The 562,415-nt window shown below is 41.2% G+C and overlaps 7 protein-coding genes across 20 annotated transcripts; 4 read left to right on the top strand and 3 right to left on the bottom strand.

The window, feature by feature from the left end:
- Positions 1-33,117: 33,117 nt before the first annotated feature.
- dtl (denticleless E3 ubiquitin protein ligase homolog (Drosophila)) lies at positions 33,118-65,923 on the bottom strand. Its single transcript, XM_073050880.1, has 15 exons — positions 65,833-65,923; positions 57,390-57,512; positions 56,646-56,744; positions 54,982-55,043; positions 54,767-54,887; positions 54,618-54,683; positions 52,250-52,365; positions 52,056-52,129; positions 48,538-48,641; positions 48,161-48,265; positions 45,972-46,084; positions 42,142-42,231; positions 38,967-39,081; positions 37,477-38,309; positions 33,118-35,474 (listed from the first exon to the last, which is right to left on the bottom strand). Exons 1-15 carry the CDS (start codon positions 65,879-65,881, stop codon positions 35,418-35,420), a joined length of 2,127 nt encoding a protein of 708 aa, XP_072906981.1. The 5' UTR covers positions 65,882-65,923; the 3' UTR covers positions 33,118-35,417.
- Positions 65,924-66,044: 121 nt separating this feature from the next.
- Positions 66,045-131,774, top strand: ints7 (integrator complex subunit 7). Its single transcript, XM_073050888.1, has 20 exons — positions 66,045-66,191; positions 79,047-79,176; positions 79,276-79,422; positions 80,731-80,868; positions 81,140-81,186; positions 85,733-85,932; positions 86,678-86,800; positions 88,220-88,337; positions 97,357-97,488; positions 101,073-101,170; positions 105,162-105,401; positions 106,654-106,791; positions 109,303-109,509; positions 114,087-114,281; positions 116,047-116,150; positions 117,029-117,097; positions 126,134-126,266; positions 129,800-129,898; positions 130,472-130,657; positions 131,115-131,774. The coding sequence occupies exons 1-20, from the start codon at positions 66,098-66,100 to the stop codon at positions 131,403-131,405; spliced, it is 2,889 nt and encodes a 962-aa protein (XP_072906989.1). The 5' UTR covers positions 66,045-66,097; the 3' UTR covers positions 131,406-131,774.
- Positions 131,775-157,021: 25,247 nt separating this feature from the next.
- Positions 157,022-232,690, bottom strand: lpgat1 (lysophosphatidylglycerol acyltransferase 1). 4 transcript variants are annotated; one of them, XM_073050893.1, is made up of 9 exons: positions 232,576-232,690; positions 231,895-232,091; positions 230,188-230,448; positions 214,424-214,542; positions 210,065-210,160; positions 205,796-206,063; positions 188,064-188,190; positions 164,352-164,458; positions 157,022-161,500 (listed from the first exon to the last, which is right to left on the bottom strand). In XM_073050893.1, the coding sequence occupies exons 3-9, from the start codon at positions 230,423-230,425 to the stop codon at positions 161,346-161,348; spliced, it is 1,110 nt and encodes a 369-aa protein (XP_072906994.1). In that variant the 5' UTR covers positions 230,426-230,448; positions 231,895-232,091; positions 232,576-232,690; the 3' UTR covers positions 157,022-161,345. The 4 variants fall into 4 exon arrangements, with proteins under 4 accessions (XP_072906994.1, XP_072906997.1, XP_072906996.1 ...); XM_073050896.1 differs by lacking the exon at positions 232,576-232,690 and adding an exon at positions 232,354-232,529; XM_073050895.1 differs by lacking the exon at positions 232,576-232,690 and adding an exon at positions 232,347-232,529.
- Positions 232,691-232,746: 56 nt separating this feature from the next.
- nek2 (NIMA-related kinase 2) lies at positions 232,747-298,100 on the top strand. 4 transcript variants are annotated; one of them, XM_073050890.1, is made up of 10 exons: positions 232,750-232,890; positions 235,110-235,205; positions 285,767-285,984; positions 286,910-287,144; positions 287,693-287,775; positions 290,416-290,542; positions 292,278-292,500; positions 293,371-293,425; positions 294,311-294,384; positions 296,520-298,100. In XM_073050890.1, the coding sequence occupies exons 3-10, from the start codon at positions 285,785-285,787 to the stop codon at positions 296,750-296,752; spliced, it is 1,230 nt and encodes a 409-aa protein (XP_072906991.1). In that variant the 5' UTR covers positions 232,750-232,890; positions 235,110-235,205; positions 285,767-285,784; the 3' UTR covers positions 296,753-298,100. The 4 variants fall into 4 exon arrangements, with proteins under 4 accessions (XP_072906993.1, XP_072906991.1, XP_072906992.1 ...); XM_073050891.1 differs by lacking the exon at positions 232,750-232,890 and adding an exon at positions 232,950-233,091; XM_073050892.1 differs by lacking the exon at positions 235,110-235,205 and having other exon boundaries at positions 232,747-232,890.
- A 16,292-nt stretch (positions 298,101-314,392) lies between these two features.
- Positions 314,393-331,047, top strand: slc30a1a (solute carrier family 30 member 1a). The gene is made up of 2 exons (XM_073050897.1): positions 314,393-315,280; positions 325,625-331,047. Exons 1-2 carry the CDS (start codon positions 314,635-314,637, stop codon positions 326,518-326,520), a joined length of 1,542 nt encoding a protein of 513 aa, XP_072906998.1. The 5' UTR covers positions 314,393-314,634; the 3' UTR covers positions 326,521-331,047.
- Positions 331,048-438,164: 107,117 nt separating this feature from the next.
- rd3 (retinal degeneration 3, GUCY2D regulator) lies at positions 438,165-455,737 on the top strand. 7 transcript variants are annotated; one of them, XM_073050901.1, is made up of 5 exons: positions 438,166-438,495; positions 442,043-442,474; positions 446,169-446,254; positions 451,910-452,227; positions 455,384-455,737. In XM_073050901.1, exons 4-5 carry the CDS (start codon positions 451,932-451,934, stop codon positions 455,673-455,675), a joined length of 588 nt encoding a protein of 195 aa, XP_072907002.1. In that variant the 5' UTR covers positions 438,166-438,495; positions 442,043-442,474; positions 446,169-446,254; positions 451,910-451,931; the 3' UTR covers positions 455,676-455,737. The 7 variants fall into 7 exon arrangements, with proteins under 7 accessions (XP_072907004.1, XP_072907005.1, XP_072907002.1 ...); XM_073050899.1 differs by lacking the exon at positions 442,043-442,474 and adding an exon at positions 445,091-445,172; XM_073050903.1 differs by lacking the exon at positions 442,043-442,474 and having other exon boundaries at positions 438,165-438,495; positions 446,169-446,264.
- A 22,536-nt stretch (positions 455,738-478,273) lies between these two features.
- On the bottom strand, positions 478,274-491,549 carry LOC140730466 (uncharacterized). Of its 2 annotated transcripts, XM_073050905.1 has the most exons (7): positions 491,396-491,548; positions 490,721-490,805; positions 486,213-486,353; positions 482,843-482,898; positions 482,616-482,690; positions 480,157-480,249; positions 478,274-478,533 (listed from the first exon to the last, which is right to left on the bottom strand). In XM_073050905.1, the coding sequence occupies exons 1-7, from the start codon at positions 491,429-491,431 to the stop codon at positions 478,483-478,485; spliced, it is 537 nt and encodes a 178-aa protein (XP_072907006.1). In that variant the 5' UTR covers positions 491,432-491,548; the 3' UTR covers positions 478,274-478,482. The 2 variants fall into 2 exon arrangements, with proteins under 2 accessions (XP_072907006.1, XP_072907008.1); XM_073050907.1 differs by lacking the exon at positions 482,616-482,690 and having other exon boundaries at positions 491,396-491,549.
- Positions 491,550-562,415: the final 70,866 nt, after the last annotated feature.

Raw genomic sequence — 562,415 nt, forward strand, 5'->3', positions numbered from 1 at the left:
GATCCAAAATGATAGTAGTAGGAAGCAAATCATACAAGATCAGATATTTGATGTTAGACATACATATAGAACAATACAACACAGAAAAGGCCCTTTGGGCCACAATGTTGTGCCAACTTTTTTTGTAACCCATCTCCAAAATCAATCTAACCCTTCCCTCCCACATAGGCCTTGATTTTTTCTTTGATCCATTTACCTAGCTAAGAGTCTCTGACATCCCCCATACTTTTCTTCAAACATCTTAAAAGTACTAGTCATTCCCTCACTGGGATAAAGTTGCTGTGTTTCTACTCAATCTAAGCAAAGATCAAGGTCCCTATCGCTAGTGAATGCTGAAGCAAAATATTCATTAGGGATCACCTCTACCTCCTCTGTCTCCAGGCACGTTTCCTCTTTTATCCCTGATCAGTTCTCCCCTCACTCTATAAAACCTTCTGTTTTTCACAACGTGTGGAACACCTTGGGGTTTTCCCCAATACAACTCACCAAGCCCTACTCATCTTCCCCTCTAGTTCTCCTAAGTCCCTTCTTAAGCCCTTTCCTGGCTACCTTATAACTCTCAAGTGCCCTGTCTGATCTTTGCTACTATAAATACTGTTGATTCAGGTGGTGGAAGAAGATGAAAGGACAAAATAGATGGCAAAAGTAAAGAAGTCAACCATATGATTTGATAATGATAGGAAGACCAAATGGAATATTAGAGAGCCATCCAAAGAGACAATGAGGCTATGCAATTAAAAGAGGTGAGAGTAGGATATAAGTGGTTGAAGACAAATCAGATTGTGAAGAGCATAAAGGTTCTGAAGGGAGGACGGGAAAGAGGAATGTAGATGGGATAAGAATACTCAACATTTTGAGTCAACTTTCTGTATATTCTAATGCAGGATCTCAACCAGAAACATTACAAATTCATTCCCCTACTCCTACCCCCACCCCCCCATAGATACCCACAATGTTCCACAAGTAATTTATTCTCTCATTTAGAAAATTCTTTGCACTACCCTAATAGGACAGTATTTACTACTTAATGTTCTTTAGTCCATTTACTTAACATTTTTTATATTTTACCTTGTATTATGTAATTTGACCTTTTGCACATATTGAAATATTCTGTTATTTATATAGAGTACAGTAAACCAAATTTACAATCTACAGTATTGCTTAACACAGCAATAGTAATAGAAACTGTAATGGCCCTTGGAAACCTCTGCCATGTTATGTAAAGTTGCTTTCGTAATATCTCCAACGAGTTTACTCTCCTGTAAAGTCCTCTGCTGTCTTCCCAAACTGAAGCAAGAGGTTCCATACCACAATACACGCTTTCTCAAACTGATTGCTTGTTTTTCTGATGCACTATTCCCTTTCAGTGCACTTTGTTTCTTTAGAAAGGTGCAGCCTGACCACTCCTTACTGCATGTACACAGCTTCTCAAAGTTTCTGGCACATGATGAAAGATCTCACCTGCTCGCTCACCACCCCTCTGGTCGAGGAAGTTTAAGCAAACAGTGGGTCATCAATACTGGAACGTTCAAGCACCAGTTCTTAGTAATGTAGATACACCCATCTCCACTGCGGGTTATGCTAAAGATCACGGGAATTCTGTCGGCCTGAAAATAGATTAAACTCTCTAGCTGAATGGCAGCTCTATGGGTGGTATTCTGGAGTCACAGCTCTGTCAGGATAATCACACTGCAGTCTTTCATCTCATGCTGATTCCGTCTCAGATGCAGGTAATCCAATTTATTTTTTAGTGATCGAATGTTTGAAAGCAGACGGTCAAGCTGGCCTGCAGGATTTTGCTTTTAGTCTCACATGGATACCAGCACACCTTCTTCATTTTGTCTCCTTGCCAATCATTTCCGATGGTGTCTCCCCAACAGGTGACAGCACGGAACACACAAGCCCATGCTGCAGAGCTAATCTGCTATCCTGTAACTCGCTAGTGAGGTAGACTTGCAGTACTTGGTGTTTTAAATATCCAACAGTGATTTGCAATCATAAGAAAGACATAACAGATGAACAATTGCACCATTAATTGGAGCTGGAGTGGCCACTGCAACTGGACATGCCCCCATCTTAATGATGGATGTGCTTTACAAGGTCCCTCTGGTTTGATGATCCAGAAGAGGAAAGCACATGGAATCCCTGGAGACTTAATAGATTGGATTCAAAATTGCTTGGCCACAGAAGATGTAAGGTAGCAGTGGAGGAATGTTATTTTCACTGGAGGTCTGGGACAAGTGGTTGACAGGACTCTGCAAGAACTTTTGTTAATGATAAATACAAATGATTTGGATGAAAATGTAGCTGGGCTGAGATTCATTTACTTATCACATGTACATTGAAACAAAAAGTGAAATGTGTCATTTGCGTTAACAACCAACACAACCTGCAACAGGCCACAAGTGTTGCCACACGTTCCAGCATCAACATAGCATGCCCACCATATTCAGCAGAATAACACAAGCAACAACAATACCAACAACATTTAGAGTCCCTTTCCTCCCCACCATCCCAACCACCCACACATACAATCACCCGTCTTTGGCCCAGACTCTCAGACCTCCAACCTCTGGACACAGCGACCTGCAGACTTTGACCTTTGAACCTCGACTATCTTTAGCCTTTGACCTTCAGGCTTAGACCTCCGGACTTGCTGATCTCTAGACTTAAGCTTTGGACTTACCTGACCTGTAGGTATCAACCAGGGGACTTAAGAATCCTGGGACATTAACCTCCAGGACTTAACCATGTGAATCACCAATGTGGGGAATTACCAGCCCTCATGCCTCCTGCCCACCTGGACCTCCAACCCCTGAACTTGCTACCCTTGTCCACGGGTCCTGTCACATTTCATCATTGACCACAGGGATCTTTCGCCTTCAATTGTGTAGCATTCTAACCAGGACTCTGACCACTGGCTCCTGCCCCTGGTTTTTTATTTACTATATCCAACCACAAACTCCTCCTCATCCCTGCTCCGAGACACTAACCTGTCCCTTAGCTCCCTACACTACCATCGAAACCATTCATACAAACCTAAAAAAACATAAGTCAGAGCCATGACCTCAACAGACATTGCAGTTTGATGCCACCTTGACTGGCTGATTAGTAAGTTTGCAGTCCACACAAAAATTAGCAAAGTTGTGGATAGTGAAGGAGGTTGTTAATGAATTCAACAGAATTTAAACCAGTTGGAAATGTGGGCAGAAAAATCGCAGATCAATCTGGAGAAGTGTGAGTGTCACACTTGGGAGGTCAAATGCAAGAAGAACCTATACCGTAAATGGCAGCACCATTAAGAACATAGATATACAGAGGGATATTTGGGGTGGAAGTCCATAGCTTCCTGAAAACAGCAACACAGATGGATAAGGTGCTAAAGGCAGCATATGGCATCCTTGCCTTTATTCATCTGGGTGTTGAGTATAAAACTCGGGAAATCAATGTTGCAGCTGTACAAAGCTTTGGATAGGCCATATTTGGAGTACTATGTGCAATTCTGATTGCAACACGACAGAAAGGATTGGAGGCTTTGGAGAGCATGCAGAAGAGTTTCTGCATGAAGATCTGTTGAGTGGTGTGGCAACAACGACCTCTCACTCACTCAATATCAGGAAAACCAAGGAGCTGATTATTGGCTTCAGGAGGAGGAAACTGGAGGTTCATGAGCCAGCTCCCATTGGGGGATCAAAAGTGGAGAAATTCAGCAACTTTAAATTCCTTAGCATTATCATTCCTAGGCCCAGAACATAAGTGCAATTACGAAGAAACCACGGCAGTGCCTGTACTTCCTTAGAAGTTGCAAAGATTCGACATGACATCTAAAACTTAGACAGACCTCCCTAGCTGTGTGGTGGATAAAGCTCTCCTTTATCCTGAACACTGAACACATCTACACGGAGTGCTGCCACAGGAAAGCAGCATCCATCATCAAGGACCCCCACCATGCTCTTCTCTCCACTGCCATCAGGGAGAAGGTACAGGAGCCTCAGGACCCACTCCACTGAGTTCAGGAACAGTTATTAGCCCTCAGCCATCAGGTTCTTAAACCAGAGGGGATAACTTCACTCGCCCATCACTGAGCCGTTCTCACAACCTATGGAGTGCTTTCAAAGATTCTTCATTTCATGTTCTCAATACTTATTTATTGTACAGTTTTTTGGCCTTGGCATATTGGTTGCTTGTCCTGCTGGGTGCAGTCTTTCATTGATTCTGTTATGGTTAGTATTCTTTAATTTTATTCAGTATGCCTGCAAGAAATTGATCTCAGGGTTGTATATGGTGACATAAGTGTAATTTGCTTAATTGTATTGGTCCATGGCATAGAAAAGGTTGGGAACTTTTCTTTTATGCCATGGACCAATACCATTAAACAAGGACCCAAGTTGGGAACTCCTACTCTAGAGTGAGAAAGCAGTCTCCAATCACTTTCCTTATAGCTGATACTCTCTAATTTAGATTCTTTTAAAGAAGGTCTAGACATTGGATGCTGAAGGACAACCTGTTAAAAGTTCATAAAATTATGAGGGGCATAGATGGAGTAGATTGTCAATATTCCAGGGTGGAAATGCCACGTTGTAGAGAGCTTAGCTTTAAGCTGAGAGTGGGAAATTTTACTAGGCAAGATTTAGTTTGAAACATAATGGTAGATGCTTGCAATGCTCTGCCAGAGGAGGTGATGGAATCAAATATATTAGCAATGTTTACAAGGCACTTGGACAGACACATGAGCAAGTGGGGAATAGAGTGTTACAGACCTGTGGAGGCCAATGGTTTTAGTTTATTTTGGCATCATAATCAGAATCATATTGTATATTGAAGGCCTGTTTCTGTAGTGTACTATTTGTGTTTAAATATCTTTCGATACATATCAGGCTTTCTTTATCTTATAATCAGCTCATTAAGAATGCACCTGGTACATCTATATCAAAATGGGGCAAACACATCAAAATGCAACTACTTCTCAAATTTATAATGCTTGTTTTTAATGCGAGTACTGAATGATGCAAAACGCATTTTCAGATGGTCTGCAGACTGCTGGACTGCTTCAGGCAAATGTTAATGCAGTGGCAGATTGAGCTCATGATGGGCAAATGATGTTTAATTTGAATAAGTGCAGTGTTATACAGAGAGCAAAGTAAATACTTAGCATTCACATGTTTATCTTCAGGAAATAGCACAAAAAAGAACTGAGTAAGAAATCCTTGAGCATTTTAAGAAAGATCTCTGAGTACACGAAGAATGTGGTAAATCAAAAGCTTCAACATAAATAACTGAGGTTCATTCATAGGGAACCTGATTGTTTCATGCTTGTATATGATCTTGGTCAGATTTAATTTGTAACACTGTTTTCGGTTGGTCTTTTCACATGTGTATGATATTGAAGTTTCAAAATGGTGCAAAGTTCAAACCAAGTTTTATTACAGAGTACATGTACGTCACCACATACAACACTGAGATTCTTTTTCCTGTGCGCATACTCAGCAAATCTATAACAGGATCAATGAAAGATCAGGTAGAACATAGAAGATAATAAACTGTGCAAATGCAAATGTAAATAAATAGCAATAAATAATGAGAGCATGAAATAATATGATAGAATCCTTAAAGTGGATGTAAATGCAACTGGGCGATGGTCATTGAGGCAGGTTACTATGGTCTTCTTGGGCACTGGTATGATTGAAGCCTGCTTGAAGCAAGTGGGTACCACACACTGAAGCGAGAGGTTGAAGATATCCACGAACACACCAGCCAGTTGGCCAGTACAGGTCTTCAGTACTTGGGCAGGTAACCAGTCTGGACAGGATACTTTCCTTGGGTGCACCCTCTTGAAGGCAGCCCACATGCCATCTTCAGATACTGAGACCAAAGGATCATAGGAGATGTGGGGGTGCGCAATGATTCCTACATGATTTGGCAGTCAGAGCAAGCATAGAAGGCATTGAGTTCATCTGGAAGTGAAGCTCTGCTGTTCCTCATGTTGCAGATCGAGGCATGACTGCACAGGCACGTGGACCTCAGCAAGTTAGACCAGTGGGAAGAATTAAAAAAGAAGACAGCTTTATAGACAAACATGAGGAAATCTGCAGATGCTGGAAATTCAAGCAACACACACAAAATGCTGGTGGAATGCAGCAGGCCAGGCAGCATCTACAGGGAGAAGCACTGTCGACGTTTCGGGCTGAGACCCTTCGTGACAGCGCTTCTCCCTATAGATGCTGCCTGGCCTGCTGCGTTCCACCAACATTTTGTGTGAGTTGCACAGCTTTATAGAGCAGGCTTTGAAGTCGAGGGAGTCAGAGTAGGAGGGCTTTGGCTCAATGGGTCTTTGGTGATAACGGGTCGAGGCAAGGTAAGTTACTTGTGAAGAATAGGAAGTATGTCTGTGAGGCCGGTGTTCTGTACTGGGTGTTGGATGTGGGATGTCCAGGAGACTCCCAACCTCCCAGATGGCCACATCAGTGCCAGGTGTGTTGAGCTGCAGCTCCTTAGGGACTGGTTTAGGGAAATGGAAATGCAGCTCGATGACCTTTGTCTGTTCAGGGAAAGTGAGGAGGTGACAGAGAGGAGCTATAGGCAAGTAGTCTCACCAGGGCCTTGGGAGGCAGATAAGTGGGTAACAGTCAGGAGAGGGAAGGGCAAGAGTCAGATACTAGAGAGTACCCCAATGGCACTCCTCCTTAACAATAAGCAGTCCTGTTTGAGTACTGTCAGGGGGGATGGCCTACCTGGGGGAAGCAACAGTGGCCGCGCCTCTGTCACAGAAGGGCAGGGAAAGGAAGAGGAAGGCAGCAGTGATAGGGGACTCTATAGTTAGAGGGTCAGATTCTGTGGATGAAGGAAAGAAACACAAATGGTAGTTTGCCTTCCAGGTGCCAGGATCAAGGATGTTTCTGATCGTGTCCACGATATTCTGAAGTGGGAAGGTGAACAGCCAGAGGTCGTGATACATATTGGTACCAGCGATACAGATAGGAAAAGGAGGAGGTCCTGAAAACAGACTACAGGGAGTTAGGAAAGAAGCTCAAAAGCAGGAACTCAAAGGTAGTAATCTCAGGATTACTGCCTGTGCCATGTGACAGTGAGTATAGGAATAGAATGAGGTGGAGGATAACTGCATGGCTGAGGGATTGGAGCAGGGGGCAGGGATTCAGATTTCTGGATCATTGGGACCTCTTTTGGGGCAGGCGTGACCTGTACAAAAAGGATGATTTTTATTTGAATCCGAGGGGGACCAATATCATGGCAGGGAGGTTTGCTAAGGCTATTGGGGAGAGTTTAAACTAGAATTGCTAGGGGGTGAGAACTGAACTGAAGAGACAGAGGAAGCGGCAGTTGGCTCACAAATAGAGAAAGGTAGGCAGTGTAAGAAGGAGGATAGGCAGGTGATAGAGAAGGGATGCACTCAGACTGATGGTTTGGGATGTGTCTATTTCAACTCAAGGAGTATCATGAACAAAGCAGATGAGCTTAGAGCGTAGATCAGTACTTAGAGCTATAATGTTGTGGCCATTACAGAGACTTGGATGACTCAGGAGCAGGGAGGGCTAGTTAGAGTGCCAGACTTTAGATGTTTCAGAAAGGACAGGGAGGGAGGCAAAAGAGGTGGGGGTGTGGCACTGTTGATGAGGGATAATGTCACGGCTGCAGAAAAGGAGGAAGTCATGGAGGGATTGTCTATGGAGTCTCTGTGGGTGTAAGTTAGAAACAGGAAGGGGTCAATAACTCTACTGGGTGTACTTTATAGACCTCCCAATAGTAACAGGGATATTGAGGAGCAGATAGGGAAACAGATTCTGGAAAGGTGTAATAATAACAGAGTTGTCATGGTGGGAGATTTTATTTTCCCAAATATTGATTGGCATCTTCCTCGAGCAAGGGGTTTAGATGGGATGGAGTTTGTTAAATGTGTTCAGGAAGGTTTCCTGACACAATATGTAGATAAGTCTACAAGAGGAGAGGCTGTACTTGATCTGGTATTGGGAAATGAACCTGGTCAGGTGTCAGGTTTCTCAGTGGGAGAGCATTTTGGAGATGATGATCACAATTCTATCTCCTTTACCATAGCATTGGAGAGGGATAGGAACAGACAACTTAGGAAAGTATTTAATTGGAGTAAGGGGAAATATGAGGTTGTCAGGCAGGAACTTGGAAGCATAAATTGGGAACAGATGTTCTCAGGGAAATGTACGGCAGAAATGTGGCAAATGTTCAGAGGATATCTGTGTGGCATTCTGTATAGGTATGGTCCAATGAGACAGGGAAAGGATGGTAGAACCATGAACCATGGTGTACCATGAGAGAATAGGACCAATCAAGTATGACAATGGAAATGTGTGTATGGAACAGGAGGAAATAGCAGAGGTATTTACTGAATACTTTGCTTCAGTATTCACTACAGAAAAGGACCTTGGCAATTGTAGGGATGACTTACAGCGGACTGAAAAGCTTGAGCATACTGTATAGACATTAAGAAAGAATTGGATAAGTCACTGGGACCAGACGAGCTATATTGCAGGTCACTGTGGGAAGCGAAGGAGGAGATTGCCGAGCCTTTGGCAATGGTCTTTGCATCATCAATGGGGATGGGAGAGGTTCTGGAGGATTGAAGGGTTGCAGATGTTGTTCGATTATTCAAGAAAGGGAGTAGATATAGCCCAGGAAGTTATAGACCAGTGAGTCTTACTTCAGTGGTTGCTAAGTTGATGGAGAAGATCATGAGAGGCAGGATTTATGAACATTTGGAGAGGTATAATATGATAAGGAATAGTCAGCATGGCTTTGTCAAGGGCAGGTCGTGCCATATGAGCCTGATTGAATTTTTTGAGGATGTGACTGAACACATTGACGAAGGTAGAGCAATAGATGTAGTGTATATGGATTTCAGCAAGGCATTCGATAAGGTACCCTATGCAAGGCTTATTGAGAAAGTAAAGAGGCATGGGATCCAAGGGGACCTTGCTTTGTGGAGTTAGAATTGGCTTGCTTACAGAAGGCAAGGGATGATTGTAGACAGGTCATATTCTGCATGGAGGTTGGTGACCAGTGGTGTGCCTCAGGGATCTGTTCTGGGAGCCCTTCTCTTCGTGATTTTTATAAATGACCTGGATAAGGAAGTGGAGAGATGGGTTAGTAAATTTGCTGATGACACAAAGGTTGGGGGTGTGTGTTTAGTGTGGAGGGCTGTCAGAGGTTACAGCGGGACATCAATAGGATGCAAAACTGGGCTGAGAAGTGGCAGATGGAGTTCGACCCAGATAAGTGTGAGGTGGTTCATTTTGGTAGGTTAAATATGATGATAGAATATTGTATTCATGGTAAGACCCTCGGCAGTGTGGAGGATCAGAGGGATCTTGGATTCTGAGTCTATAGGACACGCAAAGCTGCTGTGCAGATTGACGATGTTGTTAAGAAGGCATACGGTGTATTGGTATTCATGAACTGTGGGATTAAGTTCAAGAGCCGAGAGGTAATGTTACAGGTATATAGGGTCATGGTCAGACCCCACATGGAGTACTGTACACAGTTCTGGTCACCTTACTACAGGAAGGATGTGGGAATTACAGAAAGGGTGCAAAGGAGATTTACAGGGATGTTGCCTAGATTGGGGAGCATGCCTTATGAGAATAGGTTGAGTGAACTCGGTCTTTTCTCCTTGGAGCAATGGAGGGTGAGAGGTGACCTGATAGAGATGTATAAGATGATAAGGTGTATAAGGCGTTGATCGTGTGGATAGTCAGAGGCTTTTTCCCAAGGCTGAAATGGCTAACTCGAGAGGGCACAGTTTTAAGGTGCTAGGAAGTAGGTACAGAGGAGATGTCAGGGATAAGTTTTTTACACAGAGAGTGGTGAGCACATGGAATGGGCTACCGGTGACGGTGGTGGAGGCGGATACAATAGGGTCTTTTAAGAAACTACTGGATAGGTACATGGAGCTTAGAAAAATAGAGGGCTATGGGTAGCCCTAGGTAATTTCTAAGATACGGACATGTTTGACACAGCATTGTGGGCCAAAGGGCCTGTATTGTGCAGTAGGTTTTCTATGTTTCTATGCTTGATTTAACTTCATAGGAGGTTATGGCATTTAAACCCTGAAACAGCTGTGAAGCATCCCTTGTTGATTCCAGTTTAGTCCAGCATCTCCACTTTGCCGGTGAGAAGGCTTTCCAGAGATCATACCTGCATCTGTTGTAGCATTCTTTATCTCCAGACTTGAATGCCTCTGATCTGGCCCACAGCAAATTTCAGATTCATGGTTCATCCAGAGCTTCTGATTGGGGAAGACTCTGAATGATTTTGTAGGGACACACTCATCTTCAGCTGTTTTATAAAATCTGTTACAACTCTGGTTTATTCATTAAGATCCTCAGATGAGTGTTTGAATACAACCCTGTCCACTGACTCAAACCAACCCTGTAATCATTCCTCTGTCTCCTGCAACCAGCTCTTAGCTAACTTGATCTCTGGAGCCTTGCTTTTTAGGCTCTGTATGCAGTAGTAGGACAGCCAAGTGGTCCAATTTGCCAAAATGCAGTCTAGGCAAGGAACGATAGCAGAGAGAACCATTGCAGTGTCACAGCCATATTTATACAGCACAGAGAAAGGAAGTGAACTGACTCAAGGAATAAAATGTCCTTATCAAGATAACCTAAAAAAAAAATCAGGACTTAAGTATCTAATTCTACTCCTCTGCAAAGTATTAAGTATGGGCAGGTTCAGGAATGGTGGACCTGACTGAAGTTTAAAAGGAGAAGAAAATAGATTGACTCTGCTGATACTATATTAAAATTAAGAATTTGTCTACATTCAGAAAGGTAATTATATTGACTGAAACCATCCGGGAATTTAGCAGCAATGCACTGAACTCTACCAGAACTTGTAAAATAGAAACAGGATATGCAAGCAATCGTAAGCTCTGCCTACAGACCTATTTTCTCAGTATTGCCACCAGAGAAAGGTGCCAAGTGTTTTCAATGCATCTGGCTATTCCTCACACGTACAGTATTCAAAAGCTCTTCAACATAAAATAATCAATTCCAATTTAAAAAGTGGGCATTTTTAAAAAAAAAGTCTTAACAACTCAAATAATTTTAGGTAATCATAAACAATATCACAAATACAAATTATTAAGTAATATCCTTGCTGTTGTAATATTTCAATGGAAAAGAATGAGGTCATAGTGCAGGATACAAAAATAGATTTTCTAGGATAAATGCTGGAGAATTCCTGCAAGCTGCTGCTGCTCTGCCGTAAGACTCCATGCAGAATCCAGCGGCAGAGCACAATTGGGAGCTTGCTGGTAATTGGGGATTTCTGAATTCTTGAATATCCTGATCTTAGCCACATTAATGGTAAGGAATACATTTTTCATATTTTCTTCCCAACCCCCACATTTGAAAATGAGGAGGACATGTCTATCTTTCTTTTCCCCCTTCAAGAAGTTTCATAAACTTTCTTCTTTTTCTCTTTGACTGAACATAACTTTGGTGCCTTTGTGTCAATTACGTTTGCTTGATGTGTTCCTGTAAAACCCCTTGGGATGTTTTTCTTTATTAAAGCCATTATATAATTGAGGTAGTTCTTAACACTATTGCCTGTTATTTCATTAGTGCAATGGCAGCTGATCAAATGTGCATACTGATGCACCATCAATAACTCTCCGAGACGTGAGGTGAGATATTGGCTTTTATTGACTGGAAGAAAGAACAAGCAGTAGTTGACCACCATACTACATCCTGGAGACTGAGGGCAGGGCTCAGGCCTCAATCGCCTTTATACCGGGGTCTGTGGGAGGAGCCACAGTCAGTGGGAGGAGTCACAGGAGCAGTCAGCAGGGGGGCGTGTCCAGACAGGTATATGTAGTTCACCACACATACATACACAGCAACACACCAGTGTGCAATCTCTCCTGACTGAAACATCTTTCCTCTGCAGCACCTCTAATGGTCTGCTCTTCATAAGGCGTGCAAATTTCTGCATGGAATGACTTCTCCTATGTTTTGAATTTCAGTCAGTTGTGTAAGTTTATCCTACTTTTAAAAAAATGGAATTAGCTTAGGGTTGGCATTTAAAGAAGGTCTCCCAGGTGGCAATCAGATAGCTGATTTTGTAGAGACACCTTGCTAAAGTGGAAGAACAAGTTGTAAAGTTGTATTAGTAATTGCTATTTGTGGAGGTACCAACATATGCAGAATTTGTAGCCCCTCTGCCGCAAACCAGAAACTCCCTTTGTTTTTCTTCCATGGACACCAAATATTATCCTCCAACAAAAGCTTGTCAAATTAACATAATGTACTCTAGTAAAAGGTGGAGGTATGGTTTTCTTTTTATTTATTTGTCTTTCAGTGACTGAGGTAGCACTTATTGGCTGGATTTGATTGCCCTTGAAAAGATGGTACTGAGCTGCTTCATGATAAGTAGTTTTTCTGTTGAAGGTTGTTGTTGGAACAGGAATTCTAGTGTTTCAACTGGCAACAAAGAAGGACCAGGAAATTGTGCAACTTGGAAGTCCAATCTTTTGGTAACAGGGTCCCCATACACCTTTCTCTCTCCTGAGCAGTCGAGGTTGTGGGATTGACAGGTTGTTGTGGGAGTAGTAGACTTGGTAAATAACTGAGATTCAAGTTTATGATGTCTCATAGAATAATCCATCTGCACTATTTTTATTTATAAAACTATCTCCCCGCATTCCCTTCAACTTCCCCCAGGTTCTGCCATTCAGCTACATATTTAAGTCGTTTGCATAGTCGTCAGTTCAGAATTCTTTGAGGCTGGAATTGAACCTGGGTCACTGGGGATATGAAGCTCAGCTGAATCACCTGTGCAACATGAATATTTAGGGAATTGGATTGAGTGCAAATGTACATGGTTTTTTCCCCCCTTCTGGATGGAGGCAAACTGCTTGAGAGTTGATTGAGTTTCAGCTAAGTGGCACGAGTTACTGCAAGATACCCAGTTGCGCTTGCAGGCTCAATAATTTGTATGGCTGATCCAGTTGCTTATGATCAATGGAGGCTCCCAAGATGTTGAGAAAGGGGAAGTTGGTGATGGTAATCCCATAGAATGACAAGGGGTGGGTAGTTGGATGTATCAGCTGCAGGTAGATTGCTGAAGATATTAGCTAACTTTATCCCTCATGTTGGTTGACAAATAGCCTGTTACAAATGCTGTCTTGTAGCTCTATCCTACTGGACTTAATGATAGTGCTATTATCGCCAACATTGGTGATAGCCATAGAAGCTCCCCATATAGAGAACAATCTACTTTGTTACTTTAAATGAATTTTCAAGTCTTTTGTAATCTGGAGGAACTTTTGTTTATCAGGTAAGGGAGGATAGTAGGTGATAATCAGGAGGATATTTCCTTGTTCACGTTTACTTCATGGAATCTGAGATCACTATTGAGGACTCCCAAGGCTGTTCCCACCCATATGTACACCAATGTACCACTGCCAATGGGACAACAATTGTGGTGGAGGAGTTTAACATGTCTAAAAGTTGTGATTCCGTGAATATGACTATATCAGTCTTTTGTTTACCTAGGCTGTGGTACAACATATCAAATTTAGACCTTGTGTCACAGATGCTTCTGAAGGAGCACTTTGCTATGGCCTAATTTAGTGTCTGGATCAATCTTGGTGAATTAGTTCATTAGTTTTATTAGCTTTCTGCTTTTACTGGTTATAGTACAACTGAGGAATTTGTAGACTATTTCAGTTAGCATTGAGTCAACCATTTTACTGTAGGTGTGGAATTACATATACAGTATACTCAACCAGGTTAGGATGACAGATTTTCTGTACTTAAATAACTAGATTATTATTAAGACTAACTGAGAATATTGAGGGCATCATTACTAACTGTAGATTTTAAAGTAAATTTATCTCATAATCCACAATTTAAATTCTATAGGGAATTAAACTTGTCTCTGGATTGTTGATCTTGGTCCAATAGCTAAACTGCCGCTGTGTGCAAATGTAGTGCATGACTAGTAACCTCTGCTCTTTTGTTACAGCTGTCCATCACTCCCAATGTTAATTGTTTATATTTTCATTCCCAGTGTAAAGGACTATTCTGACACATGTTTCTTCAGGTTCACTCTTTCCGTTATCTTTTAGCTTTCCCCTAAATAACAATGGTTTTGCAGGAAAAATTGGGATAAAACACAATCCACCAAAGGTGATGTTTCTCACTTTAAACGACAAGGACATCTACCTTTCTGTGAACCATGATAATAAAGATAAAGAAAGAGGAAGATATTCTTGTAAAATAATTGAGGCTTCTGAGTGCCTGCTAGACCTCTTTTCCATTCCTCATCTTCCAATATCCTTTTCAATAAACACTCACTTCATCACTTCCTTATTTACTCACTTGCAATGATGCTGCTGCATTTATTTTGAAGATTTGTAAGGGAGCAAGCTGCAATGTGCTAGAAAATGTGCAATTTATGCAGTCTTTGCAGGCCAAAAACAAAATTCAAGCTGGTTTATTGCTACTTGGCAAGTATGCATCATTAAAACAGTCTTACTGGCTGTAACATGGAGCCCGATTTCATTACAAGCTAATACAAGTTCAAGCTTGCTTTTGCAGCTTAAAATGGTTGACACTGCTGAATTGTGGTAGGAGCCATTGCAAGGGTCATTTCAGAAGAGATGTACTCTAAACCTCAGATACATCTTTCATCTTCCAAGACTGCTAGTAATTCAATCCTAATAGTTACATCATCAAACACATTATGCAACATATCCCTCTTTCTCTTGCAGGAGGTAATGCTACAAAAATCAGTGCCTCCAGCTATCATATTACAGAAAACGAACAAGGCTGCAGCATCTCAGCCTACTGGACCAGCCACGTTTAGAGCAGCAACAAAAGTGTCGGATGCCAGCAGCAGAGACATTTAGCATTGAAAATAACAATATTCTTGTGCCTAATTTCTTGCATCCCACTGCTGTCTTTCGACGTAAGCAAATCATCATCACATTGATATGCTTGTGCTTTAATCCTTCCAGATATTCAGGAACTTTAATCTGGCAAGGAGACATATCTAACACCAACATATCAAAGATGAAGATGTACAGTGCTTGCTCCAACACCTACAGCCACCAGCTCAAATATTTCAGCTTCCCTTGTGTTAGAAGTTAGCTTAGATGCAGAGTGTTCATATCATCAGAGCAATGTAGTTAGCTGCTGGATCAGGCCAGTCTGGTTGGTTGTTACTGGCACTGCATTTAATTGTTCTAATGACCTGTCTATTCGTAATTCTGGAATTTGAGAGCATCACATGTGCTAGTCACTTTCTTATTATGGGGACTGTGACATCATCTGTTTTAAATGTTTACTAGGTCAATCACCTCTAAACAGTGGACAAATCTACAGCTACAGTCCTCAAACAAGGAATACTATTTCTTCAAGCTTTTGAACCTCATAGAGGGATCCTTGAAGAAAAGTCATGGGGTTCTCGAACAGAAGATATTACGTCCATGTGATTTTTGCCTTCACCAAATGCAGAATGTTTGTACTAGCAGTGTTAAAATTCAGCTTTAATGATATGGAGAAGATTTTAAGTGTATGTTATAGGTAGGTGTAACATATGCTTTAGTTAATATGTCACACTTCCCTGTAACAGCCTGGGCAGCAAAATCTGCTGCTGTTGCTGTTTAAAGGGGTAATGAAATACACTGAAGGAAGAAAAATAAACTCTCCATTAAAATGGCAAAGTGAGTTGTGAAGAGAATAGAAGGATAGTGTATGGGAGTAGAGGTGGCTTAGCGATTGGGCAAGAAAGTGGCAGGAAGTAATGTGGAGAATATGAGAGATTCTCAGAAGGAAGAATAGAGAAAGTTTTCAGTATTAAGAGACTAGTAAATATACAGAAGGATTCAACTGTTCAGGTGAAAGTAATAACAATGACTGCAAATGTTATAATTCATTGAAGATAGAATGGTACAGCACAGGTACAGGCCTTTTGGCCCACAACATAGTGTTGACGCAAATAAATTAGTAAACAAATAGCCAACTAAACTAACCCCTTATGTTTACACAATATCCATATCTCTCATTCTTGTGCCTGTCTTAGTCTTTTAAAAGTCCCTAATATATCTGCCGATACTACCACCTCAGGCAACAAATTCCAGGCACCCACCACTCTCTATGGGGAGGAGGAAATTGCCCCAACATTCCTTTAGGATTACCACCCCCACCCACTTTAAGTGCATGCCCTCTGGTATTGTACATTTCAACCCTGAGGAAAAGATGCTGTATGTCTACTCTGTCCATGGCTCTCACAATCTCAGATTTCTCCTCAGTCTCCGCCACTCCAGAGAAAAAAACAAAGTTTGTCCAACCTCTCATTATAGTGCATGCCCTCTAATCAAGGCAACACCCTGGTAAACCTCCTATGCACCCTCTCCAGAGCCTCAACATTCTTCCTATAACAGGGCAACCAGAACTGCATGCAGTAGTTGAGATGTGACCTAACTAGAGTTTTATAAAGCTGCAGCATAACTTCCTATCTTTTAAACTCAGTGCCTTGAATAATAAAGGCAAGCAATCATATGCTTTCTTAACCACCCTAACAACTTGTGTAGCCACTTTCAGGGGGCTATGACTTGGATCCCAAGATCCCTCTTCTCATCAACATTGTTAAAGGTCTTGCACTTTACTGTCTCTTTACATTTTACCGACCAGGGTGCAGCACCTCACATTTGGCACTTCTCCACCCACATCTGCCACTGATCTTTATCACATTGTATTCTTTGTCAGTTATCTACACTTAACACTACACCACCAATCTTTCAGTTAGTCCTGACGAAGGGTCTCAGCCCAAAATGTCGACAGTACTTCTCCTTATAGATGCTGCCTGGCCTGCTGTGTTCCACCAGCATTTTGTGTGTGTTGTTTGAATTTCCAGCATCTGCAGATTTCCTCGTGTTTGTCCACCAATCTTTGTATCATTTGCAAATTACTAACTACCCAATCATCCACACTTTCATCCAGGTTATGTAGATACATCACAAACAGCAGAGGTGCCAGTACAGATCCCCGTGGAACACCATTAATCAGACATCTGGCTAGAATAAGTCCCTTTGACCACTATCCTCTATCTTCTATGAGCAAGCCACTTCTAAGTCCAAACAGGCAATTCACCTTTGATCCCATGAATCTTAATCTTCTGGATGAACCTCCCATGAAACACTTTGTTAAATGTCTTACTAAAATCCATGTAGACAACATCCACAGCTCTACTTTCAACAATCACCCTTGAAACCTCATCAAAAAACTCAGTGAAGTACAACTTGTCCTGCAGAAAGTCCTGGATGAACTCAGCAGGTTGGGCAGCATCCGTTGAAAGGAGCAGTCAATGTTTTGGGCTGAGTTTCAGTCCGAAATGTTGACTGTTCCTTTCAATGGATGCTGCCCGACCTGCTGAATTCATCCAGCCTGTTTGTACGTGTTTATTTGACCACAGCATCTGCAGTGTACTTTGTGTTTACTGCAGAAAGTCCTGCTGGCTCTCCCTAATTAGGCCATTGTTTTCCAAATCCTCATAAATCCTATCCCTAAGAATTCTCTCCAGTCATTTCCCTACCAGTCTATAGTTTCCAGGATTATCCCTGGTTCTCTTCTTGAACAATGGAACAACGATGCCTGTGGCTAGAGAGGACACAAACATATTTTAATGCCCCAGTAATTTCTCCCCTTACCTCTCAATAAACTGAGGTATGTCTTATCAGCCCCTGGAGTTGTATCCACCTTAATACTCTTTAAGAAACCCAATACTGCCTCCTCCTTTACTTTGAAATGCCCTAGCATATTAATATGCTTGGCACGGATCTCTATATCCTGCACATCCTTCTCCTTGGTAAATATTGATGTGAACTATGCAGTAAAGACCTCAACAACATCATTTGCATCCGGGCAAACATCCCTTGCCCCCTTTATCCTTGCGAGGTCCCACCCTCTCCCTTGTTATCCTCTTGCTCTTGATGTATGCATTGAATCCTACATTGCCAAGGACTTTTCATGGCCCCTCTTGGCTTTCCTAATTCCCTTATTGAGTTCTTTTCTGGCTTCATTATAGCCCTCTGGGGCTCTGTTTGATTCTAACTTCCTAAGCTTTACATACTTTTCTTTTTTCCTTTTTTGATAAAATTGATCACCCTCCTCCACATCCAAGGTTCTCTTACCTTTCTACCCTTGTCCTTCCTTCTGACTGGAACATACCTGCCATGTACTCTGTGCAGTTGGTTTGAAATGCCCTCCACATGTTGGATGTGGACTTGTCCATCCATTTATTCCCCGTTAACTCTCCCTAGTTCCTGCATAATGCTCTTGGAATTTGCTCTGCTCCAGTTTAAAACTCTCCTACAAGGTCCATGGTTATCCTTATTGGACCTCCTTGGTAAGATATCCTTGAGGGCAGTTTGGCTAGAGTGCGTCGGGTGGACTTAAACTAATTTGGCTGGGGAATGGGACTGAAGTGATAGTGTTGAAGATGAAGTAGTTGGTTTACAAACAGAGGTAATGTGTAGTGAGATTCTTAGCAAGGAGAGGCTGATGATGGGGCAAAATTGCAGTCAACAGGATGAGTTGCAATGTAAAAGGCAAAAGGCGGACAAAATTGAAAAGAGTGAATACAGGACAGAAGGTGTTATATACAAATACATGCAGTATATGGAATAAGGTCGACAAATTTGTAGCACAGTTATAGATTGGCAAAAACGATGTTGTAGGCATCACTGAATCATGGCTGAAAGAAGATTATAGCTATGGGTCTAAAAATATACATTGTATCAAAAGGATAGGCAGGAAGGCAGAGGGGGTGGTGTGACTCTGTTGGCATCAGTCATCACTGTGGAAGACACTAGCAGTATGGTGGAATTTCCAGGTGTCAGGGATCATGAAGTGCGTGAAGTTGCCATTACAAGAGAGAAGATTCCTGGGAAACTGAAAGCTCTGAAGGTAGACAAGTCACCTGAACTAGATGTTGTATACCTCAGGGTTCTGAAAGACGTGGCTGAAGCGATTCAGGAGGCATTAGTAAGGATCTTTCAAGAATCACAAGGTTCTGGGATGGTTCCCGAAGACTGGAAAATTGCAAATATCATTCCACTCTGCAAGAAGGGAAAGAGGTAGAAAAAAGGAAATTATAGGGCAATTAGCCTGACCTCATTGGTTGGGAAGATGTTGGTGTTGGTTTCAGGATACTTGGAGGCACATAGTCAGCATGGTTTCCTCAAAGGAAAATCTTGCCTGGCAAATCTGTTGGAATTATTTGAAGAAATAACAAACAGGATAGACAAAGGAGAATTGGTTGATGCTGTGTACTTGAATTTTCAGAAGGCCTTTGATAAGGTGTCACAGATGAGGCTACTTAACAAGCTGCAAGCCTATGGTATTACAGGAAAGATTCTAGCATGGATAAAACAGTGTCTGATTGGCAGGAGACAAAGAGTAGAAATAAAAGGAGCCTTTTCTGGGTGGTAGCTGGTGACTTAAGGTGTTCCACAGGGGTCTGTGTTGGGACCGATTCTTTTTACGTTGTATGTCAATGATTTGGATGATGGAGTTGATGGCTTTGTTGCAAAGTTTGCTGATGACATGAAGATAGGTAGTTTTGAAGAAATAGAGAGGCTACAGAAAGACATAGATTAGGAAAATGGTCAAAGAAGTGGCAGATGGAATATAGCGTTGGGAAGTGTACGGTCATGCACTTTAGTAGAAGAACTGAAAAGGTTGACTATTTTCTAAACGGAGAAAAAAATACAATAATCTGAGGCACAAAGGGACTTGGGAGTCCTTGTGCAGGATTCCCTAAAGGTTAATTTGCAGGTTGAGTCTGTGGTGAGGGAGGCAAATGCAATGTTAGCATTCATTTCAAGAAGACTAGAATATAAAAGCAAGGATGTAATGTTGAAACTTTATAAAATACTGGTGAAGCCTCACTTGGAGTATTATGGGCAGGTTTGGGTGCCTTATCTTAGAAAGGATGTGCTGAAACTGGAGAGGGTTCAAAGGAGATTCACAAAAATGATTTCAGGATGGGTGACCTAATTGAAACATATTGAATGGTGAAAGGCCTTGATAGAGTGGGTGTAGAAAGGATGTTTGCTATGGTGGGAGAGTCTAAGACCAGTGAAAGCAGCCTCAGAATAGAGTGGCGTCCTTTTAGAACTGAAGAGAGAAGGAATTTCTTTAGCCAGAGAGTGGTGGATCTGTGGAATTCTTTGCCACAGTCAGCTGTGGAAGCTGAGACTTTATGTATATTTAAGGTAGAAGTTGAGAGATTCTTGATTGGTTACTGCATGAAGGGATATGGGGGGGGGGGGGTGGGAATGGGAGATTGGGGCTGAGAGGAAAATTGGATCAGCCATGATGAAATGGCTGAGCAGACTCACTGGGCCAAATGGCCAAGTTCTGCTCCTATATCTTACGGTCTTATCTATAGCTATCTTGAAACTTAAGAAGTTGTGGTCATTGTTCCCTAACTGCTCTCCCATTGAAAGATTAGTCACCTGGCCAAGCTCATTACCCAACTCCAGATCGGGTACAGCCCCTACTCTTGTCGGATTATCTACATATTGATTTAAGAAACCATTCTGGATGCATCTAACAAATTCTGCCCCATCTAAACCATTTGCACTAAGGTCCCAGTTTACATGAGGAAAGTTGAAGTCCCCCATGACAACAAACCAATTGTTATTTCACCTTTTCTTAATCTGTGTCTCTGTTCCTTAATATCTCTGTGGCTCTTGGGAGGGTGGGGGGGGGGGGTGGTTCTGTAATAAAATCCCATTACAGTGATTGCATTTTTCTATATCTGAGTTCTACCCAAATAGACTCAAGTTATGATAGCCTTATATTTTTAGGAGGGGGTAAATGTAGTCGAAGTTAGCTGAAGTTGTACAAGAAATTGAAATGAAAAAGCTGCAAATCCTGAAAACCTAAAATAAAAACAACAAAATGCTGAGAATACTTGGTTAAGCAACATCAGTGGAAGGAGAAACAAAGTTCACATTTTAGGTTGAAACCATTTTTGAATACCGCATTGCTGTTTTGGTACCAAGGAGTTAGGTGCACCATATATTCATAGAACATAGAAATCTACAGCACATTACAGGTCCTTCGGCCCACAATGTTGTGCCGACCACTCCAGAAACTGCCTGGAATTTCCCTAGCGCATAGCCCTCTATTTTTCCAAGCTCCATGTACTTATCAAAGAGGCTCTTAAAAGACCCTGTATCTGCTTCCAACACTGCATTCCACATTTGATTAATTCCTGGCAAATGTGGATTTATCTAATGAGGAAAGATCAACTAAGGTTACCTAATTTCACTGGAGTTCACGAGTAAGAGAAATAATCTCAAGTAGTCGTACCAAAATGATTCCAGGAATAAAAGGTAATTCTACAAAGTTTGTATTATTTGTATAGACCAGAGAAGATGGCATGTTTGAAACCATGAATGGTATAGATTTTAATAAAGTTGATTGAAGATGATTGACAAAAAAGTGACATGAGAAGCATATCTTACTCTGTTTGTGGTTAAGATCTGGAATAGTAGAAGCAGATTCAATTATAGTAGGTGAAAATAAAGAATTTGCTGAACAATGAAGAGAGTGTAGGGAACAGAGTGTAGTGCTTTCCAATACAGTACAGAATATATATAATCTATAGAATATAAAACATATAGAGTTGAAAGATAGGAAAAACTCTAATTTTTCAAAAGTCTGTTCAGTTTTAACTAGGGTCATAGTGTGGCTGATCCCTGCATATTTGTCACATCTGGATATTTGTAGAACAATAATAAGAATGCAGGAAATCCTTCATTTATTTGAAAACTTACAAATGGAACTGAATACTGTGCAATCATATGTTTAAAAATCCTTGCTTTTGAACTTATAGAGAAAAAGTAATTAAAGGTGTGGTTAAAGATAGCTGAGTCAAAAATGTGCTTGGAGCTTCTGCAGCAGGGTTTTGGTCTCACAAAAGCAGAGTCATTTGGTGTTTCAAAAGCTTCAATGCATCTTGTAATTATTTCATGTAGCTTTCTTAAAACTTTGTAACCTTAGTCATATTAGTCCTGGCAGCAAGGTAGAAGAGGTAACATGGAAATATCACCAAGCAACTGGGTTTACTTAAAGCCAGTGAAAGATTTTTCTCTGAGTGTCATTTCCTTGTGTATCAGGTTGCTGTGCTGCAAATGTAGTTAAATGCTATTTGCAGCAACACAAGGTACAATGACACAAATAAAATCTCCTCTAGATAATTATGAAAACCTTTAGTTGAATATGTTGAGTTCTTCAGTTACCTTACTACATTCACTTGTATGACGAGCTATTTTACAGTAGCCAATTAACCTCCCTAGCAACACTCACAAAATGCTGGAGGAAATCAGCAGGCCAGGTAGCATCTATGGAAAAGAGTACAGTTGACATTTCACCTATCATTTTGTGTTTCTTCCTCCCCTCCCCTCCCCCCTTCTAATTCCAAACTCTTCATCTTTTTTTCTCCTGTCCTGATGAAGGGTCTTGGCCTGAAACAACGACTATATTCTTTTCCATAGATGCTGTCTGGCCTGCTGAGTTCCTCTAGCACTTTGTGTGTGTTACTTGGATTTCCAATATCTTTTGATGTTTGCAACCCACTTAGCACAGCGTCTGGAATGTGGGAGGACACCAGATCACCTGGCAGATACTCAAAGCAGTTCTGATGAAGAGTTTCGGCCTGAAACATCCACTGTACTCTTTTCCTTTGATGCTGCCTGGCCTACTGAGTTCCTCCAGCATTGTGTGTGTTGTTTAGTTAAACATCTCTCCCTTTATTTTCGAATAAAAGAAAACAATAGAAGGGAATTGTGGTGAACTACATATACCTGTCTGGATGTGCCCCCTGCTGACTGCTCCTGTGGCCCCTCCCACTGACCGTGGCTCCTCCCACAGACCCCGGTATAAAGGCGATTGAGGCCTGAGCCCGGCCCTCAGTCTCCAGGATGTAGTATGGTGGTCAACTACTGCTTGTTCTTTCTTCCAGTCAATAAAAGCCGATATCTCGCCTTCACGTCTCAGAGAGAGTTATTGATGGTGCATCAGGAGTTCAGCCATTAACCCCCCCATTAAGCTTTCCCATTGGCACATTTACAGCCTTTACAATATTAGTTTGGACCAACTATCCAGAGCATAATATGTACAGCCTCTAGATTTCAGTGTGGCAGAAAACTGTAGATTCCAGTTTTTGTTTTGGAAACCAAATCTTTTACAACTTACACTTCACATCAGAAGGTTAAAGGTGATGTTAGGGGAGAATGCAATTCAGGTAAGTTTATGAATGGATTTCCAGAGCCTAGGGCCTAGCCAAAAGAAGACAAATTGATTAATGGCAAATTGTAAAGCAAAATCTTAAAATGCACATATGCCATAATTGAAGGACTTGAAATTTTGGAATGTTGTGGTTCTCGGAGCTACAATAATAAGAAGTGAAAAGGTTGTGTGAATTTTTTTAAGTGGTGCAAGTTTTTAAAATGTGACATTCTGAAATCAGTGTCGAGCTGCATGGCTAAGGAAGATTTCTGATTACAGCTTTATATAACTTTGCAGTTAGGCAGTTGAGTTTAACTTTACAGTGGCGCTAGCTACAGAGCTCTTTATACATCTAAACGTGCTGTATATTAGACTGACTTATGTGCCGCACAGTGATGTAGCTAGAAGAGCTGCTGCTTTGTCTCCAGTAACCGTGGTTTAATCCTGATCTCTGTCAGCATGGGGTTTACATGTTCTCCTTGTGATCGCATAGATTTCCACCACGTGTTCCATTTTTCCCACATCCTAAAATATGCTTGTTTTTTTTATTCCCCCCCAACTGTAAATTACCCTGGGTACAGGTGGGTGGCATAATTGAGGCCTGCTTGAATCAGGTGGGCACCTCAGACTGCTGAAAGCAAGAGGTTAAAGATCTCAGTGAACTCCAGCCAGTTGATTAGCACATGTTTTAGTACTTGGCCAGGTACCCCGATGGGCCAGATGCTTTCGTGGGTTCACCCTCCTGAAGACTTAGACTGAAATCACAGGATCATCAGGGGCTGTGGGAGTTTGTGATGGTTCCTCCATGTTTTAATGGTCAAAGCGAGCATAGAAGGCTTTAAGCTCATTTGGAAGCAAAGCCCTGTTGTCGCCCACATCACTTTATTAAACTTTATGCCAGGTGATAATATTCAAGCCCTGCAACACTTTCAAGCTTCCTTTGTTGATTCACATTTAGTCTGGAATTGCCACGTTGACCATGAGATGGCTATCTGGATTTTAGTGGGGAAATGGGTTTGCTGTAAGTGGTCATTAACTTGATAAGCTGAATGGCCTCCTCCATCATAGGCAATATAGAAATCATAAAATTAAATTATTTTAGAATTATGATCTGGAATTTTAACCTTCTGATTATGCAAAATACTTCTACTGTTAGCATGTTGTAGTGTGAGCAATTATAAGATTTCATAACTTAGAGTCATTTAAAAAAAGAAGACTTGTATATAAATTAGGTCCATAAAATTTAGTCAGATGAAAGACAATGTAAGTTTTTCCTGGGGTTTTGGCAGAAAGAAAAGACACTTGGCTGCTAAAATGCTATCAGCATAAAATATCACATAAAACCTTCCTTAAGATTAAGGAATAATGAAAGAAAGTAAGTTTTGTAACCAAACAGTTTAGTGACTATCACAGTTCAACTTAAAAAGTCTTATCAAAAAATGAACCTTAGGAAATCAATTAATTAGTAAGCAGTTTGATACAGAGAATCATAGCCTGATCTCAATAATAAGAATAAAATAATAAGAATTTTAAAACCAGATCAGTTTTAAGCTGCTTACCATCCCTCAATCTCTTGATCTTGTGATAGAATATCAGGATGGAGAGGAAGTTTCTTTGTGGTAGCTGCTTGTTAGGCCACAGAGGTAACCAGAAAATCTGAGCACACGCAACAAAGCCATTTTGCAGTATTGTACATTCAAGCTGTGCCACATGGATGTCATAGAGCTTCATTTCTTACTTTTTATGCCCCTTTAATATATTTTTCTGGAAACGTAAAACTCCAGTTACAGGAGTTTTGTGATGCAGTCTTGTGTAACCCCACCCCTCTTGAGAGTTGTCAGTCATAGGTGGTTTACTGGGAAAGAAAACATCTTATTTGACATGCAGCCAAAAACATTTACAGCAGCTACAATAGGATTTCCAATGATTGATGTTTTTAAATATTACTACAAAATACATATTGGAGGACCTCAGTGATAAACTGATGTTAAAACTGTATTTGCATCATAAGCCTTTTATATGGTATAATGCTTTGTTCCTTCTGTACATATGTATACCTTACACCAGTTTCTATAATGTAAGTACTTCTAAATACCAAAACACAGCTAGTCAAGTTTCATTAACTCAAATAATGTGTTCTGCCTGCTTTGCTTTAAACCCAATGAACATTGAATTTTCTAATTTCAGGTAACCTTCACTCCTCCCCCCCTCCCCACTGTCCTATCCACCTCCACTTCTGCCATCTTGTCCTCTGGCCTATACCCTGCTCTTATCCTCGATTTTCACCCACTTCTCCCACCTTGTTCTATTTATCTACCACTCACATATTTCACCCACCAACTCCTCCTCAACCCAATCTGAACATCATATTCAGAATCAGAAACAGGTTTATTATCACCGGCATGTGACATGAAATTTGTTAACTTAGCAGCAGCAGTTGAATACAATACAATCTAGAAGAGAAAAAATGAAGTAGAAATAATAATCATAAACAAACAAGTAAATCAATTATGTATATTGAATAGAGTTTTAAAAAGTGTGTAAAACAGAAATACTGTATATTAAAATAAGTGAGGTAGTGTCCAAGGATTCAATGTCCATTTAGGAATCAGATGCAGAGGGAAAGAAGCTGTTCCTGAATTGCTGAGTGTGTGCCTTCAGGCTTCTGTACCTCCTACCTGACAGTGACAGTGCGAAAAGGGCATGCCCTTGGTGCTGGAGTTCCTTAATAATGAACATGGTTCCTCCCGCTCTTCACCTCTGTATTAAAACCTTCTTTACTATTCAGATTTGCAGAACTGGTCACCTGTGTTCCTATTCATTTCCTTCCATACCCACTGTCTCTATCTATCATCCACCTGCCACTGTCCCCCAACTCCACCTATACCAGATTCTATCTACCCATCATCCTTCACCCCTCCTTGGTCCGCCAATCATATCAGGCCCATCACACCATTACCCCTATTCTTCTTACACTGACTACCTATCCTACCCTTTCTCAGCCCTGCTCTAGGGTCTCGACCAAAAACATCAAGTTTTCTCCCGTCCACAGCTACTATTTCACTTGTTTGTTATTGCAGTGAGAATGTATGGGAGCGGAGAGGACTCAGCCTTACCACCAAGCTGAAGGTCTACCGAGCACCACCCTCCTCTATGCCAGCGAGACCTGGACTGTCTACAGCAGACACGCTAAACAGCTCAACCACTCCCACTTGAGCTGCCTCCGCAGACTTCTCCACGTACGATGGCAGGACAAAGTCCCAGATACGGAGGTCCTGGAGCAGGCTAGCACCCACAGCGTCTACACCCTCCTACAGAAAGCCCAAGCCAGATGGGCTGGCCGTGTCGTCAGGATGTCTGACAGTCGACTACCAAAACAGCTGCTGTATGGAGAGCTGAGCCAGGGCAAGTGCTTAGTTGGAGGGCAGAAGAAACGTTTCAAAGGCTGCCTCGAAGTGTCCCTCAAAGACCTCAACATCAATCGCAGTAGCTGGGAATCGCTTGCTCTGGACCACCCGACCTGGTGGAGCAGGACCACTAAAGGAGCGTATGCAGCAGAAATCAGACGCACCGCAGAGGCTCAGAGGAAACACGCCATGCGCAAGGCTCGAACTACCTCCATTTCCACTGCAGCACCTACCCTCATGTGTCCCACATGTGGGCGAGCTTTCAGGGCCGGTTTGGCCTCACCAGTCACCTCCGGACCCACAGTCACAAACCCTCCACCTGACAGAAGTCGTGGTCATCTTCGACTCCGAAGGACGAACAACAACTATTGCAGATACCAACATCTTCAATCGGTCTCCATTTTTAAAATGATCATTTGTTGTAGATCAAATAGGACCATCTTTTGAGTTTCTAGGCAGTATGAACCTAAATAGCTGCTGTATATTCAATTCATAGTTAGTTAATTCCTCTGGGGCAGGGGCATCTTTTTCTATAATATAGTACTCCATTGTGTAATTCTACAAATCTTTACATGATGTAAATATGCTTTTTAAAGGTACTTTGCTATAATTTATAAAATACTCTAGTAGGTGGAAAATAGCAGAAAATGTACTCTCAACTGCATGTCAGAATAATTTAAAAGTTACAGTTTTAAGGCTTCCAAATTATTCAGTTTCCCCACAAATATCAAGAACTGCTTCTTTGATGAAACTTACAAACTTGCAGAGGTTCAGGTTGAAAATGTCATGAAACAAAGTGTAAAACATTTAAGCAACCCTGGAGTAGTTGCTCTGGAATATTAAATGTAATAGTTACTCTGGAACCAAGTTCTATTGCTCAAATAGAATTATGAATTTAAACACTTTATTTGCGTGAATTTATCAATGTGACAAAATCTACACAAATCTTTATTTTGGGGAGCTATATTGTTATCTGAGTTAATGTTAGTAGATCCTCCATACTACTCCATCCACTGACACTTCATCCAAATGTCCTGCGGAAGGGTTTTGGCCCAAAACGTCAACTGTACTTTTTTCTATAGATTCTACCTGACCTGCTGAGTTCCTCCAGCATTTTGTGAATGTTGCTCAGATTTCCAGCATCTGCAGATTTTCTCTTGTTTGTGATCCAAAATTCCACTTTTTTTGATATGCAGATAGCATAGGATTTCACTTGGGAGTGATTACCTATATCTGGCACATTATTTTCTAATTATACTTTAATTTTCTTATTATATATTTATACTTATATTATTATATAATTATACTTTATTTTCTGAAGTATAATTCTGAAAGATGACAGATTACTACACAAGAATTTTTATTTGAAATATCTCATTGAAAAATGCAGTTATATCCACCTTTTAAGAGGCTCCTGGATAGGTACATGGAGCTTAGAAAAATAGAGTGCTATGGATAACCCTTGGTAATTTCTAATGTCAGTTCATGTTCAGCACAGGATTGTGGGTTGAAGAGCCTATATTGTGCTGTAGGTTTTCTATGTTTCTATGAAAGTATCACAACAACAACAAAAAACAGGAAAAACTGAATTTTAGAAAAGAAATCAAGGCTTGCAGATCAACTCCATAGAAAATGATCAGTGAATAATCTATTTACATGAGATGAAGCTCGTCATATCAAACTAACAGTCAGAAACCTGCAGCATTAGAAGAATAATAATTCAGGATTGCATGATCCCATGTGGATTTTCAGTCTCGCCTACAGAAATTGCACTCCAACTTGGATGAATGCCTGGGATGATCATTCCTGTTAATTTCCATCATGTCATGTAAAAGATAAAAACGGATTTTTTTTCCTCAACTCAGTGAAAGATCTTACCACAAATACAAACCAGGTAGGTGAAAGTTTTGAGAGATGAGATGCAGGATTTTTGAGTTTTACGAGTATCTTTGCATGTTCTTACAATCTGCGAGTTGGTAAAGAGCTCAAAAGTAGAAAAACGTTCCTGTATTTTATTAAACTAAGCAGCTATTATATCCAAGTTATGTGGATCAGGAACTATGATGTCCAATCTGTTAAATTAACTGATCACATGTGAAGCATCAGATGGCTTTGGGGGAAGAGTACAACAAAATAGGAGCTTGTACATCTGCCGTCATCCAGTATTGTAATGGCTGATTTACACTGTTTCACCTCTTCATATCAGTCTCTGCCTTAAATACATAAGAGATTAATTACCCCTGAAGAAAAAATTCCTACATGCTTTAGTTTTAAAAAACTGGTGTCTTATTGTGTAGCGGTGTCCCCCTTGTTTGTGACTCTTCCACTGCTGTAGACCAGTGGGAGACTCACAAACAAGGGGGTATCAGGTAAGAGAAGCACCTGACTCAATAATGAACACAAGTACATACATCTGAACATCTGCAAGGCCAGGAATGACAAGTTGCGATTTCACCGTTAAGGCAGGTGTTGTTGCGTAAATGAAATCTTCGGAGAAAATTACTGGTAGATACAAGGCAGCTTCTTTATCCGACTAAACAAGGTACAGCAGGCATCATATGCAGATAGTTTTGGTGGAAAGGTCTGCTGGCCAAATTTTATGTGCCAAACATCAAAGGATAACTCTTTATTTAAAATGTATGGACAATGCTTACTTTGAAACTACCTACAACCTTCACACCTCAGACATCAAAATGAATTTTAATCAGCATTGTTGGGACAGGGTTCACAGCTTTTAGGAACCCATTGTAAGAGCAACACTCCAAATTAAATGCACAATACATTTTCAGACGTGCAGACTGGTAGCCAAAGTCAATCATTAAATGTAAATGTCCTAAACAAAAATCACTAACAGCTTGCTTTCTGGGTCAACTCAGCAATGAATCCATATCCATTGCCCATTTAAGAAAAAAAGATACTCAGAATCTAATTCCTCCTCATAAGGTACATTAAGTATGACTAAGAGGAGTGGAAACAGAAAATAAACTCAAGTCCTGAATCATGTATCATCTCACTGTTATATGCAGACCTGGGGAGTAGGAGAAATATAGTACAGGCTGACTCAGACATAATGTAACTAGGGTCATGGACGAAGATGCATTACATTTTCTGTATACGGCAAAGATAATTTAGAGCTTGGAACACTCACAAAATGCTGGAAGAACTCAGGCAGCATCTATGGAAATGAATAAAGTTGATATTTCAGGCAGATACCCTTCTTCAGGATTTGAAAGGAAGGGAGGAGGCACCAGAACAAAAAAGGTGAAGGTGGGTGAGGGGAAGGATAGCTAGAAAGTGATAGGTGAAGCCAAGTGGGTAGGAAAGTTAAAAGGACCAGAGAGGAAAGAATCTGATGGGAGAATGGACTATAGAAGAAAAGGAGGGGGTGACCCAGCAAAGGTGAAGACCAAGGCTAGAGTGGGGAATTGAAGGGGGTGGGGATTACATATTTTTTAAAAACAGGAGGAATTGATATTCATACCATCAGGTTGGAGGCTACCTATACACAATACAAAGTGTTGCTCCTCCACCCTGAGGGTAGACTCATCGTGGCACAAGAGGAGGCCATCTACTGACATGTCAGAACAGGAATGGGAATTAAAATGTGAAAATTCCACTTTTGGTGGATGGAACAGAGGTGCTGGAAGTGGGCCCCAATTTATGGCAGGTCTCACAAAATAGGGAGCACCAAACACAATAGACAACCCCAGGAGTTAAGCAAGTGAAGTGTTGTCTCACCTGGAAGCACTGTTTGGTGCCCTGAATGCAGGTGAGGAAGGTGAATGGACAGGTGTAGCACTTTGGCCACTTGCAGGTATAAATGCCAGGAGGGAGATTAGTGGGAAGGGGCGAATACACAAGGGAATCAGAGGGGGTGATCCCTGCAGAAAATGGAGAGTGTGTTTGTGGGGGAAGGGGTTGGTGGTATGATAATGTTTGGTGGTAGAGGTATGCTTGGAAACTGGATATGGTGGGACAGTTCAGTTACCAGATCCAGTAATCCTGGTTTAACAACCCACATTTGCAAATTCTATGTGGAATTTAAGTTCAATGAACTGACTTTACAAAATAGATCTCAGTCCTGACAATATCAAAACAACCAAATGGTTGACAAACTCCATCTGGTTTAATTGTGCCCTTGGGAGAGGTCATCTGCCATCATTCCCCAGTCTGGCGAATAAAGGGAACTCCAGATCCTGAGCAATATGGATTTCTCTGAACTATCCTTCCAAGCTATTCACTTTTAGCACTGCACAAAAACAAAGGCATACGCCATTCAGTGTTAAAATTCACAGTCAGTCATTTGCAGCCCAGACGACTGTGTAAATCCTGATTTTAGATAGTAAGGAAATCAAGGAGCATGGAGCTTCAGGAAAGTACTGGTAAAAGGTAAACCTGAGTCTTGTTGAAGTTTCCAGCAGGTGAGAGAACCACCTCCTGCTCTACACATTCTCACAATCCTCGTGATTGTGGTCCAAATCGGGAGAGCGATCCCACTGACAGGCCAGCCGACAACCTAACATAACCGTGTGAGAACTGGAGTTCACAACCAAAGAAAGTGGAACAAATATGCAGATACTGGAGATCTGAAGTAACGGCAGGAAGTGCTGGAAACACTCAGTAGGTCAGGCCGCATCTGTGGAAGGAGAAGAGGATCGGCCTACATTTGTAAAGGCAAAGACTGAGTATGGCTTTTTGCATTGAAATTGTCTCAGATATTTGAAGGAGTGACCAAGAGGATCAACAAGGGCAAGGCCTTTGGAAAGGTAGTGGATTCAGCCCAGTACACGATAGGTAAAAGCCTCCCAACTATTGAGCACTTTTACATGACAAGTTGCCGTAGAAAGGCTGCATTCATCAAAGGTCTTTTCTTGCTGCTGTCATCAGGTAGAAGGTACCAGCACTTATACCACGAGGTTCAAGAGGAAATATTAGAGGCAGATACAATTAGGATATTTTTTAAAAAATAGATTGAAATATAGGTAGGAAAGATTGAGGGATATGGACCAAATGGGATCAACTCAAGTAGGCAGCTTGATGTTGAGGTCTGCTGTACGGCATGTTTCTGTGCCATGTAACTACACCTCCATCCTGGATCTGAAATAATCAGCATCTGGAAGTGTTAATCAATTCTCCTTCCACAGGTACAGTTGGTACCACTGAGTTTTTCCTAGTATTTTTTTGTTAAATCTCAAACCATTTTCTTTATTACCCCACCCCCAAATCTTTCTTAAGACAGCAAGAACAAATTGGTGTGCTGCCCTGTGGGTAATGAATTAGCAGAAGGGATATCTCTGTGTGAGATTTCAGTCTCCCACATAACAGTGCTAAAGTTGCAGTCAGTAACAATTCAATGTACAGTTGGCCCTCCTTATCCGTGGGGGATTGGTTCCGGGAACCCCCGCGGATACTCAAGTCCCTTATATAAAATGGCGTAGTATTTGCATATAACCCACGCACATCCTCCCGTATACTTTAAATCATCTCTAGATTACTTATGATACCTAATACAATGCAAGTAGTTGTTATATTGTATTGTTTAGGGAATAATGACAAGAAAATAAAAGTCTGTACATGTTCAGTACAGATGCAACCATCGTAGCTCTTCTGGGAATGCTGATGCCGCCTCGGCATCAGCCAATCCCGATTCTCCCGTGATCTTTAAGTTCTTGAGGCTGTAGTGCTTTACATAGCTAGTCAGCCATCCCTTACTAGCCTTAAACTCCTTCCTCTTACTCACAACACAAGTAGTGAACAAACGAGACCCAATTTGAGCACAATGCTCAAATGAGTAATACTTTTAATCATCTCTAGATTACGGTACTTATAAATGCTATGTAAATGGTTGTTACACTGTATTGTTTAGTGAATAAGGATGCTTTGGAGGAGGCTCAATAATACTGAAGTCAGGATCTATGGAAGTTGAGGGCTGAGGACCACGGACCACTTCGGCAAGCAACATGCCACTTTTAAAAAGATCTGATTGCTACTTTCTCAGTGAGAGATAACACTTTACACTCCCTCTTAGCCTTTGAGGAATTGCTTTGACAACTTAATTGCTTTTTAGGAGCCATTTTTTCACAGAAACAAAGTAGCGACCGAACAAGATGCGAGGCGAACAATGCTCAAACGAGTGCTGGGGAGAGAACTTCCGGGTTTTCCGATCTGCAGTTGGCTGAATCCGCACATGCGGAACCCACGGATAAGGAGGGCCGATTGTATTAGCGTTTTATATCTCAGAAATACTCAAGTTCGGTTATCTTAAGTTTACAACACTGGAATTGGTCAGAGAGTACTGAAAAGGGAGGTTGTGCTAATTTTATTTTGCAAGTTGCATTTTGTCTAACCACAAGTAGCTTCAACCATAATATTAAGTGACTAATTGAGATCTAAATCACAATTATGACAGCAAATGATTATTTAAAATGACAGTATTTTATTGTGTTAAATAAACATTTTACAAATGCAGAGCCATTGAACACACTGCCAAAGTCTATCCCTCAGAAAGTTCTTCAGTCAAAGCAAAAATTGGAACAGGATATTTTCAATGACTTCGTTTTAATTTTAAACAAAATTGTTAACATTTATCAACAAAGTCATCCTTACCTGGTTACATTCAAAATAGTCTGTATTACTGAATCAGGCAAAGGGCTTTGGCCAAAGCACCCAGCTTTTCCAAAAGAAATTTCCCATTCAAAAGAGCCAATTCCCCATTGATTCTTCAATATTACTTGTATTTAGCCAATCTTATTACTCTTTAAAAGCTAGAAATGCTTTTGTTTAATTTCTCGGGCCATTTCTCCATTTTTGTTTAAGCAAGCAAAGGATGAAATGTGCCTTGGGAAAGTCGCAACAACAGAGGAGAGGAGAGAATTGGAAGTAGTGCATCTCAGGGGGATACAAACATTTCCGGAGCATCTGAAACCAGGCCTGCACTTGGGAAGTACAAGGCACACGTTGTTATAACATTGAACTGTCAAAGCCAGTTTGTGCCTGCATCACTTCCTTTCTGGTTTACATTGCACCTTGATTCTTTGACCTTTATACAGTTAACCCCTAAAGCTACATACAACACTGAGTTTCAATAAGTGTTATAAAAGTTCATGTATTCCTGTTATCCAATGCTAAACAAAATGAGGTAAGCAATATTAAATTCTAGCTATATTTCACAAGCTTCTAAAACAAAATAGAGAACATTATTGCTTCTAGGTATGAATTAACTTGTCAACCGTAAATGGATGAAATCACCTGAAACTTGCAATTACTTTAATAAGGAAAATACATGGTACAATTTTAATTTCCAAAATCATACAAAATTTGTAAGTTTAACTTCTGCATTAAGTATTCTAAATCCTACTTACACTGATGAATAAACTAGCTCATTGGGAATTTTGAGTCAGAACTATAGTATAGCTTTAGCTAGTTAATCTTGATGCAATTAAAGTGCAGTAGTACCACCATAATCCAGAAAACAAGGAAAATATTGTCACACATATCACATGGAAAATGATAGAGGTTTACCATTGGAAAGGTGTTATTGAAACAAGAACTTATAAGCAACAGGGATAGGAAACGGCAGAGATTTCTACCAAATGTAACTTAACCTCTGCTTCACCCATGGTATCATACTATGTTGCCATATTATTTGGTTACCCATTATAATTCTATTACAATGAGAGGTCCATTACAAATAGCTTAATCTACAACATGGGTATAATTTTGATTCAAGTTGTGCAAAGGCATCTGTATTTCTTATTTCCTCAAGATGTAGGAGGCAATTTAGCCCAGAGTCTGTGCCATAGATCAGAACAATCTCATTCCCCGACATTTCTTTATAATCTATTCTCTTACACATACCCATTAATACCCCTGCTTTCCCATTCTCAAATAGTAAGTGTAACTTATGGTGACCAATTAATCCACTGAACCAACACATTGGAGGAACCCTGTGTGCTCACACGGAGAACATGTAAATATTGTAGATCTGAACTGAGGTGGCATCACAGGACTCCATTATCTGCAGTGCCACTGTTATCATAGTAAAACATGGTGTATTCAACATTAAGCAAAAAATTAACTGAATACAAAACAAAGTAGGCAAAATATATTCTGGGAGGCAACACGTTCAGAATCGAACAATAACGCAGTTTACAAATGTAGCTTTAAATCCATGCTTTTTAAAAGATAACAAAGGAGAATAAAATTAGGCAGATTAAAAATTGGATAAAATTCAAATGGAACCAGGGTCCTTTGATTTAATAAATTAATTACTCCAACGCTCAAAACCACTGATTAATTAAATTTTGTAGTTTGTAGTTCTTTAATTATCTCACTACTCATTTCTATACACTGCAGAATGAGCCAGCTGTGATATGGCTGGTAGCTTTCAGCCTTGTACCTACATGTATTGTAGAATTGACAGCACAACCCTTAGATCCAACAGGAAATGAGATTGCTGGTACACAAGTTGTCATTAGAATTTAACTTGCATACCCGGTTAGGTGCAATTTTTTTTTTGAAACAGAGGAAAACTGGTTGAACAATAGTAAAAAAGCCATTAAAAATTTTAAACACCATTTCACAAATCATACACCATCACAGATGGCAGACAGGAAATACTACACAAAGATGATAAGAAGTGTTTCATCAAGAGTACTGCAAGCTCTGAATACAGCATTAGGTTATGCCAATAATTCCCAGCTACACAATATGGTCAATCAGTCAACTTCCGCTGAAAATACGAAGAGATCTTGCGTGTTGAAGCTGCAGTCTGTAGAATAAATACATACAAACAAATCATTATTAAATGAACTTTTCTATTCAAGGAATAAGCCTGGGGGCATTGACAGTGTGTACATAGTAAAGAAATTAAACAACGCGCTTCACATTTCAGATACTGGCTTAAATGGATGGTAGGGGTGGTCCAAAGATATTAAATTTATCCAAGCAAGGTAATACATACATCAGAGGGGAGCTTAGTCATCCGTCACTGTTTTGGAGAGCTTTCCCCACAAACATATACATTCAGATTTATCACATACAAAGAAATATAGTGAAATGTGTTGTTTGTGTTAATCCCAACATAACCCAAGAATATGCTGGAGGCAGTCTCTTGTGCCAACATAGCACAACAGTAAAAATACACTACGCACACTCCATCCTTGACACTAACCACTGATCCTGTTCCTCCAAAGCCTGACCTGACCCCAACTCCCTGTGCTGTCCCCAGAATCAGCCCTACAATCCTTAAAAAAGTCTAAGCTATGACCTCAACAGCTTGGTGCCATCTTGAACAGAAGCCACGAGTATCAGATTGGTTACATGAACAAGAATAGCACATGAACAGGGCACTTAATTAAAATAAAAACATCAAAGATGTAAATTATTCTCAGAGGATCCAAGCATCAATGTGTAGAAATGCTCCCACTCATTTTATCTGGAGTTAAGTTAGTAGCAGGCAGTAAAAGTGAGGGAGACCAGTGCAAGTTGGACAACAAAACAGAATATAGAATTTAGTACATAAAGTAGAACTCAAAAATCCACAAAAAAACGGAAAGGAGCAGCACTACAGAAAGTGTGAAATGTGGTTAAATAAAGAAACCATTTCCCATGAAAGATTACTAGGTTAACTCATTAAAACAGCAAACTAAACATTACATTAAACTGATGAGAATTTTAACTACAATGAAAAAAAACTTTCATAATCTATCTAATTGATAGTATTTTTGACAAAAGGCAAGAGTCTATTATAATCCAATATACAGTATTAACATACAATAATTAACATAAGAACATAAATATCAACATAAACCACAATTAACACAGAAATGTAAACAGAACATAGGAACAAGCCCTTCAGACCACAATGTCTGGGTGGGGTAACCATGATGCCAAATTAAACTAATCCCCTCTGCCTACATACAATCTGAATTCCCATTCATTGCATATTCAAATGCCTGTCTGGATGTCCCTTATACAGCTGGCATGGTAAAGTAGGGTTAGCACAACACTTTACAGTACCAGCAACCCAGGTTCAATTCCCGCCAAAGTCTACAGGGAACCCATATGTTCTCCCGTGACCATGTGGATTTCCTCCAGGTGCTCTGGTTTCCTCCCACTTTCCAAAGATGTACAAGTTAGGGACAGCAAGTTGTGAGCTTGCTTCTGTGTATTGATGCCAGAAGCATGGCAGCTCATTTGGACGGCTCGCAACACATCCTCGACTATATCTGTCACTGACACAAACATCTGACAATTAAAGCTAATAATTTTTTTAAAAATGCCACATTCCATATCTGCTTCGATCACCATCCCAATAGTGCTTTCCAGGCATCCACTCCCTAGTGTTTAAAAGCTTATCCCACACATTCCCATTAACTTCCCCCTCCTACCCTCACCTAAAGCTGTGCCAATTCGTATTTGACATTTCTGCCCTGGGATAAAGATCATCTACCCTATTTATACCCCACATAATTTTATAAACTTATCAGGCTCTGTCACTTCCAAAAAAAACGCAATACAAGTTTGCCCAACATCTCCTTTAAGGTAATACTCTAATACAGGCAGCATCCTCTTCTGTACCTTCTCCAAACCCTCCACCTGTAAACACGTGAGCAGAATTGCACACAATACTCCTTATATGGTCTTAGCAATGACTTGTATAACTGAAACACAACTTCCAGACTCTTACACTCAGCGCCTCAACTGATGAAGACAAGAATGCTACCCACCTTCTTTACTACCTTAAACCAAGTGTATACTGTAATACTTACCGGTGAATTTGATAGATTCCATACTTCTTTTTTCTTCACTGACAAATTCTGAGAGACAGCTTGACTTGAGGATAATCTCTCACTTTTACCACTCAGTTCAAGTTTCTGTTTCTCCCCTAATTCGGTAAGCCAATTTAAATTTTGCAGAGAGCTGTTTTCTTTGTCCAGGATTTTAGCTCTCTGATGGGACTTGCATGAAGTTGAGGAAGCTTCTAGGTCTGGATGTGGAAAAGGGCTTGTCAAAGGAAGAATTTCTCCAGAATTACTGCCAGTGTCTTTCATCCTTTTATCTTCAATATGTTCCATTAATAAGTGTTTCCTTTTCCGCATCTCTGCAGAGCAGGGATCAATTTTACATTTTTTAGGACTGAGTTCTGCTGCAAGACTGCAGTCTTCATTTTTACTACTGTCCATCGCCGACCCATCACTGGTGTCCAACCTTCTTTTAACTTTCTTCTCTGAAATTGGAGCATTTATAACTGCCAAGACATCTTTTGATTGAATTTGTCTAGCTGGATTCAGCACCATCCTCGAAGTATCATGGCCAACAAAGTGAGAAGCAGAAGGGCTGGGGCTTTTAACCATCCACTTCTTGATTGACATCTTCCCAGAGGAAGAATTAGTTGGTGAGGGGGAAGCTGACTTGCGCAGACGACGTGGTGTACAATTCTTACTCAAGGAGCTCTGGGTTACAGAGCTAAGGGTGTTGGAAGAGAGAGGCATGTCTCCAGTAACATTAGGGGCACATTCAGCTTGCTGAGGAGATGGCAAATTCGGACCTTCCATCAATGAAGTTTTGGGTGGAGTACGATATGTTGAATCAATGATGACTTCTGTTAAAAACAATGCAATCCTAAATTAATAAGGGAACATGCTGCAAGCTTGTACAATTTTAAGTTAAAATAATTCCAAATATATCAAATCATAAATAAATTATTTCAAAAGACACTTTTATCCTAGCTCTACGTCTAAATTACTAAATTATCCTAGCTCTGCGTGTTGCTAAGTTCACATTTGTTTCATTTCAACTCAACAATTTCAATCAATACTAAACCTAACTAAACCAAGTCAAGACCCCATCAGTCAACTCAAGTTTAATTTGCAAATTCAGATTATCAATTAGCTCAATGAGTCATGATGTTTAATAGTAAACAAAATGAGTATTTTAATTGCTAATATTTTTAAGGGAATAAATACAACTGGGGAAGTGTAATAGGTCATACAGCATTTAAGAGGAGGGAGACATGATTAAATTCTACCCTCAGTATTTTTGTTTGGAAAGTACACCATCAATTCTTTGTAGGTATTTAAGATTTGTCATTGCTGCACTACAAGTCCTTGTTCTAGGAGTTTTAAAACTCAACAGTTCACCCAGGAATTACAGAAGGAAATAAAAACAAAATAGTCAATGGTATTTAAAATATTCGGCCACATATATCCATGTACGTTTGTCCTGTGGCTCCAGACTTCAGCTGGATCATTTCCTTTACCTTTTTCTGCCAGCTTCTTCTGGCATGCAGACCCCACCAATTCAGACTTAGTCACACCCACTTTTCGATTTAGACGCCAGATGCGAACAGTATTATCATCAGAGCAAGTGGCAATCTAAAGGAGAGAGGAGCAAGATTAAATTGTCAAGAATCACAAATATTAGCAGCTTTATGATGGACTCATTTACAGGAGGCTTTTGCAGCTGTAATTATGTACAGAACACCTCCCAAAATAAAAGCAAAATTTGTGTCTTCCAAGCTTAAAAGTTATTGACAAAACAAATTACAAAATTGCCACCAAGAATTATATTTACTTACACAAATAGATCAAAAGGCACCTACAAGCTCTACTACTTCCAGACTTGATTAAGTACTTTTATGAATTTATTCTAGTACCTCACATTCTTGAGTGGGAAGTGTTAATAATATAACAATGCACAGCAACAGCATACCTTTGTTGAATGCTACACAATTGTTCATCTTTGCTCAACTTTCTCTAATCAACTAAAGTTCAACTGAAATTTACTACATTGAATCCATATTTTCATTTAAAATATGGTCATTTCAAAGGAGAACAACATCGATCAATTTTTCCAACAAATTTTCTACACTTCTGACTTCCACCTCGGTTTTAACAGTTCCTTGTCTGTCTCTGTTCCGTGTGCACCATGCCGATTCCATCCCTTTCTCACCTACCTCAGCAGGACTGGGCTTTTTTCTTCAATGTCTAACATCTCAAATGTGATGCCACTACCTCTTCTTTCAGCATTCCAGAAGGAACCACTCCCCCCAGGATGTTCTGCTTCATTCTTTAATCTTCATTATTATTCATTCTTCTGTACATGCAATTCCTTACCTTTACCACCTTCCCTGTTCAAACTCCAAAGCCTTGCTGCTTCCATTTAAAGCTGCAACTTACTTCAAATCAGATCATTTCAGATGCTGTATTTATCACACATAATGAAGCCTCCTCTACACTCAGATAATCAAAAGCAGACTGAGTGACTGCTCAAGCACCCCCTTTGCACACTGCAGCAGTCCTACACGTCATCTGGATCTCTGCCCTTGGCCTCCCATATTGTTTCAGCATTACTCAGATTCTCGAGGAATGAAATACTCCAGTTCCAGTCCAGGCACATAATTACCCTATGGACTTACTGAAAACAGTGCTTCCATTTCAGATTTTCAGCATTCAGACAATTTTATATAAATATTCTGCTTCCCTCTTTAAATTCCTAGTTGTCCCATAACCATCTACTTTCATCTTGCTCCACCAACTCTTCCATTGTTTAATCTTGTCTCTCCCATCTTGCCAAATTCATTTCCTTTTATACCTTTACTCCCTTTCCTCTTTCTCAGAGTCTTTAAAAAAAATTGTTTATCTTGTTGACCTCAAATTGTTTATCAGTGACCTCAAATGTTTATTTCATTTTTATTAAAAACCAATTTGTTTTATACAAGTTTCCAATCAACACGCCCAATTAATCTCTCAGACCAGCAAATTTGGTCAACATCTCTCAAAGTCAAAGTACAGTACGTACAGTATATGTCACTTTGAGACCTATACTGTACACCTGTATATACTACCTTGAGATTTATTTTCTTGTGGGCACTTACAGGGAAAAAAAGATACAACAGAACTCATGAACTATAAATAACAAAGACTAAAACTATGTACAAAAGACAAATTGGGCAAATAAGTAAATAATACTGAGAACATTGGGTGGGACTACAACTAGAGGTCATGGGCAATGTTCCCTCTAATTTTTAGTCGTCAGTGTGCACAAAAAAATCTTACGTTGTGCAGATTTTTTTCTTGTGACAGAAGTACGTGCGCACTGAATACACACATGGCACAGTTTATGTAGGTTTACAAAATATTTGACATAAAACTGCACAGAGTAACAACAAAATAACATACATATTTAAGTCACTCAGTTATTTTTTCCTCTCTCCTTTCTTTGGCATTTACCCATTCTATGTAAACTCTATCTAGACTAAAAGAACTTCCATCCAATTGATAGCTTTTGATTCTCATTAACATATCTAAATGACATTCACCTAAATAGTTTCTCAGCTTGTTTTTGAGTTGATTCATTAGGCCAAAACCTCGCTCACAGTCTGCACTAGATGCAAGAAACGTCTATCAACTGTGTAAGGTCACAAAACTGTTCAGTTTGAAGTACAAATGCCACCATTTGAGCAAAGTTTGAAATCAGTTTGGATTTAATTTTTTCTTGCACGGAAAATTTGAAATTATTAAGCTCTCTAACTATTATAGTATTTTCAGCTGGAAAATCATGATATTTTAGACATAAGGCATTAACTTGGTCATCGTCAAATGTGAAGTTTACGATATGAACACTGTCTGCCAAAGATGGCTGCCACCGCGATGCAACTGTACAAACCAGAACAGGAAAGGTGAGGTGACGTAAATTAGTGACGTGCATTGTGGTATTTGAAAAACTGAGTAACTAGTTAACAGAAACATTTAGCTAAAAGTTTATTTTCAATAAGTATAATCATTAATTACTACATTATTTTAGGTAACTCACCTTTTGTGAGCACATTAATTTCCTTTGTGCACTGGTTGAAAAACGTGCACACAGCTTAGAGAGAACATCGGTCATGGGTCAAGAATGAAAGATGAAATGTTTAAGGGGAACATGAGGGGGAGCTTTGTCCACTCAGAGGGTGATGAGTGTGAAATGAGCTGCCAGCAGGTGTGGCAGATGGAGGTTTGATTTCAACTGTGAAGAGATATTTGGATAGGTACGTGTATGGGAGGCATGTGGAGGGCTATGGGCCAGGCGCAAGTTGATGGGACAAGGCAGACTGAGTTTGTCACAGACTAGGTGGGCAGAAGGGCCTGTTTATGTCCTTGTAGTGTTCTATAACTCCAACTATAACATGAGTGGGTCTATAGATTACGGAGTCAGTTCAGTGTTGAGGATTGTGGAGTTATCAACACTGTTCAAACGCCAGATGGTTGTTGTCAGGTAATAATAGTTTCTGAACCTGATGATGTGGGACTCAAAGCTCTTGAACCTCCCTCCCGATGGTAGCAGCAGCTTTTACTCAGAATCTGTTTGTTCCAAGCTGCTTAGCCAAATAGATAATTATCTACCACGAAAATATCCCTCCCCCACAAAAAAAAACACAAACAAAAGCTGACCTTTGAGAAATCTGAAGAGCACCAGGAAACAGAGGTCACCTCTTGAGTGTGTCCCTGGAGCACTGTTGGTGGATAAAGAGGATCAGAGACCTGAAATAACAAGGAATTGAAATAGTGAGCTTTAATGGCAATTGGTTACAATATGAACCTCATTTTCTTCAGAGTAGCAGCTTCAGCTGTTAAATTCTGTATCTCTACATTGTCACTACAAAGAGCGTGTGCCATTCAGGCTACTGTGAAGTTATCACAATCTGCAGTTACGTGGCACTCTTTGACCCTAATTTGGAATCAAACGCTGCAAAGTAAATCTGAGTGATGACAGCAGTATGTGGCAATTGTCAGCTCAAACACCCCTTAATCCAAGAGTGTTGTTCTCCTTCTAAAAATAATGCAATTCAACAATTTTTAAAAAGAGAATTGTTACAAGTAATAATTGGTATGGAAACTACCATGAAGAGAGACTAGAAGGGCAGTTTCCTGCCATCACCCAGGAGATGTTTCATGGGTCAAGAATGAAATGTTTAAGGGTGAAACTGCAGAGTTGTTTCTTTCAGTTCCTCTCCTTTCTCACTTCTTTAATCGAATTCTACACCACAGAATATTTTAGAGCCCTAATGGAAACCCAAATCAGTCAGATTTAAAAGATGAGTTCTCCAATTCAACAACTTTAAAGTGAAGAAAGTCGGCACAAATGAGCCAGTTCCATGAAACTCATTCTTCCCTCTGGTTCCTTTGAAGAAAGCGGTTAACCTCCCACAAATGAGGAGACACCATTTCAGCACAAGACAGATGTGACAACTGCTAGATTGTAACAGCCAGTGAGCAACTTTTGAGCTCAAATTTGAAAAAACAGGAGAAAAATTTATAATGCAAGCATGCCAAAATACAACATTTTTGGCAATACACTAAAAGCTTATTCAAAAGACATTACCTAAAGTTAAATTTGTGCTCTATGACTTCCCATTGATTTCAACCATCTATTGACATGAATGAGATTCCCCCCACTTCCTTGCAATTAGACAAATAATTTGTGGATCTGCATCGTACATTAGAAACATGCATTTGGGTAGAGTGAAGTCTATCGATCCGTGAGCTGCATGAACCAGATCATTTACAGAGGCAAAAAGCAGTTTGCCAGAAAGTGATAACTTGCAGCTTGTAGTACAGCACAGTCCAGGTCCTTCAGCCCACGTTGTTCTGCCAACCTTTGACCTAATTAACCCTTCCTTCCCAATTTTTCTCTCATCCATGTGCATACCCAAGAGTTTCTCATCTGCCTCTACCACCAACTTTCACTGTACATTCCATGTACCCAACGTTCTTTAAAAAAACCTGACACTCCCCCATACATTCTTACACACATCCTAAAGTATGCTAAACTTCACACCTTCTATACCATAAACCTCCATATCATCTGCAAATTTATTAACACACACACCCACTTCCTCATCCCAGTCATTTATTAAAATTAGAAAAGGCAGGGTCCCAGAGCAGATCCCTGCAGAATACCACCAGTCAGAAAAATGCTCCATCTACCATCACCCTCCTGACTTTCTGAATAAGCCTACCATGGGGAGACTTGTCAGATGCTTTACTGAAACCTATATACAGTACATCCACTGCTCTCCTTCCATCAATGTTTTGCCACTACTTGATAGAAAATTCAATCAAGCTCGTGAGACTTGACCTGCGCCTCTCGAAGCCATGCCGACTTTCCCTCGTCAGACTACGCTTCTCCAAGTGCTCATAAATTCCATCTCTAAGAATCTTCTCCAACAATTTGTCCACCATTGGCGTAAGACTTAGTAGTCTATAGTTCCCAGGGTTATCACTATTACCGTTCTCAAACAAAGAAATAACATTTGCCATTCTCTAACCCTCTGACACAACTTCTGTGGCCAGTGAGGACGTGAAGGTGATCAAAGGCACAGCGATCTGTTCCCTTGCTTCCCATGGTAAGCTCGATATATGCTGTCCAGCTCAGGAAACTTACTTATTTTAATGATTATAAAAAGTTCCAAGCCGTCCCCTTTCTTAACACTGACATGCTCCAGTATATCAGCCTGTTTTACACTGTCCTCTCATTTGTCAAAGTCCCTCACAGGTGAATACTGAAGCAAAATGTTCATTAACGACCTCCGCTACCTCCAGACAGGTTTCCTCTTTTATCACCGATCGGTCCTACCCTCACTCGTCATTCTCCCGCTCTTCTTACACAGTACATGTAGTACGCCTTGGGGTTTTCCTTAGTTCTACTCACCAAAACATTCTCATATCCTCTCCCTAAGCCCATAAGCTAATTCATGGCTACCTTGTAACTGTCTGATCCTTAACTCCTAAACTGTAAGTATAGGCCATACCAGATAGGAACAGAATTAGGCCATTCGGCCCATTCAGTCTGTTGCACCAGTCTATCATAGCTGATTTATTATCCCTCTCAATCCCATTCTCCTACTTGCTCCAGAACCTGACACGCTAGCTAATCAAGAACCCATCACCCCCTGATTTAACTATACTCAATGACTTGGCCTCCACAGCTATCTGTAGCAATGAATTCTAGATTCACTACCATCTGGCTAAAGAACTCTCTCATCTCTATTCTAAATGGACATCCCTCCATTCTAAGGCTGCGCCCTCTGGTGCTAGACTCTCCCACTAGAGGAAACATCCTTTCCAAATCCACTCCATCCAAACCTTTTCAATAGGTTTCAATGAGATCTCCCCTCATTATTCTAAACCCCAGCAAGTACACGCCCAGAGCCATCGTTAACCCTTTCATTCCTGGAATCCTTTTTATGAACCTTCTCCAATGCCAGCACATCGTTTCTTAGATAAGGGTCCCAAAACTGCTCACAATACTCCAAGTGCAATCTGAACAATGTTTAAATTATTTATTTAAAGCTTCAGCATTACATCCTTGTTCTTATTTTCTAGTCCTCTTGAAATGAACGCTAACATTGCATTCGCCTTCCTTGCTCCGACTCCCAAGGCCCTTTGCACCACTGATTTTTGAATTTTCTCCCCATTTAGAAGATAGTCTACACCTTTACTTCTGCTACCAATGTGTAGGACCATCCTACACTATATTCCATCTGCCATTTCTTTGCCTACTCTCCCAACCTGTCGAAGTTCTGCAGACTCCTTGCTTTCTCAGCACTAACCGCCCCTCCACCTAACTTTGTATTGTTGTAAACCTGACGAAAAAACCATCAATTCCATCATCCATATCTGTCACATAACATGAAAAGAAGCAGTCCCAACACTGACCCCTGCATATGCTTCTTTCTTCCTCCTGACTAGATGCCCTGCATCTCTTGTCAGCCTTCACACTATCATCCTTTCCCTGCCTCAATGGGCAAACCAATCCAGAACCTTGTATCACTACTTTCTTTAGTACGTGTACTCCAGTTCAAAGAGGTGACATTTAGTTATAACGACAAATATTACCTGGCATGGTGCAATTTTCTTTAAGTACAGAGCTATTTATTTAGAGATACAGTGCGGAACAAGCTCTTCTGGCCTAACGAGCAGTGCAGCTAACAACCTAACTATTTAATATCCAATCACAGGACAATTTACAATGACCAATTAACATACTAACCGGTATGGCTTTGGACGGTGGGAAGAAACCAGAGTACTTGGAGGAAACCCACACAACTCTTGGGGAGAACGTACAAATTCCTTGCTGACAGCACTGTAATTGAACTCTGGAATGCTTCGAGCTGTAAAAGCTTCACCCTAACCACCACACTACCATGGCACCCAAAAATAGGCAGGCTGGTTGACTCTGTGCAGTTGCTTTTAATTCTAAATTAATTGCATTCACTCACCTTCCAGATATACGCATTATGATCCGTGGACCCACTGACCAAGAATTGATCATCTGGACTAAGACAAGCCTTAATATAAAAGGTGGAATTCTGATGACCACAGAAGGTTGCAACTACACAAAAATGAAGACAAGATCAATCAGAGGACAAAAAAAAGCTATCAATTCAGGTCTGAAAACAAAATCCATTTAGGGCATTAAAAACCCCCCCACAAAATCTAAATATATACAGAATGGATTAAGCAATTCAAAATAACAGCAACTTTTATAACAATGTCTCCATTAGTTTATTTTCTACCACAGTGTTACATTTGCTGCCCCTACTGTGGAGATAGTTTACATTCAAACTATATCAAGAAAGTGATAGAGGTGAAGTCAAAATTAGCGATTTGAAAATTGTCAAGAGTTGATTGTACAGTGTCCATATCTGACTATGTTCTAATCACATGCAGGGCAATCCATACAAATTAAAATTATTTTAAATACATACAATAAATGTTTTTCATTCAGTGGGGGGGGGGGGGAGAGAAGGGAAAGGAAGGATGAACTTCTAATCAATCTAGTCATTTTTAGAACCATAACAAATTTCAATTCATTCCCTTAGGCAGAGTTTGGGGAAAGGCGTCGTTTTTTAAAATATTAGATCCAGTGATCATTTGTTCCAAAGAATTGTTATTCCAGTGGTCCAGGTAACACTTAATCCTCAACAACACTCATACACTGTAGATTAGAAAACAAGTTTCTGCAGGTGCTGGAATATGAAGCAAAGAACAAACTGCTGAAGGAACTTGTGGGTCAAGTAGCATTAGTGGGTGAGGTGGGGGGAGGAACAACTGTCAAAGATCAAATTATAAACCCTGCATTAGGCCCAAGTGTGGCACTGGAGGTCTATGATTAGTGTTCCACAGGGATCTGTACTAGGACCTCAGCTGTTTGTGATGTACACTCTATAAATGATCTGGATGAAAACTGACAAGTAGGTTAATAAATTTGCAAATGATACGAAAATTGGTAGTGTCGTGCAGAGCTTAGAAAACTGGCAAAAGTTACAGCAGGATACAAATCAGTTGCAGATAGGGGCAGAGAAATGGCAAATGTTGTTGTTTAACTTGGTCAAGTGTGAGTGTTGCATATTAGGCAACTAAATGTGAAAAGACAATGTTAATGTCAAGCCCCTAATGGTGTTGATGTGTGGTGGGATCTCGGGGTCCAAATCCATAGCTCTCTGAAAGTGGCTACACAAGGTTGATGGGGTGGTAAATGTAGCATTTGGCATACTTGCTTTTATTTATCAAAGAATTAAATTCAAGAGTCCAGAAGTTATGTTGCTGAATTATAAAATTCTGGTTAGGTCGCATCTGGAGTACTGCACTCAGTTCCGATTCACCTCATTGGTGGGACGAAGTCAAGATTTAGTAGTGTTGAAGAGTTTTACCAGGATGCTGCCTGGATTAGAAGACATGTTGAGAGGTTGGACAAATTGAGGGGAAATCTGATGGAGCTTTGTAAGATTATGAGAAGCAAAGATAGACAGCCAGCATCCTTTTCCCCACAGTTGAAATGTCTAAACCAGAGGGCATGCCTTTAAAGTGCAGTGGCAAGTTCACAGGAAATGTGTAGAGTGGAGCAAAGTTGTTAAAAAAATACAGAGCATGATGGGTGCCTGGAATTCGCCATCTGGGGTGGTGATGGAGACTCTTAGACATGTAACTGCAGAAAGTGGAAGGATATGGATATTGTGTAGGCTAGCGAGATTAGGTTAGTTGGTCATTTAATTGCTAATCTTATTTCAGCACAACATAGTGGGCCGAAGAGCTAGTTCCTGTGCGGCAGTGTTCTATATCTACCCCTCCCCAACCAACCAACCCCTGACACCTCCCCTGCAACCACAGGAGATGCAACATGTTCTTAAGCCTGCCCCATCAACCCATCCAGGGACTTATCACAGCCCTTCTGTGGGGTAATCCTGCTAGCATATACATCAATAAACAACCAACAGCATCTGCACAATAGTATCTTTAAAACACCTTTCAGATCATAAGATCCCAAAATGCAAACAAGCTGGAAACGTTAAAAGCTACGGAGAGTTTAAAAAAATTAAATATCTAAAATGAATTTGAATGCTAAATTGAAGCACTAAAAGATCAATGTGCTTTTCCTCACAGATATGACAGACCGACCTTTACTTACCTGGTGTAGTTTTCAAGCCAGTCAAATTGAACATGTAAATGCTATCATCAGTGCAGTTTGCAAAAAGATTGGAGCCTTTTGAATCCAAGATTAAACTGGAGTAACCTACAGTAAAGAAAGTGGAATTCCCACAGACAAGGTTTACAAATATAAACATACATGGACAAAATTTAATTCCACTACATCTAACACAGTCACCATAATTCAGAACAAGATTTGGCAGTTCGAAATACTGAAATACTTTGAGATTCCTGAATATTGTAATTTAGTTACTGTTATTTTAATATTAAGGCCTAATCAGATCAGGACATACTGAAACTCTTCTGCTCTTTTACCTTTAATTCAAAGACAGTCACAGATCAGTGAACAATATTTACCTAGCTTTCGTGCACTAGTGCCTGGATAAAGAAAGGACTGAACTGGCACGGGATCTTGGTGAAGAATGGTGTAGTTCTTTCTTAAATCCCACACTTTGATGACACTGGAATGCAAATAAAACATTCTTTAAAAAAAAAGTGATTTATCATCAAATAAATATCACCCTGAGCTCAATGTTAACACCCATGTACATGTCAAAAATATTATATTGAAATTCCACTCATGGAGCTTAAACAAATTACCGGGAATACAAGACAACATGCAATAATCATATGGAAGACTGGAAAATTGCAAATGTCACTCCACTCTTCAGGGAGTGAGGCAGGAGAAGGGAAATTCTCAGCCTTCAGTGGTTAAAAAGGATGTTGGGAGTCCATTATTAAGGACGAGCTTTTGGGGTACTTGAATGCGCATGATTCAGGCCGCCAAAGTCAGCAAAGTTTCCTCAAGGAGAAATCTTGCCCGACAAAACTGTTGGAATTCTTTGAGGAAATTACAGGCAGGATAGACAGAGGACAGTCAGTGGATGTTGTTTACTTGGATATTCAGAGGACCTTTGACAAGGTGCTGCACCTGAGGCTGCACAAGATAAGGGTCCATGGTATTACAGGAAATTTACTAGCACAGATAAAAGATAGGCTGTCTAGAAGAAGTCGAAGAGTGGGAACAAAGCGAGCCTATTCTGGTTGGCTGCTGGTGACTAGTGGTGTTCTGTAGGGATAGGCACTGGCACCGCTTCTTTTCACATTATAGATTTACAATTTGGATATGTTAACAAATTTGCAGATGATACTAAGATAGATGGAGGGGCAGACAGAACTGAGGAAACAGGATGTCTGCAGTAGGAGTTAGATTGGGCGAATAGGCAAAGTGGCAAATGAAATATAGTGTTGGGAATCATATGGTCATATACTTTGGTGGAAGGAAAAGGTGTACCGTAATTTATTTTCTAAATGGGGAGAAAATTCAGAGTTCAGAGTTGCAAAAGGACCTGGTAGTGAGTCCTTGTGTAGGATTCCCAAAAGGTAAACTAGTAACTTGAATTGCTGGCAAGTAAAGGCAAATGCAATGTTGGCATTTAATTCAAGGGGACTAGAATGCAAGAGCATTACCTGAGAATGTTTGGGCCCTTATCTCCTCCTCCCCCCCCCCCCCCCCAGAAAGTGGTGTTGGATAGGCTCCAGAGGAGGTTCTAGAGAATTATTCTGGGAATGAAAGGATTAACTGAGGCACACTTGATGGCTCTGGGCCTGTATAGCTGGAGTCTAGAAGAATGAAGATGGAATTCATTGAAAACTACCAAATATTGAAAGGCCTAGACAGAGTGGGTGTGTAGAGACTTCTTCCTATATTGGGTGAGTCCAGGACCACAGGGCACAGCCTCAAAATAGAGGCATGTCCATTAAGAATTGAAACAAGGAGGAATTTCTTTAGGCAGAGGGTGGTGAATCTGTGGAATCTGTTGCTTCATTTTGCTGTGGAGGCCAAGCTATTAAGTATATTTAAAGCAGAGGTTGATAGGTTCTTGATTAACATGTACAAAACTGGATGAACTCAGCAGGTTGGGCCGCATCTGTTGAAATGAGCAGTCAACGTTTTGGGCCGAGACCCTTCGTCAGGACTAAAGAAGGAGGGGGCAGGGTCCCTATAAAGAAGTTGGGGGGAGGGTGGAAGGTACCAGGTGAAAAACCAATCAGAGGAAAGATCAAGGGGTGGGGGAGGGGATAGGCAGGAGGGGCGAAGAAGGAATGTAAGGGGAAAGCACTATGGGTAGTAGAAGGCGGCAGAATCATGAGAGAGGTGATAGGCAGCTGGAAGAGGAGGCAGAGTGAAATTGGGATGATGGAAGGGACAGGGAGGGAATTACCAGAAGTTGGAGAATTCGATGTTCATACCAAGGGGCTGGAGACTACCCAGACGGCATATGAGGTGTTGCTCCTCCAACCCGAGTTTGGCCTCCAAATTCCAGTAATCCCCTCTCTCTCCCTTCCACCATCCCACTTTCACTCTGCCTCCTCTTCCAGCTGCCTATCACCTCTCTCATGATTCTGCCTTCTTCTACTACCCATAGTGCTTTCCCCTTACATTCCTTCTTCACCTCTCCTGCCTATCCCCTCCCCCACCCCTTGATCTTTCCTCTGATTGGTTTTTCACCTGGTACCTTTCACCCTTCCCCTACCTTCTTTATAGGGCCCCTGCCCCCTCCTTCTTTAGTCCTGACGAAGGGTCTCGGCCTGAAACGTTGACTGCTCATTTCAACGGATGCTGCCCGACCTGCTGAGTTCATCCAGCTTTTGTACGTGTTGATTTGACCACATCATCTGCAGTGTACTTTGTGTTTAGGTTCTTGATTAGTCAGGGTGTCAAAGATTACCAGGAGAAGTCAGGAGAATGTGGTTGACAGGGTTAATAAATCAGCCATGATGGAATGGAGTAGCAGGATTGATGGGCTGAGTGACCTATTTCTGTACCTGTGTCTTATGGTTTAACACTGAGAGAATGCTCAGAGCTACCAACTGTTTAAGGAGACTCTGAACTAACATCTTCATGGATTCAATGACACTGTTGGGCAAACTCTACTTCACAAATACTTTGGCTAAAGAATGCTGTTCAGTGGGTAGAGGACAGCCTTGCCCAATAACACATTCAATATTCCCTCACACATTGACATCTTCCATTTCATCTTGTTCTCATTTTCATCTCTTTGCCATGACTTATTTCCATTCACCAATCTTGACCTGTAAACCTGTCTGACTTGCATTTCATCTTGACAATAGGTATGATAGTGGATTATTATATTAAAAAATGTAGAGTGACAAGTTTAAGAATATAAGGAAGGCTAATGTTATAAATCAGAATAGTTGCAATACAAATAGGCCTTTGTATGTATCATCTTAATGCAAGAGGAATCTCGCTAGTCCCCTTCCCCACCCTCTTCCCTTTGCCCTTCATGATACTTGTTCGGTTTTTATACCAATGTTGAATCTGCCTCCACAATTACCTGCTCTGCATTCCAGACCGAACCACTCAATAAACACAAGATTCTGCAGATGGTGGAAATCCAGAGCAACATACACATAAAATGATGGAGAAACTCAGAGTCAGACAGCATCTATGGGAATGAATAAACAGACAATGTTTTGGGCTGAGGCCCAAAATCAAGACTGGCTGAAGTGTCTCGGCCAGAAACACCAACTGTTTATTCATTTCCACCAATCTTGCATAAGCAATGTTTCTCCTATTAATTTTACTTGTTTTATCAGTCATTTTCATTTTATACTTCTACAAGGAACAGTGTTTCTGCATTTACTGCATATACTATTTACTTCCAAGGATAACAACACAACTTCTCCTTTCTATCCACATAATAAAAGTTCCTTATCCCAGAAACCATGTTAGCAAACATTATTCATTGCAATCCTGTATGAAAAGGAGGGATCTAGTTCCACGTGTATCATGTATACATTATACTGTTGTATTGATGGAGAGAGCAAGAGCGATTCCAAGTAGCACTTACCCATCCACAGCCCCTGCAGAAATCAAGGTGTTCTCATCTCGAAAAATTACCACTGTTACGCTCTGCTGAGAATCCTAGAGAATAAGGACAATACAACACATATAGTAATCCCGAGATATGTGGCCTCTGGCCATGAAATAGCTCAGAACACCATAAACAGACAGATACGGGGGAATGCAGATAAATAGTCATACCACAGAAGGTGCAAGTCCTCGTGCAGCAGGTCGTCGTTTCTTCTGCCTTGGAGAAGTCTGTTTAACTTGTGAGTTATGAGCACCAGTAATCTGTTTCACTTGTCTGTAAAATCCATCTAAAGTAGAAGAAGCAGGCCAATAAGCAACCCAATGGCCCTGCACAATTTGTGTTTTCAAATTCACTTTCCAAAGTGATCACACTTCGTGTTACAACCTAGAAGAATGGACCAGCAAGCTCCAAAACTTAGGAAGTTTGGGGCGAGAGAGAGACTTAAATGGTGGTCCTCATTAAGAGAACTTCACCGCAAAACAATACAACACCTCAAAAGACCAGGGCTTTCACCTTTTACAATTTAATGTACCACTCAATTCATTAGAGTACAGTAGCACAGACTTGCAGCTCAAGTGACCAATAAACACAAGGAATTCTGCTTGGCCCGAAACGTTGATTATTTGTTCATTTTCACAGATGCTGCCCCCACGGCTGAGATCCCCCAGCATTTTGTGTATGTTGCAGGTGACCCATATTTAACCCAACCCCTAGTGCTGTCTGTGTGGAGTTTGCACGTTCTCACTGAGAACCACATGCATTCCCTCCCCTTCAGGTTTCCTTTCGCATTCCAAGGCATATGTGCTTTAAAGTTCCCTTGTCTAGATGCGAATGGTAGAATTTGAGATGAGGAGAATTGATTGGGGAAGGAAAAAGATGAAGGGAAAGTGGTGAGAATAAAATAGGATTAATGTGGGATTAGTGTAAAAGGGTGATTGATAGGGTAGCTTCGGTGGTCTAAAGGACCTGTTTCCATGCTAAAAACATTCTATGATCTCAACTTCACATTGGCATACAATACAAAAAAGTCTTGTATATCAAGGGGACAACCTATGGATCTGTTGTGTTTCAAAATAAAAGAACGATAATTCTCCTTCTAAACTAGCCTTAAAATCGTACTATGATTAGCATAGGGAAAATCTCATTTGGGTTGTAATGCAAAATGTCAAATCTGTCTGTTCAGTAGAGTAAATGTTATTGCAGAATGACTTCAATGCACACAGCTATTTCAGTTCCTGAAAGACTTCAGTGATTTTTACAGTCACTAGTACCTCATTACAAGAAAGATATAGAGACTTTGGACAGGGTGCAGAATGTGTTCACCAGGATATTGCCTGGATCAGAGGGGATTAGCTGCTAGGAGAGGGTGGACAACACCTAGGACTGATTTCTCTGGAACAGAGATGTCGGAGGGGTGGCCTGATACAAGAAAAGTGTCTAAATGTGTGAGAGGCACAAATAGGCAGATGTTTGGAATCTCCTCCCTCTCCCCCTGCCGGGTGGAAGTGTCAAATTCTAAAAGACATGGGTTTAAAACAAAAGAGGGAAACTTTGAAGAAGATTTGCAAAGAATTTTTACATATATAGAGTGATAGCTGCCCGGAATGCTCCACCAGGGAACACAGATACAATAGTAATGTTCAACAGGAATTTAGACAGATACATGAGCAAACAAAAGGTGCAGGGTGAGAGACTACATATAGGCAAATCGATTAGTATAAATTGACACCATGGTTGGCACAGACATTGTGAGCCGGAGAGCCTGTTATTGTGCTGTGGTGTTTTATATTAAATATGCCAAATGAATCAAAATTTACAAATGAGAGAAAACCATACAAAGTTTAGGTGGCTGCATTCCCCCACTCGGCTGGACAATTACAAAACGTACAAGGCCAAATTCCACTGACCTTCAGAATTCTTTTCAGAATTCAGTGTGCTTTGAGATTGCCCATTGTTTGATGACTCTGGGAAAAAGTCACAAATCCAGGCAAACATTAGCAACCGCACTCAAATCAGGATAATGGAACACACTGTGCAACACTGAAGGCAGTGCAGTGAAAGGAACAGCATACATGGTACACACAAGAGATTCTGCAGATGCTGGAAATCTTGAGCAACACACACAAAATGCTGGAGGAACTCAGGAGGCCAGGCAGCATCTACGGAGGGAAGTGAATAGTCAATGTTTCAAGCCAAGACCCTTGAATTAATGAAGGCAGTTGTTCGTGTATTAGAAAATAATGTGTAATCTGTGTGCTTAAGTCTCCATCTTGGTTCACTATATCATGGACAGATTTGAAGAGCTGGGTATATGATACTCATGATCTGATTTCTGATCAGGTCCCAGTGGGCCTCGTTGAGGCTACAGTGCAAAATGAGACAAAGACAGAGAGCCACTGGGCTGTAAAAGGACATATAGACAAGACTAAATACAAGAGGGAATACAGTAACCACACAGGAATTTCAAAATAAAATTAATTGAACCATTTCAATCCTTTATGAAATGTAACTGTCTCACAATTTCTATGGAAGTCATACCTTTCTTGCTGCAGCGAGTATCCCAGACCATTATATTACCATCTCTTCCACCAGTACAAAATACAGCTTTTGAAAAAAAGAGGTAAAATTAGAACTACTTTCCGTTTATGAATGAAGCTCTACAAAGATAAATAAATTGCGCAGGGTACCTGTTTCCTGCGCTCCAAATGCCACTGACTTGAGGCTGCACTGGTGGCCTTTGAATGTGCCCAGGAGCTCACTCGCGTTCACATCCCAGAGCTTTGCAGTTTGATCTCCTGAAGCTGTAACCTTCAAAATTAAACACAGAAACAGCAAGATTTTTATCAGCATTCTCATCTCATTCCGGCTTCAGGAATGTACTGTGAAACAAAGGAGTACTTACTAATTTTGGTTCTCTTGGAACCCAAGCAAGGTCAAATACCGCATTGTTGTGAGCCAACCATTCTGGGGGAAAAAGATTGGGATCTTGATAAACAAAACTGTCCACTTAAATGACAGGAAAGTTATGTAATTCAAAAGTTAAATTCACCTTGCAGCATTTTGACATCAATCAGGATGATATATTGGAGTAATAGGGTGGACGCGTTTTAATTGTTCCTTTGTTATGAAGAATGTGTCTGAAATATTGTAACTAAATAATGAACTATACCTGGCATATTAGTATAATAATGCCAAACAGCCCAAGAGACAACCACATTTCATATGTGGATACTTTACATAAAACTTCAATGAAAATACTGCAGCAAATTCGTTGAACAGGGTTTGAAACACCTGCCAGAATGCCATAAGTCATTGCACCATCAGAGTTCTCAGTTTGAATCAGCTACCCCCCCCCCCCCCCAAAAAAAAGAAGAAAAGTGGCTGGCACAGCATGAGCTCTCAAAGATAAGGCGGATGTGAAGGATTAAACCACTCCATGTTGGATTCTCGTGTTTTAATCCAAGGTTCTTTCAGAAGTCAGAAAAGAGGCACAAAACTTGTTGCTTCACAACCATTTTATTAAGCATTGATAGCACAAAGGAAAATTGAAACAGACAGCAACAGGAGCAGAAGGCTTAAAGACCAGAATAAGAAACTAAGATGGCGCTGACAACAGGGCCAGCTCTTTCATACCCATCGATAAGGAAAATTCCATTCAAATTTGTAGATACGAGTTAGCAAATGAGAAAGCTTTTATTCAAATAATGCAGCACCAACAGAAACCTCCAGATCGCCAGAGGTACACATTGAACAATTGCATATACACACACCGTGGTTATTAGGAGTCATGATAATCTGTTACATGTATACAAATACTACTTAAAGTACAAGCAGGTAATTAATTGATAAACTGCAAAGATGATATCAATTAAACATTCTAATCTAAAAATTAAAGAGTCAGATCCCACATCCACTTAACTGGACTTGCAAGAGAAAGTCTGCAGGAAGCAATGTACATTAAGTTCTCATTGATTATAATAAATGGGAATTAAGGCATTTATAGAGTTTCGATGTTTCGTTCTCATAAGCAGACAATACATTTACATCCTGCTTTGAAGTGGCAATTGTGGACAGACCTGAATGATTGTGGCAGGGCCTGAATGCCATCACCACAGACCAAGTGAAAATGAGCAACATAGCTGACAACAATGTTTCGCTCCCAAATGAGCCCAATGATTTTTAAGCTCACTTTGAGTGGCAAAACATGGAGGGACCTTCACAAACTCCAATTCTCCCCGATTTCAGTCTCCGAGGCGGATGTGAGCTCATCCTTCAGGAGGATGAACCCACGGAAAGCACGCGGCCCAGGTGGACTGCCTGGCCAAGTACAAAAACTTGTGGTGATCACTGAGTGTTCACTGAGACCTGTAGCCTGTAGCTCAGCTGTCTGAAGTGCTACCTGCACACATACACAAGTCATGCATTGTTCCATCTATGATGGGTGGAATTACATTGCATTTAAATTATTTTTAAAAAGGAGAGAATGTTTAGTTTAACACAACCAATATTTACATACATCACTTTCAAAAATGTGAAAGCAATCAAGCAAATAAAATCTTGACCCACCTCGAAAAATTGAATCCTTCTTGTTATGACATTCAGTATTGTACAACCTGACAATGCCTTCTTCATTTACAACTGCGAGGACCCAATGCAACTGCTTTGCTGTGAAGAAGTAAAGGCTTTAGGATAAAGTGGTCAAGATATTAACAATATGAATTTTTGTTTTATATTGAAAGCAAATCTAAATTATATAAAACAGGGAGCCATTTTCCAATTTTGTTCCAATAGAAATTAGGATTTAATTTTGCTTCCTTCTCAGTGGAATTGCCTTTGCATAATGTTAACATTCTTCTAGCTAAATTGCTGATATCCAATCCAATGTTCACCAAAATAACATCTAAAAAGTGTGGACTATCAGTTCATGCCTGATCATTACAAGTGAAAAATTAAAGTACAATTAATGCCACAATTACTCATTACTCAATGAATCTCCAACTGGTTCACACATTACATGCCTCAGTATAACTACAGGAAGTCATGTTATGAAGTCAATTACACAAGTTATTCAAATTTTGCTTCATCATTCCCTCAATGTATTAAACACCACCTTGATGCACAGGTTATTTGCTTTGGAAAACCATGTGTGGTAATCAAATCTCAGCTTCTCACTTGTAAATTGCATTGAGATCTCGAACTAATGCTTTACAACATCTGAATGAGATGTATTTGACAGAAGCAAGTGTAATGGCATACTATAAGAATGTACGTGGTCAATGTTCAGTACAAGCCTGAGGTCGTCCAATTTACCTGTAGACCATGAGCAGCCAAAAGGAGGAACTGGTGCTCCGAAGTTACTGGTTGAAGTGTGCTCATCCTGTCTGTTGCACTGGTAATATTGCAGCAAGGTATCTAAGGGGTAGCGGTGGGGCTCTAATGGGGAAAACAAAAGTAAAATTGAAATTGATGGAAAGCACCAATAAGTAAACGTTTAACTAATCTGTCATTTTACAAAGTTTACAGCAGAAATTAAGCACCAATAAAATATAACAAAAGCAACAGCAGGAAAACAAAGTTATTATTCATACAAGAGCTCAAGTACATCACTACAGACCCCACAGATAGGGTCAGTGCAAGGATGTTGGAGAGCAAATTTAGACGTACATCTCAATTCAAAAGAGCAAAATCAATGAACTAACAGGGCAAACAGACACAAGTTGTGATCTGATTGCCATTAGAGCAGATCGTTACATGGTAGTCTGAACTGGGACTTCAATATTCAAGGGTATTTGACTTTTGGGAAAGACGCGTAGGAAAGAAGAGGTGGTGGAGTAGCTCTAACAGAATAAAATAAAAACTTGGGAAAGACTGACAGATACACCAGCACTTGTGCGTGTACACACAGGGAATGCAATAAATAGTTGTGAAAGATAGATACTCTGAGACACACAGAAACACTCTCTTCATCCCACGAAGTCTGTGCTAAACATGCTAATTTACATTAATTTCGTATGGTTCATATTCCTCCATCTCTTGCCTGCCACGTGCTTGTCCGAATGCCTCTTAAATGTTACTATTGTATCTGCTACCTCCACCTCCCCAAGCACTTTCCACATTGTTAATAAACAACTTGCATCAAATCTCCTTTAAACTTTTCCCCCCTCTCAACACAAATCTATACCCTCTAGTATCTGATGTTTCCACCCTTAGAAAAGGGGTAACTACCCCATCTAAGCTTCTCATATTTGTCTAAACTTCTATTAGGTTATTCCCAGTCTCCAGCACTCCAAAGAAAACTATCCAAGTTTGTCTAATCTCCCTTTATAACTACTGCTCTCCACTCCAAGCAACATTCAAGTGAACCTATTTTATAGCTTGTCCAAGGCCTCCACATCCCTTCCTGTAATGCAGCAACCAAAGCTGCACACAATACTCCAAGTGTTAGCCTAATCAAAATAATATTTAGCTGGAACTTTTACGGTGAACACACCAAGTGTATTCTGCAGGACCGTCAGTCACAGACCTCCAGTAGGATAACACCCCTCTATCGCAAACTCTATCCAATGTATCAAGTCTCTGTTGTTCCTTTGCCCTTTAGTCTTCTGGATCACCATACCATTACGGGAATTAGTTGAATGCTTTACTTGTAGACAACCTCCACTACTCTAATTGCCAATAGCTCATCAAATGTCAAATCACTTCAGAATACACAATTCACATTAGTCACACTGCAAAAAAAAGGGCAGAATTTTAATATTAGTATCAAAGTCAAAGAGAGTATTCTGTTGAAAGAGGAAACACACAAGGTGGTAAATGGTAGTGGTAGGCCCAAAGATTGGGATAAATTTGGAATTCAGCAAAGGAAGACTTAAAGGAGAAAATAAATTTAGAGAGCTAATGGAAAGTGACAAAAGTTTCTTGAAGAGAGAAGCACAAGTGAACACAGGCTTCATTAAAAGCAAGTTAGGGAAATAGTTTTGAAGAACAGGAAAATAGCAGGAGTTAAAGAATTATGCAAAATATCATTTAAGATGAAAGATACAACAAAAATAACTGCAAGAATTATATAGCATCACTTCATTAGAGAATTAGTATTAGTACACATGGGACTAAAGGTGAATAAGTCACTTGACCTGATGACCTTCTGGGATTTTAAAATACATTGCTAAAGATTTAACAGAAACATTGGTTATCATTCTGAAATGCTTAGATTCTAGCAAGGCATCTACTATGGGCGGGGGGAAGGGAAGTTAAGTTCAATTAAGGAGCACAACATCTGGAAAATCATAATCTGATTAAACAGCCAGCATGGCTTAATGAAGGGGAAATGATGTCTGACGCATTTTAAGTTCTTTTAAAGGAAATGTCTGCCAGAGTGCTTGAAAGGAAACCTCTACATGTAATAAATTCTAATTTTCAAAAAGGCATTCCAGAAGATTCCATTTTGAAAAAGTTACCTTGCAAGATTAGAGTTCATCGTTTTAATATGGCTGGAGTACTGATTTACCAGTAGGGTGCAGCTAGGGATCAGCGCTGGAACCACAGAAATATATACATCTCAAGTAGCTGCTGAGTCTCTCTAACATACCTTAAATTGAAATTTTTGACTTGCCATTCTGACATTTAAACTTATGCCCTCAATGATTAAGCTGGCTAACTGGATTATTCCTCCAGTAATTCAACCACTGTGCCACTACCACATGTTGTCAACAACAGAAGAGAGTCAAATTTAGAATCCTCCATTCAATTCTAGTGGTTATGAGGTCAAATAAAAAAAAAAAATTAGTGTTCATCTTAGATCTACTTGGTGGCCCCAGCACAGAATTATCATGTAATTTGAATCTTCCTTTTACTGCACTTGCCACTTCAACTGCCTTTCTTCCAACCTTCCTCACAGATTCAACTGAATCGGACATGTCCCCAGGTCTTTTGTGAATCGACGACTCCACAGAAATATTTTCTGCTACATGGTGCGCATTAATGCTCAACTTAAAAATATCTGAAAGTCACTACATCATGTCTGACCAGATCCACCCTGAACCAACTTGTTTCCTTGGTGCATTCTTAACTATACATTCACCCACTCAGCTTCTCCATTTTAGATCTGTTCAGAAACTGCTCAAGATTGAAATAACAGAAATTGTAGATTGTTATTTAATATAATCTGCTCAGTAAAATCATGTCACAAAACAGCATTTCTTGTTCTCTTAGATCCTGGTCTACACTAGTCTAACAGACAAAGCTACAAACTTCACATGAAATAGAGCACTAAACACTGTTAATGTTTAACAACATTTAATGTTTAAATGTTCTTCCATTATTCTGCTTTGTAATTACATTCAGGACTCATTGGTTCAATTACACATTAAATAAGTATTTTCCTGGCAGGAAGAGCAGGCACTGTCTGGACAAAGGCAATGATGAGTGATCATTGTTAAACTCAAACTGGGGAATCAGTGAAAAGCGTTGCTTTACAATATTGTCAGACACCTTCCAATATTTTGCTGATGACTGGGAGGAGATTGTTTGTATAGTAATTAGCAGAATTGTATTTGTGCTGCTATTTATGGACACAGCACAAGTGGATAATTGTTCAATGCAAGCAGGTAGGCGCCTCTGCTATGTCTGCACTGAAGTTGTACGGTACTACAGGTGACATGATGTCGGATCCTGCAACCTCGTAGGATGGGCTGAATGGTGTAATTCTGCTCCTCTGCCCTATGGTTTTTGCTCAATGCATTGATCTCAGTTCCTTTCAACTTGAAATTTGACAGGGAGAAAGTAAAGTTTGATGTCGCAGTATTTCAGTGGAGTAAGGGAAACGGTAGCGGTATGAGAGAGGAGTTGGCCAAAGTAAATTGGAAGGAGATGCTGGCAGGGATGACAGCAGAGCAGCAATGACCTGCGTTTCTGGGAAAACTGAGGAAGGTGTGGGACATGTGTTCCAAAAATGAAGATATACTTAAATGGTAAAATAGTACAACCATGGCTGACAAGGTAAGTCAAAGTTAATGTAAAAGAAAGGGCATACAACAAAGCAAAAATTAGTGAGAAGATAGAGGATTGGGAAGTTTTAAAAACCCTACAGAGAGCAACTAAAAAAATCAATAGAAGGGAAAAGATGAAATATGAAAGCAAGCTAGCAAATAATCAGTGGATTGTAAAAGTTTTTTCAAGTATGTTAAAAATAAAAAAGAATGGATATAGAACTGCTAGAAAATGAGGCAGGAGAAATAACAACAGAAGACAAGGAGATGGCTGATGAACTAAATGAGTATTTTGCATCAGTCTTCACTGTGGAAGACACTAGCAGTGTGCCAGATGTTATAGTGTGTGAAGGAAGAGAAGCGGTTGCAGTTACTGTTACAAGAGGGAAAGTGCTCAAAAAGTTGGAAGATCCATGGGTACATAAGTCACCCAGACCAGTGAACTGCACCCTAGGGTTCTGAAAGAGGTAGCGATAAAGATTGCAGTGGCATTAGAAATGATCTTTCAAAAATCATTGGACTTTGGCATGGTAACAGAGGACAGGAAAATTGCAAATGTCACTCCACTATTTGTGAAAGGAGGAAGGCTGTAGAAGGAAATTATAGACCAGTTAGCCTGACCTCAGTGGTTGGGAAGATGTTAGAGTCAATTTTTAACAATGAGGTGATGAAGTACTTGGTGACACAGGACAAGATAGTACAAAGTCAGCATGGTTTCCTTCAGGGAAAATCCTGCTTGACGAAATTATTGGAATTCTTTGAAGAGATTACAGGTAGGATAGATAAAGGACATGCAGTAGATGTTGTGTATTTGGACTTTCAGAAGGCCTTTGACAAGGTGCCACACATGAGGCTGCTTACCAAGTTAAGAGCCCATGGTATTACAGGGAAGTTACTAACATGGTTAGAACATTGGCTGATTGGTAGGAGGCAGTGAGTGGGAATAAAATGATCCTTTTCTGGTCGGCTGCCAGTGACTAGTGGTTGATGTTGGGTTCACTTCTTTTTATGCTGTATATAAATGATATAGATGATGGAATAGATAGTGTAGTTGCCAAGTTTGCAGATGATACAAAGATTGGTGGAGGGGCAGGTAGTGTTGAAGAAACAGGTAGAAGGCAGAAGGATTTAAACAGATTAGGAGAATGGGCAAGAAAGTGGCAAATGAAATACAATGCTGGAAAATCCATGGTCATGCACTTTGTTAGTAAAAATAAATGTGCGGACTATTTTCTAAATGGAGAGAAAATCCAGGAATATGAGGTACAGAGGGACTTGGGAGCCCTTGTGCTGAACACCCTGAAGGTTAACTTGCAGGTTGAATTGGTGGTGAGGAAGGCAAATGCCATGTTTGCATTCATTTCAAGAGGTCTAGAATACAAGAGCAGGGATGTGATGATGAGGCTTTATATGGCCTCACCTCGAGTTCTGTGAACAGTTTTTGTGCCCCTCATCTTGGAAAAGATGTGCTTGCATCAGAGAGGGTCCAGAGGAGGTTCACAAGGATGATTCCAGGAATGAAAGGGTTATCATACAAGGAACATTTGATGGCTCAGGATCTGTATTCGCTGGAATTTAGAAGGATGAAGTGGGATCTCATTGAAACCTTTTGAATGTTGAAAGGCCTAGACAGAGTAGATGTGGAAGAGTGTAGGACAAGAGGGCACAGCCTCAGGATAGAGGGGCAGCCTTTCAAAACAGAGATGTGGAGAAATTTCTTCAGCCAAAGGGTGGTAAATTTGTGGAATTTGTTGGCACATGCAACTGTGGAGGCCAGGTTGTTGGATGTATTTAAGACAGAGTTTGATAGGTTCTTGATTGGACATGGCATCAAATGTTACGGGGAGAAGGCCAGGAACTGGGGTTGAGGAGGAGATGGAAAAAAAAAGGATCAGCCATGATTGAATGGTGGAGCAGACTCAATGGGCCAGATGGCCTAATTCTGCTCCTTCATCTTTTGGTCTTGTTATGGTCTTTTCAATATCAGAGTGAACTGAGTTTGCTAACGAATGCCTTAGTTGATGTTGTTTGTGACCCTTCCTCCTGTTAGGCATTTAATTGTACCTCACTGCTCATGTCTTAAGATGACAGTATTGCAGGACTTTGATCATAGCAGATGATAATTGACTTTGGTATTAATTTTTTAAAAATACAGCTATATTTTCCACAGGTTGGTTTGAGCCTCACTCTTCATGCTGGTTCTCATCAATTTCTGTGTAGTATACAATCTTCTTTTCTGGCTTTCCGCTAGCAAAATAATTTTACTCTTTGACTCTGGTTTGGCTTGCCATTGAGGTCGTGTGCCTTGTTGCAGTTGAACCATTTTTCTACTCTAAAGTTTATCTGTGGTGGATGATCTTCATTGCATTGGTGGCAGTTTGGGGGGGGGGGAATGCAGGGATAAGGGGAGAATTTAAAAAAAAATGTTCGCATGAACCTTGCTAAGTTAGGGCGTTACAGTACCGCAGTGGTTTACAATGCCAGCGACCCAGGTTCAATTCATGCTGCTGCCTGTAGGAATTTGTACCTTATCCCTGTGAATGCATGGGTTTCCTCCAGGTGCTCTGGTTTCCTCCCACAGTCCAAAGACATATCGCTTGGTAGGTTAATTGGTCATTGTAAATTATCCCATGATAAGGCTAGGGTTAAATTGAGGGATGCTGGGTGGCATAGCATATTCCACACTGTATCTCAGAAAAATAGTAAATTTTGGAAATCCCATTGCTGACTGTGACTAGTGGTGTTCCACAGTGGCCTCCGCTTGTTAGCTGCCAGTGATTGGTGGTGTTCCACAGTGGCCTCCACTTGTTAGCTGCCAGTGATTGGTAGTGTTCCACAGTGGCCTCCACTTGTTAGCTGCCAGTGATTGGTAGTGTTCCACAGTGGCCTCCACTTGTTAGCTGCCAGTGATTGGTAGTGTTCCACAGTGGCCTCCACTTGTTAGCTGCCAGTGATTGGTGGTGTTCCAGTGGTCAGCGTTGGGACAGCTTCTTTTTACATTATATTTCAGTAACTTGAATGACAAAATTGAAGGCACTGTGGCCAAGTTTGCAGACGATATGGAGAAGGCTGGAGGCACAGGTGGTTTTGAGGAATCAGTGAGGCTGCAGAAGGTCTTGGGCAGATTTGGACAATGGGCAAAGAAGTGGCAGATGGAATAATGCATAGGCCATTTTCTAAACTTGGGAGAAAATTCAAAAATCCAGGGTGCAAAAAGGACTCGTGCAGGATTGCCTAAAGACTGATTTGCAGGTCGGGTCCGTGGTAAAGAAGACAAATGCAATGTTAGCATTCACTTCCAGAATACAATATAAAAGCAAGGATGTAATGCTGAGGTTTTATTAGGCACTGCTGAGGCCTCACGGAGTATTGTGAGCAGGTTTGGGCCCCTTATCTAAGAAAGGATGTGCTGGCATTGGAGAGGGTCCAGAGGAGGTTGATGAAAATGATTCCGACAATAAAAGACTTATCATAGGAGGACCGATCGATTGCTCTGGGTCTCTAATCGCTGTTTCTCGACATAACACGAATATGTCTGAGCTGCCGACCGGCAGGGCCCTCACTTTATCAAACCCCTCGCACTATGCTTTATTTCTCCTGTGTTCAAGGGCTACACAGTGGTGTTACTCTCGTCCGTGGCCCTCTGTTGGTCGAGTTGCTTCCCAGCTAAATAATCAAACCAGGGCAGTAGAAGATGGAGAGCAAGTTGTTGGCCATGCAGCAGGCTCCCGCAGTCGATGGAAGCACCAGCGGCGTCGCAGGTTTTGTTAGTCAGTGTGAGCTGACTTACCGACTACCTTAAAAATACAAGCTGCCCAGAATCCACAAGAAATAGCTGCCTCCTCAGAACACACACACACATAATCTAACACAACCGTGACGTCAAATGCATTTTAACAGTTACTACTGCAACATCATGAAGGCAGCACATCTTTCTTCTCAGATTTGAACCGCGCTTAGCGTGCTTCTTGTCCCTCTGTTAATCATCGATGAGGCGGACCTTGAGAATTTATGTCTCAATTCCATTTCGCACAAGATGGTGAGAAAACTATACATATGGTAACGATTTTAATTGCATCTCAAATAAAAAAAATAACTGCACGTTGGACATACTGGATCATATGGCATCTTAATTTGATATTCTCTTTATACAATCTTCATCATGTACAAAGACCGACATTAAAATAAACTCAACATGATTGCAACATTGGAATTCTGATCTTGTACACAATCAAAATTTCTCTAGCCTCCTCAAACATGTTCCCTTATTAGTTACTTCTAAAATATCCTTTTAGTTTGCAAATAGGTATCATATTGATCACTTGCTCAACCATCCCTTCCCCCACTGAAAATAATCAATCCCGATTTCCAGTTCGCCAAACTCCATAGCTTCATTAACTCGTTTGCGGCTGACATACAACAATGAAGAGAAAATGGTCTATTGTATGGTCACTAACCGCCGAGAACAATATCTTTAATACAATAACATGGAATTACTTAAAATTCACTATGCGATAAGACACGAAAGTCAAACAGAATCGTAAAAAGGCACATTTCAAATTATTAATATTGTACCTATAAACGCAATCAACATTTGGCGGGCTGTTGCTTGAAAACATTCTTATACATTGGATGAAGTCAATTGAATTGGAACAACGCTGGAAAGTTAAATATGCAGAAATCCACAAAAAGTCATGACCACGGCTCTACATTTTTACATGTTAAGCTACATCTTGAACAAAAACAACTTAACAGCATTCTCTCACCCCTCTTTTTGCTGCAAACTCGGTTACTCAGCACAGCACGGAACAGCATCCTTAAGCACAAACCCGCAGGAATTCTAGCAGTTGGAGACTCCCGCGCGTTTCACTCACTATCAACCTCCCGCCAAATTGACATCACGTCCCGTGATTGGTGGTCCAGACCAGTGGGCGGAATTTCGGGTGTCACTGGTGTTTCCGCTGAGTCGTCACTTCCCGTTTGCGAGGTCTCACTGGGAAAAGGCGTTGGGGGAGAGGAACTGCTGCAGCCATGGCGTTATCTATAGCCAGACCGTTTCTGTCGGAGGGAGGTTACGGCGAGCAGGAAATGGACGCCAACTCTGCGCTGATGGAGCTGGATAAAGGTACGGGGTCCTGGGAAGTGCGGGCTCGTGTCTGCCTGGTCCGGGCCCCCGGTGTGCAGCTTACCTCCAAGGTTGACATCGAGGGAGATGGACGGCGGGCTGTTGCATTTTTAAACGCCACCTTTCCATTTGATAATCTTATTTTCGCCCGCTCCATTTCTTTGGGAGAGTTTCTTGTCATTGGTGATAACCTTTCCCCCCTAAACTAGCGTTATTCCAGGATAAATATGACCTGTCACTGTGTGTTTCAAGATTGTTTAATGTCATTTCCAGTACACAAGTGTAAAGGAGAACGAAATAATTGTTACTCCGGATCCGATGCATCACAAAAACACAATAAGATAAAGAACACAATAATTATTTAAAAGCATAATAAATAGAAATGCATAAACTAACTTATATACATAGACTGAGTGTATGGCCATAAAGTGACGCTCACCTGTACATTAGGTGACTGACGGGAACAATTAAGTAGTGGTAGAGATCAATCTTACTGCTCGGAGAAAATAACTTTTTTGAGTCTGGTGGTCTTGTTGTGGATGTTACTTGGTCTTCTCTTTTGTGAGTGGGACAAACAGTCCATGAGTAGGGTGAGTGTGATCCTTCATGATACAGTTAGCCTTTTTCCAGCACCTTTCTGTATATATATTCTTGATGGTAAGCAGATGCTGATGGTGCTTTGAGCAGTTTTGACTACCCGTTGTAGAGCCTTCCTGTCAGCCACAGTGCAGTTTCCGTACCATGCACCGATGCAGCTTGATAGGATGCTCCCTACTGTGCAGCTGTAGAATGATATGATTATAGATGTACACAGTCCAGCTGTCTTCAGCCTTCTCAGATTGTAGAGGGATTGGTGAGCTTTATTGATTGTGTATGATGTGTTCTGGGACCATGAGAGGTTGTGCGAGATGTTCACTTCCAGGAGCTTGAAACTGCTTACCTGGCTGTGTGTTAATATAATGAGGGATGTGAGCGATGCAAGTTCTCCTGAAGTCAATAACCATCTCCTTTGTTTTTTGACATTATTTGAGGCTTTGAGCTCTTCCACCTCCTCTCTGTAGGCTGCCACATTATAGTTGGTGATGAGCCCCCATCACTGTTGTGTCATTGGCAAACTTGACAATGTGGGATACTTGGGTGGTTGGCCGTGTTGCGGATGATAGGGAGGGAGGAGCAGTTGTGTATCAACTGAGGTCTCTTGGTTAGGAAGTTGCACAGTGGTGTATTTAAATCAAGGAGTAGGAATTTGTTCACTGTGGGACAATAGCATCTCACCACTAAAACAAGTTATTAGCCATAATCTGGATTTTCGTGATAAATATAAATAAATCAAATTTTACAATCCAAGTTCTTCAAAGTTTCTGATTGTCAAATCTGCCAGGGTTAATTTATTTATTTTGTAATCAAGTTTCTACTATGGACTGAATATCGTGACAGGATGACATATGATGGGAAGACAAGTTGGAAGTGCTCTGCCAGTGATGATTCCTGGTGAACACCACTAAGCAGCTAGCCAGAACAGCCCCCTTTCTTCACACTCCTTGCATCCTGTCAGCTAGCTTATCTTCTATCCACGCTAGTATCTTTACTGTAATACTACAAGCTCTTACTTTGTTTAGCAGCCTCATGTGCGACATCTTGTCAAAGCCCTTCCAAAAATCCAAGTAAACAGCATTCACTGACTTTCCTTTGTCTATCCTGCCTGTTATTTCCTCGAAGTATTCCAACAGATCTGTCAAGCTTTAAGGAAACTATGCTGACTTTCGTAATTTTATGGTGTACCTTCAAGTACCCTGAAACCTCATCCTTAATAATGGACTCTCAAATCTTGCCAACCAGTGAAGTCAGGCTAATTGGCCTGCAGTGTCCTGTCTTTTGCCACCTTCTCTTAGAGAGTCAGTTAACTTTTATGATTTTCCAGTCTGCCAGTACCATTCCAGAATCTATTGATTCTTGAAAGATCATTCCTAATGCCTCCAGAATCTCATTAGCTACCTCTGTCCGAATTCTGGGGTGTAGTCTATCTGGTACAGGTAATGTATCTACCTTCAGATCTTTCAGCATTACAAGCACCTACTCGTTATTAATAATAACTACACTCACTTCTTCTCCTCGATACTCTTGAATTTCTGGCATACTGCTACTGTCTGGTACAACATCCTCAATCAGTTCATCTATCCTTTCTTTGTTCCCCATTACTACCTTTCCTACATCATTCTCCAATGTCCACTCTTCTCTATTTACTCTTTATATTTCTGAAAAAGCTTTTGCTATCCTCTTTTATGTTATTGGCTATCTTACCTTCATATTTAATCTTTTCTCTCTTTATGGCATTTTGAGTTGCTGTCTGTTGGTTTTTAGAAGTTTCCCGATCATCTAGCTTCCCACTATTTTTTTGCTAAATTGTATGTCCTTTCATTTGTTTTTATGTTGCCTTTGACTTCCCATTTCAGTTACGGCTGCCTCATCTTCGCTTTAGAATGCTGCTGCTTCTTTGGAATGAATTGATCCTGCGTTTTCTGAATTACTCCTTGGATCTCCAGCCATTACAGCTCTACCGTCATCCCTACTAGTGTTGAAAGTACATTTATTATTGAAGTATGTATACTATTTCAATCTTGAGACATGTCTCCTCGCAGGCAGCCAAAAAACAAAGAAACCCAATAGAAACTACTTTAAATAAAACATCATCAAATACCCAATGTGCAGAAAAAAAACCCAAATCATGCAAACAGTAAAATAAGCAAATAGTATACAGAACTGAAGTTCACGGAATTGTGCCCATAGCCACAAAACCAGTTTTCAGTATAACCGATTCAGGAGCCCATTAGTTGCAGGCCGCAGCCTCCGTTCAGCTCATGGAGCAGTGAGTTGAATTGGCCTCTGGCCTCGACACCCTGATCTTTCAATCTGGCCTTACTCTTAAAACAACCAAACCTTGGGTCGTTCCTCGTTCTCAGACCCATGTCCTGCCACTTCGAAACGCTCTCGGGCCCAGGACTTGCTGCTGTGATTCAGCCTGTACACTCCACTCTGCAATCATCCTGCACCTATTGGAGTATAAAAGTTGCATTGTTTGCTGTGTAACCAAAACTATGTAGTCAGCTTTGAGCTTGCTATTTTGCTATGCATGTATCCAATTTAGTAGGAGAATGAAATCTTAAGAATGTAGAAGATAATGGGGTGTTAATGAGAGGCTAGCTAAGGATGTAGATTATATTGGTGTGTTAATGAGAGGTAGCTAAGAGATGTAGATTAGAACATGATTAAGTCAATGGGTAGAAACAATAGTGGCGGATGTACTTGTGATACGCAACTGTCTAATACAACTAAACCAGGAGATTGCTATAAAAAATGCGGTGGGCAATCGGCGACTAGCTCAATGACTGTCTCAACTTTGATTTGCAAATTAAAGTTTAATACTTCTTGAAGAATCTTCTGCGTCTCCTGGTCGCTTGTGGGGCACGAGAAACCACGACACACCTTCGAGACTTCAGTTCACACCACAAAAAATGCCAGGTCGTACAGGAGGTTGAACAGCCTAACTCCAACAGGGAAGTTGCAGGCTATTGATTACAGTGATTATATCCAAGAAAAAATGTGATTAATACAGTCATTTTTTGTTTTGTTTGCTACCTGCATCACCAGCACCATCTTCCCCTTCCAGTCATGATGTTTTGTTCCAAGCAGCTTTGGCCAGCACCCCTCTCATACCATTGTAGTTATCTTTCTAATATTGATATATCCGATTTTAGCTTTCCTCAAATTGCAGTGTGAATTTTTTCATATATGATCACTGCCTCCTAATGTCCCTTTGTCTTAAGCTCCCGAATTAAATCTGGTTTGTTACAAAACACTGAATCCAGCATTGCCTTTTCCCTCGTGGGATTGACCAGTAGCTGCTCTTAAAATTCCATCTCTTACATCTTCTGCAAATTCTTTGGGATCTGACACCAACCTGATTTTCTCAATTTACCAGCATATTGCAATTCCCCATGATCATCATAACATTGCCCTTTTGATGTGCCTCTTCTATCTTCCTTTGTAATTGTACCCCACATCCTGGCTACTGTTCAGAGGCCTGCATATAATTGCCATCAGAGTCTTGCAGTTTCTTAACTCCTCCCACAATGATTATAAATCCTCTGATCTCATGTCCCCTCTTTAAGAATTTGATTTCGTTTTTTTTTCACAAACAAAGCCTCCTCTTTGCCCAGCTGTTTGGCTTTTTGACAGGATGTATATCCTTGGATGTTAGACTCCCAACTATGATCTTCTTTCAACCATGACTTAGTGATGCCCACAGCGTCATGCCTGTCAATTTCTAAGCGACATGATCATCTACCTTATTTCGTATATGGTGTTCATTCAAATATATCATTCATCACCTTCCAGTATTTGTCAGCCTTCTTTTGAATTTTGTCTCCATGTTGCCTCAAGCTAAATTCTTATCTCTTTCTAAACTTTTTGCCTTATTCTTTACCCTGGAGACTTAAGTAGCCTCATGTGCACTCTCCTTTATCTATACTTTTCCAAGCTGTTAACCACACACTGCCACTACACACTAGTTAGTTGTAAAGCCCTTATCCACAACTTTAGTTATGTGATTTACCAGGAAAACAGCCTCAACATCGTTCAGGTGGAGCACATCCCATTGGAACACCTCCCTCCTTCCCTAATACTTGTGCCAATATCCCACAAATTCAACCCTACTTCTCCCACACCAATCTCTGAGCCACACATTTAGTTCAGTGATCTTATTAACCCTGCACCAATTTGCACATAGCTCGGGTAACAATCCAGATAGTGTTATCTTTTTGGTTCTGCATTTTAATTTAGTCCCTAGCTGCTCAAATTCCATCAGCAGACCCTGAAGCTGCTCCCTCAATTCTGTCTATTAGGGAGATTCAAGATATGAATTTAGTGAGGAAGGAAAAGCAAAATATATTCATGGTGTATGACTTGGAAGAAAATCTGACACTGGTGCTGTTTCCATGTGCTCACTGCCTTAATGCTAAAGGCAGAGATTGCGAGTTCGGGCGTACTGCCAAAGAAACATTGGGGAATAACTCTAGTGCATTTTGCAGATGTTACACTTTGCAGCTATGGTGTGCCAGTCTGGTGGGCTGGATGGTAATGTGCTTCTGGTTTAAGATGGCTCTGGTGAATCTCAGTGACTTCTGGCAGGTAGCTAATGAAACAAGGAAAACTAAACACTTTTTAATCACACTTTTTCTGGCAAATGATCATCACAAGTTCCCTTTGGTCTTGGAGGCAAGTCGATGTGGAGTGAGGAAGACCTTAGGTTCGATCTTTGGAAAGGTTGGGTACAAGTCGAGTCGGGGTGGCAGGGGCCCAGCAGCAGGCTGTATTGAGGCAACTGAACTTGATGTTTAGGTGACGAATTAGGCGCTGGGCCAGATTGTAAAGGTCCAAGGTGTTGGGGGCTGTGGCGAGGGATGGGTCAGTTCCACTTGCTGCTCCACGATGTTTACTCGACTCTGCATCGGGCTCTCTTTGTGGACTTCAGTTCAGAATGCTATTTGCTTGTGTTTATTGTTTGCATGATTATTTTCTCTCTTCTCTCACTAGTGTGTTTACAGGTCTTATTTTTCTTGAGTCCTTTTGGGTTTCTTTGTTTTGTGGCTGCCTGTTAGGAGACAAATCTCAAGGTTGTATAATGTATCATCATCACCATGTCCCATAGTCTGCCAGAGCCTCAGCGACCACTTTCTTCCACTGTGATCTGTCGGCAGTCAAACCTCTTTCATCTCTGGTGGTGAGGCTGGTCCACTTCTTGATGTTGTCGATCCAGGTTGTCCTCTGTCTGCCTCAGGAGCGGCTCCCTTCTACTCTGCCTTCAAGCACAATGCGTTCCAGTGTGTCATCAGTTCTTGAGGTGTGTCCAAAATAGCGAAGTTTCCTTTGGATAACGGTTTCCAGAAGTATTGGTTTCGTGCCAGTCTTTTCTAGGATGAAATAATGTATACATTATTTGATAATAAATGCACTTTGAACTTTGCTGTTATTCCAGCACATTACTTTGTATCTTGTATCTTTCCTTATCGTCAGTTAGGAGATAAGGAAATCACAACAGGATATTGGATCTCTTATTTTTTTCAGCTTTGTGGTTAGTCCAGTTGTTTCAGGTCCATCAAGACGTGAATGGTAATTGGACAACTAATAACTAGTATCAAACCTAAGCACATCCTAGTCTTCGGAGATGACAAAGGCCAGAATATGAGTGCAAAAGATAAGCCTGAAGTATTTGTCATTGTATTCAACTCTCAGTGCTGAATGAGATTGTTCACAAAAGATCATTGAATGGAAAGGTAGGTGGTTAGATTTTTTTTATTGCTGGAGATGGTTATGCCTGGAGTTATTGGGCAGGAATGTTGTTTGGTACCATAAATCCATGCCTGAATGTTGAGTAAGTCTTGCTGCATGCAAGCATGGATTGCTTTAATTTCTTCTAAGAAATTTAACATTTAGGAATCGAGCGCTGATGTCCATCCTATGATGGATCTCTGATAAATTAGTCGAAGTGTTTGGGTGATAATTGTCCTAAAGTATGTAGTGTGCTTGTGCTGAGATGTTTACCTCAACAACCACATCTGTCTTTGTGTAAGGTACAGGTTTAACCAGTGGAGCTTACTGCTTCATTCCTTAGCTTTTGTTCCCTCTCCAGGCCACAGAGCCATTCTTCTTTCTTTGTCACCACTTATTTTAAAGATGCTGCACAGATCAAGTTCTTTTTAACTACTTTCACTTTCTTCTGAATTATCATTTGATTTTCAGAATTTCTTCCCTTGAGCAATTTCATTATTGATTGTTATTCTGTCAGTATTATTTTCTTGCTTAAATTGCCTCCTTATTCAGGGTTTCCATCTCCCTGTGAATGAGAATTTGCATCAACGATGAGATTTGGGAATTGGTGTTCTCAAAAACTGATGGAAAGGAGCCGGAGAATGATTGACAAATTGTTATACTTAGATAGATAGATAGATAGATACTTTATTCATCCCCATGGGGAAATTCAACATTTTTTCCAATGTCCCATACACTTGTTGAAGCAAAAACTCATTACATACAATACTTAACTCAGTAATAATATGATATGCATCTAAATCACTAACTCAAAAAGCATTAATAATAGCTTTAAAAAAAGTTCTTAAGTCCTGGCAGTTGAATTGTAAAGCCTAATGGCATTGGGGAGTATTGACCTCTTCATCCTGTCTGAGGAGCATTGCATCGACAGTAACCTGTCGCTGAAACTGCTTCTCTGTCTCTGGATGGTGCTATGTAGAGGATGTTCAGGGTTTTCCATAATTGACCGTAGCCTACTCAGCGCCCTTCGCTCAGCTACCGATGTTAAACTCTCCAGTACTTTGCCCACGACAGAGCCCGCCTTCCTTATCAGCTTATTAAGACGTGAGGCGTCCTTCTTCTTAATGCTTCCTCCCCAACACGCCACCACAAAGAAGAGGGCGCTCTCAACAACTGACCTATAGAACATCTTCAGCATCTCACTGCAGACATTGAATGACGCCAACCTTCTAAGGAAGTACAGTCGACTCTGTGCCTTCCTGCACAAGGCATCTGTGTTGGCAGTCCAGTCTAGCTTCTCGTCCAACTGTACTCCCAGATACTTGTAGGTCTTAACCTGCTCCACACATTCTCCATTAATGATCACTGGCTCCATATGAGGCCTAGATCTCCTAAAGTCCACCACCATCTCCTTGGTCTTGGTGACATTGAGACGCAGGTAGTTTGAGTTGCACCATATCACAAAGTCCTGTATCAGTTTCCTATACTCCTCCTCCTGTCCATTCCTGACACACCCCACTATGGCCGTGTCATCAGCGAACTTCTGCACATGGCAGGACTCCGAGTTATATTGGAAGTCAGATGTGTACAGGGTGAACAGGACCGGAGAGAGTACGGTTCCCTGTGGCGCTCCTGTGCTGCTGACCACTGTGTCAGACCTACAGTCTCCCAACCGCACATACTGAGGTCTATCTGTCAAGTAGTCCACTATCCAATCCACCATGTGAGAGTCTACTCCCATCTCCGTTAGTTTGTGCTTTAAGATCTTGGGCTGGATGGTGTTAAAGGCACTAGAGAAGTCAAGGAATGTAATCCTCACAGCACAACTGACCCCATCTAGGTGAGAGAGTGATTTGTGCAGCAAATACGTGATAGCATCCTCCACTCCCACCTTCTCCTTATACGCAAACTGAAGCGGATCCCGGGCGTGCCTGGTTTGTGGCCTCAGATTCTGTATTATCAGCCGCTCCATGGTCTTCATCACGTGCGACGTCAAGGCAACAGGTCTGAAGTCATTCAACTCCTTTGGTTGTGGTTTCTTCGGTACCGGGACAATACAAGATGTTTTCCACTGTCTGGGTACTCTTCTCTGATCTAGACTCATGTTGAAGATGCGCTGTAGTGGTTCTCCCAGTTCAGTCGCACAGGCCCTCAGTAATCGTGGGGAAACTCCATCCGGTCCAGCCGCCTTGCTGGTACAGATCTTCCTCAGTTGACCTTCCACCTGTGCAGCTGTAAACCTGGGCGTGGGCCAGGTCTCCTGTGAGTGGATATTTTCCTGTGAGGGAAGTAAGCCTGGTGTGGAGTTCTGCAGTGAGGGTGAGATTGTGCTGTCGAACCTATTGAAGAAGTTGTTCAGCTGGTTCGCTTTCTCCACATCTCCACTTATGTTTGCCCCCCGCTTTGCACCACATCCGGTGATGATCTTCATCCCATCCCACACCTCCTTCATGCTTTTTTCCTGCAGCTTTTGTTCTAACTTCCTCCTATACTGCTCCTTTGCCCCCCTTATCTGTACTCTGAGTTCCTTCTGAACTCTTTTAAGCTCCAACCGATCACCATCTTTAAAGGCCCTCTTCTTCTGGTTTAGGAGGCCTTTGATGTGACTAGTGATCCAGGGCTTATTATTGGGATAGCAGCGAACAGTTCTAACAGGGACAACGGCATCCACACAAAAGTTAATATAGTCCGTTGTGCATTCAGTGACCTCCTCAACGCCCCCACAGAGCCCCCCTTGCAGTACATCCCAGTTAGTAGTACCGAAGCAGTCTCTCAGGGCCTGTTCAGCTTCAGGAGTCCACTTCCTGAAAGAGCGTGTGGTAGTGGGATGCCTCATCACAATTGATTTATATCTTGACTGTAACAAAACCAGGTTGTGATCAGCTTTCCCCAGTGCAGGCAGCGGGGATGCACTATATTCAGCCATTGTATAGGGATGGGATATTGCAGCATACATAGAAACATAGAAAACCTACGGCAGAATACAGGCCCTTTGGCCCACAAAGCTATGCCGAACATGTCCTTACCTGAGAAATTACCTAGGGTTACCCATAGCCCTCTTTTTCTGAGCTCCATTTACCTGTCCAGGAGTCTCTTAAAAGACTCTATCATATCCGCCTCCACCATGGTCACCGGCAGCCCATTTCACGCACTCACCACTCTCTGCGTAAAAAAAAAAAACTTACCCCTGACATCTTCTGTACCTACTTCCAAACACCTTAAAACTATGCCCTCTCGTGCTAGCCATTTCAGGCCTGTGAAAAAGCCTTTGACTATCCACATGATCAATGCCTCTCATCATATTGTACACCTCTATCAGGTCACCTCATATCCTCTGTTGCTCCAAGGAGAAAGGCCGAGTTCACTCAATGTATTCTCATAAGGCATGCTCCCCAATCCAGGTGTCATGTACCCCGTGACTGGGTTACCAAACCAGCAGAAATGGAATGATACATTGGAGTCTGGTGGTATTGTAACTAAAAGGTGTTTATTAGTGAACTAAGTAATACAGTATCAAAAATGCAAATATCCATATAAAACAGGTTAGCAATGATAAATACAGAAATGTAGGAATAAGAATCAAAACCAAGCTCTATCGTAGTCTAGGGGTAAATGAATAATCTTAAGGTAATGCAGAGTTCAGTTCAGTTTGGGTTGAGGTAGTTGCTGTTGTGCTGTTGGAGAGAGAGAGAGAGAGAGTGAGTGAGCGAGCGAGAGATGAGCAGCTGCAGCAGGCAAACCTTCCGTTGTCTTCTTGTTCCGTTGTACCATTGTGGTCACCGATTATGACCCCTCTGTTCCAAGCCAGACTGTTCTTCAGTGGTGGGCTCATCACCCAGGCGTGGGTGGACACACACACACAAGCCCCCACCGGCCTGCCTTCACACACTGAGCTTTGGACCGATTTCCCCCGAATTGCTCCTCCAAGCCCCCACCTTCCTGTGGGTGCACAACACTCGTTCAGTGTCCAGTGGCGTGTCTGCCAGTGTCTCAGCAGACTCGTCTTTTATCTCCCCTGCCGGGGTACCAGCCATCCATCAACTGACCATGTGCATGTCCATCAAAGTGGGCCACTCCCTGCTGTCTCAGCAGGCACCTGGCATCACTCTGCTGTGTCAGCAAGGATTCACACAAGCAGGCAAAGTGGCAAAAGTCCCATATAACAATCACGTATAACAATCACAGCACGGAAACAGGCCATTCCGGTCCTTGGAAGTAAAGTCAACAATCAGCGAAGAAGCCATAATTTTAAATCCTTGTGTCTCTCTCATTATCAGCATGTGCCGCATGGCGCCTCTCCCCCTCTTTATCTCTCTCTCTCTCTCTCTCTCTCGTTAGCAGCATAGTCTCCCCATGGTTTTCTCATCACACATAACACAGGCAACATCCTTGTAAATCTCTGCATCCTTTCTATGGTTTCCACATCCTTCCTATAGTGAAACGACCAGAACTGAGTGGCATCTGACCAGGGTCCTATATAGCTGCAACATTACCTCTCAGCTCCCAAACTCAATCCCATGATTGATGAAGGCTAATGCACCGTGTGCCTTCTTAACCACAGAGTCAACCTGCGCAGCAGCTTTGAGTGTCCTGTGGACTTGGACCCCAAGATTCTCCACACAGCCAGGAGTCTTACCATTGATACTATATTCTGCCATCATATTTGACCTAGCAGAATGAACCACTTCACACTTATCTGGGTTGAACTCCATCTGCCACTTTTCAGCCCAGTTTTATCATCCTATCAACATCCCGCTGTAACCTATCCACACTATCACAACACCTCCAACCTTTCTGTCATCAGCAAATTTACTAACACATCCCTCCACTTCTTCATCCAGGTCATTTGTAAAATTCACGAAGAGAAGGGTGCCAGACCAGATCCCTGAGGCACACCACTGGTGACTGACCTCCATGCAGAATATTTGTCTTTGGTGCAGCATTTGCCATCTGAGTAACTTTCATATTAAAATTACAGTTTAATACATGCTGCATTATTTTAAAGCAGTGGAGATTTATTGTTGAAATTGTATACCAAATGTACATTGTAACGTAATCAAATATATTGAACAAGTTAGATTGAAGCAATAGATTTGGACTTTTTTTGAAGAATAATGCCCGGAATTAGCAACCAGGGGCATGGGTTAATAATGTTTTCAAACAGAAGCCATGGTGCCATGCCAGTGACTAGTGGTGTTCCACAGGGGTCGGTGTTGGGACCACCTCTATTCACATTGTATGTCAATGATTTGAATAAAGGAATTGATGGCTTTGTGGCCAAGTTTGCAGATAATACGAAGATACGTGGAGGGGTAGTTAGCGTTGAGGAAGCAGGGTGTCTGCAGAAGGACTTAGAAGGGATAATGTGTAAAGTAGCAGATGGAATATAGTGTAGGCAAGTGCATGTTCATGCATTTTGATAGAAGGAATAAAGGCATGAACTATTTTTTAAATGGGAAGAACATTTAAAAATGAGAGGTGCAAAGGGACTTGCGAGTCCTCGTGCAGGATTCACAAAAGCTAGGCTGTAATGCTGAGGCTTTATAAGCTATTGGCCAGACCGCCCTTGGTGTACTTATGAGCAGTTTTGGGCCCTTTATCTCAGAAAATATGTGTTGGCATTGGAAAGTGTCCTGAGAATGTTCACGAGAGTTATCCTAGGAATGAAAGGGTTAACGAATGATGAGTGTTTGATGGCTCTGGGCCTGCACTCTTTGGAGTTTAGAAAAATTGACGGGGTGGGGTGGGGGAGAATCTCATTGAAACCTATTGAATGTTGAAAGGCATAGATCGAATGGATATGGAAGGGATGTTTCCTGGAGTTAAGAGTCTAGAACAAGAGGACATGGCCTCAGACTAGAGGGATATCCATTTAGAACAGATTTAAGGAAAAAATTATTGAACCAGCGTGTGGAGAATCTGTGGAATTCATTGACACAGCTGGCTGTGCAGGCCAAGTCATCAGGTATATTTAAGGCAAAGATTGATAGGTTCTCAATTAATCTGGGTGTCAAATGTTACAGGGAGAAGGGCAGGAGAATAGGATTGAAAGGGATAATAAATCAGCCATGACGGAACGGCAGTTGATGGGCCAAATGGCCTTACTCCGCTCCTATGTTTGATGTTAGTCACGATCAATGTGACATTTTGATCTCATTCAGTAGGAGTCCTTTGACTCCATTGACTCTAGAACAATCACATTAATGTGATTTCCCTAGCACTCACCAATATTGGCAGATTAACCTAGCAACCAACACGTCTTTGTTATGTGGAAGAAACAGTACAAATGAGCAAGCACCACACTGACAATCCAAGGGTCAGAATCAAGCCCAGCTCACTGGGACCATGAAACAACTGCACTATCTGCAGCACCACAATGCTGCCTATTAGGATTGTTAAGAATGATCCTGAAGTCTGTGCATAAGCAACACAATACAAAGAAGATTAGATTCCAACCTCACATTAAGGTTAAAATGTAAAGTAGAAAAATAATGTTGCAATGTAATGTTTTGTATCCTTTCTCTTAAGGGCTGAGGTCAGGAAAACTCGGTGAGCAGTGTGAGGCTGTTGTTCGCTTCCCTCGGCTGTTCCAGAAGTACCCATTTCCAATTCTTATCAATTCTGCTTTTTTAAAACTTGCGGACATCTTCAGAGTTGGGCAAGTATTGTAATCGCCTGAAAGGTTAATGCTTAGCACTCTTTTTAATGTTTTAAGTTAGGAGAAAAAATTATTAATTTGGCCACTTTCTATCCTTAGAAACAACTTTCTGAGATTGTGTGTACTGAAGGTGACTCAGCAGAGTGAAAAGCACTTAGAGAAAATCTTGAATGTTGATGAGTTTGTGAAAAGGGTCTTCTCAGTTATCCATAGCAATGATCCAGTGGCCAGAGCCATCACTCTAAGGTAAGCAGAATTTCAGTGAAGCTCAGCCTTTAGTAGTAGTGTAGTTACTGCTTGTTTCACTGCTGGTGTTTAGGGCGCAAGTTGAGCCTTTGTAGCACATACAGCAGATTTGGTATGAATTTCTGGATAATTAGTCAAAAAAAGCCTGTCAAACTAACATGAGACATTAAGTCACAAACAAGAGAAAATCTGCAGATGGTGGAAATCCGAGCAACACACACAAAATGCTGGAGAAACTCAGCAGGCCAGGCAGCATCTAGGAAAAGAGCAAACTGCTGAGTTCCTCCAGCACTGTGTGTGTTGCACAAGACATTAAGTAACCATATTATAGTCACACTGACTTCTCTGTAATTTATATTAATGTTGAGCACGTTATGTTTCAAGAGAGATATGAAACACTGGTCATTTGTGACAAAAATTATTTTAACATTCATTGTGACCTAGCCTAAGACAAAACTTGCCCTATTTTCTCCAACTCTTAGCACTCACACTAATCATATCGAGCCTAAGGGACAATACCTCCTTGCACAAAGAAAGTGCCCCTTTTTAATACCCTTTACAATTCCTTCAAAACTATAACATAATTATCACCCAGTACTTTTCCATCCCTTAGTACAGGGTTTCCCAATCAGGTCTACAGACCCCTCAGTTAATGATAGGGGTCCCTGGCATAAAAAAAGTTGGTGACCCCCTGCCTTAGTGGTACCAGCTGCATCCTCTTATCCATTACGACCTTCAACCCAGATGCATAATTTAGGAAAACAGAGACAATAGGTCTGCGAGAAGGAAAACTTTCTTCATTATCATGCACATGTCCAGACTATCACCACGTTCTGAGTGGGCAACATTTTGTCTTTGAACTTACATTTTATTTTGATATGCACTAAGGAGGAATAATATAACTTTCCTTAGATCATTGGATTTCCAGTTAATAACTGTGAATTAATTCTAAATAAACTTCTACCAACAGGCATTAATGTAATGAAAATATTGGCATCAAACAGAATAAAATAGATTTTTAAAGATTTAATTTTTTTCCGTGTGTGCCTAGCAAGTCTGTAATGACAGTAAATGTCATCTGCACCATTTGATATTTGCTAGTTAAGTCATCCCTGGCATGAAGTTTTAATGGAGCTTTCATTTTCATGTTCAATCTGATTTGAATTTAATTCAGTTTTTATTATAAATTCCTAGTTTATTAACATACACAGCGTCTGCTATTTGCTTTTACGTATGAACACGTATTATTGTCAATCATCGTTATCTAGTCAGTGAAGATACAATTTACGAGATTGTTTCCTTTTGCAGAATGCTGGGAAGTATGGCTTCTATTATACCTGACAGAAAAAATGCACATCACAGTATTCGGCAAAGTTTAGATTCGCATGATAATATTGAAGTAGAAGCTGCCATATTTGCTGCTGCTCATTTTTCTGCTCAGTCCAAGTGAGTACATCTTGAGTGTGGCATTTACAGTTGCTATAAAGCAGAACAATTGCCTCTCTCTTTTAGAAAGAGATGCGTGGTAATTGTCGATTTTGTTGAAAATAACAACAAATTGATCTTGCAGGCATATGAAAAACTTATTTTAAAAAGTAACATTTAAGAAGGATTTAAATTAATTTCACTTTTTTCAAAATTTTGCAATGTGAATTTAAATTTGTGTGATTTATAAATTTTTTATACTTGTAACTTTTTGTTTGCTTTTCTGTATTAGGGATTTTGCTTCTGGAATTTGTAATAAAATTGGTGAGATGATTGAAGGTAAGATTTTACAAAAATCGTTTTTCAGAGTATTTATCATCTTTAATTGAGCTTTTAGATGCTCTAGGCCTTACTCGCTGGAGTTGTGAAGAATGAGGGGGGATTCCATTGAAACATATTGAATTTTGAAAGGCCTAGATAGAGTAAATATGGAGAAGATGTTCCCTATAGTGGTTGAGTCTAGGACCAGCGGGCAAAGGCTTAGAATAGAAGGACATCTATTTCGAAAAGTGATAGAGGAGGAACAACTTTAGCCACAGGGTGGTGAACTATGGAATCCATCCCACAGATAGCTGTAGAGGCCAAGTCACTGAGTATATTTAAAGCAGAGGTTGATAGGTTTTTGATTAGTGAGGGTGTCAAAAACTACGGAGAAAAGGCAGGAGAATGGGTTTGAAGGGGTAATACATCAGCAATGATGTAATGGCAGAGCAGACTCGATGGGGCCAAAGGAGCAGAATTAGGCCATGTGTCTTAAGATCTTACGGTTTTCTCATAGATGTCCCTCCATTTGGTACAATACTTTAAAGCAAGTTTAATGTATTTGACATTGTTTGGGAACAAACATTAGGAAAACATTTTAATGTTGGTTTCATTTAGCAAAGTATATTCTTGAAAATGCTTTAATTTTTTGAAAAGTTGTGCTGAACAATGTTAATGGTAATTATTTGCCATTGAGTACACTTCAGTTACTTCACACTTCATTAGCTTACTGGTTCCACCTGAGGAAAGGACAATTGAAACCATGTGGTACAGGCTCATCCAGGTAACCACGACTGTGAATAGATATTCCTTAAGGTTGATCCTTGGTTTGTATAACTTTGCTGACAAAATATTATTGCAGAAGGTATTTGAAAAAGATAAAATTTTCATTATGAATATTCCTGCTAATATGACCTTTTGGTATTGAAGCATCTTGAATTTGCTCTTTTGCTCTCCTTAATTATAAGTTAATTAGAAAAAAAGCTTCCTACATCTTCAGGAATTGAGGCAGTATCAGGATAATGATAACTTGGAATATTATGTATAGTTCTGAATGCTGCCTGTATTAGAGAGCATGTCTTATGTGGATAGGTTGAGCAAGCTAGGGCTTTTCCCTTTGGAGCAAAGGAAGATAATGGGTGACTTGTTTGAGGTATATAAGATGATTAAAGGTACAGTCAGCCAGTGAATTTTTCCAATGACTGAAATGACTAATACGAAAGGGCTTAATTTTAAGGTGATTAGAGGAGTGCGTAGCAGAGAAGTCAGAGATAGGTGTTTTACACAGAGTGTTTGGTGCATGGAACACGCGTCAGGGGTGGTGATAGAGGCAGATATATTAGGGATGTTTAAGAAACTCCTATATAGGCACATAGATGATAGAGAAATTGGGGGCTATGGGTGAAGGAAGGCTTAGATTGATCTCAGAAGCTTCAAAGGTTGGCACATAGGTTGGCTTCATAGGCTGAAGGGCAACTGCTGTTCTGTGTTTTAATGAAACATTTTCAGTACTTTGCTATTCATTTTAATGCATCTTGTCTATTAATTGCACACCAATAAGATGTAGGTTCATCAAGAAAATGTCAAGTAATTTTGAACACTGCCTTAAAGCTTCATGTGGAATTGGTGCTTTGTGTATATGTGATTAACAATTCAGATAGATAATTTCTGCAGGGTGACAAAGGTTTGAATCATCCAGTGTCTTGTTCTAAAGCTTCAATTTGTAGAGTTCTGTAAGCATTGTCAATGTTAGAACACTGCAGAATGTCTTCCCTGAGTATCATTTGAAAACAAAATGGTGCAAATGCTGGTGAAAAACGGTGATATTTCAGTTTTTCTTCTATAGCTTATGTTGTTCAGGGATGTTTTCAGATTTTTTTTCTGGCTGAACTCTGGAGATGTATGAGCAAGTTTGGGATCAATTTGATACTTGTGGTCTCTGAGGCAACACTGTGGCCAGAAATTTCTATAATTGTGGTTTTACATGTGACTAGAATTGCTGGGTTTTGGTTAATCAGCATCCCTTGGAAGTACATTGTTTCATTGCTATGCTTTGTATTACAGTTAGAGAATATTATTTGTTTATGACCCAAGTGCAGATCTTTTAGACTCATCCCACTTCATAAAGATGAACAGGATCAGTTGGCAGCTTTCTAACTGATCATGTAGGTAACTGCAAAGAGGTAAGCTGTTACTTGATTGTATACCTATACCTCACTTGTTATCCATCTTGGTACTTGATCAAACATCAGTAATTTTTTTCTGATTCAAAGGACTTCTATCTAAAAAATACCCCTTGTTAGTTTAAAGGTGATGCAAGCATAAAGTAGTCTGACATTAATGTATTCAGAGTGGAAAAATAAACCTGCAACAGCATTGATAAGTTCAATTTATTCCAAGGTCATCCATGACCTTTGAACCTCTTAAAGAGAAGGATGAATTACCGTATGTTTGATCAGTTGTGTATTAATAGGAGAGGGAAAAGCAAACTGAATAGCACCAAAAATAGATTAATTAGGTTTCTGATTGCTGTTTCTGTGGTATTATTTTGTACAAAACAGCTGTTTTATTAAATAGTCTTGGAGATCATTTATGCCTGTATGGCACTGAAGTATTGGCAAAGTAGAAGAAGTGGTTTGAGGATATTGGCTATGATGAGGAGTGACTGATTAAACGAAGCCTGCATTCCCATTTAAAAGAATGAGAGGCAGTCTAATTGAAACTTATAAAATTATAATGGTGCTCGGTAGGCTGGATGTTTCAATGGGTAAAGAACCCAGAACAAAGGGACAGTCTCGGAATAGGGGTCAGGCCATTTAGATCTGTGATAGGGAGAACTTTCTTCACTTGGAGTTTGGTGAATTGTGTGGGGTGGAAGAGTGCCTAATGTTGCCTGAGTATTGGCAGAGCCCATGTAGGTTAATTCATTATGGAAGTAAACTGGGAATCCAGTTTTTTGGATTAACGTTAGCATATTTTCATGTGCATTTGTGGTCTGGGGGAAGCAAACTATCAGGCTAGTCTGTGTTTCTGTAGTGAATGTGAATGAAGAAGACTCTTTTGCTTTTGACGTTCTCAGATTCTGCCTCTAAAGTTTGAAGATGAACAGGTATGCATTGATCTATGTGGCAGTCTAGTTGCTGTGGTCCCTTTCTGATCCAGAATTTTGCTCTAGTGAACCTCTACGTTATTTGCATCCGAAGTGTGATATTTTGCCAGCCAAGCCCCCTGCTCTACTCACTTTATAATTATGACTGTGAGGCTAAGCACAGTTCCAATGCCGTATTTAAGTTTGCTGACAACACCACTGTCGTTGGCGGTATCAAAGGTGGTGATGAATTAGCATATAGGAGGGCTATTGAAAATCTAGCTGAGTGGTGTCAAAACAGCAATGTCCACAAGATAGGGGAGCTGACTTCAGGAGGGAGTCGTCATCAGGGAATCAGAGGCGGAGAGGGTCAGCAACTTTAATTTCCTCGGCGTTATTATTTCAGAGGATTTGTCCTGAGTCCAGCATGTATGTGCCATTACTTTCTTAGAAGTCTACAAAGCTTCAGTCTGACATCTAAAACTTTGACAAATTTATATAGCTGTGCGGTGGAGAGTTTACTGACTGGAAGCATCACAGCCTGGTGTGGAAACACCAATACCCTTGAACAGAAAAGCCTACAAAAAGTAGTGGATACCGCTCAGTCAATCACAGGTAATGCCCTCCCCACCATTCAGCAGATTTACCATGCTGTCGCAGGAAAGCAGAATCCGTCAAGGACCCCCACCATCCAAGTCATGCTCTCTTCTTCCTGCTGCCATCAGGAATGAGGTACAGGAGCTTCACAAGCCACACCACCAGATTTAGGAACAGTTATTACCTGTCCGCCATCAGGCTTTTGAACCAGAGGGGATAACTTCAATCACCCCATCGCTGAACTATTCCCACAACCTATGGCCTCACTTTCAAGAACTCTTCATGTTCTTGATATTTATTGCTTAGTTATTATTATTTGTGTGTTTTTTTTGTATTTGCACAGTTTGTTGTATTTTGTGTATTGGCTGTTTGTCCGTCTTGTGTGTGTTTTTTCATTGATTCTATTGTGTTTCTTTGTATTAACTGAATGACCATAAGAAAATGAACCTCAGTGTAGTGTATGGTGACATTTCATAATATGATGATGATGATGTCGACTCAGGCCTGAGAGGCCAGCGTCGGGCATTTTCATGCCTTACAAGGTGCGGAACAAAAGACTGTGTGGCACGCCACTCTTCACAGAGACATTTCGCAGTTTTTCTTTATTTTATGAGATCAAGTTCCGAGCTCAATACTCAACCCGGCACGGATGGGAAGTGTACTTGCGTACGGCCTAACTGGATTCAAACCCAGTAACGTCCGTTCCGGAGTCCAGCGCTGATGTCACTGGGCCACCAGCCGACCATTTAAAGTATAGATATACTTTAAAGTTTGGTTTTCAGATGCTGGGATCCTCTAGTTGCTGTTTAATCAGAAATATTTTGAGTTTGCTGCATTTGAGGAGGAGTGAATAATTTAAATTTATTTTAAACCTTCCAGGTTTGGCCACACCTGTGGATCTGAAGTTAAAGCTAATTCCAATTCTACAGCATATGCATCATGATGCCACTCTTGCATCCAGCACCCGTGTGCTCCTACAGCAGCTAGTGGCATTGTACCCTTCCACCAAGATGGTAATAGTTACCCTGCATACTTTTACACAGCTAGCTGCTTCGTCACTGGTTGATATCCCAAAGCAGGTAAGAGTTCTCCTTTAAGATTTCATAGAATAAAAAACCACCAGTGCAATTCACTGTGCTATTTAAATTCAATATACACTGTATGTAATCTGGCTAATACTCTGTGAAGTTAATGCTGGATAATCACAAGAGATAAACTGGTATTTCTGTCCATCTACAAAGAAAAATGAATCCTGTGTAAATGGAACATGAATTATTCATGTTTATGGCATTGAATATGAGAGGGTATTTCTCACCCTATAATATGCATGAGATTTGGCTTAAAAGATGTTTATAATAACTACCGGTATATTGAAAAATGTGTTTGGACCATTCTACCTGTGGTACCACAGCCTATTCTACAATTGAAGCAAGTAATGGAGAAGACTGATCAATAAGGAAAGCAGGGAGTTCAAATTTAAAAGTCTGCAGAACACAGCAGGAAATTGAGAAGCCTAATCTATTCCAAAAATGTGAATAAAAGTACTTGTAAAATTTAAAGGTATGATGAAAGAACATCAACCTGAAATGCTGACTTTTGGCTATTTTTGCATCTCGGATTTTATTTGATCCACATTTCCAGTACTTTTTGTTTTAAAATATTTTGCGAATTTTGTTGTAGGCAATGAAAAGCATTGGTGAAAGAGTTATATGAAAACTTTTCTTGGAATTTATTTTAATGAACTCTTTTATAGTGGTTTAGCATTGCAAATTTGTCAAACTGTAACTAATTTGTTTTTTTTTCTAATCACCATTGTTGGAAAAGATTCAGCTTTTGCTGCAGTATTTGAAAGAAGACCCTAGAAAAGCTGTAAAGAGGCTTTCTATTCAGGACCTAAAGCTGTTAGCCAATAAAACACCACATATGTGGAGCAGAGATAACATTCAGGTAACTTTATATTCGTACTTAAAACTAGAGAAATGATGGATTGAATTAATTTGGCATGATACTTGCATGAGTACACTTGCAATTTGTTAATTGTCCTAAGTGTGCCTAATCCAACCTCCTAGCTAGATAGTCTTTGTTTACAGTTATTCACACAATTTATTTTTAGCATGGTTTAGAAAGATACTTTTGGTGCAAATTGTTTATGGTTTGCAGCAAACTTTCATTTGGCTGTCTGTGTTCCCATATTGAACATGTATGTGTTTTGTATCGAGGAATGACAGGAAGGTAAATGTTAGCATGTACCAGTTTAGAGAGAGAGATGTTATTCTGTTTCACAAATAATACATTATGGTTTTCTCTTTCCCTCCTTTAAAAATCCTTATTTATTAATTGAAAATTAATAACTATTTTATTGTGAAAATTTGACTTTGCTTTCATGTAGTCAGACTAGTCGTAGTACCAAGTACAAAAGTGATGTTCACTACTTCACAAATAACCCACCCACCTGCTTCACCAGGCACCTCCTGTACAATTTGTGAGGGACTGTGGTTCCTATACTGGCTTCATCTATCAGAAACAACAAAATAGAATGGAAACACATCATCCTTGATCCTACAGGACTGCTGAAGAACAGTAGAAGGGGCCATTCATGTCCTTTCCTCCTTTAACTTTCCATAATAAATTCACTTTCAGAAATAACCAGAGTTTGCTGCCACCATCCTTTCACATTGTGGACTTGATCATAACAACCGGCTATAAAGTTGCTTCCTTTCCAGTTCCATTCTGATTCTTGTGCTCTTTTCAATTTGAGCTGAGTCTTCGGCTACCTTACAGTTTTACAAGTGTACACTGATTATTTCTCAATACTTTTTCAAAAGAAGTAGTGCTTTTGATCAAATTAATTAAATCTTTAGTACTGTTGTCTGCTGTATTGAGAGTTAATGAGCAGAAAAATCCTCTCAATGTTTTAAACCTCTTATTCTAATACTAGTTTAATAGCTCTCTCTTCTATCATCCCCGAAGACTGACTGAGGTGCCAAAAACTGGACACTCTATTCCATAAGACATACAGTAAGAGCAGAATTAGCGATATTTCAGTAAAGGTAAATTGTAATAAACCAGTTATTTTGAAAAAAAAATCCTTATACAGAGAAGCTGTTCAATGCTTAATGGCTTAAAGGATTTAAGGCTGCCTGTGCATTAATAATGTAACTCTTTCTAGGAGCTGATAAGAGTATAAGTGACCTCTTACTGTTCTTTATGATTCTATATGTAATCTGACTACTCAAAGGCAACTGCAGTTTTGATGAGCTGATACATCTGGCCTCATAAATACACCATGATTCTTATTACAACATTTAACTGTTTAAAAACAGTTCCAAAAAACATAATTATAACATGCTTTTTTTTCTTGTTAAGTCTCTGTGCGAGTGTGCCCTTCAGAGCCCTTATGACAGTTTGAAATTGGGCATACTTTCAGTTTTGTCCACGTTATCAGGAACAATCGCAATGAAACAGTACTACTATAATTCACAAGGTAAGGCCACTGCCCAATTTTATTTAACTTTTCATTAATGTAATCATCTGTGTGAAATTGCATTATTACAAATGGAAGAGCAATAAAGCCTGAAACAAAGAATGGAGTCTACGTGTCATTGTGGATCTATTTCTTAGAAATCATCAGCCAATAAGTCATACCACATTAAAATGGCTGATATTTCCTTCACAAGAAACACATTTACTGGAGCACAGTCTACAGGCGATGGAGATGATATTGTTAAAATCAGGACCAAAATTTTTATGTATAAGATTTTTCAGTGCTCATTTATACTCCTGTGTTCTGATGAAGCCCTTAAACAATAGCCTAGGATGAAGCCCAGTATATCCATGGTAATATTTGATTGTGGCACAGTATACTATGGGTATCAATGAAAGTATGCTTTGGTCCTCGGCTTATTTGATTGTTGAACATATTACCGGATGCAAAGCAGTAGTCTGTAAAAACCTTTAAACTGCCCTGCCATTCATCAAGATCATGGCTGATCGTCGACCTCTGCTATTTTTCTTCATTCTTTTAAGACTGCAAAATTGATTGGTTTCTGTCTATGGTAGAGAATTCTGAAGTTTGCTTTCATCAGACTAGTGAAATTGCTCCTTTACTCAGTCCAATATATCCATGCCTTTATTCTTAAACTGTGCTTCTTGATTCCAGATTCTTCACTCAAGGGAAGCATCCTGGCCTGTCAAGCCCTCTATGTTTCAATGAGATCTCTTCTAATTTTACTAAATTCTAAAGAATACAATATCAGCCAAATACGTCACTTGTATAGCTATCCTGTCATCCCTGGAAGGAGTCTGGTGCACAAACCCTATAGCATATACATCCTCTATTAGGTCAAGAAACCAAAAACTGTACACAAAACTCCAGCTGTATCTAATTGCAGTGATATATCTTTGTTTCTGCTGGTGAGCCCAGGAATAGAAAGATAGGTCAAGTGAATATGTGGCTAAGAGTTGGTGCAGGGAAGCAGGGATTCAGGTTCTTGGATCATTGGGATCTCTTCTGGGTAGAGGTGATCTGTACATGAAGGATAGGTACACTTGAACCGATATCTTTGTCGGGAAATATGTGCACCAACTGAAATGTGTACACCTATTAATCAGGATAGCTGTGCTTACAGTAAAAGGGCAGATAGAATCACTACTTTGAATTACACCTATTTCAACACACAGCTTCACAGGCTGGACAGATGAAGTAAGGGCATGGATTGCTTATAGAGACTGGCATATTGTGGCCATAACAGAAATGTAGTTGTGAGAAGGGCAGGTCTGGCAGCTCATTGTTCCAGGATACTGATGCTTTAGGCATGTCAGAGTAACGGGTAGGAGTGGAGGAGGTGTTGCCTGTTTAATGGGGGGGGGGGGAACATAACAGCAATAAACAGAATATATTCTTGAGGGATCATTTAATGAGGCTAAGTTTAAACTATAGTTGCAGGGGAATGGGAACCAGGGTGCCAAAACAGATAGTGGAGAGATTGTGGAGGCAGATGTTCGTAAAAACCTCAGACAGAATCAGGAATCAAAAGGTTGAGCTTGGTAGGACTAATGTTCTGAGCTGTGTATATTTTGATCCAAGAAGTATTGTAGGAAAGCAGATGAGCTCAGGGCATGGATCCATACATGGAATTATGTTATTATATTCATTAGTGAGGCTTTGTTGCAGGAGGGGCAGGACCGGCAGCTCAATGTTCCGGGACAGAGCGGGAAGGATTAAATGGGGAGGGGTAGCGTTACAAGTCAGGGAAAATGTCACAATAGGCAATAGGTGCAGGAGTAGGCCATTTGGCCCTTCGAGCCTGCACCGCCATTCGGTATGATCATGGCTGATCATCCAACTCAGAACCCTGTACCTGCTGATGGATGGAACTGAGAAACAAGGAAGGTGTGACTATGTTAATAGGGCTATATTATAGACCATCCAACAGTCCATAGCATTTAGAGCAACAAATTTGTAGGGAGATCACAGACTATTGCAGGAAACGTAAGGTTGTTATAGTAGGTGATTTTAAATTTCCACATACTAACTGCGATTCCCATACTCTAAAAGGACTAGATGGTATAGGGTTTGTCAAATTGTTCTGGAAAGTTTCCTTAATCAGTGCATAGGAATCCCAACAAGAGTGTGCAATACTTGATCTCCTGTTACAGAAAGAGACAGGGCAGATGACAGAAGTTGTGTAGGGGAACACTTTGCCATGATCATAAAGCATTAGTTTTAAAGTAAATATTGAAAAGGATAGGTCTGGTCTGCAGATTGTGATTCTAAATTGGAGAAGGGCCATTGATGGTATCAGAAAGGATCTGGCAAGTGTGGATGGGGATGGGCTTTTTTCAGGCAAAGGTGTACTTGGTAAGAGGGAAGCCTTCAAAAGTGAAATTTTGAGAGTACAAAGCTTGTATGTGCCTGTTAGAAAAAAAAAGGTAAAGATGACAGGTTTAGGGAACCTTGGTTTCAAGGGATATTGTAGCCCTGGTTATGAAACAAAGGGAGGTGTATAGCAGGTATAGACAGTTAGGAACAAATGAGGTACTTCAAGTGTATAAGAAATGCAAGAGAGCACAAAAGAAGGCATGGTTTTGCCCTAGCAGACAAGGTGAAAGAGAATCCTAAGAGATTGTACAGATATGTTAAGAGCAAAAGGATTGCAAGGGACAAAATTGGTCCTTTGGAAGATCTGAATTGTAATAAATGCATAGAACCAAAAGAGATGGCGGAGATCTTAAATTGATTTTTTGCATCTGTATTTACTCAGGAGATGGACACAGAATCTATAGAAGTGAGGCAAACCAACAGTGAGGTCATGGACCCTATACAGATTACAGAGGAGGAGGTATTTGCTGTCTTGAGGCAAATTAGGGTGGATAAATCCCCAGGGCCTGACAATGTGTTCTCTTGGACCCTGTGGGAGGCAAGTACAGAAATTGCAGCTGCCCTAACAGAGATATTTAAGTAATCCTTAGCAATAGGTTGTGGTACTGGATGATTGGAAGATCTCTAATGTTGTTCCTCTGTTCAAGAAAAGCTCTAAAAACAAACCAGGAAATTATAGGTCATGGAGCCTGACATCAGTAGTGGGAAAGTATTCTCAGGTACTGGTTATGTAAGTATTTGGGTAAACCTGGACTGATTAGGATCGTAGATAGGATAGACAAAGGAGAATCGGTTGATGTTGTGTTCTTGGATTTTCAGAAGGCCTTGGACAAGGTGCCACACACGGGGCTGCTTAACAAGTTATTAGCCTGTGGTATTACAGGAAAGATTCTAGCATGGATAAAACAGTGATTGATTGGCAGGAGGCAAAGAGTGGGAATAAAGGAAGCTTTTTCTGGCTGACTGGTGGTGTTCCACAGGAGTCTGTCTTGGGACCAATTCTTTTTACGTTATATGTCAATGATTGGGTGATGGAATTGTTGGTTTTGTTGCACAGTTTGCAGACGATATGAAAATAGGTGGATAGGCAAGTTGTTTTCAGGAAGTAGAGAGGCTACAGAAGGACTTAGATTAGAATAGGCAAAGAAATGGCAGATGAAATACAGTATTGGGAAGTGTATGGTCATGCACTTTGATAGAAGAAATGAAAGGGTTGACTATTTTCTAAATGGAAAAAAAAAACTGGGTACAAAGTGTAACCCAGGTTAATTAAACCTAAAGGTGTAATGTTAGAAAGCTCCACCTGCAGAGGGATGAAAACGAATTTTACAGACTTTTTTTTTGAAAAAGAGAATTTGAAAAAATCGCTATGCAAGAACGAGGCGTGGTTGATGCAGGCATGGATAAGGAGAGAAACACAGCAGTGATTAGAAGCTGAAGACATGAACTGTTAAGAGTGGAGTTAGTAGTGAGTATCTTTACCCTACTAACTTGAAAACCTCAGGGTGAAACCCCTGGAGTAGAGGCAATAGCAATAAAATATTTATTGAAACTAGTGCTGTAACAGGCAGCAGCTTTAATGAGACAATATTGGTAGAGACGAGTGTCCAAGATCCCTACCATGTAGTTGGGAATTAGTTATGTAAAATCATACCAAGGGATTTGGTCAAGTTTTTTGACTTACCGTGGATGATAAACTATTTCTTTACAATGAACCAAGAAAGAAGATGGCAAGCTAGCCAAGAGTTGACGAACCAGTACAACAGGACCGAAATGTGTAATGATGCAGAGGATTTAATATGGTTGGATGTATAAATTTATTTTCATTCCAAGAATCCAAATTTGATTTTCTGCAAGAATGGATTATTTTTGCGAAGACTTTGATAAGTTACTGAAAGAGATATACTTTGTTTAAAAGCTGTGATGTTGGAGAATTGTCATGAAAGGAGTTGAACAGTAGATATATAATTTTTGAATTTGAATTTATACTTGTAGATATACTGCCAGGAACTGAAACTGAAGTTAACTATAATACTTAAGAATAGAAATTATATTTGGTTTTCTAACTAACTAGGGATAAGTAAAAAGGAAAGTTTAGTCTGTAAGCTTCTAAATAGGGAATAACAAACACTAGATCAAATTAGTTAGAGAAATTAGAGTAATAAAGGAATCTCACTGATTCTTATTTAAAAGGAATTTGTTTTGGTTTGATATCTAAGATTTCAAACCTAAACAGAATATTGGAATTTTGAATTGTTCTTGCTCACGTAAATATTTTGTACATATTGTATTCTTATAAGCAAAACTTATCTCGAGAAGTCTGTGGTTTCCATTTATTGCCTCCTTCCGATACCTAGAATCTTCTGATAGCCTACTAGCACCTAGTGTAGTACTGTGTAGTTTGATTTTCTCAAGGAGTGCAGCGACTTGTCAAATGCGAAAAGACTGGTGCTACACAGGTATTACAAAAGTGACTTGGGAGTCCTTGTGCAGGATTCCCTAAAGGCTAATTTGCAGGTTGAGTCTGTGGTGAGGAAGGCAAATGCAATGTTAGCATTCATTTCAAGAGGACTAGAATATAAAAGTAAGGATGTAATGCTGAGATTTTATAAAGCACTAGTGTGTCCTGACTTGGAGTATTGTGAATAAGTTTAGGCCCCTTATCTCAGAAAGGATGTACTGAAACTGGAAGGGTTCAAAGGAAGTTCATAAAAATGATTCCAGGACTCAGTGGCTTGTCATATGAAGAGCGTTTGATGGCTCTGAGCCTGTATTCATTGCAATTCAGAAGAATGAGGGATGACCTCATTGAAACCTATCTGATGGTGAAAGGCCTTGATAGAGTGGATGTGGAGAGGATGTTTCCGATGGTGAGAGAGTCTAAGACCAGAGGGGACAGCCTCAGAATAGAGGGGCATCCTTTTAGAATGGAGATATGAGGAATTTCTTTAGCCTAGGAATGGTGAATCTGTGGAATTCTTTGCCACAGGCAGCTGTGGAAGCTGAGTCTTTATGTATATTTAAGGTAGAGGTTGAGAGATTCTTGACTAGTCAGGACATGAAGGGATACGGGGAGAAAACAGGAGATTGGGGCTAAGAGGAAAATTGGATCAGCCATGATGAAATGGTGGAGCAGACACGATGGGCCAAATAGCCTTATTCTGCTCCCACATCTTATAATCTTATGATTAGGGATAGTCAGCATTGGTTTGTGCATGATAGGTCATGTTTAACTAATCATATAGAGTTTTTTGAAAAAGTTATGAGGGAAGTTGAAGGCAAGGCAGTGAATGTTGTCTACATGGACTTTAGCAAGGCAATTGACAAGGTCCCGCATGGGAAATTGTTCATGAAGGTTCAGTTGCTTGGCATTCAAGATGTGGTAGTAAATTGGATTGGATATTGGCATTGTGGGAGAAGTCAAAGAGTGGTAATAGATGGTTGCCTCTCAAACTGGAGACTTGTGACAATGGAGTGCCTCAGGGATTGATGTTGGGTCCGTTCTTACTTATCATCTATATCAATAATCTGGATGATAATGTGGTTAACTGGATCAGCATATTTGCGGGTGACACCAAGATTGGGTGTGTACTTGACAGTGAGGAAGACTATTAGAGCTTGCAGTGGGATCTGGACCAGCTGGAAAAGTGGGCTGAAAAATGGCAGATAGAATTTAATGCAGACAAGTACGAGGTGTTGCACTTTGGTAGGAGCAACCAGGGTAGGTCTTACATGGTGAATGGTAGGACACAGAGAAGTGCAATAGAACAGAGGAATCTGGGAATACAGGTCATTGAAAGTGACGTGAAGAAAGCTTTTGGCACATTGGCCTTCATAGATCGAGGTATTGATTACAAGAGATTGGATGTGAAATTGAAGTTGTGTAAGACGTTGGCGAGACCTAGTTTGGAGTATTGTGTGTAGTTTTGGTCACCTACCTACAGGAAAGATGTAAGTAAGGTTGAAAGAGTACAGAGAAAATATACAAGGATGTTGCTGGGACTGGAGGACCCGAGTTATAAGGTAAGATTGAATAGGTTAGGACTGTATTCCTTGGAATGTAGAAGATTGAGAGGAGAATGGATAGAAGTATACAAAATTATGAGGGGCATAGATAGGGTAAATTCAAGCAGGATTTTCCCACCAAGGTTGGGTGGAACTACAACTGGGAGTCAAAGGAGAGTCTTCTTCACTCAGAGGGTCTTGAGAGTATGGAACAATCTACCAGTGCAGGTGGTGTATTTGAGTTTGATTTCAACGTTTAAGAGAAGTTTGGATAGGTACTAGGATGGCATGAGTATGAAAGGTTATGGTCCTGATGCTGATTGATGGGTTTAGGCCACTTAAGTGGTTTGTGGAGAACTTAGAAAAAAGAAGTAGGTGGTCACCTTGATTGGACTATATAGTAATCCTGGAGAAGAGTCTCAGCCCAAAACATTGACTGTTTATTCATTTCCATAGAAGCTACCTGACTGCTGAGTTCCTCCAGTAGTGTGTGTGTGTGTGTGTGCAGCATTTGCAGCATCTAAAGAATTTCTTTTGTACTAAGAGTGTAAAGAGTTTGGATGGGGCAGAATTTTTGCAGTACATACATGAGTTTCTTTGTATAATATATAGAGAAACCTAATTAGAAAAGAATAATACTGGGCCTCCTCCTAGGAAATGAAGCGGGTCAAATAACTGATGTATCCAGTGACCAGAGTTCTATCTCTATTAACATCGTTGTGGAAGAAGATGCAACAGGCCTACAAGTTAAAGTACAACTGAAGCAGGGCCAACTTTGAGGGTATTCGGCAGGATCTAGCTGGGGTCAACTGGTGGAATCTACTTAAAGGCAGATAAAAGGAGCTAGTGCATTCCTGGCATATATGACGAATAAACTATTCTCGGGCTTCCAGCTGGGGACAGATATCGATTATAACTGCCGTTTTGATACTTGTAGCCAGCTAGAAGCCCAGCAAGAGTTTATTATTTAAAGGCAAGCTACCAATTGGCAAGTGGGAAGTTTTCAAAAGTCATATAAAGGGCAGCATGTTCCCGTTAAGGGTTAAGAGTAAACATACCACGTTCAGTGAACCCTGATTGATGAGAGATATCAAGGCTTTGATCAGGAAAGTGAAGGAAATGTACATCACTTTTAGACAAATAAATCATTTTAAGAGGAAGCATAAGACAAATTATGAGGACAAAAAGAGGGTATGAAGTGGATTTGGCAGGCTGGGCTAAAGAGGTTCTTTAGTTATATTAACAGTAAAAGGGTGACTAGGGAGAGATTAGGTCCTCCTAAAGACCGTTAAGAATGCCTATTAGAGCGTCAGTTCTGCCACTGTATGGGTTTCCTCCAGGTGCTCCAGTTTCTTCCCACAGTCCAGAGGTGTACAGGCTAGCTGGTTAACTCGACACATGGGTGCAATTGGACAGTTCAGGCTGATCGGGCCAGAAGAGCGTGATACTGTGCTGTATCTCTAAATAAAATGAAATATGCATATTATGAGGAAGGTGGTACTTGTAGCCTTGAAACACATTAAGATGGGTAATTCCCCAGAGCCTGACCAGCTGCACCTCGGAATTTCATGGAAGTTTATTAAAACATAACGATTGTAGATAAGGTGGATCGTTATCGTCTCTTCCCCAGTTTTGTGGAGTCTAGAACTAGAGGGCTCAGATACAAGATAAGTGGCGAAGGATTTAAAAGAGGCCTAAGAGACAACCTCTTCACACAGAGGGTAATGAACACCTGTCATGAGCTGCCAGAGGAAGTTAGAGCTGGGTACAGTTGCAGCATTTAAGAGAGGCATTTGGATAGGTACATGGAGGGGTCCGGCGTGGAAAGTTATAGGCCAAATTCAGGCAATTGAGACTACCATGGTGGATGCTGTGGTCAGTGTGGACCATTTAGGCTGATGGGCCTGTTTCCATATTCTATTACTCTAACTCCTGTACACAGATGCCCTTGTAAAAAAGACTAATGTACCACTTGCCTTCCTAATTGCTGCTGCATATGCACGTGTATATCAAACGCATCCAAATCTCTGAGCATAAACACAATATGCACTCCAAGATGGATAATTTCTTTATGTTCCATCTGTTATGTTCATATCCATTCCATAAGCCATGGAAACCACTTTACATCCACCAGCATACCTGAAGTTATTTGTGGTAATATTATTTTGTGTTATGTGTGTGATTTATAGGTACTGTGTTGTGCACCTTGTTCCGGAGGAAGGTTATCTCATTTGGCGGTATATATGTACTGTATATGGTTGAATGGCAATAAACGTGAACTTGAGGTTGCTGCATAATGCATGTTTTTTTATGTTTTTCACACAAAGTTCTGGAGATCCTTTATTGTCTTGAGGATAATTACGGATATTTACCACATTTCTTTCAAAATATTTTTATCAAGAATTCTGTCCAGCTGTATGTTGATAAAATATTGTAAGTGGTAATTTAGTTTGGGTTTAATCAAATATTTGTTTCTGGGATTCAGGTGACCTAAATCACTCTCATTTTAATTATTTTATTCTTTGATGTAAATACATTATTTGCCTGCCTGGTTTGTATGTTGTTGATGGAAATATGCATGTCGGTAATGCTGTTTATATTTCTCCTTATTTAAAAGGAAGTACGACGACTCCAGCACATTCTGACGACCTGATAAAACTTGCGCAAGAGTGCAGTTACCATAGCAACTGTGCTATTGCAGCTCATGGTGTTACTGTTCTAACAAACATTGCATCCTGCTTAGAAAAAGGTAACCTAGAAAAGATCAATGCTATCCTTTATACTTATTTTTGATGGCAATGATTTTGAGTTCTTTGTTATAAATCTAGATTTCTTTTGCATCTGTGAAACAATGAGAACATTATACCTCCTCTTCCTTCATGGAATTAACTCTTGAGTAGGCCCTGGAATTCATTTTAAAACCACTAAAAATCTATTAATAAATAAGGGAATCTAAATAACGGTGGTTTATAATGGAAAGAACCTACTATTAATGTGCCATATATAAAAACATTTTCACCATTGGAAGTTGACTACATCACAATCCAAATTTTGTCTAATGATTGGGAAAAAGGAAGGAAATAATTCATGAGTACTGGAAGCCAAATTGAACTGTGAAGGCTTATACACAATGTTATAATGCATATTATGTTATAATGCATATTCTGTTTCTACTGCTAAAGTAATATAAATTTACCATCAACTGAAGTATCATTCTTCCAAACAATAAAAGGGCTTTAATGGTAGTCACCATTTTAGCATTATTTCATTATTCATAGGAATCGACTCTTCAGCCCGCCATCTCTGTGTTGACCATCAGTACCCATCTATTGTTACTCCATTTTACAGCGTCTGCCCAGATGAAATGTGTGCTAGGCACTTCTTAAATGCTGTCTGTTTCTCCCTCTATCATCATCTTGGCCAGAGTGTTGCAGATTTTAGTACCCTCTGGTGGGGAGGGGGAAAGTATTTGCATCAGGTTCTTTTTAAGTATTCTATCTGGTTACTTTAACTCATGCCCTCTGATACAGGCCAGTTAGCCCCCCCCCCCCCCTCCCCACCCGCCAATGCTGCCTCTTGGAAAACAAATCCAGGCTATACTTCAGCTCTCATGGCAGAAACTCTAACTTCAGGCAACATCCTGCTGAATCTCCTCCAATTTTTTTTTGACAAATTGATAAAAGGAAACTATGGGCAGATGTATCCCTAACAACCATATATTTAAATATCCTATCACGGAGAATGTTTAAATTTCTAGCTCAGTGAGTCACTGGCACTCAAGACACTATAAATAAACCTGGACTAGTATAGTGCCAATAATAGAAATGTGCTTAATTGCCCACTCTATCCTTATTTTAAAATACAGCATTTGTTATGGCGGAAAGGGAAAATTGATTTCCTCTAGCTTTTTATGTAAAATATTTCATTTTAGCTTTAAAATATTAAACAATTTTTTTTAAAAAAACCATGTCCTCCCTTTATATTCCATTTAAAACATTTTCAATATTTGGTTTACAATTCACCATGTGCTTTTGCTTCCAATATAATTTTCACTGCATTGTGATTCCATTATTTTACAGAATGTTTATTTTGAGATATGTCTTCAACTTGTGCCCAAGTTTGTAAATTCCACATTTACTTATAAATGCTTTGATTTTGATTCAGAAATTGCATTTTTTAATTAAAGGAATTATAACCTCATCTTTAAGAAAACTAAAGTGACTGGGTATGGATATAGTTGAGTAACTCTAGACATGGAGGAGGCACAAACAAACAAAGTGGAAACGCCAGCATTAACCATAGGAAGGGTACAATCAAATCAGGTTTGATCTGAGTTTGAAAATCAAAATTAAAAAAAGGTGGAGATGCTGAAAATCTGAAATAAAAACAAAATGCTGACGTTTCAAGCTTGAGATCTTTTACCAGATCTGTGATTGATGATGGATCTTCACTCTGTCATAATTTTTTCAAAGCCCGAAATCTGGTTTGTTAGTAACATTGGTAGCTTCCTAATATTTTGGTGGCCCCTTCTGTGCAAGATGATACGCAGGCTCTGGGAATGGTCATAAAAGCTATAATTTATGACTCAATGCAGTATTCTCATATCATTGATGTTCTTAAATTTTCAAGCCGTGGTTTGGAATTCTTGTGCTGTAGGGTGAGGGTTAAATGGAGAATGCCTTGAACAATCAGTCGATTATTGGGTAGACTTTTGTTTTTGCAATTCCTTTTTTTATAAGACATTGATTTGGCAGAATGTGATTGTAGGATAGGGTGCTGAAATTTGTCCAGAATGTAATAAATATTGAGATAGGTAATCAGAATACTGGAATTCTAACCAGCAAGATGGAAGCTCACCTTGATGGATACTGCATTATTGTTATAGAGATGTGCTGTGTAGTATTTTAGAGACTGCATTGTAGAAAATGAACGTCTATTGAAAAATGAACAGGTAAATAAGTTTAAGTAAAATGACATTTGAATACTGTAACTGAATTGTGTCTGAGGCACTATTCCCAAATGTGCAAATTAACCATTACATCACTATTGCATAATATTTTATTGTTATTTAAAGTAACCATTTTTTAAATATCCATAACTTTTCCCATAATGTCCACCATTTCCAACAGGATCCCATCACCGAGCACATCTTTCCCTCCCCCCTCCCCACCCCACTTTCTGCAGGAATCGCTCCCTATGCAACTCCCTTTTCTTTTCATCCTCCCCACCGATCTCCCTCCTGGCAGTTATCCTTGCAAGTGGAACAAGTGCTACACCTACCCCTACACCACCTCCCTCACCACCATTCAGGGCCCCAAACATTCCTTTCAGGTGAGGCGACACTTCATCTGTGAGTCTGTTGGGGTCACCTACTGTGTCCGGTGCTCCAAGTGTGGCCTCTTCTATATCAGTGAGACTGCTTCGCTGAGCACCTACGTTCTGTCCGCCAGAAAAAGCGGGTTCTCCCAGTGACCACCCATTTTAATTTCCCTTCCTATTGGCATTCTGACATGTCAATCCATGGCCTGCTTTACTGTCACAATGAAATCACATTCAGGTTGGAGGAGCAACACCTTGTAATCCATCTGGGTAGCCTCCAACATAATGGCATGAACATTGATTTTTCAAACTTCTGGTAATGGCCACGCACCCGCTTCACCATTCCCCATCCCCTTTTCCCACTCTCACCTTATTCTCATCTGAGCTCCTTGCCTGCACTCTGGTGCTCCTCCCTCTTTATTCTTCCATGTCTATCTGTCCTATTAGATTCCCCCTTCTCCAGCCCTGTGTCTCTTTCATCAATTTCCTAGCTCTTTACTTAACCCCTTCCCCTCCCATTTTCACTATCACCTTGCATTTCTCCCCACCTTCTGACTCCTCATCTCCCCCCCCCCACCCCCCCAGTCCGGCTGAAGGGTTTTAGCCCGAAACATTGACCATACTCTTTTCCATAGATGCTGCCTGGCCAGCTGAGTTCCTGCAGCATTTTGTGTTGCATTATCATACACTGGTCATATTATAAAATACGATAACTTTGGCATTTTGCCTGTAACCTATTTCCTCAGCAAAGTCAAATCAATTTCTGTACAGGAATATTTAATAGGCTTTTTTCCCCTATTTTGTTTAAATGGCTCTATTTTGAAGGAAGAGATCTTATGAGCAGAATTAGCCCAACCTGCTTTGCCCCAGTCTTCGCAATAGCAGCCTTATTGCAGCCTAGGATGTCGCAAGAGAATGAAATGCATGACAGCTGAACAAAATTGCAATAGCGAGATCATGTTTTCACACCCACACAGTTTTTAAATTATGCTTGGAATTTTTTTCACTTTGTAGATTATTTGGGTTTGGAACAAGATGCAGTCTTTGCTCTGGAATCCCTCCTTGTTCTTTGTAGCCAGGAAAGTAACATAGGAGCACAGAACGCTTTAAAGGTAAGGAACAGGATCTGCTTATAGGTGAATTGTTTTATCATAGGTGGGTTATTTTTGTCCTCGCAGTACTGTTTGTAATGACAATGACATCTGTTTCAGTTATACAAGGTGTTGTGCAGAATCACAGTGGTAATAGTACAGAAGGCTATTTTGCTTATTGAGATTAGCAGCCCACCTAGTCTCACTTAGTACCGTCATCCCATTGCCTTGCAAATTCTTTCTTGTGAATATTTATTCAGATGCCTTTCCTGAATGCTAGTGTATTTCAGACTCGTGCTACTGGCAGCTTAAAAATAACATTCTCATGTCATCTAGTTCTTTATCCAATCATCAATCTCTGTCCCATGGTTCTTATTCTCCTGACTAACCTACACTGTTTATGCCCTTCATAATTTTAAATTCCTCTGGAATCTCCTCACAGCATCATCCATTCCAAGAATAATATCTACAGGTTCAATTGATCCACTTAGTCTTAAATCTCAAGTCTTTTTCCAGTTTGTGGATTTTATTTTACGAAGGGATTTCCTTTTATTTTGCCGTAGCAGCCTTTTCGTTGTGCATTGCTTGGCCTGATTGACTGCTGATAATAAGGATAACTAATATTGCTTACCCTACCTTACAAAAGGGCAACTTGCCTTCAGCAAAACTATTTAAATTGAAATTTCAATAAAAATAAATACACTGTCAAATTTTAAGGTTAGTGGATTCTTGTCAAGCACTCATTCACGCTTAGTAATATTATCTGCCTTAATCATATCTGAATCATGGCGTATTAATAGACTGGAAAGCAATCTGGAGCCTAGGTGAGAAGAATGCTCAAGATTGAGAATGTTTCCTCTGACATGAATTGATTTAGAGGTCAGAGATATTAAATATTTGTGGGGTGCTAGACTAATTTTTTAGTGTTTTGAACAGAAGTGATTCAGTTGCAAGGCAAAGCAACCTGCTGTGCAGTGATTCCATGAAAAACTACAGGAAGGAGAAAATGTGCAATATGGTGAGGATGTTGAAAGCAAGAAGAAATATTATTTTAACAAACTTACGCCCAAAGCTGGAGAAAGTGGGCTAGGTGTTTTGGATCAGTATTCTCCAAGGAGGTGGTCAGATGATAGTGAGATCAGTAAAGAAGGGATATGCTAATATTCCAGGGCATGTTGATATCAAGAGGAGAGAGATGTTTGTACTCTTGAGAACAGCAAGATGGATGCCATCATTCCTGGCTTACTGAGAGATGAAGACTGCTGTGGCATTAACAGAGGTCTTTGCATCGTCTTTAGCCACAAGTGAGGTTGCAGAAGACTTGAGAATATTGTTCCTCTGCTTAATAAAGGCAATAGTTATAAACCAGGAAATTCTAAGCTGGTGAGCATAAAGCTATTGAGTGTAAAATCAGTGCTAGAAAAATTATTGGAGAAGGTTCTTAGGGATAGTATCTACTTGCATCTGGAAAAGCAGACTTAAAGATAATCAGAATAACTTTTAGAGTTGAAGAGATCATGGCCTACAAACTTGTCTGAGTTTCCTGAGGAGTTGACAAAGATTATTGTCAAGGTGGGGTAGGGTAGTGGATGGGGGTCAACATGAACTTTTGTTAAGCACTCAACAAGGACTCTTATGTTATACCAATCCAGAAAATAAAAGTACATAGGATCCATGGAATTTAGTAGACCTGTTTGGCCATTGGGGATGGAAGATAATGGTGGAGGTCTGTGACCAGACATGTTCTACAAGGATTAATGATGGGATTTCTGTTATTTCTGATGTATATAAATGGCATGGCCAAAAGTGTGAGCTGAGTAACACGTTTCCAGATGAGGTGAAAAGCAGCAGATCTGTGAAGTATGAGAAAGGTTGTCACCAAGGGTTCAGCAGAATGTAGACCAATTGTAAATGTGGGCAGTGAAATGGTATTGGGGTTTAATCCAGACCAATGTGAGGTGTTGCACTTTAGGAGATAAAGTGTAAAGGGAAGTAAAAGGCAGGACCCATGAATCTTGAGTGCAAGTCCATGACAAGTAGCTGGGATGGTAAAGATGAATGTCACACTTGCCTTCGTCAGTCAGGGTGTTGATAATAAAAGTAAAGTCATGTTGCAGCTGAATTAAAGTTTTTCTGCCACCTTCAGAGTGTTGCAGTTCTAGCTGCGGCATTGAAGGAGAGGTGTTGAAGCTTTGGAGAGGATGCAGATGAGGTTCACAAGGATGTTGCCTGGGTTAGAGGGAATGCGCTACAAGAAGTTAGGCACACTTGATTGTTTTCTCTGGAGTGTTGAAGACAGAGTGGTGATCTGATGTTTATGAAATTTTGAGTGGTTGGATAGGATAAATATTCAGTCTTTTTCCCCAGGATGTAAATATCAAATACTAGAGGACTTAGCTTAAAGGTGAGATGGATAATGTTTAAAGGAAAGTTACACATCAGATTTCATTTATGTACCAAATGGTAGGTGCTTATAGTGCACTGCCAAGAGAAGTGGTAGCACAGATATGATAGCAACATCTAAAAGACAAGAACATGAACAGGCAAGGGGTAGACAGAGGAATATTAGCCATGTGCAGGCAGTTAAATTTGGCATCAAAGGGCCCATTCCTGTGCTGTACCATTATGTTCTGTGGGTAATAAATTTAGATATATGAACAAACTGGTAGTAAGCAGTTTCTATGTTGCTGAACCTTAAATACAATCTTGGAATCGCCTCTCATTACTCTGTTGTTGAAGACACATCTCTTGTAAATTTGTTTATCAGCCACCACTAATTGTAGCTGAATTAGGTGCCAGTCTGTTTTCTGCGTTAATTGTTCTACTGTAAATTGGCCATCAGAGGGCATAAACAATCCTGGGAAGGTGCTCCATCTGTTCTGTTTCTCTGCATCTGGCCGATCTTGCCATTTGTAAAGGCACCTGAAATTGAGAAGGGAATGTTTTAATGAATCATTGAAAACCAGAGTCTATATTCTCTACTCGTCAGTTAAGAAAAATAGGTCACTGCAGTGGTGTGATCAGGCAGGGCTCATCTCAGATTTCATCATACAGAAATTTCAGTTGCTCTGACTTTATGTAAATTTGTTCTTTTTTAGTGCAAATCCCATTTAGAAAATCAAATGCACAAACTTGTTAAAATTTCACAAGGTAACCATTTGGATGATATAGTGCACAGACAGAACAAAAGCTCTCCATGTAATTGACACCATCTCCATTTATTTTCCATTCCAATTCCTTTTGATACTACTTTTCTCTATTTGCTCCTTTCAATTGGTTCTCTTTACATGCTTCACCTTCCCCTTTCATTATCTCCAATTCTCTCTCATCTTCTTCCCCCCCCCCTCCCCCCCCAATGATTTGCTAGTCTCTAGCTGAAGCTGGCTTTCCATGCTTTATTCTCAGGAAATGAGGGAAGTAGTTGGAAAGCAGTATTCAAGAGCTTACGAGGCAAGTGGCTGAGAAGAATGGAATAGGGAGCTGAGTACTGCAGTGTGAGCAAATATGCTGGGCCCATGTGCCTCATCAACCCAACTCCACCTTAAACTGATCAGGATATTGGAGCAAAGAAACAGGGGACTTCCATGAGTGGAAGGACTAGAATGGAGTTGCTCTGACCAAGAAAAAGCAAATAGTGACACCAGCGGCTACAAGGGTTTTTAGTGACAGGGAGTCAACAGTAAAGTACATAGTTCCTGTCATTTTCATTTTTCCCTGAATGATAGAAACAAATTGCCATTCTGTGTTAGAAAGTTTGGAAGCTATGCTGTCCTTGACTGCAAAGATTGCTGAGAGGAGGGGGAACCATTCTCCGGTCCTTTCCAGTGCTGACATTTACAGAACTAATTTTTTGCTGATTATTTTAAAACATTTTATATTTTATCTTGCAAATAGTTTGGACATTTGTGCTATTGATGTTTTCGTTGGGACTCAAATGGGAACTAATATGCTTTTCTAAAGTGTATTTATGACTGAAATTGTTCAGTGCCTTGGCCTTTTTGCTTTTGCGCAGACTGCATTTACCTGCATGGTGAAGTTGATGTGTCGTTGTCCTCATCTGAGCCAGCCAGTTGTTGAATCTCTGCTGACCCAACTACATACTGCCCAGGACCTCTCTCGGATTCCAATGTGCCACTGCCTTGCAGCTATAGCAGTGCAATTGCCCGTCTTGGGAGAGGGCATGCTGGCAGAGCTCCTGGAATTGTACAAGATGATTGGATCGTCATCTACAGATAAACAGCAGGAACTAATGGTAAAAACCTTCAGATTTATACACTGGGGGCATTTCATTTGTAAAGGACAGGTACTACAGGGTTTGGTGTTAGTCATTTCATAAAGGAAATAATACTCCTGTAATGAAGTTGGTGACAAGTAGAATCATGAGAATCGGAACACTTTTTGCTGCATAGAAATTCACCATTTTACCAAATGCATCTGAGTGTGTATCAGAAAGAGCACCAAATGGCACCAGACATCTCTATCATATCAGAAATATCCAGAGAACATTTACTTTCGATTCATTTATGTAGTATTTTAAGCAGAGCTTTTAATTTGTATTTGTTTCTTTTAACAACTCTATCCTGATTGATGTTAATCAATGACTTTAAGTGAGCATTTTTTTGCTGTGTTGGAGGTGCAAAAATCTATTCACCAACTGAATTATTATTTGGTGAATCATTCCTTTTTTTATTTCTTATAAACTAGTGTAAAATTTTGTTTAAAAAAATTTCGACTCAGTGGCTTAACAGAAAACTGGTCTTTGTTCCTTCTTAAGAGTGAATATTGTGATTAGATAAGTTTGATTTCATCATTATCAAAGAATATGCACGTTTTCCTTTTCAAGAATTTTCACTTCAAAAGTAGTGGAAATGTTTTTTTTGCCTGTAACCGCTTTGTAAAGTTATCACTGCAAAGTCCAGACTAATTTAACCTGTTCTCAGAAGACATTTATACTTATGGCTTGTATCAGTTTATGCTTGATGTGCGCTGCTGTAGAACCTAAGAGGTTTAATGTTAAATGGTATTAGGCAAGTGCAAATTGTTTCTATTGGCTTGCATTTTTTTAAAAAAAGGTCTGTTTCTAGTCTTGAATTGCTTTTCAGTTACAGCATAACAAAAGGTTTCTGGTGTTCATCGTGTGAACAAGTTGGTTATCCTATTATTCTATCTGGCATGCAGAGCATTGAAATTACAACCAAATAATTGGTTACAATCAACTTATGGTTACCCTCTGAATCTAACTTGAACAGTCCCTGAGTTATGTAAAAGTTCAGGTCCTCCACATTCCAAAAGCAACGACATCCTTCCATCACATTGGACCAGATCTCACAGTTTCATCTCCACACAGCCACAATTTCTCCATCATAGCAGTATTCTCAAAAATCTACTATTTTTGCATCATTCTTGAAATGCAATGACTATAAGTGTTTGCAATATTCAAATTATGGTTGAATTAGTATTGTATCCACGTTTTAAATCCACAAACTCTTTCCTCTGCCTTTCAGGTAGCATTGGCTACAGTTATTTTTGTAGCCAATCAGAAAACTATGTCTACAGATGTTAAAAATGTGATAAAACAGCAACTGGAAAATGGAGCCAATGGCTGGACAGTTTATAAGATTGCTCGTCAAGCATCCCGGATGGTGAGCATCTTTTAAAAAATAATCTTCAATACTTATTTCAAGAAGTTAATTATACCCAAAGAATAAATGTTATAACCAATATTTAAATTTTCAAAGTTTGAACTTTGAGAAGTACTCAAAGAGCACCTCTCTTCCCCCAAAAATAATTTGGAAACTGGAGAAGATCCCCTCTGCAAGAGGTACAGGAGAAATGTTTAGCCCATTGAGTCTTCTCCGCCTCATTCTGATTTAGTTGTGTTTAAACTGGTACAGATGGAATTAACACACTGTATCTTATGCATTGTCCTAACTTCTCAATCTCCATCACTATTCTCTTTCCATTTCACACCTAAAAGCACTTGTTTAATTTTGTCTGTGGAGGTTAGATGGTGTGGTTAAAAATTCATCATGAAGGTGATTAATTTCTGTAAAATTGACTTTTTCACACTAAGGTGTAGGCTTAATGTCAATCATCTTCCAAGTCCCCTTGCATCCTAATATTCCCATCTCTATGGTACTCCTATCTTGGCTCTGGAAACTTCATGCTTGGTGTCTGTCACACAATTTGTCTTCCTGCACATTTATGTATCATTCCTCCTTTTACGTCCATCAATTACTTCACTTCCGTTCACTGGAAAGCTGCCATCTCGCCAGATTTTGATTTCCAAGCCTTTGGCAAGCTCTTTTGTTTTTTGCTAATCTGTGTGACCATGGTTCATCTCATTTTCCCCTAATCCTTTTTGAAAGATGTTGGTTTGTTGCAAAGGTTAATGTTGTCTGTTTCTAGTCTTGAATTGCTTTTCAGTTACAGCATAACAAAAGGTTTCTGGTGTCCATCGTGTGAACAAGTTGGTTATCCTATTATTCTATCTGGCATGCAGAGCATTGAAATTACAACCAAATAATTGGTTACAAGCCACTTATGGTTACCCTCTGAATCTAACTAGAACAGTCCCTGAGTTATGTAAAAGTTCAGTTCCTGAGAACTCCCCATGGGCTGATCTTTCCTCAAGTCAGAAATATCCATTTGCCATGGTAACTCAATTTGTATTGTTCTAATATATTTGGTATACTTCCACTTCATTAAATTTTTGTGCTAATGCCACTAATGAAACTGATGGAATATATTCTGTATCCAGTCATTAATGAGTATTAAGAAACATTATCATTACCACCATAAAATGCTTTAAAAACATGGCAAGTCAGGTCATTCGTAATCTTGAGAGCTTCTTTATTAAGTTCATGAAGGTTTGTAACAATAGCTGTTGAAATTTTTAATGACGTTTGATAGTGGGCATTATATTTGCTCAGGTTATACTTTTCCTCATTAATATAAGCTAGCCATCTGTTGTATTTCTATAAAATTGAGCAGCATAATATGTAGAGTAGAAATAAGTGTTATCCACATCACCCATGCTGCTGGTGTTTCAGTTCATGATTTTACTGACACAGCTGCAGCAAAATAGGCCTGCTGCACTGTAAGTGTGATGTTCTTTAGATATACTATAAATAATTGGTTCATCCAGGAAGAATAGGGGAACTTTTGTATTAAGTTTAGCCACAAAACAAACTAATTGCTCATTTATTTTTGCAGAGCACTATGACTGCACAGCTCTTACAAAAAATATTTTGAAATGTAAAGTGTGGCATTTTATCACTGGCCATCATAAAAAGATATTTATAGGGATAATGCTCATCACTAGTTAAATCTTAATCCCATGTTGGCTTTGTTCTTGTTATTTATTCATGGTCAGATCTTGGACGAGGAAAGCAAACTGATGCCATCACTAATGTATGCCATGAAAAATTTTGGTTATGAATTAAAACTCAATGGCTCATAACTTGTTATAATATGAAATCAATGTGATGCAACCCTGTTTCAGTTCTGGAAGCCTGAAAGCTTAAACTGCAATTAGTTTCTCAGTCCTGTATCTCCATTGTGGCTGCTGTAAATGTTTATGCAAGCGTATGGCACCCTCTAGTGGTAGATTCCAGATAGTGCAGCGTTGTTGCAGAATGTGCTCAGCAATTCAACCATATGCCAGTTTTTTTTTCTCTTCATTGCTTGATTGTTTCATTTTATTTTTGGTGCAGTTCTGAGAATTTTGTTAATTGTTGTTAGTCAGAGTCACACAACACAGAAACAGATTTGACCCATCACATCCTTACTGGCCATCAAGTTCCATCCAATCCCATTTTCCTGCACTTGGCAAATGCCTTGGTAATTTAAGTGCTCTTCCAAACACTGGTTCAGATTTGAATGATCAAAACCACTAAAATCACCTGTAATTGACTACAGCTGATGACGACAGCTTTTTCAAATTAGGTCACAGATCTGAACTTCCAAGTCCACTACATACCAAGATTCCCAATCTTATCATTATTGAGGGGAAGTGTGAGAAAAAATATTACCACAAATCTCAGTTCTGAAATTAATGGTAATACTGTACTAAAGCAGCAAATAAAATTTGAACAGGAATCAGTTCTAGCAGTTTATAGATATGCCTGTTTACTGACTCTTGTTATTCACAGGGAAACCACAATATGGCTGGAGAGCTCTACCGTGGCTTGTTAACTCAAGTGGCCTCTGAACATTTTTACTTCTGGCTAAACAGCTTGAAGGAATTCTCAAAAGCAGAGCAATGTTTGGCAGGCCTACAAGATAGCAAGTCTAGTGTTGCACTGGCTTGTATTGCTGAGGCTTTGAAACACTACCAGAGGGGCATAGCTTCTTTGACAGTAAGTTTAAAACTTTACATTTTTCTCAGTTCAAATACATGGGATTTGTGGTTGCTGAATTAATGGTTCACACAAGTTTTTAAATTACTCAGAATGGTCTGATCTGTTGGTCTGTCCATATTGAAGGTACTTCAGAAATCTAATTCACACCCAACGTGTGGCAACACACCTTTCTGTAGTCCTTTAATGTCAGAAAAAATCATCTACATAAAATACTGTTGAGTGTGAGGAAAGCCATTTTAAACTTGATTAATCTAAATAGCAGTTTGAGTAGGGTTGCTTTTCTGTTTGGAATTGTTACTTTAGGGAAGCTTTTAAAGAGCAACAGGAGATAACAAAAAAGGCAATACGCCAAGAAAAAATGAGGTACGAAGGTAAACTAGCCAAGAATATAAACGAGGATAGTAAAAGCTTCTTTAGGTATGTGAATAGCAAAAAAAATAGTTAAGACCAATATTGGACCATTGAAGACAGAAAATCTCCCAGATGTGATAGTGGTCAAAGGAACTAGGATAAAGGATGAACTGAAGGAAATTTATATTAGGCAAGAAACAGTGTTGGATAGACTGTTGAGTCTGAAGGCTGATAAGTCCCCGGGACCTGATGGTCTGCATCCCAGGGTACTTAAAGAGGTGGCTCTAGAAATCGTGGACGCATTGGTAATATTTTCCAATGTTCTATAGATTCAGGAACAGTTCCTGCTGATTGGAGGGTGGCTAATGTTGTCCCATTTTTCAAGAAAAAGGAGGGAGAGAGAAAACAGGGAATTATAGACCGGTTAGCCTGATGTCAGTGGTGGGAAAGATGCTGGAGTCAATTATAAAAGATGAAATTACGACACATTTGGATAGCAGTAGAAGGATCAGTCCGAGTCAGCATGGATTTATGAAGGGAAAATCATGCTTGACTAATCTTCTGGAGTTTTGAGGATGTAACTATGAAAATGGACAAGGGAGAGCCAGTGGATGTAGTGTACCTGGACTTCCAGAAAGCTTTTGATAAAGTCCCACATAGGAGATTAGTGGGCAAAATTAGGGCACATGGTATTGGGGGCAGAGTACTGACATGGATTGAAAATTGGCTGGCTGACAGAAAACAAAGAGTAGCGATTAACGGGTCCCTTTCGGAATGGCAGGCTGTGACCAGTGGGGTACTGCAAGGTTTGGTGCTGGGACCGCAGCTGTTTACAATATACGTTAGTGATTTTGATGACGGGATTAAAAGTAACATTAGCAAATTTGCTGATGACAAAGCTGGGTGGCAGTGTGAAATGTCAGGAAGATGTTATGAGAATGCAGGGTGACTTGGACAGGTTGGGTGCGTGAGCAAATGTATGGCAGATGCAGTTTAATGTGGATAAATGTGAGGTTATCCACTTTGGTGGCAAGAACAGGAAGGCAGATTACTATCTAAATGGAGTCAAGTTAGGAAAAGGGGAAGTACAACGAGATCTAGGTGTTCTTGTACGTCAGTCAATGAAAGCAAGCATGCAGGTACAGCAGGCAGTGAAGAAAGCTAATGGCATGCTGGCTTTTATAACAAGAGGAATTGAGTATAGGAGTAAAGAGGTCCTCCTGCAGCTGTACAGGGCCCTGGTGAGACCACACCTGGAGTATTGTGTGCAGTTTTGGTCTCCAAATTTGAGGAAGGACATTCTTGCTATTGAGGGAGTGCAGTGTAGGTTCACAAGGTTAATTCCTGGAATGGCGGGACTGTCATATGTTGAAAGGTTGGAGCGACTGGGCTTGTATACACTGGAATTTAGAAGGATGAGAGGGGATCTGATAGAGACATAAGATTATTAAGGGATTGGACACGCTGGAGGCAGGAAGCATGTTCCCGCTGATGGGTGAGTCCAGAACTAGAGGCCACAGTTTAAGAATAAAGGGTAGGCCATTTAGAACTGAGATGCGGAAAAACTTTTTCACCCAGAGAGTGGTGGATATGTGGAATGCTCTGCCCCAGAAGGCAGTGGAGGCCAAGTCTCTGGATGCATTCAAGAGAGCGTTAGATAGAGCTCTTATAGATAGCGGGGTCAAGGGATATGGGGAGAGGGCAGGAACGGGGTACTGATTGTGTATGATCAGCCATGATCACAGTGAATGGCAGTGCTGGCTAGAAGGGCCAAATGGCCTACTCCTGCACCTATTGTCTATTGTATTAGCTAGGATAATGATAATTAAGGCAGTAATTCTTAAGGTACCTTTGTGGAGTTCTAGAATACTGAGCAAGCCTTTTGGGGCAATGTAGATAATAACCATCTTTTAAACTCCTGATAGGCAAACTAACTTATGACACAAGCTTGCCAGTTTTGGAAATTTTTTTGTCAGCATCATTCTGAGTTCATGGTGCAGGTCATTCCTGTAGGCAAGACCCATCATCTTTTCTGCACTGAACTTAAATTTCCTGATACAATAACTTCCCCATATTGTCATTTTTCCATTATGTTTTCATACAAATGCTCATTGCCTGTGTGGATTAAATATTTGGCAGCAAAAGGCAGGCAAATGCATAAAATGTTCACCCATATTCAATTTGTACAACTTAAGATAATACAAAATAGGTCATTTTAGAGCTTATAATTTTGTAGGACTACAAGATAATTTGCGAAAAATAAAAAAAGTTAAGAAACTATTGGGAGTGCTGTACAGGTTTCTTAATGTATCAATCACGTGGTAACAATACAAAAGAAAATTAGTTGGAGTTTATCAGACAGGTATGACAATAATCACTAATGTAGTCTACAAATGGACTGGATACACAATCGAAGCAAGTCTGGATGAGGAGTTCTGCATTCTGGATACTTTAAGACAGCATAATCTGAGCCAACAGGAGACCATGCCATTTTAGATTTGATATTGCAAAATTGAATTAAATTAATGACCTCAGTGAAGGTGTCATACTGGAGCTAGCAGTAGTGATAATATGATTAAATTTTATATTCACTTGAGAAATATAGATCCAAGGCTGGTAATTTAAAACTGAAGGACAATTATGAACATGAAAGCAGAGCAAGGCAAAGTGAATTTACAGATTAGGTTAAGGGATCTGTCAGTCGAGATGTGGTAGCATATAGTTTTTGTGATCTTTCAGAGTGAAGACATTCCAAACAAGAGAAAAATTCCATGAGGTGAACCCATTATGCATGGGTAACAAAATGTTGAAGGTGGTACAACATGTAAAGAAACATGAATAATACCAGATACATGGCAGCTCAGAAGATTGAACACACAAACGAGGAAATCTGCAGATGCTGGAAGTTCAAGCAACAGTAAAAGTACAGTCAATGTTTTGGTACACATCAGTCCTGATAAAGGATCTCAGCCTGAAACGTCGATTGTACTTCTTCCTATAGATACTGCCTGGTCTGCTGTGTTCCACCAGCATTTTGTGTGTGTCGCCAGAAGATTGAACAGTATGCTTTAATTCAGCAAAAATTCAGTACAAGGTAGTTTTGCCGTATCGGTGCAAAGTTCTGCATATCAATGTGTTTTTGCAGAAAATAAAAGTCCATGGTTCAGGGGCACACAGCCATTTTTTCTTTTCATGCCAATGAAGTGGTTGGCAAAAAAAACCTTTTAGTAGATGACCTGTGCACCACAGAAATTGGTTCTGGAATGTCAATTTTACAATTTATACAATGCCTTGAGTGAAGACACTGAAGTATATAGTTGTGAAATTTGTGATACAAATAAGAAAAGGTGGTGCAAAGTTCTTACAAGGAGGCAATAGGCCAACTGAGAGGACAAAGCTCTGGCAAACATTATAACGTGGGAAATATGGTAATGTTTTTACTTTCAGCTCATCTATGTGATGAGACTGTTAATCTGAGAGGTGTTAGGTATAATTTCCCAAAAGCTGGCATACAGATATGTCAAGTAATTAGAAAAACTAACGGCATTGTTTATTGCTGACGTATCAAACACAATAGGGAATTAGTTAGCACATTGAAATCACATCAGGAATATTGTGCACAATATTGGTCTTCTAATTTAGGGATGGATATAAATGTGTTGAAAGCTGTTTGGGGGATGTTTATTGGAATAGTACCTGAGGGAACACTGAATGGCTGGACTTCTATCCACTGGAGTTTAAATAAGACGTAACTGCATTATCACGTACTCGATCCTGAGGAGTTGCAACAGGTTGAATTTGAGAGGATATATCCTGTCGTGGGCAATTAAAACAAGGGGTCACCCATTTACAACAGTTGAGACAAAATGAGGATTACATTTTTTATTTAGCACTCTTCCTTAAAGGGTAGTAGCGTTAGTGCTAAATGGTTTAGGGCATTGTGGTTTATTTCTTAAGGGGGTGAAACAGAATGCACAGTTTAGTTGCAGTCAATCAGCCATGATCCAAGTGGAAGAGTAAGCTCAGTCAACCGACTCTTGCTCAGAATTCATGTTCTGTATCCTCCCTTGCACAGACACAAATTTCCTTAGACTCCACAAAAACCCTTGGTGTTTGATTTTTCTACAGATAATCATTCTATGTTGTGCAAAAATTAAGGTGAAGTGGATTTTCAAATTTTAAAATTATTTGACAGCACGGAAGTAAACTTGAATGTTTTTCAGGCTGCAAGCACGCCCACCAATCCCTTGACTTTCCAGTGTGAGTTTGTTAAGTTACGGATTGACATGCTGCAGGCATTCTCACAGCTGATCTGTACCTGCAACAGCCTGAAGACGAGCCCGCCGCCTGCAATTGCCACAGCAATTGCTATAGCATCAGGAAATGACTTGCAGAGATGTGGCCGTATTACCAACCAGGTACATGCAAATTCAGGGACCGTCCCGAGTGCTGGGTTTTTTGCATAGTCATATGATTGAAGTTTCATCCGAAATCCAACACAGCAGTTGGAAATAGCTCTGAATAACTTGCAAAAGAGTTGACTTGTTTATGCTCAGTAGTATCTGTGTACATTGATTTTTTTTTAGTATCACTGAGATTCTTTAAAGCATTTCTTATTAATGTGATTTAGCATGTTTTTGTGCTTGATATTAAAACACATGGTTATTTCAACATCCTCTGAGCTGTCTGAAAAGATTGGTGGTAGAAATATTCAGTAATCAAGCTGTATCTGTGGAAAGAAAAACACTTAGTGTTTCAACTTGGAACATCTTCATCAAAATTGACTTAAAACTTAAAATGTGTAATATGTTAAGGACCAAGGCAAATTTGATATGAATATAAAGATTTGGTAGTTGATCATAAGGTCTTTAACTAGTTAAAATTAGAGTTGACACTCCAGTGCATGAAAGCATTGTGTGTCTTTTAGATCTGTGGATTTTAACGTTATAAAGACATCCTTATAACAATCTCAACCATTCCAAATTCTTTCATTTACTAGCCAATTACAATTTTAGAAACATAGAAAACATATAGCACAGTACAGGCTCTTCGGCCCACAAAGCTGTGCCAAACATGTCCCTACCTTAGAACTACCTAGGCTTTACCCATAGCCCTCTATCTTTTGAAGCTCCATGTAGCCATCCAGGAGCCTCTTAAAAGACCCTATCATTTCCACCTCCAGCACCGCTGCCAGCAGCCTATTTCACGCACTCACCACTCTACATAAAAAAAAACTTACTCCCGACATCTCCTCTGTACCTACTTCCAAGCACCTTAAAAATATGTCCTCTCGTGCTAGCCAATTCAGCCCTGGGGAAAAGCCTGTGACTGTCCACATGATCAATGCCTCTCATCATCTTATACACCTCTGTGTCAGGTCACCTCTCATCCTCCGTCACTCCAAGGAGAAAAGGCCAAGTTCACTCAACCTATTCTCTTGAGGTATGCTCCCCAATCCAGACAACATCCTTGTAAATCTCCTGTGCACTCTTTCTATGGTTTCCACATTGTTCCTATAGTGGGGTCTGTCCAGGGTCCTATATAGCTGCAACTTTACCTCTCAGCTCCTAAACTCAATCCCACGATTGATGAAGGCCAATGCACCGTATGCCTTCTTAAGCAGAGTCAACCTGCGTAGCAGCTTTGAGTGTCCTATGGACTCCAAATCCAAGATCCCTCTGATCTTCCACACTGCCAAGAGTCTTACCATTAATGCTATATTCTGCCATCATGTTTGACCTACCAAAATAACCACCTCACATTTATCTGGGTTGAACTCCATCTGCCACTTCTCAGCCCAGTTTTGCATCCTATCAGTAACCTGCTGTAACCTCTGACAGTCCTCCACACTATCCACAACACCTCCAACCTTTGTGTCATCAGCAAATTTACTAACCCTACCCTCCACTTCCTCATCCAGGTCATTTATAAAAAAAATCAGAGTAGTGGTCCCAGAACAGATCACTGAGGCACACCACTGGTCACTGGCCTCCATACAGAATATGACTCATCTACAACCACTCTTTGCCTTCTGTGGGCAAGCCAGTTCTGGACCCACAAAGCAATGTCCCCTTGGATCTTTTATAAAATTAGAAATTGAAATTATATTTTGTCAGCCTTACTTTTCACTTTCAATGTTAATTATGGTCCATTCTAATCCAAATTACATTTTTTGTCATTTAGATGAAGATATCAATGGAAGAATTCAGACGTCTAGCAACTCGTTATCATGACCTTTATCAATCTTCCTTTGATGCTGACTCTGCCACCTTGAGAAATGTTCAACTGTATCCTTTTCTGCCAAGCAGCATTTTGCTTGCATAAGCCAGGGTCTCGAGTCACCAAATGTTAAAATTGGAATCATTGCTGTGGTATTGTAGCAAATTATCTTTAGGATTTGCGTTATAGTAAATTGTATTAGCTGAAAAGATGCAGTTTCAGTTTATCTCTTTTTTTGTTCAAATGTTCTTGCTTGCTCCTGGGGTGGGTACACTAAATTGCTACATTTGCATTGCAAATAGAGATAGGAGGAGTTTCAACATTAGGGTTGTAAAAGTTGTTGTCAAATTGGCCATCTTTTGCACCTCCTGTCTGGTTTTCTCCAGCTGCAGTACCCTGCAAATAAGGGGCATGTTGAAATGTGGACAAGTTGTACAATAAAGTAAATTTCAGTGGCATAGCAACTTTGTTTTTTAAGACCATTTATGCTCACAAATGATGAGCATGGTTACCCTGAATCTCCAGGTTACAGTGACTTGAACACTTGTTATCCCTGGAACTTCTCAGTCTACAGCTGCCTAGAACAGCAATTTTATATTTGATTAGAAGCCCCAAGCAGCACATGGTTTTCTGTCAGCGATTCGTGACATTCAAAGAAATGATTGAAGTTGTCATATTAAGTTAATTAAGCACATTTTTCAGCATAACTGTTGTAAAACTGCTGGAGTTTGACATTCCACCCCTAGATGTGGAGCAGAGTCAAAATTACAACACAGGTTCAAGAATAGTGCACTGTGTGTGACCTGATGGTCACATAGGGAAATGACAACAGTTCCTTGGAAGTGCTGAGGAAATTTTAATCAATACTTTAAAAATAGAGGAATTTGGGGAGAAGGTGTAGTTTAAATTGTCTGATAACCCATGTGGCCTTTAACTTCCTCCACAGACAGCAACAAAGTTGTTTACTAATTTCTCACTCTATTGAAGCATTAATCCTCGATCCAGATTCCGCCAGGTAAAACAAAACCTTGTAATTTCTGCCTCACACTGATCTTTATATAATCAGCAATTTTAGGTAAAAGCAGTGACTCTTCGTGTAAATCACAAACCTTGACTGCAATGCAGCATCTCCAAGTTTGCGGATGACACGAAGCTGGGCGGCGGTGTTAGCTGTGAGGAGGATGCTAAGAAGATGCAGGGTGACTCAGATAGGTTAGGTGAGTGGGCAAATTCATGATAGATGCTATTTAATGTGGATAAATGTGAGATTATCCACTTTAGTTGCAAGAACAGGAAAACAGATTATCTGAATGGTGGTAGATTAGGAAAAGGGGAGGTGCAACAAGACCTGGGTGTCATTGTACACTAGTCATTGAAAGTGGGCATGCAGGTACAGGAGGCAGTGAAAAAGGCAAATGGTATGTTGGCATTCATAGGAAGAGGATTCAAGTACAGGAACAGGGAGGTTTTACTGCAGTTGTACAAGGCCTTGGTGAGACCACAGCTGGAGTATTGTGTGCAGTTTTGGTCCCCTAATCTGAGGAAAGACATTCTTGCCATAGAGGGAGTACAGAGAAGGTTCACCAGATTGATTCCTGGCATGGCAGGACTTTCATATGAAGAAAGACTGGATCGACTAGGCTTATACTTGCTGGAATTTAGAAGATTGATGGAGGATCTTATTGAAACGTATAAAATTCTAAAGGGATTGGACAGGCTAGATGCAGGAAGATTGTTTCCGATGTTGGGGAAGTCCAGAACGAGGGGTCACAGTTTAAGGATAAAGGGGAAGCCTTTTAGGACCGAGATGAGGAAAAACTTCTTCACACAAAGAGTGGTGAATCTGTGGAATTCTCTGCCACAGGAAACAGTTGAGGCCAGTTCATTGGCTGTATTTAAGAGGGAGTTAGATATGGCCCTTGTGGCTAAAGGGATCAGGGGGTATGGAGAGAAAGCAGGTACAGGGTTCTGAGTTGGATGATCAGCCATGATCACACTGAATGGCGGTGCAGGCTCGAAGGGCCGAATGGCCTACTCCTGCGCCTATTTTCTATGTTTCTATGCAATCTGTTCCAGTCACTGTACTGATCCCTGTGGCACTTTGTGATTATCAGAGAGAGAAAACAAAATATCAGTAGATATTGTTGTTGGAACTGCCTGGTGTCCTCTTTGTCCTAGTTATCTACAGCCATTTCTAGTCAGGAGCAAACCTTGTGACTTCAGGATTGAACCAAGCTTACTTCAATAGCACATCCTAGCTTGATTATCGCTTCCACTAAAGGCAAGAGGGCGGTGAATCTGTGGGATTCTTTACATGAGCATGTGACCCTAATTTGAATAGGAACTGCTGTTACAAGGATTCCAAAGTCTTATGAAGAGTCGTTACTGCAATGACCAACAGGAACTAAAAATGTTTTGCCATTGCTGCCCAAATATTGAGGGAAAGGAAACAAACTTACAAGAGCTATTGAACTTTGTGGTCACAATTACCATCCCTCCCAATGTAAATGTGTGAATTTTCTATACAAACAATGCTTCTTTAGTACAGAGTTGTCCCAGAACTTAATTAGCATTCTATAGGAAAGAATTGAACAACCCATGCCAAGTAGGGTTCTGTCTTGCACATTTACTTACAACAATTGTCTTCCTTGGATTAGTACATTTCAAAGTTTCTTAACTCATAGTATAATATTCATATCAGCAATAAGTATTTAAATTTCAGAGGCACAGATAAAGTGGATGGCAAGTCTTTTCCAACATTGGGAAGCCCAAAATAAGAAGCATAGGTTTCAAGTGTGAGATGAAATATTTAAGAGAGACTCAAGGGGCAACTTTTTCCCCACTGAGAGGGTGTGACTATATGGAATGAACTGCCAAACGTAGTAGTTGATACAGGCACACTATTACTTAGGAAGCTCTCGCATAGATACATGGACAGAATTAGGAAGTTAGGATGAGCTCAGTGGGCACAGTATTTGGGATGAATGTCCTGCATCTCTTTTTCCCTGTATGACTATTTGAACTTATTTGTAATCAAAATTATCTTTGGTGTGTTACTGTTTGAACTTTTGTATAGTTGGTTAGTTGGTGTCCCATGGATGACTTGGAAGCTGCTCTACTGATGCTTTGAATTATTGGGTTACAGAAGTAAAATCCCCATTTCAATTAAAATTTACTTTATCATAAAGGAAGAAAATTAATCCTTGTACATTAAGATAGGCTGTCTTGAGTATCAGATTAACTTGGATTATCCCAGGAATAATTTATGGATAACTGAGAAAAATACATTTTGCATATTAGAGGATCAAGGGGAGTGCATGAAGTTCTGTGGGGAAATTCATTCCAGTGTTGTCATAGATACAGTTTAGGCATCTGCCTGTACCACCAACTGAACTCCTTGTCAGAATCACACAGCAGCAGATACGAGCCCATTGGCCTGCTGAATCTGGCTTTACCATTAATCTCCCATTTACACTAATCCCATTATATCCTCTTTAAATTCCCTTGAATTCTTCCAATTCTCCCGCTCACCTACATGCTATGGCAACTTGCAGCCAATTAGCCTACTGACTTGCACACCTTTGGAATATGGGAGAAACAAAATCCACGTGGTCATGAAAAATAGGCAAATTCATGATCAGGTACATTAACATTTAAAACACACTTGGGCGGGTATGTAGCTAAGAAAGGCTGAGGGAGGGATATGGGCGTCTTGATCAGTTTGGACAGGTTGGGCCAAAGGGACAATTTGTCTTCTATGATTATAACCAGAGGTCAAGATTAAACACAAGTCACTAGCACTGGAAGGCTAAATGACAAGCTTCTTTAGTAATGCAAATTTTGGTTTCCGAAGTTGACTGACAATTGAAGCAACATCAATTTATTTGCAATATCATGTTGGGAAGTAATGTTTATACAGGGCACTGGGAGGATAATAATGCACTTTGAGAATTCTGCAATCTGAACAGCCTCAACATCACCTATGGTACATCTGCATTAACTACAAATTTCATTTCTGGAAAAGAAATTGTATAGTGTAAAAAAAAATGTTAGGTACACTTGCACAGGCTGTTTGACCACTAGAGCCTCAAATAGAGAGATGCATTTATATATCTTCGCAATTTCAGTATCAAATTCTTGAATTGTGAAATACTGGAAAACACAATATTAAACAAATTCCAATTTTGCTAACTTTGTTCGAGCATGAAATAAGATTTTAAATCATTTCCTTTGCTGATTTTGGTGCATCAAATATCTAATTGAGTCAGAATTATACCATATGAAAAACAAGCCCTTCAGCCCAATACATCCATGCAGACCAAGATGACCATCTATGCTACACTTTTATACTTTTCCTATCAATGTACCTGTCCAAGTGTCTTAAATGTTGTTGTCTCACCTCATATTATCCTGTGCAAATCATTACAAAGGGGTATCAAATCAATATGATTTTGTGGTCATTACAGAAATGTGGTTGCAGGGTGGAGAGGATTGGGAATTAAATATCCAAGGATATCAAGTAATACAGAAGGATAAGTTGGAAAGTAAGGGAGGTGGGGTAGCGCTCTTAATTAAGGATGAGATCAGGGTGATAGTGAGAGACGATATAAGATGTAAGAAACAGAATGTTGAATCCATCTGGGTAGAGATTAGGAATATAAAGGGTGGGGGGGGGGGGGGGGAAGAATCACTGGTGGGAGTTGTCTACCGGCCACCAAATAATAACATCACAGTGGCATAGGCAATAAATAGAAATATCTGAGTCATGTAAGAATGGAACAGCAGTAATTGTGGGGGCTTTAACTTGCACATAGATTGGGTGAATCAAGTTGGTCGAGACAGTCTTGAGGATGACTTCATAGAATGCATCCATGATGGCTTTCATGGCTTTGAACAGCATGTTACTGAACCTACAAGGGAACATGCTATCTTAGATCTGGTCCTGTGCAATGAGACAGGTAAAATCAGTGATCTTGTAGTTGGCGATCCTCTTGGAAAGAGTGATCACAGAATGATTGAATTTCTCATACAAATAGAGGGGGCAATAGTGCAATCAGAAACCAGTGTATTTTGCCTAAACAGTGGAGACTACCATGGGATAGGGAGGATATAGCTAGTGTAGACTAGGAACACAAACTATATGGTGGAACAGTTCAGGAACAGTGGAAGACTTTCATAGTGATTTTTCACAGTGCTCAACAAAAGTATATTCCAGTTAAAAGCAAGGACAGTAAGGGTGGAAATAAAAGGAGGCATCAAACTTAAAGTTTGTGCGTACAAAGTCGCCAAGAGTAATGGGAAACTGGAAGATTGCTTTTTAAAGTTTTCCCAAAGAACAACAAAGAGATCAATAAAAGGGAAGATAGGTTATGAAAACAAACTAGCACAAAATATAAAAACAGATAGTAAAAGTTTTTATAATTACAAAAAGCAGAAAAGGGTGGCTAAAGTGAACGTCGGTCCTTTGGAGGCTGAGAAGGAGGAATTGATATTGGGTAACTTTAAGAATTTAGTTTAAGAATAAGGGGTAGGCCATTTAGAACAGAGATGAGGAAAAACCAGAGAGTGGTGGATATGTGGAATGCTCTGCCCCAGAAGGCAGTGGAGGCCAAGTCTCTAGATGCATTCAAGAGAGAGTTAGAGGTCCTATAGATAGCGGGGTCAAGGGATATGGGGAGAGGGCAGGAACGGGGTACTGATTGTGTATGATCAGCCATGATCACAGTGAATGGCGGTGCTGGCTAGAAGGGCCAAATGGCTTACTCCTGCACCTACTGTCTATTGACTTGTGTCAGTCTTCACGGTGGAGGACACATCCATCATGCTAAAGAGATGATATGGATGCGATGGAAGGTGAGGACCTTGATACAATAGCTATCACTAAAGAGACAGTGTTGAGCAAACTTGTGGGCCTGAAGATGGATAAGTCCCCTGGTCCTGATGGAATGCATCCCAAGGTACTGAGAGAAATGGTATAAGTTATAGTAGAAGCTTTGGTGATAATTTACCAAAATTCTCTGGACTCTGGGCAGGTCATGGCGGATTGGAAGAAGGCAAATTTCACGACACTGTTCAAAAAAAGGATGTAGGCAAAAGGGAAGCAACTATTGACCAATTAGCTTCAAGCATTTTCCCAACTACAAATGTTAAACTATCATTAAAGAAGAAATGGCAAGGCATCTGTAAAGAAATGGATCCATCAGGCAGACACAGCATGGATTCTGCGAAGGCAGGTCCTGTTTGACAAACTTACTGGAGTTCTTTTGAGGATATAACGTGCGCAGTGGATAGAGGGGAACAGATGGACATTACTTACTTGGGTTTCCAGAAGGTGTTTAATAAGGTGCCACATTAAAGACTTATCCATAAGATAAGGATGCATAGAGTTGGGGGTGATGTATTAGCATGGATAGAGGATTGGTTAACTAATAGAAAGCAGCAAGTTGCGCTACATGGCTGTTACTCTGGTTGGCAATCAGTGGTGAGTGGTGTGCCACAGGGATCGGTGCTGGGCCTGCAACTTGTTCACGGTACACATTGACGATCTGGAAGAGGGGACCAAGTGTAGTTCCAGGTTTGCTTATGGTATGAAATTGAGTGGAAAAGCAAATTGTGAAGATACAGAGAGTATGCAGAGAGATATAGATAGGTTAAGTGAGTGGCCAAGGGTTTGGCAGGTGGTAAATGTGAGCTCATCCACTTTGGAAGGGAAAATGGAAGAATAGATTATTTTAAAAATGGTAGTAAATTGCAGTGTACTGCTGTGCAGGGGGAGAGCTTGTGCGTGGATCACAGAAGGTTGGTTTGCAGGTGCAGCAGGCTATCAAGGCAAATGGGATGTTAGCCTTCATTGCTAGAGGGATTAAATTTCAGAGCAGGGAGGTTATGCTGCAAATGTACAGGGTATTGATGAGGCCACATCTGAGTACTGTGTTCAGTTCTGGTCTCCTTACTTGAGGAAGGATATTCTGGCTTTGGAGGTGCTACAGGGGAGGTTCACCAGGTTGATTCGAGGTGAGGGGGTTATCGAGTTGCCTGGGACTGTACTCACTGGAATTCAGGAGAATGAAAGATCTTATAGAAACAAAACGATGAAAGGGACAGATAAAATAGAGGCAGGAAAGATGTTTCCACTGATAGGTGAGACGAGAACTAGGGGACATAGTCTCAGGATTCACGGGAATAGATTTAGGACAGATGAGGAGAAGCTGCTTTTCCCCAGAGAGTGGTGAATCTGTGGAATTCTCTGCTCAATGAAACAGTGGAGGCTATCTCAATACATATTTAAGACAAAGTTAGTTAGATTTTTGCATAGTAAGGGAATTAAGGGTTATGGGGAAAAAGGCAGGTAGGTGGAGATGAGTCCATGGCCAGATCAGCCACGATCTTACTGAATGGCAGAGCAAGCTCAATGAGCCAGATGGCCTACTCCTACTCCTGTTATGTTCTTTTACATCCTTCCCCTCTCACTTTAAACTTTTGCCAACTAGTTTAAGTTCCCTTTCCCTGATAAAAAGGGCCCATACATTCACCCTGTCTATGCTGTTCATGGTTTTCTTTTGATTTACACCTGCAAGATCACTCGTCCATCACCTGTGCTCCAATGAATAAAGACCTAGCCTGCCCATCTCCTCCCTGTTACTTAGACCCTCAAGTCCTGGCAACATTCACTTAAATTTTATTTATATTCTTTTCAGCTTACTGATGTCCTTTCTATAACAAGGTTATAGTGCATGCAGTGCTCCAGGTACAGCCTTGCCAATATCGTACAGCTGCTTCGCAACATCTCAGAGTCCTATACTCAGTACCCTAACTGATGAAGGCCAGGGTGCCATAATACTACCTTCAGTATCTCACCTGTCTGTGATGTCACTTTCAGGGGACTGAGGAACATCGGAGTATAACACTCCCCAGAACCTTGCCATTCACTGTAGAAGTCCTATCCTGTTTTGACTTCTCAAAATGCAACATATAGCACTTAATTGGATTGAGTGGCAGTTATCATTCCTCAGCCACTTACCTAGTTAATTAAGATTCCTTGTAATTTTTGATAACCAGCTTCACCAACACCACCTAATTTTAGTGCTGTCTCCAAGCTTACTAAATCATGCCTTGTACATTTTCATCCAGAATATTTATACAAATGACAGGCAACGTGATGGATACGTCTATTCCAAACATTGCACAGATTGTTATGTTGTTCACAAAGCCAGCTGTATGGAGGGAGTACTCTAAAGCAATATGGAGTTTGATTCCAGATATGAAGCAGTCTTACCATTACGTTGTCTTCCTTTGCTTTAGAAATGGAACAAAGCTAGCAGGAAACAATGATTATAGTAGATTCTTTAGATATTTAAAAATATTAATAAAGTAAGCATCGATCTTTCAGAAAGTGAACTGAATAAATATTGGGGGATTGAATTATAGTTATTTTGTTCAAGTATGTGCTATGAAGAATCAGGGACATCTCAGAAACAGTTGCAAATTGGGAATGGGAAAAGACAAAGATCACTGTCACCATGAAAGTAAAACTGAGGAAATAACTGGAGTGGGCTGATAAACCTCTGGTTCCTAATGGACCAACCTGATGGCTTAAAAATGGCTAGCAAGATGGTTGATGCAAAGGTTTCAGTTTTCCTAAAGTTTCCAAAGGTACAAAAAGACCAATCTAATTGGAAAATAGCAAATACAGATCCTTTATTCAAAAAAAGGAATAGAAAAATCTGGAAACTTGCAAGCCAGTTAGCTTAAACCTTACAGAGAAAATGATACTTTTCAAAATAAAGGTGTTACTTCAGGGAACTGTAAGTTCAAGATGGTTAAGTTAACGTAGTTCTATAAATTTATTGGAGTTCCTTAAAGTAGTAATGTGTGTTTGGGAACTGCTGGAGTTACTATGCTTATTTACAAAAGGCATTTGATAAGGTGGCACTTGCTGAAAATAAAGGCTCATGTGAGCAATAAACACTAATGTGACAGGAAATTAGGTCCAGATATTCTTCTGGCTAGCAAAATGTAATGACTGGTGTGCCACAGGGATCAGTTTTGAGTCTCTAGTTTACAGTGTACATAAATGACTTGGATAAAGGCACTGTAGTTGCTTAATTAGAAAGGAAAAAGTTACAAAGAGATTGCAAGGCTACATTGAAATGTAGGTAAAGTGAGTTTGCAGAGATCTGAGAAACAGCATAATGTGGACAAAATGTGCATTTGCCTCTTCTAGCAGGAATAATAAAAAGCACTATTCAAATAATGAGTAGTACATCGATGCAACAATTTTAAAAAGTCAATTAGGATGTTGTTGCTTATAAATAGGAGAACCACACTTTAAAAAAATAGCAAGGTTATGTTTCATTTGAATAAGGTGAATTGATATCACATTGAGTAGAATCAGAAACAGGTTCTTTTATCCTGCCTTGGCCATCACAACCGTGTAATCCCATTTCCTGAGTAGAGATCTTCAGGGTGATTCAAAGGAGGATGTTAATTTGCAGGTAGTTCAGAGAAAGTTAATTAGACTATTACTTGGAATAGGCGGATTTACCCTAGGAGGAAAGGTTAGATAGGCTAGATTTGTGCCTGCTCTAGTTTAGAAAAGCATGAGGAGATTTGGTTGATACGTACAAGATTGAGGGGAGATAGAGGGGATCCTTCATTTTCTGGGAGAATCTGTAACTAGAGATTGTTGTTTACAAAGATAATTTTTCCTACAAGACAGAAGAGACAGTTTTTACTTCCACTTATGAGTCTTTATATCTCTCTTCGTTAAAAGGCAGTAAAAGCAAAGCTAGATAGACACTCAAAGCCGGGGTTGAAAAATCACCAATGGGCAAACAGAAATGTAGCATTGGCTACAATCTTATCAGTCATAATCGTGTTTCAATGACAGAGTAGGCTTGAAGGGCTGATCTGCCTACAAATTTATTTGTTAGTATTCCAACAATTGTCAATTGCAAATTTAAAAAAATGGGTAATAGCATGTAGAAACTGATGTGGGTAAAATGTAAAGTGCTACCCCTTAATGATTTAATTTTAATTGAATTTCCTGCAGTTTCCAAGAGTATGGATGCAATGGGAATGTCCATGCTGAAAGCGAGTATGAAAGAAGCATGTTGTCTGTATTTGCCCAGGTGCTGGAGGACATAGAGTCTCTTAGCAGAAAGTATCCTCCTGTTTCCTACCTGGTAAGTAGGAGATCGAAGTGGTGAATGTGTTGTAGCAAGTGTTAATTGTTCCCCAATTGTGACAATTGTTTCTTCGCAAAATGAAGACAGTATATTGAAATTTCAACTTCTCTAATTGACTCCATCTGCTATTTCATTAATCAAACATTTCCATTTGCAAAAATCTGCCTATTACCTCAAATTTGAAACACGATTCTCACTGACATAAAACAATGCTGACTCTTCCTAATCTGTCCCTGTCTTGTCAATAATCTTCAACTCTTTTCCTAGAATTCATGCAAGGCTCACCACCCTGCAGTTTCCAAGCTTATCCCTACTGCCCTTTCTGAACAAGGGGACAACGTTAACTATCCAGCAGTTCTCTGGCATCTCACCAGTGGCTCTGCTCATGCACATAGAGGTCCTCAAGTTAGCCTCTTCCTGTTCCAAGACTGTGTGGTATCAACTAAACTCCAGTCAGAGTTGAGAAAGCTAGGACTATCTTAATACATTGTTACAGTCTAGCTCACAGACCAAAGCAGTTGATTACACCTGTATTTCAAGAGGCTAAAGAAGTTGACATAGCTGCATTGCACCCATTTAAAAATTGATAAGGGTCAACATAGAGGACATTATATCTGGATGCAGAGGAGTTTGCATACTAAGCTGTCATGCACGTGACTGCAAGAAGCTGCTGAAAGTTGTGCTGAGTAGTGTCCACATCACAGAAATCAGCCTCCACTTTATGGGCTCTGTACCTGTATGTTGCTATTTCAGTAAAGCAGCCAACATAATCAAAGAGCCCAGTCACCTCAGCTATGCTTTCTACTCCCCTCTCCAACGGAGGGGGCAATACAAATGCTTAAAAGCACGTACCAGCAGGATCTAGGACAGCTTTGATCCTGCTGAATGGATCTCACTCAACCTCACTCACCTAGTTATGATCTTGCACCTTATTGTTTCCCAGCACTGTACTTCTGTAGCTGTTACTTTATTCTGCACTGTTAATTATTTTATCCTGATCTGCATCAATGCACTGTAGTGATTTGATCTGTATGAATAATGAGCTTTTCACTGTATCTTGGTACATGTGACAATAATAAACAAAGGGATGCCCAGGATAAATCCACTTGTTTAGGGCAGATTAGGACACATGAACCTGCAACTTGGTTATTAGCACTGCTTAATCTCTGCTTAAGAGAATTGTAACAAGGGTAGCTAATGTCATCTGCTTGTAGTGCCGTCCATGTCCCTCTTCCTGTTGAGGGGAACTACTGTCCTTGATACAGGCTAGAGATTAATAATGTCCAATATGATGTATCAGTGCTCGGTGAGATATTAAGGTTCCTTAAGGTTGTTATAGCTGGGGTGGTAGTGTAGATATGTGTCCACGACCTATTAAATGCTCCCAATGATGAGCATCTCAAATGACCTATAACAACCAAGCCCAGCTCCTGCCCTTCACGTGTGGCTTAGCTACTAAGCCCAGCAGAACTGTTTCTACTCACATGAAGAGAGGCAAAGGCAAGTCACTGGCACATTGAAACCAGTCACTTTGGGTTGTTGTTGGCAGCCCATCTAGGAGAAAGAAAACTGATCTCAAACCTCCACTGCTTGTGGTAATTCCCACTCATGAGGAAGACTTCAGAAGCAAACCCAACTGAAAAATCCGGAGCCGGAGTCCCTAAGGCAGTCCTACATTGTGTTTGTCACTGACTGGCAACTCCTGCGATGTCGCTGGTGCCAATTTGTATCGGTCTCTGCTGTTCCTTTGGATTTATCAGCTGCATGGAGAGAAGGAATCTGCTACTTGGGTAACAGCTTGCTCTCCCTGTCGTATTGCCCTGGCTTGCGTATCACATAGACAGCTGGGATACGTGACCCCGAACAACGGAGGGCCTTAAGGGATGTAAATGGTTCCATAATGTAGTTAAATATGAAGTACTCAGAACTAAAATAGAATGGCTTGATTCTGGTAGTCAAAAGGCATGTTTGGGACAGCCCCCTCCCCCTCTTGCATTCCAGTGGAAGACATGTTGGCTGGATGCTACCCAATTTCCCTCGGGATCAATAAAGTACGTCAGTCTGGATGCCTGGTAGCAGAAAAGGTCTGCTGGCGCAAATGCTGAAAATTCTACTGCACCGTTGAGCTCTAATGGAGAGCTGCTTGTTACACTTTGCTGGAACAACAGCAGGCTGATCAGGAGATGTACCAATAGACATCCAGTTTTTAAAAAAAACTCCTGCAGGGTATATTTGTGGATATCAGTCAGATTAAATTTTATTAAGTAAAACTTGTATAATATACTTCAAGCTGTATATAATGCCAGTTATATTCCATGAAGTAAAATCATGTTGAGTCATAGAACACTACAGCACAGAAACAAGCTATTTGGCTCATCTAGTCCATGCAGAACGATTAATCTGCCTAGTCCCATTAACCTGCACCTGGACCATAGCCCTCCCATCCATGTACTTATCCAAATTTCTCTTAAATATTGAAATCAAACTTGCATCCGCTACTTCTGCTGGCAGCTCATTCCACACTCTCACCACTCTAAGTGAAGTTCCCCCTCATGTTGCCCTGAAACATTTCACTTCTCACCCTCAACCCATAACCTCTAGTTCTAGTCTCACCCAACCTTAGTGGAGAAGGCCTGCTTATATTTACCTCAATTTTATATACCTCTATCAAATTGTCCCTCATTCTCCTGTGCTCTAGGGAATAAAGTCCTAATCTATTCAACTTTTCCCAATAACTCAGGTCTTCAAGTCCTGGCAAAATCCTTGTAAATTTTCTTTGCGCTTCTTTCAATCTTATTGATATCTTTCCTGTAGGTAGGTAACCAAAACTGCCCACAATACTCCAAATTAGGCCTCACCAATGTCTTATACAACTTCAATACAACATCCCAACTCCTCTACTCAATACTGAAGACCAATGTGCCAAAAGCTCTTTATGACTACCTATCTGCAATACCACTTTCAAGTAAATATGGATCTGTATTCCCAGATCCACCGTTCTACTGAACTCCTCTGTGCCCCATCAGTTATGTAAATTCTACCCCAGTTTGTCCTCAAAGTGCAACACCTTACACTTGTCTGCAGTAAAAAAATTTTCAAGCGCATTTTTCCAGCTGATTCAGATCCCATTGCAAGTTTTAATAGTCTTCTTGCTGTCCACTACATCTGCAATATTGGTGACATCTCCACATTTGCTGAACCAGTTTACTACATTATCATCCAGATCATCGATTGATATATATCTCAAGCAACAGACCCAGCACCAATCCTTGCTGGAGAAAGTAATTTGAACTTTATGGGCAATTGAATGATTAAGAGAAGCAACAGGCAAAAAAACCCAGCAGGAATTCTCAGTGGGAGAGAATGGAAAGCAAAACATTAGTGGAGAAAGTTAATTTTGTGTTCAAATGCCTTTGTGTTGATGTTACCACTTAAAATAATAATGCACAGATTAAGTGCACCTCAATTATAATGTACTGAATTATCTCAGAAGTCATACTAACTGATCTCATTGTGTAACTTTATTCCAGCACACCATGTGCCTCTGTGCAGCTGTAATATCCTTGCTGAAGGTCCCCTTATCATTTCAGAGGTATTTCTTCCAAAAGCTTCAATCAACTAGCATCAAGGTATGTCCAATTCTGCCCTCCCTTTCCCCAATAACGCAATTTGTGCATCAGCAAGCTTTTAAAACCCTTTTTAATTTAAAGAACATTTTCATGTTAAAAGCAACTCATACTTTCTCAATTTACAATCTATGCTGCCTCTGTCCACATTATCCAGCTTACTGCATTGAAAACGCATGTCTTTTAAGCAAAATGTCATACGCCACTGATACTAAATTGTCATTGCAACCTTGGAATAATAAAAAAATGCTAAAGGTTTACTTCATCTATTTTCCATCTTCTATTTTAAGTAATTTTGGAAATGTAGGCACTACTTCTTATGGCTTTGCAATTAAATCATTGCTGTACATGAAGTGAAGGACTGCAAGAACAGTCACTGTAGGAATCATTTGTTAACTCAATCTTTCCACTTCAGGTTTTTCCCTATGTTATCAACTTATTTTTTTTTAAATAAAGAAGTTACCTTATCAAATGGCTTAAAGTACTATTGACCACATTTCCCACATCAAGAGCAACTTGTTCAGGCTTTCTAAGTGGTAGCTACAATTGGATAAATGTCTTTCTGTTGTCTTGCAGTTGGCACTGTCACCTTCACCTCGCACTCCGACAGAACCAATCACTGTGCAGAATAATCAGCAATTGGCTCTTAAGGTGGAAGGTGTTATCCAGCATGGCTCAAAACCCGGCTTCTTCAGGAAGATTCAGGCAGTTTGTCTGAATGTTTCCTCCTCAGTGCAGAACAAGGGTGTGCAAGATTACAAGGTAGTTCAAAAAGTGCATTTACTCTAGATAGTCCAATGTTAAATCAATCGTTAAATAACTGCACTTCATTCATAATCAGATACAGCATTAAGCAAAGTTTTTTTTTGTTTAAAAAGATGAGTTTATTGCTGACCGTTTGAACTTGTAGATTGTATGGAAGAGTGGGAAGTGTTTGTGAGTGGAACAGTTCAGTTTCCAGCATACGTTAAATGATTAATCTACCGAGTAGGTTGGGGCATACTTTGATCCCCAGCCTACTTTGACATATTATTGGTCATAGCCTGATGTTTAGATAAGAGTTGTTACAAAATATACTGTTCACATTAATTGATAATGGTCTTCTCAAAACTGGATGAATAATACTATCCATTTGACAGCAGTAAATGACCCAAAGTAGGAGTTTGGCAAACTTGCCCATGGCATGCCTTTAATATGTATGCACAAATCTGTTTCCTAGGTATTACTGGAGAACACGACGAATGAAATGGAGCAGCGAGTGGAACCCCATAATGACTACTTCAGCACACAATTCCTGCTATGTTTTGGTGCACTTGGGAACCACATTGTTACTGTTGAAGCTTCTGTCGTTGACTCAAATGGTATCATTTGGAAAACCGGACCAAAAACTACCATTGCTATCAAATCCATGGAAGATCCATTTTCCCAGCAATTACGGCTACAGCAGCAGCAGCAGCAACAGTCACAACAGCAATCACAGCTGCAGAGGAATGCACTTTGTCGGTTTTAATATAAAGCCCTAATATAGCAAAGAACTGCCAGTTATCTGCTGTGCTGCCTCATCAGGAAGCTCGTAGCCCAGGGGTCCCCAACCCGAGGTTCCTGGCCCCTTTGGTTAATCGTAGGGGTCCATGGCATTAAAAAAGCTTGGTAACCCCTGGTGTAGCCCAAATGACAGATTTTGTATAGAAAATCAACTTTGTATCCTCTCAAATACAAATTGAAACTTCTCTACTTTTCTTGCCACTGCTATTCTATGAACATTTGTACATTCCAGTCTCCAGCCTCTCAGAATGAAGGTGATGATTTAAATGCTTAAAGTTAAATTGGTTAGAAAGTATGCTTGATAGTGAAATCTAATAAAACCTTGCATTTGTAAGCATGTATTGATTTCATTTTTAAATCTGTTTAACAACTTACCTCTTTTGGCCAACTTTGAATGGAGAACTTGGAAAAAAGGAGTTAATGACTCCTGTTCCTGTTACAGTATCAGTTTCTATTGTTGATTGATATACATTTGACAGACAATCTGAAGTTCAGATTTATCAAGAGAATATCTAAACAATAAACATGATAATGAAAATTTCCATTACCATTGTTGTTGAAGACTGGGAGTAAAGTACAATCAGAATGAGGCAATTCTGTCATTGAGCCTGCATCACCGTTCAGGTAAATCGCAAGTAAACTGTACCTCCGCCCATTTATTCACCTTAGCCCTTGAAATATGTAATGGAAGATGTATCTATGTCTTAAATTCACATTAACCTTTATTCACAGTCATTTGAAGACTTTCCCAGATTTCCTCTAGGCTCATTTTCTCTAAAAATTGCTCCTAATTTTATTACACACCCATTTGCCTTCTTACTCCACCTCAGTGCTTCACCCTCTTTCAGGTTAGTTTTTATTAAAAATACCTTATTCTTCTACCATATACATTTTCATGGAATAGAATCAAAGTTTATCAAACCAGTTTGCCAGGTTCTTCAATCTGGCAGCAAACTGAATCTGCAATGAGCCTTTAAGAACAAATTTAATTCATTTTCAGATGCCGGGCTTTGTTATCAAGGCTGGCATTTATTGCCTTTATCAAGTAGGTGGTGATTCACCTCCATTGCCCAATATCAAAGTGGGAGAACATTCACCATTGCAGTGGTTAGAGTGTTCTAGGTCATTGACCTTACAACAATGAAAGACTATGAATGTGTTTCCAAGTCAGGCGATCGTGCGACTTGGAGGGGATCTGTAAATGGTCGTGTTCCATGCACTTGCTGCCCTTATCCTTTGTGGTAGAGATGACTGGTTTGGTGTTGGAGGAGCAATTGCATCGCATTGTGTAGATGGCATATGCTACAGCTATATTGTACTTTAGTGAAGGGAATGAAAGTTTAGGGCAGTAGAAGGTATGTTGAATGGTATGGAGCTACAAAATCCTGGTACGGCTGGCCTTGTCATTGTTTTGTAAGATGGCATTGTGCTTCTATGGGACCAATCAAAATTGTTTGTCTTTTTAAAATGCATTTTTTTATGATCTCAAGGCCCTATTGGACATTAGGAACTTAAAGTACTGCTTGTCTACATCCATGTCGAGTTGCTCAGTGACAGAAACTCAAGGAACTGGACTTTGCTGCCTGTGTCAGAGAGGTGGCAGAGTCGATGCACAAAGACAACGTGCAATCTTAACAGCAAGTGATCATCTTAGTCACCCTTCTTGTGATTACAAATTCCGGCTGGGTTAATGTGTAATACTGCAAGGCTGATTCACTGATTTATTGGCCGACAGCGGGAGAAGTGTATGGCTTCAGTTGTAGCGAGGAGAAGGCCTCAAGCGGCAGAGGTGCCCGTTTACAGCTGCCCAGGAATAAGGTGTTGGAGCCTGTACTGCCCCTCCCCCACCACCCCAGCCTAGTGTTTCCTCAGCAGACGACTAGACCTCCTCCCACCCTGTTACTTGTAAAAACTCCAACCCCTTCTCTCAATTCCATCATCTCTGCCACATCTTTCATTCCAGAACAAAGGAAATGTCCTCCTCCTTCAAAGAAAGAGCTTCCCTTCCTCCATCATCAATGCTGCCCTCAACGGCATCGCTTCCATTTCACATGTCTGCTCTCACCCATCCTCCTGCTACCCCACCAGGTATAAGGTTCCTCTTGTCCTCACCTACCAAATCACCAGCCTCCACATCCAGCAAACAATTCTCCACAACTATCGCTATCTCCAATGGGATCCTACCACCAAGCAGATCTCGCCCCCCCCCCCCCCCACCAGTGATCGCTCCCTACGTGATTCCCTTGTCCTTTCATCCCTCCCCACTGATCTCCCTCCTGGCACTTATCCTTGCAAGCAGAACAAATCAGAATCAAGTTTATTGTCACCGGCAGGTGTTGTGAAATTTGTTAACTTAGCAGCATTTCAATGCAATATATAATCTAGAAGAATAAAAAATAAAAATGAAGTACAATTACAGTACATGCATATTGGATAGATTAAAAATCATACAAAAACAAATAATATTAAAAAATGTGCGATAGTGTGTTCAATGACCATTTAGGAATCTGACAGCAGAGGGAGAAAAGCTGTTCCTGAATCGTTGAGTGTGTGCCTTCAGGCTTCTGTACTTCCTACCTGATGACAGCAATGAGAAAAGGACGTGTCCTGGGTGCTGGGGGTCCTTAATGGATGCTGTCTTTCTGAAAGACCAGTCCTTGAAGATGTCCTGGTTACTTTGTAGGCTAGAACCCAAGATAGAGCAGACTAAATTTATGACCCTCTGCAGCTACACCTGCCCCTATACTAACTTCCCTCATTACCATTCAAGGCCCCAAACAGTCCTTCCAGGTGAAGCAACACTTCACCTGTGGGTTTGTTGGGATCATATACTGTGTGCAGTGCTCCTGGGGTGGCCTCATGTAAATCAGTGAGAATCAATGTAGATTGGGTGACACCTACGCTTTGTCTGCCAAAAAAGGCAGGATCACCAAGTGGCCACCCATTTTAATTCCACTTCCCATTCTAATATGGCTATCCATGGCTTCCTCCACTGTTGTGATGAGGCCACATTTAGGCTGGAGGAACAGCATCTGATATAACATTTGATTAGCGTCCAACCTGATGGTATGACCATCAATTTCTCAGACTTTTGGTAATGCTCCCCTCTTGTTCCTTCACCATTTCCCATCCCCTTTTCCCTCTCTCACCTTATCTCCATGCCCACTGATTGCCTGCCTCTGGTCCTTCTGCCCCCATTTTCTTCAATTCCCTTCTATCCTCTATCAGACTCTCCCTTCTCCAGCCCGGTATCTCTTTCACCAATCAACTTCCCACCTCTTTACTTCATCCTTCCCCCTTCAGGTTCCACGTATCACCTTGTGTTTCTCTCTTCCCTCTCCCCACCTTTTAAATATACTCTGCTTTTATTTTCCTCTAGTGCTACCAAAACATCGACTGTATTCTTTTCCATAGATGCTGCCTGGCCTGCCGAGTTCCTCCAGCATTTTGTGTATGTTGCTTGAATTTCCTGCATCTGCAAGTTTTCTCTTGTTTGTGAGAAAACAAAACTCCAGACTGCTGCAACATTCATGGACTCAGGGTCTTAAGCTATTTTTTTTGTATGGTTGTATTTTAGTGTCATCTTATGTGTGCTTGCCATCTTTACTGTGGTATATGTGACTTGTATGACTGTTGGTACTGTATTTTATACTTTGGCCGGCAATGGGGTAACACTGTTCCGTTCGGCTGTATTCATGTATGGTTGAATGACAATTAAACGAGGTTGAGGTTGGGAATGATCTCATCTCTACCTTCATTTGTTTTGTTTTTGTAAATTGGCCACCACATTTAGGACTAAATATGTTAGGAATACAGAATGTAGATTTTATCTACTGGTTAGTTTTGTCTATTATATTGCTGAAGAACTAAAACAGCACATGAATAGACATGAATGTAGTGCAGTTTCACTAGGCTGACACCTCAACTTTAGGTAATGCCCTCTGCTGCTCCTGGCTGCCCTTCTCCACCCCAGTGAAGCAGGGTAGATGTCCTGGCTTGAAAGTGAAAAACAATGTCACAGAATGGGGCATTTCCATTTGCTTCTACTGAAGCTCTGCAGTGTCTCATGGATATCCAAGTGTGCACTGCCAGATCTAACTTAATTGCATTAGAGTGGAAAGCTATCATAAAAGCCAGATTTGGAAAAAAGAACATCTAATCATTGTTTCAGGCCAACTTTGAAAGATTTTCTCTTCAAATTTCTGCCAGACTAGTAATTTTTAATATTTACTGTCCTGTGACATTTAGTTTATTGCATATCCTGGAAAATTATTTCAGCTTTATGTAGTTTAGACAAAGCTGAAGAGATAATGGAACATTTTAGCAAAGGACATTTATTATTTCTGCTCTTAAAGTGCACGAGACATCAATTACAGACTAACTTAATGCTTAATATTGGTCAATTCTGTGGCTGCCAGTGCAGTTTGGAACTTACATCCTGCAGTAAAATTGCTGTTATGTTTGTATGCTTCACCTCAGTAGACAATTTTTTTTAAAAATTAAATCAGCCCTTCATTAGATTAACTGTTTAAGTTTACAACTTTCAGAAATTGAAATGATTTTCTTGTTCTAAATTTATCTCCACAGAACCTTATCTATTGAAATGAACTTGGCATTGGTATTGTTCCCTTCCCCTCCCTCTCCCCACACCAAACATGTTCACAAACTCTTCATTATGCTGTTCCCGGCTGAATATTCCTATCAATGACTCCTGTAACCTATTCTACCCCCACATGCCAGTTAATAACATCCCTCTAAATTCTCTCAATCACCTACAAAGGCAATAGCCACGGGGCCTACCAACCAAATAGTTGGAATGTGGGAGGAAATGTGAAGCCCAGCAGAAACCCATACTGTTCAAACTACAGAAACAGCATTCAGGTTCAGGATCGAGTCCAAGTTGCTTGAGTTGTAAGATTGCTGTTCTACCACTGAACTGCTACATTTAAAAGTTTCTACAGTTCAGTGATCCCAACATCAGGTGATAAGTTTGCACGTTCTCTGTAACTGCTGCTGCTTCTGGTGGGTTATCCCACATCCCAATCACATGCCACAAGATTAAATGGCTGGTATAAATTAGCCACTAATATAATGAAGTGACAAGAAAACACAAGGGGAAGGTGGGGAGTGGGCACACTGAAGTTGTAGTAACCCTACAATAATAAAAAGAAATGGCAATAATCTGCTGGGAGGTAGTGTGTGGATTCCATGATGGAATGTTCTGTAATACATTATGTCATTGAATGAGGAGCTTGCATATTTATTATAGGTTCAAGAAGTGTTTTATTACTTTACTCTTTCTCAATATAGATTTTAGTTATTAATTTCTGCAGAGTTGTCCAATGCTTATTAAAGTTTCATCCTCAACAACTTCTGCTTCTCTTAAATGCCTTAAGCAGAGCCACTACCTTAAATTATAGCACAAGGTTCAAGCCTTGAATAAATGTCGTTATACTAACAGGATGTGTGTCTCACCACCCTTAAAAAGGAAATTTGTTATTTGGTCACTCACTTTGTTAAGCGTTATTTGAGAATGCTTGAAGGGAAAGGAATATGTGATGTTTATGCTTTAAATGGGACACTGAATCACCTTGTTTAGTCAGTTTTCTTACTAACACACTACAGCAAATGTGGGCATCTAAATACAGCTTCTTTACACTTTGCTTCAGAAAATACATGAAGTTAAGCAAAATATTTTTAAAATCTATACTTTTTTTTAAAAGAAAGTGCAGTCATGCCTGAAGTTACTGTATTGATAATCAGTCAGATGTTCATCAATAGCTTTAAATTGCTGAATCTTAGTAGAAAACCAAGTTAGCCGATTTTTCAGATCTACAAATATTACCAACATATACGCTTTATTGGCATTTCTAACAGCTTGGACACCAAGGTACTACAAAAGCAGAAACATTAAATTTGCTGTTTCCAAGAATCATTAAAAACAAAGTAGCAAAAGGTTCTCCAATTCTCAGTTTTAAGCCTATGCTTCCCTGCATTGCTCAAATATAACAGGATTTTATTCAGTGACTAAACTACATACCCAACTACTTCCATACTCCAAGTTCCAGCTTCCTCAGTGTACCGTATTTCCCACAAATGTTTTCAATTATAAAGGCTGAATGGAAACAACCTATGTAAAATTTGCTACACGTTGTAATCTCAAAACTGGTGGTAATACTAGTTTAAATTGTACACAAGTTTAGAAATACCAGTACAGCAATACGAGCCCAAATTAAAGTTTCATGTCATTGCAATATACTTGTCCTAATGAAATAGGCATAGGCCCTCATTACAGAATTAATTTTTTGGGTAAATTATTGGAGGAAAGCCTACAGCAGGCATTCATTTACTATTATTGCATTTGAGTCAGATTAAGAAATTAAATACAGAAACAACTGGAAGAGCCATAAAGGAACATGAGATCCAAGTTAATGGTTGTGTGTTTGGGGGAGGGGGGTGTCAACTGGATGAGCAGCAACATTAATTTCGGTCGATTGTTGAAATAACTATCCTTTTCAACTGGACGAGTGAATAATTAAATCTAAAGGTGATGGTTTTCTTTATCAATGAAATATCTCATGATTTTACATGCATTGAGGATTCCATAGTGTTTTGAAATTCAATTGAGCTTCAACATTAAACCCCAAAAGTATATACGGATGATTTTCTAAAGGGAAGCTGCCTTGTGTTTGTGTACACATCTAATGAGGAATACGTTTCATATCATTGGTTTTGCCTGATTTAAATGACTGATACAAGCAAAAGTCTGTTGCGTGAAAAATAATCCAAATGTTACAAATTCTTTCATTATATTTTTCTTGCCTCAATGGTTTAGGTGCATTTCTGTTTTGCAGACCAGGCTGCTTTTAACCAACACAGCTTTTCAAAAACCACAACTGTATTTATTTATTAAATTATGAAGTATTAAAAACTACTTCTGTGTAGTTGGTTGCTAAGAACAACTTTTATGAAACCAGGAAAAGCTGAGGTACTGAAATTTCTGAAAGTTGATAATGCCAAAATTGTGGCATGTGTATCCTGGGGGATGATGATCTATTATAGCAGATGCTCTGGAAATTTCAAAATGAATGAGGGTTAGATTGAATTGAAATAAAAATAACTCACTAATGGTAGTCATTTCCAGATTTAATAATGTTTTAATCAAATGTACTTTTGCTATCAAATTGGAAAAGCTTCTTTATATTTATTTGATTAATATTTTCCAATCTTCTTGCTGACCCGAATTGGAACCATCACATGCTGTCTGAACTGCTTGAAGGATGTACGAAATAGTGGTTGCATAAATGCACAGTCTTGAACAGCCTTTTAATCTCAACTCAAAACAATTTCATAAATTGAATATTTATTCTTCTAATGCTTTTTAAAAGAAGAAACTGAAGAATTAACATCCAGGAAAATCAAAAGAACAATTTTCTTACAAGTTTATTCACACAGATTCACCACAATTTGCTCAGAAGGATCCTAGTACATAGAATGTAGAAGAGTACAGCAGAAGCCCTTTGGTCCACCTTGTTGAGTGGAGATTTTTAACCTACTCCAAGATACATCTAGCGCATCCACTGTCCAATTTCCTTTAAACCATTTGGATATCTTAAGAGTCTTAAATGAATCCACCACTATAAATCTACCTCTGAGAACCCCTTCATATTTTCCTCCAATCATCTTAAAATCGTGCTGGGGGGGAGGGGGGAGGTTCAGAGAGAAGTGATGGCTAGCCATGCTATGCTTGTGCACCTCTACGGAGTTACCTCTTATCCTCTTCACTCCAAAGTGAAAAGCCTTAGCTCACTCAACCTTGTCTTATAGGACATGCACTCCAATCCAGGCAGCACCTTAGTAAATCTTTGCACCCTCTAAATCTTCCACATTCTTCCTATAAATGGAGGCAACCTGAATTGAACACAATATTTCAAGTGTTTTCTGGAGAGTTTTACGGAAGTGAAATGTTACCTCGCAGCTCTTGAACTCAGTCCCTTGACTAACGAAGGCCAACCACCTAGACACCTTCTCAACCACCATATCAACTTGTGCAGCAACTTTGAGGGATCTATGGACACGAACCCCAATATCCCTTTATTCCTCCACACTGCTAAGTATTCTGCCTTCAAATTCAACCTTCTAAATTGTATCACTTCTCACTTTTCTGGGTTGAACTACATCAACAATCTACACAATCAACCTCCGTGTCATCTGCCAACTTACCAATCCATACTTCCTCATCCAAGTCATTTATAAAAATTACAAAGAGCAGGGTTCACAGAACAGATCCCTGCTGAACACCACTGGCCACTGATTTCCAGGCAGTAAAAAGCTCCATCTACAACCTTCCTTTGATCTACAAGCTGCCTTCTATGGGCAAGTCAGTTCTGAATACAAACAGCCAAGTTTCCCTGGATTCTATGCTCCTGATTATCTGAATGAGCCCATCATGGAGAACCTTATCAAATGCCTAACCAAAAATCCATATACAGCGCACCTCCTGGGTCTACCTTCATGACTGTGCTTTGTCACATCCTCAAAGTACTTAATCAGGCTCATGAGGTATGACTGCCCCTCACAAAGCCATGCTGACTATTTCTAATCAAACTAGGTTTCTCCAAATGCTTGTAATTCATGTCTCTAAGAATCTTCTCCAATAATTTGCCCACAACTGAGGTAAGATTCACTGGTTTATAGTTACCAAGGTTATCCCTACTCCCTTTCAGGAACAAAAAAAAACATTTGCCTCTCTCAACTCAACTAGTACTACTTCTGTTGCCAGTGAGGACACAATGATTGTAGCCAAAAGTGCAGTCTCTTCCCCAACTTCCCATGGTAATTTGGGCCCATCCTGTCCAGTCCCAGGGATTACCTATCTTTGTTTTTCAAAAGTTCCAGCACATCCACTGTTGTAACATTGACATATTCTAGCATATATCTTTTTTATACTGTTCTTACAAATATCAAGGTCCATCTCACTAGTAAATTCACTAATCCTGACAAGTGCAAGGTGTTGCATTTTAGCAGAGGGTAGCGGGTTGGTGGGATGGGGGGTGGGGGGGGGGGGGGGGGGGGAGGGTGAAGGAAATGAGCCGCAGTTCAAAAAGGACATGATAGACACCGTGGATGGCGGGGCCCAAGGATTAAAGGGATCATGATAAACAAGTTCAAAAGATCCCCGAAGGTGGCAGTACACATAGCTAGGATGGTGAAAGTGGCACTCTAGAAGCTTGCCTTCAGTAGTGAGGGCAAAGAGTGCCAGAGCTGGGACAACTTAATAAAACACCAGACAGACCACAACTGAAATTTTGCATGCCGTTCTAGCCACACTCCAGGAAGACTGAGTACAACCGAGAGAGTGTGGAAAAGATTCATCAGGCGGTTGCCTGGAATTAAACATTTCAGTTATGAGGAGAGACGAGAAAGGCTGAGCTGTTTCATTGCAGCCGAAGGGATGGAGGCTGATAGACATTTATAACAAAGAGAGAAACATATAGAAAGATTCTTTACCATACAGGAAAGATTACAAGAACAGGTGAAAAAGTAATCGATGGGGGGGGTGGGGGGTGGTGAATATGTGGGGAAGAGACTGAAATTAGTAAAATATCATTCAGTTTGCAAGAAAGCAAATTTCAGATAATCACACATCAGGCCTACATATCCCATCATTATATAACATCCACTTAATTTTCCTTAACAACTGGATTTCTGTCAATCAGCTAAGTATGCAAACTGGTGGTTAAAGAACATTCAGCAATGAGTGAACATTTAACTAACAGAGTACTCACCTTTATCTAAGGAGCACTGTTGACCAAGGTCTGACTTCCATGGTGATTCACTGCAGGCCACAGTCATTTCATACCTTTGCTAAGCACTCAGTATGTGCTCCAGAAGAAAATGCTTTACCCCAAGCACGAACTGACTTCTATGAAACAATTAAAAGAAGTGAGGCTAACATGGAGAAAGCCTCCTTGCCTTGTAAATTTATACCATCTGTTAACAGTTGTTATCATAATGATCTTCACCTGTCCCTTTCTGAGTAAGTTACATCCTGTGGCCACAGAATGCCCACTTGTTTTTCCAACATCAACATTGTCATAAACAGAGATTCCATTTTCCTATTCATTTGCTCAATCATTAAACATTTATTCAAGTAATACAGATAACATTCTTACCACCCAGAATGGATTCTTAGGAACAAAAGCATTATTAGGATCTGAGACAATCCATCAAATTGAGCATGAGGTATTAGATCTGGAGATGATGTTGTCCAGAAGGTTCTTAGGAATTCAAGAATGAGGCACAGATTGCAGCTATTTTATTTGATGATTGTCATCTGACAGATCTGCTTGTACAAGCTAGCAAGAAGTAATAAAGGAACTTGAGCTTTTCTTTTATAATGCAGACCTATTTAGATAAGAAACCTGAGAACAAATATGGTCTGATTCACACTTCAACTTCGCAAAGAAGCTACTGAAGTGTAGAATCAAATGTTATACAAGTTACTAGAAGTTTACAGACAAATGGGTAATTATACAAACACTAAACAAGCGTAAAGAAAGCTAAAACTACAAGGGAGAGCACAATAAAAACAGTCTGGATCCTAATCCAACACTTTGGTAAGAGGAATCAGGTAGTTCATTATCTAAATGTAGAGAAGTTAATGCATGAATTACAAAAAGTTAAGTAGATCCAACAACTATTAGAGAATGTTATCATCATATTGGCTTCTATTGTAAAAGGGATGGAGTTGAAGAATAGGGTGGTTTGCAGTGTGTTAATAAGACCATACCTGGAATATTGTGTGCAATTTTGGACCTCTCACTAACCAAGGCCTTTGCAACATTGGAGGCAGTCCAAAGAAGATCAACCAGGCTGATTCCTGGGATGAGGAGTTCTCTTGTCAAGAAGGACCAGGCAGCTTGGGTCTGTATTCCTTGGAGTTTAAAAGTAAGAGGAGTGACCCTATTCAAATATACAAAATCCTAGGAGTGTTTCACAGGATAGACGTTGAGATGTTTTCACCAGTGAGGGAATCTCAAACAAAGGGAAAAAGCAACAAAGTAAAGAGATGCTCATTTAAAACTGATGTGCATAGAAATGTCTCCCCTGAGGGCACTGAATCATTGGAAGGGTGGTAGAGTACAGATTATAAATTGTATTCAGGTGGAAATAGATAAATATTTATAAGATCAATTAATTTAAGGTTTTTGGAGAACTGGCACAGGGAGGAGAGTTCAGTGAAGTTTACAACAGTCATGAGCATGTGGCCAGATCTGATGGATAGTTCCTGTTCCTTGTGTTCTTAAAATTAGGGACCTCTCTGTATCCGAAGCATTCTTAAATTGATGCACCATCTTTGTCAGGTCTAATATCTCCGGCATCTTATTTTGCAAAAGCAGTACATTGCAATCTACATCATCATGAAGTGCCGTGTTGTATGATGTAGGTGATCATGTTTCCATGATGATGATTGTTCTTGCCCATTTTTCCTACGGAAGCGGTTTGCCATTCCCTTCTTCTGGGCAGTGCCTTTACAAGAGGGGTGACCCCAGCCATTATCATTACCCATCTGAGGTTGCCTGGCGTCAGTGGTCACATAACCAGGACTTGCGGTAGGACCTTCCACCATTGTGAGAATGTTTGGATGTGGCCCACGTGCGGAGACAGACCCTGGGGCAGGTTGACAGTTCACTGATATTTATCAGAATTCTTGCAGAACTTAAAGGAAAAGGAAAATAATAAACACAAGGCCAACAGGTCCATTAACTAAAATTATCAAACTGAAAATTAAATGCCAACCCTGTGGCTGAAAGCAATACCTACATGCTAACATGAGAAACTTTCCAGATGCTGGAAATATAATGCAGCACACACAAAATGCCGGTGAAACTCAGCAGGTCAGGCTGCATGGGGACTGAACTTCCTTCAGGTGGTCAAGGCCTGGGGATTGTAAGTTACTGAGAAGATGGAGGTCAGGACAAGTGTCGTGGATATAGGTGGGAAGGTCTGTACTGAGGGGGATAGAATGGAATCGGGTACTAAATAGTAAATGAATACTACTCCTTTCCAGTGGTGTCCTCTTTCCCAGTGTAGGATGAGGATAAGCAGGGAGCGTAACATTGCTGTGATTTTGGACAAGTCTCAACAAGATTACAATGAAAAGAAGGGAGTTAAATACTGCCATGATGAAACAGTAGGCAGCTGGAATGTGCATACACACAAGCACAATTGCTGAACCTGCTGTGCAGCCCGCCAGTGGGGGCACGTAGACCCCACAGCAGAGTCCATGGTTTCACGTGACCCTGACCTGAGGGCTAAGCAGCTGCTACACCTTGCTTATGGGTGGCTTGCAGGGACAAGCAGGGCATCCATTGTTGGAGCAGCTTCAGCCATTGTTGGAGTGGACTGCGGAGGCTTTGACTCATCAGGCTTTGGCAAGCTACGTATCTGATAAGTTCTTTCATCATCCTTCCTCTGTCGGTACACAGTTAGTGCAGTGAGAACGGCTCCAGGGCCTCTGTTGTGCTCTTTGTGTGAGATACAGGAATGCTGGGAGACCTCCAGCCTCTTAGATAAGCACATCTGCACCAGTGCAGCTCCTCAGAGAAAGCATTAAGGAACTGGAACTGCAGTTCGATGACCTTCAGTTCACACAGTAAGCTTGGGAGATGACAGATAGGAAGGTGGTCACCTGTAAGTTGTAGGAGGCAGCTACCTGGGTGACTGTCAGGAGAGGGAAAGAAAATGGGCAGCCAGCACAGAGTACCCCTGTGGCCCTTCCCCTCAATAATAAGTATCTTACTTTGGATACTGTTGGCGGGGGGGGGGGGGGGGGGCGGTAACCTAAGCTGCAGCGATCAGATCTCTAGCACTGAGGTCTGGTGCTGTGGCTCAGAAAAGAAGTGGGGGGCAGAAAGGACTGCAGGAGTGATAGGGGACTCCATAGTTAGAGAAGTAGACATGAGATTCTGAGGATGCAATAGAGACACCTGGAGCATATGTTTCCACATAGGTGCCAGGGTCAGAGATGTCTCTGATTGAGTCTAAAGAGGGTGGGTGAGCAGTCTTGGTGCATAATGGCACCAATGACATAGGTAGGAAAAGGGAGGAGGTCCTGAAGAGAGAATTTAGGTCAAAAGCTGAAAAGCAGGACATCCGGGGTAATAATATCTGGATTGCTGCTTGTGCCACAGGCCAGTGATGGTAGAACAGGACAATTTGGCAGATGAATATGTGGCTGAAGAATTGGTGCAGGGTGTTGGGCTTCAGATTTCTGGATCATTAGGATCGCTTCTGGAGAAGGTATGACCTGTACATAAGGGACATTTTAAACCTAAACTCGATGGGAACCAATGTCCTGCAGGCAGCTTTGCTAGAACTGTTGGAGAGGGTTGATACTGATTTTGAAGCTGAGTGATAAGGCTGAGGATGGAGCAGTTGGCATACAAGCAGAGGCAATGTGTAGTGAGACTGTGAGGAAGACAGGCTGCTGATACAGTAAAATTACAGTCAGTGGGATGAGTTGCAGTGTAAAGGGGACAAGTTCAAAACGGGTGACCGTCCAGGGCTGAAGGTGTTATATTTGAATGCATGCAGTATGTGAAATGACGTAGATATCAGTTAAAGATTGGCAAGTATGATATGTGGGCATCACTGAATCATGGCTTGAAGAAGGTTGTATTTGGGAGCTTTACGTCCAAGGATACACATTGTATCAAAAGGGCAAGCAGGTGGGCAGAGGAGGTGGTATGGTCTGTTGTTAAAAAATGAACACAAATCTTTTGAAAGAGGTTACATAGACTTGGAAGCTGTAGAATTGTTGTCTGCAGAGTTAAGGAACTGCAAGGGTAAAAGGACCCTGATGGAAGTTACATACAGGGCTCTGAACAGAAGCCAGGATGTGGGATACAAATTACAATGGAAGGAACAAAAAAAGAAAATGCATGCCAAAGGGGCAATGTTACAATAGTCATGGGGGATATCGGTATGCAAGTAGATTAGGAAAATCAGGTTGGTGCTGATTTTGGATCCTAAGAGAGGGAATTTGTAGAGTGCCTATGAGATGGCTTTTTAGAGCAGTTTGTGGTTGAGCCCCGTTAGGGATCAGCTATTCTGGAATGGTGCTGTGTAATAAACCGGATTTGATTAGAGGGTTTAAGGTAAATGAATCCTTCGGAGGCAGTGATCTTAATATGATAGAATTTGTCCTGCAATTTGAGAGGGAGAAGCTACAGTCAGATGTATCAGTGTCACAGTGGAGTAAAGGGAATTACAGGGACATGAGAAAGCAGCTGGCCAAAGTCGATTGGAAGGAGACACTAGCAGGGATGATGACAGAACAGCAATGGCTGGAGTTTTTGGGAGCAATTTGGAAGGCACAGGATAGATACATCCCAAAGAAGAAGTGGCAGGACGACACAATCGTGGCTGACAAGGGAAGTCAAAGTCAACACAAAAGCCAAAGAGAGGCCAGATAATAGAGCAAAATTATTAGGAAGTTAGAGGATTGGGAAGCTTTTAAGGAGTGAAAAGATGAAGTATGAAGGCAAGCTAGCCAAAAATAACAATGAGGATACCAAAAGTTTTTTTTTAATATGTGAAGAGTAAATGAGATGTGACAGTAGATATCAGGCTGCTGGCAAATTACGACTGAGATGTAGAAATGGGAGACAAGGAAATGGGGGATGAACTGAAAAAGTATTTGCATCAGTCTTGACTGTGGAAGACACTAGCAGCATTGAAACATAGATACATAGAAAACCTACAGCACAATACAGGCCCTTCGGCCCACAATGCAGTGTCGAACATGTCCTCACCTTAGAAATTACCTAGACTTACCCATAGCCCTCTATTTTTCTGAGCTCCATGTACCTGTCCAGGAGTCTCTTAAAAGAACCTATCGTATCTGCCTCCACCACCATCGCTGGCAGCCCATTCCACGCATTTGACACTCTCTGTGTAAAAAACGTACCCCTGACATCTCCTCTGTACCTACTTCCAAGCACCTTAAAACTGTGCCCTCTCATGCTAGCCATTTCAGCCCTGGGAAAAAGCCTCTGCCTATCTACACGATCAACGCCTCTCATCATCTTATACACCTCTATCAGCTCACCTCTCATCCTCCGTCGCTCCAAGCAGAAAAGGCCAAGTTCACTCAACCTATTGTCATAAGGCAATCTCCCCAATCCAGGCAACATCCTTGTATGCTGGAAGTATGTTGGAAGTTGGAGAGTATCAGGTGGTAGAAGTGAGTGCAGTTACTTTTTGTAGGGAGAAGGTGCTTGGGAATCTGAAAGATCTGAATTTACATAATACACGTGGACCAGATGGACTACACACCAGGCTTCTGAAAGAAGTAACTGAAGAGATTGTGGAGATATTAGTAATGATCTTTCAAGAATAGACAGTAGACAATAGGTGCAGGAGTAGGTTATTCAGTCCTTCGAGCCAGCACCGCCATTCAATGTGATCATGGCTGATCATCGACAATCAGTACCCCTTTCCTGCCTTCTCCCCATATGCCTTGACTCTGCTATCTTTAAGAGCGCTAGAATCACTAGATTCTGGCATGGTTCCAGAGGAATGCAAAACTGAAAATGTCACTCCACTCTTTAAGAAGGAAGGGAGGCAGAAGAAAGCAAATTATAGGGAAGTTAGCCTGATCTCAGTGGTTGGGAAGATGTTGAAGTCGATTGCCATGGATGAGGTTTTGAAGTTCTTGGAGGCACATGATAAAATGAGCCAAAGCAAGCATGGTTTCCTTAAGGGAAAATCTTGCCTGACAAATCTGTCGAAATTCTTTAAGGAAATAGCAAGCAGGATTGACAAAGGAAAATCAGTGGATATTGTGTACTAAGATCTTCAGAAGGCCTTTGACAAGGTGCTTTGCAAGATAAGAGCCCATGATATGAGAGGGAATATACTAGCAATACAGCATTGGCTGTTTGGCAGGAAGCAAAGAGTGGGAATAAAGGGAGACTTTTCTGATTGGCTGTTGGTGTCTAGTGTTGTTTTGCAGGAGCTGGTATTGGTTTCAGTCTTTTTACATTATATATCAATGATTTGGATGACGGAATTGATGGATTTTTGGCCAAGTTTGCTGATGGTAAGAAGATGGTGGAGGTGCATGTAGTGTTAAGGAAGCAGGGAGTCTGCAGAAGGATTTAAACAGATCGTAGGCCTCCGTTAGTCTCGATAGACAATGGATTTGCACCTTGGAAAGTTTCCAGGGTAACTGGGCAAGGATTTTTTTATGGAAGACTGGCAGTTGCCCAAGCTGCAAGTCTCCCCTCTCCACACCACTGATGTTGTCCAAGGGAAGGGCATTAGGACCCATAAAACTTGGCACTGGTGTCATCACAGAGCAATTGCTTGCTCAATGACACACAAGCAAGCCTCAGCCAAGGCTCAAACTAGTGACCTTCAGATAACTAGATGAATGCCTTAACTACTTGGCCATGCGCCAACGGATTAGGAGAATGAGCAAAGAAGTGGCAGATGGAATGCAGTGCTGGGAAGTGTGTGGTCAGGCACATTGGTAGAAGGAATAAAAGTGTACACTATTTTCTATATGGGGAGAAAATCTAAAAATTTGATGTACAAAGGGACTTGCGAATCCTCGTGCAAGATTCCCTAGAGGTTAACTGGCATGCTAAGTCAGTGGCGAGAAAGGCAAAAGCAATGTTATCATTAATTTCAAGAGGTTTAGAATATAAAATAAAGATGTAATGTTGAGGCTTTTTAAGGCATTGTTGAGACCTCACGGAGTATTGTGAGCAGTTGTGGGCCCCTTATTTAAGAAAGATTCAAAGGAGGCTCACGAAAATGATTCCAGGATTGAAAGGCTTATCATATAAAGGCTATCTATTTGAAGTTCTCCTCTGCTCCGCAGAGAGATTTCCATTGGTCTCTTTAGCCTCATGGTTTATCCATACAGATGCAGGCCTGTTTCCCAGCATTTTCCTTTTCTTTTAATTCCAGTCCTTTACTGATTTATTAAATGGTGTCTGCCAAAGATCAAAATGGTGACGCATGATAATCCTCAAACATACCATGATCCCAGCTGGCAATAATCGTAATTGCGCATCCAATTCTATATTTTACTGCAGGAGTTGCATATGTCACTACATTATGAACTGAAATATGTTAATCTGGACTGATTTGGAGCAGAGACACACTTTGGAATGGTCTCCTTACCCATTATTACAGCAATCAGTCCAGTTAGTGATGAATGGCAAAAGTGAAATTAGACCAATTAGGGACAATGAGGATTTGTTTTACTTTTCATATCTTATAGAATGGACAGCAGTTTTACTGTGTTCACTTCTGCATAAAAAATACCCAGCTTTTATATTTGCAATTGGTGCCATCTTACTAGGCTACTCAGCTGACCATGGAAAGGACAGAAATGACAGGAGAAATGCACAGAAAAACGTGCAAGATCTGCAGTACAAACAACAGACACGTTGTTGAATCCGATGAATGTCTTTTTGCAATAAAGGTAAACTGCTGTCTCTACTACTGGGAAGTTAAAACAATACCAGTTGTAAATCTGCAAATTGTGGTGCATCCCACTCAAAGAAAACCATGATTGTAATGGGCAAACTCAAATTAAAATCCAGTCACAGTCCTTAGCGTAGAGCTGGATCAAGTTGCATGCGGATTATCCCTCCCCAATTCCAATTCAAACGAAGGGGAATTTCGATTCTTGGTCTGACAGAGGCCGACTCTCCAGAAAAAGCTGGAAATTCCCAGCGTGACTGGGCTCCACATGGAATTCAACAATGAGGTGGAGTGACAGGAGTGAAGCAGCTAGCCTTTCAGGATATCCTGGACATATGGGACCTCACAGATAAATGCATCTTGTAACCAAAGGTCACAACCAGCACAAATTTGCTCACTTAAAGTACATTGGCCGTATAATTAGAAAAATGCAACAATCTTCCTTTTCAATTTACAGCCTGCTTTACCTTCATAGACATATATAGCATAGGAAGAAGTCATTAAATCCCCCTTGTCTATGCCAAGTTAAAAAATCTAGCCTAATTCCACTATCCACGTCGTGTTTATCCAAATATTTTCTTTTAAAATGCTTCTGGTTCTATACTCCTTTCAAATTCTGAGTTTCAGACTGCCATGTTTGTCTGGGTGAACATACTGACTTCAGAAATGCTTGATTGGTCTTAAAACTTAATGCTATATTATTTTACCAAGGGAAATATCTCTGTCCTAATAATTAAGCTTTAATTATACACAGCTCAATTAATTCTCTCCATGGCCTCCGAAGATTTAAAATTAACAACCACAGTCCAGCCAAACCTCTGTAATAATTACAATGCTATTGTCTGGCAAGATCCTCAAATCTTCCAATATTTTCTTTAGTATCACCCTAATCCTTTGAAAAGTGCTGTCTACAATTGTATATAGTATTCCAGTTAACCAGTAAGTAATTTTAATCTGGTTGTGATGCATCCTCCCTGTTCTTGATTTCTATTCCCCAGACACTACAGGTCAACAGCGGGTTATGAACACCCAGTTCAGGCACTCATCGGAATCTGAATCATACATCCGAATGGCTCCCATTGTATTTTAAATTCAGAAGTCCAACGTACGTCCATACGTTCATTCCTACAAATGAAAGAACTTTCCTCTCTCTCTCTCTCTCTCTCTCGCACACAGACCATAAGACATAGGAGCAGAAGGCGGCCATTTGGCCCATCAAGCCTGCTCTGCCATTCAATCATGGGCTGATCCATTTCTTCCAGTCATCCCCACTCCCCTGCCTTCTCCCCATACCCTTTGATGCCCTGGCTAATCAAGAACCTATCTATCTCTGCCTTAAATTCACCCAATGACTTGGCCCCCACAGTCGTTCGTGGCAACAACACAGACTTACCACCCTTGATTAAAGTAATTTCTCCACATCTCTGTTCTAAATGGACGTCCTTCAATCCTGAAGTCATACCCTCTTGTCCTGGACTCCCCGACCATGGGAAATGACTTTGCCATATCTACTCTCTTCAGGCCTTTTAACATTTGGAATGTTTCTGAGATCCTTCCTCATTTTCCTGAATTCCAGGGAATACAGCCCAAGAGCTGCTAGACGTTCCTTATACAGTAACCCTTTCATTCCTGGAGTCATTCTCATGAATTTTCTCTGAACCCTCTCCAATGTCAGTATAACCTTTCTAAAATAAGGAGTCCAAAACTGCACACGATACTCCAAGTGTGGTCTCACAAGTGCCTTATAGAGCCTCAACATCACATCCCTGCTCTTATATTCTATACCTCTAGAAATGAATGCCAACAGTGCATTCGCCTTCTTCACAACTGACTCAACCTAGAGGTTAACCTTTAGGGTATCCTGCACAAAGACTCCCAAGTCCCTTTGCATCTCTGCATTTTGAATTCTCTCCCCATCTAAATAATAGTCTGCCCATTTATTCCTTCCACTGAAGTGCATGACCATACACTTTCCAACATTGTATTTCATTTGCCACTTCTTTGCCATTCCCCTAAACTATCTAAGTCTCTCTGTAGGTTCTCTGTTTCCTCAACACTATCCACTCCTCCACCTACTTTTGTGCCATAGGCAAATTTAGCCACAAATCCAGTAATCCCACAGTCCAAATCATTGACATACATTGTAAAAAGTAGAGGTCCCAACACCAATCCCTGTGGAACTCCACTGGTAACCAGCAGCCAGCCAGCAGCCTTTCAGGAAACCATGCTGGCTTTGGCCTATCTTGTCATGTGCCTCCAGGTACTCCATAATCTCATCCATAACTATTGATTCCAACAGCTTCCCAACCGTTGATGTCAGGCCAAAAAGTCTATAGCTTCCTTTCTACTGCCTCCCACCCTTCTTAAATAATAATAACTCTGTTATCAGTCTTAAGTGCTTTTGATGCCATTCATTACAATACTGCTGAGGTGTGTTTCTCAACATATAGTCAAATCAGTTTATGGATGTCTGTTAAAATGTAATCCATCCATTACCCAGGGAGAGCCTGTAAAGGCAAGAATGCCTTATTTCTTCTTGATGGACTTTAACTTCTTACTCTTTGGATATCATAAAAAGGAGAAAGCCAAAAGGTTATACGGTGAAGAACTATATTTCACAGAATTCTTGTTTCTATTACAATTCAGAGATTTATCTCATCTTGAACATATTTAATGACTCATCATCCACAGCTGTCAAGGACAGAAAAAAAACTTTCCTGCACAAGGTAGCCTTAAGTGGGTGATTCCTTGTTTAGAAAATACCTCCTAGTTCTAGATTCTATCACAAAGGAAACATCCTCTTTGAAAAACACTCTGAGAATTCCATACTTCAGTACAATTTGATTCTTTGGTAACTCATTCAGTCTATGAATGAATCTAGTTATGGAGTTGTACATCATAGAAACAGCCCCTTTGGCCTATCGCCTCTAGGCTGGCCATTATGCCTATTTGTACTAATCCCATTTGCATGCATTAATCCCATATGCTCTAATGCTTGGCTCATTCAAGTGCCTGTTCAGATGCCTCATAAATGTTGTTACTGTTTCTGCCCCCACTACCACCTCCTGACATTTGATTCCACATACTCAGTGTAGAAATATTACCCTTTCATTCCTTCTCCTTCTCACCTGCTCACCAGTTTTGGACACTCTGCAATGGGAAACAGACTCTGCGCTTCCCATAATGTTATATAACTCCATTCAGCCTCTTCTGCTCCAGTGAAGACAGACTAAGTCCTTCAACCTCTCCTTGTAACTCAAGCCCGTTGGTCCTAATTGGCCATTATCCAGAAACTTCCAAACCCTTCCCCTTCATCCAAATGCCTCTTAAATGTTGTAGTTGTACCCTCCTCAATTACTTCCTCCAGCAGCTCATTCCAGTAACTCACTACTCTCAATGTAAATAAGTTATATACGCTCAGTTTACTTTAAAGCTCTATCTTGTATCTGTGCCCTCTGGGCTTTAGATTGCCCATCTCTGGGTGAAAGATTATGAAAGACCATCTTATCCACACCTCTCGTGATTTTATAAACCTATGAAGTCTCCTCTCATTCTCCTGCACTCCAATGAATAAAGATCCATGCCCAATCTCTCCCTATAAGTCAGACCCTTCAGTCCAGGTATCATCCTCTTACATCTATTCAGTTCCCTCTCCATCTTGACCATTTCTTTCCTATAACAGGGTGAACAAAACCTTACACAATACTCCAGGGGCTGTCTCACCAGTGACTTTATAACTGCAACATGATGTCCCTCTCCTAAGCTTGCTGCCCTGATTGATGAAAGCTAAATGGCTTCTTCACCACCCGGTCTATTCGTGTGGCCACTGTCAGTGAACTGGGCACCTATACTCCCAGGTCTCTTTCTTCCACAATGCAAGCTGGTGCCCTGCCATTCACGCTATAGGCCCTACCTGTCTTTGAATGTCCAAAATGCATCACCTCACACTTATCTGTGTAAGTTGAAATCCATCTGCTGAAATGAAACTCACATCCTATTATTCCAATACCTATCTCTGATTTTGCTGTATGTACATCCCTTAAATTTCAACTATTTTGGGTCCTATTACATAATACCAAAGTGATCCAACCGTATGATCTCACTGGATATTCCCCAGGACATCCCCTCTAAGCATTTCCATGATATTCTCCCTAATCATTAGTAAAACTCCCTCCTATCCTACTTCCATGTCACGTTGGAAGTATCAGTACCTCAGAAGGTTGAGCTGCCCGTCCTGTTTCCGTAATAACCACAATATCACAACCCCTTGTGTCAATTCATGCTTTGAGGTCCCTGATTTACCTGTGAGGCTCTTCCATTTTGTTTAGTCCATCAAACTTTTCACGCTCCATGTGTTGGTTCTATCTGGCCTGTTGACTAGACTTGCTTGCTTTAAGTTCTATCTTTGCTTCATCTTTCTCTCTGATACATTACTACTTTGGGTCCCACATCCTTTGCTAGACTGGTTTAAACTTTCCCAAGCAACATTAGCAAACCTTGTCCCAAGGATATTGGTCCTCTCCAGTTCAGACACAACCTGGTACTTTTGAACAAGACACCTCTGCTGTAGAAGAGATCCCAATGATCTAAATAACTGAAGTCCTTCAACCTGCACTAGGGTCTTCTGTCAAGTGTTCATTTGCCATATCCTCACTAGTGTGAGAGGTACAGAGAGGAATCCACAGGGTAGAACCTGGATGTTCTGCTCTTCAAACTTCGGCCTGACTCCCTATATTCACTATGGAGGACCTTATCACTCTTCCTGCCCATGTTGTTGGTACCAATATGTTTCATGTCTTCACCTTCCTCTTTCAGAAAGTCTTGTGCCTGCTCAGAGACACTGTTGACATGGGCAACAGGGAGAAAACACATCATCCTGGAATCTTGCTCAAAGACACAGATTCCACCCCTACCCCCCACCAATCTAGTGAACCTTCTCTGCAATGACTCCTCAGACAAAACTGTACAGTGCTTTCAGTTTGACTTCAGCAAAGTCCTGCACAACTGACCAAAAGGTCCTTACTTCTGTATTCTATCCCCTTTACAATAAAAAGCTGATTACTTTCTTTAGTTATAAGCCAAATTTTCTGTTTTGTTTGGGAGTTCTGTGGACAAGCATCCTAAAATCCCCATATTCTTTTAACACTTCTCAGTATTACCATGTCTCGTTGATCCTAACTAAATGCAGTACCTATTTTTTTCTGGAATTAATTCCTTTCCAGATTTGTGTGCCCTCCAAACATATCCACAGATACTGTCCTATAGAGTACAGCCTTCTGTCAGTGATACAGAAATAAAAGCTGACATCAGTTCTCTTAATCATGGCTTTTACTTTTGGCAAAATTTTTCATAGATGTCACAAAAATTGAAACAGCACTGAGTTCTGCTGAACCCTTTCCAATTACTTAGATGTTCTATTCAAAGTTACCCTTTGCCTTGTCCACCAATTCAATATGGGACCCCTCACCCCTTTTGCTTGAGTAAATTGCCCTGTGGGATCTTGCAAAACATCTCATGTAGTCTACACCAAGCACATGACCCTCCTTGGCTGCTTTTTAATACTCGAATTAGAGATGACCTTTCCTTCATGAAACCATTTTATCATCTTTGATTAATCTGCACTTTCCAAGTAACAATTTCTTTTGTCACTCAGTTTGTGTCTTCACCGTTGGGCTGACCTGCCTATCATTATTTCTGCTCCTTCACCCTATACAATTGATACCATTTCTTCATTGGCTGCAGGCTAAACTTCTGGAAGACAAAAGCCTTTCACAAACTTTCTCCAACTGCAAAATTTCATCTCCTGGCAATCAATGTGGACAACACAATCACAAGAGATTCTGCAGATGCTGGAAATGTTGAGCAACACACAAAATGCCAGAGGATTCAGGAAGTCAGGCAGCATTTATGGAGGTTTTGGGCCGAGATCTTCCATCAAGACTTGACACACTTAAAATTGCATGACACACTATTCAATCCATCATCATCTGCAAGGTCTTCAGCTGCCTCTGGAAAAGTATTCAAAAATCAAGACTTCAGATCCAACACTCGGCTGTGGATCGGCAGCAGAAATGAATCCAATATTAATAAACTAGCCTGATGGACAACATACAGTGGTGCCTTAATTCTCTGTGGAAAAGCCAGCCACAGAAATCCTTCGCCTGTTCCTTGATGTGGGATACAAGTCCGCAGCTCTAAGGAAGTTGTAGCACAAGTATAAGGGGTGGTAAAGGTTGAGTACAGCACAGGGTTTCTGTTTCTCTTTCCATACATGCTGCCTGACCTGCTGACATTTCCAGTATTATCTGTTCCCATTTTATTCTGCCCTTCCAGCAGAGGTCTTAATGTAATGGCAATTCTCTGTCTCTCTCCCTATACTGTACATCTCTTATACTTGTTCTCTTTCAGTTAGCAAGGTACTTAACACCCACGTTATTTCCCTATTTTTGTACCACAGAGATAGTTGCAAGTATCTTCTGCTTCTCTCTTTTCCATTCTGACCTCTTCTCGTCTCCTCGCCTGCCATCGTCTCCCTCTGGTGCCCCTCCACTCTCTTATCAGATTCCTTCTTCATTAGCCCTTCACCTTTTCTCTCAATCAGCTCCAAGTTTCTCACTCCCTCCCCCATCTCTTATTCTGGGTTCTTCCCCTTTAGTTTCCTATCCTGTTGAAGAGCATTGGCCTAAAGAGTTGACTTTTAATTCCTTTCTGTAGATGCTGTCTGACTTGCTAAGTTCCTTCAACCTTTTGTTTGTATTACCTGGATTTCTGGTATCTGCAGAATCTCGTGTTTGTGCAGAGATATTTGCTCTCTCATTACCCAGTTAATATATGTCACTATATCCTCTACAAATATTGGGTTTAATGAATGAACACTTATAGGCTTAGCATGTATGGCCTGATCTCTAAATTGGTGAAACGACTTAAGGGGAAGTGTGTGGCACTGCTAGTTTAGGACCCTGCTTTCCACTTTTATGCCTGCAGAATATCATTGTTAAAATTATGAAACATTTCCTCTGGCTAGTCACTGCTGGAGTGACTCTTCATCCTCCCCTACTGCTCCCATTCCTGCTCACCTTTGGAGACTTGTTCTGTAAGTGACTGGGTTTGTATTCTGCCAACAGCTTACTTCCACAGTAACAGTATTTTGTCTTTATCCTTATGCAATACCTTCAATATGAATCTTTAAGTCTGAAATAACAATAATTGATTGGCTTAAACCATAGTCCACGAATGAGACAATGAGAGCAGAGATTAACACTAAAGGTGGGGAAGACACTTATGTGAAAAGTAGACAGTGAAATCAGGAGAGAGAGGAGAGAATGGATTAAGATGGAGACTGAAAAGAAACAAGTTTTTTTATGATGATGCTAAGGATAGCGATACCACTGCAACCAAAGATACGTTGGGAATGACCCATCAAAGATTTTGAAGAATTGCAGAAAAATGATGCACAAGAGGAAATGGTACCAGAGAAGACAGGAGAAAACACCAAGGTACGGCTTTGTGATTAAGATCATCATGATAGGTGATGTAAGAGTCATGGTATCTCCCCGTGAATAACCGTACAGTGGAAACTACAGCACCGATTTAATCAATGACAAAGGAAAGGATGTCTCTTTAAAAAAAAACCTACAGGCTAAACGTGGAGAAGAGATGTGATTCTTAGTCCGCTCTCAGAAATGTTAGGTTGGGAGAATGGAATTGAAGATGCATTTGGTAGTGCTGCTTGGATGGGTTTACCTTGTTGGTTCATTTAGGGAATTCCCAGGAGGGGAATCTTCCTGTGATCTTACAGGATGGGTGAGGCACTAATAGAAAGAGGGAATGAACATAGGAATACAAAAGGGGAGAAAGGAAGTGTAATGATACTGGTGGAAACAGACTCAAGGACTTAATAGAGGAAGCCAAAAGAACAAAAAGGAAATGGAAGTACTGGGTGGGTGTTTGCCACATCACACAAAATACACAATGAAGCCAACTTCGAGCGTCAATGAATCAATAAACAAACTGGAGAACAACTAAAACCAAAACAAGGCTCCTTGAAGAAATGAGGTACAAGTATTCACTTCTGGATGTTTTTAATGCATTATTTTATTAATATCCTTTCTGTGCATATTTTAATACACAATAGTTGTAAAACAGTGAACACAATTAAGTACAAAGATTATCAAGAATTTTTGCAATTTGACATTGACAATAAACTGGTCGAAGGCTATTGTCAAATTCATGTTGTGAGATTAAAATCGTTAACAGCATACTTAATGATAACATGGCAGGGATAAAATGAGAACGTAGCTGTCAACTGTGCAGAACTTTTAAAAAATAAAGAGTAATATTTAAATTCATATGCTTCAGATTTGTAGCATTAACTCTTACAAATTCACCCATTAAATTGCTTGGAAAACAGATCCAGATTTGGCAAGCCCCCTCAAGAAATATTCCCTTCTGTTTCTTTGAATGTTCCCCATTGAATTGCTGCACGCCTGGATACAGCCCAACTCAAATTTATCCATCAATGTTTTGGATCCTTCAGGAGATTAACTTTCTAAACCTCACAAGATACTGTCAACTAGGAGCATTAATAGCATATTTCACAGACAGCCAGAGTTGGGTTGGGTAAGGAAATTTCAATTACTATCCCACTATCCCTCTAACCCCAAGGAAATAAACTTAATTGCTCAAGTACAAATATTGTGATGGGATAATAATGTCGCTTTGCAAAGTCAAATACTGGAAAACAGCACTTTTACAAATATTAAACGAACTCTACATCAGATACAAGACATTTTCTTCGTTGCTGTCTTTCCACAAATGGAAACATTAAGTTGCCCGTCTTGTTAAATGTATCTTTGTTTCCTAAGATCTTTCTGCTGCTCACTCCCAATTTCTATTAAAACTCAGGCCTCATGAGAAAACCTGTAAATTGGAGGGTGGCCAATTCTCAGTGAAATTCAGAAACCGATGATTACTATTCATCTGGGTAAATGAATAAGAAGCTTAAACTGCTCTCGATTTTCTTTTCTGAAGGACTACTACCAGCCAATTTTGTTTACTTAATGGCTCTTATAAGTGTGCATTTTTTTTTTCTTTTTTTTTTTAAACAGACTTCTGCTGCCTGCACATGCTTCCAGATTGTCTTACGGTCTTTCTTGAACTGATTTTGAGGCAGCCATCTTCACACCCAGTGTTGCAGGGTGGGATAGTATAGAGACCCATTTCAAGGCACCTAGGAACTAGGCATGAAGAGTGATCGAAACCTGATTGCCAATTTACACAGGCCAGCAATCCCTGCAGATGAAAGACAAATATAAGGCGCTACTTCAAAAGTTCTGCCTGCTTACTATTGTTACAGGATCATTTTAGAAAACTAAAAGTTTATTCCGATAGGTCACTGAACTAAAATGGTAACTTCATTTCTCTCTTCACGGAGATGCTGCCTGATTCGCTCCCAGTATTTGTTTTATTGGTTTGCTTACATTAGGGATGAGGACTGACTCTGCTTCAATTTGGGGGTCATTAGTCGATGTTAACCAATTGCAAATAAATAGGATGAAGTGTGCTGAGTTACTGATGTGCAAGTGCAAGTACCTGGCATACAGAAACTAGATGGAAGTCATTCACAGTTGATGCAGGTGAGTTGTCACCATGTTTTCTGCACCCTTCAGCTTTCTCCTTATTAATTGTACCATTGTCTTTTAATGCAGTCTCACTGCTGAGAAACGGGCCCCAGCTAGGATTGTACCTGGTGCAATTCCATTAAAGATTTCCACAGTAAATTTTAAATAATGGCAAAAATGGTCATATTGCTTCTAAACTAAAATCTATCTATTCCACCAACTGAGAGAAGACAGAGGCATATATAAACAAACAAACTTCTTTTTCCCATTTGTTAAAACAGGAAACTTGATATTTGAGAACAATGTAAAAATAGCAGACTGTGATGGAATCTCACATCACATATACATACAATAGCCAAACATGAGGTTGTTTTAGCAAGTTAGACTTGAAGTTATTCTGTCATGTGTTGATGCTCTCAAAGTTACAAGATAATAGTACAGAGATACCTGTCGATCTCAGCAACATTTTATTTCCGGTATCTGTGCGTTCGTACCGCACACTTACAATCAATAATGTGCATCTGATAGAACTAAAAGAAATTCAGACTAGCCGAAGAAACAACAATTAAGAATGAAACTAAAGTATACGAGCAAGGCCAATACACTGACCACACAATTCAGTTCAATACTGTTTTTCTTGGTATTTAGATATAATCAAGATCCAACAAGTTTACATCAGTGCTCAACTAAAGTTAAAAATTGCCTCCTTACAGAAAATAGAGGGAAGATTGGAAAAAGTAATTACATCATTTGATGCATTTCATTGAAAAGATGTCAACATATCACCATTTGCTGTGCATATTCTATAATTTATCTTTTTTTAAAAACTATTCTATACCATCCTTAATTAGCATAACGGCTTCCTATCCTGTTGAGCTTCTGGTTTCAAAGTAAAGCAGTTTGTTCAGAATTCTGAGTTAAATATTTTCCTTAATCATTCATATTCATTTTCAGCTTGTCTGCTGACCAGTTACCAATAGTAGTTTTAAACAGCTGGCTTACTGAAACAGGGTATTTTATTTTGAATGTTGCCTCCATGGTGTCTAACTCCCCAGTAAAACGTTGACAGGGCTATCAACTACTCCACAGCCTTCAACACCAACTGTATCAATCTTGTCCAGTGGCACATACGGCATGAAAAAGAGTACATATAGGAACAAGCCACAGTTCAACAGTCCACTATACGTGTTCCCAGAAATGTATATGAACACCAATAGCTCCCACCTCCCCTCCCACTCCCCACAAAAAAAATACAGGCAGAAGAGGGACTTAAACATAAACATTTCCTTCAATTTAGACTGGAATTCTTAAAAGAGTGTCAATTGACAATTCTTTTGCCAGTGTGATGTCAGAGATAATTATATTTTTAACTAATGGGGTACATTAATGTATCACACATGCTAGCATACTCAGAGTCCTAACTAATCCAGTGTGTCTACCTTCGGACATCAGATACACATGTATATTCTCATGCAGTTCCCTTTTTCCAAAGTGAGCTTTTTTCCTGGTCTGAATTGCCTCTGGAACAATGGAACTCGTCACTAGTGGCAGAATCCAATGACAGGCAGCAAAACATCTGTCTATATGTCATGGTCACAAACCTATTAATCGAAACTTAAACACTGAATTTAAATTAAATTAGACAAATCTGAACACTTTTTTTTGTCTCACCTTTTGAAAATCAAGTCATAACTTCCAAATAACAAATTCAAGAGCCGTAAATATCCTGCTGAAACTTCAGATTGATGGACACAATTAAAAACGATTTGCATCATATCATATAATCCACCAGTGATACTGTACCCACAAGAGTTGAATAAACAGTAGAATGTGTACAATAAATGATGCAGCCAGAATCTGAGTACAATAAAGGAGTAAATGTTAATCAAATGACCTGTACTTTCAACTAGTTTGTAAACTTTTTTTTTGCTGTTTCTAGTCCATTAAGTCAAGTCTTTCATAACATTTATTTAGTGCTTATGTAACAGCCTGGCTATTCTGTAACATTACAGTTGTAATTCTTTACTAACTATGACTAGCAACTTCTTACCAAGTGCAAAATACTACATGATTGGCTGTATCACCATATTTGGTCATTTCAACTAAACCATACTCAGATGTACTGCATTGTATGTACTAACTAGAATGAAACATTACTTCTGCTTTTATAACTATTTTACCAGTAACTATATAAATATTATTGACAATTAATGAACTGCAATCACTAGAATTTTAGATGCTTTAGACCATGCTTTAAAAGTGGCCTTTTAATTAATCACAAAACATTGAATAACTGCTAAGGGAAACAAACACTTCCCTCTGCCAACACCATACAAAATTGTGGCAGCTCTGACAAGTTCCTCATCCGTGTAATTTTAACCCGGAATAGGTAGATGTGGGCTTCTTCCATTGAGATTCATCTCTGGGCAACTTTTGCCATCTGAAGCAATGGTGGAAGATGTGATGTTTACTGCAATAGATTGAAATGCTCCAGCAGTATCCCTCCAAAAGAGGACATCTGAGGATATGCAGCATAATTAAACAGTGTGGATGCTTAATGAACAGGTAAACTCATCAGAACCCTTAACATCAAGTTGTAGACTTGATGATCTGAACTAAATGTTTTAGACTTGAGTTTAAAAATCTCAGTGAAAATGACAGGAAATGAATCCGTTCTTCTTTTCTTTATCATCATTCAAGAAATATTGGTATTCACGCATGGATACTGACACAAACACTGGAGTTCATATCCTAATTCAATGTTTTAGTTTGCAAAATTCCTAGAGCCCCAGGCAGTGATACAAATAGTACAGAACATTATACCACATGTAGCCAGAAAGAAATCCCATTAGTTGTACTAGGAAGAGCCAGAACGAGTCAAGGACCATAGGTCTGGAAGTTGCCACTGTCTGACCTTTGGTAGGTGGAAATGCTCCTGCAATTATAAAAGTATTTTAGTTCCATTAATAACATAGTAAATAAATGTATTATTCATTTAATTGTGATCCAATGAATAATCCACTTCCAACAGCCAACATTCCTTCCCTCTGCCAACGAGGAGGTAAAAGCTGCAAGAACAACAGCATTGATTCAATTGATCCCATTCAATTTCTTCCCAAGATCCTTACGTCATAAAAGCCAGTTATTTAGCCAATTCGATCCATTGCTCAGTTCTTTTCTATGCCACTTCTGGTGCTGGGTGATTTGTCTGGTTTTATTTCCAAGAAGCTTATCACAACTGAATGCTTTGCTAGGCCATTTCAGAGACAAGCACATTGCTTCAGGTCTGGAGTCAAACAGCCCAGATAAGGCAAGGATGGCAATTTTGTACAATACCTTGGCCAGGCCACATTTGCAATATTATGGTTGAAGCAGGTACAATATTTAAAAACAACCGGGAAAGATACATGATAGAGAGAAAGCTTAATATGGGGCAAATGGGACTAGCGAAGATGGGAACCTTGCCCAACATGGACTCAAGACACCTCCTGTGAAAGGCAGAAATTTACCAGCACCTTCAATACACAAACACAGTCTTGAGGAAAAGGATATTAGAAGATCAATCCACCATCCTGACAACAGATATCCCTGCCCTCCTGTATGCGCCTGAGATCTGAACAACTTCTGGCAAGCACCTTAAGGCACTGGATAGATACCACTGTTTCTACAACAATCTTTAGTTCACTAGAAGGATAAGCAAACTAACATCTATGTCCTTTCCCAGATTAAGATCCCCAGCACATAGGCTTGAATTACACTCAAGGTGCGACAGTGGACAGGCTATTCTACACACTTGCCTGACACAAGACTTTAGAAACAGTTTCTCCCTCTCTATTCCAGTTTCTCCCAGGAAAGAGAATATCCATGTGGACAAAGGAAAAGACTCAAAATCATGCTGAACGTATCCTTGAAGAAATATGACATCACCACTTAGTGTTGAGAACCTCCGACCCAAGTACCACACAACCTCACAAAACTGCACACACCCCACTGGTGAACAAGCCAGTGGTTCCCTGTCTGGTCCCAGCAACCACCTCAGTATTCACAAATGCAGTGTGAAGCAAGTCATCCTCAGTTGTGAGGAAATGCCAAAGAAGAAAACTCACTAATAACCTGATCATTAACATTTAGCTTTCTTTCTGTTTTTGCATTTTACTCCATTCCTCATTTCAGTAAAAGTCCAAATGTGGACCAAAGGGTGGAATTCCAGAGGTGGAGGGGAAAGTGGCTTTCCCCTCAGGGCATAATGTTGCATCAAACCTTGCTGTCAGAAATGAAATCAATAGGTTTTGAAGGAAAGACATTTTATAGAACATCCAAAAGTGCCGATTGGAGGTCACTGATCCCACGCTTGGGACAATGCTGCAATCAGGCATGTGAGAGATGTCCTAGGCCCAAGCCCTGCAAGTATTTTATTAAAGGGTTTCTTTCAATGTAAGGTCAGAAGGAGAGACGGTTACTGGTGACTGCGTAACACCAGATTTCATTCACAATTTCTCATAAAATGGAGAACGTATGACTGTAGACTCCAAGATCTTAGCAACATCCCAGTATGGACTGAAAAATTCTAAGTAATATTCACGCCACAGAATTGTCAGGCAATAGCCATCTCTAACAAGGAAGTCCAACTACCTACACTTAACAAGAGCATTAGCATTCCCCAGTTCCTACATCCGAGAAGACATCATTGACCATAAACTTAATTGTGACTGCAAAAAGTATTAGGGATTGTGTTTCCTACAGCACGTTGCTTATCCTTCAACTTCCCACATCAAGTACGAGGCACAAATGAGGAATTTGATAGAGTACTATCTATTTTCCTAGCTCCAAAAATGTTTAGGAACTCCATCCTAAACATTCACTCCCTCCACCATTGAGTACATCTTGACTATGGTGTACACTAGGCAGTTCAGTTAGTTCACAAGCAGCTCACTACCCACAACCTCTTCCTCCAAAGTCTAGGTAACAGAGACATGGGCATATCACCTCCATCAGGCTCTTCCCCAAGATGCACACCTCTTGTCCTGGCAACCTATGGCTGCTCATTAATTGGTGTTGGATCTAATCTTTCATCTCTATACCACTTTGGGGGTATTTTCACTAAAAAGACTGCTATAATTCAAGGCAGCTCACCTCCATCTCCTCAAGGGAAATCAGGTATGGGCAATGAAATGGTACCTTTGTTGGTGACATCTTCATCCAGTAAATTTATTAAACTCATAGTTAAGGTATGTATTTTTGTTCCATAAGATGTACGTAAAATAATTTTAACAGCAGCAGTATTTAAAACCTCACTATTCAATGCAGTTCACATGGAGTACTATAAATTACAAAAGGAAAGTTGCTGACTTCCTTGTTTTTATAATAGCAACAAGATTCAGTGAGAACCTTTAAGACCAGATGGAACAAGTAAGTTTCGGATAACGGTTCTGCAGGTTGATAACCTTTAATGTGGTTAAGTAATGTTTGGGACCGGAAGATGTAGAGACAATGTGCAGGGGTGCTTGCTAAAAGTAACAGAGCCAGGTCTAAGTCTTCAAATTGTTTGTAAGACAATGAGTGCTTTGGTTATACAGCAACAACAATATAATGTTGAAACATCAATACAACAAAAGCTTTGCCACAGCAGGGAATTATATGTCAAGTTCCTATTCCCCATAATAAACATTAGAAGGTGCAGGAAAGGACAACTAATTATGCCTAGTCTTGACGGCCAAGCTATAAGGAGTTCATGCCTCAAAAAAAAAGTCAAACTTACACTTCTGGAGTAACTGAGAAAACCTTACCTGTTTCATAAAAGTGTGTCAGGAGTTCCTCTTTCTCTACAAATCGTTGATAGAGCCAGCTGGTAAGTGCCTCCCTCTCTACAGGAACATCTTTGATAGGATAGATCCTGTAGGAGAGAAAAAAAATTGGCATATTGCTCTTTACCAACGAGAAGCAAAAGTAACACCGATATTTCTTTTGCAACAGCAATTACATGAGGCCAAAGTAATGTCATTCCTCCTGCGATAAACAAGCAGGCCCCAGAATGTGTGCTCCCAGAACAAGAAATAAGAAAAATCTCAAACATTTTCCCAGTTTTAATGGAAAGACTGTTGCATCCCCACCATCAACTCCTGGTCCCAATATTAATTTACTGTATTCTGAGTTCAAGGCAATGATATTATCTCATACAAGAGCAGCATCACCAGGCGATATTCAAAGATTAGCTTTATTTGTCATATGAACATCAAAACAGAGTGAAATGTGTTGTTTGCATCAATGGCCAACACTGCAAGCCTACATCAGACTAACCCTAACCTGTACACCTTTAGAATGTGGGAGGAAACCGGACAATCCAGACACAACTCATGCAGTCACAGGAAGAATGTGCAAATATCTTACGTGAAATGAACTCCAGTATTACAGCTGATGCTGTACAGCATTACAGTACCCACTTTGCTAACATGCCACCCAATCTATAACCATCCATTCCCGGTCTTAATCACAGGTTAAAACTCCTGAATTATCTGCCCAACCTCATTGCTGGAATATCAGGAGTGATTTAATAAAAAAACACCATAATCACACAATGAATAAAATAAACTTGTATTTGTGAATTTTAGTATAATTAGCAGATTAACACTTCGTAAAACTACTGCGTTAAAGACTGCTTTTTGTGGGGGAGGGAGTGAGTGGAACAGAGAGAGGCTGAATTGATAAAGGACTTTACACATAGTCCCAAAACATGTCAGATAAACTAATATCATCACATGGTGGTGCTGAAGCCAAGAGGGAGTAGCTGGCAAAAATAAACCGAGACAGAGACAGCATCACAATCACAAAAGGAGAAGTACCAGCCCTTTTTATGAAAAAGCTGCATATTGGAACTGTGGCTTGTGATAACAGACACTAGAGTGCAACGTGCATGAATCCAAAATGTGGCCGAGAATGGAGTTGAAAGCATTGCTTTCTGTGCTAATAGCCAAATTGGCGGTGCTCATTTTTAGCTCGATAAAAATGAGAATCGATCCAGGAATGCATACGAGACAAACCGGCTGAAAACTGAGAGGAGAGAGCCGATGAGGGATGGGAGAGTGTCAGAGTTGGACGTCATCATACGCATACGAAATTTAATCTCTCAAGTTACCAAAGGATAGTCAGTCAGTATGTAACTTAGAGTGCAATGAAATTTCTTGCTTAAGTATGGCTTAGAAAAAAGATGGTAGTAATAAATATAGCATTGAGTGCAAAAGAATGAATCGGAATCAGGTTTAATATCATCGGCATATGCCATAAAATTTGTTAACGTTACAGCAGCAGTATAATACAAAACTATGAGAAAAAAGCTGGATTAAAGTGTGTGTATTTTATATACATACACACACATATATGTGTGTAAAATAGTTAAATTAAATAAGCAGTGCAAAAGAATAGAAATAAGGAAGTAGTGAGGCAGTGTTCATGGGTTCAATGCCCATTCAGAAACCAGATGGCAGAGGGGAAGAAATGCCATAGTTGTGCAAAAGGAAATGCTAAAGAGACCAACAAGGAAAAGGTGGAATAAACAATTTGAGAACATGGCAGCATCAAGAAGGGAAATAGGGAAAACTATGAATTTCATGACCCATGCCAATGATATTAAACCTCATTCTGATTCCAATTCTGAGAAACATTGGTGTGAAGGATAAAGCTCTGCGGGAATCCAGAGCACCAGTTGTAAGTTACAGGTCCCACCTACGAACAAGTGCACGGGAGATCGCCTAGAGGGGAAAAGGAGAGCAGTAAATGCAGAGACTGAACATGACACAGTACCGATGGGACAACAGATAATTTATCATCTGGTTTCAGTGCTTGGGAATTACAATCCTTGGGAATTTAGTGGGCAGGTAACTACAAGGAAAGGGTGGATAGGTTGGGCTTATTCTCACTGGAAAATAGGAAATTGAAGGTGGGCGTACAAAATTATAGCGAGGAGAGGAGAACAGATACAGATTTCCCCAGAGGTCAGGGTTCAGGGTGAGAAGGGAAAAATTTAAAGGAGATCTGACAAGTACGTAGAGGGTGGTAACAAGCTGCCAGAAGTGGTAGAGGCAAGTAGAATGAGAAATTATATTTGGACAGGTACTTAGTTAGGGATCCAGGGTCTAATGCAAGACAACAGGATTGGTACAGATTGGAAAAATGGTTAGCATGGAAATGGTGGGCCAAAGGGGCCCTTTTGATATCTTTATTGGTTTAGTATTGGTACATGTACCAAGGAACAGTGAGGAGCTTGTTTTACATACTGCTCATACAGATCAGATCATTACACCCTGCAATAAGGTGCAGCAAGGTAAGACAATGCAGAATAAGGTGCAACAGCTACAGAGAAAGTGCAGTACAGGTAAACAAGATGGTGCAAGATCATAACAAGGGAGGTCTGTAAAGTCACGAGCCCAAATTATCATACCGGGGAACCATTTAACAGTGGGGTAGAAGCTGCCCTTGGGCCTGGTGGTACGTGATGAGGAAGCGTCTGGGGTGGATGGGGTCTTTGATTATTCTGCCTGCTTTACCGAGGCAGCAAGAAGTTTAGACAGAAGCCATGGAGGGCAGGCCAATTTCTGTGATGTGCTGAGCTGCCTGCGTTGTCAACTCTGCAGTTTCTTGTGCCCATGTGTGCAGTAGCTGCCATACCAAGCAACTATGCATCAAGACAGAATGCTTTCCATACTGCATTGATAAGGGTTGAGGTGGGCATGCCAAATTTCTTCAGCTTTCTGAGGAAGCAGAGGCATTGGTGAGCTTCTGTGACCGTAGGTTGGTTTGACTCGGACAGGCTATTGGTGATGTTCACACTGTACTGTACCATTCTCAAACGTAACCAATTGTGACTATGCCATTCAATCCATCTGGTCCATTTTTTAGCTCCCAGCAGAGCAATCTTGCCTGTCTCACTTCCCCTTTACATTTAATTGGTAATTCTGCAATTTAAGTCACTCTCACACACCCAACCATTGCTTGTCTTTTTTGTTATTACCTGCACTAGGTGGTATTTTAGAGTTTAATTAGCCCATCAGTACATCTTCAGGATGTGGGATGTGTACGTTATTCCTGTAAGTGCAAATCCTACATGAATGTTAGAGTGAACCCAGGCCACACGTGCTACAAGTCAGCAGCACCACCCGCTGCATCGCCATACTGGCAGCGAGCAGTTTACACTGAAGTCACAATGGCAAGAGGATCTAATGGAAGCGCTCAATTTCATAATAAAATTATACAAGACTGTACTTTATTAATGGAAATGCCCTGGACATTATTGAACTGGCCTTGAAGCAGCAAAAAACAATGAGATAAACATTATCTCCATAAGAAAATTAATTGTCTACAAAGGATTTATAATTCTCAACTTCATCTCACGCAATTCTCACTACTGATTGGAATGAATTAACACAGTGTTTTATGGCAACTAAAATACTCAATCCGTAAACAGATGGTGAGAGTCATTCTGACCTCAGTCTTGAATGGGATGTGGGTGAACAAAGTCCAGTTTGTATTTCATTCATAATCAATAGTTTTTCTTTTAAAGCTGTTCAACCCCAAGTACAAAGTCTTATAATACATTCTTAAACTGATGAAAGAAAATATTAAACTTTTTTTTTAAAAAAAGTAGGCGTAAATTATACAGCTCAAACTTTTGAATAGTGTAGAAATTTGTTTTCAGGTCTAGTGGGTATTTTTTGCAGCACAAACAGGAGGGGGTAATCACTTCCCCGGCTATAGGCTGACTCATTATAGAGCTTAAAGGCCGAGGGTGAGAATGGCCTTGTATAGTGGTCGTTGGAGCAGCGCAGTTGTCTTAGTCTAATTGAGCGGACCAGGTTTGAACAGGTAGACAGTTAGGGTTGCAAACATGTCTATTACTTTGTTTGCAACATAAACTAAACAGTGGAATTATAAACAATGAGACAATCATTTGGATAGGGCCGACTTTACACCACGTGGAAATCACTCACAAGTTGGAATGTCATGTTTGAAATCCTGAAACTGTGACCAGAATGTGCTCTCCCTGTATTTATCATCTTGAATACAACTCAAAATACTAAACAAGGGTTTCCGGTGACGTCATCGTCGAGAATGGCTGCTTAAGTCACTAGCTCCTCCGGAAAAACGCGTATTAAGCTCCGTTAACCCGTCAAATATAATATTGTTCAAAAAAATATTTGAACTGAAAAGAGGGGCAAGAATGGGGAAAAAGAATGGAAATAAAAAAAGCGACACTGCGGAGCCTGCGTCCGAGACGAGTGCAGCGAGCGGCTCTCCTACCCGACCGCGTGCGAGCGAGGCGGCCGCTGGGCCTTGTTCAGGCGAAGCAGTGAATATGTTCGAAATCCTGAAAGAAATAATGGAGATCCAGAAAGATATAAAGCAGCAGCTCCGTGATATTAAGTCAGAGCTCGCCAGCGTCAATAAAAAACTAGCGGTGGCAGAGACTCGAATTGAGAACGTGGAAGATCGCGTTTAAAATGTGGAACGGATACTGAGTAAGACAATAAAAATATTAAATCACCAAGAAGGTAAACTGCTTGACCTGGAGGGAAGATCACGGCAGAAAAATATCAGAATCTACAACATTCCCGAAGGAGCGGAGGGCTCGTCTATGACGGAGTTTGTCGGAAAGTACTGCGGGACACGCTGGATCTTCCCCCGGCTACGAAGCTGGAAGTCGAAAGAGCGCACCGCGCGTTCGTTCCAAAACCTACCGGGGATAGAAAGCCACGCTCAATAATAATTAAATTCCTTCAGTACAGCACCAAGGCGGAGATTCTACGAAGGGCCTGGGGTAAGAAGAGAGTGTTTTTAGAGGATAAATTAATATATTTCGACCAAGATTACCCCCCTCCGCGGTCCTCCAGAAACGCAAAGAATACTCCTAAGTAAAGCGAGTACTAAAGCAAAATAAGATTAGATTTCAAACTCCATACCCTGCTAAACTTCGAGCGTTTTATGACAACGGGATGTGGTTGTACCAGACAGTGGAAGAGGCGACTACAGACATGAAGGCCAGAGGGTTGCCCGTCAGCATGACCAAAACAAGGGAAAGCCTGACTGAGGAACTGTCCTGCTCCACTTGGGAAATAGTGCGAGAATCGAGAGGCAGGAGACGGGAGGAGGCCGAGAGAAATATATCAGGAAGAGACCGGGAGTTTCCCAAAGACAGTCCTCACCCCCTTCAGAAGAGCCATAAGGTTTGGCTAACTTTAAAAATGTTGAGAAGCTAAATGGAAGCAAAAGTACACGGTGATATACCTATCTCGAGAAATACTTATTATAATGTGGATTTTATATTACTTAGTTGCTATTCTTTATTCGTTCACTTACTCCTTTTCCCCCCACCAAAATGAGTGTGTATGTATGTGTATATATATATGTGTGTGTGTGTGTGTGTGTGTGTGTGTGTGTGTGTGTGTGTGTGTGTGTGTGTGTGTGTGTGTGTGTGTGTGTGTGTGTGTGTGTGTGTGTGTGTGTGTGTGTGTGTGTGTGTGTGTGTGTGTGTGTGTGTGTGTGTGTGTGTGTGTGTGTGTATATATATAGGAGTACACAGGGAAATCTTTTTGGTGTAATGGATTTGTTCATTGACTTTTATGAATACTGCAATGGGGGCCCTCAACTCACAAGTGGGAGGGGTTATCCCCCACAGCAGGACATTCCCTCTAGCTCAACGCAGGGTCATCTACTAGAGACCTCAGCCTTGGAATCACATGTCCGTTACCATTTTTGTTATTATTTGCGTTTCTTGGTTCTTATTTGTTCAGGGAGTAGATCGATTAAATTTTATTCTAATTTCAATGATACATTGATAGATAAGTACAGATGGCTAAGGACAAGGTAAAATTCATTTCTTTTAATGTCAATGGGCTATTAAATCCAAACAAACGTAAGAGAATTTTATCCAAAATGAAAAAAGAACAAACCCATGTAGTATATTTACAGGAAACTCATTTAAGTGATAATGAGCATAAAAAAACTAAAGAGAATGGGCTTCACTAATCTGTTTTTCTCCTCATATAAATCAGGACATAGGAGAGGAGTTGTTATTCTTATCTCAAGTAAGCTAAATTTTGAAAAAGTATTTGAAATGGGAGATAAAGAGGGCAGATATATTCTGGTAAGGGGGAATATAGACAGCAATTCAGTTACTCTATTGAATATATACGCACACCCGGGAAGTGATATTGGTTTCTTTCAGAAAATTACTGATATTATGGTAATGGAACAGAAAGTCTCCTGATATGTGGGGGAGACTTAAATTTACAATTACAACCAAACTCAGACTCTTCCAATAGAAAAACCTATGAAACAAAATCTTTACATAAGAAAGTTAATACACTTTTTGAAGATGTTGGTTTAATTGATATATGGAGGGACCTTTTCCCTGACAGAAGGGATTACACTCATTATTCTGCTCCCCATTCTGTATATACAAGAATAGACTATTTCATAACATTTGGAAAAGACAAAGACAAAATAAACACCTGTGGAATTGGGACAATAGATGTAAGTGACCATGCACCTATATATTTATCTGTTGATTTTGACCTACAACCAAAGAATACTATTTGGAAACTAAATTCAAGTCTACTCAATGATCCCTACTTTAAGGAACAAATTTTTTTAAAAATTGGTCTCTACTTAGAATTTAATGATAATGGAGAGGTTTCACCTCCCATTTTATGGAATACTCTGAAGGCGGTCTTAAGAGGGAAAATTATAGCGATATCTTCATATAAGAAAAAAATAAGGAATAAAACAGAGGAATTACAAAATAGGCTGAAGGAACTAGAGAAAAAACACAAATTGAATTTGGCACAGGATACGTTAGGGGAAATTAAAAGAATTAGGAATGAAATAAATAATTTGGCTACGCAAGAAATCAGGAAAAACTTAATGTTTCTGAGACAGAGACATTATGAAAGTGGATCGAAATCTATGAAAATACTGGGCGTGGAAACTGAATAAAAAGATAGCAGAAAATACAATTCATAGAATTAGGGACCCAAGAACGAAAATTATAAAAAAATAAGCTAAGTGAAATTCAAGAAGCTTTTGAAGTGTTTTACAAAACTCTATATTCCAAAGTTCCAGGGGGAAACATAACCCAAATTGACACCTTCTCGAATTCTCTAGAGTTATCCACTTTAAGCGAAAAACAAAATAGAACGATGACTGCTGACATAACTGAAGTTGAATTAAAAGCTGCAATTAGTAGGCTTAAATTAAGCAAGTCACCAGGATCAGATGGGTATACGGCAGAGTGGTATGAAGAATTTAAAAATGAGTTAATTCCTGTTTTACTCCCCACACTGAACTGGGCTCTAAAAAAGGCACAAATGCCACCCAGTTGGAAAGAAGCGATAATCTCAGCCAGGGGTGTCAAACTCATTTTAGGTCACGGGCCGGATTGAGCAAAATGCAGCTTCATGCGGGCCGGATCAGTCGGACGCGTGCGAACGCAGCTTTCGTTGCCTCCGTTTTTTCAGCCTGCTCTCATGTGTCTCAGTCTCTGCTATAACTACAAAGTGTTTCACTTTACAAATTCCGTTTCTTATGAAGAAGACTGCCGAGCAAGACTGCCGAATAAACACTAAAAACTCTGAAAACCTGGTACCTGAATAAACTCAGCATTAGCCATATCATACGCCATAGGCGCTTCAATTACTGGGGCCAGCTTTAATAGTAATTAGATATTATCTCGCGGGCCAAAGATAATTCCACCGCGGCCCGCGGGCCTTGAGTTTGACATATATGATCTCAGCTATACCGAAAGAAGGCAAGGATAAAATGGAATGCGGGTCATTTAGACCAATATCCGTTCTTAATGCAGATTATAGGTTATTTACCTCCATCATGGCCAAACGATTAGAGGAGTTTCTACCCATACTGATACGTAATGATCAGACAGGTTTTCTACGACAACGCCAGACACAAGACAATGTATGAAGGACACTTCACATTATGGATCATATACAAAAAAATAAAATCGAAGCAATAGTGATAAGCGTGGATGCTGAAAAAGCATTTGATTCGGTTAATTGGAATTTTCTTTAGAGTTTTACATAGATTTGGTTTCCAAGACACAATTATTAAAACTATACAGACACTATATGACAATCTTACTGCTAGGATTAAAATCAATGGATATTTATCAAATAGTCTTACCCTAGAAAGGGGCACGAGACAGGGTTGTGCATGGTCACCACTGCTCTTCACGTTATATCTGGAACCATTAGCTCAATACATCAGACAAAATGAAGATATCAGGGGAATTACTATTAAAGGGACAGAGCATAAATTGGCTTGTTATGCGGATGACATTTTGATCTATCTAGGGCAACCAACATACTCTTTACCTAAATTGATGCAATCCTTTGAACAATATGGTCAATTATCAGGATACAAGATCAACATAGATAAAACCTAATTACTTTCATATTACTATAGCCCACCAAGAGAAATTGAAAGTCGCTACCCCTGGGCATGGCACACAGAGTCTTTCAAATATTTGGGCATCATTATGCCAAAAGATTTGGTAAAATTATCAGAATGTAATTATCAGCCTTTATATAAAAAAAATTAAGATGTGGCAAGATGGAACCTGATTCCTTTTTTCAGTCTCAGTTCAAGGATTGAGTCTATTAAAATGAATATACTGCCCAGACTGTTATATCTCTTTCAGACCCTACCAATAGAGATTAATCAAAATCAATTCAATGAATGGAACAAGATGCTATCAAGCTATATTTGGCAGGGTAAATGGCCTACAATTCGTCTCAAAACTTTGCAATTAGCAAAGGAAAAGGGGGGGATGGGGCTTGCCTTCTCTTAGAGATTATTATTTTGCAGCACAGTTGAGAGCTGTGATATGTTGGTACAACCCATCATATGATGCTCAATGGAAAAACATTGAGGAGCGGGTACTTCCCATCCCCATACAAGCAATTTTGGCTGATAACAACCTGCAAAGGTACATAAATACTATTGATAACCCATGGGTGAAATTGACTCTTAAAATATGGAAAACTACTATAAAAGAATATAATCTAGAGGGAGATATTGCAATTCTTAAATAGTGTGCATATGACTCGGATTTTACACCAAATAAATTGGATGCTAGGTTTAAGGACTGGTCAGCTAAAGGAATAACAGTTCTTTGCAACATAATGAAAGAAGCAACACTGTTCAGTTTTGAAATGCTTAAAGGGAAACACTTATTAGTAAAAAACAAGATTTTTAATCGGTATTTACAGATGCGACAATATGTTAATAAGACGCTTAAAAATGTAACCAAGGTAAATACGTGCTTGATAGAGCTCTTTAGAAAAGCATATAATTCAGATAATGGTAGTAGAATCATTTCAAGTATGTATAAGGGGTTGTCAAATCTTAAAACACATTCGACTTCATACATTAAAACAAAATGGGAGAAGGAAGGAGGGATAATTATATCTGAGGAAGAATGGACAACAATATGGAGATATCTATGGAAGTGTACCAGTTCACAGAAATGGAGGGAGTTTGGATGGAAAAACTTGTTAAGATATTTTATTACACCCTCTCAGAAATCCTATTATGATAGTAACCTCCCTGTTTGCTGGAGAAATTGTGGAAATCAAAATGCAAATCATTTGGGACTGCCCTGTTATCAAAAACTATTGGAGGGGGATACACAATGCCCTACAAGACATCTTTAAAAGTAAAATACCCTTGGAGAGTAAGACAATATATTTTGGATATATACCTCAAGAATGGTTGAAAAGAGATAAATATTTAATGAATATACTGTTGGTGGCTGGTAAAAAGACTCTTACTAGGAAATGGTTATCACAGGAGAGCCCAACTTTAAATACATGGATGGAAATTACAATGGACATTTACAAAATGGAGAAGATAACAGCATCTGTTAATCATAAGCTGGAACAATTTGATTCATACTGGGAAAAATGGTTTAACTACATAATGCCTCATAGGCCTGATTTTATTCACACAAATCAATGAATCTGTTGTAAAAAAAAAATCACTCCCTACTTGTACATACCGTAGTTCTTTCCTTTTGCTTGTTTTTTCTTTCCACTCTTTTCTATAAGTGTATACCCCAGATAAATACTTTGTGGAGATTTGTGATATATATGATTATATGATATATATGTACAATGTCTGAAATACATCTTATGAAATGTTTGTTTGATGAACTTCAATTAAAAAATTACAATTTTTTAAAAAGAAAACAAAATACTAAACAAACAATTTTGGTTCTGGTTAATTTCATTCTCCACAGAAACCAGAATTGAACTAAATACAGATTAAAGAACACCAGTTCTGGCCTGGAATCGGTCAGAATTTTTACTTTTTATCACTTTAAATGCTTACATTAAAATAGCTACTACCAAGTCTAAGAAATAAAATTTCTGTTTGCACAGAACATCTACAGCTCATGGCAAAACTATCATTTTGGAAGTTTTCAAATCATCAGGAAATTTAAAAATAATCTAAATTGTTAAGTGTACAACCAAAGACTACAGCAAGTGATCAAGCCCATGGTCTCACAACCAAGACAAATTATAAATTTCCTTTAACTCACTTTCAGATTTTAACTTGCCCCTCCCCAAACCTCCTCATGTGAAAGCTAAGCATTTATTTCTCAAGTAGAGATCTTCAGCTTAATCCCTCCCACCCTTGGACTAACCATTCAATGCTAACATGCCTTGGTTTTCAAACGACTTTCTTCCATGTAATTGCTGCTTTAGTCTTTTCCCGACTCATTTTTGGCTACAAACATGTGGAGGAGGTAGGGGAGATCCGTAATGAATACTTTGCTTCATTATTCACCAGTGAGAGGGTCCCTGACATTTGTGAAGACAGTGAAAAACAGACTGATATGCTGGAACATGTCGATGTTAAGAAAGAGGATGTGCTGGTACTTTTGTAAAACATTACGACAGACACGATCCTGGGGTTACTACAGGAAACCAGGCAACAGATTGCTGGACCTATGGCGATTATCTTTGTGTCCTCACTGGCCACAGGAGTAATATCAGATGATTGGACGGTGGCAAACGTTATTTCTTTGTTCAATAAGAGGTGTAGAGATAACCCTGGAAATTATGGAGCAGTGAGTCTTAAACCAGTGGTGGACAAATTTCTGAAGACAGGATTTACAAGCACTTGGAGAAGCACAGTCTGATTTGAGATAGTCAACCTGCTTTTTTCTGAGGGGCAGGTCATGCCTCACAAGCCTGACTGAATTCTTTGAGGACATGACAAAGCACATTGATGAAGGTAGAGCACTGCTTTTCATCCATACAGACTTTAGTAGGCTGATTCGGAAAGTCAGGAGGCATGGGACCCAGAAAACCTTGGGTGCATAGATACAGAATTGGCTCGCCCATAAAAGACGAGGGTGGAGTGTATTCTGCTCGGAGGTCAGTGACCGGTGATGCTCCACAGGCATCTGTTCTGCGCTTTGTGATTTTTGTAAATGACTTGGATGAGGAACTGGAATGGTGGGTGAGTGAGTTGACACAAAGGTTGAAGGAGTTGTGGATAGTATAGAAAGTTTTTGTAGGTTACAATAGGGCATTGACAGGATGCAGAGATAAGCCAAGAAGTGATAGAAGGAGTTCAACCCAGAAAACTGTGAAGTTAATCACTTTGGAAGGTTGAATGTGAAGGCAGAATACAGAGTTAATGGTAGGATTCTTGTCATTGTGGATGAAGAGGGATCCTGGGGACCACATTCAAAAACCCTTAATGTTGCCATGCAAGTTGATAGGGTGGTTAAAAAGGCATATGGTGTGCTAGCCTCCATTAGTTGGGGAATTAAGCTGCAAGGTAATGTTGTAGCTCTAGAAAACTCTTTACAACACGTGGAATATTGTGTTCAGTTCTGATTGTCTCATTATAGGAAGGATGTGGAAGTTTTAGAGAGGGTGCAGAGGAGATTTACAAGAATGCTTCCTGGATTAAGGAGCATGTCTTATGAGGATAGGTTGAGCAAGCTAGGTCTTTTCTCTCTGGAGAGAAGGATGATTAGAAATTACTTGATAGAGGTGTACAAGATGATAAGAGGCATAAATTGAATGGATAGCCAGTGACTTTTTCCCAGGGCAGAAATGACTAATATGAGGGGACATAATTTTAAGGTGATTGGAGGGAAGTATAGGGGGGGAATGTGAGAAGTACATTTTTTGTGTTTTGTTTTTATTTTAAAAACAGAGTGATGAGCACATGGAATGCCCTGCCAGGGGCTGATGGTGGTAGAGGCAGATACATCAGGGGCATTGAAGAAACTCTTAGATAGGCACATGAATGATAGAGAAATGAAGGGCTAAATGGCAGAGAAAGGTTAGATTGATGTTAGAATAGGTAAAAGGTCAGCACATCATTGTTGGCTGATGGTCCTCTACTGTCCTATGTTCTAAAATTTATCAGAAAACGAGGCATTTGAGCTATTTGAATCAGCTAAAATAAAGTCAGAAGAAATTACCGTAGATGTCGGATTATAAGCCGCTACTTTTTTCCCACATTTTGAACAGCTTTGAACACTGCGGCCTTTACTACGGTGCGGCTAATGCATGATTTTTTTTCATGCCGCCAAAAACATTTTGCCTCGTAACAGTAGACCAATAAAATTGATGAGTAGTTCACAGAGGTCCAATGAAATTGTACGATAAATCAAGCGCACTTTCACAATTAAATTATTGTAAATCAGTCATTTGTACTCACCCTCATCAACATGGAAAACACTCGAAGAAAAGCATTGTGCTGCCTTTATGGCAGTTATTTAGTTTATAATATTTTCGCTTAGTAATTCATTTGTTAGTAAGTTAGAAGTGTTTTAACTATATTTGTTTTCTGTACTACATCCCGGGATGCTATGACGTCACACCCGGTTTCGCAGCGTCTTGTGGGAAATACCGGTTTGCGATAAACGGGAAGGTAGGGGCGAGCGGCATTAGATCTGAGCGAACGCTGCTTTTAAGTTAAAGGCGATCAATAACTTTTCCTGGTAGGCTGCAGTATATATATTTTTTACCAGTCGTTAGGAGATATTGGAATGTTGTTCAGTAAAAAAGTATACGCAACGTAATTTGTGTGTTACCGATACGTATGTATATTTAAAAGTAGCCACGTTACAGGCACGGTTCGAAAAAAAGCATTTGCAATATGTATTTGTTTATGTTACCATATGGATTTAATTAAAAGTTAAAAAATCCTCACGTGTAATATCTTTCTGTGTAAATATCTCATATTACAACGTGGGACACCTGCCGCCGAAAATCCGGTGCGGCCTAAAATCCGGTGCGGCTTGTACAAGTACAAAATTGATTTTCTTTCTCAAATTAGAGCCAGCGGCTTTTAATCAGGTGCGCTCTGTAGTGCGAAATCTACGGTACAATAATGAAAATGTTGCTCTGGAGATATATACAAAAGGAAATTAATGGTCACAAAGTGGAGTGGAAACAAAACTAATTCTGGAGAGTTGGAAAACTGAAATTTAAAAAAGACAAACATGTTCAGCAATTCAGGGAGAATCTGTCATGGAGGGGACAAAAATGGAGTTGATGTTAATTTTGGTCCAGAATAGATTCATTCACAGAATGACATTTTCATCTTGACCTTCTATGAAAGCTGGCCAGCCCCGAGACGTGTTACCTCAAAGTGTAGAATTCAACATTAAGTCCTGAAGACTGCGGTTGTCCTCCATAGAAGGTAAGGTGTAGCTCTCAGCTTATGATGGGCAACAATGGAATAGTGCAAAAGACCAAGACTGAATGAGAATGGAATGGAGAATTAACTTCAGAGGGGACTCCTGCTGACTGACTGAATGGAGGAGTTCCACAAGGGAACCACCCAATCTGCATTTGTTTTCTCCTACATACGTAGAGACCACTCTGTAAGATCTAAAAATGCTATTTTAAATTGGATGCACAGATGAATTGTTCACTTAGGACAAGGGTTCCCAACCTGGGTTCACAGGACCCTCGGATAATAATAAGGCCCTGTGCCATAAAAAAGGTTGGGAACCGCTAACTTAGGGTATTTTGGGTCCCGGATGGTGGGGAGGGAAGAGATAAATGGTGGTATTGCACCTCCTGCTATTACATACAAAAGTGTTGTGAGAATTGGGTGCTGGAAAGATGCACAAGTGAACGATAGAGTAATAGAGAGAATATTTAAAGGGGAAAGGAGTGAATAATGTGTTCAGGTGCAACACATTGAAAGTGGCAGCATCATGAAGAAGGGTCCATTAAAAGCAGAGGCCTCATAGATATAGGGCTGGGGACAAGAGGAACTCCATTCCTCTTGGGCAAAACAACCAAAAGGTGACAGCAGAAAAGTTCTAGTTTATTGTCGTCATTCAAGTGTGTACATGTACATTGCCAGACAAAACAACGTTCTTGCACACCAAGGTGCATAGCACATTACGTGCACCTCACACACATAACATTTAAAGTAATATTATCACGGGTAAATTAATAAATAACAAGGAGCATCTGCAACACGTTAAAAAGTAAATAGTATAACGCTACTGGCCTTTCACGCGTGATGAGGCCTGGGTTGCAGCAGTGAGTTCAGTAGTCTTACAGCCTGGAGGAAGAAGCTATTTCTTATCCTGATAGTCCTTGTCCTAATGCTACAGTACCTCCTGTCTGATGGTAGGGGGTCAAAGGGATTGTAGGATGGATGGGAGGCATCACTGACAATGCTAACGCCCTGTGTACACAAGTGTTCCTGATAAGTATCTCTGATGGGTGAAAGAGAGACCCTGATGATCCTTGCAAACCTTTCTAGGGATTTATAGTCAGGTGCCTTACAATTCCTGTGCCAGACGGTGATGTAGCTGGGCAGAACGCTCTCAATGGTGCCCCTGTAAGGATTGGTTAGAACGGGGCAGGAGGAGTGAGAGCTTGTGTCATCAGTAAACTTGATGATTGGGTTTGAACTAGATCCAGCAGTACAGCTGCTTGAACAGGATCAGGGATGCCTCTGATCGCGTGCACAGCATTCGGAAATGGGAAGGTGAGCAGCCAGATGTCATAGTACACATCGGTACCAATGACGTAGGAAGAGAGAGTGAGGAGGTCCTGAAGAGTGAGTATAGAGAGCTTGGTAGGAAGTTAAAAAGCAGGACCCCTAGGGTGATAACCTCAGGATTGCTACCTGTGCCACTGCTCTGGAGGATGAACACGTGGCTGAGGAACTGGTGTAGGGGACAGGGTTTCAGATTTCAGGGTCATTGGGACCTCTTCTGGGGCAGGTGGGACCTGTACAAGAGAGACGGGTTACACCTGAACTACAGGGGGACCAATATCCTTGCAGGGAGGTTTGTTAGTGCTATTGGGGGGGGGGTTAACCTAGATTTGCAGGGGGATGGGAACCAGAGTGCCAGAGCAGATAGTGGAGCGGGGATGAAAATAAATGATGTTAAAGTTTCATGCAAAGTCACAAATAGAAGGGTTGTGTGTGGTGGTGGTAATCTTCTGAGGTGTGTCTATTTCAATGCGAGGAAGGCTGACGAGCTGAGGGCATGGATTGACACATGGAATTATGACATTGAAGCCATTAGTGAAACTTGGCTACAGGAGGGGCGGACTGGCAGCTTAATGTTCCAGGGTTCCGATGTTTCAGACATGATAGAGGCAGAGGGATGAAGGGTGGGGGGTGGCATTGCTGGTCAGGGAAAATGCTACAGCAGTGCTCAGGCAGGACAGATTAGAGGGCTTGTCTACCGAGGCCATATGCGTGGAGCTGACAGACAGGAAAGGTATGACCACATTAATGGGGTTGTATTATAGACCACCCAATAGTCAGCAAGAATTGGAGGAGCAAATCTGCAGAGAGATAGCAGACATAAAGAGACAGCAGGAAACAAAGTTGTGATAGTAGGGGATTTCAATTTTCTACATATTGATTGGGACTCCCATACTGTTAAAGGTCTAGATGGGTTAGAATTTGTAAAATGTGTCCGGGAAAGTTTTCTAAATCAATATATAGAGGTACCGACTAGAGAGGATGCAATATTAGATCTCCTATTAGGAAACGAGTTAGGACAGGTGACAGAAGTGTGTGTAGAGGTTCCAGTGATCATAACACCATCAGTTTCAACTTGATCATGGATAAAGATAGATCTGGTCCTCGGGTTGAGGTTCTAAACTGGAAAAAGGCCAAATTTGAAGAAATGAGAAAGGATCTAAAAAGCGTGGATTGGGACAGGTTGTTCTCTGGCAAGGATGTCGTTGGTAAGTGGGAGGCCTTCAAAGGAGAAATTTTGAGAGTGCAGAGTTTGTATGTTCCTGTCAGGATTAAAGGCAAAGTGAATAAGAATAAGGAACCTTGGTTCTCTAGGGATATTGGAACTCGATAAAGAAGGAGAGATGTATGACATGTATAGGAAACAAGGAGCAAATAAGGTACTTGAGGAGTATAAATAGTGCAAAAAAATACTTAAGAAATCAGGAGGGCTAAAAGAAGACATGAGGTAGCATTGGCAGTCAAGGTGAAGGATAATCCAAAGAGCTTCCACAGGTATATTAAGAGCAAAAGGATAGTAAGGGATAAAATTGGTCCTCTTGAAGATCAGAGTGGTTGGCTGTGTATAGAACCAAAAGAAATGGGGGAGATCATAAATGGGTTTTTTGCATCTGTATTTACTAAGGAAACTGGAATGGAGTCTATGGAAACAAGGCAAACAAGTAGTGAGGTCATGGAACCTATACAGATTGAAGAGGAGGAGGTGCTTGCTATCTTGAGGCAAATCAGAGTAGATAAATCCCCAGGAGCTGACAGAGTATTCCCTTGGACCTTGAAGGAGACTAGTGTTGAAATTGCAGGGGCCCTGGCAGATATACTTAAAATGTCGGTATCCATGGGTGAGGTGCCGGAGGATAGTTCTGTTGTTTAAAAAAGGCTCTAAAAGTAATCCGGGAAATTATAGGCCGGTAAGTTTGACATCGGTAGTAGGTAAATTAGAGTACTAAGATAGGATCTGCAAGTACTTGGATAGACAGGGACTTATTAGAAAAAGTCAGCATGGCTTTGTGCGTGGTAGGTCATGTTTAACAAATGTATTAGAGTTCTTCGAGGAGGTTACAAGGAAAGTGGCTGAAGGGAAGGCAGTGAATGTTGTCTACGTGGACTTCAGTAAGGCCTTTGACAAAGACCCACATGGGTGGTTAGCTAGGAAGGTTCAGTCGCTAGGTATACATGGTGAGGTAGTAAATTGGATTAGACATTGGCTCAGTGGGAGAAGTCAGAGAGTGGTAGTGGAGGATTGCTTCTCTGAGTGGAGGCCTGTGACTAGTGGTGTGCCACAGGGAGTAGTGCTGGGTCCATTGTTATTTGTCATTTATATCAATGATCTGGATGATAATGTGGTAAATTGGATCAGCAAATTTGCTGATGATACAAAGACTGGAGGTGTAGTGAACAGTGAGGAAGATTTTCAAAGCTTGCAGATGGATTTGGACCAGCTGGAAAAATGGGCTGACAAATGGTAGATGGAGTTTAATACAGACAAGTGTGAGGTATTGCACTTTGGAAGGAAAAACCAAGGTAGGACATAAAAGGTAAATGGTAGGGCACTGAGGAGTGCAGTAGAACAGAGGGATCTAGGAATACAGATACAAAATTCCCTAAAAGTGGCATCACAGGTAGATAGGGTCGTAAAGAGTGCTTTTGGCACATTAGCCTTCATAAATCAAAGTATTGAGTATAAGAGATGTAATGTTATGGTGAGGTTGTATAAGGCATTGTTGAGGCCGAATTTGGAGTATTGTGTGCAGGTTTGGTCACCGAATTACAGTAAGGATATTAATAAGGTTGAAAGAGTGCAGAGAAGGTTTACAAGGATGTTGCTGGGACTTGAGAAACTGAGTTACAGAGAAAGGTTGAATAAGTTAGGACTTTATTCCCTGGAGCATAAAAGAATGAGGGGAGACTTGATAGAGGTATATAAAATTATGATGGGTGTAGATAGAGTGAATGCAAGCAGGTTTTTTCCACTGAGGCTAGGGGAGAAAAAAAACCACAGGATATGGGTTAAGGGTGAAGGGGGAAAAGTTTAAAGGGAACATTAAACTTCTTCACACAGAGAGTGGTGGGAGTATGGAATGAGCTGCCAGATGAAGTGGTAAATGCAGGCTCACTTTTAACATTTAAGAAAAACTTGGACAGGTATATGGATGAGAGGTGTATGGAGGGATATGGGCTAGGTGCAGGTCAGTGGGACTAGGCAGAAAAATGGTTTGGCACAGCCAAGAAGGGCCACAAAGTCTGTTTCTGTGCTGTAATGTTCTACTTTCTATGGTTCTAACAGCAGCGAGCTGTGAATGCGGGCTGGATGGACGCTGCTCAGCGTGATGGAGCTAGAGATGTTTCTGACTGTGGCTTCTCTGTCAAGAAGTCCAGGATCCAGTTACTGCGAGAGGTGCTGAGATCCAAAGAGGTGTTTACCCACCATCTTCTGAGGGACAATTATATTTCATGCTGAGCTAAAGTCAATAAAAAGCAACATAGTTTATGTGGTACAAATTTAGCACATTAGGTCCAAACTTCCAGGTGGGATAGGAGAGTGGAGTGGCATCATCAGTGGACTGATGGGATTTAACCAGCACTACATTATTGTTGAGGTCGGTGCCAATGGATGATAGTTTTTGAGGCAGATTACTGTCATCCTCTTGAGCACCGGGATTATGGTGTCTACCTTGAAGCCCAAGCAGAAAGTGAACTGTTCCAAAGAGATGTTGAAGATGTCTGATAGAACCTCTTAACTGGGCTGGTACCAGGTACTTTATCAGGTCTTATGTGGGTTGACCCCGGCAATCAACTGTGACCAGACAGAGTGCCTGGTCCTTGGGGATGGGGGAGAAGAGGGGCCTTCCTTGCTGGCACATCGATCTATGCATCAAACTGAGCATAAAAGGCATTCAGCTTATTAGAAAGAGAAGTGGTACTGTTGTTGACATGCAGGGTGGACTTGTGGTCCGTTATAGTCCAAATGCCCAGCCACATTTGCCTCATATCTCTAGTGTTACAGAAAATGGCTGCATATTTTCTGTGAATCATCCTGTTTTGCCTTCCTGATAGTGTTCAAAGTGCAGCTCTTTAGCCGTGCCCAGACCTCTACAGTCAGCCATGGCTTCTGATTTGTCCTGACAAAATCAAATCAAATTTAATTATCAATCATAATAGATACAGTAAACGAAACAGTGTGAAAACCAAACACAGCACATTCAAAATAGCGAGCAAAGAAGCACGTTCACACAAATATATATATATATTCTAAGACCCTCAGTAACATGCCCCGCAGTCGATGGTGCAGACTCCTGACAGTGTACAGATGCACGCATTCCACTGCTCGAACACAGGAAGATAGCATCGATGGGCGAGGCTGAGCACGGATGCCATGCTCCACTGCCTCCAGTGTTTCCTCACCTGGTCTGCAGCAGTAGGCAAGCCTGTGGCTTGGGGCCCAGTCCTCACTACAGCTGAGGCTACACAGCTTCCAGGTCATCTGCTGCACCACCAGACAAGGGTAAACAGGCCTGCAGGAACTTACATTTTCACTGTCCAGTAGAGTCTTGTGATCGCAAGTGAAATATTTGAGACAATCTCCCACGGTGATACCGCACACTGCCTTTGCACACCAACTATGGATGCCTATGCACAGCAGGCAGCAACACGGTCTGCAGCTCCTCCGACATCCCGGCCAGCTCCTCCAATCAACGAGCAGCTCACTCATCCCTGAAGTACCCCAAGTTCTTGAAGTAAAATTGTCTTGCAATTGTAAAAGAACATTTAACGAAGGAAAAAAACCACAGACATGTTTAGCAACTGTGACGTCCTCAGCGCACTTCTCCATATAACCAGTCACAAATTGTGTATATCAAACGATATTAACACAATAGTCGTAAGTAGCCGCGTCCCTGAACATGCACCAGCCCGTGTTTTCAAAGCAGTCCTGTAATGCTGACAACACACAAAATGCTGGTGGAACACAGCAGGCCAGGCAGCTTCTATAGGGAGAAGCACTGTCGACGCTTCAGGCCGAGACCCTTCGCCAGGACAGACAAAGTAATGCTGAGGTTGCTCCTTCTGTGCACGTCTTTATCTCCTTCCAACTGAGTTAACTTATTTAATGACAGGCCGTAAGCAGAATTAGCATAACAAATAAGTGGACAGACTATGCAAAGTGAGGACTGGGAACAGCTTTGTGTGCACCTGGAATGTTGGCATAAACCAGGTCTAATGTGTTCTCACCTCTGGTAGCAAAGTCAACAAGCAGAAAGAATGTAGGCAGGACAGTTTTTAAGTTAGCACGGTTGAAGCTGCCTGCAACAATAAAGATAGGGGCGTGTGAGTTTGCAAGTCTCTGATGGTGCCGGGGAGTTCACGTGGCACTTCCCCAGTACTTGCATGGGGGAGGGGGTGGGGGAATGTATACAGCCACAATTACAATAGCGGTGACCCCTTGGTAAATAGAAGGGCCTACAGTTCACTGGTAAGAACTCTACCATAGGCGAACAGTGGGTCATCACGAGCAGAGTATTCACGCTCCAGTTCTTATCAACGTACAGTCAGCTCTCCTTATCTGCGAGTACCGCATGCACGAATTCAACCAACCGCAAATCAAGAAAACCCGGACGTGCTCTTGTTTGAGCATTGTTCGCCTCACATCTCGTTCGCTCGCTTCTTTGTTCCTGTGAAAAAATGGCTCCTAAAAAGCAATTACGTGGTCAAAGCAATTCCTCAAAGGCTACGAGCTAAAGTGCTATCTCTCGCCGAGTGTGTGACTAGAGCACATGTCACAGAAGCATATCCCTGTTGATGGCCAAATTATGCGTGAAAAAGCTCTTAGTCTCTATGAGCACTACTGTGACGGGTTGATGAGAGCAAGAGGAAGGAGTTTAAGGCTAGTAAGGGATGGCTGGCTGGCTACGTAAAATGCTACAGCCTCAAGAACATAAAGATCACAGGAGAATCACCATCGGCTAATGCCGAGGCTGCAGCAGCGTTCCCAGAGGAGCTCAAGAAACTCGTAGAAGAGAAAGGCTAACTTGCAAGATTTGTTTGATGATGCAAAGAAAAAGAGACAGCTTCCTATAACAATGTTTCTAACTAAAGCATCTGCAATTCTGAACTCTCAACGTTCAATGCTTGAAGATCCTCAGCCCTCAACCTCCACAGTCCCTGACTTTAGTATTATTGAGCCTCCTCCAAAGTATCCTCATTCCCTAAACAAGTCAGTGTAACAACTGCTGTACAGATATTACAAGTTTTACTCGTTGTTTGGTCATTGTTCGCCTCGCGTCTCGTTCATTCACTGCTTGTGTTGTGAGTGAGAGGAACTTGTACAGTTTTTCTTGTCAATATTCCCTAAACAAGACAGTGTAACAACTACTTACATAGTATTTCCATTGTATTAGGTGTTACAAATTCTGTAATCTAGAGATGATTACAAGTTTTACTCGTTGTTTGATCATTGTTCACCTCGCGTCGTTCGTTCGCTGCTTGTGTTGTGAGCAAGAGGAACATGTAGTTTTTTTTCTTGTCAATATTCCCTAAACATTACAGTGTAACAACTATTTACATAGCATTTACATTGTATTAGGTATTATAACTAATCTAGAGATGATTTAAAGTATACAGAAGGATGTGTGTAGGTTACATGCAAATACTACGCCATTTTACATAAGGGACTTGTGCATCTGCATTTTTTGGTATCCGTGGGAGGTCCCGGAACCAATCCCTCGCGGATAAGGAGGGCCGACTGTAGATACATGCACCTCATATATTTCCGTCAGGATGAGTCCATCTCACACTGATTTAGTCTCAGAAGCAGGGAATCTAGTTTATTTTCTTGCCATCAAACACCTGAAAGCAGAATCATTGGGAAAGCTGGCCTGCTGGGCTTCACCTTTGGAGTTGTACGAGGAGCAGTGTGCTTTCCACACATTTGTTTTCACTCTGCCGACATCTCTCCTGAGTGGCTGCAGCAGGTGACAACATGGAGCACACAAGCCCATGCTGCACAGTTCTTCTGCTGTCCAGCACCTCATGAGCGAGATGAACTTACAGTACTTGATGTTCTCAATATCCAGTCGAGTCTTGTGACAAGAAAGGTATAAAGGATGAACAATTGCAACATTAGTTGGAAACCGTAGTGGCAGCCATCTTGTTCATTCAGAAAAAAAAGATTGTGGAAGCATTGTTATAGAAAATGGCATCAGTGAAATTGGTAGAGTGCAATGGAGTCCTTGCAGGAATCAGGATGGGAGGTTTTGTCAAGAAAGCTACAGAAACCTGCAGAAACCTTTCCTTTAAAAAAAAATCAGGCGGACTGTGTGTTTTGCAGAGTACCTGTGCTCAGTCTGCAAGGGGTGTCAATTACCTGTCACTAATACTCCATCCCACTGGCTTTCTTGCATTTTTGGGCTCCAACACTTTCTACCCAAATACCCTCTTCCATTTATTCACATTGAAGATCAGAGGGGACTGAGTCCGGCCAGCAAGACCCAAGCTGGCCCAATCCCCAAATGTTATTGTAAAAAGTACATGGAGCTTAGAAAAAGAAGAAAACAAAATTAGAAAAATAGAAAGCTATGAGTAAGCCTAGTAATTTCTAAGGTAGGGACATGTTTGGCACAACTTCGTGGGCCGAAGGCCCTGTATTGTGCTGTAAGTTTTCTATGTTTCTATATTAATCACTACCCCTGAGATGGAGATAGAGAATGCAAAAAAAAGAGAAAGTCAGAGATGGTCTATGGAGAAACTGTCAGAAAAAGTGATGACACTTTCAAGTTCAATACAAGAGTAGGAAGCAGCTGATACAGATCATCGATGTACCATTGATAGATCGAGAGAGAAGTGCCCGAGTAGGACTGAAAGAACAACTCTTCCACTTGCACCGAAAAAAGGCAGGCATAGCTTGGATTCATTCAGAGTAACACTCTGATACGGAGCAAGTGAAAGAAGCTAAAAGGACAGATTGTTGAACATATTTCCTTTGTTCTTAATAACCCGCCCCCTGAAAGTTAAAAATAACTCATTTCTTACTTTGCCAAGTTCATTAACCTAGAATATGGACCCTGTGGTTCTTTCCAAAAATGTAAATTAGCTTGCTTTTCTGGTTTTATTTTAGGTACTTGTGGATTTGGATTATCTGGAATATAAATCTATTATCTGCCAATCCCAAGAGAATATGCAAGTATTATTAACATTGCCTTCCCCAAAAGACATTTTTTTTCAGCATTCTGGGGTCAAGACAACCAAAGCAAATGTCAACTTTACAATCTGAATGGGTCTTGTATCTATACCTTCAGTCAGTTTTCTATAAACCACTGAATAACTGAACAAGCTCCTCTTGCACATTAGTCAGCAAACACATCATCCCAAATTATAGATGCCTATGTTCCATCAACCCACAATTAAGTGCTAACAGAATGACATTACAGTTTTGAATTAGAAGAACCTACCTGTAGTGAACATGTGTGATGGTTGGTTCTCTGTAGCCAATGATCCACGTCTGAATGTCTATTGGCTTTGCTTTATGATATGCAATGGTAATGTCTATGACCCACTGGAGACCTTTGTGTTTGACCACTACATAAGATAGAGACAAAGAAAAAAAAACTTAAAATCAGGAAAATTTACATTATTACTGCTGTGCACATCTTTGTGAAATCACTAATCAAACCATAGTCAATGCCAAGTTATATGTGTAGAGTTCTATAAGTAAGTATAAATAACATTATTTCAATTGGTTGGGAAATTCTTTATTGAAATGCTTGTAAAGACACGTAGGGGATTGTCAAGTTAACCCATTTCCCAGATGCAGAGAACACCAAAATCAGTCAGTTAAGAAAAAGACACAGCAGGATTGCAATAATGAGCGGTTTTATTAGATACAGCAGAGATTAGTGAAAAGTAATCCACGTGTGTGTGGGGCTGGAGGCCCCAGTGTTAAAACAGGCAAGAAGTTTCCTTATTTAAAGTACATTATCAATACTTGCGTAATCTTACCTTTGAATTTGAGTATTATGATAAACAAGAAAAAAACTATTGCTTGATCCACTCTGCTTCATACAGTTGTGATACGTCTTGTGCCCCGGAAGACATTATTTTATGGCAATTCAAACATCTTACGTTTATAAGTACATTTATTTTAAACAATATATGCCGTATGTAACTCTGAAATTAGTCTTCCCACAGACAGTTACAAAACAAAGAACCATGGAACCAACTTGTTCAAAGACAAACATCAACCCCACACCAATCAAACATTTGCACAAATGGAAACAAAAAAACGAGCAGAAACAGAGAATACAAAAACACAGAATCAGAAATATCCAGAATTAATTCAAACTCTTAAAAAGCGGGGACGTCATGTGATGACGTGGGATTCCAGCTCTCCCGTAAAAAGTAATAAAACAAAGTTTAAGTGAAGAAGAGTTAATTAATACCTTCTAGAAACTACTTATAAACAACTCAGGATTATCTTTGGATATGTCTCCTAAACAGAAACAGAAGAGAACTACTACTTTGAAGACAGTGCAAGTCGGCAGGGAAGAAGGCCCAGCCATCTTGGCGGAGCCTCGTACTCAAGTTAGATCTCCTCCTGGCGAAGTACATGCCCCCTCCGATGGTGCAGGGCAGGAAGCTGCGGCAAAATCGACGGTCTCTAAGAAGAAACAGCAAGAACGGTGCATGCGTGAAGAAACGAGTATGCACAAACAGGTGCAAACAGAACTACAAGTTCCAACTGCGACTGGAAGTGAAAATGAAAGTGAATCGGAAGTAGAATCAGATTCTCTGGAAAACACAGATGAAGAAACAGAAGAAGATGAACAGGAGGAAATTAAAGGTGGAAATTTTTCTGGAGACATAAGAGAAGTCCTGATACAAATAATGCATGAATTAAAAGTAATAAAAACAGATATTAGAAATGTGAAGATTACACTTGATAAAGTGGTGGAAAAACAAAAGAAGATGAACAAGAAAGTTAAAAAGTTGGAAGAAAAAATGGGAGACAGCACTGAAAGAATGGATAAGATGGAAGATAATATTCTTGCCTGGACATCAGAAAGAAAACGGTTGTTGGAAAAAGTAGATGTGCTTGAAAATTTTAGCAGACGAAACAACATTAAAATTGTTGGTCTTAAAGAAGGTATGGAGGGAGAAGATTCAATAAAATTCTTTCAAAAATGGATTCCGGAAACTTTGGAAATGGAAGAGGGAAGTCAGCTAATTGAAATTGAAAGGGCTCACAGAGCTTTAAGACCAAAACCTCAACAAGATCAAAATCCACGATCAATCTTGATAAAATGTTTAAGATATCAAGATAAAGAAAAGATCTTGAAGGCAGCTGCTCAGGATGCCAGAAAGAGAAATGGGCCATTGATGATAGAAGGGAAAAGAGTTCTTTTTTATCCTGACATAAGTTACAACCTTTTGAAGAGGCAGAAAGAATTTAATTCAGTGAAAAAATCCTTATGGGAAAAGGGTTATAAATTTATATTGAGTTACCCAGCAACATTGATAATTTTTCTGGATGATGAAGAAAGAAGATTTTTTACTGATCATCAGAAAGCGGAGAAATTCGTACAAGAACTCCCTAATATTCGCGAGATGCAGTAAAGAATTATAGAAATGAAATGGATTAAAGATGAAGATTGAGATAGGGATTGGATTTGATGGACATTTATGAGTAGAAGAACACAAATATACTTTAACTATATGATAGAAAGGGAACAAGAAAAAAGAAAATAATTGACATTAACTTTTCTTTCCTCTTCTTCACTTATATATATATTATTTTTTTTCTCTCTCTTTTCTTTTTTTTGTGGGGGAGCTGGAGGAGCTTCTGATCGATGACTGCGGGATTCACGTGCGCAATCATGGCGATTGCCATGACCCGTAAAATGGAGGGGGGGTAATGTTGTGTTCCTTTTGATTTACAACATTAGTGGGGGGGGGGGGGTACTTTGTTTTTTTTTCTCTATATCAATTATCTTTTTTCTATTTTTCTTTTTTTTGCCTGGATGATTGGGGAGAGACACATAGCAACATGGAGAATTTTAAAGAGATTTCCCAAGGTAGTATGAATGACTAATTTACTTAATTTTTTAAGTTTTAATGTTAATGGGCTTAATGGACCTGTGAAAAGAAAAAGAGTTTTAACATATATTAAGAAAATGAAAGGAGATATAGGTTTTTTGCAGAAAACACATTTAACAGAGACAGAACATCAGAAATTAAAGAGAGATTGGGTTGGAAGTGTTATTGCAGCTTCATTTAATTCAAAAATCGAGGGGAGTTGCAATTTTGGTTAATAAAACCTTACCAATTAAAATACAAAATGTATTAATTGATTCTGTGGGGAGATATGTGATTATACATTGTCAAATCTTTTTGGAATTATGGACTCTTATGAACATTTATGCACCAAATGAAAACGATGCAAAATTCATACAAGAAGTTTTTTTGAATTTGGCCGACGCACATGATAAAATATTAATAGGTAGAGATTTTAACTTTTGTTTAGACCCAGTTCTAGATAGGTCAACTAAAGCTGTTACAAAATCAAAAGCAATAAAGTTAACTTTATCATTAATGATAGACTTAAATTTGATTGATATATGGAGAAAAATTAATCCAAGAGAAAGAGATTATTCATTCTATTCAAATAGACATAAAACTTATTCAAGGATTGATTTTTTCCTATTATCAAAGAATATTCAGGATAGAGTGAAAAGTGTGGAATATAAAGCAAGAATACTGTCAGATCATTCCCCCTTGATAATGACAATGATAATGATGGATAAGGAGGAATTGGTTTATAGATGGAGATTTAATTCAATTTTATTAAAACGTCAAGATTTTTGTGATTTTATGAAAAAACAGATCCAATTTTTTTTGGATACAAATTCACATTCAGTTGAGGATAAATTTGTATTATGGTAAACAATGAAAGCATATTTGAAGGGTCAGATAATAAGTTATACTTCTAAAATTAAGAAGGAATATATGGTAGAAATAGATCAATTAGAAAAAGAGATTACAAAATTAGAAAAAGAATCCCAAAGGTATACGACAGAAGAAAAATGAAAACAACTTGTCAATAAAAAATTACAATATAATACACTCCAGACGTATCGAACAGAAAAAGTAATTATGAGAATTAAACAGAGATACTACGAATTAGGTGAAAGATCACACAAGATTCTTGCTTGGCAGTTGAAAACAGAACAGGTTTCCAAAACAATAAATGCAATTAGAACAAGTGCAAATAAGATTACTTATAAACCTTTAGAAATTAATGAAACTTTAAAAAAATTTTCCTCCGAGTTATATCAATCAGAATCACAAAATGAGATTGCTGAGATAGACAAATTTTTATCACAAATAACTCTTCCAAAATTAAATTTGGAAGAACAGAAAGGACTAGATATGCCCTTTACATTAAAAGAGGTTGAAGAAGCTTTAGGATCACTTCAGAGTAATAAATCCCCAGGAGAAGATGGTTTTCCGCCTGAATTTTATAAAAAATTTAAAGATTTATTAATCCCTCCTTTTATGGAGTTAATATATCAAGTGCAAAGAACGCATAAACTCCCACAATCTTTTTCGACAGCGATAATAGTATTGCCAAAAAAAGATAGAGATCCTTTAAAACCAACATCATATAGGCCTATCTCTTTGTTGAATACAGATGATAAAATAATAGCAAAAATTTTATCTAATAGAATATCTAAATATTTACCAAAATTAATACATATGGATCAAACAGGCTTTATTAAAAATAGACAATCGACGGATAATGTAACTCGGTTACTTAGCATAATTCATCTGGCACAAAAAAGAGAGGAAGTGAGTGTGGCAGTTGCTTTGGATGCAGAAAAAGCATTTGATAGATTGGAATGGGATTTTTTATTTAAGGTATTGGAAAAATATGAGTTAGGAAAATCTTTTATAAAATGGATTAAAACCTTAAATATTAGTCCTCAAGCTAAAGTAGTGACAAATGGTCAAATTTCAACATCATTCCACTTAACAAGGTCAACTAGACAAGGCTGTCCATTATCACCTGCCCTATTTGTATTGGCGATAGAACCATGAGCTGAAATAATTAGAACGGACTCAGATTTTGTGGGCTTCAGAGTTAACCAAGAAGAATATAAGGTTAATTTATTTGCTGATGATGTTCTGATTTATTTAACAAACCCATTGCAATCGTTGCAAAAATTATCTTTTAGATTGGAAAAATATGGGAAAATATCAGGGTATAAAGTAAACTGGGATAAAAGTGAAATTTTACCCCTTACCAAAGGAGATTATAGTCAATGTCGACTAGTAACTCAATTTAGATGGCCAACAAATGGTATAAAATATTCAGGTATAAGAGTCGACAATGATATAAAGAATTTATATAAACTAAATTATTTGCCATTATTGAAAAAAATAAAAGAAGATCTTGATAAATGGATGATGTTACCAATAACACTAATAGGTAAGAGTTAATGCTGTAAAAATGAATATATTTCCTAGATTACAATATTTATTCCAAACATTACCAATACAACTGCCTCAGAAGTTTTTTCAAGAATTGAATAAATGTGTGAGGAAGTTTCTTTGGAAGGGAAAGATGTCAAGAATATAGTTGGAAAAATTGACATGTAAATTTGATTTAGGAGGGTTACAACTTCCAAAGTTTAAGAATTATTACAAAGCAAATTAACTTAGAATTATTGCATCTTTTTTTGATGAAGAAAAACCGGCATGGATTAGAATAGAACTAGATAAGATAGGAGAAAATATACCAGAAGATTTTATATATAAATGGGAATCCAAATGGATACGGGAAAAGAAAGAATCTCTTATATTAAGACATTTGATTGATTTATAGAATAAGGTAAATATGGATGATGAAATAAAGAAATCCTTATTAGCAAAAAGAACCTTAATTCAAAATAGGCTTATTCCTTTCACAATGGATAATCAACTTTTACATAACTGGTTTCAAAAAGGGATCAGATATATAGGTGACTGTTTTGAAGGAGGTATATTGATGTCGTTTGATCAATTAAAGAATAAATATAAAATATCAAATAACAATCTTTTCTGTTATTTTCAATTAAAGGCCTATTTACGAGATAAACTGGGTCAAACAATGTTAATGTCAAAACCTAATGAAATAGAAATCTTAATTCAAAAAGGAAAATTAAAAAATTTACATCTTGTATGTATAACTTGATTCAAAAACAGACAATTAAACCAGGAATTCATAAATCAAGACAAAAATGGGAAACTGATTTGAATATTAAAATTGATGAAAAAACTTGGTCAAGACTATGTTTTGATAGTATGATAAATACAATAAATGTCCGACTTAGATTAGTACAATATAATTTTTTACATCAATTATATATAACACCACAGAAAATAAATAGATTAAATTCAAATTTATCTGACCAATATTTTCGATGTAATCAAGAAATTGGTACCTTTTTACATTCTACTTGGTCTTGTTCTAAAATTCAACCTTTTTGGATAAATTTGACTTTTACTGGAACAAATTATTGGAATACAACTCCCACATAGCCCAATATTATTTTTATTAGGTGATATTGAAGGGATAATACCGAAACCTAAATTGAGTAAGTATCAGAAAAAATTTATTAAAATTGCATTGGCAGAAGCCAAAAAAGCTATTGCAGTTACTTGGAAATCAGATTCATATTTAACTATGGATCATTGGAATAATGAAATATATAGCTGCATTCCACTTGAAAAAATTACTTATAATTTAAGAAATGAATATGATATATTTTTGAAAATTTGGCACCCCTATCTACAAAAGATAGGATTAAATATATAGGTCCTTTGAAGATAAAATTATAAGTTATTTGGGGAAAATAAAAACTAAAGTTATTTTGAACTCCATGGAGCATGTGGGGATCCTCCGATATCCAGGCAACCTTACTATTTTTTTTTCTTTCTTTTTTTTCTTTTCAGATAGGGATCTAAGGGGGGGGGAGGGTTAAGGGGAGGGGGAGGGCCAATATTAATTTTTCACTATTCTAATATTCTATTCATTTTATGTAATTCTCTTAAAAATTTAATAAATAAATAAAAAACTCTCAAAAAGCCATGGTAAAATTTGAAAAGTTATTCTTAGTCAGCATCTCTGATTTAAGAGAGTAGTTTCATAACCGCAACACTAATATATTCCAGGTATTAGTAAAAGAAAGAAAAATATAATTAAGTTGCAACTATAAATGACAAAGTTTCACTGAGAAAAACGTAACTTTCCTTTAAAAAACTGCTGTTATTATAGCCATGTAATTTGTTCAGGTAATATAATAATCCATGCTGTGAAGTATAATTATATTCTTCCACTCTGCATACAGAACAACATTGCAATCACTTTGTTGCAGCAGTTACATGGAACGAGTACATATTTAGTATGCTTTTCCAAGCACCCTTAATCAAGCAATTTCTTTTACGTATACAAAATAGAAAGCAATGTCAGCCCTATTAACTACAACATTTTTAAAAAAATATACAATAGCTGACTTTCCTTCTAAAGTTCCAACTGCAGAAAGTACCAACTCAGTGGCATTGAAAACCCATACTAGAGAGTGACAGAACTCAGTTTTACTCAGTAGCTCAGTTTGCCTATTTAAAAGTAGTAAAGCTCTCTGAATTGTGGGTTCAAATTCAATGCCTAAAATATGATCTCAGTCAATGCAACTGATGAAATGCTGTAATTGTGATAAGCCTTCTCATTCCTTCCAAAGAAAGCAGATGTCAACTGAGGACAATTGGCTGCAAAACCAATTAACCAGCTTGCCAACACTGAGCACTGTCTGACTGTAACACTTTGAGATCACCTACAAATCATTTTATCTTTGGGCAGAAACCAGAAGGCCTTAAGGCATGGTCTCAGGCAACCGCCAAGAGTTTCAGACACTTTTAATTTAAGTCCATAAAAGTTTTTTATCGCATCACCCTGAGAGGCAGTGGACGATATGCATTTCCATTGAGCAAAATAAAGAGATTAGCCTTCTATTTGGCCGTTCATCTACAAACCCCATTTCCAGAAAAGTTGGGATATTTTCCAAAATGCAATAAAAACAAAAATCTGTGATATGTTAATTCACGCGAAACTTTATTTAACTGACAAAAGTACAAAGAAATTATTTTCAATAGTTTTACTGACCAACTTAATTGTATTTTGTAAATATACACAAGTTTAGAATTTGGTGGCTGCAACACACTCAACAAAAGTTGGGACAGAGTTAAAATAAGATTGAAAAGTGCACAGAATATTCAAGTAACACCGGTTTGGAAGACTCCACATTAAGCAGGCTAATTGGTAGCAGGTGAGGTATCACGACTGGGTATAAAAGTAGCGTCCATCAAAGGCTCAGTCTTTGCAAGCAAGGATGGGTCGTGGCTCACTCCTTTGTGCCAAAATTCATGAGAGAATTGTTAGTCAGTTCAAAAGGAACATTTCCCAACGCAAGATTGCAGAGAATTTAGGTCTTTCAACATCTACAGTACATAATATTGTGAAAAGATTCAGAGAATTCAGAGACATCTCAGTGCATAAAGGGCAAGGTCGGAAACCACTGTTGAATGCGCGTGATCTTCGAGACCTCAGGCGGCACTGCCGAAGAAACTGTCATGCTACTGTGACAATTATAGCCACCTGGGCTCTGAAGTACTTCGGAAAACCATTGTCACTTAACACAGTCTGTCGCTGCATCCAGAAATGCAACTTGAATCTGTATTACGCAAGGAGGAAGCCATACATCAACTCTATGCAGAAACGCCGGCGGGTTCTCTGGGCCCGAGCTCATCTCAGGTGGACTGAAAGACTGTAGAACTGTGTGCTGTGGTCAGATAAGTCCACATTTCAGCTAGTTTTCGGAAAAAACGGGCGTCGAGTTCTCCGTGCCAAAGATGAAAACGACCATCCTGATTGTTATCAGCGAAAGATGCAAAAGCCAGCATCTGTGACGGTATGGGGGTGCATCAGTGCCCACGGCATGGGTGAGTTGCATGTATGTGAAGGTACCATTGACTCTGAGGCGTATATTAGGATTTTAGAGAGACATATGTTGCCATCAAGGCGACGTCTCTTCCTGGGACATCCATGCTTATTTCAGCAGGACAATACCAGACCACATTCTGCACGGGCTACAACAGCGTGGCTTTGTAGACACAGAATGTGTGTGCTTGACTGGCCTGCTGCCAGTCCAGATCTATCTCCTATTGAAAATGTATGGCGCATCATGAAGAGGAGAATCAGACAACAGAGACCACGGACTGTTGAGCAGCTGAAGTCTTATATCAAGCAAATATGGACAAAATTTCCAATTGCAAATCTACTACAATTAGTATCCTCAGTTCCAAAACAATTAAAAAGTGTTACTAAAAGGAAAGGTGATGTAACATAATGGTAAACATGCTTCTGTCCCGACTTTTGTTGAGTGTTTTGCAGCCATCAAATTCTAAATTTGTGTATATTTACAAAATACAATTAAGTTGGCCAGTAAAACTATTGAAAATCTTTTCTTTGTACTTTTGTCAGTTAAATAAAGGTTCATGTAAATTAACATATCACAGATTTTTGTTTTTATTGTATTTTGGAAAATATATCAACTTTTCTGGAAATGGGGTTTGTATTTCCCTGGATTGACCCCTATGAAAATTTACTAGCAACTAACTATCACTAACCTCTCTAATTGGAGGTCACATGAATACGAGTCAGTGGTAACCCATTGCCTTTGTGTTGTCAGATGGGCCCTACTACTGGTGATGTAGGCATGTGAAATAAAATCCCAAGTTGTAGCCTAGCTAGTCTTCTGGATTTCTGCCTTTTCCTGCCCTCTTAATCTCCAATTTTCCCCTCACCTTCCATTAGTCCCAGATAACAACCTAACCCATCTGCCTCTCTGCATGTTCCTCCTGTCACCAGCCACTCCTAAGTAACCTTCTCCAGTTCTGCCTACTCATCCCCGTCACTCCCAGCACTGTGACAGTTCAGTAACAGAAAAATAAGTCAATTACTAACTTCTTGAGATAATGTTCTTACGTTAATAATGTTTATCTTTAACAGACAGCATTGAAGCTAATCAAACACGCCACTCAGGGACTTGTGCTAATGTTACTCTGTGACCGCACATGCCGGATTGTAACACTGTACGTGCTGTGTGTGGCTGGATGTCCCAAGCCTTGCACCTTAGCCCCAGTGAAACGACTTCTCATTTAGCTGAATAAGTAGGTGTGGTTGAATGACAAGAAAATTGAACTTCAACTTGAAGTATTTCAAAATTGAAGGGGAGGGGTGTCTTCAGCTGGGTAAATGAACCAAGGACAGGCAAATGCATTCAATCTGGGTAAGGGTTTTTGGGTAGTCAGACAAGGCAGGATTTGTACAGTGAGTGCTGTGGAACAGAGGGATCTACAGTTAGAATTCATGCACTTGCTGCTTTTTGGGAACTGTTAAAGGCAGACAGGATGAAGAAGGCATTTCGCATGCTGGCCTTCATCAATGAGGGCAATGAGTATGAGAGTTTGGACATTATGTTGTAGTGGTACAAGATGTTGGTGAGGCTGCACCTAGAAAATGAGGGACAGTTTTGGTCACTCATTTATAAAAAGAAACTGGAAAGCAGGCAATGGAGATCTACAAAGATGTTGCCAGAACATGAGACCCCGAACTACAGAGAGAGGGTGGGCAGGCTAGTCTTTATTCCATGGAGTGCAGGAAACTGAGAAGTATCGTGGCTGAGGTGTACAAAAGCATGAAAGGCATTGCTAAGGTGAGTACACACAGTCTTATTCTCAGGGAAATGGAACCAAAAACTAGAAGCTATGCAGATTTAATGGGGATCTGAGGGGCAACTACTTCACACAAAGGGTAGTACATGGAATGAGCTGTCAGAGAAAGTAGTTGAGGCGAATACAATAGCAATGTTGAAAAGTATTTGAATAAATATATGATAAAGTTTAGAGGGATATGAGCCAAGTGTGGGTAAATGGGCTGAATGGCCTGTTTCTGTGCTATATTAGAGTGTGACTATATAATGAACTATGTTACAGATCATGGTATGATATTGTATACACTAAATATTACACATGCCTATACAAGGCACATCACAAAAGCAAGCAAGCTTGGTCTTGCATTTGTCATCACTGAAGGCACATTTTTTGGGTTTTCCCTTTGCATTTAAGCCCCATGAAGCTGCAGCATTCGGTTTTCAGAATAAAAAGCAGTAAGGGCCTTTCTTCACAAGCATCCTGAGGAAGGGACTGTCGCTGTACTGTGGGGTAGCGAGCTCCATGACTGGGACACAGCAAAAATAAAGGACTACTGTCAGGTTGCTGTGCAGCTTGTAGCTCGTGGTACCCTTGTCCCTCTTGGTGCAGAGATCACGAGTTGGAGAGGTCTGGCCCAGGCAGGAGCCTGCTGCCCTATTTGTCAGAGCTGCACAATACAGCCACCCTGCATCAATGATGGAGGTGATGATTGCTTGGTGAAGTTTACGGCAGACCGATCGGGGGGCTGCTTTCTCCTGGATGACACAAGAGTTACTTGAGGGTGGAAAGTACTCCTTCATGATCCCAATCAGAGCTCGGACCTTGGGGAGTCAGGAGGCAAGGTTCCTAGCCTCTGACCTGTTGTCATATGATACTGATGTAGCTGGGCCAGCTGAATTTCTGACCCTCACGATGCTGAGCGTGGGAAATTTGGTGATGCCGTGGTCTGTTGGCAGACTCTCTTGTTGGAAGTGGTTGTTATCTGGTATGCCTGCAGCACCAACATTACATGCTCCTATTAACCACTGTTTGTGCAAATGTAGGTGTAAACCACATCACCAGACTTGCTTTCCTGTGAAATTGGAGATAGCAACACAAATTTCTATGCAAGCACTTGAAGACTGTGACAAAGTAAAATAAGTTATCCCCCAATGTTAATGGGATCACCAAGTCTCTTCAATACTGCACTATGTAAACAAGTCTTTTGGCAATTCACTGGCCGGAATGTAGAACCAGTGCCAATAACTTAGTGTTGCAGCAAAACTCAACACAAGTTGAAACTTCTTCATGTTGCATGTTTACAAAATGTACTTGTGCTGGATGATAGGACATTGGAACATAATTAGGCCATTTGGCCCATCAAGTCTGCTGTGTCATTTGATCATTGGAGATTTATTTTCCCACTCAACCCCATTTTCTGGCCTTCTCTCAATAACTTTAAATGCCATTACTAATTATGTACTCAATCTCCGCTTTAAATATACCCAATCATTTGGCCTCCACGGCTGTCTGTGGCTATAAATTCCACAGATTCACCACCCTCTGGCTAAATAAAATCTTCATCTTTGTTCTAAAGGGTCACCCTTCTATTCTGAAGCTGTGCCCTCCAGTCCTAGACTCCCCCAATATAGGAATCATCTTCTCTACAACCACTCTATCTAAGCTTTTCAATATTTAATAGGTCTCAATGAGATCACCCATCATTTTTTTGTAAACTCCGGCAAGTACAGGCACAGAGCCAACAAACACTCTGCGTACATTAACCACATGGTCATTTCATAAACCTCCTCTGGACCCTCTGCAATGCTGGCATGTGCTTTGTTTGACACAGGGCCCAGAACTGCTCATAATTCTACAAATGCGGCCTGACCAACACCTAATAAAGCCTCAGCTTACAGAGGAAATAAAGATGTGAGAACAGGAAGAGAAAACACTAAAACGAGGATGTTATTAACAAAATACATTTGAAACTGCCAATTGAATGTCATGAACATGAACCCAAGTTAAATGATTTTCAGAAAAGCAGTGTTTTATTATTTACTGTTAATACTTAATTCTTCTCTTCACAGAAAAGAAGGAAAATAGATGACTGTGCCCTGGGACGAAATAAGACAAAACATGCTAGTTTCAGAATCCAAGGAAATGCACTTTATATAAGTAAAACTTATTTTTCTGGATGAGCTGACACTCAACTGTGCAAACAGAGATAAGCTGCACTTGCTGAGCAGTGAGATTATGAAGAATTTACAGTAAATAAAATGGAATATAGTCTTAAATTTGCAAGGAGTGGGTGAGGGTGTGGGGAAAAATTTGTTTTAAAGATCACAAGATAGAGGAGCAGAATTGGCCCATTGAGTCTGCTCTGCCATTTCATCATAACTGACCCAATTTTCCTCTCAGCCCCAAAATCCTCTCTTCTCCCTGTATCCCTTCTTGCTCTATTTTGGCATGGATTTTCTATCTCCCATTGCAATTTGTCGGCAACATCCTTACTACTGTTTGGGGAGTGGGGTGTATACAGCTCCCATCAGTGTCTTTTTACCCTTGCAGTTCCTTAGCTCTATCCACAATGATTAACACCTTCCGACCCCATGTCACCTCTTTCTAATGATTTGATTTTATTTTTTGGCCAGAGCATCACCACCCACTATCCTGACTATCCATTCGATACAATGTGTATCCTTGGATATTAAACTCCCAGCTATAATCTTTTCAGGCATGAATCTGTGATGCCTACATCATAGCTGCCAATCTGCAACAGTGTTTCAAGGTCATCTACCTCATTCTCATACCTCATTCAGATATACTGCATGCATTCAAACACAACACTTTCAGTCCCGTATTCACACTTTTCGATTTTGATTCCTAACTTTGTCTGAGGTCTTACCAACATCTGCCTCCACAGCCTACCTCTCCACTAACTGTTTTGGCACTCTGGTTCCCATCCCCATGAAACTTCAGTTTAAACCGCATCATGCAACGTTAACAAACCTTCCCGCTAGAATATTAGTCCCCCTTTAATTCAGGTGCAAACTGTCCCTTCTCTACAGTTCCTACCTTCCTTCAAAGAGAGACCAAAGATTTAAAAGTTTTATGCCCTCCCTCTATTCTAACTCCTTAGCCACGTAATAAACTGTATAATCTTCCTAGTTCTAGCCTCACTAGCATGTGGCAAGGGTAGCAATCCTGCGATCACAATCCTGGAGGTCCTGCACACAACTCCCTGAACTTGCCAAGCAGAATCTTGTCATTCATCTTAACCAGGTCACTGATACCGACATAGCTGTTCACCCTCCCACTTAAGAATGCTCAGGACTTGATCCGAGATATCCCGGACCCTGGCACCCATGAGACAACATGCCCCCTGGGAATCTTGTTCTCACCCACAGAACCTCCTGTCGGTTCCCCTAACCTCTTCCTCCCCCTTCCCGCTCGAATCACTGACGCAGACTCAGTGCTAGAGACCCAAGCACTGTGACTTTCCTGTTAGGTCATTTCCAATCCACCCCCCGCCCCCCCAAACACCGACAGTATCCAAAGTGATATACCTGTTGTTGAGGGGGATGGCCACAGGGGAACTCTGCACTGGCTCCTTAATCCCTTTCCCCTTCCTGACTGTCACCCAGTTTGCTGTGTCCTGCACCTTGGGTGTAGCTACCTCTCTATATGTCCTATCCATCACCCCTTCAGCCCCGAGTGATCCGGGTTTTACCATTTAAGTTAATGTTCAGTTAAAGTAAGTCCTTTGAAAAGTAGTCTAAATTGACACACAGAATTACAAGTCCAAAATTATGTCAGCAATACTTTTTAAATATTTTGTTAATGCTATAGCTCAGATGTAGCTATTGATCAAATATGGACATTGACTGGCATCTCGACATTTCTTCACAATGTCATTTGTAGGATTGACATTGAGGCTTTGATCAAGTATGCTACCCTATAGATGTGGCCATGCTCTCTTCTCACTACTGCCATCAGAAAGGTGGTACAGGAGCCTCAGGACCCCCGTCACCAGGTTCAGGAACAGTCAACCATCAAGCTCTTGAACCATAGGGGATAACTTCACTTGCCCCAACATTGAACTGTTCCCACAACCTATGGACTCACTCTCAGTGACCCTTCACCTTGTGTTCTCGAATGAGTGATTTTTAAAATTTCTTTCTCTCTCTCTTTTGTATTTGCATAGTTTGCTGCCTTTTGCACATCGACAGCATGCCTATTCTGTTGGGTGTGGTATCTCATTGATTCTATTGTACTGCTTGGATTTACAAGCCATGCCCGCAAGAAAACAAATCTCAGGGTTGTATATGATGACATGTATGTACTTTGATAATGAATTTACTTTGAAGTTTGAGCTCCAGCAACTTCAGACCAGCTTTGCTGTGATTTAGTAAAACTGCCTGTTTCTGAGCTACGTGTAGTGCTGTTTCTGAGCTACATGTAGTGCCTGTTTCTGAGCTACATGTAGTGCCCGTTTCTGAGCTACATGTAGTGCCCATTTCTGAGCTACATGTAGTGCCCGTTTCTGAGCTACATGTAGTGCCCGTTTCTGAGCTACATGTAGTGCCCGTTTCTGAGCTACATGTAATGCTGTTTCTGAGCTACATGTAGTGCTGTTTCTGAGCTACATGTAGTGCTGTTTCTGAGCTACATGTAGTGCCTGTTTCTGAGCTACATGTAGTGCCTGTTTCTGAGCTACATGTAGTGCCTGTTTCTGAGCTACGTGTAGTGCTGTTTCTGAGCTACGTGTAGTGCCTGTTTCTGAGCTACGTGTAGTGCCTGTTTCTGAGCTACATGTAGTGCTGTTTCTGAGCTACATGTAGTGCTGTTTCTGAGCTACATGTAGTGCTGTTTCTGAGCTACATGTAGTGCCTGTTTGAGCTACATGTAGTGCTGTTTCTGAGCTACATGTAGTGCTGTTTCTGAGCTACATGTAGTGCTGTTTCTGAGCTACATGTAGTGCTGTTTCTGAGCTACATGTAGTGCTGTTTCTGAGCTACATGTAGTGCTGTTTCTGAGCTACATGTAGTGCTGTTTCTGAGCTACATGTAGTGCTGTTTCTGAGCTACGTGTAGTGCTGTTTCTGAGCTACGTGTAGTGCCCGTTTCTGAGCTACGTGTAGTGCCCGTTTCTGAGCTACATGTAGTGCCCGTTTCTGAGCTACATGTAGTGCCCGTTTCTGAGCTACATGTAGTGCCCGTTTCTGAGCTACATGTAGTGCCCGTTTCTGAGCTACATGTAGTGCCCGTTTCTGAGCTACATGTAGTGCTGTTTCTGAGCTACATGTAGTGCCTGTTTCTGAGCTACATGTAGTGCCTGTTTCTGAGCTACATGTAGTGCTGTTTCTGAGCTACATGTAGTGCTGTTTCTGAGCTACATGTAGTGCTGTTTCTGAGCTACATGTAGTGCTGTTTCTGAGCTACATGTAGTGCTGTTTCTGAGCTACATGTAGTGCTGTTTCTGAGCTACATGTAGTGCTGTTTCTGAGCTACATGTAGTGCTGTTTCTGAGCTACATGTAGTGCTCAGTGACTCTATGATTCAGATCATGAAGCATGTCAAATCTGTTCAATGAAAGCCAAAAAGCACTTGCTTCTGTAACATCGCACATGTCAAAGCAAGCTGAGCATGACTCGCTGCTATTTCAACAGCAATCTATCTTCCTTTTGTTTTGGCTTGTCTAATGTTCAAACATCTTCAATTTGAAAATCACAGCAGATACATCTTTATCACATTATCACAGTGTATATTATTTGTAAATGCACCTATTTATGTTAAATGCAGTCACAGTCTCTGCTTTACCTTTCATGTGTGGCAATTCTTTTCATAATCTGATAACGATTTGTCTTAGAATCTTTCCAGTTACCTATTCTAATGCAAAACCAGCACTTGTACACTTTCTCAGTTTCATACACAAGTACAAATATATTTTGTTGTGTACACACAACCAAATAATATTTTTAAGAAATAGCTTTAATTTCTTCCCAGTATACAGTCTAAAATGCTTGAAGTCACTCAGCAAATTAAGTCCCATTCACATGACCTGATTGTATCCTTTTTAAACACTATATTCAAACTTACAAAGTCACCTCACCTCCATTTTTACTTCTCCATGACTTCTGCAAACATTATTGCCAACAAGTACTTCCCAAGGCATAGTGAACACCATTTCTAAAGGCCAGTCTGGTAAGAGGGGAAGCCAATATTCAATTTGGAAACCTACCAAGATGTACTATGGAGTTTGCAGAACACAGTGGGCAACTGAATCCCCACCTGATACCAAGCTGAGCTCTCTGTGTTTGTCAAGTGGGATTGTACTGTTTGAAGTGGGTTAATTGGGATCCCTGCAACTGCTAGAGGGAGATGGTGGGTAAGGAGAAATTCCAGCATTGGGGAGGAGGTAAAGTTAGCAAATCCTTATGCAAACCAGACCTGTTCCACAAAACAATTCTGTACAGACACTTAAATTGAAATATCCAACTCCCTCTCCCCCCAAAGAGGCCTTCAATATTACAGATATTAGTCAAAAAGAGTACAAGTCTCTGCAAACAATCATCTTAGCAATTTATATAAGGCCAACCCTTTTCCTTGGAGAATGGTGACTATCCAACTGTCGCCCTCTTCTTCCCTCTCCACCCTAGTTCATTTTGGGGGAGAGTGATGAAAACTACTTCCAGCACTACTTGCCAAGCTACCCTGTGCAAGGTTGTTGAGTAATTAATCCATCTCCTCCTGCTCACTGAATCACAACTATACAAAAAAAACTCATTCAATAAATTTAAGGAAACGTCTTCGTTGATAGGTTATCCAACAGGACTGAAATCTACTCTCTGAAATGGACCTTTTAACATCAGAATTATTACTATCCACATTCTGAATACGATTTCTAAATGTTGGACCAGTATTTTGTTTTTCCAGCAGAACACATTACATGAAATATCTGCAACTGATAGCATGGGCTGTAACTCAGCTAACAACTACAGTAAGTCAGTCATCAAATAACTATTGCTATTGACAGCAACAGACAGAAAATGCTGCAGGAACTCAACAGGTCAGTGGAAGGGAATAAACAGTCAACTTTTTTGGGCAAACCACTTCATTTGGACTGAAAGGAAAGCGGCAGAGCTAGAATAAAGTGGGGGGAGGGAAGTACATGCCGGGAGGGGAGATGATGTAATAAGCAGAGGTATCTAATAGGAGAGGACAGTGAACCATGGGGAGAAAGGAAGGAAGAGGGGAACCACAGGGATGGACAGGTGAGAAGGGGTGAGAGGATAACCAGAATAGGGAATGGAAGAAGAGAGCAAGGGAAGTGATGGGGAGTAATTACTGGAAGTTAGAGAAATTGTCATTGATTCTAACTTAAGTTTGATACATACCTGGACCACTAACATCGCCAATTGCTCCATTTTCATGCTGTGCACACAGGGTTTGCAAGATCACTTCAGTAGCTCCCTGTCGAGGCAGAGTCACATGTTTCAGAAATGGCAAGTTGTTCTTCTTTGCAAATAGTTGGCTGGTTTCTCGCCTCTTCCGCAGGAAACCTCCTTCAGGAAACAATACAATCCACTTTCGGCCCCGGCTCCTGTAGTACTTTTCTAAGTGCTGCCGTAGAAGAATCAGCTGTTTGTCACGGTGAGCTTTACCCTAGAAAGTACAGGTTATAGGTGAAAGTTAATGAATCAAGGCCATTTGGCTCCATTATAAGAAAAATTTTCCCTCCAGTAACACTTAAACATTTTTTATTAACAACAGTGTACAAACTTGCAAAAATCACAGCTATGAATCAGGAGGCTATTTGCATTAGCCTACCAAAATAAACCTCAAAGTTCTGTATTAATCATTCCAATAATTTAATATCCCAAGCACAAAGCATCAATCTGTATTTATAATATTAAAATCAAGAACTTCCCATTTCTCAAATTTCAGTGGGAACTCGATGGGTCAAGCAGTATTTGCAAAGGCAAAAGGTGCACAACCATCTTTCGGGCTGAGATCCTGCAAAAGTCCTAAAGCAGAGTGTTGACCCGAAATAACAACTTAAGCCTTGTCACAGTAGTTGCTGGACCTGCTGAGTTCTCACAGTGTGTTGCGATACTTTCCCCATATTCCAGCATATTTTATCTTTCTCGAATTTGTCTTTCACTTTTAATGCAATGCTCCCTTTCTTTTTCTCTTGACAGTACTCCCCGTGCACCAACAAAATAGTAGCAGGCGTCTCATGCAAATGATCAATAATCAGAGGCAACACATCCCTGGTCCTGCTTCAGCTGGTGATGATATCCTGTCCTCTCTGCAGAGGCTCCACCCTTTGTTCAGGAGTATGCACTAGCTGAGCAATAAAGCTGGAGATAAGATAGCTCCTGTAGAGCTCTGCACAAGGATAAAACTGAAACCTAACCCAGCTACAGTCAACCCAAACCTGACCCAAGCAGTTACAATCTCCCCCCCCCCATAGGAATTTGCAGGCAAAGAAAAAAAAAATGACTTTTTAATGTTGCACATACTCTGTTATTGATCAAGCCAAGGACAAGTGGAGCACAGTGGATTCCGGTTCATTGGGACACATTGGAACCAGTACATTTTGGCCCAATTAAGCAGCTGCTCTAATTAATCAAACTTTCATGGAAATAGTTAAAAAGGTATATTTAAAAAAGACACACTACTGTTTAACTGAGTAATAAATTATGTATTTTAATGAAATACAGAATTAGAACACTACCAATATGACAACAGTACTAGAAAACAGTGTATTATTGACAGAGAAATTCATCCCGTGTACCGTGTTCTTTTGATTGACTGTAAATAAACACATCGGCACAGACACCCAGCATCTGCCTGAATTGCCTTCATGTAATTTTTTCAAAAATTGCATCTTCCAAATCTTCATTTTCATTGTAATGTTCAAGATGATTGTCAATAGCTTCAATTTCTTCATCATTCATAACTTGTAGAAAATGGTTTCATTCTCACTCCCAGCTGTTTCTGACGTCTCCAAGCCTGAATGCTTGAAACCACAGTGAGCAAAACAGTTCTGAATTGTCTCCCTGCTTATTTCTCTGTAACCATCAGTGACAAAGATCACTGCTTTTTGAACACAAACACGTGCAACTGATATTTAAAAACTGTTCAGTTCAAACACGGGTGTCTAACGGCCATGACAAGTCCATGTGACTCTCACTAGTTAGAAACTGCTCCGAACATCTCCTGTTAAGTGGCATAGTAACCCAAATAAACAAAGGGAATCACATCTATTTTCTCAATTAGATGTTGTTCTTTAAAAATTGTCCCAAATAAATGGCAGCCCTGATTAACCAATGGCCCAATTACCAGAATCCACTTCAGTAATAAAGAAAGGCTCCTGACTTGAACAAAGAACACGCTGACTGATTTGAAACAAAATGGAAATGTTTTAGACTACACATCCACATCAAACAGTCAAAAACAAACACGTTTGGGTCAGGTGGCCCAGCTCAAAACAGCTGGAAAACCAGCAACCGGAGAAGCAGAGTACTGAATGAAAAGCAGTTCCCTTGATGCACTTTGGATGGAACCCAATTACAATATTTTATTACTATTTGCTTACTATAGTCTACAAATATTAAAAACACAAATCACATCACTTACAGTGCATGATCCATCCTGTGACAGCAAGGAAACTGTAACTGTGATCAGGAAGTTACAATTCGGAGTACTAATGAATTTAATTACGTAGGCATCACTCATACCATGCTTGTGATGCTGGGGCTGCACAAGTGAGCTTTGCACTGCACCTGGCGTACATCCATGCAGTTGGGCGTGACAGGAAACGTGACTTTGATGCTGACCGGAGACCATCAGTCATCAGGAAATGAAGGAAAACGATCATTCACTTAGGTAAAGGTATTGCTGAATCAATGAATTTTGTCAAAAACAACAGGCCATTTGCCAGCCTTTCACCATTTTATTCGATGTTAATTGATCTGTATTTCAGTACTTTTAACCAACTCGTCAAAATACATTATATATATATTTGTATTGCGAACAAAATGCTCACCAATTCTGTCTTGAAATTTTTGAATGGCCTCGATAACTATTGTATTTTGATAAAATTTCAGATTTCCACAACCCTGATTCCATTATTGACTGGTCCAGGCCTGATTTTTAAGATTTCAGGCCTTCCGTCATCTTCCATTAAGGGAATCTGATTACTAACAGTGAAGGGGCGAGCAAGAAAATTGGAAGAGGAAAATTACAGTGATAGATAAACTAATCTGAAGGTTTTACAACTTTCTCAAATATTTTATAACATTTTCAGATTGAAATTAGGTTAGAATATTTTCTCTACATTCACTAGTTCAACTATGATTATTCCATCAGATAAGATTGAATACATGTATAGCACCAACAAAATTATGTTTCCACTCACTAACAAAGAAAACCAACTATTTCTTACTGATGCAAATCCACTTTCATAAATCTTTTGTCATCTTTACAATGAACCTAAACTGCTGAACATTTGACAACATCACCTACCATCATGCAGAATACATACAACCTGGCAGCTCCTGATCATAATCGCTAAAATGCAAGAAACCAATCAGCCTGAGATGTTCCCTGACTTACCAATTGCTTACAGCTTCTTTTTACAATTATTTTTATACCTCAAATTTCCACCAGCTTTTATTTTGCTCAATGAGGTTTCAAGATTCAGGTTTGGAAATGCCAGAAATGGCCAAGGAGTTAAAATGAGATGCTTTCACTCCTTTAATAAGAACTATGAAGAATTTGAAGTCCAATTGCTTTGAATGTTACAATGAAACTTAAGATTTGGAGGATGCAATCATTGAAAACATTGTATAAAGGAAGTTCAAGTTGATCATTTTCCCTGAATAACGTCATTTGCTACATTTTAAAAATAACTGATCAGTGGCATGTGTTCAGGGACAGTGCTTCAGTGTGGATAATGCAAGCGGGCTGAAGCAACTCAAGTGGGTCACGCAGCATCCATGGAGGGGAATTGACAGTCAACATTTTGGGATGAGACCACTCATCCGAGCTGGACTTCCAGATGAAGGATGCTGATCAACTGTCCATTCCCCCCTTCATAGATGTTGCCTGATCTCCGACTGCTTGTTGTTCTAATCCAAATGTAACATCTGCAGTCTCTTGCGTCTGTAAGATGGTGTGGTTGCCAATTAATAATGCAAGCACGTATCCACAGTTAGTCATCCATCATAATGACTGTATTTTAGTTCAAACAGAAACTGTTAATTTACAAGACAAAATGGAAATGATGTAAATACTCAGCAGGTCAGCTGGAATAGGGATTTTGACGGCACCATAAATCTGACATAATCGTGGCTAGTCTGTGCATGAGCACTTCTGAACCCAAATTCAATAAATGTCAGGTCGCATTGGACAGGGGTTCAGTGACAAGATTTCAGTCTTTCCTATGGATAGACCTAGCAGCTTAATAGTACAAGCTTAAGTCTATCTGATGCAAGAGTGCATTTACATAACTTTATAACTCTTAATACACATATTCCAGAATAATTTTCATAACTGTACAAGCAAAATGCTCTGCAGTGAGGAGGTTTTTTAAAAAAAAACTTGGAATAACCACAAACATTTGTGCAACTAATTAACAAGAGAAATATTTCTCTCACCTGCTTAATGAAGAAGTCCCCATGGATGAATGAAACGATACCAAAGTTTGTAAACTTAAAAATATATTCCATTAGCCACATCATGTGGCAAACTACCTGTTGGATGAAGAAAAACAGAGTTCAGTATCAGAAAATAATGGCAGTGGAGGACAATTGCTGGAAATAGTCAGTAAATAAGAGGATATTAGGACAAAGGGTTTGAAGTTCCCAGAAGGAGCTACTTTGAAAGTGTAAACTAATTAGGAATCCTATGAGGATAAATGCAACAGTCTATTTGCTTGCTCAAAGCAACCACTTCTAATGTGTTTTCCTATTTAAAATCATATGCAGTCCCAAAGGATAGTTTAGTTTTTCCCATTGGCACCTCTAGAAACAATGTCTGTTTCTTGTTCTACCACTGCATGTCCGTTTACTAGCACTATTGACTACACTGTCAAAAAAACCCCTTCTCACCTCCCATTACTTTTCAGATCAGCCTTTTTCTCTTTTTTAAAAAAAAAACTGTTTTGTCTTTTTTTTAAAAACTCAACCTTTCTCCAACTTTGTAACTGCTGAAACCTGGGTTTCATCTAATAAGCAGTGATGCTTTACTCCATGTCGATAATGTCCCGCTGAATATTTTTCTGGTATTTTCTGTTTTACCAAAACCCTTCTCACATTCCAGTTGGTCTAATTTGGTGATATACCTCCAGCAAGACAAAGTTAATCTAAAAATACTAGTCTGGAAATTAAAGGGTTACCCAATCTTGAAAGCAAATCCTAACCCAAATTTAATCTGATCATGGTCAATCTGAAGTTAACCCCTTTATGTTTTTCCTCTACAACTACCCTGACCACTGAGGTAAACAGAACAATCTCCAACATGCCATTGGTCTGTTTGAGAATGAAACATTAAATATTGATCAAAAAAATACAGGACACATGCAGTAACACTAAGCAGAATAGCCCCCTGACCTGGATAAAGTATAAACTGGTTGACATGATAGAGTCTGTACCAACAGTATTTAATGGAAAGAGGAGAATTATTGAGGAAGCCAAAGGATTTTAATGCTTTAGAAAACAATGAAGTGTAGAAAGACCTTGCCTATAATGAGGGTGAGAAAAAAATATAAGAGCAGTTATTGAGAATGTGAGGAAAATAAAGCAGGATTATATAAAATGGAGGTGCTTGATAATCAGTGTGGACTCGGTGAGTTAAAGGGTCTGTTTCCATGGTGCACGACAAACTCAATTTAAGTGCAGTACAGCTTAACAATGGCATTTATCTGATCATATGCCATTAATCAATGTGTTTGACCGTCAAAATACAAGGTAAATCCAATTGCCACTATAGAAATATTTTGTTCACATTTACTGATCTCCCAAAGACAACAGATTTCACATCGTACAAGTCAGTGATGAACCTGACTGACTGATTCTATGTTTTGAAAGGCAGAGATATACTCTCCTACAAGTGGCCAATATTCTTCACCCATCTGATCTTGTATATGATGAAGAATCTGGAGACCCGTTGGGTTATTATGTGCTGATGCATTCACACACAATACCCAGCCTGTTACAATAAAAACATGATTCATCAAGTTAACTTCATAGTCAATGCTGACATGCCACTTTATTAATTGTAGCAGATTAGACAGAAGTTGCCAACTTGAACATCAGTGAGAGGGGGTCAGAGTCTGTCTTGTTGGAAAGGGCTAGTTCTTTGCATATGTGGTAATCTTCACCAATAAATCTCATCCGGTCATATGTGCCAATCAATCCTTGACTGCAATGTTGAAACTTTAGGAAAGAAAATCGGATCTTTTGTGGGGATAACTTGGTGAGCTTTCTTGTTAGCTTTAAGAGTGAAGTAACACAAGCATGAAAAAAAACACCAAAGATAACTGTCCTGTTATTATTGCATGTCAAATTGATTTCCCGGACTTACATTAAATAACGTTTTCCTTCATTCAACAATTAAAAGGATGCACAAGCAAGACAGTGAAAATCAATACATTCTCTTGTAAATACTGATAATTTTTTGCTGGAGACTATATGGGCACTGTTAATGCAGCCTGCCAAAAAAATTAGACCATAAGACACAGATAGAATTAGGCCATTCAGCCCATTGAGTCCACTCCGCCATTTCATCATGGCTGATCCCAGATCCCATTCAACCCCATACACCTGGCCTCTCTCTATATCCCTTGATGCCCCACCCAATCAGGAATCTATCAACTTTTGCTTTGAATGTACCCATGGACTTGGTCTCCACAGCCGTCAATAGCAGACCATTCCACAGATTCACCACTCTTTGGCTTAAAAAAAAATTCCTCCTTACTTCTGTTCTAAATGGCTGCCCCTCAATTTTGAGGCTGTGCACTCTAGTTTTTGGTACCCCCTCCAGAGGAAACAACCTCTCCACATGCACCGTAGCTAGTCCTTTCAACATTCGGTAGGTTTCAATGAGATCCCCACACATTCTTCTAAACTCCAGTGAGTACAGGCCCAAAGATGCCAAATGCTCCTCATATGTTAACCCCTTCATTCACAGAACCATCCTCGTGACAACTGCAAAAATTTGGCCACACTTTGGAACTTAAAAGTAACAGTAAACAATATAATGTAATATTCAACTACCTTAAACTCTTGTTCAATGGTGACAAAAAATTCTTATGAAAAACCCATTTTGAAATTTCATTAGTTATTCTAATAATCATCAGCTTTTCAACAAAGCAGCTTAAATGAACAGGGAAGGCAGTGTGAAGTTAACCAACCTGATGTTTCACTGAGCATTAAAATACTTCCACCACAGAGTGTTACAGGTCATATCCGAGGATAAAACTTAAGTAGTGGAGAACCCAGAAATACTTAATGCAATTAAATAACAAGGTGAAGTCTTAAAAAAAAAACACTGACTAAAAGTAGAAGATGTACTTTTCATACACCTCAGACCTTGTGGAAAGCTAGTGCAGAAATTGCAGGGGCCTTGGCAGAGGTAAGTAAAACATCCTTCGCCACAGGTGAGGTGTCGGAGGACTGAAGGATTGCTAATCTTGTTCCATTGTTCAGAGAGAATCCAAGAATAAGTTGGGAAACTTTAGGCCAGTGAGCCTAAAGTCAGTAGCAGGTAAGTTATTGCAAGGTATTCTATGGAACCAGATATAAAGAATATACAGGGTATACAAAGTACATACAGGATAGACAGGGCCAATTAGAGATCGTCAACATGGTGTTGTGCATGGCTGGTCATGTCTAACCAATATTATAAGAATTTTTCGAGGAAGTTACCAGGGAGCTTGATGAAGGCAGGGGATGTTGTCTACATGGCCTTTAGCAAGGCCTTTTTTTGAGGAACTGCATGGGAGACAGGTCAAGAACATTCTGGATGGGGTAGTAAACTAGATCAGGCATTGGCTTTGTGAGATAAGCCAGAGAGTGGCAGTAGATGGTTGCCTCACTGACTGGAGGCCTGTGACTAGTGGCGTGCCACAGGGGCTGTGCTGGGTTAGTTGTTTGTCATCCATGTCAATCATCTGGACGATGATGTGGTAAACAGGATCAGCAAATTTGCGGATGAGGGGGTGCAGTGGGCAGCTAGGAAAACTATCAAAACTTGCAGTGGGATCTGGACCAGCTGGAAAAATCTGGGCTGAAAAACGGCAGACAAGTCTGAGGTGTTGCACTTTGGCATGACCAACCAGGATAGGACTTGAACGGTGAGCGCTAGGGGATTAGAATGTACGGTAGAACAAAGGTATCTGGGAATAAAGGTCCATAATTCCCTGAACATGATGTCGCAGATGAATAGGGTCATGAGAGCTTTTGGCACATTAACCTCATAAATCACAGTATTGAGTACAGGAGTTGGGATGTTATGTAGAAGAGGTTAGTAAGGCTGAATTTGGAGTATTGTGTGCAGTTTTGGTCACCAACCTACAGAAAAGATGTAAACAAATTTGAAAGCATGCAGAGAAATCTTACAAGGATGTTGCCAGGACTCGAGAACCTAAGTTCCTGAGTTATCGGGAAAGGTTGAATACGTTTGGACTTTATTCCCTTGAGCGCAGGGAAATGAGGGAAGATTTGAAAATTATGAGGGACATCGATAGGGTAAATGCAAGGAGGCATTTCCCACTGGGGTTGGGTGAAACTAGAATTAGGGGTCGTAGGTTAAGGGTAAAATATTTAAGGGAAATCCATGAGGGAAACTCTTCACTGTGACTATGACTTCATGTAAAGCAACAACAAACTGTGTTTGTGCTGCCTTTGAGAATCATGGTCAAGAATTTTATGGAAGCAAACTAAAAAGGGGGACATTGCGGTATAATATGAGCAAGAAACATTGATGAGCTCACAGAAATGGGTTTAGAACCTCACCGTTCCTTTGTCTTGCAAGCACATCATGAGGGTGCAGACATCACCTGTCGCCTGATGGTTCACCAAGACTACCGTTTCATCTTCGGTAACTGCTTTTACATCATCTCCCCATTCAACCACTAGGAAAGAAAGAAACTTGTAGCAAGAAATGTCCAGAAAAATAATCATTCAATCTAGACAAGTTATAGTGTTCTCACTTCTCTGCCTACCCTTCTCAATGATTCTTCAAACAAGCAGTTGAGGAAAAGAATTCATCATGTTTCAGTTCAGTAAACATGATTCCACTTGGACTTGCATTCCTCCAATGCACCGGTTTACTTTTGAATAACACTGACTGAAGCACAAGATGTGATAACAGGCTATCAGAATCAGAGACAAGAAAATCTGCAGATGCTGGAAATCTAAGCAACAAACTCAAAATGCTCGAGGGACTCAGCAGGCCAGGCAGCATCAACAGAAAAGAGTAGGCAGTTGATGTTTTGGGCTGAGACCCTTCTTCAGGACTGTAAAACATTAGGAGGAAGGGTCTCACCCTGAAACTCCCACTGTTTACTCTTTTCCTCAGACGCTGGCTGGTCCGCTGGTATCAGAATCAGGTTTAATGTCACTGGCATATGTCATGAAATTTGTTTCGCAGCAGCAGCACATTGCAATGTATAACAATAAAAACTATGAATTACAAGTATATAAAAATTAAATAGGTGCTGCAAAAAGAGAACAAAGAAAATACTGAGATAGTGCACATAGATTCATTGTGCATTTAGAAACCTGACGGTTGAGGGGAAGAAGCTGTTCCTGAAATGTTGGGTGTCTTCAGGTTCCTGAACCTCCTCCTTGGTGGTAGCAATGAGAAGAGGGCATGTCCTGGGTGACTGGAGTCCTTAATGATAAATGCCACCTTTTTGAGGCCTCTCTTTTGGAAGGTGTTCTGAATCCTGGGGAGGCTAATGCCCAGGATAGAGTTGGCTGAGCTTACAAGTTTCTGCATCCCTTTCCAATCCTGTGCAGTGGCCTCTCCACATCAGACAGTAATGCAACCAGTTAGAACGCTCTCCATGGTACATCTGTAGAGACTTGAGAGTGTCACTGGTGACATACTAATTCTCCTCAAACTCCTAACTCTCTGCTATTTTTCCAAGTATTTTATTTTTCTCACGTGCAGCCATCTAGTGAAATATCCTGTGAGAGGAAAACTGACAGGAAGGAGAGATTACAGTAAAAACAGTTTCTTTGTTTTAAAGTTGCAGGGTGGTAACACTCAAGGTCACCAATGAAATGATTCCAACTTGCTTTGAAGAGGTGAAAACTAAGTCATGATAAATTTTAGACAATTCTTGATAAATCTGTAATTCTAAAGTATCTCTTTGTTTCTTGATAGTTGTTTATTGCTCACAAATGTTGTGATAAAAGATGCTATCAGCAGGAAGCACGTTGCACAGAAGTTTCACAAATCTGCACCAGTTTTCCTTTATTAACTCAATTTTTGTTTTCTCCCGATTATTATTTCTAGAATTATCACTGCAACAAAACTTGACTGGTGTGCAAATGTGTGTAACATTTGTTACTTCCTAGTCATCTGTTACCACCATAAGAGTGCATGGGAAAATTATGGGCAGCTCTTCCATGATTTCCACCTGCACGTGTCTGGAGCTCACAGCATTTATTTATGTCAGTCACTCTAACCAACCTCTAAAGCTAACCTCTCTAAGTTTAAGCGTGCCACATACTTTCAAGTTCACTGCACTTCCTGCCCCTTCCGAGAGTCACTCACTTACTAACCTGAACTCACAGCATACACTAATCGTAGAAACCCGGAACCTCCTTCATACCCATTGTGACTGCAACTGCTATAGCAAGGGTCATGTACAAATATACACTGCATTTGTTTTTGAAAATTATATACAGGAATGTAACTTCTGGTTCTATAATTTAAGCAAGGACCTTATATTTTCCCAAAGACCTGTTCACGTACTTTTCTTGACATGCTGTCTGATGACCTTCACGAAATAATGAATCAAACAAAAAAAAAGGGCCAAGTAAATTAATTAAGATAAGCAAAGGAATCACTGGATGATTTTGGCTGCTTTTAATAAGCCCTACATGGGTAAATGCACATGAAGCCAACTCATGAATAAGCCAAGCACTGTAAGTACCAATCATCAGAGGGGCCATAAATTACATAATCAAAGAAAGGAAACTTAAGTATGTATTGTCCTTGAATATGTCTCAATGTGTGGGAGGTTTTGGTGCAAATAGAAAATTCTGCCACGGACTTGGCCCAAAACACATCCCTGCTCCTTTTATTCAGGCCCACTCGCAAACAAACAGAAGGAGACCAAATGTGAAACGCAGAACTACTGACCTTGCGCCGGTTCATAAAAATATTGTGTCTGACTACAGGAGGGAAAGTCAGGTTTTTTTTCTCTGAAAATTATTGTGCGGGGAATTGGTTTGAGGGAAGCCAGCAGTGCTGTGAAAGCACTCCTCACCGACTTCAAAAAAAAGTTACCCACAATGTAATCTACGGCTCTTTCCTAATATCAACCATACTGGACCTTCGCCATCCAGCAACAATGAATAGCCTGAGTTGTTGTGAAGAACTCAAAGACAAAAGATGCCAAATTCAAAATTTAATTAAAATAAAGATTTTGGTACATAAAGGACTAAGCTGGTTGAAATTTGAAACAAAAAATATTTTAAAGCACATACAAATAAATGCACAAACCTTTACTCTTTATGCTCGAGGTTTATTGAGCGATTAAGCTATGCAAACAAATGTGTCTTTGTAATGTCCTTCAGGCCGTTTATAGGCTGAGCTGCAGGAAATTTCCATCTTCCAGAAGGACAAGTTGTGTAGCTCAACATACATTAAGAACTGACCTTGGAATCAACTCAAACTCATTTCTCAGTACACTCCTGTGATCAGATGTAAAAATTGCTCATGTCACTTACCGCAAATTCCTGAAGGTCATCCAGCCCCATAATGTAAATCTTAATTAAAAGGTTATTTCAGTTAGAGTGATAAAATAATTAATTTCAGAATCATCTTGACTAACAACCGAATTGCTAAGGCATTGAAGGCTACAGAGCTAATGTGGTAAATGAGATTCCAGTACACAGAGCTGATGGGACTGAGGGCCTACTTCTATGCTATAAAAAGTCCATCTCTGAAGTTCCATCAGGATGTGTATCAAAAGGGATATCTGAGGCCGTACACATCTCAGTAAACCATGCCATTCCTACTGCTCAGATGGCACCTCAGATGCTGAATTGTATGCAGTTCTTAAATTTTTAAAAAAATGGATTATGAACTGCAATATGTCCTTTTGTGAACCAACTAGCAGAACATCTGTTGTCTGAAGGAATTAGTGTCAGGAGCTAGACTAAATGTCTATTATGAGCAAAGGCCAAGACTGGTATGCGTGGTGTTGGAAGGAAAGAATAGAACATGCAACATAACCCATTACTAAGAGTATGGAGAAGTTAGCAAATCAATTTGTACCGTGGAGATAAACCATGCAGTTCTCCAGTTGCAGCCCTCTGGCTGGACTCTAGAATATACACAAATGATTAGATTACTGTATCAATACATCACAAATTCTGGAAGTTAATTATAAGATAAAGAAAAACAGGCTACAACACAACCTAGTAGAAGACGACTGACATCACAGCTGTCTTTCACAGCTTGAAGGTCATCTCACTGTTACAAGCAGTCGGGGTCCTGCTCTTGTCTGCATTTAAAAAGACAGCAGACAGGATTCATTGAACGAAAAGAGGGAGTGACACCATAAATAAATCACGCAGAACAAAAAATTCCTCAAGCATTTCTAAAGCTGCTTCTTCTACTGCAAGTTTTTCCAAAACAATCTGAATCAGAATGAGCAATGCCCGATTTCCATATTAGCACATAACATAATTACATATTTTAAAAATAATCCCTTAGTTTATAAACTGTAGTTGAGCATAGTAAACTAGTTAAAAAGGATAATGGGGCAGAAATCAATGATGTAAAGAAAGTTATATTCAACACTGAATCTAGGAGCAAAGATACCCAGGATAAAATAAGGCACAGCAGAAGAGATTGGGAACATCCAATCTAATCCCCTGCCTCCATGATTTTCCACTCTGTAATACTCATATCATACTGATAAGACTGCTTTCTTTATTACAACTATCACTGCTTCTTTGTAGTTAATTCAGCATTAATTGATGCTTTTATTGACAGCAAAAATTTTTTTTAAATTGTATTTAATCCATTATTCTTGCATTGTATTATGATTACATCAATTTTCCACAGGAGCTCAAAGGCTGCAACAATGAAAATTAAGTCGTGTACCCTATCTTGACAAAAGTGACACAGTCTGGTGAAATTCAACTGTTGCTCAACAGCTGGCTATACTATCAGCTTTGCAGACAAATGTGACTTTACTACATTACAGAAGTCAGAATATCAGAAAGTAGAATAATTGTCAGCAAACAAAAGCTCAAAGTAAAATTTATTATCAAAGTATATACCGGTATGTCACCTGATATGTGTTTTCTTGTGGGCGTACTCAGCAAATCCAAGAACCAGAATACAATCAATGAAAAACTGCACACAACAGGACAGACAAATGGCCAATGTGCAAAAGGCAGCATAATATACAAAAGAGAAAAAGAAATAATAATAATAAGCAAGAAATATCAAGAACATGAGATAAAGAGTCTTTGAAAGTGAGTCCAGAGGTTGTGAGAACAGTTCACTAATGGGGCAAGTGAAGTTATCCCCACTGGTTCAAGAATGTGATGGCTGAGGGGTAATAACTGTTCCTGAACCTGGTGGTGAGAGTCCCGAGGCTCCTGTACCTTCTCCCTGAAGGTAGCAGCGAGAAGAGAGCGTGGCCTGGGTGGTGGGGATCCCTGATGATCCATGCTGCTTTCCTGTGACAGTGCACCGTGCAGATATGCTTAACTGTGGGGAAGATTTTACCCGTGACAGTATTGAATGCCAAGCTGCAGTTGATGTGAAGCAGACGTGCTGGTCGGCAAGTTGGAGTGGATCTTTATAATAAAAAAATCTGCAAACGATGTACAAGACCAGATTCTAACCATGAATTAAAACACAATATATCTGATTTAAAAAGAGACAGTTTTAAAACTGCACAACAGAACCCCCTTTTCTTTGGTTCCATAAAATCATTAGAAAGAAATTTCAACTTGGCTGAAGTTTTTTGAACGATTGATTATATTTCTGCCTCAGTGTAGTTTATTACAATACAACTAGGGCTGAGATCTTGGTTAGTAGTAGCTGTAATAAGATGCTCAGGTAGTAGAAAACTTGCTTGGCTAAAGTTTTCTCTATGGCCATTAGAATGATCTATCTATTGGAACTCACCTAAACTTGTTACATGAAACTATCAACAGCCTGAACCACACTAGCATTGTGCTTTAGGTAAATTAGTACTGATACACATCTTGTGATAGCCAATGAGCCACCCACTGGAAAGACTTTGGGTGTACTGTATTCTTCTGGCATGATGACTTCCTAACATCTACTCATCTTCCCTCATATTCTTCTGACAGTTGAGGCACACATTTAGGGAAATGCTACCGTGACTGGCTGGTCTACTTGGCTTGAAAATCTGTGAAGCTGACAGTGGGTGCAAAGGCCAGAAACTGATTCATTCTCTAACATGAATATTCCATCCCTTCCATTGTCAGCATACTCCTTGCATAAAAACATTCGTCCTCCCATAAAGCAGAACTTAAAATAGCTTTATAGGCTTAAACATGACAGAATTTTTCAGAAGCATTTAAAAGTTACCATGCAACCACAGAGGGGACAATAAACAAAATAATGCTGATGGGGTGAAGTTTAATGAGAGGAGGCTACACAGCACAAAAACTGGCACAGACCAACTCGGGCCCAAGGGTCAGCTTCAATGCGAAAAATTCTACAACCAATACAAGAACAAGGGACTGGCCTTAATATGAAGATAGGTGGAGGGGCAGGTAGTGTTGAGGAAACAGGTAGGCTGCAGTATTTAGACAGATTAGGAGAATGGGCAAGAAAGTGGCAAATGAAATACAATGTTGGAAAATGCATGGTCATGCACTTTGGTAGTAGAAATAAATGAGCAGACTATCTTCTAAATGGGGAGAAAATCCAGGAATCTGAGATGCAGAGGGACTTCGAAGTCCTTGTGCAGAACAACCTGAAGGTTAATTTGCTGGTAGAGCTGGTAGTGAGGAATGCAAATGCCACGTTAGCATTAATTTCAAGAGGTCTGGACTACAAGAGCAAGGATGTGATGCTGAGGCTTTATAAGGCACTGGTGAGGTCTCACCTTGAGAATTGTGAACAGTTTTGTGCCCCTCATCTTGGAAAAGATGAGCTGGCATTGGAAACCGTCCAGAGTCGGTTCACAAGGATGATTTTCAGGAATCAAAAGGTTATCATTAGAGGGACGTTTGATGGCTCTGGGTCTGCACTCACTGGAATTCAGAAGGATGAAGGGGGATCTCATTGAAACCTTTTGAATGTTGAAAGGCCTAGACAGAGTAGGTGTGGAAAGGATGTTTCCCATGGTGGGAGAGTCTAGGACAAGAGGGTGCAGCCTGAAGATAGAGGGGCATCCTTTCAGAACAGAGATGTGGAGAGATTTCTTTAGCCAAAGGGTGGTAAATTTGTTGCCACGTGCAGCTGTGGAGGCCAGGTTGTTGGGTGTATTTAAGGCAGAGATTGATATGCTCTTGATTGGACATGGCATCAAAGGTTATGGGGAGGGAGCCAGGAACTGGGGTTGGGGAGGAAGGAAAAAAAGGATCAGCCATGATTGAATGGCGGAGCAGACTTGATGGGCCAGATGGCCTAATAATGCACCTATGTCTTAAGGTCTTAATAGCATTAATGAGTAAGTTTTCCAGAAAAAAACATTTAAAGATAAAAACACCTGAGAATTATTAAAAGATGAATTTTAAAGTGATATTAATTTCCTTCATGACTGCAATTCTCAAAGTATAAAGTGCAAATATCATGATGAATCAGAAAATAATGGGGAAAGAAAGCTTCAGTCATGGAAGGGAAGCACCAACCTATGCATGGTGGTTGGTCAGAAACAGTAACTTGCTTTTCAATCTTGAGTGGGGGTTTAATTTACTCTCATTGGGGGCTAGGGGAGTAAAGCCGAGTTTGTCTTGCAAGATGAACTTTGAACAGCACAGGACCATATTATTACTGCTATGTAAGCCGGGTTCAGTTCCGCCACATTCTCCCCATGCACCTGTGGATTTCCTCCACATTCAAAAGCCACGTGTTAGTAGATGAATTGGTCACATAGGAGTAATTAGGTAGTGCCTCACTGGGCCAGAAGGTCCTGTTACACGTTGCATCTCTAAATAACTCCTGATCATTGAAGTGGACTTAGATAAAGATGCATGATTAATGATTTCTGTTCTGTCGAGACAAGTGTTAAAGTTTCATTCACAGTTAATTTAAACTGTTTTAAAATCCTTATTTTTACTCAGTCTAGAGTCAGCATGTACTGACAATTTCCAACTCTCCCAGCTGATGACCTATTAGCAAGTAGAGAAGTTAATTTCTATTGTTGGATTGGCGACTGTACAAAACAAACAACATTTCATTGCTGACCCTCACATTGCACACTGCATGAGATCACTGTCCACTGTTTTAAAAAGTCTTGAAGTGCAGCATTCATGACACTTTTTCACAAAACAGCACAAGGATTACTCCAGGTAGTTTGCACCTGTCACAATGCTGGGCATTGTTCCATCGGATTAATCATTAGACTAGAATTATCACACAGTATAAAAAGTATCAGTAATTGTAAACTACTATTATTCTCTTTAAATCTTACAAATAACAGGCGCTTCTGATCTACTGACCCTACAGGAGCAACCTTTCAATTACACTTCCTTCAACACTAAAGGCCTTTAGCAGGCCTTCCCCCTCTTTTTAACTGGCCTCAAAAGTCTAGAGTCTCATTACAAAGAACAAAAGGTCAGAATGAAGCAGTGTGCATCTTTCACTTCAGATTTGCCATAGTGTGAAACATAAATCAGCACTGAATAGATGATGGATAAATTTGATCAAGTTCACACAGCAACGGGTAACATTTATATTTTATCTCCCACTGGGAAGCAGAGTTAAAGTGTGTGATGTAGAAAACAATCAACGTAAAGCCAGAAAGAAAGGGAAAAGGAGACCACTCCACAAGCATGGATCTGCAGATTGCACAACAGACCAAGATAATAAAGTTACAAAATTGCAGAGACAATAAGGAAAAAATAAGATTAAGAAAATATTAAAAATTAAATGTCAAGTATCGTTATAGCAGGCAAATGAACAAACTATTGAAATGTCAAATGGGATGTGAGCAAGCAATTTAAGTTACTGAGATATCTCCCCCCCCCCCCCCAGAAATCACATTTAATTAATAATATTGTTGAATTATTGGGGGTAACCAGCTGAAATGCCAGGTGAGGTCATTTTTTCTGCGTGTCTACAATCACGGAACACAAGCCCTCAGCCCGAGTTAACTTCAGACATAACCTGTGAAAGTGGTTACATGCATAGCACCACGGTTAAAATATGGTGTTAGCACTCAAAAATCAAAAAGTAAATGGCATAATGGCTACTACGTAAAGCACAGAGCCTACCAGAAGCCGTGGATAATGTCTGAGAAAGCGTACAGAGGACCAACCAGCTAAACATTTAGTATGGTGGTATGGCAACTCGAAGCAGGCTTATGTTATTGTGGTCTTGCTTCATAAATTCACTGGAGCAGTTCAGGAAAATATGGAGCTCATGACAGGGAATCTTCTTAAAGAAAAATATCACTCCTGCTCAACATTAGTAGTTTTTGCATATTTTTGCTATGACCGTCTCTGATCAAATTAAATAGCTAACAAATTATATTATTCGAATCTGTATTGCATTATGCTAATCCTTCATGTAATATTGGAATATTCTTCAGCTTTTCAGGAAAAATAAATGTTCAAATATCTGTTCAATCAGGAGAAGCTACTGGTTTAACTCTAGCTGATTCTGCTCGAGGTTAGGTAAATGGGTCACCATTAATAATAGGAGGGAAACAGGAAGTTCAGGCACTGTACTTACCAGGACATTGTGGAAAGTTGCCAAGTAGCACTCCCACATCAAAACCATGGAAACAGAGTGGAGTGCAGCTCTGAACAATATATTAATGTGCAAAAACAAAACCTGAAAAATCTTTAAAAAGGATAAATAAATCTGGACGAAGTCTTGACTAATGTTCACTACTTATGCATTCCCTAACTAAATAGCTAATTTTAGAAATAAGGAATTAATGAAAATATACTTTGCTACTCCTTTCGGTTAAAAATGCACTTTGGTCAGCAATAAGGTAGAATCACCTTCTGCCAACAACTAACAACAAGAAACTCTTGAATCAAGAGAAAAACATTTGCTCAAACAGTATATAAAAAGCTCAGTCTTACTAGGTACCAAAGGACAAGACAAAACATCAAAACTGAAAAGAAGCCAATGCAGTCTAGCAATGACAGGCAACTGACAGAATTTGATATGCAAAGTAGTTTTCATATCATTGGGAATTCACACAAGACACCAGCCAGAAGAGCATTGGTTTAGTGCAAGTGTACAACTGTAAAGTTCATGGGTTGAAATAAGGACTATAACCAGAAAATACCTTAAAGTGAAAGCAAGCAGTTTTGATATCGAAAGCTGAAATTGGAATGGAAGAAGTTGCAAACTATCTGGTTCAACATAATACAAATGTTAGGCAAAGATAGACACAGTGATGGCTCTGAGTTGATTTTAAACTATCACACATAACTATTCAATATTCTTCCAGAAAAAATATTACAGCTCGCTAAGACTGGTGATTAAACAAAAAGCAAACTGATAATGCAAAGGCAGTTGAGGGATCAGAATGCAGTGAAAAGGAAGAGCTTGACACCACTAAGTCAATTTGTCCAAATGGTGTCACTGGAGGGCAATACCAGAAGGGCCTAGGATGAGATAAGTTAAGGAAACTACGTAGGTTACGAAAGTTAAGAACTTTTTAAAAGCTATTATTAATGCTTTTTGAGATAGTGATTTAGATGCATATCATATTTTTTACTGAGTTAAGTATTGTATGTAATTAGTTTTGCTACAACAAGTGTATGGGACATTGGAAAAAAGTTGAATTTCCCCATGGGGATGAATAAAGTATCTATCTATCTATCTATCTAGGGAAGGATGCCATTGAACTGGCTAATTATAAAAGAAAACAAAGCAAGGGCTGTCCAACTGACCCATGAGATAGAACAACATTTTAGTTGAGGTAAGGAAGGCAGAAGTAGGCGGCTTGATCATTTAGGAGCTATAGGTCAATTTGCTCAAAACACAAGAGCAGAATTTGGCTGTTCAGTATATTGAGTCTGCTCTGCCATTCAATCATGGCTGATTTAAATTTTCCCCTTCAATCACGATCTCCTCCCTTTCCCCCCATACACCTTTACTAATCAAGAACCCATCAACCACATTAAATATACCTAGTTATTTACGCCCCCCCCCCCCAAACCAGGATCTGTAGCAATGAATTGGCCACCCTCTAGCTAAGGAAATTCCTCCTGATCTCTGTTCTAAAGGGATACCCTTTTACTCTGAGCTTGTGTCCTCTGATCCTAGACTCTCCCACTAACGTAAACATCTTCTTCAAATCCACTCTCTCCAGACCTTTCAATATTATGTAGGTTTCAATGAGATTCTGCCTGCCCTTCCCCCTCCCCCACTTATCTCTTTTTAAAACTCTAGCAAGTATAGGTTCAAAGTCTTCAAACACTTCTGTTAACTCATTTCCATGGTCACTCTTGTAAACCACCTCTAGACCCTTTCCAAATTCAGCACATCCTTTATCAGAAATGAGGCCCAAAATGGCTCATGATAGATTAGATATGGTCTGACCAACACCTTTTAATGCCTGAACATTACATACTTTCTTTTATATTCTAGCTCTCTTGTAATTAATATTAACAATGCATTTGCCTTCCTTACTACTGATTCAATCAGGAAATTAACTTTTTGAGGAATCCTACAGCGAAACTCAAGTCCACTTGTACCTCTGATTTCTGAATTCTTTCCCCATTTAGAAAATAGTGTACATCTTTATTCCTTCAAGTTCATGACCATACACTTCACTATTTTGTATTCCATCTACCACTTCTTTGCTCATTCTCTTAATCTGTTTAAGTCCTACTGCAGACTCCCTGACCCTCCAGTTAACTTTGTATCATCTGCAAACCTGGCTACAAAGCCATCAATTCAGTTACCCACATCATTAACGGACAACCTGAAAATCAGCTGACCCAACATCAACATCTTTGCCAACGCCAACATTCAGCCAGTCTTCTGCTATAATAGCATCTTTCCTGTAATACCATGGGCTCTTATCATCTGCAGCAGCCTCAAGTATGACACCTTGCCAAAGGCCTTCTGAAAATCCAAGTAACCAACATCCTTTGTCCATCCTGCCTGTTATTTCCTCAAATAATTCCAACAGATTTGTCAGGCAAGATTTCCCCTCAAGGAAACCATGCTGACATTAACTAATTTTATTATGTGCCTCAATGTAACAAAAGCCTCATCCTTAATAATGGACTCCAAAATCTTACCAACCACTGAAGTCAGGCTAACTGTCCTGTAACATACTGCCTTTTGCCTCTCACTCTTCTTAAAGAGTGGAATGAATTTTGATCAGCTCCTCTCTCATGTCTCTGTGGTTAACATTATACAACTGCAATACTGATCATTTCTGATTTTAGTTTCTCTGTCTCAAGTTGCAAGGTGAATTCTATCATATTATAATCACAGCCTCCCAAGAATTTCTTGACCTTAAACTCCCGAATCAAATCTGGTTCACTGTCACGTCAAGTCTATTGTAATTTAACTATATACACATATACCCTCAAATGAGACGTTTCTCCGAACCAGGGTATAAAGCACTGTAGTATGCATAACATATAACTTATGAAAGTAAGGATGAAATCTACAGATGGAGTACACAATAAACAAACTTAAGTGCATAAATATTGTAAAGTACAGAACAATGCGACAGGGAGTTCAGAAGCCTAATGGCCCGAGGGAAGAAACTATATCCCATCCTGACCGTTCTCGTTTTTATGCATCAGAGTCTCCTGCCTGATGGCAGGAAGTCAACAAGGATAGCGGATGATGGGTGGGATCTCTATTGATACGAAGGGCCCTGTGTACACAGTGGTCCTGATAAATGTCCGAGATAGATGGTAGGGAGACCCCTGTGATCCTGTCAGCCATTCTCACAGTCCTTTGTAGGGATTTCCAGTCCAACACTCAACTGCTCCCATACCAGACAGAGATGCAACTTGTCAAAACACTCTCAATAATGCTCCAGTAAAACACAGTTAAGGTGGGGGAAACAGCCTCCCTTTCCTCAATCTCCTGAGGAAGTGGAGACACTGCTGTGCCTTCTTGTTCAGGGAGGCAATATTAAGGGACAGGTGATGTCGTCCGTGATGTGAACTCCCAGGAACAGGGGCCATGTATTCATGGAGGCAGATGGTTCAGCTGTTCCTCAAGTCCACAATGATTTTCTCAGTCTTCTCCATGTTCAGATTTAGGTGGTTGTTCTCGCACCAATCCACCAGCTGCTCCATTTCCTCTCTGTACTCCGACTTATTATTGTTGTTGTTGTGGAGACTATCGACTGTCGTGTCATCCACAAACCCAACGTTCTGGTTTCAGCTGAATCCTGCGACACAGTCATGTGTCAGCAGCAGGCTGAGCACACGGCCCTGGGGAGTGCAAGTGCTCGGCGTAACAGGACTAGATGCTCTGCTGCCCACACAGACTGACTGTGGTCTTTCCATTAAGAAATCCAGGATCCAGTTGCAGAGGGAGGTGTTGAGGCCAAGTGAGGGCAGTTTCCTTACCACTTTCTGGGGTACGATGATGTTAAAAGCCAAAGTGAAGTACAGTAGCCTGGCGTACAAGACCCCATTTTCCAGGTGAGACAGGGCAGAGGCAATTGATTTGCCAGTGGGTCGATTCGAGCGATAAGCGAACTGGAAAGGGTCCAGTACAGCTGGAAGAATGAATGAAGACGTGAGCAATGGCAAAGCTGATTTAAAGGATGAGCAGTTCTGGTGCATTGCAAAGCCAGAACGTAACGTGTTCAAGATGCTTTTGGAATTGGGCATGCAGTTGGAGTGAGCGATTTGGAGAGGAGTCAGGGTGGAGGAGTTTTGAAGCTCATCCACCTAACCGGAGTGTGAGGCTGGATCGATCCAAGTGTGGGGTCGATTTGGAAAGGTCATGAACGGCTTCGGGCTGGGCAAGAGTCTAGGCCTGGAGCATATCACTGGCCGGTGAGGTCTAGGCCTGGGGCATATCACTGGCCGGTGAGGTCTAGGCCTGGGGCATATCACTGGCCGGTGAGGTCTAGGCCTGGGGCATATCACTGGCCGGTGAGGTCTAGGCCTGGGGCATATCACTGGCCGGTGAGGTCTAGGCCTGGAGCATATCACTGGCCGGTGAGGTCTAGGCCTGGAGCATATCACTGGCCGGTGAGGTCTAGGCCTGGAGCATATCACTGCACCGGGGCTCAGGTCCTAAGACGAGGCACAATCCGGTGTTTGGATATTTGAATGCTGGTCTGGATAGACAGGAATCGCAGGGTGTCAGAGCTGGAGGTAAGGGTCAGGCTGATTTCACTCACTCTCCTGTGATGCTCACTCCTCTTTCCGTGGCACCGAGGCTCTAAGTCTGCTCCGGCTCCAGCTCCTACATGCTTCGTGTCTGCGAGCTTCATGGAAATTTGCCCACTACATGATGAACTGCGACCAAGGCTTGAACCGCCAGGTCCTCCTGACCTCAGTTTCAGCCAGACGAGCATCCGCTCCCCTGGGGAAGGGGTGCCAGCCTCACCAGCACTTTGTTCTCTGCATCAAACCAGGCATAAAAGACATTCAGCCTGCTGGCCTGGTCACTCGCACACAGGGTAGTCTGTACTCCTCTGAATTCCCTGCCATGCGTGCCTCATGTCTCTGGCACTGCAGAAGTGGCTGTAAACTCTGAGATGCTCCCATTCTGCCTTCCTGAAGGAGTGGGAAAGCTCAGTTCTTTCTTCCCTGAGAGCTGTCACCTCGCCTGATCATCACCATCCCTGAGCCATGAACATCACCCAATCCAATGGTTCTGGGCTGGACCGCAAGCTGCTCTAAAAAAAGCATAGGTATCCTACAAATGCCTTCTCTTGGGACCCAGCCTGATTTTCTTTGTCTACCTGCATACTGAAGCTCCTCATAACGATGTAACATTGACTTTCTTACATGCCCTGTCTATCTCCTGTTGTCATTTGTACCTCACATCCTGGCTTGTATACAAATCCCATTGGGGTATTTTTCCCTTGCAGTGTCTTAATGCTACCAACATCTTGCCAAGGATTGATTATATTTACCAGTAGAGCCATTGACCATCTGCCAGTCATTTCAATAGAAAGTGTATCCTTGGATGTTTAGTTTCCAGTTGTGATCTTCTTCCAGCCATGACTCTCTGAAGATTACGCTATGCTACTTGCCAATTTCTAATTGCGCTACAAGTTCATCTATACTGCGTCCGCTATTCACCACCCCTCTTCTCAAATTTGTCTTTATGTCGTCTGAAGTTAAATTCTTACCCCTTCCTAAGCGTTGTCTCTTTTTGTGGATGAGTGACACAAAAGTGGATAGAAAAAATTGTTGCACTTTGAAAGAAAAATTAAGTGTAAAAAAAAATCAATACTACTTTAAAAATTGTTTAACATAATATGGCATTCTCCAGCAACAATGCCGTTTATTTTCCATTCCCAATTGCCCTGAATGAAAAACACAATTTGGTACTAAACACATTGAAAAGACAGGTGAGGATGTAAAAATCCATACACTGCTACTGTATCCATGCACCTGAAGTTTTGCTAAAATGGCTAAAGCTTCATTTTTCTCCACAATTGACAGTTAGTTTAATAATTTCTCCAAGCCCATGGGGAACTGGGAAGATAAAGAGTAACATAGGATCACATTTTTTACACCTCATTGTGCCATTTCCAAATTCTTGGATTAAAACCAGCCAACAAAAAGATGTGCCAAATGGAATAAATAAAAAAAGGGGGGAAAAAACAAAGCAAGAAATTCCAAGTACTTAACCAGACTAATAATAGCAGTGACAAAACCTGGATATAGTAGCAGTGTTTGGATTTTTATATCCTCACCTGTTTTTCTTAAGTTATGAATATATTTTTATTATTCAAAAAGAATTAGATTCCAAGGAGAATCTATGGGTAAGGTGGTATTGTTTATTATCAAAAAACTAACTTTCACCCCGTTACTTAGAAATTGACATTTTACCAAAAAAACTTACAAATAATGATTGCTTACTGAAGCCCTTGTACATTTCTCCACATTTCATTTAAAAGTGTCAAGTTAAGATTCTGAGTGGACTGGATATTGTTTAGTTTTGTTTCTCCACTTGAGCAAAGAAAAACATGAAAATATTCTTGCTGCTTATTGATCATACTACATCACTAGGTAATAAATTAATGGACCAAACTATCTCTGAACCTTCCCAATAACAGAATAGATAAGGGCTGGGTTTGAGAAGTTCAAAAACAAGTCTCTTTGCTAACCACTTCAGATACAACCACTATACAGACATCAAAACGTGACACATTTAGCAGTGCAGGATGTACACACAATTCCCAAAGTCTTACCTGTGTACCCTGCTGTCCAGCCCCATGAAGACACCATAGCCAGTAGCCATTTGAACATTATCCCTTCAATACGCCAGAACAGTTTACTGTTTAGTAATCTCAGAGGCTGAAGGGCTAATAAATACAAAACATAGGATGGAATGGCGACCAAATTGTTGATGATCATAAACACAAATCGGATTGACCCTTTCACCAATATCCAGCTGCTGCACAGTATTTCTTTCTGAGTTATTGCCATGCTTCTACTGTTGCTGTCCGGCCCTGTAGAGACAATTGTACAACATTAAAAATATTATAAATTATGCAAAAACATAAGAAGAGGCTTGATAACAAGTTTTAAATGTCCTGTAATAATCTGACAGATTAGAATAGGGCTGATGATAGCAGGCAAAGGGACTGCTGCTAAGAGTATTGATATCCAAAACATGTAAAAGGTGGTCATAAAATTTAAAACACGTTTGCAATTAGTCTATAAAATATTTGTTCAATCTTGCAATGCTGAACTTTACTAAGTAAAATTCAGCTGTTATAGATTTTGAAATGACAAATGGAAGGGTCCTGGGGGCAAAGCAACAGTTATTCAAATCAGAACCAAAATTAAACCACGCAAAAATCTCCTCGAAATAAACATGGCACCTTTATCTGGCATTCCGAGGCTGTAGCAATTCTCCATTATTTGAGTGTGATCTGCAGCTAGAAGTATTAAAGTAATACTGTTGACTGACAGTGGCACAAAACCGCAAGGGAATTCCGTCTGAACGCTGCAAAGTATTTATGTTGAACACAGACAAGTGCATTCACTTTTTGAAACACTAAAGTTTATTTGGAATAGGCCACTGAAGCGTTTTAAACGTGCATTGAAATAGTCCGGAATTAGCCAAACACCGTGATACTGAGGGACAGTGGCCGAAGAATCCGTAACTAAGAGACAAAGTATCCCTTAGGGACAAAAGGGACAGGGTTAGGTCCGAGACAAGGAGAACTTAGAAAGCGTAGGAAGTTTTTTTTTCCAAATTCGCCTTTACAAAGGGCGGCACACAGTCAGACATCCAGTGCACTGGAGGTGACGATCAATGGATTTTTGGGTATTGAGGGATATTGGTTTGGAAGCAGTCAGTGCAATTTTAAATCAACATGCCAAGGTCCAAACAAAGAACACTTATAAATTAAATGTGAAACATTAAATATTTATCTCTCCACTAATATTTGTTGTGAAACCGCAAAAAGCCATATCTTACGTATACCGACAATAACGAGAAGGAAGGTGATTTGTGGGAAGTAAAGCTAGCATTATTTAACACAAGAAAACATCAAATGTTCACTTGGGGAAAACACCTTCGAAAATTTTTTTTGCAACGAAGGCTTAGTTAGAAACAGTGCACGCCCAAAATGAGTTACTACTTTTTTTAAAAATTCTGTTTTCTTAAGATCGGTGTTAAAACAACGTAACTCGAATTACAAGGGACAAAAATAAAAGTTTACAGTTTCAGCCTGTATGCTCGTTAGTAAATATGCACAGCGAACCTTGCAATTACACGTGCAAGGGTGCACTTTACCCCTTGTCACGATTGCAAAGTAATTTACTTGATTATTTTAATAATTTGTGATAAATTTCCCCCAGATTTCATTCGGGAAATGTGACCAAGCAGCACCTAAATTAGGATATCTGAACCCTCATTCAAAGAGATGTTTTAAAGAGAATCTTACCTATGTTGTTTGTGGACCAGTATATGAAAATTGGTTTGAGATAGATGAAGGAAACAGAGAGGACGCCGGATGGTTACTATTGTGGTAGCTGGGGGTTCATGGGCTGATCGCCTGGGCTGTTACTCATAGATATAACGAGGATAAGCAGCGGCTGCCTGGAGCCACAGGGCCAAGAAGCTGGTTTCCTTACTCATGTCCTGACAAGAATGATAAAACATGAAATGAATACAAATAAACCATCCGGTGTTAATTCGTTCGCAATGATCCTATCTAACAAGTGGCTAACTGGCCCTTCCCTTACTCACGGCCGTTCCCAGTTTTGCAAAAATATGCTTCAAGTCTATGATATCTACTTTCAAGCCGATCAAGTACAACATTAAGCCGACACTATTTCATTCTTGCACCTTCCAGTATGTAAAAAGATACAAATAATCTCGCGATAGTGATCTCACGATTCACCCAAGGCAACGATATAAAACGATTCAGTTCGTCCCCAATGCGAGAAAATAAAGAGAGAAAAAAAACAGGAAACTCCTTTTTCAAAACCACCCGGTTGTTTCACTGTCTGGAGATTTTTGCCCCCCACTATCCAAATTGAGGGAAGTAGGCGGCTAGATGACATTGGGAATCACGTGGCTCGCAGATCCTGGCCCTGCAGCACGCCGTGCGCTGCGCACTCACCGCCCGACGCCCCCGAACCTCGAGCCCCGACACATTCCGCCCTCACAACGCTCTCCGTGTCTCCCCGGCCTGCACGTAAGCTGCCATAGCCGCATGCCCCACCTCTCTCTGCACGCATTACGCGCCACGCAAGGCGTGCCTCCGACCCGGCCGTGTTCGGGCACGGGAGGAACTGAGTACGTCTAAAAAATAATCACAAACTCCGAGGCCACTGCCATCTGGAGCGACTCATTCCGTCCTCGCAAACGGAACACCGCAGGTCTACGGGAGCAATTGGCATCCAGTGATGCCCGTCACGGTGAAAACCAATACGAGGTATTGCCCCGTTAAATGATTAAAATCATTGGGGATCACGAGTGAAGGCTCTGTCTGGTTTCTCAGACGGAGACACAATATGCCTGAATATTACTTCGTAAAAGAAAGGGAAGCACCTCCCCAGGGTTGAATGAAACTGAGACATGCACTAGGTAAAGTTATACTGGAGGAACTCAGCGGATTTGCATATTTCTTCAATAGGTACGTTTAATGTCAGAGTAATTCTTTTTCTTCACATCCATAAGATCAGAGGAATGCCCCAAAGAATGAATGACAGAACCCCAAAGCCCCCCAGCTCCTTCCTCCCCACACAATCAGCAGCAAGGCAACGACCCCCACCCCCACCAGCAAAAAAAAACATCTGCACCCTCCAAGAGCGCTGGAGCGTGCAGCAAAACATCAATAAAGACACAGGCTTGCAGCACCCCAAAGACTACCGTTCACCCAGTAATTTGAAATACCACATCTCTTCCTAACAAGGGAAAAAGAGGTGTCCCTGTTTCACAGCGAGAGGGGAGACGTGAAACAATCGGCTGATTTATGGGCGAGTTTTGCCCCCACAAAAGCTGCTTGACTTGCTGAGTTTTCCCAAGCAGCTTTTTTCTTTGTTCCAAATTCCAGCATCTGCAGTCCTCTTGTCAATGAGAGAAATATTCCGTAGAATAGGTTGCTCTTGTGGAGTAAGAGCACTGACGCTTGGCCAAAAAAAAGCACACCCTAGCAACATTTAAATGCTAATGCTATTTAAACAGGTATTAAAATCTCATTGTTCTGAGTATATTGGTTGTATAAATTATTGCTAGAATGTGCACCAATAAAGAGAGATAGCCAGGTGCAGAGAAAAGCCTTAGGCTGCATCTCATTCCAGAACTGTATGTCCGTGTTGGAAAATAATGGATTCAATTATTATGTTATCAATCTGCTCCAAGTTCGAGGCACTGTCGATGGCTTAGTTGTATGAGGGTGAAGGCACAAGAGTACATGGCAATAGTGGTACCTGACTTCTAGTGAGGCGTACTTAGAAACACTTCTTTAGGCATAGATGTGAATACACAAACATGTTCTCTCCAGATCAGTGATGGCAGGGAAAGGTTGCAGGTCATCCTAGAGGAGAAGGATTGAGAGATTGGATTTGTTGTTCATATTAGTACTAAAATGAGGAATGAGAGGTCCTGCAACTTGAATTTGGGGAGCTATGTAGCAGAATGAAATAAAGACCTCAGTTATAATTTCTGGATTACTTCCTGTGCCATGCCTCCATGCATATAGGAATAAGTAGATAGGTCAGATTCAGGTATCGCTGAAGAGGATGTGCAGGAGGTAGCGCTTGGAATCCGTACAAGCTGGACAGGATACACTTAAATTTGAATCATTACATGAAATTTTGCTGAAGCTGGTGGTGAGGGGTTAAGATAATTTGACAGCAGAATGGGAAACTGAGTAGGAGTGGGATAGAGGGTGCGGAACAGACAAACAGAAAGGAGAACTGAGTCAACTGGCATGTGAAAGACATACAAGGGAAATGGTGGGGCCTGCTGGAATGCAAGGGGGGAGGGGGGGTCACTTAAATACAGTAAATAGGAGGGAGAAACCGGCACGAAATGGCACCACCACTCAAGATTAAGGAAAATCACAAATTATTTTGTAAATTTATAAGAGTAACAGGGTGTTCAGGGGAAGAGTAAGAACCAAAGTAGCAATGTGTGCATAGAACCCTAGGATGTAGTTGAGGACTTATATTTGATTTAATGTCACTTAAAGTGAAGACTTACATTTGATTTGATAGCTCTGGGCCTGTACTCGTTAGAGTCTAGAAGAAAGAGGGAGGAGGAGGCATCTTATTGAAACGTAGTGAATATTGAAAAGTTTATATAGAGAGAACATGGAGAGACTAGGACTAGAGGGCACAGCCCCAGAAATGAAGGATGTCCTTTAGAACAGGGATGAGAAGGAATTTTAGCCAGAGGATGGTAAATCTGTGGAATTCATTGCCACGGAGAGCTGTAGAGGGAAAGTCATTGGAGATATTTAAAGTGGAGTTTGATAGGTTCTTGATTAGTAGACACATCAAAGGTTATGGGGAGAAGGCAGGAGAATGAGGTTGAGAGGGAAGTCAGCTTTGATCAAATGGCAGTGCAGGCTGAATGGCGTAATTCTGTTCCTGTGTCTTATGGTCTTTTGTCTTAACTGAAAGCCTCTCACCTGTATTCTATATGTAGAAAGACATCATAGTTGGAACCTGGACATGGGGGCCTGAGATACAAGGAGCAGTTGCCTGGAACGTAGGAGATGGAGCGGTGGGTGACCTGATAGAGGTACATTGGATTCTGGTGAATTGGGACACATTAGGACCAGTACAATTTGGTCCAACTAAGCAGCTATGCCATTTAGCTGAAATAGCTAATTTAGCAAATAGCTAAAAAGGTACAGTATATAAAAAAAACAAACTATTGTTTACCTGAGTAACAAATGGTGTATTTAAATGAAATACAGAACAAGTCAAGTCAAGTCACCTTTTTATTGTCATTTCAACCATAACTGCTGGTACAGTACACAGTAAAAACGAGACAACGGTTTTCAGGACCATGGTGTTACATGAAACGGTACAAAAACTAGACTGAACTATGTAAAAAACAACACAGAGAAAAACTACACTAGACTACCGACCTACCCCGGACTGCATAAAGTGCACAAAACAGTGCAGGCATTACAATAAATGATAAACAAGACAGTAGGGCAGTAAGGTGTCAGTCCAGGCTCTGGGTATTGAGGAATCTGATAGCTTGGGGGAAGAAACTGTTAAATAGTCTGGTTGTGAGAGCCTGAATGCTTCGGTGCCTTTTCCCGGATGGCAGGAGGGAGAAGAGTTTCTATGAGGGGTGCGTTGGGTCCTTCATAATGCTGTTTGCTTTGCAGATGTAGCGTGTAGTGTAAATGGCCATAATGGCAGGAAGAGAGACCCGATGATCTTCTCAGTTGACCTCACTATTCGCTGCAGGGTCTTGCGATCTGAGATGGTGCAATTTCCAAACCAGGCAGTGATGCAGCTGCTCAGGATGCTCTCAATACAACCCCTGTAGAATGTGATGAGGATAGGGGGTGGGAGATGGACTTTTCTCAGCCTTCGCAGAAAGTAGAGATGCTGCTGGGCTTTCTTTGCTATGGAGCTGGTGTTGAGGGACCAGGTGAGATTCTCTGCCAGGTGAACACCAAGAAATTTGGCTCTCTTAACGATCTCTACCGAGGGGCCGTCGATGTTCAGCGGGGAGTGATTGAACAGTAGTCCAACGCCTCCTCCCCTAAAGCACCCTCATATTTGGGCACAGTATACTTTCCAGTGTCTCCAGAGTGTAAAAACATGTCTACCAAATGCTAACATGAAAAAAATGATTCTGCTTTAAATTTTTATTTGTCTTTAAACCTAGCCTACATGGTACATGTACACTGTACAGCAGCTTCAATATCAATGTGATCCTTGAGCTTGATGGCTTTTGGCAAGAGTTGAAATATCTGGTTCAAGTTGTGACCATAAAAGCCTTAAGTCCCCAGGTGTAACAATGTCCAAGTGGTTTTTGTTCTTTGTGAGTATGTGGTTCACTGCACTGAAGCCTCCTTCAACAAGGTAGAATGGAAATGCAATGAAGAGCATTTGGCTCTTCTCCAAAGACTAGGAAACTTCATATGATGGTGTAGCCACATACCACAAAAGCTGACATTTTTGAAAAGCACGTTTGCTTCTTCATCCTGAATTTCAATAATTTCTTCTTGCAAGCTTTCTTCCTGTTCTTCACCTTGCAAAGAAATGGGTTAATTAACCAGACCAGAATTTCCAGATTGTTCAAATCCTTGAATCGATTCTGAAATCCTCCTTCAGTAACTGCAGGTGTAAGCAGTACTCTTGCAAATCACCGTCTGTGAAAGAGTCCCATACTTTCCATGCAGGGAAACTGTGAGAACTTTCTTCTCCCAATGTTTGTGTATATGTTTTCAATTTTCTGATAAAAGTACACACTTCACATAGAAACAGAAAAACTACAGCACAATACAGGCCCTGCGGCCCACAAAGCTTTACTGAACATGTCCTTACCTTAGAAATTACCTAGGGTTACCCATAGCCCTCTTTTTTTCTGAGCTCCTTGTACCTGTCCAGGAGTCTCTTAAAAGACCCTATCGTATCCACCTCCACCACGGTCACCGGCAGCCCTTTCCATGCACTCACCACTCTCTGCGTAAAAAACTTACCCCTGATATCTCCTTTGTACCTACTTCCAAGCACCTTAAAACTATGCCCTCTCATGCTAGCCATTTCAGCCCTGGTGGAAAACCCTCTGACTATCCACACGATCAATGCCTCTCATCATCTTATACACCTCTATCACTTCTTGCCTGGATCAAGTTGAAATTCTCACCCTGCAATTTCATATTTAGAATGTTCATTTTGTCATACAGATTGGCTAGGTATGCCACATAGAAGTTCAATCTTGTTTCCCAAGCTTTTGTCGACTTTGAACAAAAATTTAACCTCAATGTCAAAAAGATCAAAGAAACATGTTAAGCAGAAGCCTTTTGTCAGCCAACGGACTTTGGTGTAAAGAAGCCTTTTGACAGCCAATGCACTTCGGTGTAAAGAAGAAGAAACTGTTCAAACTCTTCATCGTTATCTTGGGATAACTGGTGAAATATTTTTAAAAGCTTTTAATTGGAATAAGGGGAATTATGAGGTTATCAGACAGGAAATTGGAGGCTTAAATTGGAAACAGATGTTCTCAGGGAAAATTATGGAAGAAATGTGGCAAATATTGAGGGGATATTTGTGTAGAGTTCTGTATAGGTACGCTCCAGTGAGACAGGGAAGTTATGGTAGAGTACAGAAACCGTGGTGTACAAAGTCTGTAATAAATCTAGTCAAGAAGAAAAGAAAAGCTTACAAAAGGTTCGGAGAGCTAGAGATCTAGAAGAGTATAAGGCTACTAGGAAGGAGCTTAAGGAAATTAGGAGAACCAGAAGGGGCCATGAGAAGGCCTTGACGGGCAGAATTAAGGAAAACCCCAAGGCATTCTACAAGTAGGTGAAGAGCAAGAGGATAAAACGTGAAAGAATAGGACCTATCAAGTGTGACAGTGGGAAAGTGTGTATGGAACTGGAGGAAATAGCAGAGGTACTTAATGAATACTTTAGTATTCACTATGAAAAAGGATCTTGGCGATTGTAGTGATGACTTGCAGCACACTGAAAAGCTTGAGCATGTGGGTATTAAGAAAGAGAATGTGCTGGAGCTTTTGGAAAGCATCAAGTTAGATAAGTCACTGGGATCGGAGGAAATGTGCCCCAGGCTACTAGGGGGGGGCAAGGGAGGAGATTGCTGAGCCTCTGGCGATGATCTTTTGCATCATCAATGGGGACAGGAAAGGTTCCAGAGGATTGGAGGGTTGTGGATGTTGTTCCTTTATTCAAGAAAGGGAGGAGAAATAACCCAGGAAATTATAGACCAGTGAGTCTTACCTCAGTGGTTGGTAAGTTGATGGAGAAGATCCTGAGAGGTAGGATTTATGAACATTTGGAGAGGTATAATATGATTAGGAGTATCAGCATGGCTTTGTCAAGGGCAGGTCGTGCCTTATGAGCCTGATTGAATTTTTTGAGGATGTGACTAAACACATTGATGAAGGAAGAGCAGTAGATGTCGTGTATATGGATTTCAGCAAGGCATTTGATAAGGTACCCCATGCAAGGCTTATTGAGAAATTAAGGAGGCATGGGATCCAAGGGGACACTGCTTTGTGGATCCAGAACTGGCTTGCCCACAGAAGGCAAAGAGTGTTTGTAGATGGGTCATATTCTGCATGGAGGCCGGTGACCAGTGGAGTGCCTCAGGGATCTGTTCTGGGACCCTTACTCTTCGTGATTTTCATAAATGACCTGGATGAGGAAGTGGAGGGATGGGTTAGTAAGTTTGCTGATGATACAAAGGTTGGAGGTGTTGTGGATAGTGTGGAGGGCTGTCAGAGTTTACAGCAGGACATTGATAGAATGCAAAACTGGGCTGAGAAGTGGCAGATGGAGTTCAACCCAGATAAGTGTGAAGTGGTTCATTTTGGTAGGTCAAATATGATGGCAGAATATAGTATTAATGGTAAGACTCTTGGCAGTGTGGAGGATCAGAGGGATCTTGTGGTCCGAGTCCGTAGGACGCTCAAAGCAGCTGCACAGGTTGACTCTGTGGTTAAGAAGGTGTACGGTGTATTGGCCTTCATCAAACGTGGAATTGAATTTAGGAGCCGAGAGGTAATGTTGCAGCTATATAGGACCCTGGTCAGAACCCACTTGGAGTACTGTGCTAGGTTCTGTTCACTTCACTACAGGAAGGAATTGGAAGCCATAGAAAGGGTGCAGTTGAGATTGAGATTTGAGCCTGGATTGGGGAACATGCCTTATGAGAGTAGGTTGAGTGAACTCGGCCTTTTCTCCTTGGAGCGAAGGAGGATGAGAGGTGACCTGGTAGAGGTGTATAAGATGATGAGAGGTATTCATCGTGTGGATAGTCAGAGACTTTTTCCCAGGGCTGAAATGGTTGCCCCAAGAGGACACAGGTTTAAGGTGCTGGGGAGTAGGTACAGAGATGTCAGGGGTAAGTTTTTTACTCAGAGAGTGGTGAGTGCGTAGAATGGGCTGCCAGCAACGGTGGTGGAGGCAGATATGATAGGGTCTTTTAAGAGGCTTTTACATGGAGCTTAGTAAAATAAAGGGCTATAGGTAAGCCTAGTAATTTCTAAGGTAGGGACATGTTTGGCACAACTTTGTGGGCCGAAAGGCCTGTATAGTGCTGTAGGGTTTCTATGTTTCTAATATTCTGCTATGTAATGGATGAGCTTTAATTTTATTGATATGTTACGTACCCCGTAACTGGGTCACTTATCAGCAAAGATAGAGAGGTCCATTGAAGTCTGATGGTACTATTTTTAACAGTACTTATTGATAGAAATACACAAAAATAATATCAATGCAAACACACAGATAATATACGTCGTCAATACTAAATCTAAAATCGGGTATAATAATAATCAATAAGAAATAAGCTGTATCGTTGTTTAGGGGATAATGAATTGTCCGATGGAAATATATAGTTCGTTCAGTTCATACAGGTTGCCGCCGTTGGGGACCCTGTGTGGCAATTGTTGGAGAGAGAGAGAGGGACGGGTTAAAACTTGCTCATTCTGTTTATGATGTCAATCCTTCGAGAGTCGTTGTGAGTTGAGTTCCCCGTTGTTAGCTAAAAACCGTTTTTCCGTGGCAAAGGTCACCGATTCCGGGCAAATGGAAGCGGACGCACGTGGCCTTCCACCGGCTTTCGCTATTACGGGATCGCTAGCGTTTCTTCTGGTGCGTCTGAGGGGCTGTTCCCACAGACCCTCTTTTTATCCTGACTCACAGGGTCTCAGGTGTCAATCAGGTTGGGGATGATGCAATCCCTCCACCAACCTCCTCCTTGGTTCATTGCCTGGGGCTTTGCTTGCATCGTACAGGATGCAATACACAAGTCCGTCTCCAAGAGACAATAGCCGGTATCAATGGGTCCGCCTTTCGGAGGCCAGGACACATTCTAACCCTTTTGTGGATTCTGCATGTTGTTCTCTCATTTCCTGTGTCTCCTAAATTGACTCAATAGTGATTTTGCGATTCTCACAAAGGAGGGGGCTACCCCCGCACCCTTCGGCCCCTCAGAGCTGTGGTACATTCATAACACCCCCTTCTTCAAAGCGTTTTCACCAGCGGTGAAAATGAAGTAGTACAGAGTCTTACAGGATTTTAGAATCTAACACAATACAAAAGCTTTTCTTTTTCACTACAGAGTAATACAGTTATACATTCAATTCAGCATCTAGATGGTTACCGATTACAATTGTCACTTCCTTTAATATCTTAACATCTTGTACCCTACTAAAGTCTTGTAGCATCAGACTCCAATTTAGTAACCACCTTTTTTTTTCTTCAGCAAACAAAACTAAAGAGTTGTGATCTTAAGCTTAGGTGTATACTACAAAAGTTCATGCAAGTACCAATCGTTATGTTGCTTTCAAACCTAACAGGCAGGCTTCCATGGGGGTTGTCTTTTATTATTCACAGGCTTTGTCGAAATCCCTTAAAACCGGTTTCTGCTATTTAAAAATGGCGTCCCCATTAACCCTCGTCTCTTTTCTGGTTAGTTCCCACGTGGGGAGCTCGGGTAACCTGGCAAAATAGGCTTTTGCCCGCTTCTTTCATAGGAGTTATTTTATCAACACTGTGTCCCAAACTTAGACCATCTTCTGAATTTTCACCCAATTCTTTAATTTTACGCAAGTTGCTAGCTTTCTCGTCAGGACCCTTCAGGCTATTAGTTTTCAGTTCGAACTCTTTGTTCAAGCAGCATTTCAAATTCTGCCTTTTCACACCACACTCTGGAATAACAATAGCCTGGGGGGCCCCGTCATCTTCCAACTCAACCTGTAAGTGATCCGCGGGTTTTAAATTTTCTTCATTCGATTTGGGAACTACATATTTCCCGTTTCCTTCAATGATAATATTCATCTCCCCACGTTTGATCTCCGCATTAACTTTTAACACGCCTTCGAGCACAAACACCTGGGAACTCTCACTTCCCACTATTACCAAGGTTAACCCTTTCTTCACTGAACCAAGTCTATCTGACCCACAGGGACTGCATTCCTTTTCAACTGAATCAAATACCTCAGACTTTTTCTGAGCTCCATTACTAGGTTCAGTACCACGTGCATCCACATCTTGGACACACTCAAACGGGACATTTGCCTCTTCCAGGCTTTCAATACCCATACCCGGTCCAAGTTCTAAATTCCCCTGATTCTCCCAGCTACTCTCTGGGCAACTCCCTTCCGGAGAAAATTCAACCCCGCGGGCTGCAACAACCTCATCTGCCAACCCCGCAGACTTCTTCAAGGTAAGGGCATCCTTTTCATCTAGGACTGCCCTCATTTCATTATCGGGAACACCTTTAGAATTTTCAACTTCTTCAAACAGTTCTGCCAAACCAGACAGATCATCCATGTCCACCTCTGGACCTTTTAACAGCTTTACCTGTTTCTCATCTCCATTTTGTGCCTCTAGCACTTCATTCCTCGCTAAGGGCAGGGCTACCTCCTCTCCCTTACTCTCTTTCACTTTACTACCCTCTGTTTTACCACCCTCCAAACCCTCATGGTACAGAGTCGGTAAAAACGTCTCAGCCAAATCGATACTGGCCAGATTTAAACTGCTCTCGTTCTCAGCTGCCTTTCTCGACATGCTGCGAGTGATCGCGCATGGGGGATAGATCTTGGACTCTAGGGGCAGAGCATCAACACTCACAGGCTATTTTGTCAGCATCATTGCCGACCAAACCTTACCACCGGCTAAATCGTTACCCAGAAGGACGTCCGCGTCAGTTCTCGGGAATTCTGATCGCACCCCCATTTCAACTGGTCCAGAGACTAGCTCACAATTCATAATGATCTTATGCAAGGGCACCATTTCCGTCCCTTTGCCTATGCCTTTCACAGCTACCATTCCCGTCTTGCGACCAAAATCTAGTACCTTACTGCTGATCAATGATAGTTCCGCCCCCGTGTCTCTCCAGATCAGTACTGGAACTGGGGTGCCTCCCTCCCTCACAGACACGGTTCTGTTTGACATACAAGTCTCAGACCCTTCTCGTACTGTCTACCCGGGGCTCTCTTGTCGATTTACTGATTACCACAGCACATCCGATAGGGACTGCTGCTTTCCCTTTTCCTGTCTCTTTCCTCAGAGCAAAGCACCGAGATGCAATATGCCCGCTCTTTCCACAATTAAAACAGGTCAAGCCCGGAAATCTCTGTCCGTCTGGCCTTTCCCCCTCAACCTTACCACTAGCTCCTGGCGGGACCTCTGCCTCAGCCGGCGGACTTTCTCAATCGTTCCCACGGTCTCTCTGGGAACTTTTATTCGAGGAAAACTTTGTCTTGTGGGTAAGAGCATATTCGTCTGCGAACCTAGCAAATTCTGAGATGGATTTATTTGGCTTCTCATTCAAATACATCCGGATATCCTCCGAAACACAACCTTTAAATTCCTCAATCAGAATTAACTCCCTGAGACGCCAATAATCCTCGTCCACTATTTCTGCGGTGCACCAACGGTCCAAGAACACACCTTTCTCATAGGCAAACTCGGTATACGTCTGATTCCACCCTTTCTTTAAATTTCTGAACTTTTGTCTATACGCTTCAGGTACTAGCTCATAACACCGGAGAATGGCCGCCTTTACTTTGTCATAACTCTCCTCCTCTTCCTCCTCCATGGACAATGCCATATATGCCCGCTGTGCCTTCCCTTTTAACACACTTTGTAACAACGCCACCCACTGTTCTCTGGGCCACTTCTGATTCACTGCCACCTTTTCAAAAAGCAAGAAATAACTATCAACATCCGTCTCCTCGAACGGAGGTACTAACCTCAACTCCCGACTAATATTAAACCGCTCCTCTTGGTCTGACCCCTGAACTCATTGCTCTTGCCTTAACTTCTCCATCTCCAAGTCATGTTTCCTCTGTTTCTCTGCCTCCCTCTCCTTCTCGGCTCTTTGCTTCTCTTTCTCAGCTGCTTCCAGCTGTTTTAACTGAAGTTCATGCTCTCTTTGCTTCTCAGCTCTGTCCTGCTCTAACTCCTTTAGCTGGAGCTCATGCTCCCTTTGTTTTTCAGCTCTTTCTTTCTCCTTCTCAGCTGCTTCCAGCTGCTTTAATTTAATTGCATGTTCCAACCTTAATTTCTCCAACTCTAACTGAGCCGTCCCACTAGCTGGTACCTTTTCAGGGATATTTTCCAATACCTCAGCTGTAAACACATTCTTCCCAATATAATACTGAGTTATTGCCCTTCGCACCTCCCGCTTTTTCATTGACAACCTCACCTCTGCAAGGTTTAACCCCTTCGCCAAATTTATCAAGTCTGATTTGGTGGCCACCTCCAGTGCCTCCAGAGTCGGGTTTTCTATAAATTCCCCCACGTCCATCTTTGTTGGTTTCCCGTCTGGCTACCCGTGTAACCAGATCCAAGTTTGGACTTACAAGCCCGATTCACTGGCTCCCCAATTTGGTATCAAATCTCGAGACGAGAACCCCAATTGTTACGTATCCCGTAACTGGGTCAATTACCAGCAAAGATAGAGAGGTCCGTTGAAGTCTGATGGTACTATTTTTAACAGTACTTATTGATAGAAATACACAAAAATAATATCAATGCAAACACACAGATAATATACGTCGTCAATACTAAATCTAAAAGCGCGGGTATAATAATAATCAATAAGAAATAAGCTGTATCGTTGTTTAGGGGATAATGAATTGTCCGATGGAAATATATAGTTCGTTCAGTTCATACAGGCTGCCGCCGTTGGGGACCCTGTGTGGCAATTGTTGGAGAGAGAGAGAGGGACGGGTTAAAACTTGCTCATTCTGTTTATGATGTCAATCCTTCGAGAGTCGTTGTGAGTTGAGTTCCCCGTTGTTAGCTAAAAACCATTTTTCCGTGGCAAAGGTCACCGATTCTGGGCAAATGGAAGCGGACGCACGTGGCCTTCCACCGGCTTTCGCCATTACGGGAACGCTAGCGTTTCTTCTGGTGCATCTGAGGGGCTGTTCCCACAGACCCTCTTTTTATCCTGACTCACAGGGTCTCAGGTGTCAATCAGGTTGGGGATGATGCAATCCCTCCACCAACCTCTTCCTTGGTTCATTGCCTGGGGCTTTGATTGCATCATACAGGATGCAATACACAAGTCCGTCTCCAAGAGACAATAGCCGGTATCAATGGGTCCGCCTTTCGGAGGCCAGGACACATTCTAACCCTTTTGTGGATTCTGCATGTCTTTCTCTCATTTCCTGTGTCTCCTGAATTGACTCAATAGTGATCTTGCGATTCTCACAAAGGAGGGGGCTACCCCCGCACCCTTCGGCCCCTCAGAGCTGTGGTACATTCATAACAGATAGTAGATATTACAAGAGTCATGCTTGAAAAAAGTTGCTAGCTGGGGTTTTCGGTTGCGAGATGTTGACGATGAATTACACAATGGATTGCAGACAGACTTGGAATTTCTTTTTTCAGAAATGCCACTAAACCAGCATGGCAACCTGCCATATATGGTGTGCTATGTTTTGCAGAAGGAATCATGTTCCTAATTGGAATAATTTTATCCTCAATGTACATTTTGAGCTCATTGTAGATTGATTCTCCATTTACATTTGTTCTTAACTTTTTACAAAAGAGAATCTCTTCAGAAACTTTCCCATTTTTGATAAACTGTACATATGCCATTAGCAATGCCTCATTGTCTCGCAGGGTTGACTCATCCAGTTGTATCCCAAATTCTGCTTTTTTAGCTCTGTGCGTAGTTGCTATTCAAAGTCTTCGCTCATTTTGTCAATATGAAGAGCTACAGAGTTACTACGCAGAGGAATATATTTTAAAATACTGGTATTCATTTTGAGAACAGTGGTGAGCACTTTTGATACAGAAGGCATTATTAATCTTCCATCAATTGTATGAGTATCTTCCACATTTTGCTATCATTTTGGAAATGTTATTAAGTAATGAGACCATTATCAAGGTAATTTTTAGCTTTCTTAGTAAATGACTTTTCAAGTGTGCATTTGTGCAAACCTTCAAATGTGCAACACTTTTCAAATGCTTCTTTCATCTTTTAGAACTGAGTAATACAATAAGCAGCCTTTTGAGGGTGTCTTTTACAGAAGTGTTCCTGCAAACTTGATGGCTTCATGGCTTCATTTGACAGTACATTATTACAAATAATGACACTGAACACCCACTTCAACTTGGCAATTAACATATAATTCAGAAGGTATTGACAAAACAACTTTACAAGTTCGATATCAAACATATTGGAAACCTAAACATCGTGCAAAAATTACAATCAGATCTCCCAAAGCAGAAACTTATGAATTTTGTTTAATTTACCTTGAAAGAATAGAGGAAAAATTTGCTGCCTTTTTCTGTAAGAATTCACATTTTTCATGAGATTTTATTAACCAGTTAGTCTTTTCCATTCCACTCATATGCTTCATGGAATAAAACCATACTCCAGGTATGTAACATTGCACTTTCTATAGTTTCTGTTTCTTAGCAGGATTAGCATTCATGGCTTCACCACCTTCAGGCTCACAGAGATCATGCTGTACGTGTTTATTCATCATTAACGGGGCTAAATTAAAATTAAAATATACCACCAACTAGGAATGTCTATCAGATGTTGAAGATGACAGCAACTTGACACAGATGGAACAAAGGTAGTGGCACGCAAAGGAATGGCAAGGCGAAGATGAAGACACTCAGAGCAGTGAAAATTACGCTGATGAGGATTCAGATTGGAATCTGAATGTTAGTCAGGATAGAGCTGGTGTTCGGCAAGCTACCTTTATACTATGCCAGTAGCACAATTGATGAAACACACAAGGTCTCATAATCCCCAAAGGTGGTTCTTGACTGAACATGTGAAGCTGAAGTCACCTTGAACACCTCAAGAAAATTCTTGGTGTTGGCAGGTTCACTGATTGGCTCTACTTCATCATTTGGTTCCAGCCGGCACTGTATCGTTGCATGACCTGTTTTCTGTACAAATGCAGAGAAAGTTGAGAGGGCGTACTTGACTTACCAGCTGTTAAAGTGCATGAACTCAGTCCATGCCACAAGTCAAGAGGAACTTTTGGGCACCCTGATTGCTAACTTATGCAACCCCAATAATGTCTGTTTGGTTTTTAAGATCGGATGCAATTTCTGAGTTTCAGATGTGTTGTGACAACAAATGCTCGCTGCCTGCAGAGCTACCATTCTTCCTGTGTTCCCGTGCCTCATCCTTTGTTTTTGGAAGTGCCTGCTCTACGATGGGTTGGTTAGGTCTCATGCCTCAAGTTAGGGTGTTGCCTACCACCCCCCCCCCCCCCAAGAATTTTGAATGTCCCCGACAACTTCTATTTCCCCAAGCGTCCCCTTAGGACATGTAGCCACCTCGAATGGGAATCACTGAGTTAGAACACTAGCAATAATTCCACTGTTTTAGTTAATAGTTATCGGCAGAGGAATTTATCCAGTGTATGCTGCTGTGTTCTTTTGATTGATTGTAAACGAACAAAATCAGTACAGCCACCTAATGCGAGTAATGGACGGGCTTCATACAATGCTTTAAATGAGTGCATCCTCCAAATCTTAATTTCCATTCTATCATTCAAGATAATTGTCAATACCTTCAAATTATTTGTAGATCCTGACTTGCTGAAGCAGTGAAATCAATTCTTTTGCACTCCCAGCCATTTCTGGCATCTCCGACCCTGAAAGCTTGAAACTGTATTGAGCAAAATAGTTCTGAATTGTCTTACTGCTTATTTCTTGCCAACTCTCTGTGACAAAAATCATTGCTTTTTGAACACAAAACACACACAACTCATGCTATTTTAAAACTGTTCACTGTAAGCACAGGGTAGTGTCTAACGGCCATGGCAAGTGAACACGACTGATACTAGTTAGAAACTGTTTGGCAACAGTCTCCTGTCCCAATTAAGTGATGTAATGTCCCAAATAAACAGAAGGAGTCTTGGCTATTTTCTCGATTAGTTTTTGTTATTTAAAATGTCTCCCAAATAAGCTACTATCGCAATGAACTGATGGCCCAGTTAACCAGAATCGACTACATAAAAGATCATGAGGGGCATTGACAGGTTGAAAGTGCAGTCTTTTTTCCACAGAGTAGGTGCTTTAAGTAAGAGTGCATAGGCTTACTACTTTTTCAGTCAAAGGGTGCTGTGCATTTGGAAATAGTGATTAAGGTGGGCACATAAGCAATATTGAAAAGCCATCTAGATAAGTACATATTGTTATGCCACGGCAACAGTGAATATAGAATTGAGACAGGTTTTTTTTATAAACAAAGAAAACATTTATTAAACACTGCTCAATAAAAATGAAAAGTAAACAAACTTAACCGGAAGTTAACTGCTATACGGCAACTTGAACAGTTCTTAAAGCGATAAATGCGAACACAGTTCTTAAAAGTGGTAAATGCGAAAATCCAAATGATTTACACAGTCAATTAGGAGAGACTTTCCTCGACGACGTGATGTTACTGCTGATCCCAGCCGAAATATGCCTTGCCCGAAGAATTTACAACGAAGGAAATAAAAACGGCTTAAAGGATCTGACCTTTTCCGTAGGGAATAACGCTGTGACCAGCCCTTTCTGCTTTCACAATGCAGGGGCTATCTCGGATGCAGGGGTTATCTCGGATGCAGGGGTTATCTCGGATGCAGGGGCTATCTCGGATGCAGGGGTTATCTCGGATGCAGGGGTTATCTCGGATGCAGGTTACTACCTTCTGAATGAGGATTCAATAAGGTCAATCCTGTATTACTGCCAACAACACCAACTTTACTCGATCCTTCGGGTTTTCCGTACTTCGGTAAATTCTTCACTCTCCGACTGGACTAGAACTGGCAGCGTTGTGGCAAAACTGCTGGCAATAACCTTTGAGACTTAAGATAGATAGTAAAACTCCACTTTAAAACAAAACTGCGTCATGAGATGAATACGCAGCATAACGGAGTAACTGACGAATTAAAAGAGGAACTAACCTGCGTCACCGCAGGGCTTTCCCATTTTATACCTGTTGGAACAGGCCATGATCTCTCACTGGTGGGAAAATTACATCATGTGACCTCATACTGGCGGGAAATTACATCACCCCACCATTACAAGACCATTACATCATGCTCACTAGATACTCAATTACATCATGGTCATAAGACAGTCACAAGCTACCCATGGGGTATGTAACATAGTTAAGAGAAGTTTAGAGAGCTATGATCCTAACAGGCAGATGGGGCAGTGATCATGGACAGGTTCGAACAAAGGGCCTGTTTACATACTGTGTAATTCTAATTACACAGCATGTAATTCTAATTCTAAATTCTAAGGGGTAGTAGAATTTTCAAACAAATTGCCATTGTCAAGGACAAGACATTTAATTTCTTAGCAGGCTTAGGGGTGGATAAATCCCTTGGATGTGACGAGGTGTGTCTCGGGCTGCTATGGATGGCAAGGAAGGTGATTGTCAGAGACCATACAGAAATTTTCAAATGTTCTCTCACTTTACAAGAGTTTCCAGATAACTGGAGTGCAGCAAATGTAGTGTTTCTATTCAAGAAAGACAGCAGGTAAGCTCTTGTAAGGACTTTGACAATGTCCCACATGTAAGATGACTTCCAAGATGTAAGAGCCCATAGGATCCAGGCAAACATGGCAAGTTGGATCCAACCTGTCTCGGTGAGAGGGCCTTAGGATGATGGATGAATGCTGACTGCGGTTCTTTGCGGGAATGGGACCCACTCTCGGAGTTTCACAACTGGCCGTCGTTCAACATGCCAAGGGCTCAGCCTAAGAGCTCCGCTCACCTTTGGAGGACCGAGTTTTCGTGGCTCTGGAGACGGGGTGGGGGATCGGAGGTTGGTGTCCGAGCAGAAGACCAGAGCGTTGTGGGAGATGCAAGATCTAAGGCTATGTGCCCAGAGACCCAATATCTTTGGGCACAGTACTCGGAAGAGTGACACCACAGACTTCTAACATCATAAACCAGTGAGTTTCTTTTGTTATGTATCCCCTCTCACTGTGAAACACCTCTCTGGGGGCACTCAAAGTGGGATTGTTGCCTGCTGCTACTTGCATGCGGGAGGGAGGGGAACTGGGGGGGACTTTGGGGTTCTAACATTTAACTGTCATTCATTCTTTGGGGGCGCTCCTCTGTTTTCGTGGAGAGTTGCAAAGAAAAAGCATTTCAGGATGTACATTGTAAACGTTTCTCTGACATTAAATGTACCTTTGAACCTTTGAAGGTTGATTTTATAATTAGAAGACAGCAACCAGTGGTGTATCACGTGTCAATATTTGTTATATACATTAAGCATCTGGATGTGATTGTTAAAGATAGGATTAGTACATCTGATGATGACGTGAGGATTGCTAGTTATTATTGATTGTGAGAAGTTGTAGTCTTTGGCTATATAATAATAGGTAAACAGCTAATAAAATGGTCAGAGAAATGGCATGTGGAATTTATTCCTAAAGAATGTGAGATAATGTACCTTATAAAGTTAAGGTGTACAGTATACAGTGAACAGTAGGTTCCTTGGAAATACTTAGGAACAAAAGGACCTTATTTACATGTCCAAGAATTCTTGAAGACTGCTACACAGTTAGATATGGTGGTAAAGAATGCAAAAACGATACTTGACATCATATAGCATATGAAACCTCGTGATTCATGAGACATAGGAGCAGAATTAGTCTATTCGGCCTGTTGAGTCTGCTCTGCCATTCGATCATGTCTGATTTATTATCCCTCTCAACTTCATTCTCCTGCCTTCTTGTAACCTTCGACAACTTCACTAATCAAGAACCTATCAACCTCCACTTTAGATATACTCAATGACTTGGCCTACACAGCTGTCTGTGGGGCCGTCAAACACTCCTCATGTTAACCCTCTCATTCCTGGGATAATTCTCGAAAACCTCCTCTGAACCCTCTCCAGTGCTAGTGCTTCCTTTCTTAGATATGGGGCTTAAAACAGCTCGCAATCCAAGCAACATACACAAAATATTGGATGAACTCAACAGGCCAGTCAGTATCTATGGAAAAGAGTACAGTCGATGTTTCGGGCTGAAACCTCTTGGCAGGACAGGAGAAAAAAAGGATGAGGAGTAGATTGAAAAGGTGGGGGGAGGGGAGGAAGAGACACAAGGTGATAGATGAAACCTGAAGGGGGAGGGATGAAGTAAAGAGCTGGGAAATTGATTGGTGAAAGAGACAGAGGGCCATGGAAGAGGAACACCAGAGGGAGGTGATGGGCAGGCAAGAAGATGAGGTGAGAGAGGGAAAAGAGGATGGAAAATGGTGAAGAAAAGGTGGGTAGGGGCATTACTGGAAGTTTAAGAAATCAATGTTCATGTCATCAGGTTGGAGGCTACCCAACGTAAGTGTGGTCTCATCACGACAGTGGAGGAGGCCATGGATAGACATATCTGAATGGGAATGGGAAGTGAATTAAAATGGGTGGCCACTGGGAGATCCCACTGGTGGATGAAGCATAGGTGCTCAGCGAAGCAGTCTCCCAATCTACATCTGGTCTCACCGATATACAGGAGGCCACACCAGGAGCACTGTGTACAGTATATGACTCCAACAGACTCATGTGAAGTGTTGCCTCACCTGGAAGGACAGTTTGGGGCCCTGAATGGTGGTGAGGGAGGAGGTGTAAGGGCAGGTGAAGCACTTGTTCCGCTTGCGAGGTTAAGTGCCAGGAGAGAGATCAGTGGGGAGGGACAAATGGACAAGGGAGTCATGTAGGGAGCGATCTCTGCAGAAAGCAGAAAGGGGGTGGGGGGGGGGGAAGATGTGCTTGGTGGTGGGATCCCGTTGGTGATGGCGAAAGTTTTGGAGAATTACATGCTGGTGGCAGAGGCTGGTGGGGTGGTAGGTGAGGACAAGAGGAACCCTGTCCTTGGTAGGATGGCGGGAGGATGGGATAAGAACAGATGTGTGTGAAATGGAAGAGATGCGGTTGAGGGCAGCGTTGATCACGGAGGAGACAGGGAGCCCTTTTCTTTGAAGAAAGAGGGCATCTCTTTCATTCTAGAATGAAAGAGTCATCCTGAGACCAGATGAGGCGGAGAGGGAGGAATTGAAAGAAGAGGATGGTGTTTTTACAACAGGGTGCGAAGAGGTACTGTCCAGGTAGCTGTGAGCATCCGTAGGTTTGAAATAGACAAGAGTGGATAAGCTGCCTCTGGAAATAGAGTGCAGAGAGATCGAGAAAGGGGAGGGGGGTGTCAGAAATGGACCAGGTAAATTTGAGGCAGGGTGGAAGTTGAAGGCAAAGTGGATGAAGTCGGCAAGTTCAGCATGGGTGCAGGAAGCAGCACTAATGCAGTCATCGATGTAGCAGAGGAAAAGTGTGGGACGGTCACCAGCATAGGCGTAGACAGTTCAGTGTCGCTAACAAACAGGCAGGCATAGCTGGGACCCATGTGAGTGCCCATGGCTACACTTTTTGTTTGAAGGAAGTGGGAGGAGCCAGAAGAGAAATTATTTAGAGTGAGGACAAGTTCCGCTAGGAGGAGGAGAATGGTGGTGGAGGGAAACTGGTTAGGTCTGGTGTCCAGAAAGAAACAGAGAGCTTTGAGGCCTTCTTGGTGGGGGAATTCCACTTCCCATTCCCATTCTGATGTGTCTAACCATGGCTTCCTCTACTGTCGTGATGAGCCCACACTCAGGTTGTAGGAGCAACACCTTATCTTCCGTTTGGGTCGCCTCCAACCTGATGGCATGAATATTGATTTCTCAAACTTCTGGTATGCCCCCCATCCTCCTCTCCTTTACCATTACCATCCCCTTTTCCCTCTCTCACCCTATTTCCTTGCCTGCCTACCACCTCCCTCTGGTGCTCCTCCCCGCCATTTTTGTTCTTCCATGGCCTTCTGTCTCTTTCACCAATCAACTTCCCAGCTCTTTACTTTATCCCTCCCCCTTCAGGTTTCATTTCTCTCTCCCTTCCTCCCACCTTTTAAATCAGCTTTTTTTCTCCAGTCCTGCTGAAGGGTTTCGGCCTGAAACATCGATTGCTCTTTTCTATAGGTGCTGCCTGGCCTGCTGAGTTCCTCCAGCATTTTGTGCGTGTTGCTTCTTTATGTAACATTAGTTTGGTCACAGGTCAAGTATTGTGTTCAGTTCTGCACGTGACAGGAGTGTGACTGAACTTTATCACCAGCATCTCTGTCTGTTGTTCAGAGAGGCTGGAGGCCACCTGTGAGCAAGTGAAAAGAGAAATGCTAAAGCCATGGAAACCAATTTGCAGAGGAAGACTAGACTTTGGGGTCTGATTTATTTATTAGTGGTGTTAAGAGTGGTGGGATTCCATCACTAACCAACAGTTACTTGTTAAAATTGCCCTGATGATATAATAATGCTGGTAATATTGTTTTCTCTCATTATGTAAGGTCTCGTAGTGCAATAAATTGCTGAAAGTCTTGAACTGAAGTTAATAGATAAAGAACAAAATGCTGTTTCTGGCAATCTGAAATAAATCCAGAATGTGCTGGAAATAATTTGCAAGCTAGACAGCTTAAGTGGAAAGAAACATTTAACATTTGGGTCAGTGATCTGACCTGAATCATCGAATTGTTTCCATGACAGAAACAGTTAGGAAAGGTAGGTCTGGAAATTATCAGCGTTATGTGGGAACCAATCAAATGTCTAATCATAATGTAGTTATGGAAAACAAAGGGGCAAGTGCTAGTAGTGAGGTTACTGATCATATTGAGATATTCCAATTGCAAACTACATTAAATACATAAATCAAACAAGAAAAAATCTACAGATGGTGGAAATCCAAGCAACACACACAAAATGCTGGAGGAACTCAGCAGGCCAAGAACTGTCTATGGTATAAAGTACAGTCGATGTTTTGGGCTGAGACCCATTGACAGGACTGGAGAAAAGGTCCTGCTGAAGAGTTTGGGCCTGAAGTGTCAACTTTTTTCCACACTGCTGCCTGGCCTGCTGAGTTCCTCCAGCATTTTCTGTGTGTTGTTAAATGTGTATTTCTAAATTTTGTTTCAATGAGTGTCATGAAGTCATAGCAATAACCTTCAACACCATTGAAACTTTATGTTTAAAGTTGAATGTAAACAAAAAGAGGCTAATAATTGTAGTTTTAAAGTTTAAACCTCTGAAATCATCAGACAAATATCCACTTAGAAAGTTGAAATTCTAATTTTGCTTATTAAAGTAAATTTATCTAATTAAAGCAAAATTAGAATTTCTGTTCACTAATTGGGAGTTCTGCATTTTATGGTTTATGACTTATTGAACTAGTTCATTTGTGGAAAACCCTATAAACAGATCATTGTTTGTATTGTAGTATTATCTGTAAGGTTTTGGTTGGGCAAGAACCCAATTAGAATCGAATAAACAAGAAGAATTTGGCTTATCTTCTTGAATATAGCCGAGGTGATTATGGAAAAGAGATTCTGTGATACAAGAAGAAACTTGCTTATCAGAACAGTTTAGTCGGTACTGTGAATCTGAGGAAAACATTCCGAGATGAATCAAGATCAGCATTTTGAACTGAAAGGAACAAAAAATGCACTTTTGCAAGTTCAGACTTTTCCTTCTGTTTCCTACAGAGAGGAATATTACGAAAAGCTCTACAGAGAAAAACAATTAGAACTTATCAAAAATTTAAATAACTGAGGTTCTAATATAGAGTCATTGATTAACCTGAGATATTAACCCTTTGCTCTCATCACAGGCTGACCAGCTGAGTATTAATATTCAGCATCTGCAGTTCTTTTGCTCTGAGAAAAAAACCAGCCAATGGGTAAGAGGAGTATAGGTATCATTATCAGGGCTGATCATCCAATTCAGTGTCCTGTTTCTGTTTTAATCTCTTCATTTCATGCTCAGTATTTATTGCTGTTCATTTATTAACTGCATTTGCACAGGTTGTTTACAGTTCCTGATGTTTACAGTTTACAAATCCTGTTTGTAGTTACCGTTCTACAGGTTTGCTAAGTATGCCCACAGAAAAATAATTTCTGGATTGTTGAATTGAATTGAATTGACTTTATTTCTTACATCCTTCATATACATGAGGAGTAAAAATCTTTACATCATGTCTTTATCTAAATGTGCAATGTGCAAATATAGTAATTTATAATAAATATTATGTGCAACAGGACAGTCAATATAACATAGAAATACAGTTGTGTCAGCATGAATTAATCAGTCTGATGGCCTGGTGGAAGAAGCAGTCCCAGCGCCTGCTGGTCCTGGCTTTTAAGCTGCGGTACCATTTCCCAGATGGTAGCAGCTAGAACAGATTGTGGTTGGGGTGACTCGGGTCTCCAATGATCCTATGGGCCCTTTTTACACACCTGTCTTTGTAAATGTCCTGAATAGTGGGAAGTTCACAACTACAGATGTGCTGGGCTGTCCGCACCACTCTCTGCAGAGTCCTGCGATTGAGGGAAGTACAGTTCCCATGCCAGGCAGTGATGCAGCCAGTCAGGATGCTCTGAATTGTGCCCCCATAGAAAGTTCTCAGAATTTGGTAAGCCATACCAGACTTGTTCAACCATCTTGAGGTGAAAGAGGCACTGTTGTGCTTTTTACACCACACAGCCAGTATGTACAGACCACATGAGATCCTCAGTGATGTTTATGCCGAGGAACGTAAAGCTGTTCACCCTCTCAACCCCAGATCTATTGCTGCCATTTAGCCATTTGAACGATACGGGACACCTGCTTGAATATTTTTAATGAATTGGCCTTGACATTTTTTGTGGTGGACAATTCCACGGTTCACAACTCTTCAGGTGAGGACAATTTTCCTCATCTCAATCCTAAATAACTATCCTGTGAACATTGATTCTGGATGTGCCCAGCATCAAGAATATCCTTCCTCCAATCTAGTCTGCCCAGTCCCATAAGAAATTTATAAGATTCATGTCTCCTTTCATTCTCATAAGCTCCAAAGAATATTAGCCCAATCATTCCAGTCTCTCTTAATACATCAGTCCTGCCATCCCAGGAGTCAGTACAGTGAACCTTTCTAATGAACTCCCTGCATTGCAGGAATATCTGTCCACGCATAAGAAAGCCAAGCCTCCACTCAGTACACAAGGTCTATTCTTGTCAAGGGCCCTGAGGATTGCAATCAAAAAAAATTCTTGTTTCTGTGCTCAAATTATCTTACTTAATTGCCTAAACACAAGGGATTCTGCAGATGATGGAATTCTTGAGCAACACACATAAAATTCTGGAGGAACTCAGCAAGTGAGGCAGCACCTATGGCGGGGAATCGAACGTTGACTTCATTCCACTCCACAGGTGCTGCCTGCTCTGCCCGGTTCCTCCAGCATTTTGTGTGTGCTGCTTAATTGCCTGCTGCACTTTCATGCTTGCTTACATTCACTGATACACAAGGGTACCTAGTTCTCATTGTGACTCTCTTTCCTAACCTGTTGCCAGGCAGGTAATAGTCTGCCTTCCTGTAAAGTGGATAACTTCACATTATCTGAATTATACTGCATGTACCCATGCAATAGGTTCCTTAGGCTGTCATAGCCGGGAGTGGTATTGGGGATAAGCTCCCACTACCTATAAAATGCTCCAAATGGCATGTGTCTCTAACAGCCTCTGACAACAAAGTCCAACTCTTGGCCTTCACGTGTGGCTTAGCTACCAAGCCCGGCAGCACTGTTTTTACTGACAAGAGAATTGGCAAAGGTGGACCACTGGTGCCTTAAAACTAGTTGCTTCGGGCAGGTGGGGCTCATCAGCCTTGGACAGCAGCCCCTCCTAGGAGAAGGAAAACTAATTTTAAACCTCCGCTGCTTTACAGCCATACCCACCCATGGGAAAGGCTTCGGGAGTAAACCCCGAGGAAGAAATCCAGAGCTGGGGTCCCTAAGGCAGTTTGATGTTGCTTACAACTTCACTCTGGCAACCTCTGCGTCGACAGTGGTGCCGAGCTGTATTGGTGCTTGCCCTTCTCTTGGACTACGTCAGTGGCGTGGAGAGGGGGATCCCGCTGCATGGGCAACAGACAGTTCTTCAAATCTTCCCGCCCAGGCTTGCGCCCTGGAGAGGACACAGTCCACCAGAGGTGCAAACCCATGATCCTCTGGGATCAACAGCTGTCTACTACCCACACAATAACCACTCCAAATCACAGTGGAGACTCTCCCCTTCCTTCTCCACTCTCATTCAACTTCTGTGTCACCCACAAACTCAGAGATGCTATATGTGATTCCCTCGTCTAAGTCTGTGAATAATTCAGATTCAGAATCAAAACTTCAAATAAATTATTATCATAATACATATGTATATGTCACCATGAGATCCACTTGCTTGTGGGCATGCACAGTAAATGCAAAGGAGCACAACAGTATCAATGAAGAACTGCACACAACAAAGGCAAACAACCAATGTGCAAAAGACAACAAATTGTGCAAATATTAAAAAAACAACATAAATAGACAAGTAATGACGGGGAGAACATGCGTGCCTGAAAGTGAGTCCATAGGTGAGGAATCAGTACCATGCTGAGGTGAGTGAATGGATCCACTCTGGTTCCGCAGCCTGGTGGTTGAGAAGTAATAACTGTCCCTGAACCTGTGGGGACCTAAGGCCCCTTGTACACCCTTACTGATTGCAGCTGTGAGAAGTAAGCATGGCCAGGATGCTGGGGATCCTTCACGTTGGATGCTGCTTTCCTGTGACAGCAGTCATTGTAGAGCAGATCCAAGCAATGAAACCTTTTGTACCTCAATGGTCACATCATGCCACTTGGAAATAAACCCATGCTACTGTTTCATGTCTGTCTACTTGTTCTCTTCCCATCATCCTCAACCTAATGTGTTAGAATTCTGCACATGAATCTCTTATGGGGAATCTTGTCAAAAATTATTTTCTATTATTCTTTCCAAGATGCTTTTATTTTAATAACAATAACACTTACATTTTCCCACTTCTGATGTCAGGCTAACTGGCCTATGGGACCCTGTTTTCCTTTCCCTCCTTTTCTAATAGTGGGATTGGATAAACTATCTTCACCTAAATGTGCATTAATCCAACTCTGAATTGCTCAGTCATGGGGCTCATTATACATAAACAGAGAATACTGGATACAAAAAGGCTTCTGGGTAAACTGAAGATGGGTAAACTTACTAACTGGGAAAGGACACGGTAGATGGAATATAATATGTGGGATGATTACGTTCCGGGAAGGAAAGCAGGGTACTTTTTAAAAGATGAAAAATCAGGAAATGTTTTGTTTTCCAATAGTCAACTTTTTGTTTAATGAAATTGTAGAGACTTTAAGTAATATTTTAGTCCACTCCTTTTGGCAATCTTATGAATCGTGATGGGCTCACAAGAAACTGCACATACTTGAATCTGGAGCAATAAACAATCTGCTGGAGGAATTCAGCTGGTCGAGCAACATCAGCAAAGGGTGGGGTTTCAATTGTCTTATGTTTCAGATTGAAATATTGCTTCAGGACGAAAAGTGCAGATAGCCAGTACATAAAACTATAAGACATAGGAGCAGAATCAGGCCATTCAGTCCATCGAGTCTTCCCCACCATTTCATCATGGCTGAGCTATTTCCCACTCAGCTCCACTCTCCTGCCTTTAACCCGTAGCCTTTCACACCATGACTAATCAAGAACCTATCAATGTCTGCTTTAAATATAGTCAATGACTTGACCTCCACAGCCGTCTGCAGCAATGAATTCCACAGATTCACCACCCTCTGGCTGAAGAAATTCCTCCCATCTCCGTTCTAAGTGGATGTGGGAGGTTGTGACCTCTGGTCCTAGACACTCCAACTATTAAGAGATACAGTATGGAACAGGCCCTTTTGGCCCAGTGAGCCACACCACCCAGACCCCCACCAATTTATCACCATAGAAAACATCCTTTCCTCATCCACTCTATCTAGGCCTTTCAACATTTGATGGGTTTCAACGAGACCTTTCTTCTAAATTCCAGCGAGTACAGGCTCAGGGCAATCAAACACTCCTCATATGACCTGCTTTTCATTCCTGGAATCATTTTTGTGAACCTCCTTTGAACACTCCCCAATGTCAGTACAAAGAGGAGAATGGCGAGGCAAAGGTCATTCACCTCTTATCTAATGATTCACATTATCCCCTTCTTATCAGATTCCAGTGCTAAAGCCTTTGTGTCCCAGGTTATCATCCTCTGAACTATTTCCCCCTTCCCTCTCTCCTCCCCCACCTAATTCCATTTGCCTCTTAATTCTTTGTCTGTCTCCTATCATTCACCTGGCTCGCTCTTCCAACTCTACCGCTCCCTTCCCCCTACCTGCCTCAATTTGCTCATCACCTTTCACCCCTTCTCACTCACCTCTAGCCCTTGTCTCACCACACTCCTCTTTATACTGGTTATCTTCCCTCCCCTCTTAGTATTGATGTAAGATTTTGACCTGAAATGAAACAATGACACAAATGTTACTTGATATTCTGATTACCTCCAGCCAAATGTTTCTTGCTTTTGTAAAACTTAATTGTTGTTCATCCAGCAACCAGTGAGAAGCTCAGCACTTTGATATCTCTGTCGTCTGGGCTATTTCTGAATCAAGTGTTACAAGATTGTTTCATTAGTTGTCTCACAGCCAAACATACTTAAATGTAACACACACAAGATGCTGGAGGAGCTCAGCAGGCTAGGCAGCGTCTATGGAAAAAAGTACAGTCGACATTTCAGGCCGAAATCCTTCAGCATTTTGTGTCGGTTGCTTGGATGTCCAGCATCTGCAGATTATCTCTTTTTGATACTTAAGTGTACCGTTTTTATATATTGGTGTGGGATTTTGAATTCAGTTGAATTTTAATCTCTAAGTGTCACTGGGGATCATGAAGTTGTTTTGGGTAGGTGAACGTTATTGTGCAGAGCTATAGGAGTCATAACTGTGGCGTCAACCATGTCTTCCTCTTATATACTCAAACTATGTAGACTTCACAGGTTTATTGTTGTCACCTGTACAGAGATACAGTGAAAAACTCTGTGTTCCATCCATATGGATCATTACAAACATAAATACATTCAGGTTGTACAAAGGGAAAAGCAATAATGGGATGCAGAATAGAGTGCTACAGTGACAGTGAAAGTGCATTGCAGATAGACAAGTAAGGTGCAAGGGCCATAACCAAATAGGTTGGGAGATCAGGAGTTCACATTTATCATTTGAGGGTCCACAAGCTGAGCCAGTATCTCCTTGTTCGTCCCAGGTTGTCCCTGAGAAGGTGGTGGTGTAGCATCCTTCCTACAATGCTGCAGCCCTGAAGTTGGGCAGCACACACACAATGCTGGAGGAATTCAGCCGGCCAGGCAGCTCCTATGGAAAAAGTGCGGTCCACTTTGTGTGTGTCACTTAGATTTCCAGCGTCTGCAGGTTTTCTCTTGTTTCTGAAGTGTGGGCATACTCAGTATGTTGTTCGGGAGGGAGTTCCTGGAATTCGAGCCAACGATGGTGAAGAAATGGCGATATATTTCAAAGTATGGACAACGTGTGGCTTGAAGGGCACTTTCCAGTTGGCAGTGTCCCCATGCTTTTGTTTGCTTGTCCATCTAGCTGTTACAAGTTCTGGGTTTTAACAACAAACTGTGCAAATAATAAAATAAATAAGTAATAAATATCAAGAATATTATGATGAAGAGTCCTTGAAAGTGAGTCCATACATTGTGGGGACAGTTCAGTGTTTGGGTGAGTGAAGTTAGCCCCTCTAGTTTAGGAGCCTGAAGTTGAGGGGTAATAACTGTTCCTGAACCTGCTGGTGTGAGTCCTGAGGCTCCTGTGCCTCCTTCCTGATGACAGCAGTGAGAAACGAGAGCATGTCCTGCGTGCGGGGAAAGGGCTGGTGTGTCCTTGATGATGAATGCCGCTTTCTTGTTACAGTACTCCATTTAGACATGGTTGATAGTGGGGAGAGCTTTACCTGTGACACAGTGGGTTATATCCACTACTGCTTGTTGGCTGCTCCGGTCGATGGTTACTCCAGTTCAGTTTCCTTACCATCAGGACTTTCTCACTTTTGTACTAAGGGTTATTTTTCTCAACAAACCAAGTAACCATGGAAACCTGAGAGTGTAAAATATACGGTGTCTCTTGGCAACAAAGGACAGGAACACTTGCTTTTGTTTTCAGGGAAACCAGAGGGTTGTACAGTGCTTCTGTGGAGAAATTTGCTGTCATAGTGGCCATACGGGAAAACACGTGCAATGTTTAGAAAGAGCAGGCAAATGTCTGTAGAAATAGATGTTACAATCAAAAGGCAGGAAGGTAACTTTTTGCAGGGGTGACCATAATACACAGGTACTAAACTGAAACATGATCAGTGTATAATGGGATCTGTGTGCAAGGACTCGAATGAGATAACAATCATAGGGTTGTATCTTTGAAGAGTTCTCCTGTGTACCATCAGTTAAACTGTTATTTACGGTGTGGGCAATCTGTTGCCTGAAGGGGAGTTGTCAATGTTAACCTGGGCTAGCAGTAATTGAATCAATATGTGGCACCAGACACAAGGAAGGACCTGTTTCTGGGTTTGTATTGCAGGCCTCCTTTCTTGGCGATGTACCGTGAAGGTCATCAATAGAATCATTGAAGGTAGCTAACTTGTAATGCAAAATAAAATTGCCCCTTTTTCAGGTTTGCAAGGCGGAAGGATCTGCAGCTGGAAGAAGCACAAGAAGTCACTTTGAGCCTGGCCCATATGCAACCTCAGACAGTGAACTGACGGGGAAGGGTCTCGGCCCAAAGCATCAACTGTTCATTTCCTGACTGATGAGTTCCTCCAGCATTTTGTGCGTGTTACATTGAACTGATGAGTGATCTTAAGTTTCATTCGAACTGTTTTTGCATTGAGGAATTGGAAATTAAACAAAAGCTTAGTGTTGAATTAGAAATTTAACACTGCTCTCAGTAGTTCATTATAACCATGTAATTCCTAGGAACAAAAGGGTTAACATAGATTAGTGGTAGTTAGAATCCCAATGATCCCACCTGAAGCCTCTCCAAGTGACTGATGAGATCCTAAACCTTCAAGGACCAAGTGATTTTATAGCATGAAGCTGCACTTTTCAGGTAATAATCAGCTGTTCCATTATCCAAGCTAGTTTCAGATAACAGTCCACAGTTACACTCGATTCAGGTAACAATCTGCAGTTTCAGTCGTCACAACTGGAGTTGAACAACAATTTACACATTACAGTAGTCTATAATTCTGCTTGGCTTTATCAGTTTCTCACATTAGTCTGCAATGTTGCTGTTTGCTTTCAGAAGTTGGTTGCCATTTTCACTTTAGCTTCAGACTTTTATTCACACCAGTAGCATTCAATGCATCGTTATCTCCTTGTATTATCAGCTTTTAATACTGAAGCTACACATTCCATTCTGACTGCCAAAGAAACAATAACAAAACAACAGATCCTTTATTCTATCACTACAGTTTTACTTAATTCCTTTGTGTATAGGATGACACCTCATTAACCCATCATTATTTACTACTAGCTCACCTAGTGAGAATATTTGGTTTAGTATTGTAAAACTTTTGTACCATGGTTGCACCATAGTTTTTGTGCCAGTTAAAGACCATAAAATAAGATCATAAGACGTAGGAGCAGAATTAGGCCATTTGGCCCATTGAGTCTGCTATCAACCTCTGCCTTAAATATACCCAAAGACTTGGCCTCCACAGCCTCCTGTGGCAACGAATTCCACAGATCCTCCACAGATAAAGAAATTCCTCCTAATTTCCATTCTGAAAGGATAGCCCTCTATTCTGAGTCGGTGTCCTCTGGTCCTTGACTCCCCGAGCATGGAAAACATTCTCTCCACATCTACTCTATCAAGGTCTTTCAACATTTGATATGTTTCAGTGAGATCTCCCCTCATTATTCTGAATTCCAGTAAGTACAGGCCCAGAGTCATCAAACATACCTCATATGATAAGCTTTTCAATCCTGGAATCATTTTTGTGAACTTTCTTTGAATCATCTCCAATGTCAGCACATCGTTTCTTAGATAAGGGGCCCAAAAATGCTCAACCAAGCCTCACTAATGCCTTATAAATTCTCAACATTACATCTTTGTTTTTATATCCTAGTCCTCTCAAAATGAATGCTAACATTACATTTGCCTTCTTCACCATCAACTCAACCTGCAAATTGACCTTTAGGGAATCCTGCATGAGGACTCCCAAATCTCTTTGCACCTCAGATTTTTGAATTTTCTCTCCATTTAGAAAATAGTCTATGCATTAATTTCTTCTACCTAAGTGCATGACTATATATTTCCCGACACCGTATTCCATCTTCCACTTTTTGGTCCATTCTTCTAATCTGTCTAAATCCAACTGTTGCCTCTCTGCTTTATCAATACTACCTGCCCCTCCACCTATATTTGTATCATCTGCAATACCTTCCAGACCCACGACCACTACCATCTAGAAGGACGAGAACAGCAGATACCTGGGAACACCGCCACTTGGAAATTCTCCTCCAAGTTACTCACCATCCTGACTTGGAAACATATTGCCGTTCCTTCATTGCCATTGAGTCAAAATCATGGAATTCCCTCCCTAATATCACAGTGAGTGTACTTACACCTCAAAGACTGCTGTGGTTCAAGAAGGCAGCTCAATACCACCTTCTCTAGGCTGGCTTAGCTGGCAAAACCCACATCCTGTAAATGAATAAATTAAAAAAATAATCTTGGCCACAAAGTCATCAATTCAGTCATCCAAATCATTGACATATAACATTAAAGAAAGTGGGCCCAACACTGACCCCTATGGAACACCACTAGTCACTGGCAGGCAACCAGAAAAGGCTCCCTTTATTCCCAGTCTTTGTCCCCTGCCAATCAGGCAATGCTGATTGATGAGATATGGTTATCAGCATAAATATTTTTCTGCTCTTGTTTGAGATGGTATATGAGGCCAGAAAAAAAACACATTATCCTTTAAATATCAGATCATTGTTTTCCACTCATTTGTTTTGATGTGAAAACATTAGTAGATTAAAGAAATTCTGATCAAAAGTTGCTGACCTGAAACATTAACTCTGCTTCTCTTTCCAGAAATGCTGAGAATCTTTTGCTTTAATTTAGTAAATTAGAATAGTTCTGTGTAAGGACAGTTTTATGTTGTCAAATTCAATCAAGATACTCAAATAAATTTTGTTTAAGATAAGTTTGGGCTGTCTATGAAATATTTAGAATGAGAAAAACTTAATGCTTCCGGCTCAAGAATTATTACCAGAACTGGGAAAGAGAAAATAAGTTCATTTTCAATAGCAAAGAAAGGGGAGGACAGGTAGAACAAATCCACATAAATTAAGCTATTGTAATGTAGATACAGTTCTAAATAGAATTCAGCAGCCTGCGTAAAATACTAGTAAAACCCGAGGTACTTTTTATAGATGGTATTAAAAACTTGGAGGCAGAAATAAACAGATTGTCAAAAAATGTGAATGACCTTTAGTGTAAAAACACTGCTCCACATTCCTGATCAATATTTTACCAGCTATTTTAATTCTTTACCTTTTGGGTATTGACCCTCTTGTAAGCAAGAACAATTTCTCTCTTTCTCTGTAAAAAAATATTCATGATTTGATCCCTTTCTAAATGTTTTTGTTCTCCAGTTTATCATCAAAACTGAAGATACTATCCAAGTTGTCATTATTTTCATAAAAGTCAGTGAGCAAGAATACGGGGGGTTGTGGGTGGGGTGACTGTAATGAGTATAAGTTCAAAGTAAATTTGTTAACAAAGTACATATGTGATTCCTTTTCTTGTGGGCATACTCAATAAATCCAATAACCATAATGGAATTAATGAAAGACCACATCAACAGGCTGGACACCCAGTGTGCAAAAGACAACAAACTGTGCATAAAACATATATTAAAGAAATCATTATAAGAATAAATAAAAAAGCAATTAATATCAAGAACATAAGATGAAGAATCATTGAAAGTGAGTCCATAGGTTATGGGAACAATTCAGTAAAGTTATTCTCTCTGGATCAAGAGCCTGATGGTTGATGGGTAATAACTGTTCCTGAACCTGGTTCTGAGGCTCCTGTACCTTCTTCCTGATGGCAGCAACAAGAAGAGAACAAGAGCTGTGTGGTGGGGATAGCTGATGATGGATACTGCTTTCCCGAGATAATGCTTTGTGTAGATGTGTTCAATGATGGGATGGCCTTACCTGTAATGGACTGGGCCATATCCACTAGTTTTTGAAGGATTTTTCCATTGAAGTGTGTTGGTATCTCCATACCAGGCTGTGATGCAGCCAGTCAATATACTCTCCACCACACATCTATAGAAGATTGTCAAAATTTTAGATGTCATATTGAGTCTTTGTAGACTTTTAAGGATAGAGAGGCACTGCCATGCTTTCTTCATAGTTGCATTTACATGCTGGTCCCAGGACAGGTCCTCTGAAATAACAACACTGAGGAATTTAAAGTTCCTGACCCTCTCCACCTCTGATCCCCGAATTAGGACTGGGTCATGGACCTCCATTTTCCTCCTCCTGGAGTCAATGATCGGCTCTTTGGTCTTCCTGACATTGAGTGGGAAGTTGTTGTTGTGCACCGCTCAGTCTGATCTTCAATCTCCTGCAGATGTGTTGATTTGTCATCACCTTTGGTTTGGCCAACAACAGTGGTGTCTTCAGCAAACTTGAATGCAGCATTGACATTTGCCACACAGTCGTAAGTGTAAATCGAGTAGAGCAGGGGGATTAGCTCACAGCCTTGTGCACCTGTGCTGATGGAGATTGTGGAGCCAATCTGAACTGACTGGGGTCTGCAAGTGAAGAAAGTGAGGATGATTTTGTACAAGAATTTAGTGAGACCAAGGTCTTGAAGCTTATTGATAATCTTGAAGTCTTGAGCCCTCTTAACAAATGGAATATACGTGATGGTAAAATATAAAAAGGAGGCAAAGTGTCTCCATAGGGATTCAGATGTGTTAAATTGGTGGTATTGTGATGGTGTGGTGGCACAGCTGGTAAAGCTGCTGCCTCACAACTCTCGTGGCCCATGTTAAATGTCGAGCTCCATCACGGACTGTGTGGAATCTGCACATTCACACTGAGACCTTTGGATGCTCTCGTTTCCTTCCATGTCTGAAAGACACGAGTCTGTAAATAAACTCTGTGAATATTCCCTAGTGTGGAGGTGGGTTCTACAATCTCAGGGCAGTTGGTAGAAAGGAGAATAAAACGAGATTATTTTTGAAAGTCTTGCTACAATGTAATAGAACTTAAGTGAAATAATTTCTGGTACATTGTAAAATTTGGTCATCTTACTTAAGGAAGGATCTCCATTCTTTTGTGCGTCAAGATAAAAAAGTCATGAGATTGATTCTGTGGATGAGATGCTTGTGCTGTGAGAAAAGCTTACGTAGATATATATTCTCTGGAGTGTCAAAGTTGTCATAAAGCATACAGCACAGAAGTATGGCTACCATGTATGTCCCAACCATCAAGTACCTGTCTATACTGATCCCAATTATCAGCACTTGATTCATAGCTTACTAAACCTTAGTAATGAAAATGCTGTGGTCTGAGGCACAATGGTGAAAAAATCCTAACTATCCACCCCTCCCCCCATCTTTGCCTCTCTAATCTAACATATCTTTATCAGGTCTTTCCCCCTCCCCCCCATTCCAAGGGAAGCAAACCCAGTCTATCTATTCTCTCCTCATAACTGAAACATTCCATACTGGGTGAATCTACTTTGCACCCTCTCCAATGCCATCATTGCTTTTCCTTTTGGCAGTGATGAGAAATACTCTGTTTTCCAACTGTGACCTAACCAATGTTTATGAAGTTGTACCAAAACCTCCTTAGATTTCCATACAATTCTTCAGCTATTAAAGGACTCTACTTAGAGATCTACTATTCACGGCATATGTCTTAGATTTACTTGATCCCCAAAATGCATCATGAATATCAGGTTACATTTCATCTGCCCAACTTACCAAGTAATCATTATCATTCTGATACCCAACTCTACCTTCCTCACTACCTGACTAAAGCATATAAAATTCTTTATGGATTTTGGTTCAGAATTAAGGACTGATAAAAAGGGTATGTTTCTTCAGTATAGAAATAAGCAGAGGTTGAATTTATACTTTTCTGAGGTCTCTGGTTGTTCAGTCACTGAGATTTTCAATACAGCAAGATTATGGTTTTCAAATTCAATATTCCATGAACTTAATCTGCTTTCAATAGCAAAATTGGCTACAGTATATTAGCCCTTAATATAGGTTAGTGGCAAAAAGAAAGGGGAGGATGAGTGTGTGTAAGAAAATAAGTTTCGGAGGTTCAGAGGAAGGAGAGGGAATGGGTCTAACTGGTTCCATCACCATCTGGGATGGAGAAGCCACTGTACAGGATCAGAAAAGGCTGCAGGAAGTTGTAAACTCAGCCAGTTCCATCATGGGCACTCACCTCCCAGCATCGAGGACACCTTCAAAAGGCGATGCTTCAAAAGGTCGCATCCATCATGAAGGATCCCATTACTCAGGAAATGCCCTCTTCTCATTGCTAACATCACAGAGGAGGTACAGGGGCCTGAAGACACACACTCGACATTTCAGTAACAGCTCTTTCCCTTTCGCCATCAGATACCTGAATGGATATGGAACCCATGAACACTACCTCATGAACAAGAGAAAATGTGCAGATGCATTTGTTACGTACCCCATAACTGGGTGTCTTACCAGCAAAGATAGAAGTATCCGTTGGAGTCTGGTACTATTTTCAAAATAGTGTTTATTAGGAAAATATACAAATCAATATCAACAATGCAAATATACTGATAATACACGTTAGCAATACTAAACCTAAAAGTGTGGGTATAATAATAATCAATAATAAACAAGCTCTATCGTTGTCTAGGGGATAAGGAATTATCATATGTGAATATAAAGTTCAGTTCAGTTCATGTAGGCTGAGGTAGTTGTTGATTCTTTTGTTGTAACCGTTGGAGGGAGGCAGAGAGAGAGGGCAAGCAAACAGTGACAGCTATAGTCAGTCAAACCTTCCTTTACTTTCTTGATTCGTTGATGTGTTGTTGTGGCCATTCAGGTATGACCCCTCTGTCCTTTAGCTAGACCGTTCTTCAATGGTGGACTCGTCACCCAGGCAAGGGTGGACACACACACAAGCCCCCACCGGCCTCGCTATAAACACTGTGAGTTAAAATTGACCGATCCTTCGTTCGGTCTCTGATGCCCCACACTTTTCTTGTGGGTTCCAACACTTAAACAGTGCTCACTAGTGTGTCTCTTGGTGTGTCTGAGGGGTGTCTCCCCAGACCTCACTTTTATCCCTACTCACGGGGTCTCAGGTGTCAATCAGTTTTGAATGGCTTAGCCCATCAAACCAGCCTACTCCAGCTGTCCACTGAAGAATTTTAATGAACAGCATAGTACCAAGTAAATAGCCCTCTCCGGAGCCATATGTCTTACAGGAGTCATAATATGGTCTCTCTCCCCCGGTGTCATCTCGCCCTTGTCTGAAGCAAATGTTCCAGTCCCAGTATGTTTTGTTCCATCTCTTTCTCTCTCATTAACAGCCTGGCAACAGTAACGGTTTGTAATTCTCCCAGAGGAGGGGGACATGGGCAACCTTGCACCCTTCTGCCCATCAGAGCTGTTCATCCTTCCATCCCAGCTGTTCATCCTTCGTAACACCCCCATCCTTCTAGGAATTTTCACCATAGGGGAAAATTAACTAGTACAGCGTTTTACAGGATTACAGAGTTTAGCAAAAAAAACAGAAGTGTTTTTAACTATACAGCAATACAGATATACCTTCAACTTAGCATCTAGATAACCAGTCAGCGATTACATTGTCACTTCCTTTAATATGTTGTATCTGAATATCAAACTCTTGTGGCATCAGACTCCAATTTAATAACCACCTATTTTTTCCCTTTTCGTCAGCAAAAAAACTAAAGGATGGTGATCTTAGCTTAAATGTATATTACAAAACGTGAACTAATACAGGTGTGATTATACTGTGGTACATCACAGAAGTTTGTGCAAATACTAATCTCTATTTTACTTTTAAACTTAACATTCAATCTTCCATAGTGTTGTCTTTATTATTTACATGCTTTGTCGAATTCCCTCAAAACACAGATCCTGTTATTTAAAGTGGCATTTTGTCAACCTTTGCCCCTTTTCCATTTAACTCTCACATGGTTAGCTTGCTCACCAGTGTGGAATAGGCTTTCACATACTCCTTTCATAGGAGTTATCTTATCACCAATGTTTTTCAAACTTAGCCCATTTTCTGAACTTCCACACAATTCTTTATTTTTGAGCAAGTCATCAATTTTATCTTCAGGACCCTTCATTCTATTAGTTTTCAGTTTAACATCTGCAAGTGATCCCTCTTTGTCAAAACAACATTTTTGTTTCTGTCCCTCCAAATCACATCCCTGAATAACACCAGCAAGTTGTTTACCTTTAAATTCCAAAACATACTGTAATTGATTCACAGGCACCTTGTTAACAAGCCATTGTTCCTTCAGCATGGTTACTGCTTCTAAAACCAATTCAGACTTTAAATTTTCTTTTTTCAATAGTCTAGGAACAACACCTTTCCCTTCTCCTTCAATAATATTCATATCACCACCTTTCATCTCCTCACTAACTTTTAACACACCTTCTAACACAAACAACTGAGAATTCTCACTCTCCACTGGTACCAAGGTAAACCTTTCTTCACTGAACCAAGTCCATCTGACCCAAAAGGACTGCATTCCTTTTCAACTAAATCAGATACCTCAGACTTTTCCTGAGCTTCAATACTAGGTTCAGTACCCTGTGACTCCACATCCTTCACATCCTGAACACACTCAAACAGGACATCTACTTCTTCCAGGCTTTCCATACCAGTCCCTTTTTCAAATTCTGAATTCCCCTGATCCTCCCAGTTACTCTCTGGGCAACTCCCATCCAGAGTAAACTCAACCCTGCGGGTTAAAACTTCATCATCTGCTAACCCAGCAGACTCCTTCAAGGTAATGGCATCCTTTTCATCTAGGACTGCCCCTATATCATTATCGGGAACACATTTAAATTTTTCAACTTCAAACTGCTCTGTCAAGCCAGACAGATCATCCGTGTCCAACCCTGGACCTTCTAACTGCCTTATCTGTTTCTCATCTTTACTCTGTGCCTCTCTAAATTCTCTCTTCGCTAAGGGTAGGTCTACCTCCTCTCCTTTACTCTCTTTCACCTCCCTATTCTCCGCTTCACCATCCCCTAACCCCTCTTGGTACAGGGTCGGTAAAAATGTCTCAGCCAAATCAACATTGGACTCATTTAAACTGTCCTCTTTCTCAGCTGCCTCTCTCGACATGCTGCGAGTGATTGCGCATGCGGGATAGATCTTAGAATCCAGGGGCGGGTCCTCAGCACTCACAGGCTTGCTCGTTAATTTCACTGCTGAAAACACATCACCACCTGCTAAATCATTACCAAGAAGGACGTCCACACCGTCTCTCGGTAATTCTGACTGCACCCCTACTTCGACTGGTCCAGATACCAGGTCACATTTTAAAATGATCCCATGCAAAGGCACAGCTTCTGTCCCTTTTCCTATACCTCTTAAAACTACCTCTCCAGTCTCAGGACCAAAATCTAGCACCTTACTTAGGATCAATGACTGATCAGCCCCAGTATCTCTCCAGATTCTCACTGGAACTGGGGTCTCTCCTTCTTTCACAGACACCGTCCCTTCTGAAATAAATTTCTCACGCCCCTCTCGTACTCTATCTACCATTGCCTTCCTCGTCGATTTGCTGATCGACTCAATACACCCTGTAGGGACTGCCGTTTTCCCTTTTCCTGTCTCCTTCTTCAGAGCAAAGCACTTAGATGCAATATGACCAACCTTTCCACAATTATAACAGGTCAAGCCAGGAACCTTCCTGCCAGACTGCTTGTCCTCCTCCTTACCTTTACCACTAGCTCCTGGCTTATTCTCTACCTTAGCCGGTGGACTTTCTTTACCGTCCCTACTGCCTTTCTGATAACTCTTATTCAAGGAAAACCTTGACTTGTGGGTTAGGGCATATTCATCTGCGAACCTAGCAAATTCCGATATAGACTTATTCGGCTTCTCGTTCAGGTACATCCTGATATTATCCGAAACACAACCTTTAAATTCCTCAATCAGAATTAACTCTCTGAACGATGGAAATCCTCCTCCATCTTTTCTGCAGCACACCAGCGATCCAAGAGCACACCCTTTTCATAGGCAAACTCTGCATACGTCTGATTCCACAGTTTCTTTAAATATCTGAACTTTTGTCTATATGCCTCAGGTACCAACTCATAAGCCCAAAGGATAGCCTCTTTTACTTCCTCATAATCTGCAGACTCGTCCATGGACAATGCTGCATATGCCCATTGAGCCTTCCCTTTTAATGCACTTTGTAACAACGCCACCCACTGATCTCTGGGCCACTTCTGATTCACTGCCACCTTTTCAAAATGCAAGAAGTAACTATCAACATCTGTCTCCTTGAACGGAGGCACTATCCTAACCTCTCTACTAACATTAAACTTCTCCTCTCTTGAGCCTTCCTCTCAGTCTTTTCCCTGTTGCTTTACCCTCTCTATTTCCAACTCATGTTGCCTCTCTTTCTCCCTTTCCTTCATCTGCCTTTCAGCTTTCTTTTCTTCCTCCTCTGCTTCCAGCTGTTTTAACCTAAGTTCATGCTCCCTCTGTTTCTCTAACTCAGCTCTTTCCTGCTCCCTTTTTGCCTCTAACTCCTTTAGCTGGAGCTCATACTCCCTTTTCTTCTGTTCCCTTCCAACCTTAATTTTTCCAACTCTAACTGAACCACCCCAACAACTGGTTTCTTTTCAGGGAACAGATCCAATGCATCAGGTGTGAACACATCCTTGGATATATAATACTGGGCTATGGCCCTTGTCGTGGTTTCTCGTGCCCCACAAATGGCCAGGAGACGCAGAAGATTCTTCAAGAAGGGTTAAACTTTAATTTGCAAATCAAAGCTGAGACAGTCATTGAGCTAGTCGCTGATTGCCCACCGATCCTTTGGACACAGCATTTTTTATAGCAATCTCCTGGTTTAGTTGCATTAGCATATGCAATCGGTCTATAGTTGCATATCACACTACATCTGCCACTATTGTTTCTACCCATTGACTTAATCATGTTCTAATCTCTTAGCTACCTCTCATTAACACACCATTGTCTTCTACATTCTTAAGATTTCGTTCTCCTACAGAATTGGATACATGCATAGCAAATAGCAAGTTTCAAAACTGACTACATAGTTTTGGTTACACAGCAAAATTTCAACTTTTATACTCCAATATATCCCCCCTTTGAGACCCAGAGGGTCTCACACAGAGAAAAGACTAAGAGTCTGCGCACAAAAGCCCCAATAAACTCAAGCACTTATTCCTAAATCTCGGGTTAAACTATAATTTTCTGCGCCAAGACCTCAAAGTATTCTCTCCCTGTTACCCTGGGCCGTTGAGCCAAAAACCTGTCCCTCTGTACCTGAGACAGGGAAAAAGACTCAGAAGCCCTTACAATCTACTCCCACACTGTCATTTTGCTCTTGTTCATCCTGCAGGTGTTGTAGGCTGTAACAATACATTTTCGGTGTTTCTTTCTCCACTAAGCTTGCTTCAGTAATTGCCACGAGCATTTGAAATTGTTTGGTTGCAGCACGCACTACAAGAGATTTGAGACAAGGAAGAAAACAGCACAGCACAAGCGCACAGCTCAACAATACAATACTGACAGTTATTGCTATTTTAGTCAGCCATGCTCCCCATCCTCCGAGTCTACTTTCTGACCAGTCAAAGAACTGATGTCCGAACCCTGCATTCTGTGTGCATACCTCGCACTGTGACAAGACAAAGTCCACTGAAGCCTGTAAATAAGGTGGCCAAAAACCATCTTTCTTTATTTTCTTTATCACTTCCCCCCTTGCATAATGGTCAATCCCATGCGCTTCTGAAATCAGAATCGTCAGTAGAGGGGTGGGCGCTACCAACAAACTGTCTTCCATGCTCCACAAGCCTTCCGGGTTCTGCTTGGCCCCCCTTCGTCTCCACATTGTCTGTTCTGCCAAAGTTGCCTTACCTTGTATTTCAATTAGGTCCTCTACCACAGGTTCTGGAGCTAGGCTTACCTGGGGGGCAATGACAGCTTATGTACACCCAGATGCTTTTCTGGTTGCCTCGTCCGCAGCTTGATTTCCCTTTGTTATTACATCATTTCCCTTTTTATGTGCCTGGCATTTTACTATAGCCGATGCTTTAGGTTTCATTATGGCTTTTATTAAGTCTAGAATTTGCTGACAATGTTGTATGGGATCTCCACTACTTTTTTTAAAACCTCTCTGCTTCCACACTGCCCCGAATAAATGGCATACTCCGTGAGCATATGCCGAATCAGTATAGATGTCTACTTTCTCACCTTCCGTCATTTCACACGCAGCTGTCAGGACTTTGATTTCCGCTAGTTGGGCGGAACACGGTTGGGGACAGGACTCCATCCTAATAATCTTATAGCTCGACTGATCCTGCTGCACTACTGAGAACCCTGCGTGATTTCCATCATAATCCCTATAACAAGAGCCATCTACGAACAGAACCTTTTTATCTGCATCCTCTAGTGGTTCTGACCGTAAATCTGCTCTCAATTTGGCAAATGCCATCGTCTTCCCTACACAATCATGGGGTTCTCCTTCATAGTCCAAAGGGACAAAATCGGCTATATTACTGGTAGTGCATCTCTGTATAGTTATGTCAGGAAATGTCAATAGCATCTGATACGCTGCTATCCTGGCTGGCCTCAGCACAAATTTCCCTCTTTCCAGCAATTCTGCTACTTTGTGGTGTGTGTACAGAGTCACAGGATAGCCCAGGGTTACAGATGATGCCTTTTCATATGCATAGTACAGCGCCGCCAATCCCTGATAACAGGGTGGATACCCCTGAGCCACCTCATCTAGTCTCGTACTGTAGTATGCTATCGGCTGCTTTGCTTTTCCTGTGCCTAGTCTCTTGTGTTAGAACCGCTGTGACATAACCCTCCTGTCGGTTGGATACATACAAATGAAAAACCTTCTCGTAGTCAGGCAAAGCTAATGCTGGTGCTGACTGCAATTCCTGCTTAATAGTATTGAAAGCTATCTCCGCCTCTCCATTCCACTGTAAGCCGTTCTTCAAATTTGTACGTCCTGCTTCTTTCATTATCTTTCTCAAAGGTGCCACAATCTCAGCATATTCTCCTATCCAATCTGAGCTGTACCCTGCCATTCCCAAAAACATCATCATCTGCCCTACAGTCTGGGGTTTGGGGGCCTTAGTTATTGCCTCAATCTGATCTGGTGCTATCGCCTTCACTGCCTTGGATATTACCCTGCCTAAGTATTCCACTTGCTGCGTGCAAAATTGCAGTTTCTTTTTTGGATACTTTATGTCCTCCGTGCGCCAGCTTCTCTAACAGAGTTATAGTGTCCTGCTCACACTGTTCCTTACTGTGGGAGCAAATCAACAGGTCATCCACATACTGTAACAATGTACTTTCCAATGGCATGCCCTCTAGGTCTGCCTTCAACACCTGATTAAAAACGTGTGGTGAATGTTTAAATCCTTGCGGCATTCTGGTATAGGTATACTCAGCACCTCTGTAAGTAAATGCAAACAGATACTGACACTGGTTGGCCAGAGGAATGCTGAAGAAAGCCGAACACAAATCAATCACTGAAAAGTAACTTGCTTCTGGTGGAACATTAGTCAAAAGCGTGTGTGGGTTGGGGACTACCGCTGGCCAGTCCTCTACCACATCATTTACCGCTCGCAAATCATGCACCAATCTCCACTTAGATTTATCTGCTTTTAAGACCGGCAGCAACGGGGTATTGCATGGACTGTTTGTTCTTTTAAGCACTCCTATTTCAAGCAACCCCTGCACTGTCGATGCTATTCCCTCTTCTGCTTCTGGTCTTAGAGGGTATTGTGGTCTCCTGGGTGGAATTGCTCCCCTTTTCAGCCTTATTTCCACCGGACTAGCTGTTTTTATTTTCCTACGTCCATGTCATGCTGTGACCACAGAATAGACGGCAACTCATCTAACCTTTTATCTTTCTGCTGGCCTCTTTCCTTTGGGGAGTTATTTCGACCTCTCTCACTGTCCCTACCGTATCTACGCTTACCATTATTTTAATGCAATTATTGTCTTCCGATATCCACACCTCTGGCGTGATTTTCCTCCACACTGTTACGGTTTCAGCACTCTTAACTAAGGGTCCTAAGTCTTTAGACTGATATCCCTTGTTTACCAACAGCGTTATGTGGGGTGCAGCCTCCGGTATCCTGTACCATTTTTCTAAAAAGGTGTTCCACTTAACTTGTAACGCTGCCCCTTGCTTTCCAATTATCACAGCCTCCCCTTCCAGGTGCTGTTGGGTATATACCTCCAGGTGCCATCTCTCCTCTAACTTCCTGTTCTGAGTCTCGTCAAAAATCACTGTACAATGTAGCTCAGATTTGGGCATTACAGCCCTGGGTAATATAGCCTGCACGCCCTTTTTCCATTTCTCCCAGGTTTCCTGAATATGATCTGCGATGTCTCCTATCCAAAAGACATTAGCCTTCTTGTCTTCTCGCACTATCAATTGAGCCCCTGCTCTTTCCACACTCAGCCCATTTCTGGTGCATTCTAATTTTAATTCCAGTTTCAATAAGGCATCTCTGCCTAACAAATTAATCGGAGTTCCTTTAAATACTAGCACCGGCAAAACAATTCCTTTATTTCCCATTCTCAACCGCACTGGAGCCGTGCACTATGTCAACTGTGTTTTCCCCGAGAACCCTACCGTCTTAATAAACTTTCCTGACATGGGAAGGTGAAGGGCATACTGTGGCTGTACACAAGTGTACGTGGCTCCAGTATCTATCGTCATTGGTGTCAGTTGCCCTTCTAACATAACCTGAACAATGGGTTCCTCTTCTGCCTCCCTTGCATCATTGGGTAATGTCCCTTCCCACTCAAGTTCTCGGGGCACCCCTAATACCTCGCATAGGGGTTCACGGGTCCGCTTGGGCCTGTGGGGGCTGGTCCTTGGCTAAACTTTAGTTCCCTTCTTATCGGTTCTTTTTTCCCATTTTTCTGAAGTTTTTGTGATCTCATATTTATTTAACGGGAATTTTTTGCTCAGAATCTCTACTGCCATTCCTTTACCTGTCATGTTATTCTCTCTTTTAAGGTATTTCAGAGATTCACAGTTCGTTTACTGGATAATATTATTTACTCTAATTCTATGCCTAGTCTATTGTCTATCTACCAGCGCTTTAAACTATATATTGGACTGTCCTTGTTTCCTATTCTGTTCTGCCCATACAGACCTCTATTCAGAGCGGTACCCGCAGAACTTGCTCTTTGCACCTCGTCTATTCAGACCCTTATCTCTTAAGGCGGTATCCACGAGGATTTTCTCTATTTTCCTTTCCCTGCCCGTTCAGCCCTTCGTTTCATACGAAGCGCTAACCACAGGGATTTACCAACACCACGTGGAATTTTTCTTAACTTAACTTCTTATTAACTTATTTGTACTTACCCTCACTGCAGTGTTCTTGATCAATCCTCTGAGCCTCCTGTTAACCCCCAATTCTGCCAGATTCTTTGGACCAGAGAGACCCTTCGGCAGTGGTTCCACACTTCTGAGACTCCAAGACCTCCCCAAAACCAACAGAATTCTTAGTCCAAATTGTCGCAAAAAGCGCTTACCTTTTGTTTGGGTGCACCCTTAATTCTGTTAGCCCTGTGGGGGTCCCTAGAGGACTGGGAAGCGTCCTCAATCTGCCGTTTCCTTTCCGCGGGTCTCTTTCCGGTCCTGCCGCGGTCGCCAATTTTGTCGTGGTTTCTCGTGCCCCACAAACGACCAGGAGACGCAGAAGATTCTTCAAGAAGGGTTAAACTTTAATTTGCAAATCAAAGCTGAGACAGTCATTGAGCTAGTCGCTGATTGCCCACTGATCCTTGGACACAGCATTTTTTATAGCAATCTCCTGGTTTAGTTGCATTAGCATATGCAATCAGTCTATAGTTGCGTATCACATGTACATCCGCCAGTATTGTTTCTACCCATTGACTTAATCATGTTCTAATCTACATCTCTTATCTACCTCTCATTAACACACAATTGTCTTCTACATTCTTAAGATTTTGTTCTCCTACAGAATTGGATACATGCATAGCAAATAGCAAGTTTCAAAACTGACTACATAGTTTTGGTTACACAGCAAAATTTCAACTTTTATACTCCAATACCCTCTGTATCTCCCACTTTTTCATTGACGACTTCACCTCTGTGAGATTTAAACCTTATGCAATATTCACCAAGTCCGTCTTTTTGGCACTCTCTAGCGCCTTCAAAGTCGGGTTTTGTATAAATTCGTCTACATCCATCTTTGCTGGTTTCCTGTCTGGTTACCCACGCAACCAGAACAAATAATGGACTTATAGCCCAATTCACTGGCCCCCCAATTTGGTATCAAATCGCGAGACGAGGCCCCAATTTGTTACATACCCCGTAACTGGGTGTCTTACCAGCAAAGATAGAAGTATCCGTTGGAGTCTGGTACTATTTTCAAAACAGTGTTTATTAGAAAAATATACAAATCAATATCAACAATGCAAATATACTGATAATACACGTTAGCAATACTAAACCTAAAAGTGTGGGTATAATAATAATCAATAATAAACAAGCTCTATCGTTGTCTAGGGGATAAGGAATTATCATATGTGAATATAAAGTTCAGTTCAGTTCATGTAGGCTGAGGTAGTTGTTGATTCTTTTGTTGTAACCGTTGGAGGGAGAGAGAGAGAGAGAGAGAGAGAGAGAGAGGACGAGCAAACAGTGACAGCTACAGTCATTCAAACCTTCCTTTACTTTCTTGATCTGTCGATGTGTTGTTGTGGCCATTCAGGTATGACCCCTCTGTCCTTTAGCTAGACCGTTCTTCAATGGTGGACTCGTCACCCAGGCAAGGGTGGACACACACACAAGCCCCCACCGGCCTCGCTATAAACACTGTGAGTTAAAATTGACCGATCCTTCGTTCGGTCTCTGATGCCCCACACTTTTCTTGTGGGTTCCAACACTTAAACAGTGCTCACTAGTGTGTCTCTTGGTGCATCTGAGGGGTGTCTCCCCAGACCTCAATTTTATCCCTACTCACAGGGTCTCAGGTGTCAATCAGTTTTGAATGGCTTAGCCCATCAAACCAGCCCACTCCGGCTGTCCACTGAGGAATTTTAATGAACAGCATAGTACCAAGTAAACAGCCCTCCGGAGCCGTGAGTCTTACAGGAGTCATAATATGGTCTCTCTCCCCCGGTGTTATCTCGCCCTTGTCTGAAGCAAATGTTCCAGTCCCAGTATGTTTTGTTCCATCTCTTTCTCTCTCATTAACAGCCTGGCAACAGTAATGGTTTGTAATTCTCCCAGAGGAGGGGGACATGGGCAACCTTGCACCCTTCTGCCCATCAGAGCTGTTCATCCTTCGTAACACTGGAAATCAAAGTAATACGCACAAAATGCAGGATTTTGGTAGGAGAGGACAGAAGGCCATGAAGTGTAAGGAGGAGGAGAACCAAAGGGAGGTGATGGGCAGATAAGGAGATAAGGTGAGCGAGGAAAATGGATATGGGGAATGGTAAAGGGAGGGGGGGCAACTGCCGGAAGTTTGAGAAATCAATGTTCATGCAACCAGGTTAGAGGCTACCCAAATGGAATATAAGGTGTTGCTCCTCCAACCTGAGTGTAGCCTTAATGTGGCAGTAGAGGAGGCCATGGTCTGTGGGAATGGGAATGGGAAGCAGAATTGAAATGGTGGCCACCGGGAGATCCACTGGGAGCGTAGATGCTCGGCAAAGTGGTCTCCCAATCTGCGTTAGGACTCAGCAATATATACAGGAGGCTAAACTGTGAGCACTGGATACAGTAGATGACCCCAACAGACTCACAGGTGAAGGGTCACCTCACCTGTTTGGGGCCCTGAATGATAGTGAGGGAGGAGGTGAGAAAAGGGGATGGCATTTTTACAAGTGACAGGGTGTGAAGAGGTATAGTCCAGGTAGATGTGAGAATCAGTGGGTTTATAAAAGATATCAGTAGATAACTGTCTCCAGAGATGGAAACAGAGAGAGCTGGAAAGGGGAGGGAGGTGTGGAAATGGACCAAGTAAATTTGAGGGCAGGGTGGAAGTTGCAGGCAAAGTTGATGAAGCTGATGATCTTGGGTGCAGGAAGCAGCAGTATGAGAAGTTGGGGAGCGATACCAGTGTTGGCTTGGACCACCGACTGTTCCACATTAGCAGACAAAAAGGCAGGCATAGCTGGGACCCATGCAAGTGCCCATGGCTACACTTTTTGTTTGAAGGAAGTGGGAGGAACCAAAGGAGAAACTATTGAGAGTGAGGACCAGTTCCACCATATGGAGGAGAATGGTGGTGGAGAGGAACAGGTTGGGTCTGGTGTCCAGAAAGAAGCGGAGACCCTTCACTCAATTCCTCCATTTCTGCTCCTTCTCCTCTGAGGATGAGGTTTTTCATTCCAGAATTAATAAGCTCTTCCTTTTCAAAGAAAGGGACTTTCCTTCCTCCACCATCGATGCTGCCCTCACCCACATCTCTTTCAATGTGTGCATGTCTGCCCTCACCCCATTCACCTACCATCTCACTGGGGGTAGAGTTCCTCTTGTCCTTACCTACCACCCTACCAGCCTCTGTGTCCAGCACATAATTTTCCATAATTCCTCCAATGGGATCCTACCACCAAGCACATCTTTATCACCACCCCCCCCCAACTTACTGCTTTCCACTGGTATCACTCTCCAAATGACCCCCTTGTCAATTTGTCCCTCCCTAATGAAGTCCCTCCTGGCACTTATCCTTGCAAGCAGAACAAGTGCCACAACTGCTCCTAAACCTCCTCGCTTACCACAATTCAGGGCTCCAACAGTACTTCCATGTGAGGTGACACTTCACCTATGAGACTGTTGGGGATATCTACTGTATCCAGTCCTCCCAGCGTGGCCTCCTGTATATCAGTGAGACCCGACGCAGATTGGAAGACCACTTCGCTGAACACCTATGCTGCGTCTGCCAAAAAAAGTGGATCTCCCGGTGCCATGTGTTTCAATTCAACTTCCCATTCCCATTCCAACATGTCAGTCCATGTCCTCCACTTCTGTTGCCATGAGGCCATACTTCGGTTGGAGGAGCAACACCTCATGTTATTCCTTCTGGGTAGCTTCCAACATGATGGCATGAACATCGATTTGTCGAACCTCCAGCAACTGCCCCTCCCCTTTACCATTCCCCATTCCCAATTCCCTCTCTCATCTTATCTCCTTCCCTGCTTGTCACCTCCCTCTGCTGCTTCTCCTCCTTATGTTTCTTCCATGGTCTTCTGTCCTCTTCCATCATATTCCCCCTTCTCTAGCCTATTATATCTTTCACAAATTGACCGCAGCTCTTTACTCACCCATTCCTCCCCCACCCCAGTTTCACCTGTCAACATACTACCTTGTACTTGTTCCTCCCCTCCCCACCTTCTTACTCTGACTTCCCATCTTTTTTCTTCAGTTCGAATGAAAGGTCTTGGCCGAAATGTCAACTGTTTACTCTTTTCCAAAGATGCTGCCTCGCCTGATGACTTCCTCTACCATTTTGGGCGTAAAGCTACCTCCATATTTTTTGCACTCATTTTGACCTATTTAATTAAATTTTTTATATATACGATGCCTATCAAAAGTATTCACCTCTCTTGGAAGTTTTCATGTTTTATTATTTTACAATCACAATGGATTTAATTTGGCTTTTTTGATACCGATCAACAGAAAAAGACTCTCTACAAATCGTTCTAAATTAGTTACAAATATAAAACACAAAATAACTGATTGCGTAAGTATTCACCTCCTTCAAGTCAGTATTTAGTTGATGCACCTTTGGCAGCAATTACAGCCTAGAGTCTGTGTGGATAGGTCTCTATCAGCTTTGTACATCTGGACGCTGCAAACTTTCCCCCTTCTTCTTTACAAAACTGCTCAAGCTCTGTCAGATTGCATGGGGATCATGCCATTTCAAGTCTAGCCACAAATTCTCAATTGCATTGAGGTCTGGTCTTTGACTTGGCCACTTTGATGATGTGTGGTGTTTGGCTTATGCCAAACATAGCGTTAAATCTGATGACCAAAAAGCTCTATTCTGGTTTCATCAGGACATAGAACCTTCTTCCAGCTGACTTCAGAGTCTGCCTTCTGGCAAACTTTAACCGAGATTTCTGGTGAGTTTTTTTCAACAGTGGCTTTCTCTTTGCCATTCTCCCATAAAGCTGTGACTGCTGAAACACCCTGGCAACAGTTGTATGTTCAGTCTCTTCCATCTCAGCCACTGAAACTTGTAACTCCTCCAGAGTTGTCATAGGTCTCTTGGTGGCCTCCCTCTCTAGTCCCCTTCTTGCACGGTGACTCAGTTTTTGAGGACAGCCTGCTCTAGGCAAATTTACAGCTGTGCCATATTATTTCCATTTCTTGATGACTGACTTAATCAGAATCAGGTTTATTATCACCAGCATGTGACGTGAAATTTGTTAACTTAGCAGCAGCAGTTCAGTGCAATACGTAATATAAAAGAGAAATAATAATAAATAAAATAAAATAATAATTTATGTAAGTAAATAATTACAGTATATGTATATTGATTAGATTTAAAAATGTGCAAAAACAGAAATACTGTATATTAAAGAAGTGAGGTAGTGTCCAAGGGTTCAATGTACATTTAGGAATCGGATGGCAGAGGGGAAGAAGCTGTTCCTGAATCACTGAGCGTGTGCCTTCAGGCTTCTGTACCTCCTACCTGATGGTAACAGTGAGAAAAGGGCATGCCCTGGGTGCTGGAGGTCCTTAATAATGGATGCTGCCTTTTGGAGACACTGCTCCCTTAAGATGTCCTGGGTACTTTGTAGTCTCGTACCCAAGACTAAGAGCTGACTAAATTTACAACCTTCTGCAGCTTCTTTCGGTCCTGTTCAGTAGCTCCCCCCACCACCACCACATGGTAGACAGTGATGCAGTCTGTGATACCTGTTATTCTGGCATTTCCCCCCTTTCTTCTCATTCCTGTAGAAGAGTCTTGACCCCAAATGGTGACTATTTATTCACTTTGGATTTCCAGCATCTGCAAATCTCTATAGTAAGAGATTATTTATTTACTTTTCTTATTATTTACTTTTATTTCAGTTAGTCCTGACAAAGGGTCTCGGCCCGAAACGTCGACAGCGCTTCTCCCTATAGATGCTGCCTGACCTGCTGCGTTCCACCAACATTTTGTGTGTGTTGTTTGAATTTCCAACATCTGCAGATTTCCTCATATCTGCAGACTTTCTCGTGTTTCAAATTTTAACGACATATGCCAGAGATATTAAAACTGATTCTGTTTAATGGGTTCATCCTCCAAAGTGGCATTATTTGTGGAGGCCCACAATTAGGCATTGTATTATAAAGTACGAATTTGGACATTGAATCACCCAGTCTCTAACAACAAACTAAATATGCGAGTTCAAAAGTAACCAAAGCGAGTGAGAAAATACTCGGCAGGTCAGTTTTAAATTTCGCGCACTGTTCCCGCGCGGAGGGCTGTTGCTCAGTGACAGACTGCTTGTTATTCTACCAGCCAATCAAACACCGAGAAGACGAAGTATGTCTACCAATCGGAGAGGAGCTGCGATAGAGCGCTTGGTTTCAAAGGTTGGGGCGTGAGTTCGGGACTCCGCGGCCGGCGTGTTTCTTTGCGGGTACCCGGAGTTGTGATTTTAATTGTCAGGGTTGTTCATCACCGGAGAAAGATGCCGTCTCGCCTGGAAGACTACGATCTGATAGAGACTATTGGCTCCGGCTCCTACGGCAGATGCCAGAAGATCAGGAGGAAGTCAGACAGTAAGGTGAGTATCTGCTCCCAAAAGGGATTCCTGGCTTTGGATGGCTCAAAGTCCACCGATGTTTATCAGGTTCGGAGAGGAAGCGAGGGTTGATGTGATCATGAGTAACCAGAAAGGGCTCCGTTGGGGAATAGCGGAAGGTCACCGCTGCTGCCGCCTGTGGGCACATATAACTGAGATCATTTCTGATTTTACGTTCCGAAGTCAGACGCAAGAGCAAACCACGCAGTCTCCAGCATTTCTCTAGCTGAGAACGGGAGGGTTAAAATGAGCAACAAAATAGTTAGAAGATTAATAGCAGGAAGAGGGATATTGAGTAGGCAGAGCGATAGCGTAAATGCTGCCGGCAGTAGTTTGCTTTTTGCTCCAGATTCCTCTATCTGCAGTTTCTTGTGGCAGAACTTTGCTCGGATTTGAAACAGATCAGTAGATTTCTGAATTGTAAATTAAAGGATGTGAGGACAGGGCAGGAATGTGCGTGTTGGAGTCCAGTGCTGTGAATGTATCAGGCATTTTATTCAGTTCAAGCAAATGAGATCAGATTGAAGAGTTCAGTATCTCGAAAAATTAATGTACTGATGGTATAAATTTTAGATATATTAGTATTTTTTAAGCGATTGATGCACCATGAAATTTGACCATGACATTTGGTGATACTGCAAGCCTAGGTAGCCAGATGGGGCCTCCTATAGTCCTTTGCAGAAGTTTGAAACATGCTTTAATTGTGTATTTTAAACGTGCCAGTTCATTATTAGGTCTCGTGGTTCTAATGCTTGGATGATTATATTGTGTCACTGATTAGATAGCTGTCTTAGCCACTTAGCACATTTCATGCCTCTATTGTTCTTTGAACTCCTTAATCTCATCAGTGTGTTGTGGCTTGGAGTTTGACGTTTCACAAGAAACCCATTAAAGAGCGTCCTTTGTCTCAGCTCACTGGAGGTTAACTCATTTTGTTTGTAGTACCTTTTGTCTACTGTCCTGAAATGCCCCATGCTAATGACAGATTTGTCTTTGCTATTACTAAACAAATATGTCTATATATGCGCACATCCTGGTATATACAAGTGATTTGGAAACTGACTGTCACATATCCAGTTGTGTAAAATAATCAATTGCTCTTTCAGTAGACATTTCTTTCCTTACACAACCTCATCTTGTGATTTTAAAACCTGATCACTGCTTGTAGTTATATTCAGAACACACACAATACAGGTCAGGCAGCATCTATGGATGGGGATAAAACAGTCAATGTTACGTGCCGAGACTCCTTGTGTGCATTGCTCTCAATTTCCAGCAGCTTCAGTATCTCCTGTGTCTTATATTTGTCCTTTTTTTCTTCTCTACCATGCCCTCCTGTTGATGACTTGGACAGAAATCTGCCCCAGGGAGGTTGAACTCTGTACACTCGTTTAGGAATGTTGTCTTCAGATTCATATCCCAACCCAGATAGAAACATAGAAAACTACTGCACAATACAGGCCCTTCGGCCAACAAAGTTGTGCTGAACATGTCCCTACCTTAGAAATTACTAGACTTAACTATAGCCCTCTATTTTACTAAGCTCCATGTACCTATCTAAAAGCCTCTTAAAAGACCCTATCGTATCTGCCTCCACCACTGTTGCTGGCAGCCTATTCCATGCACTCGCCACTCTCTGAGTAAAAAAAACTTACCCTTGACATCTCCCCTGTACCTACTCCTCAGCACCTTAAACCTGTGTCTTCTTGTGGCAACCATTTCAGCCCTGGGGAAAAAGCATCTGACTATCCACACGATCAATGCCTCTCATCATCTTGTATACCTCTGTCAGACCACCTCTCATCCTCCTTTGCTCCAAGGAGAAAAGGCCGAGTTCACTCAACCTATTCAAATAAGATGTGCTCCCCAATCCAGGCAACCTCCTTGTAAATCTCCCCTGCATACTTCCTGTAATGAGCACAGTACTCAAAGTGGGGTCTGACCATGGTCCTATATAGCTGCAACATTTCCTCTCGGCTCCTAAATTCGATTCCACGATTGATGAAGGCCAATACACCATATGCCTTCTTAACCACAGAGTCAACCTGCGCAGCTGCTTTGAGCGTCCTATGGACTCGGACCCCAAGATCCTTCTGATCCTCCACACTGCCAAGAGTCTTACCATTAATACTATATTCTGCCATCATATTTGACCTACCAAAATGAACCACTTCACACTTAGCTGGGTTGAACTCCATCTGCCACTTCTCAGCCCAGTTTTGCATCCAATCAATGTCCCGCTGTAACCTCTGACAGCCCTCCACACTTTCTCCAACCTTTTTGTCATCAGCAAACTTACTAACCCATCCCTCCACTTCCTCATCCAGCTCATTTACAAAAATCACGAAGTGTAAGGATCCCAGAACAGATCCCTGAGGCACTCCACTGGTGACCGACCTCCATGCAGAATATGACCCATCTACAACCACTCTTTGCCTTCTGTGGGCAAGGCAGTTCTGGATCCACAAAGCAATGTCCCCTTGGATATCAAACCTCCTTACTTTGTCAATAAGCCTTGTATGGGGTACCTTATCAAATGCCTTGCTGAAATCCATATAGACTACATCCTGTTCTTCCTTCATGAATGTCTTTAGTCACATCCTCAAAAAATTCAATCAGGCTCGTAAGGCATGACCTGCCCTTGACAAAGCCATGCTGACTATTCATAATCATATTATACCTCTCCAAATGTTCATAAATCCTGATAAAGATATGGTAGAAAAGGATTAGTGTCCCTTATTAAATTCCCCCCAGCGTCCCATCTCCAAAAAACATGTCCTTATCTGAACTACATCTACGTGACATGTGAAGATATTAATGGTTTTATTTTTTTTTTATCCCTTTGGTTATTGAAAACAAAATACAGATGCTGGATCTGGACTGGATTAAACATTTACTTTGAGTGACAATTCATGTCTTAGTCAACAAATTGAAACAATCAGCACCAAATTTAAACTTTAAGAATAGTAAAGCTTTTATTCGATAATGTAGAGCTATTTTTTAAATTAAGCCTTTCTCAATGTTCACTAATTATAAACAAACACTCTTCTAACTTCCAAGTGAGAAGAGAAATGCCAACCTAATTTACATGATGAACATTTGTGGTCTGTCTATAATGGGTGTTTTCTTTGTTAACTTTTGCAGGTCCTTGTTTGGAAAGAGATGGATTATGGATCAATGTCTGAGGCAGAGAAGCAGATGCTTGTATCAGAAGTGAACTTGCTTCGTGAGCTTAAGCATCCAAATATTGTTCGATATTATGACCGTATTATTGACAGAACAAATACAACGTTGTACATCGTAATGGAGTTCTGTGAAGGAGGAGACCTGGCCAGCCTGATTAGCAAGTGTATACGGGAAAGGTAAGGTGTGAATAATTTGTTGCTAATGTACATTGGAAAATGTTATGAAGAATAATGTGGAAAATCTTCCCAACTTAGTTCTGTTGCTTGAATCAACATTGGAAGAATAGCACATCCACAGGATTTGTCTTAATACTAGATATCCTACTAAGTTTGCCCTAAAGCCTGATGATGTTTACAATGGAGCAGAAGTATCTGCTGAAATGACTCTAATTTTATTCTTTCCACATTGTTTCTAGTGTTGAAATTATATCCAGATGGAGAACAAATGGTAATTAAAAAAACATTGCAAGAAATATCCTAGAAATATCCAGCAAGGCAGGCAGCATTTGTGGATTTGAAGTTTCAGTTCTGAGTCCTTTTTCTCCGTTCTGTCAAAGAACCTCTGACTCTTTTTCTCTTTTTACAGATGCTGCCTGATCTGCTAACTGTTTCTAGCATTGCTTACAATTAGTGGTGGCTACACTGCTGTGTGAACATGAATGTATTTACATAATGTATAAAGAGTTAATGTGAACGACCATAGTGAAAATAGTTCTAATGAAATATCATGAAAATACTCAAAAATTATAGAAAGTATCTGTGGAGAGACCAAAACTTATTTTGTTGTTGTTCTCATTTGTCTACCAGCATTTTCTTTATATTTTTGATGAATGATAAAATGTATTTTCTTTTATCACAGAGAAACTTTTTTTTAGACATAGATATCAACACTAGAAAAGGTTGATCTTGATGGACTGTAATGTCTATTGATTTTCAAGATAATTCTGACGATACTTAGGTTACCTTTGTTGCTTGTTTGATTTAGAAGATCTAATGTTATTTTAACCTCTTGAACTGTAGAAATATTAAGAATTAACTGATTTACTTCTAACAATTTTTGGATGTGCTATTTCTTGAACAAAGTCCTGTATTTGTATTCCAGACGGTATTTAGAAGAAGATTTTGCCTTGCGTGTACTTGCTCAGATCGCTCTGGCTTTGCGAGAATGTCATAGACACTCTGGTCACACAGTGCTACATCGAGATCTCAAGCCTGCTAATGTCTTTCTTGATGTACATCACAATGTCAAGCTGGGTGATTTTGGTTTGGCAAGGATTTTGCAACATGACACCAGTTTTGCCAGAACATTTGTTGGCACTCCTTACTATATGTCTCCAGTGAGTATATGTTTTGATAGTAAAAATAGTTGCAATAATTTGTGCTAATCCCAAAAATTGTACTCTATTTTTGTGCTAATTTTAAAAAAATAACTTCAGCCATAAAGAAATTCTGGAATAAAATTTCAAAAGTTCATTTATTATCAAAGTATACATCTCTGAAATTCTTCGGATCTCTGGGTAGCCATGAAACCAAGAAAGAAAAGAAGGGTGGCACCTTCATCAACCCCCAGATCCCACCTCCCCACAAACAAAAATGGAACAGACACATCAGCTTCCAAATCCCTCCTCCTGCATATGCTGTTGTAACTGAAAAATATTAATTATCCTTTTTCAAAAGGGAATTGTAAAAATAACACCATCAAATTTTAAACTTAAATTGTGTAATTGTTAACTTGGATGAATATTTGTATACATGCTATTACATAAAATGTTATGTGCTTTAATTAGGCTGTTTCCTCTAACTGGGGAGGAGATACTAAGGATATAATTGTTTTAATTCTGGGCTAGCAAATTTGCGTTTACCATTTCAACTTTTTTGTTTGCAGGAACAATTTAATCATATGTCCTACAATGAGAAATCTGACATATGGTCTTTGGGATGTTTGCTGTATGAACTTTGTGCGCTTACGTAAGTAAAATATGAAGATTTGTCTGAATTGCAAGATCTCATCATTTAGAAGTGAGCTTGCTTTTTAGTTTCATTTTGCATTTTGTATTTGCCTTCTGTTTTTTGTTAAATTGACAACCCTCTTGAGTGGTAGCAGGTCATGATTTCTGCAACTTTTGTTGACGTGGGGAAGAAACACTTCTCGTAAAGATCAAGGGGAAAGGAACGGTGACAAAGTGCTTCTGAAGTTAATATAAAACCTATAAATCTACTTTCCATGTCATATCCCTGCTAGAAGAAGGATACACTTTTGATGCTGAGGTAGAAAATAGTTTTCTTTAATGTCTACATGCAGCTGACTGTTTTAATAAGACAGACATAAAATTCAGCAGTAGGTAAATGGTGAGGCTTTATGGTGCAAACTGGCACTTATCAATTGGGAATATCATTCTGGATATATGTCTATAATGTGAGACATCTTACAGGACAAAGTGTTGATTGGTGTTCCCATGTAGCATTGCAGAATAATTGCCTGACAGCAGAGCTGGAAGTCCATATCGGCTTTGGAGTTGCAGAGTTGGAACAAATATATGTAGCAGGAGTTGGCTAAGATTGTGACAGATTTACCTCCATCACTAACCCCATTGCATTCCACAAGAGCCAGTGCTAGGACCTCTTTGTAACATCTATATGATTTTGATGAAAATGCAGTTGTGTGATTAGTGTTTGCAAGTGATGCAAAAATAGTAAGAGTTGTGGATGATCAGGATTCTGCAGGCAGTAGACCTGCTGGAAATTAGTGTGTGGGGCGGTGGGGGGTGATATAGAATTTAACCTGGATAAGTTTAAGGTGGATGTATTTGGGGAGATGAAAACATACCATGATTGCAGAGCCCGAGGAACATTGATACACAGATGGATTTTAGGATGCATTACCATAACATTTAAAAAGTGGCAATACAAATGGATAGAGTGGAGAAGGAGGTATATCGCTTGCTTCTCTTCTCCAGTTGGGGCATTAGGTGTAAAAGTTGAGAGAAGTCATGTTGCATATGTATAAATTTTTGGAGTATTGTGTGGAATATTGCGTGGAGTTCTGGTTGCTACGTTTTTTCAATACTTTTTAAAATAGGGTTAAAGAATTATCTTTTTGCAGATACATTTTCTGTTTTTTAAAATTTTTAACAGGTATAGCAGATTTCTTTGATAATATTTGGAGAACATACTGAAGGAAAACATTCTATTAACTCTAACCTGACTAATTTTAGGCTACTCTTGCATTGTTTTACAATTGTATCTCAATATGAGAGGCTTGAAGCAGTTTTTGGATAACTTGATTGCAATCAGAAATTAGCTGTCTTGTGATAAATGATGACATCTTGTGGCTATTTTCCATTACTGAAGATGAAAAACAAATATCGCAGAGATTATTCTTGTGCATAATTCTATATACACAGAAGTGTACATGTTAAGTACGTTTTTAAAAAAATGACTTTGGTTTCATTTGGAAATTACATTGGACTAGGTTTTCCTTTTCATTGCCTCAAGAATATTTTTGTAGCTAGCATAGAATCAAGCATCATCCATCCTGGCCCAGGAGTAAAAACAACTGTGCTGAGGTATTGAGAGGGAAGCAATAGGTGATTGCTATCCACTTTAGCCTGCACCATGTGGCTCAGAGTAGCTATATTCTCTATGATGCTATTCTATTTGCCCCTCTATTCTGAATTGGTATATTGGTTGGTCCATTTAACAGACTTTTTGAAGCATTTTTAAGGCTTGAAGGAGATTGTGAAGGAACAAGTAGTTCCTGGTAAAGAAAGTCACTCATGAGGTACTAGCTTATTGCATCAGAAAATGGGTCTGAAAAGGAGAAAGGAAAATTGTTTGGATGTGTTGCCTGAGTTCAGGCAACAGTTTCTACATTGAAGAATAACCATGCAATATTTCAGAATCAGAATCAGGTTTATTATCACTGGCATGTGATGTGAAATTTGTTAACTTAGCAGCAGCAGTTCAATGTAATACATAAGCAAGCAGAGAAAAAAAATTAAAATAATAAATAAACAAGTAAATCAATTATGTATATTGAGTAGATTTTTAAAAGACGTACAAAAACAGAAATACTGTAGAACCCAAAGGTCCAAAGTCCATTTAGAAATCAGGTAGCAGAGGGGAAGAAGCTGTTTCTGAATCACTGCGTGTGTACCTTCATATATCTGTACCTGTCAGAATGGATTTCTTTGAGGTTTTTAAAGGTTGTTTTGGTTAGGGGTCTGATAAGAGTGAGATAAAATAGAATCAAACCCTTCAGCTTCCCAATTCTGTGCTGATCATTACCTTTTCTTCAGCACATGGACTGTAGTATTCTATGTTGTGGTGATTCAAGTGCTTCTCTTAAGAGGCTCCTTAAATATGTGAGAGTCTCTGCCTATAAGGCAATTATTTACAGATTCCGATCACTCTTTGGGTGATTTAAAAAATCCTCAAATCCCCTTTATGTTTTTAAATGAATCGTTTGTCTTCAATCCGAACTGCCTTTTTCCCCCAAGCTTGTACTTGTCACAATCTGTTTAGTCTCTGTGTGTATGTTTTGCTACCTGTTGTGTCCATGTTACATTTAATAATAATGGTTACTTAATCGATAATTTTATTTTAAAGACCACCTTTCACTGCATTTAATCAGAAGGAGTTAGCAGAGAAAATAAGGGAAGGCAAGTTTAGAAGAATCCCTTTCCGCTATTCAGATGAACTCAATGATCTCCTTGGCAGAATGCTAAATCTCAAGGTTGGTATTGGCTTTTCTGCCCCAATATAGCTTCCTTGAATTGTTTGTTTTATTTATTTTGTGCTATCCATTGGGCACAAAAGGTGAAAAGTGGTGACAGTGGAGATGATTGCGCTGATGACCGGCAGCAGTTTTGAAATGTCAGTTTACTGCGACAGACACGTCAGTGCAATTGGGATCTCAGTGCATCTTACAGGCAGGTCCTCGGGTTACTTTAGGTTCTGTTCCTGAGAACGGCCCATCAACTGAATACTCCCTGAATTACATTTAAGCAATTTCCCCCAAACTAATAACCTGAAACCTTTGGCCTTGATGGCCATTGTGCTCTGATTTGCAAAGATTAGGCTGGGTAAGGTCAGCCAAGGTGGTAGGAGTTGCTATCAGCAATAAAACTGACAATTGTTCATATGAATGCAGTGTAGATGGAACTAAGGAGGTGGGGGATCTGCTAGTCAGTTTAATATAATAATAAGTTTTCTAATGAGGGGTCTCTTAGTTAGATATTGCCTGAAGGAGAATTTGGCAAAGGCATAGGATTTTTTTGTTGGTGATCATCTCTTCATTGTTTTCGGGTGAAGAGATTTGTGTATTGTTTTTGAGTGCAGAATCTGGGAGAATTTGCATAAAGTTGGAATTAAGTAAGTTATGTCTTCTGTAGTCTTCGGATGTCCTGCACTGTGAGAAAGTGACATTGCCATGCATTTGAACAAGGTAAATGACATTCATTAAGAATGTATGGTTTACTTCTGATCATCAGAGGTATTTGGAAATAGTTACAAAGCTTTCTGACAAATGAAAATAAATCTTGCAGAAGACGTACATAAGGCATGTGTCTCAGTAACGATAACCTAGGCCGTTGTTATTTAGGAATGAGAATGTACTTTGTACTACCGTATGTTGATAAAACAATATCATGAATTATAGATCATTGAACAGAGACTGATTTGTACATCAGCAGCTGGAATCTCACTTATTTCAATGCAGCATGTCCTCTACTCTTTGTGAGGGAAGTCTGAAAATCATTTTAGTGAGCACAGGTGCAAATACAAAAAGTCTGACCTAGTTTACACATGAAATTGCCAACTTTCTCGCATACCTTGTTACTACAGCGAACATTATGGGGAATCCAGCTAATGTTTTGGGTGAGTTGCAGCATCGCTGAGCATAGTGGATGTACATTGACAGTTGTTAGACGAATGCTGCATTTAACATTATCAAGAATATTTTTTCAAAAAAATTGGTCATTGGTTATTTCCACAGACACACCAGTCCATTAATTTGGATTACAAAAGTTGTTGAGATTTTGGTGACATTGGCATGTAGTAAGTGTTCGCTTTCTACCACTCTGAAGAAACTTTGAACCTACTAAATTTATTGGTAGGTTGAAGTGTGAAGGATGTTAGGTCTTCTTCTGTAGGGTGCAAATGAACCAATTCGTTCAATCAACAAATTTCATTTTCTATTGCCTGTTCACAAATTGGCAGAGGTATAATATGGTGGTGATGAAGGATCTTCTGCCTATAACCAAGTAAACTCATAATTGTTCCCATATACTAATTCTTGCTTGAAAGGGATAGAGTAATTTTAAGGGACATGTTTGGATTCTACTTGCAAGATGTAATTTTGCGATCCCATCACTTTGTTGAAAAGTTTTACAACTGGAAAAGTTAACTGATGATTTAGATCTATGATTTTATTCTTTCAATTTAAGTTGACTTACCTTTTTGTAAACCAGGATTATTTGAGACCTTCTGTTGAGGAACTAATGCAACATTTCTTGATTGCAAATTTGGTGGCTGAAGAGCAGCGCAAAATTTCAGCTGACAGAAGAAGTAGTAAATCTCTGGAGAACGATAATTTCCAAGACAGTAACCCACTGATGGCTGAGTTGAAACTCAAAGAGGATCAGCTTCACAGCAGGGAGAAAGCTTTGAAAGAAAGAGAAGTGCTTCTTGAACGTAATTATAATTTTTTTTCAAATATATTAAATAAATGGAAAGGGTATGCTAACATGAGTTGGAGGCATGTTCCCTGTATTCGGCAGGTTCAAATGCTCTACTTAACATAAATTCTCGTAGTGGTGCAGCTGCCTCACAGCTCCCGCAATCCAGGTTCAATCCTCACCTCTTACTGTTTTCATGGTATTTAACTAGATTCATGTGTTTTCTTCCCAGTATTCAACCTTCCTCCCACATTTCAAAGCCAGGGTTGGCAGGTTATTTAGCTTCTAAATTGCTCCTGTTTTGTGAGTGAGAGGTAGAATTTGAGAAGAAAGTTGTGTACGATTGGTATAACTGGGTGGGTGCTTGATTGTCATTGTGGATTCATGGATCATAATACTTGCTCTATGCTGTATGATTCTTGACTGTATATCTGTATATACACTTTTAGTTTTTTTTCCTCTACTCAATAGCATTGCATGAAAATATTGAATATCCACTGAGATTAATTACAGCTCATGTTAATTAATCTGTAAGTATATTTTTGGTGGAAGACAGGAGATATTGACCAAATGCTGCAATGATTTTCAATCTAAAACAATACCGTGTATGATGCATTCTCTCCTTGATTCCTGTTTCTCGCTAAATTAAGAAAAGTAGTACAGATGCTGGAAATCTGCAGGGAGTGAGAGAGAACGTTGGAAGTATTGGGTTGGGAAGCATCTGTATTGAAAGTGAATATTTGGCGTTACTGACTCTATCAGGAGTAAAGCTAACTAATGGTTCAAAAAAACATTTCACTTTACTTTCATGCATACATAAAATTGGTAAAATTGTAGCAATTGTACAAATTTTGTTAATGTTGCATTCTATTGATATTTTTTCCAGAACGTGAACGAGAGCTTTGCATCCGAGAGAGACTGGTAGAAGAAAAGTTTTCTAGGTAATGGATGCCTGCTTAATAACGTCTGACATTTCCCTTCCTCTGCAAAATGATCAAGTTTATTGCAAAACTCATTCCGTTGCCATGAAAACCTTTTAACACAGTCCGTACCTTTCCATCCTCCCCTTGCAAGGCAGCAATGAAGCAATTATATGCATCAAATACAAATCAATTTTTTGTTTTCTTGAAGATTGTGAAATATCATCAGAATAAGACTTTGTCCATAATTTGTAGTAATTAATGAAGCAACAGTATTTCCTGACAATATAATGTGGGTGGGACGGAGCAGGGCAAAACTCCATAGAAATTTAAGTTATCTGTTGGTAGCAATTTCCCTTTTTCTGAAAACTTTGCTGTCTTGTGAGGGTTCAATGGGATCTCTTGATCAGCAGCTATGAAATTATTAGTTGTTTGAATAGTGAATCACAAAATTCTTGTTGATGTGAAACTAGAAAGCAGTTTTATAAATTCTAAAATTTATAATACAGTATATTCATTAAAACATTTAAATTTGTTTGAGTATTTATGGATTACTATAGCATTTTAAACACACTTGGAACATACTATGCATAAGATTTCCAATTTATAGTAGAACTAATTCATTTAATAAGCTTTAATTCTGTTCAATTAAGTTTATTGTGGATAATACTGTAAATTGGTGCACTAGATAAATGAAAACAATTTTTGGGTATCTGTGTAAACTATACATTTTTTTTAAGTCACAATATTAAACAGACAAATAATATCAAAGACTGTTAGTTGTTGCTTTCTCAAACTAAGTATGTTTTCTGTGTTTGTAAGTTTCCTTAAGCAGAATAAAATTTTCCAAGTGTTCCTTTTCTATGACTGGTAAAACAAAAAGAAACTTTTGTCTTTTGTTAACAGAGCGGAGAGCTTACTAAAGAATTACACCTTTTTGAAGCAACAGGAAAAACTGAAGATGCCTGTTGGTAGGTTAGGTAGGTGGTATTATCAAAAATTCTCAGCATTCACACATAGTCAACCTTTAAAAGTAATGTGAATGAAATTTGTATTCTAATTTTTAATGAAACATAAATGCTGTAGCTTTTTTCGGATGGGTTTTCTAAGTTTATCCAAAGTAAGTGTATTCTGTTTAAACATTTTATTCCCAAAGGCTGTTGGAAACAGGTTTGCTGAATTAAAACTGATTTGGAAAGCAAAATATTGCAGATGCAGGAACCCTGAAATGAACAACAAAATGTTAGAAATGCTGGTTTGTTATCTGCGGGAGTTAATGTTTCAGATAGATGACTTTTCATTAGAAATGGGAAGAAGGAGCAAACAAATATGTCTCTGTGGAGATGGAGATTGACACACATGGGGGTGATGCTGGCTGTAAGAGGGTGAAGAAGGCTTGTTCATTTCAGCTACTCCATTTGCTGCCTTAAATTCTTGACACCCCTGATGTACTCTACCCTCTGTTACTTTGACAGTTTATGGTTTTCTGGTCTTCACCAGCTGTATTTATCATAAGTATCCAAACACTCTGCTCTTCTGAACTTTCTGAATCAACCTGTCTCTCAAGTGGCATCTGTCATTTACTCTTTTGGTCTGATTTATCCTCCATCTTTCTGGTTATCCAGAAATTTGTTCATCTGGAACACGTTCACTTTAAGAGCTCTCTAAGCTTTGATTTCTCTTGAACTCTGTAATATATCACCAGCAGTACATCATTTTACTTAACCTGGCTTATTCTGAGAATCAAGTGACATAATGACACTATTTCCATTGGAGTGAAAATATACTGATTAGTTTCACCTGTAGAAATCTCTCCCCTATATATCCCCAATATTATCACAGTCTATATTTGAGATTAAAATCAATATACAATGGGCTTGTGCTTAAATTGCATAATTTTTTTTGTTAAATCTCGTAAGTTTGCATAAGTAAAATCAATGCATTTCTAAGAAGTTGCTGCTTTTTTAAAAACTTTGTAAATGACTAATTTGTAGATGTGGCCAGGCTGCTAAATTTAAAATTATGAAAACATGAGATTAGTACAGTCGGCCCTCCTTATCCGTCGGGGATTGGTTCTGGGACCCCCCCCCACAGATACTGAAAAACATGGATGCTCAAGTCCCTTGTGGGTGTACTTTAGGACCCTGGGGAGCTCCAGACCTTATTTAACCTGTCTCAGTGTGGGTGGATTTTAGAAGCTGGGGTAGCTCAGACCGGCTGCCCGCTGGTGCTGCTGAATCCGCAGTGTTTCTGTTCTGTTGATGGAATACAATCACGATTGAATACAAGAGGTGAAACGCCATTAGTCATTGGAAAAGCGTTAGGCTACAGTCGGTCAATGATTGGAACAATTTTAAAGGATAAAGTGAGAATAATAGAGCATGTGAAAGGCCCTGCCCCGATGAAAGCTACAATTATTACTAAGCAACGCAATGGTTTAATTATTGGAATACAAGCGTTTCTTAAGTGTTTTGTATGCATAGAAAGGTCAAATATATACTATATACTAAGACAAACGTTTGACTAACTGACGCTAAATAATACCGATGTACCAGTTCCGACTTGCATACAAATCCAACTTAAAGACTGCTTGTACTTTAAATCATCTCTAGATTACTTATAATACCTAATACAATGTAAATGCTATGTAAATAGTTGTTATACTGTATTGTTTAGGGAATAATGACAAGAAAAACAAGTCTGTACATTCTCAAACAACGAGTGCTGGAGAGAGAACTTCCGGGTTTTCCTGATCCACAGTTGGTTGAATCCGCGCATGCGGAACCCATGGATAAGGAAAGCTGACTGTAGTTGTGAATAAAATTGAATTTCTGATAGGTGACTTACTGCGGTTATGGTGTAATCTTTGAAACCATAGACCATTTCATGAAATTTTTTAATACAAATAAAACAGTGTAACAGGTGACCACTGGAAATTTATAATTACTGTCTTCACAGTTACCTTTTTTTTTTCTTTGTATCCATTCCAGGAAAAGTATAAACAAATTCATTCCCACTTCATACTGTGCATAGGTAATTAATTAACATATTAAGAAGCTGCAAAATGATATTATAAAATATTTCAATTTCTTTTTTGTTCTGACTCTTACATTAGATGACTGCTTTGGCACAGAATCCTCTCCAGGGAAGAAGAAAGTTCATTTTGCAGGAGAAAGTAAAGAGAACATTCATTTTAAGGAAATTGGTGCAACGAAACAACTTCTGAATAAACCGAAGAACTTGGATCTGAAGAAAAGACTGCAAGCTGCCAACCTCCGAGCTAGAACATTATACGAAATGGAAAAAAGTTATCAGCTAAAGAGCAGACAACTTTTGGGGATGCGCTAACTTATTTTTGTCATTGACATTGGGGAAAAAGAACAGATTCCTTAAAAGACTGTGATAAAGCTAACTATCTGTTAGCTTATGAAAGTGACCTGCATATGCCTGATGACTGAATGTTTTAGGGTTTTAATCCCATATCCAGAACTGGAAATAACATCTGACTGTCAGTGTACGAAAATCCATCCATTTGCTTTATCCAGCACCATTGCTCACTTTAACTTGTAGCATGCTCATTCCTTTCTGATTTCCCTACTACACAATTATTCTGAACATTTTTGGAATTTTGCTTTTGAACCTCTCGCAGCATAAACCACAAACCACACTGAAATGGTCGTCACGTTACATCTTTTAAATCTTTGCACTAGCACTACTGTTACACTTAATGTGATCAAATAAGTTGTAAAATATTATTTTCAGAAGTTTTCATTTAGAGTAAAGAGTTCTGTTTCAACTTTGTATATCTTTGAAGGGATTATTTTACAATTTTTATGTATAAACTGTTTGGTGACCAATTTGCCCTGTCTGTGTTTCTGTGTTAAAACATTAGTATCTGTAATCTGAGACAGTAACTCGACTTTAGTGGGGCAGGAAGATATGTAATCAATTCCTTTCTGGAGAAAAGAATACTTGTCTGGATATATAAAACATAGTTATTATTGTTCTTATTTACCCAACAAAGTTGAAAGTTGCACACTTATTTGGATAATGAAAAGCTGTTAGCTGACTTTCCATTCTTTAGTGCAACAGTTTAAATTTCTAAGAACAGGCACAAGTAGGCCAATCACTTTCTGAAGCATGTACTATTATTGCATAAAATTATGGTTGACCCACTATTGTCGTCAACGTCACTTTCCCATTATCTACCTCTGTATCACTTGACACCCTGATATCTATCAATATGTAGGATATATTCAATAATTTTGCCTCCTCTGTTCTTTAAGGAAGGTAATTTCAAAGAATTGCAATCATCTGGGAAAATAAATTCCATTTGACTTCCACTTAAAATGGTTAACACTTTATTTTAAATAACGCCCCTACTTTGAAATACTCAGCCGTAGGAAACTCTAATGATTACTTTTTTTCCTTCATTAACTTCTATGTCTCAGGGATCAATGTAGTAAACCTCTGCATGTCTCCAGTGTAAACACGTTCCTCTTTAATCAGATTCAATGTTTTACACAATACATCGGTAAATTAGCATCAGAGCTTCCTTAAATACTCCATTTCATTTTCAGTCAAGGCCTACCGACTTGTTAGACTTCCACAGTAACATTTTACATGTGGTCTGATGATGAAATCCTGTTGTACTACAATGTTGCTTCACTAATTAAAAGATTTTATTCTTTAAAAATGGATGACATCATATTTCCCAAATTATATTTGGTTAGTAATAGTCAATGTGGCCATTTTAACCAGAGGTCTTGTCTGACTAATTTGATTTAATTTTTTTGAGGTGGTGAATTAATGTAAGCAACACAAACTTTAATAAGGTTTTTGGCAAAATAGATCTGAATTTGCCTTGGTGATAGGTAGCAGATGGTAAAAAAAAGTTGCTTCGCAGTTGGAAGGCTGAGTGCTGAACCACACGGATCACTGCTAGGACCTTGCCATTCATTAGTACACTTGATTAGTCCTGCACATCACTATATTTTCTATATAATTTCTCTCCAACCAATGTCAGACTCATTCATTTGTTAGCTGGCATAATTCCCTTCTGCTTGTCTGGAATAAAGATACTACATTCATTGTTAACAAGTCATCTGCCACCTGGTATATGTGCACCTTTTTAGCCCACTAAGTACTGAAAAACTTTTGATCTAAAATTTTACTGCCCCTCTTCCTGAACTCTTCAATTGCATTGGTCTCCCCTGTAATAAATATAGTATTCAATTCAAAGTAAGTTTATTATCAAAATACATATATATCACCACATACAACCATCAGATTCATTTTCTTGTGGGCATTCTCAATAAATCTGTTATAGAATAATAACAGGTTATTAGGAGTCCATAGGTTGTGGGAACATTTCTATGATGGGGCAAGTGAAGTTATTTCCTTTGGTTTATTAACCTGATGGTTGAGGGGTAATCCCTGAATCTGGTGATGTGAGTCCTGAAGCTCCTCTATGTTCTTCCTGATGACAGCAGTGAGAAGAGAGCATGTCCTGGGTGGTGGGCGTCCTTCATGATGGATGCTACTTTCCTGCGACAGTGCTTCATGTGGATGTGCTGAATGGTGGGGAGGACTTTACCTGTGAGAGACTGGGCTGTATCTACTACTTCTTATGGGTTTTCCATTCAAGGGCATTGGTGTTTCCATATCAGGCTGCGATGTAACCAGTCAGTATACTCTACTACACTGCTACAGCAGTTTATCAAGCTCTTGGATGTCATGCTGAACCTTCACATTCTCATAAAGAAGTAGGGGTGCTGCTGTGCTTTCTTCATAATTGCACTCACATGCTGCGCTCAGGATTGGTCCTCAGAAAGAATAACATCAAAGAATTTAAAGTTGTTGAACCCCTCCACCTCTCATCCTCTGACCATCCGAGGACATAAACCTGACTTATTCTTGCACCGCAGGCAAAAATTCCCTCTTTTGTCTCTCATGGGCCCTGCTCTTTATCTTCTTACCATTTAGCTCTTAATATACTTACAAAAAGCTTTGGAATTTACCAGACTCTTACTTGCTAGTGTCATTTCATGTCCTCTCTCCGCCTTCAATTACCTTTTTTAATACCCTCACCACACTTTTCTATATTTGGTGCCTCAGCTGTCCTGCATTCCTTTAAGCATTCCATGAGAAAACACCTCTGTTGTTCTAGCCCTCAGAGCCCATACATATCAGTGGTTCCTTAGTTGTATCTTTCACCATGCGGGAAACAACTTTGCTCCTGAACTCTATTTTACTTATGAATGCCTCCCATTGGTCACCTATAGGTTTTAACGTTACTCTCAGGCTATTATTTCCTAGCTATTATTAGTTCTGTATTGAAATAAGCTTTATCCAATTTTGGATCTTAATTACTAATCTATTCTTATCCTTATTCATAGCATTCCCCCAACTTTTTTTTTCCAAAAGATCTAAACGGAGAAATTCTTTTGCAGTTACTAGTGCCAGAAATATGCAAAAGTATTGACAACTGATTGTATTCAACTCCACAGGATTGCTTACAAAGATTTAATTGGTTTGATTAAAATTAGAACTGTGTGTGTTTTTAGTGACAACATTATAAATAAAGGACATACACTGAAAGATAATGCCATGAAGAAAAAGACATTAAGGTAAGGTTACAACAACACACACAAAATGCTGGTAGAACACAGCAGGCTAGGCAGCATCTATAGGGAGAAGAGATGTCGACGTTTCAGGCCGAGACCCTTCGTCAGGACTAACCGAAAGGAAAGATAGTAAGATAAGGTTAATAGGTTTATAGTTGCTTTTGTGTTTTATCATGTTAATCCTTTTCTTTGCAGTGTTTCAGAGGTAGTGCACCATTTTAAATAGAAATATGAATGCAGCTGTTTACCATTTACATTGATGATTTGGAAGAGGGGACTGAATGTAGCATAGCAAAACTTGCTGATGACACTAAACTGAGTAGAAAAGCAAATTGTACAGAGGATGTGGAGAGTCTGCAGAGGGATATAGGTAGGTTAAGTGAGTGGGCCAAGGTCTGGCAGATGGAATGCAATGTTGGTAAATGCGAGATCATCCACTTTGGAAGGAATAATAGAAGAGCAGATTATTATTTAAATAGTGAAAGATTGCAGCATGCTGTTGTGCAGAAGGACTTGGGAGTGCTTGTGCATGAATCGCAAAAAGTTGGCTTGCAGGTACAACAGGTTATTAAGAAGGCAAATGGAGTGTTGGCCTTCATTGCTAGAGGGATTGAATTCAAGAGCAGGGAGGTCATGCTGCAACTATGCAGGGTGCTGGTGAGGCCATACCTGGAGTACTGTGTGCAGTTCTGGTCTCAACTTGAGGAAGGATATACTGGCTTTGGAGGCAGTGCAGAGGAAGTTCACCAGGTTGATTCCGGGGATGAAGGGATTAACCTATGAGGAGAGATTGAGTCGCTTGTGACTATACTCTCTGGAGTTCAGAAGAATGAGAGGGGATCTTATAGAAACATACAAAATTTTGAAAGGGATAGATAAGATAGAAGTTGTTTCCATTGGTAGGTGAGACAAGAACTAGGGGTCATTGCCTCAAGATTCAGGGGAGAAGATTTAGGATGGAGATGAGGAGAAACTGTTTTTCACAGAGTGGTGAATCTGTGGAATTCTCTGCCCAGGGAAGCAGTTGAGGCTTCTTCACTAAATATATTTAAGAAACAGTTAGATAGGTTTTTACATAGTAAAGGAATTAAGGGTTATGGGGAAAAGGCAGGTAGATGGAGCTGAGTTTACGGACAGATCGGCATGATCTTATTGAATGGCAGGGCAGGCTCGATGGGCCGGATGGCCTACTCCTGCTCCTATTTCTTATGTTCTTATGTATTATTTCACACATAATGACCTCTAGATGGAATCAGTGTGCTAAACATAGCATTTGTCCTATAATGTGCAACTAAGCAAGAGTATGAACCTTTCATTCCTGTCAGGTTGCAGGACATTTATCACTTTATTGCTGCCATAAACCTCTATAGTAAAACTCATAAACTTTAGACGCAAATGCATACAAGGAGGAGTTCAGGAGACTCTTTTTTACTCAGTGTTATAATGTAGAATTTTGTTATCATATTCAGTAGTCGTAACAAGGTCCAGAGGTAAATAGTTAAATAAGAAAGAGAGGCATAGATATTTATGCTAATAGTAATTACAAACAATTGAGAAACGGGTAATATGGGTTATTAAGCCTGAAGTGAACCATATGGGACTATCAGTCTTATTCTATGTTATAAATCATGTGGTTCTAGGCTTGTCAAAAATATAATTTTCTGATATATTTACATCATATTACAATCCTACACAAACATCAATTAATGGCTTTTTTATGGTATATAACTTTCAGTCCGTAATTGAAGCAATGTTTTCCCTTATTCAGCTTGCTGTGAAGGACTCGTGCTCACAACTTCGTACCAGTTCTTTATAGGACTAACAATACGTAACTTCAGTCATTATAACAGTAAAAAAGAACTTTTATCGTATGCATCAGCAATTTTCTTTTGTTAAAATCTAATATCTCTGACTTCAGAGCAATAGCATCACAACTTGGATAAGGCCTATTCATTAAGGATTCTGCCTCTACGCTTTTAAAATAAATATAACATTGCATTTTAATTTTGCTAATCCTTAGCTTGGGGTTGGGCAAAGTCTCAGGTTGTCATTCAGAAGTGAACAGATTCACTAATCACATCTGATACTTCCATTAATCAAGAACTAAGATACCAAGGCTCAAGAATAAAAGATGAAGATTAAAATCACAATTAATTAGCATGGACTTTGATCAGCATTGATTAGCATTTCTCCATTTATTAACAGGTAAATAATAAGTGATACATAGCGATTGAACTTTATTTACCTGTATTACCTCTAATTCCACAATTATATAATACCCATTCTCATAAAAAGAACAAAATAATCAGAAAACCCTTATAAAATGTTCTTATCAAACAAATTTGTCTCTACTAACATTGAGATGCTACTGTTGGTTGTTTGATAACAGAGCAAACAGTTATGTGGTTGCTGCCATTGATGTGGGAAAATATTTAAAGCAAGATAGGATGATTATGAGTTATTTTGCCCAAAATTGTAATGGATGGGTAACATAAAATAGACACCATACCACCACAATTCCTGATTAAGGGTCTCTGTCTGAAACGTCGACTGTGTAATCTTTTCCATAGCTGCTGCCTGACCTGCTTTTTGTGTGTATTACTTTGTTTTCCAGCATCTGCAGATTTTCTCTTGAACATAATACCAGCCATGTTCTCATGGTATTTTTCACTAACAAAACATATTAGTAAGGTACTTACCAAGGTCTGGAAAATAGCCCCGGGTACATCCAAGTAATAAACAGGCAGGGTTAGTTGATAATACAGTGCACAGCACCACTCATTGCATTAGCATTCTTTTCATTTCACCTACAATGAAAACAACATTTTTGGACCACAGGTTTGGAAAAAAGGTCAAATTTAACAAAAATAGAAATGTATAATCTCCTAAGGCAGGACATTACATGTGTTTTCCCACGTGGCCCTATCAGGGTTATTCAGCAGACTATCAGACTGCAAGTTAAAATCGTAGTTTATAGTTTTGCCACCCAGTCATGATCAAAGTGGTGTTGATAAAGGAAGAATTAGTAAATGATTGAAAATGAAAATATATATGAGTAATATATAGAAACATGAAAAGATGGCAATTATTCTCCATCTGCTTAAGGTCATTAAGTTGACCATACAGCATGGTTCTGGGGGTCAGATGTAGATTTCAGATAACGATCTTACATCAAAACAAGTGTGTTGCTTTTCCTAAAGAAGTGTAAGTAGTGACATTTAAAAATATGACATTCCGTCTGCTTCCAAAGTCATTTTATCTGACCTCACATACATAACCAAGCTTATTAAATTCAGTCTCACAACTTTCCATTTTGAATGCACATTAAGAAATACATGTTTAAACTAAAAGAGTTAGATTGGTATTTAAATAGTATTGATCAGAAAATGAGGCTAACTGTTGAAAATTGCATTCAATCATTTCTGACCATATTTGAATCGGTAAAAAATGCTAATTTATATTTGCCAAGACCGTTATTATTTGCATTGTGCTGTGAATTGCATGAGTTACTATAAGAATGCTACGTACTCAGTGGCCACTTTATAATGTATCTGCTGTACCTAATAACGTGACCACTGCGTGGATGTTCATGGTCTTCTGTGGCTGTTGCCCATACACTTCAAGGTTTGATATGTTGTGCATTCAGAGCTGTTCTTCTGCACACCACTGTTGTAACATATTTGATTAACTGTCACTTTCCTGTTAGCGTGAACCAGTTTGGCCACTCCTCGGACCTCTCTCATTAACAAGGTGTTTTTGCCCACAGAACTGCCTTTCACTAAATGTTTTTGTTTGCTTTTCAGCACCATTCTCTATAAACTCTAGAACTGGGTTTCCCGACCTTTTTATGCCATGGACCATTATCATTAATCAAGGGGTCCATGGAACCCCTGCTCCAGAGTCTATTGTATCTGAAGATCCCAGGAAATCAGCTGTTTTTGAGATACTCATACCATTCTGCCTGCCACCAACAATCATTCCATGGTCAAGTCACCCAGATCATATTTGTTTCCCATTCTGAAAAACAACTGAACCTCTTGATCATGTTTGCATGCTTTTATGCATTGATTTGCTGCCTCATGATTGGATGATTCGATCTTTGCATTAAAGAGCAGGTGCAAAGTGGCCACTGAGTGTAGGTTTCCAGGCTCTGATTTTTCTGATTTTTGTCACCAGAATTTCATGATACAGTAGTAGAAATTCCAGAAAGCTTTGACAGTATATACTACTGCAAAGGTGCATTTATTCCTTAGGCATCCTTGAATAATGTGAAAGAAATTGAAAATTATGAAGCAAACAATGCAGACTATTATGTAAATCCATATTTTCCTTGGACCTTTGTGCTCCTCCATTAATACCTTGAGTTAGAAAATTACAAGGAAATTAGTCCACTCATATTAAAATCAATGAAATAATTTTATAGCAATTCAGATTACTTTCACATTTTTTGCAGTGTCTTTGGAGTTAACTTGTTATCTGATGTCAATGGCCTACCATTTTTTAATTTTATTCTTGCCCCTCCCCCCACCACTTTGATTTCAATAGATAGATAGATAGATAGATACTTTATTCATCCCCATGGGGAAATTCAACTTTTTTTCCAATGTCCCATACACTTGTTGTAGCAAAACTAATTACATACAATACTTAACTCAGTAAAAAATATGATATGCATCTAAATCACTATCTCAAAAAGCATTAATAATAGCTTTTAAAAAGTTCTTAAGTCCTGGCGGTAGAATTGTAAAGCCTAATGGCATTGGGGAGTATTGACCTCTTCATCCTGTCTGAGGAGCATTGTATCGATAGTAACCTGTCGCTGAAACTGCTTCTCTGTCTCTGGATGGTGCTATGTAGAGGATGTTCAGAGTTATCCATAATTGACCGTAGCCTACTCAGCGCCCTTCGCTCAGCTACCAATGTTAAACTCTCCAGTACTTTGCCCACGACAGAGCCCGCCTTCCTTACCAGCTTATTAAGACGTGAGGCGTCCCTCTTCTTAATGCTTCCTCCCCAACACGCCACCACAAAGAAGAGGGCGCTCTCCACAACTGACCTATAGAACATCTTCAGCATCTCACTACAGACATTGAATGACGCCAACCTTCTTAGGAAGTACAGTCGGGACTCTGTGCCTTCCTGCACAAGGCATCTGTGTTGGCAGTCCAGTCTAGCTTCTCGTCTAACTGTACTCCCAGATACTTGTAGGTCTTAACCTGCTCCACACATTCTCCATTAATGATCACTGGCTCCATATGAGGCCTAGATCTCCTAAAGTCCACCACCACATCCCATTTAAACCTCAGTAATTCATTCTGGACCTCTTTCCTAAAAATAATGAAGTCCTTTATTCAAGAATGTGGGAGTAGGTTGTGTTGGAAGGTGACAAGAAACAGAAAGCAGAAAACATGAAAGTGGGGCAAATAGTTTAACATCTGTCATCAGGAAAAATTTTAGAACTATTATTAAAGTCATCATAGCAGGGTACAGAAGGGTGCGAGGTAATCAGAGTCAATAAGATTAAGTCACAGAGTCATATAATCATAGAATTGAACAAGACAGAAATGGGCTATGTCTATGTCAGCCATTTCCCCATCTGCACTAATCAAGTTTCCCTGCATTACAGCCACATCCTTCTATGCCTCACCCATTCAAATGTCTATGTAAATTTCTCTTCAACATAACCGATCTTACCTGATTCTACCTCCTCCTCCAGAAATTACCGTAGATCCAATTATCAACCACTCTGTGCAGAAAGAAAATATTCTCCCCTCAAATTTCTTATTAAACTCTTTCTTCTCACTTCAATTTTGTGGGTTTTTTTTGTTTTTGATACTCCTACCAAGGGAAATAGATTCTGTCTACCCTATATTTGCATCTTATAATCTTCTATACCTTTATCAGGTCACCCCTCAGCCTTCTTCTCTCCATGAAAACAAGTCCAGCCTATCCAATCTCTCCCCATTACTGAAGTCCTCCAATCCAGGCAGCTTTCTGGAGAATTTCCTCTGCACTCTTGAAAGCACAAGCACAGTGTGTGACTAGAACTGCACACAATACTCCATGTGTGATCTAACCACTGTTTTGTAAAGTTGAAACATAACATCTGAAATGTTATGTCCTGGGCATGCATTTATTTTCTTCACTACTTTATCTACCTGGACAAGGTCCTTCTGTTCAGCAAAATTCCTTACTGTTAACTGCATACATCTTATTTTTATTTGACTTCATAAAAGAGCATAACTAGTACTTGTCGGTTAAGTGAGATCTGCCAGTGCTCTGTCCACCTTTCCATCTTATTCATATAGGTCCACCCCAGCTTATAAATTTCGGGCATTTACAATCCATACATATGAACTAGCGTTTGGGAGACTGGTGCAGTGGATTTGCCAGCAACTACGGGTTTCAGGATTCTTCAGTATGGGAACTCCACCGCTGGGGCTGTATTTCTGACTTGTGAACTGTCCAAGTTTTGAGCATTTCTTAGGAATGGAACTGAGCCATAACTTGGGGAGGACCTGCATCCTGCTCTAGCTTTAGATGACCTCCCTTGCCATGTCCAAACACTACCTTTCAGGTAATTGACAAACTGACTATCATACCTCCTGCAGACACATGCAAGGCATTAATTATATCACCAACAAAAGACTCAGTGCTGATCCTTGTGGTACACCACTGGTCACAGACTTCCAATCAATGTAGCATCTTCCACCATCGCTCATTGTCTCCGATCAGCAAGGCAATTTTGTATCCTGTTAGTCAGCTCACATTAGATCCCTTGTGCCTAAACCTTCTAGACAAGCCTATCATGTGAACCCTGTCAAGAGCCTTACTGAAGCCCATATAATGTTTAATATCCTGTAGAGATACAAGAGATGGCAGATGCTGGAATCTGGAGCAACAAACTCAGGGGGGGTTGAGCAGTATTTGTATGAGGAGAGAAAAACTCAAGACTCATATCCTATGCAGGGTTTTGACCTGAAACCTTGACAATCCCATTCCTCCCACAGAGTTCCTCCAGCAGAATAATACCCTGTCTAATACCCTGTATTCATCAATTTTCTTAGTTACCTTCTCAAAAAACTTCAACCAAATTAGTGAGACATGGCATCTCCCACATGTCAAGTCAAGTTTTATTGTCATTTCGACCATAACTGCTGGTACAGCGCATAGTAAAAATGAGACAACGTTTTTCAGGACCATGGTGTTACATGACACAGTACAAAAAACTAGACTGAACTATGTAATAAAAAAAACACAGAGAAAGCTACACTAGACTACAGACCTACACAGGACTGCATAAAGTGCACAAAAACAGTGCAGGCATTATAATAAATGATAAACAGGTCAGTAGGGCAAAGTGTCAGTCCAGGCTTCGGGTATTGAGGAGTCTGATAGCTTGGGGGAAGAAACTGTTACATAGTCTGGTCGTGAGAGCCTGAATACTTCGGAGCCTTTTCCCAGACGGCAGGAGGGAGAAGAGATTGTATGAGGGGTGCTTGGGGTCCTTCATAATGCTGTTTCCTTTGTGGATGCAGCGTGTACTGTAAATGTCCGTGATGACAGGAAGACAGACCCCGATGATCTTCTCAGCTGACCTCACGATCCGCTGCAGGGTCTTGCGATCCGAGATGGTGCAATTTCCGAACCAGGCAGTGATGCAGTTGCTCAGAATGCTCTCAATACAACCCCTGTATAATGTGATAAGGATGGGGGTTGGGAGATGGACTTTCCTCAGCCTTTGCAGAAAGTAGAGACGCTGCTGGGCTTTCTTTGCTATGGAGCTGGTGTTGAGGGACCAGGTGAGATTCTCCATCAGGTGAAAACCAAGAATAAGCCACGTTTGCTATGCCTGATTAGCACCTGCTTTCCCATATGTGCCGTATTTATATTATATCCGTTAGATTATTTTCCAACGTGTTGTCTACCACTGATATGAGGTTCATTAGTTTGTAGTTAGCTGCTGCCTTTTAAAAATATAAGAACGACATTTTCTGGCACCTCACCTGCAGCTAAAAAAAAAGATGTAAAAGTATCTGTCAGACATCCAGCTACACCTTCCCTTGTTTCCCACTGCATTCTGGAATAGATCCCCGGCCTATGGATTCATCAACCCTTATATTTTTCCATGATGATGTCTAATATTTCTTCTTAATACCAACACGCTCCAGATTATCAACATGTTCCTCCCCAAACCCACTTAAAGCAGATACAAGTGCTTTTTTGTTTGCAGTGAGTGTTGTGCCAGTGGGATTTGTGCAGAGGCCTAAATAACTTAAATGACTTGGATGACATTTGCTGATGACAAGAAAGATATGTAGGAAAGTAAGTTGTGGAGAAGACAGAGGAAGACTACAAAGGAGGATAGATTGTTTAGGTGAGTAGATAAAAATATGCAAAATGGAGTAAGATGTGGGATGATGTGAAGTCGAACATAGAACAGTGCAGTACAGGACCAGGCCTTTGGTCAACAATGTTGTACCAAACCACGCGAGGGGAGCATATGTGTGGTACGGTCCAATTAGTTTAAAAAAATATAATAGGACACTACTGAAAGCATTGACTATGAATGTAAAAATAGAAAGGCACTGTACAGTTTCTGTAAATAACATTTTATTATGAATAAAGCTTATTTTGATCAAAATATTGGGCTATTAATGCTTAATTACACTAATTCCATCTGTCTGCATATGGCCCTCTTTCTCTGAATATTCATATGCCTATCTGAGAGCTTCTTAAACACCTCTATTATATCTGTTTCCACCACCACTACCCTTGACAGCATTGTCCAGGCACCAACCACTCTCTATGTAAAAAAAACTCTCTTACCTTAAATCTATGCCCTCCATTTGGACCCTGGGGGAAAAAAATACCAGCTCTCTACTCTATCTATGCCTTTGGTAATTTCATATACATCTATTAGGTCTCCTCTCAGCCTCTGCCATCCAGAGACAACAACCCTAGTCTATTCAACCTCTCCTTATAGAACAAGCCCTCTAAGCCAGGCAGCATCATGCAACCTTTCCAAAGCCTCCAGATCCTTCTGTAATGAGGTGGCCAGAATTGAATGCAGTACTCCAGCTATGGCCTGACCAGACTTTAAAAACTTAACAATATAACCTTCTGACTCTGGAACACAGTACCTCAACTAATAAAAGCATCTGCCTTCTTTACCATCAATATGTGCAGCCACTTTCAGAGAACTATGGATTTGGACTTTTAAGATTGCTTTGGATTGCTTTTAACATCAATGTTGTTAAGAACTTTGATAGAAACTGTAAAATGGAATGTAATACTTCTCATTACATTTATCTCCTGAAGTGCTATAACTCACATTTGCCCGGTCTAAGTTCCATCTACTATTTCTCCCCACCCCATATCTGCCATTGATCTATGTTCCACTATATCATTTGGCAATCTCCCACACTATCTACAACACCACCAACCTTTGTATGATTTTTATGATTACTAACTCACCCATCATCCAAGTGTTTTATCTGCATCACAAACAAAGGTCCCAATATGGATTCCCATGGAAAACAATCCGTCACATACCTCCAACCAGAGTAAGACACATCTGTCTTCTGTCAGCAAGCCACTCAAATGGACCCCATACATCTTAATCTTCTGGCTCTGCCTGTTATGAGGGAACTTGTCAAACGTCCTACTAAAATCCATTTATACAACATCTACTACATTTCCTTAAAAAAACACTCAGTTAAGGAGTACGACATAACTTTCCCGAACAAAACCCTGTGTATGTGGTTCATTGACAAATTCAGAAATGTGATGGCAGAGGGGAAGAAGTCATTCATGAAATATTGAGTGTGTGTCTTCAGGCTCATGTGCCTTCTCCTTGATAGTAGCAATGAGAAAAAGGCATGTCCTGTATGATGGGGGTCCTTAATAACGGGGTGATGCCTTTTAGAGGCATCACCTTTTGAAGGTTTCCTGGATGCTGGGGAGTCTAGTGCCCATGATAGAGCTGGCTAAGTTTACAACGCTCTGCAGCTTTTTCCAATCCTGTGCAGTGACCCCTCCATACCAGATGGTGACACGTCAAGTTAGAATGCTCTCCACAGTACATTGTCAAAATTTGCGAGAGTCTTTGGTGACATGCCATTCTCCTCAAACTCCTAATGAAATATAGACACTTCCATGATACTTTGTAATTACATCAACATGTTGGGCCCGGGATAGATCTTATGATGTTGAAATCCAGGAACTTGAAACTGCTCACCCTTGCCACTGCTGACACCTTGATGAAGACTGGTGTGTGTTCCCTCAATTTCCCTTTCCTGAAATATACAATCAATTTCTTGGCCATACTGATGTTGAGTGCAAGGCTGTTGCTGCAACACTACCCAACCAGCTGATCCACCTCATTCTTGTATGCCTCCTCATCACCATCTGAAATTCTGCAATCAATAGTTGTGTCATCAGCAAATTTATAGATGGTGTTTGAGCTATACCTAGCCACACAGTCATGGCCTAGACAGAGTAAAGCAGTGGGCTAAGATTCAAGATTCAATATTATTTAATGTTATTTCCAGTACAGAAATATAAAGGAGAACAAAATAATTGTTACTCCAGATCTGATGCAGCACAGACACAATAAGATAAAAACCACAAGCATAATTAAAAGAACACAATAAAATATCTAAGATAGTTTATATACATAGATTGACTGTTTGTCCATAAAGTGACACTAGGCATAGTGTCTGTCTGTCACACTGTCTGTCCTTAAGATGATTGATAGGAAATGATAAAGCTGTGGTGGTTAGGGGTATGGAGGATTGGGTTAGTGGGTGGAGCTGTTGATCAGCCTTACTGCTTGGTGGAAGTAACTGTTTTTGAGTTTGGTGGTCCTGGTGTGGATGCTACGTAGCTCCCTCCCTAATGGGAGTGGGACAAACAATCCATGAACAGGGTGTAGTGTCATATGACGTGGGTGATCATGGTCTTTGACCATGACTGTTCTTGACAACTTTTGCTACAGAAATAGTTTGCCATTGCTTTCTTCTGGGCAATGTCTTTACAAGACAGATTTATCTGGCCATTATCAATTGCTCTTCAGAGATTGAATGCCTCACATCAGTGGTTGCATAGCCAGGACGTGATATGAACCAGCTGCTCCCATGGCTTCATGTGACTCTGATCAGGGGTATGGGGGTGCTAAGCAGCTGCCACCTCTTTCTTCTTGACTAAATTCACTACCTCTTTCATCACCCTTATGCTGCCATCACTGTTCTACCTTCTTATTGGAGTAAAACAGTCCTGTACTCTGTGCAGTTGGTCTTTATGCACCCTCTACATCTTCGATGTAGATAACTTGCCTAACTGTAATACTTAACTGCAAGTTCCTTTGTCATAACTATCTTAAGATTTAATGAGTTGTGATCACTGTTTCCTGAATGTTCCCCCACTCTGGTAAACCCCTTCTCTAGTAAGTTTATGCTCACTCACACACCTTCCCCCTCACGTGTTCTCACCTATTGCCTTCCAGCTTCCACTCCTTCCCTTCCCTCCACCTTCTTATTCTGGCTTCTACCCCTTGTTTTCCAATCTTGATGAAGAGTGTCAGCCTGAAATGTTGACTGTTTATTTTCCTCCATAGATGCTGCCTGACTTGCTGAGTTTCTCCAGCATTTTGTGCGTGTTGTTCTAGCATTCCAGCATCTGCAAAATCTCTTGTGTTTAAACTATCCACATACCATTTTGGATGCACCAAATGAATTCTACCCCAAACACTGCTGCACCAAGGAGGTCACAGTTTATGCTGAGGAAGTTGAAGTCACCCACTATGACAATTCTGATATTTTTGCATCTTTCTCTAATCTGCCTGCATGTTTCTCAATGACCTGGTTACTATTAAGAAGAGGAAGGTTGATATAATCCCTTCAGAGTGATTGCAGTTTTCTTATTTTTAAATTCTACCTCAATTGAAATTGTAAAACAAAAGATTCATATTATCCAAAGGGGAAGAGATTGCAGAAGGATCTGTATGCCCTAATCTCAGAAGGCTAATGTGCAAATACAACAATAATTAACAAAGTTAATAGGATGCTTTTGAAAGGAGAATTGAGCACAAAAATAGAAAGGTATGCTTCAGTTATATTGCTTTCTCTACATCTAGAATGTTAGGCTGAAGGTTAGAAGAGTGAAAAGTGATTTGACCGGAACTTAAAAGATTCTGAGGAGTTTGATAGGGTGTATTGAATAGGATTTTCCTTTTGTTGGAGAATGCACAATTATGGAACGCCCATTTAAAAATAAGGGTGGGCACTGAATTTAGACAAATGTAAGGCAGATTTTTTTTCTTTGGAAAGGTCATGAGCCTTGTTTTTTTTTGGAACTTAAAGGACCATGGCTGCAGAATATGTGAATCTTTTATAGGAAAATTTACATAGGGTTTTGATAAAGTAAGGGGACAAAGGATTGGCACTAATGGACAGTATTCCGGAGTTGACGTTTATCGGCCTTGAACTGCAGAGTAGGCTACCTGGAGGAATCTGTTTCCTATTTGAAAATATTATGAACGAGACAGCCGTCTAAACCTTGCATGCTACGATCTTATACTGTACTGCATTTCCGTAGCTTGTGTATGAATAACAGTAGACCTAAAAGCCCGCAGAAAAATACAAATCCGTTATTCGTCTGCAAGGTTTTTTCCGTTGACTACCAACTACAGTATAATCAGTAGTGCGAGGATCCATTCTGTATTTGATGCCAATATACACCATTTACCCAAAGCCAGTCTTTGGGGCACTGGAACAAACACATATGGATGAACATGACTATATTGCTGAAGACATCACGCTGCGTATCACCTGCTGAGTTCCTCCAGCCTGTTGTACGTGTTGTTCTGTTCTATGACTTCTAGATATGAACGACTACACTTTGAATGTTTTGTTTTATCGGGTGCGCGCCTTCGAAATTTAGTATATTTCCATTCTAGGCATAACTTTTTCTTGAGGTGTAGTCTATCACCGGCATGACATTAATGCAAATTCTTTAAATGTTTACTGGTTGGCCTCCCAGACTGTAGAAACACATTATACTGTATGGACAATATCAAAGATAGCCATACAAGCGAAGTTTGAAAATGACGTGCACAGACCGCTTGAACTAATTTGAAGGCTTACAGTACTTATAAGGGGAAAATGAAGAATAACCTGCAAGACTGAAGTTCATGATTTTGAATGCACAGAGGGAGAAACATGAAGACACGGAAACTTAGCGTATCGCGTTGTAAACAGAATGATATTAGTCGGTGTTTATCCAGCCGTACTTGGTGGTGGATCACGGGCAATTTTACTTCAGACAAGAGTTCACAAATACATATAAAATGCTGCTGGAAGAAACCAGCGGGTCAAGTTACATCTGTGGAGGCGAAGGACCAGTCATATTCTTGGTCGAGACCTTGCCTTTTGCCTCCGATTTTCGGTATCTGCAGTCTCTTACGTCTGGATTTCAAAGATGAATGGACATGTGTGTGGTCGATCTGCCCATGTGAATTATATGAGAACTATTTTATAATATATTTGTTTTTCACAGTTCCCCACCCCCTCTTTCGTCCACTATAAGCCGAATTTAATAAGTAATATAAAGCAGAAAACAATTACAGTTATTGGGAATAAGGCATGCTGCTCCTTTACTGTCGCCACCCCGTTCTTATTCTGGCGTCTATTCCTTTCCAGTCCTGATGAAGGGTCGACTATTTATTCATTTCTATAGATGCTGTCTGACTCGCTGAGTTCCTCCAGCATTTTGTGTGTGCTGTTCAAGACGTCCAGCATCTGCAGAATCTCTTGTGTTTATATTGTTCATTTAAGTGTTTTCCCCGGGGTTTAAACTATTGGAATATTACTTACCTGCAATGCTGAGTCACAACTAAGACATCCCACACAATAACTAAAAGGTACTTGGATAATTGCGAAACGACTTAGACAAATAGGTGTCAAGAGAAGGGAACAATTCTCATGACTAGAAAGAGCGATGAAAAAAGTAAGATCTCCACTTCACCTAGGTGAATTGCTAGCATTATCAGCTAATTAAAAAGAAAAGTTGAAAATAATGGCCAATCCAGCCTGAGGTAGAGTATGAATAGAGCCGGCAGCGGTCATTGATAGCTTTCGGGACAATTTAACAGCATCACAATTACTTGAACGGCGAGACCGGGCAAAACCAGTAACCTGCCGGACAAGCCGGCCTTTTCAAAAAAACAGTAGGGCGGTTGCACAGGGCGGGCTGAAGAAGATTGATTGACACCAAAATAAACGAATAAGCATTACGTCTGTGTGCCGACTCAACCAATCGGCCTGGCCTAGAGACAGGGTTTGATTGGAGAGAGGAAAGCAATGGGCCCGTGCTGAAAAAAGACCGTGCGCAGAAAAAAACTTGCCGGGTGCAAAAGTTTTTTTCGTAACCGTCTGCGTATTTACGGGCCGGGCGAAAGAATGAGGGAGCTGTTTCCTGATTCTCTGGAACTTTCGGTGTCGGTCTCCTGCAGTCCGGCTGCGTTTTGAATCGTGGCCGTTAAACGGCCCTTTGTTCTGCCCGGGGAGGGTGCCCGCTCCATCCACCTTGGTGCCAGCCCTTTGAATGAAGATGGATTGCGAGCCGAACCGGGCGCGCCTGATGTGCATGCTGTGGCTGACATTCGGCTTCTTCGTGCTGGAGGTGGTGGTGAGCCGGCTGACCAACTCGCTGTCCATGCTGTCCGACTCCTTCCACATGCTGTCGGATGTCATCGCGCTGGTGGTAGCCCTCATCGCCGTGCGTTTCGCTGCCAAGACCCAGTCGACGGCCAAGAACACGTTCGGCTGGATCCGGGCCGAGGTGATGGGCGCTCTGGTCAACGCTGTCTTCCTCACCGCCCTCTGCTTCACCATCGTGCTGGAGGCCATCGAGCGTTTCAGCGAGCCGCGTGAGATCCAGAACTCCTTGGTGGTGATCGGGGTGGGAGCGGCTGGGCTGCTGGTCAACCTGCTGGGGCTCTGCTTGTTCCACGGCAGCGGGAGCGGCACCGGGCCGGGCTCGGCCCACGGCCACTCTCACGGCTCCAGCGTGGAGAACGGCCACTGGTTCCGTAGGAAGAAGAGGAGCGACGCCGGGAATCTGACCGGCAGCAGCGACAGCCAGGAGGTCAACGTGCTGGTGAACAGCGGCAGCGCCATCAACGGCTTGAACCCCGACAAGCAAGACGTGTTCAGCACTCACAGAAGCGGCGACCACCGGCTTGTTAACGGTATACCCTCCTTTCAATCGGCATTGTCTGTCATCGATCGAAAATCTTCGGGCTGGGGTCCCGGGTACCGATTCGCCCGAGTTAAGCGCCAGGCGAAGGGACTATATTTTTAATGTCCCTTTATTCACTAAGATTTCTTTTACTGAAAATGCTCATAATTCATGATCTTTTCGATCGGCTGCTGCTATGCCTGATATTAAAATTACAGTGCAAATTCACAGTATGTCCCCATACAATGAGCCGTCTATGTTTTAATTAGCAATAGGAAATATATTTGAGTTAGAATGATTGTTAAAGGGGAACTTGTTTCTGTGAAATAACGAGCCATTATGAGAATTCTAACATTTGCCGTAGACAACACTGGGCTTTATTTACAGCCCTGTTCCATATCATGGATAATAATTTGTGGAATCCCCATAAAACTATTGAAAGTCTTAAAAGATATAAAGCTGCATTGCGTCGAGTAGGTCCTCGGGTTTAATCAAAGATTTGTTCTGTTTCTGATTTTGAATTAATGCCCCTTTGTATTGCTCTAGGCGGCACGGTATTCGATGGCGAACACTAGTCCTGAGTGATACAGTCTGCTTTTAGCAGTTGACTGGACCAACGCAACTCGTTACCCACATTTTTCAGATACTTCCAATAGTTCAATAATGTATTCCATTTTTTTTGTTTTTTCCCCCAGTTAGATTGCGATAACTTTATCAAAATTTTCTTAAAAATCGGTAGTTGATATGTTAACGGTTAAGTATAGTGCATTAATTTGATCTTCCCTGAATTGATTATCTACCGTAGTTTAAATGACGTGGGTTCATGTTGGTTGAAAGTGGAATCCATATGTGCAATTTAAATAATGTGTACATATATTTTTATACAAGAGCTTGTGTATACAATCTTTATTAATGGGTGTTATTTCAGAGGATGCCTGGCAATATTAAGATGGTTTAGTAGCGGTTGTACATAATTTTTACAGAGTTACTCAGAGCTAAATAAATGTTATACAAGCTCTTTATGCTATGCAGGCTTTCATTTGATTCTAATATATTTTTCTATTCCTTTTACTTTTTAATCTTTCCCCGAAATGCATTTAAGCTGCTCACTTTAATCACTTCTTTTGAAGTAATTCCACATTCTCACCAGTTTGAGTAAAGAAACTTGTCCTATTTGTCCTAAACTTGTCCGACTGAGTCTTGAATTTGTGTAATTTTGTTTTTGACTGTCGTATCATTTCACTCATTGAACTTTCTAGCTGGTTTGAATTAATTTTGCAATTCGATGTCATTAAGGTGTGGGTGATTTATCACAAAACCAAATGCAAAGGGCTCTTAGTAGCATGCCACAATTTCCAACTCTTACACCTCTGGCTCTTAGAAAGATGTTACCTATTTAGCCTTGCACTCAAACATTTTCTATGTAGTTCTGCAAAATTGTTTACCTGAATTTTTTTATTGTTTAGAAATTTTTATAATTCCTTCAAAAAAGTCATTGATTTCCCCCCCCCCCCCCCCAACAACTGGCTTTGTCTCCCAACTCCTCTGCTTCTGCTATCCTACCTGGCTCCCTGGCTCCATCTGCCTGGCACCCTTCATTCCCTGTCAGTCCACCAATCACCCCCACCTTTCATTATACTGGGTTATCTTCCCTCTCTGTCCTTAATTGTGATGCAGTGTTTTGACCTGAAATGTTAACAATTATCTATCTTTCGCAGATGCTGATCCACTGAGTTCCTCCAGCAGATTGTTGCTTCAAATTCCAGCATCACCTTTCTCTTGAGTCTCCAAGACATTTTATGTTATGACTCATTTTTAACAAATATTTTTGTTACATATGCTAGTTATGATCTGAAAACAGCTCATTTTTGAATAAGCCTACGCAGCCTCCTCGTAATCATTTTTTTCTCTACGAGAACAATCCTTGTTTTTCCATTATAACCATATAACAATTACAGCATGGAAACAGGCATCTCGGCCTTTCTAGTCTGTGCCGAACGCTTACTCTCACCTAATCCCACCGACCTGCACTCAGCCCATAACCCTCCATTCCTTGTTTCATGTAACTAAATTCTTGCATTCAAACTATACTCTAGTGGTAGCCTTTGCACCTTAAGGCCTTGACATAGTCATTGTAGAGTAGAGCCAAAATTGAACAAACACTGGTCATGATTGAATCATAATATTTTTAAAATCTTGTGTGGTTTAGTGGGTTTCTTGCTGTTTGTTCTTGTATGTGCTTTAATTTTTTTAAGAATCTTGCTTCATGTCTTGTTTTCCATTGACTCACAATCAGCATTCTCAGTTGTTCTACCTCTTTTACACACCTGAATCAAAAAATATTATGTCACTTTACTCAAGAATGTAATTCAGTATTCAAGTTGACATCTTGCAGTAAAGTGGAACATCGTACACTTAAACTGTTCAAACATGCATTGCATTAGAAGGTTATTTTACAAGAAAGATGAAATATGATCAGCAAATTTTGAAGTGTCAGAACATTGATTTAATTAGCACTTCAATTGGGATTACAACCTGTTATTAGAAACTTAAAGATATGAAGGCTTTTTTAAAAAAGGTGCATTTGAGGATGGGGTGGAAAATTTATTTTTAAGTTACTTGCACTTTAGAACCCAAAGTACAAGATTTTCTGATTTATTGTAGAAAACTTGTAGTAAAATGAAAAATCACAAAAATGAAGTAACTAGGAATGCACCTGCCAGTCTGGATTCTGATCCTGTTACATCTCCACAGGGATAACCTGGTGCGCTTTTTTAAAAAAAAACCCCAACCAAACACCTGCTTCTATCCGTACCTTTTGGAATAAACAGCTGGTAGCACATTAGTATTCATAGGGAATTATTTCTTTTTATTTTTTCTTTTTTATCGTGAATGAATGCCCACAAGAATTTCAGTGTAGTATATGGTGACATATATGTACTCTGATAATAAATTATCAACTTTTTAGTGGACTGGCTTGTTTAGGTTAAATTTCAGTTTTAAGTATTTTAAAATGTTTTTTTTCCTTCCCCTTTTGAATTTCTGATACTTTTTTTTGAATGTAGGAAATGGGCTGCCCTGGTCATGTGATGTTTGCAAGAATTTGCTTGATTAGAGAAACTCGGCATGTTTTCCAGTTATATTCCAAAATAAATGGGAAATTGAGAAGACATTATGTAGTGTGATCCTCACAAAACACTGTATATGTTTTAAACTAACATGTTCAAAGACAATGTACATGCAAAATGTCGTGTGCAAAGTACCAACCAGTATGTCTTCAAAATCGTTTTTCCATTGTACTGCAGCAATACAGTATTGTGAAACTACTACCCTTGTGCTTCCTTGCAGGAACATACATTTCTGTCCTTGTTTAACTATTTGGTCCTTTGTTCAATTTTTCAATCAGTAGGAGCACCATACTTTACATGAAAATGAATTCCTTTTATTGGCTAAAGCCGTTCAGGAATTGGCGATAAAACAGATTCTCAGTTATGGCTTATTTTTTATAGAAACTGTTGCTTTGGGGTAGCAGCAGCTTAAGCATAGAAAGATTCAAGGAACAGGTGAATTCATTTTCTTTGCATGTAGTCGGTACTTCTTCATCTGAGACTGGACATGTCTTCCATTCCTCAGTCTTTACTGCTTTCTATAGAAACCAGTATATTTATATATCTATGCTTTACTAATTCACTCACTCCTCCCTTCCCTCGCATCCATAGATGTAACATCTGTCTCTAAATCTTCCTCATTCAGGGACCAAAACAGTTGTTCCAGATGAGACAACTTTGCATGCACCTCCTCCAAACTCGATAGTTGGATTTAGAATTCTTAATGTGATCTCTGCTGGTGTGATCAAATGCAGACTAGGTCAAATCTTTACCAAACAACTGTATTCTGTCTTCCATGGACACCTAAAGATTCTGGTTTGGAAATCATTTTAATTTCCCCTCCCTATTTCCACATTGGCCTATCCTTGCTCTCCTCCTTACCAGCGCAAGGCCAAACAAATGATCAGAACAGCAAGGCTAACTTGCTTCTCCTCCTCTATCCCTTTCCCGATCTAACCAAGCTCCCTCAGACACATACTTCTTTCACCTCCCCCACCTACTCCACCTGCCTATCACCTGTACACTCCTACCACTGGACTGGTCCCTCTTGGTGTTGGACAGAGGGGAATTCAACATCTGCAGCCTTTTGCCATTTTGCAGACTTGCTTGTCAGTTCCAGCCTCATTCCTCCCCTCACCTTTTAATACTAGCTATCTCTCCTCACTTCACTCAGCCAAATGAAGGGGCTCAATCCAAGACATGGACTGTCCATTTCCCTCCACAGTCCATTGAATCCCTTCAGCAGCTCTTTTCTAATTCACCAAAACACTGACTTTCCTTAACATTAAGTTGACATCTGAATGTGACACGAGTGCAAATGAAAGTTGAAGGTGTTACAAATCTAATTGCAGAATGATTCTTAGCACAAAGAAAAATGGTTGTGACTTGTTGCAGCAGGAATTCTTGCTGGCTAGTGAATGGTTTGGCCTGAAGGAGCTCAGCTGAAGTTTAGGGGTAAAGTAGAGTGTATAGGAATTCTTTTGTGGTTGTGATCTGGAAACTGCTATAGAAGCTATGGGGGAGACCATGGGAAAATCAAGTTCAGACTCAGTGGAACTCCGTCACCTCCTGAGCTATCATGAATCTGATCTAATCTTCCTTTCATAAATGACCTTTGTTCAACTGCAGCATCAGAAATGGGGATGTTTGCTTTGTTCAGTTCCATTTACAGCTCCAAGTAATGAAAGAGCTTTTTACCATATATAGCAAGATTTAGGCAATATTGAGAATTTATGGCATAAATGTAAAGAAATGTCAAACAAAGACTAACCATCTGTCTGTGATGGTTAATGACAAGACCTGCTCTGATTTTTAAAAAAAATTATGGCAGGGGGATTTAAAAAAAATTATTGACCAGAAACTTGGTTGGACCTGTCAAAACAGATGGCTGGTACTTTGTGTTATGGAAATTGCTGTTGTGGTGCTACTCTTGCTAATGCCTCAAAGGCTATTCATTTTTGATGAAATACTGCATGTCATCCAAAGCAAGGCATGGTACTGTTATTTTATCCACACAAATTTCATGTCATTTGTCAGTGATAATAAACTTGATTTTGATTGAGTAAAATCTACTCTTTCCTGGCTCATGCAAGTACCATTTGCAAAACTTAATGTAGCAACTTTCCAAAGCTTTTTATACAGTTGTCCCCTGTCCCTCATCCCCAAGTCATGTGCCTGGGGAAAGTTAATATTTTTTCACATATGATTTTTTAAAATCTTAATACAGTTCATCTCCAGTAGCTTAAGAGCAATTGAGGGATTAATATTGGTGTTTTCATTCATTCTCTGAAACCCCCTCGATTTTGTGCATAAGAAATTGTGACTCTCTGTTATTGCCCAGTTGGATAGGTATACTTGGTTTCACCTTCTGTGCATCCAGTCATAACCAGAGAATAACCTGCAATGACTTCCCTCAAGATTTGTACCAATGCCCTCTGTTTCTCATCCATAGTATCCATTGATATTATCTTAAAAGCACATCATTTGTTTTAGAGCGAAATGCAGTCAATGCACAAGTCATCATGTCACTAACTCATCACTTTGTTTAACATCCATGGCTTTGGACAATCTTCTACAATATTGACATATCTTTCCTTCTCTAATTCATTTCCACAGCACCTCCCAAATCAATTTGCTCTGTTATTGGTGACTTTTTCATTTGCTAAGACCATCAATTGTATTCTTTCCAAAAGGTCTTGATATTGTATCTTTTGTTTTGGCTCTTCACATTAATATTTCCTTGTGTGCTTTATTATCAAGCTTTTTTGATAATGCTCCTGCACAATATTTACACTTCATAGCTGTACAGTATTTTTACTTCATAGGTGCTAGATCTTTTTCTTGAAAACAAGGGCAATTAATTTATTCCTTGGTATTCCTCTTAATTTGCTCGAGTAGTTTAACATGTGGTTGAGTACTCATATAAATGTTAACCAAAAATTTGGTTGTACTAGATGGTTGTTCTGTAAGAAAAGATTTTCTGGCAGGCTAGAATGTTAAATCAAGACATCTTCTGAAGTTTAACTTTTTTAGTAATGTGTGTATACCCTGCATAGGGTTCTTTGAACATTTAAACAAAACTATGTTGCCTGGATTGGGGAGCATGCCTTATGAGAATAGGTTGAGTGAACTCGGCCTTTTCTCCTTGGAGTGATGGAGGGTGAGAGGTGATCTGGTGTATAAGATGATGAGAGGCATTGATCGTGTGGATAGTCAGAGGCTTTTTCCCAGAGCTGAAGTGGCTAACGTGAGCAGGCACAGTTTTAAGGTGCGTGGAGGTAGGTACAGAGGATATGTCAGTGGTAAGTTTTTTACACAGAGAGTGATGAGTGCGTGGAATGGGCTGCTGGCAATGGTGGTGGAGGCAGATACAATAAGGTCTTTTAAGAAACTCCTGGATAGGTACATGGAGCTTAGAAAAATAGAGGGCTATGGGTAACCCTAGGTAATTTCTAAAGTAAGTGCATGTTCACAGCATTGTGGGCCGAAGGGCCTGTATTGTGCTGTAGGTTTTCTATGTTTCCATTTTGGAATTTTATTTATGGACATTCACATTTGTTTACTTTTGCCAAATTATTGCCAGAATTTACCTTCTCTAGAGCAGGTTAGCTCTAAATTAATGAGATTTGTAGTCCATTTACTTGTATTGTCTACTATTTATCCACCTCTTAATGAACTGTTTGTATCCAGTATTAATGTAGTTATTTGAGGAATATGGTAACTCTGTTTTGATAATTTGATAAAACTTCAAATGAAAAATGGGTGACTTATTATTCTAAATACAATAAAGTGCAAAACAAATTTATAGATTTTTAAAAATGAATTGACTCATATTATTCATATTGAATAATTTAAATTGAGTTGAAAACGATCCTGAAGTAACTGAGTAACAAAGTATTGTATTCCTTTTTGCAACGTCTCGCAAACATTTCCAGATTTGTTTTTGGATTTCCTGGCTTGTAAATGTTGTAATTGTGACTTCAATTGATACTTCTAAAAATAATTCCTGGCATATAATTGTGCACAGATCCATTGTGAAGGTAGTGGCACGAATAATTGAACAGTTATTTCAAGTGTTGATTCAGGCATGTTGTGAGAAAACGGCCCTATTTTGTGCCTATCATTCTCAGGTTTCTACAAAGAGCTCTTTGGATGTGTTACTTTTCTCAATGAACTTGCTTTCGTGCTGAAATAGAGTTACCAGTACAATCCTTTAGAATTTTTTTTTTACTTTTTGTCTGCTGAATGTCATATTTTTACTTTATAGTTAATTGATACTAAGCTGTATTGTTGAGTGATTCTGTTGTTTATTTGAATTGTACATGAATTTCCTTGCGTGTTTATTCAAGAAAGTGTAATGTTTCCATTACACCCATGACGGTAGAGGATCATGGGATCTTTTTTTTAAATTGCAAAGCTGCTACAGCATCTCTTTGGTGTAGCCATTTGAAATGAACGCTGTTTCCTCTGCTGTCCACAGAATTAATTTTCATCACTGTTCAGTGGGAGAGAGTACCTTTGTGGTTGGGAAGCTCATTACATATGAAGAATCCAGAAGCCCTGACTACTAATCTTGAGAAATGTTTTTTATTGCTTGAGAATTATAAATCCAGTGTGTATAATGTAGATTCTTTTTCTGGTGTGGGAACAGCTTAATTTCTGTAAATGCTTGTATACTTTTACACTCATTTATAGTTCACATTTTTTGTAAGATTTCCTGTTCAGTGTCCATTATCAGCCATCACTTTGCATTCCTCTGACAATGAGATGGTCAGCTCAGTAACATGAAAGGTGGATAGCCAATGGGAATGCACGGGTGTTACTACTTTTCCCCTTGTACATGGGATAGTCGTGAGACAGATGCAATTTTGGAGCACATTATCAGCATGCTAGGTCAGCCCCCTGAGTTTTGTATACCCTCTACTTTTCCCATTCTCTGTTGATGAGTCGATCCCTCTAAGTGTTTCCTTTGTCACCTTGTGTGCAGGACTATTGCATTCTTCATGCTGTCTCTCCCACTTTTCTGAACTAGGTGACCTGAGTAATGAGATTTGGGGTCCAAAAGCTTCAGATATGTTTACATTCTTTTCTAACTTCATTTTGAGTTTAATGGTAATCACTAACAGGATTGCTTAAGGTAACAACGTGATAATTTGAGGAATATTTTTAAAAATTGACGTATTGCAATTTGCTTTTAATTGGATTATCATGCTATTTGAGGTGCAAGTATGTAATCTGAAGGAAAGATGGAATTCCTTCTGCGTTCTGTCTGCAGAGGTAACTGGAAAAAAAAGTTGAAGCTCTTGCTCCCACTGTGTGGTAGAACCTCCCGAGTTACTTTTGCCACACTCTTTTGCTGGCTGTCTGTTTTAGCTTTCCAGCATGTTAGTGGTTTGCTTTGCGTATGAATATTTTGAGAGCATTGTTATACAGCTTTCTGATGAAGTGTACAGTCCAGCAATTATCTTGGAACTGTTTATAGTTGCTAAACTAAACCAGTCTTTTCTGTACTGTGGTTTTGACTTCCTCTTAAAATGTATTGCTCAAAGTGATAATCCCGATATTGAACACTCAGTAACACACTTGGATATACAGTGCCTATAAAAAGTATTCCCCTCCCTACCCCCTATTCCCCCCCCAGAAGTTTTCATGTTTTATTGTTTTACAATATTGAATCACAGTGGATCTCATTTGGTTTTTTTGACACTGATCAACAGAAAAAGACTTGTGTCAAAGTGAAAACAGATCTCTACAAAGTGATCTAAATTAATTACAAATATAAACGACAAAATAATTGATTGCATAACTACTCACCTCCTTCAAATCAGTATTTAGTAGATTCGGTGGGAATGGTGTCTATCAGCTTTGTACATCTGGACACTGCAACTTTCCCCTATTCTTTACAAAACTGCTCAAGCTCTGTCTGATTACATGGGGATCATGAGTGAATAGTCCTTTACAAGTCCAGCCTCAAATTCTCAATTGGATTGAGGTCTGAACTCTGACCTGGTCACTCCAGGGCATTAACTTTGTTTTTAAGCCATTCCTGTGTAGCTTTGGCTTTATGGGTCATTGTCTTGCTGGACAATAAATCTGTCTGCATAGTTCTCTTGCAGACCGCAGACCGCATCAGGTTTTCCTCCAGGGTTTCCTTATATTTTGCTGCATTCATTTTACCCTGTATTTTCATAAACCTTCCAGGGCCTGCTGTAGTGAAGCATCCCAACAGTATGATACAGCCACCACCATGCTTCATGCTACGGATGGTGTTTTTGATTGGCGGTGTTTGGCTTACACCAAACATAGCGTTTATTCTGATAGTCAAAAAGCTCTGTTTTGGTTTCATCAGGCCATAGAACCACCTTCCTGCTGTCTTCAGAGTCTCCCACATGCCTTATTGCAAATTCTAGCTGAGATTTCATGTGAGTTTTTTCAACAGTGGCTTTCTCTTTGCCACTCTCCCATAAAGCTGCGACTGTTGTATGACCTGGGCAATAGTTGTATGTGTAGTCTGTCCCTTCTCAGCCACTGATGCTTGTAACTCCTCCAGAGTTGTCATAGGGCCCTTGGTGGCCTCCCTCACTAGTCCCCTTCTTGCACAGTGTCTCAGTTTTTGAGGACTTTCTGCTCTAGGCAGATTTACAGCTGTGCCATATTCTTTCCATTTCTTGATAATTGACTTAACTGTACTTTAAGGGATATTCAGTGACTTGGAAATTTTCTTGTATCCATCTCCTGACTTGTGATTTTCAATAATCCTTTCATGGAGCTGCTTGGAGTGTTCTTTTGCTGTCATGGTGTAGTTTTTGCCAGGATACTGACTCACCAGCAGTTGGACCTTTCGTAGACAAGTGAATTTTTACTGCAATCAGTTGAAAAATACTGACTTCATACAGTGACCTCCATTTAACTAATTATTTTGTGTTTTATATTTGTAATGAATTGAGATCACTTTGTAGAGATCAGATTCCACTCTGACACAAGAGTCTTTTTTCTGTTTTTCAATGTCAAAAAAAGCCAAATTAAATCGACTGATTCAATATTGTAAAACAATAAAAAATGAAAACTTCCAAGGCTGGATGGGTGAATATCCCTGCCAGTGAACTTTACAGCAAGTAGTCCATCTTTTCATCTGATGTTTTACTGGTTTGGTTTACTGAAATATTTTCGCAAATTGGGGTAGGGGAGAAGGAAAAAAATGAACCTTTTTTAAAAATTGTATTTAATCTTTGTTTTTCTTTAAATAGATTTACTGAGGGAGAATAATGTGACAGGCCTGCAGATGAATGGGATTTCTGTCCTTGATGACCATCTTGATGAATTTGTAGAAGATTCTGCATCACAGCTAAATATGCGTGGGGTTTTTCTCCATGTGTTGGGCGATGCTCTGGGTTCAGTCATAGTTGTGGTTAATGCAGTGATATTTTACTTTATTTGGAACCCATGTCCTGAAAATGGTCCATGCATTAATCCTTGTCATAATGAACAATGTGAAAATCGACCTCTAAATGGCACACAGTCAAACATATCTGAAAATCTCAAAAGCATTCCAGAAGCTGGACCCTGCTGGGTGCTTTTCTTGGATCCCACTTTGTGCTGTATTATGGTTTGTATCTTGCTCTATACAACCTATCCACTTTTGAAGGAATCTGCTCTGATTCTGCTGCAAACGGTTCCTAAGCAAATAGATGTGGAGTTGATAAATGAAAAGCTGCGCAACCTGGAGGGTGTCCTTGCTGTACATGAGCTGCACGTTTGGCAGTTAGCTGGCAGTAGAATCATTGCAACAGCTCACATCAAATGTCGTGATCCAACTGCTTATATGGATGTAGCTAAACGTATCAAAGACTTCTTCCATGATGAAGGTATCCATGCTACAACCATTCAACCAGAATTTGCTTCAGTGAACTCTGAATCACGTACTTCTGTTTGTGAACTGCCGTGCAAGACTCAGTGTGCCTTAAAACAATGCTGTGGCAATGGAGAAAAGTCATCTGGTGATTTAAAGTTCGAAACTCCATCTGCCCATTCTCTTGAGGTTATCAGGGAATCTCCTGAACACCCCATTGCAAGGACTGAAAGAAATGAGATGGGGAATAATGCAGTAAAATGCAAAGACACACAATATGAATCAGCTGTGTAAAGTTAGCCATTCTAATTTTGAAAAGTGATGTACTTTACTGACTTTAAATTTTGGGGTTGTCAACTGGAATTGGCACTAAGCTGAAATAACTGTGGGTAATGCAACTATATTGAACTTGTTCCACAGCTCCGATCTGTTTATCGCACATTCCAAAGCAAAACTGTGGACTGTTGTCTAGAAACTACTTGAACTTGTTATCACAGCTTTTTGAGAAGCATTGTGGATAGTCCATCACTGACTGTGTCAGCAAAAAATTGTATTTAATTATTAATAAAGCCAGTAGCATTTTGGGAAATTTAAGATTTTTTTATATAAGCAATTTTGTATAGGTTGATGTAGAAACTTTACGTCAATTTACAAAATCCACTGTTCTCACCAAAAAAGCTGCTGGTGTATAAAACTGGGTTTGATTTGGGTGGTTTGGGAAGGTCATATTGTGGAAATTCTCCAAATGAAGCCAGAGTATTCAACATAATAATTAGTATTATGCATGGGTAGTTTGTGTGCTACAAAATAGTGACATTTTCTCCTTGCAAACTCCAAGAATGCATTTATTGTAATTCTTTAATTTATTAGAACACAAATGTTTCTGATACAGAATGATCTTTATTAATTCTTGTTTCTATCCTGTTGATTATAGTTGATAATTGTAGGTAATGTTTTTAATGCTCTGATGTAATTGTATCTCATGGTACAAATGCTTGTCTGGGATGGTGTGCAATTGCTTTCTTCTGGACCAGCATCTTGTGCAAATATACAAAAATATATGCAAATAAATGCTGTGGATTTTCTTCAGAAAAATGAAAAACAAACCTGTGAGTCAAACTTCTAAACTAGTGTGTTCATCTGTGCTTTGCAAACAGTTTGGGGCTGTAACATTGTTCTGTTTGGTGCCCTGTTGTCAACTTTTAGTTTCACTTTTGGAATTGTTTCTTACCAGTGATTCTATTGAATGGTACCTTGGACACAATCCACTGTTGTGTTCCATGCACAACTCTGCTTAAGGTTGCAGGCCCCTTTTTGAAGGACCAAGTAGAGCAACTGCTATTACGTTTCGGTCATACAGATATATTCTTATATCAGAAATGGGTGTAATGTCTGGAAAGGGTTATTTTCTACATGAGAATTTTACATATAAGAGTATAATTTTTTGCCTTAAAATGAGGAAAATATAACATTTGCAAGTATAGTAAAATTTCTTTAACTGCAGTGGTAGATTTAAACGAACACGTTCCAGTGAGTTGGCCTAAATATGAAATGCAATACAAAAAAAATGAATTTTATGATTTTTTTTGGACTGTTGCTCTGAATTTTGGGAGCTAATGACAAATCCTGTTGAGTTTAATGTTGTAAATCAAATTCTAATCCCAACCATTTTAAATTGATTTCATTATTTTTGTAGTGGTTTCTTGATCATCCTTTTCTGTTCTTTTTTGTGTAATGGTGCATTTGGATTTTAATACAATGCTACCTACAGAAGTAACACTTGTGATGTGTAACTTAAGAGCGTTAGTCCACATGAAAATTTTCAAGCTAAGTTTCTAAATGCTAATTGCATGAAGCAGTGAGGCTAGATTGAAGAGATGTGTAGATTTTCACCAGGTTTTCAGCAAAGCCAAATGAGCATACACAAGTTTAATACTAATAATATTACAGCTAGGGGAAAAATACCTGTCTGTTGTTTGAAATGTTGTTGTATCTAGGTTTAATTACACCAGGATTGAAATATGGTACTGGTAATTTACAGATGCATTACTGATTTGTGACAGGGTGAGAGTTTTCAGATGATAAGTGAAGTGTATTCCTTGAAAACAAACTTTGGGTTGAATTTTCTGCTAATATTTTTTTGGGGGGGAAAGCAATCCTATTCATTGTTTTTCAGTCTAAGGGGGTGTTTGGGTTGGGGGAATATGTTCAGACTTGAGTTCTGATTGTATCTGTTTAGTGCAAATCTTTTTATGGTAATGAATTAAAAAAACTTGATCTAAAATCCTCGTGGAAGGAAGCAGCTAAAAAATTTCATAAGGTATGTGGCGTGTAAAATACAAACAACCAACTGCATTCAAGTATTCAAATGGTTTACGGAGTTTTTTTTTGCATTATTAAATGCATTACCATACTTTGTTCTTCAATTTGTTTTGCTTTGTTTATATTCTGTGCATAATCTACATGCTGTACAATCAGCTTTGTGGATGCTCTAGTTCAAACTAACATGCATATCTGGAAATTACTTTTGTTTCCTATTTGACCACTTTGCTATGACAATATTAATTTCGTTCATTAATTACACAATTGCTATCCAGTTACAGTGCTACATGGTTTGTAGTTACTAAACACAACCTGATTAGGAAGCCATTGCAGGTTCTGATTTCAGAGGTATACTGGATCTAAGCAACATTAATGTTTTATGGTCTGTTTGTGAAAGGGTTTATAAGAAGTGAGGGTTAATTCACATTCTTGGCATGCATTTGAGGAAAACGAGAATTCAATGAACTTTTTTAGTTCTTGTTGATATTGAAATCACTTTGACTTTGCAGTACACTGAGGAGAGGCCTCGGACCGAGGAGTCAACTGTTTATTCATTTCCATTGATGCTGCCTGACCTGCTGAGTTCTACCAGCATTTTGTGTGTGTGTGTTGCTTTGGATTTTCAGCACCTGCAGAATTTCTTGTTTCATCCGATTTTAACCATTTTAAATGTGTATAAAACTTCATGTAAAAGTAACATTATTTAAATAGGGACTTTTGGTAAGGTACAGCAGGATTTAAATTACGGCAGTGAAGTTTGCTGTCAAGTTGACAAAAATAATTTCTGATCTTTAGAAGTGAGTTAAGTGCCATTTCAGTTCTGATTTGGTTTATCACTGACAAAAGGGATTAATCATGGGTGAATACACTTACTAGATTTGTACTGATTATGGAATTGAATTGCCAAAAATTGTGGGGCATATTTTTGAGCATTATTTTAATGTAGCTATTAGAATTTTTAGATTTGGATACATGAGTTGCTTTGAAGAAACTGACCATGAGAACTGTGATAAACAATGATCTTTCAATCCACTCGTAACATACTGTGGTAATCCTGTTTGTAATCTGATGGCTCTTGTGGTAATCAAAGATTGATACTTGCATCCCCAACATAATACCCATAGTTACTTAAACTCCAAAATACATGGAAAGGCCATATACGTGGGGAATTTCATTATTTATCGAGACAATGGCATATTTGTGTTCTTATTACAAATGATCAATTTAACTAAACTTTGAGATGAAGTTATTTAGATACTTTATTTAGAGAGTTGCTGCTATATGTTTGCATAAATCTTCTGGAACCATGAAAAATGAATTTCCTCTATGAACTGAAGTTTAGCTGAAATTAATTTCAAGATGGGATGCATTATGCCAGGTTGTTACTTTTCTTGGTGTTGCATGGTATTGCAGCAGTTAATGTCACTGCTTCATAGCTCCAAGGACCCTGGTTTGAATTTGAGCTGATGTTGTCTGTGTAGCTTTCATGCTCTGTTTGATCAAGGTAAGTTTCCTATGAGTGCTTCAGTTTCCTCTAGCATCCTAAAGATGTGCTGGCAAGATAATAGGCTACTATGGATTTAGTTCCTTGGTAAAAGTCAATGTTAAACAAACTGATTAAAGTTGGACATGTATGTGAGAGAATGTTGCAGGCAAACAGGAATCAGATAACTAGGATTGTTCACCTTCGAATCAGATTGTACCCAAGGGCCAAATGGCATGGGGTGTGGATTATAAGATAAGGGAACGCTTCTTTCTCTGTTCTACAATAAACTATGAATAATACAAAATTTCTCTTTAAGTATTAGAGTTTGTTGTTCCACAGTCAAATATTACAAACTTGATCTATTCTTTCACAGTCCACATGTCTTCAATATGATATCTGTGCTCTGATTGCAGAGCTTGATTCATTTCAAGTAAGTAAAATTAGGAAATTTGGATAATGGAATTTGATTTTTACTTTATTGTCACCAAACAATTGATACTAGAGCGTACAATCATCACAGCGATATTTGATTCTGCGCTTCGTGCTCCCTGGAGTACAAATCGAAGTAAATATAATAAAAATTTAAATTATAAATCATAATTAGAAAATAGAAAAGGGAAAGTAAGGTAGTGCAAGTCAGGTCCGGATATCTGGAAGGTACGGCCCAGATTTTGTTTAGATAGAAGTAAAACGTGCATGAACTAATAATATAGAGAGAACGTAATCAGGTATGAAATATTTTCATCTGCAACTCAATCTTTATGCAAGTTTTACATTACTTAAAAAAAATATCACTGAGCACAATTTGTGTTTGAATATTAGTATAGTTTTGTCTCAAACTGTTGCTAGCCTAATTCTAACAGTGATTTGGATACAGTTCAATACACCTATCTTGCCTGCAATTACAATGTATTCCTGAAAACTGGAGAATTTTGCTGTTTTTCTGTTCTTGTAATTTTTCAAAATGAATTCCAATTTCATTATTAACTCCCTCTTGTCAAAAACTGATTCATGTAATTTTTTTTTGAAAATGCAGTTTATATTTACTGCCTTTTTAAAATTTTGGAGATAAAACCAAATAAATCATTTCACTTTAAATTACCAGAAGAATTTTCAACCTTCTACTGTTAAGATTTGATGTTTAGAAATGTGAATATTGATTATCGTGGAGCTTAAAGTGTGAATTTAATTAAATTACTTGGTAGTTTATCTCCTGATTTTTTTTTTAAAAATTGAAAGCCCGAAGTTCAATGTGGATATGTTGACTGGGTATGGATTGGCAATACCGCTATTTGTTTAAAACTAATTATTAGGAATGATAGGGTGGAATAGGTGGAAGAGGGTGTGTGAATTCTTCCAATCCATTGTTTTAATGTTTCAGTGCCTTTTTGAAATATCTGAGCAGTACAGAGATCACTCCAAGGTATAGTATTCATAAAATATATATCAAACCAATCAGGAAAGAGTGTAAATACAAATCAAAAGTTTGGTTTGATAAGACTTTGGGGTATATTTGGCTTAACGCCAGAAATTTGACAACCTTGGATTAAGTTTGTAATCTTCATTTAATTTACATTGGAAATCAAATGTGCAATCAAGTGATATCTACTGCTGTTCAATTTATTGGAATAACTGATTTAAATGGAATGGAGTTTAGGCTTAATCTGTAAATGATATAGGAAAAGAATTAGGCCATTTGGCCCATGGAGTCTGCTCCATCATTCAATCATGGCTGATCTTTTATTCCCCTCCTTAACCCCATTTCCTTGGCCTTCTCCCTGTAATCTTTGATGTCATGCCCAATCAAAAACCTATTAACCTCTGCCTTAAATACACCCAACGACCTGGCCTCCACAGTTGACTGTGATAACAAATTCCACAAATTCACCACCCTCTGGCTAAAGAAACTTCTCTGCATCTGCTTTTAAGTAGATATCTATCCTGAGGCTGTGCCCTCTTGATCTAGACTCACCCCACCATGGGAAACATACTTTCCACATTTTCTTTGTTTTGGCCTTTTAACATTTGAAAGGTTTCAGTAAGATTCTCCTCCCCCCCCCCCCCCAATCCTTCTAAATTCCAGCAAGTATAGACTCAGTTTCTCTTATGATAACCCTTCCATTCCTGAATCATCCTGAACCGACTCTGGGCCCTCTCCAATGCCAACGCATCTTTTCTTAGATGGGGAGCCCAAAACTGTTCACAATACTTAATGTGTGACCTCACCAGTGCCTTTTAAAGCCTCAGCATCACATCCCTGCTCTTGTATTCAAGAACTCTTGCAATGAACTCCACCGACTACCTGCAAGTTGACCTTTGGGGTGCTCTGCACAAGGACTCCCAAATCCCTTTGTATCTCAGATTTTTGGATTTTCTCCATGCTTAGAAAAAAGTCTGCACATTTATTTCTACTACCAAAGTGCATGACAATGCATTTTCCAACATTGTATTTCATTTGCCGATTTCTTGCCCATTCTCCTAATCTGTCCAAGTCCTGCAGCCTACCTGTTTCCTCAACACTATCTGCCCCGCCACTAATCTTCATATTACCTGCAAGTATGGCAATAAAGCCATCTATTCTAAATAATTGATATACAGCATAAAAGAAAGCAGTCCCAACACCGATCCCTGCGGAACATCACTAGAGTCACTGGCAGCCAACCAGACAAGGATCCTTTTATTCTCACTTACTGCCTCCTACCAATCACCCAATGCTCTAACCATGTTGGTAACTTTCCTGTAATAACCGTGGGCTCTTAACTTGGTAAGCAGCCTCATCTTGTCAAAGGCCTTCTGAAAGTCCAAATATACAACATCCACTGCATCCTGTTTATCTATCCTACTTTTAATCTAAAAAAAAACTCCCAACAGGTTTGTCAGGCAAGATTCTCCCTTGAGGAAACCATGCTGACTTTGTCCTATCTTGTCCTTTGTCACCATAACCTCATCCTTAACAATTGACTCCAACGTCGTCCCAATCACTAAGATCAAGCTAACTGATCTATAATTTCCTTTCTGCTGCCTTACTCCTTTCTTAAAAAGTGGTGACATTTGCAATTTTCCAGTCCTCTGGCACCCATTTTTGAAAGATTATTGCTAATGCCTCCACAATCTCTACCATTACCTCTTTCAGAACTCTAGGGTGCAATTCACCTGGTCCTGATGACTTGTGTACCCTAAGGTCTTTCAGCTTTTTGAGCACCTTCTCCCTTGTAATAGTAACAACACTCTTCCTTCTCTTCCTTCACATTCTACATCTACTGCTAGTGGCTTCCACAGTGAAGACTGATGCAAAATACTCATTTAGTTCATCTGCCATCTCCTTGTACCCCATTGTTTATCCCGCCTCATTCTCCAGTAGTCCTATATCAACTCTCGTTTCTTTTATTTTTTTGCATACTTGAAAAAGCTTTTACTATCCACTATGATATTGTTTGCTAGCTTTCTTTCATATTTCAACTTTTCCCTTCTAATGATTCTTTTAGTTCTCTGTAGGTTTTTTAAAAAGCTTCCCAATCCTCTGTCTTTCCAATAGTGTTTTCTTTGTAGTATGCCCTCTCTTTTGTTCTTGCATTAGCTTTCACTTCCTTTGTAAGCCCTGGTTGTAGTATTTTGTGACTTTGATTAAATGATTTTAGCTGAGAAGATTGGACTGCTAGCAGAAAGGGAAAAGCAGGCAACATGGACCCTGTTATTTACATCAAAGCCTAATTTTTGTAAATACATTAAAGATTGGGTTTTTAACTTTTAGTTGGTAATTTCAAATTGACTTTTACAAACTGAACAAAGATGCAACTTAAGACACCTTTTCACTTATGAAACATAGTAAAGTGATGAAAATAAACGAATAATTAGAATTCAGTTTAACCTAGATATTTCTTTATTCATAAAAAAAAATGTCACTGGCTAGTCAAACATTCATTTGTGGCTGTTATGCTACAAAATGGGAAGATGGAAATGTGAGTAGAGCATATAGCTGTTGTGCCAATTATGGTTGACTTGTGACTTCAAGTTCTAGCTCTGCTCCTTAAGAATTTTAAATCAAAAATAAATCTAGAAAGTCAGGCTTTAATTAGAGCAGTTGGCCTAATGTCAATTTTAGAAGCATAGAAAACCCACAGCACAAAACAGGCCCTTTGGCCCACAAAGTTGTTGCGAACCCATAGCCCTCTATTTTTCTAAGCTCCATGTACCTATCCAAAAGTCTCTTAAAAACCCTATCGTATCCGCCTCCAGCACCGACGCCGGCAGCCCATTCCATGCACTCACCACTCTGCATTTAAAAAAAACTTTACCCCTGACATCTGCTCTGTACCTACTCCCGAGCACCATAAACCTGTGCCCTCTTGTCGCAGCCATTTCAGCCCTGGGAAAAAGCCTCTGACTATCCACATGATCAATGCCTCTCATCATCTGATACACCTCTGTAAGGTCACCTCTCATCCTCCATCACTCCAAGGAGAAAAGGCTGTGTTCACTCAACCTGTTGTCATTAGGCATGCTCCCCAATCCAGGCAACATCCTTTTTATGGCTTCCATATCTCTCCTGTAGATAGAGAGGCAACTAGAACCGAGCACAGTACTCCAAGTGGGGTCTGACCAGGGTCCTTGAAAGCTGCAGCTTTACCTCTCAGCTCCTAAATTCAATTCCATGATGGATGAAGGCCAATACACCATATTTCTTCTTAACCACAGAGTCAACCTGCGCAGCTGCTTTGAGAGTCCTATGGACGGACCCTGAGATCCCTCTGATCCTCCAGAGTGCCAAGAGTCTTACTATTAACACTATATTCTGCCATCATATTTGACCCACCAAAATGAACCACTTCACACTTACCTGAGTTGAACTCCATCTGCCACTTCTCAGCCCAGTTTTGCATCCTATCAGTGTCCCGCTGTAACCTCTGACAGCCCTCCACACTATCCACAGCACCCCAACCTTTGTGTCATTAGGAAACTTACTAACCCATCCCTCCACTTCCTCATCCATGTCAATTATAAAAAATCACAGAGTAAGGGTCCCTGAACAGATCCCTGAGGCACACCACTGGTCACTGACCTCCTTGCAGAATATGACCCGTCTACAACCACTCTTTGCCTTCTGTGGGCAAGCCAGTTCTGGATCCACAAAGCAATGTCACCTTGGATCCCATGCCTCCATACTTTCTCAATAAGCCTTGCATGGGGTACCTTATCAAATGCCTTGCTGAAATCCATATACACTACATCCTGCTCTTCATCAATGTGTTTAGTCACATTTTGCTGAAAAATCTGGACGTACATCCTCTGCAAATGTGCTAACTTCACTCATGTCTCTTATTTTGAAACTATGACCCTGATCCTAACCAACCCAAATGGCTGAAAACTATTTCTCACCACCTTCCTGACTGTACTATATTTAAGAGCATGAAATTCTGTAAGATCACCTGTTGACTTTAACATTTAAGAAAATGCAGCTTAGTTTCTGTAATTTTCTATGTACAGTGGATTCCTGTTAACTGGAACACATCAGGACAAGAATATTTTGGCTCAAATTAGTGGCTGCTCCAGTCAGTTGAAGTTTCATGGAAATAGATGAAAGGTTTTTTAAAATAAACTACTGTTTAAGTGACAAATAGGTGTTTAAATAAAATACAGAATAAATTAGAACACTACCAATACTACTACAGTACTATAAGCTTTCATTTCTAATAGTTATCAATGGAGAAATTCATTTGGCATAAGCTGACATGTTCTTTTGATTGACTGTAAATTTAAAAATGGCTATAAAATACAGGAGGAGAATTGGGCCCATTGAGTCTGCTCCACCCTTTCCTCATGGATGATCCAATTTTCCTCTCAGCCCCAACCTCTTGTCTTCTCACATGTACTGACCAGCCAAGAACCTATTAACCTCTGCCTTAACTATACATGAAGACTTGGTCTTCACAACTGCCTGTGGTAAAGAATTCCACAGATTCACCACTCTCTGGCTAAAGAAATTGTTCCTCATCTCCATTCCAAAAGGACACCTCTATTCTGAGGCTTTGTCGTTTGGTCTTAGACTACCCCACCATAGGAAACATCTTCTCCACATCCATTCTATGAAGGCTTTTTGCCATTTGATAGGTTTCAATGAGGCCACCCCTCATTCTTCTGAATTCTGGTAAATACAGGCCTAGAGCCATCAAATGTTCTTCATATGACAAGCTATTCAATCCTGGAATCATTTTCGTGAAACTCATTTGACTCCTCTCAAGTTTCGGTACATCCTTTCTAAGATAAGGGGCCCAAACCTGCTCACAATACTCCAAATGAGGCCTCACCAGTGCTTTATAAAGTCTCAACATTACATCCTTGCTTTTATATTTTAGTCCTGTTGAAATGAATGCCAACATTACATGTGCCTTCCTCACCACAGACTCAAACTGCAAATTAACCTTTACGAAATCCTTCACATAGAGTCCCAAGTCCCTTTGCACCTTAGTATTTTTTGTATTTTCTCTCCATTTAGAAAATAGTCAACCCTTTCATTTCTTCTGCTAAAGAGCATGATTATACACTTCTTGACACTATTCCATCTGCCGCCACTTTGCCCATTCTCCTAATCTTTCTGTAGCTTATCTACTCCCTCAAAACTAACTACCCCTCCACCTATCTTCATTTTGTCTGCAAACTTTGCAACAAAGCCATGCAAGTGATGCTATTTTAAACCTGCTTGCTCTAAGCAAAGTCCAATGACCACGTAAATGTTTGGCAACAGTCTCCTGTCTTGATTAAGCAGCACTGTGTCCCAAATAAAAGGGAATCTTAGCTATTTTCTTAATTAGTTTTTGTCTTTAAGTTGTTTCTTATTTAGTTGTTGTTCCAAATAAGCAGCTGCCCCAATTAACTGATAGCCCAATTAACCGGAATCCACTGTATTTGGATATCTTTCTGAAATCTATACTGGGGTTAAGTATGGAACAATTTATGAGTATGAATGTTTTGAGTAAAAGTATAAAGGGATATGATTATAGCAATGGGCAACTGGAGCTTGATCTTCACTGGCAGGAAATGTCTGTAATACACTTTATTCCATTTTTGTGCTGTATAATTAAGTTGTATATTGTCACAATAAAACAAATTACATTATGATGGCTAAATTTCAATGACAACCAAACTTGAATAGTGCAAAAAGGCACAAACATGAATAATGAGGTGGCATGACATTTGGTGCTCTACAAAATTACCTTTCTGTACTCATTTTGTAAGTTCAAATAGATTTCTGATGGAAGGCTGGCACTTAGTTTTAATTTAAAAATGCACACTTACTTCTGGGTCAAGTAGAGATAAGAGAGATCAAAGCTCACGCACTTTAGTACACATTACTCTGAAACAGAGTTCACTCTGTGTGTGTGTGTGTGTGTGTGTGTGTGTGTGTGTGTATATGTATTCTGGTTTCCAAGATTGGATGAGTGAGGTGGTGGGTAATTGAACTCTTACCAAAGAAGTCTGCTTTACTTGCTAAATGTGGAGTTAGCAGTGGAACAAGAATCATTGGAAGGAAAACATGTCCAAGGCTCTAGACCTGAGTTGCAAACCAGTAACTCTGTACTGGTGAGAACAGAATTTGTTTAAGTCATTAATATAACTCACCCTAGGTTAATATGTGAGGAGCAGTATTGTGACTAAGATTTTTGAGGACTTCTGCCACAATTTTTAAACCAGTATCTGAAATTACAAGGAAGAACGATTAAAGAAGCAAATTTGAGGTTCGAAAGGTGTGTGGGAGGGGGAGATGGTAGGACAGGTGGAATTTTAAGTATGAAGAAAAGATGGTGAGACAGCTACTGTTACCCACGCTGCCGCTATGAAGGGAATACTAATTCTTCCACTTGTATTTATCTACTTGGTGGCCATTCAAGATTCTAGACCTCAGACTGGTGTCTAGATTTCTGCTCCAGTAAGGCCATATGACAGTCAAAGAGCACGGAAGCAGGTCCTATGGCCCAACTTGTTCATGCTGACTAACATGCTTATCTAAGCTAGTCCCATTTGACCCATATCCCACCTACACCTTTTCTATCCATCTACTGTCCAAATGTTATTTGTTTTTTAAGACCATAAAGACCCAAGAGCAGAATTGGGCCATTGGTCCTAAACTACTCACAATACCCCAAATGTGGTCTGACCAATATCTTATAAAACCTCAACATTATATCCTTGCTTTATATTCTAGTCCTCTCAAAGTTAATGCTAATATGGCATTTGCCACCTTTACCATCTACTCAACATGTAAGTTAACCTTTAAGGAATCCTGCATGAGGATTCCCATGACCCTTTGCAACTCTGATATCTGAATTTGCCCTCCATTTAGAAAATAGTCTAATTTGTTGTTAGAAGGAATTTCGTATTATGACCATGCACTTACCCAAACTGTATTCCACTTGCTACTTTGTCCCTTCTCCTAATCTGTCCAAGTGCATGCACAAACTCACTGCTTCCTCAACACTACCAGCCCCTACACCTATGCTTGTATCATTTACATTCTTGGTCATAATGCCATCAATTCTGTTATCTAGATCATTAACACATAACGTGAAGAGTAGTGGACCCTATACTGACCCCTGTGGAACACCACTAGTCACTGGCAGCCAACCAATAAAACCAACCAACCTCCTGCCAAAAGCCTGTTTCTGGCTAAACACAAAATGTTCAAGATTTCAAGATTGTATGATGTCATTTCCAGTACACAAGTGTAAAGGTGAACAAAATAATTGTTACTCCAGATCCAATGTAGCACAAGAGCAATACCTCATATACCATCTGGGTAGTCTCTAGCCCCTTGGTATTGTTATGCCTGTGCCCCCTCCTTTTTGAGAATCGCAAGATTGCTATTAATTCAGGTCAGGAGACCCAGGAAATGAGAGAGAGACGTTTGGAATGTCTTGGCCCCTCGACAATATAAAGCTACGGGAAACGGCCATTGTCTCTTGGAGACGGAATTGTGTATTGAATACTGTGCTTCGTGGAAGCCCTCGGGCAACGTTGGCTGGTTGGGGGGATGGCATCATTCCAACCTGATTGACATCTGAGACTCCATGAGTGGGGATAAAAGAGGGTCTGGGGAACAGCCCTACAGACGCACCAGAAGAAACGCTAGAAATCCTGTAACAGCGTAATAGCGAAAGCCGGTGGAAAGCCACGTGCGTCCTTTTGCATTTGCCTCGGAATTGGTGGGCCTTGCCACAGAAGAACGGCTTTAGCTAACAACAAAGGAGAAATCAGCCCCAATGACTCTCGAAGGATTGACATCATAAAAGAAATGGGCAAGTTTTAATCCGTCTCTCTCTCTCCAACCAAAAGGTGCAGCTTGAATGAACTTGAGTGACTTTTATATTTCCATCGGACAATACACTAGACAACGATAGAGTTATTTCTTATTGATTATTATTATACCCGTGCTTTTAGATTTAGTATTGACAACGTGTAGTATCTGTATGGTTGCATTGATACTTTTTTTGTGTATTTTTATCAATAAATACTGTTAAAAATAGTACCATCAGACTTCAACAGACCTCTCTATCTTTGCTGGTAAGTGACCCAGTTACGGGGTACATAACAGTTGGGGGCTCATCTGGGATTTGACACCAATTTGGGAGGCCAGTGAATCGGGCTTGTAAGTCCAAACTTGGATCTGGTTATGCGGGTAGCCAGACGGGAAACCAGCAAAGGTGGACATGGATGAATTTATAGAAAACCCGACTCTGGAGGCGCTAGAGGCGGCCACCAAATCAGACTTAATAAATATGGCGAAGGGGTTAAACCTCGCAGAGGTGAGGTTGTCAATGAAAAAGCGGGAGGTGCGAAGGGCCATAACTCAGTATTATATTGAGAAGAATGTGTTTGCAGCTGAGGTATTGGAAGATATCCCTGAAAAGGTACCAGCCAGTGGGATGGCTCAGTTAGAGTTGGAGAAATTAAGGTTGGAACGTGAAATTAAATTAAAACAGATGGAAGCAGCTGAGAAAGAAAAGGAAAGAGCCGAGAAGGAGAGGGAGGCAGAGAAACAGAGGAAACATGACTTGGAGATGGAGAAGTTAAGGCAAGAGCGAAGAGATCAAGGGTCAGACCGAGAGGAGCGGTTTAATGTTAGTCGGGAGTTGAGGTTAGTACCTCCGTTCGAGGAGACAGATGTTGATAGTAATTTCTTGCTTTTTGAAAAGGTGGCAGTGAATCAGAATTGGCCCAAAGAGCAGTGGGTGGCGTTGTTACAAAGTGTGTTAAAAGGGAAGGAACAATGAGCATATGCGGCGTTGTCCATGGAGGAGAGAGAAGCGGAGAATTATGTTGAAGTAAAGGAGGCCATTCTCTGGATTTACGAATTGGTACCTGAGGCGTATAGACAAAAGTTCAGAAATTTAGGAAAGGGTGGAATCAGACGTATACCGAGTTTGCCTATGAGAAGGGTGTGCTCTTGGATCGCTGGTGCACTGCAGAAATTGTGGGAGAGGATTTTTGGCATCTCAGGGAGTTAATTCTGATTGAGGAATTTAAAAGTGGTGTTTCGGAGGATATCCAGACGTATTTGAATGAGAAGCCGATTAAGTCCATCTCCAAATTTGCTAGGTTCGCAGATGAATATGCCCTAACCCACAAGACAAAGTTTTCCTCAAATAAAAGTTCCCAGAGAGACTGTGGGAACAATAGAGAAAGCCCGCCGGCTGAGGCAGAGGTCCCGCCGGGAGCTAGTGGTAAGGTTGGGGAGGAGAGGCAAGACGGCCAGAGATTTCCGGGTTTGACTTGTTTTAATTGTGGAAAGGGGGGACATATTGCATCTAGGTGCTTTGCTCTGAGGAAGGAGACAGGAAAAGGGAAAGCAGCGGTCCCTATCGGATGTGCCGTGGTAATCAGTAAATCGACAAGAGATCCCCGGGTAGACAGAGTACGAGAAGGGTCTGAGACTTGTATGGCAAATGGAACCATGTCTGTGAGGGAGGGAGACCCACCAGTTCCCGTGCGGATCTGGAGAGACACGGGCGCTGAACTGTCATTGATTAGCAGTAAGGTACTAGATTTTGGTCGCAAGACGGGAATGGTAGCTGTGGAAGGAATAGGAAAAGGGACGGAAATGGTGCCCTTGCATAGGGTCATTATGAATTGTGAGCTAGTCTCTGGACCAGTTGAAATGGGGGTGCGATCAGAATTCCCGAGAACTGACGCGGACGTCCTTCTGGGTAATGATTTAGCTGGTGGTAAGGTTTGGGCAGCAATGACGCTGACAAGACAGCCTGTGAGTGTTGAGGCTCCGCCCCTAGATCCAAAGATCTATCCCGCATTCGCGATCACTCGCAGCCTGTCGAGAAAGGCAGCTGAGAATGAGAGCAGTTTAAATCCGGCCGGTATCGAGTTGGCCGAGCCGTTTCTACCGACCCTGTACCACAAGGGTTTAGAGAGTGGTAAAACTAAGAGTAGTAAAGTGAAAGAGAGTAAGGGAGAGGAGGTAGATCTTCCCTTAGCGAGGAGAAAAGTTCTAGAGGCACGAAATAAAGATGAGAAACAGATAAAGCTGTTAAAAGGTCCAGGGTTGGACATGGATGATCTGTCTGGTTTGGCAGAACTGTTTGAAGAAGTGGAAACTTCTAAAGGTGTTCCCAATAATGAAATGAGGGCAGTCCTAGATGAAAAGGGTGCCCTTACTTTGAAGAAGTCTGCTGGGTTGGCAGATGAGGTTGTTTCAGCCCGCGGGGTTGAGTTTACTCTGGAAGGGAGTTGCCCAGAGAGTAGCTGGGAGGATCAGGGGAATTTAGAATTTGGACCGGGTACAGGTATTGAAAGCCTGGAAGAGGCAAATGTCCCGTTTGAGTGTGTCCAAGATGTGGATGCATGTGGTACTGAACCTAGTAATGGAGCTCAGAAAAAGTCTGAGGTATTTGATTCAGTTGAAAAGGAATGCAATCCTTGTGGGTCAGATGGACTTGGTTCAGTGGAAAAAGGGTTAACCTTGGTAATAGTGGGAAGTGAGAGTTCCCAGGTGTTTGTGCTCGAAGGTGTGGTAAAAGTCAGTGAGGAGATCAAAGGTGGTGGGGTGAATATTATTATTGAAGGAAAAGGGGACTGTGTAGTTCCCAAATTGAATGAAGAAAATTTAAAGGCTGGACTGATATCAGAAGCAGCAACCAGGCTACAGAGACAATGGCTCGATACCACAAGGCCTGTGAATCAATTACAGGTTGAGTTGGAAGGTAAAGGGGCCCCACACACTATTGTTATTCCAGAGTGTGGTTTAAAAAGGCAGAATTTGAAATGCTGTTTGACTAAAGAGTTTAAACTGAAAACTAATAGCCTCAAGGGTCCTGAAGAGAAAACTAGCAACTTGCGTAAAATTAAAGAATTGGGTGGAAATTCGGGGAATGGTCTAAGTCTGGAACACATTGATGATAAAATAACTCCTATGAAAGGAGCAGACGAAAGCCTATTTCGCCAGAGTGCACAAGCTCCCCACGTGGGAATTAACCAGAAAAGAGGTGAGGGTTAATGGGGACGCCATTTTTAAATAGCAGAAGCCGGTTTTAAGGGATTTCGACAAAGCATGTGAATAATAAAGACAACCTCCATGGAAGCTTGCCTGTTAAGTTTGAAAGTAACATAAAGATTAGTATTTGCATGAACTTTTGGAGTATACACGTAAGCTAAGATCACAACTCGGTAGTTTTTGTTTGCTAAAGAAAATAAGAAATAAAAATAGGTGGTTATAAAATTGGAGTCTGATGCTACAAGACTTTAGTAAGGTACAAGATGTTAAGATATTAAAGGAAGTGACAATGTAATTGGTAACTGTTTAGATGCTGAATTGAATGTATAACTGTATTACTCTATAAAAAAAAACTTTTGTATTGTGTTAGATTCTAAAATCCTGTAAGACTCTGTATTACTTCATTTTTTTCCGATGGTAAAAAACGCGTTGAAGAAAGGGGGTGTTACACCTGTGCCCCCATCTTTTTGAAAATCGCAAGATCGCTATTAATTCAGGTCAGGAGACCCAGGAAATGAGAGAGAGACATTTGGAATGTCTTGGCCCCTCGGCGATATAAAGCTACGGGAAACGGCCGTTGTCTCTTGGAGACGGAATTGTGTATTGAATTGTGTATTGCTTCGTGGAAGCCCTCGGGCAACGTGGGCTGGTTGGGGGATGGCATCATTCCACCCTAATTGACATCTGAGACCCCATGAGTAGGGATAAAAGAGAGTCTGGGGAACAGCCCCTCAGACGCACCAGAAGAAACGCTAGAAATCCTGTAACAGCGTAATAGCGAAAGCCGGTGGAAAGCCACGTGCGTCCTTTTGCATTTGCCTCGGAATTGGTGGGCCTTGCCACAGAAGAACGGCTTTAGCTAACAACAAAGGAGAAATCAGCCCCAATGACTCTTGAAGGATTGACATCATAAAAGGAATGGGCAAGTTTTAATCCGTCTCTCTCTCTCCAACCAAAAGGTGCAGCTTGAATGAACTTGAGTGACTTTTCAAGACGAGTATTTATCAACCATTTACAGAGAGGAGAGAAAAAAAAATTCAGAGATTAGAAAAAAGGGTGAAGAAAAGCAAGAAAAAAAAATATAAAAAAAGGAAAAATAAATCAGCAATTAAACTGTGAACCAACAAACAGGGAGGCCTTCACTAAAGACTTCAAACCTCCAAAACAAGTTAGAGTCAGTTGTAGAACTCTGTAGATAGAGTTATACAAGAATAAAATAGATTACACACACACCAAATCCAGGGAGAGATTGTCGACAGCCCTTAGAGTTTCAATGAATAATGTCTGAATGATTCACGTAAAGTCTGAGTCCAGAAAAAGTAATTTTACTACGAGAAGTACTTATCCACAGTTTTAGGAGGTCTGATCGGGTTCCGAAGATGACTGGATAGCCGGAAGACTTGCCACAAATGCTTCAGCTTCCTTCGCTGATTTAAACCACTTGTATTTTCCAGTATTAAGCTTGATTCGTAGATCAGCAGGAGTATGAAGAGAGGGTTTAAAACCACGATCAAAAAGCACTTTCATTGCGCCTTTAAACTCAGCGCGCATCCTTAAGGTCTGGGGTGCAAAATCTTCCACAAAACGAATGGTTGTATCCTGGAAAGAAAAAGAACCTCTGCGATGTGCCTCCACGATCAGACTGTGTTTTACCTGGTACTGATGGAAGCACAAAATTACTGGTCACGGGCGGGAGCCCAGAATTCCGGGGGGGGGGAACGTAAACTCTGTGTGCCCGTTCGAGCTCGGGCAGGTTCGGAAGCAAATCTTTCCCGAATATCTCACAGAGAAACTTGGCGAAAAACTTCACTGTTGATCCCTGTTCGGTGGCCTCTGGTTATCCAAGAATTCTAAGATTGCAGCGTCTGCTGTGATTTTCGAGATCTACCATTTTGGAAAGGAGTTTGTTACATTTTCCCTCTAAGCTGGAACAGAGAGTCTCCAAGTATCGAACACGACTTTCTAAATCTTCAGAAGTCGAATCGATGCGAGATAAGTGTTCAGCATGTTTGTCCACTTTATCGTTGATCCGATCCAGTTTGTCTTCCAACTGTTTGAAAGCGGTTTTGAATTCCTTTAAAATTTCGTCTCGGAGCTGACCAAGCGCAACCCAGGTCTCGTCTGAGGGAGCCGTAGCTTCCTTTCTCCCGGATTTAGAACTCTTGCTAGACATTGTAAGTTAGATGTGTTCACAGGCAAGTAAGAGATACTGAAAAAGTTCCTAATTAAGGTTTAAAAAATGGAGACATTTAGTGCAAAGATAGCAACCGTAACGGAACAAAAGTTCGGAGCAGCTAAGCAATCGCCATCTTACCGGAAGTCCTTGAGTGACTTTTATATTTCCATCGGACAATACATTATCCCCTAGACAACGATAGTTATTTCTTATTGATTATTATTATACCCCCGCTTTTAGATTTAGTATTGATGACGTGTATTATCTGTATAGTTGCATTGATATTATTTTTGTGTATTTTTATCAATAAATACTGTTAAAAATAGTACCATCAGACTTCAACGGACCTTTCTATCTTTGCTGGTAAGTGATCCAGTTACGGGGTACGTAACAGTATGAACATCGAATTCTCCAACTTCTGGTAATTCCCTCCCTCTCCCTTCCTCCATCTCACTTTCACTCTGCCTCCTCTTCCAGCTGCCTATCACCTCTCTCATGATTCTGCCTTCTTCTACTACCCATAGTGCTTTCCCCTTACATTTATTCACCTCTTCTGCCAATCCCCTCCCTGCTTCCCCTCCCCCACCCCTTGATCTTTCCTCTGATTGGTTTTTCACCTGGCACCTTCCACCCTCCCCCACCTTCTTTAAAGGGTCCCTGCCCCCTCCTTCAGTCCAGACGAAGGGTCTCGGCCCGAAATATTGACTGCTCATTTCAACGGATGCTGCCCGACCTGCTGAGTTCATCCAGCTTGTTTGTACGTGTTGATTTGACCACAGCATCTGCAGTGTACTTTGTGTTTACAAAATCACACAAGGAAATGGACAGTAATTAAAATTACAATAAATATAAATACATAAGAAAGCTTCTATACATAATATGCCTATAAAGCGACGTGAGGTACAGCAGTGTCTGCACATAAGGTCACTCTGACAGGAAATGAAGTAGTAGTGGTGCTGCTTGGGGGAAATTAACTGTTTTTGAGTCTGGTGGTTCTACATAGCCTGATGGGAGTGGACCAACAGTCCATGAACAAAGTGGATGTGATCCTTCATCATATTGCAGGCCCTTTTCCAGTACTTCTGTACACAGTGTTTGTATGTCCTTGATGATGTGTAGGCTGTTGCTAGTAATGTGTGGGCAGTTTCAACTCCCATTGAGAGCTTTTCTGTCCTCTGCAGTGCAATTTCCATACCGTCCAGTGATGCAGTGCGTTAGGATGCTCTCTACTGTGCATCTTAGAAGGTTGTGAGTATTGATGTGCAATGTTGTTGTTGCACTTGTCGCACCACTCTCTAAGTGCTAATGCTAATTTGAGGAATCTGAAGGGACAGCACTGAGTTCCTTAGTAGATTAATCTGGTACACCAATTGGTATCGATAATAATAAAAAGTCTTTCACTGGAAGTCTGCCTAGAAACATACTACGGGGAGACTGTAGAAAACCAGCTCTGCTCATCTCCATTTTACATATTTTTATCCAATTCCACATCATTTTTAAATTCTTTTTTACTTATATTTGTGTATCTGCACACTTGTAATATCACTGTGACACTGTAATTTCCTTCGGGATTAATGAAGTATTTTTCTATCTTCTGTATTAATTCAAGTTAAACTGAGATGTATCAACTATAATAAAGCTGCATCAATCCTCTTAAAACTAAACACAAGGAAATCTGCAAATTCAAGCAACACGCACAAAATGCTGGTGAAACACAGCAGGCCAGGCAGCATCTATAGGAAGAAGTACAGTCGACATTTCAGGCCATTAACAGATGAATGTAATTGTGTTGACAAAAGTTGAAAGCTTAAGTTTATGGTAAATACAATCTTACTGCCTCCTTCCTCTCTTTAGAATATCTAGACAACTGTAGCCTGGCATTCAACATATTCATTCCCTCAGTAATAATCACCAAGTTTCTAAATCTGTGCTTCTGTACCTTCCTCTGCAATTGGATCCTTGACTTCCTCAGTGGGAGATGCCAGACCGTATGAGTCAGTTATAACATCTCCTTGCTGACAAACAACAAAGATCTGCTTCAAGGTGTGTGCATAGCCCACTGCTCTACCCTCTCTACACTCATGATTGTGTGGCTAAATAGAGCTCAAACACTATACATAAATTAACAGATGGTGCCCCACTGTTAGTAAAAGCTCAGATGGCAACAAGAGTGAGATCAGGTGGTTGAGTGGAGTCGTAACAACAATCTTTTATTTGATGTCTGCAAGACCAATGAATTGATTGCCTTGGATTCGTGGAGGAAATCGGGAAAATACACCTGTCCTCAGTGAGGGGATGGTGGTGGAAAGTGTAAGCAGTTTTACATTTCTGAGCATCAACATCTCGAAGGATTTCCCCTGGATTTAAATATTTTATAGTTTGGGAAAACCATCGAAATGTAGTAGGAAGATTAGAATCTTTCTATTTAAATAAAATGGATCTTCCGGCTATTAATGTAACAAATGCAATCAAACGGCAAGCTGAAGAGGATTATTGACTAGAGTCCATCACCGGTAATCCAAAAATTGCAGTAATAGGATGAGGTTGTAAATCAATACGCAAAACTGCTGAAATAGTATCAAAAATATCTTTCCAATATTTTTCCAAAAGACCAGAATATACGTATCAAGGACGCTACCTCAGACTTACATCTGTCACAGACAGGATTTATATGGCAATAAAAACGAGCTAACTTATCCTTGGACATCCTATGAACCACCTTAAATTGTATTAAAGCGTGTCTAGCACATATTGAAGAAGTGTTAACTAGTTGGAAAATTTTCTCCCATTTCTCTACAGGTAAAGATACCTGAAGTTCTCTTTCCCATTCATTCTGAATTTTATCAGATATACCTAGACATATTTTCGTAATCAGGTCATAAATAATTGCTATTAAAATCTTCTGATAGGGGTTTAAACCTAAATTTTTTTCTGTAATTTCAGTTTGATGTGATACTGGAAAAGTAGATAAAATAATATTCACAGTTTCTAATCTGTAAATATCTGAAAAAATGTGATCTAGGCAAACTATATTTATTAGACAACTGTTCAAAAGACATGAATAAGTCATGAAAACATGTTATTCCCTTCATTCTGCATAAAAGAAAAGCTTGATCAGTTCTGGAAGATTGGAAGAAAAAATTAGATATAATAGGACTTGATAGGATAAATTTATTCAATCCAAAAAATTTACGAAATTGAAACCATATTCGTATTGTATGTTTAGTTATTGGTTTAGTTGTTTGTTTATTCAGTTTAGTAAGTGCAAAGGGAAGCGAGGCCCCGAAGATAGAAACCAATGAGAACCCCTGTACAGACTCACGCTCGAGGTTCACCCATCGTGGACAATGAATTTCATCCAGATCTTGTGTCCAGAATGTTAAATATTGAATATTAATTGCCCAATAATAAAATCTGAAATTCAGCATTGCCAAACCGCCCTCCTTTTTTGATTTCTGTAAATATTTCTTACTTAACCTAGGATTTTTATTCTGCCATATATATGAAGAAATTTTAGAATCAATAATATCAAAAAAGGATTTGGAAATGAAAATTGGTACCACCTGAAATAGATACAGAAATTTAGCTAAAATAATCATCTTAATAGTATTAATTCTACCAATCAACGATATGGACGATGGGGACCATTTAGTAAGCATTGTTTAACATGATCAATTAAGGATAAAAAGTTATCTTTAAATAGATCCTTATGCTTCTTCGTAATTTTAACACCCAAATAAGTAATCAGTAACCAGTCTGAATGGTGATTGTCTATAGATTGGAGCTTGCATATTTAATGGAAAAAGTTCACTCTTATTAAGATTCAATTTATAACCAGAAAACGTACTAAACTGAGCAAGTAGTGATATTATTGCTGGGATGGATTTCTCTGGATTAGAGAAATATAGTAATAGGTCATCTGCGTATAGTGATACCTTATGTATCCCATTGCCACGAATAATGCCAACTGAGGCTTTGGGCCTACTCTGAGCTGCTCTCGGGTTCGGATCTGAAGACTCAATTTGGTTTGGAATGTTGTTGTTCACTTCAATTGTTTGCGTGATTCGTAAACATGCAAACAGGAAATGTATTCTCTTGCACATCGGGTGTTGGTCTTTGTTATTTTTTTAAAAATTTGCTTCTTTTGGGTTTCTTGCTTTGAGGCTACCTATAAGTAAACAAATCTCAAGATTATATAATTTATTCACTCTTTGTTAATAAATGTACTTTGAATAATTGAAGTGTTTTTTTTTTGTTGACTGCTAATTGGGACATTATTTGAATGCCTACTAGATTACTAGTTTACTACCAGTACCATGTGTTAAAGTAGACACAGGAGAACAAATCAGATGAATATGAGGCTAGAGGAATAGTGCAAAAAGGAGGAATTAAAATTCCTGGGACATTGGAACTGGTTCTGTGAGAGGTAGTTCGGCTGTCTATGGGAAGGATCAGGACCAATGTCCTAGAACAGGGGTTCCCAACCTTCTTTTATGTCATTGAGTCTTACCATAAACCGAGAGGTCTGTGGACCCCAGGTGGGGGACCCATATCTGAGAAGGATATCCTATCCTAGCTAGTGCTATCGATGGGGGAGTTTAAACTAAAATGGGAGGGGAATGGGATGCTATGGAGAGAGACAGAGGAAGGGGAAACATGAAGGAAAAAGCAAAAGTGGAAGGGGAGAAATCATGAGCAGTAAGCAACAGAATAACCCTGAAGGAATTTTTAGAATTTTAAAAAGAAAAGCCAAAGGACTTAATGCATGAAGGATTCGTAATAAACTGTATGAATGAAGTGTGTGAATAGATGTAGATGGGTCTGATATTATTGAGATACAGGAACATGATTGAAGTCAAAATAAATTTAAAAGCTGAAACGGAGTCTTTTCAGATTGGTGATTTCTAACCAGGATTGTAGCTTACATTGCCAAGTGAAAATTTAGTGACAAAATAAATGCACACTCTGAAGGTCTGTCAGTGACAATGTCATTTCTATCAGTGTGTCATGTTTCCATCATTTACATAACCAAAGATCAATAGTTGTAAAGAAAAGTATTAAAATTATTTAAGAAAACATTTACCAGATTCTTCTTATAATGTACTTGAATTGTATCAAATTTTCCTGTACTTTTCCCCAAAACAGCAGATTCTATAATTCTAGCTTCTTAAAACTAAATATCTATGAATGTATCTGAGAACTTTAGAAATAAATTAGCTGATTATTTCATTTCTGCACTTTTGCTATGGAGGTTGATTAATGATCCATAAGTGGAAACCAACATCTTGCACAGATTTTGCTTCTCTCACTTTCTTGTTCCAAGAATAATATCTGTCATGTTGTGAAAAATGAAACCTAGCAAATGGATAATCTGCCTGTGCTCTTCTCATAGTTGATATTTTGATTTTCTTTAATTTTGTTATTGTCCCATGTGTTCTATCTTTCCAAAATCACTTATTAATATCAAGAATTTATAATCAGACAAATTGACCCAAAATGTTCAATCTTTGCATTTCACTTAGTTGATAAAAATCAAATGGATCAATATCATGCTGCTAGATGTGATGGAAAACAGAAAAAGTCTCACCAAAAAAAAGCAAGACTTTGAGGGTTGATTATGCCATAGCTCCAGCTTAGCTGGCTGCTCCAGATGAAAAAGGAATAAGTGTTTCTGACTTTCAAGAGCATTTTGATGTGTCCAAAGGCCATATTAAAACAATTACAATATTTAAAATATTTTTAGAGAACATAAAGAAACTAAAAGTAAAATATAGTTAAAAATCCAATGAAGTTAAAATGAATCCATGGCTGAGGAATTAGTAGAGAGGGCAGGATTTCAGATTTCTGGATCATTGGGATCTCTCCTGGGTAAGGTATGACATGTACAAAAAGGATAGGTTACACCTAAACCCAAGGGTTCCAATATCATTGTGGGCAGGTTTGCTAGAGCTGTTCGGGAGAGGTTAAAATAGTTTGGCAGGGGGATGGATTTGGGGTGATAGGGCTGAGGATGGGGCAGTTGGTATACAAGTAGATGCAGTGTGTAGTAAGACTGAGGAGGACAGGCAGAAGATATGGCAAAATTGCAGTCATTCGGATGAATTGAAGTGTAACATGGGGGCAAAATCAAAAAGGATGATGAATACAAGATTGAAAGTGTTATACAGTATTTGAATGTTCACAGTATGTGGAATAAGGTAGATGATCTTGTAGCACAGTTAGAGATGTCATGTATGACATTGTGCGTACCCCTGAGTCATGGCTGAAAGAAGATCATAGTTGGGAGATTAACATCCAAGGATACACATTGTATCAAAAGGACAGGCAGGTACCCTGTACATCTGGTATTATTTAGCATCAGTTAGTCAAACGTTTTTCTTAGTATATAGTATATATTTTACCTTTCTATGCATATAAAACAGAAGAAACACATGTATTCCAATAATTAAACCACTGCATTGCTTAGTAATAATTGTAGCTTTCATCGGGGCAGGGCCTTTCACATCGATCATTGACCGACTAGCCTAACGCTTTTCCATTGACCGATGACGTTTCACCTCTTTCCGATCACATTATTACTTCCCCTTTATTTTCAATCGTGACCGTGATTATTTTCATGAACAGAAACACTGCAGATTCATAGCTGCGCCGGGTCCTAAAGTCAACCGCACTGAGACAGGTTAAATGAGGGACTTTAACATCCGTGTTTTTTGATATCTGCAGGGGGTCCCGGAACCAATTCCCCGCGGATAAGGAGGGCCGACTGTAGTTTGAGGGTGTTGCATGGCTCCATTGATAGAAAATGAAATCAAATCCTTGGAAAGATGTGACATAGGATTGGAAGACGTAGAATCCTTGTAGTAGAGTTAAGGCACTGCCAGTGTAAATGACGCTAATGGGAGTTATTTACAGGCCATTGAACAATAGCCAGGATATGGGATACAAATTACAATGTGAGCTAGAAAAGGCATGTAAAAAGGGCAATGTTACAATAGTCATGGGGGATTTCAATATACAGGCAGATTGGGAAAATCTGCAATTCTGTATTGGGTATTGTGTAATGAACTAAATTTGCTTAGGCAGTTTAATTTAAAGGAACCCTTAGGAGGCAGTAATCATAATATGATAGAATTCACCTTGCAGTCTGAGAGGGGGAATCTCAAGTCAGATGTATCAGTATTACAGTGGAGTAAAGGGAATTACACAGGCAAGAAATTTGATTGGAAGGGGATACTAACAGGGATGATGACTGAACAGCAATGGCTGGAGTTTCTGGGAGCAATTTGGAAGGTGCAGGACAGATACATCCAAAAATGAAAAAGTATTCTAAAGGGAGGATGACAAGGGAAGACAAAGACAGCATAAAATCAAAAGCAACACACACAAAATGCTGGTGGAACACAGCAGGCCAGGCAGCATCTATAAGGAGAAGCACTGTTGCCGTTTCGGGCCGAGACCCTTTATTAGGACCCTTTGTGAGTCCTGACGAAGGGTCCCGGCCTGAAACATCGACAATGCTTCTCCCTATAGATGCTGCCTGGCCTGCTGTGTTCCACCAGCATTTTGTGTGTGTTGCTAGAATTTCCAGCATCTGCAGATTTTCTCGTGTTTGCTTTATAAAATCAAAAGAGATGGTATGTAATATAGCAAAAATTAGTGGAAGTTAAAGAATTGAGAAGCTTTTAAAAGTCAACAGAAGGCAACAAAAAAGCCATAAGGAGAGAGAAGATGAAATATGCAGCGAAGCTAGTCAATTATAATATAAAAGAGGCTACCAAAGGTTTTCTGATATTTGAAACGCAAAAGAGAGGGAAGAGTGGATATTGGACTGCTGGAAAATGATGCTGGAGATGTATTAATTCAGGACAAAGAAATGGTCAATGAACTTAAGTGTTTTTCAGCATTCTTCACTGTGGAAGACACTAGCAATATGCCAGAAATTTAACAGTGTCGGGGCAGAAGTGAGTGTACTGTAGTTGCTATTACTAAGGAGAAGTTTCTTGGGGAGCTGGAAGGTTTGAAGGTCAATACGTCACCTAGAGGTGGACTAAACCCCAGGGTTCTGTAAGAGGTAACTGAAGAAATTGTGGAGGCATTGATAATGATCTTTCAAGAATCATCAAATTCTGTCACAGTTCCGCAGAACTGGAAAATTCCAAATTCTCTGTTTGAAAAAAGAAGCGACCCATTTGTTACCAAGGGATGGCATGTATACAGGTCAGGAAAATTTTGCTGAGCCCACTTTAGAAACTTCTTCCTCTATTTCCCCTTATGTTCTTCCGGTTCTTTCTGTTGTAGTCTATATTTGAATAGTTGAAGCGTTAGTTCATAACTCTATGTCTGAAGGTGAGTAGAATCCATGGCCAGTACTCATATAGGCATTTAATGTCATGATCACCTGTCCTCAATATGTACGTGGGCTTCAAAATATTTTTGGTTAATTTAAATTGATGTTTAATGCAAGCTGGTTGAAAGAGAGAATTTTAGGAAAGAAACACTAATGACAGATAGAGAACAGAGCCTCAGGACAGGTCTTGTGTGTTCTGACATAGGGTGGGCGAGTTAGGAAACAAAAGCATTTGTGGAAAATAATAGCCAGTCATGTAACATCATTTCTGGCATAATACAGAGGAAACTACTCTTGAGCAAAACATCAGAGAAAGGAAGATAAAAAGGAGAAGCGGAAGCAGTAGGGACAATCTGTGCTTATGTACAATGACAACTGAAATAAAAAAGAATATTAGAGAGCCTTGGTTCAGTTAACAAAATGTGTCTCTAATAAACAAATAACGTTAACAATTTGCATTTAAATATAGCCTTTAATGTAGTGTAAGTTCCTAAAAGCAATTATTGACCTTGCTGGAAAAAGGAAGAGTTCAACTGAGCAATGTAAGGAACTCCACATTGAGAAGCTATGATAAAAAGGGGTTATTTGTTGCCATTTAGTCTTATGAAATTTAACTGTACACCAGACAAAGAAATAATGAATGGAAGCATATTTCAACAAATATGTAACAATACAGAAAAACCTTCTGTTCTTTATCCTCTTTATATCAACCCCAACTCCACCTATCTTTTACCCTTTCTAACTTCTTTCTGTTATAAGTTCATTGACCTAAATCTAATAGAGAAGAACCATAGATTGGGTGTATGTGATCGAGAGAAATTATCTGTTCAGTCTGGGATCTTAGAGACAAACTGATTAAGGTAAACAAGCATTTTCAGGTTGTAAGAAAAATTGATATATATTATTATTTGAGACTAACCTGTGCAAGATGTACATGGGTACAACCTTAAAAGAGGTAGTGTTAGGACTTGTAGAGGAAATTACTACTTTGTATAAAGAGTGATCTGTGGCGATCCACTTTCTGCGCAGGTGAACCGGCTCACAAATGCCAGCGCCATGAAGTTTAAATAAACTAGTCTCGAAACGACTTACCGACTGCGTGTTGTTATTTCAGCGCTGTGTGTAGCACATCGCTATATTGGTGACCCCGACGGTCCAAACGGGATTTGGACTAAAGATGACCGACTCTTCATCTGTTCATGCAGTTTCGCTAAAACTGCCGACTTTCTGGACGCTGCGACCACGCGCGTGGTTTAGCCAAGCAGAAGCCCAGTTCCAGATTCAGCAGATATCCTCTGATTCCACGCGTTACTACCATGTGGTGAGTGCCCTTGACCAGGAGACGGCCCCCCAGGATGCGGATTTCATACAGTCGCCCCCGGAAGAAGGCAAATATGAAGCATTCAAAGTGCTGCTCATTGAGACCTTTGGCCTCTCACGGCGTGAGCGGGGTGCCCGCCTGCTTCACCTGGACGGTTTGGGAGACAGACTGCAGTCAGCATTGATGAACGAGATGCTGCCCCTGGCTGACGGACACAAGCCCTGCCTCATGTTCGAGCAAGCATTCCTAGAGCAACTGCCCGAGGACATACACCTGCTGCTGGACGACGCAGATTTCAGCGACCCCCGGAAGGTGGCGGCCCGGGCAGACGTGCTGTGGAAAGCCAAGAGGGAGAGCGTGGCATCCGTCAGTCAGATTACCAGGCCAAGTGCCCAACAGCGGACCAGACCAGGCCCGGTAGGGGGGCACACACAACACAGAGGCAGGAGTGAGGAGGCCAGTGAACAGTGGTGTTTTTACCATCAGCAATGGGGCACAAAAGCCCACCATTGTCGCCCGCCCTGCAAGGGCCAGAGCCAGGGCCAGCTGCCGCTAATGACTATGGCGGATGGCCACCAGGACAGCTTCTGGTACGTCTGGGACAAACAGTCCGGACGCCGCTTCTTGGTCGACACCGGAGCGGAGATCAGTGTCTTGCCCCCGACGGGGTACGACACCCGCAACAGGAAGCCAGGACCCACCCTGAGGGCCGCAAACGGCAGCACGATACGGACCTACGGCACCCACGCAGTGCAGCTGCAGTTCGGCGCCAGCCGGTTCACGTGGGACTTCACACTGGCCGGGGTGGCCCAACCACTCCTGGGGGCGGACTTCTTGCGAGCTCACAGCCTGCTGGTCGACTTGCAAGGGAAAAGACTGGTACATGCCGAGACTTTCCAGACGTTCTCCCTGGGTGAAGCCAAGTTGCCGGCCCCACACCTGGACTCCATCACACTGTCAGACAATGAACTCACCAGAATCCTGGCGGACTTTCCATCGATTCTGGCACCGCGGTTCACAGCACCACATCCCGACCAAGGGACCACCCCTCCACGCCCGCGCACGAAGGCTCCCCCCGGAAAAGCTCCGCCTGGCAAAGGAGGAGTTCAAGAGGATGGAGGAATTGGGGATCATATGGAAGTCCGACAGCCCATTGGCCTCCCCCCTTCACATGGTGCCCAAAGCAGCCGGGGGTTGGAGACCATGCGGCGACTACTGCAGACTGAATGAGGCTACAACTCCAGACTGCTACCCCGTGCTGCACATACAGGACTTTGCAGCAAACCTGCATGGGGCAAGAATCTTTTCCAAAGTAGACCTTGTCCGGGGATACCATCAAATCCCGGTGCACCCTGAAGTCATCCCCAAAACAGCATTCATCACCCCGTTCGGCCTGTTCGAGTTCCTCCAAAATGCGTTCAGCCTGAAGAATGCCATACAGACGTTCCAGCGGCTAATGGATGCGGTGGGACGCGGCCTGGACTTTGCGTTCATCTATTTGGACGACATCCTTATAGCCAGCAGTAGTTGCCAGGAGCATCTGTCCCACCTCCGCCAGCTCTACTCCGGCCTGAGTGATTTCAGCCTCACGATCAACCCGGCCAAATGCCAGTTCGGTCTCAATACCATCGACGTCCTGGGCCACAGGATTACCAAAGACGGGGCAACACCTCTGCCCGCCAAGGTAGACGCGATCTGCCACTTTGCCCAGCCCAACACGGTCAAAGGCCTGCAGGAGTTCGTTGGTATGGTGAACTTCTACCACCATTTCCTCCCCTCAGCAGCCCGTATCATGCCCCCTTTGTACACCCTGATGTCGGGTAAAGGCAAGGACATTACTTGGGACGAGGAGGCTGCGGCCGCTTTTGTTAAAGCCAAGGAAGCCTTGGCAGATGCCGCGATGCTGGTGCCCCCCAGAACGGATGTTCCGACCGCCCTCATGGTGGACGCATCTGACACAGCAGTCGGTGGGGTGCTGGAGCAGCTCATCAAGGGGCGCTGGCAACCCCTGGCATTCTTCAGCAAGCACCTACGACCACCCGAACTCAAGTACAGTGCTTTCGACCGGAAGCTGTTGGCACTGTATCTGGCAATCCAGTATTTCAGGTACTTCTTAGAAGGCAGGCCATTCACCGCGTTCACGGACCACAAACCGTTGACCTTCGCGTTCACGAAGTTGTCCGATCCCTGGTCGGCTCGCCAGCAGCGACATCTATCCTACATCTCCGAGTACACGACGGATATCCAGCATGTCTCGGGAAAGGACAACGTCGTGGCGGGCGCACTCTCCAGACCAGCTGTCCAGGCCCTGTCCCTGGGGGTGGACTATGCAGCACTGGCGGAGGCGCAGCAGGCAGACGACGAGATACCCAGCTACAGGACTGCAGTCTCAGGTTTGCAGCTGCAGGACTTTCTCGTAGGCCCAGGTGAGAGGACCCTCCTGTGCGACATGGCTACCGCCCAACCTCGCCCCATCGTCCCGGCAGCCTGGAGGCGGTGAGTTTTCGACTCCATACATGGTTTGGCGCACCATCTATCAGGACAACCGTCCAGCTGGTCTCCAGCAAGTTCGCGTGGCACGGACTTCGCAAGCAGGTCAGTGAATGGGCCAGAACGTGCGCGCAGTGCCAAACAGCCAAGGTGCAGCGGCACACTAAAGCCCCGCTGCAGCAGTTCAAACCCACCCACCGGAGGTTCGACCACATTCATGTTGATATCGTGGGCCCCCTACCAGTGTCCCGAGGAGCGCAGTACCTCCTAACTATGGTAGACCAGTTCACGAGGTGGCCAGAGGCGGTCCCGCTCACCAACACATCTGCCGATTCCTGCGCCCAAGCACTGATCGCAACCTGGGTAGCACGCTTCGGGGTACCGGCCCACATTACCTCTGACAGAGGTGCCCAGTTCACCTCCAGCCTGTGGACGGCTGTGGCCAGTCTGTTGGGAACGCAGCTACACCACACAATTGCCTACCACCCACAGTCGAACGGACTGGTGGAACGCTTCCACCGTCACTTGAAGTCAGCTCTCATGGCCCGCCTGAGAGGACCTAACTGGGTGGATGAGCTTCCCTGGGTCCTGCTTGGAATTCGTACAGCGCCCAAAGAGGATCTGCATGCCTCGTTGGCCGAGTTGGTGTACGGCGCCCCCTGGCCGTCTCGGGAGAATTCATACCAGCCCCAAGGGGGCAAGAGGAAGAACCCGCAGCAGTCCTGGACAGGCTACGTGAAAGGCTCAGTAACCTGGCCCCCGTATCAACTTCACAGCACGGACGGACCCCGACCCATGTACCCAAAGACCTGCAGAACTGTAAGTTTGTGTTTGTACAAAGGGGCGGACACCGGGCACCGCTACAGCGGCCGTACGAGGGGCCATTCAAGGTGATCAACAACAACGGGTCCACGTACGTTCTGGACATTGGGGGGGGAAGAGGAGGTTTTCACGGTGGACCGACTTCAAACCAGCCCATGTGGACTTGGCGCAGCTGGTCGAGTCTCAGGCCCTGCGGCGCAGAGGCAGACCTCCCAAACAGAGGCTGATCCAGACTGTGGACATTGGGGGGTGTATCGCCGGTTCTGGGGGGGGGGGGGTGGTGTTATGTGGCGACCCACTTTCTGCGCAGGTGAACCGGCTCACAAATGCCAGCGCCACGAAGTTTGAATAAACTAGTCTCGAAACGACTTACCGACTGCGTGTCGTTATTTAAGCGCTGTGTGTAGCACATCGCTACAGATCTACCTTTTCAATAGAACCTAGGATCTCTCTGGAAGGGACAAATAGCTCCCTTCATGATAGTTATCTTGTGTGACGTGGAATTCCTTACCAGAAGCAATGTTGTTAATTTTTTTGTAATGTGGACAAAAATATGCAGCCAGTGGGATTGTCTTATGACTTTTTTGATTAGCAGAAGCACCATGAACTAAACGGCTTCTTGCTCTTGTGTAATGTTCTAGGAATTGTGACATTAACAGATAAATCTAAAATGAAATGTGACTATGATAGCTGCCTGGTGAAACTGTAAATGAAAAAAATACAGAATGATTGCCAGCTTGCAAAATTGTACTAAATAGTATTTGGCATTACCTTTCAGCAATTAAGATATAATGTACTGAATGTTATCTGCTGGAACCTTTGACTCCGAGATGCATATGATTCTAAACCTCATTATTCTCCTGTGTTTGGTCAATGATTCTCCATAAAAAATTAAAAATACTTATTATTACAAATAGTAATTATGTTCTTTAACCAAAGGCAGGAATACAGCTCGCTTCACCCCTATGTATAGGTACACATTCTTCTCTTTTGGACTTGGCTTATAATTTTACTGACAGTTACAGTATGCATGGCAATGCAAGGCAAATGATTTATAGATTTTTATGAGCTGAAATATATTTTACAATTTAGATCTACACAATAAAACAATAAAATGTCTTAGTAGCGCAGCTTGACTTAGTGCTAAGCAGACAATATACAAAATATTTAGGAAAATTTCATGCGTTATTCTTGTTGCAAAATAACAATAGACTTTCTGTTTTCATACTTCAGCAGCTGTGAATTGGGCTGGCCAAAATATCTATGAACACCTAGTGAAATATATGTGGTAACTCTTCTGTGTGTCATGATTACAAGACATTTGGAGCATGGTCAATAGTTCTTTTTAAATACAGCAAATCACTACACTGGGGCGTAATAAAATTGCAAAAGGAATGATAAAATTATAAATAGTGTATGAGTACGGCTATAAAGCAAAGAAATGCAGACTTTGAAAACTGAGATGTACATTTTCTATGCAGTAGCTGTTACATTTTCACTTGTCCTGGGATCAGTTCTTGAGGCTGAACATATGCCTATACTTACTATCCACAAATATAGAGGCCTGGAAGGATTTTACCATGGAGAATGCAAGAACTGTTGGGCTTGAATTTGTGTAGGTACTTACTTTAACCATTTAAATGATGTGACTCGTTTTATGTTTTAAATTGCTGAAATAATTTTGGTGAACAACTCACTGATGTTAAAAAGCGTTGCTATGCTCCTTTTGAAGATCGATCTACTTTCCTTGATAGTTCAAAGTTTATTCAAGGCCTTTTATTTAAATAAAGACATCAGAAAGCTTCTTGTGCTTGGAGTTTTTTTAAACACTTTTTGTTCAACAAACTCTCACTTCAAGCAAATCTCTAAAATAAGCTGCTTTTTATTTACTTTATTTTAATGTAGAGATGCAGTGCAGAACAGCCCCAATGGGCCAGTGAGGCGCACTGCCCAGCAACACACCAATTTAACACTAGCCTCATCACAGGACAATTTACAATGATCAATTAACCTACAAACCTGTGTGGGAGGAAACTGGAGCTCCTGGAGAAAGCCCACATGATTGATGGGGAGAACATACAAACTCCTTACGGATGGTGCTGGAATTGGCTCCAAATTCCAGAATGCCCCAAGCTGTAATAGTATCGTGCTAATTGCTATGCTACCATGGCACATAAAATCACATAGTTGCAGAGAAATTGGGCTTCCATTGTCAGAATCCCAACGGCCATCACGGAGATACTAGAGTAAAAGGATAACAAGGGGCAAAATTGAGTGGTCATCTATATATGGAGCTGAAAGACATGGGAAAGATCTTAAAAGGATATTTCTGCATCTGTATTTACTTGGGAGGTGGATTCTTGAGTCCATAGAACTGAGGCAAAACAGTAGTAGGTCATGGACTGAATCTGGATTACAGAAGAAGAGTTCTTTGACAAAATGGGCTAGGACTTATACATTGAATGGTAGGGCACTGAAGACTGCGGTAGAACAAAGCCATCTGGGAATAGAGGTCCATAATTCCTTGGAAGTGATATCACAGGTGTATAGGGCTTTTGGTACATTGACCTTTTTAAATTGGAGTATTAAGTACAGGAGTTGTTATGTTGAAGTTGTATAAGATGTTGTTGAGGCCAAATTTGAAGTATTGTGTGCAGTTCTGATCACCTACCTACAGAAAAGATATCAATAAGATTGAAAAAGTACAGAGAAAATTTACAAGGATGTTGCTGGGACTTGATCTGGGCTATAGGAAAAAGGTGAATAGAACTTTATTCCCTGAAGTGAGGGGAGATTTGTTGGAGGTATACAAGATTATAATGGTATAGACAGGGTAAATTCAAGCAGGCTTTTTCCACCTAAGTTGGGTAAGAGTAAAACTAGAAGTCATAGGTTAAGCGTGAAAGGTGAAATATTTAAGATGAACTTGAAAGGGAACTTCTTTGTTCAGAGGATGGTGTGAGTGTGGAATGAACTGTCAATGGAAGTGGAGGATGTGGGTTCAATTGCAACACAAGAGAAGTTTGGATAAACACGTGGATGGGGGAGGACGGAAGGTTATTGCCCAGCTGCAGCTCAATTGGAATAGGCAGAAGAATAGTTTGGCATAGACTAGGTGGGCTGAAGGGCCCATTTCTGTGATTTATTGCTGTGTGATTTTAAGGTTGTAAATGTAGGAGTACTAAGTTTTGATGTACAACAGGAAATCCTCAATGTATCACAATCCTATTATCACTGGAGCTTCAGATGATCTGTTCTGAGTCCAGCATGTGATGCCATTATGAAAAAAAACATGGCATTGCCTCTACTTTCTTAGAAATTTTCCAAGATTCAGTAAGACTCAAACTTTGTCAAGGTTCTATGGGTGTGTGCTGGAGAATACGATATATTGACTGGTTATATCATGGCTGTACACGGAAGCAACAATACCCTTGATTAGAAAAGCCTACAAAAAGTAGCAGATATGGCCCAGTCCAAGGTGGGTAAAGCCTTCCCCACCACTGAGTCCATCTACACGGAACGCTACCACAGGACTGCAGCATCCATCATTAAGGACTCCCACCATGCAGGACATACTCTCTTCTCGCTGCAGCCATCAGGAAAGAGGCCCAGGAGCCTCCGGACTCACACCATTAAGTTCAGGAACAGTTGCTACCTCTCAACCGTCAGGCTCTTGATAACTTCACTCACCCCATCACTGAACTGTTCTCACAACTAATGGACTCACTTTCAAGGGCTCTTTATCTCATGTTCTTGATATTTATTGCTTACTTATTTATTATTAATATTACTTATTTTTCTTTTTTCTCTTTGAATTGTACAGTTCGTTCCCTTTTGCACGTTGGATGTTTGTCCCGTTGGGTGTGGTCTTTCATTGATTCTATTTTGTCTCGTATTTACTGTGAATGCCCACAAGAAAATGAATCTCGGTTGTATATGATGACATATATGTTCTTTGGTAATAAATTTTACTTTGAACTTTGAATGACAGAAAGGGATTGTGAACCGTTTGGAGCCATTGGCCATTGTGTGCTTGTGATGCTGCTGACACACTCTAATTTTGGCAGATCTTCTGGAGGAGTGCTGTGACTGAGTGTTTTTAGTCATCTATGATGCTTCTCTGTAGTTTGCCAGTTACGTAGTTGTGGTTGAGCTAGAATGGTAACACATACAAAATGCTGAGTTCCTTCAGCAATTTGTATGTGTTAGTCTAGACTTCCAGCATCTGCTGAATCTCTTGTATCTATAGCAGTAGATAGATAGATAGATAGATAGATAGATAGATAGATACTTTATTCATCCCCATGGGGAAATTCAACTTTTTTCCAATGTCCCATACACTTGTTGTAGCAAAACTAATTACATACAATACTTAACTCAGTAAAAAAAAAATGATATGCATCTAAATCACTATCTCAAAAAGCATTAATAATAGCTTTTAAAAAGTTCTTAAGTCCTGGCTGTAGAATTGTAAAGCCTAATGGCATTGGGGAGTATTGACCTCTTCATCCTATCTGAGGAGCATTGCATCGATAGTAACCTGTCGCTGAAACTGCTTCTCTGTCTCTGGATGGTGCTATGTAGAGGATGTTCAGAGTTATCCATAATTGACCGTAGCCTACTCAGCGCCCTTCGCTCAGCTACCGATGTTAAACTCTCCAGTACTTTGCCCACGACAGAGCCCGCCTTCCTTACCAGCTTATTAAGACGTGAGGTGTCCCTCTTCTTAATGCTTCCTCCCCAACACGCCACCACAAAGAAGAGGGCGCTCTCCACAACTGACCTATAGAACATCTTCAGCATCTCACTACAGACATTGAATGACGCCAACCTTCTAAGGAAGTACAGTCGACTCTGTGCCTTCCTGCACAAGGCATCTGTGTTGGCAGTCCAGTCTAGCTTCTCGTCTAACTGTACTCCCAGATACTTGTAGGTCTTAACCTGCTCCACACATTCTCCATTAATGATCACTGGCTCCATATGAGGCCTAGATCTCCTAAAGTCCACCACCATCTCCTTGGTCTTGGTGATATTGAGACACAGGTAGTTTGAGTTGCACCATATCACAAAGTCCTGTATCAGTTTCCTATACTCCTCCTCCTGTCCATTCCTGACACACCCCACTATGGCCGTGTCATCAGCGAACTTCTGCACATGGCAGGAAGTCTGATGTGTACAGGGTGAACAGGACCGGAGAGAGTACGGTTCCCTGCGGCGCTCCTGTGCTGCTGACCACCGAGTCAGACCTACAGTCTCCCAACCGCACATAGTAAGAGAGTAACTCTCTCTTACTAAGCTTATCAGCTTACTAAGCTGAATATCTCTTGAATTCTTTGGTTTTCATCTTGGTTTGGTGTGGTGCTGGCTTCTTTAGCCCAGTTCTGACCCACAGAAATTAAAATATCAACAAGAAGAGTTCAAGTACCACAAACCGTTCTGTCACTTTGAGACACTGAGCCATAGTTCAACATCTGACCCACTGCTAAGTGTACAGATTCTTTTTTTCAGTTTAATGTCCTCACAATAGCTTTAGTTGAGGGTATAATTCTATAAGGAATAAGATTAATTAATTTAACTTAATTCCAATGTTTAAAGAAAGAACTAGCAGTGGCTTATATCATCCTGATCCTGTGAAAGGAAGCAGGCAAGAATATAGACACTGAAAGAACAGAGTAGGATCATGACAAAAATTGCTGAAGGATAGTTAGAGGTAAAAATATATAAGGCTTGTTGCTATAGATTTCTCCTTTATCAAAGAGGGTGCAAATACAATGTTTAAAAGACATTCGTACAGGTATATGCTTGGGTACATTTTATGGGATAAACACATGCAAATAGGATTTACTCAGGTAGATAACTTGGTCAAAATGGACAAGTTGGATCAAAGGGCATGTTTCCATGCTGTCTGATTCCATGACTTGCTGTATAATGCTGTTTTATAGAGTAGATTTTACTTTTCAGTCTGCATGTTGTCACATACATTCCCTCCACTGTGTCCTCCCCTTCCCCTCTCTGCAACTTAAAACACACCAGTTTTGATGAAGGGTCCTTGACCTAAAACATCGCTTTTGTTTCTTTCCCGACTGATGCTGCCTGCCTTGCTGAGTACTTTTAGCTTCTAGATGAATATCCATCTTGTTCTAGGTTGATGGCATCTGCAGTATTTTCCTCCAATTATTTAGTGCATATCTTTCTTTCTTATGCTCTATATTTAGTGCAGAAGCAAGACTCTATGAAAATATGATTTTTTTAAAATGTAAAAATACATCACCCACATTCTAACAGCTGATGCATTCAGTTTTAAGAGACATGGACTGCATTCTAAAGCCGGGGACAAATGACTTCCAATTACTGAGTTAGCTTTTATAGATTGACTTTAGGGGTTCCAAACTAAGCCAATAATGCATTACAGTAGGGAAAGTGTACTGTACTGTTGGCTGTGCAACCTTTCAATTGAGGCATTAAGTTTTATACCTTTCCACTAGATATAAAAGATTGTGAAGTTCTCAGCTAATATTTATTTCCCTTTCCAGCACCATTGCAGACTATAAAGTGTTCATTTATCAAATGGCTAAACAGTGAATGACAGTGTAGAACAGCACAGAAAGAAGAAAGTAGGCCCATTGAATTGACTCCAGCTATTTCAAAGAATAATCACATTAATTCTCTCTCATCTCACTCTTTTCCCATATCTCAGAAATATTTTTCTCTGTGTTTATCCTATTTAAGGCCATTTTATCACCCTTTCAAGACTAATCCAGAAGTTAACTACTAATTGAATTAAATGTTTTTCCTTACATTTTCTCTGATTCTTTAGTCAATCATGCTGAATTTGTGTTTTCTACTTATCAATCCGTCAAACAATGTAAACACTTTGTCTTTATTTTCTCTGTCAGAATGTTACTTTCAGCTCTACTCGTAATCGTTTGTATTCTACAGATGAAAAACTCCCACTTCTACAGTTTCTTTGTGGAACAATTCATTCCTTCTCTCCGAAACAATTCCAGTTAAAATCTTATTTCCCAACTTTTTGACTTCTTCATCTTGTTGGATCACTCCAGCTGGCATCTAATCAGTTTTTAATGTACAGTATTTTAGCATAGTTTTCTGAACCTTGCATTGGGCACTTAGCTGCAGAATGCCATATGCTTTATTAATTTCTTTGTTAATCTGTTAGCCATTTTCAATGCTATTCTTGGACATTTTATAAAAATATTAACATTTTGTGTTTATTTCCAGTGCTCATTTTCCTATCATAAAGTAACTTCATAAGTGTAGGCCTTTTTCTTTTAGAGTTGTATGAAGAATTTCAATGCTAGTCTCATGGAGTGGTGGACACAATTGATTAGGAAAAAAGAACAGTATTTCTGGACTAAATCAGTCTGGACGTATAGGAGAGATAGACCACGATTTTAAACTAGTCGAGAGGAGTGGACTGAGAAATATTGGTGAACATCCCTGTTGAGCCCAAAACTTATTCTCAACTCTGGGAAGCAATGAGGATGAACTTTTTGCAGTTATGTGGTTCATAAATGAGTGATTAGTGTAGGTGAACAGCAATTCAATAAAAGTCAGGCTGGGTAAGTTACATTCATCACATCCTTGAGCTGTAGGAATGCCAAAGATGGATTGTAGAAGCGGTATTCCATCTGAGCCCAGTAAATCAGGAAGAGAAAGAGCACCTTATTACAGTGACAGAAATGCTGGAAGTATTTTTGTTTGTAGCTTTGGGAGAGAAAAGTTTGGCATTTAAACAAAAGGTACAAGGAATAACCGGGACTGATGGAGATGGTGGGTGGTCTGAAAGGATCAGGAATATTTCTGGTTGAATGTTTCATCGGAAATGGAGAGTTGTCAAAAGAACTGCAATCCCACCTCCTCCCCATATCACACGTTTATAAGAGGACACAGAGCTCAGAGTTCACAATTAATGCTTAGCAACACAGCAGTCTGATGACACATTCAAAACTTGCCTGTCACATGAATTCTTACTTCCCCATTAATAGCTACAATGCATCAGTAAGGAGTTACCAGGCATTTGATTTCCAGAATCCTTCAATAATGAAGAAGTGGCAACAACTGTGGTTTCTGATGCAATAGTCTCTACTTGTAAAAGACAGTAATAATAAAGATCAAAGAGCTGCGTCTATTTTAATTATCTATTTAATAAAGGTCTATTTTAATTATTTATCTATTTAACTGATATAGTATGGAAGCTGCTCCCTGTGTACAGAACATGTAATTGTTGAGGTCATTAATATCAAGGACCTTCAAACTTTGCATTATTAATGTAATGTTTGTTCTGCTTATGGTTTCTACTCTGAAATCATTAATTTCAACTGAAGTAGTTCAGAACTGAGGTGATTTTCCCATTGTAATTCCGGACTTATTCTAGATGGTGGGGAATTTGTGAGAAATCCAAAACTCAGCAGTGCTCAGGCACTGCCAGTGATTTCCGTTGATAGTGATGTGAAGACCACTTCTTCTGTCTGACTGAAGTGTAGGGAAGTGTTTTCAAGCCAGTCTGACATTCATGTCACTCAGCACGTCTCAAGGATTCAATTGCAGAAGTGTTTGCAATATCACCCAGCAGTCTGAATCCTTAGCACAGGTGGCATTACTTTTTTACATACAAAGCAATCAGTCGATACTCCAATAATTCAGAAGCAAATATGGTTACATATTTCTGTTTTAACAAGCAAGAGTTTCTAACCCCTTTCATTTAAACGTGATAACCAAGCCTATGTATTTTTCATAGATATTCTGACAAATGTGTCTGTGAATATTAATATTAATGTCCAAAATTATGTTTACCATAAATTATGGTAATGCTTACTATATCAAAATATTTCAAAGTGCATTTCTTAGTAAATTACATTCTGGAGTGCTACAATTTGATATGCATACGACTTTATTAATGGGAGCTAATGTAAGGAAAACATTTCTGCATTTGCAATTGGGAAGGAGTAATTCTGATTTGAATGAATTTATCAATCCTCTACAACTGTATTGTTACTGGTGGTGTATAACCAGTAGAAGAATTAGTAGAATATATTGACCTTCTCTTTCCCACAGGCTTTGGGTTATCAATATACAGTGGATTCTGGTTAATTGGGGCAACAGCTTATTTAGGACAACTTTTCAATTACAAAAACTAATTGAAAAAATAGCCAGGATTCCTTTTGTTTATTTTGGACGCTGTACTGCTAATTTGAGGCAGGAGACTGTTGCCAAACAGTTTTGAACTAGCATCAGATGCATGCATTTATGTGGCTGTTAGACACTACACCATGCTTAGAATGTGCGGTATTTTAAATAGCATCAAAAAGCAGTGATTTTTGTTACTGATAGTCAACAAGAAATAAGCAGTAAAACAATTCAGAACTGTCTTTCTCACTGTGGATTCAAGCATTCAGGTTTGGAGATGCCAGCCAGAAATGGCTGGGAGTTAAAATGAAATGATTTCACTATTTCAACAAATTAGGACCTGTGATGAATTTGAATGTTACAATAGAAGTAAAGATTTGGAAGATGCAATCATCGACAGCATTATATGAAGGGAGTCCATTATCTACACTATTTACAGTCTATTAAAAGAAGGTAGCAGCATACATTTGATGAACTGCTAGAAACTAGTACACAGTCTTATATTTCACTTTATTTTAATTTTTTATTTAGAGATGCAACATGGAATAGGCCCTTCTAGCCTTTTGCGTCTCGGCCCCAGCGATGCCCGACTAAACCTAGACTAATCATCAAACAATTTATGATGACCAATTAACCGACTAACTGGTACGTCATTGGACTGTGGGAGGAAATCGGACCACCAGGCAGAAACCCACGCATTCCACGAGCAGGACATGCAAACTCCTTACAGACAGTGCCAGAACTGAATTCCGAATTCCAACACCCGAGCTGTAATAGTATCGAGCAAACCACTACGCCGGCGTGACGGCCCATAGTTATAGTACTGATAGTGTTCTAATTTGTTCTGTACTTTATTTAACTGGTTACTCAGTTGAACTGTAGTTCATCTTTTCTATGCTTTATTAGCCATTTCCATGAAACTTCGGCGAATTGGGGCAGCCACTTCCAACTTATCAAAATTAACCAGAACCCACTATATTTAACCTGCAAGCATTAGAAACATAGAAAACCTACATCACAATACAGACCTTTCGGCCCACAATGCTATGCTGAACTTACTTTAAAAATTAAACAATGTAAAAATAAAAAATTATTAACAATGTACATGTATGTTACCATACCTTGAGATTCATTTTCCTGCAGGAAAATAAAGACCACATGACCAAAAGACATAGGAGCAGAATTAGGCCATTCAAATCTGCTCCGCCAGTTAATCACAGTTGATATATTAATCCTCTCAACCAAATTCTCCTATCTTTTCCCTGTAACCTTTGATGCACTCTAGTCAAGAACCTATCAACCTCCAATGTAAATATACCCTTTGCCTCCATAGCCGTTTGTAGCAATGAATTCCACAGATTCACCACTCTCTGACTAAAGGAATTCCTCCTCATTTCTGTTGTAAGTGGATGTCCTTCTATTCAGAGGTTGTGCTCTCTGGTCCCAGACTACCACACAAATAGGAAACATCGTCTCCAGATGAAATTCCAGAATTTAGTGATTCTTAAAAGATCTTTACTAATGACTCCACTAGCTCTTCAGCTACCTCTTTCAGAATCCCATGGTGCAGTCCATTTAGTCTGGGTGACTTCTCTGCCTTTAGAACTTTTAGTTTCCCAAGCACCTTCTCTTTAGTAATAGCAACTACATTCACTTCTGCCCACTGACACTCTAGAATTTCTGGCATACTGCTGGTGTCTTCCACTGTGAAGACTGACACAAAATGCTTATCGAGTTTGTTTGCTATTTCTTTGTCCTCCGTTGCTACCTCTCCGGTGTCATTTTCCAGTGGTCTGACTATGCCATTGACCTCTTACCTGGTACTCGTTCTCCTGGGGCCGGCTCTTCTCCTCTCTCGTCCAGAAATGATGGCATGGTAGAGAGCATCAAGGAGGCATTGGCCTTGGGGCTGACCCATCTGTCAAACTTGCTAGCAGGGTCAGGCTTCTTTTTGTAAGCAAGAAGGATGGCAAGCTCCATCCCTGTGTTGATTATCAGCCCCTAAACCATGAAGAACCTTTGCCCTCTTCCCCTGCTTCCTTCTGCATTTGAAAATCTCTAGGGAACCATCACATTTTCCAAGGTAGATCTGCTTATAATCTTGTTTGTATCAGAGGAGGGGACGTGCAAGACAGCTTTCAACACTTGCACTGGCCACCATGTGATGCCCTTTTGGTCTGGCCAATGCTCCCTGCTGTTTTTCAGGCCCTTGTCAATGATGTGCTCAGGGACATGTTGAATCAATTTGTTTCTGTGTATTTGGATGACATTCTTATCTATTCCCACTCTCACTAGGAACACGTCCTGTATATCTGGGGGTGGAGGTGGGGTTTCATGGCTTCTTGACAGGCCAGAGAAATGTGAGTTCCATAAAGATCAGGTGTCATTTTATGGACTTCAGACTTACCCTTTCCTGTGCTCAAATGGACTCGAGTAAAGATCAGGTGGTCTCGGAGTGTCCCAAACCAAATAGGATTGACTGATCCAGGATGTTTCCAAATCACAAGGCAACCCTTTTTCAGTCTTTTCCTCTGCACATTCTCCAACAGTAATTTGCCATCAGTAATTTGTTGTCCTTTCTTCTAAAATTCAAAGAGTCCTTGAAGTAGTTACAACTACTTGAAGAATCAAAGGTAAAATTAAATTTATTAAGTAAGTACACGTATGTCAACATATACAGTAGAACCCTGAGATTCATTTTCCTCTGGCTATACTCAGTAAATCCAACAACCATAATAGAATCATAAAACATAGAAACATAGAAAACTTACAACACAATACATACAGGCCCTTCGGCCCACAATGCTGTGCAGAACATGTACTAACTTAGAATTACCTAGGATTACCCATAGCCCTCGATTTTTCTAAGCTCTACGTACGTATCGAGGAGTCCACCTCTACCGCTGTCGCCGGCAGCTCATTTCACGCACTCACCACTCTCTGCGTAACAAAACCCTTGACATCTCCTCTGTACCTACTTCCAGGTACCTTAAAGCCGTGTTCTCTCAGCCCAGGGAAGAAGCCTCTGAATATCCACATGATCAATGTCTCTCAACATTTTATACACTTCTATCAGGTCACCTCTCATCCTCAGTCACTCCAAGCAGAAAAGGCCAAGTTCACTCAACTTATTCTCATAAGACATGCACGCCAATCCAGACAATATTCTTGTAAATCTCCTCTGAACCCTTTCTATAGTTTCCACATCCTTCCTGTAGTGAGGTGACCAGAACTAAGCACAGTACTCCAAGTGGGTTCTGACCAGGGTACTATATAGCTGTAACTTTATAACTCTTGAACTCAATCCCAATACACTGTATGCCTTCTTAAACACACAGTCAATCTGCACAGCAGTTTTGGGTGTCCTATGGACTTGGACCCCAAGATTCCTCTGATCCTCCACACTGCCAAGAGTCTTACCATTAATACTATTTTCTGCCATCATATTTGACCTACCAAAATGAACCACCTCACACTTATCTGGGTTGAACTCCATCTGCCACTTTTCAGTGGCAGGTCCAACATATAATTCTCCGTAACTTCTGCCACCTCCAACGGATGCCCACTACCAAGCACATTTTTCCCTCCCCCCCCTTCTGCTTTTCACAGGGATCGCTCCCTATGCGACTCCCTTGTCCACTCATCCCCCCCATCCCTTCCCACCGATCTCCCTCCTGGCACTTATCCTTGTAAACGGAACAAGTGCTACACCTGCCCTTACACTTCCTCCCTCACCACCATTCAGGGCCCCAGACAGTCCTTCCAGGTGAGGCGACACTTCACCTGTGAGTCGGCTGGTCTGGTATACTGTGTCTGGTGCTCCCGGTGTGGGCTTTTATATATTGGTGAGACCCGACGCAGACTGGGAGACCGTTTCGCTGAACACCTACGCTCGGTCCGCCAGAAAAAGCAGGATATCCCAGTGGCCACACATTTTAATTCCACGTCCCATTCCCATTCTGATATGTCTATCCATGGCCTCCTCTACTGTCAAAATGAATCCAAACTCAGGTTGGAGGAACAACACCTTATATACCGGCTGGGTAGTCTCCAACCTGATGGCATGAACATTGACTTCTCTAACTTCCGTTAATGCCCCTCCTCCCCTTCTTACACCATCGCTGACATATTTAGTTGTTTGCCTGTTCTCCATCTCCCTCTGGTGTTTCCCCCCTGCCCTTTTCTTTCTCCCGAGGCCTCCCATCCCATGATCCTTTCCCTTCTCCAGCTCTGTATCACTTTCGCCAATCACCTTTCCAGCTCTTAGCTTCATCCCACCCCCTCCTCTCCTATCATTTCACATTTCCCCCTCCCCCCACTACTTTCAAATCTCTTACTATCTTTCCTTTTGGTTAGTCCTGACAAAGGGTCTCGGCCCGAAACGTTGACAGCGCTTCTCCCTATAGATGCTGTCTATCCTGCTGTGTTCCACCAGCATTTTGTGTGTGTTGTTGTTTGAATTTCCAGCATCTGCAGATTTCCTCATGTTTGCCACTTTTCAGCCTGATTTTGCATCCTATCAATGTTGTGCTGTAACCTCTGACAGCCCTTCACACTATCCACAACACCCCCAACCTTTGTGTCATCATCAAATTTATTAACCCATCCTTCCACTTCCTAATCCAGGTCATTTAAAAAAATCACGAATAGAAGGGGTCCCAAAACAGATCCCTGAGGCACACCACTGGTCACCAGCCTCCATGCAGAATATGACCCATCTACAACCACTCTTTGCCTACCGTGAGAAAGCTAATTCTGGATCCACAAAGCAATGTCCCCTTGGATCCCATGCCTCCTTACTTTCTCAATAAGCCTTGCATGGGGTACCTTATCAAATGAAGCTGAAGTCCATATATACTACATCTACTACTCTATCTTCATCAATGTGTTTAGTCACACTCTCAAAAAATTCATTCAGGCTCATAAGGCATGACCTGCTTTTGACAAAGCCATGCTGACTACTCATAATCATATTATGCCTCTCCAAATGTTCATAAATCCTGCCTCTCAGGATCTTCTCCATCAACTTACCAACCACTGAAGTAAGACTCACTGGTCTATAATTTCCTGGGCTATCTCTATTCCCTTTCTTGAATAAAGGAACTACACCTGCAACCCTCCAATCCTTCAGAACCTGTCCCATCCTCATTGATGATGCGAAGATTATTGCCAGAGGCTCAGCAATTTCCTCCCTTGCTTTCCACAGTAGCCTGGGGTATATATCGTCTGGTCCAGATGACTTATCCAACTTGATGCTTTCCAAAAGCTTTAGTATATCCTCTTTCTTAATGTCTATATGCTCAAGTTCTTCAGTCTGCTGTAAGTCATCCCTACGATCGCCAGGGTCCTTTTCCCTAGTGAATACTGAAGCAAAATATTCATTAAGTATCTCCGCTACCTCCTCTGGTTCCATGCACACTTTTCCACTGTCACACTTGATTGGTCCTATTCTCTCAAATCTTATCTTCTTGCTCTTCTCATAATTGTAGAATGCCTTAGGGTTTTCCTTAATCCTGCTCAGTAAGGACTTCTCATGGCCCCTTCTGGCTCTCCTAATGTCATTCTTAAGCTCCTTCCTGCTGCCCTTATAATTTTCTAGATCTCTATCATTACCTAGGTTTTTGAACCTTTCATAAGCTTTTCTTTTCTTTTTGACTAGATTTTCAACAGCCTTTGTACACCACGGTTCCTGTACCCTACCATCCTTTCCTTGTCTCACTGGAACGTACCTATGCAGAACGACACGCAAATATCCCCTGAACATTTGGCACATTTCTGCCATACATTTCCCTGAGAACACCTGTTCCCAATTTATGCTTCCAAGTTCCTGCCCGATAGCCTCATGTTTCCCCTTACTCCAATTAAACACTTTCCTAACTTGTCTGTTCCTATCCCTCTCCAATGCTGTGGGTAAAGGAGATAGAATTATGTTCACTACTCCAAAATGCTCTCCCACTGAGAGAACTGACACCTGACCCCTGACCAGATTCATTTCCCAATACCAGATCAAGTTCAGCCTCTCCTCTTGTAGGCTTATCTACACACTATGTCAGGAAACCTTCCTGAACACACCTAACAAACTCCACCTCATCTAAACCCCTCGCTCCAGAGAGATGTCAATCAATATTGGGGAAATTAAAATTCCCCATGACAACAACCCTGTTATTACTGCACCATTTTAGAATCTGTCTCCCTATCTGCTCCTCAATGTCCCTGTTACTATTGGGTGTCTATAAAAAACACCCAGTAGAGCTGGGAACCTTCCTGGTTCTAACTTCCACCCACAGAAACTCAGTAGACAATCCCTCCATGACTTCCTCCTTTTCTGCAACCGTGACATTATCTCTGATCAGCAGTGCCACGCCCCCACTTCCCTCCCTCCCTGCCATTCCTGCTCCTGAGCCATCCAAGTCTCTGTAAAGGCCACAACATCATAGCTCCAAGTACTGATCCACGCTCTAAGCTCATCTGCTTTGTTCATGATACTTCTTGTATTAAAATAGACACATCTCAAACCATCTGTCTGAGCGCATCCCTTCTCTATCACCTCCCTATCCTCCCTCTCACACTGCCTACAAGCTTTCTCTATTTGTGAGCCAGCCTCCCCTTCCTCCGTCTCTTCAGTTCGGTTCCCACCCCCCAGCAATTCTAGTTGAAACTTTCCCCAATTCTGAAAGCCTGCACCCAACAGGGCAGCAACCAGTGTGCAAATGGGAACAAACTGCAAATACAAAAGAAAAAAAATGAATAAGCAATAAATACCAAGAACATGAGATGAAGAGTCCTTGAAAGTGGGCTATAGATTGTGGGAACAGTTCAGTGATGAGGATGAGTGAAGTTATCCCCTCTAGTTCAAGGGCATAATCCTTCAAGTAGTTCCAGCTTGGCATCCCGTTCATGGGTGGGTGCTCCTAATTCTAAAGTGATCGTTACATTTTTAATTAATTGACCACATTGTAAGAAAGATATGGTCCTATCACCTGAGAGAAAGCCATCCTAAGGGGAAAAGGAGACCTGGAGACACAGGAATGGTTACATCTGTTTTGTTCTTCAGGCTGGTGTTGGAGTAAGGAAGCTCTCTGAAGTCCAGACTCATTTTATTCTCTTGTTTAATTCATTTTAATGCGTCTGTCATCACTGGTCACAAAGGCAATAAATTAGAATAATGGAGACTTGAGTTATAATAAATTAAAGGCATGAGTGATTATGTAAATTGGTTGATGGTGGGAATTGTCTTCATTCTGATGCTTGGTATGTGCGGAAGGTTTGACACACCCAAGTACAAACTCTATGGATTAAACTGTAATGACTTAGACTCATGAATTTAATAATCCAGCAGTCTGTGGTTCAACAAAAAGCAGGCACTTCAAAAAGAAAAATACCAAAATATTTCTTCAGAAGAATCTTTGTCAGCAGATACGAAACAAATTTAGGAACAAAAGCTACCCAAACAGGAACAACAAAGAGGATGTGATAATGCAAAAGTCAGCATCAGAAGTGATGTGTTTAATCCTCTGAGTGCCGATGGTGCTTACAGTATGAAGCAGAAATTGATGTTATAGTTCAGTACCCTGTGATGACCGTCTTTTGCTTCCTACACATTGCTTAAAATCTTTTCTGATTGTTTTAATACATCATTTCTTCCTAATTGTGATTCAAAAGCAAAGTTCTAGGTAAAAGAAATATAAAATTCTGCATTTCTCAGAAACATAATGCAGTTTATTTATTATACTTTTACTTGTAGGCTAAAATCATGAATCTGACCTCATTTGTGATGGTGCATTCTAACATTGCTGTATTCAGTTGCCCAATGTGCATTATTAATAAGGAAAATTGGAATAATTTGCTTTGTATCTTAGCACTTTCTGCTCAGTACCTGTGAATCAGATAATTCTGAGAAAAAAATCTGACAAATTTAAAAACATTTATTCTATGTAAATTCAGGAATGCATTAAATATTAGGAAGAGTGTGTGTATGTGAGTGAAATGGAGGAGAAAATTCATAATGTGTTGCTATACACTTTTATTCAATTCTATAAATATTAAAATGCAAAACAACAGCTGAAGAACTTTGCGTGCAAGTTAATTTTTTACTGGAATTTTGAAAAGCCTAAATAGAATGGATATGGAGTGGGTGGCCTAGGATCAGCGGGCCCAGCCTCAGAATAGAGGGACATCCATTTCGAACAGAATCTGATTTGCTGTCACTGACATGCACTATGAAATTTGTTGTTTTGCAACAGCAGTACATTGCAATATATAATAATAAAAACTATAAATTACAGAAGAAGCATTTATAAAAATAAATTAAATAAATAGTGCAAAAAAAAGAGGAAAATATGCTGAGTTCATGGGTTCATTGTCCATTCAGAAATCTGATGACAAAGGAAAAGAAGCTGTTCCTGAATCGTTGAGATGAGATGATGAATTTCTTCAGCCAGAGGGTGGTGAATCTGCGGAATTCATTGTTGTGGAGGCCAGCTCATTAGGTATATTTAAAGCGGAGGTTGATAGGTTCTTTATTAGTAAGGGTATCAAAGGTTATGGGAAGAAGGCAGGAGAATGTGATTGAGAGAGATAATATGTCAACCATGATGGAATGGAAGAGCAGACTCGATGAGCTGAATAGCCTATGCCATATGTTTTTATGGTCTTTTGGACCATTCAGGTCAATGTCATCTACCTATGTAACAGGCAGGTTCTAATTGGATTCTCGTTCAGATTCTCAGCTGTGTGTCCAGAGGAGAAGAAGGTAGAGGATTTTTAACTGTAAAAATACCATTTGTTGAGTGAAGGAGAGAGTGGGTGGGAGGATGTTTTAAAAGAGGTGAGTAATGAGGAGCAAGAGGTACTGAGGAATACAAACATTGGTCATGCACCTAAAGGGACAGAAGTAGGAATAATTATAGGAGTGAGGAGATAGGATGGGAAATGGTTCAGAAAAGATGGAATAGACAACACAAGGAATTAGGAGATGAGACACAATTGTACTTTGGGAACGATTGATGGCTGTGATTGAGGCCATGGTTATCCTGCAATTCTCAGGCAAAATGCAGTGTCCAGCTGTTTTAATCTGCCAAGCCACCCCACAGACCACCCCACTAAAGAAAAACAAAGAGCAGAAAAAGATATTTGAAAGAAAAATAAGGACAAAAAAGTCCTGATGAAGGGTCTCGGCCCAAAATGTCAACTGTTCACTCTTTTCCATAGATGCTCCTTGGCCTGCCGAGTTCCTCCAGCATTTTGTGTGTATTGCAAGGACAAACATGAGTCCACTGTTTGGAAAATTAAGAGAGAATTATCAAAACAAAGATAACGAAAACAACTGGATTGTAAGAGCTTCTACTTCTCAGAGCTGATGTGTGAGTACAAATCGAGTATTGTGCCCAATATCCTGAAAGCAGACTACGCTGTTGAGCGCCAGCTCGAGTTGTACGGTTGCAACCGGGCAACAAGAGCTATTTTGGCTGACAATGTTGCAGATGCCTTTGACGTGCATTCTATATGAGCATAGCAGAGATAAATGAAACCTGCACACAATTTGAGAGAATGGATGTCAAAGCATTAGCTCTGCTGCCTTTTCTCAACAGGACTTGATAAACCCTAGAGGGGTCAGCACATTGACTGTTGAGTTTCACTGAGTTTTGCTCCAGCCATATGGTAGTTACTGGGCTCATTCTGTGTAGGAGCTATGTGACAGGCAAAGGCTCACAAAAGAAAGCACCTTAAGGAATGCACTTGGAACCTGATTGTCTTCTCTTTGGAGCATCCACATTGGTTACAATGTGGAAATGAATGCTACTAAGGAGTGACTGTATTACAAACAGATACTGAAGTGAACAGAATGAGAAAATGACACAAAGTTGGTGTGCAATATACATGACATCAGGGATGGGTTAATCCCATATTTTGACATCAGTACATCTGTTTGAGGTCATCAAATGTAATTCCTAGCAAATCTACTGATGCAATCAATTTTAACATGTTGAATAAGTACAAAAATATAACAAGTGACAGGAGCGACTGGAACATTTTATATCTGTGCCTCAGGAATCACTTTGATGGAATGTAAAACAGCATTATGTGTCATTGTAATGGAGTTTGAAAAGGTCGCATTCTTACTCTGTCTGCTCCTGTGGGTTGAATGAAAAGCAGATGAAGCTTGCTGTGCTTGACTATCTCCCTAAGTGCACAGCAAGCAAAAGGTATGAAATGTGCCAAGATCAGCAGCACTGGCCTGAATGATCTTGAAGCGAGGAAGCTCACAGTGATCTTGACCTCAAAAGGCAAAAATATCCAGGCACATGTGAAATGCCAGAAGATAACAGATCTCACTGAGGGAAAAGAATACAGTTTGAATGCAACCTTTTAATTGTTTCTGTCTCAGGGGAAACAAGCTCAATGAAAAATGGCTGTTCAGTGAGGAAAGACGACCTATTGATTTTCAGACTAGAGAACTTAAAAGTCATCTGGGATCTGTAGTGTTGCACTATCCTTGATGAATCTGGGGAATTTAATGCTGGAGAAAGCATACAGGCACAAATGAGTCTTGCCAAAATGTCAGAGGTTGAATTCCCCAAAAGGGGATTATGCATTCAGAATGGGTGTAATGTTGCATTACCCCAGGTTAAGCCAATTTTCCACAGTAAAGACCCCTTCTGTTATGCTTTGTAACTCAATGGGAGCCTGGGGATCATGTGTCTACTTCATTTTACTTTAGTGAGGTGCTCCCTCATGATGTGGTGGCATTCACACCATTCACGTACGTCTTACCCATAATGGATTATGTAACTAACAAACAATTCTTAACCAAACAATATATTTACACTATATTACTCAAATATTACTGAAATGTCAAATACACAACACTCTTCCCTGCTTAGCTATTAACTTCAACTCAATATAGAATGCATCTCATCTCAAATATGTAATATTACTCCCTGGTTATTACCCAGAGAGCATACTACTATATACATTAGCTGCATAGTAAATTTTCAATTGTCCCATTCAGACCCAAAGATTTAATCGCTGTGGAAGATTTCTTACTCTTGTGGGATAATGTCTTTTCTGACAAGGGGAGGGGGCCACTCTGCTTGGCAGGTTAGACTTGTGGCTGTGAAACAATCTCAGTTTCTGGAGCCTGATTGTCGGAGTTGACGCTGGAACCGCAGGAAGTGGCTCTGATCATCTTTCTTCTCTAACAATTGACTCTGCTTTTCTCGACTGAATGATGTGCAATCTCCAGATGACCACAGGTGTAATCTCCACTATGTAGGAGAGCAGTACAGTTCTGTCCTTAGTTTTTCCAAGTATGACTTTTGATTATCTCTGCAACTGCCCGCTAGAACTGCTTGCCCAGGAGTGAAACATTGAACCTCTTTGTTTGAGGAGCCTTCAGCTTGTCTCAGCTGTTGTCCCGCACAATCCTCTGAGATTAGGTTTCAGCAGATTCAAGCGTGAACACAAGTGATGACCCAGGAACAGCATAGCTGGAGAGTTGTTGGTTGTGGAGTGTGCAGCATTGTAATGTGCAAGGAGGAAATTGTTCATCTTCTGATTCAGTGTCAGTGTAGCATGTTCTGCTGACGTTGCTTGCAGTACGTTCTTTAGATTCTGAACAAAGCTTTCTGTCAAGCCAGTTGTAGATGGGTGGTGTGCTGCAGATGTAGTATGTCTTATTCCATTCATTTTCAGGCATGACTGAAACTGTTTGGCAACAAGCTGTGGTTCTTTGTCATTGACTAAGTGTTTCTGGAACACCAGTCCTTGAGAAGAAGCTTCTTAACACATCAATGATGTGCGAAGCTGTAATGGAGGCTACTGAGAACATTCCTGGCCTATTTCTAGCTGCATCCAATACTACTACGAAATTTATGCCCATGAATGTATTGGCAAAATTCACATTAATCATCTGCCAGGGAAATGCAGGCCATACCCACAGATGGAGAAGCACTGCTCTTGGCATCTTCTGGACGTGTTGGCATTCCCAACAGTGCATGACAAGCAGCTCAATCTGCTGATCTATCCCAGGCCACCAGACAAAGCTTCAAGCCAATACTTTCATTTTGACCATGCCTAGTTGACCCACTAAAGTCATCCAACACTTTAGTCTCAACTCTCAATCCCCACATAAGGCAATGCCCATCAACTTCATTCTAGCACTGATAAAAATGGAATTCCTGCTGCATATTCCAGCCATTTCGGGTGGCCATGTAGACCTGATACACAGCAGGCTGTTTTCTGGTTTCCCTTTGTACCAAGAATCACCCCTTGTAATAATTATCAGCAAGGCACAGAGAATCTGTATTTACCGACAAATAACCTTTATCGTTTCAACTAAAAAGCACGTGGGTTCACAAACCATCTACCTGTGAGCACTATACTAGAATCCCTGACCCTCCATGAAGAGTTAATGAAGAGAAAAGGTATTACTCTGGAAAGGAGTCAATGCTGGCCTGAGATTCCTCGTGGTCCCAATCTCCACGTGTCCGGGGGTCTTTCTTATCTACGATGTTTGGTCTCTGGCTGCTGGAGAATTATTTGGAACTCCCAAGTCTTATACCATTCCTCATCAATTGAACTGTTGGATCTCCATCCTATTGGCTCAAGGTCACCTGACCTACCTGGGTCACCTTCTTACTGGTCATTGTGCAGGGCTACAACCAACATTGTTTCATGGCTCTGCCCACCTCAGCCTTGTGTATTTGCGTCTTTACACTCTGACTGGTCCAAACCTGCTAAATGAGGCAACCCTCTCTCTGGCGATCCATCCCATAGGATGATGATGGTTCCTTTCAGTCATTTAGTGGGGTTTGATATGTGTGTCCTGGACTGGCTGTACAGGCCGATCCTTGACAGGTGCTGCTTGCCACGTACGTGGCAGGTGAGGGCAGGAGGGGCAGCAGGGGCAGAAGCTCTGTTGTGGCGCTTCCTGTGCCTTTCCTCTGTTGCCTCTATGAGCTTGTTCTCAGCAGCATCCACACCTTTTCTGATGGCGTCCCTCCACTGTGAGCGATCTTGAGCCTGATCCTCCCATGTTGATGGAGCAATGTCAGCTTTCTTGAGGTCCTGTGCAGAATATCCTTGTACTGTAGTCTCTGGCCTCCTCGTTTTCAGGTACCACTGGACAGTTGGCCGTATAAGAGAATACATACACAATGCTGGAAGAACTCAGCAGGTCAGGCAGCATCTGTGAGAAAAGAGTAGCCAACGTTTCGGGCCGTGACCCTTCATCAGTGCCATCTAAGATGTCCTTGGGCAGTCTTCCGTCAGGCATTCTGACAACATGTCCTGCCCAGCACCGTTGGGCTGACATCACCAAGGTTGAAACTGCTGGCATTCCGGCTTGAGAGAGGACCTCGGTATTGGAGACCTTGTCTCGCCAGGTGATCTTCATCAGAGAACATAGGTGACGCTGCTGCAGTTGGTCAAGTTGGCGTTAGTGACTCTGATATGGGCACCACGTCTCACATCCGTATAGCAAGGTTGATATGACAACGGCCCTGTATACTTGCACTTGGTGGCCAACCACCAAGAGATTACAGGTTGCTTCTTTGGTAGTCTGGCATTTTACATAACAAGTAGCTTCTCCTCTGAGAATGGTCTCAGATTTGGCAGGTCATTAGCTGAAGCTTCCTGTGTCCCCATTCAGTTGCTCTGATTAGATTATCCAAGAGCAAGAATCAGTTCAGAGTGCACAAAATGGGAGGAAACAAAGAGAACTGGTTTGTCTGCTTCCCCTGTCCTTGATTAGACTGTAGTTTCTTCTGGCCAACACCTTTGGATCATCTCTGCTCTAATATGTAGATTTCCATTTTGCATTAGGGAGAATACGTCAAGAGGAGTGTCCTCCTTTGTAAATTTTCCAAGGGTAAATGAGAAAACCCACCATGTATTTGAACATTTGTCCCCCAATTCCAAAAGTTACTCAAAGGCCTGGGCCACTCAATATTTCATTTGCCTTACCAGTGTGTGTTTTAATTACCTTAGGCTACATTCACACTAGACCGGATAATTTTGAAAACGCCGGTTTCACATAAAAATGATAGGTGTCCACACCAAGTGCTTTTGAAAACATCTCTGTCCACATTGAAACGGAGATTTTGGCAAATCTCCTCCTACTGATCATGTGCAGGACACATCTACTGAAAACAAGCGACATGTTTGGTGTCGAATCTTGCAGTGAAAGATGGTGCACGTTTGTTCAATTACAGACTAGAAAAACTTCAATGACAGACAGCTGTTGGCTCTCACTCAGGAGGACTTAAAACTAAAAAAAAACAAATACTCGAGCATCTGGAGACAACCGACAGGGAGTTCATGGACAGTATGACCCAGCTGACGACAGACATTGAAAAACTGATGAACTCTGTTGCATTAATAAAGCCCCTTGCTAAATGTATAAAACATGTCTGCATCAGTGTTATCTTGTATTTCCATACAATGTTACATTAGGCTGTTACACATCTATTGTCAGAGAAGTACTTGCATGAATAGGTAAACCACCTTCACAGGAGCAAGGACAGAAAACAGTGCAAAGTGAGTTATTTATTCAGTAAGTTATGGGTCAAAGTATTTGGTGAGTACATTTCTAACTCGTCTGGCTTCAGTCTCGTTGCCGTCTGTTCTGAAATTGTGAGGTTGCGTTCAAGAAAACAATGAAATGGCGCACTGCCACCAGCATCTGTTCCGGCACATCATGACCGCGTTTTTAGATTTCTCCGGTTACCCCTTCCACACTATGCCGGCCAATCCGGCATTTCCAAAATTACACACCCTGGAGAGCGTTTTATAAAAGCTCAGTTTTCGGTAGACTAAAACGCTGTTTTAGTGTGGTTGGAGGGTCAAAACGAAGAGTAAAAGCTTCGGTTACGGATTTATCTGGTGTAGTGTGGATGTAGCCTTAGTGTGTTTGGTCCATTGATGGATTATCTCCCTTGCCTCCTCCACAACACATATCCAGTCTGCAGTCAAGTGGTATCTCAGTAACAACTTAGTGCCATAAATATTCATCTCTATCAGTGTTGAATCTTGAATCTCAAAGTCCTCCTTCATTACAAATTTGAGTCCTCCATTTCTCCTTTGTTAGATCGTATTACCTGTGTTCTTTGAGAAGATACGATTTTTTTGTTCACTGGGTGTTTTCCAAGCAATGATATTACTGTTGACACATTTGTCTGCTGGACCAAAACTGGAACAAAACTGCCTGTGGCCCCAGTCATGGTTAATTCCATCACAACAAATACATTATTCTCTTCATGTTGATTTAAACTTGTAATACACAAAGGTAATATCTGCTCTTATTTCCAGTTTAAATCTTACATTATTTTAAGTCCATATGTTATTTTTCTAGCTCATCCAATCCGGACTCCCAATGTCTTTGTACTCAAGGCATCCATTTTACCCCACCCAATTTTGTTTTGGGATAGGAGGGACAAGCACTGGCATATCTTCCATTTCCTTTGATTTTTTGACGAAACTCCCCTGGTTCTCAGGTTGAAGGAACTGAAAATCACCCCCTTGATAGGGCCTGGGCCTATCTCCGTCTTCTTGGAACAGTTGTTCCATCTTCAAGTCTCCCAAATCAGGGCTATCATGTATCAATTGTTATATGCCGATGGTGATAACATTCCTGTTCCTCCCCCACCAATTTCAGCTGGTTGATATGGTACCTTCCACTTTTATCTGGAGAAGTCTGTACTTTGTTTCACTGAACAACTTAGTTTGTATATAATTTCATAGGGCCCTACAAATCTTGGATTTAAAAATGAGGTGGGTTGGTGTATTCTAATCATCACTCTTTATCCTGGGCTTAATTCTATGGGACTGACTTTTGACACAAAATAGGCTTTACTCTGTTGCTTCTTTCCTGTTTGTTGGGCTGCCACATAATTGGCCACTTTCACTGTCTCTACCAATTGTTGTATCTACTTTTCTGACACAATCCCATTAATTTCGGGTTCTGATAAATCAAATCCTAACAACTCCTCTGATCCTCTCATGTCCCTTCTGGTCATGAGTTGATAAGGGGTGTAACCTGTCGAAGATGCCACTGTATTCCTTATTATTATCAGGGCAAAAGGCAAAACTATTTGCCATATTGTTCCATGTTGTTGCACCATTTGTTCAATCATATTTTTTAATGTTTGATTCATCCTTCCCACAATTCCACTAGACTGTGTTCTATAGGGTATATGAAATCTCTGCTTGATCCCTAAAAGTGCCATGACATCTTGTATTACCTGGGCAGTGAAATGTTTGCTTTGATCCAATTTGATACTCCGGGGTAGTCCCCAGTGAGTGAATATCCTTTCCAATAGGATTTTCCCAGTGGCCTTTGCTGTGTTTGTCTTAGCCGGGAAAGCTTCCACCCACTTCGTAAAGATATCTATTGCTACCAGAATATATTTGTACCCACCTGGGGTGGGCGGTGAGGGACTAACATAATCTAGCTATTTGCAAATTAGTCCAAGGCCCTTCCATTGGCCTGGTATGCTGAAGGGCTCCTTTCATTATATATTTCTTGACAAATCTAATCCTAACAACTTGTGCATAAGTCAAGCAATTTTTGATGTAATGTTCCACATCATCCTTCATCTTAGGCCACCAGCCCACTTCCTTGATCTCTCCCAGGGTGCTTTTGCACCCCTGGTATCCCCATAAATCATGGTATCAATGGATCATCTGGTTTCTTCCTCCCTCTGGAACCACAAGCTTTCCTTCATGAAGAACAACTCCATCCCTTGTGCTCTTCTATCAATTTTTAAAAATTCTTTATCTTTCTTTTGCTCCTCTGCTAAATCCATAACCATAATTTGTTGTTCCTTCTGCCTCCCAATCTCCCAAATCAGTGGCTGCTGTTCCTGCCAAAATAAAGCACCTTGCCTTGCCAATTTGTCAGCCTTTCTATTTCCCTCAGGAGATAATTTAGAGTGGGTGTTCACCTTTATGACTCCATATTCCTTTCCCTTTGCCTCCTCAAATATATATTGCAATAAAGCAGCAGATGGGAGGGGCTTCCCATCAGCTGAAACAACCCCCTGGCTTCCTACAGAGGCAAATGTTCTGTACGGCTGTTACAAACATATCAGAGTGTATGACTGACCCGGGCGGAAAACGTTCTGGGTGGCTAACCACATATGCTACAGCTGCCAATTCTGCTGCCTGTAGGTTCATGGTATTGGGTAACTTTAAAGTTGTACTATTCCTTTCCTGGCCACGTTCATCCTCTACATATATGCCACACACAGCTTCCTTTCACCATCCTGTACTGATGAGGAGCCATCTACAAAAATTTTAAGGTAGGGTCTTTCTTTGTCCTTTGTGTCTTTGTTCTCAGTCATTACATTATCTGATCTGCTTCCAGCCCCTCCTTTTTGTTTTGATACAAATGGACCCTTGGGATCATTTGCTATCATAACTTGACACTCATGTTCACTTCCTTGGTACATCAGATTATCAGCTAACATTGAGGTAGTGTTTACTCGCTTTACACTAATATTTCTCCTTTGCAGCAGCAATGTTTATCTAGCAATTCTGATTTGGCTTACTGAACCATCTTTAATCCTTCCATCTAACAGTAATTGTGTGGGGGTGTGTTCTGTTGGTATTGTAAATGGGAAAAAGTCCCACTATTTGGGCAAAGTGTTGTACTGCCCAGAAAGCCGGTAACAAGTGTATTTCACATACGGTATACCCCTGTTCTACTGGTGAGAGCGTGCGTGATGCATACGCTGCTGGTCGTAACTTCCCATGCGTCTCCTGTAACAGCACTGCCGAGAGGGTTTTATCAGTTGTAACCAATGAGAATGGTTCATTCAGATTTGCGGTTTTTAAAGCAGGCGCAGTGGCCAACACCTGCTTCAGAGCTGTGCTGGCCCGGGTGTGTTCTGATTTCTCACCCCACGCCACGTTCTTTTTCAGTATCTCCATTAAAGGAGCTGCCTTAGTGGAAAATCCATCAATGTGATCTCTACAGTATCCTGCCAGCCCCAGAGAGGACCGTAGCCCTTTTGGGTCTCGGGGATAGGAAATTCATAACAGATTATACTCTTTGCTTATCATTTTCTCTTTTTCCCAGTGTCAAGATCATTCCCAAATAACTAACTTCTTGTTTCATCACCTTTGCTTTTTTAGGGTTCGCCTTTTCTCCCAATGCAAGTAATGATTGCAGCAATTGGTGAAATATAGATGGGAAATTATGTGGTATTCATGTATACTGCTGTCCCTGAAAGGTAAATGCAAACTTGTATTTACACTCTCATTCTAGTAGGATAGACCAAAATCCATCATTTATGTCTAAAACTGTGAACCAGTGTCTCTTTCATTCTGTTTGACCACTGTCTCCGGGTTGGTTGCTACAGCTGGTGCTGTTAACAGAGTTACTTTATTCAGCTCTTGATAGTCGATTGTCAGTCCCCAACTACCATCTGGTTTCCTCACTGGTCATATGGGTGAGTTATTAGTGGAGGCCACTGGCCTCAGTACCCCTAGTTGTACAAAACTCCGTATTACTTTACCAACATTTTCCTCTGCTTTATTGGGAAGCCCATATTGTTTCTGTGGTTTGGGGTCTGGACCTCGTATGCACATACTGGCAGCCATCTTTACGCAGTCATGCTTGTGCCCCTGAGTTCTGTGCAATTATTTGCTGCACCTTCTGATCATTGCTCATCTCCTCCAGTTTTATCCACATTTCACCCATTGTGCATATTCTATCCTGATATTCTTCTGCCGGGATCTGCAAGTAGTGTATGTTATTCATGCCAGTTGGCATCTGCCAAATCCTAAAATTAACTGGGTCAAAACAAAGCCCCGCTTTGGCCATGTAATCACTCCCCAGTATTTGTTCCTGCCCCCTGGGTAATTCCACCAACACTATTGAATGTACCAGTGCTATGTCTCCTATGCTAACTTCCAATGGTACACTCACATGTCCCACTTGTGAATGTCCTGTGAATCCACTTAGGATAATTTTACCTTGTATCTCCCAATTTGCGTTTTTCTATTAGTGGTGTTGACGCTGGTTTGGGATCCTCCAATGTCCCATTAAAAGGTAATGGGGCGGCCTCTGAACCTACCACTCACTAGAGGTCTTCCAATTCCATCCCATTCCATCCCATGCTGGTGAGGCCTAACACCGTCATTGAGGCTCAGGGTACAATTCCCTGGATGGTGGTGTATCCACCATGTTATTTTGTAGGCTTGGGTCTTTTTGACCCCTCCAAGGGCAAACTGCATTGCTCTGCTCTTTCTCATCTCAGGTTTGGACATTCTCTTTTAATGTGTCCCTCTTGACCACAGTTATACCACTTAATTCCTCAATCTTCAGTTCTCCCTGTTCCTGGCACTGTTCCATTTCCTCTGTACTTCTTTTCCCCTTGATAGTTTGTTTACAAGAATCACCCCTTGTAATAATGATCAGTAAGGCACAGAGAATCTGTATTTACTGACAAATGACCTTTATTGTTTCAACTAAAAAGCATGTGGGTTCACAAACCATCTACCTGTGAGCACTGTACTAGAATCCCTGACCCTCCATGAAGAGTCAACGAAGAGAAAAGGTATTGCTCTGGAAAGGAGTCAACGCTGGCCTGAGATTCCTCGTGGTCCCGATCTCCACGTGTCCATGGGGTCTTCCTTATCCACAATGGTTGGTCTCTGGCTGCTGGAGAGTTATTGCCCCTGAATATTTGGAGCTCCCGAGTCTTATACTGTTCCTTATCAATTGAACTGTTGGATCTCCATCCCATTGGCTCAAGGTCACCTGACCTACCTGGGTCACCTTCTTACTGGTCAATGTACAAGGCTACAACCAACATTGTTTCATGGCTCTGCCCACCTCAGCCTTGTCTACTTGTGTCTTTACACCCTGACAGGTCCAAACCTGTTAAATGAGGCAACCCAGACAGAGTCTAATGAGATTACAGGTGTGCGTCGCTTAATGTCCATTTGGACAACGTCCGATCACATATATGTCCATAGTCCCAATCAGAGAACGTGACATAGTGGACATAACCAATCTCGTGTATCGCACGTCTCTTGAGTGTAGTAGCGTTATCTCGCTGTTTAATTTTCTTTTGAAAATATTACTGTAAAGTGCATCATAGCCTCCAAACGCAGCAAAACCAATCCTATAGTGTCAGCAGCAATTTAAAAAGTGAAAAAAATTAAAAAGTTAAAAATAAAATAAAAATTATAGTGTATGTATGTATTATAGTGTACAGTATACAGTTTTAGTGTAAGTTCTTAGCTATTTAGTCAATACAGGTACTCTACAAACCTATGCTTAGCATATAGGTTTGCTAAGTATATAATATGGTGTTCGCACAACGTCCAAATCACATAACCTCCAATTTCACAGAACGTATCGTGGACTTTAAGCGACGCATACCTGTACAGGTTGCTTCTTCGGTAGGTCTAGCATTTTATATAACAAGTAGCTTCTCCTCTGAGAATGGTCTCAGTTTAGCAGGTCATTAGCTGACATTCCTTGTGTCCACATTCAATTGCTCTGATTAGATTGTCCCAGAGACAAGAATTAGTTCAGAAATCCATGCTCTTTATATAACAAACAGCTACTTGTTTGAGCAAACACGAGGAAATCTGCAGATGCTGGAAATTCAAACAACACACACAAAATGCTGGTAGAGCACAGCAGGCTAGGCAGCATCTATAGGGAGAAGCATTGTCAATGTTTCGGGCCAAGACCCTTCGTCAGGACTAACCGAAAGGAAAGATAGTAAGAGATTTGAAAGTAGAGGGGGGAAGGGGAAATGCGAAATGATAGGAGAAGACCGGAGGGGGTGGGATGAAGCTAAGAGCTGGAAAGGTGATTGGCGTAAGTGATACAGAGCTGGAGAAGGGAAAGGATCATGGGACGGGAGGCCTCAGGAGAAAGAAAGGTGGGGGGAGCACCAGAGGGAGATGGAGAACAGACAAACAGTTAAATATGTCAGGGATGGGGTAAGAAGGGGAGGAGGGGCATTAACGGAAGTTAGAGAAGTCAATGTTCATGCCATCAGGTTGGAGGCTACCCAGCCGGTATATAAGGTGTTGTTCCTCCAACCTGAGTTTGGATTCATTAAATGTCGACAGTGCTTCTCCCTATAGATGCTGCCTAGCTACTTGTTTGAGAATGGTCTCAGGTTTAGCAGATCATTACCTGAAACTTCCTGTGTCCCCATTCAGTTGCTCTGATTAGATTATCCAAGAGCAAGAATCAGTTCAGAGTGCACAAAATGGGCGAAAACAAAGAGAACTGGTTTGTCTGCTTCCCCTGTCCCTGATTAGACTGTAGTTTCTTCTGGCCAACACCTTTGGATCATCTCTGCTCTAATACGTAGTCTTCCACTTTGCATTAGGGAGAATATGTCAAGAGGAATGTCCTCCTTTGTAAAATTTCCGAGAGGGTAAATGAGAAAATCCACAACCATTAATTGTCCACTTGAACTTAATCTTCTACTTGTGTTCTCCAAGATAGAGAGCCCATCTCTGCATTTGTGCTGCTGCTGTCAGTGGAACATGTTTCTGAGGATTGAAAATGGACAGCAATGGCTTCAGCAATGAAGGTAAACTCTCTGCCATAGAGTATAAGTTCTTAGTTGGGTATCTATAGGTTTCAGTTCAGTATCTTTGCAATGCCATTCATACATTTTCTGGGATGACTGAAACAGCTGAGCCAGTGTCCAATTCCATTTTAATTAATTTGCCTTTCACTTCTAGTGTAAGGCATATTACTTGACTTTTCAACACTTCACCTGTGAGTCGGCTGGTGTGATATACTGCGTCTGGTGCTCCCAGTGCGGCCTTTTATATATTGGTGAGACCTGACGCAGACTGGGAGACCATTTCGCTGAACACCTACGCTCTGTCTGCCAGAGAAAGCAGGATCTCCCAGTGGCCACGCATTTTAATTCCACGTCCAATTCGCATTCTGATATGTCTATCCATGGCCTCCTCTACTGTTAAGATGAAGCCACACTCAGGTTGGAGGAACAACACCTTATATTCCGGTTGGGTAGCCTCCAACCTGATGGCATGAACATTGACTTCTCTAACTTCCGTTAATGCCCCTTCTCCCCTTCTTACCCCATCCCTGATTTATTTATTCCCCCCTTCTTTTTTTTCTCTTCTTGCCCATCACTCTGCCTGTTCTGCATCTCCCTCTGGTGCTCCCCTCCCCCTTTTTTTCTCCCTAGACCTCCTATCCCATGATCCTTTCCCTTTTCCAGCTCTGTATCCCTTTTGCCAATCACCTTTCCAGCTCTTAGCTTCACCCCAACCCCTCCAGTCTTCTCCTATCATTTCGCATTTCCCCCTACCCCTCCTACTTTCAAATCTCTTACTATCTTTTCTTTCAGTTAGTCCTGACGAAGGGTCTTGACCTGAAACATCAACAATGCTTCTTCCTATAGATGCTGTCTGGCCTGCTGCGTTCCACCATTACTTTGTGTGTGTTGCTCGAATTTCCAGCATCTGCTGATTTCCTTGTGTTTACTTGACTATTGTGGCTTTCACATTGTAAATCTCAAGGCTACACAGCCCTGTGTCACTCCCATCATTATCAGATTTTTCTTCAACAGCATGTAGATTAGTGCTCTTTCTGCTACTGCCTCTTGGCTTTTTACCTTTTGCTCTTCCTTGTGCAGTCTATTTATTTTTGTCTGCCTGGCATGCGCTTTGTATGTGTCTTACTTTGTTGCAATTTTTGCACGTTCTACCTTTAAATCTTCATTGGTCTGGTGTATGGGAGCCCTTGCCACAACAGTAACACAAGTTGTTTAGTCAGGCAAGTTTCTGTTTAGATGTTGCAATTTGTTCACGTTCACTTTCATTCCTGACTGCAACTGAGTTGCATCTCTGGCTGTTGCTTCCATTCTTATAGCAATTTCAACTGCTCTTTTAAATGTGAGTTGTGCTTCAGTGAGGACCCATTTTTGAATGGTTTCTTATAAGATTCTACAAACTAAATGATCTCTCAGTACCATCATTAAGCTCATCACTGAAATAACAATGCTCAGACAATTTCTTCCATTCAGTCACTTACGCAGAAATGGACTCCTCTTTCTTTTGATTTCACTTAAGCAATTGACAATGGTTTTGGTTAAAATTTTCATGCATTATTTTCCTTAAAGTTGTTGTTGTTTGGGGAGGTAATGGGGATATGTTCCCACTACTGAAAGTGCACCTCAAATAGCCACTGACAGCCAAGTCCAGCTCCTGGCCTGGTGGAGCCGTTTCTACTGACCGGAGAAGGGGCAAAGGTGGATTACTGGTGCCTTAAAACCAGTCGCTTCAAGCAGATGGGGCTCATCAGCTGTGCTTAGCAGCTTATCTAGGAGAAGGTAAACTCTGATCTCAAACCTCCACTGCCTTGTGGCTATACCTACTCATGGGGAAGGCTTCAGGAGTAAACCCTGAGGGAAAGATTTGGAGCTGGAGTCCCTAATTCAATGTCGACTGGCAACTCCTGTGACACTGCTGGTATCAATCTGTATCGGTCTCTGCCGTTCATTTGGTTCATCAGGTTTGTTGAGAGGAGGAGCTTGCTACATGGGCCACAGCTTGCTCTCCATATCATACTGCCCAGGCTTGTGTATGTAGACAGTTAGGATGCAATATCCATGGTCAACTCTGACTGAAGAAGGCTCTCTCTCACTCACTCACTTTCACGATATCAGCAAAGCTCATTTTGGCTGGTTTGGTTGGAGCAGTTAAGCTTCTAAGCAATCACTATTATTTTGCACCTATTGCACTTAGCAAAACTGGCACTCACTTTTCATTGGCTATTTCATTTGCTTCAAAATAGTGCTCAATTCATTCAGTATACATGATCCAGTTATCTGCTGTGCAATTGAACATGTCTATCTTTCCGATGTAGCCAGCCCTTTTTATTTATTATTATCACCTGCTATTCACTGTTTATGAAGCCATGAATTTTGTCTGTTTTCTGCCTATTTTTAACTTGACCATCTTTCTTCGCTTGCGAAGAAACATGTGCTGCACCTTTTTTAAACATGACCATCTCTCTCCGCTTGTGAAGAAAATACATGCTGTGCTTCAACAGGTAGGTAGTCGTCTCAGGTTAATTTTTAAACTTACTAGTCACCACGGTTATTTTTTGTAACTTCAAACTGATTGAAAGGAAAAAGTCCTGAGATACCGTGTGTACTTTGTTTTACTTTAGTGAGGCGCTCCCTTGTGATATGGTGACATAATAACGACTGCCATTCACATACTTCATACATATAGCCTGCAATGAATTATGCAAACATTCAAAGAATGCTTAATCAAACAATATACTTCAAATATTACTGAAATACTGAATACATTACACCTTCCTTTTGGAGTTGTATGAAGAATATCAAGGCCACAATTTCATGGAGAGTTGAACACAATTAATCAGGAAGTAGAAAGGTAGTTTTGGACTAAATGGTCTGGAAGTGCAGGATAGGTCTCCATGATTTCAAACTAGTAGAGAGAAGACCGAGGAACTTTGGACTCAAAACTGTCATAAATACATTTTCGCAACACTGAGTAACAACCAGAATGACCACTACCCGTTTTGTAGTTATGTGGTTCATAAATTTGTGATTAATGTAGGTTAACAGCAATAAATGTCAGACTTGGTAAGTTACATTAATCATATCCTTGATCCTGTGGGAATACCAAAGGGCGATTGAAGAAGAGGTACAGCATAAGTCAGGAAGAGCAAGAGCACCTTATTATGGTGTCAAAAATGCTGAAAGTACTTTATATTGTTAATTGTTTTAAGAGGTCAAAGAGAGAATATATCTTCTTTTAATTATCTATCTCTTTAATTGATATAGGAAGATAGCCCCTCCTTGTGATGGTATTAATAACCAGAACTTCAAAAATCTGCACTATTAGTTTAATATTTTTTCTGCTTATGGTTTATGTTCTGAAGTTATTAATTTCAGCTTAACCAGATGAAATTGAACCAGTTGACTTTCATTTCATCCTTTGTGGAGAGGAGATTCCATCCATTCAGGACCAACCAGTTAAGAGCCTCGGGCGATGGTACACAGAGGAGCTGAGAGACACCAAGAGGGTTCAAGAGACAGGAGAACAGATCAGCAGAGGTCTGATGTCTGTCGACAAGTGTGGCTTGCCTGGCAAAGTTGAAGTTGTGGTGCTTGCAGTATGGACTGATGCCACGGATAATGTGGCCACTAACTGTCTATGAAGTGGCAGTGTCCCATGTTGAGGCAATGGAATGGAAGATCAACAAGTATGTGAAGAAGTGGCTTGGAGTACCGAGCAGCCTCACTAATATGGCAATCCACAGTAGCCAGACAAAGCTCACCATCCCAGTGCAATCCCTTGTTGAAGAGGTCAAGGTAGCCAAGGTAGGATCATTCTTGATGCTTCGAGACTCAAAAGACCCTGTCATCAAGAACACCCAGCCGGATGTGAGATCAGGCAGGAAGTGGTCAGCCCGGGCAGGAGTCGATGAGGCAGAGTCTAGATTGAAGCACAAGGAGACGGTTGGGGCTACCCAGCTAGGCCGCCAGGGACTTGGATGGACAACCCACAAGTGGTGGTCATCTTCTACAGGTAAGGAGCGTCGTGAGCTTGTAACGCATGAAATACGAGAGGTAGAAGAGGAGGAGAGGTTAGATAAAGCAGCTGGCCTGACCAAACAAGGGGCTTGGACCTGGTGGGAAAGTGTTGAACAATGACATCTATCTTGGAATGCCCTGTGGCAGATGGAACCGCTCCTCATTTCTTTTCTATAGAGGGCAGTGTGTGACCTGCTCCCAACACTTGGCAACCTCAGCACCTGGTATGAAGATAAGACAGACAGATATGCTGCTTGTGGTGAGAAGGGAACACTTCAGCATATTTTGAGTGCATGCAGAGTCAATCTTTCCATGTACACTTGGAGACATAACAATGTTCTCAAAGTTGTAACAGAAGCGGTTGAGCAGAGTGTACTGCAGCACAACTTATCTCATGCCCCATGCTGCACAGAACATCGCATATCATTTGTGAAAGAAGGCTCTAAGTCAAGGGTGTACAGCGCAGGCCCATGATCAAGCATACTTTCTTCAGCCAATGATTGGTGTGTCAAGGCTGACCTGGATGGGAAAGGCAGTTTCCTGGAGCAAATAGTTTTCACCACATTGAGTCCAGATATAATCGTCTGGTCTGACACCAGTAGAGAAGTGGTTATTGGTGAACTCACGGTCCCCTGGGAAGACAACATCGATGAAGCCCATGAGCGCAAGTTAACCAAGTATGCAGAATTAAGATCAGAGTTCAGAGACAGAGGGTGGAAGGTCTCATGCTATCCATTCGAAGTAGGGTGACGTGGTTTTATTGCGTTCACTTTCCAGAAGTGGCTGCGTGACCTTGGCTTTACTAGAAGAGAGATCAAGTCAACCAGCAGGGCTGTAGCTGAGGCAGCAGAGGCAGGATCATCATGGGTGTGGACTAAGTACGTCCAGAGGGGCAGATAGTCGGACAGTGTATCCATCTTTTGTAAACTCTTCAGATAGCTGAAGAGTAGACTATCTGTTGGATGGAAGCGACCAACAACTCTGATAGAGGCAGATACCTAGTTGTTAAGCTCACCAATGGGAAGTGGTGCTTTAGCACTTCTGGCCCACCACCTCGAGGGAGCCTTGATCATAAGCGGGCGGAAACTCCTGAAGACAGGTGGCAGATCAACTGATGATCCCACTGGTGATAGCACAGGACAGTTAACATCTTAGTCCACATTTTCAATTTAGCTCTGATGTTAGGTGATTATCCCAATGCGATTCTGGAATTATTCTAGAGGTTGAGGAAATGGTGGGGAATCGAGATCCAGCATTCAGAAGCACTCAGATGCTGCCAGTGACTTCTTTTGATTGTGATATGAAGAGCAACTCTTCTGTCTGACTAAAGTACTTTCAACCTGTTCTGACATTCCTGTCACTCAGTAGGTCATATGTCTCCCAAGGATTCATTTGCAAAACTGTTTGGGATGTGTGCCTAACACCTTGAACCTTCAGCAAACGTGGCATTACTTTCCTACTTATAAAGCAATAGCTGTTGCTCCAATAGTTCTGAGGTAAATCTGGTTACACGTTTCTGCGGTGCGATAACAGACAAGGGTTTCTATCTCTTTTCATTCAAATGTGATAACCATGTATTTTTCATGGAGATGAAAATATGAATAAAGTGTCCAAAATGAATTAACTTTACCATATTGAAATATTTCAAAGTACTTTTCTTAATAAATTACATTTTAGAGTGTGGCAATTTGATATGCATACAATTTTATCAATGGAAAAAAATGTACGAAAATACTTCTTCATTTGTAATTGGGAAGTAGAAAGTCTGATTTGAATGATTTCACAAATCCTTTATGGTTGTATTGTAGCCAGTGATATCTAGCAATAGTAGAATGATTAGCTTGTATTGGCCTACACTTCCCCATTGTAGGTTATGAGTTATTAATATATTTGACCTGCAAGTATTATTTAACAGATGTTTAGCATGTTTTAGATTGTTTAGCCTTTGCATCAGCCATATCCATAACATCGTTCTGGCTGACTTTAGGGATTGTTAAGCATGTGATATCCTCCAGGAACTGCATGAATAGCAGGCATGAATACAAATGAGAGCCAGTATTTAAAAATATATATTTTAACTGTAAACCACAAGCAGTAATCAGTTTTGAATTTAAATATACAGCTTTGTAACAAACAGTACTGTCTACAGAACACAAGCTACTGGCCCACAGCAGCAGGTTGCTCAAGAGATCTGACATGACCATAAGACATTTTCGTTGCATCTTAAGGCAATGGGTTTTATGAGTGAGTCCTGATGAAGGGTCTCGGCCCGATATGTTGACAGTTTGTTTCCATTCATAGGTGTTGTCTGACTGCCAGAGTTCCTTCAGCATTTTGTGTATGTTGCTCAAACTTTCCAGCATCTACAGAATCTCTTGTGTCAAAAGAGAATGGGGCTATATTACTTGGATCTATTAAACCAGGCATCAGTAATCTTCAGTTTAGTTATGATGCACCACTGTGTGTGTGTGAGAGAGAGAGAGATCAGAGAAGGTCAGGCTTATTTTGTTAATTCTGGGTGTCCGGGTTGTCTGCCCTAAGAAGTTTTTCGATCACCTATGGAAATTACTTTGATAGAGCAAAGGCGTTGGAATGTTCAGAGAAATCTGTCAGTTACAATGTGCTCACATCGTAAATATGTAATTCAGTGGGATCATTTGACAGACTCAATACATTTGAGAAATGCAATTGTAGCTATTTAAATAGTATGAATCATCTGCTGTTGTCATTGTTCTTAAGAGTATACAAACTCAATGTATTTTCAGTATGGAGAGATTTTACTGTGTTTATCCCAGGAGACAGATACCCTCCGGGTCTCTTCCAGAATACCTGCTGATAAAACTCTTTTACCACTATAGTTCTAGTCCGCATGTGACTCATCCACAGTCACAACACTGACCGTATTGTATTAGGCAATTAAATTCTGCAAATTTTGTTACTCCTTTTTACATTGATGGATGAGTGCAGCAAGACAGGTCACAAAGCACTCCAACGGGTGATTAGGACAGCTCAGCACATCACTGAGGCTTAATTACCAGACTTCTACAATCTACAACTCTTGATGCCTATGGCACTCGTAGCATCATTAAAGACCCGTCCCATCCTGGACACTGCCAGGAGACAGAAATATCTTCACCAAGTTCGTTAGACTGAAAAGCAGCTTTTTCCTCAGGGCTACTGTGCAAATGAATAATGCTCCAATCTGTCTTGCCATTGGCAGAGTATTACGGACTACAGAAATCACTTGCTACATGTAAATATGGGAACTTTATTTAAAAAATTAAGCGTACTGCATGCATTGTAAATGACTATTTTGCACGGACTGGAGAAGCACTGCAATCTCGTTGTCATAAATAATGACAATTAAGTTCTATTCTGTTCTACTCAATTCTAAGGGCTACAATTCACACCACAAGATGGCAACAGTATGTTAACACAGTAACTTGAGCCAGTTGTTATGTACCCCGTAACTGGGTTACTTACCAGCAAAGATAGAGAGGTCCGTTGAAGTCTGATGGTACTATTTTTAACAGTATTTATTGATAAAAATACACAAAAATAATATCAATGCAACCATACAGATACTACACGTCGTCAATACTAAATCTAAAAGCGCGGGTATAATAATAATCAATAAGAAATAGCTCTATCGTTGTCTGGGGGATAATGTATTGTCCGATGGAAATATAAAAGTCACTCAAGTTCATTCAGGCTGCAGCTTTTGGTTGGAGAGAGAGACGGAGTTTAGAACTTGCCCGTTTTCCTTTCTATGATGTCGATCCTTCGAAATGTCGTCGGTGTCCTTTTCCTTTTAGCTAAGCCGTCTTCCGTGGTCAGTCCCACCAATTCCGAGGCAAAAGGAAAAGGACGCACGTGGGCTTTCCACCGGCTGTCGCTATCAAACGCTGTCACGGGATTTCTAGCATGTCTCCTGGTGCGTCTAAAGGGGTTGTTCCCCAGACCTTCTTTTATCCTTACTCACGGGGTCTCAGATGTCAATCAGGTTGGGATGATGCCATCCCCCCAACCAGCCCACATTGCTCATTCCTTGAGGGCATCGATGAATAGCACAGTGCTCAATACACAATTCCGTCTCCAAGAGACAATGGCTGTTTCCCGTGGCTTTGTATCATTGAGGGGCCAGGACATTCCAAACCCCCTGTGGATTCTGCATCTCTCTCTCATTTCCTGGGTCTCCTGACCTGAATTAATAGCAATCTTGCGATTCTCAAAAAGGAGGGGGCTACGTTGTACCCTTTGGCCCCTCAGAGTTGGGGCACAGGCGTAACACAGTAAACTCTACCTTTCTATCACCTGGGATAAATGTGTCAGCAAGAAAAAGGCATTGAAACTTTTGAAAAAAACAAAATTTAATGAAGATATTTGGAGGTCTGATTACTCTGTGTGTACTGTGATACTAGACAAAGAGCTGCAAGGGCTACAAGATCTAAGCTGTGGAATAACTTAGAGATAGAATTGCTCCTGGGCAGTATTGTAACTTATGCTGGTTGCCTTCTGAACAAGCCATCTAATAAACCATTGCGCTGACCCCATTTGCTTCATGTTTTCCCTCCTTTTCTCTGTGCTTCTTCACTAGTTTGTCAGGTCTCCTGTTACATTTTTCATGACTGTCTTGTCTAAATATGGTAGCTTCACTTAAGTTTTCAAGAGCAGATAGGCTATCTATTTGATATTGTTTACCATAGCAGGCCCTTTCTTTGTTGGTTGCCTTTCTGTGAGCAATTTCTAACACAAGCCAATTTGAATCCTGATGGCCATTGATGTTTTTCAAACCCCTGCAAAAACCTGCAGATTCCATAAGACCATAAGATATAGGGGCAGAAGAAGGCCATTCGGTCCATTGAGTCTGCTCCGCCATTCAATCATGGGCTGATCCAATTCTTCCAGTCATCCCCACTCCCCTGCCTTCTCCCCATACCCCATTTGATGTCCTGGCTAATCAAGAACCTGTCTATCTCTGCATCTATATTAAATACACCCAATGACTTGGCCTCCACAGCCACTCATGGCAATAAATTCCGCAGATTTACCACCCCCTGACCAAAGTAATTTCTCCGCATCTCTGTTCTAAATTGGCATCCTTCAATCCTGAAGTCGTGCCCTCTTGTCCTAGACTCCCCTACCATGGGAAATAACTTTGCCATATCTAATATGTTCAGGCCTTTTAACATTCAGAATGTTTCTATGAGATCCCCCCTCATTCTCCTGAATTCCAGGGAATACAGCCCAAGAGCTGCCAGATGTTCCTCATACAGTAACCCTTTCATTCCTGGAATCATTCTTGGATCTATCCTTTCTAAAATTAGAGACCAAAACTGCACACAATACTTCCAAGTGTGATCTCACGAGTGCCTTATAGAGCCTCAACATCGCATCCCTGCTCTTATATTCTATACCTCTAGAAATGAATGCCAACATTGTATTCATCTTCTTCACCACCAACTCAGCCTGGAGGTTAACCTTTAGGCTATCCTGCACAAGGACTCCCAAGTCCCTTTGCATCTCTGCATTTTGAGTTCTCTCCCCATCTAAATAATAGTCTGCCCGTTTATTTCTTCTGTCAAAGTGCATGACCATACACTTTCAAACATTGTATTTCCTTTGCCACTTCTTTGCCTGATTGAGTCTCCAATTATTTTGATTTAATTTGCTTGAGCCAAGGTATCAGAACACTTGCACCGTTGGGTGTTATTCTGGAAGAAAGAAAATAATCCAGAATGATGTACTTAAGCACAACAGTACTGCGGCAGTACATCTTAGCACTGTAAGGGATTCATTGATGGCATATAGTGATTACTTTGAATCAGAGCATTGTAGAGCCAAGTCTTTTTCTAGAGATCTGTCAACATGCAACCTGACAGTCCAGAATAACACTACTGTATGTGGATGCTTAATTTTTTGGAGGTACCATCCCTGCAGTGAGTTGTGAACTGAGATTCCAAACACTCTTTCTGGTACACAAATAAAAATCTTTAGAGCAAGGATGTTCTCTCTAGTGCCCAAACCATTGTTCAATCAGTATCTGTAAACCAAGTTACTCGGGCGTTTCTGCGTTGAACATGGTTGAATGTTGGTCTGTGCAGTTTGGCTGCTGCAATTCCTATATCAAACCAAAGGGTTGCATAATATTTTGTGGCGTCATAAGTTTATAAGAAACATTCTTTAATTGCAAGAGTGATCCTTCTTTCAAATGCAGTTTGTCTATAATTTAACCCTTTTTTTTGTTTTTAAAAGATGACCTTTAAGTTCAGAATCAGAGTCAGAATCAGAATCAGGTTTATTATCACCAGCATATGATGTGAAATCTGTTAACGTGGCAGCAGTAGTTCAATGCAAAACATAATCTAGCAGAGAGAGAAAAAAATAAAATTTTTAAATTAAGTGAATCAATTACAGTATATGTATATTGAATAGATTAAAAATGTGCAAAAACAGAAATACTGTATATTAAAAAAAAGTGAAGTAGTGTCCAAAGATTCTATGTCCATTTAGGAACTGGATGGCAGAGGGGAAGAAGCTGTTCCTGAATTGCTGAGCGTGTACCTTCGGGCTTCTGTACCTCCTCCCTGATGGTAACAATGAGAAAAGGGCATGCCCTGGGTGCTGGAGGTCCTTAATAATGGAAGCTGCCTAACTGAGACACCGCTCCCTGAAGATGTCCTGGGTACTTAGTAGGCTAGTACCCAAGATGGAGCTGACTAGATTTACAACCTTCTGCACTTCCTTTCAGTCCTGTGCAGTAGTGCAGACCGTGATGCAGCCTTTTAGAATGCGCTCCATGGTATATAGAAGTTTATAAGAAGTACTATAGAAGTTTTTGAGTATATTTGTTGACATGCCAAATCTCTTCAAACTCCTGATAAAGCATAGCAGCTGTCTTGCCTTCTTTATAACTGCATCAATATGTTGGGATCAGGTTAGATCCTCAGAGATCTTGACACCCAGGAACTTGAAACTGCTCATTCTCTCCACTTCTGATCCCTGTATGAGGATTGGTATGTGTTCTTTCATCTTACCCTTCCTGAAGTCCACAATCATCTCTTTCATCTTACCGACGTTGAGTGCCAGGTTGTTGCTGCGGCACCACTCCACTAGTTGGCATATCTCACTCCGGTAAGCCCTCTTGTCACCACCTGAGATTCTACCAACCATGGTTGTATCGCCAGCAAATTTATAGATGGTATTTGAGCTATCCCTAGCCACACTATCTAAGTAATTTGATAGTTCTTACTGAAACTGAAATGTTTTGGTATCTTCTATCTCCAAACATTTAATAGTTGAGACTTTATTCCCTGAATAGAGGAAACAAAAAGCACTTAGATATAAGCAACACACACAAAACGCTGGAGGAACTCAGCAGCCAGGCAGCATCTATGGGAAAGAGTAAACAGTCAAAGTTTTGTTCCTGCTGAAGGGTCTTGGCCCGAAATGTTGACTGTACTCTTTTCCATAGATCCAGCATTTTGTGTGTGTTGCTTGGATTTCCAGCATCTGCAGATCTTCTCTTGTTTGGGACTGAAATGTAAGTGATTATTTATCATGCATATTCTGCTCTACATTATTCACATTTTCTGGTTTGTTTATTATCATCTGGTTTCAAAAATGTTGACTCATAATGAAGTCATAGTTCATCATTTTTATTTCACTAAAACAAAATATAGTGGATTCCAGTTAATTGGGCCATCGTCAATCAGGGCAGCAGCTTATTTGCGACACTCTTAAAGAACAAAAACGAATCGGTAAAATAGTCGGGATTCCCTTTGTTTATTTTGGACACTGCGCTGCTAAAATAGGGAAGAAGACTGTTGCCGAACAGCTAGCATCAGATGCATGCATTTGTATGGCCGTTAGACACTACACCGTGCTTTGAGTGATCAGTATTTAAATAATGTCAGTTGCGTGTGCTCAAAAAGCAGTGATATTTGTCACTGATAGCTGGCAAGAAAGAAGCAGTAAGGCAATTTAGAACTGTTTTGCTCGCTGTGGTTCCAAGCATTCAGGCTAGGAGAAGTGAGAAATGGCCGGGAGTGAAAATGAAGAATTTTCATAACTTAAACATTGACGAATTATAATGAATTTGAAGGTATCTTAAATGTTATAGTAAAATCTTATACCTTTTAACTATTGCCATGAAACTTCAGCTATTTGGAGCAGCTGCTTAATTGACCCAAAATATACTGGTCCCGATGAGTCTCAATTAACCGGAATCCACTGTAACTTCAATTCTCACTACGCCTTCATAGTTTTTCAAGGCATACTGAGGAAATGGAAATCTTACAAGGCAGTGACAAAGTCATACCATCTGCTGTAGTGTGACTACAGACAGCCTCCGCCATGAGAATGAACAAATGCTGGTTGTCAGGGTGATGACAACTCTGAATTTCAATGTCCTGTTCCTGGTTCCACAGGGTTCATCAATGACACCAGCCAATCTGAGCAAACTGGGTGGATCAAATGGTCTTTGATTTAAACAAATTCATCAGTATTTCCTTGGAAAACCAGCAGCAGGATGAATAGCAATATTGCCAGCTGGATCCCTCCATGTCTTACAGGGACTTCCCCTTCATCAATGTACTGCTGGCCATTGAACATCAGTGTAAGTTCCTGCAGGTCAGTGGTCAGTCTTCACGCAGCTGTCGTGCTTTCTTTGTTTAAAGGCAACCCGTTGTGGCTTTTGAAAGGAAAGGCAAGCTGCTATTATACATCCAAGTACGACATCTTTCAGCCAGCCAATCAGAGCAGATGATTGAGGATTTAAGCTGCATACAGACTTTGAATTTGCATGTGAGACTCAGTGTGAGTGACACAGAGGCCTGCCTGCTCAAGAAAATAGAGGCAGTGGGCAGATAATGACCATAATGTTTACCACTTGAATTTTAGCAGCCGTTCTGCCCAGTTTTCAATGGGTCAAGAAAATTAAAACTCCTTATTTCCAGATTCTATTGAATGATCAATACTGAAATATTAGTACCACATGAAAGTGTATTATGATTTTTCTTGCTCTCCTCTTATTGTACATAATGACCCAATTAAGTACAGTTGGTGGATGTGTGCTTGCAGCAAGGAACCCTGTAAACCTGCCAGATTTAATGCCAGGGTATCATTCATTTGCTCTGGCCAGAAAATGCCTGAATAGTTTGGTTGGTTATCAATGGGAAAGTGACTAAAAGGTGAAAGGTTACTTTAGGGGATAACACACACAAAATGCTGGAGGAAGTCTTCAGGTATATGGAGGCGAATACGCTGTTGATATTTGGGTTGAGACCCTTCATCTTGACTGGAAAGGAAGGGGGCAGAAGCTGGTGGAGAGGGAGGAGTGCCAGCTGGCAGATGATAGGTGAGATGGGAGGGAGGAGGTGGGTGGGTGGGGGAGTGAGAATGATGTATGAAGCTGGCAAGTGATAGATGGATTAGGTAAAGGGGTGAAGAAGAAGGAATGTAATAGGAGAGGACAGTGGATCATGGAACAAAGGGAAGGAGGTGGAGAATTAGAGGGAGGTAATGGACAGGTCAGGAAGGCGGGGGATGAGAAGAGAGGGGCTGCTTTAGTGCAAGGTCTGTGCCGATTACAAAAGACAGAGACATCTTTGGTAAGGGTGTGTGAAGCATGCAGCAAGGTGGGAAAAGTACGGGAACTACAGTATATTAGTGTTATGGTGGAGGCCTGGAGTGTGGCAGTGGGGAGGCAGAGAGGAGATCATTGGTGCAAAGATCTGTGAGCGGGGCTTAGAGGATGGGAAAAAGAATGAATGAAATGATTGAGGCTTACTGGCAAGCTCATATTGAGGAAGGAAGAAGGGTTTGGTGGATGGAATGAGGAAAAAGAATGAATGAAATGATTGAGGCTTATTGGCAAGCTCATATTGAGGAAGGAAGAAGGGTTTGGTGGATGGAATGAGGAAAAAGAATGAATGAAATGATTGAGGCTTACTGGCAAGCTCATACTGAGGAAGGATGAAGGGTTTGGTGGATGGAATGTTTATGGAGGAAGAAAATGGGGGTCAGGGGTTTTGTTTGGAGTGTAGCAGTGACTACGAGGAGGGATGGTAAGTTTGGGTGTGTTAAAGCTTGTATTGATATTAATATGTTTTTCAGAATCATCAAATCCTACACACAAACCTGTACAAATTTCATTGCAATTTAAAGCATAGAATAGAAAACTAAAGGGACAATAGGATTTACAAGATAAAAAGTGAAGATGTGTAAGATGATATGATCAGGGATACGTGACTTTCTTTTAAATTCTTATGGCTACAATCCTAAATTATACCAATCATACCATAATACCTAAACATTTGTTAGAATGACAAAAACTAGTTTCAGCACATTCTATTTTCACATTATGTTTGATAATATAAAAAAGAAGTTCACATTAGCCATTATTTAGGTTACAGGAGGACCTTACTGGGAGAAAGAGAAAATTAAATAGTTGTATTGAGATTAAAGCAATTCATTATGAAAAGAAAACTCTGTGCTTCAAAAAGAGAGGATCAGCTGAGCCAAATATATCCTCGTCTTAGTTTAACTTGGTTGACAGACCTTAACAGAGTTAACAATCTAGTGCAAAAATATTTTTGTCCTGTATTTTTTTGGAAAGAATAGCAAGGTTGGTTATAGAGAGAAGGCATAAGTGCATCAGACTTGCAGCAGCTCCATGGGAAATCACAATGTGATTTAAAATTATTTTTCATTTCCCCTTCCTTGATCTGTTTGTTTTGTGGTGCCATGTTATATATGATAAACAAGTCACAGTCTGCTATTTAGAGCTCTAATCAGTAGTTTAACTGTCTGTGCTAAGCCAGGTACTTCATGTGCTATTAAGCTGATGATGAAAAATAATATTAAATTGGAGAAGAGAACTCAAGGAGCCATAATCATTGCTCTGGAGTAATTACTCACAAAAAAGGGCAGGTTGGAAAAAATTATCTTCTAAATAGAGGACATTTAGGTTATTAGTCTCAGAGCCTTTGTGTACATAAAGCATGCATTTTCTGTTTATTATATATGTACCTTAGATATTTTTGGCTCCATAAACTAGGTGAGCAGCATATGGAGATTAAACGGTACTTACGTATTTGGCAGAAGCATTAGCTTCGTATAGAAGCGTTGGACCAGATTACCTGACCTGCTGACCAGCTAATTGCAAGCAAATGCAGGCATTTACCTGCACTATGGGTCATCAGTTCATGTACTCATGAGCTCTGATGGCAAATGCTAAACTCCTCACCTGACAGATTGCTACTTCCTTGCTGTGTTGCCTCAACCATGACACTCTTATCCGGTGTTCCATGCCCTTCTGATAGATCCATTTTTGGTGGACTGTGGACACAGGAAGGTGCGAAACCTCAAAATGAATGAGACCTTGAGAAGGAACTCAGTCTCCACCTCATTGTAGAGTTAGAGATACAAGAGACCGCACATACTGGGATCTAGAGTAACACAAAAAGTCCTGGAGGAATTCAATGTTTCATGCAGCATCTATGGAGGGAAATGGACAGTCAACATTTCAAATCAAGACCCTTCATCTAGATTGAAGAAGAGTCTCACCTGAAACATCAACTGTCCACTTTCCTCCAGAGATGGTGCACGACCTAGAGTTCCTCCTGCACTGTTTGTGTTGCTTCACATCTGGGACAGGTGGCTGGTGGTTCATCTCAATACTATGTACATACCAGCAATAACTTGCTTCACATCTGAATGGCAAATCTGCATAAAGGGCTAGCAGTTGTGTGATTATCAATCCAAAACCCTCATTTGTACAATCAAAAGTGACCCAGAAGACTAAAAGGAACAAGCAATTATTATATCTGCATTGGTGCTGCTCTGGGAGGTGGAAGTGGAAAAACAGACCAATGCTGTTTTCATCTCAATTTACACTGCTCTTCTGAACCCTGCATCAATGTGAAGAAATTCTGTACGATGTGAGTTTGGAGTTTTAGATCGTCATGTGAAGTGTGTGAGGGGTATATGAAGAAACAGTGCTCTAACAGTTCATTGTACAAAGGATGAGAGAAAAAGGAAACATTGTCCTGGGTGTGTCACTATTTTGAAAATAGGATCATTGATCTGTGAACAATGTGACCTCAAAGTTCAAAGTAAATTTTATTATCCAAGTACATATATAACCCTGAGGTTCATTTTCTTGTGGGCATACTCAACCTATCAAAAGAGTAATAACTATAACAGAATCAATGAAAGATCATCCAACTAGGGCATTCAACCAGCATGCAGAAGACAATGTACAGTTCAGATACAAAAAGAAGAAACGATGATAATAAATAAATATACTCACTACTTTTTGTAGGATTTTCCTTTCAAGGACATTGGTGTTTCCATACCAGTCTGTGATGAAGCTAGTCAATATACTCTCCTCTTCACATCTATAGAAGTTTAGATGTCATGTCACATTTCCGCAAACTTCTAAGGAAGTAGAGGCACTGCATTACTTTCTTTGTAATTGCACTTATGTGCTGGATCCAGGACAGATCCTCTGAAATAACAACACCTAGGAATTTAAAGTTGCTGACCCTCTCCACCTCTGATCCTTCGATGATGACTGGTTCATGGACCTCTGGTTTTCTTCTCCTAAAGTTTATACAGTATTCAGTTCTTTGGTCTTGCCGACATTGACTGAGAGGTTGTTGTTATGACACACTCATCCAGATTTTCAATTTCTCTCCTAAATTTTGATTCATCACCACCTTTGATTTGACCTATGATAGTGGTGTTGTCAGCAAACTTGAATAAGGCATTGGAGCTGTGTTTAACCACACTGTCATAAGTGTAAAGCGATAGAGTGGAGTACTAAGAACATAGCCATCAACCAGTACTGGTGGAAATTGTGGAGGAGATGTTTTAGCCAGTCTGAATTGACTGGGGTCTGCAAGTGCAGAAATTGAGGATCCATTGACACAAGTAGGTATAGAGGCCAAGGAGCGTATTGATTAGCTTTGAGGGGATAATGGTATAGAAAGCTGAATTATAGTCAATAAAAAGCGGCCTGATGTTTGCACCTTTGCTGTCCAGGTGTTCCAGAGATGTGTGAAGAGCCAATGGGATGGCATTTGCTGTGGACCTGTTGTTCTGGTAGCCAAATTGGAGTGGATTTAAGCCAGTCTCAGGCAGGAGCTTATATGTTTCATCTCCAACCCCAGAAATAAAGTGGAAAAAAAAAATCAGCTTCATGTGCAAAAAATACCATGGCATGTGCACTCGTGAATTAAAGTGGGAAAAGGGCTGAACATTTACCTTCTTTCCATTCCATTGCATAACTGTTAGGTTACTGCTAATTTAAGTAAATTAGACTATTGTAGCTACCTAATTGCTAACTTTAGTTTATCTTTATGGTTAAAGAGCTAGATATTACAATCTGATAATCACTGGCTTCTACACTGACCCCATTTTAAATCATCCACAGATAAAGAAACTGTCCTTTGAAACCCTTTGAGGAATGATTCACTCATTAAAATCCTTTGGTTGCTAGGCATATGCGAGGCAGTTAAATGACTCATTATTGTTTCTATGTTATTATCGAAGCTATAATATATGTTCAGGTGTTACGTAACATGAAATATAATCAAAACACTGATTTGCACTTCTGTGCTTTTGATTCACAGGTTTTGTAGCCTTTCTATTCTGGTTTACTTTGGGTTTCTGACCCCAGTCATACTTTGTATGTTTATTCTCCAAGCTGGGTTAAAAATGATACTTGACAATTTGATGGCAAAAGTGTGATGGCAAGGAAATTCTCAAAGAAATCCTCACATATTACAGTCAGTACTTTTGTGTATTTGTTAACACTATGTGATTGGTTTAGTAGAGGAAATAAGGCATGAACAAACCCTAGACAAAAGATAGAGACCAGTGTGTGAATGTTAAAGTTGAGACAGAGTACTTGCATCTAGCTTTGGCCAGAAAGGCAAATCTTGTCCTTTTTCTCAGGCCTCCACAATCACAGCAGTCAGTCCTCCACTTGCTCTGCTGTCAGTCAATTTCTAACCTATTGTTTTGTTATCTAAGGCAGATCATTTAATGCTGCAAACACTTTTAAAGATGCAATTTAATCACAGAGTTACGGTGTTGCTTTCCATGCTTGGAATCCCAACACCCAGGATCCCAAGTGAATATTTTCCAGCTTTATTAATGACCTCCTTTCTTAAAGACATGTGGTTAAAGATGTGGGGTATCAAATTCAGGTCGATAATGCATGTTGTCATGTGCTGAGCCTTTTGATATAGACTGATATGTACTGTATGTGCTCACTTGTAGGGACATTTGGGCAGACAATGTTTTACTGAGAGCATTAGGAGATGGCTGGTAATGGATGAAAGGAGTCGATGCATCAATTTCCCAAATGTTGATTTGATACTGTATGGAATCTCAATATTCCAAAATATACATCCAGTTGCCACTTTATTAGGTACGTTTGTGAACTTCTGCTGCTGTAGCCTATCCACTTCAAGGTTCAATGTATAACACAGAGATGTTATACATGTTCAGAGATGCTCTTCTGCACACTGCTAATGTGACGCAAGGTTGCCTGAGTTACTGTCACTTTCCTGTCTCCTTGAACCAGTCTAGCCATTTTCCTCTAACCTCTCTCATTAACAGACAAGAGAAAATCTTCAGATGCTGGACTCTGAGCAACACATGCAAAATGTTGGAGGAACTCAGCAGGCCAGGCAGCATCTATGGAAAAGAGTACAGTTGACATTTTGGGCCAAAACCCTTTGGCAGGACTAGACAAAAAAAGCTGAGGAGTAGATTTGAAAGGTGGGGGGAGGAGAGAGAGAGAAAATCAGAGCAGAGGAGCTGTGTAAGAGAGTTTTGCTTGGATTTCCAGTATCTGCAGATTTTCTCTTGTTTGTGATTTGATTACTACTGTGTGAAGTGTCTTCCAGGGATGCCTACCGTGAAAAAGTTTAAATCTTCCCTTCGATGGGAGTTCAGTGAAACTCTCTCTCTCTGCTCCCCGCCATGATTTTCTCTCTCCTCTCCCCCCACCTTTCAAATATACTCCTCAGCTCCTTTTCTTCAGTCCTGCTGAAGGGTTTCAGGCTGAAACGTCGACTGTGCTTTTCTCTCATTAACAAGGTGCTTTTGCCCATAGAACTGCCACTCACTGGATTTATTTTTTTTTTTGCTTTTTGCACCATTCTCTGTAAATTCTAGAGACTGTGGTGTATGAAAATCCCAGCACTCAAACCACCCCATCTGGCACCAATAATCATTCTATGGTCAAAATGCTTTAAAAGTTTCATTTAGTGAGTTTATTGATTTATTATGGGAGATTTGTCAGTTGAGTTCTTTTTTACACAATTAATGAAATTGTATTTCAAATATGCATGCTCTGCAGTTTTGTTAATGAATAAAAAAATATTTGCTCCTTAAAGGCTGATTTCTGGAGATGTTTTCACTCAGGCACATTCATCCCATGGTGATGTTCTTGTGTCCATATTCCCATTATATTTCCAGAAAAACAAGTCCTTTGGTGTTGCAGGTCATTGACACTGAGTGATTTGCATTTGGGTAAGTACCACTGGAACTTACGAGCAGGAAAGTTTAATCGTTATTATACAAACTGAATTTTTCTCTATTTCTAATACATGTAATCCAGATCTTACCTGCAGTTCAGAAATGTAAATGTATGTGAGTGCTTGTTGAATCAGGAAAGAAAATAGCACTCTGGTTTTACTGTTGAGAAATACGAGTTGGCTTAATTAAACTGATGGCACTGCTGCCTACACTTGCCCAGACAAGTTCTGCTCAGCCTCCAGAGTAATTATGATATCACCTTCAATATTCGGTTTATATATGTTAAGGTGAACACTTGACTCTTAGTAAGATATCGCTTCTGAATGCTGTACAGCTATAAGTGCAGCCATTTTGTATGTAAAAGATAGATTGTAAAACTAATTGATTTGATATTGCTAATTTTAATCTATTGCCCAGGGCAAATCTTATTCTTAATAGTTCTGTAAACTTTGAATGTTTATACATTATATTTTTTTAAGTAGCTGTGTGCTGGTCACTTGCAATTGTTAGGACAGTTTAAGTATTACAGTATGTTCCAGTTCAGGGCTGGCCAATCTTTTTGAGAGCGTGCGCTTAAATTGGCAATAATCTTTCAAAAAATTCTCTCAAATGCCATGGTAATTTTGAGCAGAGATTATCATTGATTAATAAATTCATAACAATAATTATGGACTTTTTATAAGGAAAATGGTGTCCTGTTGCTTATGCATATTCATTGTTTTATTATTAATAAATACATAACAGATTGAAATAAATGAAGCATTTCAGAAAACCTGTTCAAAATTATTAATATTAGTCTTTAAAAAGACAATTGAAAAATAACATCATTGCTAAATAGTATTGTTATTGTTATTTGGTTTACTATATAATAGTGATCTGTAGACCAAGTCTGTGGGGATTTCAAAATGTATCGTCCAATGTAATATGTTTTCTCAACCGTTCATCTGGCACGAAACCTGTGAAAGCATTTCACAGCCCTTGGATTGTAAAAATAATTTGCTGCTTCATTTGGACATAAAGGTTAACAGTAAACATCTTTTCATTACATGTCAGGTTTAAAGAATCAAGGGGCACCACTGCATGGCATGTGCCAACAAAATATTGGCACTTCCCATCATGGTTACGTGTGCCATACGTTCACTACCCCGTGTCAGACATGTTGATATTGTTGCAATGTTTATTAGCAGATAAGCTATTGTACAGTTTACTGGTTAAAGAGATATTTTGAAATTGAAGCCTAGCTTGACAAGAATCTGGACTGGAAAATAAGGTCTAATGATCAATAGGGCTGTGTTCCTCAGTTTCTCCTGATTTATATCAATGGTAAGGCTAAACACTTGTATAAACATTGTTTATAATCTTCATACCTATTACTTAGTATGTTAATTAAGAAAATACATCAAATCTACACAGAGACAATTCTTCTAACAGAAGCATTCATTTAAAGTTGCAAATGTTTTGTTTTAATCTGTGCTCATTTTATTTGAAATGTAACCCCTTTAAATGGAGAATTTATTTTACACAGGAGATTCTGCAGATGCTGGAAATCCAAATCAACCCACAAAAAATGCTGGAGGAGCTCAGTAGGTCAGGCAGCATCTACGGAAATGAATATACAGTCGCCATTTCTGGCTGAGACCTTACATCAGGACTGAAAAGGAAGGGGATAGATACCAGTAGAAGAAGGTTGGGGGAAGGGAAGTAGAGGCTAGAAGGTGATAGGTAAAGTCAGGTGGGTGGGGAAGGGGGGATGAAGTAAGGAGCTAGGAAGAGATAGGTGGAAAAGGTAAAGGGCTGGAGAAGAAGAAATCTGATAGGAGAGGAGATTGGACCATGGGAGAAAGGGAAGGAAGAGGGGAACCGGGGGGAGTGAGAGGCAGATGAAGAGAAGAGGAAAGGTAAGATGGGGAACAGAGTGGGGAATTGGAGGAGGGATGGAGGATGGAGAAAAATTACACAGAAGTCAGGGAAATTGAAGTTCATGCCATCTGTTTGGAGGCTACCTAGATGGAAAATAAGGTGGTGTTCCTCCAACCTGAGAGCAGCCTCATCATTGAGTATAGTGCTGGTTCTGGACGCCGAATTATAGGAAAGATACCAACAAAATAGAGAGAGTACAGAGAGGATTTACTAGAATGTTACCTGGGTTTCAGCACCTAAGTTACAGGGAAAGGCTGAACAAGTTAGGTCTTTATTCTTTGGAGCGTAGAAGGTTGAGGGGGGACTTGATAGAGGTTTTTAAAATAATGAGGGGGATAGATCGAGTTGACGTAGATAGGCTTTTTCCATTGAGAGTAGGGGAGATTCAAACAAGAAGACATGATTTGAGAGTTAAGGGGCAAAAGTTTAAGGGTAGCACGAGGGGGAATTTCTTTACTCAGAGAGTGGTAGCTGTGTGGAATGAGCTTCCAGTAGAAGTGGTAGAGGCAGGTTCGGTATTGTCATTTAAAGTAAAATTGGATAGGTATATGGACAGGAAAGGAATGGAGGGTTATGGGCTGAGTGCAGGTCGGTGGGACTAGGTGAGTGTAAGCGTCGGCACGGACTAGAAGGGCCGAGATGTCCTGTTTCCGTGCTGTAATTGTTATATGGTTATATGAGAGAAGAGGAGGTCAATGACTGACATGTCGGAATGGGAAAGGGGATAGGAATTGAAATGTTTGGTCTCCAGGTAAATACTGACATGTCGGAATGGGAAAGGGGATAGGAATTGAAATGTTTGGTCTCCAGGTAAATACTGACATGTCGGAATGGGAAAGGGGATAGGAATTGAAATGTTTGGTCTCCAGGTAAATACTGACATGTCGGAATGGGAAAGGGGATAGGAATTGAAATGTTTGGTCTCCAGGTAAATACTGATGTCGGAATGGGAAAGGGGATAGGAATTGAAATGTTTGGTCTCCAGGTAAATACTGATATCTGCTGATGGAGCTGAGGAGCTTGACAAAGCGATCCCCTAATCTACGTCCAATCTCACCAATGCAGAGGAGGTCGCACTGGGAGCACTGGTTACAGTAGACAACCCCAACAGATTTACAGGTGACGTGTGGTCTCACCTGGAAGGATTGTATGTATGGGGCCATGAATAGAGGTGAAGAAGAAGGTGAAAGGGTATCTGTATCACTTTGGCCACTTGTAGGGATACGCTCCATGGGGGAGATTAGTGGAGAGGGACAAATAGACAAGGGAAACATGGAGGAAGCGATCCCTGTAGAAAGCAGTGTGGGGCAGGTAAAGATGTGTTTGATGGTAGAGTCGCATTGAAGATGGCGGAAGTTGCAGAGAATGATCTGTTGGATGTGGAGGCTCATAGGGTGGTAAGGGAGGGCAAGAGGAACTCTTTCCCTGTTAAGGCAGCAGCAAGATAGGGTGAGGGTGGATGTCTGGGTAATGGAGGAGATTCCGATGAGGGCAGCATCATTTGTAGAGGAAAGGAAATCCTTTTCTTTGAAGAAGGAAGACATCTCTGATGCCCTAGGAAGGAAAGCCTCATCCTAGGAACAGGGACGAAGGAACTGAGAAAAGGAATGGCATTTTTATAGAAGATAGGGTGGGAAGAGGTATAGTCAAGATAGCCTTGAGAGTTAGTAGGTTTATAAAAGTTATTGGTAGACAGATTGTCTCCAGAGATGGAGAAAGGGGAGAGAGGTGACAGAACTGAACCAAGAGAATTTAATGGCAGGGTGGAAGTTGGAGGCAAATATTGTTCTAAATTTATTTCCCATATCTGTAAAAATGCAATGCAGTGATGAGCTCAGCATGGGTGCATGAAGCAGCACCAATGCAATCAAAAATATAGCACAGAAAGAGTTGGAGAGCATTACCAGGGAAAGCTTGGAACATGGACTGTTCCAGGTAGCCAACAAATGGACAGGCATATCCAGGGCCTATGCAGGTGCAATGGCTTCTCCTAGAGTTTGGAGAAAATGGGAGGAGCCAAAAGAGAAATTGTTGAGTGTGTAGACCAGTTCCACCAGATGGTGGATGGTGGTGGTGGAGGGGAACTGACCAGATCTGTCGTTGAGAAAGAAGCAGAGAGCTTTAGGGCCTTTTAGTTGGGGAATAGAAGTGTATAGGGCTTGAACATCCATGGTGAAAATGAGGCAATCCACACCAGGGAATTGAAAATTGTTGAGAAAATCAAGAGAACATGAAGTGTCGTGGGTGTAGGTGGGAAGGGAATGAAGCAAGGTGGATAAAATGGAGTCGATGTAGGCGGACAGATATGCGGAATTTATTTTACTCTTTTTAATGCAATCCTTTGCTAAACTTCAGACTACTACAGCTGAGGTGAGAAAGAACTGAAACACTGAACAATTTTATTCTAAGTTTATTCGCTGCATCTGTAAAATTCCAATGCAATTATTTTCTCATGCTCCTCTGTCAAAATAGATGCGCAAGACAAGTTGATAAGTGTTTGACACCAATTTTTGATTTGAGTTTGGTGATGGGTGGTACACAGTCAGGCTGAGGAGGCAGCTAATAAATAGAACCACTGCAGTTTGAGATCAAACACTTAAGCATTAGAGACAACAATGGGGGAGAAGATATTAAATGTAGAGCTGTGTTCTGAGATTGACATAACAGAGGTTTAAGCCATCGGTATCCAGGTGCTTGAGATGTACACATGCTGTTCTGTAAAATTAGCACAAACTGATCAAATATTCTACAAGTGGCCCATCTACAACTTTATAAAGAAGGCTCAGCATAACACCGAAAAGTTGCTGTGTGATCTAATATATTTTCCGTATTCTCTGTTTTATTTCAGATCCAAGCATCTGCAGATTTCCTGTTTTTGATTCAGCATACTCTCCATGCTCTGTTCTGAGTGTGGTGCAGATCTCAGTTAGTTGCTCCTTTGCTCTGCCCTTCTCTGCTTACGGCTCACCCTAAACTCTTTGCCGAGCCATCCCCCTTTCAGGTCGGGTTGAGTTCCACCCCAGTGTATTCCTTTCAGCGAAACCCTCCCAAGATCCTTTTAGGTCTACTGGAGCTGCACCTTGCTACTCTCTGTCAAGTTGGCTAGTGCTCCACTCTAGTCTGTATCCCTTTCAGGTCTGCTAAAGCCAAACCCTGTCGCTTACTTCTGGTCCTCCTGCCTTCTCTGTGCACGTTCCTGACACCCACCACTACACTTCCCCACATGGTTCACTCATGTTTCACTTTGCCTTCTCAGCCTGTTAATACTTCACACTACCTGGGGCGCTGGCTCATAGCCCTGTGCCTCCTCCAATCACATAGCTCACTTTTAATTGCCCATTTGTGTGATTCATCCTTGTCCACGAGTTACCCTACGTAATGTGCCCTTTCAAGTCTGCTCGGTGAAGATCCGATTTTCCCTTTGAGGTCCACTTGAGCTGCACCCTGCTTCTCACCCAGATCGGCTGGAGCTGCATCCTGCTGGTTCCTCATTCTACCGTGTGCACGCCAGCTCATCCCGCTCCTTAGCGCTTGCTCGGTAGGTTTCAATGAGGTCCCCACGCATTCTTCTAAATTCCAGTGAGTACAGGCCCAAAGCTGCCAAATGCTCCTCATATGTTAAACCTTTCATTCCCAGAATCATCCTTGTGAACCTCCTCTGGACTCTCTCCAACGACAACACATCCTTTCTGAGATATGGGGCCCCAAACTGTTGACAATACTCTGAGTGTGGCCTAACTAGTGTCTAACTAGTGGCTCAGAATTTTCTGCTTGCTTTTATATTCTATTCTCCTTGAAAAAAATGCCAGTATTGCATTTGTCTTCCTTAGCACAGACACAACCTGTAAATTAACCTTCTGGGAGTCTTGCACGAGGACTCCTAAGTACCTCTGCAGCTCTGATGTTTGAACTTCTCCCCATTTAGGTTATAGTCCGTACTGTTGTTCCTTTTCCAGAATGCATTATCATACATTTCCCAACACTGTATTCCATCTGACACTTTTTTGTCCATTCTTCCAATTTGTCTAGGTCCTGCTCCAATCGCATTGCTTCCTCAGTACTACCTACCCCTCCACCTGTCTTAGTATCATCTGCAAACTTTGTCACAAAGCCATCAATTCAATTATTACAAATCTTTGACAAACAATGTGAAAAGTAGCGGTCCCAACACTGACCCCTGAGGAACAGCACTACTCACTGGCAGCCAACCAGAAAAGGCCCCTTTTATTCCCACTCACTGCCTCCTGCCAGTCAGCCATTCCTCTATCCATGCCAGTACCTTTCCTGTAACACCATAGGATTTTATCTTGTTCAGAGGCTTCATGTGTGGCACCTTATTAAATGCCTTCTGAAAATCTAAGTAAATTACACCTACTGCCTCTCCTTTGTCCACCCTGCTTGTTACTTCCTCGAAGAACTCCAACAGATTTGTCATTCAAGTTTTGGAAGTAGTGCAGGAAAAAAGAGCAACAAGAACATTCACTGGTTGTCTATATTGTGGGAATGATTGAATAAACTTTAGTCATCCTGCTTAGAGAATTTATTAACAACTTGCAAATAGGGCTCCTTTCTGAGGAGATATGGCAATCTAAAGTCCTTATCATTTCCCCTTTGATATGAACTATGTTGCTATTTCCATGCTAACATGGCCACATCTGGCTTTTTCGAGCATCTCTATCAAGCTACATTTTGGAGATAAAATGTGAGATCACCAGCGATTGAGGAAATCCATTTGCAGATTTCTATATGCTCCAGACTAAAGGAATACTTCATTCCTTGAACCACAAGCACTATTAGCAAGAACATGAATCATGTAAGTGAAGCTTTCAGGGAAAGAGCAGAGGCAGCACAGCCTCAGGCAACCAGCCAAATATCACACCACACCCTTCCCCAGAGATTCATCGGAAAGTCGTTAGTAGTGTTAGCATGATGTGTGTGCATGTGTGCACTGGTTAGAGAGCTTTCTAAACATGTAGCAGCCATTTGCTCCTCTCCATAATTCTCAATATTTCTTGCACTCCCCACAGTTAGAATACATGCATAGCTTGCAAACTGGCAGTGAGGATAGGGTAACCAAACTTGCGTGAAGCGGAGAGAAGAACAGGCTGTATCAATGAAGAAGTTTTATCTGTGAGGTGACGGTCCTGTTCAGCACGGTCAGTCTGTGGCACCAGCAGAGTTGCTGAGTAACCCTGAGTGAGTACCTGCAAGTGTGAGCACCAGACAGGAAACTCGGCACACAACTTCATAAAAAAAATTGCAGGATCATTTCCTGAACAATCAGAGTCTGTGGAGAGCAATGGGTTTGGAACTAGGAATGAGAATTTAGCTGAGGCAGTCTGTAAGAGTAAAGACTCATTGGGGGACCAGTCTCAACATTTTATCTTAAGGAACAAAAAGTCTTAAGGAACTTAACATGCTGAGCTGTATCTGTGGGAAGAAAGGAACTGTAGACATTTTGGGACGAGACATTTTGTCAAGACCCTGCTTCAGACTGTGTCCCAGGTGGTAATGATTGAAATCTATCCTAATTTATCTCAATTTCTGCTGTGGAGCTCAGCAATTAGTTTTCCCAAATCAATTATGAAGTAAATAACAGCGTGTCTCTGAATCTGTTGCCATGGTACTTTCCCTTGCCATAGAATGGTGTGTGCTGTAGGTTCTGTTGCATCCCAACAAAGCATTTCCCTCTTTCTCCAGAAGTGGTGCCAGTACTCTGTGATTTGAAACTGATTTTCGCACACCAGTCAGGCACTCAGTACTCTGTTCTTAGTTATCCAATGCTAATTTGCATGTGGCTCAGGTAGATTAGCCAATAGAGACTGTAACTTTATTCAAAAAGGAAAGGAGGCAGGAAGCAGGAAACTACAGGCCAGTTAACATGTGATAAGTTTTTGAAGCAGGGCAAAGAATTTGGACAAATTTAATATTATTCCATGAAAGACAAATCACATTTGAGCAACCTATTGAAAATCTTTGAAGACATAATGGACGAAAGAGAACCTGGGGAATCTCTGTACTTGGGTTTCTAGTAGGCACTTGATAAGGTACCTTATCAAAGTTGATTGCAGAAAGTGAAAACTTATGCTATGGGAGCAAGCTTATAGATGCTGATCGAAGACTGGCCAACCATAAGTAGGTCTGTTTTAGTTGGCAAAATGTAACAAGTTATCTATGTCAGGGTTAAGTGGGTCTCAGCTTTCTCTTATCATAGTGGCACCAGAAGGATGGTTGTTTCATTTACTGGTGTCACAAAGATAGGTAGGAAAATAAGATGTGAAGAAGACATAAGAAATAAAGTAAAAAGTCTGGGTATGTATCTGGCACATGGAAAATAATTTAGGAAGATAGGAAGTGATCTGTTTTGGAAGGAAATTTAACAGCAGAGGCTGGCGAGCTTTGAGCTGCAGTAAGATCTGGGTGTCCCAGTGCGTGATTCACAAAAGGACGGAATTCAGGTATAGCTAGTAATTAAGGAAATGGAATATTGCTGTTTATTGTTAGGGGAACTGAACAAAAAAGTCAGAAGGTGTTAGGATCTCACAGAGTGGAAACAGACCCTTTGGCCCAGAGCACTGAATATCATGCTTTACTTATCATATCATAGAACATTGCTGAGATTACATCTGGAGTTCTGTGTAGAGTATCGATCGGTCTCCTTAAGTAAGTAATGGTGGTAATGGATTGGAAACAAGAGAAGGTTTATTTCGGATTAATACTTGCAGGAGGTTGGTTGCTCTATGCAGCTGGGTTTGTATCAAAGTGAGAGGGGATTTGATGGAAATATTGAAGATTCTTGTGTATTTAATATTTCAGTAATAATAAAGTAATATTGTGAATATATTATTTGATTAACTATTCTTTGTTGTTTACATAATGCATTGCTGCTTATCTGTAAGAGTATGTGAATGGCATACGTCATCATGACATTAAGTCATATACATGTGCACCTCACTTAAAGTAAAATAAGAATACTGTGAGCTGCCTTAATGACTGTCGCCCAGTAGCACTCACATCTACAGTGATGAAATGCTTTCAGAGGTTGGTCATGATTAGACTGAACTGCCTCAGCAAGGACCTGGACCCATTGCAATTTGCCTATCGCCACAACAGGCAATGGCAGATGCAATCTCTTCACATGGCTTTACACCTGGACAATACAAACACCTATGTCAGGATGCCGTTCATCGACTATGGCTCAGCATTTACCACCATCATTCCCACAATCCTGATTGAGAAATTACAGAACCTGGGCCTCTGTACCTCCCTCTGCAATTGTACCCTTGACTTCCTAACCGGAAGACCATAATCTGAGGAGACTGGTGATAACTCTCCTCCTCTCTGACGATCAACACTGGTGTACCTCAGGGGTGTGTGCTTAGCCCACTGCTCTACTCTCTGTACACACATGACTGTGTGGCTAGGCATAGCTCAAATATCATTTAAAAATTTGCTAATGATACAACCATTGTTAGGAGAATCTCAGATTGAGAGGGTGTACGGAAGTGAGATATGCCAACTAGTGGAGTGATGTCACAGCAACAACCTTGCACTCAACGTCAGTAAGATGAAAGAGTTGATTGTAAGTTTCAGGAAAGGTAAGACGAAGGAACATACACCAATCCTCATAGAGGGATCAGAAGTGGAGAGAGTGAGCAGTTTCAAGTTCCTGGGTATCAAGATCTCTGAGGATCTAACCTGGTCCCAACATATTGATGCAGCTATAAAGAAGGCAGGACAGTGTCTATACTTCATTAGGAATTTGAAGAGATTTGGTATGTCAACAAAAACACTCAAAATCCTCAATAGATGTACCATGGAGAGCATTCTGACAGGCTGCATCGCTCTCTGGTATGAGGAGGCTCCTGCACAGGACCGAAAGAAGCTGCAGAGGGTTGTAAATTTATTTGGCTCCATCTTGGGTACTAGTCTACAAAGTACCTGAGACATCCTCAAGGAATGGTGTCTCAGAAAGGCAGTGCCCATTATTAAGGACATTATTAAAAGGCCATGCCCTTTTCTCACTGTTACCATCAGGTAGGAGGTACAGAAGCCTGAAGGCACACACTCAGTGATTCAGGAACAGCTTCTTCCTCTCTGCCATCCAATTCCTAAAAGGGCATTGAACCCATGAACACTACCTCATATATATATATATTATTTCTGCTTTTGCACAGTTTTTAATTTGTTCAATATGTGTATACTGTAATTGATTTACTTATTTTGTTTCTTCTTCTAGATTACGTATTGCATTGAACTGCTGCTGCTAAGTTAACAAATTTCACAACACATGCCGCTGATAATAAACCTGATTCTGATTCTTATCTAGAGTTAAGGGTTGTGGTTTAAAAATAAAGCATTGCACATTTAAGATAGAGATCAGAGTTCTTTTTCTCAGAAGATCACGAGACTTTAAGAATCGCTTCCTCAAAGGGAGGTCAAAAGTCCTTGAATATTTTTAAGGCAGAGGTAGATGGATTCTTGATAAGCTGTTGGGTGCAAGTTATGTGAAAGGCGAAAGAAATGTATGGTCTAGTTTTGTCAAACTGTCCCCATTCATCAATACTGAATTCCAGAGTTCGCTGATGTTTCTCCCGAGTTGACTGATTGACTTGACAGCCAGTGTTAAGGGAGTTCATGTTAATATTCACCCAGCCTAATTTCATCTGTCATGCCAGTTATCATTAAACTGCAAATGGTGCACTTACTGAGATTAATATTTGATTAGACTGTTCTTTCTCCATGAACTGTAGAGGAACAATCTCCAGTATTGCCTTGTAAATGTCCTGATTCAACCTTCATGCCAGTACTTTTGCATTATGATTGTCCTTTATATTTATATTTGCTGAAAAGTTAGTATTAACAAATCAAAATACATGAATTTTATGAAAAAAATTATAGAAAATATCCAAACACTGTGTCTGAATAAAGGTTTATACTTCTGAATGAGACTGATAATTACACAAAAGTTATTTTAAATGGAAAATCATTCTAATTTTCCTTTAGGAATATTGTATTTCAATGACACAATTGGTGGGAGAGATACTATGCCATTTGATTGGCAATCTTATCCACCACCATCTGTATCCACAACATCTCTTTGCCTTCCTCTGATCACATTCTTCCCTTAAGGCTGATTTATACTTGTGTGTACGGCCTGATTTTAACTTCTGCATTTGCTCTACGCTGTAGCGAGCACGCATTGATGTGCGCCAAAACGCTAGTTGGCAGTGGGGTTTCTATGCCACTGTGTTGAGTTTCTTCATGAGAGACATGGACGAGGAAATGCATTTCAAACATTTTCGCATGTCAGCAGGTAGATTTGATGATTTGGTTCAACTATTTCAAGTTGGTGTACAGACATGGCGGAGAAGAAGCAACCGGAAATGCGTAGGAGGAAATGCGATGCTACAAAGCACTCCAATCACAGTTGTTGCAGTCTGCTTCGCTGTGACTCGTGAGTTACTTTTTTGAGGAGGTGCACGTCACCCTATGGCATAGGGTACAAGGTACCTACGGCGTAGATGTGACGCACAAGTATTAATCAGCCTTTACTCTTAGGCCAACCTCATAAATAGCCAAAAATCTCAAAATTCCTAAATAGCGTGCTACCAAATAAAATAATAATCGTGTAAAATAAATGCATAAATGGGGTAAAGGAGAAAAGGGATTTGGAGAAACAGATCGGTAAATTGTTAGAAGTTACTGTGTGAGGTAAGGCCATAAAAATAAAGCACTGATATTGAAACAACAACACACACAAAATGCTGGTGGAACACAGCAGGCCAGGCAGCATCTATAAGGAGAAGCACTGTCGACGTTTCGGGCCTAGACCCTTCATCAGTGCTGACGAAAATAATTATTAAATTCAATGTTTACTTCAGGAAAAATAATAGTCATTATCCAGAGAGTGCATAGACTATGGAACTTATTACATGAAGGGCTAGGATAAATGTATTTAAGCAGAGGCTGCATATCCACAGAGGAGTGAGTCAGTATTGATAGGGTTAGTTGAAGAGGAAGGGAGAGTGTCAATGTAGAGCCATTATACCAATAAAAGTGATATCGAAACATTACCTGTGTGGATGTCGCGAGAAGAGGATGATGAAAGGAAGACTATAGTCTATAGACTTGCCTGTAGTCTAGTTGTTGAATCGCCTGCAGTGCTATTCTACAATCTAAAGTGAGGGAATAGTGTTTTGTGTCATTGCCATTTTGAACAACTGAAAATGACAATGCTTCGACCTAGAGGTCCATTGAACATAGAACACAGAACGTAGAACAATACCCTGCATAGGTACAGGCTCTTCAGCTCATCATGTACATGCAGAACACAATGCCAAAGTTAATGAAATCCCCTCTGCTTATACACGTTCCACTTATGTGCCAAACTCATCACCATTGTATCTGCTTCTACCATGTCCTCCAGCTGCACAGTCAAGGCACCCTTCACCACTCCTGTTCCACACCCTCAAGGCACCCTTCACCACTCCTACTCCACACCCTCAAGGCATCCTTCACCACTCCTGTTCCACACCCTCAAGGCAGCCTTCACCACTCCTACTCCACACCCTCAAGGCACCCTTCACCACTCCTACTCCACACCCTCAAGGCACCCTTCACCACTCCTACTCCACACCATCAAGGCACCCTTCACCACTCCTACTCCACACCCTCAAGGCACCCTTCACCACTCCTGTTCCACACCGTCAAGGCACCCTTCACCACTCCTGTTCCACACCATCAGGGCACCCTTCACCACTCCTACTCCACACCCTCAAGGCACCCTTCACCACTACTGTTCCACACCCTCAAGGCACCCTTCACCACTCCTACTCCACACCGTCAGGGCACCCTTCACCACTCCTACTCCACACCCTCAAGGCACCCTTCACCACTACTGTTCCACACCCTCAAGGCAGCCTTCACCACTCCTGTTCCACACCGTCAGGGCACCCTTCACCACTCCTGTTCCACACCGTCAAGGCACCCTTCACCACTCCTGTTCCACACCGTCAGGGCACCCTTCACCACTCCTGTTCCACACCCTCAAGGCACCCTTCACCACTCCTACTCCACACCCTCAAGGCACCCTTCACCACTCCTGTTCCACACCGTCAAGGCACCCTTCACCACTCCTGTTCCACACAGTCAAGGCACCCTTCACCACTCCTACTCCACACCCTCAAGGCACCCTTCACCACTCCTGTTCCACACCGTCAAGGCACCCTTCACCACTTCTGTTCCACACAGTCAAGGCACCCTTCACCAGTCCTACTCCACACCCTCAAGGCACCCTTCACCACTCCTGTTCCACACCCTCAAGGCACCCTTCACCACTCCTACTCCACACAGTCAAGGCACCCTTCACCACTCCTGTTCCACACCGTCAAGTCACCCTTCACCACTCCTACTCCACACAGTCAAGGCACCCTTCACCAGTCCTGTTCCACACCCTCAAGGCACCCTTCACCACTCCTACTCCACACCCTCAAGGCACCCTTCACCACTCCTGCTCCACACCGTCAAGGCACCCTTCACCACTCCTGTTCCACACCCTCAAGGCACCCTTCACCACTCCTACTCCACACCCTCAAGGCACCCTTCACCACTCCTACTCCACACAGTCAAGGCACCCTTCACCACTCCTGTTCCACACAGTCAAGGCACCCTTCACCACTCCTACTCCACACCCTCAAGGCACCCTTCACCACTCCTGCTCCACACCGTCAAGGCACCCTTCACCACTCCTGTTCCACACTGTCAAGGCACCCTTCACCACTCCTACTCCACACCCTCAAGGCACCCTTCACCACTCCTGCTCCACACCGTCAAGGCACCCTTCACCACTCCTACTCCACACCCTCAAGGCACCCTTCACCACTCCTGTTCCACACCGTCAAGTCACCCTTCACCACTCCTGCTCCACACCGTCAAGGCACCCTTCACCACTCCTACTCCACACAGTCAAGGCACCCTTCACCACTCCTGTTCCACACCGTCAAGTCACCCTTCACCACTCCTACTCCACACCGTCAAGGCACCCTTCACCACTCCTGTTCCACACCCTCAAGGCACCCTTCACTACTCCTACTCCACACCCTCAAGGCACCCTTCACCACTCCTGTTCCACACCGTCAAGGCACCCTTCACCACTCCTGTTCCACACAGTCAAGGCACCCTTCACCACTCCTACTCCACACCCTCAAGGCACCCTTCACCACTCCTGTACCACACCATCAGGGCACCCTTCACCACTCCTACTCCACACCCTCAAGGCACCCTTCACCACTCCTGTTCCACCCCGTCAAGGCACCCTTCACCACTCCTGTTCCACACAGTCAAGGCACCCTTCACCACTCCTGTTCCACACCATCAGGGCACCCTTCACCACTCCTGTTCCACCCCGTCAAGTCACCCTTCACCACTCCTGTTCCACACAGTCAAAGCACCCTTCACCACTCCTGTTCCACACCCTCAAGGCACCCTTCACCACTCCTGTTCCACACCCTCAAGGCACCCTTCACCACTCCTGTTCCACACAGTCAAGGCACCCTTCACCACCCCTGTTCCACACCGTCAAGGCACCCTTCACCACTCCTACTCCACACCCTCAAGGCACCCTTCACCACTCCTGCTCCACACCGTCAAGGCACCCTTCACCACTCCTGTTCCACACCCTCAAGGCACCCTTCACCACTCCTGCTCCACACCGTCAAGGCACCCTTCACCACTCCTGTTCCACACCGTCAAGTCACCCTTCACCACTCCTACTCCACACCCTCAAGGCACCCTTCACCACTCCTGTTCCACACAGTCAAGGCACCCTTCACCACTCCTACTCCACACAGTCAAGGCACCCTTCACCACTCCTACTCCACACCCTCAAGGCACCCTTCACCACTCCTACTCCACACAATCAAGGCACCCTTCACCACTCCTACTCCACACCCTCAAGGCACCCTTCACCACTCCTGTTCCACACCGTCAAGGCACCCTTCACCACTCCTGTTCCACACCCTCAAGGCACCTTTCACCACTCCTGTTCCACACCCTCAAGGCACCCTTCACCACTCCTACTCCACACCCTCAAGGCACCCTTCACCACTCCTACTCCACACAGTCAAGGCACCCTTCACCACTCCTGTTCCACACCGTCAAGGCACCCTTCACCACTCCTACTCCACACAGTCAAAGCACCCTTCACCACTCCTACTCCACACCCTCAAGGCACCCTTCACCATTCCTATTCCACACCCTCAAGGCACCCTTCACCACTCCTGTTCCACACAGTCAAGGCACCCTTCACCACTCCTGTTCCACACCGTCAAGGCACCCTTCACCACTCCTACTCCACACAGTCAAAGCACCCTTCACCACTCCTACTCCACACAGTCAAGGCACCCTTCACCATTCCTACTCCACACCCTCAAGGCACCCTTCACCACTCCTGTTCCACACAGTCAAGGCACCCTTCACCACTCCTGTTCCACACCGTCAAGGCACCCTTCACCACTCCTACTCCACACAGTCAAAGCACCCTTCACCACTCCTACTCCACACCCTCAAGGCACCCTTCACCACTCCTGTTCCACACCGTCAAGGCACCCTTCACCACTCCTGTTCCACACCCTCAAGGCACCCTTCACCACTCCTACTCCACACAGTCAAGGCACCCTTCACCACTCCTGTTCCACACCGTCAAGTCACCCTTCACCACTCCTACTCCACACAGTCAAGGCACCCTTCACCAGTCCTGTTCCACACCCTCAAGGCACCCTTCAACACTCCTACTCCACACCCTCAAGGCACCCTTCACCACTCCTACTCCACACCCTCAAGGCACCCTTCACCACTCCTGCTCCACACCGTCAAGGCACCCTTCACCACTCCTGTTCCACACCCTCAAGGCACCCTTCACCACTCCTGTTCCACACCCTCAAGGCACCCTTCACCACTCCTACTCCACACAATCAAGGCACCCTTCACCACTCCTACTCCACACCCTCAAGGCACCCTTCACCACTCCTACTCCACACAGTCAAGGCACCCTTCACCACTCCTGTTCCACACCGTCAAGGCACCCTTCACCACTCCTACTCCACACAGTCAAGGCACCCTTCACCACTCCTACTCCACACCCTCAAGGCACCCTTCACCACTCCTGTTCCACACCGTCAAGGCACCCTTCACCACTCCTACTCCACACAGTCAAGGCACCCTTCACCATTCCTACTCCACACCCTCAAGGCACCCTTCACCACTCCTGTTCCACACAGTCAAGGCACCCTTCACCACTCCTGTTCCACACCATCAAGGCACCCTTCACCACTCCTACTCCACACAGTCAAAGCACCCTTCACCACTCCTACTCCACACCCTCAAGGCACCCTTCACCACTCCTGTTCCACACCGTCAAGGCACCCTTCACCACTCCTACTCCACACCCTGAAGGCACCCTTCACCACTCCTGCTCCACACCGTCAAGGCACCCTTCACCACTCCTGTTCCACACCCTCAAGGCACCCTTCACCACTCCTGTTCCACACCCTCAAGGCACCCTTCACCACTCCTACTCCACACAGTCAAGGCACCCTTCACCACTCCTGTTCCACACCCTCAAGGCACCCTTCACCACTCCTACTCCACACCCTCAAGGCACCCTTCACCACTCCTGTTCCACACCGTCAAGGCACCCTTCACCACTCCTGTTCCACACAGTCAAGGCACCCTTCACCACTCCTACTCCACACCCTCAAGGCACCCTTCACCACTCCTGTTCCACACCATCAGGGCACCCTTCACCACTCCTACTCCACACCCTCAAGGCACCCTTCACCACTCCTGTTCCACACAGTCAAGGCACCCTTCACCACTCCTGTTCCACACCATCAGGGCACCCTTCACCACTCCTGTTCCACACCGTCAAGGCACCCTTCACCACTCCTGTTCCACCCCGTCAAGGCACCCTTCACCACTCCTGTTCCACACCGTCAAGGCACCCTTCACCACTCCTACTCCACACCCTCAAGGCACCCTTCACCACTCCTACTCCACACAGTCAAGGCACCCTTCACCACTCCTACTCCACACCCTCAAGGCACCCTTCACCACTCCTGCTCCACACCGTCAAGGCACCCTTCACCACTCCTGTTCCACACCGTCAAGTCACCCTTCACCACTCCTGCTCCACACCGTCAAGGCACCCTTCACCACTCCTGTTCCACACCATCAAGTCACCCTTCACCACTCCTACTCCACACCCTCAAGGCACCCTTCACCACTCCTGCTCCACACCGTCAAGGCACCCTTCACCACTCCTGTTCCACACCCTCAAGGCACCCTTCACCACTCCTGTTCCACACCGTCAAGGCACCCTTCACCACTCCTACTCCACACAGTCAAGGCACCCTTCACCACTCCTACTCCACACCCTCAAGGCACCCTTCACCACTCCTGTTCCACACCGTCAAGGCACCCTTCACCACTCCTACTCCACACAGTCAAGGCACCCTTCACCATTCCTACTCCACACCCTCAAGGCACCCTTCACCACTCCTGTTCCACACCGTCAAGGCACCCTTCACCACTCCTACTCCACACAGTCAAGACACCCTTCACCACTCCTACTCCACACCCTCAAGGCACCCTTCACCACTCCTGTTCCACACCGTCAAGGCACCCTTCACCACTCCTACTCCACACAGTCAAGGCACCCTTCACCATTCCTACTCCACACCCTCAAGGCACCCTTCACCACTCCTGTTCCACACAGTCAAGGCACCCTTCACCACTCCTGTTCCACACCGTCAAGGCACCCTTCACCACTCCTGTTCCACACCATCAAGGCACCCTTCACCACTCCTACTCCACACAGTCAAGGCACCCTTCACCACTCCTGTTCCACACAGTCAAGGCACCCTTCACCACTCCTGTTCAACACCGTCAAGGCACCCTTCACCACTCCTACTCCACACAGTCAAAGCACCCTTCACCACTCCTACTCCACACCCTCAAGGCACCCTTCACCACTCCTGTTCCACACAGTCAAGGCACCCTTCACCACTCCTGTTCAACACCGTCAAGGCACCCTTCACCACTCCTACTCCACACAGTCAAAGCACCCTTCACCACTCCTACTCCACACCCTCAAGGCACCTTCACCACTCCTACTCCACACCCTCAAGGCACCCTTCACCACTCCTACTCCACACAGTCAAGGCACCCTTCACCACTCCTACTCCACACCCTCAAGGCACCCTTCACCACTCCTACACCACACCCTCAAGGCACCCTTCACCACTCCTGTTCCACACCGTCAAGGCACCCTTCACCACTCCTACTCCACACAGTCAAGGCACCCTTCACCACTCCTGTTCCACACCCTCAAGGCACCCTTCACCACTCCTATTCCATACAATCAAGGCACCCTTCACCACTCCTACTCCACACCCTCAAGGCACCCTTCACCACTCCTGTTCCACACCGTCAAGGCACCCTTCACCACTCCTACTCCACACAGTCAAGGCACCCTTCACCACTCCTACTCCACACCCTCAAGGCACCCTTCACCACTCCTATTCCACACAATCAAGGCACCCTTCACCACTCCTACTCCACACCCTCAAGGCACCCTTCACCACTCCTACTCCACACAATCAAGGCACTCTTCACCACTCCTACTCCACACCCTCAAGGCACCCTTCACCACCTACTCCACACCCTCAAGGCACCCTTCACCACTCCTGTTCCACACCGTCAAGGCACCCTTCACCACTCCTGTTCCACACCCTCAAGGCACCCTTCACCACTCCTACTCCACACAGTCAAGGCACCCTTCACCACTCCTACTCCACACCCTCAAGGCACCCTTCACCACTCCTGTTCCACACCGTCAAGGCACCTTTCACCACTCCTGTTCCACACCCTCAAGGCACCCTTCACCACTCCTACTCCACACAATCAAGGCACTCTTCACCACTCCTACTCCACACCCTCAAGGCACCCTTCACCACCTACTCCACACCCTCAAGGCACCCTTCACCACTCCTGTTCCACACCCTCAAGGCACCCTTCACCACTCCTACTCCACACAGTCAAGGCACCCTTCACCACTCCTACTCCACACCCTCAAGGCACCCTTCACCACTCCTGTTCCACACCGTCAAGGCACCTTTCACCACTCCTGTTCCACACCCTCAAGGCACCTTTCACCACTCCTGTTCCACACCGTCAAGGCACCCTTCACCACTCCTACTCCACACAATCAAGGCACCCTTCACCACTCCTACTCCACACCCTCAAGGCACCCTTCACCACCTACTCCACACCCTCAAGGCACCCTTCACCACTCCTGTTCCACACCGTCAAGGCACACTTCACCACTCCTACTCCACACAGTCAAGGCACCCTTCACCACTCCTGTTCCACACCGTCAAGGCACCCTTCACCACCTACTCCACACCCTCAAGGCACCCTTCACCACTCCTACTCCACACAGTCAAGGCACCCTTCACCACTCCTACTCCACACAATCAAGGCACCCTTCACCACTCCTACTCCACACAGTCAAGGCACCCTTCACCACTCCTACTCCACACAATCAAGGCACCCTTCACCACTCCTACTCCACACAGTCAAGGCACCCTTCACCACTCCTACTCCACACAATCAAGGCACCCTTCACCACTCCTACTCCACACAGTCAAGGCACCCTTCACCACTCCTGTTCCACACCCTCAAGGCACCCTTCACCACTCCTGTTCCACACCCTCAAGGCACCCTTCACCACTCCTACTCCACACAGTCATGGCACCCTTCACCACTCCTGTTCCACACCGTCAAGGCACCCTTCACCACTCCTACTCCACACCGTCAAGGCACCCTTCACCACTCCTACTCCACACCCTCAAGGCACCCTTCACCACTCCTGTTCCACACCATCAGGGCACCCTTCACCACTCCTGCTCCACACAGCTCCCTTAAGCTTTCCACCTCCCACCTTAAATGCATGTTATGATGTTTTCCCAACCAATTATATTGCAAACAATTGCCAGAAGTTGTGTTTTTTTTTTCTGAAAATGAAATTTGCTAGAAACACCCCTCAGATCAGGTAGTTGTGCCTTCTAATGCTCTAACCCCACATTTAATCCTTGGGAAAACACAAAGTGGCTTAGACAAAACCCTGGGACAATGAAGAGGGGAAAGATACTAGAAGTGTCCTTTTATTTTTGAAATGTTATCAATTGCCAGTGCTCACAGCATTGGCTAATGAGGCTAATCATGCACTTCTCCAGGCCCCAGCAGGAAGATTCAGGCCTTTCTTACCGTGAATAAACACTAATGATTCTGTGCCCCTGTGGAATGGGCTGCCTGCCAACAACAATGCTCATTGAGCTGCCCCCGAGTCATCTCATTCAGTACAAATACAAACAAGCTCAGGAAGGAGAGACATGATGAAGGAGCCATAGAATCAATCTGAAACACTGCCTTCACCATATGGAGAGTAATAGCTACTCGTATATTAGAAAAGCTAATTATATCTTAGATATAACTAGAAACTGACAGGCTCCTCTGGTATTCACAGTGCTTTATGGGGAGTGGCGATCTTGGAACAGTCCCTAGTCACCAACACTAACTTATTTATATAAATATGTTGTTCAGGTATATTTGGGATTCATCCCTGACTTCCACACTTGCTCAAATATCAGAGCTCGCAGATTCTGTACACGCAGGCAGCAATCCCATTCTCCCATACGGTTTCTTTGGACCCTTTTTTCCTCACAGTCACCTGACAGTAATTTGTACAAAGGCTTTAAAAACATAAGTCTCAAGACTCTGACTCTCCCATTTTGCCTTTGCTAGAGTAACTCTGGTTGGAGATTTTCCCCACTTATGCTTGGTCACATGACAAACTGACCACATGACCCCTGATCATATGATGTCTGTAAGAATCATTAGGGAAGGTTTGGTTTGCTGTAGATGAGTAACTTTGCCCGTCTGCTGTTAAGCTTATTTAGAATGAAAGGAATCAGTAAGGAAGGAGACCTTGCTTCTTTCAGAACTGTGCTGGTGCCTTACACTTCATCCTGAGCTCCTGTTTTATACCTTTTTTCAATTATTCCTTAAAGCTGGGGGTGGTAGTGGGGATAAACTCCTACTACCTATTAAATGCTTCCAAAGCCATGCTCTCAAACGGCCTCTGACAACAAAGTCCAGCTCTTGGCCTTCATGCGTGGCTTAGCTACTAAGCCATTTCCACTGACAGGAGAAGAGACAAAGATGAGCCCTTACACCAGTTGCTTTGGCCAGATGGGGCTCATCAGCTGTGGTTGGCAGCTCATCTAGGAGAAGGAAAACTCTGATCTCAAACCTTCCCTACCTTGTGGCTACACCTACTCATCGGGAAGGCTTCAAGAGTAAACCCAGAGGGAAAAATACACAGAGCTGAAGTTCCTAAGGTAATCCTACATTGAGTTCAATGCAGACTGGAAACTCCTGTGACGCTGCTGGTGCCAAACTATATCAGTCTCTGCCATTCTTTTGGGTTTGTCAGATTCATAGAGAGGGAAAGCTTGTTACATGGGCCGTAACTTGCACTCCATACCGTAGTGTCCTGGTCTGTATATCTAGACAGCTAGAATGCAACATCCATGGTCGACCCTGACCCACAGAGGCCTCATCATCATCATTATTGGAAATCCTTTTAAATGCTTATTTAGTCTTTCTCTTCAAATCCCATATATAATGATACATTCGTTGATTTAATTACCCTCAGTTCAAGAATCGTAGCCCACTCAGCGACTAGTTGAAACAATCTTTTACTATCTATCTATCCAGAGTTCAAAGTAAATTTTATTTTCAAAGTATATATGTCACCATATACATTCATTTTAGATATATCTTATATATAGATTCATTTTCTTATGGACAAACTCAGTTAATCTATAGAATAATAACCATAACAGAATCAGTGAAAGATCACTCAACCAGGGCATTCAGCCAGAGCGCAGAAGGCAACAAAATGTGCAAATACAACAACAACAACAACAACAATAATAATAATAATAATAATAATAATAATAATAATAATAATAATAATAATAATAATGTATTGAGAACATGTCCTTGAAAGAGAGTCCATAGGTTGTGGGAACATTTCAATGATGGGGTGAGTGAAGTTGAGTTAAGTCATCCCCTTTGGTTCAAGAGCCTGATGGTTGAGGGGTAGTAACCATTCCTGAACCTGGTGGTGTGAGTCCTGAGGCTCCTGTACCTTCTTCCTGATGGCAGCAGCGAGGAGACACCATGTCCTGGGTTGTGTATGGTGGGTGCTACTTTACTGTGACAATGTTTCATATAAATGTGCTCAACGGTTAGGAAGTCTTTACCCATTATGGACTGGGCCATATTCATGACATTTTGTAGGATTTTTCAGTCAAGGGCATGGTGTTTCCAAACCAGGCTGTGATGCAACCAGTCAGTATACTCTCCACTACACATCTCGAGAAGTTTGTGGAAGTTTTAGGTGTCATGCCGAATCTCCACAAGCTTCAATGGAAGTAGAAGCGCTACTGTGCTTTCTTCGTAATAGCACTTATGTGCTGGGCCAAGGACAGGTCCTCCAAAATAATCACTAGGAATTTAAAGTTGCTAACCCTCTCCACCTCTGATCCTCCAATGAGGCCTGACTCATGGAACTCTGCTTTCCTTCTCTTGAAGTTTATAACCTGCTCCTTGACCTTGCTGACTTTCAGTAAGAGGTTGTTGTTATGACACCACTCAGCCAGATTTTCAAACTCCTTGCTATATGCTGATTCATTACCACCTTTGATTCAGCCAATGAGAATGGTATCATCAGCAAACTTAAGTAAGGCTTTGGAGTTGTGCTTAGCCACACAGTCATAAGTGTAAAGATAATAGAGCAGTGGGCTAAGGACACAGGTGCACCTGTGTTGATGGAAATTGTGGAGGAGATGTTATTGCCAATCTGAACTGAATGGAGTCTGTAATCGAAGGAATCCAGGATCCAATTGCACAAGGAGGTACTGGGGCAAAGGTTTTGAAGTTTATTGTGTTACGTACCCCGTAACTGGGTTAACAGACCAGCAGAAATGGAATGATACATTGGAGTCTGGTGGTACTGAAACAAAAGGTGTTTATTAGTAAACTAAACAATACAGTATCAAAAATGCCAATATACATATAAAACAGGTTAGCAATAATAAAAACAGAAGTGTAGGAATAATAATCATCAGTAAAAAAACAAGCTCTATCAAAGTCTAGGGGTAAATGTATTGTCATAAGAGAATATAGAATTCAGTTCAGTTCAGTTCGTGCTGAGGTAGTTGTTGTGTTGCAATGTTGGAGAGAGAGAGAGAGAGAGAGAGAGAGAGCGAGTGAGAGAGAGAGAGAGAGCGAGTGAGAGAGAGAGAGAGAGAGAGAGAGAGCGAGTGAGAGAGAGAGAGAGAGAGAGCGAGTGAGAGAGAGAGCGAGAGAGAGAGAGAGAGCGAGTGAGAGAGAGAGAGAGAGAGAGAGCGAGTGAGAGAGAGAGAGAGAGAGAGAGAGAGAGAGAGAGAGAGAGAGAGAGAGAGAGAGAGAGAGTGAGAGAGTGAGAGATGAGCAGCCGCAGCAGGCAAACCTTCCATTGTCTTCTTGTGGTGAATCTGTGGGATTTGTTGCCACAGGTGGCTGTGGAGGCCAGATCATTGGATGTGTTTAAGTTGGAGTTTGATAGTTTCTTGATTAGTCAGGGTGTCGAAGGTGACGGGGAGAAGGTAGGAGAATGGGGTCTAGAGGGAAGCTGGATCACCCATGATGAAATGGTGGAGCAAACTCAATGGGTCAAATGGCCTCATTCTGCTCCCATGTTTTATGGTCTTATGTTTGAGCAGGGCAGAGGGCCAGCAGCATGGTTTACACAAGAGATTCTGCAAATGCTGGAAATCTTGCGCAGTACCCACAAAATGCTGGAGGAATGCAGAAAGTCAGGCAGCATCTATAGAGAGAAATAAACAGGCAATATTTCAGAGCGAGTTCCTTCGTCAGGACACAGCTCATTCTGGTGCAGGTGCTAGGAAGACATGTTGATATCTACGTCTTGGTAGCAGGAATGCCTTGCCCCTTGGGAGTGCTGCTGATTGTTAGAGTGGCTGTTACTAACACTGACACACTTGATACATTAGTGTGAAGTTCTGACACAGGGCCTGCATTTTTTGAGTCACCATGCAAAAGTGAGGTTTCCAGATAGCAAAGGAACAAGTTAGCAGATGAGTTCTCTTTCAGAGGATTTATAGAGATGCTGACGCACAGCACAAGCATGGTGATGGGCCACTGGCAGGGCATTCCCACCAAACCTTGGGAGAATATTTGTGCAGAGAAGGGTCATGATCACTTTTTCCACTTGCACACAGGCTGACCAAGCACTTAATAGGTTTCAATTACAACTCAGGCATTAAACACCATCTCCTAGGAAAATGGATCTAGTGCTTTCCCGGCTTACACAACAGTGAACTCTTCTCGGGCTTCCATCTGGGTACAGGTATTGATTATAACTGAAGTTTCGATCACCAACTCTGCCAGCTTCTTCTTATAATTGATACCTGTACCTGCCTGGCAGCCCGAGAAGAGTTTATTCATCATCTCCTTCGAATTCCATCACAGCCCAAGTAACGGTCATCCTACATCTGAGTGTTGCATGGGAAGGTCTGACACACTCCGTTTGCCTGAGAACAGTGCTTTGAAGCTCTGGGTATCAATGGCAGGGAAGGCTACCTGTGTCGTGCCATTCCATCAACCCGTTCTCTAGCAAAAAGGATTGCTGAGGGTGCTAGTATGGGTGAGAAACAATCCAGGACTCCCCACAGTTCGGTATCAGACCTGCCAGTGCCCCAGACACATCACGGTGCAGATTGTGCTGTCTTTGTCTGTCGGTTTTTCTGTGAAATCATCTGAACTGCAACTCATCTGCAAACATGTTCCTTTGCCAGTTGGAAACTGGCTCACTCCTGCGTGGTGACACAGGAAATGCAGGCCCTGAGACAAACCTCTGCACTATAGTATGAAGAGTGTTAGTGGCAGCCGCTCTGACAAGAAGCAGCACTCCCAAGATGCAACTGTCAGCATGTCTTCCTAGCGTCAGTCCGACAGCACTTGTCACCCCAGTATTGCCAGTTGGACACTCCTTATCTGGACAGCTAAATCATACTGTTATTCTGACAAACTATAACATTAATGTTTATATGTTTTTTTGACATCTGATTGATTTTTAAAATCTTATTTGAAGATACAGCACGGAATAGGTCCTCTGACCCAGCGAGCCACACCACCCAGCAACCCATCTATCTAAGATTTCTGATGACTCTACCTTAGTAGAATGCATCAGCAAGGGAGATGAGGCTGAGCACAGGGCTACGGTGGGAAACTTTGTCACATGGTGCGAGCAGAATCATCTGCAGCTTAATGTGAAAAAGACTAAGGAGCTGGTGGTGGACCTGAGGAGGGCTAAGGTACCGGTGACCCCTGTTTCCATACAAGGGGTCAGTGTGGACCTGGTGGAGGATTACAGATACCTGGGGATATGAATTGACAATAAACTGGACTGGTCAAAGAACACTGAGGCTGTCTACAAGAAGGGTCAGAGCCGTCTCTATTTCCTGAGGAGATTCAGGTCCTTTAACATCTGCCGGACGATGCTGAGGATGTTCTACGAGTCTGTGGTGGCCAGTGCTATCATGTTTGCTGTTGTGTGCTGGGGCAGCAGGCTGAGGGTAGCAGACACCAACAGAATCAACAAACTCATTTGTAAGGCCAGTGATGTTGTGGGGGTGGAACTGGACTCTCTGACGGTGGTGTCTGAAAAGAGGATGCTGTCCAAGTTGCATGCCATCTTGGACAATGTCTCCCATCCACTCCATAATGTACTGGTTAGGCACAGGAGTACATTCAGCCAGAGACTCATTCCACCGAGATGCAACACTGAGCATCATAGGAAGTCATTCCTACCTGTGGCCATCAAACTTTACAACTCCTCCCTTGGAGTGTCAGACACCCTGAGCCAATAGACTGGTCCTGGACTTATTTCCACTTGGAATAATTTACTTCTTCTTCTTCTTCTTCTTCTTCTTCTTCTTCTTCTTCTTCTTCTTCTTCTTCTTCTTCTTCTTCTTCTTATTATTATTATTATTATTATTATTATTATTATTATCATCATTATCATCATCATCATTAAATTATTTATGGTTTTATATTGCTATATCTCTACACTATTCTTGGTTGATGCGACTGTAACGAAACCCAATTTCCCTCGGGATCAATAAAGTATGTCTGTCTGTCTGTCTTAACACAAGCCTGATCACAGGACAACTTACAGTGAGCATTTAACCCACTAACCAATATGTATTTAGACCATGGGAGGAAACCCATGCACTCACAGGAAGAACGTACAAACTTCTTAGGTGCAGTGCCAGAATTGAACTCTGAACTCTGATGCATGGACAGTAATAGTGTCGCTCGAAGTTGGTATTGTACACGTGAATGATATTCAGGCAGGTGAACATCAGGAGAAGGAAGGGAAAATGGGGACTGAGCTGAAAGGGGAGTTTTGTTTTCCTTTATTTTTATTTCACACATGGTACATGGTGTGTGTGTGTGTCCAATCCGTATTTAATGATCACAAGTAACTGCAGAGAGTTCTAGAAACAGCTCAGCACATCACAGGAACCGGCCTCCTCTTTATGGACTCTGTCTTTAGTTCTTGCTGCCTTAGTAAAGCAGGCAGCACATTCAAAATCCACATCCACTCTGGACATTCTCCCTTCTCCCCTCTCCGGTCGGGGAGAAGATACAAAAAGAACATACCCCCAGGCTCAAGGACAGCTTCTATCCCACTGTTATCTGACTCTTGAATGGACCTCTTGTACAATAAGATGGAGTCCTAGCCTCACAATCTACCTCTTTGATCGGCCTGTGTCATTTACCTGCACTGCCACTTTCTCAATGGCATTTTCACTTTATTCTGCATTGTTATTGTTTTACCTTATTCCAGTTCTGTGTAATAATCTGTATAAACAGTACGCAAGACAGGCTTTTCTCTGTATTTTGATGCATGTGACAATAATAAATCAATATCAAATATGTTCTACATAATTTTGAATGTGCACCACTACTGTGAAATCCAGCTTCCTGAGTAGTGAGTGACAGTTGAAATATTTGCATTTGAATGTTGTAACACATAAAGCTGAAAGGTCTGAGTCTCTGTGACCAGATTTACGGTCCCAGCTGCAATGGAAAATCTGCTTTACTTGGATTTTTATTGTAAACTGTATTTGTATGTCTCTCTTCCCCCACATTTTCATTCAGGAAAGACAACTGGATTTGTGCATTTTTTTTTCAATAGTCTCTTGGGATAAGTATGCCAGGATAAGATTTACTTTCAGTTCACTGATCAAACCAGTTGATGCATCAGCATAAATAGGCTGCAACAGCTGAATACTCGGTGACTAATTGATGCACTCTTTCCCCAGACAGATGGAGAGAGGCTCATGTAGGGCAGAAACATCAGCACAGACCATTTAGGTTAAATTACCCGTTTCTACCATCTTAAACCTCGATGCTTTAAGGTGAGCACATTATTCAATACATAACAGGCCACAAAGATTGAGAAATGTTTTTGAAAGACATCCAATAGAGCAAATGCTGACCTGAACAACCCAATGAAAGAATGCTTGAGTGCTGAAATGTCTGAGTTTATCTGTGTAAATGATGAGGTTACACTTGAAATAGTATTGCATGATTATTTAATATACCAATTAGCTTATCAGTTCAAATATTTTAACACTTCTTACACATGATAATGAATCAAAGTGGGCTGAAGAACCTGCTTCAGTTTATCCTACATAATATACCACTGAGCCCATGCTAGTCTCCTTCACTCTCTCTCAGTACATTTGACGTTAACAGAATAGAGATGAAGAGGAATCCCTTTAGCCAGAGAATCGTGAATACTTTGACACAGATGGCTCATTGCGTACGCTGTATTTAAAGCAGAGGTTGATATGCTTTTGATTAGTTAAGGCGTTTACGGTGAGAAGGCAGGAGTGGACAGACAGCTCCTTTTTCTGAAAGGGGAAATGCCTAATAAGAGGGGCCATGATTTTAAGTGATTGGAGGAAAGCACAGGGGGATGTCAGAGGCAAGTTTTTACACTGGGAATGGTGGTAGAGGGAGATACACTAAGGAGTTTCAGGAGACTTTGAAAGAAGAATGGAAGGCTATATGGAGGGAAAGGTTAAATTGATCTTACAGTAGGTTAACATCAACATTGTACTGTTCCATACTCGCTTTTAATGGGATTGAGAGGGAATATAAATCAGCCATAATTGAATGACTGAGCAGATTTGATGGGCCAAATGGCCTAATTCTTCTCCTACATCTTATGGTCTTATATTAAGAAAGATGTCAGTTCATGGATAAAAGGAAAACGGAGAATATTTGAATAAACTAAAGGTCTGATGTAAACAAAGAATTTTAGAGTTATTGAATTTGGAAACCCGGCCTGAAGATTGAAAGGAACAGGTTTGCAGGAGGAGTTATTTGTACACATGATTGGAGACTATAGCATTGTCCTTTGGAGCTTATGGAATGCCTCAGGCAGGGAGGCAGAGTAAAGCTGATCAAACCATAGTGAGAGCAAAGTGGTTGCTGGCATTGTTATAAAAGAGAATAATTCTATCTTCTTGGGTAGATAAGGGATGGAAATCAGAAAGCAAGATTCAGCCTCAAAGGCAACCAGGAAATTAAAGATCTAACTGGCCAAAAATTTTGCTTCATTCAAATGTTGATGTTAGGGGGCAGCAGTAACTTTTCAATCAGTGGAGGAATATGGCTGCTTACATACAGTTGTTGATCTCAAACCATTACCCAGCAGATATTGGGGAAAAGACTGAGGATAAATCCGGGTCTGACCTCTGGGGAGAGGAGTAAATAGACTTGATGGTCAGTAGTCATGAAACAAATCAGAAGACTGTGCAACTAGGAATTTACGAAGGGGAAATGTTTGCACTGTAATACTTTTTGGTTTAATCATGATTTCCATGATTTAACTAATGGTGTCTTAACTTTTGCCATGTCTTAACTAATGGTAACAGTTTTTCTAACCAATGGCCATCTCACCATAAATGTATACATTCAGTTGCCACTTGGTTATGTACAGGTGGCAACAAAGTGACCACTGATTTAATTTCTATACGTCTGTGGCCTTCTGCTGCTCTATTCCATCTGCTTCAAGGTTGGACGCATTGTGCGTTCAGAGATGTTCTTCTGCACACCACTGTTGTAACGTGGTTATTTGAGTTATGGTCCCCTTCCTGTCAGCTTGAACCAGTCTGACCATTCTCCTCTGACCTCTCTCTTTAACAAAGCATTTTTTGCCCACAGAACTGCTCACTGGATTTTTTTTTTCTTTTTTACACCATTCTCTGTAAACGGTAGAGACAGTTGTGTGTGAAAATCCCAGGAGATCAGCAGTTTCTGAGAAACTCAAACCACCCAGACTGGCACCAATGATCAATCCATGGTTCACGTCGCTGAGATGACATTTCTTCCCCATTCTGATGTTTGGTCTGAACAGCAACTGAACCTCTTGACCATGATCTGCATGCTTTTATGCACTGAGTTGCTGCCACATGATTGGCTGAGGAGATATTTGCACAAGGAACAGGTCGACAGGTGTATCTAATAAAGTGGCCATGAGCAGATATTCAAAAAAGAGTTTTGACATAATATGTAGCATTTGAAACTGTCTTTGATGCAATTGTAGAAAATATCTTCTTTTTGTTCCAAAAGTAACAACACCTGAAGGAATCTTGAGGAATGCAAGTTCTTTTTAAAAGTCGGGAAATGCAATGAAAAGGACTATAGAAAGCAAAATTGCCAGTTACTAGAACAGGTAAGATTAAAGAAATCCTCTTGTGGTTATTAAAGAAGATTATTCCAATCTCTGTAATTTATCAAACAACTGTTTTCCATGTTTCACAAATTAGATATACAATAATCCGGCTAAAACAGAAGGAAGCTCTTGAAACAGGAATCCAATCGGATCATGAAATCGATTCAAAAACATGCTCGGTCTGGGCAGCAATTAATGCTATTTGCTTAATGAGCCCTGTCTCATTCTTGTGCTTCTGAAAGGATCCGGCGATGATTGATTGCCCGCTTGTGACAGTGCGCATCAATCCCCATCGCACCATGCCTGCAACCTCAGCCTACGCTTTGCTGCCCAGGGTTGCACTCAATCTGATCGCTAGACAAAGCTTATTGTGGAAATCGGCTTAGACCATCTCCATAGCAACAGCATATCATCAGAGGAGAGTGAAGGCTTCACCAGTGAACCATTTTTAGGAAGGTAAAACGGAGGTAACAGGTTCCGGGAAGCAGCCTTGCTCGGGCTACGATTCCCCAGCTGTTCCTCCACCTTTGATCGCCCGGTCACCGAAAAATAAAGTTGGTGCATGAGATTGGGATTTTTGTCTCTCACTTTACTGGCGTTTCAGCACACTTTACAGACGCGAGGATCCCTGAAAGAGGAGATTCTGCCTTTGACAAGAGTAAGTGATGTAGTTATCAGTAACATTTTTGTTTTTTGAATTAATCAACTCTGTAAAAAAGTACGTCCCTTAACATGAGAACAAGCATTCAGATACTGTACCTTACAATCCGATTTTACTCCTGTTGTGCTGGGTTCTGTTCCAAACTGAGATCTATCTACTAGTGATAATCCGGAGTGAAATGGAACAAAATTATGTACATGCGGTAGAAATCGTTACAACACAATATCTTCCGTCCATAAACAGGATCTTTAATAACAATAGTTGAACTCACACACATGATTATTGAGTAAAAGCTAAGTAGCTAAGTGGCATTGTTAATTGAACCGGATATAGTATATTTCATTGTTATTTATTATATCTGGAATGATGCAGGTACTATCAATACTCTGGGCAGCAAGCAGTATTTTTACAAGACAAGGTCCCTGCATATTAAAAAAACAAAACTGATGAAATAAAATCCTCAGAGGTAATAACAAAACCCAGCATACTTACTGACCTAATAATATGAGCTCCTCTAATTGTACTTGTTTTTGAGATGCAATGGAAAATACATTTTGATAAATGACCGTTAACCAGATGCTATTGCAATTTGGAATCTAATTTCACACTCATTCATTTTTATTTGTACCTCAGATAGCACCTAAGACTTCTGCAAAAGTGTCCCACCATGACCAGTCTGCGACTTGTCCAAAGAGAGTAAATATTTTCCTTTATCCCTGTCTCTGCAGTTCCTCACTTTGCCACTTTCTGACAAGTTGTTTTTAATCCTTTCTCTCTGATTTATACGGGAGGACTGATGTCATTCACTCCCTTTCTCTGATTATTTTTTAGTATTTGGACTCTAGGGTTAGCACTTGTTCACTACAGCTCCTGGTTTGAGATATTCCTCAGAAAATTTATAGAATATTCCACAGTCCCTGAACTCACTGAGTTGTGAGTGATTCTTGCTGTGACCTTGCCTCTTTGTGAGCTTTACCACACTCCACTGAAGATGGAGCAGATGAAAATTTGTCATGTTTTTGTACCCTCTACCACTTTTTTCCAGAACTTTTGACCTGCACTTTGCTCTCAGTGAAGCTTCAGGTAGAAAATAAATCTACAATTTACTCCTTCAAAATTCTCGGTTCTGCGGCGGAGGTTTCTTCCAAGTCACCAGAAGTCTTACTTACCTTAAAAATTGAAAGCCTCCACAGAAATGCATGTTTCTTAAACTCAGAGGGTCACCTCTGACTTATTGAGGGGCTTAGATCAGGGGACTGGTCACAGTCCTTTCTTCCCAGGGCTGGGGGGGGGGCATAGATTTAATGTGGGTAGGGAATAATTTAAAGGGAGTCTTGAGGAGCAAGTTTTTCCACACAGAGGGTGGTGGGTATGTGAAATAACCTATCAAAGGAAGTAGCAGAGGTGGGTACAATTACAAATTTAAAAGGCATTTGCACAGCTGCAAGAATAGGAAATGCTTCAAGGGATATGGCCAAGCACTGGCAAATAGTCTTGGACAAGCTGGTTTCTGCACCTGTGGTCTAAACCATATTTACTGCTCACTTGTCAATTTCAGAGAATTCTGACTCCCTACCCACATACGCTTCTTAATGTCACACTCAGCCTTTGTATCACCTACCCAAAGTTCTGACTGCTTCTGATCCATTACTCCTACAAAGAATTGTCTCAGTGAGATGATATTGAAAAGTGGGCGAGGGTAATGATCCTAACAAATGAATCAGATTCCCACAGCTGATTCATTGTTCCATATGTTGCATGTCAGCTCATTTCAGAGCAGTAATGTGGTGTTATTTAGATGGCTGGGCACCACTCACTGGAAAAAAATTAAAACTTGCACCTACTTCTTATAGGCACTGTCACTTGTTGTGTCAGTGCAATCCAAATTGTCCCCTCAAACCTTAGCTAAAATGGTAGCATAGTGCTTAGCACAACACTTTACAGTAGAAGCGAACTGGGTTCAATTCCCGCCGCTGCCTGTAAGGCGTTTGTACATTCTCCCCATGACCGCGTGGAATTCCTCCAGGAGCTCTCATCTCCTCCCACAGTTCAAAGACATACCGGCTGGTAGGTTAATGGTCATTGTAAATTGTCCTGTGATTAGGCAAGGGTTAAATCAGGGTCCTGATCAAGGGTCTCTGTCTGAAACTTTGACTCATTGTCGCTCTACATGGATGCTGCCTTTCCTGCTGTGTTTCTCTAGCATTTTGAATGTGTTGCTCTGGATTTCCATCGTCTTCAGAATCTCTTGTGCTAAGGAGATTGTACGTTCTCCACAAGACCACATGGGTTTCCTCCAAAGATAAACAGGTTTGGGTGTAATTGGGGTGGTTGTGCTCATTGTACAGCTTGTTACCATGCTGGATCTCTAAATAAGTAACTGAAAATAATTTATATATATTGAGGAACTGAAGGCGTTATCAAGTCACGATATTGGACTTGATCACCCTTCTTAAAAGGGTTGGTTTCAGAAAGGAATTACAGAGTTGCTCTTAGGTGTCTATTAAATCTCTTCCCTCTCACCTCAAACTAATGCCCTCTGCTTCTTGATTTCCAACCCTGGGGAAAAGACTGTGCACTATCTGTGCCCTCATCATTTTATACACCTTGTTAAGATCACCCTTCATTCTCCTACTCACCAATGGAAAAACAGCCTAACCTGTTCAACCTCTTTCTGCTTCGTAGCCTCTCGAATGCCAACAAATCCTTATAAATCTCCTTTGCACCCTTTCCAGCTTAATGGCATCCTTTATATAGCAGGGTAGCCAATATGGAACATAATATTTCAAATGTGGCCTCACCAGCATCCTGTTCAACTACAACATAACATCCCAATTTCTACACTCAGCACCCTGACTGATGAAGGCCAGCATAACAAAAGCCTCCTCAATATCCTGTCTGCCTGCAACACCACTTTCATAGAACCACGTACTTGTGCTCTTAAGTCCCTCTACTCCCAAGAGCAAAACCATTCACTGTTGAATTCCTACCTTTATTTTTCTTCCCAAAGTGCAACACCACACATTTATCTAAATTAAACTCCATTTTCCATTCCTTGACCCACTGAACCAACTGATCAAGATCCCTTTGCGAATCCTGATAACCATCTTCATTCTCAATGACACCACCTCCTTTGTTGTCACCTGCCAACTCACCAACCACACCTTGAACATTCTCATCCAAGTCATTAATGTAGATGACAAATAGCAATGGGGAACACTACTATTCTCTGGTTTTCAGTCTGTAAAATAACCTTCCTCCATCACCCTCTAATTCCTACCATCAAGCTAATTCCATATCCAATTAGTAGCTTTCCTTAGATCTCATGCAATCTAACTAGACATAAGAAATAGTGTAACAGCAGAATTAGGCCATTCAGCCCATCATATCTGATCCGCCAATGCATCACGGCTGATTTATTATCCCTCTCAACCCCATTGAGATGTCTTCTGGTAAGATGGCGACACACATGAAAGCGGCATCCCCTCAGGGGCCGATCAAAGGTGCTTTTCTCTTTGTAAAATGTGCTCTTTACGATCCAAAGACAATTCTACTCCAAGGACATCGGATACCGCAGGGCAACTCCATCAGTGAGCTGCTCGTTGATCGGAGTAGCTGGACTGGTGTCGGTGGCAGAGCTGGCCAAGGTGTTGAAGGGGTTGGCTGAGATGTCAAAGGAGCCGAGTGGGATATCGGAAGAGCCTGTCTGGATATCGAAGGAGCCCGCTGGTGCATCTGAGGAGCCTGTCTGGATATCGAAGGAGCCCGCTGGTGCACCTGAGGAGCCTATCGGGATATCGAAGGAGTCACTCAGGATATTGGTGTAGTCCACCATTGTGTTGGAGGAGCCGGTTTGGGTTCGGAGTAGTCCTGGCTGCCCGCTACACGGAAGCATCAGAGTTGGTGCAGTATAACCGCGGGAGATTGTCTCAGACCCTTTACTTGTGATCGCAAGACTCTGTTGGACAGTGAGAATGTAAGTTGCCACAGGCCTGTTACCCTCGTCTGGTGAGGGATGGTCGACATGGGAGTTGTGTAGCCTCAGTTGTAGTGAGAACTAGACATCAAGCCTTGGGCTTGTCTGATGCTGGTGACAAGGTTAGTGGCGTGGAAGTGCCACAGTGTGGTTGAGCTTGGCTGGGTCCTGGCCTCATCCAACTGTGCTGTCCTCCCATGTTTCTGGTGGAATGACACCGGAAATTTTTTCTGTGTAAAAAGAAACTTACCTCTGACATCCCTTCGTACCTACTTCCAAGCACCTTAAAACTATGCCCCGTCATGTTAGCTATTTCAGCCCTGGGAAAAGTCTTCTGGTTATCCACATGATTAATGCCTCTCATCATCTTGTACACTTCTATTAGGTCACCCCTCATCCTCTGTCACTCCAAGTTGAAAAGGCCAAGTTCCCTCAACCTATTTTCATAAGGCAATGCAGCCAACATCCTTGTAAATCTCCTCTGTACTCTCTCTATAGTGACAACATCCTTCCTCACCCTACAGGACTGCAGTAGTCCAAGTGGGGTCTAACTGAGATCTTATATAGCTTCAACATTACCTCACGGCTCTTGAACTCAATCCCATGGTGGATGAAGGCCTTCACACTATACTCCTTAACAACACTGTCAACCTGCGCAGCAGCTTTGAGCATCCGATGGACATGGACCCCAATATCTCACTGACACTCTACACTGCCAAGAGTCTTAACATTAATCTTATATTCTGTCTTCAAATTTGACCTATCAAAATGAACCATTTCAGACTTATCTGGGTTGAACTCCATCTGCCACTTCTCAGCCCAGTTCTGCATCCTATTGATGTCCTGCTGTAACCTCTGACAGTCCTCCAGACTATCCACAACACCCCCAACCTTTGTGTCATCAATAAACTTACTAACCCACCCTTCTTCCTCATCCAGGTCATTTATAAAAATCACAAAGAGGAGGGGTCCCAGAACAGATCCCTGCAGAACACTGCTGGTCACCGACCTCCATGTAGAATATGAACCATCAACAACCACTTCTGTGGTCAAGCCAATTCTGGAATCGCAAAGCAAGGTCTCCTTGGATCCCATGCCTCCCTACTTTCTGAATGAGCCTTGCATGGCGAACCTCATCAAATGCCTTACTGAAATCCATATACACTACATCCACTGCATTTTGTTACAGCCTCAAAGAATTCAATCAGGCTCATAATTGCCCTTGACAAAGCCATGTTGACTATCCCTAGTCAGAATATGTCTCTCCAAATGCTACACACATAATGGGAAAAGAAGTGGTCCCAACACCAAATCTGTAGAACACCAATAATCAATGACAGCCAACCAGGATTGTCTCCTGCCAGTCAGCCAATCTTCATGCTAGAATCTTTCTTGTAATACTAAGCAGTTTCATGTGTGACACCTTGTCAAAGCCATTTGAAATCCAAACAATCAGCATCCACTGACTCTGTCTATCAATACTGTTATTTCCTCAAAGAATTCTGGCAGATTTGTCAAGCAAGATTTCCACCTAAGGAAATTTAGGCCTAATTTGTCATATGCCTCCAAGAACCTCAAAATCTAGTCCTTAATTATAGACTCCAACATCTTTGCAACCACTGAGGTCAGGCCAACTGGCCTATAATTTCCTTTCTTCTGCCTCTCTCCTTTGTTAAAGGGTGGAGTGTATTTGCAATTTTCCAGTCCTCCGGAACCATTCCAGTGTCTGGTGATTCTAGAAAGATCATTACTCATGCTTCCACAGTCTCTTTAGCGACATCTTTCAGAATCCTGGGGTGTAGCCATCAGGTCTTCTTTCAGCCACAATTCAGCAAAGCCCACAGCATCATATCAGTCAATCTTTAACTGCACTACAAGATCAGCTACCGTGTTCTGTATACTGCGTGCTTTCATATGTACACTGTAACAGCTTCAGTCCTTTATTCAACACCCTTTTTGAATTCAGCCCCCTATTACACTTTAACTCGTTCCATTGATTGCAATTTTGCCTGATCATCTACCTGTCTTTCCTCAGAGTCTCACTGCACACTTCTAGATAGTTTAATTCCTCCGCATAGCATAGTGCTGCATGGCAGCCTGTCATGAGGAACCTTATCGAAGACCTTACTGAAGTCCATATAGACCACATACACCATCCTCATCACACCAACTTTCTTGGTACCTTTAAAATTCCCAATCAAATCTCCCAAGCACAAAGCAGCACTGACTAATTAACCTCTTTTTTTCAAACATTTGTATATAATTTCCCTCAGAAGCTCTTCTTGTAACTTACCTATCAGATGCTAGGCTTTCTGGTCGGTAGCTCGTATGTGTTTCCCTGCAGCTCTTCTTAAATAAAGGCACAGCATTAGTGGCCCTCTAGTCTTCTGGCACTTCGCCCTTCACTAATGATGATTCATATATCTCAGCCAATGCTCCCACAATTTCTTCTCAATCTTCTGAAAATGTTCTTGTACATACCTAATCAGGCCCTGGAGATTTATCTACCTTCATTCATTTAATACCATTCAGTATCTTCTCAACATTAAATCAGACTTTCTCCATGACATTCCCATTAACAATTTCATGGTCTGAAGTCTTCATGTCTTTCTCCAGGGTGAAAACAGATGAGAAATATTCACTGAGGACCTCGTCCATCTCCTCTCGCTCCACACAAAGATGTTCACTCTGGTCTTTGGTCAGTCAGTTCTCTCTCATACTAGCTTGGCAAATTTTAACCCCTCCATGGAAGGGTGATGCTCTTCCTTATCTAGATCTTTGCTCTCAATAGTCCTAGTGCTGAGTACACTGATACCAATTCTGAAATAGCAGTTACATTAAACATATGAATGCTTTTGTGCTAGTATTTGGACAAATAGATGCTGAGACAATTGGTGAGGAAGTGGCTACAAATGCAGTAATTATCCCAATGGATTAGCTTGGGTGATCAACAACATGGCCACTTTCTTCACTTCAGGACTGCTGGTGGTAAATATGTTTCCTGTGAGGATGTAGACTGTCATAGGCTCACAGTAGAGAGGCTCAGTGATTTAATGACATTGTTTTTATTGTTGCATTATTTGTTTTTTCTTCTCTGCACATTGGATGTTCAGTGACCTCTTTTTTAAAGGGTTCTTTTGGGTTTGCGGCTGCCTTTAGAGAGATGAATCTCAAGGTTGTATAATGTATGCATACTTTGATAATAAATGTACTTTAAACTGGGAATGAACAACTGGGAAAGGCATTAACAGACTACTGACACTAGTTAGCTGCAGAAATTGCTGCAATTAGAAAATGAGAGGTGATCACACAAACATGAAAATTTTTTTTGAATATTTCTCTTCACATAACTTGTGATTTTTAGGATGGTGTAAATAAATCATTTATTGTTTTTCAGTTTGATTTGGCTATATCATTGAGTATCTAATTATTCTGTAATAATATTTTATAAAAATTAGGAAACAAGATCATATCATTAATGAAGCAAAGCATCTCCTGGAGGCAAACGCTAATATTGGTGTTTTTTAAAGATTCCTGAGTTTAAAAGTTATGCTAAACAATAAATCCATTTTGAGGTTCTATTAACATTGATCAATAGAATTTAATTCAAAAATGAATGAAGATTTGAGAATAAGCGTCAGGGACTAACTTTATTTTGTAAGTCTTTTGTTTTCTTACACAATTCTGTGGAAAGCGGCCAGTGAGTGAGTGGGCCAGTGAAGGAGTGGAGATTTGAGGCTTTGACTCGAGAGGCTGAGGACGAGCTTCACTCCAAGTGAGGTAAGGCCGGGTAAGTTCCTTTCCAAGGAGAAAGTTTCAAAAGTTGAGGCAAGTATTGGGTAGGTCATGGCAGCTGAGATCGGCCCCGTGGTTTGTTCATCCTGCAGCATGTGGGAAATCAGGGATACTTCCAGTGTCCCTGACAACTATGTACACAGGAAGTGTGTCCAACTGCAGCTTCTGGCAGACCGCTTTGAGCATCTGGAGCTGCGATTGGATTCATACTGGAGCATCCGCGATGCTGAGAAAATCGTGAATAGCACGTTCAGTGAGTTGGCCACACCACAGGTAAAGGCTACACAGGCAGAAAGGGAAGGGGTGGCCATTAGACAGCGTAGCAGTAGGCAGGTAGTGCAGGAGTCCCCTGAGGTCATCTCCCTCCTAAACAGATATACTGTTTTGGATACTGTTGGGGGAGATGTCTCATCAGGGGAAGGCAGCAGCAGCCGAGTTCATTGCACCATGGGTGGCTCTGCGGCACAGGAGGGAAGGAAAAGGAGTGGGAGAGCTATAGTGATAGGGGATTCGATTGTAAGGGGAATAGATAGGTGTTTCTGCGGCTGCAAACAAGACTCCAGGATGGTATGTTGCCTCCCTGGTGCAAGGGTCAAGGATGTCTCTGAGCGGCTGCAGGACATTCTGGAATGGGAGGGTGAACAGCCAGTGGTCGTGGTGCACATAGGTACCAACGATATAGGTAAAAAACAGGATGAGGTCCTACAGGTGAATTTAGGGAGTTAGGAGATAAACTAAAAAGTAGGACCACAAAGGTAATAATCTCTGGAATACTACCAGTGCCACATGCTAGTCAGAGTAGAAATAGGAGGATATTTCAGATGAATATGTGGCTTGAAAAATTGTACAAGGGGGAGGGATTCAAATTTCTGGGGCATTGGAACCAGTTCTGGGGGAGGTGGGACTGGTATAAACAGGACGGTCTGCACCTGGGCTGGACTGGAACCAATGTCCTAGGGGGAGCGTTTGCTACTGCTGTTCAGGAGGCTTTAAACTAATGTGGCAGCGGGATGGGAACAAGTGCAGAGAGACAGAGGGGTGTAAAATGAGGGTAGAAGCAAAAAGTAGTAAGGTGAAAAGTAAAAGTGGCAGGCAGGCAAATCCAGGGCAAAAAGCAAAAAGAGCCACTTTTCAACATAATTGTATAAGGGCTAAGAGTGTTGTAAAAACAAGCCTGAAGACTTTGTGTGTCAATGCGAGGAGCATTCATAACAAGGTGGATGAATTAAATGTGCAGATAGTTATTAATGAATATGATATAGTTGGGATCACAGAGACATGGCTCCAGGGTGACCAAGGATGGGAGCTCAACATCCAGGGATATTCAATATTCAGGAGGGATAGACAGGAAAGAAAAGGAGGTGGGGTAGCATTGCTGGTTAGAGAGGAGATTAACGCAATAGAAAGGAAGGACATTAGCCTGGAGGATGTGGAATCGATATGGGTAGAGCTGCATAACACTAAGGGGCAGAAAACGCTGGTGGAAGTTGTGTACAGGCCACCTAACAGTAGTAGTGAGGTTGGGGATGGCATTAAACAGGAAATTAGAAATGCGTGCAATAAAGGAACAGTAGTTATAATGGGTGACTTCAATCTACATATAGATTGGGTGAACCAAATTGGTAAGGCTGCTGAGGAAGAGGATTTCTTGGAATGTAAGCGGGATGGTTTTCTGAACCAACATGTCGAGGAACCAACTAGAGAGCAGGCCATTCTAGATTGGGTATTGAGCAATGAGGAAGGGTTAGTTAGCAATCTTGTCGTGCGAGGCCCCTTGGGTAAGAGTGACCATAATATGGTGGAATTCTTCATTAAGATGGAGAGTGACATAGTTAATTCAGAAACAAAGGTTCTGAACTTAAAGAAGGGTAACTTTGAAGGTATGAGACGTGAATTAGCTAAGATAGACTGGCAAATGATACTTAAAGGGTTGACGGTGGATATGCAATGGCAAGCACTTAAAGATCGCATGGATGAACTACAACAATTGTTCATCCCAGTTTGGCAAAAGAATAAACCAGGGAAGGTAGTGCACCCGTGGCTGACAAGGGAAATTAGGGATAGTATCAATTCCAAAGAAGAAACATATAAATTAGCAAAAAAAAGCGGCACACCTGAGGACTGGGAGAAATTCAGAGACCAGCAGAGGAGGACAAAGGGCTTAATTAGGAAAGGGGAAAAAGATTATGAGAGAAAGCTGGCAGGGAACATAAAAACTGACTGTAAAAGCTTTTATAGATACGTGAAAAGAAAAAGATTGGTCAAGACAAATGTAGGTCCTTTACAGTCAGAAACAGGTGAATTGATCATAGGGAACAAAGATATGGCAGACCAATTGAATAACTACTTTGGTTTTGTCTTCACTAAGGAGGACAAAAATAATCTTCCGGAAATAGTAAGGGACCGAGGGTCTAGTGAGATGGAGGAACTGAGGGAAATACATGTTAGTAGGGAAGTGGTGTTAGGTAAATTGAAGGGATTAAAGGCAGATAAATCCCCAGGGCCAGATGTTCTGCATCCCAGAGTGCTTAAGGAAGTAGCCCAAGAAATAGTGGATGCATTAGTGATAATTTTTCAAAACTCCTTAGATTCTGGATTAGTTCCTGAGGATTGGAGGGTGGATAATGTAACTTCACTTTTTAAAAAAAGGAGGGAGAGAGAAACTGGGGAATTATAGACCAGTTAGTCTGACTTTGGTGGTGGGGAAAATGCTAGAGTGGGTTATCAAAGATGTGATAACAGCACATTTGGAAAGAGGTGAAATTATCAGACAAAGTCAGCATGGATTTGTGAAAGGAAAATCATGTCTGACGAATCTTATAGAATTTTTTGAAGATGTAACTAGTAGAGTGGATAGGGGAGAACCAGTGGATGTGGTATATTTAGATTTTCAAAAGGCTTTTGACAAGGTCCCACACAGGAGATTAGTGTGCAAACTTAAAGCACACGGTATTGGGGGTATGGTATTGATGTGGATAGAGAATTGGTTGGCAGACAGGAAGCAAAGAGTGGGAGTATTCTTTTCAGAATGGCAGGCAGTGACTAGTGGGGTACCGCAAGGCTCAGTGCTGGGACCCCAGTTGTTTACAATATATATTAATGATTTAGACGAGGGAATTAAATGCAGCATCTCCAAGTTTGTGGATGACACGAAGCTGGGCGGCGGTGTTAGCTGTGAGGAGGATGCTAAGAGGATGCAGGGTGACTTGGATAGGTTAGGTGAGTGGGCAAATTCATGGCAGATGCAATTTAATGTGGATAAATGTGAGGTTATCCACTTTGGTTGCAAGAGTAGGAAAACAGATTATTATCTGAACGGTGGCCGATTAGGAAAAGGGGAGATGCAACAAGACCTGGGTGTCATTGTACACCAGTCATTGAAGGTGGGCATGCAGGTACAGAAGGCAGTGAAAAAGGCAAATGGTATGTTGGCATTCATAGCAAAAGGATTTGAGTACAGGAGCAGGGAGGTTCTACTGCAGTTGTACAAGGCCTTGGTGAGACCTCACCTAGAATATTGTGTGCAGTTTTGATCCCCTAATCTGAGGAAAGACATTCTTGCCATAGAGGGAGTACAGAGAAGGTTCACCAGATTGATTCCTGGGATAGCAGGACTTTCATATGAAGAAAGACTGGATCGACTAGGCTTAAACTCACTGGAATTTAGATGATTGAGGGGGGATCTTATTGAAACGTATAAAATTCTAAAGGGATTGGACAGGCTAGATGCAGGAAGATTGTTTCCGATGTTGGGGAAGTCCAGAACGAGGGGTCACAGTTTAAGGATAAAGGGGAAGCCTTTTAGGACCGAGATGAGGAAAAACTTCTTCACACAGAGAGTGGTGAATCTGTGGAATTCTCTGCCACAGGAAACAGTTGAGGCCGGTTCATTGGCTATACTTAAGAGGAAGTTAGATATGGCCCTTGTGGCTAAAGGGATCAGGGGGTATGGAGAGAAAGCAGGTACAGGGTTCTGGTTGGATGATCAGCCATGATCATACTGAACGGCGGTGCAGGCTTGAAGGGCCGAATGGCCTACTCCTGCACCTATTTTCTATGTTTCTGTGTTACATTTCTAAGATAGATAAGAGTATATTTTTTGAACTTTAAAAAAGGAAGTAAAGATTCCTGATCTCCTTAATAACCATTATTACTGAAATTCCTGTAACTAGGAGGATTGTCAAGGAATGTCTGTTTCTTGGAGAAATGGAGGTACCTTCATGAACTGCCATAGCCCCCAATGACAATGTGACTTCAGTCTCTGAGGCCGATGTGAGAGCATTCTTCATGAGAGTGAATCCAGGGAAAGCATCTGGCCCAGATGGGGTACCTGACTGAATAATGAAGACCTATTATGACCAACTGGCTAGAGTGTTCTATTCTATCTGGTCTCCTGGAGTAGATTGGGATCTGCTTTGTTGAGCAGCTCAGCTCCATCTGTAAAAAAAGTAATCTGCTGGTGGTCAACCATTTCAATTCCTATTCCAACATGTTGTTCAGTGGCCTCCTGTTTTGCCACGATGAAGCCACTAGGAGATTGGAGGAGCAACTCCTCGTATTCCCTCATAGTCTCCAACCTGGTGCCATAACATCAATTTCACCCATTTCTGGTTATTTCCTCCCCTCACCCTTCCCTCTCCTTCAATTCCCCACTCTTGCCTCTTACCTCATCTCCACACCTGCCTATCGCTCCCCCGGTGCTCCTCCTCCTTCCCTTTCTTCCGTGGCCCAATCTCCTCTCCTATCAGATTCTCCCTTCTTCAGCCCTTTACTTTTCCACCTATCACTTCCCAGCTTCTTACTTCATCCTCCTCCGCCCCCACCCACCTGGCTTCACCTATCATCTTAAAGATTGTGCTCCTTCCCCTCTCCCTACTGTTTTATTCTGGCATCTTCACCCCTTCCTTTCCAGTCCTGATGACTTACTTATTCATTTCCATTGATGCTTCCTGACCCACTGATTTCCTCCAGCATTTAACTTATTTAGAGATACAGCGTGAAATAGGCCTTTCTGGCTTTTTGAGCCACACTGCCCAGCAAATCCCGAGAGTGCAAATTTAACCCTAACTGCATCCCAGGACAATTGCCAATGACTAATTAACCTACCTGGTGTGCCTTTGGACTGTGGGAGGAACCTGGAGAAAACCCATGCATTCCACGGGGAGGACGTGCAGAGACTCCTTACAGAGGATGCTGGAATTGAGCTGCACACTCTGAAGTCCCAAGCTGAAATAGCATTGCGCTAACTGCTATGCTACCAGGGCACCTGTCAACTTTGCCTCCAACTTCCACCCTGCCCTTAAATTCACTTGGTCCATTTCTGATACCTCTATTTGTTTCTCCATCTGGTTGCTTTGGATTTCTAGCATCGACAGAACCTCTTGGGCTTAGGCACTTCCTACCTCCACCCATCCATTATTTCATCAAATAGCTTAAGGAAGAGGTGCTAGGAAATGCTATACATTTGTATAAGACTGCCTCCTCCAGCATTGCAATTGGTAGTTTAATTCCTTTTTAGAGAATCACTCAGCATTTGTTTATTATGATCACCCTCAGCGGTTAAGGAAGAATTATTAAAGCTCCTGTGACTTTAGGATGAAACTCATGCAGATCACTAAATCTTCTTTAATGTACTTTCAGAGAACAACATCACCAGTGAACAATGTCGATATCTTCATGGTTTAAATGGAATGAGCCCTATCACAGATTCCCGCAGAGGAACCCTACAGATATGGTCGTAGAGACCCTCATGATGGAGCTTAGCTGGCAAATAAAACAAGCTGAGAAGATGCAGAGAGAGCGAGAGGATGAGTATAGAAGAATAAAAACAGGTGTGGACTACAGCTGGCTGGTCAGCCATCCTCAACACAGCTATGATTTGACTCCTGGGGAGAGGCTAGAGTTTGAAGAAGCATGTTCCAAAATCCACCCTTCTTATTGTGGACCGGTGGTACTTAGGTAATGTTGCTACAGTGTGATATTAATCTGTTATACGATGGTCTTGTTCTTCCTTTGGATGAACTAAACTGATTAAGAAGCAGGCACAGTGGTACGGTGAACGGAGCCATCTTTTCGCAGTTCTAGTGACCAAAATTTAATCATAATTTTTGGTGCCCTCTCTGTCTTCATGTGCTCTCCATGACCACTACAGCTGAATAAACAATGTTTCTTTCAGGTTTCCAGGCTTCCTTCCACAGCCAAAGCTGTGCAGGTCAGCAGGTTATTGGTGATAATAAATGACCTTAAATGACTAAGTGAAGGGCAGAATGTGGCATCAGGGCAAGGGTGAATGGTAATGGGAATGTATGGAGAAGTGGCTTCAAGAGAAAAATTAGTGAGAGAACAGGATTGCTGTGTGTGATGGTTTGCTTTGTTGAAATTGTCTTCTTTTATAAGCTTCTTCAACCTTTGGCAACTTTTTTCTTTTCTGGTGACTCTTTGTCCACCTTTGGGCAGCATTCCACGTGCCCTGTAGCTGATTCCATCTTTCTGCTCTGCTGACTACTCTCCCTAATCTGCTGTTGATAACCTCCAGAGCTTATGTTCTTCCTTCTTCAGCCTGATGACAGTGTCATGGCAATGTATTGAACTCATAGTGGTGCAGTTTATAACGGAGCAAAAAAAGGTAGCGTTTGGATTCTCAGCTTAGTGTTGGAAAATAATCTGACGCCTGTATTTTTGGGGAGGTGGTGCGATGAGGACCGGGTGACTTTGTTGCTGGTAATGTGTATGGGGATGTGTACGAACATGTGGTGGGAGGGTGTCAAAGTGCAGGGCACACATTTTTGACAAGTGATGTTTGCTACTGTGGGGTGGTGGGCTGGCAAAACGCTATGAGAATAACAAGGTAAGTAGACAGTGGACCTGTCTGAGTTAAGCTTCGACAACTGCACAGTGACTCACTCCAGGATTCCCCTTTTAAGTCACAGAAAGGAAAACATTGCATTATGAAATTCTGCCTCTGCAAGAGATGCACTGATTTGTGCAAGGCATATATTTGTTATTGAATATTCTCTTTTCTCAAAATATATGTATATTATTCATTAAATGTACAGTGATCCAACAGAGCTTATTCATGTCACTATTCATAATAAGACAGATAATTTTGTTTACATAATTGAATCAAACTGACATGAATTGCCCTTTAACACATATTCCACAACAAAGCAGTGAGGCTTCTTTTCAATATGGGCTCCAACTCCTCAGTGTGTTAAAGCTCTTTAAACTATGGCCTCTCCTCACAGAACCTATACAGTGGCTGTGTCAAGCATCTGTATATAGCCCTGTACCTTGCAAAATTCAGTCATGGACGGCTCTTTGTATTGAAAGGACACTAAGTGCTGAGACAACCAAGGGTATCTTTAACTGAGTTGATATCTCTCCGTCTGTGGTTTGGGGTAACTGGGAGCAGCCTGTAGAACACAATGTTACACTGCTGCTTGGGACAGGCTTCGACAAGAACATTACATCTCTGGGCAAATTTGTTTCAGAATCTCTCACTGACTGATATAACGGTCTCATGGTCAAGCAAAGGAAGATTGGTGGTTTTAGGACTTTCTGTTATATCATTATAGTGAAGTGAGCAATGTTTCATTACATATTCACCATGGTAACAAGTAACATTTGCTACCGTCTGTCTACTCTTGGTATAAGTATAGACAGTCTTTCAACAATCCTATCATTGGAATCAGAACCAATTATTTTAACAATTAATTAAGTGAATACTTTATAAAAATGATTGGTGGATAATTTCATAGTGCTATTCATAGAGGTATTTTCTAAGGGCAGAATATTCAATTATACATAGCACTATAATTCAGAAATTTGATACATCTTTGTGCATTTTTATGTGACATCCTATGTAGCAGGGATTCATTCATACTTAAACCACCAATAACTGTAGTTATATCATAAAGTTCATTCAATTTTGCTTTTTTTTTTGTTCTGTCAATGACAAAAGATCCTCTATTCTGTATTGTGCTACGTCTCCAAAGTGCTGGTCACCGTTTAGTACTTTGATCCAACAGGTTATTAATTATTTATTCTTGCTTTTATTTTGTGAAAACAGATAATGAACACAGGTGAATTATTTGGCAACAGGAAGCTGATCATTATCTGTTAAATTATTTTAGGTTTATATGATTGCTTATACTTGTGCTATGCTTAATGTATAAATGTATGCAAATAAAATTGGAGCAGAATTAAGTCATTCACTCCTAGTTGCTGCTTTAGTAGAATTATGGCTGAATTTAACCCTCAGTGTCAATTTTCCACAGTAACCTACCTGATTCCCTTATTATCTAAAAAATCTCTGCCCTGATGACTGAACTTCTCCAATACTCTTGCAAGGATTCACACCCCTTTTGGTGAAGAAATCCTTTGAAGCCCTGTCCATAACAGCCAATCCCATATTTTGAGATGAAGAACCCTGGATCTAGACACTTGAGCCAGAAAAAAGAACACCTTTGCATTCATTCTGCCATACTCTGTTTAAACATTTGTTCGTTTCAAAGCCTGGTTCGACCACACCCAGAACACTGTGAGCTGTTCTAATGATATGCTTTGGGAATACTAGCTTGGGCATAGGCGTTTCTGGGAGTTGAGGCATGGGAGCTTGGGTGTGGTCATAGATTTTAAATTAAAAAGAGAGATTTCAGAAAGGAGGGCTATATATCCTTGAAATTAGAACGTTAATAGATTATTTAAATAAGATTTTCAAAATATTAAGAGATAGATATAAATAAAGCATTTCAGCCAGCTGGGAAAGCCGCCATTACCTAGAGATCAGAATCTGTTATCTCAGAAGTGAACTTAGGAAACAATTTTATTTGCAAGAAGTAGAAATTTGTAATTCCTTTCAATTGATGATTTTAATTCTAAGATTGCTTAACAAAATCTATTGAAGGCAGTGAAGGATATGGGGAAAACATGAATGGTTGTGTTAGGCATCCTCTCAATGAATGGTTGAACAGTGTCAAGAGCTGAATGGTCTTCTCCTTTTGTTCCATTGCAAATGTATGATCCCGAGGAGCTGCAGCAAGTATTAACTCTTTGACCTGTACTGTACTTTAGTTGAATGTATAGGTTAAATTAAGATATTCATTTGATGTGCAGGTTTCGGCAATTGATTGAGGAATATGAACCAGAGGTGCAGGAGGTGGTGCAGTTATTCCGATTCGTTCTTCAGGATACCATAGGGAGAATGAAGGAAGATCAAGAAACAAGGAACCTGACTAGGCAATGGAGCAAGAAGCGGACAGTGAGCATGATGACATTTAAATCTCGAGTAAGGATCTATCCCTTCAGCAGTAATATTAAGACAGTTTCAGAGGATGTGGAGCAAAGCTTCATATCAGCCAGACGAGTGTGGAGCATGCCAGAGTTCAAGACTATTAAAGACTTCTAATGGATTGTGCAGCCTAATTTATATGATTGTATAGAGTCAATAAAATATATTTAATCACTCAATTTAGGATTGACTTCTTTGAACTAGACATTCAGATGGTGTGGGCACAAATGGCAAACTCTGCGTTTATTACTCCTCTCCAGTTATTCTTGTCCTGCTAGTTCATTTCAGACAAGAATTAAAGTTAACTGCATCACTGTGAATCTGGAATCACACGGTGAGCAGACTGGGGAGAAACAGTAAATCTCATCCCCTCGAGTGGGGGTTCCCAAAGGATCCACAGACCCTTTGCTTCATGGTATTGGTCCATGGCATAAAAAAGGCTGGGAACCCCTAACCTAGAGAGACATTGGAGAATCCGTTGGGTTTTTATAACAGTCCAGTTGGGTTTTTATATCATGATCACTTTTACTGGTTATATTTATTAATTTCAAAATGTAATTAAATACTTGAATTTAAATTCTCCATCTGCCCTGATGGGAACTCCGTTTAAGCTAATATTTTAGATAATATTAAGGCCTTTGAATTGTCAGTCTTGTACACTGTGCTAATATACAATCAATCTTTTAGAAATGTACATCAAATTTGCACTTGCAGACTTGCAGATGAGGCTCTGAATTGCTTGTCTCAGGATGTAGTAAAATTGAAAGTGAAATTGGTTTCTGACAAAAGCATTGAACAAACAGCACTGATTTGGAAGTTTAATTTTCAATAATTTTCTATTGAATATAAATTCAAGTGCCTATGCACTCAGATATGAATTATTAATTAATGACAATGGAACAATTGTTTTGACATCTATGAAAAATAATCCAATGGTATTTTAGATGTTTTCCTACAAATAGGTTTGTATAGTGCATAGTCACTAATGAATTGTTGTTATTGATACTTTTGGAATGCATTTTGCAATGCATAATACAATGCATATAATTAAGTGATTTTCATTTAGAAATCAATCTTGTTTTCTCTGTCCACAAGTATAATGTTAACATTAAACCCTTCAAATAGTACAAGTTGGGAGCTAGGAATGGGGTAGGACTTACAGATTTATTGATTGTATGAACAATATACACTCAGGAGGTACCTATTAAAGTGGCCACTGAGTGCATGTTCATGGTCTTCTGCTGTTGTAGCCCATCCACTTCAAGGTTTGATGTGTTGTGCGATGAGAGATGCTGTTCTGCATGCCTCCCTTGTAATGCTGATTATTTATTACTGTCATCTTCCTGCCAGCTTGAGCCAGTCTGGCTATTCTCCTTTAACCTCTCTCATTAACAAGGTGTTTCTGCCCACAGAACTGGATTTTTTTTGTTTCTCACACCATTCTCTGTAAACTCTAAAGATTGTTGTGCGTGAAAATCCCAGGAGTTCAGCAGCTTGTGAGATACTCAAACCACCCCATCTGGTGGTCACTTGGTTGGAATAACAAGTAAACCTCTTGACTAGGTTTGCATGCATTGTGTTGCTGCCACATGATCGGCTGATTAGATATTTGCATTAACTTGGCACAGTGCAGTGATACACGACAAATCAGGCCAAATGATGCAGATTAATGCTTTCAGTTCCTCCAAATTTCCCTGCACTATAGGTCAGGTATAAAGTATGTGACCAACTTGCTCTCCCTCACTTCCTCTCTGTACCTCCAAAGAGAAGGAGAAGAAATTCAGGGCTGGACATCCTGGAGTTCATTTGTGCATTTTGTGGCATTGATAGCAAAATAGTGCACTTGAGCAAAATACAGCAACAAACTAAAATATCTATGAAGAATTGGAGATCCAAAGCTAAACATGATGCAGGTTTTCAATCACCTTGTTTGGTAATGTTGTTATATAACAGAAAAACACCTAGCTTATTACTATTTATTCATTACCCAATATCTCTGGAGTTCATAGTAGCAATGACTATTTTTCACCTGCTGGCTAAATTTTTAACAGATACTTTGTGATGCTGGGTCACAGAAAACTGGAGACATTCGATTTAATGACACCTGTGCTATTATGAAACACAATGGAATAAAGTGTAGTGCATTCAAGAATTACGCAAATGCAAATCTTTAAAAGTAGTTTTCATAACCTATCTCTAAATAAAAGTTAATGCCTTTTTCTGCTTTCCTGCAGTTCAAAGCAATTTTCAACTCCATGCTTTTGTTTGCTTTAAGCTATATAATGCAATTACTTAAGTTTCAGGAGAAGGCACACTAATAGGATTATTTGCATGCTTTCTTTCTGTCAGTGTGATCCTAATTAGAATGGAAATGTTCATGACTGAACCCATCTTCCTTTATTGATCCAATGTGACAGTTAAAATGAAAATAGGAATGACATGGAATTTGAACACTCATTTTTCCCCTCAACATTTCTAAATACACGTGTCCAAACTGTTTGGATATTTTCATCCAATATGTTTCTGATACAACTGTCTCCTATACCAGTATAGTACAGGTGTGAACTTAGATGTAGAAGAGTAGCCTAGCAAAGCTGTCTCTCAAAATATTTTTCCTTTCCTTTTGTGTGGAGGTCATAGTATTATCAGGCTGACATTAAGGCCAATGAACTAAAGTCATAAACCAATATTCCTTATTGTTGAAATTCCATCCTACTACATTGCTATTGCTTCCCTCGTATCTTTATAAAAGGTAATTTTTTATATCTAATAGCAAACTGTCAACTTCTTTTTTAGTCTCTAGCAATGTATTGCTGACCTACTCCATTTTAACTAAATTTTAATACACACACACACACACACACACACACACACACACACACACACACACACACACACACACACACACACACACACACACACACACACACACACACACACACACACACACACACACACACACACACACACACACATTCCTCTCCAATTATTCTTCATCAAAAATATTGAACATTTCACCTTCAAAAAGATAAAGTAACCTTATATATTCCTAAAACATCACAAATCACACATGTGGAAAAAAGAAGAAACTTAACATTTATTTCATGCCAATAATCTTTTATCTGCTTCATTGGAAAGGGAGGTTCAAGAGATCATCTTAGTTACCCTTCCTCACTTCAAAATATGCATGAGGACCAATCCATTATGATTTTTATTCTTTGTCTACTGATTGCGCTGATGAATTAATCAATAATTTTCAGGGACATACCACAGTCTCTATATAACTTGGTTCAAAATGTACTTTCCTATGTTGTGTTACCCTTCACATTAAACCTTCTTATGAAAACCTTCTTATAAAAGTAAATAACAGTGTGACTGAACTTTTGGTTAATAAAACTTTATACACCTCCTGAAACTTAAATTGTCTCTATTAGATTAGTCCTGCATTTGTCTGTGCAACCCCAAACTTAGGAGGGAATTTGGTATAGAACAATAATTTATCTAATGCTGGCAATCTGTACTTGACTTTGATGCTGAGTGTCAAACAGAAAGAATACATATTCAGGACCACATTTGAGGCAGAGTAAATGTAAGTTCTATGAAATTACTAGTATTTCATTTCCTTTATTAGATCTTCCCCTTTCCATTTATTGGGTTCAATAATTAGATTTTAGACAATAACACCTTGTCTAGAGAGAATATACTGAACACTCAGTCATCCTAGTGTTCATTGTTAATCCCATGAATGGAAATTTCTATTAAGTTCTCAGGAGATTACTATTTCATAAAATATGAAGTTTATATAAGACCATAAGATTTTGGAGCAGAATTAGGACATTTGGCCCATTGATCATGGCTGATCCAATTTCCCTCTCAGCTCCAATATTCTGCCTTCTCTCCAAATCACTTCATGCCCTGACCAATCAAGAATCTATTTACCTCTGCCTTAAATATACATAGCTCCACAACTGCCTGTGGTAAAGAATTCCATAGATTCACCACTCTCTGGCTAAAGAAATTTCTTCTCAACTGCATTCTAAAATGATGCCCCACTATTCTGAGGCTGTGTCCTCTGGTCTTAACTCTCCCACCATAGAAAACATCCTCTCCACATCCATTCTATCAAAGCCTTCCACCATTTGATAGGTTTCAATGAGGTCATCCCATATTCTTCTGAATTTCTGTGAATACAGGCCCAGAGCCATCAAATACTCTTCATATGACAAGCTGTTCAAACCTGGAACCATTTTCGTGAAACTCCTTTGAACCCTTTCCATTTTCAGTACATACTTTTTAAGATATGGGGCCCCAAACTGCTCACAATACTCCAAGTGAAACTTCACTTGTGCTTTATAAAGTCTAAACATTACATCCTTGCTTTTATATTTTAGTCCTCTTGAAATGAATGCTAACATTGCATTTGCCTTCCTCACCACAGACTCAACCTGCAAATTACCCTTTAGGGAATCCTGCACAAGGACTTTCAAATCCCTTAGCATCTCAGTTTTTTGTTATTTCTTTCCATTTAGAAAATAGTTAACCCTTTCATTTCTTCTACCAAAGTGCATGACCATACACTTTTCGACACTGTATTCCATCTAACAGTTCTTTGCCCATTCTCCTAATCTCAGTACTCTCTTGAGGGGGTAGGCACTCTAACCCCCCAAAATTACCTGCCCTTCCACCTATCTTTGTATTACCTGTAAACTTTGCAACACAGCCACCAATTCCATCATCCAAATCATTAACATACTGTATAGCGTTAAAAGAATTGGTCCCAGCACAAACCCCTGTGGAACACCACTTGTCACTGGTAGCCAACCAGAAAAGGCTCCCTTTATTCCCACACTTTGCCTCCTGCCTGTCAGCCAATGCTTTATCAATGTTAGAATCTTCCCTGTAATACCATGGGCTCGTTGTTTGTTAAGCAGCCTCAAGTGTAGCACTTTGTCAAAGGTCTTCTGAAAATCCAAATACACACCATCAACCGATTCTCCTTTGTCTATCCTGCTTGTTATTTCTTCAAAAGAATTTCAACAGATTTGTCGGGCAAGATTTTCCCTTGAGGAAACTATGCTGACTACAGCTTATTTTATCATGTACCTCCAAGTACCCCGGAGCGACATCTTCAACAATCGACTCCCAAGATCTTGCGAACTACTGAAGTCAGACTAACCGGTCTATAATTTTCTTCTTCTGCCTCTCTACTTTCCTGGAGATTTGCAATTTGCAATTTTCCAGTCTTCCAGAACCATTCTAGAATCTAGTGATTCTTGAAAGATCATTACTAATGCCTCCACAATCTCTTCAGCACTTCCTTCAGAACCCTAGGGTGTTCACCATTAGGTCCAGGTGACTTATCCATCTTCAGAGCTTTCAATTTCCCAAGAACCTTATCCCTAGTAATAATAACTTCACACATTTCATGCCTCCTGACACCTGGAACTTACACCACACTGCTAGTGTCTTCCACCACAAAGTCTGATTCAAAATACTTACTCAGTTCCTCTGCCATTTCCTTGTCCCTCATTACTATCTTTCCAGCATCATCTTCCAGCGGTCCGATATCCACTCTTACCTGTTTTATACTTCATGTGTCTGAAGAAACTTTTGATATCCTCTTTAATATTAATTAGTTAGCTTACTTTCACATTCCATCTTTACCTTCTTAATGACTATTTTTAGTTGGCATTTTACTGTTGATATTTGAAAGCTTCCCAATCATTAAACTTCTCATTAATTTTTGGTCTATTATATACCAGTACTCTTTGGCATTTATGTTGGTCTTGACTTCTCTTGTTAGCCATGGTTATGTCATTTTGCTTTTAGAATACTTCTTCCTCTTTGGGATGTATAGATCCCATGTCTTCCAAATTGCTTCCACAAATTCCAGCCATTGTTGCTCTGCCATCATCCCTGAATGTTCTTTCCCAATCAGGTCTGACCAACTCCCCTCTTATACCTCTGTAATTCCCTTTTCCTGATACATCTGACATTAGCTTCTCAAAATTCTGGATGAATTTGATCATATTATGATTCTTTTACCTTAAGCTCCCTGATCAGTTCTGGTTCTTTGCACAACACCCAATCCAGAATATCTGATCCCCTAGTCGACATAACCACGAACTGCTCTAAAAATCCATCTTGTAGGTATTCTAGAAATTTCCCCTCTTAGAATCCAGCAATAACCTGATTTATCCAATCTACCTGCATATTGAAATCCCCCATCACGATTGGCATGCATTTTCTGTCTCCCAGTGTAATTTGTAGACCACATCCTTACTACTGTTTGTGGGTCTGTATATAACTCCCATCAGGGTCTTTTTACCCTTGCAGTTCCTTAGCTTTATCCACAATGATTAAACATCTTCTGACCTATGTCACCTCTTTCTAACGATTTGACTTCATTTTTACCAACTGAGCAATGCCGCTCCCTCTGCATTCCTGCCTGTCCTTCCGATACAATATGTATCCTTGGACATTAAGCTGCCAGGTATAATCTTCTTTCAGCCATGATTCAGTGATGCCTACAACATCATACATGTCAATCTGTAACTGTGGTACAAGTTCATCTACCTTATTCCATATACTGCACACATTTAAATATAATTCCTTTAGTCCTGTATTCACCCTTTTCGATTTTGTCCACCTTTTACACTGCAACTTATCCCGCTGACTGCAATTTTGACTAAACATTGCCTCTGTTTGTAAACCAACTACCTACTTCTGCACTATCACTCTGGTTCCCATCCCCCTGTCGAATAAGTTTAAGCCCACTGAACCACCCTAGCCAACCTGCCCATAAGGAAATTGGAGCGCTTCGGGTTCAGGTGTAACCCATCCCTTTTGTACAGGTCAAAGCTTACCCAGAAGAGATGCCAAACATCCATAAATCTTCAACCCTGTTCCCTGCACCAGTTCCTCAGCCACACATTCCTCTGCCAAATCATTCTATTCTTACCCTCTCTGGCATGTGGCACAGGCAGCTATCTAGTGATTACTACCCTGGAGATCCTGTGTTCCAGCTTTCTACATAGCTCCCTAAAATCGCTCTTCAGGATCTTGTCACCTTGTCTACATATGTCATTGGTCTGGAGGTCCTCCAGACTTCCCACATCCCACACACAGTACAAAACACTGGCCCTGGAGCCATTCTCACTGAGTTACTCTGCCCTAATAGTTGAGGAATGAACAAACAGGGACAGAGAGAGAGAATCTTACAGGACGACATACCTCACCCAAGCCTGATAGGCCCAAGCCACTCTAAACACTGGCAAATAATAACAGAGAGAGAGAATCTTACAGGACGACATACCTCACCCAAGCCTGATAGGCCCAAGCCACTCTAAACACTGGCAAATAATAACAGAGAGAGAGAATCTTACAGGATGACATACCTCACCCAAGCCTGATAGGCCCAAGCCACTCTAAACACTGGCACACTCACAAGAATAGCTGCTCCATTTGCACCTGTGCTATTTTTATTGGCCCTTTCCAGTGAATCCAGCTTGCTGATAGTACGCCCAACTCAGAAAAACTGCCGCGAAACTCTGCCTTCAAAATCTTGAAAGCCTCTCTGATTAAAAATTCGTTCTTTTCACGCACCCCTGGTGTGGATTGTCCAACTCAGAGAAAACTGACTCGAAGCTCTGCTTCTTAAATGTCGAATGCGGACTTGACTAAAAGGTAGCGCTCTTTATGCATTGCCGCTTGCTGATTGGTTGCCCCTCAACTCAGAAAAACAGCTGCCAATCTCTGCCTTCAACACCTCGAATGCCGCTCTGATGAAAAAGTAGCTCTTTTCATGCATCCTTGGTGTGGATTGTCCAACTCCGAGCTTGAAAAGTGAACTTCCAGTCCATGTGAACCTAAGCAATGTCTGAACGTATGTAATGAACAAGATGAACCAAACAGAAGCTTCGAGAATGTGTGTATTATTGTCTAAAAAGGCAGCACAACATTTGACCATTCTTCACATTCCTCTGGATTCTATAACTTTTTGAAAACACAAGGTGTGATATCACCCTTTTTTGCATCTACACAGGTAATTCATCCACTTTCTAAACATTTACTTTCCACAATAAGGGCCGAAGTTAAAGGCAGAATGTGGAATGAAAAAAGGTCATGGCCACTTGTGATATGGAATACAACCCAATATTCAATCACAATGAAGCCAAAGAAAGAGAACACTAATATGGTTCACTAAATAAATCGAAACTGACCAGGTAGCTCAAAGGCACTAGTGGATTAAGTTTCACTCACTCTGCGAGTTTCTCTTCCAGTCAGTCGCCCTACACTTTGTAACACGATTAGTTTTGAAAAGCTATGCAGAAAAACAAAGTACTGTATAATATATGTGCTAATCCAATTCACAGCCAAGATAAACCATCCTGTAGTAAATGTTATGCAGTCAGCTGGGACATTGCAGGATTTTACAAGCTACAACAAAATAAATGACCAAATGATCTACTTCTGCAATGATGGATGAAAGCTAAATATTAGCCAGGGCCTCAGGAGACCACGCCAACACTTCTATGAATAATGCACAGGAGGTTTTAGTTTAATGCCTCATTTGAAAGTCAATATTTTCCATTGAGTTGCAGATAAGTGGCAGACTAGATTAGCTGATAAAATCTCTGGAATAGGCTCTGGACTCATGACTTCTGACTCCAAGTTGAGAATGCCACCATTGAACAAAGACTGACAAGTACAGTATGACGTATTTAATACTGTACAAATTTGCTTCAGTCAACACTACAAGGACATTTTGTTTTTAAACATGCATTTAAATTAATTGGGCTTTGAGCCAAGTTGGTTGAATTTCTTGTTTGAATTTTTCTATGCTGTGATACATATTGACATGATTTCCCTGTGAAAATAGACTTCAGAACATCTTGTCCCAAGCTTGCCTAATATTATGTAAAGAAAGCTGCTTAAACATAAGCAGTTTATTACATATATTAGAGATTGATCCATCAAAAAAAGGTTTCAAATTTAAAATATCATCTAAGAGATTTTTATCTGAACTTGAAGGAGAGGTAGCCAATTGAGAACGCAGAAAATCTCTAATTTGAAGGTAACCATAAAAATGAGTTTGGGGTAAACCAAAGTTGATGGACAACTGCTCAAATGACATTAAGTTCCCATCAACAAATAAATCCAAAAATTGTCGAATACCCAATCTATTCCATTCTATAAAAACTTTATCAGTAGTAGAAGGTAGTAAAAAAATAATTACAAAGAATGGGACTAGAAAGGGGAAAATGAGACAAACCAAAAAACTTCCTAAATTGCGACCAGATTCTCAAAGTATGTTTAAGAACTGGGTTATCAGTAATTTTACTGAAGGGTAAAGGAAGAGAAGATCCAAGAAGAGAAATAATTGAGGCACTTTTAACCAATTGACCTTCTAGTAAAGTCCATGGTGGACAGTCGTTCCTCTTAATATAATATGACCAGAATGTGATATTCCTTATATTAGTTGCCCAGTAATAGAGTCTGAAATTAGATAAAGCTAGACCACCATCTTTATTTTTCCTTTGAAGAAAGACTTTGTTCAGCGGGGGTTGTTTATTATTCCATGTGTAAGAAGAGAGAATTGAGTCCAAAGAGTCAAAAAAACTCTTCGGAATAAAAATAGGCAATGCTTGGAAAAGATACAAGAATTTAGGTAGCACATTCATTTTAATAGAATTAACAAGGATAAAGAAAGAGGAGACCATTTACTAAATAGCCTTTTAAGGTAACTCAGTAGTGGAATAAAATTAGATTTATACAAATGTTTAAAACTTTTAGTAATAGTTATTCCAAGATAAGTAAACTGATCAGTCATAATTTTAAATGGAAGATTGGTGTTTATTGGTATCAGGTTGTTTAAAGGAAATAATTCGCTTTTATATAAATTCAACTTATAACCTGAGAATCGACTAAATTGAGAGAATAAAAAAAGAGTGGAAGCTAAGGAGTCATTCACATTGGAAATAAAAAGTAAAATATCGTCTGCATATAAAGAAATTTTATGAATAGTATTACCTCAGGTGATACCTGTAATATCCTTGGAATTACGGAGTGCTATGGCCAGAGGTTCTAGAACCAAAGCAAACAACAGAGGACTAAGGGGACAGCCTTGTCTAGTACCTCAATATAGGTTAAATGGTTTAGAGAGTTGAGAATTGGTAAGAACCTGAGCTGTAGGTAAGAGATATAATAGTTTAACCCAACAAATAAAATTAGGTCCAAATTTAAATTTTTGTAAAGTCTTGAATAGATAATTCCATTCCACTCTATCGAAGGCTTTCTCTGCATCTAAAGATAATATACATTCTGAAACCTTGTTAGAGGGGGAATACATCACATTTAATAAATGCTGAATGTTAAAATATGAATAGCGGTTTTTAATAAATCCAGTCTGATCCTCTCGTATAATGAACGGTAAAATATTTTCAAGCCTGCGGGCTAAAATTTTAGACAGAACTTTAGTATCTACGTTAAGTAAGGAGATTGGTTTGTAGGAGGAACATTCAGCAGGATTTTTATCTTTCTTTAAAATAAGTGAAATAGTTGCTTGATAAAAGGATTGTGTAAGTTTACCTAATTTAAAAGATTCAGAAATAACAACGGATAATTGAGGTATAAGTAGTTTAGAAAAGATTTTATAAAATTCACAAGGAAAACCGTCTGGTCCTGGAGTTTTACCAGAGTGAAGAGCCGCATTAGCCTCGGCAATTTCGGCACATGAAATGGGTTGATTTGAATATATAAATCTCTTTCTTTTTATATCTTTTTATTAATTTTAAACAAACAAAAGAGAAACATAGATAGAGAGTTTGAGAATACATAATTAATAGGTTAAAGTATAAATACAAATAGATGATAATCCATATATAATAACCTCCCAAACTCATAGTAATTACGAAAAAAGGAGTAAATAAGAAAAAAAAACCCTCCAAAACAAAACCTAACCAACATGGGCCATTGCATTATGTCAAATATACACAGCAGTGTCAATAACTCCATACCTCCATCCAAATAATTAAAATATGCAAATCTCTGATGAAGATTGGAATGCCGTTTTGAAATTAGTGAAGAAGTCATCTTTTTGCACTTGTCATTCTTTGGTACAATTTAAAGTGGTACATAGAGCCTATTTGTCTAAAGAGAAATTAGCCCGTTTTTATTTTGATATTTCTCCAACTTGTGACAAATGTAATTCAGCCAATGCTTTGTTAATTCATATGTTTTGGTTATGTCCCAGCTTAGAAAAATTTTAGAAAGAAGTATTTTCTACTTTTTCTCAACTTTTTAACACTAACTTGGAACCTAATCCTCTTTGGTATTCTCAGAACTCAAGATATAACTTTAACTCCCTCAGACTTGTAAGTTCTAGCTTTTATCTCACTTATGGCGAGAAGACGGGTTTTGCTTAAATGGAAAGAAGCAGTCTCTCCTACTCATATGCAGTGGTTAGAAGACATTATGACTCATCTTAGTTTGGCGAAGATTCAGTGTTCTATTTCTAATTCAGTACAGTACTTTTATACAACATGGGGTCCTTTTATGAACTACTACTCTAACTTGAGGTTTTTTTTCTGTGTAGATGTTATTAATTATGTTATTCTTTGTTAACAACTTAGCGACACTTTTAAAAAAATATATTTTTTTCCTTGTTCTTACCCATTGGCTTTCTTGGTAGGGGCTAGATTTTTTAATATATAAAATTCCTAATGTATACTCTATAAATTTGCAGTATTAGTAATCATTACCAGAGTACTATATACACGTGTGTTACTCAGTCCTATACAGTTCAATTTTTCTATTGTCTGTATTCTGTTAGTAATTTTTTTATATATATACTCTGTATTTGTTATATATTCTTGTATACATTAATAAAAATATTGAAAGAGAACCTTGTCTAGAGAGGATATTTTAAACACTCACTGATGCTAATGTTTACTGTCATTCTAAATCCTTGCTTGACTCTATTAAATGTCTCACTGATTACGGAACTGTTACATACAAACCGGTGCAGCTGGTAGAGTCGCTGCCACACACCAGGTATGTAGGTTCAGTTCTGACATTCTGCATGGAGTTTCAGCTCTTGGCTGGTGACTGCATGAGTTTTCTCAGATTCTCTGGTTTCCTCCCACATCCCAAAAATCACACAGGTTGCTGGGTTAAATGTCTTCTGTTAATTACTCCTAGTCAGTAGGTGAATGTGGAATTGATAGGGGAGAATAGAAATGGCATCAATATACTGTAGGTTCAGTGCAAATGGGTGCTTGATAGTCGACGTGGATTTGGTTTTCATGCTGAGTGGCCTGTTTCCATGCTATCATCTCACTAGGACTCTCTACAATATTTTCCAAAATACAGTGGATTCTGGTTAACTAGGCCATCGGGCAGCTACTTATTTAGGACAACCTTTAAAGAACAAAAATGAATCGAGAAAATTGCTGGGATTTCCTTTATTTATTTGGGACACTTAGGCCGCCTAATTGGGACAGGAGACTGCTGCTGAACAGTTTCTAACTAGTGTCAGTCATGTGCACTTGTGTGTATGGGACATTGGAAAAAAGTTGAATTTCCCCATGGGGATGAATAAAGTATCTATCTATCTATCATTAGACACTCCACCATGCTTAAAGTGAACAGTTTTTAAATAGTGTCAGTTGCTTGAGTGTATGTTCAAAAAGCAGTGATACAGTAGTTGGTGAGAAATAAACAGCGAGACAATTCAGAAGTGTTCTCGTTACTGCAGTTTCAAGCATTCAGGCCTGGAAATACTAGAAACGGCCGGGAGTGAAAATGAAATGATTTCACTACTTCAACAAGTAAGGGACTATGAAAAATTTGAAGGTATTGATGGTCTCTGTGCATTAATGACATAACTCTCCGCAGTAATGCCTTTTTATAAGCTTCATAATGTCCAAATACATGACATATTTGAGGTCAATGACTGGCCTTTTACACAGTGACAATTAAGCAGAACCATCACATTAGAATATTTACTTCAACTGCAAAATTAAAGAATGAAGAGGCAAATTTGCAGGACACAGTGAGAACATGCATGTATTTCTATTACAGGAAAAGTTGCTCTGCATCTTGAGAGGTTGAGGAAAAGAATTGATCATAGGGAACAAAGACATGGCAGACCAATTGATTCTGTCTTCACTAAGGAGGACATAAATAATCTTCCAGAAATAGTAAGGGACCGAGGGTTTAGTGAGATGGAGGAACTGAGGGAAATACATGTTAGTAAGGAAGTAGTGTTAGGTAAATTGAAGGGATTAAAGGCAGATAAATCCACAGGGCCAGATGGTCTGCATCCCAGAGTGCTTAAGGAAGTAGCCCAAGAAATAGTGGATGCATTAATGATAATTTTTCAAAACTCCTTAGATTCTGGATTAGTTCCTGAGCATTGGAGGGTGGCTAATGTAACCCCACTTTTTAAAAAAGGACGTAGAGAGAAACCGGGGAATTATAGAATGGTTAGTCTGACATCGGTGGTGGGGAAAATGCTAGAGTCGGTTATCAAAGATGTGATAACAGCACATTTGGAAAGAGGTGAAATCATCGGACAAAGTCAGCATGGATTTGTGAAAGGAAAATCATGTCTGACGAATCTTATAGAATTTTTTGAAGATGTAACTAGTAGAGTGGATAGGGGAGAACCAGTGGATGTGGTATATTTAGATTTTCAAAAGGCTTTTGACAAGGTCCCACACAGGAGATTAGTGTGCAAACTTAAAGCACACTGTATTGGGGGTATGGTATTGATGTGGATAGAGAATTGGTTGGCAGACAGGAAGCAAAGAGTGGGAGTAAACGGGACCTTTTCAGAATGGCAGGCAGTGACTAGTGGGGTACCGCAAGGCTCAGTGCTGGGACCCCAGTTGTTTACAATATATATTAATGATTTAGACCAGGGAATTAAATGCAGCATCTCCAAGTTTGCGGATGACACGAAGCTGGGCGGCGGTGTCAGCTGTGAGGAGGATGCTAAGAGGATGCAGGGTGACTTGGATAGGTTAGGTGAGTGGGCAAATTCATGGCAGATGCAATTTAATGTGGATAAGTGTGAGGTTATCCACTTTTGTTGCAAGAACAGGAAAATAGATTATTATCTGAACAGTGGCCGATTAGGAAAAGGGGAAATGCAACGAGACCTGGGTGTCATTGTACACCAGTCATTGAAGGTGGGCATGTAGGTACAGCAGGCGGTGAAAATGGCAAATAGTATGTTGGCATTCATAGCAAAAGGATTTGAGTACAGGAGCAGGGAGGTTCTACTGCAGTTGTACAAGGCCTTGGTGAGACCGCACCTACAATATTGTGTGCAGTTTTGGTCCCCTAATCTGAGGAAAGACATTCTTGTCATAGAGGGAGTACAGAGAAGGTTCACCAGATTGATTCCTGGGATGGCAGGACTTTCATATGAAGAAAGACTGGATTGACTAGGCTTATACTCACTAGAATTTAGAAGATTGAGGGGGAGATCTTATTGAAACGTATAAAATTCTAAAGGGATTGGACAGGCTAGATGCAGGAAGATTGTTTCTGATGTTGGGGAAGTCCAGAACAAGGGGTCACAGTTTAAGGATAAAGGGGAAGCCTTTTTAGGACCGAGATGAGGAAAAACTTCTTCACACAGAGAGTGGTGAATCTGTGGAATTCTCTGCCACAGGAAACAGTTGAGGCCAGTTCATTGGCTATATTTAAGAGGAAGTTAGATATGGCCCTTGTGGCTAAAGGGATCAGGGGGTATGGAGAGAAAGCAGGTACAGGGTTCTGAGTTGGATGATCAGCCATGATCATACTGAATGGCGGTGCAGGCTCGAAGGGCCAAATGGCCTACTCCTGCACCTATTTTCTATGTTTCTATGCTTCTAAGACATTTCAGTATAAAGGCTTAGCAATTACGACTTACCATCTTTTCAGGAAAAAACTCAGAAAGAGGATTTACTGCTCAGTCACCCTGTAAAATTCACATTAATTCTTTAAAATAACTTTGTCTTAATGAAGAGATCCAAAAGAACAGAGTTTTGCTTATTCCTTCATAGACCAAACACATAAATGTTGCCACTTTCAGCAATAGGATTACTGTGAAAATCCCCCATGTGGCAGTCATATCAAAATTCAAAATATATGCAAAAAATTCTTCACATAACAAAACTTCTGTTTTTGTTACAAAAGCAGAATAATAAAAACTGGACTTTCAAATTTAAAACAAATCTGTCCAATTTTGCCATTTCATTTGCAATTCCCAATTTCCCTCATGATTCTATTTGAGTGCAATGATAAAATTCAGTTCTGTGTAAGGTGTCTTATCAGATATCTATTTTGATCATAGCATGGAATACAAATGCTGAACTATTAACATTTAAATGGGAATATTTTCCTGTGTTCCCTTCTCCACATGGCCATACTCATGCACTTCTGTTTTCCAACGGCTAAAATCCATGTACTGGCTATTCTCATCCTGAAAGTTCTCATTGAGAAGCACGATGTGTGGTTTTCATTCATAGATTAGCAGCGAGAGTGGGTGACTATCTGCTAGCCATTTTGTTTTGCCGGCAATAGGTCCTCAGTTGCCAGAATAAAACACACTTCAACTTAGTTGGTCATGTAATCTTCAAAGTGAAAATCGAAAGGAACTATAGATGCTGGAATCTAAAATACACAGAATGCTGGAAATACTTAGCATGTCAGGCCTAATCTTTTATCATGAAATAGTCATATCCGTACATTTCTTTTTAATTTATTCTACTGAGTGTGAGATGACACATTAATGTGCCAGTAGTACTTTCTTGATTACTTTTCTTGTCAAGCAGCAGCAAGCAATTCCATAACGTTTCCTAAGGATAAAGGAAGGTTGACGCATGTAGCGAATAAGGTAAATTGGTCATTTTTTGTTTGAGTGGCAGGAAATAAAATTTTATATAAAACACAAGAATAAATTGGGGAGTTGGATGAATATGGGGAACTGTTGAGTGTAATACATTTTGGAGAAGAAATTTGACGCTGAAGGAAATGGCACTTCTTGAATGAAAAATGCAGAGGAGGGGAGAAGTTTGAGGTGTATAACAATGAATTATTGTCAAGGTAGTGGGGGATAGAGGAAGGGGAAAACTGTTGTTGGAATAGAACAAGAGAGTTTATCTTGAATTGGCAGCAGAGGGGCAAAAAGGTCAAGGGAAAATTATACAAATAATGGCTGGAAATAATTTCTTTTAAAGGGTGTGAAATGTTTGAGAAAACTTTAAAGGTTAACACCAATCTTAAGAACTGGGATAGGGCTAGGCTGACATTTAAAATGTGTTTTATATTTCTCAGTTTATTGCATATTGATTAAATAATATTTTCTGCTCTTTTGAAGTGGAAGGCCTTTTTGTCCTTGGAGACGACAGAAACTAAAGTTTTGCTTTTGTTTTCAAATACCATTTAAAGTTACTTTATATTTTTCCTTGATAGTTTTTATTAAGCAAAATATTGCTAGTGTAATACCCTGGTTAAGATTTCTACTGCTATGTTGTGGGATAATTTACATTAGCAGCTTTCTGTAAAAGCAGTGTACCATGCTGGAAAGTGTGTTTTGGCTTCAGCTAAAGTTAAGGACACATGTTGTCCAACTTAGGAATGTTCTGTCAGCCAATCAGGTTTTTGGGACGTGAGAGAAGGTTTTAGAGAGCTGTGGGGTAGGGTTTTCTGAAGGACGGTAGTCTGGTTCGTGGGCTTTTGGCAGGAGATGCAGAGAAGGGTAGATGTCACAGAATGCAGCAGGAAGGCAAGTCCCCATTGCATGAAGTGCTTTGTGCAGATGAATGGCTCCATGGAGGAAGGGCCAGTACTCCCGAGAGAGAGCCCAGTTGCTCGAGATGGATTTCGAGCCCCGTTCAGAATATGGAGTGTGCTTTCATGCAGACCCTGGGTCCACACGTGAGTAAAGACAACTCCAGGATGAGCTCCAACTTTATGTGCACATTGGCCTGGTTCAACTGTAATGGGCCCTTTTATGTTCTTTTACTTTACTCTTTCCTATTAACTGCTCGATAAAGCTGAAATTTGCAAATATGCTTTCTTTATAGTTTTATGAGCGTACGGTCTGCTATTTCTTGCCGACCGGCAATTCTGTATGGGCAGTATTTACACAGCATTTGCTCAGATCGAGGTTTCTTTAATGGGACATCACGACGTTCCGGCTTGGTTGAACCCCAAATCATACTGACCCCAGACGTATATTGTTTGCGAAAGGCGGCCTTCTCATCACTGAGTCACATGGCTGTTAGTGGAGCCAGCTAATGAGCTAAGCTTGCGTATGAACCCAGTGAGAGGGTTACACTAGATACTGGCATAAATTTTATGTGGAAATGCTGATACTGGCCTTTGTAACCAACACCAACTTAAGGACTTCTATGCAGGTATTTGCAAATGAGGAAATACTGGACTACATGGGTAGCAATTATTCTGATTCTGGAATTCATACAAGTGAAAATCCGTTGTAAATACTCTACACTGGTACTTCGTGCTTGAAGAATTCTCTGCAAGGTGCAGGTTTTTGTTGACTCTTAGGGTTCTCAGTTTGAATGGCATAAAACAGCACCAGGAGTCATGGATAATTAAAAAAAAAAATTCAGATCGTTGAAACATTGTATTTATTCTAAATATTTAGAAACATTTAAATTATTTTAGACTTTTTAAAGCCTTGTGTTTTATATTTTTCAAATGCCTTTATGACCTTAAATTTTATAAACACCTTTAAAGTGTTCTGCTGGTTTCTAAAACCTTGATTTAATGAAAACTCTATCCGCCAGTGATGTGAGGGTGAACTGGTGCACTTTTTGTGCATGGGGCTAGATTTGGCACCCTGCATGATCCCACTCTAGTATGGAGCCCCTTTTTGCTGTGACAGTCCTCACCAAAGGATACTCTGTGATTTTCTCAAGTTTCCAGTGAGATGACCAAATGTAATTTTCCACGCATATTTTACAAGTCATTGCTGATCAGACAGCGCTCACTCCTGCTGCAAAATCTAGATAATTAAATTTACACTGTAAAACACTTTTTACTTGGCCATTTCTACAGCATAGTCACTTCTGCGATGATATACTCCTTCACGAGCAAGATACAGATGCAGCTTGAGCGGCTGAGAATTTCAAACAGTGTTTTTATTTTAGGCTTTCAGCATCTGCCATTTTGATTTTCTGTACTTACTGTGGTACTAATGCCAAGAAAAAAAATGCTTCCTTTCTGATTTGTATACACCAGCGAGTCAATTATTTGTTTCATCTCATTGCTATCACAACAAATATGCTACCATACATCTATTGTGTTATACTCAAGTTATCTAGCATAAAAACAGAGTGATGACTCATAAGCATGTACTTTCACACACCTACTGTATACCCAGAGTAAATTAATTTTCAATTGCAGGAAAATTTTTCTTGAACAAGACTTTAGGTCCATCAAAAAACAAAACACACAAGCTCTAATTAGGCCCTTGAGAAAAACCTAAACACAGCACCATCATTTGATGTTTGCAAGCTTCAATTATTATCTTACAAAAATAGCTGCAACTGCAGGTGAAATGTGGCCAAGTTTTAACTTTCACAGAACGCTATCAAACAGGGCAGACTGCCATCCCCAAAACACGAAAAGCAATTTTAAAACAGCGAAATATCCCAAGGCACATCACAAACAAAAATAAGTATGATTAAATAAGGAGATAAGACATAGGAGCAAAATTGGGCCACTTTGCCCATTGTGTTTGCTCCACCATCCCATCATGGCTGATTTATTATCCCTCTCAACCCCACTCTCCTCTATTCCGACACTTTACCCTCTCGTACCATTACAGGAAATATCCTCTCCACATCTACTGTACCTATGCCTTTTAATATTCAATAGAATTCATTGAGATTCCTCCTCATTCTTCTAAAGTCTTTCCTGTATCTTGTTAAGCAGCCTCATGTACAACACCTTGTCAAAGGCCTTCTGAAAATCCAAGAAAATCCAACATCTACTGACTCTCCTTTGTCAATCCTGCCAGTTATTTCCTCAGGCAAGGTTTTCCCTTAAGGACTTTGGCCTACTTTATCATGTCCCCCTTTAACAAGTACCCTGAAACCTCATCCTTAATAATAGAATGGAATGTCTTCCCAACCACTAAAGTCAGGATAACCAGCCTATAATTTCCGGTCTTTTCCCCTCATTCTTTCTTAAAGAATAAAGTAGCATTTGCAATTCCCCAGTCATCTGGAACTATTCCAGAATCTAGTGATTCTTGAAAGATCATTATTAATGCCTCCACAATCTCTTCAGCTACTTCTTTCAGAACGCTGGGGTGTTGCCCAATTTGACTTATCTACCTTCAGACATTTCAGCTTCCCAAACACCATTTTCTTAACAACAACAACAACTCACTTCTGCCCCCTGGCATTCTTGAATTTCTGGCATACAGCTAGTGCCTTCCACTGTGAAGTCAGGCAAAATACTTAACTTTGTTGGCCAATTTTTTGTCCCCAAATACTACCTGTTCAGCATTATTTTCCAGCAGTCTGATACCCACTAATTTACCTCTAATTTACTCTAAGTATCTGTTCAATCTTTTGGCATTCTTTTATATTATTGGCTAACTTAGCTTCACATTTTATCTTTTCTCTCCCTATCACTTTTTTTAGTTTCCTTCTGCTGGTTCTTAAAAGCTTCCCAAACTTCTAACTACAGTACTCACAAGTGTTTGCTCTATTTTATGTCCTCTCTTTTGCTTTCATGTTAGCTTTGACTTCCATTGTCAGTGTCATCTTTCGTTTAGAATATTTCTTCATCTTTGGGATCTATTTTTTCAAGTTTCCCCCAGAATCTCCAACCTTTGCTGTTCTTACATCATCCCTGCTAGTGTCCCCTTCCAATCATCATTGGCCAACTCCTGTCGTGTCTCTGTAATTTTCTTTACTCTACCGTAATACTGATACATGTGACTATTTCTCCCTCTCAAACTCCAGGGTGAATTCTCTCATTTTATGATCACGGTCTCTTCAGGCTACCTTTACCTTCAGCTCTCTAATCAATTCCAGTTCATTACACAACACCCAATCCAGAATTACCTTTCCCCAAATGGGCTCAACCACAAGCTGCTCTAAAGAGCCATTTCGTAGGCACTCTGCAAATTTCCTCTCTTGGGATCCAGCACCAACCTAATTTTCCCAAACTACCTGCATATCGAAATGCCCAATGACTACCACAACATTGCTCTTATCACATGCCTTTTCTACCTTCCGTTTTAATTCATATCCCACATCCTGGCTACTGTTCAGAGGCCTGTAAATAACTCCTATCAGGGTTGTGTTACCCTTGCAGTTTAACTCTACTGAAACAATGTGTATCCTTAGATATTAAACTATGATCGTCTTTCAGCCACGACTCAGTGATGCCCACAACACCATACTTGCCAACCTCTAACTGTGCTGCAAGATCATCTACCTTATTCTGTATACTGCGAGCAATTCAAATATAACACCTTCAGTCCTGTATTCATCACCATTTTTGATTTTGCCCCATGTTAAGCTGCACCTCATCCCACTGACTGCAATTTTGCTTTATCATCTGCCTGTCCTTCCTCAAAATCTCTCTACATAATGCATCGAATTGTATGCCAACCACCCCATCCTCAGTCTGGTCACTCTGGTTCCCATCCTCCTGCCAAATTATTTTAAACCCTTGCCAATATATAATTGCCATTATGGTAAAGACCACAAACTTTGCCAACAAGGTTTCTTAAGGCCTCGGAGATGGGGAGAAACAAAAATGAGTGGAAAGTCCAGGGAGGGAATTCAAGAGTTATAAACAGCCTGAATGTGGAGTAATGCCTAAGAAGTCAGAAATGTGGGATGACATGTAGCTAAGAGGGGTTGAAGGCTCAAAGAAATTACAAAAGTAGGTCAGGATAAGGCTATGGATGTATTGAAAGGTTTCAAAAGCACAGGGGAAATGGACAAAGATGGTTTGGTGAAAGTGTTTCGGTTTATATCAAGTTTAAAGAGTAAAGAACACGAAATGTCTGCCAGGGGTATGCTGCAGTAGAGATAACAAAACATTCAAAGTCTTCTATGACCAAGTTAACCCCACCAAGGAACACTGTCTTTTAGGCCTACATACTAACTGGGCACCACGCTGGGTAGCAGTTAGCATGACACTATTAGAACTCTGGGCGGAGTTTGAAGTTCAATTCCAAGAAATCTTCAAAGAGTGGTGCCTCAGAAAGGCAACATCCATTATTAAGGACCTCCATCACCCAGGACATCCCCTCTTCTCGTTGTTATAATGAGGAAGGTGGTACAGAAGCCTGAAGGCACACACTCAATGATTCAGGAACAGCTTCTTTTCCCCTTTGCCATCCGATTCCTAAATGGACATTGATCCATGAACACTACCTCACTTTGTTTGTTTATTTCTGTTTTTGTACTACTATTTTAATATATATATTTATTATTACATTTATTTTTTCTATATTAATAATGGATTGCAATGTGCTGCTGCCACTAAGATAACACATTTCATGACATATATCTGTGATATTAAACCTATTCTGATTTCAATTCATAATCAAGAATATTGCTGACAGTACTTGTATAAAACAACGTAGCAAGAGTCATAGAATACTACTACATAAAAACAGGCTCTTTGGCCCATCTAGTCCATGCAGAACTATTACTCTGAGTAGTCCCATTGACCTGCACCTGGACTATAGTGCTCCATACCTGCTGCAAGCTTTAATAGTCTTTCTCATTGTCCACTATGCAATTAATCTTGGTGTCATCTGCAAATTTGCTGATCCAGTTTACCACATTATCATCCAGTCTGTTGATACAGATAACAGAAAACAACTGACCCAGCACCAATCTCTGTGCATACCACTAATCCCAGGCTTCAGGTCAGAGAGGCAGCTATCCACTACCACTCTCTGGCTTTTACCTCATTCTGAATGCCGAATAACTAAACCTTGTTGACCAATGTGGGACTTTGTCAAAAGCCACGGTAAAGCCCATGTTGAAAACATCCACTGCCTTTCCTTGAAAACTCTATAGGAGTGGTCAGACACAACCTACCATGCACAATGAGAAATGCTGTGTCTGAAGGGATGAATTTTCTGTATTTCATCCACAGCTTTTTATACTATTTTTTTCTTTTATCACAATATGCAGTTAATTTCTTACTACTGTATTCTTTTCTACTACTTTTCAAATGATCAAAATACATTCCACCTAAAATAAGCCTTTCATGAGGTTCAAGTGCAGTGTGTTTTTGTCCATTTGGGAAACACTCAATTTTGTAAATTGGGTGATGTGATGCATTCATTTTGTTAACATTTGCTAAATTAATGCTGATAATTTCCAATTTTAAACTGAATGCAAGCATTCAATTATTAGGGGTTCACCAAAACAGTTCAATCCAAAATTTTAATCTCCTGAGACAGAAGACATTAAAAAAATAATATCCAGTGCCTCTATCATTGACCTTTTATTAATGTGCCTTGTATTTTTTTTCAGAAACTTGGAATGTATATAATTTTGTAAAATTTGCCTGAATAAAATTCTGAAGAGTCAATTCTTCCCAACTAGGCAATTTTCTAAGCAATGAAACAATTTGAGCTTTCTTAAGAACTTTTTTCCAAATGGCTACTTTGGTAATAGAATGATAAATATCCTGAAGGATACCAGTCTTGTTTAGATTGTTTTATCGTAATTGTTTCAAAATCATACAGTCAGATTTCAACCTTTATCGCTGGAATATAAAAGTCTCCTCCATTCACTTATGAACGGGTTTTCCCTGAGCTGTGCAAGCACACATTGGTCTTCAGTAACAAAGTCCATGCTGTTTACAGAGCCTTCATTTCACGGTTTAGAAATCCCACTGATGCACATCTTCTCTACATAGCAGAGTTCAAGAACTGAAGGAGTTCAGCTCGATTTCGGTCTCGCTGTGGAAAGGAAAAAAAGATAATCAGTCCTAATAGTTTAAATGGATCTGTTAAGAGACAAAAGGAATAATTTCATTGTTAACTTTAGTTGGAGAATTTCAAAGTTCAAAGCTCAAAGTACATTATCAAAGTTGACAACCTTGAAATTTGTCTTCTTGCAGGCAGCAACAAAAACGAAGAAACCCCAGAGAACCCATTAAAAAACAGTCACCCAATAAAACCATGGAACAATTACAGCACGGAAACAGGCCATCTCGGCCCTTCTAGTCTGTGCCGAACGCTTACTCTCACCTAGTCCCACCGACCTGCACTCAGCCCATAACCCTCCATTCTTTTCCCGTCCATATACCTATCCAATTTTACTTTAAATGACAATATCGAACCTGCCTCTACCACTTCTACTGAAAGCTCATTCCACACAGCTACCACACTCTGAGTAAAGAAATTCCCCCTCATGTTACTCTTAAACTTTTGCCTCCTAACTCTCAACTCAAGTCCTCTTGTTTGAATCTCCCCTACTCTCAATGGAAAAAGCCTATCAATGTCAACTCTATCTATACCCCTCATAATTTTAAATACCTCTATCAAATCCCCATTCAACCTTCTATGCTCCAAAGAATAAAGACCTAACTTGTTCAACCTTTCTCTGTAACTTAGGTGCTGAAACTCAGGTAACATTCTAGTAAATCTCCTCTGTACTCTCTCTATTTTGTTGACATCTTCCTATAATTCAGTGACCAGAACTGTACACAATAAATGTGCAGAAAAAAAGAACAAGTCATGCAAATGATAAAAGGCAAACAAATAACATTCAGAACTAAAGTTCACGAAAGACAGTTCACAGCCAAGAAACCAGTTCATCACTGTAGCCGGTTCAGGAGCCCGTTAGTTGCAGGCCACAGCCTCAGTTTAGCAGAGTGAGTAAACCTCATGAAGCAGCGAGCCTAACATCAGCCGTCCCTCACCTCTGTCCCCAACACTCAACCTTTGCAATCTGGCACAGCACTTAAATCAGCCAAGCGTCTTCGCCTTGCCACTTCGATTTGGCCCCAAGTCTGCTCTAAGTAGTGGCCAAACCTTAGCTTGTTCCTCGCTCTTGGGTTCCGCTGCTTTGATTCGGCCCGAACCCGTCACAACCGTAATGCTCCTTCGAGACTCATTGAGTCCCACCCAGAACATGCCAGGTTGTTCAGGTGGCTCAAAAGCACAACTCCAAAAGGGAAAGTACAGACTATTGACTGCAGTGATCATTGTCCAGAAAAAGTGTGATTAATAGAGTAGTTAGATTTGTTTGCTGCCAGTAAAGTATTGCTGTGTTTTACCAGCGCCATCTCAAAAATCTGCAAATATCAACATAGCTTCACAGAAGAATAGCAATTGCTCAGAAGAATATGTTCAAAACTATAGTCAGGAATGCCAAAAATTAAAAAAAAACAAAGGTTCAAATAGGTGGCTTCAACGGATCTGTCTGATGACTGTGGAAAACAATTGAGACCAGTTGGAATTCCCGCCAGAGAGATTTAAAAATCTAGACACACCCATCCGTTAAGGTGCAGTGCAGTGCTTCATAGATAGTGTTCTTTCACGTTACTCCAATTTAAAGGGTAAAACAAAGTAACATACCTCCTTATCACCTCTGGTCTTTTTAACTTTCATTTTTATCCTCTTTCCTGTAATCATGCTATATTTATCACTTTTGTCTCGGTCTTTCAGAAACTGTAATGAGAACAATATTTATAACCACAAAGCTGCAGGCTGAAAATAAACAATGCACAGATCGCCCTCCTGTGTTCATAGAAGGATCTGCAAATCGCTGGAATTCTTACTTTTGAATTTCTAAAATGGCTACAAATCCTCATGAATTTAATTTCATGATTCCTCCTCGGACCTCACTTCTGTTCCCACCAACCAGTTCACTTCTTTTGGCACGTTCCCTTGTCACTGCAGGATTGTATCATTTGTCTTTTCACCTCTTCCCTTCTCACCAAGCAGAGATCAGGTCAGTCTTTCCAGATACTCTTGCTCACTCCACTTTCCTCCCTTCACTGGTATTCTCTACAGTACAGAACCCAAACATAAACTGGGTATCTGCTTTGTGTAACGCCTGAACTTAGTCTGCGGGACTACCCCGAACTTCCGTTGGTACTTCATCCCCACTGCACTCAGAGCTACTGGTTTGTGGCCTCCTGCACTGTTACAATGAAGTGCAATATGAACTAGAGGAATGGAACATTATTGTTCAACTGGGCATGTAGCAGGCTTTCAGACTCAATAAAGAATTCAAGAACTTTAAGAAATACAATTTCACTCTCTGGATCAGTTACTGTCTGTGATGATGCCTCAGCCTGTTCATTTTCTGTCTCTTTTTCTCTCGAAGTGAAGCACTTGCCCAGCCAGTCCTGCCAGGCACGGCTCCTTCACATCTCCTACATTCTTTTCTCTATGTTTCCACTCTCTAACTGCTCCCTTTCACTCATTGTGCTAATAACCTTGCTTACAATTTATCCCTGTGATCAGACCAGTTTTACCCTATCAGAGGAAATCACCCCCTCCCCACAGCTTAATGAACTTCTTTCTTACCTTTCCAGTTCCAGCAAAGGGCTGTCAACCTGAAATGATAACTTTCCATGAGATGCTGCCTGCCCTGTTGAGGATTTCCAGCAGTCTGCATGCAACACACAAAATGATGGAGGAACTCAGCAGACCAGGCAGCAGCTACGGACAGGAGTAAGCAGTCGACATTTGTGCCAAGACCCTTCATCAGGACTCAGCAGCTGGTAGTTTTGTTTTAGATTTCCAGCATCTGCAGTTTTCTCAATTTTTATCAGGCACTTCACAACTAATCTACCTCTACTCAGTCCAGACGAAAGGTCTCGGCCCGAAATGTTGACAGCGTTTCTCCCTATAGATGCTGCCTGACCTGCTGCGTTCAACCAGCATTTTGTGTGTGTACTGCTTGAATTTTCAGCATCTGCAGATTTCCTCGTGTTTGCCTCTACTTCATGTCTGATCTACCAATCACATTCCTGGCTTGCCTTAAAGTATGAACCTTTAATTCAACTACAGGCACACTAATAAGCCCAGAATTTATTCCCCATCTCTGAAATAGCATCTCTTTGGTGGGGGGGGGGGGGGGTCGTGCGGGGTAAAAATGTCAGGTACTACAGGACATGCATTTAAAATGAGAGGGTAAGTTTTCTATTCTCCCCACAGAGAACAGGGGGTGTCTGGAATGGGTTGACAAGGGTAATGGTGAAAGCAGGCAAGCAAGACCTATTAGAGATCATTAAAACATGGATTATGTGTAGGCAGAAGAGAGTCACTTTAATTCGGCATTATTTCTCACACAGATATTGTGAGTTGAAGGATCGGTTCTTATCACGCATGGTTCTATCTTCTAGCAAATTTGCATAATTTGATGCCTCTGAATAGGCAAAGATTAATCATCGATAGTCAGTATGAAGATGTTAAGAGACAGTTGTGCCTAACCATTTGATTCAGGACTTGGGGGGGGGGGGGGGGGGCGGGGAGACAAACAAAGAGGGCTGTCTGGCTGCTGTAGTCGGTGTGGATTTCAGCAAAAGATCTGACAAGATCTCACATGACAGGATGGTCAAAATAGTGACAACTGCTGGATCCGAGGAAGAGTGGCACACTGAATCCAAAAGTGGCTCAGTGGCAAGAAGCCAAGGTAATGTATGTGTTCTGGCCGGTAGACCCGTACCTTTTGGTCCCTCTGTTGCAACATTTTCCAGGACCCTATCATTTACAGTGCAAGTTCTGCTCTAATTTAACCTATCAAAATGAAAACTGTAGGTCTAATGCTTCAGCCTCTTTAAAATGCTCTCTCTGTTTTATTTTTCACATGCACGTAGGAGGGGACTATATTGAAAAATAAGTGTGTTAGAATTTCTAAAATTGACTCCTTCTACCTTGGTCACAAACCTATCAATCACTCCTCGTAGTTACTGGGAATTGTACTCAAATTTTACACCTTACTAACATTCTGTTTCAAGGAAGAGAATTGTCTGTTGTGGCTTCATTCAAAATGCTTTAGATTTACCAGCTGAGTCTTGAATTACCTTAGAAATCTGGACAGGCCCTGAACATGCATTCTTTTTCCTCTTTCGCTTTTTCTTTTTTTCCTTTTTGCCTCGCTAAAAAGAAGCAAATTATAAATAACACTGCAAGAACTTTTTAATGGATTCAATAACAGACTATCAGCAGTTATGTTTCAAAATACTGTATTTTCCTTATATATAATTTTCTTATAAATATCTTATTTCAAATGAAAAATAAAAATCTTCACCTTTTTGTGTTGTTTTTCTTTCTTCCTTTTTTTAATTTTTGACTTTTTCTGGGATTCTGTCAAAGCAGTTACAGGATCAGACACGAGTAATGTGTGGTAAATTTTGCTCAATATTTAAACATACCACCCTCTTAGGAGAAAACTGCTTGAAATAGCATGTGTTTTCTCCGTTTCCAAATAGGATTTATCAACTTCTATTATTTTCCAATTTTTTTTTAAAGCAACATACCAATCTTCCAGAGAGAATATTGACAGTTATCGACAATAACAATTAAATGCTTCTTTAAGCATTTTGATTTCTCATCAAATGCTTCATAGAATTTTTTTGCAAAAAAGCATGCAGAAGTGTGGACAATTGTGTAGTTTTGTTAAATCATATTCAGAGATCCATGGTTACATTTTGTACAATTTTATGGAAGTACATTAATAAGCAAAGCTTCAGGTATAGTACAAAATGCACATTCTGGGAGATAGGTTGGATTTATGAACTTGTTAGTTTCAGTGCAATTTAGTTTAATCTTTAGGTTAAATGCAATAGTTTCACAAAAATCCTCAAGACAGACATCATAATCATTTGCATTTTTCTTTTGAATTATACTTTTTCACATCTATGTGAGAGCAAATCAGAAGCCATGGGGTGCTGCCTTCAGATTGGGGGATAAGACAAGAGTTGTGTTTCCTGCGCCATGAGGAAGGCAAAACAGGATTATTCAGAGAATATACAGCCATCTCGGTGACACAGAGACACGAGCAGCACGTGGGAGGACATTCAGTCCATCCTGCGCGTTAACAACTGTGACGCTTCTCTCCCTTACAGGCTAAATGTCTTTCATGCTCGGTTTGATGCATGGAATGATGTGCTGGTGAGGAAGGCGCCCCACCCCTCGAGGAGCAGACACTATCTGGTCACAGCTGATGTGAAGAAGACCCTAGCTAGGGTCAACCCACGTAAAGCTGCAGGGCCTGATAACATACCTGGTTTGGTGCTGAGGCACTATGCAGCTGAGCTAATTCAGGTTCTAACAGACATCTTCAGGAATAGTCCACTGTGTCCTAAGGCCTCAAGGTGGCTACCATCATCGTGCTGCCCAAGAAGTGACAGTAACCTGCCTCAACGGCTACCGTCCAGTGCCACCAACCTCAACAATAATTAAGTGTTTTGAGTGACTGGTCATGGATTGCATTAAATCCCATCTGCTACATTGGACCCTTTCCAGTTTGCTTATCACTCAAATCGGTCCACTGATGATGCCATAGCCTCTGCACTCTACTCCATCCTGTCCTACCAGGAAAATGGTGCCTCATAGGCCAGAGTGCTGTTTATTCAGCTCAGTGTTTAATATGATCCTCCCTCAGAAGCTAGTGGGTAAACTGTCTTCGTTGGGTCTCAACACCTTACTCTGAAACTGAATCCTTGACGGAAAGACGACAGTCAGTCCGTGTTGACAGGAACATCTCTAGCTGTATCACGCTGAGCACTGGCGTTCTCTACGGCTACGCTGTCAGCCAACTGCTGATGCACGACTGCACTGCTAGATTCAGTTCAAACCGAATTGCCAAGTTCGCTAATGACACATAGGCGGTTGGCTTCATCAGCAATGACGAGGTGGCATAGAGAGAGGAGGAAGAGCAGCTGGTAGGATGGTGCGAGCTCAACATGGACGAAAGAGATGACTGTGGATCTTAGGAAGGTGCAGGCTAACCTCTCCTCAGTGCACATACATGACTCCTCTGTGGAGAGAGTTAGGAGCATCAAGTTCATGGGAGTGCACCTAACAGACAAACTCACCTGGTCCCTCTTTGGTCAAGAAAACACAGCAGGATTTACACTTTGAGGAGATTGAGGTGAATGAGGTCTTCCTTCCACCCCCCCCCCCCTTCCATTTCAACCAATATTTACAACAGCACCATCGAGAGTGTCCTGACCAGCTGCATCATTGTCTGGTATGGAATTGCAAGGTATCTGTCTGCAAATCCCTGCAAAGGATTGCAAACAGTGCTGAGAGGATCATCCCGGTCCTTTTTCCACCCTTCAGCAGTACTGCTTATTCAGGGTTCTTAGCATTGTGAATCCCTCCCATCCATCCAACAATCCACCATAAGGCACGAGGCTCCGCAGCATTAGGACAAGGATTGTTAGGATGGGAAACAGCTTCTTTTTCCAGGCTGTAACACGACTGAACTTGCCGACACCCAGATCCCGTCAAGTATAAAGTGCCAGCAGCGTTATTCTGCTTCCTTTTTAAACATAATAAATATGCACCTTAATAGTTGTTAATTTACTAGTGGTAATATTACTTTTTGTATTATGTGTGTGAGTTATATGTGATGTGTTGTGCACCTTGGTCCAGAGGAATGCTGTTTCGTTTGGTGGTATACATGCGTACGGTTCAGTGACAAGAAGCTGAACTTGAACTTTACAGGAGCTCTGTTGCTTTCACCTCACTCTTTCAACTTCTCTTTTCCTTTAATTTACACTTCTACCTACCATGCCACCTCCTATCACCATTGTTTAAGAGTCCACTTGACTGAATAAAAATAAATCCACTTGTTGCTGCTTTAGTAACACTGCATCAGTACACACGAATGAAAAACATAAACCTATCATCTGAAGTTTTATGTTTAGCTAATTTAACATTTATCTTGTATGATATTTAATGTGATATTGAATTGTAGATAAGGGAAGTGACATTAGTATCCATGTGCATAAATCTTTTTCAATAATTTCTGATACTTTAATATATGGTAAAAACAATGTTTTGGTTTTTGGGTTTATAAGCAGAAAATAGAAATAATAATAAAAAAAGGCTGTTTATCAACTACAGTACGATGTTCAATTCTGAGCAAAGACATTAGAGAAGGGGAGGTTTACCAAGATATTATCAGGGAAGCATAGTCTCAAGATAAGGAATCATCCATTTAAAACCAAGATGAAGAAGATTTTTGTTTTAACTAGAAGGGGTTATAAAACTAAGGAATTCTCAAGTCAAAAGGCAATGCATGCTCAATAGCCAAAAAAGAATTACAGACAGAAATCAAAATAATTTTGGGGGATTATGGCAAATAAAGAAATATGAGATTGTCAGCACAGCAGAGATGGTTTAGATGTTCTGTGTAGATCTTAAATGGGGGAGCAGCTACAGATTTGAAGTAAAATAAAACACCAGAAAGACTCAGCAGACCAGGCAGTGCCTTTGGAAAGAGAAACAGGATTAATGATTCAATTCAAGGACACTTTGGTCAAACTGGGTGGGGGGAACGTTAGTTAAGTTGCCAGGGGCTGGGGGTTGTGGTTGCATGTTGTGAATAGCACCAAGCTCAAAGCTGCTGTGATTAAATTTTAGCTTCTATTGATGTTTTGCATATTCACCTCTACTGCTCGATCTGCTTCGACTTCTTGAAGACGAGGACGATGAAGATGATGAATTTGATGATGATGATGAAGACGATGAAGTTGAAGTCACGGAAGAAGATCTACTTCTACTCCGTTTTCTTTTTCTTTTAGCTTTTCCTTCATAAAAGATAAACAGCATATTTGGAACAGTAAATACTATTATAGGAACACAATTAATCATTCTTTCTTTGTATTATCATCTCAATAGCTCAAATCACTAGCAATATAACTTCTAAGATTTAATTGTTCCTATATTTTAATTTAACTTCATGGCTGGATACTATTGCCTAACCACACCACCATCTTCATCCATTAACACTTGACTAACTGAGATGAATTATCTGAGATGTCCAGAACAGCAAGACTTCATACAGTATTATAGAATGTGGTAGTACTGGGTTTGCTGACTGCAAAATTCTGAACTCAAATAAAGACCTTAAGCCTTATCTGATATAAAAAGCTATAGGTACCCTTGATAAAGGGAGGTTCTACTGCAGGCACCTAATTGCCAAAGGCTAGATCACTTCTCTGTTTATCCTCCACAGCGCGTTTAGCTGCCAACACCTACTATTTGACTGGGTGCTTCTTCACTACCAAGGAGTTACTTTCAGCTAACAAAGTAGTTTAAACACAGTTCAAAATAAAAAACACAAAATGCTGGCAGAACTCAGCAGGCCAGACAGCATCTATGGGAGGAGGTAATAACGACATTTCGGGCCGAAACCCTTCATCAGGAGTGAAGTAACATGGGATGGTTGAGGGGGGGGGGGGGATAAGAAGTGGGGGGGAGGGATAAAGTAAAGAGCTGGGAAGTGATAGGCTGGAGGGAAATGGGCTAGGGGGAAGGTGGAGAATTATGGGAAATAAAAGAGAAAGAAAGGTAGGGCTGGGGGGAGAGATTATAGTGGGGGGGGGGGGAAAGAGAGAGAGAACCAGACTAAAATAATAGATAGGGATGGGGATAAGGGTGGGGGACAGGGGTATCAACGGAGGTCAGTGAGTTGGATGTTCATGCCGGCAGGAAGAAGGGCTACCTAGGTGGGAGATGAGGTATTGCTCCATCAACCTGCGTGTGGCCTCATCTTGACGGTAAAGGAGGAGGCCATGGACAGACATGTCGGAGTGGGAGTGGTCTGTGGAATTGAAGTGTTGTGGCCACAGGGAGATCCCGCCACTGCTGGAGGACTGAGCGCCGGTGTTCAGCGGAAACGGTCTCCCAGTCTGCGGCAGGTCTCCTCAATGTATAAATGGCCACATTGGGAGCACCGGATACAGTATATCACCCCAGTTTGACTCACAGGTGAAGTGGTGCCTCACCTGAAAGGACTGTCTGGGGGCCTGGGATGGTGGTGAGGGAAGAAGTGTGGGGGCAGGTGGTAGCACTTCTTCCGTTTGCAGGGATGAGTGCCCGGAGGGAGGTCTGTGGGGAGGGATGGGGGGGATGAATGAACAAGGGAGTCGCGTAGGGAGTGATCCCTGTGGAAAGCCGGAGAGTGGGGGGGGAGGGGAAGATGTGGTTGGTGGTGGGATCACGTAGGAGGTGGCGGAAGTTACGGAGGATTATACGTTGGATCTGTAGGCTGGTAGGGTGATAGGTGAGGACCAGGGGGACTCTATCCCTGGTGGGCTGGCGGGGGGATGGGGTGAGGGCAGAGGTGCGTGAAATATGGGAGACGCAATGGAGGACAGAGTTGATAGTGTACGAAGGGAAGCCCCTTTCTTTAAAAAAGGAAGACATCTCCTTTGTCCTAGAATGAAAGGCCTCATCCTGAGAGCAGATGCAGCGGGAGGCGGAGGAATTGAGAGAAAGGGATAGCATTTTTGCAGGAGACAGGGTGGGAGGAGGAATAGTCTAGGTAGCTGTGGGAGTTAGTAGGTGTGTAGTAGACGTCGGTAGATAGGCTGTCTCCAGAGATAGAAACAGAAAGATCTAGAAAGGGGAGGGAGGTGTCAGGAAATAGACCAGGTGAATTTGAGGGCGGGGTGAAAGTTGGAAGCAAAGTTAATGAAGTCGACGAGCTCAGCATGTGTGCAGGAAGCAGCGCCGATGCAGTCGTCGATATAACGCAAGAAAAGAGGAGGATAGATACCGGTGTAGGCTTGGAACATAGATTGCTCCACATGGCCGACAAAAAGGCAGGCATAGCTAGGGACCCATGCGGGTGCCCATGGCTACACCCTTTAGTTTGGAGGAAGTGGGAGGAGCCAAAGGAGAAATTGATAAGGGTGAGGACTAATTCCGCGAGGGCGGAGAAGAGTGGTGGTAGAGGGCGACTGGCTGGGTCTGGAATCTAGGAAGAAACGGAGAGCTTGGAGACCTTCCTGGTGGGGGATAGAGGTATATAGGGACTGGACGTCCATGGTGAAAATGAGGCGGTGGGGGCCAGGGAACTTGAAATCTTTGAAGATGTAAAGCACGGGAAGCATCATGGACATAGGTGGGAAGGGATTGAACAAGGGGATAATTAAAACAGTCGAGATAGGCAGAAATGTCAATTCCACAGACCACTCCCACTCCGACATGTCTGTCCATGGCCCGCCTCTACCGTCAAGATGAGGCCACACGCAGGTTGATGGAGCAATACCTCATCTCCCGCCTAGGTAGCCTTCTTCCTGCCGGCATGAACATCCAACTCACTGACCTCCGTTGATACCCCTGCCCCCCACCCTTACCCCATCCCTATCTATTATTTTAGTCTGGTTCTCTCTCTCTTTCCCCCCCTCACTATAATCTCTCCCCCCAGCCCTACCTTTCTTTCTCCTTTATTTCCCATAATTCTCCACCTTCCCCCTAGCCCATTTCCCTTCAGCCTATCACTTCCCAGCTCTCTACTTTATCCCTCCCCCCACTTCTTATCCCCCCCCCCCCCAACCATCCCATGTTACTTCACTCCTGATGAAGGGTTTCGGCTCGAAACGTCGTTATTACCTTCCTCCCATAGATGCTGTCTGGCCTGCTGAGTTCTGCCAGCATTTTATGTTTTTTATTTATTCCCAGCATCTGCAGATTCACTCGTGTTGCCTTTAAACACAGTTCAACTATTTTTTAATAATACACACTTACATTTAAATAAAATGCTTAAAGCACATTTAAATATCACAAAGGATTTCCATCTTACAAAAGATTTCCAAACTACAAATGATTTCTAAAAACATGAAGGATTTCCAAAACACAGGTACAATTCCTATAAGGTAAAAAGGTATACTAATGAGTTGTCTGTAGCAGAAATCAAAGTCTCTGAGGAATGAATTCCAGTTCACCCCATGTTTCTGTCATTCTTTTTGAGGTTTCTTGATCATCCCTAACAAGACTGACCACTCTTTTATATTTATACTGCTTTTTTGCCACTTGGTTGACTTCAGATATATTTTCACACAGTTCGTCTACAAAGCCTCTGCAAATGTTTCTGGGGATAGAGTGTCCAAACACCTAAAATTAATATTGTGAATGCTGAATCCGTGTTCACAGATTTTCCATCTATGGACAGATTAGCTATTTGATGTGCTGAATGACGGTATCAATCTGGACTACAAGCTTGCTTGAAATAACTTAGCTTGTGTTGACTGGTATGAAACAGGCCAATTAACCTAACTTGAGCAATCAGTGGCGTGTTGTAGGGCCAGCGGTCTGTGCTCTATACAGAGTGCTATTTGTTTACAAAGTTGTCCTTTTAACTTCAGACTAATAATTTACATTAAGAACTGAAGAATGGTTCCCGTTTATGACAAAAATCTGAACAAATAATATTGGCTGGAAGTGTAACTTACTCAAAAACAACTCTTTGATCTTTAGAAGTTTCAGCTGCAATGTTAGAAAGCTGAGCTTGGCAAAAAATAAGTTCCCCTGGCCCGGCACAGTGAATATTCATCACAAGAATACAATAAGCTATTGGATAAGCCATGTGATACGATTGAAATAAAGATTGTGCCTCAGCATCAATATGAAATATCAACAAGGTGTCGAAGTATATTTGAGTTGACAAAATGCTCCAAATGTATCACAGGATCGCAAGCAAACAATTGATAACAATCCACAAAATGAGCTATTAGGAAATAAGGCAAAAACTGGCACATTTCATTTTCAGATGGAAGCTCATCAACCAAAAGTATTAACAGCTTTACTCTCTCCACAAATGCTGCCTCCCCTGTAGAGTTTTTTTTGCTTTTATTTGAGCTAAGTTTTTGGCAAATGGGAGAACTGATAATTGAGTTCTGTAATACCTGTTCCTATTGTTTTTAGTAAGTAAAACTCCAAAAGCTGTTGGAGGCTTCTGAGAACCAATGAGAGGGAATCCTGCTAAGCTAAGTTATTCTGCTTTAAGGTTTTAAACACCACAGCAACACACACCCCTTTTTAATTAACGGTAGGTGAATCTGTCATTTTATTTAAATGGGCCAGGTATATAAGAAATTACACTTAAATGGTTCAAGTAATTCCATTGTTCTTTATATAATCATAATTGACTATAAAACTTAAACAGTACCTGTCTCTCTTTTCTGGTCCACTGTAGATGTGCTTGGGTTCTGCCTCATCTTTACACCCCTCTCATTTCGATCTTCCATGATATACTGCGAAATTTACGTTCCATAAAAAAAATTCAAATAACTTGCAGCTTCATAATTTGAACGTTAAACGCAGTTTGCACAATTACAGCTGTAGCAAGCAGAATTCTGTGCGGATTCGGTTATTAAATAGCCTGTGAAACAGACTAAATAGATAATTTCAACGGGGCCAAGGTCACATGAATGAAGAAGCTAGAATACTAAAGTATGATTACGATTATACTTAGTATACTGTGAAGATGCGCTTTTATAACATGGGCTCAGTGTGTACTTTATCTACGATGGATATCTTCGATACAGCGAGTTCCCAGCGTCACTGACCGGTTAACCGGAGCTGGACGCCGTTGGGGAGACATTTCAGCCTTGCGGGAATAGTTGCCATGAGACCACCAGCTCGACTAGCGTCCCAGACCAAACCAGAGGCCGTGGCTCTGTCTCGGGCCTACCGCGGATCCCCGAGCACCCGGGTCAGAATCGAACCCGCCTGGATCCGAGGGAGTAACACGGTCCCCCCTCACCCCCGCCCGGTTCCTGATGCGCACCGGACACTGTCCCCCTCGTCCCGGTTACTGCCCCCTTTCCCCGTCCCTTCCTACCGGCCGCCGCGACTCTCCAGCCGCCCGATCCACCATACACTGCACACTAGGCGGCGGTCGCACCGCCTGTCAGTCACCCGGAAGCGGCGGGGAGCCTGTTCCTCAAAACGAATCCGCAGCAAAGCCGAGACAACTCTCGGTGCAGGCACCGCTTGCAATTAAAGCTAATGGCACAATGTAGTTATTACGCGACTCCAGCAGAGACTTTCATTTCGTTGTTATCGGAGTAGCACTGATGATGGGAGAGGAGTTCTGCTGGAAGGTTAAGTTGTATTTTGTACCGAATAGAGCTGTGTTTAAATACTGCTTATCCAAAAGTATCTAAATAATTGGATATTAAATTTTTGGGTGGTGGGGTACAAAGACGTTAAAATAATACACGACGAAGACTTCTCAGAAGTGCAGTTTATGTCCAGGGCATTTCCATTGGGTTTATCTATTTATGCATTTTAAAAAGTGTCGGTGAGGAAGGGCGAGGCAAAAGTGAATGCAAGGGATTACAGGAGATGAGCAAATGAGATGATGAAGTAGAACAGGAGACACAGGGCATTTTGGTGTTAGTAGGAGTTTTGGAATTTTAGTATCATGGATGTAAACTTCATCCTAATAAAGTTCAAAGTAAATCTATTATCAAGGTACATATATGTCACTATACTACCCTGAGATTCATTTTCTTGTGGGCATACTCAATAAATATAATAACCATAATAGAATCAATGAAAGACCGCAGCAAATGAGCATACCACCAGTGTGTGAAAGACAACCTACTGTGCAAATACAAAGAGATATTAATAAATAAATAAGCAATAAATATCAAGAACATTAGATGATGAGCCCTTGAAAGTGAGTCCATAGGTTGTGAGAAAATTTCAATGATGGGGCAAGAGAAGATGTGTGAAGTTATCTTATTTGGTTGAAGATCCAAGTATTTAGGCTCCTTCAGAGTAGTCGCAATACTGAGGATACTGAAAACCTGAAATTAAAAATAGAAAGTGTTTGAAGTATTCAGTAGGCCAGGTCACATCTGCATTGAATGAAGTACTTAAGGAAAAATTAGCTCTATTTGTGCATGGCATTTCATTTCAAGAGGACTAGAATATAAAAGCAAGGATGTAAAGTTGAGGCTTTATAAAACACTGGTGAGGCCTCATTTGGAGTTCTGAGAGCAGTTTTATCTAAGAAAGGATGTGCTGATATTGGAGAAAGTTCAAAGGAAGTTCACAAAACTGATTACAGGAATGAGAGGCTTGTCACTTGATGGCTCTGGTCCCGTACTGGCTGGAATTCAGAAGAATGAGGGGTGACCTCATTGAATCCTATCGAATGTTGAAAGGCCTCGTTAGAGTGGATGTTTCCTATGGTGGAGGTAAGTCTAAAAGCAGAAGGCACAGCCTCAGAATAGAGGGGCATCCTTTTAGAACAGAGATGAGGAAGAATTTCTTTAGCCAAAGGGTGGTCAATCTGTGGCATTTATTGCCTCAGGCAGCTGTGGAGGCCAAGTCTTTAGTTATATTTAAGGCAGAGGTTGATTGCTTTTTGATTAATCAGGGCATGGAGTGATAAGGGGAGAAAGCAGGAGATTGGGGCTGAGAGGGAAACTTCCCCACATGATGAAATAGCGGTGCAGACTCAATGGGTCAAATATACCATATTTCAAGCTCATTTGTTTTTCTGCATTGAAATCTGAAGATAGTAGGACAGACAAGAATGAAATAATTAAGTAGAAAGCTACAATTAAAATGTAATATTAGTAGTGAATTAATTATTATCTCTTGCTATAGAGATGCTAGATAAAGATAAAAACTGTGTTAAGTGTACATAAGGTCCTAGAACTTCTGTCTTGTTAACTGTATAATTAAACTCTAGGAAGTTGATAATGCACCAAAAATAGAAAAACCCAGACTGGAAAAGTTAATGTGAATTCAGACAAATGAATACACTTGGAAAGGCGCCAACTTCTGATAGTGCATTGGAATTGTGATAAATGATGAAAAGAGAAGCAAGTCAGCTAACAACATGAGTTTTAATTAAGTGAACAAATCATTTAACTCTACTTGCCAAATTTAAAATTGACTGGAAAAAAAAACAAAGCCATCAAGCTTATCTATAAGAAACTCAACAGCTTCAAAAGTTTAACAAAAGGAAATACAGTATGGAAAAATTGTCATAAGGAAATGTTATACCTTGAACTGGCCACCAGAGGGAGGCAGAGATCAGATAGCCAACCCCTTGGTCACTTGCCTTAGGCTAATTATTAGTTAATTGTTATCATCTGTACTGTGTTTACAGCCCGACACAAGTACTTTGTCCCCTCTTTCTTTGCTCACTCTTGGAATAATCTTTGATAAGAGGAATGTTGCCTTATATTTTTTAGGAATCTTTAGTTTCTGAAGCACTAGTTAATGTTCTTTTTTAATTTTGATTTTGATTTGCCTGTGAGTTTTTTGGATCCTCTGCCTGTACTTTGTCTGCTAAGGAATCCAGTAAAGCTTTGTTGGATTTTTTCCTCTAATTTTGTGTGACCTTTCTTTGCAGTGGGGTTCTCCACTAATCTGTGTGAGAGAAGTTACATAGTCAGCTGTGACATTAAAACTGGAGTAGCTCTGTGTTACTGTTGCTGAGCAGGGAGTCTTGCTTGGCACACGTCAAGGACAACTTCAGCAGCCTATGGATGCTGTTAAGCAATTTGCTGAGACTCTTCAGCCATTACACGCATGCGTTCTTTGTCCCAGTGTGACTCCATGTCTGCTAGCTCTGCCTCCTGGGACAGTGCCACCTGCATATGTGCCAGCCAAAGTACTCAAGATCCCAGATCCCCAGTGTTAGGGCAACCTAATGCCCTTGTCTTTGAGCTCCAGCCCTCAGACCTGCAGTCTGATAAATTCAAGATCACCTACATTATTCTGCTGTCTGACTGTGCTCGATGGTCCCAGCAATCTCCAAACTGCAGTGATCTGAAGGTGTTCACAGACACCCTTAAACAAGTGGGCAAGGCAGCTGTTAGAACTGTGCCGGGAGCCTGATCTATTGCAATACAATTCTGGCAGCTGAAAGCAAGTGGGATTCAGAGGCACATCTCACCACCTTTCACCGTGCCTTCTCTGAGGAAGTGAAGGACGAACTCGCCAGTAGGGAATGGGGGAGGTCCAGCCTGGAGGAAATTGTAACCCCGGCCATCTCGATTAACAACTGTGTTTGTGAGTGGAGGAGAGAACACTCCAAGCCTGTGGTCACTGAGGCGACCGTCTCCTAAGCATGCCCGTTCTAGTCAACAGCCAGAAAATGAACTGATGCAGTTAGGATGATCTCACCCGAAACCTGAGAGGGAGAGACACATGAAAAAGGGGTGTTGTCTTTATTGTGGAGCTACTGCATGTCTCCTGCCCTGTGATAGAAGTAAAAGCCAAAAGCTCGCTAGGGACTGGGAGGACATTAGTGAGCAGAACGGCCCAACTTGAGATCCCCCACTCCTGTTTACTGTTATCAGGTACTTGGAATGACCCCAATGTGGGCTCAGGTGTAACTGATAACCTCCTTGATATCGAATCAGCACAGAAGGTGTGCACTCCCTTAGAGTCCTGTCCCTTGGCCTGGAAAGTTCAAGCTATAGACAGCAAGCCCATCGCCTCTGGAGTAATCAAGTATAGAACGAAGCCTCTTCTTCTGACCGTAGGGAGAACCCACCTTGAATCAGTTTCTCTGTATCTCCTCAAGTCCTCTCGAGATCCTTTGATTCTTGGCTATCCTCAGCTGTGGCTTCATGACACACAGTTCTCCTGGGCCACTGGATCTCTTTGTTGGAGTCCTGCATACAGAATTCCTGCACCCCCAGTGGCTAGGGTGCACAAAGAAACAGCTCCAGCAGTTGAAGGGCTGGGTCCCTGTGACGCTCTTGACTGCTCGTCAGACCGTGTGCATTTGCCTCCTGAGCATCATGATCTGAGAGGGGTATTTAGTAAACATCGAGCTACTGAGTTGCCACCTCACAGACCATATGACTGTGCCATTGAACTTCTCCCTGGCACTGCTCCCCCTAGTGTTCATCCTATTCTGTCTCTACCCCAGAAACAATGGCCATGGATGAATGTATCCAGGAAGTTCTGGAGACTGGTTTAATTTGCCCTTCCACCTCACCAGCCAGTGCTGGAAGCTCCTTTGTTTCCAAGAAAGACAGTGGCCTTCGACCCTGTATTATCTATCGAGATCTCAATAAAGTTACCCTTAAGGACCATTAGCCTCTCCCACTGATGTCATCTGTGTTTCAGCTTCTGCAGAAATCCACCATTTTTACGATGCTCTGTCTGCATGCTGCCTACAATCTGATACGCATCAGAGAAGGAAATGAATGGAAGATAGCCTTTTGCAACCCTAGTGGCCACTAGGAATATTTCCTCATGCCATTTGGAGTGTTAAACACCCCCACAGTTTTTCAGGCCTTCGTAAATGATGTTCAGCGAGAGATTTGTTTTTGTGCATCTAGATGATATACCAATCTTTTGAGACTCTCTCCAGGGGCACATTCAGGATGTTCGGCAGGTCCTTCAGAAACTCTGTGAAAATCACCTCTTTGTGAAGCTTAAAAGATGTTCAAAGGTTCATCTATTATCAAAGTACACAACTCTGAAATTCTTCTCCAGATAGTCAGGAAACCAAGAAAGAAAAAGAACGGCAACACTATCATTAACCCCCAAAACACCCTCTCCCACACGAAACGCAATACAAGCATCTGCTCCCAAATCCTCCTCTCCATGCGCGTAGAAACTTAACGAATAAAACACAGCAAGGACTCAAAATCCCCCTCCCCCGCATAAAAAAGAGAAAGAACCAAAGTATTTTTAAAAACCCATAATACTGGGAAAAAAAGTCCATAGTCCCAAATCCATATCCAGAATGTAGAAAGCCTCAGTAACATTCTCTGGGCACAGACTTCTCTCTTCGGCAGCAGAGCCACCCCACCAGCAATCAGAAGGCTGGCAGCTGGCGCTCACCTTCAGCAAGCTTGCAAATGCTCCTTCCTTGTTTATGTTGTCTCTCCAGAAGGCATGTCGATGGAGCCAGGGAAGGTTACAGCTGTCATCTAATGGCCACTGCCAAAGACCTTAAAGCAGGTGCAGAGGTTTCTCAGCCTTGCCAATTTCATTCACCGTTTCAGTCGACTGCCGCAACCATCTCCACGCTGACCAAAGGCTCTCTGTCCTGTTTTCATTGGACGACTGAGGTGCAAACTTTGTTTGAAGTAAAGGAGTGATTCACTTCAGCCCCAATACTGACGCACCAAAGCCCTGAACGGCCATTTATTGTTGAGGTAGATGCTTCCTTTGTTGGTGTTGGAGCTGTTGTCTCTTGGAGGTCTGTGACTGACAGTAAGGTTCACTCCTGTTCATTTTTTTCCAGTCAGATGCCTGTCCCTTGCTGAGAGGAACTATGATGCTGGAAATTGCGAGCTCTTTACAGTCAAACTAGCGTTAGAAGTGTGGTGCCACTGGTTGGAAAGTTCCTAGCACCCCTTTGTCGGTTCACAAAAATCTTGCCTATATCCAGGAGACTAAATGCTTGAATTAACACGTACAAAAGCTGGATGAACTCATCAGGTTGGGCAGCATCCATTGAAATGAGCAGTCAACGGATGCTGCCCGACCTGCTGAGTTCATCCAGCTTTTGTACGTGTTGATTTGACCACAGCTTCTGCAGGGTACTTTGTAAATGCCTGAATGCCTGGCAGGCTGGGTGGGCATTTTTTTTTTTTACATGTTTTACTATCTCTTACAGACCAGGCTCGAAGAATGTGAAAGCCCTTTCCTACCAGTAAGAATCCTCTGAGAAGGACCTCTGTCCAGAGCCCATCATATCCAGAGGCGGCATTCTGGCTCCTGTTTGCGAGGCACAATGCAGTGAACCCACCCCAGATGGGGTTCCAGTGGGATGTTTGTTTGTTCCGAGGTTCTCCAGTGGGGTCGTGCTTCCTGTTCTGCTGGGCATCCTGGGGTGGGGAGGACTTTGGAGATTATTCAAAGTTGCTTTTGATGGCCAGAGATGATGAGGGATATCCAATTATTTGTGAATTCCTGTTCTGCCTGTGCTCAACACAAATCTTCCGATCAGCACCCTGCAGGGCTTCCCATCCCACATATCTCCTGATCTCCTATGAATTTCATTACTGGCCTGCCATCATCACAAGGAGGTGGTAGACCATTTTTATAAAGCTGCTCACTTCATTTGTCCTGCCAAAATTTCTCTCCACCAAAGAAACTGCTGATATTTTGCTATAGAATGTTGTTCGGATTCACGGCATTCCAGTTGACATTGTGTCTGATCATGGCCCCCGGTTCATGTCCTGTTACTGAAAGGCTTTCTGGTCTCTGTTTTGTTCTTTTGTCAGTCTCTCTGCAGGTTTCTGCCGCCAGTCCAAAGGTCTGATGGAAAGAGTTAATCAGGACCTCGAGAAATATTTCTGCTGCTTTGTGTCCTCCCAGTTTTCCTCCTGAAGCCAGTTCTTGATCTGGGCAGAACCGGCACATAATGCACTTTGGAGCTCCTCCATCAGCTTATTCCCATTTGAGTGCCAATTTGGGTTTTAGCCCCCACTTTTCTATAGTCAGGAAGCAGAGGCTGGGGTTCCAACTGCAGAGAATGCAGGAGGACCTGGAGGACTGAGGTAGTTCTGAGGTGCACCTCAACCATCTCCAGAAGCAAGCCAACAGGAAGAGATTTGTTCACCCCTTAAAGACAGAGGATTTGGCTCTCAGCTAAGACTTGCCTTTGCGAGCCGTGTTCAGAAAATCGGCTCTGAGATTTGTTGGGCCATTTAAGGTCATCAGACCTGTTAATCTTGTCATGTCCCAGCTGGCTCTGCCTAGGTCTATCAGAGTAAGTCTCACTTTTCACCTCTCCCAGTGTCACCTCTCTTGTCTCCTCTCCAGTTCCCTTCTTGCCCCCCTTGCATTGTCCTGCTTCCACAGTGAGGAGGCCGCTTGACTCCTGAGGTCATGGTTACAACCTTCACTACCTGGTTGACTGGGAGAAGCGATTAGATCTGATTGCTGCATCTGGCGTGCCCAGTGAAAGCCATGTCTTGGTCAGTCATGGAATACAACAGGATCTCATTCCTCTCAGATACTGCAATCTTGCCCTCTGGTCCTCAGTTTTGTTCTCCAGCGACTGTATATTTGCCAACAAGATGCTGGGTAGAGAAGGCCTCTTCCCTTTACTTTTTGGCCCAGCTTGGATCCCCATGCCACCTCCCCCCCCCCCCCCCAACTCCTGCCTTACTTCCGATGAGGGCAATGAACCTTTGTCCTCTTAAAGGTGCTATACCTACCTTGTCAATGAGTCCTTCAGATGATCATGAGATCTGAAGATCATTAAGTTGGTTTAAAAGTCCATTGCTTAGAGGGGAATTGTATTTTGTGAGAGTAATTTGGAAGAGGTACATTTAAAAGAGTATTTGGAACTATAGTTTGCAGTAGACAGATCATCGCCAAAGATCACCAGTGCCATCTTGATGGACACATGGACACATAATTACCAAATTATATTCATACAACTGTTTGTGAAAAATGATAATACTTGAATCCTAATGTATATGCCTCTTTAATTCTGATGTCATGCCTCTTATAAAAGAAAATAAATAGACTTTTGAAAAGGCATGAGCAAATAAATATTAAAATAACATTCTATCTACTTGTATTTGGAGAATAAAACATTATTTTGTCTAAATGCGAGAGCAATAATAAACATTTGGGATATTTAACACTGGCTTAGAGAGTTGTCTGCTACCAAACATCAGAGCTCAATGATCAATATGATGTTGAGATACCTAGAATATTGAGAAAGGTCTGATTTTTGAAAAATACCTGTATACTGAGGAATTACCAGACTTCTATTTTGATCTAGTATTATTAAAATATGGGAAACTTGTATTTTACTGAAATAGTTTATTGTGTTGGTAAGGCTGTTAGATATTGATTTGCCTGATTGGAAAAGTATCTTAATATATGATCTGCTCAATAATTGTTCAATCTGCAATCTTGTCTCATCATCCACGTTCCTTTGCTGAAAGGTGTTGATTGACAGCAGACTGATGTAAAACACAAGACATTGGAAAGATCAGGCAGTATGGGCATCCAATTTGAATACGCAAACACAGGGAAATCTGCAGATGCTGGAAATCCAAGCAACACATGCAAAATGCTGGTGGAACGCAGCAGGTCAGGCAGCATCTGTAGGAAGAACTACAGTCGACGATTCGGGCCGAGACCCTTCGTCAGGACTAACTGAAAGAAGAGATAGTAAGACTATCTTACCATCTCATCCGCTCTATCAAGGGTTGCAAGGGTTGCAAGGGTTCAATTAAGTCACCATTCTTCTAAATTCCAATGAATACAGGTCCAGAGCCATCAAACACTCTTCATGTGACAAGCTGTTTAATCCTGGAATCATTTTTGTGAATCTGATTTGAACATTCTCCAGTTTCAGCACATTTTTTCTAAGATAAGGGACCCAAAACTACTCTGAGTACTCCAATTGAGGCCTCATCAGTGCTTTATAAAGTCTCAATATTGCATCCTTATTTTTGTATTCTAGTCCTCTAATGCAAATACCACATTTGCCTTCCTTACTAGAGACTCAACTTACAAATTAACCTTCAGAGAATCCTGCACAAGGACTCCCAAATCCCTTTGCGCCTTGGATTTTTGTATTTTCTCTCCATTTAGAAAATAGTCAATCCTTTCATTTCTTCTACCAAAATGCATGACTATACACTTCCCAACATTGTATTCCATCTGCCTCTTCTTTGCTATCATCAAAGCCATTGATATATAACGTATAAAGAAATGTTCTCGACAAGTGGAACATTACTAGTCACTGGCAGCCAACCAGAAAAGACTCCCTTTATTTCCATACTTTACTTCTTGCCAACCAGTTACTGCTTTATCCATGCTAGTACCTTTCCTGTAATCTCATCGGCTCATGTTAAGCAGTCTCATGTGTGACACCTTCTGAAAATCCATGTACACAACATCAACCAATTCTCCCTTGTCTATCGTGCTTGTCATTTCTTCAAAGAATCCTAACAGATTTGTCAGGCAAGGTTTTACTTTGAGAAAACCATGCTGACTATGGCCTACTTTATCATGTGCCTTCAAGTAACCTGAAACCACATCCTTAATAATCAACTTCAACATCTTCCCAACCACTGAGGTCAGACTAACTGGCCTATAATTTCCTTTCTTCTGTCTCTCTTCCTTCTTGAAGAGTGGAGAGACTTTGCAATTTTCCAGTCTTCCAGAACCATTCCAGAATCTAGTGATTCTTGAAAGATCATTACTGGGGTGTAGATCATCTGGTCCAGGTGACTTATCTATCTTCTGACCTTACCATTTCTCAAACACCTTCTCACTAGTAAAGACAACTTCACACACTTCTGACCCCTGGTACACTGGAACCTCCACCATACGGCTAGTGTCTACCACAGTGAAGACTGATGCAAAATACTTATTTAGTTTGTCCGCCATTTCCTTGTCATTCATTACTAACTCTCCAACATCGTTTTCCAGCGGTTTCATGTCTTCACATAGCTCAGCTGAAAGCTAATACTGGACGGGTCCATTCTCTGAAAAATCCTATCCACACACATCTGAACAAATTAAAGTGGAATACGGGTATCAGTATGTAAGGTCAAAGACTGAGCTCTTGTAGTCATGGGGACATTTATTGATTCTCTGAAATCCTGAGTCTCAGTCTATCTCACTTCATTAATATGTTATTTATTTGATGTAAATTTAATTGTTTAGGCAGCAAGGGGAATAACAGTGCATCTACTATATAACTTGACTGCATTCTTGGATTCTTGAAGAAGGGTTTCAGCCTGAAACGTTAACTGTTTACTCTCTTCCATAGATGCTGCCTGACCTGCTGAGTTCCTCCAGCATTCTGTGTATGTTGCTTTTATTCTTGTTAGAATTTATTGTGAGATTATGTACAAATTAGAAAATAGTGTCAAACTACAGTGTATCTTTAATTGGCTAATCATGTCTACTTCCAAAATACAAAATTATCTGCCAGCATTTTAGTTTATGCCAGACACAGCACTTGCAAAATTGAGTTTCGGATGTGATCGTTGTTTGTTTGTTACTTAAGGATCAAAGTTTCTGGTGACATTTTCAGCAGAACACTGTTTATATTTGTAAGCTAACACACACGTCAGAAAAATGAGTTTATTTACCTCGTTAAATTGTAACTTTACGACATTACGAAAGGGGGGTGCTGGAACTTTTGAAACATTTTAGGATAGATAAGGCTCAAGGGGTAGAAAGTTCATACCCCAGGTCACTACAGGATGCACCATACTGACTTGGAAATATATTGTTGTTCCTTTACAGTTGCAGGGCCAGATTCCTGTAATTATTATCCAGCACATTGCAGAAACTTCATCACAGAGTCCAAAAAGTAGTTTGTTTAACTGTCTTTCTACCATACATGAACACCCATGAATAAAGGCAAACGGAACTGTGTTCCTCCAGCGCCAAGATGCTGAACACAGTACCAATGGTCATACACAGCACAAGGCAGGTACAAGATTGCAGTAAAATAGTCCCACAAAAAAAAAGCCCAAGTCCATGACTGTTGCAGAAGTCTTTCGCCGACCGAACACTCGGGGGTGGGGAAGGACTGACTCCAGCACGAACGCTGCACCACACTGCTGCCGGTATTGCAGTGGAGTGACCGACTCTGACACCTCCCCCTGGGCGGGCGGCTGCAAACCGAGACCTGGGGCCCAGTCCTTGTTATGAGCGAGGCCATGCAGCCACCCCCCCCCCCCCGCCATTCGTCAATAAACTATTCAATTGGACTTGCAGCATTGCACCCCACAAATGTCCAAGATGCTCTTGTGGTTACAAGGAAAGCAACTAAGACGATCACCCACTGTTAGACTGCACACTCCCTTCGCACATTGATACCTCGCTTGCAGGCAGCATCGTGGTCTGCATCAAGTCCAGCTCCTTCAGTTTCTCTGCAAGCGACCAAATCACTGATGGGGTAGACCTGCAGTATTTAAGTTCTTAACATCCAGCAGAGCCTTGCGATTGTAAAAAAAATATGTTTAAAAAAGACAGTTGCACCTTTGGTTGACCCACAGAAGCTGCTGCGTCTGAGCACGTCATTATCTTACCTGAAGTTCTTCACGCAAGTATCCAAGACAAGTTTTTTAGTTTGGTCCTTTTAACTGAGAGCAGTGTTCTCGTGGATTGTTTGCTTTTGTCAGCACAATCAGAAATTAATATCCTTCCTTAAAGACAATTAGGAATGGGTGTTAAATTCTGACCATGCTCACAATGACAAACAGTCTACAAGAGCATTGCTATCAGTTAGCAAAAAACAGATTAACAACTTTGATTAACCATTTACTTATAAGGGGATTAAGTGATTGCAGATGCTGGTTTCTGGAGTGGAAAGTGAACTTCTGGAAGATCTCAGCAGGTCAGGCAGCAACTGTAGAGGAAAATGGACAGCAACACACACAAAATACTGGAAGAACTCAGCAGGCCAGAAAGAGCATGACCATACACTTCCCAACACCATATTCCATCTGCCACTTCTTTACCCATTCTCCTCATCTGTTTAAGTCCTTCTGCAGCCTCTCTGTTTCCTCAACACTACCTGCCCCTCTACCTATCTTCATATTATCTGCATACTTGGCCGCAAAATTTGATGATGTCCATTATAAAGGCATCTTCCCAACTGGCCTATAATTTCCTTTCTTTTGCCTCCCTCCCTTCTTGAAGAGTGGAGTGACATTTGCAATTTTGCAGTCCTCCAGAAACATGGCAGAATCTATTGAAAGATCATTACTAATGCCTCCACCATCTCTCTAGCCACATCTTTCAGAACACTGGGGTACAGACCATGTGGTCCAGGTGACTTATCTACCTTCAGCTCTTTCAGATTCCAAAGCTCCTTCTGAGAAATGGCATCTTCATTAACTTCTGCCCCCAACATGCTCGAACATCCAACATATTGCTAGTGTCTTTCACAGTGAGGACTGATGCAAAATACTTATTCAGTTCATCCACCATTTTCTTGTCCCCTATTATTACCTCACCAGCATCATTTTTCAGTGGTCCAATATCTACTCTCGCCTCTTATTTGTTCTTTATATACTGTATTTGAAGAAAGTTTGGCTATCCTCTTTAATATTATTGGCTAGCTTACCTTAGTGTTCCATCTTTTCCTTTTGGCTGCCTTGTTTTTCAAAGCTTCCCGATCCTCTAACTTCCCATCAATTTTTGCTATAGCATATGCCCTCTCTTTGGTTTTTATGATAGCTTTCACTTTCTTTGTCAGCTATCCTGCCTTTCGAACACTTCTCTTTGGGATGTATCTATCATGCAGCTTTTAATTGCTCCCAGAAACTCCAGCCATAACTCCCGTGCCATCATCCCCACTGGCATCCCCTTCCAATCAATTTTGGCTAGCTCCTTTCTCATGCCTCTATAATTTTCTTTACTCAACTGTAATACTGATACATCTGACTTTAGTTTCTCCCATTCAAATTGCAAGGTGAATTCTATCTTATTATGATCTCTGGCCCCTAAGGGTTCATAGAAACATAGAAAACTTACAGCACTATACAGGCCCTTTGGCCCACAATGCTGTGCCGAAATTACCTAGAGTTAGCCATAGCCCTCTATTTTTCAAAGCTCCTTGTACCTATCCGTGAGTCTCTTAAAAGACCCTATCCTATCTGCCTCCACCACCGTTGCGGGCAGCCCATTCCATGCACTCACCATTTTCTGCGTAAAAAAACTTACCTCTGACATCTCCTCTGTACCTACTTCCAAGCACCTTAAAACTATGCCCTCTCGTGATAGCCATTTATGCCTTGGGATAAAACCTCTGACTATCCACACGATCAATGTCTCTCATCATCTTATACACCTCTATCAGGTCACCTCTCATCCTCCGTCGCTCCAAGGAGAAAAGGCTGAGTTCACTCAACCTTTTCTCATAAGGCATGCTCCCCAATCCGGGTTTTTCTTTAATTCCAACAGTGGCGACGAGGATGGGATCTGTAACGTTCACTCTTTTGGAATGCATGTTCACATTGGAACAATGAGCATAACTGGAAAAGCTGAGGAATACTGTGATCCACAACACACCCAGAATGTTTACGTTGAACGTTTGGACTTTTTTTTGCCGCAAGCGACAACATGGATCCCAATAAAAAAAGCCAGCATCGTGCTCAGTGCATACGGTCCAAAAACATATGACATTGTTCAAAATTTGGTGAATCCTGATTTGCCCTATTCAAAATGTTATGGAGAACTTGTGACATTAATTGGGTCTCATTACAATCCTAAACCATCAGTTATTGTGCAACGTTTTAGATTCAACACCTGTATTCAGTTGGAAAATAATCTTTAGCAACGTTTGTTACTGAATAAAGAAAACTGACTGAATTTTGTGATTTTTGGTGCAGTTCGAGAAGGTATGATGCACGATTGCTTGATCATAGGCAGGCAGTATGTGTTGTTTGCATTAACATCGCCTGTTGGCAGAATCAGATCTCACAGTTAAATCGGCCTTTGATATCGCAGCTGGCATGAAGCAGCAGATAAGAATGCAGTTTTGTTGCAACAGGACAAAGTACAAGGAGAGGCAAAGTCCTCATCACCTATTATACTGACATTAACAAAGTGTCCCGAGCCAAGAGGAAAGGGAATTATACTCTGTGTTTTTGATGTTACCATTGCGGTGAACTTCATCAGAAGCCTACTGACTGTCAACAACGAGACTTCGTCTGCCATACTTACCAAAAGAAAGGACACTTGGCAAGAGTTTGCCAATCTCGGCCTCCATCCAAACCAGAACATTCCACAGCAGCACAGTACGTGACTACAGAGCTGGAAGCATTTGTAATGTGCTCAGATGGTCTAGGGTCAGTCCCCCTATATGTTAATGGCAGACCCATTCCCTTTGAACTTGACACTGGATATGCTATTACTATATGCAGTGAAAAGACATACTGTATGTTTGGCCCTGACTCTTTGAAGACCCTTACACCAACATATTCCAGACTGTAGACTTACATGGGGGAAGCAGTTACTGCTGCTTGGTTGTGACAGGGCTCATCTTGAGAGTGAAAATCAATACCAGTGCATATCACTAAAGTGATCTTACTCGGGCACGATTGGCTATAGCAAGTTCCTGTATCACATGAAAACTGACATGTCAGCTGACAGCTTACTCAAGCGGTATAAACTTCTCAGCAATCCTGATGAAGGTAAGCTCAAAGGTACCAAAGTATATCTTCCAAAATCTGGCACAGCCAAACCATAGGGCTTCAAGGCATTTTAACAAAGATGAAGGTCTCACTCTAAGTAAGGACTGGAATTTGATTGTAATCAAGGTGGGAGAATGGAAACTGATTGGATGGGGACTAACCAATCAGGAGGGAGACTATGGGGGTATAAATACCACTGGATTACACATGCCCAGGCATCATCACTGAAGAAGATGGCAGAGTTTATCATCAACATGTCTGTAGTGTTCTCGCTCAGGTGTAAGAGAACGCTGAACTAAACACTGAGGTAAACCATAGTCAATGAAAACAGGATCTCAGTAAGATTAACCGTTTACTGTTCACTCTTCCACATTAACGTATGGTGAAAACTGTTGATAAAACAATACAAGATTTGTACAGTATTTGTTTCCTTCTTGATATCACATTTACATTGTAAATACTTGCAAAAGTAAACTACGACAACTACATTACATTAAAATGCAGCATACAGTCAGAATCTACCTACGCCATTGACTGCTTTAAATACACTTCAACACAAACTATCCGCAACTCTTTAACTAACGAAAACATAAACCTTATCAACCGTCATTACTTTTAACAGAATCAGCGTTAACATTTTAATTCAACATATCGATTATCTCATGAACTTACGGCGTTGCTTCACTATGTTTCTAATGCGTAGAAAGACAACTTTTCTTGCGCTGATCTTGCACATGTGAGCCCCCTCCTTCCCGTTTCTCCAAACCAGTATTTTCCCACAAGATGCGGCGAAACTGGATGTGACGTCATTGCATGCCGCGATATATCACAGACAACGAATTTACTTTAAACAATCCTAACTTTAACTAAACAAATGCCATAAAGGCAACACAATGTCAGTTATAATTAATAACTGTACTCAGCTGGAAGCTCAAGAAGAGTTTATTCATCATGTACACTGGGACAGCAGTAGATCCTTTCTATGTCTTCAATGCATGTTCCTTTCCTCCACAGTTGAGGTAGAGCTTATGCAATAACAAGAAAATGAGATAATTGAACCTGTGGGATTTTCACACTGGGCAACCCTTGTTGTGCCAGTAGTCAAGAGGGGTAGGTGTGTAAGAATGTGGAGGTTACAAGGTCACAGTGAGTTCATGCATACTCACCAAGACATACCTGTGTCATAAGGGGACATGAGGCTGGACCCAAGTGCAGGACACAGGCACTGAAGTACTAGGGGCAGGACAGGAACAACTAAAGGATAGAACAAGATGGGGAGACCATGGCATGCATGATGGGCATGGTATTCAAGGTGATCCTGGGGTTCAGAGATAGTTCAGGCAAGGCAGGATCCTGGATACACTACAGGATGGGTCTATGGGACAAGGAATGTTGGGAGGATAGCCCCCTGGGCAAAGCCCAGCCTCCCAGGCAGGAACACAGGGGCCTGGGCAGGTCACAGGACACCTGGGCAGGATGCAGGGCACAATCCATCAGAAGCAAGGGGTAGGAAAGGGCAGAGTCCCCCACCAGGCAACAGCAGTTCAGCCAGGCTTACCCAACAGAGGCAAGGGGTAGGAAAGGGCAGAGTCCCCCACCGGGCAACAGCAGTCCAGCCAGGCTTACCCAACAGAGGCAAGGGGTAGGAAAGGGCAGAGTCCCCCACCAGGCAGCAGCAGTCCAGCCAGGCTTACCCAACAGAGGCAAGGGGTAGGAAAGGGCAGAGTCCCCCACCGGGCAACAGCAGTCCAGCCAAGCTTACCCAACAGAGGCAAGGGGTAGGAAAGGGCAGAGTCCCCCACCAGGCAGCGGCAGTCCAGCCAGGCTTACCCAACAGAGGCAAGGGGTAGGAAGGGAGCTCAGTCCAGGGTGACTCCAAGCCGCCGCCGTAGACTATTTTATAAATGGAGAGAAAGTTCAAAAATCTGAGGCGCAAGGGGACTTGGGAGTCTTTGTGCAGGATTTCCTAAAGGTTGATTTGCAGGTTGAGTCAGTGGTAAGGAATGCAAATGCAATGTTAGCATTCATTTTGAGAGGACAGGAATATAAAAGCAAACATGGAATGTTGAGCACTGGTGAGGTCTCACTTGGAGAACTGAGAGCAGTTTTGGGCTCCCTATCCCAGAAAGGATGTGCTGCCAATGGAGAGGCTTCAGAGGAGGTTCACAAAAATGATTCTGGAATTGAATGAGGAGTGTTTTTTCAGCTCCGGGCCTGGACTCACTGCAATTCAGAAGAATGGTCTGGGGGAGGGGAGGGGCGTGGTGTGACCTCACTGAAACCTATTGAATGTTGAAAGGCTTCAATAGAGTGGATGTGGAGAGGATGTCTTCTTTGGTGGGGGAGTCTAAGACCAGAGGACACAGCATCAGAATCAAGGGATGTCCTTTTAGAATGGAGACGAGAGGTATTTCTTTAGCCAGAGAATGGTGACTATGTGGAATTCATTGCCACGCATGGCTGTGAAGACCAAGTCACTGGGTATATTTGAGGCAGAGGTTGATTGATTCTTGATTAGTTGGGGCATGAAGGCATACAGAGAGAAGGCTGGAGATTGGGGCTGAGAGCAAGTGGATCAGCCATGATGTAATGGCAGAGCAGACTTGATGGGCCGAATTGCCTATTCTGCTCCTATATCTTATGGTTTTGTGGTCTAATAACTGTTTCTGAACTGGGTGGTGTGGGACCTATGACTTGCAGTGCCATTGTAGCAGTGAGAAGAATGGTGGGGGAGGGGTGTCTGAATAATGGAGGAGTTCGCTGCTGGATGCTGCTTTCGTGATTAGCACTCAATGGTGGCGAGGGCTTTGCCTGTCTTGGACTGATATTCTGCAGACATTTCCATTCCTGGGCATTGACCTTTCCATACCAGGTCGAGAAGCAACCAGTTGGGATACTCTCCACTGCACTTCTATAGAAGTTTGTCAAAGTTTTGGTGACACGTCATATTATAAATTAGAGGTGCTGATGTGCCTTCTTTGTGATGACATTTAACATGCTGGTCCCAGGACAGGCTCAGCCAGATTTTCAGTCTCCCTCCTACATGCCGATTCGTCGCCTATGGCGGTATGAAATGAGTAGATCCATGCTGATAACACTTCTACAACAGGCCAGCGATCCCGTCAGTAGAGCTGAAATCGTACAGTTTACAACCAAGGTGGCAGGCTTGCCTCGAAGCTCACCATTTCTAACACCGCGAAAAAAATGGTGTAAATTCAGATTCCATCGATTGCTTCAGTCTGACGTGATGTAAATGAGATAAGTTGGGGAACTGTCCAAGGGTTAGGATTCCAGTCGCTTCGCAGTTACATTGTATGCTACAAGTGACGTTTCACTTGTCTATGGAATTACAGCAATGCCTTCAGAAAGTGTGAGAAACACAGTAAAAGGCCAATTGTCATCCATGGATTTTTCCAGTTTTAATGTCAAGAGAGACAAGTATCATTTAACTGAGTCGGACCGAGAAAACTTGGTACCAATTGAACAAGCAAGTGTACGGGGAAATATAAAACGTTTCAAAGCTAAACTGAAGCGAGTAACTATTCTGCCGACTGTCGATGAGCTCCAGGAAACAGATGGACATCCACTCGGAAACGTTCAAGAGCAAAAACAAACCAAAACATCAAATTGTAAAAAGGTTCACCTTGCTTTCCTCCCTGACAGATACGAACCTTTAATCGAGTCTCAGGCCGTAAGTGCGAGCGAGCGCCAGGCGGACAAAAAATACAAAAGAAAGCAAAAGCTTAAAAAATGCAGGAAGGTAAGCAAATAAAATTTGCAGAATCTTAACCCTTCAATATTTCGAAATCAGCTTTTTGACATCGGTGTTTCTTTCAAGTGCCACGGAACTGCTGTTCATATACAAATACATATTTGCATTATCTCTTGTTTAAGTCCTTTTGGTTGATTATGAAGCGCAGCAAATGACAGCTTGAGGCAGATGGGTGGAAATTTTTAATTGTAGAATTATGTGCGTTTCACAGGTTAGGCTCGACCTTCCAATTCGATTTTGTGCACATAGGTAGAATTCTTCTATTTGAACGTGTAATGATTAACATCTCGAGAAATGTTTCTTAGTGTTCAACAGGGAACATTCTGCATTGAGCTTATCTTGAGTCCTTCAGAACTCAGGGTCTCATCAAGGCAACAACTTTATATAATGCATTTAGCAATTTGGAAACTAAGTTTGCTAGAGCTGGTAAGGGCAGTAAGCAGTTTAAAAGCACACAACCCTCCGATTTCACAGCTCGAGAACTTAGCACATCTCAGCGCTCCGACTTGATAAAACGCACCTTCAGTTCAATTGATGTCAATGCATTTTCCATTTTGAAATATTATTGAGCACCCTTAAATAGTTACATTTTATATTAATCTTACTAGCATAGCTTTTTAATTAAAAATAGAAGTATTCCCGTTTACCAAGCACAACGTGACCGCCACTCGGGAATTCGCCTCCCGGGCTTTCCAAGTAATTCGCTACCACAGTGTCCCCTTCCATAAATTTAGTAATAACCTCTATTCTTTTGCTCAGTGATCATGCTAAATCCTTAGGAGATGTGTAAGGAAGTGGACAAATTGCCGTGCCCTTGGAATTTATATGTTGCAAGAGAATTGTTGTCAAATCTGGGGGGGTGCTCAGGTTCTGCTCTGACTGGTTAATTTGGTGAAGGGGTTAATGGCTTGAATTTTGTGGCTATAATGTGAAAAGCCCTCCAAGAGGACCAGAGCCTTGCCATAGTTTGGAGGCTTGCGTGCCTCAATGACCTGGAGAGCTGTGTTGGTGGAAGCCAGGACTTTATGCTTTGACTCCTGGTAGGGTCATCCATGCCAAAAAGGTCAAAGGGTAGAGGCCAGACTAGGAGTGGGCCACCACTGTTCCAGGTTCAGTGGTTTAGCTCAGGGCTAACAACCCTGATTGGTAAAACAAAATTGATATGGAAACAGCAATGAAGAATCCTTCTTCATCTGAGTGGCCAAGGATTGATAGAGGTGGAGGACCTTCATTGCTGCCCTAAACGTCAGGGGTGTAATGGTCAGTAAGTAAAAGTGTAGTCAGCATTATTATGTGTGGCCCTAATTGTCCTTGGTAAAAGTAGTGGTAAGTAACCTTCTTGCCATTCTTCTGCTATACCCCTACAATGATGTGAGGTGGGCAGGGAGTAACAGGATATAGGCCTAACAGCAATAAAAGAACAGAGGTAGGACCCACACCACAGTGTGAGTTAGAGAGAACCTGCTTGAACCTGCAAAAGACATGGGCTGCTGCAGTTGGATGGTGTGGAGGTTCTTGCATGTTGTCGTAGCCACACTCAGCCATGCAAGTGCAGAGTATTTCACCTCGACACTGGTTTGTATCTTGTAGGTGAATGTAAAGGCTTTGGGGTGCCATGGTCCTTATATTGCTGGAACAGTTGAGTTTTTGATTAAAGTAAACGCCTAGATGTCGGTGGTAGGTGCCCTGGCAATGGTGAGGCTAATGAATGTTAAGAGTGGCTGGTTAGGCTGACTCTCACAATCAACTACCACATGTCAAAAGTTCCTTCTCACTGATAAGCCCATGTTGTCTGGATTCTTTATGCCAGATGTGGAAATGGGCTGTTTTTTTTGTTACGAATGTGGAGCAACTCTGATGGGCCGAAGGGTGCAAAGTCGGCCCCTCCTTTTGGAGAATCGCAAATCGCTATTATTCCGATGCTGTTATCAAGGGAGATGAGAGAGACACAGGATAACAGCGAAAGGCAGGTGTTATAGACAACACAGAATACACAAGGTGGAATGTCTCCTATTGACAAAGAGAGAGATTACTGCTATTGTCTCTTGAAGGAGGAATTGTGTATTGAGTACTGTACTATTCATTAAAACCCCTCAGGGCAACCAGAGTGGTCTGGTTGAGGGATTGCATAATCCCAACCTGATTGACATCTGAAACCCCATGAGTGAGGATAAAAGTCGGGTCTGGGGAACACCCCTCAGACGCACCAGGAGAAACGCTACAAGATTGGTTGGGGCTTGTGTGTGTGTCCATCCTTGCCTGGGTGACGAGTCCTCCACGGAACGGTCTAGCTAAAGGACAACTACGGAGCAAGATCGTAACAAGGAAAGTCGGCAAGTTTCTCTCTCTCTCTCTCTCTCTCCAACAATTGCCACACGGTGATCAGCAACGACGGCAGCCTGTATGAACTGAACTGAACTTTATATTTCCATCGGACAATTCATTATCCCCTAGACAACGATAGAGCTTGTTTCTTATTGATTATTATTATACCCGCACTTTTAGGTTTAGTATTGACGACGTATATTATCTGTATATTTGCATTGATAATTATTTTTGTGTATTTTTACTAATAAATACTGTTAAAAATAGTATCATCAGACTTCAACGGCTACTCCTATCTTTGCTGGTAAGACACCCAGTTACGGGGTTCGTAACATTTTTATTTGCTATGAAGCTGTGAATGAATTTGAACACTGGCTGACATCGGTGAACATTTCCAGTGAAATCTTGTGACACATGAAAAATAATTCATGAAGAAACTGAAGATGATGGACCTCTTACTCAACCTTAAGGAGTGTTCTAGCAATGTCCTATGGCTGGTATAATGGTTTCCAACAACCACGACTGTTTTCCTTTGGGCATGTTATGAATACAGCCTGTCAGGCTTGTTCAACTGGGTGCACAGTGACTAGAATTGTACCAGGGCTACTTGATACCACACTCAGTCAAATTCTGCATTGATGTCAAGAATAGTTTCTCTCACATCCCAGTCCTAGAATTCTGATACTTAGTCCGTATTTGGACCAGGGCTGAACTGAAGTCTGGAGCTGAATGTGAAACCCAAATTTTGAGCAGGTTATTGATGAGCAAGTGCTGCCTGATAGAACTTTAAATAAAACCTTCCACTAGAGCTCATATCGAGATTATATTGACTGGACTTTAATTAGTTGGATTTGTCCTACATTTTCTGAACAGGTCATTCCTGGGCAATTTTCCTAATTGTAGGTAAAACACTAGTTAGAGATGTGTCTGGTTCTGGAGATAAAGTCCTCAGTAGTCCTGATCCAAAAACCCTTGCTATTTTCATTGTTCATAGTAGTTTCTTCATATCATGTAACGTGAATTGAATTGGCTCGATACTTCTGTGATGGTAAGGATGTCAAGAAGAAGGTGAGGTGGACTCTTCCCTGGCACTTTGGGCTGAATAGGATTGATTTGTCAGGTTGGCATCTCATGTTAGGCGTGCTTGGTGCTGCTCCTGGCTGCCTCATTGAACCAGGGTTGAGCCCCAACATGGACCTAATGGCAATGTGAAGGGTGTTTAGCTCTGAGTTTATATGTTCTGGTGTATGTGTCCCTGCTGCTGCTGCTGGTATGAGTCTATCCTAATTGTAATGGCACACAGTAGGGCGAAGAGTTCCTCAGTGTAAGCTTGAAGACTTGTCTCCTTAGAGACTCTGCAGTGTTCACCTTCACCAACGTCGTCATAAGGAAATACGGTCTCATTGGTTAGGTTAATGTAGACAAAATCAGATAGGCTTCTCCCTCAGTTTAGGTCATTTATCGCCTGTCGCAAACTAGTCCGGCAGCTTTGTTCTTCAGCACTTTAATAGTTTAGCCTGTGGTGCTGCTGTCAAACCACTCCTCCTGATGACACTGAATTTAGAGAAATGAAATGTTTATTAGAATTTGTCCTTCAGTTTATAATGGTGCCTTCATGCATTTAGTATGTTTTGGTTCTACAAATAAAAGGGCATGAAAAGCATACACCTATTTCCAATCCCATTGAAATCAAGGTGTAACAAGCCATGAAGACTAAAGAGACAAGCAATGTTTGAAACAGGAACAAAAAAAACAGAACTCTGGAAGAACTCATTTGGCAAACAGCATCTGTGAAGTCAAAAGGTGTAAATCAAGGTTTTGGGTTGAGGCCCTGCATCAGGACAGTAAGAGAAGAAGAAAGATTGCTAAATGCAAATTAGAAGAAAATCATCTCACAAAGTCATGCAGTAATACAGCACAGACAGAAACTAAGCTTTTAGCCCAATTCGTCCATGCCTTTTCATATTCTGCTTGAGTAGCTTACAAGCCAATAGTATGAGCATTGAATTTTCCAATACCTGTAACCCATTCCCTCCATGTTCTCCTTTCATGCTTCCTCGATCAGCTCACTTTCTTCTCCCTTTTCACAATTTCTCATCTCCTCCCCCTCTCCCACCTGGTGCCACCTGCTCATCATCGCGACCTTCAACTGGCTCCACTTCTCACCTTACAGCCTGTACCCCACCCTGCCTTTATGCCGGTACTTTTTCCTCTCCCCTCAATCTTGATGTAGTGTCTTATCTCAAAATGTCAACATGTACCTTTTGCCTCCGCAGGTGATGCTTAAGATAAGATGTGCGAAGATTTGTTTGTCACATGTACATCAAAACATACAGTGAAATGTGTCATTTTTATCAAATTAATTCAGCGATGATTGTGCTGGGCAGCCTGCAGCTGTTGCCACGTTCCAGCCCAACATAATACGGCCACAACTCACTAATCCTAACTTTACATCTTTGGAATGTGGGAGGAAACTGGAGCACCCAGAAGAAAACCACACAGTCATGGGGAGAATGTACAAACTCCTCACTGACAGTGGCAAGAATCAAACCCTGATCTTACAGACAATGTTGTAAAGCTTTATGCCAACCACTATGCTGCTGTGCCACTCTGGCCTACTGAGTTCTTGAAATGTTATGCTTCTTCTAACAAACCATCTTATCATGGCACTGATTCCTTAACTAAATGAGGGTGATGGATGATAATTAAGAAGGTAAAGTTCGTTTATACCCACGAATTCAGCCAAATGAAACAGCAATCTTCTGAGGCCAAGGTGCGAAACACAGTACCAACAGTCATACACAGCATAAGGCATGTACAGGAGAGCAAGTAAACACAGTCATAAAAAACATGTGTATTTCACTGAGGTTCCTGAGTGACAGGTCCTGTAAATTGATGGTGCATGGGTGTTATCGGCAAGATCGAGCAGTTCTCAGCAGTCCCCAGACAAATGTATGCACGCATGCAGTCCAGTTTATCATTCCGTTGATCGAACACTGGAAGGCAGCACCGAAGGAGTTGCCAGTCCCCAACCCAGCACGGGCGCTACGCTACGCTGCCTCCGGCGTCTCCTCTTCTAGATTCTTTTTTGTCCTAGTTTGACCAAATGGCATGAGACTTTATGTGGTCTGGGATTAATACTGAAGATTTCCAGGACCAGCATCACCTGCCTGTATACCATTGCTCCGTCTGCTTCGGTGGATTTCTGCTACCACTGGGACAGAACCTACCCAAGGATTCTGATGGAAGAGTTCAGTGTTTGATTTCTGACCATCTGTGCAATGATGACCTGAGGGCACTATTACAGAACCTTAGGCACTGGATTCTTTGGTGCTGATTGGTGTTAACAAAACCTGTACACCAATGTGGTGCTAGTGGCCATCACTCTGCAAAGTAACAGTAAATTACATTGCAGAAATCATTGTGGTTTGTTGCATAAAGTTCTTAAGAGAATTACTACATGCACCCCTTTTAAGCATTGAGAGAGTTGCAATTATGTGGGGTATATTTTCTGCTATTTTTTAGTTACGCTAGAGAAAGTGAAAAGATTGCAGCTAAGTTGATCTATTAGCATTATGACTATCATTATGTTTTTATTTTCCAGTAGGCAAGTGCATGGCTCACTTTGCTAAGACAGGATTGGTATTGGGAGGTTACTGATACATTTACTTAGTTATGTATTTTGCTGGAGCATGACTGATGTGATCTTCAAGAAAGGCATTACCTCCTTGAAGAATAGAACAATACTAACCATATTTGCTTTTCAGTTATGCTCATATTCCATTATTTAAGTGAGTGCTTTTCTTATTCTTTTTAGAATGTTGTAAAAGTCCTTTGTGCTGGATGGCGTTACTTTGTACTCGGCCTTCAAGAATTTGCAAAAAATTATACAACACCATACTCAACTTCTTTTGTTGTGATGGCTGAGGCCCACTGAAAGACCGAAAAATTGCAAAATTTCATGCTTTGCATTTTAATGGAAAATATTGAAAGGAATAATTATACATTTAAATAAATTTTACATGTTGATATTTTGGTAAAAACAAGTAATAAAACTAAAGCTAATTTATGCATTTAATTGTTATTGTTATTACCTGTATTTATATGAATTGTAATCATGAATAATTTGCAAACCAGTTTCATTTTTATTACTGATAAAATACAGATTTTTAAATTTTAATTGTTTCTATGTGTTAAGTGTTAACCTTTAATTTCTTTTGCATGTACTCTGTAACAATGTACAATGTTTTTCACATATCTATTATATTTTTATTATAATGCCAAAGCAACCTTACATCTGCATAAATGTCTCTGAATGCCACCTCACTTTAAACTACAGTTTTAAAACTGATAGCTCTTGAAAACTGACAGAATCTCTGGGCTTTCTAAAGGAAAAAAAGGATTCAGCTTGGAGCAACTGATATTACCTAGTAGGCAGATGACAAATATATAGAAGTGGGAAGGAAATGTATCATGGATAATTTGTACTGTGCTTGCTGGACAAAAATTCGGGATCCAGAGGATGATTTGATACTGCAGGTAGTGCAGCTATTTAACAGCTTCAGCAATATGGTATCCAGAATGTTCTGTCTGTGACGGCATGGATTTCTCTGACATGCTCTGGTTTCTTCTCTATTCCCAAACATATGCTTGGGTATTAGATTAAATTGGCAGTGTGAACTTACTCTTGTAAGGAGGTGGATAATTAGAGGATCAAGAGGTATAACTGGGAGAGAATAGGTTACAGGGAAATAAATTATGCTGTAGGACTGATGGGGATTACTCATGTGTTCCATTGTTGTATCTATTCGAATGATGCCAATTTTGTTATTTTTTTCACAAGGTGTCTTATTGAAGCTTCATTAGGATAATCCCAGGTATGGAGGAAAGATTAACCAGGATAGGACTCTAGTATAGAAGAATGAGTGGCATTCTTCGGAGCTGGCTGATTCTGATGAGAGACTGTCAACTTGTAAATCAAGTCAATTTTACTTTCTGTATGAATGCTGCTTGACCTGCTGGATGCCTTCAGCATTCTCTGTTTTTTCAGTTTCTCTCAGTTGAGACCACCAATTTTCACGTCAACTAATCTCTTTGGTCTCCATCCTATCATTTCCTTTGTTCTTTCCAGCCCTCTCTTTTGCTCTGACACAAGATAATGTTTGATGTTTAAGCTTTCCTAATTCCTGTAAAAGGTTATCATACTGCAGTGTTACCTCTGTGCAATAATCCTGTGTATGTTATTAAAAAGGGCTTCTTTGGTTTGTTACGAGTAGGGATGTTTCTTTGTCTGTTAAATGTTTCTCTCGCCGTTGTTTCGCTTTAGAATGGCTGATATGGTAATTGTATTCATTTGTTAATCAGTGGGGAATGTTATTGTGTTTTGTGAGGCTGGGAACTTGGGGGAGGGGTTGCGCGGGCTGGGGAGTGAAGAGAGTCGGGAGGGAGACGCCGAGGAAGGTGGACGTGCGCTCGGAAGACCACCGGGGAGTCCGAGGTGGAAGACGTGGAAGTCGGAGGCAAGCGACGAGGGGTCGAATGGTTCGATGGTTGAGCTCCAACGAGTGCACTAACTGACTGAACTTTGATAAGTTGGCGCCTTTTGTTTTTTTCTTGTGTGTATATATATATATATTGTATTGCCTAATACTCTTTTAATTTTAGTAAACTCTTTAAAGTGTGTTTCATACCGGTATTTGTTGTGGGTTTGATACTGTTGGTGGGCGCGAGGCATAAACTCGATTCTCACAGCACCTGCGTGTACGGGAGGTGGGTTGGTGAGTGGCTGGATCTCCTTTTTCCCTAGACATATACCAGCCTTTTGGGTAAGTGTTACATTTGTGGGGGGCTCGTCCCAGATTGGATTGTCAGGGGGCTGTGGAATCGCGCAAGCAGCAGAGCGGAGATGGACAGAGATAAGATTGTTAGCTGGTGCGAATTTGAAGGTGTACCGGTGCAGTACGCATGCGTAGTGTGCGGAGTGGATTTTCGAGTTTCGGGAGACGCGGTAGTGCGGGGGTTAAGTTTGGTGAAGGGTGTGGGGCAGGTAGAATTGGTAGCTAGACGGTGTGGTAAAGAGGTGGAGTCTAGCTGGGTGTTGGTTAGTACGAGTGCTGACGTCAGGACGTTGGAACTGCCGGCGACGGTCAGTGTACCAGGGGAGGAGGGGATGTGGGGGCTCCACCCGTTTTCCAAGGATGAGGCTGAGGAGACCTCGGAGGAGGAGCTAGAGCTAGAGGAAAACCCCAGAGAGGTGGCAGGCACTAGCAAAGGGAGGAGGGAGGAGGGAGTCGTGACGAGGCCCCGCCCCCCAGGTAGAGGAGAAGCCTCCGAGCTGGCAGCCGCACTTAACTCCTTGGTGGGAGTGGCCGAGAGGCCATGGCTGAAGCTGGGGGTGTTCTCCGGAGCCAAGCCTACTCCGGACGGGGAGGTGGACTATGAGACCTGGATTGAGCACACGTCCTTGATGTTAGAGGAGTGGCCAGGCTCGGAGGAGGAGAAGAGGCAGTGATTGGTGGGAAGTTTGAGGGGTTTAGCAACCAAAACAGTCCGGGAGTTGAAAGCTGAAAAGTCTGGGGCCTCAGTGGAGGAATGTATAGAAGTTTTGGAGGGAGTGTTTGGGTTATCAGGGGAACCCTGGCTGCTTTTAGCAGAGTTCCAACGCCTGGAACAATGGAGAGGGGAAAAGCTCTCCGAGTACATATTTAGGATGGAGGGGATGCTCTCGGGGCTGCGGCGCCGGGGGGTAGTGAAGGCGCCTGACGTGGCTAGCGTGAGGATGAGTCAGATATTCAGTGGCTCTCTGGAAGAGGACAAGGTGGCGTGGACTATCCGGCAGGCTTATAGGAAAGGCCCCCCTCCATTGTTCGGGCCACTGATTAGAGAGGTGCCGGAGGAAGACCCTGCCCGCATTGGCGGCTCCACTGTCGCACTTGCAGAGTGCGGGACCTCTGGACCTGGTATGTATGGATTTTCTGTCGATTGAGCCTGACACCAGCAACACCGCGAATGTCTTAGTCATCACCGATCATTACACTCGCTATGCTCAGGCATTTCCCACTAAGGATCAGAAGGCGACGACAGTGGCGAAGGTGTTATGGGAGAAGTATTTTGTTCATTACGGCCTTCCCAGGCGAATCCATAGCGATCAGGGGCGGGACTTTGAGAGCCGCCTTATCCATGAATTACTGACTATGCTTGGGGTTGAAAAATCCAGGACTACCCCTTATCACCCACAGGGAGATCCGCAGCCAGAGAGGTTCAACAGGACCCTGTTGGATATGCTCGGGACGCTGGAGATTGGGCAGAAAAGCACGTGGAGTCGTCATATTGGACAATTGGTTCACTGTTACAATTATACTCGCAATGATGCTACAGGATATTCGCCCTATTATCTGATGTTCGGGCGGGAAGCGAGGTTGCCCATTGACTTGTGTTTTGGGGGTGAAGTGGGTGAATTACCCAGGAAGTCCCATCTAAAGTATGTGTCCGACATGAAGAGGGAGTTACAGCGGGCATACGAGTTGGCCGAGGCGGCGGCTACCAAAGAAAATCAGAGGAATAAGATGCGGTATGATGGAAAGGTGAAGTTTGTTCAATTATTGCCGGGTGACCGGGTCCTTTTACGGAATTTGGGACTCCCTGGTAAGCACAAGTTGGCAGATCGATGGGCGGCCAGCCCCTATGTAATAGAGAGCCAGATGCCGAACCTGCCAGTTTACCGGGTGAAACCTGAGGATGGGAAAGGGCCTATCAAGGTACTCCATCGGAATCACCTGCTGCCGCTGGGTCAAGCGGTGCAGGTGGATACGGAGTGTTATGAAACCAGTAACTGGTTTCACTTACCAGCAAAGATAGATATGTCAGTTGAAGTCCAATGGTACTATTTTCAAAAGTTTTATTAATAAAGGGGCACAAAAATTAAGGTTAATACAACCATTCAGATAACATGCGTCAATACTCAATCTAAAACGCAGGTACATTAATAATCACTCAGAAATAAGCTCTTTCGTTGTCTAGGGTATAATACTGAGTCCAATTGGAAATATAAAGAGTCACTCTGAAGTCTGCAGGCTTTTCCCTTTTGGTTTCACGTGTTGGAGAGAGAGAGAGAGAGATTGTTAGGAAAAGAGAACACTTGCCGTTGTCTTTATGAATCAAATCCTCAGCCTCAGAGGATTTGGCTTCCCTGGTGTTAAATAAAAGCGGTTTTCCGTTGGTTCTAGCCACAAACTCCGCATTCGGAATTTAACGCACGTGGCTTCCTTCAAAATGGCTTCCCGTTCCCACGGGAAGTGGTATCGTGCTTCTCGGTGTCTCCTTGGTGCGTCTGAGGGTCGTCCTCTTTCAGACCCTTCTTTATACTGCCTCACGGGATCTCAGGTGTCAATCAGGTTGCAGGTGATGCAATCTCTCTCTCAACCAGCCCACTTTGCCCGAGGGCTTTACAATGTCCCTGCGAGTTGGCACGTCTGCAGTTCCCAGGTGTCTCCTGAGAACAATGCCACAGTCGCCAGCTTTTGTCCCAGTGGAATGCGGTATCCAGCACGTCGCTGTCTTTCCATTTCCTGTGTCCATTCGGCATGTCTCTCTCTCTCTCTCGGGTCATTGACCCCCCTTTCACTAGGGCTCTTGCAATTCTCACAAAGGAGGGGGCTGGTATCATAACACCTCCCCTCTTAAAGGTTTTTTACCAGCGGTTAAAAACACAGAGTGGTACAGAGTCTTACAGAAATTTTGAATCTAACACAATACAGAAGCTTTTCTTTTCACTACAGAGTAATACAGTTATACATTCAAGTCAGCATCTAAACAGTTAACAATTACAGTGTCCCTTTAGTTAATATCTTAACATTGCGTACCGTACTAAAGTCTTGTAACATCAGACTTCAATTCAATAACCACCTATTTATTTATTGTTTTCAGCAACAAAACTGCGGAGGTGTGATCTTAGCTTAGGTGCATCTACAAAAGTTTATGCGAATACTAATCGTTTCGGTCGGTTTACTTCGCCGGCAGGTCTCCAAAGGTCTGTCTTTATTATTCACAGGCTTTGGCGCAACCCGTAAAACCTGCTTTGCTGTTTAAAAAAAAATGGCATCCCCATTAACCGTCACCTCTTTTCTGGCGAGTCCCCCCGTTGGGACTTTGAGTAATTTGGCGTGGTGAACTCCCGCCCGCCTCGTTCATCGGGGCTATTTTTTCAACACCATGCCCCAAACTGTCAAGACCCTTCAGGCTATTTGTTTTTAATTCCAACTCCTCTTTCAGGTAGCATTTCGAATGCAACCGCTTCACACCCCACCCTGGCGTAACAATAGAGTGGGGGGGCCCCGCTATTTCCCGACTCACTCTGTGAGCGATCTGCCAGGTTTAAAATTTCTTCCTTCGACTTGGGAACTACAGACTTTCCGTTTCCTTCAATAACAATCCTCATTCCCCCCTTAAATTCGGCATTAACCTTGGCCCCACTCTCGAATACAAACACCGTGGAACTCACACTTCCCACGGTTACCAAGGTTAACCCTTTTCCTACTGAACCAACCCTATCTGATCCACAGACGGCCGCCCCGTTCCCCTGAATCAAACACCTCAGACTTCCCCTGAGCTCTGTTACCAGTTTCAGCACCACGTGCGCCCCCATCTTGGACACACTCAAACGGGACATTGGCCTCTTCCAGGCTTTCAACACCCGTACCTTTTTCAAATTCTAACGTCCCCCAATCCTTCCAGTTACTCTCTAGGCAGCCCCCCGTTGGGGAAGGCGCAACCCTGCGAGCTGAAACAACCTCCTCGGCCATTTCAGCTGACTTCTCCACAGCAAGGATACCCTTCCTCTCTAAGACTGCCCTCATTTCACTCTCGGGACCATCGAGAACACCTTTAGAACTCTGAACTTCTTCAAACAATTCTGCCAAACCAGACAGATTAACCATGTCCAACTCTGGACATTTTAACAACTTTATCCGTTTCTCAACTTTAGTTCCTACCTCTAGGACCTTTCTCTTCACTAAGGGCAGGGCTATTTCCTCTCCCTTACCCCCTTTTACTTTACTGCTTTCTGTTTTACCACCCTCGGAACCCTCATGGTATAGGGTCGGTAAAAACATCTTGGCCAGATTACTGCTGGCCCGATTTAAACTGCTCACTGCTTTTCTGGACAGGCTGCGTGTGACCGCGCATGCGCGATAGCTTTGGGACTCTAGGGGCGGGGCCACCGCACTCGCCAGTCTGCGGGTCGGCATCATAGCTGCCACCGTTTCAAAAAAGAAATAACTATCAACATCCGTCTCTTCGAACGGAGGTACTACTCTCAGCTCCCGACTAACATTAAACCGCTCTCTCCTTAGCTCCTCCCTCTCTCTTTCTCTCCCCGCTGCCGCTCTCTCGGCTGCTGCTAACTCTCTGATCCGAATTTCATGCTGTCTTTGCCTCTCAGCTTGATCCTGCTCGTTTTCCACCTCTAACCCCTTCGCCAAATTTAACAAGTCTGATTTGGTGCTCACCTCTAGCGCCGCCACAGTCGCGTTTTTCATAAATTCACACACGTCCATCTTTGCTGGTTTTTCTGTCTGGCTACCTGCGTACCAGATCCAAATTATTTTTTTTTGACTTACAATCCCGATTGACTGACCTCCCCCTTTTTGGTGTCAAATCCCGAGACGAGAACCCCACTTGTTATGAAACCAGTAACTGGTTTCACTTACCAGCAAAGATAGATATGTCAGTTGAAGTCCAATGGTACTATTTTCAAAAGTTTTATTAATAAAGGGGCACAAAAATTAAGGTTAATACAAACATTCAGATAACATGCGTCAATACTCAATCTAAAACGCAGGTACATTAATAATCACTCAGAAATAAGCTCTTTCGTTGTCTAGGGTATAATACTGAGTCCAATTGGAAATATAAAGAGTCACTCTGAAGTCTGCAGGCTTTTCCCTTTTGGTTTCACGTGTTGGAGAGAGAGAGAGAGATTGTTAGGAAAAGAGAACACTTGCCGTTGTCTTTATGAATCAAATCCTCAGCCTCAGAGGATTTGGCTTCCCTGGTGTTAAATAAAAGCGGTTTTCCATTGGTTCTAGCCACAAACTCCGCATTCGGAATTTAACGCACGTGGCTTCCTTCAAAATAGCTTCCCGTTCCCACGGGAAGCGGTATCGTGCTTCTCGGTGTCTCCTTGGTGCGTCTGAGGGTCGTCCTCTTTCAGACCCTTCTTTATACTGCCTCACAGGATCTCAGGTGTCAATCAGGTTGCAGGTGATGCAATCTCTCTCTCAACCAGCCCACTTTGCCCGAGGGCTTTACAATGTCCCTGCGAGTTGGCACGTCTGCAGTTCCCAGGTGTCTCCTGAGAACAATGCCACAGTCGCCAGCTTTTGTCCCAGTGGAATGCGGTATCCAGCACGTCGCTGTCTTTCCATTTCCTGTGTCCATTCGGCATGTCTCTCTCTCTCTCTTGCTCTCTCTCGGGTCATTGACCCCCCTTTCACTAGGGCTCTTGCAATTCTCACAAAGGAGGGGGCTGGTATCATAACAGGAGCCAGAGTGGGAGGTTACGCCTAGTACAAGTACTCTGCGAGGGCGCGGAGAAAGGGAAGAGCCCGCTGCTGAAGAGCGGGGACGGGTCCCTCGCTCGGAAATGGCTACCGATTCGGAAGAGGACCACTCAGATGAGTGGCCCCTGTTCCCATTCACTGGTGCTCCAGTACCAGGAGAGGAGGCTCCTGGCCCTTCCCATACTGAATTGGGTGAGAGGAGGGAAGGTCTTGAGGGTCAGATGGAGAGGCAGCCAACATTGGTGGGAGAGAGGGTGGAGCCCGAGCGTGAGCCGGAGAGATCTCAGGTGAGGGAGGACCCTCGTGAGGAAGGGGGTGAGGGTCTGTCAGGTAGACCTGGGGTGTCTGAGACAGTGGGTTCGCAGGTGAAGAGGGAGCCCAGTGGGGCAGAAGGGGTATGGAGATCTCAGAGGATTAGGTGCCCCCCGGAGCGGTTGACATATGTGGTACCGGGAGAACCGAGTGTGATTTTTACTGCTCTGGGTAGTTATGTCACTGCTTTCTGCACCTGGGTTGGGTTTTGTGTGTTGCAAGAAGCTTTGGGGAACTCTAGTAATGCCATGAGGGCATGACATTTGCTGGTGGGGAGAGAATGTACAATGTCCTGTGTATGTTACTAAAAAGGGCTTCTTTGGTTTGTTACGAGTAGGGATGTTTCTTTGTCTGTTAAATGTTTCTCTCGCCGTTGTTTCACTTTAGAATGGCTGATATGGTAATTGTATTCATTTGTTAATCAATGGGGAATGTTATTGTGTTTTGTGAGGCTGGGAACTTGGGGGAGGGGTTGCGCGGGCTGGGGAGTGAAGAGAGTCGGGAGGGAGATGCCGAGGAAGGTGGACGTGCGCTCGGAAGACCACCGGGGAGTCCGAGGTGGAAGACGTGGAAGTTGGAGGCAAGCGACGAGGGGTCGAATGGTTCACTGGTTGAGCTCCAACGAGTGCACTAACTGACTGAACTTTGATAAGTTGGCGCCTTTTGTTTTTTTCTTGTATATATATATTGTATTGCCTAATACTCTTTTAATTTTAGTAAACTCTTTAAAGTGTGTTTCATACCGGTATTTGTTGTGGGTTTGATACTGTTGGCGGGCGCGAGGCATAAACGCGATTCTCACAGCCCCTGTGTGTACGGGAGGTGGGTTGGTGAGTGGCTGGATCTCCTTTTCCCCTAGACATATACCAGCCTTTGGGTAAGTGTTACACCTCCATTCCTCTCTCCGTAGATGATGGCCTGACCCCATGATTATTTTTCACACCTTACTGTCTTTATAATACTTGAGGCTGTTCAGTGAATTTCCAGACAACAGACAAAAGTATCTGGGAGTACAGTTAGACGAGAAGCTAGACTGGACTGCCAACACAGATGCCTTGTGCAGGAAGGCACAGAGTCGACTGTACTTCCTAAGAAGGTTGGCGTCATTCAATGTCTGTAGTGAGATGCTGAAGATGTTCTATAGGTCAGTTGTGGAGAGCGCCCTCTTCTTTGTGGTGGCGTGTTGGGGAGGAAGCATTAAGAAGAGGGACGCCTCACGTCTTAATAAGCTGGTAAGGAAGGCGGGCTCTGTCGTGGGCAAAGTACTGGAGAGTTTAACATCGGTAGCTGAGCGAAGGGCGCTGAGTAGGCTACGGTCAATTATGGATAACTCTGAACATCCTCTACATAGCACCATCCAGAGACAGAGAAGCAGTTTCAGCGACAGGTTACTATCGATGCAATGCTCCTCAGACAGGATGAAGAGGTCAATACTCCCCAATGCCATTAGGCTTTACAATTCTACCGCCAGGACTTAAGAACTTTTTAAAAGCTATTATTAATGCTTTTTGAGATAGTGATTTAGATGCATATCATATTTTTTTTACTGAGTTAAGTATTGTATGTAAGTAGTTTTGCTACAACAAGTGTATGGGACATTGGAAAAAAAAGTTGAATTTCCCCATGGGGATGAATAAAGTATCTATCTATCTATCTATCTATCTATCTAATACTCATAATATTGCTTGTCAATGACAATACAATTGAATATTGAGGGCATATTCTTAGACACTCTCATTTAGAGTCACAGAAAAATGCATCATGGGAATAGGCCATACCACCCACTGGTCCTTCAATGCTCATCAAGCACCCATTCACACTCACCCAACTCTACCCACTTTACTCTTCCCACATTCCTATTAATTTCCCTCAGATATTGTCCCCCATATATTCACTTGGGTGATTTTTCAAGGGGAATAGAATATAAAAGCAACAAAATAATGCTGAGCCTTCATAAGACACTAGTCAGGGCTGACTTGGAGTATTGTCAACAGTGTTGGGACCTCATATTTCAGAAAGGATATATTGTCATTGGAGAGAGTCCAGAGGAAGTTCACGAAGATGATTCCGGGAATGAAGAGGTTAACAAAGCGAAGCACTTGGCAGCTTTGAGCCTGTACTCACTGAAATTTAGAAGAATGTGGGGGATCTCATTGAAAGAACTGGATAGGGTGGATGTGGAGATGATGTTTCTTATGGTGGGGGTTTCCAGAACTAGCTTCATAATTGAGGAGCAACCTTTTAGAATAGAGGTAAGGAGGAATTTTTTAGCCAGAGAATGGCGAATCTGTGGAATGCTGTGTCACAGACTGTGGTGGAGGCCAAATCTGTGGGTATATTTAAGGTGGAAGTTGATTGTTTCCTGATCGGTCAGGGCATCAAAGGATAAGGCAAGAAGGTAGGTGAATGGGGTTGAATGGGATCTGGGATCATTCATGTTAGAATGGTGGAGAAGACTCACTGGGCTGAATGGCCTAATTCTGCTCCTGTGTCTTATAGTCTTATGGCCAATTAATCTACTGATTTGTAAATTTAGGGATGTTGGAGGAAACCAGAGCACCCAGAGGAAACCCACATGGCCACAGAGAGAATGTGCAACATTCTGTAGAGACAGACTTGGAGGTGAGGATTGAACTTGGGTTGCTGGAGTGTGGTGTCCATATTTTATTGAAGATCTACTTGTATGGCTTTAAAGTTGCCTGCCACTGAACAACACAAGCCTGGTTACTTTCCAGATCTTGTTTCCAGCAAATAAAGGTTGTTTCCTTATCTGTGGACTGATAATGAAGCTGAACCTTTGTTTCAATTAACAAATTGCCCTCCTTTTGGCTTAATGATGGGAAGTAAACCATTTATATTTTGGCCTAAGATTATTGCAGTGTCATGAAGTATTGATCGTTAACTTCCAGCAACCACGACCATCTTTTAGCAGGTATGAAACTGGTTTCAACTAGACTGGTGGTGATTTCATCTTTACTTGAGTTTTGTGATCCCACTCTTGGGTTGATACCACCATGATGTCAAAGATCACTTCCCTTCACAGTTCAGATTCTGTGTGGAACGGAAACTGACCATTGTTGAGTGGGTTTTTGATGAGTAAGTGCACCCTGATAGGTTTAGAACTGGGTTTTCAGGACATTGTAAAGTATTAGTAGAGAATGGATGTGTGATGAACAGTACAGTTGGCCCTCCTTATCTGTGGGGGATTGGTTCCAGGACCCCCCGTGGATACCAAAAAGCACGGATGCTCAAGTCCTTATATAAAATGGCGTAGTATATATGATTCTGTGATAGAGTTTTACTACAGGAAAAGCCATTCAACTACCTTAAAAATACTCAAGGTATGTAATAGGGGAATTAATAAACAAATTATGATACATTTCAGGGTAAATGACTGAAGGCTCTGTCAGAATGATTCATGAATGAGTAGTTTGAAAGAGGAAAGGGAATTGGACAGGTTTAGGGAGGTGCTTGGTGCTTTGGCAGCTGAACCTAAGATCAGCAATGGGATCTATATTAAATTAGCAGATATGAAGAAAGAATTAAAAATTCAGAGAGATCACTGAGTGGATGAACGATGAATGGGATTTTTTGAGAAGTTGGACACTCGTGCAGAGGCTTGGTTGAGCCCAGTTTGCAGAGAATGGGAACAACCAGGCCTAATCAAAAATGCACCAACAAAAGTTTGCTTTACAAGCAACTTTTATAAGAGCAATTTAAAATAGTACTGGTTAGGCATTCTATATGTATTCATAAATTCTTAATTGTCTCTTTCTTCGGTAGAACTCCTAAAACAGTTTCCCCAATGCCGCATGAAAGTAACTTGTACTTAACACCATGAAAATCTAAAATCTGCAGTTGCTGGATATCTGAAATAAAAACAGAGAATGCTAGAAACACACAGCAGAGAAGGGAAAATAGTTAACATTTTAAGTTTGGGACCATTCATCAAAATTGAATTACTTCTCAGTAGGACAAGGGGAAGAGCTCCATTAAAATGTAGTCTAATAAAGCAATTGCCAGCACATTAAAAAAAACAGAAAATGTTGAAAATATTCAGTGTGTTGTCTGCATATGTTAGGGTGAGAAACAGTCAACAAGTCAGGTTGAAGTCCTTTATTAGAATGGAAGACAAAATACTCTGGTAAAGCTGGAGTGAGGGTGTGGTGCAGGGGTTGTCTCTGATTGGATGAAGCCTGGTTAACCATGGGAATAAATTGAAAAAAAAGTGTGGTCACAAACAAGTAATTTTGAATATGCTGAAAACTTGCGCAATGCACACAAAGCGCCTGAAGGAACCTGCTGGAAAGTGAAGGAGATAAAGGCTGAAGAAGAAGGATCATGAAAGAAGGGAAGGAGGAGGGGAACCAGAGAGGGGTGATGGGCAGGTGAGGGGAAGGGGAGAGAGGTTAACCAGAATGGAAATAGAAAAAGAGAGAGGGAGAAAGGGGAAATGATTTCCAGAAGTTGGAGAAACCTAGAGAGATTTTATCTGGTCAGTGAGTGGATGAGAGCAGTTAGGGAGTGAGAACATAGACACACAAACATGACAAGGATGTGTTAGTTATGAATACAAAACTGGGGAACAAGTCCAGCAGGATGGGCTGGGCATTCCTTCCCTCCCAGGGAAACATCAGGGAAGGAGAAAAATATTAGTTAAGCTAATATTTTGAATGGGTGATTGATACTGAGAAATGCTCCCTAACTTTTCCTCTGCTACATCAACAACTGCATTAGTGCTGCTTCGTGCACCCATGCTGAGCTCGTCAATTTCATCAACTTTGCTTCTAACTTCCAGCCTGCCCTGAAGTTCGCTTGGTCCATTTCTGACACCTCCCCCCTCCCTTTCTCGATCTCTCTTTCTCCATCTTCAAGATCTTTTATAAAGCTACCCATTCCCATAGTTATCTTGACTATCCCTCTTCCCTATATCTCCTGTAAAAATGCTATTCCCTTTTCTCGGTTACTTGGCCCTCCGCTGCATCTGTTCCCAGAATGCAGCTTTCCTTCCCAGGACATCAGAGATTGTCCCCCTTCTTCAAAGCACGGGATTTTCCTTCACCCACTGTTGATGCTGTCCTCATCCACATCGCCTCCGTTTCCCATACATCCACTCTCACCCCATCTTCCTGCCGTCTTAACAGTGATAGATTTCCTCTTGTCTTTACCTACCACCCCATCTGCCTCCGCATCCAACACATCCTCCGCAGCTTCTGCATCTCCAAAGGGATCCTACCGCTAAACGTATCTTTACTGCCTCTGCTCCCCTTTCTGCAAGGATTGCTTTCTTTGCGATTCCCTTGTCCATTCATCCCTCCCCATTAATCTCACTCCCAGCAAGCAGCCGAAGTGCTACTCCTCCCCTTTCACCTCCTCCCTCACCATCGGTCACGGCTGCAAACAGTCCTTCCAGGAGATGCAGCACTTCACCTGCGAATCTGCTGGGATCATCTATTTCTGTCTGGTGCTCCTGATGGAGCCTCCTCAACATTGGTGAGACCTGTTGTAAATTAGGACACCGCCTAAAGTGGAACCCTTTGGTGGCCAAACATTTAAGTTCGGTTCCTGTTCTCATACCGACATGTTAGTCCATGGACTCCTCTTGGCCAGAGTGGGGAATAGAAGGAGGGGGAGGGAAAAAATGATCAGATTTGACTCTGTGGTTAAGAAAGCATACGGTACATTGGCCTTCATCAATTGTGGGATTGAGTTTAGGAGCCGAGAGGTAATGTTGCAGCTATATAGGACCCTGGTCAGACCCCACTTGAAGTACTGTGCTCAGTTTTGGTTGCCTCACTATAGGAAAGATGTGGAAACCATGGAAAGGGTGCAGAGGAGATTTGCAAGGATGTTGCCTGGATTGGGGAGTATGCCTAATGAGAATAGGTTGAGTGAACTCGGCCTTTTTTCCTTGGAGCGACGGCAGATGAGAGGTGATCTGATAGAGGTGTATAAGATGATGAGAGGCATTGATCGTGTGGATACTCAGAGGCTTTTTCCAGGGCTGAAATAGCTAACACGAGAGGACACAGTTTTAAGGTGCTTGGAAGGAGGTACAGAGGAGATGTCAGGGGTAAGTTTTTTATGCAGAGAATGGTGAGTGCTTGGAATGGGCTGCTGGTGATGGTGTTGGAGGCGGTTACAATAGGGTCTTTTAAGAGACTCCTGGACAGGTCCATGGAGCTCAGAAAAATAGAGGGTTATGGGTAACCCTAGGTAATTTCTAAGGTAAGGACATGTTCGGCACAGCTTTGTGGGCCAAAGGGCCTGTATTGTGCTGTAGGTTTTCTATGTTCTATAGAAAGAGAAATCGACATTCATGCCATCAGGGTGGAGTCTACTCAGACAGAATATAGGGTGTTGCTCCTCCACTCTGAGAGTGGCCTCATATGTGATGCCACATTTGTCCTTTCACATCTATCCTTCCCAACATCCAGGGATATAACTGTCTTTCCATGTGAAGCAATAATTCTTATTCCTTCTTTTCCCAGCACTTATTTCAATCTAGTGTAATATATTCGATGATCACAATGTAGTCTATTCCATATTGAAGAAATTGTTACGAATGTGCCACAACTCTGAGGGGCCGAAGGGTACAAAGTAGCCCCCTCCTTTTCGAGAATTGCAAGATCGCTATTAATTCGGGTCTGGGACCCAGGAAATGAGAGAGAATCCTAAAGGTTTTTGGAATGTGTCCTGGCCCCTCAGCAAGACAAAGCCACGGACACTGGCCATTGTCTCTTGGAGACGGAATTGTGTATTGAGTACTGTACTATACATTGAAGCCCTCAGGGAATGACCAGAGTGGGCTGGTTGAGGGATTGCATCATCCCAACCTGATTGACATCTGAGACCCCGTGAGTAAGGATAAAAGAGGGTCTGGGGAACAACCCCTTCAGACGCACCAGGAGAAACGTATGAGACCGGTGGGGACTTGTGTGTGTCCATCCTTGCCCGGATGACAAGTCTTCCACGGAACGGCCTCGCTAAAGGACGAATACAGATCAAGATCGGATGAAAGGAAAAGCCGGCAAGTTTCAAAAATCTGTCTCTCTCTCCAACCAAAAGCTGCAGCCTGAATGAACTGAGTGACTTTTATATTTCCATCGGACAATACATTATCCCCTAGACAATGATAGAGCTTATTTCTTATTGATTATTGTTATACCCTCACTTTTAGATTTAGTATTGACGACGTATATTATCTGTATGGTTGCATTGATATTATTTTTGTGTATTTTTATTAATAAATACTGTTAAAAATAGTACCATCAGACTTCAACGGACCTCTCTATCTTTGCTGGTAAGTGACCCATTTATGGGGTTCGTAACAACTTGGGGATCTCGTCTTGAGATTTGATACCAAATTGGAGGGCCAGTGAATCGGGCTTGTAAGTCCAAACTTGGATCTGGTTGCGCGGGTAGCCAGACGGGAAACCAGCAAAGATGGACGTGGATGAATTTAGAGAAAACCCGACTCTGGAGGCGCTAGAGGCGGCCACAAAGTCGGAATTGATAAATATTGTGAAAGGACTAAACCTCGCAGAGGTGAGGTTGTCAATGAAAAAGCGGGAGGTGCAGAGGGCCATAACTCAGTATTATATTGTGAAGAATGTGTTTTCTGCCGAGGTATTGGAAAATATCCCTGAAAAGGCACCAGCTAGTGGGACACCTCAGTTAGAGTTGGAGAAATTAAGGTTGGAACATGAAATTAAGTTAAAGCAGCTGGAAGCAGCTGAAAAGGAAAAAGAGCAGCAAAGAACTGAAAAGCAACGGGAGCATGAGCTCCAGCTAAAGGAGTTAGAGGTGAAAAGGGAGCAGGAAAGAGCTGAAAAAGAGCAGGACAGGGCTGAGAAACATAGAGAGCATGAAATTAAGTTAAAACAGCTGGAAGCAGCTGAAAAAGAGAGGGAAAGAGCTGAGAAGGAAAGGGAGGCAGAGAAACAGAGGCAACATGACTTGGATATGGATTAGTTAAGGCAAGAGCGAAGAACTCAAGGGTCAGACCGAGAGGAGCAGTTTAATGTTAGTCGGGAGTTGAGGTTAGTACCTCCGTTCGAGGAAACGGATGTTGATAGTTATTTCTTGCATTTTGAAAAGGTGGCAGTGAATCAGAGGTGGCCCAAAGATCAGTGGGTGGCGTTGTTACAAAGTGTGTTAAAAGGGAAGGCACAACAGGCATATGCGGCGTTGTCCATGGAGGAGGAAGAGTCTGAGAATTATGAGAAAGTAAAGGAGGCCATTCTTTGGACCTATGAATTGGTACCTGAAGCGTATAGACAAAAGTTCAGAAATTTAAAAAAAGGGTGGAATCAGATGTATACCGAGTTTGCCTATGAGAAGGGTGTGCTCTTGGATCATTGGTGTACAGCAGAAATAGTGGAAGAGGATTTTTGGCATCTCAGGGAGTTAATTCTGATTGAGGAATTTAAAGGTTGTGTTTCGGAGGATATCCGGATGTATTTGAATGAGAAGCTGAATAAGTCCATCTCCAAATTTGCTAGGTTTGCAGATGAATATGCCCTAACCCACAAGACAAAGTTTTCCTCGAATAAAAGTTACCAGAGAGACCGTGGGAACGGTAGAGAAAGCCCGCCAGCTGAGGCAGAGGTCCCGCCGGGAGCTAGTGGTAAGATTGAGGAGGAGAGGCAAGACGGCAGGAGAGTTCCTGGCTTGACCTGTTTTAATTGTGGAAAGGGGGGACATATTGCATCTAGGTGCCTTGCTCCGAGGAAGGAGACAGGAAAATGGAAAGCAGCAGTTCCTATAGGATGTGCTGTGGTAATCAGTAAATCGACGAGAGAGCCCCAGGTAGACAGAGTACGAGAAGGGTCTGAGACCTGTATGTCAAAAGGAACCGTGTCTGTGAGAGAGGGAGACACACCAGTTCCAGTGCGGATCTGGAGAGACACGGGAGCTGAACTGTCATTGATTAGCAGTAAGGTACCGGATTTTGGTTGCAAGACGGGAATGGTAGCTTTGAAAGGAATAGGAAAAGGGACAGAAATGGTGCCCTTGCATAGGATCATTATAAATTGTGAGCTAGTCTCTGGACCAGTTGAAATGGGGGTGTGATCAGAATTCCCGAGAACTGACGCGGACGTCCTTCTTGGTAACGATTTAGCCGGTGGTAAGGTTTGGTCAGCAATGAAGCTGACGAGCCAGCCTGTGAGTGTTGAGGTCCCGCCCCTAGATTCCAAGATCTATCCTGCATGCGCGATCACTCGCAGCATTTCAAGAAAGGCAACTGAGAAAGAGACCAGTTTAAATCAGGCCAGTATCGATTTGGCCAAGATGTTTTTACCGACCCTGTACCACGAGGGTTTAGAGGGTGGAAAAACAGAGAATAGGAAAGTGAAAGAGAGTAAGGGAGAGGAGGTAGTCCTGCCCTTAGCGAGGAGAAAATTTATAGAGGCACGAAATAAAGATGAGAAACAGATAAAGCTGTTACAAGGTCCAGGGTTGGACATGGATGATCTGTCTGGTTTGGCAGAACTGTTTGAAGAAGTTGAAAATTCTAAAGGTGTTCCCAATAATGAAATGAGGGCAGTCCTAGATGAAAAGGGTGCCCTTACCTTGAAGAAGTCTGCTGGGTTGGCAGATGAGGTTGTTTCAGCCCGTGGGGTTGAGTTTACTCCGGAAGGGAGTTGCCCAGAGAGTAGTTGGGAGGATCAGGGGAATTTAGAATTTGAAAAGGGTATGGGTATTGAAAGCCTGGAAGAGGCAAATGTCCCATTTGAGTGTGTTCAAGATGTGGATGCACGTGGTACTGAACCTAGTAATGGAGCTCAGAAAAAGTCTGAGGTATTTGATTCAAATGAAAAGGAATGCAGTCCTTGTGGGTCAGATGGACTTGGTTCAGTGAAGAAAGGGTTAACCTTGGTAATAGTGGGAAGTGAGAATTCCCAGTTGTTTGTATTCGAGGGTGTGTTAAAAGTTAGTGAGGAGATAAAAGGTGGTAATGTGAATCTTATTATTGAAGGAAAAGGGAACAGTGTAGTTCCTAAATTGAATGAAGAAATTTTAAAGTCTGGATTGATGTCAGAAGCAGCAACCAGGCTACAGAGACAATGGCTTGGTAACGCGGTGCCTGCGAATCAATTACAGGTTGAGATGGAATGTAAAGGTGCCCCACACGCTATTGTTATTCAAGAGTGTGGTGTGAAAAAGCAGAATTCGAAATGCTGTTTGAACAAAGGGGGATCGCTTTCAGATCTTAAGTTGAGAACTAATAGCATGAAGGGTCCTGAAGAGAAAACTAGCAACTTGCTTAAACTTAAAGAATTGTGTGGAACTTCGGAAAATGGTCTAAGTTGGAACACATTGTTGATAAAATAACTCCCATGAAAGGAGCGGGTGAAAGCCTATTTCGCCATGGTGCACAAGCTCACCACATGGGAGTTAACTGGAAAAGGGGCGAGGGTTGACGGACTGCCATTTTAAATAGCAGGATCCGGTTTTAAGGGATTTCGACAAAGCATGTGAATAACAAAGACAACCCCCATGGAAGTTTGACTGTTCAGTTTGAAAGTAACATAAGATTAGTATTTGCATGAACTTTTGTAGTATACATGTAAGCTAAGATCACAACTCTTTAGTTTTTGTTTGCTGAAGAAAAGGAATAAAAATAGGTAGTTATTAAATTAGAGTCTGATGCTACAAGACTTTATTAAGGTACAAGATGTTAAGATATTAAAGGAAGTGACAATGTAATCATTAACTGTTTAGATGCTGACTTGACTTAACTGTATTACTCTGTAGAAAAAAAAAACTTTTGTATTGTGTTAGATTCTAAAATCCTGTAAGACTCTGTATTACTTCATTTTTACTGATGGTAAAAACGCTTTGAAGGAAGGGGGTGTTACGAATGTGCCACAACTCTGAGGGGCCAAAGGGTACAAAGTAGCCCCCTCCTTTTCGAGAATCGCAAGATCGCTATTAATTCAGGTCTGGGACCCAGGAAATGAGAGAGAATCCTAAAGGTTTTTGGAATGTGTCCTGGCCCCTCAGCAAGACAAAGCCACGGATAACGGCCATTGTCTCTTGGAGACGGAATTGTGTATTGAGTACTGTGCTATTCATTGAAGCCCTCAGGGAATGACCAGAGTGGGCTGGTTGAGGGATTGCATCATCCCAACCTGATTGACATCTGAGACCCCGTGAGTAAGGATAAAAGAGGGTCTGGGGAACAACCCCTTCAGACGCACCAGGAGAAACGTATGAGACCGGTGGGGACTTGTGTGTGTCCATCCTTGCCCGGATGACAAGTCTTCCACGGAACGGCCTCGCTAAAGGACGAATACAGATCAAGATCGGATGAAAGGAAAAGCCGGCGAGTTTCAAAAATCTGTCTCTCTCTCCAAAAGCTGCAGCCTGAATGAACTGAATGACTTTTATATTTCCATCGGACAATACATTATCCCCTAGACAACGATAGAGCTTATTTCTTATTGATTATTATTATACCCGCACTTTTAGATTTAGTATTGACGACGTATATTATCTGTATGGTTGCATTGACATTATTTTTGTGTATTTTTATTAATAAATACTGTTAAAAATAGTACCATCAGACTTCAATGGACCTCTCTATCTTTGCTGGTAAGTGACCCAGTTAAGGGGTTCGTAACAAAATCAAATGCAGACTGCATGATCATTCGGTCTGCAGGAGTGACCCCGAGCTTTCTGTTGCCTGCCATTTTAATTTGTCGCTACTGTTCTAACAAAGCCCAATGCAAGGTTGAGGAATAGCACCTCATTTTCCATCTCCACTTTTAAACTGCTGAGTATCTCCTTCATTTTCTGTCTTTGTTTTAAGTTTCTAGCACCTGGATTTAAAAAATTTTCTCTAATCAGCACCATAGGCTTCTTTGTCAGTACTGTAAGTGTTATGGGACATGTCCAGCAGGCATACAATACAAATAGAACAAAACTGGTGACTGGAGGAAATTGTCAGGGTGAGGCAGACAGAGCGAAGAGTGAGCTACCTGAAGCTGGAGAATTTGCTATTATCCTGCAGGTTGCAATGCACAGAGATGGAAAACAACGAACTGTCCCTCAGGTTTGCATTGGGCCTTGTTAGAACAATGCTGGACAATGCAGACAGGAAGCTCCTAAGTAGGAATGCGATGGTGAAATAAAGTGACTCAACAGCACTTCTGTTAAAATCTTCCCAGACTTTTCTGTATTAAAGAAAAGAGACTAACTTCTTGTTTTTCTCCCTGAAAACAAATAATCTGATCCCTGGCATCATAATGAATGTCTTCTGTAGCTTTCTGTTGGCATTAGTACATTCTAAAGACATAAAACATCAGACAGTTCAGCACAGTACAGTCTTTTTGGCCCACGACTTTGTGCCAAGCTTTTAACCTACTACAAGATCAATCTAATGCCTCCCCTCCCTTATAGTCTTCCATTTTTCTTTGAACAGTTTGCCTAACTAAGAGGTTCTTAAATGTCTATAATGTATCTACCTCCATCACCACCCTGCTCAGCATGTTCCATGCACCCACCATATTCTATTTAAACACCAACGTCTGACATCCCCCATACATTCTTCCAAACACCTCAGGATTATGCCCTCATGTATTAGCCATTTCTGCCTGGGGAAAAGGTGCTGTCTGTCCACCCTATCTTTGCCTCTTAACATCTTGTGCATCTCTATCAAGTCATCCTCCTTCACTCCAAAGAGAAAAGCCCTATCTATCTTGCTTAACCTTTCCTCCTAAAAGATGATCTCTAATCCAGGCAGCATCCTGGTAAGTACCTGCACTCTCTCCAAAGCTTCCACATCCTTCCTATAATGAGGCACCAGGACTGAACACAATACTCCAGGTGTGGTCTAACCAGAGTTTTATAGTACTACAACATTACCTTGCTGCTTTTGAACTCAATCCCCTGACCAACACACTATACCCCTTCTTAAAACACCCTATCAACTTGCAGAGTAACTTTTAGGGATCTATGGATATGGATCCTAAGTCCTGTCTTCTCCACATTGCTGAGATTTTTTCCATTAACCGTGTACTCTGCCTTGAGGTTTGACCCTCCAACTTGGACACACCTGGATTAAACACTATCTGTCACTTCTCAGCCCAGCTCTGCATCCTATCGAAGTCTCATTGAAACCTTCTTGCATTCTTCTTAAAGAAGATCATCAAAAAGCATATACATTATTCCAATTATGTCTGGGCCAATTAATTATGAAAGTTATGCATGACTTCCTTGTTTTTGTACTCATTGTCTTGGCTCCCCACTAGTTCACTTTGCATAATAATAAATGTCCTTTACTGCTTCTTATTGTTTATCTCAGCCGCTAAATTTCTGAGTTCTTTCATTTTTATTGTTATTTCAGATGAATGTACTGCATTTACACCTCCTCTAGTACTTTATTATGTTACTTTATTGCCCCTTTTTCATTTCAATATTCTTGCCCATACCCTGTAACCGATCTTACATTTTATTCCTTCTTCACAATTCTCATCATTTATTTCTCTGTATCTTCAAATCTGTTTATGTCTAACTGTTCCATTTCTGATAAAAGTCATTTGGACCTAAGGTGTTAATTTGCGTTCCCTCCACATATTTTGCAAATTTTCTGTTTTTACTTTAATTTCCAGCTTCTACAGTATTTTATTTCAGTAGATTAATTTGATAGAATTATTTCAGTTGCGTAATAGATCAAAATATAAAAGAAACACGTCACCACTCTAGCAACCACCGGATACCATACACTGATTTCAAATTGTCTTCCACTCTTACACCAGCCTGACTTGGATAGTGTGTCCAATTTGGAAAAGCCAGAATGAGGGAGGTATCTTCATCAATTTGATTTAAGGAGATGGCTCAACACTGCCATCCACAGACCAGCTGAGAAATTACATCAAGTATTGGCTTTCGATATCGTATCCTGAGAATGAACTAAAGTAAGAAAACAACTTTATAATTCACTGCAACACAAACAAAATACTGGGGGAACTCAGCAGTTCAGGCAGCTTCTATGGAAGAGAGTAAATGGCCAACGTTTCAGGCCGAGACCCTTCATTAGGACTGATTAGAGCAAAGTAATGACAACTATGTTCAGTTTTTGGTAGCAAGCTTTATTGAATTGAATTGACTTTATTTCTTACATCCTTCACATACATGGGGGGTAAAAATCTTTACATTATGTCTCCATCTAAATGTTCAATGTGCCATCATACTGATTTATAATAATTTATAATAAATAGAACAGTCAATGTAATATAGAGTACACTCAGATCAATGTGAGTTCGTCAGTCTGATGGCCTGGTGGAAGAAGCTGTCCCGGAGTCTGTTGGTCCTGGCTTTTATGCTGCGATACCAATTCCCAGATGGTAGCAGCTGGAATAGATTGTGGTTGGGATGGTTTGGGTCCCCAGTGATCCTATGGGCCTTTTTTACACACCTGTCCTTGTAAATGCCCTGAATCGTGTGAAGTTCACAATTACAGATGAGCTGTGCTGTCCACACCACTCTCTGTAGAATCCTGCAATTAAGGGGTGTGCAGTTCCCATACCAGGCAGTGATGCAGCCAGTCAGGATGGTCTCAATTGTGTCCCTATAGAAAGTTCTTACGATTTGGGAGCCCATACCAAACTTCCTCAACCGTCTGAGGTGAAAGAGGCGCTGTTGGTGTGCACAGACTACGTGAAGTTCTCGGTGATGTGGATGCCGAGGAACTTGAAGCTGTTTACCCTCTGAACCCCAGATCCATTGATCTCAATAGGGGTTAGCCCATCTCCATTCCTTCTGTAATCCACAACCAGCTCCTTTGTTTTTGTGACATTGAGGGAGAGGTTGTTTTCTTGACACCACTGTGTCAGAGAGATGACTTCCCTGTAGACCACCTCGTTATTGTTTGAGATAAGGCCAATCAATGTAGTGTCCTTTAAAAAGGATATCAAAGTTTTGGAGCTGTGTCTTCAGCTGTTTGGTTTAGACCAGAAAACATTTAAGGGCAGATTTAGTCGAGGCTCAAAAGAACTCAGACATTTTGATAGAGGATGTTGGGATTGCTAACCAGAGACTCTAATTTAAAATAATTAGCAAAGTGATAATCAATAAGAGAGCATGTTTAGTTGTTATTATCAAGAATGTACTTATTGAAAATATAGCAAGGGCAATTTCAAGAATATATTGAAAAGGAATTATATACTCTGTATGAAGAGAATGATGTTTATAAGAATAATAATTACAGGACCATGGGGAAAAGTAGTGACGTTATTGTTAAATTCTTTGAACAAGACAACACACTTAAGTGGTTAAAAAGATATCTTCGGTGCTGCATAAATCTATGTAAGGTTGATTGTATAAAGATTATTAAGTGATTTTATTAGGGTTAGAGTACAGCAGAGAGAGAGATTCCCAGGGAATCCAAGAGAATCTCAGTCTCCTGACACAATATATTATACTTCTTCAATACAAAGATAACTATCAATGATTAACTACATTTTCAATTTCCACAATCACCTGCTTACCTTTGGAATATAGTTGGATAAATTTACAGAATTACATATCTACAGTGGCAGTACATCCCATCTAGCAGAGCTCTTTGAATATTCATTACTGTTGTCTGCTCCTAAGACTTCAGTACAAACTCCAGACACCCAAAGTGTACCAGTTTGTTAGTACTGTTGGATAGCTCCATGAATATACAACTAACTAGAAGGAGAGGAGGTGGAACATTTCAAGACTAGGTGCCAGGCAAATAACCTCCTCCTCGCTGTCAACAAGACAAAGGAGATGGTGATCAACCTCAGGAAACCTCGCATCATTGGTGGCTCAGCAGTGGAAACATGTGGGGCACACATCTGCCAAAATCTCTTATGTTCCAGAGAACATCCTCCAAAGCCAAGAAGGCTTCCCAATACCTCTGCTTTCTGAGGAGGCTGAAGAGGGTTGGATTATAGACGTCAATACTCATGGCATTCTAGAGATTCACAGCGGAGAACATCCTAACATGCCGCCCCACCGTACGGTATGGAAACTGCACTGCAGCAGACAGGAGGGCTCTACAATCGGTAGTTAAAACTGCACAACGCATCACTGGCACCTGCCTACCTGCCATTAAAGACAAATATACAGAAAGGTGCCAGAAAATGGCCAGTCATATCATAAAGGATCCCACACACCCTGCTCATAGACTGACTGTCCCATCATTAAAGAGCATCCATGGCAGGACACCAGAACCGTCAATCTAGTCAATACCTGCACCCGTTAACCTGCCCCACCACTACTTTATCATTTCTGGTCAGATTATACCGACACTCCTGTAGTTAACATCAATTTTTGTACATATAATCATTATATATATATTAATTTTACTCTTTGTGTTTTTATTGAGTTCTTCATGCTTATTGTGATTTTTTTATGTTGCAACAGATTTGGAGTAACAATTATTCTGTTCTCCTTTACTTGTGCACTGAAGAATGACAATAAACAATTTTGAATTGTGACAAAACAGATCTGTCCTGAATTGTGCCTTAAGTTTGAGAGATACACCTTTAATAATCTGCTAATAGCAGCAATATTCATCTACTGCCTTCCCCTAACAGTGGCCAATATCTGAAAGAGCCACTCCCTTCACTGATGTACATTAAAGTCCAAACACAGGGATACCATACTGCAATTCAGGTACGTAATAGTTAAGTTATGTCTTATGGTCTAAGTTTTTATTGTAATTCTGATAAATATAGTACAATTATATTCAAAGTAAGAGCACGCGGCAGGATGGTCAGGGTATTTCAGAGACTTACTGAATAGACGACCACCAAACAAAGAACTTAAGATACGAGAGGCAGCAGAGGACTTTGACATCAACACAGATCCACCCATTGTTGCTGTGATTAAATCATTAGAGAACAGCAAAGCTCCAGGACATGACAATTTCAACGCCAAACGGTTCAAAGTTGAGCCAAAAGTTGCAGCAGCCTTCCTGCAGCCACTGTTTACTATAATCTGGGAATGGGGACAAGTACCCAACGACTGGACAAAGGGAGTTACTGTTAGGATCCCGAAGAGAGAAGTGCTAAGTGATTGCAACAACTGGCATGGCCTCACACTTTGTCAGTGTCCAGCAAGATTCTCATCAAAGTCATTGAATTGAATTGACTTTATTTCTTACATCCTTCACATACATGAGGAGGAAAAGTTTTTACATTACGTCTCCATCTAAATGTGCAATGTGCAATCATAGTAAGTTATAACAATTTATAATAAACATAACAGTCAATGTAATATAGAGTATACTCAAATCAGTGTGAGTTCATCAGTCTGATGGCCTGGTGGAAGAAGCTGTCCCAGAACCTGTTGGTCCTGGCTTTTATACTGTGGTACCGTTTTCCGGATGGTAGCAGCGGGAGTAGATTGTGGTTGGGATGGCTTGGGTCCCCAATGATCCCGTGGGCCCTTTTTACACACCTGTCCTTGTAAATGCCCTGAATCGTGTGAAGTTCACAATTACAGATGAGCTGTGCTGTCCACACCACTCTCTGCAGATTCTTGTGATTAAGGGAGGTACAGTTCCCATACCAGGCAGTGATGCATACAGTCAGGAAGCTCTCAATTGTGCCCCTGTAGAACATTCTTAGGATTTGGGGGCCCATACCAAACTTCTCAACCGTCTGCGGTGGAAGAGGTGCTGTTTGTGCCTTTTTCACCACACAGCTGGTGTGTACAGACCACATGAGGTCCTCAGTGATGTGGATGCCAAGGAACTTGAAGCTGTTTACCCTCTCAATCCCAGATCCATTGATGTCAACAGGGGTTAGCCCATCTCCATTCCTCCTGTAATCCGCAACCAGCTCCTTTGTTTTGCGACATTGAGGGAGAGGTTCTTTTCTTGGCACCACTGTGTCAGAGCGATGACTTCTTCCCTGTAGACCACCTTGTTAATGTTTGAGATAAGGCCAATGAATGTAGTGTCGTTGGCAAATTTAATTAGCAAATTGGAGCTGCGTGTGGCAATGCAGTCATGGATATACAGGGAGTAAAGGAGGGGACTCAGTACGCAGACTGAGGGGCCCCTGTATTGGGAGTCAGAGGGTTGGAGGTGAGGGAGCCCACTCTTACAACCTGCTGGTGGTCTGACAGGAAGTCCAAGATACAGCTGCACAAGGCAAAGTCAAGGCCGAGGTCGCTGAGGTTCTTGTCAAGCCTAGATAGAACTATGGTGTTGAATGCTGAACTGTAGTCCAAGAACAGCTTTCTCACATAAGCATCCTTCTTCTCCAGATGTAAATCTAGTCAAGAAGAAAAGAAGAGCTTACGAAAGGTTAAAAAAACTAGGTAATGATAGAGATCTAGAAGATTATAAGGCTAGCAGGAGGACAGGTTTAAGGAAAACCCCAAGGCATTCTACAAGTATGTGAAGAGCAAAAGGATAAGACGTGAGAGAATATGACCAATCAAGTGTGACAGAAAAAAAGTGTGTATGGAACTGGAGGAGATAGCAGAGGTACTTAATGATTACTTTGCTTCAGTACGGAAAAGGATCATGGTGATTGTAGGGATGACTTGCAGCAGACTGAAAAGCTTGAGCATATAGACGTTAAGAAAGAGGATGTGCTGGAGCTTTTGGAAAGCATCAAGTTGGATAAGTAACCGGGACCGGACGGGATGTACTCCAGGCTACTGTGGGAAGCGAGGAAGGAGATTGCTGAGACTCTGACGATGATCTTTGCATCATCAATGAGGACGGGACAGGTTCCCGAGGATTGGAGGGTTGTGGATGTTGTTCCGTTATTCAAGAAAGAGAGTAGAGATAGCCCAGGAAATTATAGACCAGTGAGTCTTACTTCAGTGGTTGGTAAGTTGATGGAAAAGATCCTGAGAGGCAGGATTTATGAACATTTGGAGAGGTATATATGATTAGGAATAGTCAGCATGGCTTTGTCAAAAGCAGGTCATGCCTTATGAGTCTTACTGAATTTTTTGAGGATGTGACTAAACACATTGATGAAGGTAGAGCCATAGATGTAGTATATATGGATTTCAGCAAGGTATTTGATAAGGTACCCCATGCAAGGCTTATTGAGAGAGTAAGGAGGCATGGGATCCAACGGACATTGCTTTGTGGATCCAGAACTGGCTTGCCCGCAGAAGGCAAAGAGTGGTTGTAGACAGGTCATATTCTGCATGGAGGCCGGTGACCAGTAGTGTGCTTCAGTGATCTGTTCTGGGACCCCCTACTCTTTGTGATTTTTATGAATTACCTGGATGAGGAAATGGAGGGATGAGTTAGTAAATTTGCTGATGACACAAAGGTTGGAGGTGTTGCAGATAGTGTGGAGGGCTGTCAGAGGTTACAGTGGGACATTGATAGGATGCAAATTTGGGTTGTGAAGTGGTAGATGGAGTTCAACCCAGATAAGTATGAGGTATTTTGGTATGCCAAATATGATGGCAGAATATAGCATTAATGGCAAGACTCTTGGCAGTGTGGAGGATCAGAAGGATCTTGGGGTCCAAGTCCATAGGACACTCAAAGCTGCTACGCAGGTTGACTCTGTGGTTAAAAAGGCATACAGTGCATTGGCCTTCATCAACCGTGGGATTGAGTTTAAGAGCTGAGAGATAATGTTGCAGTTATATAGGACCCTGGTTAGACCCCACTTGGAGTACTGTGCTCAGTTCTGGTTGCCTCACTACAGGAAGGATGTGGAAACCATAGAAAGGGTGCAGAGGAGATTTACAAGGATGCTGCCTGGATTGGGGAGCATGCCTAATGAGAATAGGTTGAGAGAACTCTGCCTTTTCTCCTTGGAGTGACGGAGGATGTGAGGTGACCTGATAGAGATGAACAAGATAATGAGAGGTATTGATCGTGTGGATAAGCAGAGGCTTTTCCCCAGGGCTGAAATGGCTAGCATGAGAGGGCATAGTTTTAAGGTGCTTGGAAGTACGTACAGTGGAGATGGCAGGGATAAGTTTTTTACACAGAGAGTAGTGATTGTGTGGAATGGGCTGCCAGCGGTGGCAGTGGAGGCGGAAATGATAGGGTCTTTTAAGAGACTCCTGGATGGATTCATGGAGCTTAGAAAAATAGAGGGCTATGGATAAGCCTAGGTAGTTCTAAGGTAAGGACATGTTTGGCACAGCTTTGTGGGCCGAAGGGCCTGTACTGTGCTGTAGCTTTTCTATGTCTCTATGTGTAGGGACGGTATGTAGAGCAGTGGCTATTTTGTCATCTGTCGATTGGTTGTCCAATGGATTACCAATGATGTTGATGTGTGCTTGAGGAAGGAACAACCTGGCCTCAGGAAGAACAGAGTCTGTGTCGACCAGATCTTCACGCTGCATAGCATCATAGAGCAGTGCACAGAGTGGCAGAGACAACTGTATGTAAATTTTTTAGACTTTGAAAAGGCTTTTGATGGCATCCACAGGGATAGGCACCGGCGAATTCTCAGATCATATGCAATCCCTTCCAAAATTGTCCAGCTTATCTGGAGTTTCTATGCTAACTTCACCTGCACGTTTGTGGACTGCAATCTGAGCTTTGAAGACAAGAGAGGAGTCAGACAAGGCTATGTGATATTGTGATATTGTTTAACCTGGTGATATACTGGGTTATAATGAAAGATAAGCCGAGAGCCATTAGGTGGATTTTGTCCTCTACTTTAGAAAACCTTGACTTTGCAGATGATCTCGCATTTCTATCCCAAACTGTCTATACCAGCACGTGCAAGAGAAAACTCAGCACCTGTGTACCTTTGGTGGACAGGTTGGCTTCAGAATCAGCTAGAGAAAGACTGAGACCACGACCCTCAATGCAGAGACTCCTCCTCCCATCAAGGCATATGGCATCGACTTACCAAGCACGAACAGATTCATCTACCAGGGCAACATCATTCGACAGGTTGGTGGGACCAAGGAAGACATCCAGTGCAGACTCAATAAAGCTAGAAACATCTTCAGATCAAAGAGCAACATATGGGGATCAAGCAAGTACAGCGTCCACAGCAAGGTGAATCTGTACCAGAGGTGTGTTCTGTCCACACTCTTGTACGGGTCCGAATGCTGGTGCGTGACAGAGAATGACCTTGCCAAACTGTCATCATTCCACACTGTGAGCCTTTGAAAGATCTCCGTATTTTCTGGCCAAGCAAGATCTCCAGCCATGCCCTACTCCTTCAGTGTCACCAAGAAGACATGGCCACAATCACCATGAGGAAATGTTGAAGATAGATTGGGCACATGATGTGAAAAGAGGCCAATTCCATCATCAGGACAGCACTTCACTGGACCCCTGAAGGGCAAAGAAAATGTGGGAGACCAAAGACAACTTGGTGCCGTACTGTGGAGGCAGAAATGAGGAACCTGAGGCACCTGGGGCACAATAGAAAAGATGGCCAAAGACAGACAGAGATGGAGGACCTTCATTGCTGCCTTAAATGCCAGCAGCATAATCTAATTACATTCAAAATGCAAAGAAAGTCTGAGGTAAAAAACACGTAATAGATAACTTATATACATCAATTGTGGAGGATCTTCATGAAAAATACACATGAACATTGCAGTTATCTAAATGGTTGACCTTTGAGCCTCATAATTACTTACCTTGAATTGGCTTAAATGTAAAACTAGATGGAACTTTGACTCTTGATACATCAGCAAAAACAAAATAATTAACTTCATGCAAAGGTCATGATGTATAATATTAATAGATTTTAGGATGTTCTTAATTTTTTTTGTAATAGTCATCAAGAGATTTGTTTACTTATTTGTTCCCTTGATGATATGCTCTAATATAATGAGTGCTTTGCTTCACTGTTGAGTTACTTCATAAGAAAATCAAACATTTAATTGAGAACCTGAGCGATTTTAGATGTCAGGAACTACATCATACAACCTAAAACTACCTGGCAGTCTGAAGTGAGATTGCCGTAGATCACAGTATTGGAAAAGGGGTCCTGACCAGTTGCTTAAAAGCTTGTAGAAATCTGATGAGACTGACTCTGATCCGAAATGGGGTGGAGCCTAGGTTACACCAGTTTGATGTAAGCTGCTCACTATCATTTTAAGACCAACATCGTTGTAATATTTTGGGTGTGCTGCTGCCCTCAGGAATGGGAATAATCTGCTCCTATGTCTTATGGTCTCATGTTTGGTAATGCTGAAGTATGTCAAGTGATATATTTTAAGGAGCAAAGAATGATCATACTTGATATTACTTCACCAAATAAAGTTAATGGAAGGAAGTGCTTCTGGATGGTCTGTAGTAGTTTAAGCATCAACACTGAAAGGTGAGCAGAAAAGATAGATTTTTTTTGTACAAGGAGTGGTGAATTAGAGGAATTAAGATGGTGGCTATTGTAACATCCAAGTAATTGACCAGAGACACGAGAGACTGCTGGAGTTTGGAGCAACAACCTGCTGGAGGAACTCAAAGGGTCAGGCAGCATCTCTGAGACATACTCTATTAGTCCTGATGCAGGGTTTTGAATCTGAAAGGTCGACAATTCCTTTCTCTCTGCAGGTGTTGCTCAACTCATTGAGTTCCTCCAGAACATTGTTCATTGCAAACATCAAGAAAGCTTAAGTGCTCCACAAGATCAGCAAGGTTTTTTCAGTAATATATTGCATAAGTATTCCAATTTGCAATAACCACTCCCTTTCTTAAAGTTCTTCAGTTGTTCACTAATAATACCTATGATATTCTTGACAAGGGGTCTTCACACGGAAGTATTCCTCCACCCACGGCAGCAGATGCAGTTGCCCTTGTTGGACTTGTATGGAACATTGTTGATTTGTGCATGTGTCAGTTATCATCCTTTTTGTTAAGCAGTTAGTTTTTACTGGTAATGTTCTTCACAACTTCCAATTTTTCACAAAGATATCCTACAGTATTGGCAACAATCCAGAAACTTCAAAATCCCATCCAGAAACTTCAAAATCCCAACTCCATTTGCTTTGATCAACGGAAAAGGGAGAAGAGGCCAATGAAAAATACACATGAACATTACAGTTATCTTAATGGTTGACCTTTGAGCCTCATAATTACTTGGCAGAGCAACAGAAATTGGGAAGACGGCATTTTCCGGCTGAAGCTTTGGAATTTTCCTTTCAACAACCGCAACCCACAGTAACTGCTGGCAAATGTTGTGAAGCAGTTATAAGATTTGTTTTGTTATGTTACTAGTGAACACTACTCATCAGATAACTGTTAGAGTCTCCTGTAAATATGCTTGGGAAAAACACCAGGAATTGCCCTTTAATGTTACATGAGAAGGAAGATGTAACTGGCCACAATGAGAAATGCATAATCTTTCAGTAAGTAAATGATGGATGTGGACCTTTGACTTGTTAAAGAACATTAAAAAAATCTATATCTGCACAATAGCTGAGCTGAAGCATCATGCCAGAAACATGCAGGACACTATCAAGATACACTTTATATAGTAGTAGTAGTCTCTCGAAGTCTGAGGAAGATGAATGTGTTGCGCAGTCAATGTCTGCGGGCACGCATATGACTTCTGAGACTGAAGTCCGAAGCGCAGATACAGTCGCAGATGGGGCAAGGAGCATCGCCTGTTGGGGCAGGAGTGGACGCCTTCCTGTGTCTTTCTTGACTCGCCTTGAGGTGCTGCATGCGCCAGTTGGCTTGGAAGTTGTTTGCTGCCTTGGAGCATAGATTGCACCACTTGGACTGATCAGCAGCAGTGTGTTCGAGATCGCGGGGCTGGAGTTTGGCCCACTTAAGGTTTGAGTTAAGTCAAACACCTTGTATAACATCTGTGTAACCTCCAACCTGATGGCAAGAACATCAATTTCTCCTTCCAGTAAAATAATATTCCCCCTCCCCGGCCAATCATTTCCCCCTGGGCCACCCCCTCCTTCCCTTTTTCCTATGGTCCACTCTACTCTCCTATCAGACTCCTTCCTCTCCAGCCCTTTACCTTTCACATCCACCTGTCTTCACCTATCACCTTCCAGCTAGCCTATTTCCCCTCCCCCACCTGCTTACTCCAGCTTTCTCCCCCTCAGTCCTGAAGGAGGGTTTTGGCTCGAAATGTCAACTATCTATTCTTTTCTATAGATGCTGCCTGACCTGCTGAGTTACTCCAGTGTTTTGTATGTGTTGCTTTGGATTTCCAGTATCTTCAGATTTTCTTGTGGTTATGCAAATGAAGTTTAATCTCTCTTTTGTCTGCATATGTGATAGATTACCCTGACAATAAAAATTTAAATTTATGGCATAACCATCTCTTATGGGTTGGAGTCACTTTATTAACAGAACGCAGTGTGTAACCAGAAGATTCATGCACTTCTGTGACTGAGCCATCACCTTGAAGAAATTAAAGACATTAGGGTGAGAAGTATATTTTTCTATAAACTGAGTCACAACTGCTGCAACAAGGAGCAGCAGTTGTGGAACCCTTCCTCTGCTGGGGCACAACACTGAGGCTTTAATGTTGTGCATTGTGAGACATTTAAAAATGACTCATTAATTCCCGAGGGTAGTGCTGCTGATGGATAAAATGACTAAGAAATGACACTGAATACATTTCTTTGGGTGAGGCACAGAATATAAAAACAGGTTGTATCTGTATACAACACTAGTTAGGCTTGAACAGATCTTTGCTCACCACCTTTGCTTAACCAGGAAGGATTTGAAAGAACCGTAGAGGGTACAGCAAAGATTTTCAAGGAAGTTGTGAGGACAAGAGAAGTGCAGTTATGAGAAGCTCTCGAAGGCTCATCACCTTGTTGTGGGCAGAGAAGTCTCCATTCTCCAATGATGCCAAGAACAATATCATCTGGAGCTTCCACACCAGGTAGGTTCACCCACAGTAGTAAAATCAAGAGAGAGGTCCCAAGCAAAGAATGATGCAAAATGTCTCAGCGGTGAAATGCGTAGAGGAAAGCTGTGAAGTTGGAGAAAAGCTGCAAAGGTGAAATATCTCTAGTCATTATGGTCTGCTGTACCACTGGAACAATCCACCAACCACCAAGACCATATTGAACCCAAATATGCATCAGAATCTCAGCTTTATACATGGGATGCCCAGGCTTCTGCTAGTTATGAAGAAAGATCAATGGAGTTGATTGTGTGTGGAATTCTTTAGAATAGAGGTGGCTGAGGGGTGTTTTAATCCATTTATATAAAACAACTATAAACTCAGATATATTTAACAGAAAGGGCCTGTTCCTCCAACATTTTGAATCTGTTGAATGCTTTCTTTGGTTGTTCAAAACTTTTTCATGGAACTGCATATAGCCGGTAGGTTAATCATGAAAATGTCCCTCGCTTGGACTGGTTCCAATAATGTGAAAGTAGAGATAATACTTTATCAGCTCAAGACAGTTGTTGCTGTGTTGTAGATAACTGCTAATGTAGCTGTAGGGCTGTACAAATATAGAAATAGTTTTTAAGTATATTGACGCCTATCCAAATGGAGGTTGGTATAATTGTACCTGTATATTTAGCACAGCAGTACTGGCAGGCCAATGCCATTTGTCTGATTAACCTCCACCCTTCATGTTTTCCCAAAAAGGGCTCTCTGTGGAATAAGTAATAGCAGGCCATTCTGAAATAGGTAAGGTCCACGATGATTATCCATAGGAAAGTAAAAGTCTGCCAAACGTGAGATAGCAATAATTTGTAAATTAATATGTTAATAATTAATTTAATAATAAATTAATAAATTAATCTTCATTATAGACTTTTAAACTTGTCCTCCTTTTTGTCCAGAGCAATGAAAAAATGGATATTTTATGAGTGTGAAGGAGAAAGACCTCACATTAGATAAAGTGGGGTACATGATGTTGTGGTGAAATGTTTTGCATTCAGAAGTCTAACTATACAGCAGTGTTTCATTGTACAAATAGAACGTGGACACAGTGACTGACTGTTGACTTATTTCAAAAGGATAAGCAAATTTAACCAGTAAACCAAGGCTGTATTATGCCTAGATTTGCTGAGAAATATCCTTTCTTCTCTTTTCAGGATGATTAATTGTTAGTCAAGTTCTTGGTCTACACATTTGCCAAATATGAAGTAACATTCCACAGTTGAAAAGCAGCAAGATTCTTGTGGCTAATACAGGGCCCATTGCGGGAGGTAGGTTAGTGCCCAAGTACAAAAAAAACTCCCTAGGAAACACTTTGAATCTTAAAAATAATTACATTTTTGAACTATATGCTATTCATATGCTCAGGAAAATATTCAGGTTTCTAATTTAAAATAACATACGACGTTTTAATTGAAATTATGACATATTTCAAAGATAACGTTTAAGTGACATCCCAATACCGGCCCCAGTTAATATGTTGGAATTTTAAACTTGAAAACAATATTTTCCCAATGTCTGTTCTCCTTTTTAACTTATTCAAAACAAAGCTTATAAACAAAGAACATTGTGTTTTCAAAATAATGAGCATTTAACTGTTCTTATGAGAATAATGTTACATTATTTAAAATGAATTGATGAAGAATGAAAAACTGATGTTGGACGTACTTGTCATACTTTAGCAATCCTTTTGCCTCTCCAAAACTGGATACAATAGGGGTAGTATGCACTCCCTGTCTTTTCAACCGCTTACTGCTGTTTTCAATTTTATAGAAGAGAACAGACTTTTTCCATAAAGGGTAGTCTAGTGATATAGCAATGCTATTTGGAATTTACATCAGTTACATAGAATCATATAAGCAGTGTTCCCAAGACAAAAAACATAAATTAAACATAAACTGTACACAATTTTTTACAAGGAAGAACACAAGTGGAACAAAATGATCAAAATCAATTTTCATACAAAGTGACCAAATTGGTCATAGCGTTCTGTGCAGCAGTGATTAGAGTTAACACATTTATTGGAAATATGCTAAGTATACATACATACTGAATTGCTTTGAAGAGCAATCAGTTTTGGTAAGTTGATGAAGCAAGTATTTTGGACCAAGCTGTGTTCCACGAATAGTCTGTTTGTTTATCTAAAGGACAACACATAAAATCTATGCAGCATTACATCTGTTCTCCCCTGTAGTACTGGATCCTAATCCTAATGCCCTTCCCTTGGACAACATCGGTGGCATGGAGAGGGGAGACTTGCAGCTTGGGCAACTGCCGGTCTTCCACAAAAAAAACCTTGCCCAGGCTTGTGCCCTAGAAACTTTCCAAGGCACAAATCCATGGTCTATTGAGACTAACAGAGGCCTACTACACTGGAGTAATGGTTTAAAGCAGGCAAATTGGAAGAAGTTTCACATAAACACTTAATCCTAGATCAATGATTTACAAAATTACTGATTTCAGTTAAATAAACTACGAGCACCTTGATGACTTAATATGGACTTTTGGATTAATGTTGCTCATCACGTTTTATAGCATCAAAACATTAAACTAGTTTAAAGGAAGACATGAAATATGGAATACGGATGTAACTTCCTCTTTATTTTAAGCAATACATGAACATATCAAGTGGTAATGTGATGACATATGCAATTAACGTATTTTGACATATAATTTGTAATTAATTTTTTTAATGAACAAGAATGCTTAATTAAGCAATATATATACAAGATTACTCAATACTCCTCCCTGCTTAGCTATAAACTCCAACTCAATCTATAAAGCACCCCAACTATTGTACATACGCAGTCTATTATATAAAACAACTACTATATACAGACTTGTGGTTGAAACAATCTCAGATTCTGATGCCTCCTCCATGGTGGTTGTAGGAATTAACTCTGAGATGGTAGGAAGTGGTTCTGACAGCTCTGGACACCTTTCTTCTCCTTCCTTTTTCTTTGTCTAGTTTGTGCTTCTTGGTCCTGAGAAGATGCATTTAGTTCACTGAAGTATTCTTTTAATCCTTTTATTGCTTCCTTCACAATCTGATCTCTCCTCTTGGTTTCTTCATCCACAACCTCACCTGATGAATCCTCTGTTTTTGTATCTCCATTGACTCCTTTCATTTTTGATCTTCCATTCATCCAGCTGGGCTTTGGTCTTTGTATCTACTTTTACAAGCAGCTTTTTGTCTCCCACTTGAAGTTCATGCAATAGCCTTAATACACACAGACTAGATTCTGGATCTTTATATTCACAAAAACCAAACGCTTGCAACTTTCCCGAAGCTCCTTGAACTCTTTTCCAGCTTAAAACCAAGCCACATTTTGCAAGTAACTGCCCACAATGTTCAGCATAACAACACAAGCAAGATCTAAACAACAACAACAACAAAACAACAATAAAAGTAAAACAAGCTCCTTTCCTCCAAGATGTAGAAGAATGTATTCATCATTTTGTGAGAATTAACAGTGCAAGCTGACTAAGGAATTGCAATCACTGTAAAGTGTCTCCCAATAGATTTGTTTGTCTGAAACCACCAAGCATGGGATTGTTGCTTTGAAGTTCCTTTATGTAATAGACTGATTATTTTTCTGGGTTTCCAAGTGTTACAACGCTAATGATTAACTGTAATTTCAATGCATAGTGATAATGACATTGAAAGATTGCAGTAAAATCACTGTAAGGCCACTGGAAAGTAATATTATTGGTATAACATACTTAGATAATGTCAATATTTATACCATTAGCTGCAGCATTGTTTAATGTTTTCTAGATTAGAATATTTATGTATGGGCATATATTTGGCTTCCTGAATCAAGAAACAATTCAATTTGGTAAAATTCTGGAACTTGTTAAAATTGCTTGTTTTGATAGAATTTCTCAGTAGTTGGCTAAAATCAGCAAATTTGCTAATGGAAGAATTAAAAAAAAATTGAACAGGAGTAGTTCAAGTTTTCAAGTTTACTCTATAATTCACTAATATTTTCTGGGTGAATAACACTATCTTAGATGATACCAACATTCCTAGATTCCTACAGTATCTAAGTATCTATCAATTACCATCTTAAATATTCGGGAATGTGCTTATACATGATATTCCCTCCTTAAATTTCTCCACATTTCAACCTCTCTTTCCTTATGTTAATCTTTTAAATTTACTACATCTTTGACTAAGCCAAGTACACCCTCTCAACTTTCTCTATAGATCTATGGAAAACAGGTCACACAACGATACAGTGCTGGTTGGAACCAAATGGTGAAAAAGACCCAATAGGTGAACCTGCCGACTCTGAGGATTCCTCGTGTGGTGTTCAAAGTGACCTTGGCTTCATATGTGTGGTCAAGAACCATTTTTGGGGATTATGAAACCATATGTGATTGGTCAATCATGTTAACTAGAATAGTATTAAGGTAGCTTGCCAAACACCAGCTCTATCCCGATCAACATTCAGATTCCAATCTGAATCCTTGTCAGCGTAATTTTCACTGCTGTGCCTGCCTTCAACTTTGCCTTGCCATTCCTTTGCATGCCACTACCTTCATTCCATCCATATCAACTTGCTGCCGTCATCAACATCCGATAGGTACTCCCAGTCTGTTGTAACTTTTTGTTTTAATTTAGCCCCGTTAATGATGGATGAACACGTATGACACAGTCACAGTGAGGCTGAACGTGGTGAAGCCTTGAACTCTAAACCTGCTAAGAAACAGAAACTACAGGACATGCCATGTTATACACCTGGAGTATGGTTTTATTCCATTCCCGTAGATCAGTGACACCCCATGTCTCCTATTTATAATACTGCACTGTCTAATGAAGCCATTAAGGTTGCAGGAGACTTCCGTAAAAGACATTTTGAAAAGTGTTGCACACTTGAGTCATTTGCCAAGAAAGCTAAACATTACCTTGATAGTGGTCTCATTGGTTTTTATAACATTACCAAAACAATAGCAAAGCGTGGAAAATCTCATACAACTGGTGAAAGATTAGTAATGCCTGCTGTATCAGAAGAGCTCACCACTATCCTTAAAATGGATACCAGTATCTTAAAACCAATTCCTCTGAGTAATAACTCTGTAGCTCATCGTATTGATGAAATGAGTGAAGACATTGAATATCAACTATGCACAGAGCTACAAAAGACAGAATCTGGGATATAACTGGATGAGTCAACTGTGCAAGACAATGAGGCATTGCTAATGGCTTATGTACGGTTTATCAAAAATGGGAAAGTTTATGAAGAGATTCTCTTTTGTAAAAAGTCAAAAAAGCAAATATCAATGGAGAATCAATCTATGACAAGCTCGAAATGTATACTGAGGATAAAAGTATTCCAATTAGGAATGTGATTTCTTGATTTCAAAAGAAAGACAAGTGCCCTAGTCCTGATGGAATGCATCCCAAAGTACTGAAAGAAATGGCAGAGGTTATAGTTGAGGCTTTGGTGATAAATAACCAAAATTCTCTCGACTCTGGGCAGGTCCTGGTGACTGGAACAAGGCAAATGTCATAAAAGTATGTAGGTGAAAGACAGATAACTATAGGCTGGTTAGTTTAACATCTCTTGTTGAGAAAATACTTTAAACTATCATTAAAGAAGAAACAGCGAGGCATCTGGAAAGAAATGGATTCATCAGGCAGATGCAGCATGGATTCAGCAAAGGCAGGTCCTGTTTGACAAACTTACTGGAGTTCTTTGAGGATATAATGAGCACAGTGGATCGAGGGGAACAGATGGACAATACTTACTTGGATTTCCTGAAGGTGTTTAATAAGGTGCCACATAAAAGATAAGGATGCATAGAGTTGGGGATGATGTATCATGATGGATAGAGAATTGATTAACCAATCGAAAGCAGAGAGTTGGGATACATGTGTGTTTCTCTGGCTGGTCATCAGTGGTGAGCGCCGTGGCACAGGGGTTGTTGTTGGGCCCGCAACTGTTCACAATATACATTAACGATTTGGAATAGGGGATCGAGTGTAGTGTCTCCAAGTTTGCTGATGACACAAAATTGAGTGGAAAAGCAAATTGTGCAGAGGATACGGAGAGTCTGTGGAGATATGTAGATAGGTTAAGTGAGTGGGCATGGGTCTGGCAAATGGAGTACAATATTGGTAGATGCAAGGTCATCCACTTTCCAAGGAAAAATGGAAGATCAGATTATTCTTTAAGTGGTAAGAGACTGCAGCAAGCTGCTGTACAGAAGGACTTGGGAGTGCTTGTGCATGAGGTTGGTTTGCAGGTGCAGCAAGCAATCAAGAAGGCAAGTGGAATGTTGGCCTTCATTGCTAGAGGAATTGAATTTAAGAGCAGGGAGGTTATGCTGAAAATGTACAGGGTACTGGTGAGGCCACACCGGGAGTACTGACTGCAGTTCTGGTCTTCTTACTTGAGGAAGGAGATCCTGGCTTTGGAGGTGATGCAGAGGAGGTTCACCAGGTTGATTCCAGAGATGGGGAGGTTAGACTATGAGGAGAGATGGAGTTGCCTGGGACTGTACTCACTGGAATTTAGAAGAATGAAAGGAGATCTTATAGAAACATATAAAATGATGAAAGGGTTAAATGAAATAGAGGCAGGAAAGTTGTTTCCACTGGTAAGTGAGACGAGAACTAGGGGACGTAGCCTCATGAATTGAGGGAGTAAATTTAGGATGGAGATGAGGAGGAACTGCTTTTCCCAAAGTGTGGTGAATCTGTGGAATTTTCTGCCCAATGAAGAAGTGGAGGCTACCTCTGTAAATATATTTAAGACAAGGTTGGGTAGATTTTTGCATTGTCGGGGAATTAAGGGTTATGGGGAAAAGGCAGGAAGGTGAAGATGAGTCCATAATCAGATCAGCCACGATCTTCTGGAATGGCAAAGCAGGCTTAATGGGTCAGGTGGCCTACTCCTGCTCCTAGAAACATAGAAAACCTACAGCACAATACAGGCCCCTCACCCCACAATGCTGTGCCGAACATGTCCTTGCTTTAGAAATTACCCATGGATATCCATAGCTCTCTGTTTTTCTAAGCTCCATATACCTATCCAGGGGTCTCTTAAAAGACCTTATCATATCTGCTTCCACCACCATCGCTGGCAGCCTATTCCACGCACTCACCACTCTCTGCATAACAAAACTTACCCTGACATCTCCTCTGTACCTACTTCCAAGCACCTTAAAACTGTGCCCTCTTGTGTTAGCCATTTCAGCGCTAGGAAAAAGCCTCTGACTCATTCAATGCCTCTTATCATCTTATACACCTCTATAAGGTTACCTCTCATCCTCCGTCGCTCCAAGGAGAAAAAGATGAGTTCACTCAACCTATTCTCATAAGGCATGCTCCCCAATCCAGGCAACATCCTTGTAAATCTCCACTGCACCCTTTCTATGGTTTCCACATCCTTCCTGTAGTGAGGTGACCAGAACTGAGCACAGTACTCCAAGTGGGGTCTGACCAGGGTCCTATATAGCTGCAACATTACCTCTCGGCTCTAAACTCAATCTCAAGATAGATGAACGCCAATGCACTGTATGCCTTCTTAACCACAGAGTCAACCTGCGCAGCAGCTTTGAGTGTCCTATGGATTCAGACCCCAAGATCACTCTGATCCTTCACGCTGCCAAGACTCTTACCATTAATCCTATATTCTGCCATCATATTTGACCTACCAAAATGAACCATCTCATACTTACACAAGGAAATCTGCAGATGCTGGAAATTCAAGCAACGCACACAAAATGGTGGTGGAATGCAGCAGGCCAGGCAGCATCTAAAGGGAGAAGTACAGTCGACGTTTTGGGCCGAGACCCTTCATCAGGACTGATGTGTACCAAAATGTCGACTGTACTTCTTCCTATAGATGCTGCCTGGCCAGCATTTTGTGTGTGTTGCACCTCACACTTATCTGCACTGAACTCCATGTGCCAATTCTGAGCTCAGTTTTGCATCCTATTGATGTCCCACTGTAACCTCTGACAGCCCTCCACACTATCCACAACACCCCCAACCTTTGTGTCATCAGCAAATTTACTGACCTATCCCCCCACTTTCTCATCCAGGCCATTCATAAAAATCACAAAGAGAACATATCCCTGAGGCTCACTACTGGTCACCAAACTTCATGAAGGATATGACCCGTCTACAACCACTCTTTGCCTTCTGTGGGCAAGCCAATTCTACATCCACAAAGCAGTATGCCTTTGGATCCCATGCCTCCTTACTTTCTCAATAAGCCTTGCCTGGGGTACCTTGTCAAATGCCTTGTTGAAATCCATATACACTACATCAACTACTGTACCTTCCTCAACGTATTTAGTCACATCATCAAAAAATTCAATCAGGCTCGTAAGGCATGACCTGCCTTTGACAAAGCCATGCTGACTATTTCTTATCATATTATGCCTCTCCAAATGTTCATAAATCCTGCTTCTCAGGATCTTTTCCATCAACTTACCAACCACTGAAATAAGACTCACTGGTATATAATTTCCTGGGCTATCTCTACTCCCTTTCTTGAACAATGGAACAACATCTGCAAACCTCTAATCCTCCAGAACCTCTCCTGTCCCCATTGATGAGGCAAAGATCATTGCCAGAGGCTCAGCATTCCCCTCCCTCACCTCTCACAGTAGCCTGGGGTATATCTCATCCGGTCCTGGAGATTTATCCAACTTGATGCTTTCCAAAAGCTCCAGCACATCTTCTTTCTTAATATCTACATGCTCAACCTTTTCAATCCACTATATGTCATCCCTACAATCGCCAAGATCCTTTTCCATAGTGAATACTGAAACTAAGTATTCATTAAGTATCTCTGCTATCTCCTCCGGTTCCATACACAGTTTTCCACTGTCACACTTGATTGGTCCTATTTGTTCACGTCTTATCCTCTTGCTCTTCACTTACTTGTAGAAAGCCTTGGGTTTTTTAAAATCCTGCTCACCAAGGCCTTCTCATGGCCCCTTCTAGCTCTCCTAATTTCATTCTTAAGCTCCTTTCTGCTAGCCTTATAACCTTCTAGATCTCTATCATTACCTAGGTTTTTGAACCTTTTGTAAGCTTTTCTTTTCTTCTTGACTAGATTTACAACAGCCTTTGTACACCATGGTTCCTGTACCCTACCATCCTTTCCCTGTCTCATTGGATTGTACCTATGCAGAACACTATGCAAATATCCCCGAACATTTGCTACATTTCTGCCGTACATTTCCCTGAGAACATCTGTTCCCAATTTATGCTTCCAAGTTCCTGCCTGATAGCTTCATATATCCCCTTACTCCAGTAAAACATTTCCCTAACTTGTCTGTTCCTATCCCTCTCCAATGCTATGGTAAAGATCACTATCTCCAAAATGCTCTCCCACTGAGAGACGTGACACATGACCAGGTTCATTTCCCAATACCAGATGAAGTACAGCTTCTCCTTTTGTAGGCTTAATTACACATTATGTTAAGAAACCTTCTGTCAGGGTCCGATCCGGAACCGCGTTCCGGGTTTTGATCCGGTCCAGGGACTCCGGACTCCGGGTCCTGCAGTTGTCTCTCCTGTCACCCGTGATCTAGTTAGGACCCTCCTGGTTCAAGGAAACACACCTGTAACTCATTGAGCTGCAGGTGTTTATAAAAGGCCTTGGGACTGGGACCAGATGGGTGGTCATTTTGTTCTGTTTCCTCTGAACTCATCTCTGCATTCTGTTATCCTGCCCGGGCTCAGACCTATTCTTCATCATGCTTCTCTGCCCGTACCAGTACTGCCAGGTTGGTCCGCTCTCCCACCTTTCTTCCCATGTGCTGGTCCCGCTTCTCCACTCGGTTTTTGTGTTTCGCGCGGTCGCGCTGTCTGCCGGCCGTTTCTGAATTTCCCGTTGTCATGGCTGTTGTGTTGGTCGACCTGGACCTATGCCCGTTCCTACCCCTTGCCCCTGTCGGGCACGTCTGGCCGACCTGCCTCGGCCCGGCGGGGGTTCTGCCTGTTCCTATCCCTTGCCTCCATCGGGCGGCTCCGGCCGACCCACCGTGGCCCGGCGGGGGTTCTGTCCCCTCCTTCTCTTCCGCCCAAACTCTGGGATAGTGCCCGCACCCACCTAGGGGTCTGCGTCGTGCCCAGGCCTCCGGTGTTTCCACCTGGGAGGTGCCCCTACCCGGAATTCATGCGGCCCGCCCAGGGAGGGCTCTCCACTAGCCTATTGCCACCTAGACCTGCCTGCCTGAACCCCGGGAGCCTGCCCACCTGACTGGAACCCCGGGGACCTGCCTGCCTGCCCGAACCCCGGGGACCTGCCTACCGGACTTCGAACTTCAGGAGCCCGCTCAGCTCCGCCTGCCTGAACTCTATTTGCCTGAACCCCAGCTACTCTTAAGTGCCATGGCATCCCCATCCTGTCCTCCCCCTAGTACTTCAGTGCCTGCGTCCTGCGTTTGGGTCCATCCGGCCCCTCTTGACACCTTCCTGAATACACCTAACAAACTCCACCCCATCTAAACCCTTTGTTCTAGGGAGATGCCAATCAATATTTGGGAAATTAAAATCTACCACCATGACAACCCTGTTATTATTACACCTTTCCAGAATCTGTCTCCATACCTGCTCCTTGATGTCCCTGTTACTATTGGGTGGTCTATAAAAAACACCCAGAAGAGTTATTGACCCCTCCCTGGTTCTAACTTTCACCCACAGAGACTCAGTAGACAATCCCTCCATGACTTCCTCCTTTTCTGCAGCCGTGACACTATCTCTGATCAGCAGTGCCACGCCCCCATCTCTTTTGCTTCACTCCCTGTCCTTTCTGAAACATCTAAAACCTGGCATTCTAAGTAACCATTCCTGCCCCTGAGCCATCCAAGTCTCTATAATGGCCACAACATCATAGGTTCAAGTATGGATCCACGCTCTAAGCTCATCCCTGCTTTGTTCATGATGCTTCTTGCATTAAAATAGACACATCTCAAACCATCGGTCTGAGTGCCTCACTTCTCTATCACCTGCCTATCCTCCCTCTCGCACTGTCTCCAAGCTTTCTCTATTTGTGAGCCAACCTCCCCTTCCTCTGTCTCTTCAGTTCCGTTCCCACCCCCCAGCAATTCTAGTTTGAACTCTCCCAATAGCTTCAGCAAACCTCCCTGCCAGGATATTGGTCCCCCTCGGATTCTAGTGCAACCCGTCCTTTTTGTACAGGTCACGCCTGTCCCAAAAGAGGTCCAATGATCCAGAAATATGAATCCCTGCCCCCTGCTCCATATTTCTTATGTTCTTGTATTGTGCAACAGATGGAGCATCATGCCATGACATGTCATCATGCTGATTTAATGGCATTTATGAAAAATTAAATTCCATGCCTCTTTGCAATAATTGTGTAATCCATCATCAACATCTCGCAGCTAAAAACCTCAGCCAGAGACTTTTTTCAAGCATAACTCTTGTAATATCTGCTATCAACAAAATTAAAGCTCATCTATTAAATACAGTACCTTGTCAAAGTATTCAACCCCAAACCCTTTGTTCACATAAATGAGTGTTACAGCCAGGGATTTTGACTAATTTAACTGAGAATTTTTATTTGTGAATTACATGCTCCATTTTCACTTGTTGAACCCGTAATCATAGAAAATTTTAAAGCATGAAAAACTAAAAATTCAAAAACTGAAATGTCAGCAGATCAAAAGCATTCCTCCCCTTTGCTCAGTACTTAGTTGAAACATCTCTTGCAGATATTACAGCCAGTATTCTTTTTGGATAAATCTATTAGCATTGTACAATGTGATAGAACAAGATTTGTCCATTCCTTCTTGCCAAATTGCTGAAGTTGTGCCAGGTTAGTTGGGAAGTGGCAGTAGAGAGCAATCTTAAGGTCTTGCCAAAGATGTTTGATTGGGTTAAGATTAGGTTTTTGACTGGGCCACTTGAAGACATCAATTTTCTTCATTTGAAGCCACTCCATCGTTGCTCTGGCAGTGTGCTTTGGGACGTTGTTCTGCTGAAAGACAAACTTCCTTTCCAGCTTCTTCCTTGCCACTCTTTCATAAATACCCTTTTTGTGAAGGACTTTGTGATTGTGGAGCCATGAACTTCATCTCCAGTTGTGGCCATTGACTGCTGCAGCTCCCTCAGAGTGACTGTTGACAGTAGCCTCTTTTACAATTGACAATCTTCTCTGGTGTCTAAATTTATAAGGGTGGCCTGATCTAGGCAGTGTGGCCGTGGTTTCTTTTTTTTTCCACTTTTTCATGATGGCCTGCACTGAACTCTGAGGTATGTTCTGTGATTTTGAGATGCACTTCTACCCTTCCCCAGATTTGTGCTTCTCTATTATCATTTCCCTGACTTGTCCTGAATGCTCTTTTGTCTTCATTTTGGTTTGGTCTGTTGAAAATCTACCATACTGTTGCACATTACAGAGAGGGGCTTTACTTATTCAGGTGATTTTCTAGTTTTCTGCATCAACATATTGGGTGAATTGGTATTATAAAATATTGCACCTGATGTAAGTTAGCATAGTAATTACAAGGGGGGTGTATACTTTTTCAACTTCACAATTTTGGTTTTTAATCTTCAGTAAACTGTTGAAAGGTTTTGGATTTTTCTTTTGATCTGACATGATGCACAATGTTTTGTAGATTAGCTCAAAATCCTACTTCAATATATATAAAATTTAGAAAATGAGACAGTAAAATGTGAAAATAGTTGTGGGGGCTGAATACCTTTTCAAGGCACTGTAGCACAATATTTTGCCAGTTATGCCAAGATAATGATGAATGCTTGCTTCTTTACACTGAAGTGTGTTGGCTGTCAAAAGCTGCTGTACAGCACACAGGTACTATGTAAGCTAGATGTAAAGACAAATAAAAATTTAAAGCAAGATCATTTATCTCATCCGGTAGACATGTTTTTACACTATGAGCGTGCTGGAAAGTATGCTGAGTCCAGGGGATAAGAAGGCTGTTGGCAAGTATGAAGGAACTTTAGGGGGGCTTTGGCGAGTATGAAAGTGATTTGGGGGGGCATAGGGCTTAAAAAGGTTGGGAAATACTGGCTTTTGGTCATGTATTTAAACAGCCTGAAATATCGACAATTTCTTTCTTCTCACTGATGCTGCTCGACCTGCTGAGTCCCTCTAACAGATTGTGTGTTGCTCCAAATTCTGGCATCTGCATTCTCTTGTGCCTCCGTCTCATTGTGGGTTGGCCACAGAATTTTGTCTGATAATTCTCCGGCAAAGGGCATTATATAAATTTAAGCTCTTACTAAACTGTGCCGAATTCTGGTTGCCCTTTGCTTGGTGCAGACAGCTCAGCCATGATGCATAGTTATGTCACTTAAATATAAACCTGTCGTGTGTGCACCTATCAATAATAAACTCTGAATTCCAGTGTATGATACCCCACCTTCACTTTTGTTTCTGCATCCCTTGAATTGTCATTTTATGGGGCATCACTAAATTGTATTTACTACGTTTTTTGTTGAAGATTAAGTAGTAAATTTAAGGGCATAATGTAATGGCCTTAGTTTGTATAATTGTTGAACTATAATATACTTAATCTTGTTCTCTAATTGGCATCTGTCATTCATAAGCCTTAATGTAACCTGTGACTGAGATTAGCACCCTCAGAATAGAATGAAATTATTCTCATTATTAACTTTGCTTAATGTCAACCCGAGTATTTTATTTGCTATTTCTTTTTGGTAAAGTTACCAGCATAAGAAATTCTTGAATTTTCTAATTCAAAGGGGGAGGGGTTGATGGGAATAAAAATGATTGTGCCTAACACAAGGGAGAATGAATTGGTAGGGTTAGAAGTGAAGAGGTGCTAATGTGGGGGTGAAGGGTAGGTCTGGTTCTTGGACAAGGCCAGGAGCTAAGGAATGCGCTTCCCTCTTACTCTTCAGCCAAGAGAAGAGTCGGGTCTTTCTTATCCCAGTTTTACCTCCTCCTAGAATTACCAAGAGCTTTAACTTTTTAATTCT

This window comes from Hemitrygon akajei, chromosome 7, assembly GCF_048418815.1.
Source record: "Hemitrygon akajei chromosome 7, sHemAka1.3, whole genome shotgun sequence".
Classification (NCBI taxonomy): Eukaryota; Metazoa; Chordata; class Chondrichthyes; order Myliobatiformes; family Dasyatidae; genus Hemitrygon; species Hemitrygon akajei.

What these genes read in the sequence shown, in the direction of transcription:
- rd3 (XM_073050903.1), top strand. Translation starts at nt 451,932, where the DNA reads ATGTCGATATCTTCATGGTTTAAATGGAATGAGCCCTATCACAGATTC. An exon ending in TGTGGACCGGTGGTACTTAG is followed by an intron (nt 452,228 to 455,383) that starts GTAATGTTGCTA and finishes TTTGATGTGCAG; the next exon opens with GTTTCGGCAATTGATTGAGG.
- ints7 (XM_073050888.1), top strand. Translation starts at nt 66,098, where the DNA reads ATGGCGTTATCTATAGCCAGACCGTTTCTGTCGGAGGGAGGTTACGGC. An exon ending in AATTGGTGAGATGATTGAAG is followed by an intron (nt 81,187 to 85,732) that starts GTAAGATTTTAC and finishes TAAACCTTCCAG; the next exon opens with GTTTGGCCACACCTGTGGAT. An exon ending in GTGGCCGTATTACCAACCAG is followed by an intron (nt 114,282 to 116,046) that starts GTACATGCAAAT and finishes TTTGTCATTTAG; the next exon opens with ATGAAGATATCAATGGAAGA.
- dtl (XM_073050880.1), bottom strand. Translation starts at nt 65,881, where the DNA reads ATGCTGTTCCGTGCTGTGCTGAGTAACCGAGTTTGCAGCAAAAAGAGG. An exon ending in GAAGGATTCAATTTTTCGAG is followed by an intron (nt 55,044 to 56,645) that starts GTGGGTCAAGAT and finishes TTTTTCCCCCAG; the next exon opens with AATGGTTGGCTCACAACAAT. An exon ending in GAAGAAGCTGGCAGAAAAAG is followed by an intron (nt 38,310 to 38,966) that starts GTAAAGGAAATG and finishes TGTTTTTAACAG; the next exon opens with AAGTCATCATTGATTCAACA.
- slc30a1a (XM_073050897.1), top strand. Translation starts at nt 314,635, where the DNA reads ATGAAGATGGATTGCGAGCCGAACCGGGCGCGCCTGATGTGCATGCTG. An exon ending in CGACCACCGGCTTGTTAACG is followed by an intron (nt 315,281 to 325,624) that starts GTATACCCTCCT and finishes TTCTTTAAATAG; the next exon opens with ATTTACTGAGGGAGAATAAT.
- LOC140730466 (XM_073050905.1), bottom strand. Translation starts at nt 491,431, where the DNA reads ATGGTGGATCGGGCGGCTGGAGAGTCGCGGCGGCCG. An exon ending in AAGAAAAACAACACAAAAAG is followed by an intron (nt 482,691 to 482,842) that starts GTGAAGATTTTT and finishes GCTTCTTTTTAG; the next exon opens with CGAGGCAAAAAGGAAAAAAA. An exon ending in GGCCTGTCCAGATTTCTAAG is followed by an intron (nt 480,250 to 482,615) that starts GTAATTCAAGAC and finishes TTCTCATTACAG; the next exon opens with TTTCTGAAAGACCGAGACAA.
- lpgat1 (XM_073050893.1), bottom strand. Translation starts at nt 230,425, where the DNA reads ATGGCAATAACTCAGAAAGAAATACTGTGCAGCAGCTGGATATTGGTG. An exon ending in GGGACTTCTTCATTAAGCAG is followed by an intron (nt 206,064 to 210,064) that starts GTGAGAGAAATA and finishes TGTACTTTCTAG; the next exon opens with GGTAAAGCTCACCGTGACAA. An exon ending in TGGCGATGTTAGTGGTCCAG is followed by an intron (nt 188,191 to 205,795) that starts GTATGTATCAAA and finishes TATCTTATGTAG; the next exon opens with TGGTCAAACACAAAGGTCTC.
- nek2 (XM_073050889.1), top strand. Translation starts at nt 282,509, where the DNA reads ATGCCGTCTCGCCTGGAAGACTACGATCTGATAGAGACTATTGGCTCC. An exon ending in GGAGGAAGTCAGACAGTAAG is followed by an intron (nt 282,605 to 285,766) that starts GTGAGTATCTGC and finishes TAACTTTTGCAG; the next exon opens with GTCCTTGTTTGGAAAGAGAT. An exon ending in AGCAAGTGTATACGGGAAAG is followed by an intron (nt 285,985 to 286,909) that starts GTAAGGTGTGAA and finishes TTTGTATTCCAG; the next exon opens with ACGGTATTTAGAAGAAGATT.